The sequence below is a fragment of the Homo sapiens genome, chromosome 8 (genome assembly GCF_000001405.40).
Source record: "Homo sapiens chromosome 8, GRCh38.p14 Primary Assembly".
NCBI lineage: Eukaryota > Metazoa > Chordata > Mammalia > Primates > Hominidae > Homo > Homo sapiens.
The window spans coordinates 11,223,733-11,671,045 of NC_000008.11; the positions used below are offsets into that span (position 1 = coordinate 11,223,733).

A 447,313-nucleotide genomic window follows, 5' to 3' on the forward strand; every position below is an offset into this window, starting at 1 on the left:
TGGTCCCAGCTACTCAGGAGCCTGAGGTGGGAGGATCACTGGAGCCCAGGAGTTTGAGGCTACATTGAGCAGTGATGGTGCCACCACACTCCTGCCTGGGTAACAGTGCGAGACCCTGTCTCAAAAAAAAAATCTGACAGCTGTTGTCAACCCTGGTTCCATTAGAACCACGTGCAAAAAAACAGCTCATTACCCAGGCAACCCCGCCCCGTCCCCCCACCACCACCCCACGCCCGGAGCCCTCCAGCCTGATTTAATTGGTTATTTGAAATAGTCAGCTAGGATTGAGAACAGCTCAACTGTCTCTTTTCCTGACTCTCCCCTTCTCTATGTAGGGTGAACCATCCCTGTCATGTGAGTTCCTAGAGCCTTCTCTACATACCCCACCCTATCACATAGCACTGCCAGTTGCAGTTCATGTTTCCTATCTACTCGTGTTAGACCTAAGCTCTTCTGGCACTGGGGTCTTAATTTTTATCCTTTTATCCCATGCCTTGGTAACCCAAGGGGGAATTACCCGGGGAGCTCTTCCCAATACACACCTGTATTAGTTTATTCTTGCACTGCTATAAAGAACTGCCTGAGTCTGAGTAATTTATAAAGAAAAGAGGTTTGATTGGTTCACAGTTCTGCAAGCTGTACAGGTAGCATGGCTGGGGAGGCCTCAGGAAACTTACAATCATGGTAGAAGTTGAAGGGGAAGCATGCACGTGTTACATGGCTGAAGCAGGAGGAAGAGGGAGAAGGAGGAAATGCTACACACTTTTAAACAACCAGATCTCATGAGAACTGACTCACCATCACAAGAACAGCAAGGGGGAATCTGCCCCCATGATCCAATCACCTCCCACCAGCCCCCTCCTTTAGCCTTGGGGATTACAATTCAACATGAGATTTGGGCAAGGACACAGACCGAAACCATATCAACACCTTACCTCCAGAGAGTCTATGTGGAATTGGAAGGGTAGGTTCGAGCACAGGTGGGTGAAGAGGATGAGTTCTTGTGGTGCAGATGAGCTTCTAGGCGACTCTGATTGGCAGCTTCCAGCATGCCCCATCCCCAGCCTACTGCTCTGGACTCTGTCAGGTGTGACTGCTCCCTGTCTTCCTTTTAGTTGGTTCTGTCACAAAGTCCTGTCTGTCCTTCCTTCCTCCATAATGTTCTCCAATTGCACACACATTTCCCCTTTTCATGTTTTGGGGTGCCATAAGAATCATCTCTCAAGCGGTTTGCTGCTGTCATGCCCTTTCTCAGAAACCTACATGGGCTTCTAATGGCTTTTTTTTTTTTTTTTTTTGAGACAGCTGCACTGCAGTGGTGTGATCTTGGTTCACTGCAGCCTCAACTTCCCAGGCTCACACAATCCTCTCACCTCAGCCTCCTAAGTAGCTGGTATTACAGATGTGTGCCACCACACCTGGCTAATTTTTGTATTTTTTTGTAACGATGGGTTTCACCAGGTTGCCAAGGCTGGCCTCAGACTCCTGGGCTCAATTGATCCTCCTGCCTGGACCTCTCAAAGTGCTGGAATTACAGGTGTGAGCCACCATGCCTGGCCTAATTTCTTCTTGAGTTAAATTAACATTTCCACTAATTTATCTAAGAGGCCTGTCTTCCCACCTCCTGGGTCTATTGTCTCTTCAGCTCAGTGCAATGCCATCTTCCCTCCTGCCTTTCGAGCTCTCTAAATTCCATTTTTCTACGTATATTAAAAAAAAAAAAAGCCTACTTTCCTCTCTCCTCCACCAAACCATAGCATGGTTTCCTTAAGCAAAGAACAAAACAAAATGTGTTTAGAAATCACTGTGGAAGTCTCTCTCTGTAAAGCCTTTCCTTACCATGTTACAAGCTGCTTTTTAAATCACTGATTATGCGTCTTTGTTCTTTTTCTTGGTGTATTTTGTTTTTGAATTTTTGTTTGGTGGAACCAAAATGGATTGGACGCAGGAGGATTTTACTAGCCGTGATGCCCAATCCCTTCACCTGGGTGGGCCTCATGGTTCCTGCCTCTGAAGTGGAGAGCATCCCGAGTGTTCTCCTAAATGCCGTGCTATAGGATTAACGGGAGATGAAGCATGTGGAATGTGCTTTGTAAGTTCTAAACTGCTTTCCAAATGCAAGACAGTGATAATTATTGTGATTATTTTCTGCCACCCAACTGCACTTCAGTAGTTCCACGCACAGCTTTATACCAGTGCAGTCCTTCCTGAGAAGCACTTTAAGCTATTTTGCAAGGATGACGATACAAAATGTTCATGCTCTGCTTTCATTACATTATTACTCTAATGTTATTTACTTCATTCCATTTTTCTAACAAGCTTTAAGTTATTTGCAAGATCCGCATGTGTCCTTCCTTCAATAAGGTTAAAAGTCAGCAGCTGGGATACATGAAGACATGAAGCCACAACAAGGCACTGTTTCTCGACCAGGGGCTCATAGGAATAAGATTCCAGAGTATATATTCCATTCTCCTTGGGGTCTTTCTCAGCAGGAGTTTTGCTTCTGAAGTATCTTGGGAGCCCCAAAAGAAAAACACCCCATGCTGTAGCCAGCCTCCCACCCCCATCGCTCCTTCATCTCTGCCTAAGCAAGTCACAATAATATTTGGGATTGGCAAAGCAACTTCCTTCCCCGGAGTTCACAGCGCCAAGCATCCCCTCACAAATGCACACAGCACTCCTGCAGAGTAGGTGGGCGGCAAGCTATTTCCAGTCCTTTTCTTCTATCCCTACCAAAGAACCTTAGCTTTCAATAGCTGCACAAATGAGTGAGCCATTTTGGTTAAAGATTATGATTCGCCCATCACCCCCCATTAACACTATTAAAACAACCTTTTTCCTTCTTAAAATCTGTGCAGCCAAGTGTATGCTGAGTTAAAAAAGAACATAAAGACTGTCCTGGACAGTGTGCGCGTGGAGACCGGACGTTAGATAGAATTTTCTTTGTCTGGCTTTGGAAAACTCCCATAGGACAAATAGGATTAAGTGGGATGCTTTTCTTTCTCTGCAGGCTCCTAAACCTCACTCCCTTTATAACCTTTTATCCCTACACACCACCCTCTAGATCTCTCTTCTGCTGTCATGGTGGAAGTCCAGAGATTCCTCTCTGTCTCCCTTATCCTCTGCCCCACCGGGGCGAGGACTGAACGCTATCAATACGTAAGAGAGGACAGGCAAGCCAAATGTCAAACTACCAAGTTAGGGGCACCCTCAGGCTCCCCGTTTCTTCATCCACGCAGGTCCTCCCAGAGTTTCCACCGTCACAGCTTACCTGGCCCACTCTTACAGCAACACCTCATGCTGTGGACCTCTGAATCCTCCATCTCAACTTATTTATCCTGGGCTCCTTCTGTTAAATAACTGGGTTTACAAATGGACGGTTTTAAGTCTGCCACATGGAAGAATGAAAGGGAAGATGGGAGCTAGCATTTGTCAAGTACCTACAATAAGCCAAGGGCTGTTTTAGGCACTGTATGTATACAGTGTAATATCACTTGATTGGCACATTAGCCTACATGTGCCTCTGCTCCGTGTGGTCACTCAGGTATCCAGGTGATGGAGGTATTGCCATTTTGTAGCTGGACTATCTGGCTGTCTCAGTCACTGCAGCAAAAGAAAGAAACCCAGAGAGTCACACAAGGACTTTTCACTGCCTTAGCAAATGGTTCGTGCTGATGTTCCATTGGCTAGAATATTCACATGATCCTGCATAACTCACTGCAAGGGGACAGGAAAAATACAAGCAGATGGAATGTTCAGTGAGTAGCTGTGGCCATGCCAGAGCAGTAGAAATTAAAGGCTACCAGCTATATGCCTGTATCTTTAAATATGCACATGACTTTTGGAATGACTGCATAAAACCTCACTGCATGACATACCTGAATCACCTGGGCCTCTATTTTGTTCATTTAAAGAGGTTCCCATCCAGTCACATTCTTTGAACACTTATTCAGTGTTCAGGATTCTGAAGGTAGGGGACAAGAGTGTGTTTACACATTCAGGGGTAAATCAGACACATGCCCAGATAAATTTAATATTTTAATAAAAGGCAGATTTCGATGAATGGAACAGGAAAACTACCAAGTGCTTTAGGACTGCAGAGGAAACAATTGTTTCCTGTCAAGGAGCTAGGAGAGGACTTTGAGGGAATTTATACATTTCAATTGGGCTTTAAAGACTGATTAGTATTTCCCAACAGGTTAAGGAGAAGAGGGGCAAAGGCCTTTGGGCAGCAAAGCTCAGGTCTTCAGGGCCCAGGAGGCAGTCTGATGCTTGGCTTAGGCTTGGTGTGGGAGGGGAAAGTTGGAGAGATGAAGCCAGAACGTGTCCTGGATTCAGACACAACTAGAGGGTCACGAACACCATGCTTGGAAGAGTGAATAGTGTGGGGGAAATGGGGAACACAGGGGGGCTCTGAGCACAGGGATGCCTCGGTGGGATCTATCCTAGACTCTTCTAGAGGCAGCCATCAGAGTATTAACTGATGATTTTTTGTCTTCCTCCCTTTGAGAATTCCTCGGCTTTATGAACATATTTATTTTCCTTTTATCCTGGGGTTTGTAATCAAACATGAGTTTAATCTGCCTAAACACACGTATCACAGAAGCAAAGTTTGTATTCTATCCAAAGAAGCCTGTAATCAGGCGTTCACACTCCCTCAGCTTTTGGGGTGTTTCCTTTTTTCCTCTGTGAAATAAGTGTTCTTGTAAAATATTGCAATTTCAGGATAAAGATCAGGGAATATAGCCCAGCCTCATGCTGTAGTTGGGTTCTGCCCTAGATTGAATTTGAGTTGTGCTGAATCCGGACCCCCGCTATGACTAAAGGCCAGCTTATCATCTACTTCCTGTGTGCTTTAGCCCAGTTACTTAACCTCTCTGTGCTTGAGTTCCTTGACTTAGTAGCAAACAGTATTTACTGATTATTCGTTCCTTCCTTGAGTAAATATTGATCAAGTACCTCCTATGGGCCTGGAAATGTACCAGTCATAGAAGACCTTGATAAAAGCATTTTATCTGCTTGCAAAGAAAGGAGGCAGAGAATGAAATGAATGAATGTGATTCACGTACCTACTGTGCGCCGAGACATCTGCTTAAGGCTTCACACGTGCTTGTTAGTGCTACCATGACTCCCAGGAGGCAGGGATTTCCCCCTTTCTACGATGAAGAAGCCAAGAAACAGCCACGGTAACCAGCACGATGGCATTTAGCTGCCGAGCAGCAGAGCCAAGCTGGGAGTCATGCAAACTGTGGATTCCAAGGCCCACGCTGATTCTACTCCACCATGGTACAAGGGGCTGGTAGCAGAAGCTTGGATTTGCTACACAGCCTTTTTTTTCTGAAACCCTCAAACCTATCACTGGGCCTCTTGGTACCCATCTGAAGTAAGAAAGAACAATATCTTGGTTTGCCTTTTTTTTTGAAATGGAGTTTTGCTCTTTCGCCCAGGCTGGAGTGAAGTGGCGCGATCTCAGCTCGTTGCAACCTCCACTTCCCGGGTTCGAGCAGTTCTCCTGCCCCAGGCTCCTGAGTAGCTGGGATTACAGGTGCCCACCACCATGCCCACCTAATTTTTGTATTTTTAGTAGAGACAGGGGTTTGCCATGTTGGCCAAGCTGGTCTCAAACTCCTGACCTCAAGTGATCCACCCGCCTTGTCCTCCCAAAGTGCTGGGATTACAGACATGTCTTGGCTTTCTTGATGAGCTTTTCTGGATCCCATTCAACTGCAATTCCTGCCGTTGTAGGCTCCGGGCCACCTCCCTAGCCTCCAAGTGCCCTTCCTCCCCCTGCAGACTTGCTGCTTCCACCAACCTATCTAGAGGCTTCCCTTGAATCACCGTTTGGTCACTCCCTCTTAATTGTTCACAATTACCCACATTCCGAGTCCTACAATAAGCAAAGAAAGGGGTAGCGTTTTCTGAGACATATGTGTTTAGTGTTGCTGGCAGTTTTGTAAACTTATTAGTGCCTCTGCACACCATATAATTAAGATCAAATTCTCCAAGGGTTTAAAATAGGGACTGCTGCTATTGTGCTGCTGACAGCGCTAAGGAACAGATATTTGCCTTTTTTACATAGACGGCTCTGCCCCGCTTTTGCTGAAATTCCCACTCTCACAGGGCTGGGAGCCCAGCAGGGTTTACCTGGACCAATGAGGGGGGCTCACTCTGCTGGGAAATTTGCTTTTATAGATGGCACCACCAACGCTGAAAACATGGAAGTGGAGGCAAACGTTCCAGAGCATCTACTGTCGCATCCCCTAGAAGGGGACTGTGGTCAAGGCAGATCAGTAGACAGAAGGCTGGAAGGGAAATGAGCCCCAAGGAAGAGGCTCAGATCCAGAGCCTGTGTCTTGGTGAGACTCCAACAGAAGTGCCTCGAGGCTGGTGCTTCAGAAGGAAGTGGGTGTACAGCTGTGTAAGTGATCTGGGTCATGAATAAACAAATGAACACAGGAATGCATGCACCATGAGAGCCTGGAGGGGACTATAAGACAGACAACGGGTGATCTGGGCACAGGTATCAACTGCTGAACGCCCAGTGTGTGCGTGGAGGAGGAAGGGGGTCAGAAAGGCAAGGAGGATGTACCAGTATGGTAGAGACGAGCAACTGTGGGCAAGGGGTGCTCAGGATGCATGGGGGTGTGGAGAGAAGGGGAGAGCAAGAAAGGCTTCCAGGGGTGAGGAGCCAAGGAGGTCCTGAAGACAGCTAGGAGTTAGCAGGCAGAGGAAGGGGATGGGCATCCCAGGGAGAAGGAACGGCAAGAACAAAGCAGCACAGCCGTGGAGAGCCTGTCAGTGAGCGGAGAGCCCGTCAGTGAGCAGCTCGCCTGGGTTCCAGGGAACAGGGCCAGAATTTTTGGCAGGATAGACTCAAAGGCCTGAGGTGAACCTGCAAACAAAGGTAAAAACACTAACTGGTTTTAAGCAGGAGAGAAATATGATCAGATTTCTATTTAAAAACTAATAATAACTCTGGTTGGATGTGGTGGCTTACGCCTGTAATCCCAGCACTTTGAGAGGTCAAGGCAGGAAGATTGCTTGAGACCAGGAGTTTGATACCATCCTGGGCAGCATAGTGAGACCCCCATCTCTACAAAAAATTAAAAACTTAGCCAGGCGTGGTCCTACCTATTCCGGAGGCTGAGGTGGGAGGATTGTTTGAGCCCAGGAGTTTGAGGCTGCAGTGAGATGAGATCGCACCACTGTACTCCAGCCTGGGCGACAGAACAAGACCCTGTTTCAAAAAAAATAAAGAAGTAAAAAATAATAATAATGCATACCGCTTATAATGTAGTGGCTAGAATGGTGAGAGCTGGGTCTAAGATCAGTTGGAACAGAGATTCTCTAATTGTGGTGCTTGGGCCAGGGGCAGCAGCCACACCTGGAATTATTAGAAGTGTGAATGATCAGGCCCCACCCCAGACCTACTGGATCTGAAATGCTGGTGGTGGCACCAGCAAATCTATGTTTGACAAGCCCTCCAGGGATACTGATGCACACCCAGGGTCTAAAGGAGGTCTCTGCAGGAATCCAGGTGGACAACGGTCCAGATGAACAATGGACCAAGGCAATGACAGTCAGGACGTAGAAAACCTGGCGGGATATGAGGACATTTGGGTGGAATCCTTCGTACCTATCTCATACCATTTTCCCACTTTATACCATGACCCATCCCCACCCTCTGCATTTTGTGTCCATGGGGTCTTGGAGACACAGACCTCGTTTCCCTCTGTACTTCTTAGCTCCCTGCCTGGTCCTTCAAACACAAGTTGGGCTCAGGTGAGGGTTGGCATTGTCTTCTGTCATGATTGGTCCAGGGACTCAGGGGTGACCTCAGAGAGTCCTAAAATGTCCCCAGCAGTGGGGAGGGGAGTTGCAGGAGAGCTGCAGGGGCTGGGAGATACAGCTGTTACCACAGCGATTCAGACCTCCCAGGACAGGTAGCCAGAGAGGGAGAGAAGAGATGATCAAGAGAGAAGGAAGAGTGAGAAGGGGAGGCTGAAGAAGGAACAAGGAAGATGAATAGAAGGAGGCAGAGAGGACTCGGGAAGGAAGAGCCGGAAAGAAAGAGGAATTTGGGGGAAAGTAGATGGCTCTAACATTACCTCCACTCTCTCCTTCAATCTCAGCACCCCCAGCTCGGGTGGGTTCTGTTTCTTCCTCTCCTGATGTCGCGGTGCCTTCCTTGGTCCCAGTGGCCCCACACCTTCCACCTGCAGAGTGTATGCTTGGCCGTGGATGCCCTCTGCAGGTCCACAGGCCCCCCAGTACCTCCCTGGGAGCCAGCACAGGTCAGCCAGATGGGGCCTCCCTATTTCCTACATCCTTTGCCCGGTCACACAAGGCCTCCACATCACAATGCTTCAGGAAGACATTATGCCATGGTGGTAAAGAATGTAGGTTTGGAGTTCTAAGTTCATACCTTTCCTCTGACACCTACTGGCCCCCAGGATAGGGTCTAGCATATGATGGAGCATAAATGAGTGAGTGAATCAATGAACTAGCGGTGAAACCTGGACCAGGTTGATCGTTCTGAGCCACTCTCTCCTCCCTGTGAAATGGGCTAATAATAGCGTCTCTTTCACTGAGTTGCTGGCAGAATGAGCCACTATGTCAAGTGCTTATCCAGGCCCTCACTCAGGGGGTTGGAAAGGGCTTACTGCACGGGAGGTGGAAGCATCCCCACCACCCACTACAGCAATGCCTCTCAGTGTGGTGTGAGAACCACCTTCCTCAAAACCATCTGGAACAGAGGCTGGGGTTTAAAAATCGTCAAAAAGAGAGCTATCTTGATCCTACTCCAGGCATAGTAAAAAGGACTATTTTTAGGAGGGAAGTCCAGGACCCTGCATTTCTACAAGCTCCCTAAGCGATTTTTCAACTCGTTCTAACATTTAAGAGAGCTGGATTAAAGTTTCAGTTTACAAATGAAAACACAGAGTCGACACATGACTATAACACCCCACAGTTGAAGACACCAGAGGGAGGCTTCAGGGTGGAAGGTGGACCCTTTGAAGTTAAATGTAGGAAGTAATGAAAGACCTTCGTGCTATGATGGAGCAGCAAATGTATTATCCTAACACCTGGTGCTATAGTTCCTCTTGGAGGTGAACTTTCTTGGATAAGCCTCTTGGTGTGGACAGTGATGTCCAGAGGGCAAGGATTAGCCTTGCTAAGACCAAAAAATAAATTACTGAACTGTTCTATATGGGACATGAATCGGAGACAAAGAAAAGAAGAAGGAATGGAGCCCTGAGCATTAAAGAAAGTGAGGCTGAAGCTATGGTTTGGAAACGACTTAGGGACTTTTTGGGAACAGAACTATATACACTTGAGCTATTGCACTGTTGTCATAGAAAACCCTGTTTTCCCACACCCACAGCAAGGGCCTCCATACCTACAACGCTAAGTGTAAGTACGCCTGTATCTTGGTCTGTCACCCAGGCTGGAGTGCAGTGATGCAATCTCAGCTCACTGTAACATGCGCCTCCTGCGTTCAAGCAATTCCCCTGCCTCAGCCTCCCGAGTAGCTGGGATTACAGGCGCACATCACCATCCCTGGCTGATTTATGTATTTTTAGTAGAGATGGGGTTTTGCCATGTTGACCATTCTGATCTTGAACTCCTGGCCTCAAGCGATCTGCCTGCCTCAGCCTCCCAAAGTACTGAGATTATAGATGTGGTGACACCCGGCCAACTTCCACCTTTATTCAGGGTTTATTCATTGAGTTCCCTTTTCCCCTTCTCCTGTCCCGTGACCCCCAATTAGCAAATCTGTCATCTCAGCTCAGTGACATTGGTCAGCTCTATCCCTGCTTCTCCATTCCCAATGGCATTGCTCGATTTCAGAAACTTGCCACTGATTGCTTCCTAAGAAGTCTCTCTGCCTATATTTTCTCTCATCACAGCCTCAAACCAACCCTCATACTGTTGCCAAAGTTCACCGTCTGATAAAGTTTTAATAGTCAGAGGCAGCAAAGTGTGGGGACTAAAATATTTCGAGATGCTAGAGCCAGACTGCCTGAGATCAAACTCCAAGTCTCCCCTCTGATGAGCTGTGTCCTTGGGTTGCGCAAGTTCTTAACCTCTCTTTGCCTTAGATTCTCTATCTATGAAATGGGGATGATAATAATAACACCTCCTGTCAGGATAATCGTGGAGATTACGAATTAACACGTGCAAAGCATGTTATTACCTTGCTTAAAAGGATTGTGTGGGCAATCCAAGGAACCAGCGATAAAGCTCATACTCTAATTTGAATTATCCCTGGCATTTAAAATATTTAACATTCTGGCTGTTGGTTGGCATTCCCCACCCCATCTCTCATTATACCACCCTCACTCAGCCTAAGCTCCAACCAAGCTATTTAAGTTCCTAGGATGTGCTCTGCACATGCTAACATCCATGATGTTATGCCAACACTTTCCCTTTTATGGAATGCCCTCCCAGAGCTAGCTCTTCCTTTTCTTTTTTCTTTTCTTTATTTTTAGGCGGAAGGATGTGCTTCCATTCTAACCACTGCTTGGAGAGTTCCTATCTCTGATGGACTCAAATACACACATAGACACACACACACGTATATATATATATATATATACACACACACACACCCCACCTTGCTGGGATTTTGATTATGACAACATTAAATATTACATCTTTCTGTCCAAGAACATAGTATATCCCTCCATACAATTTATCAATAAATTTTTGTAGTACTCAGTGTACGAGAGGCCTTGCACAGCCAGTTGGTAGCTTTTGATGCCATTGTAAATGGTATTACTTAGAAATTTCTGTTTTTCCATGTCTTGCTAATATATAGAAATACATGTGCTTTCTGTATATTAGCCTTGTATCTGATAGCCTCAGTAAATTTACTTATTATCCAATCATGTTGTCTGCAAATATGGACAGTTTTCTTCCTTCCTTTCCAATTCTTGCAGCACTTCTCCTTTTGTCTTGCTGCATGTCCTGGGACTGTCTGGACAATGGTGAGTGGAAGGGATGACAGTGAATAACCTTACCATTCCTGATTTGGAGGGAAAGGTTTCCAAGAAAACTGGAGGACTTATAACACCAGTATAAAAACCTATGTACATCTGTAACAGTTAAGACAGTATGGTACTGGTGCAACGACAGACAAGTAGACCAATGGAACAGAATGGAGAGCCCAGAAGCAGACACACATGTATGTAGTCACCTGAATACAGTACTGGTGATGTGGAGGTGCAGTGGGGAAGGGTCATCTTTTCAATAGATGGGTTCATGTCAATTAGATCTCCATATGAAGCAAAAAAAAAATCACGATCCTTACCTCACACCAAACAAAACAACTATTGCAGATGGATTGCACATCTAAATATTAAAAGTAAAACAACACAGATTTTAGAAAAAAAATAGGGAAAACATTTTCATGACCTAGAAGTAGGCAAAGATTTTTTTTGTTTTTTTTTTTTTTGAGATGGAGTCTTGCTCTGTCGCCCAGGCTGGAGTGCAGTGGTGCAATCTCGGCTCACTGCAAGCTCTGCCTCCCAGGTGCACAAGGTGGTAGCCATACCATTAAGAGAGTCAGAGGTGACCCATAGAATGGGAGGAGATATTTTTAATATGTATATCTAACAAAAACTCTTATACAGAATATATAAAGAACTCCTACACATCTATAAGAAAAAGACATGCTGCTCCATAGAAAAATGGGCAAAATACACGAACAGTCACTTCAAGAGGACGTCCAAATGGCCAATAAACCTAGGCAAATGTGCTAACTTCATTTGTCATCAGGAAAATGCAAATTAAAACCAAAATGAGATATCACCTTATGCCAGCCAGAATGACTAAAATCAAAAAGACAGAAAATACTAAGTATTGGAGATCTGGAACTCTCATCGACTGTTGATAGGAGTGTATATTGGTAGGACCACTTTGAAAACCTGTTCTACAGTCTCCATAAAGCTGAACATATGCCTGCTGTAATGACCCGGCATTTCTATTCCTAGGTGTATACACCACATAAAAAGGTACACATATTCACCAGAAGACACTTAAACGACTATTCGTGGCTGCATTGGGCATAGCAGCCAAACACTTGTACACAGCAGAATAGGTATTTAACTCTAGGGGCTGCTATGTAGGAATGAGAATTAATAAAAACAGCCACACATAACAATACAGAAAACTCTTATGAGCATAATGTCAAGTGAAAAGAAGCCAGATACAAATAAGTACCTATTATATGATTCCATGTTTATAAAGTTTTGAAATAGACAAATGATTCTAGGTTGTTAGAAGTCATGAAGACATACTCTTGAGAGTTTAGTGATTGGAAGAGAGTGTAATGAGGGCCCCTGAAGAGGTGGCAGCTGGCAATGTTCTTTTTCTTTTTCTTTTTTTAAGACAGGGACTCACTCTGTCATCCATACTGGAGTGCATGGTGTGATCACAGCTCACTGCAGCCTCAACCTCGTGGGCACAAGCAATCCTCCCACCTCAGCCTGCTGAGTAGCTGGGACTACAGACATACATCACCACACTTGTCTAATTTAAAAACAAGTTGTGGAGACAGTCTCACTTTGTTGCCCAGGCTGGTCTTGAACTCCTGGGCTCAAGTGATCCTCTTACCTTAGCCTCCCAAAGTGCTGACATTACAGGCATGAGCCACTGCACCTGAACAATGCTCTGTTTCTTGATCTGGGTATAGATTCCATGGGTGTGTGTCTTTTGTAAAAAATTATGCACCTTGTGATAACACTTGTGACTTGTATACTTTTCTGTATGTATATTATATTTCAATAAAAAGTTAAAAAGCCACGATAATGAAAAGAAAAGGCAAAATAAGCAGAACCTTGGGCCCTACCCAGGCACACTGAATTCATTCCCTGGGGTAAGAGTCAGGCTGTAGCCGGCCTCCAATGGCTCCCTCTGATCTTTACTTCCTAGTATCCACAATCTTGTGTAGCCATCTCACTCACCAAATAGAGCTGCCCTGTGTAACCAGTAGGATATTGTGGAAACAATGCAATGTGACTTCTGGATCTAGGCCATATATGGCATTTTGGCTTCTATCTTGCTCTCTCTCTCTCTCTGAGGAAAGCCACCATATCATGAGGACACACAAGAAGCTTTATAGAAAGGTCCGCGTGGTGAGGAACTGAGGTCTCCTGCCAACAGCCAGCACCACCTCGCCAGCTATGTGAGAGGCTCCAGCCCCAGTCAAGACTTCAGATAACAGAAGCCCCTACTGACATCTTGACTGCAATCTCATGAGAAATCCCAGTGTCAATACTAACACCACCTAGGAAAACTGCTGCCACACTCTAGACCCACAGCAACGTCGTGATATAATAAAGGTTTGTGATTCAAGCTGCTAAGTTTTGGAGTAATTTGTGAAGCAGTAATACATAAACAATAAGATCAAGACATACATTTTTTTAAAACTCCTAGATTTGGATGTGCAGCTATGCTCGGGAGCCTTTGGCATGGTATTCTGCTCCTATAAGTATAGCAGCTATCATTTTGTGCTATTGATATTCCTTGCTGGTCTTCACTGCTCAGGTGTGTGCTCACTCAGTGAAGGAATGATGTTTTGTTCATCTGGGTACCTTCAGTACTCAGAGAGAACCTGGCACAGAATGAGTGGTCCATCAGTATTTGTTTAATTGGAGTGACCCTTCCAATAAACACAGAGAGTAGGACCTACGACTGCCATCAGCCACCTAAACCATTTCAATGTATCTTTTTCATTCAAATAGTTTATTTTATTTTTATTTATTTATTTTTTGGGGGACAGAGTCTCACTCTGGCACCCAGGAGTACAGGCTGGAATACAGTGGTATGGTCACAGTTCACTGCAATCATGAACTACTCTGGGCTCATGCGATAATCTCATCTCAGCCTCCTGAGTAGCTGGGACTACAGGCATGTGCCATCATGCTTGGCTGATTTTTTTTATTTTTTGTAGAGACAAGGTTTCACTATGTTGCCCAGGCTGGTCTTGAACTCCTTGACCCAAGCTATCCTCCCACCTCAGCCTTCCAAAGTGCTGACATTACACATATGAGCCACTGCACCTGGCCTCAATATATTTTAAAAGAGTCTACTTTGAGCCCAACACTGGGCTCATGCTGGAGTTGCAAAGAAGAGGAATGTCAGCCCTTGTAGCCAGGTACTTGGTCAAGCAGGTGACATCAAGGCGGCAGACATTGGAGACACGCAGGGGCACATGCCAGGGTTTGTCTAGGAGCCTCTGATGAAGTGATCAGTTCAGCTTAGGAGGGCTGAGATGTTTCCAAGAGTAAGCAACGCTTGAGCCATGACCCAAAGAGTGACTGGGGGTGGGCCAGCTGGACAAGGAAGAAAAGGGTATTTGGGGAAGAGAAAAGAACCATGTGCCTCAGCAGAATGACTTGAAATCACATGCAGTATTGGAGTAAAATGGCAGGAGGGTGAGAGATGAGTATGGTGGTAAGGAGGTTGGATGTATTCTGTAGGTAACAGGATCACCGAAGCATGAAGTAGAATTTAACACAACCCAGTTTACAATTTTAGAGAGATACCTCTGTTTGCAGTGTGGATGATGGATTATAAGGAAACACTGAAGATTGCAGGGCCTCTTGGAGAAGGTAAGGACATTGTAATTGTCCAGGCAGGAGAAGGTATGGGCTGGCTAGGCAAAGTCAGGAAAAGGGGGAGGAGGGCACAGGTGTGAATAGGATGCTCCTACAGGCCGAAAATAAAGTTGAAGGACTGGAATCTGAAGCTTCTCCACCTTCTCCAGTAAGAAGGTTGGAGGAAGGAAGGTGAGTATGAGATATATTATCCAGGCAGTGTGTTCTTTTAAAAATTTCCTCCTAAGAACCAGAAAAAGATGGAAAAGCAAAAAGGCGAGGAGGGGTGGGATTCAAGAAGAAACTCAGTACATATGCTAATGTCACTTGGGAACTGTAAGCAGCTCACAATTTCCATCTATTATCATGGGTGAAGATATATTTCCAGCCGAAAAGAATAATTTTTAAAACATGGGTGTGAAATAAATGAGCACATGAAACCGTGTTGTCCAAAAAAAAAACCCCAGCAGAATGTTTTCCTTAGAAAGCAGCCTTTGGGTGACACTGCCAGCAGCCTGCAGCCCTAGCAAGGATCTGTGCTTTTGTCACTCTGTGATTTGCAATGGGAAAGAAGCTCGCTTATCTAAGAAATGCATCTGAAACTCCATGGCTGGCAGGTGCTTAAGAGCACGGAACAGATGTCTGTCGAATGTACCAAAAGTCGTAGATATATATTGGAAAGTACAGATGCACTACATCTTTGCTACCGTAGTAGAGAAAATATCTCAGATATGCACCAAGGGGCTTCATGCATTGACCTTGCTGACTTCTCTTCTACAGGACTTGGAGCCCGCGATGGGAGCTACTTAGAGACCTGTGTTCACTGGCATTCTGAAGGACCTTGCTGACCCCATCTCCAAGCAAGACTGGAGCCAGCTAACCAAAGATTTCGGTATGGTGTCTGAGGTTCTCTCCAGTCTCATGAGCCTTGCATTTGCTGGTGTTAATGCTGCATCCCGAGTCCCCCTTTTCTCACCTGCCTCCCTCTCACAAGTTTTGGAGCACTAACCTGTTGCCTCTCAGGCTCCACTGCTGTCTAGTCCACCAGTCTTACTGACAAGGCCCCAGTGTACTTTTTTTGGCTGCCTGGCATCCCTTAGACACCTCTCCAGGTTGACTCTCCTCAGTCCTGGAATCCACTCACTCCCCTTTCTCTTTTGGCAGAGAGATGATGTCTTAGTCCATTTGGGCTGCTATAATGAAACAGCACAGTCTGGGTGGCTTATCAACAAGAGAAATTTCTTTCTCACAGTTGTGGAGGCTGGAAGTCCAAGTTCAAGATATCAGCAGAGTTGGGTTCTCCCGAGACCTCTCTCCTTGGCTTGCAGATGGCTGTCTTCTTTTTTGTCCCCACACAGTCATCCCTCTGTGCATGGCTGTATCGTAATCTCTTTTTTTTTTGAGACAGAGTCTCGCTCTGTTGCCCAGGCTGGAGTGCAGTGGCACGATCTCAGCTCACTGCAAGCCCTGCCTCCTGGGTTCATGCCATTCTCCTGCCTCAGCCTCCCCAGTAGCTGGGACTACAGGTGCCTGCCACCATGCCCAGCTAATTTTTTTTTTGTATTTTTAGCAGAGATGGGGTTTCACTGTGTTAGCCAGGATGGTCTCGATCTCCTGACCTTATGATCAGCCCACCTCAGCCTCCCAAAGTGCTGGGATGACAGGTGTGAGCCACGACACCCGGCCCGTAGTCTGTTTTTATAAGGACACCAGTCATATTAGATGAGGGCCCATCCCAATAACCTCATTTAAACTAAATTACCCTTTAAAACCCCTATTTCCAAATACAGGCCCATTCTGAGTTACTGGGGGTCAAGGCTTCAACATAGGAATTTGGGGAGACACCATGCAGCCCATAACATGAGCTATTGTGTTAGACTCCTAACTTCTCTCTGTGCCTTTTTCCTCACCCTCTGGTCCAGCTGCATGGTACTTCTACCACAATCTTCCTCGAACACACGTCTGAGCATGCTGCTTTCCTGCTCAGCATCCCACACAAATGTTCGTGACTCCCTGGCTTGGTAACAAGGACCCCCATATTCCACTCCAAGCAGCTTCTGCTGGAGCTCTGACTCCCACCAGCTCTGCCTCAGAGCTCTTCCCCCATCTTGGCCACTTCCTCTATGTACCTTCTCCACATGATGATGTGAATGGAGCTTGGATGACCTGCTCTTCACACACTTCCTCTAAGGTACAAAGTGGGCAACAGCTTTCCACAGGAAAACACCATGGCATGAGATGTTGACTTGAGCAGCAAAAGACCATGGAGAAAATTGTGAGAAACCTGCCTGGGAAGCCAAAGGGCTACTTGCACTTTGTTAAGTCCTTCTCTCCATTTTGTCTTCTTCAGAACTTGCCTTTTGCTCCTCCTCCCTCAAGCAGATGGTTGAAGATATATGATCACATTTTTAAGTTGAGTGTGAATGGGATTGAATTCACTCACAGCTATTTGGGGCCTTATTGCAGGAAGTCAGGGACCCCGAACGGAGGGACTGGCTGGAGCCGTGGCAGAGGAATATAAATTGTGACAATTTCATGGACATTTATCAGTTCCCAAATAATACTTTTATAATTTCTTATGCCTGTCTTTACTTGTGTCTTAATCCTGTTACCTTCATAAACTGAGGATGTACGTCACCTCAGGACCACTGTGATAATTGTGTTAACTGTACAAATTGATTGTAAAACATGTGTGTTTGAACAATATGAAATCAGTGCACCTTGCAAAAGGACAGAATAACCACGATTTTTAGGGAACAAGGGAAGACAACTATAAGGTCTGACTGCCTGCAGGGCTGGGCAAAAAGAGCCATATTTTTCTTCTTGCAGACAGCCTATAAATGGATGTGCAAGTAGGAGAGATATCGCTAAATTCTTTTCCTAGCAAGGAATATTAATATTAATACCCTGGGGAAGGAATGCATTCCTGGGGAGAGGTCTGTAAAAGGCCACTCTGGGAATGTCTGTCTTATGTGGTTGAGATAAGGACTGAGATATGCCCTGGTCTCCTGCAGTACCCAAAGGCTTACTAGGGTGGGGAAAAATTCCATCCTGGTAAATTTGTGGTCAGACCGGTTCTCTGCTCTTGAACCCTGTTTTCTGTTGTTTAAGATGTTTATCAAGACAATACGTGCACCGCTGAACATAAACCTTTATCAGTAGTCCTGCTTTTGCCGTTTTGTCCTGTTCCCTCAGAAGCATGTGATCTTTGTTCTGCTTTTTGCCCTTTGAAGCATGTGATCTTTGTACCTACTCTCTGTTATGACACCCCCTCCCTCCCCTTTTGAAACCCTTAATAAAAAACTTGCTGGTTTGAGGCTCAGGTGGGCATCACGGTCCTACCGATACGTGATGTCTCCCCTGGCGGCCCAGCTGTAAAATTCCTCTTTGTACTCTTTCTCTTTATTTCTCAGCTGGCCAACACTTATGGAAAATAGAAATAACTTACATTGAAATATTGGGAGTGAGTTCCCCAGATAGGGGCTTCCATGGACTGAATTGGGTCCCCTCCCAAATTCATATGTTGAAACACTAACCTCTAATGTGACTGTGTTTGGAGATAGAACGTTTAGAGTAGTGATTTAAGGTTTAAAAAGAGTGAGGCGCTAATCTGATGGGGCTGGTGTCCTTACCAGAAGAGTAAAAGATATGAGAGGGCTCTCTCTCCACTTACCCACAAAGGAAAGGCCATGTGAGGATGGCGCAAGAAGGTGGCTGTCTGTAAGCCAGAAAGAGAGCCCTCACCAGGAGCCAAATCTGCTGGCACCTTAATGTGGAACTTCCAGGCTCCAGAGCTGTGAGAAAATACATTTCTGTTAAGTTATACAGTCTATAGCATTTTGTTATGGCAGCCTCAGCAGACGAACACAGGGGCTTTCCCAAAAGGAGTTGCATGTTTTGCCTGGTTTTGCTGATAGTGAGACCTGCATGGCTCATTCATCAGCAACTCTTCCTTTGTATGAGCATCCTGGCTTGGACTCCTGATGTCTGTCCCTCCAGAGGTGGATGTAGAGTGATCCCTTAAGGAGGCCATTATCACTGACCAGTGACAGAGAGAGGAACAAGCCCCTTTCCTTCCTGACCCATGAGACTGGTGTTGGTTAGGAAATATCAAGAGCTGGGAAAGGTTTGAGATTTCACCCTACTTGCAGTCTAACAAGTTAGCCTGCCACACTTTCAAGGTTGCTGGCAGAAGACACAACAGAGGCAGAGACAAAGGACTTCATTACTCATAGCAATAGCAGTAACCAAGTGTCAGCATTTGTGTTCATCTCCCCAGTCCCAATTCCTGCAGGCTAATGTGACAAGAGCCAGGTGTTATCTCCAGAGGCAGTGGGTGACTTTCCTAGAGAAGAAGCTCAAGCTTTGGAAGCCCAAGCCTTTTATATTGGGCAGTAAGCTTGTATGAACTTTGCTCTGGAGGGAGACGAAATCTTTATCATTTTAGACAGTAAACAAGCCTGCCCTTTGCTGCTGATGGAAACCCTATTGCTCTCTTACAAGGCTGCTTGCCATACAAGTACCCTGGTGGTGTATCTAGTGAGATGTGTATGCTAGTGCCTCTGCTTCTCTGATTGAACTCTGATCGACACTGGCCCCTAATCCGTTTCAATAAGCTATGCTATTTATTATCCCTAGGAAATATTCCTTCTAGATAATGGAAATGGTCCTGGGACCTACACTTAAACATAAATATCTGGTGTCCTGGAACTTGACAATATGTCTATTGTGAAATGTAGGTTTCAACATGATTCAGAAGGCAACTGCCATTGAAAAGATAGTTTGTTACTCACAGTTCCCAAGAGAAGGGGCAAGGCATGCCACACCACGTGATGGTGGGAGTGGGGGACACATGGAGAAGCACTGGGGTTGACCAGGAGGCAAAGGTAGAGAGGAGAAGTGTGGGTAATAGCCTTTACTGTGACTTCTGCAGGAAAGAATAGGTGAGGCAGGTGAGCAGGCTCAGGATTGGCTAGTGTGAATCCTTTCAGTGGGCTCTGGGGCATAAAGGCTGCTCCTAGTTGCCTGGAACGTAGCCTTGCAGTGATGGTGGCCCAGAGTGCAGGAGCCCCACAAAGGAGGTGGTTGGGAGGTGGGGTCTGGGTGGCTTGGTTCGCATGTCAAAGGCATGCTCACAGAAGAGCTCTTTGCTTCCACTAAGAATTGGCTAACCCTGGGTGGGGCAGTCCCTCCAGCATCAACAAGTCCCCAATATGGCCAAGCCTCAGAATAAAAAGGCTTGCTTAATACGACATCACACAAAAACTACACCTCACTGTGAAGACCTAACTCCAGAAGAATGTGGAAAACTAACCAAACACCTTGCCTGACATCATCACTCAGCCTTCTGCCCTCTCGGTTAATCCAAGGTAGCTGGGCAGCATATCAGCTAAGGCACTTCCAGAGTTTAAAAGCATCTCACTACATAGCTGGTCAGTCAGTCAGCAAGTGTCCCGAGTGGGTGCTGTGAGTGAGGCATGGTAGGGGGTGCTGGGGAGATGGGGGGAACCAAACACACCTGGCCCTGCCTGATGGCACTTAGGATCAAGCTGAGCCCATAACCCCTGCCCCCAACCTGAGCAACATTCACTTGTCTTCTCAAATAAAGGGAGCATTTCTTTGGGGGAACATGTGGGCCTGAAGACACAGCACATCTCTGCCCACGAGGCAGCCTGGGGAGGAGGGAAGACTCTGCCTTCTGGAACTTCTTGTTCCTGTCAGAGGCATCTCCAGAGTTTTCTCAGCAGCCTGTGTGCATCTTCCATCAGGAAGACCCAGATGTCGTTTCTTGGTCACATTGGAGAAACTGTGTCTGCAGGTGGCTCAGCTCATCTCTGTGATGCTCTGCTCTGATCTTTTGGAAAAGTTGTTAAAGTGTTTTTGTAGCTTGGAAGGGCATCTAATTTGGGGATTCGCCTCTGCTCTTAGTCTGTCACTCGCTTTCTATCACATTCTCTGGAGGTAGGGCAGAGACTGTTTTAAGCAATGCTCTCTCTTCCGTTGGGCAAGGAGCCAGAATGACTTGCAGCTGTTGACTGACACGTGCTGCCCAAGAAAGTGTAGGACACTCCTAATTATGCAAATATGAACTTCTCATAAAATAGACGTCAAAGCCCTAGTTTTTAAATCTTGTTGCAGTAAAATGTCTTAATTTGGGTTTCTGGAAACTACTACGATCATCTTAGGAGATGTATAAGTACACGTATATAAGACATTAAAATCACAAGATCGTTGTAGATCATTTGCCCATCTGCCTTGGTTCTGTAATTGAGAAAGCATAGTTCCTGGAGTCTGGCCTAAGCATGAAAACATGTCACAATGACTCTAGGTTAGCAACAGTCTGCAAAGTGCTTACTTCTGGGGGCGAATTTCAAATTAAGTTATTGTAACACCTTGCAGTTCACCTAAGCATTAGGTCAGAGGCTGGTGTTTGGGAGAGTGCCTCCAGAATTGTCTGGAGTGCGTCTAGAAATCCCATTCTAGGGCTCTGCTTTCAGAGATTCCGATAGGATGGGTCTGGCGTGGGCTCGGGAGGGTATTTTTCAAAAGTTGCCCAGGTCCCTGTGATGAAAAACCTGGTTTGGGAACCATCGGTTTAATCTGAGAGTTTTGCTTTTTGAATATGGTCTCCATCCCAGAAGCTTCAGCACCTCCTGGGGACTTGTAGACACACCAAGCCTGCATCTTCACAGAGTCCCCAGTGGATTCTCAAGCCCGTGGAAACTTGAGAAGTACTGGCTGAGGGCATCCACAGGCCCAGGTGAAGTACATGGGAGAGAATGACGATCTCACTGCTAGTTAATCAGGAAAGCCTTTATGGAGAAGTTGGGATCTTCAGCGGATAGAAAAAGCAGAAAACAAACCACCGCCCCTATTTGACTGATGAAGAAGCACAAGAGGTAATGGAGAGGCAGAAGGATTTAGGGAATGAATGAAGAGTGTGCTGACTCAGTTGAACGAAAACATGGAACACAAACTCTATGTCATTGGCATGTTGCAGCTCATGCCTATAATCCCAGCACTTTGGGAGGCCAAGGTGGGCGGATCACTTGAGCCCAGGAGTTTGAGACCAGACTGGGCAAGATGGCGAAATCCCATCTCCTAAAAATATGAAAGCTAGCTGGGTGTGCTGATGCATACCTGTAGTCCCAGCTACTCAGGAGGCTGAGGTGGGAGGATCACTTGAACCCAGGAGGTCGAGGCTGCAATAAGCTGAAATTACAACACTGCACTCCAGCCTGGGTGACAGAACAAGACCCTGTCTCAAAAATTAAAAGAAAAAAATGTAAATCAATCAGAAGTTGAAGTAAAAGTAAGTTATAATACAGTAATATGTATTTCGGTATGTGAATACTTGGGCAGTATATTAACCATGTCTTTTACTTTCTGAATTCTCATGCTTTGACACTTGGGCCTTGTGATATGGTTTGGCTCTGTATCCCCACTAAGTCTCATGTCAAATTGTAATCCCCACATGTTTGGGTAGGAACCTGATGGGAGGTGATTGGATCGTGGGGGTGGGTTTCCCCCTTGCTGTTCTCACCATAGTGAGTTCTCACAAGATCTGATGGTTTAAAAGACTTGTTTGCTTCCCCTTCACCTTCCACCATGATTATAAGTTTCCTGAGGCCTCCTACCCACGCTTCCTGTTAAGTCTGCAGAACTGTGAGTCAATTAAACCTGTTTTCTTCGTAAATTACCAGTCTCAGGTAGTTCTTTATAGCAGTGTGAGAATGGATGAACACACGTTGCTTACCCCAAAGGGGCTGCTGTTACGACATGGGATGTGGCAGTAATAATGACACATCACAGCAAATGTGTCTCTGAACTTGAAATCCCACCACAAGTTGAAGCCTGCCTTCTGTCTCAGCATGTCCGGTAGGATGATGGAAAGTCTTACCAGTCCTGGGTCAATTTCTCCTTGTGTGACCTGTCCTGAGCATTGCAGGATATCCAGTGTCCTCCCGACTAAACATCACTAGTGCCCTCCAATCATCATGGCAACCAAAACTTCCTTCAAAGATTTTCAAGAGATCCATGATGACAAACCACTAAATTGGATAACTCCCAAAGCACTCCCAGAACGAGCTCACTTCGATTCTAAGATCTCTGGGGTGTCACAGGTAAAGGAGATTGCCAATGAGATTTAAAGTCTGGGAGTTACTATCGCAGGCCATTGCCGTGACCTGACCAGAACATAAGACACAAAGGAACATGAATCTAAGAAGGAAATATGGCAAACCAAGCCAAGGCATTTACTTTTGAGGGCAAATCACAAGCTTTAAGGGAAAAATAAAAAAAAAATTACTTTTAGATCTTACAATCAGAATTGTGCAAGTAACTATAATTCTGGAAGTATGGTTCAGGGTGGGCACTCCTCGAGCCCCCAGGCTCTGAGGTGTGGAGCTGGTAGTGTGTCCATGGGGGTCAGGAGCTTGAAATATTGTGCTACATATGCCAAGTATGCTCACTCCATATGTCTCTGGAGAGAGGAAAGACAAGCAGCTCCACCCCTTGCTGTGTGGCTGTGGTCAATTTACTTGACCTCTCTGAGCTTATTCTATAATTAGTAACGCTGACCTCATATTCCTAATGTATAGGTAGTTGTAAGGATTAGATATTGCACACAAAGGACTTAGCTCAGTGCATGGTACTTAATAAAGGATGAATAAGCTATATGATAAACTATTCATTTTTTATACAGTATCGGATCATTCTCTTTTCAAATTTTCCACTAGAGGGTGCCAAACACTAGCCTGAAACTTGGAAAAACTGTTGTCCAGACTCCCCCTGCCCCAAACACCCAATTTGTAAAACATGCTCTCAAGATCCTAAGCACTGGTGTCAGCAAAAAGACTTGGCAGACTCTCCATTTGCTTTCCTCTTCACCCCTGAGAGGTCCTACACCTAAAATAAAGACGCTCAACTTCAAGACTGTTAGTTTTAATTAAACACTTCTTACAGGTGCATAGATAGTGTTAACTGTGATGTTGCCATGGCTTTAAATCAGCTGCATACACAAGACAGAGCTGCAGGGGCCGCCTGCCCCTGAGGCAGGCAATGAGGGATGTTTGTAGAGAATTTAAACACAATAACACAGCTGACTAAAAGTCAGTTCGCTTGTGATATCACCAAGTGCTAGCAACTCTAAATAACATCAGTGATAAAATACTGTTCTGCAAAAAAAAAAAAAAATCTTTTGTTGTTCAAAGTTCCAAATAATCTCTGCAGACATGATGGCATCTTAGCAATATGTATGTAAGCTTCAATTTGATACATTTCTTACTTACCATTAATAATTTTAATATATCTGGAAGTTAATTCAGAGAACTCCATGTGGTACAGAAGCGTCTTCCTAGTGGACTCAGCCACATACATTTTGTTGTTATCTGTTCACACACAGCGCCAGCCCGGAGTTTGCACCTTGAGCGACAACTGTCTCCAACCCCTACATCTAAATAGTAAATTCAAAACAAACCATAATAACTGTGATTGTAATGATGAAAGGAGTAGACCTTGGGTTATCTTACTTTTGTCATTTTATGTGATAAAAAATTTTAAATTTGTATTTAAACTTTAAAACCAAAACAGGCAGAGAATCATGAGGTCAATTTTTTACTGGCAAACTGCAAATTTAGTTCATATGTGATGCGTTCCTAAATTTGAATAATATTCAAATGAAAAAGTACTCTTTCTTTCAATTGTGTTTTGAAACTAGAGATTGTTCAACTGGTCAATTTTTTAAAAATGAAGAAACTACAGACTGACTCAAGAAAATAATGATTGCTAATGATTGCATGATTATCACTATAAAAATAATTTTGATGTATGGGGAGGGTGTTAAAAACTCTCCACTCCAGGTGTCAACTGTTCTAGGTCTACTTTTGTCTTAAATCCCAACTAAGTCGCTTTGCACATCCAAGAAAGGAAGGCCGACTGCCCTGGGAGAGCCCCCAGTGATGCGCTGAGAAGAATCCTAGTTGTGGGCAGATGGGATTGGCTGCTCTCCTGAGCATACACACTGCCCCTGGACTCCTAAGCCCTCCAAGCCCTGTCTCTTCCACTCCTGCACCCCTGGAGACCTTTTATTTAAGGAGGCCCTATTTGGGAAGATCTCAGAGCACTTTACAAATACCAACTTTGGTCTACAAGTGGGAGGAAGTTTCAATCTCTGTATCCTAGATGAAGGGGCAGGCTCAGGCAAGGGAAACCCCATTGAAAGCCTTGCTTTGAGTGTGTTCTGGCTATGACCACACCATGATATATGCATGTTATTACACACAGACCTACGCTTCAAGAATGCATGAGCTACCCTCCCATGGAACTTGGTCAGTTATTATCCAGCAAAATAAATGGACAACTTTTCTATTCCCTTCTCCTTTGCATTGTTGCAGTGTTTCACATTCCCATCCCCAAATTAGAGGGATGAAAGAAAGCAAAAACATTCTTTCCTATCCATAGTACATGTTTCTAGAAACATAGCCAACTCCATTCCCCCAATAGCTACCAAGCTAGTAACAATTCATACCATTTATTAAGAGTAGAAGTACACACCAAATCAAACTGTTCTGTCTGCTTTATTTTTAATTCTTGCAGTAACTTCAAGCAAGTTGCAAAAACATCACCCAGCTAATGATACAAGGAGCCAGCCCTCTTTGTATCTTGGAGCACCAGGCATTCTTCCAGGCATGTATAGAAATGAGCTCAATCGGCCGGGCGTGGTGGCTCAGGCCTGTAATCCCAGCATTTTGGGAGGCTGAGGCAGGCGGAGCACGAGGTTAGGAAATCAAGAACCATCCTGGCCAAGATGGTGAAACCCCATCTCTACTAAAAATACAAAAATTAGCTGGGCGTGGTGGCGCATGCCTGTAGTCCCGGATACTCTGGAGGCTGAGGCAGGAGAATCGCTTGAACCAGAGAGTCAGAGGTTGCAGTGAGCTGAGATCACACCACTGCACTCCAGCCTGGCAACAGAGCGAGACTCTGGCTCAAGAAAAAAAAAGAAAGAAAGAAAGAAAAAAAAGAAAGAAAGAAGTAAGCTTATTCTTCCCCCAACGCCCAAATCCTTTTTTTTTTTTTTTTTTTTTTTTTGGAGAGACAGAGTCTTGCTCTGTCGTCCAGGCTGGAGTCCAGTGGCGCCATCTCGGCTCACTGCAAGCTCTGTCTCCCGGGTCCATGCCATTCTTCTGCCTCAGCCTCCCAAGTAGCTGGGACTATAGGTGCCCGCCACCACGCCTGGCTAATTTTTGTATTTTTAGTAGAGACGGGGTTTCACCGTGTTAGCCAGAATGGTCCCGATCTCCTGACCTTGTGATCCACCCGCCTCAGCCCCCTAAAGCACTGGGATTACAGGTGTGAGTCACCACGCCTGGCCTCCTTTTTTAAGTTCTAAGTTTTCAAATTAAAATTGTGGTAAACTACACATAAAGTGACATTTACCATCTTAACCATTTCTCAGTGTACAATGTCATGGTCTTCAGCACATTCCCACTGTTGTACAACCGTCGCCACCACCCATCTCCAGAACTCTTCATCTTACAAAACTAAATCTCTGTACCCATTAAACAATTACTCCCAATCTTCTCTTCTTCTTCTTTCCCAAATCTTAAGTATAAAGCAGATAGTATTATTATCACCATCCCCATTTTTCAGATGAGGGAATGGAGGCATCGTGAGATTCAATAACTTCCCCTGATCACAGCTGGTTGGTGGCAGAGCTATGATTCAAAGCCAGGTGGTCAGGCTGCAGAAGTCATGGCCTCAACCACTGTGCGGCCTCAGGCACACCTCACAGAACTGTGCTGTGTTGTCTCTTCTGCTGTTGAGCCTATCTAGAAGATGTAGAAACGGTAGCTTAGAAAGTTAAAGCAAATTGCAGTTTCTTCCTTGTAAAGGCCAAGGGGGCTCTGTGTTGAGACCGCTTGGATCCCAGGATGGTTAGCCTGCACCTCCTCTTAGATTAGAGCAGTGACCCTGTCCTTGGTCCCATCCACATCCAAAAGCAGCTCTGGTCCTCTCCCCTCAGTCCCGAGTGCAGCCTGTGGGTTCCAGCTTGCCTGTGACTAGAGAAGTGAACTCTGCCCTTTGGCCAGCAGATAACAGGCTAGGCCCACCTGGGATGTTCTTGCTCAGCTGCACATAGCTGGGGGGATGTAGTCTGTGCTGGAACAGCCTGTGCTCCCTGTCACTGCTAAGAAAGCCCCTCTTCTGCCATTGGGCCAGCGCTGCTAAGGCAGGAAAACTTCCTCCTCCACACCTCCATCAGCTTCTATCAAACACAGAATGGGAGACTGAGCTGGACCCTTACTTAGCACCTGTGTTCAAGGAAGGGGTGCTAGGAAGATGGCATACCCCCTCCCCCATAAACAGATACTTATTTATTTATGTTGGCACGTTGGTCCTATTTTCAGCCATTAAAATGAATAGCCCTGAGGAAGAGCAGCTTCACTATGAGAGGACTTAATAAGAAGAGAATTTTTCCCCAGTTGACCAATGTAAGCTTGAAAGCCAACCTAGAAGAGAAAGAACTTTAAAACTCTACATCTGTTTAATCAGCACACCTTATTTTACCCAAAATAAACTCCACCACTGACCTCTGCTCACTCCACCACCGTAGCCCAAGCCCTATTGTCCCTCACCTGTACAGGCCCCTCAACCCTGCTACCTCCCAGACTATTCTCCACAGGCAGCCAGAAACAGCCTCTAAACTGTCAACCAGATTCTGTAAGATCAGGAATGAGACAAGGATGCCCACTCTTGCCACTTCTGTTCAATACAGTACTGGAAATTGTAGCCATAGCAATTACGCAAAAAAAAAAAAAAAAAAAAAGCCAAATGAAAAAAAAGGGAAGTGGCCGGGCTCACGCCTGTAATACCAACACTTTCGGAGGCCGAGGCAGGCGAATCACGAGGTCAGGAAATCGAACCATTCTGGCTAACGTGGTGAAACCCCGTGTCTACTAAAAATACAAAAAATTAGCCTGGCGTGGTGGCAGGCGCCTGTAGTCCCAGCAACTGGGAAGGCTGAGGCGGGAGAATGGCGTGAACCCGGGAGGCAGAGCTTGCAGTGAGCGGAGATCATGCTACTGCACTCCAGCCTGGGCGACAGAGTGAGACTCTGTCTCAGAAAAAGAAAGGGAAGTAAGTTTATCCCTGTTTACAGGTGATATGATCTTATATGTAGAAAACCCTAAAGATTCAACAACAGCAAAAAAACCTGTTAGAACTAGTAAATGCATTTAGCAAATTGCAAGGTACAAAATCATCACACAAAAATCAGTGCATTTCTATACACCAACAATGAACAATCCAAAAAGGAAATTAAGACAACAATCCTATTTGTAATAGTATCAAAAAGAAAAGAATATTTAGGAATAAAATCTAGGAGGCAAAAGGCTTGTACACTAAAACCTACAAAATATTGCTGAAAGGCATAAAAAGACACACACACAAAAAGTGCAAAGACATCCTGTGTTCATGGATTGGAAGACGTAATATTGATAAGATGTCATACTACCCACAACAATCTATAGACTTAATGCAATCTCTACCAAAATTCCAACATTGTTTTTGTCAGAAATAAAAAAATCTATTCTAAAATGCATATAGAATCTCAATGAACCCTAAACAGCCAAAACAAACTCAAAAAAGAGGAACAAAGTTGGAGGTCTCACATTTCCTCATTTCAAAGCTTACTACAAAGCCACAGCAATCAAAACAATGTGGTACTGGCATAAAGACAGACATATAGACCAATGGAATGCAATAGAGAGCCCAGAAATGAACACTTGTGTAGATGGTCAAATACTATTTGACCAGGGTGCCAAGACCATTCAGTGGGGGAAAGCATGGTCTTTTCAAGAAATGGTGCTGGGAAAACCGGATATCCACATAGAAAAGAATGAAGTTGAACTGTTATCTTATACCGCACACAAAAATTAATTCAAAACAGATCAAAGACCAAAATATAAGACCTAAAATGATGAAATTTTTTTAAGAAAACATACAGCAAAATAATGTCTTTATGATATTGCTGGGCAATGACTTCTGGTTGATCACACTGAAAGTCAAGCAACACAAGACCAAATGAGTAAATTTTACTCCATCAAAATGTAAAACTTTTCTGCATCAAAGTACACAATCAACAGACCAAACTCCACAAGTCAACTCATGGGATGGGAGAACATATTTGCAAATCATATATCTGATAAGGAGTTAATATTTAGTGTGTATAAAGAATATTACAACTCAAAAATGCAAAACCAACAATTCCTTTTAAAAAATGGACAAAGGACTTGAATAGACATTTCTCCAAAGAAGACATTCAAATGACCGACAAGTATATTAACAGATGCTTAATACGACTAATCATTATGGAAATGCACATCAAAATCAGATATCACCTCACACCCTCACATATCATTAGGATGCCTACTACCCCAAAAACAGAAATACTGTGCATTGTTGAGCACGTGGAGAAATTGGAACCCTCATGCACTGTTAGTGGGAATGCAGAATGATTAAGCTGCTCTTAAAAGCAGTACGGTGGTTCCTCAAAAAATTAAACATAGAATTACCACATAATCCAACAATTCCACTACTGGGGAGATGCCCCAAAGAACTGAAAGCAGAGTCTCGAAGAGACATTTGCATACCCGTGTTCACAGCAGCATTATCCATAATAGCCAAAAGGTGGAATCAACCCAGGTGTCCATCAATGGATGAATGGATGTACAAAATCTGGTCCGTCCATGCAAGGAGCATTATTCAGCCTTAAAAGGGAAGGAAATCCTGACCAAAGCTACAACATGTATAAATCTCAAGGACATTATGTTAAGTGGAATAAGCCACACACCAAAGGACAACACTGTATAATTCCACTAATACTCAGCACCAGAGTAGTCAAATCCATAGAGACAGTAAGTAGAACAGGGGTGGCCAAGGACTGGGGAGAGGTGAGTGGGAGTTGGCGTTTAATGAAAACAGAGTTTTAGTTTGGGAAGATGAAAAAGTTCTGGAGATGATGGCAGTGGGGGCTGCACAGCAGTGTGGTTGTACTTAAAGCCACGTACACTGAAAAAATGGATAAAATGGCAAATATTATGTTATGTGTGTGTTTGCCACATACCCCCAAAAAATCAGTCAGACTGTGTGACATACCTGCTCTCAGCCCTCACTCAGAATACAATCCAAGTTCCTTCCTCAGTGGAGCAGGCCTCACACTCCAGCCACACGGCCCCTCCTGTCTCACTGGCCCAGCATGTTTCTGCCCCAGGCCCCTTGCAGTCACTCTGTGTTCCCTTCGCAGGCTCTTCTCCCTGGCCATTGCACGGCTCATTCCCATATTTAACTCAGGACTCTGCTCAATCCTCACTGCTTTTGGCCACCCTATTAAAATGGCACATCCCTTCAACCCCATAGCACACCTTATTTTTCTTCATGAGTTTCATCAGTGCCTGGGATTATCTTAACCACTCATTTATCTGTTCATTATTTGTCTCCTCCAGTGGAGTGTGTGCTCCATGCAGTCAGGGCCTTTGCCTTGCTCACTGCTGTGTTCCCTGGGGCCTAGAATAGTGGTGGCCCATAGCAGAATTCAGGAAAGAGGAGTCCAACAAAGAATGAATGGATAACGCCATGCAACGGATGTGTTGGTGAAATTGACAGAGGTGGTAGAATTGAGGGCGACTGATGATGGAATGAAGCTCCCACAAGATCTCGAGAGTCGATATGCTGGGCTAAATGACTAAGATGAAGCTTAGCACGGGTGCTAAGGCTGCACTTGGGTCAAAAGCACAACTGAGTACAGGATGAGGAAGAAGTTGTTTCACAGCAGCTGCACAACTAGCAAACACCTGGAAGCTACAAAATGGTGGGAAGCTCACAGTGGGATAGATGGGCCTGCAGAAACACCCCGTGATCTCAGGCTGCATGGGGTGGGTGGAGCAGGTGGCTGGTGTGATCTGCAGGAGGCACCTCATGGGGCAGCCCTGTTAGTCCTGGGCTTTGCACTTAAGCACTCAGAGGTTATTCAAGTACATCTTGACCATAGGGACCTGGATGGTAAAGGCATTCAAAATTACATCCTCAACAATACATAGTTTCAAATAGCTCAAAGGAGGGTATTGAACATTCCCAATACAAAGAAATGATAAATGTTTGAGATGATGGATATGCTAATTACCCTGACCTGATCACTATACATTACATGTATAGAAACATCACTATGTACCCCATGAATATGTACAATTATTGTCAATTAAAAATTAAAAATCATACTCTATAAAAAAAGAATAGAAGGAATGTTTAGCCCATAGATGGTAGATTTGACAGCCAGACAGAACTGAATCAAATCCTGGTTCTGCCTTTTATTAGCTGCAGGACACAGGCAGAATTCTTAACCTTAGTAGTCTCTAGTTGTATGACTGCCAAGACCAGTGCCATAAAAGTAAAATATAACTGTTTGATTTTGTAGTTATACACAAAGGCTTGTACTGTGTCCTGTAGAAAATTTGAAGAGTCATCCTTTAAAAACATATATCCATAGTCTTTGCTGAAATTGCCAATGAAATGTACTTTACCAGGGTCCCAATATCGTGTACAAAATGTAGCATTGAAACTTAATGCCCACTTTTTATAAATGTTTATCTATAGATGGGCATCTCAATTTGAGGCAACACATATACGATCAGAACTAACAGTGAATATAAATGATGGAGTATCATGATAGTAGAATCAGATAGAATATTTAGAATAGAAACAGCCCTAAATGAATAACAACTTCTGTGTCTCTTCTGCTAGATTGTTTATAACTTAAAACAGTTCTGTTCTGGATGATCTTGGTAAATCATATGCTTGCATCATGACTGAAATCATCTTGAAAAACGTTTTTTAAGCTGGGAGTGGTGGCTCATGCCTGTAGTCCCAGCTACTTGGGAGGCCAAGGCAGGAGGGTCACTTGAGGCCAGGAGTTTGAGACCAGCCTGAGCACCATAGCAAGACTCCATTCCTATAAAAAAATTAAAAATTAGCTGGGCATATCTGTGGATGCCTGTAATCCAAGCTACTCAGGAGGCTGAGGCTGGAGGATCACGTGAGCCTAGGAATTGGAGGCTGTAGTGAGCTGTGGTCTCACTATTGCACTCCAGCCTGGGTGACAGAGAGAGAACTTGACTCCCAAAAAAAACAAAAAAAAACAAAAAGAAAAAACAAACAAACGAAAAACTCTGTAGGTGGTACCTTTCAGAAGTGTTCCTTTTGGGATACAAAATTAATTTGGATCCCCAAATACAAATTATTTCATATAAATTGGGGCACCCCAGGTTCTACAGTGGAGTCGCTGCAGTGGCTGATGAAGAGGACACAGAACAAGAGTCCTTCCCCTGGGATTTGAATGCTGGTTTTCCTCATCAGGGGTTTGTCCTTCATGGCTCCAGCTTTCAGTGGAGTCAGGTACAAGCAAGTGATGACATGCTGATGCAAACACTGGACAATGCAGTCTGGATTTTTTTTTTTTACAAAAGTGGAAATATCAGAATGTGACAACTTAGAGTGACCATATAATTTATCACCCAATTGGAATACCTTAGAGAGTGAGGGAAGCGGGAGAGGGTGAGTATGAATAGCTGCACTGGGACCACAAGCGTAAACCAACACTGTCCTTTGTCACTGCTGTGGCCGAAGCCATGAGGATATTCAGGCTTCGGAAGAGGCTCGCCACGAGTGCCTCCACGGTAGCAAGAAGGTCTGGCTGGACCCCAGTGAGACCAGTGAAATCGTCAACGCCAACTCCCATCAGCAGATCCGGAAGCTGATCAAAGTTGGGCTGATCATCCACAAGCCTGTGACTGTCCATTCCCAGGCTGGATGCCAGAAAAGCACCTTAGCCCACCAGAAGGGCAGGCACATGGGCACAGGTTAGCGCAAGGGTACAGCCAATTTCCAAATGCCAGAGAAGGTCACTTGGATGAGGAGAATGAGGATTTTGCACTGGTTGTTTGGAAGATACCATGAATCTAAGAAGACTGATCACCACATGTATCACAGCCTGTACCTGAAGGTGCAGGGGAATATGTTCACAAACAAGCAGATTCTCATGGAACACAACCACAAGCTGAAGGCAGACAAGGCCCACAAGAAGTTCCTGGCTGACCAGGCTGAAGCCCGCAGCTCTAAGACCAATAAAGCAAGCAAGCTCCGTGAAGAGCGCCTCCAGGCCAAAAAGAAGGAGATCATCAAGACTTTGTCCAAGGAAGAAGAGACAAGAAAAAAAGCTTCCCCTTTTTCTGCACATCCTGGCCACTGTGATTACATAGATCTGCCATTAAAATAAAACAAGCCTTAAAAAAAAAAGAAAAAAAAACAGGACTGCCCTGAGAAAACTAGGACGTATGGTCACGCCAAGTGGAGTCCCTTCATGGGGATATGGCGTTGAGATGCACAGGCCTGCCAGGAGCTGTTTCATAAGGATTCAGTGCTTTTCTTGCACAGGGGAATGAATTTTGATGAGTATGAAAGATGAGTGAAAGGACCAAGACATTCCAATTCCACCCACTAGATTAGACAGTTTGGTTTTGACAGTTCTGTCCATCTATTTTACATTTTCCAGGTTTGGGAAATGCAGACATAGATACAGATAGTAACATTTTTCAGTGACTCAGTAGCCCCTGATAGCCACAAGAGCTTGGCACGGGTTGAAGGCATTCTCCAGGTGGGAACCAAGGAAAAGCTGTATGAATGTCTTTGCAAAAAGATAAAGAGATGCTTTGCAACAAAAGAGGGCTCCACCACTCTGAAAACACAGTAGGACATATTCGTTAAGTGTCTGAAATCCAAGTCATCTGGACCCGGCACGCTCCCTGATGCCTTTGCCACACCTTTACAGATATTCCAGGGTTATGCTGCTTGCAGGTGACACAATTAGTTATATAAATAAACATGAAATAAAATTTATCTCCAGTGTTTTTGTACCCAGGTGCTGATTCTTGTCTTTTTTTTATTTTTGTTTTTATTTTATTTTTTTGAGACAGAGCCTCACTCTGTCACCCAGGCTGGAGTGCAGTGGTGCCATCTCAGCTCACTGAAACCTCTGCCTCTTCGTTCAAACATTTCTTGTGCCTCAGCCTCCTGAATAGGTGGGATTACAGACATGCACCGCCACTCCTAGCTAATTTTTGTATTTTTGGTAGAGACAGGGTGTTGCCATGTTGACCAGGCTAGTCCTGAACTCTTGACCTCATGCGATTTGCCCTTCTTGGCCTCTCAAAGTGCTGGGATTGCAGACGTGCACCACCATGCCTGGCTAATTTTTGTATTTTTAGTAGAGACAGGATACTGCCATGTTGGCCAGCCTGGTCTAAAACTCTTGGCCTCATGTGATCTGCCCACCTCGGCCTCCCAAAGTGCTGGAATTACAGGTGTGAGCCACTGCGCCAGACCTGATTCTTGTCTTTCTAGCGTGTGTATGTCTCCCCAGCAACGGGCACGTGCATTGGTCTAGGCACCACCAAGGGGCTGTTTTAGAAAAATCAAACATGGTGGAGATTCAAAAAAATCTGTCAGGTTGTGAATTTGGGGCTAGATCTTGGAAACAGCATCAGAAAGTAAACTAAAATCCAGAGGAAGGGAACTTTTAGGGCAGTGAAACTATTTCCTATGTTACAATAATAATGGATACACATAATATATTTGTCAAAACCCAGCAAATGTACAACTCAAAGAGTGAAGCCTAATATAAACTACAGGCTTTAGTTAATAATAATTCTGTATCTTTTTTTGGTATTTTTATTTTATTTATTGGTAACTTTTTAAATTTTAAATTTGTAAATTTTTTTCTTGATAGTGTTGGTGAAAATCTTTTTGAAATATATTTTAATTCTATTTTTTCAATTGATAAATAATAATTACACAAATATGACAAATAATTTATGGAGTATGTAGTGATGTTCTCATAAATACAACGTGTAGACATCAGGTCACGGTAATTAGTGCATCCATCATCTGAAACATTTCATCACTTCTTTGCATTGGGAATGTTCAATATTTTCCCTCAGCTATTTGAAACAATATATTATTGTTAACTATCATCATTCGTATAGAACGCTAGATCGTATCAGAATTGGTTTGTCAGTTATAACAAACGTACCACACTAATACAAGATGTAAATAATAGGGAAATGTGAGGGGGGAGCCTGGGCAGGGAGAGATATGTGGGAATTCTATACTTTCCAATCAATTCTTCTCTAAGCCCAAAATTGCCCTAAAAAATTACAAATCATGCCTCACGGAGGAGAATCATGTAAGATGCTGGCCCAGACACAGTGGGCATGGCTGTGCCCATTCCTTCTCCTTCATTCATACCACACACCTGTGTCAGGGTCCTGGTGGCGCCACCATACATTGCTAGCTAGTGCCAGCGCAGGGTCTGAGCCTCTTCAGTGGCCACGCCTGCCAGCAGGCTCTGATGGGCTACCCCCACGTCCTGCACCCTTAGACTGCTTGATGCCTTGCCCAGGATGGCCACTGCGGTTACCCCTGAGTGACTGGGGTGAAGTGGATCGGAAATGCCTCCCCTGCCATCTGCAATGCATTTCAGGAATCTCTTCCAAAGGTCCTGAAAGTTTGAGCAGCAACTGCACTGGCTGTGACTGCCTTGATGACCCCCCGCCGTGGGCTGGCTTTCTACCTTCCTCTGAGTCACTCCTCCTACCCCTCACTCCTGCTCCCTAGGACGACTTCCCAGAAAAAGTCCTGAATGCAAGTCTTCACCCCAGACTCTGCTTAGGGGAAGAGACACATTTAAGTGCATTTAAACCTGTACGTGTAGGCATGTGTCACACCAAACAATGTTAAAATGACAACACTACTCAGCCCTTTGAAATTTGAATTTTCTAAACAGAACTAATCTTATCAAGTATATTAGGTCTATTTGTACTATCTTCATTTGAGTGTTATAAATATATATATATGTTTCTATGGGCAAAAAGACATAAGCCAAAACCACGAGCATGTACTTTCTTTCTCTTTGTTTATAATTTAAAATATTTTCCTTGGAAAATTTCCAGATACATAAAGACTATTCTCTAATTACTTCAGCTGATAATCAGCTAAAGGTCTCAAGTCAGTTAGGCATCTTAGAACATCTATTTTAATTTGACATTAAAGAAAATATAATCACTGTAATTATTAGAAATAAAACTCTTTAAAACTCCCACAGTAAAGGTGAAGTGATTCTATAGGCTCACCTAACTAGCAGTGTTTTATATGAAGACATCAATTGTTACAGCTTTCATTAAATAAATACATACGTTTACATTTCTAGTCTTAAATATATGGTGTTAGCACTGATAACCTACCTGACAAGTAGAAGGACCTTAGGATATTCTATTTAGTTAAGCTTGAGATAAGATGATAATTCCAAAATTATGCATAAAGAGTTACATTTATACTATGTTCTTACACCGTGATAAAATCAAAGAGAAAATATGTAGCTATCTATTTTGCCAAGATCTATAATTCATTAAGTATGCATGATGGATTTTTATATAATTCTTCTGTATTTATTTTTAGTAAGTAATACTGAATTCCTTTACATTTTACCTAAATTTCTAACACGGAAGGGTGTTTTGTGAAGCCGTCATCTGACTACTAATTGGTGGCTTAATGATTATTTACACCTCTTTCTTCTCTTGTAATTCAACAGTAGGAAGTCCATGTTATTAAACTAACATTTGCATTTTTCCTTTTTCTGATCCAAAAGCTTTTTAGAGAGAGATGTAATTTAATATTAGAAAACAGGAACACTTTTCACAGTTCTATTAATGACTTAATTGTTTATACATAGTTTAAATTTTTTTAATTTTATGCTAATTAGGGTAATATATACCTTTATTTTTATCATCTTAACCATTATGAAGTTTATAGTTATAGATGTTAAGTATATTCACATTGTTTTGAAAGATATATACTTTTGATGAATGTCTTAATAATTAAATTAATTTGAAAAAATCTGTTCTCATTTGAAAATCTCCTTTTCCAAGAAGGAAACTATTGGATGTTTCAGTTTCCAGAAGACAGATTTCTTTAAACCCTTTAAAATATCCATACGTGTCATTACAATATATAGCTTTTCAGCTAGGTGCATTTAGGCAAATTTCACACTTTATTTCTGTCAGGTGGAAAGGTTTTCCTAAAGGGCCACGTGTCTAAAGCATTTTGTGTTTTGGCATAATTTCTTAAACTTTTTTGCGCTTTGGGGGGTCTGAGATTCTTTATCTTATTCATTAATGTTCTTTTTAACTTCTAGAAACCATCAAAATAGGAGCTGTATTGAATTTGCAAGACTTTCCAACTGTATTTGCTAATTCCCTTGGGAGACAGACTATCCCAACTATTCCCATTTTCATTTCTGCACCATTTTGTTAGCTGTGGTAGGGATGTAATCAGTTCACACATCTGGTATCGCATGGATTGGCTAGTGTTAAAGGTTTCACAAATTACTACGAACACTTTTTATTTTTGAAATTGAAGGGCTCTTAATTAGTTTAAAAATAGCTATCAACTTGCTTATAACCAGTATTTGTATGTTGCTACTTGTTCTCTTCCTAAAGGTGGGGAAGTGACATTTGACAACAGAGACCTATCTCCGAAAGAGTTATTTGAGAAAGGGTGTTGTTGGATCAGTCGGACTTCCTGTCCTGATTGCAGTAGTGGGTGGGGTGAATTTCCTTCTAGCAGCGTGGAAAAGGGGCATGGGAATCAATGCAGGTGGAACAGTGGTTCCTGATGTGACGTAGGCAACCATTGGACATTGGGCTTTTTTACATCCTCAGATTCAAGAGCCTCTTGAAAATGTCTCATTTTGATCATATCGAGTTCTGTCTGTGAAAGCGATGGCAAGTCTGGGTTAACTAGTGAACTAGTCTAGTCGAGTTAGCTTAAGACTCTTTCTTATAATGCATGGACATGTAAAAATCAGGAATTTCTTGGTGAAAAAATTTGTTTCCTTAGAACCAGAACAACCCATAATGCAAACGCATAAAAAAGATTTGCAAATTGATGTCCTCAGTCTCTCTAGATACATTTCAGGTGTTCAAGATCCACGTATAGCTAGTGGTGACCATATTGACATCATGGAAATACCTACTGGGCCGTGCTGGTTTACACCATACTCTCTGAAACACCGCTTAGGCATTCACCCCATGATTCTGTGTATGACTGCTTTTAGTAGCTGCTGCTGCTATTTGCTACCACGAAGGCCGCCTCCTCCTCCCGTGGTCGGTAGGTAAGTTTAGGTTCTTGATCTCACCACACAAAAGAATTTGAGAGTGACTCCAAAGGAAGAGTAGCCAAAGAAGCTTATTGTAAAGCGAAAGTACCCTCTGAGAGGCTGAGTGGGCTGCTTAAAGGGAGAGACAGCAACTAGTGCCTTCAGAGGAATTCCTTTTGCGGGAATTGTTCGTATATATTCATAAAATACTGGTGAGGTCAAGTACGTAAAGACAGACCTGCGGTTGACACATGCGCTCAGCATCTGCATGCTGTAACATGCAATGCATGTATCATTAGCATATAAAATCTCCGCCTAGGGGTGTGTTTTTTTACTATTAAAATGAAGAAAAGGTTACTATGAGCTAAACCTTGAGCCTAGCTGCACAGGTGGGACCCTGGAGCAATCCTCAGCCCTCCTGCCCCAAGGCAGTAATTTGCAGCTAATAGCTTCTTGGGTTTTGGATGCTGATTGGCTAGGTACTGGGGAAGCTACATTATGAATAAGTCTCTTTCCCGGGCTGTGCTAGCTATTAGGAACTTGTAACCATCAGGCAGTTGGCTGGTGTCCTGCAGGACTGTTTATCTTGCAAAAGAGTCAGGCGCTGACGTAAGAGGGTGCAAGGGATGCGGAGCCCACTAGGCTTTACGCCAGGGGAAAAGTCAGTAAGTGAGTATGGCCTCCTAACCTTCCTTATCCTGCTTCACTCCTCCTTACTTTTCTTTTTGTGGCCGTTTTATTGAGGTACAGTTTACATACTGTACAATTCATCAGTGTAAAATGTACAATTCAGTGGTTTTTAGTATATTCACAGAGCTGTGCAACCGTCACCATAATCCACTGTAAACATTTTCATTACCTCAAAAAGAGACTCCCATTTGCTTTAGTCTTCACTCCCCAATTCCCCCATACTCCTGGCTCTAAGCAACTACCAATCTATTTTCTGTCCCTTTATTTTGCTTATTCTGGACATTTCATATAAATGGATCATGTCATGGGTGGTCTTTCGTGACTGTTTACCTCCCATGATATTTTCAAGTTTCATTCATGTTGTAGCGTGTATCAGGACTTCATTTCTTTTTGTGGCCAAATAATATTTCATTTTATGGATATATCACCTTTTGTTTGTCCATTCACAGTTCATAAATATTTGGGTTTCCATCTTTTGCTTTATGACTAATGCTGCTATAAATATTCATGTACAAGTTTTCATATGGACATACGTTTTCATTTCTCTTGGGTGTATACCTACTAGTGGAATTGCTGCTCAAATGGTTACTCTATGTTTAGCTTTTTTGAGAAACTGCCACACTGTTTTCCAAAGTGACTGCATCGTTTCTACATTCTCACCAGAAATGTATGAGGGTTCTAATTTCTCCATATCCTCACCAAAGTTTATTATCTTTTTGATTATAGCCATCATGGTAGGTGCTAAGAGGTATCTTCTTGTGGTTTTTAATCAAAAAACGAGTGTTAGGTTTTGTCAAGTGCTTTTTCTGCATCTATTAATATGAGCATGTGGCTTTCGGTTTTTATTCTATTGATAGGGTCTGTTACAATAATTAATTTACAGGTGTTAAGCTAACCTTGCCTTCCTGGAATAAATCCCACTTGGTCATAGTGTATGATTCTTTTTATATGTCACTGGATTTGATTTGCCACGATTTTGTGGAGGATTTTTGTATCCATAGTAATAAGAGATAGTGATCTGTAGTTTTCTTTTTTTGTGATGTCTTTGGTTTTGGAATCAGGGTAATACTGACATCATAGAATGAGCTGAGAAGCATCCCTTCTCTCCCGTTTTTTGGAAAAGTTTGTGAAAAACTGATATCGTTTCTATAATTCTAATAATTTAAGTCTTCTTTCTTATGTCTTGGTTGAATTCTGTTATTTTTGTTTACCTTTCCAAAGAACCAGCTTTTGGATTCACTGATTTTTCTTTACCATTTTGTATTCTCTATTTCATTAATTTCCATTCTAATATTTACTATTTCCTTTCTTTTTTGAATTAGGTTTAGTTTGGTCTTCTCTTTCCAGTGTCTTAAGATGGAAGTAATTGTTCTGAGTTTTTTTTCTTTTTTAATATAGGCATTTACTGCTATAATTTTTCCTAGGCAGTTCTTCAGCTGAATTCCATAAGTTTTGGAATGTTGCGGTTTCCATTTTAATTCAGTTCAAAGTATTTTCTAATTTTCAGTTTGATTTTTCTTTTGACCTACTGGCTATTTAGGAGTATGTTGTTCAATTTCTACATATTTGTGGGTTCCCCAAATTACTTTATGTTTTTGATTTCTAATTTAATTCCAGTGTGGTTGGAGAAGATACTATGTATCATTTCAATCCTTTTAAATTTACTGAGGTTTGTTTTATGACCTAGCATAAAGCCTTCCCTAGAGAACATTCCATATTCACTTGAAAAGAACATACATTTTGCTATTGTTTGATAGAGTGTTCTAGAGCTATAGCAGATTTTTTGAAACTCACTCAGGAAAATCTCAAATGTGTGCAGAAGTAGAGATAATAATATAATAATTGTGAGTTGAATTGTGTTCCTCTTCCAAAATATTGAATTCCTAGCCCCCAGTGTCTGTGAACAAAGGGTTTTTTGTGGGGAGGAGGCACATGATTAAGTTAAGATGAGGTAGTAGGGTGGGCCCTATCCAATATGATGGCTGTCATTTAAAATGGGAGAAATTTGGACACAGAGACAGTCATGAACACAAGAACACCATGTGAAGATGAAGGTGGAGATTTTGGAGATGTAACTACAAAGCAAGGAGCGCCAAAGATTGCTGGCAAACCACCAGAAGCCAGGGAAGAGGCATGCAACAGGTTCTTGTCCCTTAGAAGGAACCAATCCTGCTGACACCTTGATCTTAGATTTTCAGCTCCCAAAACTGTGAGACAGTAAATTTCTGTTGGGCCAGGTGCAGTGACTCTCGCCTGTAATCCCAGCACTTTGGGAGGCTGAGGTGGATGGGTCACCTGAGGTCAGGAGTTTGAGACCAGCCTGACCAACATGGCGAAACCCTGTCTCTATTAAAAATACAAAAATTAGCCGGGTCTGGTGGCAGGTGCCTGTAATCCCAGCTACCTGGGAGGCTGAGGCAGGAGAATCACTTGAACCTGGGAGGTGAAGGTTAGCGTGAGCCGAGATCACACCACTGCACTACAGCCTGAACAACAGAGTGAGACTCAGTTTCAAAAAAAAAAAAAAAAAAAATTATATTGTTTAAGCCACTCTGTTTATGGAAAACACTTACGTACTCAGCACTCAGATTCAACGACCTTTCAGCCAGTTGTATCTTCACCACAAGCCAGAGCTCAGTGGCTCCCAGGCATTATAACAACACGGACCCTCTGGTCAATGTTGGACTTTCAGGTGAGAAAGTTTAAAGGCAAAAAGACATTTTGGCATGCTGCCACAGTGTCCTTTGGTCAGGAGGTGAAAAGCAAGTTCTGAGTATTGGACTTCCAAAACTGTAAAAGACAAAAAGTCAACACAGTTGAGCTGATGGGGTTTGGCTCTGTGTCCCTACCAAATCTCCTGTCGAATTGTAATCCCCAGTGCTGGAGGTGGGGCTGGGTGGGAGGCGATTGGCTCGTGGGGGTGGAGTTCTCATGAATGGGTTAGCGCCGTTCCCTGGGTGCTGTTCTCGTGATAGTGAGTGCGTTTTGGTGAGATCTGGTTGTTTAAAAGTGCGCAGCACCTCACCACTCACTCTCTTCTTCCTGCTCTGGCCATGTGAGATACCTTGCTCCCCTTTTGCCTTCTGCCATGATTAAAAGCTTCCTGAGGTCTCCCCAGAAGCAGAAGCCTCTATGCTTCCTGTACAGCCTGGAACCATGAGCCAAGGAAGCCAATCTTTTCTTTATAAATTATGCAGTCTCAGGCATTTCTTTCTAGCAGTGTGAGAAGGGACTGATCCATGAGGCTTGTCAAAATTTTATGGTATGCATAGTAGACAATCAAATACCAGATTGTCTGAGGATCTTGGCGGAAGGATTTTTAGTGCAGAATTAGGTTGTTGGTCAAAATGATTCTATAATGTTACACTGTGTGAAAGTTGTCAGAATGAAAATGGAGTTGCTTGTGTTAAAAATCTAAACAATAGACCCAGCGCAGGGCATGAAGGGAGGAGGATTCCCAAGCACAAATGCCTGATAAGAGGAATTATCACACAAGTCTGCAAAAATCACAACCTTGCATACAAATATACTTCTGCAAGGACATCTGCCCAGCAGCTGCCTGTCTGACCTCAGGCTGGCACAACCCTTATTATTGCTCCTTGTTGCCAAACATAATTATCTTAAAACAATTATGCAGCCCTCCTCATTTTTCTTCAAAAAAACCTTTGTCTTCTTTTACCTCCTGAATATGCACTTAGTTTATTATGACACACATATTCCCATTGCAGTGTCCATTCCCACATAAATATCATTTTCTATTAGAGAGCCTCTCTGTCTGTCATTTAGGTTGGCAGTTGTCGAAGCATGACTTTGAAGCCAGATCTTAGCGTGTCTTTGTTGTCGGGTTATCAGGTACTCTATAGTTTTCTGTTTGGGTGCTATTAGTTAAGTAGAGATCATGGCAGATGGTAGTTACTGTTTGTAAAGCTTGCAAAATTCATATTTCTTCCAAAGTCTAACAGTCCCTTTTATTTCTTTAGACATATTTAAATTTTTATTTCAATTTCCATTCCAATATGCTCAGTGTTTTGGAATGCATTTCTGTTTCTTCTTCCTCCCAACTCTCGCTCAAATGATGGTTTCCTCTTGTGTCTTACAGCTTGCTGTTGTGAAATTCTGTGCTGTGGAACAAATCTGTAATAATTTTTTAATTTGAGGTGCATTCCTCGAGAGAAGATTGACAGTTGCTTTTGCAGGTACTGGATATATTAGCAATCCAGAATATCTTTTTTTGTTTTTGTTTTCTTGTTGTTGTTGTTTTAAAGACAGGGTCTTGCTCTGTCATCCAGGCTGGAATGCAGTGGCACAATCATAGCTCACTGCAACCATGGATTCCTGAGCTCAAGCAATCCTCCTGCCTCAGCCTCCTGAGTAGCTGGGACTAGAGCTGCACACCACCACACCTAGCTAATTTTTAAAACTTTTTTATAGAGATGGGGTTGCCCCGGCTGATCTTGAACTCCTGGGCTCAAGTGTTTCCCCTGCCTCAGCCTCCCAAAGTGCTGGGATTACAGGCATGAACCACCACATCCAGTACAGGATGTCTTTAAATTATGTTATCAGTTTGGTGTTTCCAGAATTCTTGGAGAGTAGAAATTCTGTCCCTAAACTTGTGTGATGGTAAAATACAAATTCTTAAACATGTTTTTCTCCCGTTTACTCAGAGGCAAAATCAAGGTAGACAAGTTTCCTTACTAACTCGTTAAGAAAGGCAGGATTTTTTTTTTTTTTTAGTATTACCCAGTGTGTGACTTTCAGGGTCTAAGCCTTATGTAAAATAAAAAGGTCTACAGTCAGACTTCCCACCTTCATTAATACCTGAGAAATTAATGAAATAGAGAATACAAATAAAGAAAAATCTATCAAGTGTGGGCACTAGATTTTGTCTCCTTTTCTCCTGAACTAAACCACGTAAATGGAATCTCCAGGTCCCCAGAGACTGGCAGATATTCCTTAAGCAAAACCGTTTCAATGTCCTTGCTTACCTTTCTGAATTCATATGTTCCATTATTTGTGGTCTTTAAGGATTTCTCTTTTACTTTTTGCCAGGCCAGCAATATATTTAATAATCTGTTGTTTAAAAAATATTTACACAATTATAGGTTTTTTTAAATCAAAAGTCTCATTATGATTCCTAAGTCTGCCATATTGCTAAAAATGGAAGGCTATAATGATTTTTCATACTGAGAGCTCTATCTCATCTGGAACTTATTTTTCTGATTAGTTTGAGGTTGAGCTAAATTTCATTTCTGCAGATTCTAACAGTGCAAGGAAAGGTAAAATGGGCCCTGAATGGGCGTTCTGTTAGGCACTTTCATGAGTTCAGCTTTAGGGGCAAAATGACACACGAAAGCAAAGATCAAGTAATAAAGAGTTGGCTTTCACAGTTTTGATGAATGTCTTCTATCCACCCTAGACCTGCTTCCTTTTGATACAAAAGGTGCAAAGTGACTGTTCTTCCCAGTGCTTTGTTCGCTACATTTCCCCTGCCTCATACCCGAGCTTTTTTCCGCTGAGCTTCATGCACAAGGACCTTCTATTTGATCTTCATGGTTCTTCCAGGTAAGGTGGGACCTGAAAAAAAGTGAAAGATCAGAAGGATGGGAAGACTTAAGGATTTTGGACTGAGTCTGGGTCCACATAAAGATAACCCAGGGCTGCTGATAAGAGTAAGTGTAGAGAAGTTGATCAGCAAATCTTATCCCATCTAAAGACAAAAACTTAGAATGCCAGGATAAATCCCAGTGCAATCAGCTTCAAAGAACTATCCTAATTCTTTGATGTATCAAATATGTGTTAAATAAGTAAGCGGTTGGCTAGGATTTCAAAACCTACTTTGTTCTAGAGAGATTTAAAGCATAACACATTTTCTTTCAGAAACGGGGTCTTGCTATGTTGCCCAGGCTGGACTGCAATGGCTATTCACAGGCGAGGTCACAGAACAGTACAGCCTTGAACTCCTGACGTCAAACAATCCTCCTGTCTCAGCCTCCTGAGTAGCTAGGACCGTAGGTGTTCGCACCACCATGCCTGGCTCCAGACAGCCTCTTTAGAAATGACAGAACATTAAATGAAGACTATCCACTGTTTAAAGGTTAAAATAGCTAGCCTTTTTTTTTTAATCCCTTCCTACCTTTTGATCAGAAAAGTTTGCTCTGTCTACTTTTTGAGGACACTGTATTTTATTACCATCCAAATATTAGAAATAACTTATATCTATGTGGTAGAAGTTCCAATATTCTATTTTTACTTTTTCCTGCAGCAAAGCCTAGATATTCTTTTCTGATACTCTGCTTCTCTCCTATGAAATCTCCCTTGTTTATTTCTCGCCATCTTGCTGATAATTATACAGCATTTTCGGGGGGGGGGGGTTCCCTAGTCCTAACTTGTAGACCTTCCAATAACTGTATACTTCTGATTGCTTTTACAGTTGCAATCACAGTATTTCCTCCCCCTCTTCGTGTCCTGATTCTGTACAGAATCAGAGAAGCTTCAGAGGCATTGTCTAACGAGAAGCAGAAGGCTTTTAGAGGCTGTCTTCAAGACCCATGCCTGGATGTTTTCCCCAAATAATCTTTTTTACTTAAAATGTCAGACCATAATAGAACCTCTAATTAAATGGTTGCTTTTATGCAAAGAATGGGCGGGGCTTGGGCTGGGTGTGGTGATGTGCATCTGTAATCCCAGCACATTGGGAGGCTGAGGCAGGAGGATCACTTGAGCCCAGGAGTTGGAGACCAGCCTAAACAACATAGCAAGACTCTGACTCTACAACAAAAAGTTTCAAAATTAGCTGAGCATGGTGATGTATGCCTACAGTTTCAGCTACTCAGGAAGCTGAGGGAGGAGGATTGCTTGAGCCTAGGAGTTCAAGGCTGCAGTGAGCTATGTTTGCACCACTGCATTCCTACACTCCAGCCTGGGTGGGAGGGCTGTTTGCTAATCATTTTATGTTTTCCCAAGCTGTTCCAAGAATTTGGCAGGGAGCTGACATCAACTTATCTGCCTATACTTGCTTTCCGAATAAACCACTGAAATACTGAAGCTGAAGACTTCTCACCTGTATCTAGGAATGGAACTGAGAATGGCATTACAAGGATTGGAAACATTTTAGTGATCATCTCAGATACCTGAAAGACTCACAGACTGAGACTGGTGGGGCTTCTCTAAAAGTCGCCATGGTATAATCTCACGCAGTGGCAAGATGGCAGGTCTTAGAACTGGGCACTATTCATTGAGCTGTTACCGTATAGAGGCATGGTGACAGCTGCAGCTTCAGAAACAACTGGCGAGCTTGTAGAACAAGCTTAGGCTCGCAGAGGTTCCTCTTTTTTTTTTTTTTTTTGTTTTTGAGACAGGGTCTCACTCTGCTGCCCAGGCTGGAGTGCAGTGGCATGATCTAAGCTCACTGCAAGCTCTGCCTCCCAGGCTCAATCAATCCTCCCAACTCAGCCCCCTAAATAGCTGAGACTACAGGCATGCACCATCATGCCCAGCTAATTTTTTTTTCTTTCTTTTTTTTTTTTTTTTTGTAGAAGTGGGGTTTTGCCATGCTGACCTGGCTGGTCTCAAACTCCTGACCTCAAGTGATCTGGCTGCCTTGGCCTCCCAAAGTGCTAGGATTACAGGTGTGAGCCACCACACCTGGCTGGCTCCTAGAGGTTCTGATTCGCTGGTTGGGGTCTGGGTCCAGGAATCTGCATGTTCCCCTGTGCTTACCCAGGACATACTGATGTGAATGCCTTTCACCCCATAGTTTAAGAAACACTGCCTAGGGTCAGTAATGATTGGCTGTCGCTGCCGAGGTAACCCCAAGGGGACGCTGATGATCAGGAGGCTCTGGAGCCAAAGTAGTCTAACAGGCTGTGGGAAGCAACCTAGCACCTGCAAGCCCTGCCTCCTGCATTTCAGACACAGGCAAATTAAAAGACTTGAGCAAATGCTAACACAGCTTCTAACAGCTCAAGGCCACAACCCTAGGATGTCCCTAGTTCCCCTTAAAGTGCCTCCTTGAAAAAAAAAAACACAAAAATTTAAGGCTGCCAAATGAGTTTACTGTTTGTTCTATCCAGTATCTGACATAGGTCTCTTACCTCCCTTTCTTAGAGCATTTACCAAAAGGAGCTTATAATTGTGAATCTTCCTCCATCTTTGAGAGGTACAGGTGTGTGATATGACTCAAAAGAGTCTCAAGGACCTGAAAGTGCTTCCCTTGAAATGTAACAATCAGCCAGGCGTGGTGGCTAATGCCTGTAATCCCAGCACTTTGGGAGGCCGATCACCTGAGGTCAGGATTTCGAGACCAGCCTGGCCAACATGGTGAAACCCCATCTCTACTAAAAATACAAAAATTAGCCGGGCATGGTGGTGCATGCCTGTAATTCCAGCTACGTGGGAGGCTGAGGCAGGAGAATCGCTTGAACCTGGGAGGTGGAGGTTGCAGTGAGCCAAGACCGTACCATTGCACTCCAGCCTGGGCAACAAGAGCGAAACTCTGTCTCAAAAAAAATAAAAAATTAAAAATAAAAGAAATGTAACAATCAGGAAGGACAGGGCCCCGTCTCCTGCTGCAGACACGGAGGATCTAATCGCATTGACACTAAGCCTTTGCAATTGTTCACTTCCCGGAATCTACCGATCCTCCTCCAGTCAGCGTCTGTACTCCCCCATTCCCCCTTTCAAATGCCCTGTGTACAAATCACAGTTGAGTTCAGCTCATGCTGGACTCTTTTTCCTATTGCAATAGACATTACTGATGAAGACCTGTCCAGACCAATTTAACTGGTGTCTGGCTTTGCTTGTTTTTGACACTGATGCTGATAGAATGCCTGCTGAAACCTTAGGCCAGGAGATGCTCTAAATTCAAAGTTATGAGAAACAGACTGTCATTGTTCATTCAAAGTGAAAACCTACAGGTACACACGGATACACACACAAACACAGGGATACACACACATGCACAGTTACGTCTGAACCAAGGAGAAAATGTGAAAGTGATTCCAGTGACTAAAGACTTCTCACCAGGGAAGAATTGACTGAAAATGCAGCAGAAAGCCAGCAGAGCAAGGAACTCCTCTCCTGGTGTCTATTCACATGCTCCTCCATTGCCCGGGAATGGGAAGTTGTAGAAAACAGAGACCAGAGGCCAGCCTGTGGGGTACATGTGTTGGGCAGTTCGCTGATTTTTCATTCTTCCCCTGTTTCTCACTCACTGTTTAAGGAAAAAGCCATGCCATGCCACTTGTTAAAGCACAGTAAGGAAGGCTTTATTCAAGACCGTTGTGATAGATGAAAGGACCTCTGCAGTTGCATGTTGCAGTGGTGGAGAGAGATTGAGCTCCACTCCAGACACAGCCTGGCCAAGTGGGTGGGGTGTGGGAGTGGTTAGTGGGGTGAAAATTACTAAGAGGAACCATCAGGGATATGAGGAATTTCGGCTGAACTAACGTAAGAGGATTCCTGCTGAAGGCAGGCAAGAGTGACCACACATCACCTGCTAAATGGTGGAGGAAGAGAAACCCGATTAGGTATTGAAGATGCGGGCGGCGGCGGGGGGGTGGTCCTCACTAAACAGACTTCGCAGGGCTCTTTACCAAAACTGGATTTTACAAGGAAGTGCACAGATGGTCCTACAAGAAGTTTCAAGACTCTAACTCAAGCTTCGCCAAGCAGTGAATCTTTGTCACCAATCCAACTCAAAAGTAAAAACTGAGCTAGACTAAGCAAATAAAGGGGAAGGACACATTGGCTGTAAAAAAAGAGTAAAAAAAGACTTGAGGGTTAAATTTTTTAAAAAAGGATTTTAGTCTCTGTCCTGCCACTAACTAGCTGTGTGCTCTTAGCTGAGTCATTTCATATCCTTGAATCTCGATCTCCTCACCTGTAAAACAAGCTGGTTAAATCGGAAGATCCAACTCCAACTCCATGCATGTGTATTTATCAAATGCTTATTATGTACCAGCTGCAAAGATAAATGAACCCCAGCTCTTGCCTTCACACGGGTAAAGGAGTTATGAGTGCTTGAAAGAGCATAATGAAAATTACTAGCCCGTAGATGGAGCCTGGGCAGGGAAGGAAATGATGTTAAATAAGGACCATGGAGACCCGAAGGCTCCCTGAGAAGGGCAGATTTATACTGAATGAAATTCAGGAAAAGGAAACCGCAGTCAAAAGGTGGAATTTCAGGATTTGAACATTTCAGATGCATAAAAGTTCTTGATGACAAGATGACAGTGCACACTTTAAATTATGAATGTGTGATTCAACAATTCTCATTTGAACTCCTACAGGTAACCCCTTAACAACGCAACAATCAAGTCCACAGCCGCAGTTGCTGTTGCCTAGTCTTTTGGTGACCTTAGGATCTAATCATCTTCAAGCTGGTAGATGACTATGCTTCCCAGTGTCAGGCCCATTAAAATTGATCCACCAACCCCGCCATTCCAGACCACGTGTGGTGCTAAACCTCCACTCATACTGGGTGTTTAGCTGTCAAATTCCAGAAATCCACATTAATGCCTGTTACACTGTAGCAGGTCAAAATTTGATATGTTTTTTCTTAATTTCACTTTTTAAAATCTTACTTTTGAAAAAAATTTCAGACTACAGGAAAGTTGAAACAACAGTACAATAAGCATGTTTAAACCCTTCACTCAGATTAACCAATTGTCAACAATTTGCCACATTTTTTCTCCGTGTGTGTGTGTGTGTGTGTGATATGGTTTGGAAGTGTGTCCCCACCCAAATCTCAGGTTGAATTGTAATCCCCAATGATGAAGGTGGGGCCTGGTGGAAGGTGATTAGATTACAGAGGTGGATTTCTCATGAATGCTTTACCACCATCCCCTTGATGCTCGTGATAGTGATTTCGTTCTCATATAAAAGTGTGTAGCACCTCCCCTTTCCCTCTTGCTCCTGTTTTTGTTATGTGACGTGCCTGCCCCCACCTTTGCCTTCTACCATGATTGTAACATTCCTGAATTCTCCCCAGGAGCCAAGGAGATGGTAGCACCACGCTTCCAGTAAAGCAAGCAGAACCGTGAGCCAATTAAACCTCTTTTCTTTGTAAATTCCACTGTCTCAGGTATTTATAGCAATGCAAGAACATACCAATACAGTGTGTACATACATACACATACATAACACATGCATACACACAGTACATATAATAAATATAGGTACACCCAGGTTGTCATAAACAATTGAAAGTAACCTGCAGCTATTATAACAGTTAATCTTCCAAGTTTCAATACACGACTGTGGAGAGAAAGGACGTGTTCCTCCATAACCGTCACGATTATCCTATCTAAGAATATCAACTTAACTCAATAATGTCATCTCCTGTACAACCATGTTCATGTCTCTTCCCAAATGTCTTCTGTGGCATGTTATTCCTGATTGGAGATTTAATCAGTTTTCATGTCTCACATTTGGTGGTTACATCGCTTTAGCCTCTTTTAGTCTACGGTGGTCCTCCTGCCTTCTTGCTTTTGTTTTGTTTTACATGGCATTGGATTATTAGGAGAGTCCAGGCCTCTAGCCTGTAGAAAATCTCCCTGCAACACTCCTCCGTTGAGGACCTGACCGATGGCTTCCTCATGCTTAGATTCGAGTTAAGGGTGCTGGGAAAGACCGCCTCCCAGGGGAAGTGCACCTGTCATTGTGTCTGCAGCTCAGCACGTCCGGGTGCCGCACTGCTATCCCTCGGCTATGGTGGTGATCACCAGACATCTCCATTAGAAAGGTATGTTCTTCTCTTTGGAATCACCGAGTTACGGATCGGGTGGTACCTGCAGATCTGTCCTCTTAAGGTGAACATCTCTGAGAAAAGTAGAGCAGGAAAGAAAAGAACACAAAAGGGGGAGAAGGTAAGTAAGGAAGGGCATGTGGAAGGCATGTCATAGTCCATTTAAAAAATAAAAAGATTGAAAATATAACTATATATCACATTTATAATTATATACAGGCCTGGCACAGTGGCTCGCACTTATAATCCCAGCACTTTGGGAGGCTGAGGCAGGAGGCTCACTTGAGTCCCAGAATTCGAGACAAGCCTGGGAAACATAGTGAGACTCCTCTCTACAAAAATAAAAATAAAAATAAAAATAAATTAAAATAAATAAAATAAAATAAAATAAAATTAGCTCAGCATAGTGGCACATGCCTGCCTGTCATCTCAGCTACTCAGGGGGCTGAGGTGGGAGAATCGCTTGAACCCAGGAGGTTGAAGCTGCAATGAGCCATGGTTATGCCATTGCACTCTAACCTGGGCAGCAGAGTGAGACCTTGTCTCAAAATAAAATAAAATAAAAAGCTTCACTTAAATAGTGTGGAGAAATAAGAAATGTGAAGCTAGGGAGGTGTGACTAAGACTTGAGAGCAGACTGAGATTGTTTCGCTATTTCTCTGGACGCTGACCCTGATTTAGGGTCAATGACAACAAAATAATCCCCAACAGTAATCACTGAATTATCATTGTTGACATTCCCACCTAGTTATCCTACTTCTTAATTAGGCCTTTATTTTAGATGTGTCTCTGTATTTTAATTATACCTAATTATATGTAATTGCATATTCTTAGTTCATTTCATTATGGCTATGAGCAGAAAAGCACTTTGCCCGGAAAGTGTGCTGACTTTCCACATATTCTGTTTACTCTTCTTTCCAGTGGCCAGTGTGGATAGGGGAAGTTAATTTGTATAGACATGTTTCCCACCCTCAACAGACGCCCTTAGACACTGCTGCTATTGAGAGGCGGGGCCTATGTCTTCTTGAAATTGGGTGGGTGTTCGTGACTGTTTAGATCAGCAGAGCACAGTGGAAGCGACATTATGTGGCATCTAAGTCATAAAAAATGACCCAGGTTTCACTTTGCCCTCAAATTCTGCTATGTAGGCAGCCTCACTGCCCTGCGGTCACCATACTAGCAGGAATACCAAACCAGCTCCCCAGGAGACCATGAAGAGTGGCCCTGAGACTGCAGAGAGACAGGAAGAGAGAGAGAGAGAGTTGATTGGACAGCCCTAGTGGCTTCAGCCTCTCTCCACCAGCCCCCCATTATTCCAGTTCCCATCCACCAACTGATGGGCGTTGTTTTGAGCAACTCTGTTTGGGGTATTTTTAAATGTAGCAATACCAACAGGGCCTCCTCTTTTCACTACTCCACTTTCTTGTAAGGTGCTAGATTCCTATTCTTCTGATTGGTCTCAAAAATGAAGTGGCCCAGGGATTGAAGACACAGAACCCAGACATAGGAAATATGATTGTTAGACTGCAATATCTGAAGCCAGACCCATTGATTATATTATTGTCCCCAGAACTTTCCTTTTGTTGCTCTGTACAAGGAAAGCTTAGTCCCCCTTTGACTAGTTAAGAGAGACTATCTTTTCCCAATATCCACAGTTCTGAATCTTAACAGGCAAAAGCAGTGCAAAATAAGTCCAATTTAAATTAGTGTGACAGCAAGGGCCCGGGCCTTGGACTTAGAAGTATTGCCTTTGGGTTTCTGCCTCACTGCTTGGTTTTGTTGTTGAAAGGATGGCACCGTCCCTTTGAGCTTTCATTCTTCCTCTCTGAACTGGGAACAATACCTCACCTGTCTACTTCACCAGGTCGTATTGAGAGAGTCGTATGTGATAGCATACTTGAAAACATTTTGTAAGCTGTAATACACTAACCAAATGCAAGAGATTTTCAGTATAATTGTCACTGAGAAGTTATTTATCTGCTTTAATTCCCTCATCTGCAAGGTGGGGACAATATAATATGACCTTTCCCCTATTCTCATCAAGACACTGCTATAAATATGTGCAATAATAACTAAAGTCACTCAGATTGGGGTGTAGGGAGGAGAGGTCAGGGTGGAATATGTTAAGTAAATAATGGGTATCTATTCAACAAACAAACACTGAGTGGCTACTATGTACAGGCACCAAGGTAGGTTGTGGACATACTGAAAGCAATAAATGGCCCTTCCCATTGAGGAACTTACTGTCTAGTGGAACATTATGGCACAGAAAGCTCTCTTAATACAGTTTATTAAGTAGTAATGAAGTAGGAGCCTGAACTCAACTTCAGGGGCTGGGCTTGGACACTGGACCAAATTAAGGACTAGCTAAAACGGAGTGGAAGCAGCTTTCCATAAGACACGCCCACCAGTGCACCATGTCATTTTACCATTGCCATGGCAATGCCCAGAAGTTGCTGCTCCTTTTCACAGCAGCAGCCCAACGACTTGGAAGTTACCACCTTTCCTAGATATTTCTACATGATCTGCCCCGTAATTTGCATGTAATTAAAAGTAGGTATATGCCAGGTCCGGTGGCTCACGCCTGTAATCCCAGCACTTTGGGAGGCCAAGGAGGGCGAATCACCTGAGGTCAGGAGTTCGAGACCAGCCTGGACAACATGGTGAAACCCTGTCTCTATTAAAATACCAAAGTTAGCCTTTAGTCTCTACTAAAAATACCAAAGTTAGCCTTTGGTATCACAGGTTAATGCACCTGTAATTCCAGCTACTCGGGAGGCTGAGGCAGGAGAATCGCTTGAACCCTGGAGGGGGAGGTTGCAGTAAGCTGAGGCAGCACCACTGCCCTCCAGTCTGGGTGACAGAGCAAGACTCTGTCTCAAAAAAAAAAAAGTGTAGGTATAAATATGACTGCAGAATGCCTCTGAGCTGCTACTCTGGGCACACTGCCTATGGGGTAGCCCTGCTCCGCAAAGAGCAGTGCCTCTGCTGTTGCTGTGCACTGCTGTTTCAATAAAAGTTACAGTTTAACACCACAAGCTCACCCTTGAATTCTTTCATGGGCAAAGCCAAGAACCATCCCGGGCTAAGTCCCGATTTAGGGGCTTGCCTGTCCACCATCAGTAAAATTAGAGAGAGTCACTGTATTAGTCTGTTCTCATGCTGCTAATAAGACATACCTGAGACTGAGTAATTTATAAAGGAAGAGGTTTAATTGACTCACAGTTTAGCATGGCTGGGGAGTCCTCAGAGAACTTAAAATCATGGCAGAAGGGGAAGCAAACATGTCCTTCTTCACATGGTGGCAACAAGTAGAAGTGCTGAGCCAAAGGGGGAAAGCCCCTTATAAAATCATCAGGTCTCATGAGAACTCACCCACTATCACAAGAACAGCAGCATGGGGGTAATTGCCCCCATGATTCAATTACCTCCCACTGGGTCCCTCCCACGACACATGGGTATTATGGCAACTACAGTTCAAAATGAGATTTGGGTGGGGAGACAGCCAAACCATATCAGTAACCAAGGTGGACTCAGTGTGCATGGTTGGCAAAGCATGGTGGTAAAGATCGTGGGGTCTACACTTGACTGCTTGAGTCTAGATCTGGACCATTTACTCCCGACCTTGGAAAAGTTCCTAAAAAAAAGTTCCTAAGTTCTCTGTGCCTCAATAAAAGGAGAACAATAACCAACCGTGTTAGTTTGCCAGGGCTGCCATAATAAAGTATCAAAGCCTGGTGGTTTAAACAACAGAAATTTCTCTTACAGTTCTGGAAGCCAGAAATCTGAGATCAAAGCGTTAGCACGGTTGAGTTTCCTGAACCCTCTCTCCTCACCTCTCATATGTGTCTGTGTCCAAATTTCCTCTTAGTATAAGGACACCAGTCATATTGGATTACAGACATCCTAATTATCTCATTTAACTTACCTCTTTAAAGATCCTAGCTCCAAATAGCCTATGGAGGTACTGAGGGTTGGGACATCAACACATGAATTTGGCGGAGGGAGAGACATAATTCCTCCCAAGATCAACCTCAGAACACTGTAGAAGGAGGACATGAGACTACATGTAAGGCATTTAGCCAATGTCTAGAACACAGAGTAAACACTCAATTAGTATGAGTTATTATTATATGGTGCTATGAAGCCTATGTATTGTGAAACTCATATTTGTGAGGGAAAATCAGGGAAGGCTTCCCATAGGCAGTGATCTCTGAGAGGAGATCTGAAGGATGGTAGCATTAGCGGGTTGACAGACAAGTTGCTGGGAGTGAGGTAAATATATACCAGGCAGAAAGAACACAAAAATTATTTAAAGTACTGCTTTCTTAAACTTTAATGTGTGTATAAATCATCTAAGAATCTTATAAAAATGCAGATTCTGATTCAGCAGGTTCAGAGTGAGACATTTCTAACAAAGATCCCAGGGAATGACAGTGATGCTGGTCCCTGTTCCACACCTCCATGTAGTAACAAGTTTATAACTGGGTGCAAAATCTTAGGAGGAAAAGGCAAGTTATTTGAGGATAGCTGGCATGAAAATTGCATATGGGTGGAGATTAGAGACTGCTGGATAGGGAAAGAAGAGCAGAGATGAGACCTGTGATGCTGATCTCTGCTTAAAAGGCTAAATCACCAAGGGCCTTATAAGTTAAGCAAAGAAAGAAAGAGAGAGAGAGAGAAGGAAAGAAAGAAAAGAAAGAAAGAAAAAAGAAAGAAAGAAAGAGAGAGAGAGAGAATTTAGAGCACCAAAGACAACCAAAGAGCTTCCAAATGGAAAAATGGATTGAAGGAGAGCCCCACTGGAAGAAAGAAAACCAACTAAAATATTTTTCCTGTTAAGTAGATGAGAAATGATGGTAGTCTGATCTAACATAGTGGCCTTGGGCATGGGGAGAAGTGGAGGAATTCAAGAGATATGAAAAGACAGAATCATCCATTTGGTGACTGGTTTGCTTGGGGGAGATGAAGGGAAGGGAAGACATAAGAAAGACCTGGAATGAGGTTATTGGGTTGGTTTCAGCTGCTGACTGTCAATACAAAACAACTAAGTACACAGAGAATGGCTGTTCATTAGGAGCATACACAGGCCATGTCTTCTCCGTCTCAGTTATTCCTGCTAATTTTGGACACGGTCGGCCTGCTTTGTTCAAACCACATTCAAAAGGCCTCAATTTCTACTAAGTACTCACGGCCTAGTAGGGCAACACAAAACCAGGAAAGTAAATCTGTACTTCAAAACTCAACAGTAATTTTTGTATTTTCTCCCCAAGTGTGGCACGTGTTAGCGTTCCCAAATTAGCTATTACTCCTTGAGGGCAATGGCCATGTCAAACCTATTGTTTCCATTCCCCACAGTGCTGATGACCAAATAGGCACTAAGAGCTGGTTGACTATTTGGGAGAATAACGTCTAGATGATTACATATCAATGCCATTTGTTATCTCACAGACTGATTATAATAATAACATCTGTAAGTTGTTGAGTAACTCTTTTACGTGCATTATAAATGCCACCATCTTCTTTGGGTTATCAGACTCCTCTCAGATCCTTATGTCCAGGCAGTTTGGATAAGAATGTGTTTGACTACAGCTTCATTGAATTATTTTAATAGAATGGAAGCCTATCCATTACTGTTAAACTCCACTGCCATCTACTGTTCGTATAATAAAGTAACATATTGTGCTCTCAATCTCCGAAACTCACCTCTATGCTCTATTCCTTACAAGTGAATTTTTGTTTTCCTCAGATCTCAAGGGCTTTCTATGCTTTGAGCTTCAACACAAGTAGATGTAATTTTTAAATAGTTTTGTTACAACAATCCAGCATGATATTGACAATTTTCTTTCATGGGCAAAAAAGTTCATGGTGTTATAGAAAAGTAAACATTTTTCACTTAATGAAACCATGAGCTTTTCATGTGCCTCCCCCCACATAAAGAAACTAAAAGAAAAAGGTAATGGAATTACTGAAAAATGCATCCCCACCTCTAGGAGATATCACTAAATTGGACATCTCTGTCGGCCACATTCCATTCAGAGTGTGACCCTCATCCTTCAAGGTCCTGTTTTCAAATGATACCTTCTCCATAAAACGTTCCCTGATTCTTCACTCTGTAATTAAATTCTTCATTCCACAATTGGTAATTGTTATAACTTATCCACATAAATGAAGAAAGTCAAAAACTCCAGTTTAAAAAAATAACTTTGTAAATCATCCCCCCTCATCTTCCCTACTCTGTTGGTTCTTGTTTTTAGACTGGACTCTCAGGTGCAACAATATTATTGTTACTGGTGGAGAGTACTGACTACAAATCACCCAGGTTCTTGGCATTTTGAACAAAGAATTGGACAAAATTCACAAACAAAGCAACAAAAAAGTGAAGCGACAAAAGCATAGATTTACTGAAACAAAAGTACACTCCACAGAGCGGGAGCGGGCTCAAGCAAGTGGCTCAAGAGCGCTGGTTACAGAATTTTCTGGGGCTTAATTTTTTTATTTTTTTGAGGCGGAGTCTTGTTCTGTCACCCAGGCTGGAGTGCGGTGGCACATTCTTGGCTCACTGCAACCTACACCTCCCAGGTTCAAGCAATTCTCCTGCTTCAGCCTCCCCAATAGCTGGGATTACAGGCCCACACCACACCTGGCTAATTTTTGTAATTTTAGTAGAGATAGGGTTTCACCATGTCGGTTGGCCAGGCTAGTCTGGAACTCCTAACCTTGTGATCCACCCTCCTCAGCCTCCCAAAGTGGTGGGATTACAGGTGTGAGCCATCGTGCAGCATGGGGTTTAAATAGCCTCTAGAGGTTTCCCATTGGTTACTTGGTTACACCCTATGTAAATGAAGGAGTGGCCCGTCACAAGTCTGACTGATCATGGGAGGTGACCAATCAGAGTCTGAAGTGACGGTAGTTACAAAGTTACACATGAAGACTTGGCCTGCAACCAGTCTGAATGGTTGTGGGAGGGGACCAATCAGAGGTACTTTCCATTTTTCATTTGCAGTGCAGTGCAAAGGGAGTAGCCTCTGATCCTTTCGTTACATTCGTGTGAAGAGGTGGGGTTTCCCCTCTGATTCAGTTCTAGGAAGTCAGTGAGAATTGGCCTTAGGTTCCCTGCCTCTAGACCCTATTCTCCTGTCTCATTTTCCCGCTGTGAGACATGATCCCCATAAATCTTTATGGGAGGCAGAGGGACCAATGGTCTTTCTTCTGTAACTGCTTCATGCTGACTTGGGGTGCGGTGCCTACCTATTTGGGATCACAGAACTCTCACTCTGCTCTGTCTAGTGGATACAGGGTAGCTTCTTGATGGCCAGTAGTGGTGTCTTCACCTGAACTGGCTGGAAACCTTGTTGCATGATCATCTGAAGCTTGATGGTCTCTAGGCGAGAGGAAATTAATTTGGTTAATGTATTTAATAAATATGGTCCAAAAACCAAGGCAAGTATAATTAACAACGAGCCAGTCAGAGGAAGGACTCATGAACCCCTAATTAGCATTTTTGAACAGGAGGACCACGACTTGGACAGCTGTTGTCGTATCTTAGAAGCCTGGTCAGCTAATTTCTGGGTGGCATCCCTTACTAATTCTAATTGGTTGACATAAAAACAGCATTCTTCCTCTAGAAAAAGACATAAGCCACCTTTTCCAGCAGTTAGGAGATCCAGTCCCCTTCTATTTTGTAAAGCAACTGCTGCCAAGGAGTCTGTTTGAGTTTGTGTTGTGACGATACTTTGGGCAATGTCATCCAAGCTTTCCACAAAATCCTTGGAAAGTGCTGGTAACAGTATAGGGAAGTTGCAAGCCCGGTAACTCCCGTTCCTGCTCTCACTGTTATTCCTAGCCCAACAAAAAGGCGTTTGAGTTGGATTGCTCATTTGTGTCTGGCGGTTGCAGTTAAAGGTATAATGAGGGATTGGTTGTTGAGAGCTCTCCCTCTCTCTCTCTAAATATATATATATATATACACATATATATATAGTTTGTTTGTTTTGAGACAGTCTCCCTCTGTCACCCAGGCTGGAGCACAGTGGCTCAGTCTTGGCTCACTGCAACCTCTGTCTCCAGGGTTCAAGTGATTCTCCTGTCTCAGTCTCCAGAGTAGCTGGGATTACAGGTGTGCGCCACCATACCCGGCTAATTTTTTGTATTTTTAGTAGAAACAGGGTTTCAGCATGTTGGCCAGGCTGGTCTCGAACTCCTGACCTCAGGTGATCCGCCTGCCTCGGCCTCCCAAAGTGCTGGGATTATAGGCGTGAGAAACTGCGCCCGGCCGGGAGCTATATTGATTTCGGAGGCTAAAAACCAAGTGTACAGGTTCCAGTCCAATTGGCTGGTAAACACAGTAGGAACTGGTGCTGCACAGGGAAAAGGTTCCTTGTTTTTCAAGACAAAAATTGTTTTCCATGGTGAACATGTGGGTTAGCTTGTTGTTTTCACTTTCCCAAGTGGTTAAGTTTCCTACTAAAGTGGCCAAGCGAAAATGTCAACCCAGCTAGTGGGCCCACCTTCACAGTACTTAGACTGTGCATCCTTTAAAGTGCCCTTAACTAGGGATGGTTTCCATGAAAAGCATACAGGTTTTCTAAACGATGCAGTTTGGTTAATTGCATAGCTTACATGATTGTGTGAGGGTTAATTTCTGGGGTGTGGTTGCATTGAAGACTTCAAGTTCCCACGACCTGAACAGAATTTTGGCTTCTTTCAATACAAAGTGGCATCTGGAATTTTAGCTCTGTGTATGTTGATGTTGGGCCCCTAATGGGTTTCTGTGGGAATGCACCCTCAAAAAGGTTGCTCTGATTGGACTGGAGAGGGTTTACTGCTCATCCTGTCATTTTAACCTTTGTCATTTCCATACTTTTGAAGTCTTATAAGTCATCCAGATTCATTAATTCAAAGGGAGTTCCTCCCTGGTAGTTGGAATGATAGGTCATTTTTTTCAAGGACCCAAGATCGGGCTGGGATAGGGATGGCAGTGTATCTGGATGAAGATAGGAGATAAACAAAGCCAACAGTCCTTTGCCAGAGCTGAGCTGGTGGTATTTAACAGTCTTTGCATTAAATTTAAAGTTCTTAATAAATACCCAGAATCTATTAATTGCCAGAGGGGTAAAGTGAAGCTCTGTTGTAAAATAAAGCTGATTCCCTGTATGCGGTGTCCCTGTGTATACTGGGTGTATACTGGGTGTCCATTATGGAACAAAAAAAAAATACTTATTTGCTATTTTGTTCTATAGAATGGGAACTTCAGGGGGTGGATACCTGTGCTGTCAGGAATGCTAGTTATAAAAATGAATTAAAACACTTCATATATTACAAAGGAAGTGATTCCATCTATTTGGACGAAAGCAATTAAACTGCAAAAATATAAAAAATGGCAACTATTATTCAGTCTACAGTAACTATGCAACAAAGACACCAAGGAAAGTTGGTAGGCATTTACGTATCTCACTTAAAACAAGTCTATAAAGTGGTTTATTTTAAGAAGGGTACATTTTAAGAAGGACAAAATCAAAAGCATGGACAAGTGTTGGATGAGCTGATGAGGTTGTGGCAATTTACTTTGTGAATACTGTGAGAGTTTGTCCAACTCGCTGTGCTTAGGTACTAGATGGTGAGGATTTAAAAGGTCAATGAAGTCACAGCAGACCAGCACTCAAACATATTTCTCTTCTATTTCCTACTTTTGAATAAAAATGTCAGAAGTGGGCGGTGGGAAAGGAACAAGCAAAGGAGTAATTATTTGAATAAATTTTTGGCGAAACGTGGGTGTCTGACGGGGAGGCTGTGCGGTGGTGACCAACGCACCCATGCGCTGGGTTTCACAGATGCAGACTGAAGTCCAGGCTCTGCTGCAGATTAACGGGGTGGCCGCCAGCAAGTCAAGTGACTTGCTCTTCTGTGCACTGCATGTACTTGGGTTCCTCTCACAGGTATTCCTGTTTTTCCTCTTTCTTGCTCCAGGTTACACCTCGTGGCGCGGCGCTCTCGGAGAGCCTGTGGAGTGGCCCTGTGTCCCTCCCTGACCCCTGGAGGATTCCGTAAGGTCACAGTCACCGCCTCCATCCCCTACTTGCCATGTCTTCAGGGCTAATGCATAACAATTATCACAATTTACAGCAGCCCCACGCTCTGAAGAGCTTCTGGAGGGGATACTACTCAAGCGGAGGAAGGCAAGACAGGGACCTCCTCCCTCTTCCCGGACCTCTTCTGATAAGGAATATTTGTAGGTGGTTAAGAAAGGCAGCGGGAGGGCGTGAAGGCAAAGACAAGCTTTTTTTCTCGTAGGAACACACATCTTCTGGTCTGGCTGTGTTTCCGGAGGCATTTCCAGAGGACCTAGCGAGGACCAACTTCCGGCTGCGACTTCCGCGTCTTCCGAGTTTCGAGACCTGCTGCTTCCGCCCGGAGTTGTTGTGGGCTCCAGCAGCGAGTAGCCACTTCCGCTAGGAGTCCCTAGCGGCCAGGGCGTGGAAGCGGATTCTGAGGCGGCTTTCTCCTACTGCCCTCCGCTTGCCAACGCGGGACCCGGAGCCCAACGGCAGCGGCGGTCCTTGGGCCTGTGGAGAGGGGTTCTCTGTGGCCGAGTCCTAGGCCTGGTGAACCGCGCGGTGCGGGAGAGGCGCTTGGGCCTCGTCCAGCCCCAGCCCCTGTCTCCCCGCGGCCGGTGCCGGCGGCTGTAGGCCTCGCCGCGCCCACCCAGCCTGGGGCGGGCCCAGCCTCACCGCCCGGCCCGCCCCGCCCCACGGGCCAGCCCCGCGCCGGGTGTTTCCGCTACTTCCCTGCGGCGGGGTAACCGCCTCGCACCTACCGGGCTCGGTTCCCTGGCTCCGGCCGCGGGGGAGCATGGAGTTTGCGGAGCTGATTAAGACCCCGCGGGTGGACAATGTGGTGCTGCACCGGCCTTTCTACCCGGCTGTCGAGGGCACCCTGTGCCTGACGGGCCACCACTTGATCCTGTCCTCCCGGCAGGACAATACGGAGGAGCTGTGGCTCCTCCATTCAAACATCGACGCCATCGACAAGCGGTGAGTGCCCGCCCCACCCCAGCTCCGCAGGGAGCCGGGGGTCCCTTGTGGGCGCCCCGGGAAATACTTCCTGGCGTTTTCCGCGCAGCCTGCCGCCCAGCTAGCCGGCAAGATGAGCCCTCTGTGGCCTAGAATCAGGATTTACCAAGCTGAAACCCGTCCAGATGGAGGACCCGGTTTCCATTAAACCTGGATGGAGTTCTCAGGGTTATCGTGTGGCTGGTACCATCCTGATGATCATTTCTGGTTCGTAACACCATTTGGGTGGATTTTCGGCATTGTCTTTATAAATTTCTTCTTCTTCTTGCCCCATCGTATTCCTTGAATTGGTATTGTCAGTCACCGTTCATGAAGTGATTGGATGTGATTTAGGTAAAGTCTTTACCATTTCTGAGGAAAACTAAACAGATTATAAAGTTATGAGTGTCTACATGCTACAGAACCATTTTTTTAATTTCTGAAAAATGTTCAGTGTATCATATTATTTCTTACCTTCTGGGTCATCAAAATTTAATTCTCACTAAGGGAGATTCTGATGTCTTCTCTTCATCTTTACTCAATTCTGCTTGCTGAAAGAACAGGGTTGGCTCTCAAGGAAAGGCATGGACCAGTTAACCTCTTTTTTCTTTTTGTACTCCAGACTTTATCTTTCCAAGGCAGTGCCTCGAAGTCAAAAAGTTAAACTTTCATCTGCATTCAAAATTCCCATCTCCTTAGTGGCTACTCGCTAGCCAGGAGAGGGCAAACTGATTATCCGTTTTACACAGAAGTATAAATGAATGACGACAACATTTTCTATTGCCTCACAGGATAATTTGGATATTAGGAAGATTCGTACAGAGGATATGCCTTAAAATAATAATCTCTTTCTTTCTTTCTTTTTTTTTTTTTTTTTTTTTTGGAGACGAAATCTCACTGTATTGCCCAGGCTGGAGTGCGGTGGCCAATCTCGGCTCACTGTAACCTCCACCTCCCAGGTTCTAGCGATTCTTCTGTCTCAGCCTCCCGAGTAGCTGGGATTACAGGCACGCGCCACCACACCCGGCTAATTTTTGTATTTTTTAGTAGAGATGGGGTTTCACCATATTGACCAGGCTGGTCTTGAACTCCTGACCTCGCAATCCTCCCGCCTAGGCCTCCCACAGTTCTGGGATTACAGGCGTGAGCCACTGCGCCTGGCCTAAAATAAAAATTTCTAATGGTAGAATTGCAGGCAGTTTGGGTGAAGCCATGGTAGATTGATTGATTGATATGAGCAGGGGGCTCTTATTAGTCTCCTCAAGCCACCTTTTGCTGTATAAAGTCTTCAGTGGGCCCGGCACGGTGGCTCACGCCTGTAATCCCAGCACTTTGGGAGGCCAAGGTGAGCGGATCACCTGAGGTTAGGAGTTTGAGACCAGCCTGACCAACATGATGAAAGCCCGTCTCTACTAAAAATACAAAAAATTAACCGGGCATAGTGGCAGGTGCCTGTAATCCCAGTTACTCAGGAGGCTGAGGCGGAAAAATCGCTTGAACCTTGGAAGCAGAGGTTGCAGTGAGCCGAGATCGGGCCACTGCACTCCTTCCTTTGCAACAAGAGCAAAACTCCATCTCAAAAAAAAAAAAAAAAAAAAAAAAAGTCTTCAGTGGTCTCTCATTGAAAATCTAAACCCCTCAGTCATTCATGGCATTCTGTGTCTCGGCCCTATCCTACTTTCTCACTTTATTTCTTGCCATTTCTTTTAACGAGCCTTTCTTGCACTTGCTTTCATGAACGCTTTTTACCAGCCAGTCCTCACTATTTACTGGTGCTGGTATATGTCCTGTATTCTGTCATCTGTGTATTTTATTGACTTCTTCCTTCTGCTGGAATGCCTTGCCTCTCCCAAGTTTGTTTAACATTTGCCAAATGCCTTTATGTTCTGGACGTTTTGTTAGGCATTTAAGACACCAAGGTAAATAAAATATGTTACAGTTCTTGTCTTTCAGGAGTTCACAGGCAATGAGCCTGTTACCTGTCTATGAGTATTCAGTTTAACCATTTCGACCGCTACCTCCTTCACAAATTCTTCTGTTAATTCCACAACTGGAATTCATTTTTATCTCCTTCGAAACGTCTAACTGTGGCTTGGGCATATAGACGCGTAGGAAACAAAAGAAGGATTGACCGCTGAATGGTCAGATGCCGTTGAATACAACTGAGTAGTTTCTCCATGACCATCAACTACCTTTCCTTTCTTATTTACCTTTTATGGTGGTTACTTTGCGCTCATTTGTTTCCTCCTTTTTACCTTGCATTTACAAGGTGCTGGGCTTTGTAGTACATGAAGAAGAAGCAGATGAGCCATGGACCTTTGAATCTGTTAGGAGAGAATGACGAACTGTACACACATTTATCCTTTTCCTGGGAAGCAGCGTGGTGTAGTGAAAGAGCATAGGGGAGGCATCAGATCAGAGTTTGTTAAATTGCTGCTTTCAAGAAATCTTTACATCCACCTGTTTTCCACGTGCATTGTCTGAGCTGTGCGGCTGCAGTGGTGACTAAGACAAGATGCTTAGGTACTGGCCAGGGAGATGGACAATCAAGCAAGTCCAGAAATAAATATATATATTTATTAGATATATTTATATTTATTATGTTTATTATATATTATATATATTATAATATATATTATATATTATATATTATTTTCTTATATATTTATTATTTATTTATTATATATTTATTATATATTATATATAATACATATTATATAATACATATAATATATAATATATAACATTATATATTTTATTATATATGTTATATATTATATTATAATATATAACATATATAATACGTATTATATATAACATAATATGTATTATATATTATATAATATGTGTTATATATCATACGTATTATATACTATGTATTATATATGTATTATATAATATATATTACATATAATACATAGTATATAATACGTATGATATATAATATATATTATATAATACGTATTATATAATATATATTATATTTCACCTATATAATATATATAATTATTCACCTAATTATATTAAATAATTATTCACCTAAATATTCACCTAATTATTCAGCGAATAGGTGAATAATTATTTATTCACCTATTCACCTAATACATGTAATTATTATATATAATATATTAATAATTATAATATATAATAATAATAATTATATTATAATAATTATATATTATAATATAGTATAATATAGCATATAATATATATTATAATATGTATATATAATATATATACATAAATATATAATATATTTATATATATATAATATATATATAATGATGTCAGGTAATAAGGGCCAGGAAGGAAAGTAACGGAAGATGAGAGGATAAAGAGCACTGGGAGGCAGTTTCCTTAGAAAGGATTTCAGAGAAGGCAGGTGACATCTGACTACAGACCGGAATGAAATGAGGAAGCTAGAACTGTGAGTGTCTGGGGGAAGAGCATTGCAGCCAGAGGGAACAGCGAATACAAAGACTTGAGATGGGGAACATGCTTGGCATGTGCAGAGAAGAGCGAAGAGGCCAGTGTGGCTGCAGGGCAGGGAACAGAGAGTACAGGAAGTTGATGGTAGAGACTGGCTGGAGGGATAAGCAGTGGTCAGACCGTGGAGGGCCTGCAGGCCACAGTAATGGTTTTCATGGGAGCCCTTGGAGAGGTGAAAGCTAGGAAGCAGCAGCTGATAGATGTTTCAGAAGACAATTCTGGCTGCTGGCAGAAAATAAACTGTAGGGGGGCAAGACTGGAAGCAGCAGGCCCAGCTTGGAGAGTAGAGTAGTTCACATAAAAGATGATGGTAGGCCGGGCACGGTGGCTCACGCCTGTAATCCCAGCACTCTGGGAGGCCGAGGCGGGCAGATCACCTGAGGTCAGGAGTTCGACACAGCCTGGCCAGTATGGTGAAACCTCATCTCTACTGAAAATACAAAAAATAGCTGGGTTTGGTGGTGCATGTCTCTGATCCCAGCTACTCAGGAGGCTGAGGCAGGAGAATCACTTCACCCTGGGAGGCCGAGGTTGCAGTAAACTGAGATTGCACCACTGAACTCCACCCTGGGGTGACAGAGTGAGTCTCTGTCTCAAAACAAACAAACAAACAAACAAAAAACAGTAGTGTAGTCACAAGGAATCTGATTTGGGATGTGTTTTTGAAAGTGGAGCTGCCTTGCCTTGCTGGTGAATTGTAAATGAGGTGAGAAAGTCATTAAGGGTAACTCCTTCAGTTCTGCCTCTTACTAGACAAGTGCCTTTGGGCAAACTACTTAACCTCGTAGAAACTTAAGTTTAAATAATGCTTCACAAGTCTGTGGAATACTTTCATATATATCGCTTACATCATTTTATTTGATCCTTTCAACATGCAAGGTTGTATACAAGTTTTACAGTTATACCTGGTTTTTTTTTTAATGGACCTCAGAAAATTGAGTTACTACTACTCAGTTGATGACTCATCATTTTCATGATTGATTCCTTAAAAGGTTTCCTCTGTTGTTGATTTTCTTCCTCCCTAATTTTCACTCCCGTTTCCTGCCTCATCCACAATCCCTGTAGGCAACCACGTTAGTTGTTGCTATAAAATAGATAGCACTATTGTGTATGGGTGTGCGCACACATGCATGTGTGAGTTTAATTTGCCTAACTGGGATTATGTTGTAGATCTTGTTCTGCTTCTTAATATGGTGACACAATACTGTTTCAAGATCTCTTCATATTGCTGTGTGTACAACCATTTCACTGCTTCTGACAGCATAGGATTCCAAAGTATCTAAAAGAGCTTCCTTAACAGACCTTTTAGGTAACTTCCAACTCCCTGCTATCACAAACAACTCTGGTAAACATACTCATTCATGTCCCTTTATATAGTCTTGTGCCATAATTGCTCTGAGACTGCCCCTAGGATGGGATGGCGCCATAAAGTAGGTGCGTATCTCATTTCACAAACTAATTGCTTTCCAGGATGACAATTGCACATTGCCTTCCCATGATGGTGCAGGAGAGGGTACCTCGTCTCCACTTTCTTACCAACATTTGGTATTGTCTTTCTAATTTTTCCAGTCTGAAGATTGTGAAATAGTTATTGCTTTGTTTTAATTTGAATTTCATTAATTATTAGTGTTTAATTATCTTTGTATATGCTTGTGAGCAGTATACTTAAAATTTTTTTTTTTCCTTTTTGTGAATTGCCTAATTTCTGTGGTCTACTTTTAAACATTGGGTTTATTGTCCTTCTCATGTTGATTTGCATGGGTACCTTGTATACTCTGTGGGTGTTCATTCTCCATTTAGGCATTACGAATGTTTTCTAGTGTGTCACCCATCTGTTGTTTTTTTCTGTGGTGCCCTTTGTTGAACAGAAATCTTTACTTTTAATGCAGAACTTGCCAATGTTTTGCTTTATGGTGTGTGGCTTGTCTTAAGAACTCCTTCCCTGTCCCCAAATCACCAGGATGTTCTCCTACATTTTCTTCCATAATAGCTTCATAGTTTTACTGTTCATTTTTAGGTCTTTAATTTGGATTCTATCTTTGTTTCAAGTGTGATAAGAACCTATTTTTCTCCATAGAGCAAGCCAGTTTTCTTAATCCCATCACGTGACAACCCAACCTTGGCTGGTTTATGTCAAGTTATCCTATATATACGGGTCTGTTTCTGAGCTCTCTGTCATAATCCATTGGTTCATTAATCTGCTCTTTTGTCATCATCATATTCTCTTTCCTTCTGTGGCTTTGTGATGTGTCCAAAAATCGGATAGTGCTAGTTGCCCCGCTTTCGTTTTTTTTTTTTTTTTTTAAAGTTGACAACTATGTTTCGACCTTTATGTTTCCATGCAATTTTGGAAAACTTGCTATGTTCATGGGATTTTTAAAAGTCTTTAATAATAATTGAAGACTCAAAGGCAGTTGCAAAAATTGCACATAGAGGTTTTAGAATCGTCCACTCAGCTTCCCCTAATGTTGACCTGTTTTATAACTGTAGTGTAATCAAAATGAGGACAAAATTAGGACATTGACATTGGTGCAGTACTATTAACTAGACCACAGACTTTATACAATTTTCATAGGATTTTAAAAAAATGAATTGTTTTGGATTTATAGATTAATTGGAGTCAAATTGACATCTTGACATCCATGAACAATGTTACATTATTTATTCAGATCTTCCTTTAAGTCCCTTAGTGGAACTTTAAGATGGTGTATATGCTAGGTGCTGTACTAGGAGCTGAGGATATAGAAATTAATCAAACATGCCTTCTACCTGAAAAAACTAAGACCATTATAAGAAATAAACATATAAACTAGAAAGTTTAATAAAGTATTTTAAATGCTGTGATAGGGATGTATACAGGGCATGGATGGGACAATAAGGACAAAATGATAAAATAGAACTGAATCTGACAATTGATGTGAATCATAGGAGTTTTGTGGAGCTCTTATGTTTTTAAAACATATTTTTCTTGGCCCACTGTTCTATAAGTAACTGACTAGAAACATTGAATAAATGAATGGAGAATACCTTAATAGTTTATAGCATATTTATTCTGACATAAAGTAACAATTATTTTTAACTCCTCTAGTCATTCATTATACTTTATAGCAACTACATAAAACCTGCCAGACTAACAAAACAAAATTCACCTTACAAAATGAGTTAGTATGACAAGCATAGATGATATGGAAATTTACAAGAGAATAACCGTATGTCTTGTACATTTTTTTTGTTTTTTTACTGACAGTTTGGTTGCTGTGTGTCTTTCACTTCCAGCTGAAGCAGAATGACAGTGATTTTTAAAACAGTTTTATTGAGGTACAGTCGACGTATTACACACTATATATATTTGAAGTGTAAACTTTGATGTGTGTTGATATATGTACACACCCTGAAACTGTCACCATAAGTTCAAGATAATGAATTTATCACCCCCATAAGTTTTGTGGTGCCCTTTCGTAATCCCTTCCTTCTTTTCTTTTCCAAGTAGTCACAGATGAGTTTGCATTATCTAGAAATTTATGTCAGTATATCATAAATCATGCAGTACTCTCTTTTGAGATTTGTCCATGTTGTATATATCAATAGTTCATTCTTTTTATTGCTGAGTACTAAGTGTCCATTTTGCAGTATTCCATAGTTCATTTATTCACCTGGTGATGGAAATGTGGGTTTCCAATTTGAGGCTATTAAATAAAGTTGTTTTTAATATTCTTATGCAAGTCTTTGAATGAACATGTGGTTTCTTTTCTCTTGGGTGGCAAGCCATTTACTTGCCAGTGGAATGGCTGGATCAGATGTAGGTATGTGTTTTACTTTTTAAGAAGCTGCCCCAACTGTTTTCCAAAGTGCTTGTACCTACAGTTCTACATACCTATGAGCAGTGTGTGAGAGTTCTATTTCCTCCACATTCTTGTCAGCATTTGCTATGGTCTGTCTTTTAAATTTTGGCAATTCCAATAGATGTTAAGTGGTATCTTACTGTGGCTTAAATTTGCATTTCCCTTATGACTAGTGGTGTAGGGCATCTTTTCATATGCTTATTTGCCATCCATATGTCTTTTTTTTGCTAAGTGACCATCCATATAGTTTTCCCATTTGTAATGGATTATTTGCTTTCTTACTGCGTTTTGAGAGTGTATGTTTGTATATTCATACACAGTCATGTGATTTATTATATATATGATGGTAGTCCCATAAGATTATAATGGACCTGAAAAGTTTCTCTTGCCCAGTGACGTTGTGTTTGTGGTGATGCCAGTATAAACAACAAACCTGGGCTGCCAGTTACACAACAATGTAGCACATACCATTGCATACATCACATAATATTTATAAACGATCATAAAACGACTTTGTTACTGGTTTATGTATTTACTATAGTATACTTGTTATTGTTATTTTAGAGTATACTGCTTATACTTCTAAAAAGAATGTTAACTGTAAAACAGCCTCAGGCAAGTCCTTCAAGAATTATCCAGAAGAAGGCATTATCATCACAGGAAATGACAGGTTCATGTATGTTATTAATATTTCCCCTGAAGACCTTCCAGTGGGGCAAGATGTGGAGATGGAAGACAGTGACATTGATGATCCCAACCCTGTGTAGGCCTAGGCTAATGTGTGTGTTTGTGTCTTAGGTTTTAACAAGAAAGTTTACCAACAAAAATTTTTTAATTGGAAAAAGCTTATAGAATGAGGATATAAAGAAGGAAAATATTTTTGTACAGCTGTATGGTGTGTTGTATTTTCAGCTTAGTGTTATTACAAAAGAGGTAAAACGTTAGAGATTAAAAAGTTTATAAAGTAAAAAAGTTACAGTAAGGTAAGGTTAATTTATTGTTGAAGAAAGAAACATTTTAACAGTAAATTTAGTGTAGCCTGTTGATGAAGTCCTCAATAGCCTACAGGAATGCCCCGTGGCTTACCTTTTCATGCTCTTTAACCCTGTGTTTCAAAGAGCAGACGTTTTACATTTTGAACATGTCCAATTTGTCAGTTTGTTCTTTTATAGATTGGGATTTTAGTGTCTTATCTAAGAAACCATTGCCTCACCTAAGGTCACAAATATTTTCTCTCATGTTTTCTTCTAGCAGTTTTATAGCTTTGGGTTTTACATTTAGGTAAAAGGTCCCATTTTGAGTTAGTTTTTGTATATGGTTCATGATTATAGATTCAAATTCTTTAAAAAAAAAAAAAGCTATCCAGTTGTGCCAGCACCATTTGTTGAAAAGACTGACCTGTCTTCAATTGAATTGTCTTCGTATCTCTGTTCACGTGTAAGTGGATCTATTTCTGGACTCTTTTTTTCTGTTCAGTTGATCTGTTATCATCATGTCATTTTCACACTGTCTTAATTACTGTAGCTTTATAGTAAGCCTTGAAATTGTGTAGTGTTAGCCATACCACTTTGTTCTTATTCAAAGTTGTTTTGGCTATTTGAAGACATTTGCATTTCCATATGAATTTTAGAATCACCTTTTCAGTTTCTACATTAAAGTCTGCTGTGATTTTGTTTGGAATTATGTTGTATCACTGGATGAATTTGGGGAATAATTGACAATAAAAAGAAAATTCTGGGTACATTTACACAATCGTCATCTGCAAATAAAGGTAGTTTTACTTCTTTTTTAATCCTTTTTTATTCTTTTTACCTTACTGCACTAGTTATAACCTTGAGTGCAATGTTGACTAGAAGTGGTGACAGTGAACATCTTTGTGTTATTCATGATTTTAGAGAGAAATAATTCAATCCTTCACCGTTAAGTGTGCTATTAGATTTAGGGGTTTTTTTGTGGGGTTTTTTGTAAATGCCCTTATCAGGTTGAGGAAGTTCCCTTCTGTTTCAAATTTGCTGAGAAATTTTTGGTTTTTCATGTTTTTAAATCAGAAATGGATGTTAGATTTTGTCAAATACTTTCACTTTTTTTTTTTTTTTTTTGAGACAGAGTCTCAACTCTGTCACCTAGGCTGGAGTGCAGTGGCTCAGACTCGGCTCACTGCAACCTCTGCCTCCCGGGTTCAAGCGATTCTCTTGCCTGAGCCTCCTGAGTAGCTGCATGCCACCACGCCCAGCTAATTTTTTGTATTTTTAGCAGAGACAGAATTTCACTGTGTTAGCCAGGATGGTCTTGATCTCCTGACCTCGTGATCCACCCGCCTTGGCTTCCTGAAGTGCTGGGATTACAGACGTGAGCCACGGCACCCGGCCCTTTTGCTTTTTATAAATTGATACATAATATGTATCACTTGGAAGTAAGGGAAATCTGAAGTGAACTGTTTTCCTATGCTCCAGAAATATCTCTCTACAAACACTTAACACATTAGTTACAGATCTTTTTCCTATTCTTTGAAATAAGGCCCCAAATAATCTCCATCAGAACAGTTAGCTTAATGTGAATTACTTTATATATTTGAAATTTAAAAAAGACATATATTGTAAGTAATGTATGGCTCACATTTTAATGATGCAGCCTTGCTTCTTCCTTAATTAGACTGAGGAGAAGAAAGTTAATATAGATGGTAACTACAACTATATTCTCTTTTCAAAGAAATAATAATATATTTAAAGTTAGTAATATATGTGTTCCTAAACATGATTTGCAATTTCTTACAGATTTGTAGGATCACTGGGTACCATCATCATAAAATGTAAAGATTTTCGAATTATTCAGTTGGATATTCCTGGAATGGAGGAATGCTTGAATATAGCCAGTTCCATTGAGGTAAGTATTTTGGAAGCAAAATCTAATGAAACATAATTTTATATTATGACTCAGTGTAGCTCTTCCATTTCTTCATTAGATAATTTAGTCATGTTCTCTGACTCAAATACTGAAGACTGATAGGAAAAGCCTCACCCTGGTTCATCGTCATATGAGTGTAATGGAACTTTCTTGACTTCCAGCAGTGTCTGGTGTTACTCACGTTATATGAGTAGCTCAATTCCATGAGTTGCTTGGAATTCCATTTCCAATGGCTTTGTGGAATTTCCATGAGTTCATATTGGTTAAATAACAGATACTGTTTCACTTGAGTGTATGAGTTCTTATTTGGGGAAACCATTAGAAGATTTAGTAAAGAGGTTCTTGGGAGAAATTTTAAAGTTTTGCTTGATATTTTATGTTCACTATACAAAGCTCTGTGCCAAAGACTGTAAACTTCTTTTTCTTTCCTTTACTTGAGGTTTGTTCAAGTAAAATCTTATATGGAATTGTAAACCAATAAAATAGATACAGTTAGAATTGCTTTTAGTCACATTACAGTGAGTAGGTAGGGACTGGGGGGACCTAGAAGCCCTCATTGACTTGACTATTCCCATCTGCCCTCTACAGAGTTCCTTAGAGACACTGCAAACCACTAGTGAGTTAACCAGTGCACTGTTCACTTCTCTACCAGGTTAGCAGCTAGAAGTGGAATTGTTTCTTCTTGAATATACTAGTATATCTTTTGTAATAAATACAGTTCTAAAAATTTGAATAGAAATATTAATAAATTAGAATATTATTGTACCATATTATTACATATATATATACACATTATTACATGTATTAGTACATTATTGAACGATAGCACAGTTTGATTCTTGATTTTACCACATGCTAGCTTGTGACCATTGGTAAAGTACTTAACATCTCTCTGATTTGTTTTCTACGTTTTATAAAACAAGGATAATAGTACCTATCTTTTAGGGCTGTTGTAAGAATTTTATTAGTTGATGTGTGTAGAATGGTTAGTATAATACTTGGTAAATAGCAGCTACCATTTGAGGGTCCTCTGTCATTACTTACTATAATTTTATGGTGATGCTTTTTTAAAAAAATTGTGGTTAGAAAACACTTAACCGTTTTTAAGTGTACAGTTTAGTAGGGTATAAAACTTTATTCACATTGTTGTGCAGCAGATCTCCAGGACTTTTTCATCTTGCAAGATCGAAACTCTGTGTTAAACAACACCCCATTTTCCCCTCTCTCCAGCTCCTGAGAACCCCCATTCTACTTTCTGTTTCTCTGAATTTGACTACTTTAGGTATCTCATATAAGTAGAATCATAGTACATAGTATTTGTCTTTTTGTGACTGGTTTTTTTCACTTAGCATAATATCCTCACAGTTCATCTGTGTTGTAAATTCTGACTTTTTAAGGCTGAGTAATATTCCATTGTTATGGATGCATGTGGTGAGACTTTTAAAAAGTTATTTCTTTTCTAAAGCAAGTAACTGTCACCAGTGATTATAGTTTTTTGTTTGTTTTTAGTAATCTGAATTTTCACGTATCAATTAGCTTAAGACAGGGTGTGTTTGCTTTTTATTTATATAAATAATATTGAATATTGGTTCAGATTACAAATAATAGAAATTTTACTTGGTTAGTTTAAATGGAAGAGCTCATACTGTTTTCTTTCCATTCTAACCAACTATTTTGATGTACACTGAAATTTTAAATTGCCTTATTTTAAACTATTGCCACTAAATTATATCAGTTAATCTTAGGTTTATAGTACTTTCTAGACTACTATAGGAACGTTGATTTTTTCTTTCCGTGTATGTGTAACTAATCTGGACTTTGTGTCCAAAAAATGCTATCAGCTTAGCTATTAAAAATGGGTAGAAAGTCTTAAAAATCTAGAAGTAGGATTTTAGTGATTTTTAAAACAGGAATAGAGAAATAGAGGAAAAACTGTTATAGTGCTAAGTAAATGGTACATAACACATTTCTTCCTGCCTTTGTTGAATTTTACTTAAGGAAATGAGAAGATGAACTGAACTGTTTGTCTTACACATCTGTCATTTGGAAGTAATGCATGATGTTGATTTGATGTAATTTGTTAAATTGAATGAGAATGCATGTAGTTTATAGACTGTTAAATTGAAATAATGTCCCACTATTTGGGCATTTGGGCAGAGGAACATTACCCACTTCCATTGAGCATGTATGTGTTTGTGGGTTTTGTGGTTTTTTTTTTTTTCAGTTAGGAGATTGGATTTTCACTGACCAGTCTTCGTTTTTCTTATTCCTTTGTGAGAATTGATCTGTAAGATGACTGGCTGGTTGGTGTCAGAGATGCTGCCTGTGGTGAGGCACAGTGGTGAAGGAAAAGGGGAAGTGTGCTACCCACTTGCTGACGCTGATCAGTTGTTTAAGTAGCTGTATATATTTTAAAACTCTTTAGAAACTGACTCATTATATAAAAGCCCTTAGGACTGAAAAGAAGCCGTAAATTATGAGCTCATTTGACCTCAGAAAATGAATGCTCTGTTAAATGTTCTTACAGCGTAGTGATTAACATAGTGAACCTGTCCTCTATCCTTTTCCTGGCACAGAATCCCTCCTGCTAGCCCTCCACCCTTCCCCGAATACATCTGGACACGATTTGTGAGTAGTAATTGAATTTTTCATATAGCATAGCTGAGCTGTCCTTTGTAATTAGGAGTCCGTATACTCAAATATATTCTGCTGCCTCACGTAGAATCCCATTGGAAGAATAGCTGGCAAGTGCTCAGTTATCTAAATTGTAGCAATAAGTTAGTGAAGCTTTTTTTCAGTGTTTCACCTGCCTTTGGAAGTGAAATGTTTTCAGTTCTCTCAGCATTAATGTGTTTAAAGGAAAAGACCTCTTTCTAGTGACATAAGATCTCAAGATGAAATATGAGTGCTTATTGCCTGTGAGAGTGGTTGCTGACTTGCATTTAAAATAATGGTGGTTCTGATTGACGGCAGCCCTGAGTTAGGTCAGACATGGACGCTGGCTGTTCTGCTTCTGTTTGGTGTGATTGGCAGCCAAAGACAGTATAGATGTAGGAAAAATATATATATATATATTTATATGGATAATGGATTATACAGCCATGCTTCTCTATATTTTGTTTTATGAGGTAGGAGAGAAGGTTTCATGATTTATAGATGGATAGAAAAATAACTTTGGATGGAGATGTTTTTGCTACACTGCTGAGCTGTATGTCCGGTCTACTATTGAATAGTCATGGGCCTATCCTTTTGCATGCCTGATCTTCCTCTGACCTGGAGGGAGATAAGTGCATTCTGAGCATTGCTGTTGGGCCTTCTCCTCCTGTCCAGGTGAATGTCTCCATCATTCCTGCAGTTTGAATTATGCTAATTGATATGGTATCCTTTCCCCGCTGCACCCCCCCCCCGCCATCCAGTATAGAAATACTTTTTTCCATAATCCCCCTGTGAGAAGGATGAATCTGCCTAGTGATAGAGACTTTCCTTCTCTCTGTTCCTCCCATCTACTCAGGTTTTCCTATGTCTGTTTTCCAGGATTCAAGTGCTCCAGGTAAATATAGGCCCATTTGGGGCTGATAGAGTTATTGCCCCCATTTGAGAATGGATCCCTGCAGCATGAAAATATGATGATACATGACCAAATGGCATATACCAGTCTAGGAAGAGAGGAAATGAACATTGATGGAATTTCTACCTATGTAGAGCATGTCATAGCTGAAATTGGCCAGGTGCGGTGGCTCACACATGTAATCCCAATACTTTGAGAGGCTGAGGCAGGCAGATCACCTGAGGTCAGGAGTTCAAGTCTGGCCTGGCCAACATGGTGAAACCCCATCTCTACTAAAAATACAAAAAAATTAGCTGGGTGTGGTGGCAGGCACCTGTAATCCCAGCTACTCAGGAGGCTGAGGAAGGAGAATCACTTGAACCCGGGAGGCGGAGGCTGCAGTGAGCCGAGATCGCGCCATTCTAGCCTGGGTGACAAGAGCAAAACTCTGTCTCAGAATAAAAGTGGGAATTACTTTAGATTTTATTATGTGCCAGACACTGTTCTAAGCCTTTTACACACATTATCTCTCTTAATGCTTCAACAACACTATGAAGTAGGTATGTTATTTCCCCCATTTTACAGTTGAGGAAACTGAGGCATAGAGTGGTTACATGACTTTCCTACTGCACTGCTAGGATTTGGAATTTCAGTCCGGCATTCTCATTCCCATCTGACTGTAGACCTCTAGGCTGTATCATCCTTTTTTACAGTTACTAACCCACCCTGATTTCAAATAATTTACATAAGTTTATTTAGGTAATAACTGGATTTTGAGCCAAGACCTTACTGACTAGCCAAAAACTGATCCCCAGAAATACTTAGACCTTTTTATTAAGCTTTATTAATTGATGTCGAGGTGTTATTTCATTTTTCTTCTAGAATTGGTATGCACATTTTTTTGTTCTTTTTTTCATCCCGTCAACACTTTTGAGTGTGTGTTATGTGGCAGATGCCTTTGTTAGATACTAGAAGCAAAGAAATCAGCTTCAGTAAGACTAAAATTGTATCTGGTGATAAACACAATGTTAGAGAAACATTCTGGGTGCCCATCATTATTAGACCATGTTTGCTTAATACTAATTTGTCAGTTAGAATATGTTTCCAGTTGTGGATGTTTCTTTTTTGTCTTTCTTTTCTTTTTGCCCCCAGGCATTGTCTACTCTGGACTCCATCACTCTGATGTACCCTTTCTTTTACCGTCCTATGTTTGAAGTGATAGAAGATGGCTGGCATTCCTTCCTTCCTGAGCAAGAATTTGAACTCTATTCTTCAGCTGTGAGTTAACTTTTGAGAACTGTGGATTATGAGAAGTAACCCAATACCTTATTTGACTTGTGAAAATGATCACTTCTTTTGAAGAGTAATAAGGTGAAGTTGACTTATCCATTCCTAATCTTAATATATTTAAAAGGATTGAAGCCATGCAGAGTATGATCTCTGATCACAAAGGAATTAGATTAATAATCAGTAATACTAAGATATCTAGGAATACCCCCAAGTATTTCTAAATTAAACAGAACGCTTGTAAATAATCTGCATGTCAAAGAAATTAGAAAACATTTTGAAGTGAGTGATAATGGTTATGTAACATATTGAAATTTGTGGAATACAGACAGCTAAGGCAGTGTTTAGAGATAAACTTACAGCTTTAAAATTTTTACTAGAAAGGAAAGTCTAAAATTATTGACCTAAGCACCAATTTAAGAAGCTAGAAAAAAAAAGCAAAGTAACTAGAAAGAAAAAATAATAAAAATAAGAGCAGAAAGCAATAAAATAACTAGAATAAGTAAGTTTAGCAAAGTTGGTTGATATAAGATCGGTATACAAAAACGAATTGAATTGGCAACAAGCGATCTGACAATGAATAAAATATTTACGAATAAATTTAACAAAAGAAATTCAAGGTCTATACACTGAAAGACATAAAACATTGTTGGAAGAAGTTGCAAGAGATCTAAATAAAAGGAGAGATACTGTGTACATCAATTGGAAGACAATATTGTTCAGGTTAGTGGTTGGCTGACTTTTGTGAAAGACCATTAGATAGTAGATATTTTAAGCTTTGCAGGTCATGTGGTCTCTGTTGTAACTACTGAACTCTGCTGTTGTTGCATGAAAAAAGCAATCAGATGAGACATCAGTGAATGGGTGGTGCTATGTTCTAATAAACTTTATTTGCAGAAACAAGTAGCAGGCTGGATTTGGCTCATTAAAGTGGCAGTTCTCCCTTAATTGATCTGTAGAGTCAGTGCAATCCCTGTTAAAATTCTAATAGGTGTTTTTGTAGAAATGGACAAAATGATACAAATTTTATGGAAATGCAAATTTAAATATATAAGTTTATATGGAAAGTCAAAACAGCTTTGAGAAAACACTTGATTACTGTAAAGCCACAGTAATCAAGAGAGTATGGTATTGCTGTAAGCGAAGACATACAGACCAATGAAACAGAATACAGGGTACAGAAATAAACCTTCCCCTTAATGCTCAGTTGATTTTTGACAAAAGTACCAATACAATTCAATTGGGAAAGGATAGCTTTTTCAACCAATAGTATTGGAACAGTTGGATATCCATATGTAAAAAAGATAAACCTAGACCCTTACCTCACATCATCCACAAAAATTAACTAAAATGTATTATGCAACTAAACATGAGAACTAAAACTATCAAACCTCTTTAAGAAAGCACAGGAGAAAATCTTTATGACCTTCAGTTAGACAGAGATTTTTTAGATATGACACCAAAAGTGACTGAAAGCAGGTTAGTGATTTCCTAGTATTGGGTGTTACACAGGTGTATACAACTGTCAAGACTCATGAAATTGTGTAGTCAAAATGGATTCAGTTTATTTTTTATAAGTTTTGTCTCAAAGTTGACTAAAAAGAAGATAAAAGAATAATCTAATGCAAATGTTAAGTAGCTGATTAGAAACAGCTTAGGAGAAAATAAGTGATTTGAAATATAGATCCGAAATAATTACTCAGAATATGGAACAGAGAAGGAAGATGGAAAAACAGAGAGGTTAGACACATGCATGCTTAATAAAGGAAGAAGATCCAATATTTATTACATGGGAGTTTAGGATAAAAGATGATAGAGGCTGGTTATGGTGGCTCACACCTATAATCCTAGCACTTAAGGAGGCTGAGGCAGGCAGGTCACTTGAGCTCAGGAGAGTTTGAGACCAGCCTAGGCAACATGGTGAAACCCCATCTCTATGAAAAAATTTAGCTAGGTGTGATAATGTGTGTCTTTGGTCCCAGTTACCTGGGGGTCTGAGGTGGGAGAATGGCTTGAGCCCAGAAAGTTGAGTTTGCAGTGAGCAGTGATAATGCCGCTGCACTCCAGCCTGGGTGAGAGAGCAAGACCCTGTCTCCAAAAAAAAAAAAAAAAAAAAAGAGGAAGACAAAAAAAAAAAAAAGGTGATGATAGAAGAAAGACAATATTCAAATGCATAATGGTTGATAATTCTCCAGAATCAGTAGAAGTTATTGAACCCTTAAGCTGAGGTATCCCAGCAAATACCATACAAGATAATAAAAAAATCTTTAGACATGTTGTTGTTCAGCTACTGAACAATAAAGCAAAGAAAATACCACAAAGTTAAAAGACAAATGACCTGCATGGTGTTAGATTAACAGAGGAAAAAAGTTTGATCAATATCTATTTATGATAAAAGCTCTTAGAGTTGGATTTGAAGGAAATTTATTTAATCTGATAAAGGATGGGTACCAAAACCAAAAACATAAAAAAAGCAAATCTTGTATCATTCTCTCTAAGTTCAAGAATGAGGCAAGGATGTCCATTGTGACTACTTCTAGTCAGCTCAATAAGACAAGAAGGAAAAATACAGGGTATAGGGATTGAAATGAAGGTAGCAAAATTGTCAATATTTATTGATTATATGCTTGTCTACATAGGAAAAGGAAAGAATCTTGAGATCATAGGCATTTCTGTACACCAAACACAATTTTGAAGAGATGCAGTTAAAATGCAACAAAGATTATTGGGTTTCTAGGAATATATCTAAGAAAAGATAGTAAGACCTTTATTGAGAGAATTATAAAAATTTATGGAAAAAATTTTGAAAGCTTAAACAAATGGAAAAGACAATATACTCATGGATAGAGAGACTGAATATTCTAAAGATGTAAGTCATTCCCTCCGATTTATAAAGTCAATACAATCTTAATAAAAACCCCAGTTGGTTTTTATATTGAATTTGATAAAAGTTGCATGGAAGACCAAAAGACCAAGAGGAGCCACGTTACTCTTTGAAGAACAAAAAGGTGAGAGGAGGACACTTGGCCTACTAGATACCAAACTTATTTTAAAAGCTATAGGAGTTACTAAAGTGGACAAGTGCGACGGGATGGAGAGCACAGTACATTTGGACCAACAGAAGCGGCATTGCAGATCAATGGAGAGCCCTGTCATTCTCCAGAGTAGGAAATCAATAATAATATATCATAGTGAAAGTTCAAGAAATAACAGTATTATCATGTTGTTTAGAAATGTAAAGGTAAACACTGAAAAAGCTAAAAATGTTGAAAATGATTGCCTTTGGGGAAAGCAAATTGGGATGGGCTAGCAAGGAACAGATAACTACATTTTTTTAAAAATAATAAATCTTTAGAAACTGTGTTTTTTTTAAATTAATTAATTAATTATTTTTTGAAACAATCTCACTCCAGTTGCCCAGGCTGGAGTGCAGTGGCGCTGTCACAGCTCACTGTGGCCTCGACTTCCTGGGCTCCCGTGATTCTTTCACCTCAGCATCCTAAGTAGCTGGAAATACAAGTGTGTGCCACTGTGCCTGGCTAATTTTTGCATTTTTAGTGGATATGGGGTTTGGCCATGTTGCCCTGGCTGGTCTTGAACTCCTGAACTCAAGCAATTTGCCTGCCTTGGCCTCCCAAAGTGCCGGGATGATAGGTGTGAACCACTGTGCCCAGCCTAGAAACTATGTTTTTAAACTGGTAACATAAATAACTTTGAAAAGTGAAAAAATTTAATTAAAAATGTGATACTGTATCTTATAAAAGCATTTTTTAAAAGTAATAATCTTGTCTGTTAGTACGTCTAACATACTTTTTAGCTTTATCTTCCTGCTATTGTAACCCATGGTTAGGCCAACTCAGATATACAGAACATATTGAAATTTACATATAATTTGATTTTTTTTTTTTACTGTAAAACCTTTTGACAGTGTTCAAGCTGTTTTTAATTCTGATGTTTAAAATAAGTTGTCATTTGATAGTTTTATATTGTATACTTCTAGTCCTTACTCAGTTTGAAATTATTTCATTGACTCCTAAGCTTAACCTTCCTTAGTATTGAGTTGGTACTGTTTTAAGAAAGGTGTTACCAATCTTAGTACATTTTTTACCTTTTTTAAAATAAACAAAGGGTTTGATATAGATAGTAGCTGTGTTCTCATTTGTTCTGGGGATGCATTATCTGGAGTCGTACAGTCTTACTTGTGCTTTAAGAGGATCATTAACAAACTAAATGGGACCCAGAAAAGGAAGAAGTAGGATGATGTTGGCCGTGATAATTGTGGATGTGCTTAATATATTTAACTTGGAGAATAGAACACTAAGGAGGATCAGCTGTCTTTCAAACATTTGATGGGATACCGTGTAAAATAGGGAACTTGTACGGTGTTGTCTGAAAGTACAGTAAAAACCAATAGAGGGAGCTACAGAGCAACAAGTTTTGCTCAGTGTGAGAAAGCACTTTCTGGGAACTGGTGATACCTAGCAATGCAGGAAGCTGGCCCTGAACCATAGAGCTCCTTTTCTCTGCAGCTACTTACATATAAGCTAGAGATCCACCTGTGAAATTCCTGAGAAATGGCTTCTTCATCAGTGAAAGTTGACCTCTAAGGTCTTTTAAAATTTCTCAGATTATTTTGCGACATTGAGATAGTTGCTTAGCTTTGAAGTATTTTGTGTTTTTCAGACCAGTGAATGGAGGCTAAGCTATGTCAATAAGGAATTTGCTGTCTGTCCCTCTTACCCACCAATTGTCACAGTGCCCAAATCCATCGATGATGAAGCTCTTCGGAAGGTAGCTACATTTCGACATGGAGGGCGCTTCCCAGTACTAAGCTATTACCACAAAAAAAATGGGATGGTAAGTGCACAGCACTACTGCTTGATGTACTGAAAGGCTTGGGTTGGGGATCTTTTCGTAGAAATGTTCCCTTTTGCTCTCTGTCTGTTCACTGAAATGATTGTCCAGGTCTCCACCACAAGGGCTTCCTTCATGTAAGCTTTAGGGAATCAGGAGTAGGGTGTTTTCTGTGGTGAGGATGTGATGCTGAATTCTTTCCATGATCCTGCTCAGCCGTATAAAAGCCCTGATAGCTTTATCTCCAGGACACTATACAAAGGAAACTAGTGTTTATTTGATGCTTACAGCAACATTCTTCTGGTAGAAAAATGAGAAATTTCTCTGTTCAGAATAATGGTAAAATACTTGAATTTTTCTTAACAACTTTACACGTGAAAGGTGGAGCAGACGTATTTATTTTCAAAGGTGAAAAGAGTGATGCTCATGTCATTTAGTCACAACTCTAGTAAACACTGGAGTCAGGATTAAACAAGGAGTTAAGATAACTACCTTGTAATGGTGGCGTCTTGAAAGAACTCTAAACCATTCGCCAGGGAAGAGATTAGTATAATAGACATTGATTTCTAGAGAAAAGTTTCAAAAGCAAACATTTCCAGATGTATAGTTGGTGGGGTAGTTTTTAGAAACAAGTAGTTAAATCCTTGAATACTGAAAAGGATGGTAGAGGCCACTGGAGAATACATAATAGACAGTCAGCTTCTGAGGTAGTGAAAATGATTTCCCAAACAATGAGAACAGTGTTTGAACTTTTAAATTTTGCCACTGGTGCCTTTACTTCTTATAATTGTTGTTAAAACCTGCCAACTCTATGTATGTTTAGTTGAAGTCAAGGTTTACTGGCTCATAGGCCATTATTGTCTTTATTACAGGTCCAGGTCTACAGGTATTTGATTCACACACTAAATGAATTGCAATATTTGATCTTAAAGAGGAGATATAATTTATTATGTGACAGTATTTTGAGACAGAGAAATTGTGTAAAAGCTTAAGGCTTATCTTTTATAGTTATTAACTATTGTCAATACATGCAAATATTTCTTTGTTTATGGATCAAATCCATCTGCAGAGTGTCACACAATTGTTTTTGAGATACTCTTAATCTAGCTAATTTCTTTCTGTTTTCAGAAACTTTAAAAGCAACTGCTGTTGAATTTTCAGCTTTATTATGCTTCTAGGTAATTATGCGAAGTGGTCAGCCACTCACTGGTACAAACGGGAGGAGGTGCAAGGAGGACGAGAAGCTGATAAATGCTACCCTCAGGGCTGGAAAGCGTGGCTACATCATTGACACCCGATCCCTGAACGTGGCTCAGCAAACTAGAGCCAAAGGAGGTGGCTTTGAACAAGAAGCTCATTATCCTCAGTGGAGGCGAATTCATAAGTCCATTGAGAGGTAAAAGATTCCAAAGATAGTACAGACTCTTATTAGAAGCTAATTATAGTGGGTAAGGCCTTAGCCATTTGAAAATCACAAGTGCTCAAATTAACTTCTGCATTAATTTAGGGTCAATGATGGGCTAGCCATCTTCTCATTTTTTTTTGGTCAGCTCTATTAAGGTTTGATTGACAAATAAAAATTACATGTATTTGTGATGTACACTGTGCTATTTTGATATACATATACATTGTGAACTGATTAAGTGAATTAACCTATCACGTCGCATAGTTATCATTTTTTTGGATGGTGAGAACATTTAATATCTATTCTCTTAGCAGTTTTCAAGCATACAATATATTAGTTTTAACTACAGTTACCATGCTGTACAATAGACCTACAGAACTAATTCCTCCTAAGTGAAACTTTGTTGTTACCTTTGATCAACATGTCCCCATATCTGTGTCCCTCCTACCCCGACCCCTCCTGCTACTTTCTCTTCCTCTGGCAACCACCATTCTACTCTCTGTTTCTATGAGTTTAACTTGTTTAGATTCCACATATAAGTGAGTTCATGCAGTGTTTATCTTTCTGTGCATGGGTGCCTGACTTATTTCATATAGCATGATGTCATCCAGGTTCATCTGTGCTATTGCAAATGACAGGCTTCCCCTCTTTTTTATTTTTATTTTATTTTTTTGGGATGGAGTCTTGCTCTGTCAGCCAGGCTGGAGTGCAGTGGCACGATCCCAGCTCACTGCAATCTCTGCCTCCCAGGTTCAAGTGATTCTCCTGTCTCAGCTTCCCAAGTAGCTGGGACTACAGGTGCCTGCTACCACGCCTGGCTAATTTTTGTATTTTTAGCAGAGACCAGGTTTTGCCATGTTGGTCAGGCTGGTCTCGAACTCCTGACCTCAAGTGATCCTCCTGCCTCGGCCCCTCAAAGTGTTGAAATTACAGGCATGAGCCACTGTGCCTGGCCTACCCTCTTTTTTAAGGCTGAATAGTATTTTATTGTGTATTGTACCACATTTTCTTAATCCATTCATCCATTGACGTGCATTTAGGTTGAATCCATATCTTGACTATTGTGAATAGTGCTGCAGTGAACGTGGGAATGCAGATACCTCTTTGAGATCCTGATTTCGTTTCCGATATTCAAAATATTTACCCAGAAGTGGGATTACTGGATCTTATTGCAGTTTCATCTTTAATGTTTTGAGGAGCCTCCATACTGTTTTCCACAGTGGCCATACTAATTTACATTCCCACCAGCATTGTACAGGGGTTCCCTTTTGTCCATATTCTCAACAACAGTTGTTAAATCTTGTCTTTTTAGTAATAGCCATTCTAACAGGGGTGAGGTGATATCTCATTGTGGTTTTGAATTTCATTTCTCTGTTGATGAGTGATGCAGAGCATTTTTTTTTTCAAATACCTATTGGCCATTTATATGTCTTCTTTTGAGAAATGTCTGTTCAGGTCTTGCCCATTCTTTAATCAGGTTTTGTGTTTTCTTGCTGTTGAGTTGAGTTTCTTACATATTTTGGATATTAACCCCTTATCCAGTGTGGTGTTCACAAATGTTTTCTCCCATTCCATAGGTTGTCTCTTTACTCTGTTGATTGTTTTGCTGTGCAAAACTTGTTAGTTTGTTCAGTCTCATTTGTCTATTTTTGCTTTTGTTGCCTCTGCTTTTGAGGTCATATCCAAAATAACTTTTCCCAGACCAATGTCAAGAAGCTTTTTCCTTATGTTTTCCTCTAATGATTTTTACAGTTTCAGGCCTTATGTTTAAGTCTTTAATCTACTTTGAGTTGATTTTTGAGTATGGTGTGAGGTAAGGGTTGAGTTTCTTCTGCATGTGCATACCCAGTTTTTCCACCACCACTCATGGGAGAAGCTCCTTTCCCCATTGTATGTTCTCGGCAACTTTTTCAAACATCAATTTACCATAAATGCATGGATTTATTTCTGGGTTTTATTCTGTTCCATTAGTCAATGTGTCTGTTTTTATGCCAGTGCCAAGCTGTTTTGATTACTTTAGCTTTGTAGCATATTTTAAAATCAGGTACTGCGTGAGGCCATCAGGACCAGGGCTTTTCTTTGATGGGAGGTCTTTTTAATCTCCTTACTCATTATTGGTCTGTTCATATTTTCTTTCTTCATGACTCAGTCTTGGTAGGTTGTATGCTTCTAGGAATTTATCCATTTCTTCTAGATTATCCAGTCAATTTGTTAATGTGTAATTGTTCACAGTAGTCTCTTATGATCCCTTGTATTTCTGTGATATCAGTTGTAATATCTCATCTTTATTTCTGATTGTATGCATTTGCATTGTTTTTCTCTCTGTTTTTAGTGAAAGAACCTTCAGCTAAAGGTTTGTTAGTTTTATCTTTCTTTTTGAACAGCCAGCCTTTGTGTTTGATAGGCGAAAGCTGTGCTCTTGGAGGCCTGCAGGAGTCCCTTTCACTAGCATTCTTTCTCTAAGCCAACCCTGTGGTCTCATCACCACAAGGCCAGCTCCTCTGCAGGTAGATCAGCAGTTGCTACACTGAACAGATTTGCTACATATACTTATATTTTCCTAAGTCAAAGACTTTAGAGATTTAATTTCTCCCCATATCGACCTATTTTCGCACAGTTTCCTCCACCTATTGTCTCTTGTTTGTACTGTAAAAGAGTGATTTATAAGTGTCTCTAGGTGGGTGAATGGGAGCTGTAGCTAGAAAACAGTGGGATCCAAGCTGGGTTGGGTAAGGCTGCTGATGGCACTGGGTCTCTAGTGTTAGATCGGTGGGAACAGGATTGCAAATGTAAGTGGTGCTGTGTCTCCTGACCTGTCATGAAACGCAGGGCTCTGGCCTCTCCTATAGTCAGATAATCCAGGTATGTGAACTGGGTTTAATCTGTTCAGGTAAGGAATACGTTACCATGGCAGGCATTTTAAGCCTTTGCAACAATGTTTAAATATTAGTTTTTCAACCTTTAATCCTCAAATTATAGCAGGGTAAATATTTTTATAGTATTTTGAACTACTTTTGCTCTTAGATATGTTGGAGGCTGAATCTTTGGTTTGGTTTCTTTATCTTTCTATTTTCTGGGTTTGTTATTTTTTACTTTCTTACTTTTAAAAGGTATCACATTCTTCAGGAGAGCTTAATCAAACTTGTGGAAGCTTGTAATGACCAAACACATAACATGGACCGATGGCTCAGTAAATTGGAGGCCTCTAACTGGCTGACTCACATCAAAGAGATTCTGACAACTGCCTGCCTAGCGGCTCAGTGCATCGACAGGTAAAGTGCATTTCAGCGTTCCTGAGCGAAACATGGCGCTGCTAACTAGACTTTGTGTTTATCCAGACATATGTTTATAGATTATGTGAAAGTTTGCAGTAAATTACTGTGTAGGCTAGTCAACACCATCCCATTATTGATGAGGTGTGTGCCTAGAGTCTGGCATTTAATAGATAATGTTTGTTTCATAAATATGAACCAGGTAAATATACATGTCTTCTATGACACAAATTTTTAAGTACTAATGGACCCGTTTTTTTTTTCTAGTACACCCTTAAATCATGAATTTGCCAATTTTTTTCTTAAACTGTGAAATAGAATGAAAGGAAGTTTTCTTATTTTTTCTTAGAGGAGCGAACTTACCTCCTTACTTTTGAAATATCAGCGAAAGGAAACGTAATTTTGTTACACAGTAAAATGATCCTTTCTAACCTCCGGGATATCTTATTTCATACTACTTGATATGTGCGATTACATCTGGATCTCAAGTTGAGAACACCTAGTGGTAGTGATGTTGAGTATATGAAGTGATTTTAGTTCATATAGTTAATTCACTCAGTTAAAGGTTGCTAATCCTTGAGTCTTGTGGCAGAAGACTTGAACAGAGGCAGAAGGATTGGCACAAATTCTTGCAGAAGCTTAGAATGCCGTTTCTAAGAAGGGGATTCCACTGAAACAGTAGGTAGATATAAGTATTATCACCACATGGATAGATGGCACTTTTCTTTGAGACTTTAACTTGTTTTATTGATGCTTCCAAATTAGGGAAATATATACCTAATTTGTTATGGTTATAGAGAAATTCATAATAGAATGGGTTGCTGAAATCATGTGGTAAGTTAGCAACAGAGCCATCAAGGTAGAGTCCCTTGGGGTCAAGATTGCCAGGCTATCCCTGTTCTTTCTGTTTTAGGCGTTAGGTGAAGCCCATTTACCTAATAAACTGTGGGAATTAAAGACCAAGGTTCTGTGGCAGAGAAATAACAAATACATAATGATTTTGTTAATACTGAGGGTTTTTTTCTTTTTAACCTAAGTTTACCAGATTTCTCCTTACATTATGAGTACAGAGGCTTCTGTTTTTTTTATGAAACAGGAATTGTAATAAACAGTTAATCACCACATTTCTCAATTTTGCAGCTGTGACAGCATGATGATACAGATTAAGACATCCCTCAGTGCAGAATGCAGAACAGTTCTCATGATTTCCACCTTCATTTAGTTTGAGCTGGCCACCTCAAAGGCAGAGACTTCCAGACTCTTGGGAAGGTTCAGGGTTTTGGTTAATTTTGCCATGTTTGAGTCCCTTTTTCTGATATATATTGGCCTATTATTTTCACCTCCATACAAATTTGCCCTTATAATTAATTACTGAAAACATGAAAATAGAGTTTAAATGAATTGAATTCAGAATATCCCACAGATAATTAAGGTACATATGCAATATACACAGAAGCCTTAAAGTACATGCTCATCCCCTTCAGCCTAGTCATTAGGTTTTATCCTGAGAATGGGGTTAGCCTAACCATAAGTGACTTCAGGGAATCTGTTACTTTTAAATTAAGAACCCCCAAAGAATTCAACAGAAGACAAAAAGCTAAGTACATCATCTACAATGTAACAAAAATTGGCATAACCTAAATGTCCAACTATAGGATTAAGTAAATTGCAGTTCATCACTTAATAGGATATTACACACAGGCACACCTTAGAGATGTTGCAGGTTTGGTTCCAGAAAACCACAGTAAAGCAAGTCATGCAATAAAGTGAGTCACATTCATTATTAATATTTGGTTTTCTAGTGCATATAAAGTTATGTTTACACTATAATGCAGTCTGTTAATTGTGCAATAGTATTATGTCTAAAAAAACAATATACATACCTGAATTTAAAAATACTTTATTGGTATTTGAGGTTATTGGCCCTGGTAGAGGGCCTTGCCTCCCCATTGATGGCTGCTGACTGATCAGGGTGGTAGTTACTGAAGCTTTGAATGGCTGTGGCAATTTCTTAGACAAGACAGCAATGAAGATTGCCGCATCAATTGACTCTTCCTTTCATGAAAGATTTCTCTGTAGCATGTGATACCGTTTGATAGCATTTTTACCCACGGTTGAACTTGCAAAATTAGAGTCAGTTCTCTCAAACACTGCCACTGCTTTATCACCTAAGTTGATGTGGTATTCTAAATCTTTTTTTTTTTTTTTGTCATTTCAACAATATTCACAGCATCTTCACCAGGAGTAGATTCTATCTCAGGATACTACTTTTCTTGCTCATCCATAAGAAGCAACTCCTTATTTCTTCAAGTTTCATCATGAAATTGCAGCAATTCAGTCAAATCTTCAGGTTCCTAATTATTTATTTATTTAGGAGACAGGGCCTTGCTCTGTCACCCAGGCTGGAGTGTAGTGGCAGGATCACGGCGCACCGCAGCCTAGAACTCCTGGGCTCAAATGATTCTCCCACCTCAGCCTCCCAAATAGCCAGTACTACAGGTGCACACCACCACGGTCACCTAATTTTTTTTTTCAATTTTTAACAGAGATGTGGTTTCTGTTTATTGCCCGGTCTGGTCTCAAATTCCTGAGCTCAAACAATCCTCCTGCCTCAGCCTCCCAAAGTGCTGAGATTACAGGTCTGACCCACTGCACCCAGCATTTTGTTTTTTATGAGATGGGGTCTTTCCCTCTGTCACCCAAGCTGGAGTGCAGTGGCACAGCCATAGCTCATTTTAACTTCAAACTCCTGGCTTCAAGCAATCCTCCTGCCTTGGGCTCCATAGATGCTGGGGTTACAGGCATGAGTCACCATGCCCCACCTTCAGGTTCCACTTCTAATTCTAGTTCTTTTGCTATTTCTGTAACATCTGCAGTGACTTCTCCAGTAAAGCCTTATGCCCCTCAAAGTATCCATGAGATGTGGAATCAACTTCTTCCAAAATCTTTTTAATGTTGATGTTTTTACCTCCTCTCATGAATCACAGATATTTTTAATGGCATCTAGAAAGGTGAATTCTTTACAGAAAGTTTTCCATTTACTTTGTCCAGAACCATCAGAGGAATCACTAGCTAGGGTAGCTATGGCCTTAAAATAAAACTTGAAAGCTGAAATTACTCTTTGATCCATGGCCTGCAGAATAGATGTTGTTTTAGCAGGCAGAAAAACAACATTCATCTCCATGTACCTCTCCATCAGAGCTCTTAAGTGACCAGGTGCATTGTCAGTGTGCAGTGATGTTTTGAAAGGAGTCTTTTCTTCTGAGCAGTAGGTCTCAACAGTGGACTTAAACTATTCAGTAAACTATGCTGTAAACAGACATGCTGTCATGCAGGCTTCATTGTTCCATTTATAGAGCACAGGCAGAGTAGATTTAGTGTAACCCTTAAGGCCCCTAGGATTTTCAGAATTGCAAATAATCACTGGCTTCAGCTTAAAGTCACCAGCTGCATTTTTTCGCTGACAAGAGAGTTTGCTTCTTTCCTTAAACCTCATGAACCAGCCTCTGCTAGTTTCCAACTTTTCTTCTACAGCTTCCTTACTTCTCTCAGCCTTCATAGAACTTTGTAGAATGGAGGAGAGTAAAGGCCTTCCTCTGGATTAGGCTTTGGCTTAAGGAAATATTGCAGCTGGTTTGATCTTCTATCCAGACCACTCGAACTTTGTCCATGTGAGCAGTAAGGCTGTGTCACTGTATCATTTATGTGTTCGCTGGAGAAGCACTTTTAATTTCCATCAGGAACTTCTCCTTTGCATTCACAACTTGATTAACTAGTGCAGGAGGCCCAGCTTTTGGCCTGACTCAGCTTTCGACGTGCCTTCCTCACTAAGCTTAATCATTTCTAGCTTTTGATCTAAAATGAGACATGCTACTCTTCCTTTCATTTGAACACTTACAGGCCATTGTAGGGTTATTAGTTGGCTGGCCTAATGTCAATATTGTTGTGATCCCTGGAATAGAGAGTCTCCCTGAAGAGAGAGTCAAAGGAACAGCTGGTTAGTGGAGCAGTGAGAACACACACAGCATTTGTTGATTAAGTTCACTGTCTTATATGGACGTGGTTCCTGATGCCCCCAAAACTTGTAGAAGTAACATCAAAGATCACTGATCACAGATCACCATAGCAGTTGTAATAATAATGAAAAATTTTGAAATATTGTGAGCATTACTAAAATGAGACAGAGACACAAAGTAAAACATGCTGTTGGAAAATGGGTGCCAGCATACTTAATTGACGTGGGATAGCTGCAAATCTCCCATTTGTGGAAAATGCAGTATCTGTGAAGAGCAACCAAGGGAAGATCCATGAACGAGCTATGCCTGCAACTGTTATTATCCTAGTTCTGAAGATGACTTACAAACATGGAAGGATACGAGTGTAGAATAAGAGTGAGAATAGAGGAAATTGCCTCGTATTAAAGCTCTATGTAGTGTATATGTACATGGGTAAAAACTGACAGTAGTAACCAAACCCGAAGCTTTTGTGTGAAGTTGGTGGTTTTTATTTTTTCCAAAGTTTCCTTCATTGTTTCAACAGAAAGGGTAGAAGAAGGGGAGGGGAGAAGATGTAGTAAATTTAGTTTTGGTGTTTTCTTTCATTCTCTTTAGAATAATGGGGTCCCAGACACTTCTGAGTCTCATGATGCAGTGGTATCTTTACAACTGACTTTCTAGATTGACACTTTTATGTTTGTTTTTTTTCCTGTTGTCGTGTTTCTCAAAGTGTGGTCTAGGTCTCATTTTCCAGATTGAATTACAGTTTATGAAGGTGTCCTTATAGTCAGCTGATGGTGGAAAGGTAGAGTCAAAGTCAGAAAAATAATTTTAGTGTATGTCTATAGTTTTGATGAGAAGAGGCTTTAACCAACGATTAAAGCAGAAAGGGTAAATGCCTTCTGTGTTAAGAGCTGCTTTTTGGTTTTGAAAAGGGAAAGAAAAATTCAGCTAAAAGGTTCTGTGAAATTTGTTATAACTTAAAGAGGTCTTGCCATGTGAAATTTGAGATTCATTATAGTCGTATTTTTTCCCAAGAGAATCTTATCTATCGTATGCCTTAGATTTAGATTTAGATTCTGAACTCTACAAGTCAGAGCAGAATGTTGTACTCAATACACTAAATAAACTGAACTCAGTAGACTAAAATGTTGTGCTCAATAAACGCTTGTTATTAACAGAGTTCATTGACCATGTTGGACATTTCCCATTTGTACTCTTCCCTGATTTTCCTATCAGGGAAGGAGCATCAATATTGATTCACGGAACAGAAGGAACTGATTCCACACTCCAGGTGACCTCCTTGGCCCAGATCATCTTAGAGCCAAGAAGCAGGACCATTCGTGGTTTTGAGGCCCTGATTGAAAGAGAGTGGCTGCAGGTGAGAAGAGCTGTTTGATTCACAGAGGAACTGCTTATTGATGCTGTGATCCTGCTTTGTGTGGTAGCTGACATAATGTGTGAAATTTCGATTGATTAAAATTTCTAAGTTGTGTGTTTAATTTACTGCAGGACAGTTAATCTGTCTTCTCCTTGTTTCTGGATGTCTCTTTGCCTGTATTCCTCACTTGACACTTCCTTCACTTAGGAAACTCCTGTTGGCTGTGCTTTATCACATACAGGAGAAATACAAAGAATGGGAAGCATAGTGCAATCTCCCAGAAGCTGGGTCTTGACGGATCAAAGACATAAGCAGTCGGGGAAGGGGGAGTGGGGCCTGTAGTTGCAAGGAAAGCGCTTTAACCCTTTCAAAGCCTTTTGCTCGTGCTGCTCCACCCTGTGAAGCTTCCTTCAAAGATAAAACTGAATCATGTAATGTTGGATGGCTGCCAAAATAAAAGTCTCACTCATAACAGGGATTGATATCCTCCACAGAGATTACTTTTCAATATATTTCTACTGTGTAAGCTGGTAAATAATTGTATTTGAACACAAATGCTTACATATCTTGAAAGCAGACATTTTTCTGGCAAAAAGAGTATCTTGCTCCTCTGGTTACAATTCGCATTTATCATGCACTAATGCTGTTACGTACACCATGTCCACCCTGCCTGACAACTGACCTTACCTCTGTTTAAGTCAGACCATACTAAGTTTATGCTCCATATTTGATGAAAGTCTATTGAGCTATATTCCTCATGATGCATAGTAGACAAACAAATGAGTATGACTGACTGATTTTTATGTTATTTTAATGGATATCACAATTCTGTGAACCACTGTAAAATTTCTATGTCATTACCTTTGTCACATACAGTAGTAGAAGGACCCAGAGACAAAGCAGATCTGTGAAATTCCTAGCAGAGTATGATTTGTATTAAGGTCAGCATTTGGGTTCTGAACAAGACAGTCAAATGAGTCTTAAATTTACTTTGGTCAGTAGATGGCAGACTCTTGCTGTTCATTTTGGGAGAAGAGGGTAATTAATGACAGCTTTATCTCCTGTAGAAAAGTACTCATAAAGATCTTTCAACACAATAACTTTTCGTATATAATTAGAGATTTACTATCAGAGCTGACATTATAAAGGTGATCAGAGTTCCATATCTGTCTCCACTTAGGGTGAGGCTTGTTTAGTGTACAGCACAATCTACAGTGTTAGACAGAGGTGATGATTCTTCTTTGTACTGAGAGCTTATGTTCTTTGACTTTGCTCCAGGTTTTGTAGACCTAGAAAGGTTTATTTTGTAAGTTTATTATTGCTTAAGTTCATTATTCTTCCATGGGATATTCCAAGGGCAGTGCAGTTCCTGTGGTCACACCTTAGCCGCGCAGCCTCATTAAGGATTTGGAAGTGTGTCTTTTTCCTTAGTTGCTGCCGCTATTTATTTTATACCAAGAAATCATTAATCTGTACAACAGCTACCCTAATTATATGATGTTCCAGGTACTAGGAGTGTCACTGTAATTGTGTATAGTGGTGTCGGTAGAATGCTCTGTCATGTGATCTCACCAGGATATGACTGTCACGCCTCCATCTTCCCCCTAGGCTGGTCACCCATTCCAGCAGCGCTGTGCACAGTCAGCCTACTGTAACACCAAGCAGAAGTGGGAGGCTCCTGTATTTCTTCTCTTCTTGGACTGCGTGTGGCAGATCCTTCGTCAGTTTCCCTGTTCTTTTGAGTTTAATGAGAATTTCCTCATCATGCTCTTTGAGCATGCTTATGCCTCACAGTTTGGAACATTTCTGGGCAACAATGAAAGTGAAAGGTGAGTACACTGCTCACATGGGGACCTTTCCTTTTCCGTTGTTTTGGCTACTTCCTAAGTAGCCAGAATCTCCTAGGAGACGACGATTTGGATCTATATTAAAATTATTTATAAAAAGGTAGAGGCTACAGTTAATTATAATTTAAATGACCTGAAGTATATTCTTTTATGAGAGCATGTCCTAGACTTTGTTCTGTTAGGTTAAAATTAGTCCATACGTGAATTAAGGGGCAACCATTTTAAATGTTAATTTCTTAACATAGGATCATAGTATCTTACATGTGGAAAAAGCCTTAATTTATAATTCAGGTCTTCCCTCTAATTTTATTAAGAAAGTAAGATCCAGAGAAGTTACGTGACTTTTCCCAGGACATAGAGTCAGTTGGTCATCAAAAGTGTGGCCTAGAGCAGCGATCCCCAACCATTTTGGCACCAGGGACCAGTTTTGTGGATAACAACTTTTCTTTGGATTGGGTGGCAGCGGGATTGGTGATGGTTTTGGGGTGAAACTGTTCCATGTCAGATCATCAGGCATTAGATTCTCATAAGGAGAATTCTCATAAAGGCGCACCCTAGATTCCCCACATGCGCAGCTCACAGTAGGGTTTGCGCTTCTCTGAGAATCTGATGCTGATCTGACAGGAGGTGGAAATACGCGCTCATCTGCCACTCACCTCCTGCTGTGTGGCCAGTTCCTAACAGGCCACGGACCCTTACTGGTCCATGGCCTGGGGTTTGGGGATCCCTGGCCTAAATTACAGGTCTTCCTCCTCCTGCTCCAGACTTTGTTACACCTAGAAACTGTCCTCAGGCCCAGAGTGGCAAGCTCACCTTACAGCCCAGGCACCATCAAGTGTATAGGTTCATTTACAAGATTCACATCAGAATGATCTTTCAGGGAGGTTGCCTGGTAATCTCTTCAGGGTACAATCAGCAGCCTTCCTTGCCTCATTGCTGGCAGCCACCATTTTCTGAAGCATGTGTTGCTTAGCCCTGGACTGTACTCTGGCAGGGAGGGACAGGAGGGATTGGCAATTTCTATAGCCAAGGAAGTTTGGTGAATATGACATAATATCCTCCCCACTTAGAGGGGAGGATTAACTCCCCCACTTAGAAGGGAGGATTTAATGATTAACGCATAATCATTAAAGGCTTTAAGACACTCTTCAGTAAAGCAATGTATATAAGTTTAATTCAGCATTTAAGAAATGTGTTTGATGATGAATTTTTTTTGGTGTTATACCTGTTAATATCCTCAGGACTAGCTTTCAAGAAGGGATCAAAATAGATTCCCATTCTGTTTCCCAGTTGGTAGAGGCTGCCAGCAATGCTGATGGGAAGGATTCTGAAGTGGTGTCAGGCTCAGCCAGAGCAAGTTCAGTGGTTGGCCGGCCATGGGCAGGGGGCACAGGGCTGGAGGCAGTGGATGCAATAATGTCCTGTCCTTGTCATCCCTGGTTCCTGGGAACATAGCGTGGGACATGCTATCCCAGCAGTTAAAGTCCAATGCCACATAGGCTCTATGATTATGTGGATTATTTTTATTGCTAGCTCAAAAAGAATGCAGTAAGTTGCACGTAGCTCATAAATAATCATGTGGTTTCAGAGACAAAACTGATTTTATAATAAAATCTCAGCTTAAACTGAGTCTTATGAGAATTGAATGTATTATCTTTTTGGTTGATGTAAGGTTTACCACAGACTGTCTTTCAATCTGTGTTAAAATGTATTTTTTTCTAAAACATGCCGATCGACTGTTATCCTTCTCTAACAGTTTATTCACATGATAAAGAGTGTTCCAGAGTTTTAGAATTATTATGAAGCCTGTTCATTGTATGTGGATATAGATTAAATATGTATTTATGTCAAGATTCACATTGATTTTTCATCTTTGACAATCTGTATTTTATGTACATGTAAGTTATTTTCCCTAAAAGCTAAGTCTCTAAAAAATTTTAAGTTTTGTTTGAGATTTGACTCAACCTCCACTTTTAATATTAGTATGGGCGTAAGAAGGATACAGTGGACTTTGGGGACTTGGGGGAGGGACAGAAGGGGGACGAGGGATAAAAGACTACAATTAGGGTTCATTGTATACTGCTCGGATGATGGGTGCACCAGAATCTCACAAATCGCCACTACAGAACTTACTCATGTAACCAAATACCACCTGTTCCCCAATAACTTATGGAAAAATTAAAATAAAAAATTAAAAAAAAAAACAATTAGAAAGTGGTTATCAAACAATGTAAATAATGAAGACCCTGGGGGTCTTTCCAGACATTCATATTTGTAAGCTATCCTGGTTGTTTCTGCACAACAAGCCCTTTCTTAAAGAAACTAGAAAAATAAATAGGACATAAATGTCAAAAAGTGTATAATTTTTATGTTTATATTATAGGCTTCTCAGAAACAAAAAGGTTAGAAAGTTTTTTTATGCTTAGCTATTTTTAATTAAAATAGAATCCCAAATATAACAAAGGACTTTTGTGTACAGTAATGTTCTCTGGGTTAAGGTTTAACACCAAACCTGATGTGACCAGATTCTGTTTTTATCCTCCTGCCAGCTTCTTGGAAGCCTGTAAAATACTCTTTGTTTTGTTGTTGTTGAGAGTTCTAATGCCGATTGAGCTTTTTGACAAATCTATTGATTTTTCAACACTTTGTTTCTCTACCAAAAGTCTTGTATTCTATCTTCTTTCATACTGAGAAGAAATTGTCCTCGTAAGAGGAGCACTCAATAATGGTTGTTATAAATTAATTACTTTAATGGCAGTGTTCTTTCTTGATCAGATGTAAGTTGAAGCTACAGCAGAAGACGATGTCTTTGTGGTCCTGGGTTAATCAGCCCAGTGAGCTGAGTAAATTCACCAATCCCCTCTTTGAAGCCAACAACCTTGTCATCTGGCCTTCAGTTGCTCCGCAGAGTCTTCCACTGTGGGAAGGTAAACCACGCATCCTTTGCAAACTTCTTAACGGTCAGGTGTGCATGCGGCTGCCTGTGAGTGTGTGCTGTTGGTGATGTATGAAGATGGTGAGCTGGACGTGGCCCTCAGACCTGTGTGAATTGTCATTCTCAGTGTGGGCATGTTTTTCTCTTTCAAATCAGTTATCTAGCCACACTTTTTTTTTTTTTCAGTTACCATTGAGAAATTAACAGTGTTTCTTTACATTGCTGTTTATGTTGGATATTTTTCTAGATAAGAAAGTACCTTACTCTTTGCCTAAGAGAGTTGGTAAGTAGTTGGGACATGAATAAATTGTAAGCTCATCAGGGAGAGTTTCTGTCCCTTAATGAAGCAGTCATTAGGATAGGTTCTTGTATTAAATGGTATTAAAGAGTTACATGGCTGGGCATTCCAGTAAGTTTCTATAAATGGGCACAAAATACCATCAGTGCAGTAACACAGATATTTCATTGTTCTTATGGGACTATATGCTTAATTTTTAAATCTATTCTAAAGTAGATTTTTTATATGCACTGATTTTTCCAACTATTGAAGCTTATCCCCTTAAGTATGGAAGCTTATTAATTAAAACATAACCAAAATCTGGCCAGGTGTGGTGGCTCACGCCTGTAATCCCAGCACATTGGGAGGCTCAGGTGAGTGGATCACTTGAGGTCAGAAGTTCAAGACCAGGCTGGCCAACATGGTGAAACCCCATCTCTACTGAAAATACAAAAATTAAACAGGCCAATTTGGTGGTGCGGGTCTGTAGCCCCAGCTACTCAGGAGGCTGAGGCAGGAGAATCACTTGAATCTGGGAGGCAAAGGTTGCAGTGAGCAGAGATGATGCTACTGCACTTTAGCCAGGGTGACACAACGAGACTTTCTCAAAAAGATAAAAATAAAGATAAAAATAACCAAAATCTATCTGAACTATATAGTGTTTCATTAAACAAAGCCTCTAAAATACCATTTAATTTTTAAAGTTATTTTGAAGATAATAAGCACACATTTATTCATGTTTATGTTTAATAGCATAAAGTATACATACAAGAATGGTAGCTGTTTGTTAAATTAAACCGAATTACCGTTAATGCCAGTTGTTACGCCGTATTCTAGTATGTTATACTCTCAAAGGCAGTTCACGTGTGGAAAACTATTTGCCCTTTGTGGAAACGGGTCTCAGATTGCTTTGGCTTCTGAGTCTGAGACCAAATCAGTTTCTGTCTCTTCTCTGGATGTCAGCTGTCACATCTAGTTCCTCTTGGCTTATCTGCCATTAGTGGCTTCCTTCCACCTCAGTTCATGCTTCTAATCTTATCTATTGAAGTGTCCCCTAGTTAGCATTGTGGGGAAATGGTCTTAGATGGTCTTGAGGTTCTGGGTGTGAGCTTTAGTGCTTTGATTTGTGAAGGGATGGTGACTGCTCAGAACTTCTCTTTGCTTACTTTCGTGATTGTCGTCACAGTCAGTACAGGGTTCATGATCTCTTAAACGAGAGGTTACAGTATTCTTCCTGTTTAGGACTTCTGGGACAATGTACTTAAAGCCACTGTCACATTTAATAACTGAAATGAGCGTAGCTGTTTGGGAGAAAACCCACATTGGGAGCTGGGTGGCCTGAAGGATGATTTAATTGCTTTGTACCAAACCTCCTTGTGGAGCTTAGAGATAAGTGATGGGATGAAATCCTTGTTCTGTGGATTAAGTCCTGCCATGCCGGAGTTTCAGTGTGTGTTTCATGCTCCTCAACCTAGAGCTGGGAGAAGAAGAAGCTCTCTATTAGGTAAAATCCTATGGTAGGCATCTATATTGAATAAGACTGCTCTTCGGCCTTAAAATATCTCTCTGCTGTTTACATTTACATCACAGCTAACCATTAATATTTAGAAATTCCTGAATTAGAAAAATCAACATGGGTGGGTCAGGCTTTACGCTGTGGTTCTGCTTTCCCTTTCTGATACAGCCTGATGTTGGGAGCTGCATAGAAGGGCTCATTAGGACCCATGGCAGTTTGGTTTGTAGAGAGTGTTTTAATGAATCATAAAACCTTTGTGAACTTGCCATCCACTGACATGGTGCAGCCTGGAAGATTTTCGTGCCTCCTGACTTGAGTAACTGTAAGGCATTATTGTGGTGTGATACAGTTAACATAGGGCTATGGAGAGGAGAAAATATTTCCTTTTGGTTCATAATAAAAGGATAATTATTATTATTTGGGGAAAGAAGAAATTGCCTGCAGAATTGAAAGATTGCCTCTCAAGTAACAGGGAGAGAGGCATGTAAGCACGTGGGCTACAGTTCAGGCTTTCAAATAACAACATATGTGGTTCTGCTTTTACTGTAGTTGTCACTTTTCAGGTGAAAATGGCTTCACACATTTAAGGGATCTTACATGTCTGAGCAATATTCTATAATTATAAAAATAAGTGATTTATATTGTGAAATTGGAAAGTTTATGACATTGCAAATTATCATCTTGTTTTCCTGAATATATCATAAAATGGTATTTGGATCTATTTGATAATTTTGTGGGATATTTCTGAAGAATCAATGAGCATGTACATACAAGTAGTGACTTCTCAAATATTGTATTCAATTGCATCCTTTTCAGTACCTCAAGATTCCTGTATATTTTAGAGTATAATAAAATACAGATGTGAGTTGTGGCAACAAAAGAAAAAAGAATGTATAATACATAAATTACATCTTATCCACAAATGTAATTTTAATCCATTGTATATACCTTTCTTGCTTCTGTTTTCCATTCCTGGATTCAATAGGTATTTTCCTACGTTGGAATAGATCCTCTAAGTATTTGGATGAAGCATATGAAGAAATGGTTAACATCATTGAATATAATAAAGAATTACAAGCAAAAGTCAATATCCTTCGAAGGCAGTTGGCAGAACTGGAAACAGAGGACGGGATGCAGGAGAGTCCCTGAAAGGTCTCCTCGCACCCTTCGCAAGGACCTTCTTGGGCCTGTGTCCGCCGTTCTCTCCTTGTGCCCTTCAGTTCACTTTTACACGGTAGCCTTGAAGTGAAGGCTTTAGATGTGGGACCCCCCTAATGTAATGGATTTCTCAATACTGTATGAATAATGAAACTTACTATCATAAACCATGTTTCATGTGGCCTGTTAGGGCCTGTCACTTTGGGAGCCGGAAGGAGGTGCTAGTCATTTTATTTTTACGTGAAATAGATGACCTATTTAATGCCATTTGTGTTTCATGCCATTTTATCCAAAGCTTTTTCTCTGTGTCCACTCTCCAAACAGCATTCTAGAGCAGTCAAGGAGACAGCTAATCTCTCTAGGGACTATTTGGTGGTTTAAAAAAAGGGTCAGACTTTTAAACACTCTGACCATAGAAATGTTTTTCAAAATGGCAACAATGGATAAACCAAGGATTTTGTGTTTAACAATCCATTTCCAGTGTCTTCGCCACATAAAATAGCCATTTTCTTTAAAATAGTTTTGGACTAACGAAGCTGAAATCTATTCTCATTCTTGTTTGTCAAGAAAGGAAAATCTGTTATTCAAGGTAAATTATTTCTACAAGGGCAACAGGTATGGTCCTCCGATATTTACATTAAGAAGAGTTAAATTTATTTTAACGTAGACACTAAAAGTATGTGCAATATACAATTAAAGTAGGAATTTGTTACTGATTGAGAATTGTTACTGGTGAATTGGTTTTCAGGTTTTGAGCATACATATACAATGTGTTTCAAATGCTGCTTGTAAAATTAAACCATCATCTAGAATAGAGTTAATTTATTATAATCAAGCTACAAATAGGTTTTCTTAAACCAGAGATGCACTGCCCTTGTCTAAAGTTCTTATTGCACTGGTTTATATGTGTATGTGTGTTTTATTGTGTGTTTTTTTAATTTGTAAGTATTCTAAGAGTTTCCTAATACTAAGGTTAAAATTTTCATGTTGACCTGAGCCTTTTGCAAATTTGCTTTGGCTCTATTGATTTGTCCATTATGTGTTAGGCAAATATAACTTAAGTGGAGGGGGAAGTTTATGAATATAATATAGCTCTGTGTTTTAAACCTCAGAAACAGATTTGAGTGTTTCAGTATTATAGAAACAGTGATGACTATTCATGCTCTGCTAGTCTATGCCTGCAACTCCAAATGTTTGTGGTTCAGTATTTCCCACCTACATTTCTGTTTGGTGACATTGCTCATTTTAACAAATATGACCGAGTCTAGTTTTTCTTTAAAAGGATAGTTTATGAGTAATCTTTAAAACCATTTCCATACCATCTGTATATAACCATTTCGGTAGAGAACACACTACACTGAACCCTGCTTTAGAGCTGTGTGTTGAGCTAAAAATATAATTTTTTAAAAATTGACTAGCAAAATCTATGGCCACACTGAGAAGCCTTTGAAAATGGCAAATACTTTTCATCACCAATTGCCCAATTCATCTTTCTTCTGCTTCCTCAGCCTTGTAGCAAAGGCTACACAGCAGCCCACAGTCCACAGTCTTTTTGGGAAAATTGGCCTGCCACCTTCTTTAAGCTCAGTTTATTTTTGACTTACTTTCTTTGCTGTAGTTATGAACCTTGGGGCATTAAAATCCCATGGCAAGGAGCATAAGAGATGTTCTCGTAGCTCTGCGTTGTGTGAAATGTCCATCTTAGTTTTGTTAAAAAAAAAAAAAAAAAAAGGAAACAGCCTCACTTTTTTGTGCTCCCTCAGAATTGCTTGCTATGTCTGTTAATACAGCTGAGCTTTTTGTTTTCTTCTCTTTTTGTCTCAAGATTGTATATGAAGGAGGCTTTTCTTCTCAGCTAACAGGCATATAAGGAAAACCATCTAGAGAGTTTTCTTTAGAAGTGACTCCCATTAGCCTGGTGTGGTGGTGTGTGCCTATAGTCCCAGCCACTAGGAAAGCTGAGGCAGAAGGATCCCTTGAGCCTAGGAGGTTGAGGCTGCAGTGAGCTATGATCGCATCAGTCCACTCCAGCCTGAGCAACAGAGCGAGACCCTGTGTCTAAGTAAAGAAAAAGCCAGAAGTGACTCCCACTGCTTCTGTTGATCGGCCATAGGGCTTCCATGGGTGGAAACTTGTGAGGGAGTTTGTATTAGGTCTGGTCATGGAGGGATGATGTACCATCAAGGTAGACCCATCTTCCTGATGCACATTTGCTGTGCGAGCCAGAGTACAGTCATAACACGGTATTCGCATTTCGTTTTCTCTGTCTCACTGAGACAACAATCTATACTGTTTTGGCAAGTTTGCATTTTAGTATTAATTTATAATTAGGGATTGTTCAAACTTCAGATCTGTTTACAGGTTGTAAAAATAAACTTCGGTATCAGTGCATCTACAGAAGTGTTATTTGGTAATCCAAATATTAGAGTTTTCCCAAATCCAAAAACGGTCAGAAATAAGTCCATTATCAATATAATTTGAAGAAGATTTTTAGTAGTACTGTGAAGTTCGTGCTTACCTGGATGAGAAGAATAAATGACACGGATACACTCCTGAGAAGACACTCGTTAAACATTGCATCGGAGAGCTGCCTTTGATAAATGTGCTGTTAAACACTTGAATGAAGAGAATGGTGGCAGAATGAGTGAGCAAGCAGATTGCCCCAGAGGGGCCGGTAATAATCACGTGAGGGATAATCAGATTCCTGCGTATTCAGCATCTTCTCTATTCATGTGGAGTGAAAGCTGGTTTTTATACAGGAGATACGTAAAGTAGGCCCCACAAATAATATTTTTAAAATACAAAGGATCACCACAATCCTCTATTGAACATATAAGGATCCTCAGATTTAAATAAGTACTTTTTTTTTTTTTAATCAGAAGAACATTGTTGTTTGATTATATGTTTTTAAAAACCTGAAGCTTTTTTGGTGGCAGGACCTTTCAATAAATATTTATTTGGTCAAAATTTTTTATTTTGATTTTATTAAATGGGAAGAAAGCAAGCAGAAATAGTAAAATTCAGTAGGTTTAAAACAATCTATAAATGTATTTTATTTCCAAGAAAACTTAGGGTCTCAAAGCAAGATTTTAAAGTGATTTTTGAGAAGACTTGGGGGGGACAATAATAGACATTCATGTCAGATCCCATATGGGGGATTTTTAAACATTTCTTTGAACTTTGAGGCCTGATTTAGGGGTGGGATTTTATTGCTTTTTGTTTTAAAGGATGAAATTTTGTGGGGTTTTAGTCTTTGATTCAGTCAGTATTTGGTTTATGTTAAATAAAAAATCAGTATCATGGAAAAGATATGACCATAATTTAGTCTCCTCAAGTGAAAAACAGGAGTAATGTTTCGTTGCACTTTGAAAGATCTGCTTCAAGGCATAACTCGTGTAGTTGTCTGGTTTCAGGGATAGCTGTTTGAATTGTCATTCTAAAGTAGGTCATCAGGTTCACTTATTATCCGACCTTAATCTGGGATAAAGGTTTTGGTATTTGCCCACTTCTAGATAGAATGAATGAAAACAACACAAGCGTTTTATGAGCACTCTTTATCAGAAAGGTATTTCCTGGACCAGAAATGGGCAATAGTTACAATAGTTGATCCTCTGTTCTGGAAGCTTTGAAATTTATCAGAGAATGAAGTCATTCAGTACATCTGATAAAGTTTTGTTGTTGTTGTTGTTGTTGTTGTTTTAATTGGGCAACCCTCAGAACTGAAGAGGTTCAGAGAACTTTCCAGGTTTATACTATACCTCAAGACCACATAGATTAGCTACTGCTTATTCTTTCACATGGGCTAGGCCTGTTCTCCTCCTCCAGACCTAGTATTCTAAGTTATTACCACATAGTATTTTTATGTTACCCATCATCTTTAAAAACATTATAGGCTGGGCATGGTGGCTTACGCCTGTAATCCCAGCACTTTGGGAGGCCAAGGCGGGCGGATCATGAGGTCAGGAGATCGAGACCATCCTGGCTAACACGGTGAAAACCCATGTCTACTAAAAATACAAAAAATTAGCCAGGTGTGGTGGCGGGCGCCTGTAGTCCCAGCTACTCAGGAGGCTGAGGCAGGAGAATGGTGTGAACCCGGGAGGCAGAGCTTGCAGTGAGCCGAGATCGCACCACTGCACTCCAGCCTGGGCGAAAGGGCAAGACTCCATCTCAAAAAAAAAAAAAAAAAAAGACTCATTTATCCATTTACATTTATTCTCAGATGATAAAATATATACTGATACTATAACTTTCTTATGGTATCAGTTTTCTTTATTTTCTTGAATAAAATTACTTCTACCTTCATTTGGTCTTTATAATCCACTGTCCACAGCATCTTCCTTTAAACCAATAGTCCCAGAAGAGACCCTCTGAAATTCTAGGACTGGATATTAAAATGCCTGAACCTGTTATCTAAATCCTTTTTAAGAAACTTAATGTTCCAGCTCTTGAACTACACTGTGGAACAGTAATTTGTGCCCAATTTAGTGGAAGATAATGAGGCTCACTGTAAACACTACATTGTCCTGCAAAGTAATTCTGATGAGAGTTTACTGACTTCTAGAGCCATTCTCTTTAACCGTCTGCAGGTCTAAGGATTAACTATATTTGTGATTTGTAATAAAACTGAGTTGTACAACACTGCCTGTGTTTGTCTGGCCAAGACATTTGCTTCACTTTTAAAATGCACGTTATCTTTGGAGAGGTGAATTATTCTACAAAATGCACCCTAAATCTCATTGTTTAAAACCTTACTGATCTAATACCATCTACACAAAAAAATGTTGTAGTTGCAGAACTTAGTTTATAAAAACAAAGAATGTGTATTTCTTCAATAGCCGGGTATTTGGATTGTTCTCTTGATAATATTTGAATGTGACTCTTGGATTTAAGTGCACTATTATTCATGGCTTATACAATAAAATTGCACTGTATGGCAAATATGTCTATAATGTATGCTTTGCTGAAACCTCAAGAGTGCTGTAAGGTACAGGTTTCCATATTGTGAACCTGTGTACGCACACACACATATACATACAGTCTTAGGGAAAAAAAAAAGCAGAACTTTTGTAAGTCTGTGTAACATTTTAATATTGTTTGTAATATTCACTAGGTGATAATTTCCCCTGTACCCTATAACTGTAATCATTCACCTTGGGTTGGCCGGTTTGTCAAGCTTGGTTTACTGAATCAAGAAAGAGTCTTGTCGAATGTGGTACTGTTCTTAGTGTGTAATATTTGCGTATGGTGTTCCTCTGCCTCAGAGGACAGTTGCACAGATGGCTAGTGTTAAATTTCTATAGACGATGGTAATAAAATCTGAATATATTTAAGTGCTAATAAATTAAATCTGTGGGCTTATTTGAATTTTTTTTTCAAATATTGGTGAAGGTTTGGATGGTGTTTCAATTAAATCTATATATTTTTTACCTTACATTTTGAAAAAATTGAGATCTGCAAAAAGGCTGCAAAATAGTACACTGATCTCCCTAGATTGTTCCTATATTGAATGATTGGTAAAATTTTCCATATTTGCTTTAATACCACGTGTGTGTGTGTGTGTGTGTGTGTGTGTTTGTTACACTGTTATTTTGCTGAAACATCCGAGTTAGCTGCAGACATTGTGACCCTGTCTTCTAAATACTTCACAGGAATCTCCCAAGAATTAGGAATATGTATTCTACATATTATTGATTTAGTATGTATTAATATAAACACATGACTCATTGAGGGTAAAAGGAAAGCTCTTTCTTAGAGTAGAATGCCAGCTATTAAATGTAGAAAGAAAATGGAATTAAAAAGCCACTATTTGGCATATTATTACAGTAATCATTGACTTAGGCAATGCCTAACAGTGAATGGCAAAACTAGCAGGTGAAAATTTGTGAAGAACAGAATATAATCTCCAAATAGCCTTCCACAAAATAGTTACTAGTTACAAAGGAGAAAATACTAACTTTATAGTGAAAGGAACTGGTAGATATCACCTTATTTCAGGAAAAGTTAACATCATTAGTAATGGGACATATCAACATCATGTGCCTTCTGATATGATCCATCCAGAAACAGCACCACTGTTGGAGGGAAAAAGCAGTCTTAGGAGTTTTATAGTTTAAAATCTTACATTTAGATCTTAATCCATTCTGTATTAATTTTTGTATACCGTGTAAGGTAAGGGCCCAATTTCATTATTTGCATATGGATATTCAGTTTTTCCCAACACTTTGTTGAAGAGACTGTCCTTTTCCCATTGTGTGGTCTTGGTATCTTTGTTGAAGATTATTTGACCATATGCATATTCATTTCTGTGCACTCTATTGTGTTCCATTGGTGTATATGTCTGTGTTAATCACTGGAAGGCTGAGGCAGGAGGATCACATAGGGCCAGGAGTTCGAGACCAGCATGGGAAACATAACAAGATCCTGTCTTTACAAAAAATAAAAAAATTAGCCAGGCATGATGGTGCTCATCTGCAGTCCTTGCTACTCAGAAGCTGGAGTGGGAAGATCACTTGAGCCCAGGAGTTCCCTCTCCCTCTCTTTCCATGGTCTCCCTCTGATGCCGAGCCAAAGCTGGACTGTACTGCTGCCATCTCGGCTCACTGCAACCTCCCTGCCTGATTCTCCTGCCTCAGCCTGCCGAGTGCCTGCCATTGCAGGCTCGCGCCGCCACGCCTGACTGGTTTTCGTATTTTTTTGGTGGAGACAGGGTTTCGCTGTGTTGGCCGGGCTGGTATCCAGCTCCTAACCGCGAGTGATCCGCCAGCCTCGGCCTCCTGAGGTGCCGGGATTGTAGACGGAGTCTGGTTCACTCAGTGCTCAATGTTGCCCAGGCTGGAGTGCAGTGGCGTGATCTCGGCTCGCTACAACCTCCACCTCCCAGCCGCCTGCCTTGGCCTCCCAAAGTGCTGAGATTGCAGCCTCTGCCCGGCCGCCACCCCGTCTGGGAAGGGAGGAGCGTCTCCGCCTGGCCACCCATCGTCTGGGATGTGAGGAGCCCCTCTGCCCGGCTGCCCAGTCTGGGAAGTGAGGAGCGCCTCTTCCTGGCCGCCATCCCGTCTAGGAAGTGAGGAGCGTCTCTGCCCAGCTGCCCATCATCTGAGATGTGGGGAGCGCCTCTGCCCGGCTGCGACCCCGTCTGGGAGGTGAGAAGCGTCTCTGCCCGGCCGCCCTGTCTGAGAAGTGAGGAGCCCCTCCGCCTGGCAGCTGCCCCGTCTGGGAAGTGAGGAGCACCCCGCCCGGCAGCCGCCCCGTCTGGGAAGTGAGGAGCGTCTCCGCCTGGCAGCCGCCCCATCCGGGAGGGAGGTGGGAGGTCAGCCCCCGCCCGGCCAGCAGCCCCGTCCGGGAGGGAGGTCGGGGATCAGCCCCCGCCCGGCCAGCCGCCCCGTCCGGGAGGGAGGTGGGGGGTCAGCCGCGGCCTGGCCAGCCGCCCCGTCCGGGAGGGAGGTGGAGGGTCAGCCCCCCACCGGCCAGCCGCCCTGTCCGGGAGGGAGGTGGGGGGTCAGCCCCCACCCGGCCAGCTGCCCCGTCTGGGAGGGAGGTGGGGGGCGCCTCTGCCCGGCTGCCCCTTCTGGGAAGTGAGGAGCCCCTCTGCCCGGCCACCACCCCGTCTGGGAGGTGTACCCAACAGCTCATTGAGAACGGGCCATGATGACGATGGCGGTTTTGTGGAATAGAAAAGGGGGAAAGGTGGGGAAAAGATAGAGAAATCAGATTGTTGCTGTGTCTGTGTAGAAAGAAGTAGACATGGGAGACTTCATTTTGTTCTGTACTGGGAGGGGTTCTTCTGCCTTGGGATACTGTTGATCTGTGACCTTGACCCCAGCCCTGTGCTCTCTGGGGCATGTGCTGTGTCCACTCAGGGTTAAATGGATTAAGGGCGGTGCAAGATGTGCTTTGTTAAACAGATACTTGAAGACAGCATGCTCGTTAAGAGTCATCACCACTCCCTAATCTCAAGTACCCAGGGACACAAACACTGCGGAAGGCCGCAGGGTCCTCTGCCTAGGAAAACCAGAGACCTTTGTTCACTTGTTTATCTGCTGACCTTCCCTCCACTATTGTCCTATGACCCTGCCAAATCCCCCTCTGCGAGAAACACCCAAGAATGATCAATTAAAAAAAAAAAAAAGAAAGAAAGAAAGAAAGAAAAGAAGCAGAGTTGGACTCAGCGGGAAAATAGGCGTGCTACCACCTCAGGAGAGTTCCAGGGAAGAACCCCACCCGCACTCCAATGAGGTCACAATGGCTGGAGCTCTGAGGGGCCCAGGCTCCCTGAGCCAGGAGGAGAGGAGAAAGTCCAAGGAAAGATGGCTGGCAGTCACCCCTACTTCAACCTGCCTGACTCCACACACCCATCGCCGCCCTCCGCTCCACCCAGCCTCCGCTGGCACCAGCGCTGCCAGCCCTCTGGTGCCACCAATGGCCTGCTGGTGGCCCTGCTGGGTGGGGGCCTGCCTGCTGGCTTCGTGGGCCCCCTTTCTCGTATGGCTTACCAGGGTTCCAACCTGCCCTCGCTGGAGCTGCTCATCTGTCGATGCCTCTTCCACCTCCCTATTGCCCTGCTACTTAAACTGCGTGGCGACCCCCTTCTGGGACCTCCTGACATCCGAGGCTGGGCCTGCTTCTGTGCCCTGCTCAACGTCCTCAGCATTGGATGTGCCTACAGTGCAGTTCAGGTGGTGCCCGCTGGCAACGCTGCCACTGTTCGCAAAGGTTCTTCCACCGTATGCTCCGCTGTCCTCACCCTCTGCCTTGAGAGCCAGGGTCTCGGTGGCTACGAGTGGTGTGGACTGTTGGGCAGCATCCTAGGACTAATCATCATTCTGGGACCTGGACTCTGGACACTACAGGAGGGGACCACAGGTGTCTACACCACCCTGGGCTATGTGCAGGCTTTCCTGGGAGGCCTGGCGCTGTCCCTGGGGCTTCTGGTCTATCGTTCTCTGCACTTTCCCTCCTGCCTCCCAACAGTGGCCTTCCTATCTGGCTTGGTGGGGCTGCTGGGCTGTGTGCCAGGCCTCTTTGTGCTGCAGACCCCCGTGTTGCCCAGTGACCTCCTGAGTTGGAGTTGTGTGGGGGCAGAGGGGATCCTCGCCTTGGTCTCCTTCACATGTGTGGGCTATGCGGTCACCAAGGCCCACCCTGCCCTGGTGTGCGCTGTCCTGCATTCCGAGGTGGTTGTGGCCCTTATACTGCAGTATTATATGCTCCATGAGACTGTGGCACTTTCTGACATCATGGGGGCAGGGGTTGTGCTGGGCAGCATTGCCATCATTACAGCCCGGAACCTCAGCTGTGAGAGGACAGGGAAGGTGGAGGAGTGAGATAGAACTTGGGAGCCCGGGGGTTGGGAGGGACAGGGATAAATAAAGACAAAGACTGAAGACAAAAAAAAAATAAAAGAAAAAAAATAATTATAATAAATCCTAGGAAAGAGTGAAAGTCTAACTTCCATAGCACATTATAATATTGAGATGTTCAGTTATAATAAAAATATCACAAAGCATGCAAACAAATGAGAAATCTGGCTTATTTACAGGAATAAAATTAATTGAACTATCCTTAAGGAATCCCAGACTTTGGACTTACTAGACAAAGACTAAACAATTGTCTTAAATATGCACAAGAGTTAAAAGACAACTAAATGAAATCAGAGAAATGATGTTTGAACAAAATGAGAATATCAATAAAAATATAAAAATTATAGAAAGGAACCAGGTAGAAATTTTGTAGCTGAAACGTGCGACAACTGAGATGAGAAATTCACTAGAAGGGTTCGATAGAGTTTGTTTGTTTTTTGTTTTTTGCTTTTTTTTTTCTGAGACAGAATCTTGCTCTGTCACACAGGCTGGAGTGCAGTGGCATGATCTCAGCTCACTGTAACATCCGCCTTCTGGGTTCAAGCAATTCTCCTACATCAGCCTCCCAAGTAGCTGAGATTACAGGTGCATGCCACCACACGCAGCTAATTTTTGTATTTTTAGTAGAGATGAGGTTTCACTATGTTGGCCAGGCTGGTCTCAAACTCCTGACCTTGTGATCCACCCGCCTTGGCCTCCCAAAATGCTGGGATTGCAGGCATTAGCCACCACGCCCAGCCTTCCGTAGAGTTTTTGATCAGGCAGAAGAAAGGATCAGCAAATTTGAAGATAGGATTATTGAAATTATCCACTCTGAGGAGCATAAAGAAAAAGAATAAAAATAGTGAATAGACTTCAAGACTTGTAGGATACCATCAAGTGGACCAACATATGGTTTATGAGAGTCCTAGAAAAAAGCAAAAAAGTGTTTTAAAAATGAGGGCTGAAAACATCCCAGATTTGATGAAAGACATAAGTGTACAAATCCAAGAAGCCTCTACAACAACCTCTAATACCATAAACTCAAAGAGATTCATACCAAGACACAGTATATGAAAACTATCAAAAATCACAAAGAATCTTGAAAGTAGCAAGAGAATCAACTCATCACATTACAAGGGATCCTAAATGAGATTATCAACTAATTTTTAATTAGAATTAATGGAGGCCAGAAGACAATGGGATGATATAGTTTAAATGTTGAAAGAAAATAACCTGTCAACTGAGAATTATATATCCAGCAAAACTGTCCTTCAAAAAATAAGGGAGAAATTAAGACATGCCTAGATTTTTAAAAAGCTTAGGGATCTTGTTACTGCGAGATATGCCTGACAAGAAATGCTAAAGGGGGTCCTTCAGTGAGATGAAAGAACACTAGACAGTAACTTGAACCCATATGAAGAAAGAAGTATCTCCACGACAGATAAATTCTAGGGCAAATATAAAAACCAGTATTATTATAACTTTAGTTTATAACATCAGTTTTTATTTTCCATAGGAATTAAAAGACAAAAACATAAAAAAGCAATTATAAATCTATGTTAGGGAGCTTGTTACCAGTAGATTTGCCATACAAGAAATGCTAAAGGGAGTCCTTGAAGGTGAAATGAAAGGATGGTAGACAGTAACTCAAACCTGAGTGAAGAAATAAATATTTCTGGTTGCTATGGTTTGAATGTCCCCTCTAAAATGCATGTTGAAATTTAATTGCCATTGTGATGGTATTAAGAGGTGGAACCTTTAAGAGATGATTAGGTCATAAGGGCTCTGCCCTCATATATGGATTAATGCCATTATCATGGGAGTGAGTTAGTTATCATGGAAGTGGGTTCCTGATAAAAAAGATTCTGAAATTCAGCCCCGGTCCTTTTCTGTCTCACACACTGTCTTGTCCTTCCACCTTTTGCCATGGGATGAGGCAGCACAAAGGCCCTCACCAGATGCTGGCACCATGCTCTTGGACTTCCCAGCTTCCAGAGCCTTGAGCCAGATAAACTTGTATATAAATTATCCAGTTTGTAGTATTCTGTTATAGTAGCAGAAAAATGGACTAAGACACTGGTAAAGTAAATACAATGGCAAACATAAAAAAACAGTATTAATGTAATTTTGGCTTGTAACTCCACTTTTTATTTTCTAAGGAATCAAAAGACAGGCATAAAAATAAATGTTATTGAGCACTCAATGTATAAAGATTTGGGACATCAATAACAAAGGGCGTGGGACAGAGCTGTATAGGCATACGTTTTTCTATACTATTAAAGTTAACTTGGAATAAGTTTAGATTAGACTGTTTAAACTTTAGGTTGTTATGTGTAATGCTTATGGTAACCACAAGGAAAATATCTATGGAAAACACAAGAAGAAATGAGAAGGGAATCAAAAGATATCACTACCAAAAATAAATAAACTAAGCACAAAAGACAGTCATTATGGGGAAAATGGGGGGCAAGAAAGTAACAAAACATACAGAAAAGAAGTAACAAAACAGCAGAAGTCCTTATCAGTGATTACATTAAATGTAATCACTTTTCAATCAGAAGGCAGACAATGACGGAATGGAAAAAAGAATGATGTCCCATGTATGCAAGGCTGATTTAAATGTTAAATGTTAAATCAGCCTTCAGTTCAGCCAGTCAGTTAATGTAATCCATAACATCAACAGACTAAAGAAGAAAAACCACATGGTCATATCAGTAAATGCAGAAAAAGCTTTTCACAAAATCCAAAACTTTATGCTAAAACTCTTAGTAAACTAGGAATAGAGTGGAACTTCCTCAATTTGACAAAGAACATCTTAAAAAAATTCTGCAGCTAACATACTTAATGTTGAGAAGCTTGCCTGCTGATATCAGGAACAAGACAAGCATGTGCACTCTCACGACTCCTTTCAACATTGTATGGGAAATTATAACTAATGCAATGAGACAGAAACAGAAAAAGTATACAGATTGGGAAGGAAGAAACAGAACTCTTTGTTCACAGATGATATGATTTTCTATGTAGAAAGTCTAAAATAAGCAACCATAATCTCCTAGAACTAATAAACAGTTATAGCAAGGTTGCAGGGTGCATGGTTAATTTACAAAATTCAATTGCTTTCCTATCTGTCAGCAATGAACAAATGAAATTTGACATTTAAAAATATCATTTACATTAGCAGCTCCCCAAAATTAAGTACTTAGATATAAATCTAACAAAATATATACAAAATCTACATGAAGAAAGCTACGAAGTTCTGATGAAGGAAATCAGAGATGAACTAAATAAATATAGAGATATTCTATGTTCATGGATGGGAAGAATCAATATTGTCAAGATATCAGTGCTTCCCATCTTGATCTAGATTCCATGCAATCTCAATCAAAATGTTATTTTGTGGATAGTGACAAACTTCTTCTGAAGTTTATGAAAAGCAAAACCCATAATAGCCAACACAATATTGAAGGAGAAGAACAAAGTTGAGGACTGACAATACTCAACTTCAAGATTTATTATAAAGCCACGTTAATCAAGACCGTATTTCTTGCCTAGCTTCTGGTACTTTGCTGGCAGTCTGTGGCATTAATTGGCCTGTAGTAGCATTACCTTGATCTCTGCCTTCATCTATACATGGCATACTCCCTGTGTGCATGTCTCTGTGTTCAAATTTCCCCTTTTATTTTCTAGTCTTACTGGATTATATCGCACCCTAATGACCTCATCTCAACTAATTACATCTGCAATAACCCTATTTCCAAATAAGGTTATGTTCTGGGAGTTAGGACTTCAACACGTGAAGTTGGGGGGAGGACACAATTAAACTCACAAGAAATAACATGGTAGTGAATAACATTCTATCCTCAGGTAGCAGAAGTATTACAGACAAGGAATGCATAGCTGCATACAGAATATATACATTTTGGTGAGGACAAATCACTCCTTCATGATAAAAGAGGTACAATGTAATCAACCTTCTACCAGGTGGCTGGCTGCTTCCAACCCTCAGAAAAGAGTGCCATATCAAGAGCTCAGCATTAGATTCTGGTGTTGATAGGTTGGGTAGTCAGCAGTGGCAGTAGCCAGATTGGTCTTGCCCAGAGGAAGTCCATGTTGCTGAGTCTATGCATAGCCTCCATCCCTACCACATGACTACTTTGTATTTGGTTCCATTTACCAGGACCTGGGGTGGCTGGAGAAAGAGGCTGACTGATCCTTTGGCTCTATGACCCATAGGCTGTGTCAACGTGTCCACCTGATTATTGAAAACCTCCTCTGTATTAGATTCCCTTTGGTGAACATTCACACCGAAATATAAAATCTTCACACTCTATGCCCAGTCTGAAAGGTGTATTTAAAATACTTCTTTAGTCTTCCTTGTCATTAATCTTCCAATCTTGTTCTTTACAATTTCCTGGGCAGCCAGCCAAACCATTATTCACTGTCCATGAATTGATGTAGATAAGTACTTTTTTGGCCATCTCCAATGCCAGGAAAGTAAGCAAATATACCCTTAAAGTTATTTGGAATATTTCTGCTCGACAGGTCCAATATTTTTCTTCCTCTGTGTGCCGGTCATAAGGAAATCTTCAGGACGCCAGTGATGCCAGCTAAACGAGAGCAGGCAATGCAGCAGAAGTAAGTGTGAAAGGGATCGGAATCACCTGCACATACAACATTCTAGTGCATTCTGGACTTGCTCAAGCACCATCCACTATACCATTTCCACTTGGGATGGATTGCTATTGTATGCATCCAACTGTTTAGCTTGGAAAGTCAGATAACTCCCAGTTCATAATGAGTACCTCAGGTTGCCGGAGTTCTTGATGACTCATGGTCTAATAGCAAGCCAGAAGCTGTTTTTCAAAGAAAAAATGGTAATCTGCAGAAGGGGGCGTTGTTTTGCTGCAAAATCTTAGAGTTCTGGACTGTTATCTACTGGGACTTGTCAGAGGCTACATACAGCATTCTTACTTGCCACAGACACCAAATATCACTAGATCGCTGAGTAGCAATGCAGCTTGCACTGCATTCTAGACTTGTTGCCTAGGCTTCTCTTGCTCTCGTAGCCACTCAGAACCAGCAGACTGTTGGGTTACTTTATAGTAACTTAAGTAGCTCTAAGAAGTATACTCAAATGTGACATATGTTGCCTCCAAAATCCAAAAAGGGTCATGATGCATCACTGCACTTGGTTTTTAGTAATAGGTGGTACAAGGTGCAGCAACTTCTCTTTCACCTTGGATATCTTAACGTTCTCCAGACCATCACTCACCAATAATTTCATCAAATTGGCAGGGCCCTGAATTTTTGTGGGGTTTTTCCTCTACCCTCTGCCTTGCATTTGTCTTCCTCAGACATCTCAGGTACTTGTCACTTCCTGTTCATCAGATCCAATCAGCTTCATGTATTCAATGAAGTGGTCCGGTGTGATAGTCTAAGAATGTCAAAACAATTGAGATTTCTGCATTCTATATATGGCAGAGGCCAGTAGTGTTGACATAGCCCTGGGGCAAAACTGTGAAAGTAGACTCGGTCCTGCTAGGGAAAAGCAAACTATTTCTCATGATCCTTGAGAAAATAAATTTTTAACACATTTGCCATATCTCTCATTGCATTCTAGGTACCAGTGACTGAATTCATGTGCTCCGGTAAAGGTAGAGAGACAGATTCCTGTCACTTCCTACTCTGCTGTCTTCTTGATGTCACTCTTGAGGTTGAGTCTTCACAAGATAGTACCTGTCCTCCTAGGATTTACTGCCACCACCTCTCAAGGATTCTATGACAATGAATATAAATAGAATCAAATCTCAACATGGTTCCTGCTGTAGTTCCCCAAGGAATTGTTCACAGCAGCTTCAGGACTTGGCTAATATGTCCAAGGAGAACATGTCTGGGAATGGATCTTGAGGGAGCATTCGGACTTGTGGGGAAAAGATTGGGAAAGGAGGAGCAATGATTTGGAGACACTGTCCCATGACTCAGAATTTAGCGTCCTGGCAAGGACATCTGGAGCTGATGCTTGGAAAAATGATGGTCTTTAGTAAATGAAGTGGGGATGCCAGAACTTCCTCGGCAGAGTATTGAAGAATGAGTCAAAAGGCACGTGGAGGTGGGTATGATTGCATGAATTCATTATATGGACCAGCTTCTGTTGTTCTCCGGAGTGTCCAGAGGTCTTCCCATCATAATAGCAATAAGAAATGTGCTAGTGAGGTGGCACTGGCCTTGTTGGGAAGCTCAGTGGTGGTGACCTTTGTAGGCTGGAGTTCGTTGTAGGGGAAGTGGCTCTATTGAACCGGGCTCCATAGTGTCAATGGTGAGGATAGAATTTCAGAATAGCAGAGGACAGATGGCAACAATTAATCTTCAGTGGAAAGGTAGACATAATTCCTGTAATGGGAAGCAAAGCTGGAATGGTGACCAGGGGAACCTTTTCCACAGCGATCTGTGGTAATGGCCAATAGACCACGGCATTCCTATGGATGAGACTGGCAGCCAAGGAGGTCACTGCTTTGCCTTATACAAAATATGATCAAGAATGGGTGAGTTGAAGGCTGACGTCAGCTGGCACGATGAAAAATTACATTTTTTGCTCAGTTTCTAAATCTGAAATATTCTAAGACCCAGAGTCTGTGGATTGAAGACAGGTAGTTCCTTTTAAGGAGTGACTCTGCAGCACCATGGCAACTTTAGACAGTAGCAATTTCCTTCAATCCTTCTCCAAAGAGACACGTGGTCATTTACCAGAATAATTTTGTGCTGGGAAGAAGGGAGTCCATAGCTCTTTTGAGGGCTGTTAGATATAACATCTGAACTGATAATGCCATGGGACTCCTGATGCCACCATGACTGCTTTTAGAGTAGGGTCATATAGTGTCCAGGTTATAGGACATTGTGTGCCCCCTGTGCAAGGCCATGTCACAGTGGCAGAGATTAGCACCATTCTCCAGGACTAAAGGATGCAGGGGTGTCAATCCCCTTAACATTTCTTTTTAATTCATCAGTCTGACCCCTGCAAATCCAGTTAGGTCATGGTGGTTGATAGTGATCTATTATAATCTTAATTAAGTGGTAGCTCCAATCAAACAGCTGCTAGGCCCAGATGTTGCACCTTTACTAGAACAGACCTACAAAGCCTCTGACAATTGGTATACTATTTATCTGGCAAATTTGTTCTTTTCAGAAACTATTCCCTTGGAAGAGTCAGTATACATTCATGATATGGCCCCCGGCCTTTAATAATTATTCATTCTCTATCACAATACAGTCCAAAGGGTCCTTAATCATTTGGCTATTCTATAGAACAGGGATGAGCAAACCCAGATCTGTAGGCCAAATCTGGCCCGCTGCCTGTTTTTGTAAATAAAGTTTTATTCGAACAGACACACTCCTTTGCTTATGTACAGTAATGTCTATGGCCGCTTTCACTCTATGATGGCAGAGGTGAGTAGCTGTGACAATAAAATAGAGTATTTACAATCTGTTCCCTTACAGAAAATTTGCTGACCTCTGCTCTGGAACGTCAGGCTGCTCCCTATGTTGGTGAATCACGTTTGTCAGAGCTGGGGAGCAGAAGTGGTGAGTACGTTGGGTGCCTCGGTAAGACTCATGAATTCCAGAGGATGGAAGATAGACCTAGAAAAGATTCAGGGGCCTGCCACATTGGTGGAGTTTTTGGAGGGCTGGTGGTCTGGGCATGCTGAGGCATCCTTTTCAAGATAAAGCCATTAACTTATTCAAGCTTGCACCTCCTACCTCTATGAGACAGGCACAGCACTTGGTTAGGCCTCTTCTATTTCATAGACAGCAGATTCACTCATGAGAATACCACTGGATCCATTTATCAGGTGACTTGAAAGGCCGCGGCCGGGCGCGGTGGCTCACGCCTGTAATCCCAGCACTTTGGGAGGCCGAGGCGGGCGGATCACGAGGTCAGGAGATCGAGACTATCCCGGCTAAAACGGTGAAACCCCGTCTCTACTAAAAATACAAAAAATTAGCTGGGCGTAGTGGCGGGCGCCTGTAGTCCCAGCTACTTGGGAGGCTGAGGCAGGAGAATGGCGTGAACCCGGGAGGCGGAGCTTGCAGTGAGCCGAGATCGCGCCACTGCACTCCAGCCTGGGCGACAGAGCGAGACTCCGTCTCAAAAAAAAAAAAAAAAGAAAGAAAGGCCGCCAGTTTTGAGATGGGCCTCAAAGATCAGGAGGAGGCTTTGCAGTGAGTTCTAGCTGCCATACAAGCAGCTCGCTGCCTTGGGCCATGTGACTCATGCATTGGACATCATGGTGCTGGAGGTATCCATGTAGCTGAGTCTTCTACCTGCATTGAGAAGCAATGGTTGCCTGGCTGCGTGGTGTGGGGAAGGCTTCTCCAGGGGCCTGCTGGAGGGGGATTTCCTCTTTTTTAGGGGAAAGGATCTCTGTTGGGTATGGGGTACCAACAAGGGCTAAGATGTGAAGTGTAAGTAAAGGGCACATTGTATTACCATTTTGACCTGGTGGATGTCTTGAGTCTGTTCATAAATACAAATATTCAATAAATATCATGCATATATCAAGTTTTCTCATCAAGAAATTATTATTATCATTGAGACAGGGTCTCCCTCTATTGCCCAGGCTGGTGTGCAGTGGCATGATCATGGCTCACTGCAGCCTCGACCTCCCTGGGCTCAATTGATCCTCCCACCTCAGCCTCCCAAGTAGCTAGGACCACAGGTGTGCACCACCACACCTGGCTTTGCTTTGCTTTGCTTTCCTGTTTTTTTGAGATGGAGTTTCCGTCTTGTCACCCAGGCTGGAGTGTAATGGCATGATCATGACTCACTGCAGCCTCAACCTCCCTGGGTTCAATTTATCCTCACACCTCAGCCTCCCAAGTAGCTAGAACCACAGGTGTGCACCACCACACCTGGCTTATTTTTCTTTCTTCCTTTTTTTTTTTTTTTTTTGCAGGGTGGGGGAGGGGCGGAGTTTCCCTCTCGTTGCCTGGGCTGGAGTGCAATAGTGTGATCTCGGCTCATTGCAACCTCTGCCTCCCAGGTTCAAGTGATTCTCCTGCCTCAGCCTCCCGAGTAGCTGGGATTACAGGTCCCAGCCACCATGCCTGGCTAATTTTTGTATTTTTAGCAGAGACCATGTTGGTAAGGCTGGTCTCGAACTCCTGACCTCAGGTAATTCGCCCACCTTGGCCTCCCAAAGTGCTGAGGTTACAGGCTACAGGCATGAGCCATGGCACCTGGACTTATTTTTCTCTTTCTTTTTATTTATTTATTTGCATTTTTTGTAGAGATGGGGTTTTGCCATGTTGTCCAGGCTGGTCTTGAACTCCTGGGCTCAAGCAATCTTCCTGCCTTGGATACCCAAAGTGCTGGGATTACAGGCATGAGTCACTGCACCTAGCCAAGAAAGTGTTTTCTAATGCTAACTCTGGAGATTTGCTCAAATCAAGGTGACTTCCCTATCTGTCAGAATTTTAAGATTCATTTAATGACTGTGTTACTTTCTCCAGAGAGGGATAAGGAATTGGGCCATGTGGTCATGAAGTTTGAGAAGTCTCAAGATTTACAAGTTGGAGACCGTGGAGAGCTGATGATGTGTTGCGGCATGAGTCCGAAGGACCGAGCATTAGGAGAGCCGATGGTCTAATTTCCAGTTTGAGTCCAAGTCTAAAGGCAGGAAAAGACCAACGTCCCAATGACCATCAGGCAGAGCCAGTGAATTCTCTCTTACCCTGTCTTTTGTTCTAGTCAGGCCTTCAATGGCTTGGATAAGACCCACCCACATTGGGGAGGGCACTCTCCTTCATTCGGTCCACTACTGTAAATGCTAATCTCATCCAGAAATATCTGGAAACCCTGTGGCCCAGTCAAGTTGATATAGAAAATTAACCATTACAATGACAACGAGACAGAAACTGCAGGACACAAAGACTGGCATATGTCTTATCACGTGCCATGCCCAGACAAACTTGGGTTACAGAAGTTTTGTCAGATAATTTGTTTATGGCTATGTGCCAACATTTAATTACAATCTTGTATACTGGGAGAAGATCTCTAATAGGCCAATTCAAAGGTTTACTCTAGATAGGGACATTTCATGGGAAAGGTGAATTATTAGGGCAACAGTCCACAGAGCATGGTCCCTGGGTCAGCAACATGAGCATCATCTGGAAACTCGCTAGAAATACACCCTCAGACCCCACCCTATCCCTACTGAATAAAAAACTCTGGCGTAGGGACCAGAAATCTGTGTTTTAACAAGCTCTGCAGGTGATTCTGTTACATGCCACCGTTTGATAACTACTGAACTTGGTAATAATTGTTAGGCTAAATGTTTAAAGAAAAAGTCTGGTTCAACGTCACCAGCTTCCTAACCATCAGCAGTCAACCAAGAGGTGGAGGTTAGTAGGTAACTAGCTTATCAGAGCAAGTCGTAATCAAAGAGTCCATGAAGGAGTTTTTTGTTTTGTTTTGTTTTGTTTCAGAAATAGTAATTTCTCTCTAGAAGGAGGTTGTGAATTACAGGACATGGCTTGGATTTTTATTTTAGATGTTACCAGCATTGCTTTCATTGCTTCTGCTGGAAGGTGGCAATCTTCAAGGGTCTAAGTAATTCTTAGACCAATGAAGGGTCAAGGCTGGCCTTTTACAAATAACGGAGAAAGAGGGTGTCCATAGCCTACAGAACTTTCTCTCAGAACTTCTAGGTCAGTGCTGTTCTTTGGGAATCTAATATGAGCCACATATATAATTTAAAAATTTCTATTAATCACACAAGAGTAAAAAAAACAGGTGAAATGAATTGTAATATGTTTTATTTAACTTACCTTACTAAAAATATTTTCCATTTAACATACAATATGAAATTCATTAACGGATAGTCACATTTTTAAACGCCATATCTTCAAAATCTGGTGTTTGACAGCACATTTCAGTTCAAACTAGCTACGTTGCAAGGATTTAATAGCCCTATGTGGCTAGTGACTATTGTATGGAACATTATCGTTCTAGACCCTCTACTCCTGCAACTGGAAGGGGAGACCTGGTGCTTTTATTTATTTATTTACTTTTTCATTAAATAACTAAGGACAGAAGTTGTGGCTTGATGATGTAATTTACTTGTATGTTCCCTGGGGCTTAATTTCTTTAGTCATTCTGGGCATAAGTCCCTGTCCAGGCAATGCTATTAGACCTTATACAGAAACAAGCCTCTCCCTTCATATTTTAAAGCACTGTGAGATCTTGAAATGAAGCATGGAATTTGCATATTTTGTCCATTCTTCCTGAACCATACATCTAGGTATCTTATGCAAACAAACTAAAACAGAATGTTTTGATATGTCCTGTTTAGGAACTTATTGTCACAAATGTATTCACATTCTCTAATTGCATATGAAGAAAAAATCTTTTCATTTAGAAATTTAAGCCTGTAATCGATTTTCTCTGAGTGATTTCATTTTCCCTCCTTTCCCTTTTTCTTTTACTGAATTTTATTTGTAATTCACTACTTTCTATTACATTTTGCAACAAAGATTTGATTCAATATCCAGTGATTTTGCTCCTTTCAGGTTTAAACCATTTCTCCCATTGTCAGTTGACTTTCGTTAAACCGTTTCTCCCATTGTCAGTCTACTTTCGTGGTCATTATTTCTACAAAGTATATTTTTCCCAAGTGAAATTTTACATATGAACATTTGTCAGGAAGCTCTTTAGTCATTTTTACCAAGTAACAAATTTTACTTTTTTTTTCTTATCAAGATACTTTTTAAAGTTTTTATTTTAAGATCTTTTTTGTTTGTTTTCTTTCTTGAGATGGAGTATTGCTCTGTCACCTAGGCTGGAGTGCAGTGGTGCGATCTTGGCTCACTGCAACCTCTGCCTCCCAGGTTCAAGCGATTCTCATGCCTCAGCCTCCCAAGTAGCTGGGATTGCAGGCACGTGGCACTAAGCCTGACTAATTTTTTTTTTTTTTTTTTTTAGTAGAGACAGGGTTTCACCATGTTGGCCAGGCTGGTCTCAAACTCCTGACCTCAAGTGATCCACTTGCCTCAGCCTCCCAGTGTTGGGATTACAGGCTTGAGCCACCATGCCTGGCCAACATCATTTTAGACAGACAAGGTTGCAAAAATAGTAGAGTTCCTTTGAACCCTTCACCCAGTGCCCCCTTATATTAACCTCTTACATAACTGTAGTACAACTCTAATGGAGAAGTAATCTGTAAGGAAGTAAAAAGGGCACTGTACTATGAACTAAACTAGAAAGTTTATTCGTGTTTCACTGGTTTTTCCACTGATGCTCTTTTTCTGTCCCAAGATCTAATCCAGGATTTCACGTGACAGGAGTCATTGTCTCCTTAATCTGTGACAGTTCCTCAGTCTTCCTGTCTTTTGTGACCTTGAGACTTCTGAAGGGTACTGGTCAGTTACCTTGTAGGAATGTTCCTCCATTTGGGTTGTCTAATGTTTTCTCATAATGAGATTGTGCATTGTTGGGCAGGAAAACCTCCGGGGTGCTGCGCTCTTCCCAGCGCCTCCTCTGTCAACACGTTTCTGGAGAGGTAAACCTGGGTCACGTGGTTAAGGTGGTGATGCCAGTTTTGTTCACTGCAAAGTTACTATTTTTCCCTTTGTTATTGATAAACATCTATTTTGGGAGAGATGCTTTGAGACTATGCAAATATCCTGCTTCTCCTTAGGCTTTCCCAGCTAATTTTGCCACATCTGGGGACCCTGCCTGCAGCAATGATTGCAGTAGTGTTTCAGTGGTGATTTGCCAAGTCTCTCATTCCTTCCATATGTATTAATTGGAATTCTGCAAGAAAGAGTTGTCGGCCAGGCTGCAGTGAGCTGAGATCATGTCACTGCCCTCCAGCCTGGGCGACAGAGTGACATCTTGCCTCGAAGAAAAAAAAGAGTTGCCCTTTCCCCCCATTTAGTCACTCATTCAGTTATTTATTTATATGAATATAGACTAGAGGCTATTTGTTCTTATTTATTTTTTTATTTGGGTTTGTGATTTTAGCGCCAAAATCTCAACCGTGAAAATGGAGAGAAATTCTGAATATTATCACTCCCTAAGTTAGGACAGAAACTTACTTTGCAGACAGAAGCCAAAGGGTCTGAGGAGGACACAGGCTCACTGGGAGGACTGGAGAAGCAGCCTGAAGGGGCAGAAACCCAAGGCGGTCCTAGAGCCAGGAAGCCCTTGGCAGTGTCCCTGGGCGGGACTGGCCTCAGAGGGCCTCTGCTAGTGGGGACAGGATTTAAATCTCAGATAGTGTCTGCCCCTTGACTGAGGAGGGCGAGGACTGACGCCATTCACTTCAGCCTCTTTGCATGGGGAAGAGAGGAAGTGGATGCTAGGTAGCCAGAAAGCACCCACTTTTCAGTCCCTGGAATCCCCAAGAACAAAGCTTGAAGCTATGGTCTGTGACCCCGCCCGACCGGCCGCCATTCCCCAATGCAGACCAGAGGCAGTGTCAGCGGATCGCTCTACTCCGCAACGCTCCCACCTGTAATCCTGATGCAGGGCAGGTGAGCCCCAAAGTGGAGCTTCCACCAGGAGGGTTCTTGGCTTTGCCCAGGAAAGAATTCAAGGGCAAGCCAGAGGTAGAAGAAAACAGCTTTATTGAAGAGGCAGGGTTACAGCTCCGTGACTGCTCCTGCAGAGCAGGGCTCCCCCATAGGCAGAGAGGAGCAGCTCAGGGCAGTTTTGCAGTTTTATATATATATATATATATATATATATATATATATATATATATATATATATATATACACACACACACACACATACACACACACACACACACACACACACTCACACACACACACTTTTAATTGCATACAGATTAAGGGGCGGTTTATGCAGAAATTTCTAGGGAAGGGGTGGTAATTATTGGGTTACTGCCACGGAAAGGGGCGGTAACTCCCTGGTATTGACATGGCAACGGTAAACTGACGTGGCACCCTGGTGGTCCTATCTGTTGGAAAGCTGCTTTGGCCCTGACCTTGCTTTAGTTTGTCCTCAATCTGGTCTGGTGTCTGAGCCCCGCCTCCTACCTCAATCCCACTCAAGGTGAGCTTGATATCCTCTTCCATCCACCACCAAGTTTGTGGAGAACGGAAAATAGCTCCTCATGATATGATAAGGAGTATTACAAAGGGCAGCGAGGCAGGGACAGGTTGCCTGGGTCAGCATTCTGGTCCCCCGTGGCCTTGATCCCATCTCGTCACGTCTCTGGGGGTATCGTGGTCTCGGTAATCTCAAGTCTCTTGAGATGCCAAAAGTCTGAAACCCCTACCTCCGTGGGCAGTTCGGTAGACCGCAGAACCGTAGTCATTTTAGACTGCATTAATAACACTTCAGGCGGGGAGACTACGCTGAGCAGAATGCACGGTGATCATGACCTAGTCGACATATTTCAAGGGCGCCAGAGGCAGAGCCATCTTCAGGGATCAAGTCAAGGGAGAAGCTGAAGAAAACGGGGCCTGGCTAGCCCGCTAAACAAAACGAGACAGATTTCACAAAATCACAGATTGTTAATGTCAGAAGACACCTTAGAGTTGTTTCTCCCAAACCGAAGGCGCCTGCAAGTCACTTGGGGATCCTGTTAAAATGCAGATTCCCTGGTTCGGTAGGTCTGGAGTGGGGGCTGCTTTGTCCAGAGACCACACCGTGGGTCCAACCTTCACAGCACACTGGAATCGCTTTAAGAGCTTAAAAAAATACTTAGGTCTGGGCTTCTCTATCCCCGTCCCCCCCAGCCCCGGAGATTCTGTCATTTGGTCCGGGGGCAGCCTGGGCGTTTGGAGGTTAAAAAGCTCCCAGGTGATTGCAATATGCAGCGGAGTTTGAGAACCAGCGCCTTGGACCCAGCTTCTTAAGCTACTGCGCGCACCGGCGTCCCGCTGGGGGCGCGCGAGCCCCACCCCCAGAGATGCTGACTCAGCAAGTCGGGAGGGGTTGGGGGTGGGACCTGCCAATCTGCATTTCCAACCGGCGCCCAGGTGACGCTGACTCTGCTGGTCTACCGTCTTGGGGGTCACCTAATTTTTCAGCGATGCCTCCCAGCTGGGGAGGCCAAGAAGTGCCTCGCTCAAGGTCTTCCAACACCCGACCTCCAGACCCTCAATCCTGGGCCAGCTACACCGCAAACCTTTCCAGCTGTCTCTCCTGCGCCCTGCGTTTCTTCCCCACGTCACTTGCCAGGGAGCCGCTAAACAGCAAGACCGCGCGCTCTGCGGCTCCAGAGTGCGGATTTCGGTCGCGTGCGGCTCTGACCGCGTCGCCCCATCCCTGGCGGGGCCACGCACGGACGCCATGGCTGGCGCCGCGGAGCCGGGCGATGCGCGCGGACTCTCCCGGGGCCCTGACTGTCCCTGAGTCCTCCCTGCGGGGGGCGTGCGCGGCCCGCCCCCCGCGGCGCCACGCGGCCCCTCCTCGGCCGGGGATTGGTGCGCCGGGCGGGGCGGGGCGGGGCGGGATAAAGGCGCGGGGTCTGGCTGCGCGGGGTCTGCGGGCAGCTCCAACTCTGGGTTCGTAGTTTGCGCTGGGTGCGCAGGAAGGTCAGTGTGGGGGTCGCCCGACATTTCCCCCCCGCGGAGGTGGGAGCCGAGCCACATCTTGGAGTGGGGACTGGCCGCGGAGCGGGTTGCCCAGGGCCGGCCGAGGTCGGGGCGAGCCCTGCGCGGCGCTGGAGACTCTGCATTCCCGGGCGCGCGCAGGGTCCCCGGCCGTGGTCGCAGAGTCAGGAGGGGCGGCTCCGGAGCCCGGCGCGGGGAGGGCCCAGGCGCAGTCGGGGTTGGCAGGGCGCGACACTCGCTCCCCTCCACTTTTGAAAGGGCTTCCCACGCCGAGAAGAGGGGCGGGCATGGCCGGCCCGGCGAAACCGGTTTGTACAGACTTTGGGAAGCCATCGCCTGCGGAGGGTGGGACCCCACAGCTTGTCCACCTGCCCAGGCTGAGACCTCGTGTCCTAGTCCTGGATGCCCCACGGGTTTCTCGTCCCGGGCAGCGGCGCACGGGAGGAGAAGACTCCCGGTCTGCAGTCAGACCTCCCTCTGAGACCCTCCCTAGCTCAGGCTTAGAGCTTTGGGATTTTTCTCGATCCTTTCTAGCTTTCAGATCATCCCCACGTAAAGTTCAGACTTTACCAGCCCAGAGAGTTTAAAAAAAAAAAAAGAGAGAGAGAGAAAGCGAATGTGGATTGAGCCTTTACACTGACCGCGCAGTTTGCACAGTGCTTTTCATAGATTGACTGCTTTTATTAAACGCTCTCAACAGTCTATTAGGATGGCATGGTGATTGCCCCCTTTCTGAGGACGCGGAAACTTGAGATTTGGCGAGGCAAGAAGCCAGGCGCACACAGCTAGGCGGGCCGCGGGCCGCGACCCCCTGGCTGGTCCGTGCTCTCCCCCTGGGGAGGGGTGCAGGCTGCCAGGAAAGGTGCCCCCTGCGTGGCCCTGGGGGTGTTTCTTCCTCTTTGTCTCTTCTTAGGCATCTGATCTCATCTCTTAAGTGGGAAGAGTCGGGGTGGTGGAAGTAGAGGGTATGGGACACGGTGGACCTACCTCACTTGGTAGTTAGTAACTGCCTCACCTTGGGCGGGTCAGTGGATTCTGAACAATGGGGAAAAGGTCCCAGCTTCAGGGTTGCTGTGAGGGTTTAAGAAGAGTTCAGGAAAGCAGATGCTTCACCAACGCTCCGTAGTTACCAGGCGCCTGATTTTTCCTTGGATCATTACTATTAAGAGGATGCATTGGTGATGATGATGATGTAATGAGTCAGAGGTTTTAAAGCCCAGACTGCCTTGAAAATGCGTCTGGTAAACCTTCTTGCTCCTTAAAGCAGAATAAGATTGGAGTGGGGGAACGCAGTGAAAATGAAGGTGGGCATGGACATATAAGTATTAAGTTAGAAGTGGGGAGGGGGCAGGGGGCATTGGCGCCAGGAAGTTGTAAACTGGGCAATTATCACCCAGTCCAGAGCAGGGAAGGCCCGTTGTGAGGGGCTAGGCATGAAGGTACCAGCAGCGTACATGCTCCTGCAGACCCCTGAGGCTGGAAGGAAGGAGCGGGCAGTGGGAGAGTAATAGGTTTAAGCACGTTTGCAAGTGGAGGCGGAGAGAGGACAAGGGCTGGGGGGGTTGGAGTTTGCTGGGTCTCTGGGGGCAATATTGATCTATGTTAGGCGAGTTTTCTCACTCTTCAGATACATATATACATATATGCATGCAGGTCACTTCTTGGTGCTGAACACTGTAAAACTTTTTCTCTATTGTAGGTTGTAGTTGTGATTCCTATCACGTAACATTAGATTTACCATCCTAAACAGTTCTAAGCATACTGTTCAGTAGCGTTAAGTATATTCACGCTGTTGTGCAGTCAATCTCCAGCGCTTGTTCATCAAACTGAAACTCTGCGCTAATTAAACACTAATTTCTCTGCCTCTACCCCAGCCCTTGGCAGCCAGTCACCTTTCTGCTTTATGTTTCTGTGAATTTTTGAGTGCTTTAAATAATGCACGTCAGTGGAGGCATACAGTGTTTGTCCTTTGGTGACTGGTTTATTTCACTTAGCCTAATGACTTTGAGCTTCACTCATGTTGTAGCCAAGTGTCAGAATCACCTTCTTTTTTAAGGCTGAAAAACTTCCATTGTATTTGTAGACCCTATTTTCTTTACCCGTTCATCTATTGGAGGCTGGATATCTTAGTTTCCCGCTTAATTGTTAAAGACATTACTTAATACATCTTTTACTATCTCCATCCCTAAGAGTAATTACAGCCAGAAATGTTAGGAGATCTCATGACAGCAAGAACATTGAGGAAAACTGATGTTGCGTATCTAGTCGCCTTCGGTATTATGGGTGGAAGTTTCCTTAATATCTAAAAAATTATCTATTTTTAGAGCAATCATAGTTGAATTAAGTCCCCTCCCCACCCCCCACCGCCACACCCCAATAAACTGAAGTAACTTTTTTCCCCTGAGAACAGGATCATTTGATTTTTTGAGATGTAAACCTCTGATGGTTTCCCCTTACTGTCTGCCTCTTAGACACAGCGTTGAGTGAGTACGAACACGCTTCACAACTTCCCGGGAGAGGCACCTAAACCCAGCAGGTCCACAACCAAACTCACTTGTCTTCTCACCTGACCTGCTGCTTCTCTAGAAAGCCCATTCTTGCAGCGCCCAAATTAGAGACCTTCATATTCTTGACACCTTCACCACCCACCCATGTGGAAGCAATCACTCAAGCCAGCTGAGCCATGAGTCAGTATCTGTATCGCCCCCTCATTTCCAGATGGCGCTGCTGTGTGACTGCTGCTGCTGTTAATGCAGATAAGTGGATATGCAGGGGCATGGAAGAAGTCATGACCTTCCATGACCAACCCAGAGAGGCCCAGGTTGGGAAAGTGCTTCATTATTTGTGGAGAAGACTATGTTAACCTTTTCCTGTTTGTCCCTTGCAATGAAAGTAAACAAGGTGCTTGGGAAAGAAAGTATGGGCTATCATTTGGTCTTTAGGTAGGAGGGACTGAAAATCATCTTTGATGGCTTTCTCTATGTAAATTTAGTATGTAGCTTGGCAAAGAAAGTTTTACTTCAGAACAACTGCTCTCCAATTGTAATCTGGGGAACTGTGGAGGATCCCTGAAACCTTTTGTAGGGTCCATGAGGACAAAACTATTTTTGAAAAGAATACTAAGGTGTTATTTACCTTTTTCATTCTTTCTCTCACAAGTGTGCAGTGAGTTGCCCAGAGATTACATGACTTGCAAAGAGCTTTGCCTGTCATGACTAATGGGATTTGTGCTTGTGTATTCTTCTGTTTCTCAGTCTTCTAAGGTGTTAGGGTTAGGATAAAAGTATCTGCATTTTCAGAGATGAACTCAATTTGCACTTAGTATTTCTACTGTGCACTCACTGGCTGTCTTCACTTAGACCTGTTATATCTGTGACCTCATTTTCTTTTAATAAGTTATTAATTTGAAGTCCCAGAGTTTTCTGTGCCTATATGAAAACACAACAAAAAGTACACTCTGTAGTCTTGATTGGAAAGCCTTTCTAAAATTTCAAATGGTATAAAATTATTTTTGAATGTAATATTTTATTCTAAAATAAAAGGATATTTGTGTATTTTTGTATTTAAGGATAGATTATTGGCTTAACAGGGGGATATTAGAAAAGTTGATTTTTTTCAGCTCCCAGGTGCACTACCTATGCCTAAAACGCTGAAAAAATGAAATGAATATGTCAGAGTTTCTGAATCATGAAAGGGAGGAATTTACTCCAGAGAAATGGGCAAAACTAAGGCAAGGTGAAAGCTTTCCTCAGCTTTATAGCTGTTAGTAATTGGTCTTATGAATCTTATGCCAGAGAACCATTTTCAATGGTATTATGGTGCCAGTAGCATGATTTTGAGACCAACCATTCAGAGTCCTCTAAAGAAAAATGAATTGAATCGTTTAAGTGTGGATGTAATGAGCTTTTTAAAAGCCAGAAATTTTTGTCATAGCTTTTCAAACTGAAACCGACAAAGTTGAAGCATAAAGCAGGGTAAATTATCAAGTTGCGTTGGTCGCAGAAACACACGATAAAGGCTTGTTTAGATGAAAAAGCATTGAAAGAGCTCATAGCACTTCAACTTTCCAATGATACAGTAATCTGCCAAATTAAAGATTTAGCTGAAACGTGAAGACCCAGTTAGTATATTGACTGTAGAAGTGTATTTCTGCCTTACAAATGGAAGAAAGACTAGAGGTGCCATTTTGCTTGTATTCTTCTGGTATCAGCACCAAACCAATCAATACCTTTTTAGATAATCTTTTTATTGTAATATGTAATACAATATACAATCCTTTATCTTTACAATAGAGAGTATCTTTTTAGTGAATGCTTGGTAGCAAACATGAGTAGTGCTGAGATATTCAAAGTGTTGAATAACTTTTTTGAATTTAGTGGTTCATTCTGGAACAAGTGCATTGAATTTGCATTGATGGTGCCAGAGCAATGCTGGGTAAAACTCCTGGTGCCTTTGTGCAAATCAAGGCAGATGGTACCAGGCTGTTCTAGTCGTCACTGTATTCTTTACTGCCCTGTGCTTTCAATAAAAAATAAGAGAAAATTGCCAGCCTGACTTAAGAATGTCCCGATGAAACAGTAAAAATGACTGTCTGGATTAAATCTTGACTTCTGAGTATGCATCTCTTTGATATGCTGTATAGTGTAGGAAAGTGCCCATAAAGCATTCTGTGACATATTTCAAAGTGTGATGGTTGTCTTCAGGTAAAGCAGTGTGTGATTGAATTGTGAGCTGAACTGGCCACTTTTCTTAATAGAAAACCATTTTTGCTTGACAGACTGACAAACAATGAGTATTCATACTTGGATCATTGCCAGACATATTCTAAAACATGAACGAAGTGAGCCTGTCACTTCAAGGAAACAACTAACAGTGTTTGTTGCCAATTAATTTCTATTTACCACCATGAGCTTGACAGCTTCCCCATACTTAGGAATTTTCTGATGAGACCAGTGGTGATATTACCTAGTAGGACTTTTTAATATTATATAGTGAAGTGTGTTAATATTTGGACAATGTGCATAAGTTGCTGAACCAATAATTATTTTATATTACAATGCAATAATAATAGAAATAAAGTACACAATAAATGGAATGTGCTTGAATCATCCCGAAACCACCCCCTTTCCTCCCAGTCCACGGAAAATTGTCTTCCGCAAAACTGGTCCCTGGTGCTAAAAAGGTTGGAGACCATTGCTTTAAAGCATTAAAGTAAGTTTTAATGTAGAAAAGTACAAAAAGTTCATTGATAAGGTTTCAGATTCTGCATCACAACTAACCTTTAAGAAGACTGATGCATTCAGTTTTGGAGTGGTAGCAAAGATAAACATCCAGAGTTATTTGAAAAAATGAATAAAATACCATTTCCTGTTTTCACTGCTGTTTGGATTTTTTTTCAATTAGAGCAACAAGTTACAGAAGCAGATATGAAAATCCAGTTTTTTTATTTTATCAAAGAGAAGTATAAAGTTTAAAATAATGGCACTCCTTCCACTGAATATTTTTTGTATTGGAAAACTGTTTGTTTGTTTGTTTGTTTGTTTTTGAGATGTAGTCTTGCTCTGTCTCCCAGGCTGGAGTGGAGTGCAGTTTCACCATCTCGGCTCACTGCAACCTCCACATCTCCGGTTCAAGCAATTCTTCTGCCTCAGCCTCCCGAAAATATAGTTATTTTCATAATGATGTTTATGTTAACATGTTTATCGGTTTTAAATGAATTAATAAAGGTGTTAAACATTTATTTGTTTTCTAACACTAAATATTAATAGATATAACCAACATTAACAGTAGCTTTTTGGAGTTCTCCATTTTTAAGAGTATAAAGGAGTTTTAAGATCAAAAAGTTAGAGAACTTCTGCCTGAAGAGTATTAAGTTTAACTTGGCAGGAGTAAGAGGAAAAGCTACATGCTGTAGATGGTTGGAGGGTTTTTAAATTTATTTTTGTTTTTAATACCTATGTATTGTTAAAGCGATTCTGTAATAGAGGCAGTATTGCTGCGCGGTGGTTAAGAAGTAGGTTTTCTAGGGGAGTGGTGCTTGCGGTAGTGCTGTGAAGCACTCACCAGCTTTTGGCATATAAACAGCAAAAAATATTAGGTACTTATAATAGTGGAATAAGAAGAACCAACTCCATTACGAACTGTCCGTGTTGTTGAACTAAAACTTCACATTCAATTAACAATTTGTTGGGTGCCTCCTTCATGCTTTCCCTTTGTGGAGAAAGAGATGAATACATTTGTACCTGTTTTATATCTTTAGGGTTTCCTTTCCCCCGCAGTTCCAGTCTTTTCAATTTTTAAATTAAAAAAAAAAAACAAAAGCCTTTTTAACTGTGACCATTCATTATTTTGCTTTCGGGAATTGGAATTGTCTTTCAGTCTCGAATGTTCTGGGAAATGTTGTCTCTGGGCTTCCTCAATATCCCTTTGCACTTGCTGAAATAAGTGACTGTAAGAATCCAAGTTGTTGGCTGGGCGCGGTGGCTCACACCTGTAATCCCAGCACTTTGGGAGGCCGAGGTGGGTGGATCACGAGGTCAGGAGATTGAGACCATCCTGGCTAACATGGTAAAACCCTGTCTCTACTAAAAAAAATAAAAAAAAACAAAATTAGCTGGGCGTGGTGGCGGGTGCCTGTAGTTCCAGCTACTTGGGAGGCTGAGGCAGGAGAATGGCGTGAACCCGGGAGGCAGAGTTTGCAGTGAGCCGAGATCGCGCTACTGTACTCCAGCCTGGGCGACAGAGCGAGACTCCGTCTCAAAAAAAAAAGAAAAAGAATCCAAGTGCTTACCTGGTTTCAGGTGCCAGCAGTGGCTACAGTTAGTGTTCCTGTAAGGGTTGCTTGAGGAAAAGCTCAGGCCTTTCCCGTAATGTGGCCCATCCTGGACACCTGCCTCATCACTTTGGGCCTGTGCAGTAAAAGCAGAGATGTGCCATGGTGAGAAGGTTCTCTTCTACTCGCTTATTTGAGAACATTAGCTGGGGTGAAGGGCCTTAGGTGTCTTATAGATGCTGGGCACCTGGTGGGTCCAGTCACTAACCCCACAGAAGCCACCAGGCAGGTTCCACCTGTCTTGTCTTGGAGTAGTAAAGAGCAAAACCCTCATGACCCAGAAAGGTATGAAAAGGCGTATGTTTTGAAAAGACACTATTTTCCTTTTGTTTTCTGTAATTTGGGTTTTGGTATGATTAGGGATTGCAAGAAAGCTTCTGCTACTTCCGGCATTTAACTTGGAATCACTGTCTTAAATCTACTTGAGGCACTGAGTACCTTCCTGTAAGTTCATATCTTACAGGAAATGTCTCTAACTGTGGTTTGTTTACTTTTTTTCCCTTTATAATGCAGAATAGAAGATGGTTGAGGGGACTGGACACCTGAATTGGCTTTGAAGCTCACCTGCCTTTTCTGTTGGAAGAGACTTCCTCTTCCAGGGGGCGAGTGAGTAGAGGCCACAGGTCAGTGTGAGTATGTGGTAGGCCTGCCTGTAGGGAGGGTGGGGGGGTTGCTGTTAGAACCAGCAAAGCAAGCTGGGCAGCTCTGGTTTACTCTCAAGACATGCCTGCCTGGGTGCTGGGGACCCGTTGAAGAACATGGCAGTCTGAAGCCATATGTGACTGGACCATCTTGACCTCTAAGGCCAGGGCTGATTTCATGGTCAGCTGGTACTATTGAAGCTGATGAGGAGGAGGAGGTAGACTAAATTAAATTATGTGATCTTTGAAACAATAAGAAAATGACTTTTCTACGTGACCCTCTCTACAGAGATGATGGAAAAACAAAAATCCTTCACAGCTTACTAAATATTGCTGCGGGACTTTTTATCCTTTTATCTTAACCCTCTGCTTTTCTAGGCTGGTTCATCATAACGTGAGTGTTAACACAAGATTTACAGGGCACTTTGTATTTAATCTGGGACCCATTTGTATCCTCAGACGTTGTGTGGACAAGTTGATAACAGTTGCAGTCAAGACTTAAAGCCTTTGCTAGGATCCACCGACTTTGTCTCTGTGATATGCGCGTTCTCTGTGCAGTTACCGCCTCTTTTGCATTAGATCCCAGCTGGTGTCAGCGTTGTGCGGTGTCAGTTCTGAATCTCAGTTTGGCCTTTGTTTGGCTGGACTCTGTGTGAGCAACACTTTATCCCTTTATCACAGGGCCTGGCTCACAGGAGGCCCTTGACTGGCTTCCTATCGGCGAACTCAGCAGTCTCTTTAGTTCGATTCCTGAATCTAAAAGCATAGCTTTAAAAAAATAAAATAAAATAAAAGCATAGCTTTGCTCATTCGCTGACAATCTTAGCGTTCATTTTAGCTGAAGAGTTTGTTTTGAAGAGCTGGAGGGATAAAAGTTCACATCTTTAACTCTGCTCTTTTCTCACAAGGTATTTGAAAAGAAAATGCTGTTCATTAGGATGCTGAGGCGAGCGGGGCAGAGCCCAGCCTGTGGCTGTTGGACGCCTGTCCTGCCGGTCCGCTTTCTGGGCATCTCCCCTCGGCAAATTCCAGCAGATGCTAACTTCCACTCTGCGTCTTTCTCTGACACAGACCATCCACGAGTCTTAATTACAGGTTAGTTTTTCTTTTCTTTTTTCTATTTGCATGGCTTGATTCTTTCCTGTGCTATGTGTCTGTGCCTTTGCTTTTGGAATGTGTAATATGCTATCTGAACCATACTGCCTGTCTCTGTAGCCGATAATGCAGCAAAAACAGGCTTGGCCAGATGACAGAATCTGGATCTATTCTCTATACTATGAAAAGGATTTCAGAATGAGGTATTTTATAATACAAAAGTTTTAAATTAGAGCAGCTGATCTTATTGATCAGACACTGTCTTTTTCACTATTGGCTTTTTTGTTTGTTTCTTAGAATTTTGCAAATCCAAATCCTTATTTCATCACTGTTGCCAGCACTTGGTTTTGCCTGCCGTAATTTTTGTTGTTGTTCGAAGGAATCTAGGAAACTGGGGGCCAAATAGCTGCTCTGGAACTTGGTTTCCTTCCATATTAGGATCAGTCTGGGGAGTGAAGGCTAGTGGACAGGAGGGTGCTGGGGCTAGAACATTGATTCTGGTGTTAGGCACGCTGTTCCTTGGCCAGAGTCCTGAACCTAAACTCAGAGTCATTAATCCCAAACTGTTATTGCACATTTGCATGTTGGAAATAGAGAAGGTAAGTTAGCGTCTGGTCAAGGGACTTGTTGCTGCAGTGTTCATTGTTGTCCTCGAGCCCATCATGGCCCTTGAGCTCATTGTTGCCATTGAGGTCATCATTGCCAGTGACTCGCTCCCTGAACCTCCTCACCTCAAATATGTTCAGCCCCTGATTTTGTATCCTTCTCACTCCAGACTTTACTCTGTCACTTCCAGCCAGCCCAAACCTACCTCCAGTTTGATGGACATGTTTTACTTCTTTCTCTTTCTTGCCAGGCTTTCTTCCCTTGGTTTTACAGCATTATCCTTCTCATTTTCGTGTGTCTGTGTGTGTGTGTACTCTTTGACTGCCTTGTCCACTTCTGGTGCTGAAATAAGTTTCAAGCTTAGTAGATGTCCCTCTCTGCCTTTCCTCGGATTCACCCATCGTGTTGTCCGAGTGTTTGTTTTATTCCCTCTCACCTCCCCTAATGATGCATCTTTCAGGGTGTCCTGGTTTTATTCCCAAGTTAACAAATGGTTACAGGAAGTCCCACTTTTATATCTTCCTGCCTCATCAGTTTCTCTCAAATGAAATGGACTGTTGTCCTTACCCAAATGTGCTCCTAGCCCACTGGCCTCCCGTTTCTATCAGTGGCATGTTTAATTCTTCAAACTAGAAGCTGCACTATTCACTTTAACTTTCTCAGTGGTGCCTTGTTGATTCAGTTGTCTGCCCCTTTTTCAAATGACTTCTTGGTTTCTCCCTGCCTCTTTTCCCTTTCATATCCCAGTCCACTTCTAATGGAGGATGGGATTCTGCCTCATGTCACCAGAGGTGGATATGAATCTGTTCATACTGGTTTTGAATGATTTTGTCACCCATAGCAGATAAGCTTCAAAGTTCATGAAAATAATGAAGGCCAAGATTGAGTTCCTGCCCCAAGAAATTCCAGACCTGTGTCTGGCTTTCATGAGATTTTTCTCTTCTAATGCCCTTGCTTCTCCTCTTTCTCGGAACCACTCCATGCTGGTAAGTGTTGTCTCTGAAACGAATGTTACCTGTATTGGTCTCTGTCCTAGCATGGGGGAGATCATTGCATTTCTAAGCGCTGCACCACGTTCCTGGGAAGATTGGAAGTAAGCAGCAGTTATATCAGTGCAACCTAGGACTTACGTAGTTAGCTAAGACTGAAAACTAGTCTCACTCAGTTATTACATTCTGGGAATAATTGAACTGTTTAGATTTGCATTAAACCTTCACTTTTTTTTCTTCTTCATCTAGGGGCTCTTGGCCAGCTGGGAGTGGGGCTTGCTAATCTTTTGAGGTAAGAGCCCTAAAAACTTGAAATTTAAAATCTGAGTTGTTAAGTATATGGAGCTCATTGGGATGCCTTTTAAACTTCTTTTCTCTCTCCTCTTGCTCCTTACCATTGTTAAGATATATCTAAATAACTGCTATATATAGCTATAGATATAGATATATAGAGATATAGATATAGATACAGATTTTTTTTTTTTGAGTTGGAGCCTCAGTCTGTCACCCAGGCTGTAGTGCAGTGGTGCAATCCCGGCTCACTATAACCTCCACCTCCTGGGTTCAAGTGATTCTCCTGCCTCAGCCTCCCGAGTAGCTGGGACTACAGGCACATACCACCACGCCTGGCTAATTTTTTTTATTTTTGGTAGAGATGGGCTCTCGCTATGTTGCCCAGGCTGGTCTTCTAACTCCTGGCCTCAAGTGATCTGCCCGCCTCAAGTGATCTGCCCACCTCACCTTTCCAAAGTGCTGGGATTACAGATGTGAGCTACTGTGCCCAGCCTAAAATACATTTTATTTTGCCTCTGAATATCCCAGACTTGTCGTAGGCCCTTGACTTAACATCTCCAGACTGGTCCTTTGCTCTCTTTCTGTTTCCTAACTTAGGCAAAGTGAGACACACATCTCCCAGTGAATCACTTTGACTTTTAGTTGTTTGAGAACCAAGGGAAGTACAGGTGCAAACTGGAAGGGAAGAGTGTGGGATTTGGAGAGAATGGGGTAAGAGAATAAGAAGAGGGGAGAGAAGATAAGAAGAATGATGAGGAAGAGGTAAAAACTCTGGGGGGTAATGGGAAGAAACCGGTGACAAGCATAGGGTTAACAGTCAGGTGAGAGGAGAAACAGAAGAGAGAGTCGTGGGCAGGGAAATAGAGGCCTGAGTGTGAGAGAGATAAGAATTGAAGGTGTGGGAATTGAGGATGAAGAGGAAGTAGAGATTTGGAGGCTGGCAGAAAATTACAGTTCTTATTTTAAAAGACTTCTCACAGGACTCATTGCATTCTAGATGTTGCCAACTTGTGTGGGTTAATTTTCCCTTTAGGAAACGATTTGGAAAGGACAGTGTGATTTTGTCTGACATAAGGAAACCCCCCGATCATGTCTTTCACAGTGGTAAGAGATCAATAGGTCTTGCTTTTATTTTTATCTCTAATTTTCAAGGCACAAAGAGGTGGCTCGTGAAATTGGTGCGTGCAGCAGCTCATAGCTGAATTTATGACTCAAAGAGAAGTTATTGAGGCACTGGTATTTCACTTAAAAATACGTATTTTACCCAAAGGATTATAAATCATGCTGCTATAAAGACACATGCACACGTATGTTTATTGCGGCACTATTCACAATAGCAAAGACTTGGAACCAACCCAAATGTCCAACAATGATAGACTGGATTAAGAAAATTTGGCACATATACACCATGAAATACTATGCAGCCATAAAAAATGGTGAGTTCATGTCCTTTGTAGGGACATGGATGAAGCTGGAAACCATCATTCTGAGCAAAGTATCGCAAGGACGAAAAACCAAACACCGCATGTTCTCACTCATAGGTGGGAATTGAACATTGAGAACACATGGACACAGGAAGGGGAACATCACACACTGGGGCCTGTTGTGGGGTGGGGGAGGGGGGAGGGATAGCATTAGGAGACACACCTAATGTTAAATGACTAGTTAATGGGTGCAGCACACCAGCATGGCACATGTATACATATGTAACAAACCTGCACATTTTACACATGTACCCTAAAACTTAAAGTATAATAAAAAAATATATATTTTTAATGCTGCTGCTTGTTCAAGTGATAAAAGAACAGAAGAATTCTTTTGACCTTGAAGTTTTTGGAATAATATATTTTGATGTTATTGGAAATGAAAACTTTGTTTCCTGTCTTTTTGTGTTTTAAGTTAACTTATTGACTTGGAGAGAATACAAACAAAAATCAAGAATAGAAACGAAAAGACACATACACACACACACACATAGACACTCACACACACATACACGCACATACACACATACACGCACATACACACATACACACATGCACATACACACATACACAGACACACGCACACACATACCCACACACGCACACACACAGACACACATACACACACATACACACATGCACACACATACACGCACACACACATACACATACACGCACACACACGCACATACACATACACACACATCCACACAGACACACACACACACCTCTCAAGCTCTTCTAATCAGGATTTTACTGCTTCAAAAATGTTTTTATGTCTAGGCATGGTGGCTCACACCTGTAATCCCAGCAATTTGGGAGGCTGAGGTGGGAGGATCACTTGAGTCTGGGAGTTCAAGACTAGCCTGGGCAATATAGTGAGACCCTGTCTCCACAAGAAATTAAAAATGAGCTGGGCATGGTGGCACGTGCCTGTAGTCCTAGCTACTTGGGAGGACCACTTGAGCCCACTAGATGGAGGCTGCAGTGAGCCATGATTGCATCACTGCACTCCAGCCTGAGCGACAGAGCAAGACTCTGTCCCCGCTGCCCCAAAAATAAGGTTTTGTAATGCCCCCAGTCCTTCCTGGTTCAGCATCAGCCTTTTGCTGCTCACCATGGGGAAGAGTGACAGTTTGCTGTAAGTGGGGAAAATTGGCACAGAGCAAGATCAACTTTACCTCTGTGTAATTAAGTATGATAAACTCATGGTTTGTGGGTTTTCTATACCAAGGTGGTGGTGGTGGTGAATAAGTCCGTTTCTCTATTCCTTTTCAAATGTGCACCTTGGAAGCAGAGTGAAGCCACTCTGTGTATACAGGGCTGGGAGGAACAGCACCCACTCTGGAGCCCGATGCCTAGCTGCAGCCCCATTTCCTCCACTTGTTCTCTGATCCTGGCAAGTTGCTTAACCTCTCGGTGCCTGTTTCCTTATCAGTAAAATGTGTTTACCTCCAAGGCTGTGTGGGAAAGAAATGGACTTATGTCCTTAGGACAGGGTCTGGCCCAGGCAGGTCCTATAGGAGCATTTGCTGTCATTACCTGGCGCGGGGTGGTTGTGACTTGTGATTCTTCCGTAAGAAAAATGCTGCCTAGTGCCCAGCTGTCTTAGTTATTGCGTGGCTACCAGTGAAATTCACAAGTCAACGGGGGAAAGGGGAAAGGTCCATTTAGTTCACAACCCTTTTCACGTTCGTGGTTTCAATTTATGTTCCTTGCAGGTCCATTCATTTATTCTGATATCTTGGATTACAAGAATCTTCGGGAGATCGTGGTAAACAACCGCATCACCTGGCTGTTTCATTACAGCGCTTTGCTCAGCGCCTTTGGAGAAGCAAATGTTTCCCTGGCGAGAGCAGTGAATATAACTGGTAAGCATCTGGCTCTGGCTGGATGTGATTTATTTGCCAGTTTTTCTAGTTCTTTAAGAAGAGATGTTTTCAGATTCTGATAGTGTCTGTTCATTTCAGGCCTGCATAACATCCTGGATGTCGCTGCGGAACACAATCTGCAATTGTTTGTGCCTAGCACGATTGGGGCTTTTGGACCCACCTCTCCCCGGAACCCAACCCCCGATCTCTGTATTCAGAGACCCAGGACCATCTATGGGGTGTCCAAGGTCCACGCGGAGCTCATGGGAGAAGTAAGCATCACTCAGCTGGATTGCTGAATGTGCCCTGGCTGTCACGATTTGCTGTTTGCTTTCTCATTCGTTTTGCCTCCAAGGCCTGGTGATTCATCCCTGGAGGAACTTTACCTCTTCTTGGATCCCAGCCCCAGAGTCGCTTACTTAACTCACTGGGTTTGCCATGTAGCAGGTGTCTCCAGCTCCTGAAACCTCCTCAGCCATATGGGAACACTCAGCACTTCCTGGGTGCCCCGTGCCCAGCCCCGATCTCTTCATTTGCTGCTTGTCTTGTACTCCACCATTCTTTCTGGCTCCTAGTATTGGTAGCCATTGGTAGTAACTCTAAAACCTCAAACATCTTGGGTTTGTTTTGTTTGTTTGTTTGTTTTATGAGACAGAATCTTGCTCTGTCACCCAGGCTGGAGTGTGGTGGCGTGATCTCAGCTCATAGCAGCCTCCGCCTCCTGGGTTCAAGGGATCCTCATGCCTCAGCCTCCGAAGTAGCTGGGATTATAGGCACGTGCCACCACACCCAGCTAAATTTTATATTTTTAGTAGAGGCAGTGTTTTGCCTTGTTGGCCAGGCTGGTCTCAAGCTTCTGACCTCAAGTGATCCACCCACTTCAGCATCCCAAAGTGCTGGGATTATAGGTGTGAACTACTGCAAAATACTCTTTATCTTTATAACTCTAGTAGATTCGAGTTGCTGCCTGCTCCTCCAGTTCTGTCATAGCCATGGCCCTCTCATCCACTGTTCTCTCCTCTGCTTTTCCCCGTGCTGCTTGTGGGAATGCACTCAGGCTGAATCGTTCAGAATGATGATCAGTGGCGCCTTTCCAAAGAGTGGCTGGAAATGCCTACTGTAGACTAATGTGTCATTTACAGCATTGATGTACCACCTAAAAGTTGATTTCTTTTAAAAGATAAAAACTTAGGAGTCTTTATTTTCTTTAGGAGTATTTAAATATAACTGCATGGAATGAGATTTCAGAAAAAGGCAGGGTGTTTTTTGGTTTTTTTTGTTTTTGTTTTTTTTGCATCTATCTGATTTAAAATATTTGTGTTTGAATACGTTTTCTCTTTTTCATGGTATTATCATTACCGGTATGGGTTAGATTTCTGATGCCTGAGATATCCTGGAATCATTTCAGCTGACTCCCAGCCTGGAGGAGGAACAACTGGTTAAGTGTTTTCTATTTCTTATGTCTCTTATATGTTAGATAGGCTTTCCAGCCAGGTGCGGAGGCTCATGCCTGTAACTCCAGCACTTTGGGAGGCTGAGGCAGGAGGATCACTCCAGCCAGAGACCAGCCTGGACAACACAGTGGGACCTTGTCTCTATGAAAAATAAACAAAAATTACCCAGGCATGATGGCCCACACCTGTAGTCCCAGCTACTGGGGAGTCTGAGGCAGGAGGGCCTCTTGAGCCCGGAAGGCCAGGGTTGCAGTGAGCTGAGATCGTGCCACTGCACTCCAGCCTGGGTGAGTGACAGAGTGAGACCCTGTCTCAAAAATAAAAAACAACAACAAAAAAACACCCACCAAAAAAAAAAAAAATAGACTGACTTATTGCTAGGTGGAGTTGTCTTCGTAGTAAATGAATTTGCTATCTTTTTAGCTGTATGCTGACCAGAGTTTTTCTGTAATATCTCCCGATATGCATTTTAAAAGCACAGTGAACCCAATTGGCTTACACTCACTAAGGGTAGCACATGCCAGCGTTGTCAGTTCAGCTCGGGATTGGCCACCCACAGTGGCAGAATAAAACGTAATATTCAACAACAAATCTGTGACTCACAGTGTAGGAAGACCCCCAGCAAGCAGCAGCCTCTCGTTTCTTAACACGCAGAGAGAGCCCTATTAAAATAGACTCTAGGCATTGTGTATGTGAAAGGAACATAAGTATGATTATTATTTTGGACTCAAACACTCATTCTGTTTCATAAGTCCCACATCAGGTATCCTTCCCACATCTGTGGTCCTGAGAATGAATATGGAAGGTACTTGACCGCATCAGAGGGATTTGGAAGCAGGCCTTAAAAAGCTTCTGCTTTTTAATATGGTGCTTCTCCAGGTGTGATCTGGGGAGCTCCGGTCATCCTCCAGCACTTTCAAGGGGTCTTGGGGGTCAAAAATCTTATCAATATGGAGACGTTACTGGCCTTTTTCACTCTACTTTCACAAATGCATTGTAGAGTTTTCCAGAGGTGGTGTGGCGTGTGAGATAAGAACGGACTGGATACAGAAGCAGATGGGGGCTCCAGCGGACCCCTATCAAGCCAGACCCTAAAGAGATTTTTAGAATGTACAGCAGACCATCCTTCTCAGTAAATTTTGTTTGTTTAGAAAATATACCCTTTTTCCTATAAAATGTTATACATATTAATATGTGATAGGCTTATTGTCGTTTAAAAAGGTAATATTCTAAACAATTCTCAGTTAACTCTGTTTCAGTAAATATTGATATAACCCACATTAGTCAGATCTCTTTGGGAGTTCTCAATTCTTTTTTTTGAGATGGAGTCTTGCTCTGTCACCCAGGCTGGAGTGCGGTGGCGTGATCTCAGCTCACTGCAGTCTCCATCTCTCCTGGGTTTGAGCGATTCTCATGCTTCAGCCTCCCAAGTAGCTGGGATTACAGATGTGTGCCATCACGCCTGGCTAATTTTTGTATTTTTAGTAGAGCTGGGGTTTCACTGTGTTGGACAGGCTGGTCTTGAACTCCTGATCTCAGGTGATCTGCCTGCCTCGGCCTCCCAAAGTGCTAGGACTACAGGCCTGAGTTACTGAGCTTGACTGGACTTCTTAATTTTTAAGAATCTGTTATAAAAAGACTCTGAGACTAGAACATTTGAGAACTGCTGCCTTGATCCAAGAGGCTCATTCATTGTTTTGTTATAACCTACATACGGGATTCCCTTTCAGACTATGCAGTCCAGATTTTCCATGATGCCACAAAGCATGGCAAATTCGAGTGCAACCTGGAAGCCTGCACGAGACTGCCCATGATGTACATTGACGACTGCCTCAGAGCCACCCTGGAGGTCATGGAGGCCCCAGCTGAGTCCCTTTCCATGAGGACCTACAATGTCAGCGCCATGAGCTTCACACCCGAGGAGCTGGCCCAGGAGGTCCTCAAGCACGTGCCGGAATTCCAGATCACATACAACGTGGATGCCGTTCGCCAGGCCATAGGTTCGTACCCGGTGGCAAAGGCCTTTACTGTGAGTCCCTGGAGAATGTAAACCTTGGAAGGTTGAAGAGAGCATAGATCCTTCCCAAGGGTCCAGACACCTTTTGGAGAAGGAGCCTAGCCCAAGAAATTGTTGAGCCCAAGCTAGCAGATGCTTTGATTTTGGGGAATGATATCTAAAGTGGGTGAAATCATTCCATTCCAAATAAACAGCTTGTTAGCCTTTCATCATTTTTACAGTTTAAACATAAAGCAAGGAAAAATAGAAGCAACAGAGGTAGTATGAAAACAGCCCCAGGTTTTCAAATACTGTAACTTTGCCAATTTGTGGATGGAAGCACCTCTTTGAGTATAAAACTTCTTATGAAGTTGTGTGAGATTTTGATAATGTGTGAAAATTCACAGTGCCTGACGAAAGATGGGTTAATAGTCTTCGGCCCTAGGAGGGTGACTGTGCATAATGGCGGTTCTGCTTTACTCGAAGGAATTTCCTGTTTTGTACCTTGTACGGTAGACCTTTATATACAATGGTCAAGACCTTTTTGCAAATCCACAACCTGAATAACTTAAGCTAGTCTTGCGTATCTTTTCCTAGCGGATGGTTGGCCGATGAACTTTGATGACAGCAATGCTCGGAAGGACTGGGGGTGGAAACACGACTTTGATCTTCCAGAGTTGGTGACTGCCATGTTGAACTTCCATGGTTCTGAAAGCAGAGTTGCCCAAGCCAACTGAAAGAATCTGGAAGAGGAGCTCCTGTGTCCTGGTCCACTGTCAAGGGAGAACTGTCACAACTCCAAGGTTATAGACTCCAAGGAGCCTACATTATTTGGAACTGACTCATTGGACTAAATTTTGGCAGCTCATATTGAACTGCTAGACAAAGAATGGAGTTAACATTTAAGCATTTTCAGAATGTTGTAGGTATGGTGGTGGGACTTTTCAGTTTTTGCTGTTTGCCTGAACTTGTCTAAACACATTCCACAGAATAAGGCTTAAGTCATCATTAGTTTCCATTTCCTTAATTAGGATGAAGTGACTATTTCTGGGAAGCTGGGAGTATGTGACATTTGTGTTTAATTAAATTCAATTTAAATATTCCTCTTAAGACTCGATTATTCTCTTGACTAAAGACCAAAGATTACATTTTAAGGACTTTCAAAGAGGTACTCCTCATTTATAAGTATTCTTTACTATCCCAGCGAAAGTAAAACATGTTTGGTGTATTCATCCCATGTCTATCACATTCAAGATATTTTGACACTGCTTCAAAAATTATAATTTCTGGTTTTTCTGTAAGATGCTAGATCTGTGGGAAATTAAGAATTCAAAGATGATGTAACCAGCGAAGGGTAGCCCTGCTCTTATTTTGATTGCCCTCCTATTAGTGAGCTAAATGTAATTCCCAGGAACATAATTCCCTGACCTGGCAACATCAGCATCTAGGGAGATTGTCTAATACACAGGTTTCTGGGCTACATCCCTTTAGATTCACTCATTAAGTGCCAGGTGCCACTGGTTATTTGAATCCAGCTGAGGCCCACTAGTCAGACCAGTTTAGACCAATGCAGTTTTCTAAAGAGCACTTTCTTGTTGCATCTTTTTTTTTTAAGATATTCCTGGGTTGAGCTTTCAGAAGGGCTACTCTAAACCCTCTGATGCAATTACCGTATAGATACATACAGGTTAACTTTTTAAGTTGAAGTTAGGCCAAATCAATTTCTGATTGTATTTTATGGTAAGGGAATGAGTGTGTTCAGAAAATGCTTTCAATCCGGTCATTTAAAAAAATATTTCTGGTGCAATACTGTATAGACACGTACAGGTTAACTTTTTTCCAGCGACCTCGGAATGTACTGCATGTAAAATCACTAGGAAGTGAAACTTCCAGTTCCACAGATTAATCATGGATATATTTGATAACAGCTATCAAGGATTAAAAGGCGTTTATTTATGTTGCATGCTTAATAACAAAATGTTATGCATTTGGAGTTTTGAACTGTTAGGTCAAAGCGTGGATTTTTTTGAAGGCATAACTGGATTTAAAATCTATTTGACTATTAACTGGAGAACTTTTAGGTAATTGAATTGTTTAACAGTTACATTACTGTAGCTTTTTCCTCCACTTAATAAGGTTTATGTTTGTAGATTTTATTTTTTTGTTATTTTTCTTTTGGGCTGCTCTTGAGAGGCAGGAAGATTTTATTTTTTAAAATCAGAAAGTTAGTAATGAATTCTTTTTTTGAAAGTTTGAGATATAGTTTACATACCATAAAATTCACTCATTTATAGTTCTGTGGTTTTCAATGTATTAAAAAGTTTTGCAACCATCACTATAATCTAATTTTAGGCCATTTCATCACCCCACAAAGAAATCATATTATATAAGCCCTTCCCACCCTCGGCAACCACTAATGTACTTCTTCTGTCCCTGGGTTTGTCTGTTCTGAGCATTTTATGTAAGTGGAATGTGGTTGTCTTTTAGTGGCTTCTTTAATTAAGCAGTCCATTTTCAAGGTTCATCCATGTTTTAGCATGTATCACTACTTCATTTTTTATTGCTAAGTAATATTCCATTGTATGAGTAATCCTCTTATTTTCTCTATCCATTCATCCATTGAGGGACATTTAGGTTTTTTGCACTTTTTAAGCTATTATGAATAATGCTGCTGTGAACATTTGGGTAGATAATTGAGTTTTAAAATGATTGCTTACTGTTTATAGTTTAAAAAACAGTTCTTAAGTTTGATTAATTTATTCTCAGTTATCTTAAAGGAACAAGCAATTCTTCCCTTTCATAAGATAAGAAGCAGCAACTCGAGTGACCTTTGTCTCCTAGACCCTAACCTTCCAGCATTTCTACCAGGCTCCTAGAATGACCTTTAATTCGGATCATTTGGAGGGGTTTGTTCCAAACAGGTTCCTTGAATCTTTCCCAATCTGTAAACACACCTCCAGGAGATCTCAAATAAGAGTGAAAAAATAATGAATGCTTCAGCTTCTTTGGATGATTCTTATTCACTGACATCTTTGTACTCCAAGACTAGAATTAGAGTTGTCCCTTCTGTCTGAACACTCAGTATCTGGTGCACATCTTGGGATCCCGGAGCCCATCAATGTTTTCCTGTAAAATGCTTTCCGTTCTGTTGGGAGAAAGGGTTTTTTATGATTAATTTGGAAATAACCCAAAAAGCTATTTGAAGGAAAAGTGGGTTTAACCACAAAAATAGTTTATTTATAAATAAAAAAGAAAGAATACAAAGATTGGCTTTGTTCTGATGTTTTACACAGGCTACCGGTGGTTATTAGTTTTCTGCTCACATGTTTGTGTGTGGCGTTGCTGGGATGTGCCTTGTGTTGCTACACAAACAGCGATCCCGAAGTCTGCCAGCAAGATAGATGGCCTGGAGTCCAGAACAGACTGGATTAGTGAAAGCTACTGCAGTGCTTTGGACACTTACTATGGTAGGTGGGAGATATTTAGTATTTTTTAATTCACATAGGCCAAATCACCAATTTGTGATTGTATTTTATGGTAAGGGTGTTCAGAAAATGCTTTAAATTCTGTCATTTTAAAAAAATGTTTATTAAGAGTTCAGACAATTTAAAAGATATATAATAAAGTTGTCTTCCCCTCCAAACCCAATCAATAACATGTTAGCAGTGTAGTGTGGGACCCAGTGCAGTGGCTCACACCTGTAATCAGTACTTTAGGAGGCTGAGGCAGGAGGATTGCTTAAAGCCAGGAGTTCAAGACCAGCCTGGACAACATAGCAAGACTCTCATCTCTACAAAAATAATTTAAGCCAGATGTGGTGATGCACACCTGTAGCTGCTACTCACGTGGCTGAAGCTGAGGGATCACTTGTAGCCAGGAGTTTGAGGCTGCAATGAGCTATGCTTGCGCCACCATACTCCAGCCTGAGCCACAGAGCGAGACCATCTCAAACAACAACACACAAAAAAACTAGTGTATACCTTTTATTTTCTCCTGTGCTTATACAATCTAGGAGTGGAAGGTGAAACCTTTTTCTTTTCTTTTACTATAAAAGTAGTGCTAAGACAATATTGTCAAAAGTTTTGGAAAAGACTCACTTTCAATTTTTGCCATGTCACATGGTAGCTGTTTTAAAATATTCTCCAGTCCTCTATGCGTTACAAAGAACTTACATGTAGTTTTAACATTTGCCATTTAAAGATAGCTGCATAACTCGTTGAATGGAGTATCATAATGATGTCATTCTATTTAATTGCTGAAACCTAGAAGTACAATTACTGGGTCACAGGGCGTAAACACCTACTTGCCTCTTCATTTTATGTGGTCAAATTTATCTTCGGAACGAGTTGGATTAATTTGTGATGAAATTCTCGACCATCAACACCTTCCTCTTGGCACATATTCATGGACCTCAGTATGGTTTACATTTGTTGAAAAGTTTTATTTTTGTGGCTGGGTGCAATGACTCATACTTGTAATCCCAGCACTTTTGGGAGGCTGAGGCAACAGGATCAGTTGAAAGTTTTATTTTTCTAAAAGGTTTGAAGAATATAAACTTCATTTTTTGCTGGAGAATCTTAACATTCTAATACAAGAGCCGTGAGTGAATAAATCCTAGATCTCACATAACCGGATGATAACTGCCTCTAAATCAGTGAATTGCTTCCAAAAATCACCGGTGAGAAAGGAATCTTGTTTTTTAATGATTTTTTTTTAGGGTAGTCACTTTAAAAAAAATTATTTCATGGCACTGTTTTTATAGCTTTAGTATGTTTGTCTATAAGGTAGCTAAACAGGCCACCCCTTACCTTCCAATGTGAAGATCCCAGAAAACTTTTTTTTAGCCAACTTACATATATAAAGTTTAGGATTGTAGATGAGAGGATAAAATAGACACCTGTACTATTAGTTGCAGGTGTTTCAGATTTGTTAATCTATTAACCAGCATGTGGGCTTTCCCTCTTCACATTCGCATTTCAGGCATGTCACTCCGACTTCGTATTTGATCTTGGTGCCCCCTTTGGCATCCCCTAATAGGTTAAGAGCAGATGATCTTTTTTCTTTCTAAGTTGTTTGGGATGCAGCAGTTTCGGGGTCTATGTATGATGCTGTTGGTGGACATTTATCCCAAGCCACAAGTATGCCTGTGTGTAGGTAGCACTAGGGCAGCTGCTTTTCAGAATCCACAGAGCATTGCTTTCGATTTTTAACAGGCTTCTTTCCAGTGACACCAAATACTTGTAACTGTAGCTTTATAATCCTAGAGACCGTGACTGTTAATGTGCCTCCTTTACAACTTATCCTACCAGCCACAATATTAGCATTGCTTAAGGTTGTTTGAGGCTAATAATGTTTCCACAGAACAATAACTTGTATTCTTTTCAGGTTACCGACAGCATTTAGTATATCCTGAAAGAGTGTAATGTTTCAAATATAAGGTGAGCATCCCTAAGGGGATAGTTTCGGGAGATAACTCTGCCTTATTTTGGGAGTATATGTGATACCTTGTCTGTTGATCCATTTGTCTGAAGTCCTTAAGAAAAGCTTTTCTCTTTTGTTAAAAGGTCAAAAATTTAAAAATTATTTTGCCCAGTTCTTTCTTTACGCTGTAAGTACAATTCTTCTGTACCTACATTGCTGTAAGAAGTTTAAATATAATTTGTAATTTAAGTTGTAGTATGAAAGAATGAACCAGAACAAGTAGCTGCCTCCAAGGTTGTACTTTCCCAATTTTTTAATATTCAAGGCACCTAGAAAATGTATCATTAAAAATATGTTATTAAAATATGCTGTTATTTGTAATACACACTATTATTTTTATGTTCTAAGAAAGGAAGAAAACTTGCATTTAAATAGACACAATGGCCAAGTGCAGTGGCTGATGCCTGTAATCCCAGCACTTTGAGAGGCTGAGGGAGGAGGATCGCTTGAGTCCAGGAGTTCAAGACCAGCCTGGGCAACACAGGGAGACCCTGTCTCTACAAAAATTGGCTGGGTGTCATGGTGTGAGCCTGTAGTCCCAGCTAGTTGGGAGGCTGAGGTGGGAGGATAACTTCAGCCCAGGAGGCAGAGGCTGAAGTGACTATGATCAGAGCATTGCACTCCACCCTGGGCAACAGAGCCAGACCCTATCTCTGAAAAAAACAAAAGAAAAAAGAAACAGAACGCTTTCTTGTTGTTTGGACTTTTTACTTTGTATCCCATTGAGGAGCTCTTTGAGACTTTGCTAGATGCAGATGTTATCACTTGCGCATCTGTAGAAACGGATCTAGAAATGTATGTTTGTTTGTTTTCCTGAAACTTCGGGTTTTGCTTTTCTGAATCACTTTTTGACTCAGTGGTTGGTGTCTCTGGTTTTTCCACCCAGTGTTGTTCTCTGTGCCAGTATGAGTTTTATGTCAGAGCACTCCTTAAAAGAATTCATAAAACCTAAAAGTCACTGGCACTGTAAACCAGCTTTATAGTTACGCCAATCTCGCCTACTTTTGACACCTGCTTTAGGAATGTGCTAACTCTATTTGGTTTGCCCAAAACCTTAAACTCTTTGGTTCCTAGGAGTTACAATGATGGCTGAATGTTTCTCCTGGCCTCTGACACCCACTGCGCAGGGTTCAGTGCTGTGTTTGGAAGGTGCCTATGTCACCAATAGGCAATGCTAGCACTATTACAATCACAACCTGTACAAAAGAAGTTGTAGGATAATCCTGATTTCAAATACGTAAAAATCTGGAAGAAAATGTGAGTCTTAGCAGAGGGTGAGATGTGGTTGCATTTGCAACCACTAGTGTGCCAGGGCAGTCCCCGCCCTGCTCAGACTGCTACCTCGAGGGCTGAAACGATCCCAGGAAAGCTCAGCAGTAGATGGTCACTGCAGGGCTCACACCTTCCTTTCGCATGGCTGGGGAGGGGGGCGTTAGCAGATGTGGTGGGCACTAAAGGAGTTGCTAAGGTTGGCAGCAAAGTGCCAGGCCTCATGGGAGAAAAGAGGAGATGGGATATGAGCTGCCAGGAGACAACGGTTGGGAAGAGCAGATTGTCCCATGGGGGGTTAGGTCCTGTGTGGTTCCTAGGATGCGATCCATCCTTTTTGTTCCATAAAATGTTAGGCGATGCTTTCGTGTCCCATTAGTGGAGCTGCAGCACCGGAGGCTGCTGCAGAGGGCTGGAAGGGACCGTGAGTAGGTAGGCGGGGCAGGGCTCCCCACTCTCTTGATCACACCACCGTCTTCTGAGTTATAAAAGGAAGAAAGACTTGTTGTTTCTAGAATATTTTGTTAAAGATACAGTGCTCATCTACCAAGGCGTCTAGATCTCAGATTATGTGTCAAGATGAAACCAAAAATCTTCAAGAAAAATTTATGCTGCATAGTCCTTTTCCCTCCCCTCCCCCCGCCAGGACAGGGTCTTGCTCTGTCACCCAGGCTGGAATGTAATGGTGCAATCTTGGCTCACTGCAACCTCTGCCTCCCAGGTTCAAGCGATTCTCCTGCCTCAGCCTCCAGAGTAGCTGGGATTACAGGCACACACCACCACACCCAACTAATTTTTGTATTTTTACTAGAGACAGGGTTTCGCCATGTTGGCCAGGCTGGTCTTGAACTCCTGGCCTCAGGTGATCCATCTGCCTCGGCCTCCCAATGTGCTGGAATTACAGACGTGATTCACCGTGCATGGCCAGTACTTTTTCAGTATTATCTGAAATTAACAACCTGAGAGGTTGAGGTCCCATTTTAAGTATCTACCTACTTTCTTTTTAAGTTTTTAATTAATTTTTTTAAATGTAAGAATTTTACATGGTAAAATTCAGGCAGCACAAATGGGTAAATACAGTGAAAAGTGTGTCTGTCCTTCAGCTGCCCTCTCCAGAGGCAACCATGACTGGGTGCAGATTTGCACATTCAGCTACATATATACCTATTTATGTGTGTGTGTGTGTATGTGTGTGTATTTCCCTTATTTTTCTAAAGCATGAATATTATGTACATTCCTTTTTCACTTGACAACCTAGGAGACTTTTCAACATCAGTTTTTTGGGATCTACCTCATTCATTTTAAAAGCTGCATCACTTTTTATTGTACGGATGCACAAAAGCATAGTTAACTGATTCCCTCATTTTGGACAATTAGACTCATCCCTCTTTCACTATTGCAAACAATGCTACAAATAACTTCATCGCAAATGTAAGCTGTAAGCCTTTATTGGCTAAAACATACAAAAATTAGCTGGGTGTGATGGTGCGTGCCTGTAATCCTAGCTATTCAGGAGGCTGAGGTATAAGAATAGCTTGAATCTGGGAGGCTGAGGTTGCAATGAACTGAGATCGTGCCACTGAACTCCAGCCTGGGCGACAGAGCGAGACTTTGTCTCAAAAAAAAAAAAAATTATGAGATAACTTGCCGAGATGTTTTTATGAAAAGAGCTACGTGGGATAAACATTTCTTGTTTTCAATTGGGAGCAGCTGATTTAGAAGTGGACCGACCTATCAATTTCTGGGTACTTACTTCATTATTGCCACGGTTTAAATTACTGATACTCATAGTTTATGTTCCATTCCAAATTAATAAGACAAAGTAATCCTTTTGAATTTTTTTATGTTGAAACGTTCACTATGTGAAAGAATAATCTACCATTATCAAGATAATAGCACAGCAAAGTATTTGTCAATCTTGGCAGAAAATCATAAAGTGTGTTGAACTGATGACGACTAAACATGTAGGATGCTAGTGAAAGATGGAAAAGTGATGGAAGCCTATGTTCCCAGCATAATTTTAAAAGTGCAGGTGCTCATAAACTAGAACATCCGGAAGAAATAGATAAATCCCTGGACACACACACCCTCCCAAGACTAAGCCACAAAGAAATTGAATCCCTGAACAGACTATTAATGAGCTTCAAAATTTAGGCATTAATAAATAGCATACCAACCAAAGAATCTCAAGATCAGAAAGACTCACAGCCAAATTCTGCCAGGTATACAAAGAAGAGCTGGTACCATTCCTACTGAAAGTGTTCCAAACTCCTCCCAACTCATTCTATGAGGCCAGCATCATCCTGATACCAAAACGTGGCAGAGACACACATAAAAAAAGAAAGCTTCAGACTAATATCCCTGATGAACATTGATGCAAAAATCCTCAACAGAATATTGGCAAACTGAATCGAGCAACACATCAAAAAGCTAATCCACCATGATCAAGTAGGCTTTATCCCTGGGATGCAAGGTTGGTTCAACATATGCAAATCAATGAATGTGACTCACCACATAAATGGATCTAAAGACAAAAACCACATGATTATTTCAACAGATTAAGAAAAGGCTTTCAGTAAAATTCAACACTATGTTAAAAACTTTCAATCAACTAGGTATTGAAGGAACATACCTCAAAATAAAAGCCATCTATGACAAACCCACAGCCAACATCATACTGAATGGGCAAAAGCTGGAAGCATTCCCGTTGAAAACTGGCATAAGATAAGGATGCCATCTCTCACCACTCCTACTTTACATAGTATTGGATGTCCTGACCAGGGCAATCAGGCAAGAGAAAAAAAATAAAGCACATCCGAATAGGAAGAGAGGAAGTTAAACTATCCCTGTTTGCAGATGACATAATCCTATACCTTGAAAACTCTACAGTCTCTACCCAAAAGCCCCTTAAACTGATAAACAACTTCAGCAAAGTCTCAGCCTACAAAATCAATGTACAAAAATGACCAGCATTCTTGTACACCAACAATAGTGAAGCCAAGAACCAAATCAGAAATGCAATCCCGTTCACAATTGCCACAAAAAGAATACCTAGGAATACAGCTAACCAGGAAGGTGAAAGATCTCTACAAAGAGAACTACAAAACAGTGCTCAAAGAAATCAGAGATGACACAAACAAATGGAAAAACATTCCGTGTGCATGGATAGGAAGACTCAATATCATGAAAATGGCCATACTGCCCAAAGCAATTGATAGATTCAATGATATTCCCATCAAACTAGCAATGACATACTTCACAGAAATAGAAAAAACTATTTTAAAATTCATGTGGAACCAAAAAGGAGTCCCGATAGCCAACGCAATCCTAAGCAAAAAGAACAAAACTGGAGGCATCACGCTAGCTTCAAACTATACCACAGTAACCAAAACAGCATGGTACTAGTACAAAAACAGACACACAGACCATGGAACACAATAGAGAGCCCCAAAATAAGGCCACACACCTACAACTATCTGATCTTTGATGAAGCTGACAAAAACAAGCAATGGGAAATGACTCCCTATTCAATAAATGGTGCTGGCATAACTGGCCAGTCACATGCACAAGATTGAAACTGGACCCCTTGCTTACACCATATATGAAAATTAACACGAGATGGATGAAAGACTTTAAAACCCAAAACTATAAAAAACCTGGAAGACAACCTAGGCAATACCATTCTGGAGACACAGGAACAGGCAGATTTCATGACGAAGATGCCAAAAGCAATTGCAACAAAAGCAATCATTGACAAATGGGATCTAAATAAACTAAAGAGCTTCTGCACAGCAAAAGAAATGATCCACAAAGTAAACAGACAACCTACATAATGGGAGAAGTTTTTGCAAACTGTGCACATGACAAAGGTCTAATATCCAACGTCTATAAGTAACTTAAATTTACAAGAAAAACACAACTCCGTTAAAAAGTGGGCAAAAGACATGAACAGACACTTTTCAAAAGAAGGTATACATGTGGCAAATCATATGAAAAAAGCTCAACATCATTGATCATTAGAGAAATGCAAATTAAAACGACAATGAGATACCATCTCACAACAATCAGAATGGATATTACTAAAATTAAAAAAACAATAGATGCTGGTGAGGTTGTGGAGAAAAAAGAAGCCTTATACATTGTCGGTGGGAGTGTAAATTAGTTCAACCATCATTGAAAGCAGTGTGGTGATTCCTGAAAAACCTAAAAACAGAACTACCATTTACAATCCCACTACTGCATATATACCCAAAGGAATAGAAAACGTTCTATCATAAAGACACAGGCATGTGTATATTCATTGCAGCACTATTCACAATAGCAAAGACATGGAATCAACCTAAATGCCCATCAATGACAGATTGAATAAAGAAAATGTGGTACATATACACAATGGAATGCTATGGTGCCATAAAAAGAACAAGACCACGTTCTTTGCAGGAACACGGATGGAGCTGGAGGCCAGTATACTTAACAAACTAACACAGAAACAGGAAACCAAATACTGCATGTTCTCGCTTATAAGTGGGAGCTAAAAGATGAGAACACGTGGACACACAGAGGGGAACAACACACACTGGGGCCTTTTGGACGGTGGAGGGTAGAAGGAGGGAGAGGATCAGGAAAAATAACTGGTAGGTACTAGGCTTAATATCTGGGTGCTGAAATAATCCGTACAACAAACTCCCATGACATGAGTAGTTTACCTGTATAATAAACCTGCACATGTACCCTTGAACTTAAGAAAATTCTTTCATGTTAAACATTCACATACACACACAAAAATTAAAAATTAGAAGTGCAGATGCTGTTTATAAGCACTCACTTATGTATCTAGAACTTTGTGCTGTTGGCTTTTTCTTCTAGGCAGCTCTCAGCTGTCAGTACCACTAAAGCCTGCAGCCAGCATTTGTCTTATTCCTGGATCTCTAAGTTCAGTTTTCCATGAATCATGACCCATGGAGCCCACAAGTAGACTCGAAGCCCAGCAAATACCAAGAATGTTATCTTCCTTCTTTCTCTGATGACACTGGCATCTCTGAACGTGAGCCTACTGGGCGCACTGAAAATCTGTATTTCTCCCAAACAAGTATAAAAGTGTGTAAATCTGATTTTAGAGGGATGTTTGATTAGGGGGGAAAGCTTTGCACCTGGGAGAGAAATTACTCTGGCTGTCATTTTGCCCCAAATTGTGTAATCTTAACAGAATCACTTCTTGTCTTGACTTTTCATTTCCTCATCTGCAAGAGACGATGAGAGTCCAGCTTCACAGACTACTTCCTCCCCACCCTGCAAACTGTGATTTTAATCAGGTAATTCTGCCCATACTGAATTATTTTCAATAAAAAGTATAGAACATTGGGAACATTTGAAGAAACAGCTGTAACATGTAAATTATTAAACATGATAACAAAGCAAACTGCTGTGAATTCACAACTGATCATTCCCACAAAACCTCCTCTCCCCGCCACTGTTTTGGCTTGCCCAGTTTTGCTCGTTAGAGGCGGACATCACAGCATTCCCTCTTTACCAGCGCGATGTTAAGGTTCTAATGCAAGATCACCTGATAGTTCCATTTTCTTCTTCCCTTTAAATAAACGGTTGTCAAAATACCTTCATTTAAAAATGACTTTCCTGCTTCTAATCCCAGCCCTTTGGGAGGCCATGGTGGGCAGATCACTTGAGTCCAGGAGTTCAAGACCATCCTGGGGAACATGGGAAAACCCCATCTCTACTAAAAATACAAAAATTAGCTGAGCATGGTGATATGCGCACCTGTAGTCCCAGTTACTCAGGAGGCTGAGGTAGGATGATCGCTTGAGCCCGGGAAGTCGAGGATGCAGTGAGCCAAGATTGTGCCACTACACTCTAGCCTGGGTGACAAAGCGAGACCCCGTCTCAAAAACATAAAAATGAAAATGAAAATGACTTTCCTTAAAATTATTCAGCACATCCATATTAAAACAAAATTATTTGGTGGTTTTGGTGAGGAACATACTTGTCTAATGGCTAAAATCAGGATTTCCATTCTGTCAAATAGGAAGAACATTATACTGGAGCAGTTTGAAAATTTCTAGTTTCCTTGTTGGCATATAATTGTTTTTGGAGGGAAAAAACCCCAAACATTTGCTAAATATCTGCCATATGCATTGAAACTAATTTTGTAATGTTCACCAAATTCTGAAAACGAACTGCTGTGCTGACATATTTATTCGGTCTTGAAACAGATGGGAGTCTGTGTGAGGGGGAGAAGTGATTTTTAGGAATCAAAAGTATTTAGGAAGTGAAAAAATTTCAAGAATCTTTTAATAAAAGACTCAAAAATTATCCCTGTTAATATCAAATTTTGGCCATGAGGTTTTTCATATAGTTATGTGGAAACTCTTTCCAATGCTTCTGTTCAGGTCAGACAGTTTACAATTTCCTGGGAAGACTCCTTTGTGCCAACCGTATTCTTTATTTTATATTTTAACATCTGTTCTTTGACTTATGATGGGATTACCTTCCGATAAACGTATCGTAAGGTGGGAATATTGTGTAAATATTAAATAAAAAATGCATTGAATATACCTAATGTACCAAATATCCTAGCTCAGTCCACCTTAAACATGCTCAGAACACTTACATTGGTGTACAGTTGGACAAAATCATCTAACACAAAGCCTGTGTTATACTAAAATGTTGACAATCTCATGTAATGTATTGAACACTGTATGAAAAGTGAAAAACATAACGGCTTATGGGTACTCGAAGTACAGCTTCCAAAATGGTAAGTTGATCCATAGTAAATCTGAGACTATCTACTTTAGTAAATGCTTCTGTTTTGCTATTACTTTTCACAGCAAATATTAAGGAACTGAGAATGACCTCATGATTTTAAAAAATATAACACCTGTACCTCTCTTATCTGCAATAGAAATTTTAAAACACTGATTTTATTTTTCCCCTTTTTACTTAAAAATATGAATGCACATTTAAAATCTTGTTTCCCTTTCTTCATTGTATTCACCTGTGTGCCAGACGCTGTTATTGACTCCAGTGAGGGCAAATGCATATGGAATTTTACTAGATCCCAATATTCTTCCACAATTTTATTAAAGTAAAACCTCATATAATATGTCCATCTTATGTGTACAGATCAATGCACTTTTATAGATACCTGCATCTGCGTAACTGCTACCCAGGATCAAGAATACAGAATATGTCAGCTCCCAGCACTCTAATGCCCCGCCTCATCATTACCAACCCTGCCTCAGAGATAACTACTATCCTCACTTCTGTCACTATAGGTAAATTTTGTTATTTTGGAATTATAGATAAATTATAGTCCTTTTTTGGTATGTGGCTTCTTTTGCTCAACATTATATTTGTGAGATCCATTCATGTGATCTGTTCAGTCATAGTTTGCTCATTTTTACTGCTGTATAGTATTCCAGTATACGATGAAACCAACATTTTAGAAAATGCATTTTAACTTTGATGGACATTTGAGTTCTTCCCAGTTTGGGGCTGTTATGAATAGGAGTGCTATGAGCCTTCTTTTACTCATCTTTTGGTGAATACATTTGCATTTCTGCTGGGTATAGAGCTAGGGTCTGTAGCATACGCTGGGTAGTAGCATAAGTTCAGCTTTAGTATATCCTACTTAACAGTTCTTCAGCCATGTGTGGAGGTGCCTGCCTGTAGTCTCAGCTACTTGGGAAGCTGAGGCATGAGGATCGCTTGAGTCCAGGAATTCAGGGCTACAGTGTACTATGCCGATAGGGTGTCCACACTAAGTTTGGCACCAATATGGTGACCTTCCGGGAATGAGGGACCAACAGGTTGCCTAAAGTGGGTGGACCAGCCCAAGTTGAAAACAGAGCAGATCAAAACTCCCATGCTGATCAACAGTGAGTGATATTGTTTGGTTCTGTGTCTGCACCCAAATCTCATCTCGAAATGTAATCCCCACTTGTCAAGGGAGGGACATGGTAGGAAGTGATTGGATCATGAGGGTGGCTTCCTCCTGCTATTCTCGTGGTAGTGAGTTCTCATGAGATCTAATGGTTTCATAAGTGTTTGGCAGTCCTTCAATCTCCTGCTGTCTCCTGCTGCCTAGTGAAGAAGGTATTTGCTTCTCTTTTGCCTTCGCCGTGATTGTAAATTTCCTGAGGCCTCCCCAGCCATGAGGAACTATAAGTCAATTAAACCTCTTTTCTTTATAAATTACTCTGTTTGGGGTATGTCTTTATAATAGTCTGAAAACAAACTAATATAGTGGGATTTTACCTATAAATAGTCACTGCAATCCACCTGAGCAACATGGTGAGACCTCCATCTCCAAAAAACAAACAAACAAACAAAAAAACAAAACACCAATTCTTCATAAGTGGGACATCAGGGCTCCATGTCTTTGCCAATATTATGTATTGCTAGAGACTTTGGTTTTAGCCAATCAAGTGAGTGGGTGGTAGGATCTCACTGTGGTTTTTACTTCTTTGTTAAATTTCCATTGTGATACAATGCACACGAGTGCACAAATCTTATGGGCAGAGTTTTGTTAAATGTTTTTTGGAGCTTAATTTTTTTGTCACTTTAATAGACCTTATTTTTTTAAAGCAATTTTAGGTTCACAGCAATATAAAGTGGAAAGTATAGAGAATTCCCATATACCCCTTGCCTTCCCACATGCACAATCTCCCCTAAAACCAGCACCAGGCACCAGAGTGGTATATTTTTTACAACTCATGAACCTACATTGACTCACCATTATCACTCAAAATCCATAGTTTACATTAGCTTCACTCTTGATGAATGGGTTTTGACAAATGTATTATGACCTGTATCCACCACTACAGTATCACATAGAGGAGTTTCACTGCCCTAACATCCTCTGCATGTTTTTGCCTCTTCCAGATGTTATATAGGTGGAATCCTACATTATTTAGCCCTTTTCGATTGGATTCTTTCACTTAGTAATATGCATTGAAGGTCCCTCCATGTCTTTTCATGGCTTGATAACTCACTTTCTTTTAATGTTGAATATTATTCCCTTGTCTGGATGCACCACTGTTTATCCATTCACCTATGGAAGTGACATCTTGGTTGTTTCTGAGTTTGGGTAATTATGAATAAAGCTGCTATAAACATCTGTGTGCAGGTTTTTGTGTGGACATAAGTTTTCGAATCACTTGGGTAAATACCAATGCACATAATTGCTGGGTGATTGCTGGGTGGTATAAGAGTATGTTTAGTTTTCTAAGAAATTGCCAAACTCTTTTCCAAAGTGGTTGTACCATTTTGCATTCCTACCAGCAATGAATGAGAGGTCCTGTTGTTCTACATTCTTGCCAGCATTTGATGTTACCACCGTGCTGGGTTTTGGCCATGCTAATAGGGGTGTAGTGGTACCTCATTGTTGCTTTCATTTTCAGTTCCTGAGCCAGGCATGGTGGCTCATGCCTGTAATCCCAGCACTTTGGGAGGCCAAGACAAGTGGATCACCTGAGGTCAGGAGTTTGAGAGCAGCCTGGCCAACATGGTGAAACCCATACCTATTAAAAATACAAAAATTAGCCAGGTGTGGTAGCGGGCACCTGTAATCCCAGCTACTTGGGCGGATGAGGCTGGAGAATCTCTTGAACCTGGGAGGCAAAGCTTGCAGTGAACCGAGATGGCAACACTGCACTCCAGCCTGGATGGTGAAGTGAACACTGCACTCCACTCTGTCTAAAAAAATAAAAATTAATTGTCAGTTCCCTAAGTATACATTTTGTTGTGTATATTTTTGTTGTAATGTCATTCAGGTTTTTTGCCCATTTTTAAATCGAATTGTGTTTTCAAATTGGTGATTTTTAAGAGTTCATTGTACATTTTGAATAACAGTTCTTTATCAAAGATCCTTTAGCCAGTATTTTCTCTGAGTGTATGGCTTGTCTTCTCATTCTCTTGACATTGTCTTTCACAGAACAGAAATTTTTAATTTTAATAAAGTCCAGCTTATCAATGATTTCTTGGTGCTTAATACATTTTTACATACATATATCACATGCAACCACCATCCAGATCAAGATATAGAGTATTTCCAACATTGCAAAAGTTTGTCTTCTGCCCCTGCCTCCAAAGGTAAACCACCATTTTGGGACTTAACATCATGAATTAGTTTTGCCTGTTTTTGAGAGTCACATAAATGGAATCGTACAGTATGTACCAGTTTGTGTATGGCTTCTCTTGCTCAATATAATATACTTTTATTTTATTGTCAGATAATATTGCATTGTAAGGATATATCAAAATTCATTTGCCTTTAAATGGGCATTTGAGTTTCCTAGTTTGGGGCCATTATGAATAATAATGCTATGACCATCTTTGCACATGTCTTTTAATACACACATGCATTTATATGGGTATATACCAGTGTGTAGAATTGCTGGGACATAGGGAATGTGTGTGTATATAGAGCATTAGTAGACACAGGCACGCTGATTTCCAGCGTTGTTGTGTGAATTTACATTCCCATCAGCAGAGTTTGAGAGATCCAGTGGTTTCACATTCTTGCTAACACTTCATGTTTTCCTTTCTTTTTCATTTTAGTCATTCGGGGGTGGGGAGAGATGTATGGATATTGCATTGTGTTTTTAATTTTTTATATCCCTGATACAGTGGAACACTTTTTCATACATTTGTGAACCATTTTGGGATATGCTTTTTTCTTTCTTTTTTTTTTTAACTTTTTAAGTTCAGAGGTACATGTGCAGGTTTGTTGCATAGGTAAACTTGTGTCATGGGGGTTTGTTGTACAGATTATTTCATCACTCAGGTATTAAGCCTAGTACCTATTAGTTCTTTTTTCTGAACTTCTCCCTCCCCCATGCTTCACTCTCCAATAGACCCCACTGTGTAGTGCTCCCCTCTATGTGTCCATGTGTTCATATCTTTTAGCTCCCACTTATAAGTAAGAACATGCGGTATTTGGTTTTCTGTTCCTGTGTTAGTTTGCTAAGGATAATGGCCTCCAGCTCCATCCATGTTCTTGCAGAGGACATGACTTTGTTCTTTTTTATGGTGACATAGTATTCCACTGTGTGTATGTACCACATCTTCTTTATCCAGTGCACCATTGGTGGGCATTTGGGTTGATTCCATGTCTTTGCTATTGTGAATAGTGCTGCAATGAACACTCAGATGCATGTGTCTTTATGATAGAACAATTTATATTCCTTTGGTTATATACCCAGTAATGGGATTGCTGGGTTGAATGGTCGTTCTGTAGATATTTGAGGAATCGCCACACTGTCTTTCACAATGGTTGAACTAATTTATACTCCCACTAACATTGCATGAGCGTTTCTTTTTCTCTGCAACCTCGTCAGCACCTGTTATTTTTTGACTTTTTAATAATTGCCATTCTGATTGGTGTGGGATGGTATCTCATTGCGGTTTTGATTTGCGGATATGCTTTTTTCAGTAAAATGTCTGTTCAAGGATTTGCCTCCTTTTTTTTTTTTTTTTTTTTTTTTTTTGAGACAGAGTCTTGGTCTGTCACCCAGGCTGGAGTGCAGTGGTGTGATCTCGGCTCACTGCAACCTCTGCCTCCCGGGCTCAAGCGATCCTCCTGCCTCAGCCTCCTGAGTAGCTGGGATTACAGACATATGCCACCATGCCTGACTAACTTTTTTTGTATTTTTAGTAAAGATGGGGTTTCACCACGTTGGCCAGGCTGGTCTGGAACTCCGAACCTCAAGTGATCTGCCTGCCTTGGCCTCCCAAAGTGCTGGGATTACAGGCATTGCCTACTTTTTTATTGAGTTATCTATGTTTTTCTTATCATTTTTAGGAACTATTTAGATATTCTAAATGTAAGATCATCGTTAGATATATGTATTACAAATGTCTTCTCTTACTGCACAGATTGACTTTTTACTCTCAGTGAAACCTTTTGATTAGCAGAAATTCTTAAGTTTAACGAAGTCTAATTTATCACTTTCCCTTTGTGGTTAGGGCTTGTTGTGGCTTGTTTGAGAAATCTTCATTTATCCTCAATCATATAGATGATTTCTGTTGTCTATTAAATACTTTGTTGTTTCACCTTTCAGATTTAGACTTGCAATCTACCTGGAATTGATGTGAGTATGGTGTGAGACAGAACTTCAGGTTGACTTTTGGTTCTCTATGGATACCCATTAGACCCAGTAGATATAGAACCATATTCATGGCACCAGTGACTGAAGAGTCCACGCACTCCCCACTCTGCTGCAGTGTCACCGTGATCATAAATCAAGTGGGTAAGTGTGGATCTGGTCCTTGACTCTGCATTGTTTTATTAGTCTGTCTCTTCTTGCACTAATGCCATCTTAACTACTTTAGCTTTATCAAACGTCTTGAGATCGGGTAGACCAATCGTCCGACCTTGCTTTTGTTTTTTAAAAGTGTCCTGGCTAATCTTGGCCCTTTGAATTGACACAAGATTTTCAAAATCATCTGGTCAGTTACCTCAAAATATCTTCTGGAAGTTTTATTGGGATTGCATTAGAGCTATAGACCAATTTGGGGAGAAGTGACATCCTTACAACTGAACCTTTAAATTCAGAAATAAGGCATGTCTCTTAATTTCTTTAGGTTTTCTGGAATTTTTCTCAATAATATTTTCTTGCTTTCTGTACAGAGAGTACTTCTACATCTCTTGTTAGATTTATTCCTAAGTATTCAGTTTTTTTTCAAAGCAATTTAAAAAGTATCCCTAAACATTTTTACTTTTTTTCCCTCTTTTTTAATGGGACTAGAGTTGACTTTTGTAATTGGTCTTTCTAAATTACTTAGAAAAAACAATTCCTTTTTATCATTTATTTATAGATTCATTTGGATTTTTTACAAAACATATTACTTGTGAATCTTGACAGTTTTATTTCTTCCTTTCCAATCCTTATGCCTTTTGTTTTTCTATCTTGCATTTTGGTACTGGGTAGGACTTTGAACATGTGGTGGAATGGAAGAGATATTCACAAGCATATTTACGTGTTTCTATCTTATGAGGAAGTCTTTCAATCTATCACTATTAAGTATAATATTTGCCATAGGCTTTTCATAGTTATTGTTGATTAGATTCAGGAAGGTGCCTTCTATTTCTGGTTTGCTATAAGTGTCAATTCTCTCCAAATTGATAAGCAGATTTAACACAATTCCTATTAAAATTTCAGCAAGTTATTTTGAAGATAAAGTCAAGATTATTCTAAAATTATACGGAAAGGCACAGGAAGAAATTAGAATAGCTGAAACAGTTTTGAAAAAGAAGAATGAAGTAGGACAAAGTGGTCTATTTGATTTCAAGACTTACTCTGTAGCTACAGTAACCAAGATTGTGTGCTATTGGCAGAGAGATAGACACATAGATCCAAGGAACAGAATAGGCAACATAGAAACACACTCCTACGTATATTCTCAAATCATTTTTTACAAGGATGCAAAGGCTATCTGATGGAGAAAAGTAGCCTTTTCAACAAATGGTGCTGGGAGCAATTGGACATCCACAGGCAATAAATAAATAAATAAAACAAAAACAAACCTTTAAGTCTCATACTTTATGCAAAAGTCAATTCATAATGGATTATGAACTTGAAACATGAAACTAAAACTTTTAGAAAAAAATTGGAGAAAATCTTCAGGAACTATGGCTATGAAAAGTGTTCTTAGATTTGACACTAAAAGTATGACCTCTAAAATGATACATTGTACTTTTTCAAAATTAAAAACTTTTACTTTGCAAGTGACTCTGTTATGAAGATGAAAAGATAAGCTACAGATTGGAAGAAAATATTTGCAAATCACATACCTGCCAAAGGACTAACATCTAGGAAAGATAAAGAACTCTCAAAACTCAATAGTAAAAAATCTCAAAAAATTCAAATTGAAAGCAAGCAAAAGACATGAAGAAGTGACTTCACCAAAGAAGATATACAGATCGCAAATAAGTACAGGGAGAATATTCAACATCATTACCCATTAGGAAAATGCAAATTAAAGCCACATTTAATATCATTATATACCTATCAGAATCACTAAAATAAAAAAAAAAATGACAGTCCCAAATGCTAGTGAGGATGCATAGAACCTGGATAATTTATACACTGCTGGCAAAAAGGTAAAATATTAATACCACAGCCACTTTGGCATACAATTTGGCAGTTGCTTAAAAGACAAAACATGCAACTACCATACAACTCAGCAATTGCTCATATAAACTGAATATTTCTAAAATTCCCAGAAAATAAGAAAATTGAATTTCTAATACCAATTCAGAAACCAAGTTCACATAATTAAGATTAATCTTTGGCAAACTAGACTAGTTTAATAATTTTGATTCAGGCTGTGTGGGGGCTAACGCCTGTAATCCCAGCACTTTGGGAGGCCAAGGCGGGTGGATCATCTGAGGTCAGGAGTTGGAGACCAGCCTGGCCAACATGGTGAAACCCTGTATCTATTACAAATACAAAAATTAGCCAGGCGTGGTGGTGCGCACCTGTAATCCCAGTTACTCGGGAGGCTGAGGCAGGAGAATCACTTGAACCCAGGAGGCGGAGGTTGCAGTGAGCTGAGGTCGTGCCACTGCACTCCAGCCTGTGTAACAGAGCAAGACTCTGTCTCAAAATATTATTAATAATAATTTTGATTAAAAAATTGCCACGTTACTTCTCCTATTTATCGATGTATATAACACAAGCATGCATTTTATTTGGTTTGTCTTTCCTAAACTCGTACAAGCTTACTCATCAAATAAGCGATTACTTAATGTTACATAATGTTGAGGATCATTAAACCAGGAAATTTGTGCTCAACTAAATTCATTCGTTATGGTGACAAACTTTTTCTTTCAACAGCAATTATATTTTGTAGCTGGAAGATACTTTTCTAGGTGTTTAGATGACTTAGAATTTGGGGCTGATATTAAGTTGAGTTAATGGATAATCACTGTATAGTTAGATGACCTCTAAATACTATCAAATGACAAAACATTGATTATGCAACATAATTTTAGGTTTATATGCAATTGCTTTTTATTTGTTGTGCTTTAGAGAGGCTGTATCTTGGGATCAGATGCATGACTGCTCATTTTTGAACTTTCAGAAGGCGTAAAAGGAATGTGTGTGGCTATAGAAGGTTGGTTATGAACTTTGCTATTCTGCTGAAATCTTTGTCTAAGATAAACAGTTCTCACTTCTCTACCCACCATTTTTCTCTGTGAAGTAGAAGACATTTTGGCTAGTAATGAAAATTAATATGGTTAAGATAAATCTGTATGAGTTAAAAAAATTAATATGGTAGTTGGAGCTATGCAAGGAGCAATAGTGAGAGAGAAACCCAACTGTGCCTGAGCTTTTGTTTTTCAAGGAAAAAGCATTTCTTTTGCTAAAGCAGTAATTATCAAACGTTTTGGGAGAGGCTTCCGTTCACAAAGGAGGAGCTCCCCATGTTTCTCATGGGAACTTGTCCAAGCGTATCTCTTACATAGCAAATCCCATCTTGCCACCCCTGCTCAGAGGCCCCAGATCCACATGCACCTTTCTTCCCAAGAAAGAAGACCTGTTGTCATTGTTTGCACACCTGCCGCCCATTGGACTGGATGCTCTCCTGATAGCCCTGTTTGCTCACCTCCATTCAAAACACATTTTCATTACTGAACCAGATGCCAGGAAAACAAGCATTTCATCTTCTATGAAAATTGTGTAGGGTCGTATTGGTTTTAGAGGATTGTTGTGAGACAGAAATGAAACAGTGCCAGTGAAACAGAGCAGATGTACATCAGTGTGGGTCCATTTGAAGTCTGGATGGACGGAGTGGCACCCCAGCCTCCTCAAGGAAGCCAGGACCCAAGAGTTGCCTTTCACTTTTGCCTCTCAAGGAACCTGATATAACCAACATGAAAAAAACACACTCAGAGCTCAAGAGGGCTGGCCCTTCCCAGGACAGATGCTGCAGAGACTGGATGCATTTTTTCCTGCCCAACCAACCTTGGCGACAGGTTGCTGGGCTCTCATTCATGAAGCTACCTGCCTGGGGAAATGAGTCAATCCAGTTATTAGCTCACCAAGGGCTTTTATTCTTGACAAGGTACTGATACCCTATCTACCTCCACTGCTTGGGAATAGCTGACTTGGACTTAAGTCTGTGGGAATCAAGATATCAGAATACCTAGAGAAGCTGGAGAAATGCACTCCCAACAAATGCCACCTCAGTGTCTGTCACAGCAGCCGTCTTTGAAAGTTGTCCGGCATCCTGACGGCCATGCACAGATTCCATCATGGTGCTTTAAAATTATTTACTAAAACCCACAGAGAAAAGAGGTAAGAAGATACTTCCATGTTATTCCCAAAGCTTCTTGTGAATAATCTTACTGAACCCCCACCGTGATCTTCCCCAGCTGGGTGATCAAGCCAGGACCACCTGAAAATGCTCTCCTAATGCCTGAGTCTATTGTTCAGGGACGTGGTGTCCTTTCTTCATTCCCTGGGCACTCTTAGAGAGATCATGCACCCTGCCTTTCTCTCCTCCTCAGTGTCGAACCTCAGGTAACATTTCTCCCAATTCCCACTCCTCTTCCTCCAGGGAATCAAAGGCCTTTTGCCAACTTTTAAAATCCAAACGCCCAACTGCACACTAGATGTTACATTTTTTTTTTTTTAGAGGAGAGGGTGCTGTCTTTTCATCAGATTCTCAAAGGGTCCCCTTCCACCCCAAAGGATAAAGAACCACGATGCTAAAGGATGTCCACCTAAAGGGCGACAGCTCTAGTGTGAGGGTACAAGCTTGCCATCTCACTCCCACCACCTGCCCAGGGCAGCAGGCCTGAGAGCAGGGCAGTCTTTGACAAGCCAGCAGTGCTCGTGCCAGAGGAAAACAGGGTGGGTCGTGCACCTGTGCTGGAGCAGTTACAGGCCCCACTTAGCTTATCGGCCGGCCGCTCTGCTCGGGTCTTGAGGCTCAGACCTTGTGAGCTGATAGCATCCTCCCTCTTTCCAGAGTCAACACAGCCATGGGCCCGGGAAGCTGGCAGCCATTCTCAGGAAGGGGGTCGAATGCCATGTTATCACCGGGCTGGCAGTTGTGTAGCCTTCGCCGGGACGGGCCCCTTTGGCTTGTTCTCCTTATCTTCTCTCCTCTCAAGGCCCTGCAGTGGTTATTGAGGGCAGCGGATCCAAGGGCATAATCTCCCTCCTGCCTCAGGCTCCCTGAGATCTGTAGCGAACATCCACCGTTCCTCAATGTTCCTCACCCTTCTTCAGTCTGATGTCTTAGTCCCCCAGACATTTCTTATTCATCACTGGTAGGGAGCGTTGCAGGGCCCCTGTGCCTCTAGAACCATAGGCATGGGCGAGAATGCAGACTCAGCACCTGCGGAGGGGGCTTTGGACCTGTGTCTGGCAAACATCCTTGGATTGTGACAGGGTGGGCTGAACTGCTGGGTAAGAGATGGAGACCAGCTGAGCATCGCAGGTTCGGGTATTCTATGTGGTGCCAACACCACGGAGGTCTTCAGTCCTGTGTGAGCAGAGCTTAAAGGGAAATGTCACGTTAGGGAGAGCTGCAAGGTTTCCTGCCACACACTACCAGGAGAAAGAAGCCACTTGTGTATGTGGGTACGACTAGAAAGGTGAGCCGCAGGACTAGAAGTGGTGGAATGCATTCTGGAAGGCCCATCAGGCCAGATGGGCAAGTTATCCTGGAAGTGATTGACAGCAAAATCACACCCAGGAAACTCAGAGACCTAAAGACGGCCCCGCTTCTCATTCTATGTAAAACCCGTTTCAGAAGAGAGAGAGGGAGGCCACGCTGATTATTCTTGGAAAAGGTCAGCTTGGGTGGCACCTGTTCAGACTGGATGAGGGCAGGTGCGATGGATGTGACTCAGCTCCCGACCGGCAGTATCCCAGGGAGCAGGGACAAGCAGGTCCTCAGCTCTGGTCAGAAAGCAGAGGACCCTGGACCCCAAGTGGTCTGCTGCTTTGCCTGACAACCCTGCCCATAAACTGCTTGTGAGCAGAACAAGCGAGCAAGTGTTCACCCCCTGGCATTCACAGGCACTGGTTCAAGTGGGGCAGATTTTGAAGTACGGGCTGCCAGGGCCTCAGAGGCAGGAACTTCTGCCCATTGCTGTGCTGCTGCAGCTCACAGCAGGCTGTACCCACACAGAGAACATACTCCTGGGGCTCAGGTGGGGGAACAAGGGAGGGGTCAATGTGATGAACAATTCTGGCTGAGAGAGAAGCAGGGATGGGTGGGAGGAGGATGGAGAGAGAGAGAGATGAAGGTAGGGCACCCTCTCGGAGACACAGGGCGGGCTTGTGCTCCGAGGACTCAGCTCAGAATTCAGCCCCATCTCCAGGTCACCTCAAAGCCCTAATGTTGCTGGGCTCCCCTCAGTGACACTTGCCTTCTCAGTCTCACCAGGCTATTCTGATGGCTTCTACTAATGCCCTCTGTCCTTCTGGCAGAATGTGTGGCCAGTGAGTGTCCTGGAGGGGAGGGTGAGAGTCTCCATCCAGAACTTCTCGACTGCAGAGCTGTGAACACGGAATGAGTGTGTGAGGTACGGAGGTCCTCGGCCCCAGGGGACCCCAGGTGCGCTCACAGCCTCAGGGGCGGCGGCCTTCTGCATCGCGGCATGTGGCACGCAGAGTGTCATGTGCTGTGTGTGCCACACGGTGAAACAGGTGGAGACACTGACAACAGGCTTAACTGGGAAGCTGTGCCCCAAAAGGAGCTTCAAAGAAGAGCCCCCTCCACATCCTCAGGAGAAGGACTCTTGGTTGGAAAAGGCCTGGAAGTGACCAGTATCTATGGTGCTTCGTCTCTTTCTCAGGCCCATAAGGACAGAATTTACATTTGAAAAGAAGAACAACACAGAAACTTTTGCAAAGGGCTGCCAATACTTTTTCTCTGAGGAACGTGCAATGTGATGAACAAAATTTTTTCCCAGAAAGCCAGAGGCTGGGCAAAGGCAGAGGGGCCTGGAGGCTGCTCCCAGGTAGGGAAACTTCTGGAGCAGGGACTTGACTCCACCTCCCAGGGGGACCGCATGTCCAGAGTGTGCACTTCTGGGAAGGCTGCAGAGCTGAGAGAAGCTGGTCAGATGCCCGATGCCCTAACCCTGAGATGGAGCTGCTCCCTGCCATCTCCTCCCACCTTTAGTGATGTTTTCAGAGCCTTAAGCTCTTGTGCAGTCTGGGCAGAAGCTGAGCCTTGTGTCTGATCTATACTGGCAGGAAGGAGGCAGCCCCTCCGGGTGAGGGGCCTCCAGGCTGCGGCTGGCTCTGGCGAGGATGGTGGTGAGAGGCCCATCTATTTCCTCAACCTTAGCTGACCTACCGTAAAGCAGGGAAAGCCTGGTGATGGGGTGGGTCACATTTATTCCAATTCTGTCTCCCCTCTTGCATCAGCTTACCCAGGAGCTTGTTAGAAAAGCAGCCTCCCAGACCCCACCCAGACCTGCTGGGTCAGAAAGAATGAGAACCCCCGGGCAATGCATGTGTGCAGACAAGTTTGAGAAACGCTGCTGCTCTAGATACTAGGTTAGCAAAGCACGGCCAAAGTGTGGGCAGGGGAGCCGCACAGTCCTGGTTTCAAATTCTGACCCACCACTCCCACCCACAGGACCCACTCCATGTTTCTCAGCTTCTCTGAGCCTCAGTTTCCTCCTTTGCAAAATGAGGACAATTATAGCACCCACTCTTTAGAACTGGGGAAGGACTAAAGTGTCCAAAGCATGGGCAGTGCCTGGCCCATGGGAGGCGCTGGGGGTGACCGTCCTCCTTCTGGAACTCCTTCCTGACAAGTCGTCTGGAGTGAGGCTGAGGAATGGGTGTTTTCAGAAACTTCAGCTACCTCTGATGCAAGTCCAGGTGATACTATCCCCTGTCATTTACAGTACCTGACCCTGGAATTGTACCCAGGGCACCCTCGTGCACTGGGATACGACTGATGCAGGTTGGAAGGCAGAGCTCCCTGCAGTGGGAGAAGGATGGCAGGGAGCAATGGTCCGGGTCTCAGAAGCGTAAGGGAGATGGGTTTGCTGCTGGAAGCCATTGGTGCATTCTCAGCTGCGGCACAGCCTGACAGCCACAGCTCACAGAAGGGAAAGGGGAGTGAAAGGGGAGGTGGCGGTTTTAGAATAGCCATCTTAGGAGCTTGGCTGGGAAAGGACAGTTATTTGAAATAACAGAGAATCAGGGAGATTCTTCAGAAAGGAGAGAACTGAGATGGTGTTAAAGTAGGGAACGCTATCCTTATCAGGGGAAGAATAATTTCCCCTGAATAACTAAATGTGGGTTTTTGTTGTTGTTGTTTGTTTGTTTGAGATGGAGTTTCAATCTGTTGCCCAGGCTGGAGTGCAGTGGTGCAATCTTGTCTCACTGCAACCTCCACCTCCCGGATTCAAGCGATTCTCCTACCTCAGCCTCCCAAGTAGCTGGGATTATAGGCATGTGCCACCGCACCTGGCTAATTTTTGTATTTTTAGTAGAGAGGCGGTTTCACCATGTTGGCCAGGCTGGTCTCGAACTCCTGACCTCAGGTGATCCACCTGCATTGGCCTCTTAGAGTACTGGGATTACAGGCATGAGCCACCGTCCCCAGCCTGAATAACTAAATGTTTTTCAGCATCTAACATTTTCTTCTACAGGTTTGCTTTAAAAAAAAAATAAGAAAGAAAGAAACACTTCATGAATTTACATGTCATCCTTGTGCAGGTGCCATGCTAATCTTCTCTGTATCGTGCCAATTTTAGTATATGTGCTGCCAAAGCGAGCACCAGATTTGCTTTTTTATAAGTGTTTTTTAAAGAAATGGTATAATGAAACATACATATAGAAAGTGCATAAAACAAAAATGGACAGTTTCACAAATAGTTGTAAGGCAAAGTCCTGTGTAGCCCCTAACTAGCTTAAGAAGCAGAACCTTGCCAGCACGCAGAAGCATCTACAAATCTTGCAGGAGGCAGCACAGGCGCACCATTGACTTTAAGCTTTGCACCTGTCCTGTGAGGTGGGCATGCTTTTTCCTATTTTATATATGAGGACACCAGGATGCAGGTGGGCCACATGGCTCCCCCAGGGCCACACAGCTAGTGGGCAGTAGAGCGAGAATGAAACCCAGGCGTGTTGGAGCCTGACAGCACTAGCGCTGTTTCTGCAGGTGCTAAGGGGGAGGCTTGGCCACAGGGGTGGGCGGCAGGGCTGGAGGGCCAGCCTGGACGGTGGACAGGGAGAGAATGGACTCGGGGATTGAGGTCACCCTGCTGGGCAGGGAACGTGGGAGGAGAGACACAGAGCAGGTACTCTGAGGTGAAGAGGAAGCCTGCTCTGCTCCCCAAGAGTCCCTCCTCACCATGCCTTCCCCTCACTTCTCCCTGACAGTGTCAGGAGAGTCCGTCGTTCAGCTAAAGCTTGGGAGAGGGCGCCCTTGATTCCTCCGATTAGACAAAGAGGACCTTGGCAGGCAGGTCTGGGGACTTGCTAGTGCTGGGTCACTGAGGAGTGTCCTTTAAGGCGATGGGAGCCGAGGGGAAGACGGAATTACTCCCAGAGAGAAGGCTCCCAGCTACGCTAGCTCACAGCCCTCAAGTCCACTGCTATACTGGGTGGCCTGAGGACTTGTGCCAAGTTCCAAGTGAGATAAGACAGAAAACAAGTCACTGGTCAAGGACAGGTCAAGGTAAAGCCAGCCAGAAGAGTTATCATTCCAAGAAGTTCACAAGGCCATTATACAGCCTTTGGAACGAGACATTTCTGCTTTTCCATAAGCAGCTGGGAATTTCTGAGACCTGTTTACAGAGAATTAGAACTTCTAATAAAGGATATGTGACCAATATCACTTTCACCCTTGGCCTCCATCTGCCCTGTTCCCACACCTCCCTAGGTAAACTTTATTCTAGTTTCTCATGCATCTTTTCAGAGCTTTAAAAGTGCATATCTGAGCAAATCAAACACTAGATTTGTATTTCCGCTCCATGACAAGTTTAACAATCTAGAAGTTGGGTCGGTGGATTGTCTCCTACACCACCGAACCTGTCTCTGAGTCCCAAGCATCAGTCAGTCTAGCTAAACTGTCAACAGTTGCATCTTATTTCGGGCAGCAGTGTTACAGGTGGGCTGCCACCAAAGTTAGACATCCATATGGCGCGAGTATTTCACGAGAGGCATTTCTATGAGAACAAAAGAAAAACCAATGTTAGTAATTAGAATAAACTAGAAACTCGGTTTTTAAGCTCAGAAAGCAGCCAGGTGAGAAGATTTCTGGGTTTTGGCTGAAAGCATCTTCAGCTGGGGTGGGAGCAGGCCGTGGCAGTTTGACAGGTTTCCCCACTTTACAGTTTGCATCAGGTGTTCCAGGGGCGTTTCTGAGTAGTCCATATAGCAGCAGGCGTGAGGACCACGCATACATAAGTTGCTGTGCTTTCTCTACGGCTTGTGTCAAGTCATCCAGTTTTCGTTCGCAGGGCTTCAGGAATAGAGCAGTTCTCATTTCAGTGATTCCAAACCAGAAGGGTGGGAGAAAAATATTAGTTTGGAGACCTGTAGCCAGACATTTCTGGAAACGAGAAGAATTCAGGATCCAGTCCAGATTGTAGGTGAGTAACAAAAACCTCAAAAACAATGAGCTGGAATCTAATAACGAGTGCATATAGTTTTCTTCTGAAATATTTTTCTTTCTATAGTCATTTCCATTTCTACCAAAGATTATCAAAGTAAGACTAATTTGTTCGCAAAGTAATGTTTGCAAAAGTAATGATTATTTGTGCAAGTGCCGCAACAATAGTGATTGACTATATAGGCTTTTTCAAAATTTGCTTTACTGGAACTTTTGATAAGGAACCTCAAGTTAGACTTTTAATAGCCTCTTGAGGCCAGAAGCCAGGCCACTAACTTGCCATCAGACTTTGCCTGCAATACCTACAGATCTGGGTGAATTCCTTTCTTCTCAGGATCCCCCAAATATTCTACAGTTCCTGGGCCTGTCAGAAAGTGACATTACTTACTCACTTGTAAGGTTAGAAACTCTTTTAAGCCAGGCCAGTTTTTCCAATGGGGGCTTTACTGGTTCCAGTAAAGTAAATAAACTTTACTGGTTTTAGTTCCTTAAAACTGTCTGGTCATGTCTGAAAATATAATATTCCAGTCAAAGCCTTGGTCATATAATCAGTGTTTCCACTTTTGTCCTGTTTCAAGGAGAATATACTTACTAAACTTGTGCAAGTAACTACAATTGTCATAAAAATAAGAGTACTCATAAATAGTTTCTAAATTCTGGAGGGATCAGGGAGGAAGAAAAAAAACGAAATGTTCTAATTTTGTTAACGATATACTAAATTGCTGTAAGTTATAGGTAGCTTAAAAGAAAAAAAGCTTTCCTTAAATCTGGAAAACAAAATATTTAAAGAAGAAACGTTTCAAATAAAAGTCATAAAAATTATCCCCTTCATTTCATGTAGTCTCATGTAGTTGATATTCTTGATCTTGGTTAGCAGTTTCATGAAACCACCAGTTTCTTCATAAGAGTTCTAGAAATTTGTACCCCATCCAATGGTGTGATCTTAAAGTTATCAGAAACCTTTATTGCAGAGTAGAGCCTTTTTTATGAATCTCCTTGAAGAAGCAATTTTGGGCTGTAGCTGATTACAAATGCTTTCAGAGAAGAATCAAAGTAAAACAATAACTGCCTGTGGATGAAAAAAGACATTCAATGGCCATGGTTAAAGATTTGATGAGAGTTCACCATCATAATGATGAAATTGTCAAAGAAATGTGGTTATTTCTGTGGCATATTGCATTTTAATACAATAACTAAAATTATGACTGATAGCATTATACTAGGACATATCAGATTTCTAGGAATTATGTATAATTTCTGGAACACTTGTATCAATATCATATCCACAAACATAACATAAAGGTTTAGCATCACCTATTATTTGATGATGTTTCTCATATAATTTAACATATCCTGTAAGCCTAATTAGTTTAATCGCTCTTTTTTACAAGGTGAGAGACAAATCCTATGGAACTTTCCAGAGGCCTTCTGAAATGTTCCAAAATTAGTTTGAGGTCAAAAACATTTAATTTATAATTTGATTTGGTTCGGAAGTTGTTAAAGACGTTGAAAGGTTTAGGACATTTGTTTGAAGAGAATCACAGATCACTATAAAACAATACCAAAATGACAAAAAATTGTAAAGACAAATACAGAAGGTTACAGAATTGTAAAAAATAAATCAGCTCCTTTATTATTGAGAAGACTCATTTTTCTTTTCTTCTTTTTTTTTTTTTTTTTTTTTTTTTTTTTTTTTTTTTTTTTTTTGAGACAGGATCTCATTTCATCACCTAGTCTGGAGTGCACTAGCATGATCGTGGCTCACTACAGCTTTGACCTCCTTGGGCTCAGCTGATCCTCCCCTCTCAGCCTCCTGAGTAACAGGGACTACAGGCACATACCACCACACCTGGCTATTTTTTTCTATTTTTTGTAGAGATGACGTTTTGCCATGTTGCCCAGGCTGGTCTTGAACTCCTGACCTCAAGCAATCCGCCCACCTTGGCCTCCCGAAGTGCTGAGATTACAGGCGTGAGCCACTGCACCTGGCCTTGCTTTTCTTAAGTAATCAAAGACCTGATAGAAAACAACGTGAAGCACAAGAAATCATTTTTGTAAAAAAATCTTTGTGTCCTAGTACAGTAACTTAAACGATAAAGAAAAATCTTCACATTCTCAGACTGATACAGTAAGAAAACTTGGCCATTTTGACAAAGAGGACGAAATTCTAGTTTTGCATCATCGTATTAGTAATATGGAAGCTAATTGTAAGAAAACCTTATAAATAAAATTAAGCTCATTTTAGCCAGCTTTGACCACATAACATTTTCCCCCAAAGATTCTTTTTCCACAACCCTTTTAAAATATTTTTAAAAATTGATCTTTATTTATCTTCCTGCATTTTTCTTTTTCTTATTCTGGAACAACTGCTCATCATAGTTTCGTACAGAATTAACTACTCCTTTTTCCATTAACAGAAAATACAGTTTCATGCCTTACAATTTTCCTTACCAAAAATACATCTTGCTTTCCTCGTGTATTTTGCATACAGGATTGTTTCCCTTATTATTTCTAGTAGTTTTAATTACATATATTAATTAGAATTTTAATCTTCAGCAATTGTAGTTTATCACATTCCATAGATTAAAGCCATAATTTCTAAAAATCATGTGCTTCTCCATAGTACAATTTTTCATGTCTATTAACAGATCCAAATTTTGTCTTCTCTATACCATATAAAAAACAAAATGCCAATGTATATAAACTTAAATTTATGCTTAGTAATTAATGTTTCAATGTTTTAAGTGACTTAGAAATGACTCAGATATGGCCAGGCACGGTGGCTCACACCTGTTATCCCAGCACTTTGGGAGGCCCAGGCGGGTGGATCATGAGGTCAGGAGTTTGAGACCACCCTGACCAACATGGTGAAACCCCGTGTCTACTAAAAGTACAAAAATTAGCTGGGTGTGGTAGCGCACACCTATAATCTCAGCTACTCAGGAGGCTGAGGCAGGAGAATCACTTGAACCCAGAAGGCAGAGGTTGTAGTGAGCCGAGATCGCATTATTGCACTCCAGCTTGGGCAACAGTGAGACTCAGTCTCGGGGGGAAAAAAAAAGAAAAAGAAATGACTCAGATATGTAATGAGTATTTATTACTTAATTTAATTTAGCATAGCTTTAAGGTTGCAAGTTACCAAAAAAGTTTTCTGAAACTATTTTTAAGTAGACCTGTTTTATAAAACATAATTATTATTGAAAAGTTCATGTATATACTTTTAGGTCACTTGTACATTATTTAATTCACGTGTTTTTAACAATTATTCTTGGATGTCTCATGGGCATTTTTTATAAGAACTTAAAGCCATCATCTTATTTCATTTTTGTTTACAAATCAGGTATCAAAAATATCACAGAGGCAAAGAACTAAAAAGCTAAACAATTCATTCTCTATCTATCTATCTATCTATCTATCTATCTATCTATCTATCTATCTATCTATGTTTTTACTTTCATGAATGATATGTGTCAAGCAATTTATTTTTACTGTGTGTTCTGCTCTTAGGTTGGGTTTTTAGTTTTATGTTTTTAAACGTCAAGCAGGGAAAACACAAACCTGTGTGGCCAGCAAACTCAGGGAAAAATGTGTATCTGAATTATATTTCACACTTACAATTCTGAAGATACCCCTACTTTTATTTTACCAATAATTTAAAAGCTAGCTTTATTTACCAAAGACTTAGCCAAGTCATGTGATTTTTTAAAAAAAAAATTTGGATGAGAGTCTATGTCTGAGAGTTTTAGGAATGCCTAATTTATCTGAGCACTCGTTTATCTCTAAGCCAATTTGAATAGAGCTCCTTTAAGGGTTTTATAAATTAATTTAGTAACACTATCCGGAGGTGGAAAAATATTAAATATACATAATATACAAATATACATACATAAACTTACAGACAAATACAGCTTTCATTCTAACATTTAGTCACAAGTCAGTAAAACATAGTAGTACAAACTCATTGATTTATTTCCAATTTATATTTTTGTCCGAATTGTGTTTCTGACAAAGATGGGAGAAGTTAAGTTTACCTGCTTACATGGCAAGAGCTTTTTTACCAACGTTTGTGGAAAAGACTTGAGATTTTTATTTGCCCAATTCCCAAATAGTTCCTTTAAAAAACATGACAGTCATTTCCCTGAAGTTTGTATTTCCAAATGATAGTTCTCAGGTTTTAGAGAAGACAGGATAGGGAATCATCTCAAAGGCACAGAAAAATAATGCAAGGGTTTTTTTTTTTTCTTCCAAAAAAGGAATTTGGGAGCGTATTTGCCTATTTTCAGAGGTTTTTCTTATAGAGGCTGTGGACTAAATTTTAGGCTAGTGACTGAGGAGATATTTAGCAGTTGTCTAAATGTTTCCAAAGTCCAAATGAGTGGACGAAACATCCATTTCTTGTTTCCCAGTAACCATTTCTCCTCTTTTCAGCCTCAGGTTTTTTTTTTTTTTTTTTTTTTTTTGGAGACGGAGTCTCGCTCTGTCGCCCAGGATGGAGTGCAGTGGTGCCATCTCAGCTCACTGCAAGCTCCGCCTCCCGAGTTCATGCCATTCTCCTGTCTCAGCCTCCCGAGTAGCTGGGACTACAGGAGGGTGTCACCGCGCCTGGCTAATTTTTTGTATTTTTAGTAGAGACGAGGTTTCACTGTGGTCTCGATCTCCTGACCTTGTGATCCGCCCGCCTTGGCCTCCCAAAGTGCTGGGATTACAGGCGTGAGCCACCTCGCCCGGCCAGCCTCAGGTTTTTTAGTCGACCTGGAGTCCAGCAAGAGTCCTCTATGGAGGGTAGTGGCCTAAAGTTCCAGTGATCACGGGGCTGGAGTTGGAGGGAAAAGGTCTGGCAGGGGTGGACAGAAGGATGGAGGGTGAGGAACGTGATCAGGTATCAAGGGTGGCAGTTCTTGTTAAACTGACTTGCCAGGGTTCTTGTTAAAACTGGATTTGTTGCGTTTTCCTCTAATTTTATCTTGAGGTTTCTCTAGATATAAATTCTAGCCCTGCCCTGATGGGTCTCCAGGGGAGGGGGTGGTGGGTTTTTACAGTCTGCCTTTCATGGGATACTTATTTATTCTGGCAGATGGCTTAATGCCTAAGTATTCCACCTGTGGCCAAGGGTCCCTCTCACAGCAAATTTGTTTATACTAGCAGACATTCTTGTGGCTCTCAGCTGACCTATATCCAGTTTATCCCCACCAAAATAAACAGTTTGCAGAAGAGCCCTGGCCAGTAAGAGAGTCTGGGTCAGTCAGATGAGACACAGAAGAAGATTCAAAATAGATGGTAAAGCCAGGTACAGTGAAGCACGCTTGTAGTCCCAGCTACTTGGGAGGCTGAAGTGGGAGAGCATTGTTTGAGCTCAGGAATTTTGGGGCCAGCCTAGCAGGAGACCACATCACTTAAAAAAACAAAACAAAACAAAAACACAAAAAACGCCAAAAAAGGATAATGAAGCAACATACAACTTACTACAGGATTTTATAACATAAAATAGTAATTCACTACAGGATATTTTTTTTTAATAAGAAAGTACACAGATGAGCCTTGGAGAAGGTTCAGAAGCTCAACTAAAGTTTGGCCATAGAAACCAGAGTCCAGCATACCCCTGACATTTTCTCGCAGTAATTTTCTATTCATTGACCACCAAATGTAGGAAGTCAAGGCTTGAAGGAGATATATCAAGGATTCAAGGTAACTGGATGAAAGATCAAAGGTGGCACAAGGAGGAAGGAGGAGTAGAAGTAAATGGAAAGAATAGGTCTTAGAGGAGCAAGTTTGGGGAGATCTAAAGCTTCATAAAGAAGCCAACGAAGTTCCATAATATTGTTTGCAAAAATCATGCCAAAAAGAAAGGAAATGGTGGCTCAGGCCTGTCATCCCAGCACTTTTGGAGGCTGAGGTGGGTGGGTGGATCACTTTAGCCCAGGAGTTTGAGACCAGTCTGGGCAACATAATAAAACCCCATCTCTAAAATCTTTTTAAAAAAATATTAACTGGGTGTGGTGGCACACACCTGTGGTCCCAGCTACTCAGAAGGCTGAGGTGGGAGGATTGCTTGAACCCAGGAGGTCAAGGCTTCAGTGAGCCAAGATTGTGCCACTGCACTCTATCCTGGGTGACAGAGTGAGACCCTGTGTCAAAAGGAAAGAAAGAAAGAGAGGAAGGAAGGAAGGTAGGTAGGTAGGTAGGTAGAGTATCTAGTCAGCAGGGGTTTGAGAAGAGGAGTTTCAGTTGACTGAGAAGTTCCCATAGTAGAAGCAGGATCTAATAAGGAGCACAGAGAGATCTTAAAAAAAAAATTACTGGGATTTTGACTGGAATTGTATTCTATCTATAGATTAATTAGGGATATTAAGTCTTCCAATTCATGGAAATGGTATGTCTCTCCATTTATGTTGCCTCTTTAGTTTCTCTCAACAATTTAGGTCTTACACATATTTTGTTAGATTTACCTCTAATTATTTCATATTTTTGGGTGCTATTTTTAAAAAAATTCGATTTCTTACACTGACATTGTGAATACATAGAAATATAAGATTTTTCTGTATTGACTTTGCAACCTGAGACAGCATCACCCTCACTAGTTCTAAGAGCTTTTTTGGGGGATTCCCTAGGGTTTTCCTACATACATGGTCATGTAGTTGGCAACAAAGAGTTTTGCTTTTTACTTTTTAATCTTTCTGCCTGTTTTTTCTTTTTCTTGCCTCATTACACAGGTTGGGATTTCCAGTTCCTTGATGAAGAGAAGTTACGAGACTGGGCATCCTTGCTTTGTTCCTAAACAGGAGGTGAAAACATTCAGTCTTCTGCCATTAGGTATGATGTTAGCTCTGGATTTTTTACACATTTATTCATTTATTTATTAGGTTAAAGATGTCTTCTACTCTTAGTTTGCTAAGAGTTTTTTTAAACATCAATGGGAATGTTTTCAGAATCTTTTTAATTTTTTTTCTACATCTATGGAGATAATTTTTTATAGTGTTATGGGGAACTATGTTGATTTTCAAATGGTAGCCAACCTTCAATACCTGAGATAAACTCCATTTTCTATATATTGCTAGAGTCAACTTACTATTATTTTTATTCATGAGAGATATTGACCTGTACTTTTCTTTGTCTAGTTTTGTTATTGGGGTAATGAAGACCTCATAAAATAAGTTGAAAATGGTTCCTTCTTCCTCTAAGAGTTTGAATAGAATTTGTATTCTTTTCATTCACCAATGAGACCAGTTGGACCTAGAGTTTTCTTTGTGGGGAGGCTTTTAATTAGAAACTTAATTCCTATAGCATCTATAGGAATACTTGGATTTTCTATTTTTACTTTAGTTAAATTTGATGATTTGCATTTGCTATGGTTTGAATGTGTTCCCTCCAGAATTAAGGTGTTGCTAATGTGATAGTATTTTTTTAAATTATACTTTAAGTTTTAGGGTCCATGTGCACAACGTGCAGATTTGTTACATATGTATACATGTGCCATGTTGGTGTGCTGAACCCAGTAACTCGTCATTTAACATTAGGTATATCTCCTAATGCTATCCCTCCCCCCTCCCCCCACCCCACAACAGTCCCCGGTGTGTGATGTTCCCCTTCCTGTGTCCATGTGTTCTCATTGTTCAATTCCCACCTATGAGTGAGAACATGCAGTGTTTGGTTTTTGGTCCTTGCCATAGTTGGCTGAGAATGATGGTTTCCAGCTTCATCCATGTCCCTACAAAGGACATGAACTCACCATTTTTTATGGCTGCATAGTATTCCATGGTGTATATGTGCCACATTTTCTTAATCCAGTCTATCATTGTTGGACATTTGGGTTGGTTCCAAGTCTTTGCTATTGTGAATAGTGCCACAATAAACATATGTGTGCATGTGTCTTTATAGCAGCATGATTTCTAATCCTTTGGGTATATACCCAGTAATGGGATGGCTGGGTCAAGTGGTATTTCTAGTTCTAGATCCCTGGGGAGTCGCCACACTGACTTCCACAATGGTTGAACTAGTTTACAGTGCCACCAACAGTGTAAACAAAAAGTGTTCCTATTTCTCTGCATCCTCTCCAGCACCTGTTGTTTCCTGACTTGTTAATGATCGCCATTCTAACTGGTGTGAGATGGTATCTCATTGTGGTTTTGATTTGCATTTCTCTGATGGCCAGTGATGATGAGCATTTTTTCATGTGTTTTTTGGCTGCATAAATGTCTTCTTTTGAGAAGTGTCTGTTAATATCCTTCACCCACTTTTTTTTTTTTGAGACGGAGTCTCGCTCTGTCGCCCAGGCCGGACTGCGGACTGCAGTGGCGCGATCTCGGCTCACTGCAAGCTCCGCTTCCCGGGTTCACGCCATTCTCCTGCCTCAGCCTCCCGAGTAGCTGGGACTACAGGTGCCCGCCACCGTGCCCGGCTAATTTTTTTGTATTTTTAGTAAAGACGGGGTTTCACCTTGTTAGCCAGGATGGTCTCGATCTCCTGACCTCATGATCCACCCGCCTCGGCCTCCCAAAGTGCTGGGATTACAGGCGTGAGCCACCGCGCCCGGCCTCACCCACTTTTTGATGGGGTCGTTTGTTTTCTTCTTGTAAATTTGTTTGAGTTCATTGTAGATTCTGGATATTAGCCCTTTGTCAGATGAGTAGGTTGTGAAAATTTTCTCCCATTCTGTGGGTTGCCTGTTCACTCTGATGGTGGTTTCTTTTGCTGTGCAGAAGCTCTTGAGTTTAATTAGATCCCATTTGTCAATTTTGGCTTTTGTTGCCATTGCTTTTGGTGTTTTAGACATGAAGTCCTTGCCCATGCCTATGTCCTGAATGGTATTGCCTAGGTTTTTTCTAGGATTTTTATGGTTTTAAGTCTAACATGTAAGTCTTTAATCCATCTTGAATTAATTTTTGTATAAGGTGTAAGGAAGGGATCCAGTTTCAGCTTTCTACATATGGCTAGCCAGTTTTCCCAGCACCATTTATTAAATAGGGAATCCCCATTGCTTGTTTTTGTCATGTTTGTCAAAGATCAGATGGTTGTAGATAAGCGGCATTATTTCTGAGGGCTCTGTTCTGTTCCATTGGTCTATATCTCTGTTTTGGTACCAGTACCATGCTGTTTTGGTGACTGTAGCCTTGTAGTATAGTTTGAAGTCAGGTAGTGTGATGCCTCCAGCTTTGTTCTTTTGGCTTAGGATTGACTTGGCAATCCAGGCTCTTTTTTGGTTCCATATGAACTTTAAAGTAGTTTTTTCCAATTCTGTGAAGAAAGTCATTGGTAACTTGATGGGGATGGCATTGAATCTATAAATTACCTTGGGCAGTATGGCCATTTTCACGATATTGATTCTTCCCACCCATGAGCATTGAATGTTCTTCCATTTGTTTGTATCCTCTTTTATTTCATTGAGCAGAGGTTTGTAGTTCTCCTTGAAGAGGTCATTCACATCCCTTGTAAGTTGGATTCCTAGGTATTTTATTCTCTTTGAAGCAATTGTGAATGGGAGTTCACTCATGATTTGGCTCTCTGTTTGTCTGTTATTGGTGTATAAGAATGCTTGTGATTTTTGCACACTGATTTTGGATCCTGAGACTTTGCTGAAGTTGCCTGTCAGCTTGAGATTTTGGGCTGAGACGATGGGGTTGTCTAGATATACAATCATGTCATCTGCAAACAGGGACAATTTGACTTCCTCTTTTCCTAATTGAATGCCCTTTATTTCCTTCTCCTGCCTGATTGCCCTGGCCAGAACTTCCAACACTATGTTGAATAGGAGTGGTGAGAGAGGGCATCCCTGTCTTGTGCCAGTTTTCAAAGGGAATGCTTCCAGTTTTTGTCCATTCAGTATGATATTGGCTGTGGGTTTGTCATAGATAGCTCTTATTATTTTGAGATACGTCCCAACAATACCTAATTTATTGAGAGTTTTTAGCATGAAGCGTTGTTGAATTTTGTCAAAGCCCTTTTCTGCACCTATTGAGATAATCATGTGGTTTTTGTCTTTGGTTTTGTTTATATGCTGGATTACATTTATTGATTTTCGTATGTTGAACCAGCCTTGCATCCCAGGGATGAAGCCCACTTGATCATGGTGGATAAGCTTTTTGATGTGCTGCTGGATTCGGTTTGCCAGTATTTCATTGAGGATTTTTGCATCAATGTTCATCAAGGATATGGGTCTAAAATTCTCTTTTTTTGTTGTGTCTCTGCCAGGCTTTGGTATCAGGATGATGCTGGCCTCATAAAATGAGTTAGGGAGGATTCCCTCTTTTTCTACTGATTGGAATAGTTTCAGAAGGAATGGTACCAGCTCCTCCTTGTACTTCTGGTAGAATTCGGCTGTGAATTCATCTGGTCCTGGACTCTTTTTGGTTGGTAAGCTATTAATTATTGCTTCAATTTCAGAGCTTGTTATTGGCCTATTCAGAGATTCAACTTCTTCCTGGTTTAGTCTTGGGAGAGTGTATGTGTCAAGGAGTTTATCCATTTCTTCTAGATTTTCTAGTTTATTTGCGTAGAGCTGTTTATAGTATTGTCTGATGGTAGTTTGTACTTCTGTGAGATCGGTGGTGATATCCCCTTTGTCATTTTGTATTGCGTCTATTTGATTCTTCTCTCTTTTCTTCTTTATTAGTCTTGCTAGTGGTCTATCAATTTTGTTGATCTTTTCAAAAAACCAGCTCCTGGATTCATTAATTTTTTGAAGGGTTTTTTGTGTCTCCATTTCCTTCAGTTCTGCTCTGATATTAGTTATTTCTTGCCTTCTGCTAGCTTTTGAATGTGTTTGCTCTTGCTTCTCTAGTTCTTTTAATTGTGATGTTAGGGTGTCAATTTTAGATCTTTCCTGCTTTCTCTTGTGGGCATTTAGTGCTATAAATTTCCCTCTACACACTGCTTTGAATGTGTCCCAGACATTCTGGTATGTTGTGTCTTTGTTCTCGTTGGTTTCAAAGAACATCTTTATTTCTGCCTTCATTTCGTTATGTCTCCAGTAGTCATTCAGGAGCAGGTTGTTCAGTTTCCATGTAGTTGAGCGCTTTTGAGTGCGTTTCTTAATCCTGAGTTCTAGCTTGATTGCACTGTGGTCTGATAGACAGTTTGTTATAATTTCTGTTCTTTTACACTTCCTGAGGAGAGCTTTACTTCCAACTATGTGGTCAATTTTGGAATAGGTGTGGTGTGGTGCTGAAAAAAATGTATATTCTGTTGATTTGGGGTAGAGAGTTCTGTAGATGTCTATTAGGTCTGCTTGGTGCAGAGCTGAGTTCAGTTCCTGGATTTCGTAGTTAACTTTCTGTCTTGTTGATCTGTCTAATGTTGACAGTGGGGTGTTAAAGTCTCCCATTATTAATGTGTGGGAGTCTAAGTCTCTTTGTAGGTCACTAAGGACTTGCTTTATGAATCTGGGTGCTCCTGTATTGGGTGCATATATATTTAGGACAGTTAGTTCTTCTTGTTGAATTGATCCCTTTCCCATTATGTAATGGTCTTCTTTGTCTCCTTTGATCTTCGTTGGTTTAAAGTCTGTTTTATCCGAGACTAGGATTGCAACCCCTGCCTTTTTTTGTTTTCCATTTGCTTGGTAGATCTTCCTCCATCCCTTTATTTTGAGCCTATGTGTGTCTCTGCACATGAGATGGGTTTCTTGAATACAGCACACTGATGGGTCTTGACTCTTTATCCAATTTGCCAGTCTGTGCCTTTTAATTGGAGTATTTAACCCATTTACATTTAAGGTTAGTATTGTTATGTGTGAATTTGATCCTGTCATCATGATGTTAGCTGGATATTTTGCTCGTTAGTTGATGCAGTTTCTTCCTAGCCTTGATGGTCTTTACAATTTGGCATGTTTTTGCAGTGGCTGGTACTGGTTGTTCCTTTCCATGTTTAGTGTTTCCTTCAGGAGCTCTTTTAGGGCAGGCCTGGTGGTAACAAAATCTCTCAGCATTTGCTTGTCTGTAAAGTATTTTATTTCTCCTTCACTTATGAAGCTTAGTTTGGCTGGATATGAAATTCTGGGTTGAAAATTCTTTTCTTTAAGAATGTTGAATATTGGCCCCCACTCTCTTCTGGCTTGTAGAGTTTCTGCCGAGAGATCTGCTGTTAGTCTGATGGGCTTCCCCTTGTGGGTAACCTGACCTTTCTCTCTGGCTGCCCTTAACATTTTTTCCATCATTTCAACCTTGGTGAATCTGACAATTATGTGTCTTGGAGTTGCTCTTCTCGAGGAGTATCTTTGTGGCATTCTCTGTATTTCTTGAATTTTAAGGTTGGCCTGCCTTGCTAGACTGGGGAAGTTCTCCTGGATAGTATCCTGCAGAGTGTTTTCCAACTTGGTTCTATTCTCCCTGTCACTTTCAGGTACACCAGTCAGACGTAGATTTGGTCTTTTCACATAGTCCCATATTTCTTGGAGGCTTTGTTCATTTCTTTTTATTCTTTTTTCTCTAAACTTCTTTTCTCGCTTCATTTCATTCATTTCATCTTCCATCACTGATAGCCTTTCTTCCAGTTGATCGCATTGGCTACTGAGGCTTGTGCATTCGTCACGTAGTTCTCGTGCCGTGGTTTTCAGCTCCATCAGGTCCTTTAAGGACTTTTCTGCATTGGTTATTCTAGTTATCCATTTGTCTAATTTTTTTTCAAAGTTTTTAACTTTTTTGCCATTAGTTTGAACTTCCTCCTTTAGCTCAGAGTAGTTTGATCTTGTGAAGCCTTCCTCTCTCAACTCGTCAAAGTCATTCTCCGTCCAGCTTTGTTCCGTTGCTGGTGAGGAGCTGCATTCCTTTGGAGGAGGAGAGGGACTCTGATTTTTAGAATTTGCGTTTCTTCTGCTCTGTTTTTTCCCCATCATTGTGGTTTTATCTACCTTTGGTCTTTGATGATGGTGACGTACAGATGGGTTTTTGATACCCAGACCCTGTTTGCCTGGGTATCAGCTGTGGTGGCTGCAGAACAGTGGATATTGGTGAACCGCAAATGCTGCTGCCTGATCGTTCCTCTGGAATTTTTGTCTCAGAGGAGTACCCAGCCATGTGAGATGTTAGTCCACCCCTACTGGGGGGTGCCTCCCATTTAGGCTACTCGGGGTTCAGGGACCCACTTGAGGAGGCAGTCTGCCCATTCTCATATCTCAAGCTGCGTGCTGGGAGAACCACTACTCTCTTCAAAGCTGTCAGACAGGGACATTTAAGTCTGCAGAGGTTATTGCTGCCTTTTGTTTGTCTATGCCCTGCCCCCAGAGGTGGAGCCTACAGAGGCAGGCAGGCCTCCTTGAGTTGTAGTGGGTTCCACCCAGTTTCAGCTTTCTGGCCGCTTTGTTTACCTACTCAAGCCTGGGCAATGGCGGGTGCCCCTCCCCCAGCCTGGCTGCTGCCTTGTAGTTTGATCTCAGACTGCTGTGCTAGCCATGAGCGAGGCTCCATGGGCGTAGGACCCTCCGAGCCAGGTGCGGGATGTAATCTCCTGGTGTGCCGCTTGACAAGCCTGCTGGAAAAGCACAGTATTAGGGTGGGAGTGACCTGATTTTCTAGGTGCTGTCTGTCACCCCTTTCTTTGACTAGGAAAGGGAATTCCCTGACCCCTGGCGCTTCCCTGGTGAGGCGATGCCTTGTCCTGCTTCAGCTCACGCACGGTGCGCTGCACCCACTGTCCGGCATTCCCCAGTGAGATGAACCCGGTACCTCAGTTGGAAATGCAGAAATCACCCGTCTTCTGTGTCACTCACGCTGGGAGCTGTAGACTGGAGCTGTTCCTATTCGGCCATCTTGGCTCCACCCCCAGCTAATGTGATAGTATTAAGAGGTGAGGCCTTTAAGAGGTGATTAGGCCTTGAGGGCCTCTCTCTTATAAATGGGATAAAGGCTCTTAAAAAGTAGCTTCATGCAGCATTTGGCTCTTTTTGCCCTTCTACCTTCTACTGTGTGAGGCACAGCATTCCTGCCCTCAAGAGGACACAGTGGCTAAGGCTCCATCTTGGAAGTGGAGAGGAACCCTTGCCAGTTAGCTGGTGCCTTGATCTTGGACTTCCCAGCCTTCAGAACCATGATAAATTAATTTCTGTTCTTTTAACAGTTACCTAGTCTCAGATATTTTGTTATAGCAGCACAAATGGACCAAGACATGTGTCTCTCAAGGAGTTTTTCCATTTCATCCAAGTTGTTAAATATAGGTGTCAAGTTTTTCCTCATGCTTCCTTAGTATGCCTTTTACAGGACTCTGTGTGATATCACTTTGCACTCCTGCTATTGGTAATGTGTGTGTATTCTCCCTGTGTCTCTTTTCTTGATCACTGCAGCTAGAGCCTTAGCATTTTTACTGATCTTTTCAATTAACTATATCCTTTTCAATTAACTGTTTTATTTCCTTGATTTTTATATTAATATTTATTGTTTTTGGCTAGGCACAGTGGCTCATGCCTGTGATCCCAGCACTTTAAGAGGCTGAGATGGGAGGTTGGCTTGAAGCTAGGAGTTCAAGACCAGCCTGGGCAATAATGTAAGACACCCATCACTACAAAAAATTATAAAAAATGAGCCTGGTGGGATGGCATGTGCCTATAATACCAGCTACTTCAAAGGCTAAGGCAGGAGGATTGCTTGAGCCCAAGAATTCAAGGCTACGGTGAGCTATGATGACATTACTGCACTCCAGCCTGAGCAACAGAGTGAGACTCTGTCTCAAAAAAAAAATTTTTGTTTTCTTAGTTCTGCTTACTTCAGTTTTAATTTGCTCTTTTTTTCTAAGTTCTTAACATAAATTCTTAAGGTAGAATATTTATTTTAGAGTGTTTTCCTTTTTAATGTAAATATGTAAGCCAAATTTCCCTCTACTCATTGTATTACCTGCAATATAAATTTTAACATATCATGTAGCCATTTTTCAATTAGTTTAAAATGTTTTCTAACTTCCTTTTTTTAATTGGATCTCTGTTGAACCATTTGCTATTTGGTGGTATACTCTTTTGTTTCCAGTTATTTGTAGATTTTTCAAATAGAGAAGCGTAGAGAAAGGAAGACCTTCACAGGGCTCCCTCTGTTTACTTCTTATGCCTCTGGCCCCTCTCAAGGACTCAGTAAGACCAGAACTTTTCTTTTCATCTGGCAGCTCATGTTTCAAAGCCTGATTTATTTTCCCCTAAGACCCAGGTGTGATGTCTTCCTACCGAGGACACTTGGAGGCTGGCCACACCTTGAAGGGCCAAGTCTTGCTTTGCTTGTGACTTGCTTTTTCTATGGACAATCGGAAAAAGTGCCAGCAGAGGGGGCCAGTGGTGCAGATAATGGGACATCACCATCCAGCTTTAGAACGTCCACTTCCGGCTGAGCTCAATTGTAACCATGCAACAGTGCTATTCAACCCCAAGGACCAAAAGAGCCACTTTTTGTATATATCTGAGGTGGATAAGACTTCTGAAATAATTCTGAGACTACTCATCATTCTCACATTTATTGAGGGGTCTGCCTATTCTGGATGCTGGGATTGGTATCGAGACTCTAAAGAGGAAATTTACAGTCCAATTGTGGAGTCAGGATATACATGGGAAAAGACAACCATCTGTTCAAAGGGGCGGAGACAAAATTAAAATAGAGATAGGTAGAGGGAGAGAGATAGAGAGAAGACTGGTCAATGGATGGCTGAAACCCCCTGCCCAGGGACTCTCACTGAATTGCCCGGGGGTGGGACTCTGGCATAGATAAATGTTTAAAGCTCCCCAGACGATACGTTTACACTTAGCAATTTAAAGTTTGGTAACTAATTTCAAATTGGCATTTGGACTGGTCCAGAAAGAGCATCACACATCCAGCTCCTGAGGATGTGGACGTTACTTAGATGGCTTTTGTTGTATATTCTTTGGTTCCAATCATTTGTCTATTCAGGTTTTGAAAAAAATACTGACATAAGTTGCATTATTTCTTGAACCTGAGTTAATATTAAGCTAAGAAATCCTTTTTAAAAAGTATTTCGTGTCAAAGGGATACAAACTCTGTTAGGAATCTGTCACAGGGACCTTGCTTACAGGAGTAATTTATGTCTTGGCATGTTGCCAGGGATAATTAAGGTGCAGAAATACTGGTTGTTTGCATGGAAGGTAGCTATCTGGAGACAGGGGAGCAAACCAGAAAGGCATCTTCTCCTAAAGGTCAAAATAAAAAGCAAGCAAGACCATAACAAGATGAACTCAGACACATCTAATTGGGGAAAATTTGTTACCGGGAAATTTATATTATAAGGAACAGATGGCCTTTTGTGATTGTAATCTGTTTGCTTCTGATTCATGGGAAGAAAGGCAGCAACAGAGATGGGCACCAGGAAGACTGAAGAGGCAAACCGGAACATTTGGTAATGGTCCCAGACAGTTGTCCCTCTTGGAGAGACAGCCAAGCTTTTAGCTGCAAGCTGATAAAGACCAAAGCCAGAGCTTTGAAAGGGGGTGAAGCCAAGAGGGTGAAATCTGAAGTCTGGGGGGTTTTAATATATGAAAACAAATGATAGAAAGATGTAAGGGTTTCTTGCTTTTCAGTTGTAATGGGGGAAATGGCTACATTATTTAGGAACCGTAGCTTTTCAAAATTAGAAGGAAAGCCCCAAAGTAACAGATTAAGAAATTTAATAGGCTAATAATGGCTATTTATTTTCTTTATAAAGAAGTGGGTTCCAGGCTGGGCACAGTGCTCACGCCTGTAATCCCAGCACTTTGGGAGGCCGAGGCGGGTGAATCACCTGAGGTCAGGAGTTCAAGACCAGCCTGGCCAACATGGTGAAACCCCATCTCTACTGAAAATACAAAAAAAAATTAGCCAGGTGTTGTGGTGGGTGCCTGTAATCCCAGCTACTCGGGAGGCTGAGGCAGGAGAATGGCTTGAACCCGGGAGGCGGAGGTTGCAGTGAGTTGAGATCGCACCACTGCACTCCAGCCTGGGCAGCAGAGTGAGACTCTGTCAAAAAAAAAAAAAAAAAAAAAAAAAAAAAAAAAAAAAGAGAGAGAATTGGGTTGCAGAGGAAGATAAAACATGAACTTCAGCTTAAATGTCATGAGCAAAACCAAAGCGCTCTATGCATTTTCAGCATCTAGTCATTGTGTTTCCCAGAGCAGATACCGGGCTTGGCACGTACTAGATGCTAAAAAGTACTTGTAGAATTTAATCGAATTGTGACAGAGCACTCCAACCATAGGTTTTGGGTTTGAGCAGAAAACAGCATCTGAACTTTTAATTTTCCAGCAAACATGGCAAGTGACAGCAATTGCAAATGCCAAGAACACAAGCAACTATCACGGGCGTTTTTCAAACTGTTTCTCAGAATGCACCTCTAAAGAGATCTCCGTGTCTCCGGCAGGGGGCGCGTTAGGATTTCCTTAACACCATGGGTCCGCAGGATAAAAGTGAAAAAACCGTTTGTTTAAGAGGCAGAAGGGCAAGACCAGGACAGATATGTGTTCTCAGACCTCCTCTACTGTGGCTCTGACAGGGAGTAGGTGGAGGAGGCACTGCAGGGCAGAGCGAATGAACAGTTCCGACCACTCCAGCGCCTGGACCTGCTTCTTGTCATAGGAGGAGACCCCCCTGATTGCTGAAGCCCTCTGGCTCTGACAGCAGAGCCAGATGCTCTAAGAGACACGTGCTCTAAGTCATGTGTCCCAGCAGCTCGGGGGCGACATAAGGTCATGCCTCTCCTAATACTTTATGCGATATAATTCTGAGCCGCATTTCATCACGACAAACCTTTCTCCTCTCCCTTTTTCACCAAGACTCGCTTGTCCCTGGGGCTGCCCCTCACAGGTCTGCTCTGCCCCTTGAAGTGGAGGATGTCACCCCTCCATGGCCTGGGTTCCCAGTGTCATGGCCCCTGTGATGGGGCTCACCCACGTCCCACAGTCTGGCCTGTCTGGGATCACAGCGTTCCGGCAGTTAGAGATGCTTCAGTAGCGTTCATCTGGGAAGGAGCCAGGAGCCCTTTCTTCTGGAAGGCTTCTTGGCCCCAATACAATCACTTGTCCATCCCTCCCTAGCAATCTCAGTGGGGAGTGGAGGGTCTGGCTCCGGCAGAAGAAGAGGAGTCCTGACTTGCCTTTCCTCTCACTCACTGAAAGGGGCCATGCTGGCGTCTGTCTCAGGAAGACTCACTGTCTCGTCTGCTAGAAATAGAAGGGGCTGGAGTCTTTTAAACACAAATTCTCTTGCTTAAAAGAAATCAAGTTCTGCATCTCAGGGTGCCCTGCAACATTTTCATGATGGTTCCATCAGCTGTGTCTTTTCTGAGACAGAAAGAGAGAGAGAGCACGTAGGCAGCTTTGCAGAGCAAGGTGGCTGGATGGGAGCCAGGATCCAGGAGGTGACCCCGCTGTCCTTCTGTCCCCTGCAGAAAGTGGGCAGTAGGGCCTCCTGCCTTCCTGCTTTGGGCCCCCTGAAGGGCTGTGCTGTGTGGAGGTGACCTGCCAGGGGCCCGCCCAGAGATGAGAGGGGACTGCAGTCGCCCGCCTGGCTGGAGCTAGCTCTGGGCTCACATGGACAATGGGTGATGGCAGGCCACTCTGGGTGGTGGAATGGGGCGTCAGGGACTGGGGCCTTCTGCAGGGCTGCTGGGTCTTGCATCTGCTCCTGCCCCTGAGCCTCAAACTCAGAAGCTGTGATTTCTAGGCCCTGTTCTTAGACTTGACCAGAACATTCTGAAAAGGGGAGATGGGGGCAGTGCAGGAAAGGAAGGCTGGTTCATGTGCTTGCATTTGGTGACCATATCCCATCTTAAAAATAACCTCCTGCGTTTCACTGTTTCTTGCACCTTCTCTCTTTCTTGGCCTTCTCCCCATTTCTCTCTCTCCCTTCCTCTCTCTCTTGCTTCCTCTCTTCCTCCCCCTCTCTCTCCCCACCTTCTGTTTTCTACCCCTGGTGCTTCTGACATGGGCTTCATTGTGGGTTTGAGATAGGAGTTGGGGAGGGCTTGTTTTGCAGGGTACAGATCACAAAGACCCTGCTGATAAAATGAGATGTGGTCAAGAAGCCGATCAAAATCTAGCAAAACCAAGATGGGAACAAAGGCAACCTCTGGTCGTCCTCACTGCTCATTATACGCTAATTATAATGCATTAGCTGCTAAAAGGACACTCCCACCAGCGCCATGACAGTTCACAAGTGCTGTGGCAATGCCTGGAAGCTACCCTATATGGCCTGAAAGGGGGAGGAACCCTCAGTTACGAGAATTCCCTGCCCCTCTCCTCGAAAACTCATGAATGATCCACTCCTTCTTCAGCATATGATCAATAAAGAAATAGCCAACCAGCAGTCCCGGGCTGCTCTGCCTATGGAGTAGCCACTCTTTTATTCCTTTCCTTTCCTAATACATTTGCTTTCACTTGACTCTGTCGGCTCACTCTTGAATTTCTTCCTGTGCAAAGCCAAGAACCCATGTGGCCTCCCAGGCTGAACCCGGTTTAGGGGTTTGTCCTGTGACAGGTCTGTCAAGGGGAACAGAGCCCAGAGCAGATTGGCAGAAATATGGTGCCTTTTACCCAGCGACTCAGGTGTGTGCAGACGCCATATGTGGCCACACAGGGGCAGTAGGACACTGGGCAGAGGCTGTGCCCGTGCCACCTCGCATGAGGAAGCATCGTCCCTCATCCAGTTTGGCACAGCCTGAGGCTTGGATATGGGGTGAATCCAATGTGGCGCAGGCAAAGGCCGGGCCTCACTCTTGTCTGACTTGCCCTCCATCTGTGAAAATGTTTGTGCATTCCCCAACAGATTTATATAATATACATGTCTGTACCCATATATTATACATATTTAGAGCACATTGAAAGCAGAAAAGAAGAGGTTTAAAACATTAATAGAAGTTCTCGTCTTTTTGCGTGCATGTGACAAGGTTTCATTCTGTGGCCCAGGCTGAAGTGCAGTGGCGTGATCGTGGCTCACTGCAGCCTCGACCTCCCCAGGTTCAGGTGATCCTCTCATCTCAGCCTCCTGAGTAGCTGGGCATGTGGGTAGCTATTTTTTCTACTTTTTGTAGAGATAGGGTCTCACCATGTTGCCCAGGCTGGTCTAGAACTCCTGGGCTCAAGTGATCCTCCCACCTCGGCCTCCCAAATTGCTGGGATTACAGGCGGGAGCCACTGCACCTGGCCTCTTCTCTTCCTTTCACTCCATGCTGCATCATCTTGGTACTGCCCCGTGTCTACACTGCAAGTCAGAGTCTGCTGGTCAGGGTGTCCTTAGGGCTGCAGGCTGATGGGGTTTTGCAGGTCCACTCTGGATGGGGTGAGGAAGAATGAGAGGTAATCACTAAGATCCCATCTGCAAATAGTGCAGTTCTCCTCTACTTGGGGGCCCAGGCTAAGCTGGTACTTCTCCACACTTTGGATGTCAGGTTTGGCCATCTGACTTGTTTAGACCAAGGAAATGTGAGCAGAAATGATATGAGTCACTTCCAGGTGGGGGCTTTAAAAGCTGGGGGTGGGGTAGAGAGGAGAGGAAGAGGGGTCAAAGAGGAAAAACAAATATCCCCGTTGGGTGTGACTGCCATAACAAGATACCATAGACTGCGTGGCTTAAATAACAGACATTTGTTTTCTCACAGTCCTAGAGGCTGGAGGTCCAAGATCAAAGTACTGGCAGGGTTGGTTCCTTCTCAGGCCTCTCTCCTCAGCTTGTAGGTGGTGTCTTCTCCCTGTGTCTCCATGTGGCCGTCCCTCTGTGAGTGTCTGTGTCTTAATCTCCTCTTCTTATGCAGACGTCAGTCAGATTGGATTATGACCCACCCATATGACCTCATTTTACTCTAGTTACCTCTTACATAGTCCCATTCTTAGATGCTGGAGATCAGGATTTCAACATGTGAATTTTTGGGGGTCATAATTCAGTGCACAATAGCAAGTGAAGCTTTATTCCCGGTGGTGGCAGCAGGCAGAGGTGTGGACAGACCTCTTGAGAATCACCAGCTTTCCATAGCCGTTCCAGCTACAGCGGTGCAAAAAAGGCCCCCTGCTGAGCTGGGTGAAATCCGGGCGACTTTGGGGATGAGCTCTGTGAGTCACCTCTTCTCACAGCCTCTTCCCGGACACTGCCTGTCCCCGCCCTTCTAAGGGTTCTGTGAACCCTTAGTTCCTGAATCAGGTCCTTTCCTTCATGGAAGACTGAGGGGGCTTCCACTTTATTGACCAAACCCAGACTGGTGCAGAGGCGACAGGTTGGAGACGCATTTGTCCTGCTCCAGGCCCAGGTACCCCTCCCAGATGAGGCCGAGAGTGCAGTGGGTGGGGGAGCAGAGGTGAGCTCCCTGAAAGCCCTCCCTCCAGGCCTAGGCCAGGACCACCTGGGTGGGTGAGTCTCCGGGAGCGAGCCAAGGAGTGTGGCTTGTCATCTCTAACTCAGGTTTCCCTTGGGACTCTGGCTGTTCTTTAGCAAATGCCCCTTAGCTTCAGTAGTCTTTGCATGGAGAAGGGAGTAAGAGAATGAGCAGTGCAGGGCTTTCTGTTTAACAAATGGCTCAGGAAATACCCTACTGTCCTGCAAAGCTGCACCAAGCCTCACTTTCCTCGTAACCATCTTGCAGGCGGGAATGTTCCTGGCAGCGAGTGGTGGATGACGGATTCTTACAGCCTGCAAACACCTTCATTTTTTTATGATTAAAAAATAAAAAATAGACAAGGGTGGGGCATGGTGGCTCATTCCTGTAATCCCAGCACTTTGGGAGGCCGAGGCAGGCAGATCACTTGAGGTCAAGAGTTTCAGACCAAGCTGGCCAACATGGTGAAACTCCATCCCTACAAAAATACAAAAATTAGCCAGCTGTGGCAGTGCACACCTGTAGTCCCAGCTACTCAGGAGGCTGACGCAGGAGGATTGCTTGAACCCATGAGGCAGAGGTTGCAGTGAGCTGAGATCCTACCACTGCACTCCAGCCTGGGCAACAGAGCCAGACTCTGTCTCAAAAAAACAAACAAAAAGAGATGAGGTCTCTCTGTGTTACCCAGGCTGGTCTTGAACTGCTGGGCTCAAGCAATCCTTCCATGTCAGCCTCCCAAAGTTCTGGGATTACAGGCATGAGCCACCATGCCTAGCTAAAACACCTTTTTTCCCTTTTAATTTTTAAAAAATTGATGTATAATAATTGTACATATTTATGGGGTATATAGTGATGTTTCTGTGCATTCCGTGTCTAGTGATCAAATCAGGGTAATTAATATCCATCACGTCAAGCATGTATCCTCAAAGAAATGATAAATGTTCCAACGCATCTGAGGTTTCTCTTCCTTAATCAATTTCCTTTGGAGACCGCCTAGCTGTCTCCCTTGCTGTTTGCTTTGAGCCTGTGAACGGGGTACTTAAAAACAGCCCTGTCTGAAACCTTCAATCTGCTGAGCAGCTCCCATCAGATAGGGTCTGGTTACCACAGGCCTGTCTGCTCTGGTCACTGCCAACTTCCTCCTCTTCTGCCTGCCTCCTTCCCCAAGTCGTCTAGGCCACAGACTTCAGGCTTAGACATGGAGAAGGAGCCAGTGGGAAGTGCTTCTGGTCTTGTTGAGAAGTCAAAAGGGTGTGTGTAAACGGAGTTTACACCCTTTCCAAACATAAGAGAGACGAGATCTCTGGGAGGCCAAGGAAGCCACAGTTTGACGTCACCAGCCATGGGTCAGGGCACCTGGCCACGCTCAGCAGGGCACCAGCAGCTAATGTGGCAGCAGGCCGAGTCTCTGAATGAAGAAGCCACACCACATCTGAACTGTCGCTCCCCCTCTCCCCATACTCTGGTCTCCACCTGTTCAGTCTTGATCTCTCCTGGACTCACCCTAGCAACCCCCAGGTCACGTGGAGACCACTGGCCATGCACCTACCTCCAGCTCCGTTGGCTCTCCCGGCCCGTTTCCTCTCGTCGTCCTTCCCTCCTGACTCAGTCTAACACTAACATTGCTCCTTTGCAAAAAACATTCACTTTTGCTGTTTCCGTTCTCTGTCACCTGCTTGGCAAATCCTATCTCCCACTGTCTGCCTGGTCTTTGTCTGTATTGGAACTTCTAAATATTGCTGAAAAAATCAATCACTCCACCAGGCTTGCTGGACACACCCCACATTTATGACCACAGCCTCAAATGGGCAATCCCGCCACCAGACCAGACGGTCCATCTTCGCTTTCCTAATTAACTCACCCGTTCTCAGGTAATTATTTGAAAAATGTCTTTGCAAACCTCCAATATCCCACCTCCTCCGACTCACTTCCCTATTTCACAGACAAATAGGAGCGACCTCACGGGCTCCCTTCCTCTGTGCCACTGATTTGTTATTGAAAAGGGGTCCTGATCCAGACCCCAAGGGAGGGTTCTTGGATCTCGCACAAGAGAGAATTTGGGGTGAATCCACAGAGTAAAGTGAAAGCACATTTATGAAGAAAGAAAGAAAAGAATGGCTGCTCCACAGGCGGGGGCTGCTTGAATGGGCATATTTCTAGTTATTTCTTGATCATATGCTAAACAAGGGATAGATTATTCATGGATTTTCTGGGAAAGGGGTGGGGAAATCCTGGAATGGAACAGAGGGTTCCTGCCCTTTTTAGACCATGTAGGGTAACTTCTGGCCTTTGCCTGTGGCATTTGTAAACTGTCACGGGGCTGGTAGGCGTGTCTTTTAGCAGCTAATGCATTATAATTAGCAAATAATAAGCAGTGAGGTCGACCAGAGGTCACTTTCATTGCCTTCTTGGTTTTGGTGGGTCTTGGCTGGCTTCTTCACCACATCCTGTTTTATCTACGGGGGCTTTGTGACCTGTGTCTTGTGCCGACCTCCGATCTCATCCTGTGGCTAAGAATGCCTAACTTCCTGGGGATGCAGCCCAGCAGGTCTCAGCCTCATTTCCCCCAGCCTGTTTGAGCCGCAGTCGCCCTGGTTCCAATGTCCCTGACAGTAACGGGCACCCCTTTAGCTGCACCCTGCCTTCTTGCCTCAAGGAGGAAGTGCCTGGTCCTGTTCTCTGAGCCGGGTCTCCACTCGCACTCTGCCGGGGGTTCTCTCCCCTCCTCCAGAGCTGCAAGTGCTGTGGCTGCCCTCTTTCCTGTGCACATCGTCTCTCTTTCAGCAGGCACTGACCTATCTCACATGACAACACCTTCATTATATTATACGACGTTATGAGAAAACCACAAGCCACTTTCTGGACCTTATCTATGTCCTTGTCCAGCTCCTTGTCTCTGCTCCCTTTATGGCACATGGATGCAGCAAGGTGGCCTTTATCTCCTGCCTCCTCCTCAACCCTGGCCTTACCACTGAGCTGAGATGGCCATCTCCCCCATCACTGCCATCACGGTGGAGGAGGGGCTCCCTCTTGCTGAAGCCAGCATCCACCTCTCTGTCCTCTTCTTCCTTGATGTCTTAGCAGCGCTGGTGTAGACGACTCTCTCCTTCAAACAGTTTCTTCCTGAAGGCTGCCGGATGCCCTGTCCAGCTGCTTTTCCTTCTACCTTACTAGCTGGATTTTTTGTTTTGCTTTGTTTTTAGTTTTCTTTTTGTTTGTTTTTTGAGACAAGGTCTCCTTCTGTTGTCCAGGCTGGAAGTGCGGTGGAGCAATCTCAGCTCACTGCAGCCTTAACCTCCTGGGCTCAGGTGATCCTGCCACCTTAGCCTCCCGAGTAGCTTGGTCTACAGCTACCTTTTTTTCCTAAGTACCCTTTGACCATGCCTCTTTCTCTGTCAGATATTTAAATGTCAGGGTACCCAGACTGCATGTTCACTCTTCCACATAGACTCGAAAGCAAGCTAACTCACAGAGGCAGAGAGCAGAATAGGGGACTTGAGGCTGGGAGCAGGGCGTGGGGATGTGCTGGTCCAAGGGTTCAGGGTTTCAGTTAGGCAGGAGGAATAAATAATGAGCATTTGAGGTGATGGATATGTTAGTTAGCTTGTTTCAATCATTCCACATTGTACATATAGCAACATTTTGTACATCATAAATATATACAATTAGAATTTGTCAATATCCAGTGAAAGTAAATAAATGAATAAACATACACTGGAGTCCCGAGGCTGCCGTGCGCAGCCCTCTTCTCTCCTACACTCCTTTCCTGAGTTTACCCAGGTAGAGGTTTTTTTTTTTCTTTTTCTTTTTTTTTTTTTTTTTGACTGTCTCGCTCTGTTGCCCAGGCTGGAGTGCAGTGGTGCGATCTCAGCTCACTGCAACCTCCGCCTCCCAGGTTCAAGTGATTTTCTTGCCTCAGCCACCCAAGTAGCTGGGACTACTAAGCACCTGCCACCACGCCTGGCTAATTTTTGTATTTTTAGTAGAGATGGGTTTCACCACGTTAGCCAGGATGGTCTTGATTTCCTGACCTCATGATCCACCCACCTAGGCCTCCCAAAGTGCTGGGATTACAGGCGTGAGCCACTGTGCCCGGCCGGTATGATACTTTTAATATTATCTAAACATCTGAATCCAGACTCCCAAATTTGTGTCTCCAACATGGGCCTTTTCCCTGAATTCCAGGCCCTGTGTCCAACGCACTCCCCACTTGTATTAAATTGACATTTAAATATACCGTGAACCAGCACCACTGCTGCCACCCCTCTGCCTCTTCATCCAACTGCCAGCAGGAGGGCCATCTCTAGGTCCTCCATTTCCTTCACACTCCACATCCAAATTGTCCCCAAAGTATGTCCCCAAAGATGTCCCTAAGCAAATACCCATCAGATCACTCCTCATCCCCTCCGCAGCTGCTGCCCCATCTAGATCACACTCACGTCCTCTGTCCCTGCCCCTAATTGCCCTCTGGGCTCCCCTTTGCCCCTCCTCCCCACTTACTCTCTACACAGTACTTTCTACTTCGATCTTATGAAAGTTTAAATCAGATCACGTATCATTCAAAAACCCTATAAAACCTCCTGCGCCACTCGAATACAATCCCAGCTCCTGACTCTGCCCTACCAGGCTGGAGAGCCCCCGCCAGCCTCTGCAGCTGCCTGCTGCGCTGGCCTCCCTCTGCAGACCTCGGGGTCTGGGATTATCTTTTCCTTCCTAGAGCACTCTTTTCCCTGACCTCTGCACAATTGCCACTGCCACTGGAAGAGCTCTTCTCCAGGAAGCTTTGACCACTTGGGAAAAGCAGCCCCCTCCACACCTGGCGCCGTCTCACATTTTATCTTCTCTGTGGCACTTAGAATGGTTGGATTTGTTTGGAGGTCACATTCATTTCCCTGTGGGCTGCAAAAGTGCATGTGTGGTCCCACCGGCAGGGTGGAAAGGCCCTGGCTTCTTGAATGCCCTTTGAACCACATGGTCAGGGCAATGGCAGATTCCCCAGTAACCTGCTCCCTACCCACCTCACGCCCACTCTCCCCCAAGCAGCTTATACTGTGTGCTCTTTGTGGAAAGAGACATCACAGGCACTCCTCTTGGTGTAGACAGGGGATATCATCTCAAGGGATGGACAGAGATCTGCAATTGTTGTTCAGCGGTTCCTTCCACAAAATGGGATTAGTGACACCCACTTTGACCCTCTGACTTAGGTCTTTGCTGAGAACACAGAGATGGGATCAGTGAAAAACAGGGCCTTCCCTCACCTGCTTTGTCTTCCAAAGGTTTCTCAAAGTGTCTTTAGACCACCTGTGTCCATCACCTGGGGCGTCTGTGAAGCCCGGAGCGACACAGCCAGAATCCCTGGGGCTGGAACCCAGTACTTCTCCTGGGAATATGCATTTGTAACAGCAGCCCAGGTGACTTTCATGCATGCTCGATTTTGAGGTTTAAGAGGTGCTTTAAGTGGCTGAAAAAATTTCAGGCATAAGATCTCAGAGCATAATATGATCACCTTTGGAAAAGGCCACTGGAGGAGAGTGGGTTTACTTTGGCTCTGGCTTCTGTCAAACTCAGGAATCAAGCCTGCATTTTTTAATTCTACCTCAGCTTACCTGTGGAACTCCGGATAGTAACAACCACCAAGCAGCTTCCTCAAGGGGAAGATACAAGGAAGAACAGTGATTTGGGTGAATCTTTTTCTCCCTCCCCTGCCTCCATCTGGTTGCAAAAATCTTCCTTCCCTCCTTCCTTCCATCTGTTGTTCATCCATCCATCTGTCCATCCGTCCATCCATCCATCCATCCATCCATCCATCCATCCATCCTGTGTGTGCTATAACAGGGACAAGCTAAAAGGACAAGCATTTTTCTCTCCTTTTATTTTTATATGGATATCTTCTTTTGAAGTATTTTTATTTCACTTTTTCTAACAGCAATATAGAAACAAATAATCATAAAAAATAAAAGTATAAATCGTCCATTGATTATGTAATAGCACTTGGTATTGCTACAGGGTGTGGGTCTTGAACTCGGTCAGGCATCGTCAAGCCTGCCCAGGCCCTCCAGGCCTCTTTGATAGCTACTGAGCCCCTGAAGGCATCAAGACATGACCACGCATGGCAGTGTCGGTGGAGAGTTTGCGTTTTACACCCAGCGATGCTTGGGGATGGCAGAGAGATGGATGGATAATGAGTACAACTGCAAACAGCACTGTACACATGTGGTGAGCCAGGAGGCTGGGACGGAGGTTAGGCCAATGTTGCTGCTGACTCATAGACCCACAGAGAGCAGGGACTTCACAAAGCTGAATTAATGTGGTTAGTTGTGTTCACTGTGCAAAGTAAGGAAGCCAGTCAACACTGGACGATGTTTAGAAAACATCGCTGTCCCCCTCCACTTCTCATCTTGGGTCACCTCCTCATCCCATAATAAAGTTCTCTTAGGATAAACCGAGCAAAATAGCTCAGACATTTAACTTATCCCCAAACATGTGTCTTGATCTTAGTTTCCACCCAGAGAATGAAGAAAGCAAGCAAGCACTGGGTTACCCAAGCAACTAAATCACTCAGTTGCATCCAACTTAATTGGACTGACTACATTCAGCTAAATCTTTCCATTTTCGCTGAACCCAATGGTTTCGGTTACTGTAATGACTGATTTCCAAAAAGAAAGAAAAACCTAATTTGGCATTTTTTCAGAATATGGGATGGGCTTTCCTGCATGGGTTCAAGGATGTTTATGGCATGTTCTCTGTCGTGTGTGTGTGTGTGGGGGTGTGTGTGTGTGTGTGTGTGTGTGTGTGTGTAGGTCAGCCCGAGACCTCAAGGGCTTATCTGGAAAGAGGTTGGCAGGAAAGGAATGCGTCTTCAGGACTTGGCAGTGTTTGTGCAGAGCTCTGAGGAAGGACAGCAGTACATGGTCCTCAGGCCTGCAGACTTCATTGCACAGAGCATGGCAGACAGTAGATCTTGGCTGCGTTGTTCTGCCTACTTTGAAGGAGGCATAGAACTTCTGGCTCTTTGAAATTTTAAAAAAGAGACCAAGTTCTTTTCTGTCTACTAGAGATCATTCATTTGCATTGTCCTACTCTCAGCCCACAAAAGAAAAGCAACCTCTCCCCTATGTGGGTCACGATGTGTGGGTGGACACGGGCCCCACTGAGATTACACAGGAAGAAGTCACAGTAGACAGAGCAGCCAGATGCCGTGCGTAGACCATGGGACAGTGATTAGTGACACATGCCCTGTGGGGCCACTGTCAGTGCCTTGCTCCACCTTGACCCAAATGTTCTGAATTGCAATACTCTGGGAGATGTGGGTGGGGGCTGAGGTGGAGAGTAGAGGGGTTGGCAGTGTGCGGGTTTGGCAAAGCATCACGACCATCTTTGGGGTTCAAGTTCATTGACATGTGATCTACTAGGCATTATCAATAATGGTTTCACACATCAATATTCTATAGCCTAAACAGCTGTGCAACCTGAGGGAAGTCCTTCTCCTCCCCCAGGTTTCACTTTGCTCCTTTACTAATGAGAGGACTCGACTAGATGACACCAAAGGTCAGAAACACTCCTTATCTCAGGATTCTACGGGTCTGGCCGAGGGACCCCTGCCATGCCGTATGACCCCAGACTGACCTCCCTAACCTGCTGGGGTCTTAACTTGCTGATCCTCAAGCCTGTTGGGAGGGAGAAACTCTTAAAATCAAATCCTACGCACTGTAGTTGACCTACACAAGTGGCTTCCGCATTTGGACAAAAATCAGTTACTAACAAGTGAACAACACATCAGTAACAGTCTTATTAAAACTAGTTGTTTAGGTCAGGCACAAAATCTCAGAGGAGGCTCAGGATGGGCCTCTGGGCTCCCTAGATTGTCTTTCCAGAGAGGGCAGTAAGGTGACACCACCAGAATCCACCAGGAGGCCCCGGTCACGCCCCTGCAGGAGAATTCAGTTATGGAAAATGCTTTCAGGACCTGCCTGGTTCAGTCACCAGTGGTCTCCCAGGCTGTCACCCTGGGGTGTGGGTGGCAGTGAAGAGGCTCTTTGGAGATGCATGTGGCCAGGGGAGACAATGGGGACATCTGTGCTTGTTGCACCCAAGCTACGCTAGTGCCCCCATCACATGTCCCAGCACACGCCAGAATTTACAATTTACACAGCCTTATAGTGTCAGGCTCACCAGAGACACTGGCTGCCAGCCACTGGGGCTGCGTCCCCAAGTGCCCATTTGTCATGCCTTTCGATTTTCCCTTCCTAGTAGCTCCCTGTCAATGTTGCTGAGTCATGTACTTAGGGTGAATTTGAGACAATACTTAGAGGACAGCAACAGCACGTGAGACAGGCACATCTGACATGCCTAATTTCCCCCAAGGCCCTTGCGGGACAGCCTTCTGCAAAAATGACAGCTTTGTTGGGGGGCCTCCCTTTGGGAATCCCAGTTCATAGCACCAGTGATTCCAGGAAACAGGAACGTGACCGTGGAGGGATGGATTATGGTGGGAACCCAGGTCTCCTTTAACATCTTGGTTGGAGCGGCCCTTCTGCAGAGCTCTTTGGGTAGTAAGCAAGAGCCAGTCACAGAGACACTGGCATCCACACCCAGGGCCCCTGGGTGGGAGAGCACCACTGAATAGGTCCTGGGGCCCTTGAGTCGCCAGTCCCAGGGACCCCTGCCTCCGGGAGACCCACTGGAGTAACTTGGCCTCAGCTTCCTCTGACACCCCTCCAGCCCAAGCCCTCCGCTCCAGCCCCTCCGCCCAGTCTGAGGGCTCCTCAGCAGAGAGAGAACCTCCGAGAGTTGATGTTCATCTTGGTCACGCCAATAAGCTTGAGTGGTGTGGAGAGGCTGAAGGAGGAGGCAAGAGGGGAGTCACAGAAGAGGTCGGCCAGCTCATCCCGCTCCTCCAGCTCGTAGGTGGCATCGTTGAGCATCCTCCTGTGGAGGCGGCAGGTGTGTTCGATTTTCAGCTTGTTGATGTCGCCACGCAGGCGCATGAGCTGTCTGGCCAGTTGCTGGTCCTGCAGCCGCATCTCCGTCTGGAAGGGAGGGGGAGCAGGCAGGGTCAGCAGAGAGTGGCTCGAGTCCCTGACAGGCACAGACTGGTTAGCAGGGCCCTGACTAATGTCTTAGTTCATTAAGTGGTCCATCTAGAAATATTAGCACTTTCCCTGCTCAGGGAGGTGAAAAGACACAGAAAGCAAGGTGACAAATGAGGGTGCGGTCGCAAAACAATACTTTGTGCTAGGCTAGTTGCTGTATCTAAGTCCTTCTGAAAGACATGCATATTGGTCCTGGCTAGAAGATACTTCCAGTGCTTTCTCATTGTTTAGAGTTTCATTTAGATGGAGTAAGAGTATAAAGGAAAACATAGGGTAACAGCTATCAAATTCAGGAGGATGGTTGCCTCTAGGTGAGAAGGAGGGACTGTGATTGGGAAAGGTATATGGGGGCTTTGACTGTGATGGCCATGTTTTCTTTCTTACGCTGGGGAGTGTCATGTTGTTACATTACTCTTTAAACGTTTTAGAATGCCTGAAATATTTCTTAGTAAAGTTTCAAAACAGCCAAACAAAAATTGGTTCCTAGGTACTGGGTGTTTTATTATGAAACAGTTCTAAGGCCTTTGGGTCTATTAACATGCAACAGTTAACCGTCACTACAACCTGTGAAGTGATGTCACCATCATCACCCACAGCTTATAGAGGAGGACACAGAGGCACAGCCAGGGAATTAGCTGTGTCGGCTCACAAAGCTCATCCACAGCCGAGCTGGGATGAGGAAGCCGGACAGCTGGACTCCAGAACCAAAATGACTGACAATGAAGTTCTGCTGCTCAAGGACGAGCTGCAGTGTGGTGTATGGAGCTAGCAGAGTGCTTAGTGACCTTGTAGAAGGTTCCTAATATTTTTAGTGGCTTGATGTTTCCTATTGATGTGTAAACACAAGGTAAAATCCTAAGCCCCCCAACTGACTGAACAAGCCCGCTCTTCATCAAGAGGACCCCAGAGAAGCCTGAAAACTGAATTCCCAGCCGTGATGGGAATGGAGTTCAGACATGCTTTGTTATACCCCCCCTTGCTGTTGGAGTTTAGGCACAGCAGATCGGCATTAACATTGAAATAGAGATATAAGACTGACAAAACAGACTCTTTGTGGCAGTAAGGTAGCAAATTCCTGCCTCTGGTATAGCGTCACATAACAGGTAGCAAACCCTGAAGAAAATAAAAATATTTTACCCTGAAGTATATTTCTTTGACATATTTTGAAATGGCCCTGCAAAACCATCTCTTGTGGGAGATACTTACATCTGTAGAGCATTTCCATTAATGCAATCAAGCCTTCCCTTTCTAGGCCTTTCCAAGATCTAGGAGAGATTAAATGAGAGTCTGGCAAATTTAAGGTCTGAAAAGAGATATTTACCATCTATTTTCTCTAAAGGCTTCTACCTGGAGGCTTCATCTACATAACAAGAACCTTGGCCTCCACAACTGTCCTTTGTCTTAAGCATTTCTTTCTACTGACTTCAAGTCTTTAGGCAAAACTTAACTCTTTCAATCAACTGGCAATAAAAATATCTTTGAATCTACCTAAGACCTGTAAGCACCCCCACCCTCCAAGCCCCTTCAAGATATCCCACCTGTTTAGGCTGAACCAAGGTATACCTTCTGTGTATTGAGTTATGTCTTTGCTTGTAACTCCTGTCTCTCTGAAATGTGTAAAACCAAACAGTAACTGGACCACCTAGGGCGAGCTTTCTCAGGACCTCATGAGACTGTTCCCTGGCCCATGGTCACTTACACTGGCTCAGAATAAACCTCTTTAAGTATTTTACAGAGTTTGTTTTCTTCTGTTAACAAAGAGATGTGATAATTATTTCTCACCTGGCTTCACACTCCCAGTTTCCCAAACCCACTGTAAACCAAAAGTGTCTGAGACAGGTGTCAACAATTTAGAAAGTTTATTTTGCCGACGTTAAGGATGCACACCTGGGAGGCAGGTCTATGCCTTTCCTCAAAGATGATTTTGAGGGCCTTAATATTTAAAGGGGAAGGAGTGGATACTGGGGGAAGAGGAAGAAATTTTTTAAAGGTGTAGGTAGATAAGAGACAAACGATTGCATTCTTTTGGGTCTTTGATCAGCCTTTGGTTGATCAGTCTTTGATCAACCGAATACACAATTTACATGTTTGTTTAGGGTAGAGGAAAAGTCACTTGTGTCTTAGTCTGGCTCACTGAATCTGCATTTTTATAGAAGATAACATAAACACAAGGCACGTGAAGCAATCAGGTATGCATTCGTCTCAGGCGAGCAGAGGGATGACTTTGAGTTTTGTCCTTTGTCCCGCACCTGAGAAGATCAGATGTCAATTTACATTGCCAGGGTGAAATTCAACAGAACTGTTTTAGGGTACAGGTCTGGGGGCCCAACACGGAAGTTCTTTGTGGGCCAATTGTGAGGGAGGTATGTAGGTTTTGTCTTTGCAGCTATCTTATCTAGAAATAAAATGGGAGGCAGCTTTGCCTGATGCAGTTCCCAGCTTGACTTTTCCCTTTGGCTTAGTGATTGTGGAGTCCTGAGATGTATTTTCTGCTCATGTTTAACCTTGATGGGCCTCACAGCCACTCCTGAGGTACCAGCAGGACAGTCTGGCTCCATATTTTACCAGCCAGCATGCTAGCTGGAGCTCAGAGGGCTGGTTTCTCAGTTGTGACATGGTACATAGGGACTGGCTTAGTGCAGAGCGCCTTCTGTAAGCAGCACTTTGTCACTGGGACAGGTTGCCAGCTGCTCCTACTTGACTCGAGATCTGAATCCTTCTCACTATTTCCTCTGTCTCCACTTGTAAGTGGTTATTTAGTATTTCTGCGACATGCTCGGCTGTGCCATTTACCTGGTGCCTGGAGCCAAACTGATTAGAAAAATGAGCCCTGAGATGCCCTGTAGTTATGCAAATGAAGGCAGTGTTCTCACTTTCTCCCTGTTAGGTTTATAATAGAGCACATTGCAGGGTAGAAAAATTAAGTGACCTTGCCAGCGAGCATCTCAATGTTCTTTTTTTCCTCTCTCGTTTTTTATGCACTTGTACAGATCTCTTTTCTCCTGATTTCATATATAAGAAAAATCAAGATAGAAAGTCTTGCTTGGGAGTCAGCAAGGTATCTAATGGCAAAATTGGGATTAAAGTTCATAGCCACATTCATTAGTTTACTTTTCAATCCTTGGGCCTCAAGCATTGAAGAAACTCAAATTTATTGCTAATTAAATTCTATTGACCTAGAATAGCACCAAATTAATGATGATAGGGTGGCTGGTCATTTGTTTTGTAATGGTGTCCCTCACTGAGCCTGGAACGGAGCTAGGTGCTACCTAAACCCTTCTGAGGAGATGGGGGTCAAACCTGCCTGAAAGATATTGTCTGCGAACACCCATTGCCTTAGTACAGTCATCTGTCACTTCTCTTTGGAGTGTTCTGTAATTTGACAATAGATCTTTTTGAAAAACTAGGAACCCTATGGTTTAAGATTTGAGCTTTGGCCCCAGGAATTGCATCTTTGGTGTGAAAAGATCCTTTGAAGTCGGGGAATTTGGGGTGTGGCCAGGTGTCTAAGACTATCTGTGAGACGCAGGCTGTGGCGGACACATCTCTGTGGGGTAGCAGGAAGGAAGGGGCTGTTTTTCTGTGGCTGACAGATCTGGTCAAAGGTCAGAGAACAATTTACTCTTTAAGACCCATCAGAGGCAGCTAGAAAGAGGGCTGACAGTAAGGCCTGTGTCAGTTTCCATGGACTGGACAAAGGCCGCCTGGATGGCGTTGCCTCGCACGCCCATGCTGTGCACATGCATTCAATTCTGCGTAAGGGTGAAAAGAGAAAGAAAGCTGCAGCTTCAACAGGGATGGTGATTCCGGCCGGTCTCCCTGCTTGCGCTCTGAGAGAACATGAGGAGGGGGCTGGGAATTGCAACTTCCTCAGTGGGCTTTGGTTCTGAGGGCATCTCACAGCGTGAGCATCTCGCTAGGATGCACTATGGGTTCTCACATTTAGATGCTCACAATACATAGTGTGTTGGGATCCCTGCACACAAATCAACAAATTCATCTCCTGCCCCAAAGAACAGGGTTTGTCCCCGTGATGCGGGAGCCCTGGCTGTGCTGGGCCCATGCTCGGCTGCTCCCTGGGCCACACAGACATTTTGCAAAGGTGACTTTGCACCTTAAACACTAACTTGAGCCCCGATTAGGAGGTCACTCTGCTGTAATTGAACCAAATCCACACGAGTTCCCACAGACTCTGAAGAAATCTGAGCAAAATGTGCAAGAATAAGAGGCTTAATTTGTTTCTAGAATTTTTTTCTAGTTGTGATAAAATCCATACAACATAGAAGTTATCATCTTAACCATTTTTAAGTGTACAGCTCGGTGGCAATTAAGTACATTCACGTTGTCGCGCAACCACCATCCATCTCCAGAGCTCTTTTTATCGTTCTAAACAGAAACTGCATCCATCAAACACTAACTCCCCATCCCCCTCCTCCAGCCCCTGGCACCCACCCTTCTACTTTCTGTCTGTATGACTACTCTAAGAACCTCACAGAAGTAGAATCACACAGTATTTGTCCTTTGTGAGTGGCTAATTTCACTTAGCATAATGTCCTCTGGTTTCTGATGGCTAAGAAGCTTTTTATAAATTAATCTTTTTAGAGATTTGCAATGAAGATATGTCTTTGCTGGTCCTGTGTGGAGTTAGTCGGGAGGACGGCGGTTGCCCGGGAAGGCACAGAGGGCTGCGCCAGTTCAGGAGAGCAGGTCTGAGCTGGGACTGGAGTGCCTCCTCCTGTTTTCCCTTCAAGCTCTGCCAAGGGGCCCCCTGGAGGCGGGGATGACAACACAGCCCCGGCTGCAGCCGCACACGTTTGACATAGATTGTTTCATCATGTTTTCCCACAACTCTAGATGGCAGGTGTGATTTTAGTCTGTCTTACAAGGAAACTGTCTCAGAGAAGTAAAGGAACGGCTCATGGCCAGCCAGCCTATGGCATCTGGACCACACTCGGGCCTGTCAGCACCCAGAGCTGGAAGACTCTCCCAGGCTCCTGTCTGCTCAGAGGCGAGCTGGGCCCAGGGGTGGCAGAAAGGGAAAATCCACAGCCCTGGGTTAGAACCCAGGTTCAAGCTGAGCTCCACTCCTCACTCGTTGGGTGGCAAGTCACTGCCACCTGGAACTTCTGTGTCCTCATCTACAGAAAAGAGATAAGGCCTCTTCTCATCTCTTCTAAGGACAGTGAGAATGAAATTCGACAACAAATAGCATGGCAGAAAATATGAACTACGCTGGCCAAATCAAAGTAAGAGGTGCACCATCACTTAAGTCCTTTCTCTCCAGGCCAAGGCACAGAACATGGAACCCAGCAAGGACCTCCCAGTTTTAAGCCCTCATTAAAAGCCTGAAAAGCTGGCCAGGGTGACTCAACTCTCAGTGTGGGTTTCATGCTGTCTCTGGCAAAGGCTCTACCATAGGATGTGCCAATTTCCAGTCCCCGCTCCCAGCGTGGCCTGGTGTCTCTCTGAGAACAAAAGCACTTGCTGAATTCTCAGAGGTGCAGCCTGTAATCCCAGCAACCCCATAATTAGGGCACAGAACTTGTTGAAAGGGAAGAGATGTCATTGGTCGGGGGCTGTCCAAGCACTGTGGTGACAGGGTGTCCCCACCAGGCTTGGAAGAAGGGAAGGGCGGCAGCCACACGTGGCCCCTTTGAAACAGCTGTGCTTGTGATCTGTACTACAGATGTTTGTTTTTTTGGGGGCAGACAAGAATGCTCGTTAAGATGTGAGCCACTGCACCTGGGTGAAGTGTTGAAATGTTCTAAAATTATACGTGATGATGGTTGCACAACTCTGAAAACACTAAAAACCACTGAATTGCTATTTCAAATAGGTGAACTGTATGGTATGTAAAGTTTATCTCAATGAAGTCATTTTGAAAAATTTTAAACACCAATTAAAGAAAGAGAGCAAGAGAGAGAGCCAGGTTGTTTCTCAAGGTAGAAGGCAAACCCCCAAGAGCAGGATTAAGTCACTAAAGATGGTAATTAAATGGGTCTGGAAGAGGACAGAGATTTCCTTACTTCCAAGCTTTACGTGGTGAGGGGAGGGTGTGGCAAGGGGGCTGGAGGAGACGGCCAAGGCGGCCCTGGAAGAAGGACCCAGAGAGGAAAAACGCAAGGGGAAGGTCAGCCGAGGACATTCAGATCATAGAAAAGTCTAATGCATCAAGCCAGTGGTTTGCTGGGGGGTCTCTCTGGACCTGGGGATTTTCCTGGGGAGTCAGAAGAGCTGACTCCTACCCTCGGAGCTGGGTGGAATAAAACAAAAGCCTTAAGAAAGGTGTGGGAAACAGCATGGCGGGTCCCGGAAAGTTAAACAGAATTACCATATGACATGGCAATGCCACTCCAGGTACACACCCCAAACAAATGAAGGCAAAAGCTAGAACCTGGATTTGTACATCCACGTTCACAATCACCAATAGGCGGAACCAACCCAGTGCCCTCCACAGATGAATGGATCCACACAATGTGGCCTATCCATAAAGTGGAATATTATTCAGCCTTGAAAAGGAAGACAATCCTGGCACATGCCATAACATGGATGAATCTTGAGGACATTATGCTAAGTGAATTAGCCAGACACTAAAGGCCAAATACCGTAGGATTCCACTTAGAAGAGGTTCCTAGCGTAGTCCAATTCATAGTGATGGAAAGCAGGACAGTGGTGCCAAGGGCTGGGGAGAGGGGATGGGGAGTTAGCGTTTAGTGAGCACAGAGTTTCCATTTGGGAGGATGAAGTTCTCGAGATGGATGGTGGTGACGGCTGCACAGCAATGTGAATATATTTAGTGAACTGTACATATAAAATGGTACATTTTATATTATACATATTTTACTGACATTTAAACAACAACAGCAGAGTCTGCAAATTTAGAGCAATCAGTTCAATCCAGTTTGCCCAGGACCTACCTGGTTCTAGCACTGAGAATACTGCATCCAGGGGACCTCCTTAGTCCTGGGCAAATAGAGATGGCCGGTCAGCCTGCCTGCAGCAAGCGTGGCCGCAGGTGCTGGGGAATGGGGGCCCAGCCTGGACAGTTGGAGGGTGGTCTCAGTGATGTTGTCTCTAGCCTGAGTGACACTGGAAGCTGATGAGACCCTGAAGAGTAGTCTGGGAGGTAGAAGGGCCTCTCTGGGGGGTTACTGGAGATGGGGGCCACAGAAGGAGGGTACTGGACCAATTGGCAAAAAAAAAAAAAAAAAAAAAAAAAAGGATTTTGTTCTTTGCCAAAGGCCCGAGAGGCTGGCCGGGGTGACTCAACTCTCAGTGTGGGTTTCATGCTGTCCCTGGCAAAGGCTAGTCTAACATAGGATGTGCATTTGGGAAAGGCAGCATTTTTGTGGAATTTGCATCCTTACTCAACATCCCCTGGCTGATCTGTGTTCACTTGCTTGGTCTAAAACACTGAGTGATTTCTTCACATTCAAGGGAAGCAAATACTCTTAGTTGCCAATGAGATCTGCTCCAATACTTTCTCTGATCCCACGGACTGATGTCTATGGGTCTAAAACGGCCCAAAGATTTTAGGAATTAAAAATTTAAAAAAGGACATGTACTATCATCAGAGTGAACAGGCAACCTACAGAATGGGAGAAAATTTTTGCAATCTATCCATCTGACAAAGGGCTAATATCCAGAATCTACAAAGAACTTAAACAAATTTACAAGAAAAGAACAACCCCATCAAGAAATGGGCAAAGGATATGAACAGACACTTCTCAAAAGAAGACATTTATGTAGCCAACAGACAAATAAAAAACACTCATCATCACTGGTCATTAGAGAAATGCAAATCAAAATCACAAGGAGATACCATCTCACACCAGTTAGGATGGTGATCATTAAAAAGTCAGGAAATAACATGCTGGAGAGGATGTGCAGAAATAGGAATGCTTTTACACTGTTGGGAGTGAAAATTAGTTCAACCATTGTGGAAGACAGTATGGCGATTCCTCAAGGATGTAGAACAGGAAATACCATTTGACCCAGCAATCCCATTACTGGGCATATACTGAAAGGATTATAAATCATTCTATGATAAAGACACATGCACACGTATGTTCATTGTGGCACTATTCACAATAGCAAAGACTTAGAACCAACCCAAATGTCAATCAATGATAGACTGGATTAAGAAAATGTGGCACAGATACACCATGGAATACTATGCAGCCATAAAAAAGGATGAGTTCATGTCCTTTGCAGGGACATGGATGGAAGCTGGAAACCATCATTCTCAGCAAACCAACACAGAAACAGAAAACCAAACACGGCATGTTCTTACTCATAAGTAGGAGTTGAACAATGATAACACGTGGACACAGGGAGGGGAACATCACATACCCGGGCCTGTTGGGGGGTAGGGAGGGATAACATTAGGAGAAATACCTAATGTAGGTGACGGGTTGTTGGGTGCAGCAAACCACCATGGCATGTGTATACCTATGTAACAAATCTGCACATTCTGCACATGTAATCCAGAACTTAAAGTATGATAAAAAAAAATAAAAAATAAAAAAGAACATGTAATTGTCCGACCATTGGAAGCACAAGGAGCAACTCTATGAAGGTGTTACCTTTAACCTACCATGGTTTCTGCTTCCTAAAATAAAGGCAATGCACGGACCACCAGACAAATCCTCCCCTTTCCAACAAAAGTCTTACCCGAAACCCTATTAATAGTTTGTCTTTTTTCTATCGTCTAATGCTTCCATTCCTGAAGAATGTGGCTGTGTGCACTTTGGCTTACGAAACCCTCTGTTCTTTTAGTTTGGTGAAATAAGGGCTGTGATGGCAGCAAATCTGAAAACATGTTTGGGGCAGAGATTTCTGGATGCATCTTTAAAGCTGGCTTGAGAGAAATCCCAGTGCACAGGGGCCAACCAGAGGCGAAAGAGTGCGTGTCCTGGAGAGCGTGGTAATCAGCTCAGAACTGGGCAGGCAGACAGAATGCCAAGGTGGTGAAGGGCATTTTGTCTGGTCCCTTAAAGTCAGGCTCTTATCTCTCCTATCCCAGCCTAATAGCTACAATTAGTCTCTGATGCATGCTGAAAAGAGGGTGCGTGTAAAATCCAGGCTGTTTTGCCAGCTGTGTGTGCAGGCCCAGAACATGTTCCACTGTCCGACGATTTGGGAATGAGACTCACAGTTCTTGAACCCAGGAAACAATTTGTGTAATCTCTTTCCTTATCTTATTTAACTTCACCTGCAGGTCTGCCTTATTATTTTCGTCAGTGTTGTGCAGGAGAATCCACTTAGAAGCCTGGGTAAAATTGTATTACATGATCTTGGGTTTGGTCCCTGAGAAAGAGCCAGATTAACGCTGGCAGGAAAGAAAGCAGGAGTGCCCTTCAAACACGCTGCTGAAGGGCAACTGGAGGTTCCGGGGAAATGTGAAGAAAGAAACGCAAACACCCCTAGGAACCAGGTTGGTCTTGTGAATTGATTTCCAGAGGAAGGCTGGAGTTTCTTTCCCAGAGGTCTCTATTCGGGGAGGCTGCAGCCCAGCGGGAGGGAGCTGAAGCTGACTCTCCTGGCGAGCCGAGGCCGCACTCACGCTCTGCAGCCCAGAGACTGCAGGGCGGGGACTCTGAGCCTGGCTGGTCCTGGGTTCTCTTTCAGGCCCCTGGCCTGGGACTGTGGATGGGAGGGGGGCAGGTGCAATGGCTCCTGTCACTGGGCTGACTTGCATGCAGGAAGGAGACAGCAAGATGAGTCCATCTGAGCCAGGCCTCCAGGGATCCTCCCTGCCAGGGGCTCCTGTGCCCCCTGGGGAATGGTGAGTTTGCTGGGAGGGAGAGACGACAGCCCCAGAGCCAGGCATAGAGCAGGAGGCTCTTCGGGCCCTGCCGAGGACTCCACAGGAAGAGTTAAGCTCTACCCCTGTGATCAGGCCTTTAATTTTTCAAACTTGGAAGGTGTGGGCCAAACTACACACCTTCAGGGGTGAGGCTGGCCTTTGGGAAGGACAGAGTGATGCATTCCGAAGAGCCCCTAGATCTGCCACTAGGGGCTCTGGGTTCCAGTCCTAGTGCAGCCTCTGATGACATGATGACTCTGGACAGGTGGCATGTGCCCTACACAGAGAGAGGATGCTGATCACCTTCCTCCCCTCCCATCAGATTGCATCTTGGAACTGAGGAGGTTCTGGAAGCTGTACACCCAAGGAAGACATTCTGTGCCGGAGAGAGAGTGGGAGAGATGTGACTGCTGCTGGCTGGGTGAGGACAGGCCCAGAGGACAGCATCACTGGCACCCACCCCTGCATTTGGGTCCTCTGCACCTCAGCTCCCAGCATCTGGGCCTCCTCCCTGCCTGCCTCCCCCCCTCACTCAATCTGTCTCCACTCAAGAGGCTGATGGGCAGGTCTCCCTGCTTCTTCAAATCTTTCAAAGGTATCACGGGACCCTCCTGTTCCCTTGACCTCTCCAGCCTCCTCTCCCACTCTGATGCCCTTGCCCCCACAGGGCAGCCACACTGAGGTTCTGTCCCCTCCCCTGTGGTCCCTTCTCCACCTGTCACCCTTCAGGACCAGCTCAGCCTTTGTCCCTCTCCCTGCAGAGGGGATGACAGCCCCATGGGCGCCTGCTACCACTGCCCCTCCATGCGGCCTCCACCATGGCACCCACGTGTTGGGCATTGGTTTCATTTTTTATCATGTGTCTAGATGACAAAACACCAGAGGAGAGACAGAGACTGGGGCCACCACAGTGCCTAGGGCATGCTCTGGTGCTCAAAAGCCATTTGTTAGATGAATGAATCAATGAATCAATCCGTTAGTTAAATTTCCCCAGAGCCAAGTCTTGATTTTCCACACTACATTACCCAGTACCTGTCTCCACGGCTGGGACAGTCCTGGAGACCTCACTCCTCCCTCTGCTACCCGGGCTGACCGCCACCCTCTGGGATCTCCCACTGCCCCCAGGCCTGTGGAGAGGCAGCCAGTAGAAAGGACAGAGGAGCAGCCCCTGGTTCAAAGTCCTTCTCTTCAACTTGCTGGTGACGCCACCCTGGGCAAGTCACCCCACACCTAAGCTTCAATTTCCTCATCTGCTACATGAGCATAATAGTACCCACTTACTGATAATAATTGACCGTAATTAAATGGGCACACACTACTGATCATTTATGAGAATTAAATAAGCCCATATCCACACACTTTGTACAGGACATCGAGTTCCGGAATTACTAGTTCCACCATATCCCGTCTTCATACACAGAACCACAGAGCAAACCATTCAGTTACGTTTTTACTTCCCATGTGGCGCTTGCCCCAGCTCCTGGGTGCCGGGTCCCTGCCAGAGCCTTTTTTGCTCCTCACAGCCTGGCTCAGGGCGGGTCCCCAGCCCAAGCTTCACCCACCTTTACTGAGCGCTCCCTTATCGCTGACAACTGTACTGCCTGTCACACGTCACCAAGCATGGTCCGGGGTTGGGTAGGGCTGTGTTATTGTCTCTATCACCAAGTGTTGCCAACGTCAAAGGGCTGGTAATGCCAATACACTTCAGACTGGAGATGCGGTGGGGACCCTCCCACTCAGGGGTGTCCTTAGCTTGCACATGAGGAGGGCCAGGCCCGCCACTAGGGGCCAAGGCCTTCCTCAACTTCCCTGCCACTCCCCTGGAGAGCAAGTGGGGGCCCTCGTGAGGCCAAGCAGCCAGTCCCAGGACTGCTGCCCCTGCCAGGCTGCGAGCATGGCCCAGGTACGGCTGTTCTTGCTGGGCCCCCGGCAAGACCTGCAGGAAGGGCTGGCTCCCTCACCTCTGTGAGCTCGGCCATGCTGCTGGGGGTCTCTGGGCCAGTCGGCGGAGGGAGAGAAGACACCCCCTAGCAGGGGCTGTCTCCCTGCTCCGACAGGAGCTCCCCTGCACGGCCTTCTCAATTCCACCTGCAGGAAGGCCTCCCCCATCTGCAGGCAGGAATTGGGGCTTGCATTACATGAAACTGGAAGCTTTAGCCAAGGTGATAACTGTCCTATGGAAATGGAGTGCCGAAGTGCCCTGGGGTCACCTGAGAGCCCTCAGAAGACCCCTGGGGCACAACTGTTGGGATTTCTGGGCTTTTCTTGGGTTCTCTATCCCCTGCTTTGGAAACAGATGTAGCGGGAGCTTCACATCTGATGCTGAGCGAGAACCAGCTAGGAAGGTGTCAGTAGGCTGCTAACCTCAAGGGAGGGAGAGCTGAGGACAGGACATGAGCTGCTGGAGTGGGGACCTGTGGGATTAAATAGGGCTCCCAGGCACCTGCAGTTGCTATAGATTCCTGCCTGCGCCTCCAAAGGGAAGTGAGGCAAATCTATTTTCTGCCCCAGCCTCCAGGCAAGTTTGAGGCTGTTTTGTTCTCCAAAGTCACTTCATACTCCATTACTCGGGTACCTGTCTTCTTGGGAAGAACATGCTTTGGGCTTCAGCTGCCAGGGGCCTCACAGTTTCCTATAGCATGGTGGGTGAATCCAGACCCACTGCAGGGCTTTGAGGTCGGGCAGATCTGAGTTCAAATTCCTGCTCTGCTGATTGATCTTGGGCAAGTTTTTTAACCTCAGTTTTCTCATCTGTGAAATGGGGATAGTAATCGTGCCTACCCGGAAAGATTGCTGTGGCTACTGAATGATGTGAGGCGTGTGTATAAACATGCGTAATACAGTACCCAACCATCCCAGGGGCCCAGCAACTGTTCAGTGTCCTAATGCCACTCATTCCCCTCCTCCCTGCTCAACGCGCTGCCAAGTAGGGATTTATCATTTTACAATCACAAAACCAAGAAGTCTTGGTTAATTGGTTTACCTAAAGGCACACAACTAGGATATGGTAGAATCTGACTTGAAGTTGAATCTAATTACACATATTATGCTTTTTCCAGTGCACTCTTGACCAGTTAATGAGCCAGTTGTATTAGAATCACTTGCAGATACCTGTTAAAACCCCAACACCTCCCCAGGTTTATGGAATCTGAATTTCCATGGAGGGCTGGGAGGGATCTGCATTTTTAGCAAACGCTCTAGGTGCCTCACCCAGTAGTCACTACCCCATACCGTCGTGTGCTGTTATAATGGGGAGGGTGCCCATCAGAGGAATTGAGTTTATTATTATAGAAGAAACGTGAATGGGAAATAAGGAGAAACTTAATGCAATTACGTGGACAGGCATGGATCTGGCTGCCAAGGAAGTGAGGAATTTGCGTATTTCCCTTTGGTTAATTTCATCATCCACCATCATCCACTCAGCACGGCCCTCAGCTCACCAGATCATCTCAGAACTCAACTTACTGCATCTCTATTATAACTTTTGTCACACCATGCCACTGTGTTTATGTGCCTGTCTTCTCCTTCGAAGGGAAACTTCACAAAGACAGGAGCCCTGACCCATCCACCTTGGCCTCACCCCACCCCAGCACGGAAGCCAGGCGGCCAGTGGAGGCCGGTAGTGCTGAATGGACATGGGGCTGGATGAAAAGACTTCCGCCTGCCTCTCTCAGCCCCGGAATCGCCATGAGCTGCTATTCCGGTGAGGTGCTGCTGTGGGGATCCTCCAACTCCCTTCTCCTTGACCCTGCAAGACAGCCAGGAAAGGGAGAGCAGGCAGGACCTCCCGGTTGGGGTCAGCTGCAGCTCCCTGGCCAGCAGCCCCAACTCATCAGCTCTCACATCAAACAGGAATGTTGGGAGATTGAAGGCCTTACTTTTATTTGAATGTTGGGAGATTGAAGGCCTTACTTTTATTTTATTCTAGGAGATTCTATGCTACAGAAGTACAAGGTGAAGAATGCATACCGATTACATTGGCAAGGGAGAGAAGAGCCTGGTGCTAGCACTTTTGCTTCTTTGGTCTTTCAATAATGTCTTTCCCCTTGATTATACATGATATATTCCTATTTTGGAAACTTCGAAAACTATAAAAAAGTCAAAAGAATAATATTACCACTCAGAAATAAAGATCATCAAGTTTTGGTGTATTTCCTTTCCTGGTTCTTTTGTTTATACATTCTTTGGTAACCCCCACGAGGCCGTATCTGCCCAGATGAATAGAACAGGAATCTTCCTCCTGCAGGGCTGGTGCCAGACAGGCTGAAAGCACCGGGCTATGCAGAGAAGACTTAGCCTTGGGAGAACAGAGGCTGGGACGAGGAATTCTCTTGTGAACCAAATCCCCGCTCAGCCAGTGCCTCGCTGATGGCTCCGAGCAACTTGCTACCTTCATCCTGAAACAGTACAGCTGCCCTGTCCCTGGAAATGGTTGTTATGAGGCAGTGCTAGCAACCTCCTGTGTGACCTTTTACAAGTACCCTGTTCTGAAGGGTTTAAGCACGGGCTTTCTGGCAGCTCAGGGCCCCTTGACTTGGACATCTGATGTGCCCAGAACAAAGAGATCTGGATCCAGAACCAAGTGATGTGTGTCTGTGTCGTGGCTTAGCCACATCCTTGCATATGACCTTGGCCAAGTCGCTTTAAACTTTCTGTCCCTCAGTTCTACAACCTTTCTGAGCCTCAGTCTTCTCCTCTGTAAGATGGGAATAGCAAATACTTCCAAGCCTTCTTGCAGGATAGTGTATATGGAAGGTTCCCTAGATGGGGGGTATCAACCTGGCTGTATCGCCCACTTCCCGTCGGAAGACACTGGTGAGTATGACCTGCCATTTGGCCACACTGCTTAGCACACATGGATGACACCTGCCTCAGAGGGCTGTCCCCTGACATACCAGAGTCTTGTGCATACCAAGCAGGCAGCACAGGCAACAGAGGGTTAACAGGGAGAGGGCAGCCCCCTCGAAGCCACGCTGTGGCCACAGTGGGGCCAGCTGAGTTTAGGTCACAGGCCTCCTGCCATGACAGGCCCTAAGTGATGAAAACTTGTCAAGGTTCTCTTCTCTCTCTCTAACAGCCATAAACACCTCCTTGGTGCGGGGGGAGGGAGGAGACTGCGGGAGGAGGGTGTCTGCAGGGATCACACACCTGCGTGAAACTAGAAGAAAAATATCAGTGGGTGCCCAGGGCTTCTCACTACAAACTGCCCATTAGGAAGCCGGAAGGTTTTGGTTTTCATCCTGGCACTGCATAAACCACGTGGAAGACTTTATTGCCCCTTTTCTCTGTCTTCCAGGTTGGCAAGGGGAACTTGTGGGTGTGAATGAAGAGAGAAAACAGAAAGGAGGGTCCCTGCTCCCCTGTGCTGAGTGCCCAGGGCCCCATCCCAGGGAGTTGGCTGATGGACCAAAGCCCGGGCAGAGGCGTGTGTGAATGCTCTGAATTCCGGACTCAGCTAGAGAGGAGAGAATCCCACAGCTCCAGATCATGCTCTTCCTAGCTCCCCTACTTCCTCAAGCAATGCCCTCCCCCCACTCCCACCCAGGCTACTCGGCTGCCTGGAAGGTGAAACCTGGGGGCTGTGACCTTCTGGGGACCTGAGCAGCCTAGAACTGCAGCTGCACAACGGCCACTCCCCTGAGCCAGTGTCCCAGGAGCAGCGAGACTGGGCCTCGCCTGGAGGAGTCAGGTGGCCGCAGCCCTGCCTGCCACAGCCAGAGAGCCACACATCTCCAGCTCCGCCCCGGGGAGCCCAAGGTCAGGCCGTCTTAGCTGGGAGTCGCACTAAGAGGCTTGGAGGATCTCCATCAGCCTTGAATCCCCAACACATTAGCCTGAAGGAAAATCTGATCTACTTGCTGATCCCTGGGGGGCGTCAGGAGTGACAGTCATTTCCTTGAAAGCTGAGAGGGAGAGCTGACCCCTGAGAGCTGTTAGGATCCTCCCAGCCTCAGAGATCAGCCACAGTCAGGCAATCATTCTGCCTTTTAGCTGGTCTTGCAGGAGGCGGGAGCAGATTAAGACGATGCTTCCAGACCCAGCACTGCCTGCCTCTGGTTGAGGTGACATTGACCACTGCCTCCTGGGAGAGCTGCTAGGTGGTCAGAGGACAGGTTAGAGTCTGCCTTCTCCTGCAGTCAAAACTCCCTTTAAGTTACAGAAAATATCCACACGACTAAGGGAATTACAGATTTCTAATCGATTTCCTTGGCCACGTGAGAACAAACAACACATTTGCACTTGAGCCTAACAAATCTGTAGGAAGGGCTTGCCCAGGTGTAGAGAAAACCACCTTCTGGGCTTAAAATATGACAGAAAAGGTTATGCAAATCACTTTCACTGAGTTAAATAGGTTAATTTTTAAAGGTACCTTCAATGAGTTAAGAGGATGAATGAGGGAAACCATGGCATTAAGTTTAACGTTTTGACTGAGACTTAAATAGAGCAGAATGTGTTTGTTCTCCAACGCTGAACTCTCAGTTTTCAATCCAATCAAAGGGTTTTTGCAAGTTGCTTTCTAATCCCAGCAGCAGGCGGAACTGCACGTCCAGCCTGCCTGCCTACCTGCCAGCCAGTCTGTGTCTGGTGTACTTTGGGCCTCAGAGTCGCAATCTTCTGAATGAGTGTGGTTCTTGGACCACTCAGGGTGGGATGCTGTGGGTTTGTTCACTGAGGCCCATTCACCGAAGGAGCCCCAAGCCACATGGGCAGTTATGACAGACACAGGGCTCAGAGCTCCCGCTTGGGGATCCCTGGGTCTGTCCTCTCAGGTCCCCTGTTGGTCCCCTGGCCCTGGTCTCGCCCTCCTTTCATTCCCTGATACCCTAAGTGTGGCCCAGGGACTAACAGAATAGTGTCACCTTAGAGCTTGTTGGAAATTCGAAAGCACAAGCTCCATTCCCAACCAAAGGGACCAGAATCTTCATCTGCACATGAGCCCCAGTGACCTGCATGCACATTAGAGTTTGGCAGTCAATGCTCTGAGAGATTCTCTATCCTGTGATGAGGATGATTTCTGGAGCATGCATCTCCTTGGTCGCTGCTCTTTGAGCATGCCCAGTGGAACCCTCTGCGTTGGGCCACCTCACGAGCCTCACCTGCTACCTCTCTCCCCATAGCTCTCTACCCTGTATGAGTTCCAGCCCCGGCTCTGTGGCTCACTCATCATGTCATCCTAAGCAGGTCACCTGACTTCTGTGGACCTCAATTTATCCATCCATGAAATGGACACAGTGAGGGCAATCATGTAGTCTTGTTGTAAGAATCAGAGATCACGGAATGAGGCTGCAACTCATTCAGTCCTGTTTCTCTCTCTGCCCCCACCCCCATGCATTCTGTTGCCTGCTGACATTTTTGTGATTTACATTTTTGGGAATCAAACAGGAAAAGCAGGGGTACCAGGAAGGTCATCCGACAATTAGAAGAGGTGAGTAATGCCTGCGAAGTGCCTGGCATACAGGACACACCCCTGGTGGCACAGGGAAGTGGCTAGAGGAGCGGAAACAGTGCAAATATAAAGCACTTTTAATAATGCTAATATTCCCTTTACCCTATGTACGACAGCCTTTGGTAGTCAGATTAGTCCTGACAATTTCTGCTCTGCTGTTGGCCTATGGAGCCTGGCTCTACACATCACCCACGGTTGTGCCTCACCCTGGGCCACCTTCCTCGCTTGGCCAGCACACTGGGCAGGGCACTTCATGCTGCTTGGCTCACAGGCCTGGCAGGAGATGTGAGCATGACTTGTAGACTCGAGGCCCAGGCTGCACATGAGAAGCACGCAGGAGCTTTAAAAACCACACGTGTGGTTATCACCCCCAGACATTCATTGGATTGGTCTTCGGTGTGGCGTAGGCTTTGGGAATCCTAAAAGCTCCCCAGGTGGTTACGGTACACGCCAGAGTGAGGAGACTAAAGGACGATAAGCAGGACAAATTCTAGGAAACTCCATCCTAGTGGGCGCTATGCGGAATGCTAACTTCCTTAAAAAGAAAAAGCCTCAGCTCCCACAGGCAATAAAATCTCGAACTCGAAACCAACAAATAGTATCTTTGATGAACAAGAATGTTTTTTGTTCCTTCCTAAGAAAGCAAATCAAAGCAGTTTAGCCTCAGCCATTCAAAGAGCAGCTGGGGGCTGTGCGCGGTCTGTCCTGGGGCACTGTGCATCTCCCCTCACCTCTTATACCCCCCACCAAGAGCACCAGGGGTGATAGAGCACCCCAGAGATATGGCTCAAACCCGCAGGTGCCTCATCTTCTCCGAAGCCGACAGCACATGCACCCTCTCGTTACTAAAGACGGATATAATAGAATGGTGTGTTCTGAGAAGCACTCTCGGTATCAAGTGTTAAAACGCAAACAGGCTTCCAATTAATCAGTCAGATCCCTGCGTCCCTGAGCCCTGCCCCACTCCAAACCCCAGTGGATTCTCTCAGCCCCTGAGGCATTCCAGGCCTCATGGGGATTTAGTTTTCGGGATTCTGCAAAACAAACCAAGCAGGCCTCAGCCTACCCAGCTGACCCAAGAGCCACTGCCGGCTCTGGAAGGCAGCTGCCCTTGATGGCTGGCTCACCTGTGGCCAGAGTGGCCTGACTCGCAGGTGTCACCTGGGCCTCAGGGACGGGGTGGGGCAGGGGTTGAGAGCTGGGGTAGGGTTAGCTTCATGCCTGGTGCTGCTGAGAGGCTGTCGTGCCAGACACGGGTGATTCTCCCCTGGGGGGGTGGAAGGGGACAGGGCACCCAGCTCTGCCCCCCCACCCTGTTCTCAGGCTGAGTCACCATGCACAAAAGATGCTCCTATTGGGAATCTGCTTTGCCTATGAGCAGGAAAGTGACCGCGCTGCGGTCCCAGCTCAAACACAATGTGCCTTTACCTCACACCTGGCCCCGCCCTGACTTCTGAGCCAACTCCTCCTCTGAGCCTCCTCACCGAGCTTCTCCCCAGGCAGGACCCATCCCGCCGACTCTGGGCAGCTCCACAACTCCTCACCACTCGAGCACATTCCACACCGAGCCAGCTCCTCACAGCAGCGCCCTGCACAGCCACACCCCAGCCACTGTGCCCCATGGAGCCACCCGGCCAGCGCCCAGCACAAGAAGAGGCCGCTCACGTGCAGAAGAGTGGTCCCCGGAGTGGCAGGCAGCTGGGGTGGACAGCAGGGTGGGGAGGTTCCAGCACAGAGGGAGGGGCAGTCACACCCCAGGAGCCAGACTCCAGTACTGGGAGCGGTGTTGGGGGGAGGGGGGTACACCTTAACATGGGTTCAGGTTCTGCCAGAAAACACCTGCTTCCTTCATTAGTGTCTGCAATTAGGGGCTGATGACACCTGGGTCCCCCCAGCCACATACAAATGACGCCTGCCTTCAACTCACGGGAAGATTACAGATGTGCACTTGGGGGTTAGAGAGAGGGGAAGAAATACATGGTGGGGGTGGGGAGACAGACAGAGAGAGACAGAAAAAGACACAGAGAGACGGTGGCATCTCCTCTTTTCTGGGGATTCTTGGGGGCAGCCACTCACCAGTTCCTTCCTGAGCCAGGCTATAGCTTCATCGATGCTCTGAAAGCCTTCCAGCTTGCCAGTGGACAGGGGTCTGGCACCTTGGCTGGCACTCCTGGCAGAAGGGGGGTGCTGCCCAGCCTCTCTCAGGGGGAGCAAGGGCTCCTGCCCCCCACGCTCCCCCTCCTCCAAGCTCGCCTGTGGCTCCGCAGCCGGCCTCGGGAAGGGCCAGGTATGCTCCTCCAGCCTGGCCTGCCATTCCAGGTAGGAGGGCCTGCGGGTCTCCAGCCTCAGTTTCTCGGTGAGGGCCTTCAGGCTCCGGAGGTGGTCATCGGGTGGTGCGGCTGCTCCCGCCCCCTCTTCTGCACCCACTTCTTCCACGTGGATCTGGGGCACAGACATTCTACAGTCTGCCCTGGCAGCCGGACATGCGAGGGCACGGGGGGCGCAGGGGGAGGCTTGGTGGGTGGCACAGTTGGGTCCCGCTCTGGGATGGCCTCATCCAGGTGCCCGAGGGCATTTCCGGGACAGGAGCCGGCCTCAGAGGCTGGGTGGCAGGGGAGCTGAGAGGGACCGCGCAGTGAGCCGCACAGGGCGCCCTCCTGGAGGCTCGGGTCTATGATCCGTCCTGGAAGCCTGTGGGTGCCATGCTCCACAGAAGGCAGGAACAGACAGCGTCGCAGGAATCTCGGGGCAGCCTGTGCCAAGGTCTATCTGTCCTGAACGCACTCGAAGACCAGACTGGCAGGAAGAAGGCCCAGAGCTCTCTCTTCTCGGGAAGGGCAGGTGGCTGGAGACCCTGTGGGAGGGATGAGAACCGCATCAGTCCCGATCCCTGCCCTGCCACTCAGAGGCGGGCACGTCCACTCCACAGGAGGGGAAACTGAGGCTCAGAGTGGACTGGTGGCTGCGCTTCTCATGGCTAGTCCGGGACGGAAGTGAGATCATTTTAATGCCTTAATTCAATGCAGAGAAGTTAATGAGCAATTGAAAAATTGTGCAGTGTTTTACCATTTATATAAAAACGACTCCGCCTCTACTATCTTATTTAATGCCCCCAGCAAGTCTGCAGGGATTTGTTTTTATTCTCATTTCACACACGAGGAACCCACATATCCTAGAAGTTAAATGACTCACCGAGATCTCCCAGCAATAAGTTGTGGGGACAAGCTCAGGCTGTCTGAATCTGAGGCCACAGGTCTTTCCTCTCTGTGGCAACAGCCGGGGGGTCCCCAGAGCCAGCCAGCAGGGAAACCGCACCCCACACAGGCTAAGGTGGGTCTGCTCCGTCCAGGTGCCACTGCCCCCTCACCACCTCCACCCACCACAGGTCCTGTCCTCCAGCAGCCGTTTCTACATCCAGGTCTTACTCTACGCTCCTAGCTTCTTCCTCCAAGAACAACACCTTACCTCACCTCTTCAGAGACAGAAGCAAATAAACCTGCAGCTGTGGAGGGAAGAAGGCGGTGGCACCTGGGCTGGATGGCTAAACAAGCAGGCTGTGACTCATTGTTCTAGAACGAGGCTTCTCGTGTTCACCTAAGTGCCCGCATGGCAGCACCTGTTTGGTAAAGACTTCAGCTATGGGATCTGATGTGGCCTCCCCATCTCCAGAGAGGAGGCATAAGCCCCAGCTCCTACCCCATAACATCAGACACAGGGTAGAAATCTAACTCCCAGTAAGAAGAGACCGCAGCCTCCAGACTCTGTGGTCCGAGGTCCATGGGGTGGGCAGTGGACATGGGTGAATCAGAGTAGGAGACATCTGATTTGGACCCAGGTGGTAAGCCCTGGATTTTAAGGGTGTGTTTTAAAAAAAAAAATCTGTGCTGGGGGACATGCAGCTATAAAAAAGAATGAATTGATATGGAATGATGTTTGAGATAAAGCTTAAATGAAGAAAAGCAAGATTCTCAGCAGCCTGGAGAGTAGGCCACCCTTGGGGTGAAAAAGGAGAAAGAAAGAGGGATTGTTACTGACTTGTAAATGCCTAAAAACATCCCGGCCAAAAAAAAAAAAAAAAAAAAAGGAAGGGAATAGCCATAGTCATGATTACTTGTTTGGAGTGAGGGGAACTGGGCAGAAGGGAGGTGAGGATAGGAGGGAAAAGAATTAAGATGAGGGTGGCAAAAGCTGAACAGGCAGCAGGACCACCTCGCGGTGTCCTGGGATTCCTCTCCGACATGGCACGCAGACGCTTAAGAAAGGAGAGCAGAACTTTCCAGTCCAGACGTTTTCCTCAGCCCCAGCCTGTGGTGGGGATGTGAATGGAGGACGTCCTGCTGCCCGACCTCTGCCGCCCTAGGCTACGAGCCTGCCCTAGCAAGGGGCATCCATGGAGAATGAGAAGGAATAGTCCACCCCAACTGGTAAGCAGAGAAACCCGCTGTCACCTCCAGCTCTGCTTGGAGCAAGCGAGAATCCCCCTGAGGAACTGGATTCTGATTCAATTGGTCGAGAGATGGGACTTAGACAGCAGTGTTCAGCTCCCCCGATGATCCGAGTGTGCAGCCGGGGTGGAGAACCACTGTCTCCAGATGCAGACACTAGAGTTGGGATCAGATGGCCTAGCTCTACGTCTTGTCAGGCTTGCTAAGTCTCATTTTCTTCATCTGTAAAATGGGAGTGATAAATACCAACCTCCTATGTTCTAGCAGATTGGCAGAACTAAAATTCACCGGCACTCTCTGAAGACTTAGCACGCTAAGTCCGCAAATGCGAAATGTACTCATGGGAGTCTCCTGTGCAGTTTCACGGTCAGAATCTGTCCAAATCTAAAGACTTATCAGCTGCTTTCTGGGGCCCCTCCCAGGCGCCGTCTGCCTCTTTGCTGAGGTGCCAGGATCTGTTTTGAGCATGTCTGGGGCAGCTGCACCTACAGGGCTTCCTTCTCCCTGGCAGGGGAGCTCTGATTAGATCCATCAAAGCTTCCTGGAGAGGATTCAACTGCAGGCGGATGAGCAGCACCCTCCCGCCCTGAGTTCTGTGAGGAGATAACATGGATGAGGAGCCCTGGTGGCCCACCCCCTCCCCCACCAGCAGGCTCCCACTGCAGAGGTGAGGGCATCCCACTGGGCTACCACTGCTGGGTGAGGGGCTCCTCTCAGGGTAGGAAACTGCTACAAGTCTGTAACTGTATTGCAGACAATTTATTTCAATTATTGGTTTCTTTTCTTTTTCTTTTTTTTGAGACGGAGTTTTCACTCTTGTCACCCAGGCTGGAGTGCAATGGCGTGATCTTGGCTCACTGCCACCTCCACCTCTTGGGTTCAAGCGATTCTCCTGCCTCAGCCTCCCGAGTAGCTGGGGTTACAGGCAGCTGCCACCATACCCAGCTAATTTTTTGTATTTTTAGTAGAGACAAGGTTTCACCACCTTGGCCAGGCTGGTCTGGAACTGCTGACCTCAGGTGAAGGCCTGCATAGACCATGTCAGGACCATCTGGTGGCACGGGCATTAGCCCCTGTGAACTGTGACCAGCTAGTGATGGTCCTCAGATCTGCTGAGCTTGGTGAAGTGCAGAAAACACAGTGTGCACATCTGCCCATGTGAGCCCCAAAGTAGCCCCCAGAGGCAGGCGGGATCACCCCATTTCACCAAGGAGAAATCGAGGCTAGGGCAGGTGAAGTGCCTCACCTCCTGGTCACAGGCAGGTGCCAGCAGCTGGACCTGGGCACAGTCATTTGACTCTGTCTCAGCCTCTTTCTACTCTGGAGAGTGTGGGCTCTGGGTTAGAGCTCCAGGGCAGCCATTGGCTTTGTGACGCTGGCACATTGCTTCATGACCACTCTGGGCCTCTGTGTCCTCTTCTGAGAAATGAGAACAACCGGAACGACTACATAATTCACAAGGCTCAGTATGAAACGAAGATGCGGGGCTCCTTGTTTAAAAAGTTCTAAGAATTGGCCGGGCGCCGTGGCTCATATCTGTAATCCCAGCACTTTGGGAGGCCGAGGCGGGTGGATCACGAGGTCAAGAGTTCAAGACCAGCCTGACCAACATAGTGAAACCCCGTCTCTACTAAAAATACAAAAATTAGCTGGGCGTAGTGGCGCACGCCTGTAATCCCAGCTACTTGGGAGACTGGGGCAGGAGAATCGCTTGAAACCAGGAGGCAGAGGTTGCAGTGAGCCAAGATCGCACTACTGCATTCCAGCCTGGGCGACAGGGCGAGACTCTGTCTTAAAAAAAAAAAAAAAAAAAGTTCTAAGAATTTCAAGACAGGGACAGCAGAGCATGAACCCACACGAGGGGCCCTGTGCCACTGCCCACAGCCATGAGGCTAGTTCTGGGGATAATAACATCTACCTCGTAAGTCCTAATCAGGGATTCAATAAGGTTACAAATGTGAGCTCTCAGCACACTGCCTGGTCTACAGGAAGCCCTAGACATAGTCATGTAGCCTTAGTCATGGTTTTTAAAATGTCATTATTAAGATGACATAACCTATCAGAGTTATATCACCGTCACATGACAGATCATGACCCTCCAACTGCACTGAGCAGACACTCTGTTGGTCTCTGACCTGCTGGGTGGCCCAAGACAATCCCTGCCCCCTCACATCCTTCCCTGGACACCAAACGACACGAAGTCAGTTGATCCCACCTCCCCCAGATTTTCAGGTCTCAAAACTTAGTGGAGTCTGTTCTGCCATAGAAGGGAGAGAACAGCTCCACTTACTAAAACCATTCCATGCCTGCTCCCTTCCCTCTCTGCTCACATTGTGAATGCCCCGCCCACGGCTCGGGGTGTTGGAGAGACTCCACCCTGTGCTCTCTGCATGGCAGACCAAGGCCAGGCCCCAGAAGCCTGGTTTCTGGTCCCAGCACTGCTGACAAGCCGAGCACCCAGGCTCAGTCCTTTCCTCGTGGCCTCAGTTCCCTAATCTGTGCAATGGCTGAGGATCTATGGAACCTGGTATGTGAGAGCTCTCTTTAAACTGTAAAGAGCTGTACCCACCTGAATAGGCGTGTGTGCAATGTGGAGAGGCCTGAGTTGGGGAGTCACTATTTTAGAGCAGGTGGTCACCCGTAGCTGGCAGGAACGGGATTGCCCCCAGCACAGCCAGATGGTGAGGAGCTGCTGCAGGAATGGGATTGCCCCCAGCACAGTCAGACCGCGAGGAGTTGCTCAAGCAGCATGTGTTTTCCTGGTCGTCAGTGTTTGGGGAGCACTGTCCCCCTGGGTGCCCTGGTGCCTGAACAAGCCCAAAGGGGTTTCTTCCCTCCCACTAGGCACAGGAGCTCAGCTGGAATGTCACCCACACAGGCGCAGGGACGTGACAGCAGAAAAGCTTGTCACTGCTCACTGGGCACTGAGCTGGACCCGGCCTGAGCCGGCAGAGAGGTGCTGGCCGGGTGCCGGGGAACAGATGCCAGCACTGGGCAGCTTCCTGGGCTGGAAAAGCAGTGGAGGCCTCCCCTCGCTTGACAAACCAGGGACTCCTGGGGCCCAGGCCCCGGGAGGAAGAGCCCCCCAACACTCTAAACAAACGGGCTTTCTTTACATGTAACCTGGGTCGTTCCTAGGGGTGGAGGGGCCGGAGAAGGAAGCCAAAGGACGCTGCCAGACCTGGGACCTAGGGTGTCTAGAAAAACGACATCAGACCCTGTAATCCCACCAGGCCCAGGCACGCCCCGCCAGGCAGGCCACCCAGCAGCAGTGGGGACAAGCCCTTGGGGGGGCGCGTCAGCCTTTCTGCAGCTCTGTGTGCCAGTGCCGAGGACCCATGCCACACACAGAGACTGCTGTTCCAACAAGCTCCCTGGCTCCCAGGCCCACAGCGGCTCCTTGGAGGAGCCTTCGCCAACCATGAGCTAACTCCTCTGGCTGCTGGAGGAGCCAGGTGGGGGCAGCTCAGCCAACACCTTGTCTCATTATGACCTAATCTGTTCACCTGGAAAACGGTCACATCCACTTCCTCGATGGGCTCCCAAGGGCAGGGGAAGACGCAGGCACTGCTGACCCATCCCCTCCACACCTCCTCTCACCACGCGCTCCTGCTGTTCCTTCCAGCCTCGCATTCTCCACTAGAACCCTTTCGTTTCTTCTCCATAAGACACAATCTTTCCAACCCCGACCCAGCACTCCTGTCCCGCCGGACACCATGCTCTTTCACACCCCTGACTCGGCACAAGCTTTCCTCCAGCCTGGAAAGCCCTTCACTCCCTTCTGTGCCTTAGTTCAGTTCTCAGGGATTTTCTCCTGGGGGAAGTTTTGCTTGATTTGCCCAGGCTGGGCTGTGTGTACCCAGGACAACCCGAGCACATCAGAGAAACAATTATGTCATCGCAACATTAGCTAATGCTTACAGCACACCACACGAGCTGTGGTGCTAAAAGCTTTACATGTATTAACACATTTAATCCTCACAACAGCCCTATGAATCTGGGGTATCATCATCCCCATTTTACAGATGAAGAGACTGAGGCATAGACAGGTTCGGGACCTTGCCTGAAGCCACAGAGCTTATAAGTGGTGAAGCTGGGATTTGAACCTCTGCAGTCTAGCTCTGAGCTGGCCCCTAACCACTGGGCTTACTGCCCCTCTTAAGCCACAGCACTTACACCCAGGGCCTTTGTCAATGGTCGCCTCTAGCAGACTCTCAACTTCAGGACGAGAACCAAGCCTTTTATGCTGGACCCTCCAGTACTTAGCACAATGCTGCTCTCTTTAAATGCTGTGGAATGAATGAGCCAATAAAACAGATTTCCTCCCACTCACAGCGACCTGTCCTTGCTCAAATCTGAGCCAGCCTGGATGGGCTCAGAGAGGCAGAAAAAGACACCCAGGCTTCCTGGGATGGTGCCTCCCCTCCTGTCCCCACGGATGCCACCCACCCTGCCTGCCCTGACCACAAGTGTCCAGACATAGGTGTGCAGGCTCTGGGCCTGCAGTGGGACAAAGACAGGAACAGCTGCAGCTCATCCCAAATCCCAGGACTATGTGCTGGAGTTGGAGGGGACAGTCTGATGTGACAGACCTAGCTTGAGGGCCTCCTTGGAGTCCAGTGCAGGATGAGGTCATTTCCATCCAGCAGCTTCCTCCCTCTTCTGGAAAGTGCATCCCCCTTTCCCACAGGAGCCCATCCCTGGGGTTTCCTTTCTCCTGGGGCGTGGGGAGACACAGGATGAAGTTTTGGTGTCAGAACCACTCAGAGGCCAGCCTTGCTCTGAGCTGGCCGGGGCCGCTGGGGCCACCATGCTCAGCACATGTGGGGAAAGGGTCTAACTGGAGAGCAAAGCCAAGCCGACAGTGTGGCAGCTTGGCCATCACAGCCCAGTGGCAAGGAGCTGGGGGCCCGCAGCTGGGCCCCGTGGGAAGCCACCCGCCCTGCCCAGGTTACACAGCGTATACCTTCCGCCTTTTTTGCTTCAGCTACTTGGAGATGGGGTTTCTGACATTCGTAAGTGACTGACACAGCACGCACTGGAGAAGGAATATTAAAGAGCACAGTGGATGCTTGCTGCTATTTGTCTTTCGTTGGACTGTGTGTCTGTTTGCCATATCCAACACCCTCTCCTTTCCTGTGTGGAGGGAGCTCCCCATTTTGTGCAGAACAGCAGGCAGGCCGTGCAGCCTTCTCTGCAACCAGAGGACCACGTGCTCCTCTTCCCAGCTCATGCCCTGGTGACCAGGTGTGAGCATGTGACCTGAGCTTGGCCAGTCAGCTGTTCAGGCCCCGACTCTGAATTGGGTGCGTGTGAGTCTCAGAGGAAGGGATGGTTAGGGCGCATCTGTGAACCAACCCTGGAGGCAAATGTGAAGTGCAGGGGCGGTGGCATCCTCTTAGCCAAATTGTCTCTGCTGAAGGACTGGCCCGGGATCTCCTGCCTCTGCCTTCTGGATCTGCCCTGGTTCTGCCTGTTTTCTGGTCTTTACCTCCTGCCAATTCTGTGGGCACCTGACAGCCTTACAATAATGTCATTTTCTCTTGCTCACAACCAAGAGCTGTAACTGAAATGAGACAGGAAGCACAACTCATTTGGTGAGGAAAATATACAACTGAGAGCAAACCAGTGTCATAAAATGTCATGACAATCCAAAAGGCTCCCTCTGCCACCATTCCACGTGTCCCTTGGTGGTGGGGGGCAGGGAGGGGGTGCTGTGCGACCTCCCATTGAGAACCACAGGGTGGATGGTCACTGTCCTCCTAATGAAATCTTACTGAGTCTGTCCACATGCAGAGTTGACTTGTCTCCTAACTCACAATCCATGACAGGCTATGCTTGATGAGGACAGAATGACAATTTCGCATATGAGTGAATTTATCCTTGCTCTGCTCCTCTGGCAGAAACGCCGCCCATGGTTCCCTGTGCAAAATGGATACATGCTGGGTCATGAGACCAGCCCAGCTGGGCTACAGCCGGACATCAGGGCAAACAACTGAAGGGCCGAGAAGTCTGGTGAGCTGTGCTCTTTTGGGAGTGGTGCCTCTGGGCTGTTTCAGGACTGTGACAGTCCCCAGAGGGAGAGGGGGTGAGCAGAGGCAGAAAGAGCATGAAGGAGTGAGCCTGTGGCTGCATCTGTCTCCCACAGGCTGCTGCTTCCTCCACCTGCAGCTCCCTCCCTTCTCATCATCAGCCTCCACCCCACGAGGTTGCCTCGGGTCTGTTTCTGCAGCCTGAAAGAGGTGCACTAACCCTATTCAAATCCCCATTTTACAGGTGAGGAAACAGATAACTTTTCTCATGAAACCGAAGCCCAAGCTCCCATAAACAGACGTGACGGCCTGAGATCCTGGCCCAGAAAAAAGGGTGCTTTATTTAGCATCTATGAATGCTGGGGGAATGTGCAGGCACGTTCCCCAGTGCCAGCACGGGCTGAGCAATGGTAGGTCTCCTCAGAGTTCACCGAGCATCAGCACACACATTCGGGCCTCACGTCCTTCTGACTTCACGCAGGAGAAAGTGGAGGCCACAGAGGCTGGCTGGTTCCCAGAACACAGATCTGCTGCAGGAAAGCTGGGGTGATCTCCCCCCTCTGTCCCCTTCATCACGGCTGCCCCCATTCCCCTGCACTCCTGACCCCTCAGCCTGAGCCTGGGGACTTGGACGCTGTCCCCTTCTCCACAAAGCTCCCTCCTCCAGGCTTCCTCTCCTCTGTCCTGCTGCCGGTTATCCTTCTAAAATGCAACTCGAATCCTGCCCCTTAATAACTTTCCTACTAAGTAACTTTGTTATTGAGATGAGGTCTCACTGTTGCCCAGGCTGGAGCGCAAGTGGTACAATCACAGCTCACTGCAGCCTCAGACTCCTGGGGTCAACTGATCTCCTGCCTCAGCCTCCCAAGTAGCTGGAACTGCAGGCATGTGCCACCATGCCTGACTCTAAATAACATTTTAGTAACACTGTCAAGCTGCTAATATGTATGAAGCACTCAATATGTGCCAGGCACTATAAGGAGATAGCACCTCACTTATTTGCATGAGAATCTTGTGAAGTATGCACTATGATTGTCCCATTACACAGATGAAGAGACCGAGGCACAGAGATGATAAGGCACGGGCCCAGTGGCACTCAGACTGTACCTGGCAGGGCAAGGACTGAAACCAGCAGATGCACAGCTCCCTGTGGAGGTGGAGGGGAGGGCTGCAGCAGGAGCCAGGAAGGCTGAGCTGGGGACCAGGACCGGGTCAGAGGCTCTGTGACCCTCCCCATGGTCTACTCAAACAGAACAAAGCAAGAGTGTCCTCTGGGAATCAAGTTGCCCCCCGAGATAGCCAGCTCTGTCTTGGTTCTGTGCTGTCCTATGACGCTGGCCACTCCACAGCAGAACCACCTTCACTGAGTTTATGGAGCACGTCTACACCGCAGCACATAAACACTGCAGGGAAGGCTGGGTCTTCTTACCCCATCATGCAGCAAACCGAGGTGGCAGCCTATGTGACCAGCCTAAGGCCCGGGGCTCCTCAGTGACAGCCCAGAGCCTACTGCCCACACTCCTTGGGGTTGCTGTGCCATCTTCTAGAACCTACTATCTGGCAGGACTAGCTATCACGCGTGTGGAAAGCTTTCCATCTGCAGGTATAACTGGGTTCTCCCAGAAATTTCTGGAAGGAAGAATTAGCTACACTGTGACTTAGGGCCCTGCAGGATCCTCAGCAGGGCAGGTCTTGGGGGATGGGATGTCTTTAGTGCCGGCCTCACCTTCTTGACCCCGACACCGTCTGGGTTGCCCATGGCTCTGCTGCCAAAGCCAGGGTGGGCTTGGCTGGAGAGCGGAGGCCCACGTGTGTGTGCAAAGCGCTCTGTTTCCTCTGCTGAGCCTGCTGTGTGTGTCACCAAGCCTAAAACTCCACATCAGAGAGACTCGTGGCTTCACTCAAGGACAGCATCTCCTGATTCCTCCGTCAACACCTGTCTGGTGCAGGGGTGGCAGGAAGAGGCATCTCCACTCTACCTTGCCCTGATGTTGCGGTTTCAGCCAGGCCAGGCCCATCAGTAGAGGGCACAGCCCTGATTTCAACCGGAGACAAAGGCAGGGGCCATGAGCTGGGACCTGCGGTGGCTTCAGAGGCCAGAGAACAGTGAGGCCAGCCCCACAGCCAAGGGAGTGCAGAGGCTCTAAGGGGTTTCATACACAGAAAATTCAGGGTGGTGCAGGGCAAAGCTCATGCCTGCATCTTTTCCTTTTGTTTTCTGAAAAGGCAAATCCCTTTGTTCTGGGTGAGTAAGAGGTTAGGAGGTCTGGGACATGGCTCCACAGTCGGCCTAGGGAGGCGAGCCTGGGGTGTGCAGGCTTTTCTGCCCGGGTTTAATCAGAAACCCAACACTTATCTCACCCAGAGGACCAGACAGGACTGGGCTGGCCTCTGGCTGGGCTCAGCACTGACCAGGTGGCAGCCGAGAGGACAGGGACACAGCCCTGGGCCCCACAGAGCTGCTGCCGGGAGCCAGGCTGCCCTAGTGGTCCCCTCCTCCTCCGGGGTTGCCATGGCAACTGAGCAGGAGGGACCCTGCTGTCTAGCCCTGGCGCTCATCTCTTGCCTTTCCAGCCTCATCTGCATTCCAAGCCTTGGTCAGAGCCGGTGTCAGGAGCCCTGACATGGAGATGACATCCTGCCGAGACCTGACCCCGGCCCCAGTGCTGCACGTGGCAGGGATGGGTTGCTGGGATATGTGTGTGTGCGTGTGTGTGTGTGTGACTGTGGTGGGGTTGTTGCCTTGCTGAGTGTGGGTGGTGGTTGCCTTGCTCTGTGTGTGTGTGTGACTGTGGTGGGGTTGTTGCCTTGCTGTGTGAGTGTGGGTGGTGGTTGCCTTGCTCTGTGTGTGTCTGGGGGGGGTGGTTACCCTCCTGGGTGTGTGTGAGTGTGGGGGGTGGTTGCCTTGCTGTGTATGAGTGTGAGGAGTGTGAGTGTGGGATGGTTGCCTTGCGTGAGTGTGATTGTGAGTGTGGGGGGTGGCTGCTCTGCTGGGTGTGTGTGAGTGTGGGGGGTGGCTGCTCTGCTGGGTATGTGTGAGTGTGGGGAGTGGTTGCCCTGATGGGTGTGTGAGTGTGAGTGTGTGGGGTGGTTGCCCTGCTGGGTGTGTGAGTCTGAGTGTGGGGGGTGGTTGCCTTGCTTTGAGTTTGAGTGTGGGATGGTTGCCTCACCTGAGTGTGAGTGTGCAGGGTGGTTGCTCTGCTGGGTGTGAGTGTTGGGGGTGGTTGCCTTGCTGTGTGTGAATGTGAGTGTGGGTGTGGGGGATGGTTGCTCTGCGGGGTGTATGAGTGTGTGAGTGTCGGGGGTGGTTGCCTTGCTGTGCATGAGTGTGAGTGTATTGGGGGTGGTTGCCCTGCTGGGGTTGTGTGAGTGTTGGGTGGTTGCCTTGCTGTGTATGAGTGTGAGTGTGAGGGTTGGTTGCCTTATGGGTATGAGTGTGAGTGTGGGGTGGTTGCCTTGCAGAGTGTGAGTGTGAGTGTGAGGGGTGGTTGCCCTGCTGGGTGTGCGTGAATGTGGGGTGGTTGCCTTGCTGTGAGTGAGTGTGGGGGGTGGTTGCCTTCTGGGTATGAGTGGGAGTGTAGGGTGGTTGCCCTGCTGGGTATGAGTGTGAGTGTGGGGTGGTTGCCTTGCTGTGTGTGAGTGTGAGTGTGGGAGGTGGTTGCCTTGCTGTGTGTGTGTGTGAATGTGGGAGGTGGTTGCCTTGCTGTGTGTGTGTGTGAATGTGGGGGGTGGTTGCCTTGCTGTGTGTGTGTGTGAATGTGGGGGGTGGTTGCCTTGCTGTGTGAGTGTGAGTGAGTGTGGGGGGTGGTTGCCTTGCTGTGTGTGTGAGTGTAAGGGTTGGTTGCCTTGTGGGTATCAGTGTGAGTGTGAGGTGGTTGCCCTGCTGGGTGTGTATGGGTGTGAGTGTGGGGTGGTTGCCCTGCTGGGTGTGTGTGTGGGGTGGTTGCCCTGCCTGGTGTGTGTGTGAGTGTGGGGGGTGGTTGCCTTGCTGGGTGTATGAGTGTGTGAGTGTGGGTACTTGCCCTGCTGTATGTGTGAGTGCTTGGGGGGTGGTTGCCCTGATGGGTGTGTGAGTGTGAGTGTGGGGGCTGGCTGCCCTGCTGGGTGTGTGAGTGTGAGTGTGGGGGGTGGTTGCATTGCTGGGTGGATGAGTGTGAGAGTGTGGGTAGCTGCCCTGCTAGGTGTGTGAATATACGAGTGTGAGGTGGTTGCTCTATTGGGTGTGTGCTCTGGGTATGGCTAGGGCTGAGTTAGTGACATGTGCAGAGCTGTTAGGGATGTAGGTGTGGCTGGGTAAGAGACATGGGCGGGGCTGGGTGAAGGACGTGGGTGGTGCTGGATTAGGGGAGTGCGGCTGGCTAAGGGAAGTGAGTGGGGCTGGGTTAGGGACGTGGGTGGGGCTGGGTTAGGGAAGTGGGCAGGGCTGAGTTAGGGAAGTGAGTTGGGCCCTGGGTTAGGGAAATGGGGGGATTGGGTTCGGGAAGTGGGTGGGGCTGGATTAGGGGTATGAGCGGGGCTGGGTTAGGGAAGTGGGCGGGGCTGGGTTAGGGATGTAGGTGGGGCTGGGTTAGGGAAGTGGGCGGGGCTGGGTTAGGGGTATGGGCGGGGCTGGGTTAAGGAAGTGGGTGGGGCTGGGTTGGGGAAGTGGGCGGGGCTGGGTTGGGGAAATGGGCGGGGCTGGGTTGGGGAAGTGGGCGGGGCTGGGTTAGGGGTGTGGGTGGGATCAGGGCTCCACAGGACAGCGCTCCTGGGGTTTTCTCCAAGCACCCCTGTGGTCTACCCTGCCGGGTAAGCATTCCCTCTGGCACATGTCCAGCCAGGACAGCACTAGCCTTCCCCCTTCCTGGAAGCCTCCTGTTTGCTGCCGGGGTTTCCCCTCCCTGCTGCACACCCTTGTGAGAACTCGGCAGTCTCTTCTGAAGGACATTGATGCTGTGCCACAATGTCATATGCTGGCTGCTTCATGCCTGGTTCTGCTTGAACCTCATCTCCACGCAAACCCCAGCCTGGGCCACAGGATGGAGCCCAGCGCTCGCCTTCCTGGTGCTTCCGGAGCTCATCACTTACTCCGTGATGTTTGTTGGTGTCTGTGTGTCCCACCCTTGAGGATGCCAGCTCCTAGCAGGCAGGGGCTTCCGAATTCTGTTCCTGACTGTGACCCCGGCACTCAGAGCAGTGCCCGGCACACAGCGGGTGCTCAGGAAACTTGCTGAGTAAGAGAGTGGGTACATGAATGAATGAAGAGGACTTTCTGGGCAGTCCATCTGGCCCTTTGTCCTTGTCTTTGGCCCTCACTGGCGAGCTAGGCCCTGCACTGCCTGAAAGCTCATCCGAGGGCTCGCCTCCTCCCTGAAGCCCTCTCACACTCCCCACCTTCCAGGCCACCTTTCTCTGAATTCTCCAGTCACTTGCTTTCCTCATGCTGACTGCACACTGGCCCGCATGACCTTGAACTGTGGGAGTCTGTGGTCCTGTCTTCCTGACCAGACATCAGCTCCTTGAGGGGCAGGACACTGCTGCACCTTTTGTGTCCCGAGCACAGGGCCCTGTAAACAGCAGATGTTCAGTGTGTGCTGATGACGCTGATGCGGTGAAGTCAGCGAACAAAGTCCAGCCAGAGTCGTTCACAGCTCCAGATGACATCTCCCCAGCAGACCTCCCACAGCTTCATGGGTAAGACTTTCAAAGTCAGAATGCTTCTGGTGGCTGAGTCATCTTTCTTGAGTTGAGATGGGGTGGTTTGGGATGCTGGTCTCAACTTTATGTCTCATCCTTCCGCGATAGCCTTATGTTTGAATTTGACTCAGTCTTCAAGCCTGGATCAAACAGCACCTCACTCGACAGTCTTTTGTGCTCTTCCGAATGGAGCTGATGGCTTCCTCCCTTCACACTTGGATCTGAGCACTTTCCTGCCCACTCTCAGTGCAGCAGTGCACCTGCTGGATGGTTTTACTGAGTCACATTTCTGATGTGCCTCTCGGGTGAACAGATCTATCTTTTTCCAGCATCCCTTCTGTGGGCATCACTCCTGTCTAATTTCAGGTGGTTCTGAAGGGACCATGAGTCACAGCACCTGCCCATCACCCCTGCCCCAGGAACACTCACGACACCTAGAAAGAGACGTTCATTTTAGCCCTTACTCTGGCAATAGTGACTGGGCCTGGGGATGTGCAATGGGCCACAAAAGACCAATCAGAATATTTTCATGGGATTTAAACACAGACACTTGGAGAAATAGGGTATTTTCATCAGGAGCAGCTCAGCTGGGAGGATATAAGCTTGGAGTTTCCAGAGTCTGGAGAAAGCCCGTCTGTAGTAAAAAGGGAATAAGCCTGAGGTAAGGCGAACTAAGGGAAAAAAAAAACAGAAAGAGAGAGAAAGAGAGAGCATCCTGACATCTTCTGAGCCCTTAGGCCCAGCAGAACCTAAAGAGCTGAACTTCCCAGTGAAATGCACCAGAAGATTCTCTTGCCATCAAGAGAGGCTGGAACGGCACTGCCCACACTAGCCTGGGCTTCAGGAGGGCGAATTCGCCCCCAGTTCTTCCCCCTGCTGCTCATGGCCACCTGCTGGGTATAACCAGTACAACTTCAACACATACTTTCTGATAATAAAATAAACGCATGAATGACTACTTTTCTCTCTATCACCCATTTCTCTATTTCTCATTTATACAGAAATAAATGAAAATTGTTAGAAGGAGGAGGAAAAGAGGAGACCTTTTTTATTGTGCCAGGCACTGTGCAATATCTAGTTTAGCCCTTGAAATGACCCTGAGGCATGACTGGTATTATCTAGTGTCTCGTATTATCTCTACTGCAGGCAAGGAAACCACAGTTCACAAGCAGGTCAGGGAAGGAACCACCATTCCAGCTCAAGTCTCCCCAACTCCACCATTGTGACCATCTTTCAGGTGGCTCCATTTGCACAGAAGTAACAGGCATGTGAGCTTTATAGTACTTACAAGTCCAGTGTTCCTAGAAACCTCAGGGGCAAATAACACTGAAATATTCCCAAGGCAATGCTTTGTTTTTCTGTAAAATTGTTCTGGGCAGAAGAGGAAGAAGAGACCGAGCGCCTCGGTCTGCAGTGCCAAGCACGTGGGTGCTGTGAGTACAGCTGCTGTGGCAGGAGGGCCTCTTTCCGGGGCTGGGGTCTTAGTCCTTGGGCAGGGCTGGGCAGTGAGGGGACCTCAGCCTAAGGGAAGTTCTGCCATTAACAACCTGTGACGCTGGACAAGTCACACGACTCTTTGGAATTCAACTGGAACAGGGATTCATTTCATTTCTTTTCTTTTTTTGAGACAGAGTTTTGCTCTTCTCACCCAGGCTGGAATGCAGCGGCACGACCTCGGCTTACTGCAAACTCTGCTTCCCAAGGTTCAAGTGATTCTCCTGCCTCAGCCTCCTGAGTAGCTGGGATTACAGGCACCCACCACCACACCCACCACCACACCTGGCTAATTTTTGTATTTTTAGTAGAGACGGGGTTTCACCATATTGGCCAGGCTGGTCTTGAACTCCTGACATCAGGTGATCTGCCTGCCTCGGCCTCCCAAAGTGCTGCGATTACAGGCGTGAGCCACCGCACCAGGCCAGGGACTCATTTCATTTGTCTGCTTGTTTTGGTTGATGGAGGTGGCTCCTGGGCCAGTCCCAGGGACAGCTGTGATGCTGGGGCCACCAGTGTGAGAGGATGGGTACATGGCATGAAACCCACTACAGGGCTCTGGGAGGGGCAGGCGCCCTAGTGGGCTGCACCCGTAGATTGCCCTAACACTCCGGCTTTAGGCAGCCCTCGGTGCCTCCTGCCTGGGGTCCCAGCATTGCCGATGGGAGCGGGAGAAACATTTTGGACAGAGCCAGCCTGGTGTGGAAGAGAAAAGAGTTCCCGACCTGGGAGTCAGCTACTGGGGTCCCATCCCACCCTAAGCCATTGGTTTGGGTGTGATGACCTCCGTGCCCTCTTCCACCCTGACACATGCAGAGTCAGCCCACAGCAGCAGGTAGTGGGACCACCATGTCATGGAGCCACCCCCACGGGGCCAGGGAGTAGAGGCGCCGACTCGCCCACGTTTCCCTGGGGACTGTCTCCCAGCAGAGCCCGGTTTGCAGTGTCCTATGCTAATGGTTGCACTTCAGCTCAGGATAGAAGCTTCCGTTTCCACACCTGGTGCAACAAGAGCAACCACATGCATTTTTTAATCACACTGCATTTGCAAATTTTTTTCCCCACACACACAATGACCTGGGCTAGGGAGGCCTTCCTAAGAATTATACCACAGAGAACTGCACACCAGAGCCATCGAAAGAACTGCCCCAGGTCCCACAGCTCCATGAGTGGCGCTGGCTGCGCTTGCACCCAAGTCTTCTGACTCCGAGTTGAACCCTGCATCTATTGTCTAGGAAACAGGGAAACCTTGCTTGTCTCGCTGGGACATTATGAGAAAAGAATCTATAAAAATACTTAAGACCTTTGCAAATTCAAAGTGCTGGGTCCATGCTGAATAATTGATGGGCTCAGGCTGCTTCAAGCTGACGCACAGTCCTCCTGCAGGAAGGCTGGGAGCGCGGAAACCTTCCTTTTCATTTAGCCCGGTGAAAGAGGCTGCTGAGAAAATTGCCAAGAAATACTGCTTCCCTGTTGGTCAGAAAGAGGCCCTGGCTCCTGGGAGCCACAGATCTAATTTATGGGCTCCCTGCAAGGCGGGGAGAAAGCCCAGGGCCACTGCAGGGAGAGGGGCTCTTGGGACGCCCAGTCGCTGGTGTGTCCCTTCCAAGGCTGCGGGGCTCTGGGAAAGGGCGGCCCTGGCAGGCAGGAAGAGGTGCCTGAGAATCTGACAGTTTGGAGGAGATGGGGAGGGGGAAAGTAGCCATGGGAAAAAAAGAGAAGGATGTGGTTTTCCTCCCGGGAAACGCTCGACAAGGCAGGGATGCCCAGACGGGCTAAGGCAGCCTGCTGCCGCCCCGCCAACCGCCACATGAGACCCAGGGCTTTTCTGGCCAAAGGCCATGGTGGCAGTGGGGATTAGAGGGCAGAAAGTAGACACAGAGTGGCCTTTAAAGCAATCTGCAGAGATGAAAGCAGAATGCAGCGCAGGCCGGTACCCTGGCTATACAAACAGGAAACACTTCCCAGCTGGCTGAAACTCAGACACCAGGGCACAGCTAAGGACACGGGGGATGTGTGCCCTCCCCTGTGGCTTCAGCCCACCAGAGTGGCTCCTAACCAGCTGGCATTGGCCTCAGCCTCCAAACAAGGCAGATCTAGGACTATTTGAATCCACAGGATAATTGGCTCCAAGTTGAAAATAGGCAGAATCAACAAACGCCAGCTCAAGGGGGGATTTGTCCAGATGATCTGATTTCTATTTTACTCTGCAGCACAAGTTCCAAAGCCCAGAGTTTCTAAAAGGCTTCGTAAGGCCTTTCACGGTGTTCCCTGTGCTTATGCCAACTGGGCACCTCCACGTTCGGGCTGGGGGTCCTGACCTCTCAGGGGCTAGAAGGGTCCTTAGGGTTTCCTGGTGTTTGGACGCAGTGGGGTCCCAGTGTGGCCTCAGCCTGGCTTGGACTGCCCAGTGCAGCCTGTAAGTGGCTGCAGGTGCAGCGCTGTGCCTGCACTGGGGTTTGGCAGGGACATATGGCCTGAGTGCCCGCAGGCAGGGCAGAAAATGGGATGTGTGACTTTGCTTCCCTGCCGTGTCAGCTTGCGCTGGAGGTACTTGGCTGCTGAAGCCTCCCGGGTTCACACCTCGCAGAGGAAAGGAATCAGGAGCAGGAGAAAGGGATGGAGCAAGTTAGAACAGGGCAGAGCCGGGTGTCGGGGGACGTGGGTTGGTTGACAGCCAGCCTGCCACTTACTAGTTCTATGACCTTGATCAACAGATTCAACCCTCCTAGGCCTAGGTTCCACATCCATGAAACAGGATTGTAATGGATCGTACCTCACAGTCTTGGAAGGACCAAATGAGATCAAGTTTACGTGAATTTTTAGTTACACCTCTAATACGACTGTCACCTCCTGCTCTTGACTGTGCTTGGCTGTCACTCTCCTTGGTCCATCGAATTGGGAAATGGCTCCTGCACTGCGAAAGTTAACTGAAGCGTGCAGAACAGCATTTTACTGTGAGCTCAGGACTCTACTGCATCAGCAACCTCGCCAGACTGCACGCTCCCTGAGGGCACGGCCTTCACCTTCTGCTTCCTTGGTAGGGTGGTGCATTTGGATCCTAAACTCCTTTGCAGAGATGGTGGGCTGTTCTGTGTGGTTTCATTATGCCAGCTACAACCTAGATGTATTCAAATCAGCAACGCCCACCCCTACCCCACTCGCAGCCACTGCCTCGAAGCAGAAAGCATCTGCTCCAGAGGCAGCAGGGACAGGCACTTCAGCGTCTTTATCTCTGGTCAGCATTGGGCATTTGATGATTAGCAAAGTAAATATTAGAAATGCGTTCTCATTGGTAAAGACAGAGGTATTCAAGATGTGTGGGTTGGCTAAATGAATTCAGAGACACTCTTGACTCAGGAAAGAGCAGGTAAAAGAATCCATGAGAGCTCCAGGGAGGTGTGGTCAGGGCAGCAGAGAGCAGATTGCTGGGCTTCACCGAGCCCACAGGACAGGCTGTATGGACTCCGCTGGACTTGTTTCAGGTAAATATTTGTCCAAAAATGTGTACGTCTGGCAGAATTTGCTCTGAGGCTGCTTTCATTCAAACTTGATAATGAGGCTGGCTTCACCTTCCTCCAAGTTTTCAGTGGCTGCTATCAAACAAATAAACAAAATAGCAGCAGCCACACAACCAAATTTGGGAAGTGCCTTTGTGACTGGAGGGACTTAGGTCAGTTCACGCCTGGCATGGGACTTCCAGGGCGAAGTGCGTGGAGCTGATCACAAGACTAGGGAGGTAGTGTCACTTTCAACTTGATGGTGGACAGTGGGGGCCAGGTCCCTAAGGCAAAGACCCTCATCCAGAACCTTCCTGGGTGGCCACCACCCTAAGCATGAGCCTGCTGACCTAGGGGCTGCTGTGCCCAGCCAGCTCGCAGAGGCTCCGCTGGCTTCCTGGAATGAGGAAACACTGCCCAGCCTTCGAGAAGGCCTGGAACTGTAGCCAGTGCACAAGTCACTGCCTAGGCTCTTTCCATACCTGCCACTGGACCTGGAAAATGGGGTCTGACCTGGGCCTGTCCCTCTAGGGATGCCCAAGGGACAAGCCCTGCGAGGGAGCCCTTGGGCATCTACTGCCAGCTTCCACCTTTGGATCAGGATGCCCTGGAGGGAACTTCCGGCCACACTGAAGAAATGGGGGCTTGGTCCATGCCCCCAGTGGGAGAAGGTGAACCCTCATCCTCTTCAGGTTTCTGCAAAGGCCGCTGGGGAGGAGGATCACACTTATGGGCACCCGAGGGACCTTCTGGAAATTCCTCAGTGAAGAGAGCTTTGTGGTGGGGGAGCAAAGCCACCCCCCACTATAGATGACAACTTGGGGGGAGCTACTATGTGCTTGCTAAGGCCACGTGGCAGGGCCCTGGCATGGAGAGGAGCCTGACGCTAGACAGCTGCTGCTAGAGAAGAGAGGCCCCCTTGACGGCTGTGCCCACAGGGAGACTGGGCTACTGCTCAGCAAAGTCCTCTCGAGAGTGGCTGATGGATGAGATTTGATGCTGCCTGGCAGAGATGAGCAGGCAGGCAGTGTGCAGAAGGAAAGGGGGTGAGGTGGGAGCAGCCCCCCTTGAACTGCTCTGCTCACCTTCTTTCTCCATGCTTGTCCTTCCTCTCCAACACTTCTCCAGAGAGAAGTGGTAGGGGTCAGGGTGGGGAAGAGTTGGCCTTTAATGGACAGGGCAACGGTCCTAACCAGGGAAAAGCTGAGACCTGCGGCCTACCTGACTCATCCTGGCAACACGGCCCTCGGTGGCAGCTCAGACTCTACAGGTGATTGCAGAGCCAGTGAGGCTCACCTGCCGCCCCTCCTAAACTCTTTTCCCACCCTGTCCCATCCTTCCTGCTCCCCACCTCCCCCTGCCCACCATGTAGCCCATCCTCAGCCCCTCAAGGTCTGTTTCAGTCTGTGCTTTTCCTTCCTGTCTCCACATGGCAATCCAAGTCTCGGGGTGCATTTGCACAGTAACAGCCAGCCAGGCTAATCCTAAGGGATTTCCAGTTAGTGGCACGTGCGTGCTCTCCCACCCCTGGTCTGGAAACCAGGAGCAAAGTGCTCAGTTACTCATTTTCCGCCTTTGCAAGCAGCTCAAGTCCCTTGGGAAAGCACAGCTCCCAAAGGGTTCTGGGAATACCGGGGCTCCTGTAGGGCCAACGGGGCTTTCTGTGAGCAAGATTTGCCTAGAGAACACAGCAGCCAGGGTGTGAGAAGCCTAGCAAGTAGTTTCTTCCTCATTGGCCTGGGGCTCTGTGGCTCTCTCTCAGCAAATAGTTAGGCATGGCCTTAATTTATTTCCCTGCCAGAGTTCCTCCTGGAGGGGGGCCAAGCTAGTAGACAGGAAGGCGGGGACTGGCAATTTAGTAGAAATCCATGCATGTAATTGCGAGGACCAGAAGAACAGGAGCAAGTGCGCAGGGAGTCTGGGGGCTCTGGGCAGGCAAGGAGGAGAACAGGGTGTGGGGGAGCAACCCTTTCTTCTGCTTCAGGTGGGAAGAATTGAGGCCGGCCAGGCCCAACAACACAGCCTTGCAAGCTCCTAATAGAAGAAATGGCTTTCCTGGCTCCACAGGGTTCCTCAAGCAGGCAGGGGACCTTCTCAGGTCATAAGATGAGCCCCACGACACAGTTCTCATTTCATCTGGGCGTGAGTGGTTTCTGCCCCTCTCTGGGCCTTAGATGCCTCAGATTTCCCAAAGCAGCCTTCGTCTGAGAGCACTGTCCCGGGAGTCAGGCACGTGAGGCTGACTCTCTGCTCTCTCACCAGGTGTGGGAGCCACACCAGGTCACTCAATTTCTTAGAGTCCCATTGGCAAAACGGATAATAGAGTCTCCTTGAAGACTGATGGGGAGGATGGAGTGACCAAGGGATGCGAAGGGTTTCTAAGTAGTGCATGGTCCATAAATGCACTCAAGAAAGAAGAGCTGTCATCTTTATCCATTCCAAGCACAGCCCATGGCTGCTTTCCAAGCTCCTTAAAAACACGCTGCAGAAGTTCCTATCCTGCCAACGCCCTCAGGCAACAGGCGCCACAGCACCTCTGCTTTCCCAAGACTTTGTCCACGCTCTCCACGCTCCATCCCGAGCTTAGTGAGGGGCAGGACTGTGTCTACTGTGTCAGTGGGAAGCTGCTTTGGAGCATGTGCCCCTTGGTGAAAACCCTGTGGATAGGACGTGATCTCATCTTCTGGGATTCTCCAGCAATGACGGGGAGTTTGTGGAAACTTGACTTGGGAGAACCTGCTTGCAGGCATACGGCAGTGGCCAGCCCCCAACCTAGAGTCAACCCTCCTTCCAGATCTTCCCAGGAGGTCCCAGTCCTCAGAATTCCCTCCAAGCCCCGCCGGGAATAAAAACCAGGCAGTAACGGGTGTGCAGAAAACCTATACATCCAACCTAACTTGGCTGAAGAAGACACCCTCCCCCCCGCCGTCTGTGCTCCGGTGTCTCGGTGACTCAGGGTGCCCACCTTCACGGCTGACCTGCTCATTCCCGGGGGCCCCTGCGGCTGTGCCGTTCCCTCAGGTCACACTGGCTTGGGTCCTTAGAGCACCCTTGGGTCCAGGTGCCCTGGGCCACCTCCCATTAGTTAGGGACCGCATCCGTGGGGACAGAAACTTCCATCTCACTGAACCTATACACAGGAGCCAGGCTGGGCTTGGAGGTCACCAGCCGCCTGGGAGTGGACCCGGAGAGGCTGAGTGCGGCCCTCCCTCTCAGACGGCAGACCCCGAACCTCCACCCAGAATCCGAGCCCGGACACGGCCAGCAGGGAGCTAGGAGATGAAGTCCAGCCCTGGCTGCCCGGCTCCTCTGGGAGGGCAGCGAACCCGCGGGAGCGCATGAGCGGCCTCTCCCGGGGGGGCGGTAGGAGCGCGTCCCCTCCAGGGCGCTTTGGGATCGGGCTGCTCCGGGCCAGTGCTCGCGCTGGGGACCTGCGACGCCTCAGCCCCTGCCCAGACTGCGCCGCCCGCCGCGGCCACACCTCCCAGTCCCTGGGAAAGTCCCCGCCGCCGGCGCGAACCCACCTTCCGGGAGCCCAGGGGCCCTGCTGGGGACTCGCCGGTGTCCCCGCCGCCTCCTCCTGCGCGGGTCCGCGCTGCCCGGCCTCAGCTCAGGGCTCCCGCCTCGCCTCCCCGAGCTCCGGTGAATTCTCGGCGCTGCTCCTTTCGGAAAGGACTTTTTTTTTCCCCCTGCGTTGCGTCAGGGCGGTTGCCTGGCGACGGCCGAGCTCTCCGCCGCGAGCCTTTCACCGCGATCCCGGCCTCGCGTTCTCGCCCCGGGTCCGAGCGCGCCCCGGGTCCTAGCGCCCTGTCGGTTCACCGGCCCGGGCAGCCCCCGCGAGTGGAGAGGAACTACATGCCTTCGCCAAACCCCAGATGAAACCAAACCCAAACATCCATTTTCTCATTAAACCCGAAACCAAGGCAGTTTCCCCCAATTGTGGCAACGTGACTGCGCCACTGTCAGAAGTTTGTCCGCATGGAGGGCGCAGGGGGACCCCACGCCCAGGGCCTCACCCACCCCCAAACGGCAGGAGTTCATAGGACCCGCGGCCACGACTGCCCGCGAGCGCCTACCGTGGGCCACGCCCCCCAACGACCCAGCAGGGCAAGTGTAGGCATCTCTGGCTGCCAGATGAGGAAACTGAGGTGCAAAGACGCGAGCGTTTGCCCCACTAACCACAGGGTGTCTGTCCCGCCAGGGGCGCGGCATCGGCCACCTCTGGCTGTCGTTAGATTCTAAGACCCAGTCCCTGCTGCATCAGAGCCCAGAGCTGCAAACCCTAAGGCACAGGCAGGACAGCAGCCCGAGCTGCCCGGACCGCAGGTCTTCAGGACCAGTCCCAGCTTCTGACGAGGGGCCCAGGCCAGACACTGGAGGCCCCAAGGCTGGTTACTGGATGGGGGTCTCTTACCCCAGACCTCATCAAGCACCTTTCCTAGATGCCCGGGGCTGGAAGCGTCTTTCAAAGGGCTCCAGTCTGCCATTCTCACGATAGCCCTGGGCGTGCGCGCAGGCGCCGCCTACATGGCCAGACGCGAAGCTGAGTGGTGGGGCTGCAAAGTGACTGGCGCAGGCTCCAGGCAGGTGCGCGGCTGGTCGGGCCTTCTGTGGGGTCTTAGCCCCTGCAGGGGCCCGAGACACTCGTGCTGCCCTCTGGTGCCCGCGTCCTTCACTGCAACTCCGCATCCAGCCCTGACCTACTCCCTTCCTTTCTGACCTTCACTGGAAGGTCCTCTGAGGGACGTCGTCTAAGGAGACATCTTGCCAGTACAGACCTAGTCATGCTAATGAGGGAACGGTCCTAAGCTAGCGGGTGTATTAACAAGCATCTTTTGGAGAGTCACAGCCTTGATCCAGATCTTCTGATTCCAGCTCCTAAACATCACTCCTTCCTTCTTCCTGCCCGCTGCCACTGTCCCTACCCAAGCCACCAGCAGCTTGCCCTACCCAGTTCTGGGACCTGCCACCCGGGTCCAAGCGTGCACGCAGTCTCCATACTGATCTCCCTTTACCCTCTCTCAGCGCCTCCCAAGCCAGTTACTCCTCCACAAACAGGGGAAACTCTTAAGAATGGAAATCCAGTCTCAGCTGCTTCTGCTTAAAGGCCTTCAACGCCCCCAGTCCTCTGAGGATTAACAGCTAGCTTGGCTGCAGGGGCCTGGCTGGCCTCTGTCCGTCTCTAGGGCCTTGTCTTGCACAGACCCTGCTCCCCAGACAACAGACCCTCTTCCAGTCCCATTGTGCACCTGCTCCTCCCGACAGGCTGCTGCAGCTCTGCCTCCTAAGGGAACCCCAGGTTACAGGTGCTGGCAGCCCCCTGCCTTATGTCCTTCATGGACCAGTTATAATTCCAAGTTTACCTGTGAGGTTATTTGATTAGTATGTGTCTCCCTCTGAGGCAGTAGGCTCCGGAAGGGCATGAACCATGTTTGCAAGCAGGAGCCTCAATCTGGACTTGGGGATAAAGCATCCTTCTGGGTGCTGGCTGTTTCTGACCACAGCCCCGGTGCTGAGCCCTAGTTGGCTGCATTGCTCACTGGTGTGCCCATGGCCCTGGCACGTGGTGAATGCTCCAAGATCTTTTTGGATGGGCCATTCAGCCCCATCTGGAAATGCTTTGTCCCACCTCTACCTCCTGGCTCCCTGTTTGACCTATGGCTTCTATTTCTGGGAGTGCAGATGCTTTCTCATGGGGGAATTGTGGCATGCCTCAAATGGACAGGCAGCCTGTCCAAGGCAAGGGTGGTGTCTTGCCCTGTGGCTCCCATTCTGCCTGGCATTTGTCTGCGGGCAGGAGGGTAATCAGTGATGGGGACCAGGAGGAGAGTGGGCCAGAGGAAAGAGGAAGGGGAGGAGGAAGAGCAGTCTTGGTTGGAGTAGCCTCAACTCCAAAGTGAAATCATATGGAGTGGTCAAATAAATGAGTTAGCACAGAATGGTATGTAGCCATAGAAATAATATTCTCAAAAGCTATTTGATCATATAGAAAAATACTAACGATTTAACGCTAAGTAAATAAGACTGGGACACCAAATCCTGTGTACATTATGAAACTTCTCATTCCAATATCTAATTCATATGTATGCATGGAAAAAAGATTGGAAGAGTGTATGCAAATATTAGCTGTCGTTATCTCTGGGCTGCAGGATAATGGAGGATTTAAAATGTCTTCTGTAAGCCTGCATTCGTTTTCTACAATGAATCGTTTTGTAATGAGAAACATCAAGAAACACTACTCAAAAGGGAAGATGGCACTGTGTTGGTGTTTCTGATGGCACTTCCTTTTGTGTCAGGCACACTGAAACCCAGTGATGGTGGGAGGATCTGGGTGGGCCAGAGAAGGCAAGGCCACCTAGAGGTTCTCTCTTCCCTTTGATTCCTTACAGAGAAGTTTTCTTTCCGTTGGTGCATGATGCATGAGACATTGCCTCTTATAATCCTACAGGAAGCTGTGAAATAGATGAGTCAAGAAAAATGCCCAACCAGGCATGGTAGCTCACACCTGTAATCCCAGCAATTTGGGAGGCCGAGGCAGGGGGATTGCTTGAGCCCAGGAATTGGAGACCAGCCTGGGCAACATGGTGAGACCCCACTTCTACAAAAAAAAAATGAAGAAGAAGAAAGAAAACTCAGCTGGGCATGGTGGTACACACCTGAAGTCCCAGCTACTTGGGAGGCTGAGGTGGGACTGCTGGAACCCAGGAGTTGAAGGTTGCAGTCAGCCATGATTGCACCACCGCACTCCAGCCTGGGCAACAGAGCAAGACCCTGTCTCAAAAATAAATAAATAAATAAATAAATAAATAAATAAATAAATAAAAGATTTAAACTTAAAATATTCTTTCAGAATTTCTCCCAATTCGTTTATTCATCTGTTCAATAAATACGTATTAGTACCACTAAATACCAGACATTGTTCTAGGCTCTTGGGAAATGTTAGTGAACAAGTTAGATGAAGGACCTCGCCCTTGAGAACTGATAATCTAGCAGAGGAAAGCAGGCAGACGATGACCGACAAATACGCTAAGTAAATAAGCAATATTGTGAGTGATAGAAAAACAGAATTGTAGACTTGGATTGGAAGTAATGGCAGAGGAGGGGAAGAGTGTGCACGTTTTCAGGCAAGGTAGGCAGGGCTGGCCTCGCTAATAAGGTGGTTTTCTAGCAAAGATTTGAGGGAGACGATGGAGGGGGTCTTGTGGTGTCTTGGGGAAGGGTGTTCTAGGGAAAGGGTCAGTGCAGAGGCCCTGGGCCAACAAACGTGCCTGCCACAATCAGGGGCCAGCATGGATGCCTCGAGGCCAGAATGCAGCAGGCAGGGAGTAGAGCATGGGTGGGAGATGACATCAGAGACAGGGCAGGGCAGGTGCTGCGGCAGAGCCCTTGGGCCTGGCAGACCTCGTGAGGACTGGCCTTCCCCCGAGGGGAGCTCCAAATGCACAGCTGGAACCAGACTCTGCTCTCTTGTCACTCTCAGGGCACAAAGCCCTCTCTAAATCAGTCTCTCCTGATCCCTTTTGAGTCTATAAGCTACTTGAAGGCGATTCCTGGATTCTAGGGATACAAGAGAAGGAAGGATGAAATTTCTGTTGGGCTCTGTGGGACAGAGGACACTAAGGGTGGCGACATCCCTGCCCTGCTCCAGGCAGCAATGAAGACTCTCAGCCCAGGGCCAGAGTCCACCGGTCTCTGCTGTTTTCCTGTGAAGGGACTTGTCCATCCGTGGGCCCAGAGTTTCAAGAAGAAGCGGGAAGTGACTGTCTTAGGCATGTTCAGCTGCAATGGCTCCTCCCTGCTCTCATCTCTCAGAAGAGGCTGATTCAGGCTGAAGTTCAGAAGGACAATGAGGGCCAGCTTTCTGTCTTCTAGGGAACCTGTTAGTTCCATTTAGGGGCGGCTGGCTCTGTGCCACCCGGGGGCTAGACATGGGAGTGTGGCGCACGTGGCTTTTTGGTAGGAAGATAATTAACAGAGCAGTCACCACACAGAGCGTCCACCTTAGTGCTGGAGTAGGGAGGTGACAGATTCCACCTGAGCCTAGGTGAGGCGGAGGAGTGGGCTTCAGCTAGGAGAGGTGCCCACTCTGAGGCAGCAGAGGGAACTGCATCTGGAAGGGCATGTGCGGAGGCTTTGTGCAGAGCAGGAGGTTGCTCAGCGGCCGAGGTGAGGAGTGGCGGGCACAAGGGCACAGCTGCAGGGCTCGGCGCAACTGCAAAGGCAGAGGATGAGGAAGGAGCGCATCACGGCTCTCCTAGCTCAGAAGAGCTGGGCAGGTGAGGGGTTGAGACAGGAGGCCCACACAGAGGTTGTTTCTGTGTTTCTGCTGGCTCAAGGTGATGAGGCCCCCCGCATGTCCCAGGTGATGATGACATTGGGACGGCAATAGAGGTGGTGACAGCAGGGGACCACGAGTCAGGCAGACCCGGGTTGCATCCCAGCTCCTCTGGTGATTAGTATGTACCATGGGCGGTCACTTAAGTTTTCTGAGCTACAGTTACATCATCAATAAGATGGAAATGATTTTACTGTTCATAGTACTGCCTTGATCCGTGAGCGAGAGGGCTGCCTGGGCTGGGTTTTAGAGAACCCTGCCCTGCGCTTTCTCCAGGCAAGATGGCCGGGGGTCAGGGGTTGCCCTCTCAGAATCCACTCCCTCCTTTCCACCTGGGACCTAGGGCCCAGGGATCTCCTGCTCAGATGGGCCACGTTCAGGCCTGTGTGGCCTCTTCCTGGTCTATGGGGTTTGGATGAAGGCTGCGCTCTCAGGCTGAGCTGCTCCCCTGTCCAAGCTCTGGGTGGGAAAAGTAAGAGGGGGGCCACAGGTGGGGCCTGAGGCCTCACTCCCACCTCCCTTCTTTGTTCAAGGGTCCAAGGATGCAAATCAGAGCCTTGCTTTTGAAGTTGTTATAAAGGCATATTTGTCAAGGCAGGAGGAAAGAACGAAACCTATTTTCCAGTTTATTAACTTGATTTATAACTTTCAAATATTTAGAGACACGGCATGTGGGCCTCCCTTTGTGCATTCACTTTGGGCCTCTCAAATGTCAGGCTGGGACTGATTTGAGCCTTTCTTGCTGGTTTGTTTAAGGAGCAGATTACGCAGCACACCGCACACAGACATGAGCGATCACCTCCCGTATCCTGCCCCTCTCCATTGTGATGTCTTTGAGTTTGTGGAGTTTGCTGTTTTATCTTGTGAACACTTGTAAGAACATCTTCTAGAATATGCTGTGGAATGCCCAGCACCAGCACATCCTTGGTGACAGCTGGAAGGAGGCCTCCTGAACATGCACAGCATTTGTTTTTGTTTTGTTTTGTTTTTTGTTTTTTGGGTTTTTTTTTTTTTTTTTTTTGAGACAAGGTCTCTCTCTGTTGCCCAGGCTGGAGTGCAGTGGCGTGATCTCGGCTCACTGCAACCTCCGTCTCCTGGGTTCTAGCGATTCTTGCATGCACAGCATTTGAAGGGCACCAGAAATGTCACCACTAACAACAGAAGACCGGAAACCCTGATGGGCAGGGGAGAGCCTTCTAGACGTGATTCTAAGCAGTCCTCTCACCCAGTGAGCCTGGCTACTTTGAGTAATGGAAAGAGCCCTGAGTAGGAGCCAGGAGATCCAGGTTCCAGGGTGGGCTCTTTTACTAACTGGAACTTTGTCAAATCACTTCCTTTGGTTGGATGGCTTTCTTTTCACTAGAACGAGTGGTTCCAGCTCTGCCATCCTCTGACCCCTGATTCCATGACACTCTGCAATTGCTGAATAGACTCTATCCTGCTGGGCAGAGGCAGGAGGCCGGACCAGGAACTGTCAATTAGTGGTGTCTGGCAGTTACTATAAATCAAGGCCAGCAAGATAAAAGAAACAGGCTGGTTTTGAGGCTGGGATGAGAGCCAGCCCAGGATGTTCAGGAACAAGGCGGCACCCCCATCCTGGGGAAGAGCCTGCTTGAACTCAGGGTGAGGTGGCCCTTGACCTGCAGGCAAGACCAGGACCTGCAGTAGAGCTCTGCCCCTTATGGAAGCCAGGACAGGGAAGCCCAATGTCTTCTCCAACTCAATAGCCCACGGCAACGTCAGTGATGCAGGAGCGAGGACACAGGGGCTCATTTCATCTCCATCGGCCAATCCCTGATGATACCTTGAGAAACCAAGGTGCAGAGGACAGACTGATGAACACTGGTGTGGGGGGAAGCTTGTTGCATACAGGGATGATCATTCTGTCATCAGGAAGGCCGAGACATGAGGCAGGCTTTGGAGGCAGGAGTGAAACAAGGTGCTAAAAGAGAAGGACTGCCTGTCATTCACCAGTGCTGGGGGGGATTTTTGGGGAAACGGGACTTGGGCTCTTAATATTCAACCTCTTTTCAACAACTGTACCCCGAAGAGATACTGAGGACAAAGCCTCCCTTATACGTAACTTCTCTCCTAAAATCAACTCTAACCCACTGCCACGTAGATGTTCAAACAAAAAGAACGCACACCTTCTTTCCCATCCCCATCCTGGCCAGGGAGGTGGGGAGGAAGTGTACGCAGTGCAGGGTGCGGTTCTATCTCTGGGTCTGCCCCTTGCTGTCAGGCTGCTTTGGGCAAATCCCTTAGTCTCTTGAGCTTCAGTTTCCTCCTCTACACATTGGCAGTACCAAGAGCTACCATGAAGTTCACTGTGAGGATTAGAATTAACGCCTAGAAAATGCCTGACAGTCTTAGACAGGGAGTAGCACACAGGGAATGGTGGTTTTTTTGTTTGTTTCTTTTTCTTTTTCTTTTCTTTCTTTCTTCTTTTTTTTTGAGACAGAGTCTCACTCTGTCACCCAGGCTGGAGTGCAGTGGCGCAATACCAGCTCACTGCCAATCTTTGCCTCCTGGGTTCAAGCGATTTTCCTGCCTCAGCATCCTGAGTAGCTGGGATTACAGGCATGCGCCACCATGCCCGGCTAATTTTTTGTATTTTTAGTAGAGATGGGGTTTCACCATGTTGGCCAGGCTGATCTTGAACCCCTGACCTCAGGTGATCCGCCTGCCTTGGCCTCCCAAAGTGCTGGGATTACAGGCACGAGCCACCGTGCCCGGCCAACACTGTTTTATCACGTCTGCGCGCCAACTGCTCTTGGTTTGCGCACCACCTGGAAAGGGGTGTGGCTTTCACTCATTCTGGTACCAGGCACAGCATGAACAAATATTCAACAAGCAAACTGGCAGCATTCCTGGATATCTTAGCTGCCTTGTTTGTCTTCCCAGAGCATGAGGTAGCCCTGTTTGGAACCTGACACCAGCAAAACAGGACGGCGCATGGAACAGACAAACATGCCCCGTGGTTCAGCCACAGTTTTTGGGCACAGACTCCAGAGCACTTCCTGGCCCAGGAAAGCAGCAAGCCACTCCAACCTGGTCAGCTGCCAGGCTATGGTTCACATCTTAGGATTGAGACTTGGTTTCTGCTTCACAGACAGAACTAGAGGCAGAAAAGAAGAGAAAAATCAATACAGGCACCCAGAGATGGGCTTACCTAGGGTCCTGGAAGATGCGAGAAGCCACAGTGCAGAGGACAGACTGATGAACACACAGAGAAATCACTTCTGCAAGAACCCACTGATGTTTCATGGTCTGATCAAAATGTTTCACAATCAGCCCTCCTAGACAAATGGCTCTGTGGGATGACGCCATAGGCTTACGGGGAGGAGACAGGGAGTAGGAAGGAGAAAGGGAGAGGAAAAGGAGGGGGTAAGGAGGAAGATGAGGAGGCAGAGGGGGAGGGGGAGGAAGAAGAAGAATCACAATAACATCAACAGCGAAGGCGACATGAAGGAGAGGGGAGGGGAGAGGGAGAAGGGAGGCAAAAGGAAGGGAAGAGAGAAAGGTTCAGAGTGGGTTGCACTCTGCCCAGCAGCCAAGTGTCCTGGAGTGAGGAGCCCATGGGAGTCCCCTGGACACTGTCAGAATAAACAAATGAGCAGGACTCTTCCCCTCTTACTGTCTCATAAAGGCCTTGATCCAGCAGACTGGGCAGTCCAGTGGTTGCAGGAAGGGCCAGACCAGCCTGGGGCTAACAGTTCTGCAGCCAAGGCCCACCGTGGTGCCCCCACCTTAGGACAGGTTCCTCGGCTTTTCCTCTGGGACCCCCTCCCTGTGCCCCTCCAGCCTGGCCTCAGTTTTCCTACTCGGTTTCCCTATGGGCCTCTCTGCACCCTTGTGCATGCTCACAGAGTTGAAGGACTTGGATTTTCTTAGAAGTTTTCCAAGAGGAAAAACGATCTGTTGGCAATTGCAAATACTTTAGAGTGTCTGCATAAAAGCCTCTCAACCTCACCCCACCCCCAGCTGGGCCTTCTCACCCTGATGTTCAGCTGCGCAAGTCACTCAGGCTTCTAGGATCTCAGAGTCTAAAAGAAATCAGATGAGGCCCAAAAGAAATCAAGCAGAAGCCAAGATTAAAATACAGTTGAGATCCAACCTTTTACACATCATACTCCTTCTGAACCTCCTGCAAAAGTCTTCTTGCCATCAGAAGAGCCATTACGTTTTAAAAACCCACCCCACACAAGCACACCCATACAAACATATCCAGTACCAATTATATGATCTGACTCAATCAGGTCAGATGTGCCTATTTGCAGGTCCTAGAACACACAGATTCTCTAATCTTTCCCTAAATGTATTGATTCTAGCTCCTTTCCCCTGCTCTATGTCCCCTCCCCCAACTCAAATTGCTGCCCTTCACCTGTGTTTCCCTATCACCTGGGACACCTGCCACTCCCACACTCACCCCTGTGGACGCAGACCTCTTGGTTATCCTCCCAGTAGACTACGAGTCCTATGAGCTCAGGGGTGGTTTCTTATTCATCTTTGAGTAAGGAATGTTCCCAGTGCCTAGTGCAGGGCTGGAATGCAGTGGGTACGTAATCAATGATGTTTCTACAAGTGAACAAATGGATGAATGAATGAGCGTGCATTCTCAATAACCCTTCTGCTTAGTTTCCTCTGTTGAAGAAGGAATGGGTGGGAGATGAGCCAACCCAGGGAAGCCAGGAATGTTCCAGATGGGTAGTTGGTGCCGGGCTGGGTGGTGTGTGAGCCAAGCCGTTTGTCCTCTCCAACCTTAGGAATGAAGCAGGAGGAGAGGAAGGAGAGGCCAGAGGAAGCAGCACCCTTAGTTCACTGCTGATGTGATGTGGCCACCAGTGCCCACCCCCGCCCCCCGGCTTTCCCCCATCCCCAGTCAATGACAGAAGGACAGGCATGGATCTCCCCACTGTTTTTAATGGGATTGTGTGATCTTGCCTCTTTTCTAAGGAGCTAAAATGGAGTTGTAGAAGATTCCATCTTCTTTCTCGGGAAATCGGCAAAAGGCAAACTTTGACAAACTTTGACGCATCCTTTCTATAGACAGAGAGGCTCAGATCCCTTCACGAGGTGCCCCCAGGCCACAGGGGAAGCTGGGCGTGGACTCACCAACCTCCCTAGCACCCAGTGCTGGTAGCAAATATGAGTCCCTGCCCAGGCTTGATGGCGGCGTTTATCCTCCCACAGCCTTCCGCCCTGAGCCAGGAGCCAGGCCTGTGCAAGTGTTTTCTGCTCAGACATAGGACAACTTGGGAAAATTCTATGACTTGCCCCACCTCCCTCCAAAGCCTCTGGGAGCCCAGGTGTTTGCACCTGGGTTTCTGGAGATTCATGTGAGCCGGGGTGGGGGAGGATAGAGCCAAGGAAGGGAACACGGGGCCCCAGGGCCTTAAAACCATTCCTGGGGGGATCACTGCCTTGGCCTGAGCGACAGGGTGGGAACTTAGGCAGCCTCTGGCTTAGAGCCCTATGTAGACCTAAAACGCTCTCCTGTGTGCCTTGTTTGGGAGATGGTGTTTTGGGCTGGAGTGGGGGTGCCAGGGAGGAGGCAGGGCCTGAGTCTGTGACAAAGAAATTGGGGTGGTGGGAAGGGAGAGTGTGTCTGAGCAAAGCTGGGGCCACCCACCCCTGGGGAGGCCCTGAGGAGAGGAACCGAGGCCAAGGGCGACATCGGCCTGGATCCGCAAAGACAAAGAGGCCTCCGTTCCCTGGACTTATCCTGGGCCTGGGCCTGCCCAGCCCGGCCTGTTTGCCCACCACAGAGCCGGTCCCCAAGGCAGTCAGGTGAGGAAAGGCAGCTCCTCTGGGAGCTGAGGAAAGCTGAGGGGAGTTAAGGGTCTGGGAGCTGAGGGTCTGCTTTTCCTGCCAGGGAGGAGCAAGTGGCTGAAGGCCACGGCTGAGGAGAAGGGCAGGCCTTAGGCAGGAAGGGCTCGGAACAAGGCCCACCCACCCCCTCCTTCCTCTCAGCCCCTTCTCTGAAGGAGGCGTCCATCCTCTCCCATCCCCTTCTTTCTGGCGGAAGCACTCAAAGCCCCCTCCCGTTCCCTTTTCAGCTCCCACCCGAATTCCCATAGCCTTGTTCAATTAGCCCTTGTTGGGGGGTCTCTGGGAGCCTGTGCTCCGCACCCCATGCCCCCACCCCATGGAGCCTGCACTCCATCCCACAGGGCTGTCTCCAGCTTGGGAATTCTTTATCCTTCTCTCTTCCACCTAATCCTACTACTCCTTGCACTTGGACATCTTATGAGGCTTCCTTACCTCAGGGAGACCCACTCTGGCTACCACAAAGGGAAGAAGCCCAGTTAGGGGAGGCCAAGCACTGGCTTCCTAGATAGATCCTTCTAGAATGTTTGCTTTTTAAAAGAGAGTGATCCTTTACCCCGAGCCATCTAACTGGGGAATTTCAGGTCCCAGGACACAGTTAAGTCCTCTGTTTTCTCCAGAGTCCGCCATATGAAGCAGCAGCCGTGGCTGGCATGCACCAGTCACACCCGGCACTCAGCACACGTATTTCTTTATCGTTTTTCAATCATATGTTTAGATTTTTTTTAAAAAATAGATCCTTTAGTTTTTGTTTCTGTCCCATTTCTTTTTGGATGTCGGAAATTTGAAAAAAAGGAAAAATAAAAATTTCTCCCCAGAAGAAAATAGCAGTCATCTATATTCCCATGAACCATAACGAACTGCTATTGACATTTCAGCATAATTTCCTCTATGTTTTTCATAGCCCATATTATTTTTAAAAGTATGCTAGATGTAAGTAAATTGATTCTTCTTCTAGAAAATTCTAACATTATAGGTAAGGCTAAGCCCTTTTTAACCAACCCCCACCCCTCAAAGCTGCTTCTGGCTCCTCCTCCCCATAATAATCTCTACTATGAGTTAAGGGTATATTTCCCTAACCCGTTGTTATGACTTCTACGTGCAGGTGTATATAAAGCACATACAGTTTTATTTTGTTTATTTGTATTTTTTAATGGTTTTAACATTATAGTTATATGCATTGCTCTGCAATTTGCTTTTTTTTGTTTCTTGCAATTGGTATTTTGATTTTTTTTTTGTTTGATTTTTATGAGACAGAGTCTTGCTCTGTCACCCAGGCTAGAGTGTAGTGGGGCGATCTTGGCTCACTGCAACCTCCACCTCCTGGGTTGAAGTGATTCTCCTGCCTCAACCTCCTGAGTAGCTGGGATTACAGGCACACACCACCACACACAGCTAATTTTTTTATTTTTAGTAGAGACGGGGTTTCACTATGTTGGCCGGGCTGATCTTGAACTCCTGACCTCATGTGATCTGCCTGCCTCAGCCTCCCAAAGTGCTGGGATTACAGGCCTGAGCCCCTGCACCCAGCTTGGCATTTGCTATTGATACACACAGATTTAAGCCACTTCAACAACCCACTCCCTTCCTGTTGGGCATTTCAGCTGTTCTCAGTCACTGCACTGAGACAGCATCCTGTTCACCCATTCTTCTCGAGCACAGGCTCCCAGAGGTGACATCCTAGGTGAATGGTCCAGCACATGTTCTGTTTTACTAGAGACTGACAGAATTCACTCTATATATCGATGTAACCATGTATATGCCAACCACTAGGGACCTGTTTACCTATGAACCAAGCCAACTCCTGATAGTGACTGACATTTTTGTGTGTGATATGGGAGAACAATATCTTACTGTTACTTTTCATTTCTCTTGTTACCACTTAGGTGAGCATGTAATTTTTTTTTTTTTGTATGGATACCCAAGTACTCCATCGTCATGTAGTGAGCTGTTTATTGCATCATTTATCCTTTCTCTGATGGTTGAAAATGCCAACATTTTAATACGCTTTATTTCAATATATGCATGGGTCATTCTATTCAATTCTATTGATCTAGCTGTATATTCCTGAGTTAATTGATACCACACTATTTTAATTATTATGGCTTTATAATGCATTGATATTTGTAATTTTGCTCTTCCTTGTAGTCATTCTTTTTTTTTTTTTTTAAGATGGAGTCTTGCTCTGTTGCCCAGGCTGGAGTGCAGTGGTGCGATCTCGGCTCGCTGCAAGCCTCGCCTCCCGGGTTCACGCCATTCTCCTGCCTCAGCCTCCTGAGTAGCTGGGACCCTTGTAGTCATTCTGTAAATGTATCATTTTCTTTTGATTGATGAGGAAATTGAGCCTCCAGAGTTAAAATGATTTGTCCAAGGCCTGTTTTAAAAAGGACCCAAGGCCCAAAGGGTCTTCAAATGGGGTCCATGGATTCTCCTGCCCACTCTGCTTTCCCTGGGCCTTCCCGCCCCTTGGCATGTAGTGTGGGACAGGAAACAGCCCATGAGCCTCGTTCTGGGCTTCTGTAAGGAGTGTTGGAGTGTTGAAGGCCGGAAGTGTGAGGTTCGTGATCAACTCAGTATACCACTGGACGCTATATGAGTAAACAGCAAACTATTCTCATGAGAGCAGGATGTTGGGCAAACTGACAAACTGCGTCTGCAGCTCAGAAGGAATGCTGAGGGCAGTCACAACCCAGGCACAAGTGTTTCTTGTGATTAGGCAAATCTGAAGCCTGTTAGCAATAACGTGAACCTGTGATCAATCAAGCAGCTGACCAATCGTTACCTCCTCCTCCCTGCTCTCACTCCCCAATAATACGAAGGGCTGTAGAAGCTCAGGGCTACTGCTTTGCTCACTAGAAGTAGGGAGCTCTTTTCTTCTTCCCCTGGCCCTTTTCTTTAAAAGAGTTTTTTTTTGTTTTAAGTTTTCATTTCTGTGTTTGTCCTCCTTCGTTCAGTCTCGTAATGACGGTCTCAATTACTAACAGCAGTAACTGTTATAATGATGGTCTCAAGTAGTAATTGTGACAGTCTGCCACACGGGGGGGGTCATGTCCTACATTACACAGCATCCCCCCCAAGGGGACTCACCAGACATTCCGGAATTTTGGGTGAATTTTGTGTGATCTCAACCTCAGGAGAACTGGGCTTCTTTGAACAGCTGGCTGTTTTTTCCCTTTTGGACATGGATCCATGAACGGTGGGGCTGTGCTCTTCACCCTGGCTCCTAGATAAGGAGTGTTGGGGTGTTGAAGGCTGAAAGTATGAGGGTCGTGATCAACTCAGCATACCACTGGAGGCTATAAGAGTAAACAGTACACTGCTTACCCACCGCCCCATCACGTGGAGAGGCACTCATGGCAGGCTTCGTGCCTACAGTCCCCACTCCCAGCTCCATCATACTCCTCTGCTCTTATCTTCCCCTTTGACTCATTCCACCCCTCCCCTCACCAGCTTCTTTAAAAATGTTTTATTTGGTGTATTATAGTTGTGCAGTGTTTTTTTTAGAACAAGGTAGTAAGGCACTCTGTGAATGAAAAGTTAAAGTGAAGCATTTCAGGTAGTGTGGGGGCTATTTGGGGCCTCACCCCAGTGAGTTAGGAGATTCCAAGATCTTCTGGGGGCCTCCAGGCTTCCCTGTCCCATCCAGAACCTCTCTCACCTCCCCAGAGAGAACCCCCCCCACCCATGCCAACGTCCGCAGCCACCACACCTCCCCAGCCCACCCCAGCTCCAGCCACACCCTCCTGCTCCTGGAGTTTGGTTTGTGTCCATCGAGTGATGCTGGCTCAGTCTCGGCTTCTGGTGCTGCCCTGGGCGAGGCCAGGACTCTCCTAGGCATTCAGGCCTGAAAGAGCTTCCCTTGACTCAGCCATGACTCACCAGGGGTGGGCCCTACCAGGGCGGGGTGGCCCCCTGAGGGGTCTTGGGATGGCCTGGAGTTTCTGAGCTATAAACATTGCCATTTAAATTATTGAAATTACTGAGAAAGTTTGATATGTGGCAGCTCAGCCTTCAGGGGTTGAAGTTCCTAGAACATCTGCTTTCAACTCAAACCAGTTAGTGGGATTGTGGCATGGAAGTCTGGGAAATGTTTCCTAAAAGGCCAAGTGTTGGAGAGAAAAGAGGACTGGACTGCGGGTTGGGAGACCTAGGATCCAGTCTGGGTGTCACTCCTCACTGGACTGCAACCCTGAGCAAATCTCTTTCCTTCTCTTGACCCTGTAAAATGGGGAGAATAAGGCCTGTGTGTGAGGGTCCCTTTAATCACTGAGTAATTACGACCAAGCACCTTTAATGAGCTAAGGAGTGTTCGAGGTTGCTGGGGGTAGAGTGGCGGAAAAGAACGGCAAGGCAGTAGCAATCAAATCCACCAATGCAACAGGCACCTTTAGGTATTGATAAATACCATTAAGAAAACAAAATAGGGTGGCTCACGGGAGAGTACTGGGGGCAGGGGAGTTAAAGGTGATCAGAGAAGGCAATTGTCCAGGTAACTGATGCCTCGTCCCAGCTGATAGCAATGGAGATGGGGAAAAGTGGGTTGACTGCAGATAACCGTGGAGGTAGAGCCCTTAGGATTTGCAGACTGGGAGAATATAGTCACCAGGATGATGACCACCAGGGTTTCAGGGTTGAGCAACATAGTCAATGATGCTGCTGAGTCATTGAGCTGGGGAAGAAGTAGGTCTAAGAGGAAAAATCGAGAGCTTGGTCTTGGACATATTAGGTCTGAAGCCCTAAGTTGACACCCAAGTGGCACCAAGTGACACCAAGTGAAGATGTGATGCAGACAGGCAGGCACATGACTGGAGAGCGTGGTGCAGAGCTATAGCCAACACAGGTACTCACAGGTGGTGAGGGGCTACCGGAGGCATGGCTGCAGGGCTCTAGAACTCTTTACTGTCTCCTCCCTGCTCTATTCCCTTTCAAATACACTCACACTCCTCTCTGCCCCTAGCGCCTCGAGCCTGAGCCTGTGCTGGCCCTTAACTTCCCCTGCAGGTGGCTCTGGGGCCATTGCCAGCTCTCTGCACAAAATCCACACATAAGTCCTGGGCCCAGAGGCCGGCTTCAGTTAGCTGACAAATAGGAAAGCAGCCAGTGGACTTTCTCCAAGGGCTCAGCCACACTGGGCATCTTATTTTCTGATAGGGCATTTCTGTCTTTCTTTTTTTTCTTTGAGGGGGTGCTGTTATGTAGGAGCAAGAGAACAATGTACCAATCCACAGGCACTATTGACAAAGTTCCCGGGATATTTTTAGAGTGGGGCCTAGCTTTGAGTAGTTCAGAAACCTCTGGAGGCCTCCAAATAGCTCAGTGTGGCAGCACCTCCAGCAGGGAGGGCTCCTTTCCCTGAGGGAGCTTTGGAAGACAACAGAGGGTGCCAGCTCCTGGGATGGGTGCCCCTGAGATTCCACATGGCAGCTCTTACACTTATATCAGGGCTCGAAAATGAGAAGTTTGGGTTCTGGTGATACAGCCATGGTTGGTGAGCTCTGGTATAAAGAAGCATCTTAGCAAGCCGCAGATACACAGAGACGAACTCCATTGTCCCCAAGTGACAATGGGGTCCAAATAATCAGGAACCCTAGTGAGCACCTGCGCCTTGCTCAATATTAGATCAGTTCATTGTTCACACACACAGTCACTCTGTCTGGTGATGATTGCTGTCTCTAACTGCAAATTGACAGGGCAGGAGGTCAGTAGGGAAGCACTCCAGATTGTTGGCTGAGTTGGCATCTGTATTAGTCCTTTCTTGCGCTGCTATAAAGAAATACCTGAGACCAGGTAACTTATAAAGAAAAGAGGTTTAACTGGCACAAGATTCCACAGTTTGTACAGGAAGCCTGGCTGGGGAAGCCTCAGAAAACTTACAATCATGGCGGAGGGCAAAAGGGGAAGTAGGCACGTCTTACATGGCGGGGGGAGCAGGAGGAAGAGACAGCGGGGAAGGTGCTACGTGCTTTTAAGCTAGATCTCAGGATAACCCACTTACTATCATGAGGGGATATCCACCCCCAGGATCCAATCACCTCCCACCAGGCCCCACCTCCAACACTGGGGATGACAATTAGACGTGAGATTTGGGTGGTGACACAGAACTGAATCCTATCAGGATCTTTATCTCAGGACAGGGCCTGGGATCTCTGCAGTTGAGTAGGTGAGCTACGACCTGTCCAAGGCCCTGGGAGGACACAGGCTCATCTTCAGGGACTTTGATGGGTCCTCATAGCCCAGCCCCATCTCAGTGCTGCCAAATGAGGCCCGTGGCTTCCACTAGAAAGCAGAGTAAAGGACATCAGCATCACTCTGTGGAGGGTGCGATCAAATAGGATGGATCTGCTGCCTTGTTCTGCCAGTGCTGTCACCCTGAACCACTGAGCGTCTGTCCATGACTACACACAGGACGTCTCCGTGTCGTCGGGAAAACACCCACCAGCAGCCAGAGCTTACTGACCTCCACGGAGGGCTTGGGCCGTGAGGTGGGGCTCTCTGGCTTGCCGCCCTGGCTCAGCCTTTTACTAACCTTGTGATTTTGGACAAGTCACTTAACGTCTCAGAGAACAGTAAAAGAAACTGCAGTATCTCACTGAGTTGTCTGAGAACTAGAGGAGATAATACCTGAAAAGAAATTAAAACAGCAGGTGGTCATAGTAAGAGTGCAATCAGTGTTGGCTGTTATGAGTATTCTCTGCATGGGAATCCCCCACACAGCTGTAGGGGGCCATGCTGGGGCCACAAAACCACTCCATGGAGCAATGCCTGTCATCAGAGAAGTGGGGCATTATAATTAGCAGGCGCCAGGTCATTACTGTCCCCTGTGACCAGGGAGCACTGTTCTTACCGGAGGAAGGGGGACGGGGAATTTTGAAAGGTGGACAAAAACACCAACCAAACAAAACACTGAGGCAAAACTAAAAACAACAGCATCCACAGTCTTCTACAGATTGCCCCCAAACTATTTTGTCTACTGTCTCAGAGAGTAGGCAGTCGGCTTAAAGTACTCAGCCTATGGCTGTCCATGGAACTCTATACCAGTCTGCTCAGGCTGCCATAACAAAATGCCACAAGACTGGGTGGCTTAAACAATAGAAGGTTATTGTCTTACAGTTCTGGAGGCTGGAAGTCCAAGATCAAAGTGCCTGCTGGTTTGGTTTCTTCTGAGTCCTCTCTCCTTGACTTGCAGACAGCTGTCTTTCCCCCCGTGTTCTCACACTGTCTCTCCTCTGTTCATACACATCCCTGGTGTCTCTATATGCTTCCTCATCTTATAAGGACACCAGTCAGGTTGGACACAGGCCCTCCTGAAATAACTCATTTTAATGTAATCACCCCTTTAGGGCTCTATCCCGAAGTATAGTCATTCTGAGGTGCTAGGGTCAGAGCTCCAACATATGAATTTTAGGGAAACACAATGCCCTTCATAACAAACTCTATCCACAGAATTTCGAGATGTGCAGAATACAGACTTTAGGAGGACTTTAGAAATAACTGAGTTTCCAGCCTGGGCAACATGACGAGACCCTGTCTCTATGAAAAGTTTTTAAAAAGAAGCCAGGCAAAGTGACATGCAACTGTAGCCCCAGCTACTTGTGAGGGTAAGGTGACAGGGTCACTTGAGCCTGGGAGGTCGAGGCCGTGATGAGCTATGATCATACCACTGCACTCCAGGCTGGGCAACAGAGTGAGAACGAAAGAAAGAAAGAAGGAAGGAAGGAAGGAAGGAAAGAAGGAAGGAAGGAAGGGAGGGAGGGAGGGAGGGAGGGAAGGAGGGAGGGAGAGGGAGGGAGGGAAGGAAGGGAGAAAGAAAGACAGAGGGAGAGGGAGGAAGACAAGGGAAGGGAAGGGAAGGGAAATCACTGAGTCCCTCTGAGTCCCTCCTTTACCTCAGTTCAGAATAAAGGAGCCTTGTTTCCCTCCTGACTGTCATTCATTTCATGTGTTCAGTCACCATGGCTACAGTGACGACGGTAAATGTCTTGTATGTCAGAAACAATTCTAAATGCTTTGTATACTTCAGCTTGTAGAATCCTCACAAAGAGATAGGTATTACTACTATCCCCATTTTAAGGCTAGGAAACTAACCACGGCTAGGTTGGGCAACTTTTCCAATTCTTGGAGCTGTTGAATGTCTGTGGCAGCGTTCGAGTCCAGGGAGTCTTGCTCTAGAATCCAAGGTGTTAACCATTAAGCTTTTTCAGAGACACATGACGACACACATGTAAAGACCCACACTATTCATGCATCTTGCCTTTAATTTAAAAGAAAAGGCAATGAACATTTTCTGACTGCCTTTTGAGGGCCAGCCACTTTACAGCCTGCTCTCAGAAGAACTCTAGGAACTCTTGTAATCTCAGTTTTTGAGAAAACTGAGGCTCAGTGGTGAATTGACACAGCTGGAATCTCACAGCTGGTAAGTTTATGAAACTAAAATTTCAACTTTGAGATGCGTGATGGTAAAGTGCTCATCCTGTTGGACTCAGTTGCTTCCAAGGCTGAAAAAAGTTCCTTCTGAACACTCCACACCAGTGGTTTTGGGGGGTTTATTTTTGTTTTTTTGCCCTGTGAGGCTTGATGGCTGAGTGGTAGTGAAAATCAACTTAGTTGGTCAAAACCAACTTTGGAAAATGAAATAGAGATGAAGTGGTATCAGCAAAAAGGCAGACTAGGCAGTCCCACCCCTGTTCACCCATAACAACTATGATTTAACAACTACCCATGTATGAAAATGGCTCTGAGAGAACTCCAAAGTATAATTAGAAAGCTGCAACACCCCAGTGGATTGCAATAACAGAGGACAGCCACGGAGAAAACTGCTGGAAGCATTTCATTTGCATCACCCCAATCCCAAGCTGGCACAGCTCGGATGCCAAGAGGTACACCCTTGGTCACAACTTCCTCCAATAGGAAAAAAGGATAGCAGGACCCTGGAAACCTTTACAACTGAGGACACTAACAGCCCTTACTGCTGTTGCTTGCTGCAACAGGCACCTGCAGCCTTTGCCACTGAATACCACAGAGTCTTCGCCAATGCTCATCCTAGCTGACAGAGCTGCCCAAAGTCCATAGCACTGTGCCCTCCAGAGCCAGAGCCATCACTGCTCCTTTCCTGGGACCTGAGTCACCACTATGCCTCCCCCAGGGCTGGAGTCACCACCATGTGCATTCTTGCACCCCATCGCATTGTATATGTACCCACCAATCAGACCCATCACTAATGGTGGCCATGTGCCCACTGGCCAGACCTAGCATCACCATGTGCACCCAGAAATGGCACCTCTGCATGCCTTAGAATCAGCATCCCTGGACCTTGTGCCAAACCCAGCACTGCTCACGCCCTTTCCAGCCAGTGCCCTTGTGCCCACCCATAGGTAAAGGCCTTTTCCTACCAAAGCTGGTTTGTAAAGTCTGGAAGAGGTGGCTACTCCTTTATGTGAAGGCACAAGGCAAGGGTAAAAGGTGCACCAAAAAATCAAGGAAACATGACAGCAACAAATTAACACAATAAATATCTAGTGAATAACCCCCTCAAAATTGAGATCTATGAATTTCCTGACAAAGAATTCAAAATATCATTTTAAAGAAGCTCAGTGAGTTACAAGAAAACAGAGTTCCTGAACTCAGGAAAAGAGTACATGAACAAAAGGAGATGTTCAGGAGATAGAAATAATTAAAAAAAAAAAAAAAAAAAGAACCAAGCAGAAATTCTGGAGTTGCAGGATACCATCAATGAAATGAAAAATGCAGTAGAGAGCTTCAACAGCAGACTTGCACAGAAGAATCAGTTAACTCGAAGACAAGTAATTTGAAATTACAGTCAGAGGCATGAAAAAGAATTTAAAAAAATAAAGAAATCCTATGAGATTTATGGTATAGCATCAAGTGAAACAAATACACATTCTGTAAGTTCCAGAAGACGAGAGAGAGAAGTGAAAACTTACCCTCACTTCTAATTCCTGAAATTTCTGGAGATTCTGTGATGAAAATAGAATCTTCTCTTTTCTTTGTTGATAGCTAGTTTTATCAAGCCCATATTTGGTTTCACTGATTATCTCTTTTTTTATTTGTCTTCTATTTCATTGATTTCTGCTCTAATTCATTAATTTCCTTTTACTTACATTGTGTTTCACTTGTTCTTCTTTTTCAGTGATTGTAGACCAACCTTGTATTTTTTCTAGTATTAATATTTATAGCTATAAATTTCCCTCTAATTTTTTAGCTGCTGCCATAAAATTTTATGTGCTATACTTTCATTTTGACTCAGGTCAATGTGTTTCTTAATTTTTCATTTAATTTCTTCTTTGGGGTTATTTAGAAGTGTGTCATTTAATTTACACCAAACAAATTTACACCAAATAAATTTAACAAAATTATTTCTGTTATTGATTTCTAATTTAATTCCATTATGGTTGGAGAAGATACTTTGTTTAATTTTACTCCTTTTATAGTCATTGAGACTTTCTTTAAGACCCTATGGCTTACATAGGGTCTATCCTGGTGATGTTTTATGTAAGCTTGAAAATAATGGATATTCTGGGTGGATTGCTAATATATGTCAGTTTAATCAAGTTGTTTGATAATGTTGTTCAGATCTTTTTTATCCTTTCTGACTTTCTCTCCACTTGTTCTATCAATTACTGGAAGAAAATTATCAAAATCTTCAACTATCATTGGTATATTGTGTATTGAACTTTTTAGTTCAGTCAGATTTTGCCTCACGTGTTTTAGGACTTTTTAAAAAGGTACATGAACATAATTTTGACAGCTCTGGCTATTGCTTGCTCTTTTCTTATTATGAAGTCACCCTTTTTTCCCAGTAATATGTGTTATCTTAAATTCTATTTTGCCTGATATTAATATAGGCACCCCAGTTGTAATGTATTTATTGTTCACATGGTATGTAGTTTTTTTGGATCCTTTTACTTTTAATCTGTTTGTCTTTGAATTTAAAGTTTATTTTTTGTAGCCAGCATAGAATTGGGTCTTGCTTTCTTTTCAGTCTAACAGTCTTTGCATTTTGATTGGAGTGTTTAATTCTTTTAAATTTAATAAAATTTTTTATGTTTGGATTTAGATTTAGAATTTTGTTATTTTTTCTACTTGTCATGTCTTTTTTGTTCCTCTATTATTCTTTGACTAGTTTTATTATTTTATTTTTAATTTATCTTTGAGACAGGGTCTCACTCTGTCACTCAGGCTGGAGTGCAGTGGCACAATCATGGCTCACTGCAACCTCTACCTCCCAGGCTCGAATGATCTTTCCATCTCAGACACCTGAGTAGCTAGGACCGCAGCTACTCCCGATTAATTTTTGTATTTTTTGTAGAGACAGGGTTTTGCCGTGTTGCCCAGGCTGGTCTTGCACTCCTGGCTCAAGCAATCCTCCTACATTAGCCTCCCAAAGTGCTGGGATTACATGCGTAAGCCACCATGCTTGGCCAACTACTTTTATATTAAAATATTTTTAGTACACCATTTAAATTCTTCTGTTTATTTTTTTAACTCTGTTTCTTTAAATCTTTTTTCCTTAGTAGTTGCTGCAGGGATTACAATATGCATCTTCAATTTATCATAATCTACTTTAAATTCATACCGATTTACTTTTTTTGGTGAAAAATAAAAACTGCACAATTATAGCTTCATTTCTTACCCTCCCTCCTCTGTGCTGTTATTGTCATGTATATTCTATTTGTACATATGCCATACTGTGTTATAAACCCACAGTTATAAAACCACAGTATGGCATTATAATTTCTGATTTAAATAATTGTGTGTGTGTTTTAAAATAAGACAAGAAAAAGTAATGTATACATATACATTTTATATTTTTATTATATTATATATTTTCACTTTACCTACATGCTTACCATTCCCAGTGCTCTTCTTTTCTTTCTGTGAACTGGTTTACTATCTGATATTAATTTCTTTCATTTTAAAGGACTGCCTTTAACTTTTCTTGTAGTGTAAGTCCAACAGAACTAAATTCCCTGTTTTGTTTATCTGGAAAAATATTTATTTCACCTCAATTTTTGAAGGGTAGTTTTATCAGATAGTAAATTTGTAGGTGAAAGTTCTTGTTCTTGTTTTTGTTGTTCTTTCAGCACTTTAAACATGTCATTCCACCACCTTCCAGTCACCGTTATTTCTGATGAGAAGTCAACCACCAATCATGTTGTCTTTAATGTGATGTATCTCTGTTTCTCTCTCTTTCTCTTAGTGCTTGCAATGTTATCTCCTTTATTTGGCTTTTGGCATTTTGACTATGACATCTAGGTGTGATTCTCTTTAAGTTTTTTTTTGTTTTGTTTTTGTTTTTGTTTTTTACCTTGGGTTTATTCAGTTTCTTGACTCTGTAAGTTAATGGTATTTACTCACATGGAGACTTTTCAACTTTTTAAAAAAATAATTGTTCTGTGCCTCTTTCTCTTTCCTCTCCTTTTGGGACTCCTATTACATTTGTGTTTGAACACTTTATATTGTCTGGCAGGTCTCTAAGGCTCTGTTTACTTAACTTTTCGTTCTCTGTTCTTTGGATTGCATAACTTCTGCTCTATCTTCAAATGTACAGCTTCTTTCTTCTGCCGTCTCAGATCCGCTCTTGAACCCATGTAGTGAATTTTTGTAATTTTCAGCTGTAGAAATCCCATGTGATTCCTTTTTTATAATTTTCATCTATCTATCCAAAGTATCTATTGGTTCACTGTTAACAAAATTTTCTTTAATTCTTTGAACATTTTTCCTTAATTCCTTGAGCATAGCTATAACAACTTCTTTGAAGTTGTGTCTTAATCTACTGTCTGTGTTGGTTTTTCTGGTCACACTTTCCTGTTTCATTGTATGTCTAGTAATTTCTGGTTGAAAACTAGACATTGCAGTGATTCTAGACTCCATTCACTTTCCTAAAAGTTGTTGGTTTTCTGTTTTAGTAACTTTTCTGGACTTAAATTGCAGAATTAATCTCCTCCATGGTGTGCAGCCACTGATACTACAGTGCAGTTTTTATTATAATATTTTTCTTTGTTTTTCAGTCTGGCTCCCTAAAGGTGTCCTCTATTCTTGTATTATATGATGATGAGACAATTATTTAGACAGAAGTTATGCTCAGGTACCTTGAACAACTAAGCCTCCCATCTTCTGCTGCCAGAGCTGTGTGTGGCCGAAGAAACACATTCACATGTACAAGTCCTCACGGAAGGTGGGAGGGTGAGACAGGGGTGAGGGTTGAAAAAGTACCTATTTGTTCCGATAGGTACTTTTTGTGGCAAAACCCTGTCTCTACAAAAAATACAAAACACTAGCTGGGTGTGGTGGCATGTGCCTGTGGTCCCAGCTACTTGGAGGCTGAGATGAGAGGATCACTTGAGCCCAGGAAGTCAAGGCTGTAATGAGCTGTGACTACATTATGGCACTCCAGCTTGGGGGACAGAGTGAGACCCTGTCTCAAAGAAGGAAAAAAAAAACTACCTATTGGGTACAATGTTTACCATTTAGGTGATGGGCACACTAAAAACCCAGACTTCGCCACTATGCAATATATGCATTGTAAGAAACATGCACTTGTACCCCTTAAATACATAAAAACAAATAAATTTTAAACTAAACAAAAAAATTTTTGCACATCGTCAGGTCTCCCTTGGCTCTCACTTTTTGCTGCCTTTTTGGGTTTCTTCCCTAGTCAGAGATGTGCAGGGAGTTTATTGTCCCAGCCCTCTCATGGCTTGCTTACTTCCAAGTTCTCATCACAATTCTGGCTGATCTCCTGTCTACCATGAAAAGAAGCTATAATCTCAAGCCAGTAAAGCTGCAGATTTTTATTTTCTCCCTAGAACTGATTCCATGAACTTTAACCCATAAAATGCAGATTCTCATCTCCCCCATCCCAGACCAAATCTACCAACTTCTGCTGGTATAGCTACTAGTTTTCTTTTTATCTATTTATTTATTTAATTTATGTTTGAGGTGGAGTCTCGCTCTGTCACCCAGGCTGGATTGCAGTGGTGCGATCTCAGCTCACTGCAACCTCTGCCTCCCGGGTTCAAGCGATTCCTGTGCCTCAGCCTCCCTAGTAGCTAGGACTACAGGTACCCACCACCACACCGAAATAATTTTTGTATTTTTAGTAGAGATGGGGTTTCACCATGTTGTCCAGGCTGGTCTCGAACTCCTGACCTCAAGTGATCTGCCCCGCCCTCAGCCTCCCAAAGTGTTGTGATTGCAGGCTTAAGCCACCGCTCCCTGCCTAGCTACTGGTTTTCAGTGACAGCCCTCAAACCAAGTCCACCATTCCCATTAGGTAACCTGTGCTTTTCCTCACTCAGGCCAGGGGCTGGGGAGCTTCAGGCAAGATGTCCGTAGACTCATGGCCATTCTGATGCAGGCCATTTTTAAGATTAAACACTTATCAGATCATTGTCTGCTTTTGGTTTTTCTAGTACCCAGAAACAAACATTTTCTAGTACCCAGAAATTGTTGTTTCTGACAATTTTGTCTAGTTTTATACTTGTTTTCTTCAAAAAGAAATTGGCCAACTTCTTAGACCCTTCTGAGGTGAATCTTGGACTGGATTGGTTTTATGTTTCTTCCACTTACTTTATTGCCTACAGCTTTTGATTTTGATCAGAGATGTACTGATATTAGGAGGCTGGTGAAGGCACATGGAAGGAGAGCTGAATTTTGCATAAGTCACCTCAAATGTACAAAAATAAATGGCAGAACCAGTGATGCTGAACGCTGAACTGGGCGTTTCAGAGCTAGGGTCTAGTCTCAGTCCCGCCTTGAGAAAACCGCTTTGAGGTTTTCTACCAAAAGGCTCCCCAGCCTCCCCTAACAAGTGTCACTGTTCCCATCTTCTCCCCGGGGTCCTTTCCCCACCTCTCTTCCGCCTTTCTCATGGGCCCGTGACTGTGAGGGTGAAAATGGCTGAAATTAACTTTCACTTCTGCTCAGACATCTGGAACCCATGAGCAAAGTCATTTCCTTGTTTTCTTTCTGAGTGGCTGCTGGAATCGTGTGTGTGTGTGTGTGTGTGTGTGTGTGTGTGTGTGTGTGTGTGTGTCTGGTATTGTTATTTTCCAACCTCTGTCTGTTGGGGTGGGCATAAAGGTGATGTCTTATCACAGATCACATAAGGGCCAGCACACCTCCCTGCAAACTCTCACATCCCCTCCCACTCTAACCTTGGGTAGACAGACCATGTATTTTCTTTGTAGGATGCTGGGTTTCCTGCTCTCCACTACATTCTCTATACCCTCAAGTCCAAGTATATAAAAGTTGTCCAAACGTCAGCTATTTAGGCCCTATTGAAAAAATGTTAGAGGCGGTTCAGGCAGCGTCACAACATCCTGGTTCAGTAAAAGACTCAGCCTAGGGATCTGTCTCTGAGAGTCTGTAGGAGTCTTAGTCACGAATCATGTTCAAAGCCTTCTCCTTGGCAGCTTCCCCCAGTGACCCCTGATAGAATTATTGCCTCCGCCTCTGGTCTAGCACTGTGCCCCGTTGAGGCCTCTGTGGCTACATCTACTACGCTCCACTGCAGTGATCTGCTTATCAGGCCCCTTCTCCAAGCTCCTTAGGCTGAGACTCTCAGAGGAGGATGGAGTGTAGCTGCGTTGGTATCCCCAGCCTCCAGCAGGTGCTTAGCACAGAGCAGGTGTTCAGAAAAACAGTGCTGCATTAATTGAATTGAAATAGGAAGACTAAGTTACCTCATCTCAAATCAGTCACTTTTTAAATCAGAAGCTCGCAGAGTTTGGAACTCATGTTTCATGTTTGGATCCATGTAGTAGGTATCAGGAAGTGAATGTAAGAGTAAATTAACAGGAGCTGCCATGGACTGAGCAGGCCCAGGGTTCTGGACATTGTTGTGAGCCCTCTGCTACCACGTGGAGAAGATCAGCTTTGGGATTTAAAGCAATTAGCCACATTCACATCAGCTTCCAGGTATTTGCAGTTTATTATGTGCTAAATACTGTAATAGATACTTTTTATGCATGAATCCATTTATTCTCACAAAACCCCTTGGGGAAGTGAAACAGATTATTTCCATAGTGTCTTAAAACCCCAGAACTCTGCGTTGCTGCGTCTATTGACATGAACACCTGTCAAACCTGCAACTCATAGCTCAGTATTGTCTCAGTCCAATCCAAGGAAATGAACTCCTTGAGAAAGCTGACATTCTGGACCATGGGGTAGAAGCTACCCTGTCTGCCTCCCACACCCACTCTCAAGGATCCAAGACTATGAAGGGAGAAGAGAGAGCCCACCGAGTGACTTCCTCTTATAAGCCAATATCAAGACACTAGTGGAAAGGAACCAGCTGACCAGTGGCTCACTGTGTCTGGCTGGACCAGCAAGACTCTGACGTCATCACAGAAGCCTTCTTGGTCCCATTGGTCCTTTGACTGCTGTGTACAGGATGCCACCCACCACTCCAGACACCACTCACCACTCTAGATGTTGGGATCCTTCTCCCGTTACCTCCATTATTCTTGTTCTCTACTCCTCTGAGTTTTCATAGCCAAGCAAATTTCCACCATTGAAGAGGCTCTGAGATCCAAGTCAACTAACTACTGGCTAGGGTACTGTAAAACACATGGGAAATTAGCTTTTACCAAACACCAATTCTATGCCCACCATTCATACCCATTCTACCATTTAATGCTGATAGTATCCTGTGAGCTAGCTATTATTAGCATCATTTAAAGACAAAGCAAAACCAGTGAGGCTGAAAGAACGGCTGCCCTGGTGCACACAGATGGCACATGGCAGAGCCCAAGCCCTCTCCATGAGATCTGCAGCGTTTGTCCACACGGCAGGGCAAATTACCTTGTAGAGTCAGCATGGAGGTTTGCTAACTCTGCCGGACTTGGTGCAGAAAAAATACCAGCCGTGCTGTTAAACCAAAACCCCAGGAGAAAACTTTCTGGTGACAGAAGGGCATTGTGACCCACGTTGCCCAGGGCCAGGGACAGGGCAGCTGCTCATGGTCCTTCCTCACGAGTTTTCCTGGAGCAGAGGGATACCCCCAAACCCAGGGAGCCCACAGGAGCTTCAGAAGGGCTCGGCTGGAGGGCGGGGCCCCTGTTGCACTTGCTCACTGGGGACTGGGGAGGCTCTGATCGCAGACCGGGGGTGCTGCCACCTCTGTCTGCTGCCGGCAGAAAGCCACAAGCCATGAAAACTGATTGAGATGAGAAGAATTCATCTGGGACTGGCTTTTGCTTTAGGATGGTGTTGGAAGTTGCTCGTTGTCGCTAGGAGCCTGCTCCACTGTAAGGGTGTCAGGATCTGAAGAGCTATGGTGAAACACCACTGAAGCATTGCCAAGGTGAGGCCCTGCGTCTTCCGGGTTCTTTATCGTCTTCCTTTAAATTGTGCAAATGGTGCTGTAAGGCCTGTAGTGGGGCAAGCAAGCAAGGACATTGCTGTGGGTGCCACAGACGGAGGAAGAGGCATGAATGGATCGCTGCCTCAGCTATGAATAGATTGCTCCATGGTTTGTGCATTTCCAGTTTTGAGAATTTTTAATTTATAAAAGGTCATCCATCCAGGGTAGATTCTGCTTTTTGGAAAAGGCAGTGAATGTGCCACAGAGGAGAGAAGGGACGTGGGATGTAGAGAGGGGGTTGAGCGGGCACACACAGGCCACTGCTGCGCTCCCGGCGAGTCACTCGGCCTCTTGATAGGAGGTGATATTGACTGTGCAGAGCTGACAGAGGTTAGTGGTCACAGGCGGGGAGCATCTGGCTCAAGGCAAATGACTGTTGCTTTCGTTTTATTTGTTTGTTTCTGAATGAAGTTGTTCCATTTTTCAGGCATTCAGGAATGGGGTAACTGAATAGATGTAATGATGATCTTCTTGTTTAAGAGATCTATTTCACCAGGAAACACCAACTGTGAAAAGGAAAGCATAGTTGATCACATATTTTGAAAGGATTTGTGTAAATTGTAAGGTTTTGACAACGTTTCCATTTATCTGGTAATGCGGGTGGATGAAGTTCACCCTCATCCACCCACATTACCAAGGAACTAAGGAATTGTGCGTTTGCAGTAACAGAAGAAATTGCTGTGATATGTGCATATCCTCCTCCCTCGGGAGAGTGGGACTTAATTCCCCTCACCTTGAGTGAGGTTTGGACTAAGAGTATGGAAAGGGAGAAATAGTAGCTCTGTAGAGGAGAAACCTGCAGATGCCAGCTTCACCAAGGGACCAAGCTTAGCATCACCGGGAATAAGCTGGGCTGCTATTGTGAACTGCCACGACAGTGCGGTTCTTCCCACCAACTCATAACCCCAGTCAAATCATGAGAAAACATCAGACAAATCCAAACTGGGGAAGATTCCACAACATATTTCACCTTCAAAAATGTCAAGGTCATGAAAAACAAAGAAAGACAGGCAAAGCGTCACAGATCAGAGGAGACATGATGGTCAGGACACCCAAACCCAGAATTCGCATCCTGTATTGGATCCTAAAGCAACACCGCAAAGGTCATTAGTGGAAAAATAGGTGAAATTTTAACAAGACCTGGGGTCTCGCTAATATTGTGGTAACAATTACTGCTTAGTTCTGGCAAATGTACCATGGTTACGTAAGGTGTTCACATTAGAAGAACCTGGTGAAGGAAATATGGAAATTCTCTGTGCTATCCCTTGTAATTTTTCTCCAAATCTAAAATTACTGCAAAATAAAGAGTTAAAAAAAATTAGACTCATTCTTCCTCAGAGCAGGAGTAGCCAAATCCTGAGCATTCTTGGGAAAACTGGCGTTCATGGCCTGGTGATCACACCTTCTCTTTGAACATTCTGGAATATAGCAGGCCTTTTGAATTTTTGACCATCCATCATTCTCTCTCCCAACCCCTACCTGATTCCAGAATAGCTCTGTATTTGCCTCTCTTCATAGTATTTCTCATGGATGATTATATTGTTGTTGTTGGTGTCCAATGGGTTTTGTGGGGGTTGTTTTTCGTTTATGTTTTTTGTTTTTCAGAGATGGGGTCTTGCTCTGTTGCCCAGGCTGGAGTGCAGTGGCAAGAGATCATCGCTCACTGCAGCACTGACCTCCTGGGCTCAAGCGATCCTCCCAACTCAGCCTCCTGAGTAGCTGGGACCACAGGTACGCCACTGTATCTGGCTAATTTTTTAATCTTATTTTTTGAAGAGATGGGGTCTCGCTTTGTTGCCTGGGCTGATCTCCAACCCCTGGCTTCAAGCCATCCTCCCACTTTGGCCTCCCACAGTGCTGGGATTGCAGGCATGAGTCACTGTGACTGGCCCAGCATGCATTTTTGAGCCTTTGCTCTGTGGCAGGGGCTGCAGGACGGAATACACTCTCATCTGCCCAGCGAAGCTCACTGCACTGGTGCAGGCTCCTGGCACCCCAAGCACAGGCCCAGCTACCCAGACCTGACTCCTCTCCAGGAAGGAAGCAGAAAGCCAGGAATGGAGAGAATGAGGACCCAGGCCCCTGGGGGAGTACAGAATTCCAGCCAGGAATCTGCCGTCCTCTGGGCTCAACCACCCCACAGAATCTGGTCAGCCAAGTGGCTGTGAGCTGGGCTCGACAGCCCTTCCTCGAGAGTAAACTGTGGCCTCTAGGATGTAGAGAGGGGACTCAAAGGGCCAGATCCCATTTGAGTGAGGATTCTGACCTTGTGAGCCCACCTGCAGCCTGGGGTCTGCAGCCTTGGGGACTGGCCACCGGTGGCCAGCATCCTGGCTTGCAGGGTTCACGTGTATAGAGAGGTAACAGCAAGACAGAGAAACCTGGCCCCTCTTGCAGGCCCAGCAGAGCGGGTGAGCCCTACTCAAAGGTGATGCTGCGCCTGATTAGAGAAAAGCTTCCAAAGCAGGTGAGGAGGAAGAAAAAATGATGAAGCCGCAGGAAGACAGCACGTAGATGGAAATCTCAACATACTGAGATGGAAATCAATCACAAAACTCTTACAGGAAAATCACAGCTAAAAGTTGGTGATTACATGTGGGCCTGCAGTGCCTTTCCTGTCACATCTGCTACCCCACTGCCAGCCTGCTGCTACCCCACAGCAGCCCTCCCATTTGTGGAATGTTCCCTGGCGTGCTCCTGCTTGCCTGAATCCCTTCCCCACCTTCCCACCTAGGCAACTTGCATTTGCTCTGACGTCCAGGGCAGGTGCGAATGTCTCCTCCCAGTCACAGTGCCCAAGCCCATTTGTGTGTCCCCAGCAACCACCAGCACACACCCAGGGCTCTGGTTTGCAGGCCTGCCAGGTTCTCTGGACCAAAGCTCCTGAGGACAAGGACATGCCCTACATGTGCCTCCAGGTCCCAGCACCCAGCGCAGTGCCTGGCCCACCAGGGGTATCTGGTAAAGTGGTTCTTGAGTTAAAGACACAAGGGCAAAACCTTAAATGAAAATCAAGGTTAAGACATGAGGATGAAAGCTTGAAAGAGGAAAAGCAAAGATAATTGAATGATCATCCCTAATCGTGGTGCACCCCAGTGCCATCAGCATGCTGGGGTTTTGACAGGACCCTTGGAAGAAAGAGAAGAGGCATCTGAGGCCTCTGGCACATTCCACTTCCTGTAAGACAGTGTGGTATAGATGAAAGCATTGGGGCTTCCTGCCAGCCAGGTCAGTCTGGCTCTGCACCTGCCAGCTGGGAGTGTGAAGTGGGAGCAGTTGCACCCACTCTCAAGCACAGACATGAGAACTGAACAGAACCACGGAATGGGGGTCCAGAGCCCAAGACATAGACGAGGCTCCTCCTTGTCCACTGTGGGGCTTGTGCAACCCCTTCATCAAAGCGCTGGTGCTTTCCACATTGTAATCAAGGAAGTTTTCTCACGTTCCTTCTCATCACAACTAGCTGCTGGCCTTTTTGCACACTTTGGCACCTAGGATGCTGAACCTGGACCAGTGGGAGGCAAACAAGACACACCTGGGATGCAAAATGTAAGGAGGCTCCCATGCTCAGGTCGTTCAAGTGCAGGAAAAGTTTGTGTATGTGTGAAACGCACAATGCCATGTGGTGTCTATAAGGGCATTTGAGGTTCTGTGCTTAATAGATGAAGTGGGTTCTGAGCATTGAGTCTGTGGATTCCTGATGAGTTTCCTGGTGCTCTGAGCTCCGTGAACTTGTAAACAAGCTTTTGTGTAGGTGGGTACTTACAGTTTTTGTCAGATTCCCAAAGGGGTCTGTGAACCCCAAAATATTTGGAATCACACAGTCAAATATCTAGGAAGACTACTTTAATTTTCTCTCTCAGCGTGTTGTGGATATGAGGAAGTGGAAAGGACTTGGACATAGAAGTCAGACAAAGCAGCCACATCTGAGTGGTCTCGTCCTGCAGTGTAGTGGTTAGACGGCTGGCCTTGTCAACCAGAGGGCTCCAGTGCAAGGTTCAGCCCTGGCAATGTGAGCAAGTCACTGTGTGCCTTCCTGAGATGATAATAGTTTGACCCCACTGTATACGAGCAGCCTTACCTGTCTCGGGTAGGTTAATTATATCCTCTCAGTCTTATTTCTTCATTCATTGATAATAGCACATCACAGGATTAACAGAATTAAATTACAAAGCCCTAATTTTTAGGTGAGTTGAAGCTGAGGAGCACACAACTTTTCTTACAGGGTGCACTCAATTCTCAATGTCAGAACCACCAGGGGGTCCTTGTACTTCAAAAAGACACATCTTACATGACAACTTCTTTGATTTACTTTTATGCCCAATATTCATTTTGAAACCTCACAAAGGAGAGCATGGTGTTGTTGTTTCTCAAAAGAGAAAGTAAATTTAGTAAGATTGAGAGCCATGAACCTAGACACAGTCACAGGGCACATAAGATTTCGGTCAATCACAGACTACATATATGATGGTGGTCTCATAAGATGAAGACACTGTATTTTGCCTGTACCTGTTCTATGTTTAGAGACACAAATATTCACCACTGTGTTACTACTGCCTGCAGTATTTAGTACAGTCGCAGGCTGTGTAGGTGTGTAGCCTAGAAGCAACCGGCTATGCCACAGAGCCTAGGGGTGGAGTAGGCTCTACCATCTAAGTTTTGTATACGATGTTCGCAGAACAACAAAATCACCTAATGACACATTTTTCAGAACAGATCCCTGTAGTGAAGCAATACGTAACTATATTTTGGGAACTTCCCCTGTATCCAGATAGTCAGTCCAAGAGCTGTGTGTTTGGATCTCACAGTGCTTGAGATCCTGAGAGAATCTCATTTCCTGAGTCAGATGTGGGCATTCTTTCTTGGCATGGGTACACTGCCGTGGCTTGTGCTGAAGGCTGCATAAGAAACAGAGGTTGGAAACTCACAGTGGAATTTATTGCTGAGATGACGTTAAGCTGTTCGCATTCCACCCAGGACCTCCACAGGAGAAGCCCAGAGAGGATGACTCTCAGACTCCAGATCCAGGAAATCCATGCCTCTCTGGAGCAATGGATGTCTTACAGACACTGTGACTCTTCAAACTGATTATTTTCTTCTTTGTGCTTGGACTCCAGGACACTTAGAACCCAATTTGCATCTAACCACTAGCAGTTTGGTGACAGCATGTCACAGTTTGTATTTCTGTGCACCAGCTTTATACACATTTTTTTTTCTGCCCTAACTTACCCTTTGGTCTAATTTCTTTATCTGTTTTTCTATCCTGTTGTATTGTATGTATTTTTATAAGCGGTCTCAAATCTTTTCTGGAAACACTAGGAAATGAATATATAAACAAATACAAGCAGGACAGCATTTCTGAAAGAGCCTGATATACAGTGAGGGTGCTCACTAAGGATTAGTTCCCTATCTGTGTACAAAACAGAAAAATTCACTGAGGGAGCCAACCTGCAGTCAAATGTCCAGCTGTGAGTCTATTACAGTTATAGAAATAGCTTATTTTTACACATATTCCACCTTAGATTGATTTGGGGGGTGTTTGTTTTTGTTGTTGTTGTTTGAGACAAGGTCTCACTCTGTTGCCCAGGCTGGAGTGCAATGGTTTGATCTCAGCTCACTACATCCTCCGCCTCCCGGGTTCAAGCAACTCTCCCACCTCAGCCTCCCGAGTAGCTAGGACTACAGGTGTGCACCACCACGCCCTGCTAATTTTTGTATTTTTTTGATAGAGACAGGGTTTCATCATGTTGGCCAGGCTGGTCTCAAACTCTGGACCTCAAGTGATCTGCCTGCCTTGGCCTCCCAAAGTGTTGGGATTACAAGCATAAACCACTGCACCTGGCCTGTTTTTTTGTTTTGTTTTATTTTGTTTTTGTTTGTTTGAGATAGGGTCTCGCTCTGCCTCCCAGGCTGGAGTGCAGTGGTGTAATCATGGCTCACTGCAGCCTCCACTTCCCCAGCTCAGGCAATCCTCCCACCTCAGCCTCCCAAGTAGTTGGGACCACAGGTGTGCACCACCACGCCTGGCTAATTTTGGTTTTTGTAGAGATGGGTTTTTACCATGTTGTCTAGGCTGGTCTCAACCTCCTGAGCTCAAGCAATCTGCCTGCCTCAGCCTCCCAAAGTGCTGGGATTACAGGCATGAGTGACCATGCCTGGCTCTACCTTTTATGTTAAAGTTTATATAAATTATTTCATTTTAAGATTCTTTTATTCCTGCCATTTCTGTGGTGCAATTGGATTTTTACATAAAGTTAAATAATACTTTTTATTTTGGCCAGGCGTGGTGGCTCACACCTGTAATCCCAGCACTTTGGGAGGCCAAGGTGGGAGGATTGCTTGAGGTCAGGGGTTCGAGACCAGCCTGGCCAACATGGTGAAACCCCATCTCTACCAAAAATACAAAAATTAGCTGGGCATGGTGGCAGGCACCTGTAATCCCAGCTACTCAGAAGGCTGAGGCAGGAGAATTGCTTGAACCCAGGAGATCTCAGCAGTGAGCTGAGACTGCCGCTGCACTCCAGCTTGGACGACAGAGTGAAAAAAATTAAAAATTAAATGATACTTTTAATTTTATTTACTATTTTATTTGAATAAATAAAAGGATCCTTTAAAAAGTATTACACACGAAAATAGGGTCAAAAGTCATAGCCCATTTTCTTGATTTTATTTGGTGCTTTATGGGAAAGGCTAAACTCTCTCTCTTTTTTTTTTTTTTAACACATTAGCATGGAAAGGAATCATTTCTACTTTGTGGTGTCTGTCTGTCTGTCTATCTGATGGGCTCTCTGGCACCTGCCAGCACACTGGGGGAAGTGTGAGGTCAAGATAGGCATCTTGTAGATGAAGAGCATGGCGTCCTGGTAAACGTTTAACAACCAGCTTTCCAGGAAACAAATGTATTGTATACATACATAAGTTTATAGTAACATGTACTGATATAAAGGATGCGTAGCACTTAATTTACAAATAATAACAAAATATGCAATAGTCTCTGTCCTAAATACCGCAGAGGTGATTGAGTCTCATAGAAAGCTCTCGTGACTTTGCACTGTCATATCCGTAGCCAAGCATTGGTTGCAGCAGATGAGCAAGTGTGGTGTTGGCACAAACACTGAAATGTTCATTCATGTTAAGGAGCAGATCAAAGTGAAACAACAAAGAGTTGGGGCAGGCTGCAGCCTTAGTGCCATGAGCGGCTTCTTTGTTGAACTGGGTAGTAGTTTTTCAATATTCAGAAAAGTTTCCTCAATGTTTTGTGCTACTCACAGTGTTCTAGCTACAGACAAGATGCTCTTTTAAGCATAGAAAATCCATGAAACAAATCACTGCCGACCTGTAGCATTTGCCTGTTCCTGTTGTATAAATACTCCCACCAGGGCCAATTTCAAGTTGCTAACATGACTTGCGTGAACATGGGTTCGAGATGCGCAGCAGCACAGCACGATAGAGTACTTCCGCCTTATAGACACAGTCAGTTAAAGAACCTCAAAGCATAGCTATTATTAAGATGCAGTAAAAATAATCAGGAAGTGATGAGGTTTAAGTATTTATAACCTTTGTTTTAATAGAATCCATTTAGTTGTATCTTGTATAATTCAACTTTAATTTTTTATCATTTTAATTTTATATAGTTTTTTTTTCTTTTTCTTTCTTTTTTATTTTTCTTTGAGAAGGAGTCTTACTCTGTTGCCCAGGCTGCAGTGCAGTGGCACGATCTCTGGTCACTGCAACTTCCACCTCCTGGGTTTAAGGGATTCTCCTGCCTCATCCTCCCAATTAGCTGGGATTACAGGCACCCGCCACCATGCCTGGCTAATTTTTGTATTTTAAGTAGAGTTAGCCAGGCTGGTCTTGAACTCCTGACCTCAAGTGATCTGCCCAGTTCGGCCTCCCAAACTGCTGGGATTACAGACATGAGCCACCACGCCCGGCCCGTATAGTTTTTATACCTTAATCTTGCATAATGATTTGAATAATTCAGCTCACAAAATTCCTGAGAATTTAACAACCGGCTCTAGCATACCGGCACAAGCTGGCCCCCAGTGCATCACTGACGGGGAGGCCGAGTGTCTTGAGGCCACACTGCAGATCAGGGTCCTGCCTGCAGCCAAGTGGGGACAAGTGGAGAATAACTTGCCTCCTGGGCTCTCCTGAGTCCCGAGCCTGACAGCGGAGGCCCAGGTGGGTGACCCTGCTTTGTGCTCGGTGGCAGGGGAAGGGGGGTGGGCCTGTGGGCCTGGATGGAGAACCTGTCCCCATGGCTGTCATGTCCCTACACCAGCTGCTGCCAGCCACTGTGGGGTTCGCAAGTCCCCACTCGCAAAACGGCTACTGTTTTCCACAACCATGGGATACAAGGATGTCCCCTTGGGCTCCTTCTCATCTCTACTCTCTGCTGGCCTCTTTGCACAGATTGATACCTGGGATGCTGAGCCAGGACCAGAGGGAGGTAAAGACACACCTGGGGTGCAAAACTGAAGGAGGCCCTGATGCTTGAGGTTGTTCAAGTGCAGAGAATGTTTGTGTATGTGTGAAGCACACAACCACACGTAGCATCTAAAAGGACATTTGATGTTCTGCACTTAATAGATTAAGCTGGTTCTGACCTTCTAGCCCCTGGGCTTCTGATGAGTCTCCTGGTAGCCTGTCAGCTCCTGATCTTGGATGGGAGCTTGTGTGTAGGTGGGCACTCTTCTGCAAAGTGCGTTTATGGCTTTTATCTGGTTTCCTCTGATCAGAAAGATCTGGGGGTGCTGGCACACCCAGACGACTAGTAACTCCCAAAGGGAGAGGTGCAGCTTTGTCACCTGCCCCTGTGTCAGGTGGGACGTGAGATGCTCTATTTTTTTCTGCTCCATCCTGTGCCCAAGCCTTATACAGGGTGACCCTTTTCAGAGAGGCCTTTGCCACCAGGTCAGTGTGAGCATGTGGCTGGGTGATTTCCTGCCGTGGACCAGGGATCTGTGTGCTGTCTGAAGTAAGCAAGGGTGCTCTTTCTTGGCAAGGTCTGAGGGCTGAGACTTGCAAGGAGACACCTGCTCTCTTGGTCACCAGACTGGAGGTTCCTATGTGCAGGTGTGGAGGATGGAAGAGGTCACTCTGTCCTCTTTCTTGCCTGGGCCTCACCTCTGCTGAGGCTGCTGGCTGCCCTGGGCTCGCAGTGAAAGGGGCCATCTTCCACCCTCCCCTGCTGGTCAAGTGCATCTTTCCAGGTTCCGGCACTCCACGTTGCCACCCAGACAAGTGTCCTGTGGGAACTAGCAAGTGGGAATCAAAACTACCCCCAGAGAGGCTCCTGGCCGGGAGATGAAGGGATCTACCCTGGGGCTAAAGTCTCCCCAGCCTTTCTTGGAGCTTAGGTCCTGGCTTTAGAAAGATCCCATTCACATCCAGGCACAGTGGCACACACCTGTAATCTCAGTACTTTGGGAGGCCGAGGCAGGCGGATCACTTGAGGTCAGGAGTTTGAGACTGGTCTGGCCAACATGGCGAAACTGTCTCTACTCAAAATGCAAAAATTAGCTGGGTGTGGTGGTGTGCGACTGTAATCCCAGCTACTCAGGAGGCTGAGGTAGGAGAATTGCTTGAACCCAAGGAGGCAAAGGTTGCAGTGAGCTGAGATCGCACCATTGCACTCCAGCTTGAGCAACAGAGCGAGATTCCATCTCAAAATAAAGAAAGGAAGGGAGGAAGGAAGGAAGGAAGGAAGGAAGAAAGAAAAGAAAAGAAAAGAAAAGAAAAGAAAAGAAAAGAAAAGAAAAAAAAAAGAAAAGATCCCATTCACCTGCACAAAAGCCACACCCCTTTGTGGCCAAGGAAAGGGCCACAGAAGAAGAAGTAGGCCCTTCAGAAGGGGGAGAAGTAGGCGCCTTCAGAAGCTGGTTATCCGTGTGTAATGCCATCACAGGGACGTGCGTTTAAGATCTTTTATCAGTCTTCGTAGCTAAATACTTTTAGTTAATTGCAGGCGGGAGGGGCTACTAGCTCAGGCTACATGGAGCATGTGCTCAAAAACTGTCTCCAATATGGTGACTTGCTGTTTGAGGACGGTCTAAGCGACTGAGGAGTGTGCCCCCTGTTCCCACCCTTGAGATGAGGCCTGATAAGGGTGCTGGCATATTTAGTGTTGGGCACCCTGGTGCTCTCCAGCATGTGGTGTTTGGCCTAAGTGGCCCATGTGGACTTTGTTTCAAGGATTTTACGACAAGAAACACCAAAATGAGGACATCTCTGTGGCCATGTTTCAGGCAAGGGGGTAATGGATACAGAGCATATGTACACACAAACACACATGCACAGAGACACGTACAGACACATACATGCACACAGACACATAGATACAGACACATACACATAAGAATACACACAGAAACACACAGACACCCACACATATACACACATGCACAGACATGTAGAAATACCTAGACACAGAGGAACACACAAAGATACACAGGCACACATACAGGTACATCTACATGCTTATCAAAAACAACAGCAAAACCACCTACCATGACAAATACTATTGCAGCAAAACTGAACAAATAAATTCTGTGCCATAAAGTTTCCTAAACCTCATCTATTTTGTAGAAATCTAGTCACTTGAGTATCATCCTTCACAAAGTTCTTTCTATTCTTTCTACTGTACAAAGTTTTCTGTTGTCAAATAGCAAGAGATCTCTGTTTTCTACTTGGAATGGGCCTGGAGAAGGGAGACAGCACCCGCTCCCTCCACCCCTTGTCCCTGAGCACAGCATGGTGACCTGCCAAGCCAGAGGGTGACCTGGACACTCATAACTCAATGCAGGGCCAACTGTAGCCTCTGGCCGGTGTCCCTGAGTGAGGGCAAAGTTGTAATAACACTTGTTCTCTCCTTTCTCCAATTTGCTCCCAAGCTCCATTGCTTTCGTTCAGGCCCTCCCCCTTCTAGACTGGGCAGTTCCGCATCCTTGGAGCTCATTTCTCTGTCTTCAGAATCTGATGCTCCAATTCATCCCATGTGTGGCTGCCAAGGTCTTTCTAAAACTCAAATGTGGCCCTATCACCGCACAGGGTAAAGCCACCATAAACTCCTCTGTGTTTGAGAACAAGGGCCAAGTCTCCCATTGAGGCCTCCAGGGAGTGGACAGTCTGGGTCTCCTTTCTTCTCCAAGCACGCTGGGCCCATCTGTCCTGTCCCTGAGGACTCCCTGGCACACATGACACTTCAGAGCTTTTGCCAACTCCACTCCCTGCCTGAAATGCCCATCTCCTTCAGAGAGCTTCTATGTATCCTTGGAGGTCCAGTCCTAATGTCCCTGCCTCCGATAAGACCTCTCCCCATCTTCCTCTCGCCCTGCTCCTGTCCCCGCCAGGCATGACAAATCTCTTCCCACAGTGGGCCCAACAGGGAGGCAGATGGTAGAACAGGTTTTGGGCCAGGTGCCAGGTGCACGTGGCTCTTCATCCTGGTTCCCCACCGCACACCTGGAGAGCTGAGTGCTTTTCCTGAGGTCACGCAGAAGGTTACCAGCCTGGCTCTGGAGCTGTCTCTTTGCCACATCGTGGGGTGTCTTTAAGGTGACCTTGAATGTGCTTGAAGCTGTTTTATGTCCTATTTGCAGACCTAGGGGAGGACAATGCCAGGGCTTTTTGCCTTCCCAAGGTCACAGCCTGAAGACACTCAGAAAGATGTAGTTGGCTCATTTATCATTTTTTAGAAAAAAAGAAAACAACAGAATGTGCTGAATCCTTGTAACTGTTGGCCATGGCACTAGTTTCATGGAAGGTGGAAGGGCAGGTTAGGCTTCTTATGAGGGCGTTCCTGGCCTCTGGAGGGGTGTGGGTGGGCTCAGGTGAATGACTGACAGACTGGATTTACGTATGTTGAGTGTGAATCTCAGTCCACAGCTTGGTGTGCAAAAACAGAAAAGCTATCTGGTAATAGCTACATCTCTGTTGGGGAGAGGAAACTGACCTCTCAATTCAGGGTCTTCATACCTTTCTCCAGGGTGGGGTCTAAGTTCTGGGAGCCTCATGAGTCTCAGGAATTCTGGGGTGGCCTATTTGGTCTTTGTCATCAGTCCATGCAGGGGGCTGCTAGAATGTCATGTCAGCCTCTGACCCTGGCCAAGCCCCCTCTCAGAGATTCCAGGCCACATCCCAGGTTGAGGGATGCATCCTCCCACTCTGGGGCCCCCCAGGTGGGACTCTCAGGGAGGCCACTTGAGACGCGGTTGCCCAAACTGACTCAACAAGATCTCTCAGTCACGGGCTGAAAGATCTGCATCACGGGCTGAAAGCAGGAAAGTTCTTTTGTCTCTCTTTCTGCTTTCCTGTGACAATGGGTGCAGAACCATCGTGAATGGTTCAGGTGCGGGTAGGGAAAATAACAAATAGGAGGAAGAACAATCTCAGAAAGGCAGGTAGCCTGTCCCATCTGCTGACAGAGCAGTGTGTAAGCATCACTGAGCTTGTGACATTGATGTTTTTTCCAACATGCAGTATAAATGTACACTGTGATTTTACAAGGCCAGGAGCCAAGTAACAACACCCTTGGCAGAGGAAGAGTGAAGTGGGGAAGGAAACTGAAGCGGGCTAGGGAGGAAGGACAGCTTGACAACTAGTTAGAATTGGAAGGACGATGGACTAGGATTGTAAAAGAATAAGGCAGAATGTCCTACCTTCCCACCTTGGCAAACCCTGCCCCTGGGAGTGGTCCTGGATTTGCAGTGGCCCTGGCCTGGACCACCATGTAGATGTCACTAATGGATCCTCCCAGGGGACGGGCCTGTCATGGCCCTCAAGAAAGGCAGGGATGACCACCCCAACTGCAGGGGAAGACACCACCCACCCTGAGGGCTTTTGGGAGCTTTTAAAAGAAGGCAAGTCACGCTTTAAAAGAACTTTGAAGAGACAGGAGCTTAGTGGACCCAGTGGAGATAAAAGGTCCAGGTAAGGAGTGGCCAAGCACTTGGAATTTAGAAGAGGCGAATCAGAAAGTCCCAATGGACCAGCTTGGGGGTTTGGGGGTTACTGGGTCCATGTCAACATACAGCTCAGTGGGTGCCAAAGATCAGCCAGGCCTAGGGTGCAGATGACAGTGAGGCAGGATGGTGACCTGGATTAGGACTGGAGGGGGAACCTGAGGCCAGGAGAGCAGGGAAGAGATTGCTAAAGACAGTCACCCCATGGCAAGCTAGTTTTCTCCCCGAGCCAGCATTTCTACACGTGAGCACTGGCCTTGCTGTCTGGCTGGGTGACTTCCTCTCTCTGGGGTTCAGGGCCCAGCACTGCTAATCGGGGGTAGAGTCAACGGCCTTCCAGTGCACCCTTTGGTGGCTCTGTGTGGCACATCAGGCACACTGGTCAAGTAGGGGGTCATCACCAGGCCTTGGGTGCTTCTCAAACCTAAAGTCATGTGGTCCTCACAACAGCCCCGTGATGTCATCAGGAACCTGCCCACTGGCCCAGGGCTGGGAAGGACTAGAGCCAAAGTGCAGGCTCAGGACTGTTTGACCCCAAAGCCAGTGCTCTGAACCCTCCATCTGTCTTCATTAACCACCGCCTCTGCCACTACTGTAAGGCAAGAGAAGCGTGTCACGGCGCGAAGGCTAAGCACATGCTGGGAAATCACCCGTGGCTTGCAGACACATGCACAGCTACTGGGGGTAGATCAAGAGCCAAGAACGGGTGAGCTCAAGCTGTGCTCACATGGGGCGCGTGCTAGGTGACTGTAGGCCTCAGAAAACCTGGGATCCAGAACAGCTTTCCTCCGCTAGGGGGCTCTGGCACAAGTTTGCCTGAAGACATGGCCCCATGGCGAAGCCATCATGTGTGGGACCTTCCTTGGCCCCCTCTTGGTGAGCCACATTCCTGTCCACGCAGTAGCTCCAGCCCCCACCCGTGGCTTTTCACTTCTTCCTTGCTTTCCACTTCTGACCACCCTATACCAGAAGGTACTTCATGTCAGTCCTCTCCCGCATTCCCTCTGCCTTCGGGTCTCCTGGAATTGGAACTGTCACTAGTCAATCATTACTTACGGGGATGTGCAGAAAGCCAGACACTGTGCTGGGCCTCGGGCGGCAGAAATAAGACAGCCACTGTAGTGTCAGCTGTGTGCACCCATCTCTCCTTCTGACCCAAACGCAACTGTGATGGGGGCCGGTCCTGCCCTTTGGGGCCATCAGACAAGGGAGCAACTGACATTTGCAGAGGCCAGAGGAGCCGTGGTGGAGGGGTTTTCTCAGGGCTCGAGGGAGGTGCCTGCCCATCCACTGAGAGCTTTGGGAAGGAAATGCTGGGCGCCTTTTGTGCCTCCTACTCATCAATTCCCCCCAGCTGCAGGCAAGGGAGGTCGTTAGCAGCCCAGCCTGTGGGGAGCAAGCAGGCCATGAGCTGCATGCAGCTGGCACTGCTATTACTTAGGAGGCATCACAACAATGACTCAGGTGCTGACCATAACCCTTAACCAGGTCACAGTGGCTGCCTAACTGTTGAAGCTGCTACCCCTCCTTTAGGTTACACCGCACGAAAAGTTGGCAATCCTCTCTCTCGGTGGCTGCTGTGGGAGCAGCTAACCTCACAGCACCCGAAGGGATGTCATCGGGACCCCAGCTCGGTTTCCAGCATCAGCTGATGCCAGCAAGAAGCCAGCCAGGCCTGGGGCTTGGCAGCCCAGGGACTTTACCATCCACCATCCACAGGGCTGTTGCCCTGGACAGGTCATTGATATCTGACTCACAGCCAATTCATGGATGACGTGAATCCAAAAATCAGAGGCCCACGTGGATTTAGACATGGAAATGCCTCACCAGCTTCCATGAGCCAGTCTCTGTGCGGCAGACTTGAACTGCACGGGGGCTGATAGGAAGCAGGGTGGGCGCTGGGATGTGACTGCGCCCTTGCCAGTGTTTCCAGTCTCCCAGCTCGGGTTCTGTGGTTGTCTAAGCCTGGGGGTGCTCTGCCGGGTCTGTGGCGACCCGGCTGCCTTTTCAGCCTAATCACCAGAGAAGCCACAGAAAGAGCTGGACCACTTAGAGGGGCAGTCTGGCCACAGCCACTTGGAAGAACAGGCTGATTTTGTACAGATGTGTCATTTTCTCCTGACTTTTAAACTGTAAACATTATATAATACCCTAGAAAATTTTGAAAATAGATATAAACCATCAATAACACTGGCAACCTAACACTTTTACCTAAGAGCTACCCATTTTGATTTATCTGATGCGCAGTTTTCATTGCTGGAATCATAAAGACATAGCACCTTAGATTCTTCTCTTTTCTTTTTCTTTCTTTTTATTATAACATAAGCATCTTTCCCACTGCTACTTTTGATCACTTTTGAGGACTCAAAATGATCATTTTTGGGCCTGCATAATATTTCACTGTGTGAACTCTATCACCATTTCAATCAGGTGTTTCGTTTGCTTCCATATTTTTGTATCACCATAGCAGGTGATGATTGAAAAAATAAATGCAGCTTGCAAAGTCATTCTGAATTACATCGTGGAGCTGGAGAGTGTTCTTTCCTAATCCCTTCAAGGAATTACGATGATATGGGGAGATGAAACATTCATTTGGGGGCTGGCGTGGGGTAAGCTTTAAATTGCGTTTAAAGTCAGTGTGATAGTGACTTGAGTTTTTCATCTCTTTTCTCCAGCTCCTTGACGGCCATATTTGCTGGCCAGGGTTACTGGTGTGGTCTTTGGCCAGAGAGCAGACTTTCCTCTCTGTGAAATGAAATGACTCATAAGGAAACAAACCCCAAGGCTTTGGGTACATTTGTCCCATCATCTAAACCAGGGTTTCTAATCAGAAGTCCATGAATGATTGTGGGGCTTTGTCGGGGGAGAGGTCCTGAAGCTGAGCACAAAATTTGGCATGTTTGTGATAAGTGTATTTTATAGGGATAGTGTCTGTAGTTCCATCAGGTTCTCAACGGGGGCTGTGGCCCCAAAAATGTTTTTTAAAAAACCCAGCTTTCTCTCTCTGTCTCTTTCCCCCTTTCTGGGAATCCGAGATTGAAATGAAAGAAATCGAAAGATCTTTGCCTACATACAGAGGTCCAGTAATGGGATAGGGAATATATTATCCCCGGGATAGCGCCACTGTACTCCAGCCAGGATGACAGAGACTCCATCTCAAATAAATAAATAAATAAATAAATAAATAAATAAATAAATAAATACATAAATAAAGTGCCTCTTTGTTAAGGCAGTTGCTTCTATTTCTACTTTTTTAACCAAAGCTAATTGCTAATGTGTTAAAGTACGAGATTCTGCCTTGATTATGGCCGTCCGTGGTTCTTAACTAAAGGAAATGCTTTGGCATTTTAAAACACATGGATCCCCGTAAGCTTTGCATTTCTCACCAGGGAGTCAGACTGACACACAAATATTTGTGGTTAGTTAATTGTTCTTTCCTGCTACAAACACTCACCATAGGAGGTGAGCTGTGTTTACCAAACTGAAATGTTACTATTTGAGGCTGAAGGAGCCAAAGAAACCTTGAAATTCAAGAGACCAAACCCAAAAGTTCCACCCAACGGAGTGGGAGACTTCAGCTCATTGAATTCCTGAATACAGCTCGGTCTTTTGTCTTCACACAGCAATGAGAACACATGGACACAGGAAGGGGAACATCACACACCGGGGCCTGTTGTGGGGTGGGGAGAGCGGGGAGGGATAGCATTAGGAGATATACCTAATGCTAAATGACCAGTTAATGGGTGCAGCACACCAACATGGCACATGTATACATATGTAACAAACCTGTATGTTGTGCACATGTACCCTAAAACTTAAAGTATTAAAAAAAAAATCAGTTTCTGTTAACAACAAACTCTGGCACCAGTCAGCGGGTTTGACTTCCTAAAAAAGTTTGATTTGCTTTCTCTCTTAGAAATTCTGTCTTAAATTTCCTTAAACACAAGTGTGTATACCTGGAGCAAAGAACATGGGGTGTAATTCAATTTCTCTTCTCCTTTCTTCCTCTGGGAATCTCTGCTAGGTTTCCCACTTATTATTGTTGAAAACTAGCAGTCTTTAAAGGGGATGGACTTCCTGAAATACGGCAAACAGTCATGCAACAAAAAGGAGAAAATTATATTTTCATTTTGGGCGTCTTAGATGTAGTGCAACATTCAACATGAGATCAATGTGCCCTCTTGACCCCAAAGTATTGGCTAATGATCCATAATCAATATTTAGGATAACACTGGTTGGGAGTATGAATGACATCTTTCCACCATTGTCTTGGTAAATGAAACTATTTACTCTTTCTGGCAGTGGATGCTGTCGGGAGGTGGAAAAGTAAGCATTTTCTTACGTTTGGGTTTTCTGTGATTGTTTGATTATTTAATTTATTCGTTCAAAGAAGAGAAAGATTTACTGCATGTCTACAATGTATCAAGTGGTAAGATGGGGCCTGAAAATACAAAGATAAACAACCAAACAAACAAAATGGCTTTTCCTTGAAGAGCTCAGGAGGAGTCTGGTTTAGAAGGCAGACACGCAAGTTCTATGCTACTGGTCTGTAAGAAGCGCTGTGGGATCAGAAGAAGGGATGACTTAATGGGTACAGAGTTGGTGATGTGTGGATGACCTCGTGAACGAAGACTAGTTCTTCAAGCAGACCTGTGGAGGACACCACAGAAAACTGTGTTGTTTGTTTAGCTCTTTTCCAGAACTTGTTATGATCTCTTAACAAGGTCTAGCCAATATCATTATAAGCACGTAAAATTCCTCATCCTAAACCCCACCCTGAAATCACTCTGACGACATGTCAGCCATCTGACACAGATGTGGATAGTCTGAAAGCCCAACAGTTCTAATCATTTAGGTTCAATTGGGTCTCAACAGAGATTTTTACATGGGACTTCATGTTTTACAAATTATTTTAGTATTATCAATTTGATCCTTTAAGGCAGGCAGAAAACATATTTCCACCCTCTACTTTATAGATAAAGCCATTGAGGCTCAGAGAGATTTTAAAATTTTACTGCAAATTACACAGGCTTCTGGTTTTGTTTGTTTGTTTGTTTGTTTGTTTGAGACAGAGTCTTGCTCTGTCACCCAGGCTGGAGTGCAGTGGCACAATCTCGGCTCACCGCAACCTCCCCCTCCTGGGTTCAAGTGATTCTGCTGTCTCAGCCTCTTGAGTAGCTGGGACTACAGGCGCCACCCACCACCATGCCCAGCTAATTATTGTATTTTTAGTAGAGATGGGGTTTCACTGTGTTGGCCAGGCTGGACTCAAACTCCTGACCTCAAGTGATCTGCCCGCTTCGGCCTCCCAGACTGCTGGGATTACAGGCGTGAGCCACCGCGGCTGGTCAGATTATTCAATTTTAAGGTCTTACGGGCCACATAACATGATTGCCTTTCTAAAAGAATTATTTATTCATGGAAGTCTGAAGCAAGAGTCTCTTGAAGTTCTTTTTTGTCCTTGATAAAATATTTACTTTTCTTGTTTTATCCTCCTACGAGATCCCTACTGTCCATGCCCACGGCCTAGATTGGTCTCTGGCCTTGAGCCTTACAGAGCATGCTGGGTCCCAGGGCTTGTCCTCAATGCACCACACGCAGTTGGCTGATGAACTAGGACCTCTGTGTCTTGAAGTGGGAGTGGATGGTAGGAAGGGGGAGATGGAAAAGCAGGGGTACAAGGCTGATGCTGGCAGCAATGAAGACCTTGGTGATTCGTGGACCATAGTGGAGACTGAGAGGGAGTGGAGAGACGAAGAGAAACCAGAGCATCATTCCTGATGGAGCCCTGTGTTACCCCCAGGCTCCTTTAGGGCATGAGAGTGCCAGGGCTGGACCATCTCCAGGCTGCACACTTTTTCTCTGCAGCTGTGAGCAGAGCCCAGGCTGTCTGTCCCTCAGCATCCCCTAAATCTGCGATGCAATCATAGCCCCTGAATGTTAGGGCTGGAGGCAACTCAGAGATCATCCACCCACAGCCCTCGCTGCACAGAGACAGAAGCAATGAGATGAAGTGACTCGTACAAGATTGCACCTTGGGCTGCAAAATTCATACCAAGTGATCCAGGGAGGCCTTTGAGGCATTGCATTCCCAAAGTGCCTTCTAAATAGTTAGCCAGAGTTATAGAGTGGTGCTCAGAACAGGTTGTGGACGTTTATTGAATTCCATGTGATTTAAGTGTGGTTGGCGGGCAGTCCACACCACCGCCGCGCACTGCATGAGAACCCTGTGTGAAGGGGGCTTGGGGTAATGGAGCAGCTGGGCCCGACCCAGGTGGATTCAGAGTCTCCCATCACTCGGAGAAGCCTGCACCTTGGAAATAATTCAACTCCTTGGTCTGACTTTTGCAAGGGAAATGTTTGGGGCATTTTATAGGTCTCCATGGCTGTGGTGTTTTATGACATTGAACCCAATAAAACTCGTAATGACACAGGATCTGCCAAGGGGATCGGACCTTCCCTTCTGGCACAAGGAACCATTCTGTTTTGGTATCCCAGGAAATGAGTGGAGGAAAATCCTTGTTATTTCAAGTGAACAGGGTCTGGGCAAGGTCTCTGTCCCTGGTCACCTTGACCATGTGCTACCTGTCACTGAGTCTAACGGTTGCTCCAATTCAGCTGAAAGACAGGACTCAGCAAATAGAGCCTTGATCTGTCCACAGGGTACTCCTGTCCACTGTTCCAGCAAATGTGAGAAAACCCACTTGTCCTTTGCGAGAGAGAGGCAATGCTGTCTTAGTCCCATCCTAAAGGCAGAAGGACGCTAAACAAGGGTGTTTGCGGGCTACAGGCAAGAGCCCCGCAATGGCCTCCCCGAGGGATCTGAGGCCCAGCAGGCCATCCCAGGTCTCAGAAGCCTTGTAAGAGCACAGTGGAGGACCCTTCTTGCACGCTGAGCTCTGAGCAGTGAGGGGAACAGCTGGGAGAGAGGCTGGGGTACAAGTGACACAGTGCAGAGATGCTGCTCCCAGCCGAAGCTGCCACTGTGGGCCTTCTCCATCCACCCAGCCCCTGTGATTGCACTGCCCCCACCTCTGGGCTCGAGTAGCCCGTGAGCCTGCTTTCTGGACCCATCCTGGCAAGTTGCTGGTGGATATACCTATGCAGCAGGGCAACTACAGGCTTAGGAGGGCTCCATTCCAGCCCTGGCTGAGCATCAGAATGGGGGTGAGAGGTAAAAAATACAGATTCCTGGCCCTGTTTCATACTTTCTGTATCATATGCAGGAGCCCAAGAAGCTATTACAGTCCCAGATCATTTCTGATCCAACCCACCAGTCAGCAATACCTGCTCAAATCTAGGAGTCACTGACCTCAGCCCCCTCCCCTTCCTGGGGAGCTCCCACTCCAGGGTTGAGGCACGCACATGACTTTCACCTCTTCTGGAGTCCTCCCCTCCACATTCCCCGACAAGCTGCTGCTCTGAGATTCTTCCCCTAGTCTCTCCACACAGGCCAGCAGTCACTGCAAACGCCCAGTTGCAATGCACCAAGAACTTTCAGGGTTTTGCCCTGTTTTGCTGGTTGGTGCCAGGAGATGGAAGCTCTCGAGTGGGGTGTGCTGTCCCCTGGGCTGGGTGGAGGTGGCCACAGCAGAGAAGGAAGATGGGTCCTGGAAGTACAGGCGGTCTGGGCTTACATCCTCCCTGTGCCACTCCCGGCTGAGGGACCTCGAGCAAGCTTGACCTCCGTCAGTCTTCATTTCTTTACCTGTAGAGTGGAGGTCTGGAAGCCGGCCTCCTGGGATGCTTTGAGGATGACCAGGAGCTGAGAGGTAGTGCCAGGGGTCAGCCATGTCAGTGGCTCCACCTGAGTCCTCAGGGCCTGGGGGAGTGTCTGGGACGAAGTAAGCAGCCGGCGCACAGGGGTCCTCCCTGCTCCCCTTTAATTGCTTGCGTCTCTCTGGGGCATTCTTTTACTGTCTTTGGCTTCTTCCTTTGCTGCAGCCCTCATCTGGATGCCTGCCTCTATTTCCCCCTTCCTTCCATTTTCTTTAACTGCATTATTTTTCTGTCTTTAGAGGCCAGTCACTTACCTCCTTAATTTTCAAAGTTTTGTCTTTTCTAATATTGTATCAGTGCTTAAAATGCAATTTTCCCCGCCACTGTAGTGCCTCATGTCATATGTGCTGCGCTGCATGCGGGGATGGCCCAGAACAGCTTCCTGCAGTCTGTGTTCTTCAGAACAGTGGCTTCAAACAGGAAATCAAACAGGGAATTGCTTTAGTTGTTCATGAAATCAAGTGGGCTCCTGCTGGCATTTTAAAAACAAAATCATATAGAATAGAGAATACCCAGGGGCATTGCCTGTAGGAAAGGCTTTGGGAGGCTTTTGTATCCTGGTGTGGGGATGGGTGTGCACTCGCGTGCCTGGGATGTCAGGCACTGTAGATGGAACAAAAGTTCATGCCCAGATGAACTGATAAGCAGATCGTGGCCTGTACATTCCATGGAATACCACTCAGCCTTTGAAAGGAAGGAAATTCCTTCACATACTGCTACATGGATGAACCACGAAGACATGACGCTAAGAGGAGAGAGTCAGACACAAAGGAGAAACACTGCAATTCCATTTAAATGAGTCCCTGGAGTAGTCCCATTCAGAGAACAGAAAGTAGAACGGGGGTGCGAGAGCCTGACGTCTTTCTCACTGACAGCCACAGTAACAAAGAACAGAAAGCCCGACAGACACTGTCGTGGATGCTCTTAGACCACACCGCACAGTGGAGACTTCACAGACCCCGAGTCCTGCACTTGGTGGGTGGGTCTCACGACCGCCCTTCCCCCTTGCGGTGCAAAGAAAGTTCACCGCCCTATTGCTGTCTCTCCCAGAGGATCTTTCTGACCTACTCAAGGAACATTTATTAATAATCTATTGAGAGAAAGACAATCTAGTAGGTCTTATGCATTTTCTATCTTCTCCCATTTTTCCATGAACGATATCTGTTATAGCAGCCCTGTTAAACTAACTCCCCGACCCAGCCCCCAGCCCCTGACACCTGTTACTCTACCATCTGTGTCGATGAATTGGGCTACTTTAGGGACTTCATTTAGGTGGAATCATACAGTGTTTGTCCTTTTGTGTCTGGCCAATTTCACTTAGCACAATGCCTTCAAGGCTCACCCATGTTGTAGCATGTGCCAGAATTTCCTTCCTTTGTAAGACTGGATTCCATTGTACATATAGCCCACACTGGGCTTATCCATCCATCTGTCCATGGACACTGGCTGCTGCCACATTTTAGCCACTGAGCAACACTGCTGTGGACACAAGTGTACAAATACCTGCTCAAGTCCCTGCTTTCTGTCATTCTGGATACACACCCAGAACTGGCATTGCTGGATCATATGGTAATTCTATGTTTAATTTGTCGAGGAGACTCCATACAGGACTTTGAATTTTACTCTGAATGAGAGGGTGACACTGGGGAGTTCTGAGTAGGGAAGCGATGTGATGGGACCTAACATTTTTATAGGGTCACAGTGGGCTGCCTTTGGGAATAGGCAGGTGGGAGGACAGGGAAGAGGAGAGCAGGGAGGAGTTGCTGTGTGTATCCTGGAAAGAATGAAGGTGGCTTAGACCCGGCTCTCGGCCAAGGCAGAGAGATGTCCATTCCTGGCTGCCTGTGGACGGGAGAGCCAACAGAAATCGGGGTTGCATGTGGATTTGTATGTGCAGAATACGAGAGAAAGAGCATGAGGAAGAGAAGATGGAGCTGCCATTCACAGCGATGGAAATTGACCAGGAACTCACCTCTGGCCATTTTAAGTCTGAGACATTTACTAGAAGTCCAAGTGGCCACAGCACTTGGTGACATTGTCAGCTGGTCCTCTGACTTCTACCAGCCACTTTCCCTGGCCCCTTTTTGGCTTGAGCCTCCCAGCTGCCAAGCACGCCTGGATGTTCCAGATGTTTTCAGGTTCCCAGAGCCCTTGCTGTAGCAGCTCAAGCCTTCCTCCCCGGCCTCATCTGCTTTCCCCGTGATGTTTGAGAGCTTTTCTCAGGTGTGTGGGAGGAAACAGCATGTTGGGGGCCAGGAGACAGCCACCCAGACCTTGACAAGGCAGGGGACGGCTTCAGCTCCCGAAGACCCTCTTGCGTTCCCAGCCAAGCCAGAGGCTTACAGGCTGCTGAACGCACCTGAGGCAGCACCCATGGTGCAGCCCTGGTGCTGCAGGCCAAGCTCTTGGTCCTGTCACAGGGAGAAAGTCTATGCCCCGACAGCTTGAACCTGAGTCAAGGGTCACCTTTCAGAGCTGAAATTGACTTCTTGGAAAGCCAGAGAAATGCATTTTCCCATAGCATTGAGGGCACCCCAGCCCTGTGCCCACTGAGGGAGGGAAGGGGGCTTCTAGAGGCATCATCAGAGCAAGATGTGAGCTGGCTTTGCTTTGACCTCACTGTCAGGGCCTGCCCCAGATGCCAGCACTCAGAGCTCACTCTGCAGAAGAGGGAACCGAGGCTGGGAGGGGCGAGAGAGTGTGCAGGGTACGCAGTGGGTGAATAAGTGAGTCAGGTAGAGAGCCCAGTTCTCCTGGGCCCCAGGTGTGCCAGCAGCCTGCACAGAGTGGCCTTGGCTTGGCGGTCTTTCCCCACAAAGCATGGACTCTCAGAATCAGACCCCAGCTGAGACGAAGCACCAGATGGATTGCTTTTTAGACGGTGCATCCTGTTAGAGCTTAGGCTTCCCAGAGTGAATACGCACTTTCGTGTGAGTTTTTGCAATGCATTCACTTTTTTAGAAAACTTCCCTGTAGATGCCCGCTAGATACTGGGTTCTGATTCTGAACACAGACACCCCACTGTAGGTGGATTGGTGGGGGGCAGAAGATTTTAATCTTTGGGAGGATTGAGGGGTGTCTCTCTCCCTTGCACCTCTGAAGGTCACTGTCACGCTGTTGCTGGCATCTCAGCATTTCCATCCACTTCTCTATTTCCACTAACAATGCCCTAGCTCTGCCATGGCCACCTCTCACCGATCTCCTGCGGTGGCCTCCCATCTAGTGTCCTGCTTCACCCGCACCCCACAATCTCCTCCACACAACAGCTGCAGTGATCCCTTTAAAGGTAAGTCAGCTCCTCCTTAAAACCATACAATGGTCCAACACGGCATTTGGAAAGAAATCCCAACCCTTCCCCAGCTGGTCTCTGGGCCCTGCCCTCCTCTCACCATCCCTGGCTGCTCTGCTCCAAGTGCAGGGAGCCTCTTTCTGCTCTGGGAATCTGCCAAGCCTGTGCACTTTTAGAGCCGTCTCTCTGCTCTGCCCTCTGTGCTTTGCAAAGCCTCTCCTTGCCACTGAAGACTCCAGCATACGTCGCACTTTCTGGGAGAGGTCTTTCTCTTATCTAAATACCCCTGGGCCTGTGCGATGATTCTGTCCCGTCATCCTGTTTGAATTTCTTTGTGGCACTTACCTCTCCTAGAAATCAGTGGCCGTTTACTTTGCTAGTCTGCCATCTGCCTTCCCCTCTGCTCTCCTCCCTGCATCAACTAGAATATGGGCTCCACGGAGCAGGAGCTGCCAGCTGTGGCCTCCAGCATGTTGCAAGATCTGTCTCAAAAGTTCTTGTTCAGGGGATAATGGATTCCTCAAAGGAAGGAATCAGACCCTCTCTGGGACTCCCCTGGGTGCTAGAGGACCTCGCTACCTTCATGTGGGGCTGCTAGGAGCCAACACTGTCACAGCGTTTCTGGACAGCAATTTGGCTGTCTAGACCAGAAGCTCCGAAACAGTTCCACGGTATTGAACCAAAGCAATTTTTCTTCTGAGAGCCTAAACTGAGGGAAAAATTCTAAAATGTAGGCAATAATTCATACACAAATATTAGATGAAGCTATATACATACATCCACATGTAGTAGGGAAATGTCAAAAGTGGTATTTACTATTAGCTTGAATGACATTAAAAAGGTTTATGGTACAGTATTAAGTAATATGAAACATACAAAAGTTTATGTACAGCATCGTAACAGTTCATGCTTATTTAGAGGACTTGTGCCAGTCACCACATCGAGAACTTTATTTACATTTTCTAATTCTCTGAACAACCGTGTGAGGTAGTTATTATCTCAATTGTATTGACTGAGAAAATGAGACATGAACAGATCAAGGAAGCTGACAAATATGGCGTAGTTTGTAAACTGTAATGTGAGGATTTGAATCCAGAGCCTCTCACTCCAAGCACTCCATTTAAACTCTACTGTATGCTGATTTGAGTTTCATAAACAACTTGAAAATGTGCATATCCCTTGCCGCCCCCACTATCAGAAAGACTAAGAAGAAATACACCAAAATATTCACAGAGATTGCCTCTGGGTATTGGGGTTCTGGGAAACGTTTTCTTTATAATTTCCTGTATTTAAATATTTTTCTGTAAAGAGCACACATCATTTTCATGTAAAGTTTTGAATTTTATCAAAAGATTAGTAGTCACACACAAACCACAGATAACTTTGGCTAATTAATATAGAGTCAAAAATACTTCTATAAAACAAGCTATTTCAATCAAACATGATGTTTAATATGATTAAGGAGGGCTCATTCCACTGTGAAAAGACAACTTAGCATTAAGAACCACATAGCCAGGCACGGTGGCTCACAAGTGTAATCCCAGCACTTTGGGAGGCTAAGGTAGGAGGATCGCTTGAGCCCAGGACTTCGAGACCAGTGTGGTCAACATGGTGAAAACCTCCCTCTATAAAATTTACAAGAACTAGCCAGGTGTGGTGGTGCATGCCTGTAGTCCCAGCTACTTGGGAGGTTGAGGTGGGAGGATCACTTGTGCCCAGAAGATTGAGGCTGCAGTGAGCCGTGATCATGCCACACACTTCCAGCCTGGGCAATGGAGCAAGACCTTGTCTCAAAAAAAAAAAAAAAAAAAAAAAAAAGGAAGAAAGAAAAAGAAAGAAAAGAAAAGGAAAAGAAAAAAGAAAAAAGGAAACATAATCAAAGGCATCCCTGTAAAAGCTTGTTGTAACCTAAAGAAAAAGGAAACTTCCTAGATATCTTCTGCAAGCCTATAGCCAGATTCAGAAGTGAGAGACGCCTGCTAACATTGAGATAATTTAACTTTGTTTTGGGAATTCTTGCCAGTGTAATACAACAAGAAAAGGTAATACAACATCTACACATTTCGAAAAAAGGCATAACAGATGATCTGTTTGTCTTTCAGGGAAATCTAAGACAAGTAATTGAAAAGCTATTAGAGCTAATAAGAGAACTGAAATAGACAAAAATCAATAGCTTTCTTTTTTTCAACAATAACATTAGCAATGCCAATTCTCCAAAAATTGTATATAAATTTAAATTTAATGCCAATAAAAATGAATGCAGGAATTCATAGCTTGTCAAAATTATAGCCTTAAGTTAAATCAGAAAAATGAATGAGAAAGAATAATGAAGAAAATCTTTTAAAAAAGAACTGAAACTGTATCATTAAACTGGAGTAATTAATTTATGTGGTTCTATGCAGGAAAAGACAGAGTCCAGAAATAGGCCCATGATTATGTGGGAATTGAGTAAGTGATAAGGAAGGCAATTCAAATCAGTAAGAAAAATGGCTTTTAAAAAATTTATTATCTAATATTTGATTTGTCAAGTCATTAAATAATTATCTATACCCTAAAGATATCCTGTATTTTTTCTAAAAGATTTAATTTTCACCTTTGATTTACAATTAATAAAATTTTTTCTTGAGACAGAGCCTCACTCTGTCACCAAGGCTGGAGTGCAATGGCACCATTATGGCTCACTGCAGCCTTGACTTCCCAGGCTCAAGCAATCCTCCCATCTAAGCCTCCCGAGTAGCTGGGACTACAGGCGTACATCACCATATCCAGCTAATTCTTCTAATTTTTGTAGAGGTGAGGTCCCACTCTGTTGCTCAGGCTGGTCTCGAATTCCTGGGCTTAAGTGGTACGCCCACCTTAGCCTCCCAAAGTGCTGGGATTGCAGGTGTGAGCCACTGTACCTGGACCATATTTATGTCTTTAATCAATTTGGATTCAATAGTCAAGAATGGTTGAGCAGTAAGGCCACAGTTTTATGTGAAGAAAAAAGTTTTCTCAGCCTCATTTATCGAGTAGCTCATACCGCCCTGGAGACGCACAGTGCCTCCCCGGCATGTGCATGAGGGTCCGTCTGAGACTCTCCGTTCACTTCCTGTTCTATTTTTACACTCCCTGGTCCGTTCCATCTTCATTACTGCAGCTTTTAGTAAGTGTGGACATCTAGGAGGGGACTCCTCTCTATCTTGGTTTTTTTTCTCTTCATAGATATCTTTTCTATTTTTGAGCCTTTTCTTATGCATAAAATTTTGAAAACCAGCTTGTAAAGTTCCTCAAAAACACCCTTTGGAATATAGATTGGAAACACATTTGATTTTTAAGTAATTTGGAGAGAATATGCCTCTTAATGATGAGTCCTCCTAATCATGGTAAATCCATCTTTCCTTCTGTTTAAGCCCTTCTTTAACATCGTTCAGTAAAGTTTACGTCTCCATACAAGTTTGCACATATTTTATTAGGTCCATTTCTAGGTAAATTATGTGTTTAGTTGGCATTGGAAATGAGCTATAAAAAAAAACTACATTTTTCTAAATGGTCAAAATATATGAATAGGCCGTATACAGAGGCAAAGAATCCATATAACCCATGAGCATCTCAAATATAATCAAGGGAAACAAATTAAAACAAAAAGATTTAATTTATTACCTATTCCACTAGTAAAACTAATGTTTGACAATACGAGTTTTGGTGAGAATATGGGGAAAATGAAAACTCTCAGGTATTGCTGGTGGGATGATAAATGGGTTCGATCGCTTTGGGGAGTGTTTTGGGAACCCATAGTGCCACTGAGGGAACATAGCCCACTGCCCTGTAAGTCCATAGGTAAATTAAATATCTAAATTCCCTGTGTTGTTCAGAGAAACTCTCACATATGTGCAAAACAGGGAATGTATGAGGTTGCCCATCCCAATGCATTTCATCATTTTGAAACAGTGTCCCTTAGAAAATGAATGAATAAAAGGAAGTTTATTCACTTAATAGAAAAGGATACAGTAAAAAAAAAAAAAGCACTGGGAATCTGTGTATTACAACAAACAAATCTCAAAAACACATATTTCTGAAAAAAAAAGCAAGTTGCAAAAAGGTTACATACATTATGAAGCCATTTTTAAAAGTCTAAAACATACAGAGTAGCAATATATATTGTTTATAATTGCTTATACATGTCGTAAATGTCCAAAATCATACATGGTTAACACCTACTAACTCCATGATCATTATTAATTTTGGAGAGAAAGAGAGGAGAAAATAATGACCAATCTTTAGTTGTATCTTCATATCTGGAACATAAAAAGAGAGAGGAAAAAAAGAGAAGGAAGAAAGTGTACCAAAATATGAATATCTGTTTGATCTTAGCAGTGTCACATTATTTTCTGTTTTTTTATACATTTAAAATATTCATAGCTAGTGGTGAAAAAATTTCTTAAATAGTTGTATATTTCTATCATCTAGGAGTGAGGAAGACATTTGCAAGTGTGAACGACACAGGAAAGATTAATAGGAAAGATTAATAAATTGACTAGGTAGAAATGATAGCTTTTACTGCATAATACATACCATGCTGTAATACATAATACAAACACAAAGTTCAGTTGGGCATGGTGGCTCACACCTGTAATCCCAGCACTTTGAGAGACCAAGGCAGGAGGATCACTTGAAGTCAGGTGTTTGAGTACAGCATGGCGAACATGGAGATACCCCGTCTCTACTAAAAAGACAAAAATTAGCGAGCATGGTGGTGGGCGCCTGTAGTCCCAGTTACTAGGGAGGCTGAGGCAGGAGAATCACTTGAACCCCGGAGAAGGAGATTGCAGTGAGCTGCGATGGCGCCACTATACACCAGCCTGGATGGCAGAGCAAGACTCCATCTCAAAACAAACAAAAAAAATTAGTAAGTTAAAAAGCATAACCTAAATTAAGAAAAATATTTACATTTATGACATTAATGTAAAAATTACACATATTTATCACATAAAGAGGTCTTCCATATCATTGACAAAATGATAAATACCTTAATGTAAAAAGTGGTAGAAGACGTGGATGATCAAATCATAATAAGAGAAACACAAGTGGCTAATAAGTACATGATAAAATCAATAGAAAAGTAAATTAATACTATGTTGTTCATCACTTTTCACTGAGCAGATTGACAGAGTTGTTTTTTTTTTTTTTAATTTGTTATAAACCATTGTCCAGGGACTGGAGAAATGGCTTCCTTCATCACGGTGAGAATGTAAACCAGTCTTACCTTTATAAACATTAATTTAGCTTCATAGATCAAGATCTTTAAAAATGTGCATATTCTTAAACACCATAATTCCGGTTATGGAAACATAGCTTAAAAATATTGGACAATTGAATATTTACCTTACAACAATGTTTACTGTGGGTTTATTTATAACAGCCAAAAGTTGAAAATAACTTATTTGACCATTAGTGATTAAATAAATTAATGGTAAATTTGTACAATAGCATGCAGTTATTCATATGGTTCAAAATTACATTTATTTATATATAATTTATACTGTACTGTTCACAGAAATAACCAAGTTATGACACAATATAAACAGTTTGGCCCATTTTTCAAGACTATATGTATATGTAACACCTTTGAAAATGCATACACTGAACATTCACAACGATTTTCCATTGGTGGTAGGGTTGTAACTGATTTTTTTTCCTTTGCGTAGATGAGAATTTTCTAATTTTCTACATGTGCAGTACTTGCTTAATAAAAAATGAGATTGAAAAGTAAAAGACCACTTTTTTGTAAGCCAGCTCAGAAAGGATGAAAAGAATAATAACCCTTGTTTAAGAAAGTACAGGGAACTACATACTTCCATACTGCTGTACGAAATGTCTGAAGGACAATTTGCCAAAATATATCGGAAGACTTAGAAAGGTTATGTATGCTCTTGAGCGTGGGAATCCCACTTGTGGGATTTTTAACCTCAACAAAAATTAAGGGAAGATATGAGGAAAGAGAAAGGGCATGAGCAAAGGACATTTTTGCAGCATGTTTATGATCTTGAGAAAATGGAAACAGCTGGGGTGTGCGGCAGAAGAAGTGGGGAAAATGACAACGGTTCATTAAACCTCACGATCAGATGCTGACAGCCCCTCACAGGTTGCTGCAGACAAAACAGGGAACGACAGGAAAAAGATGACCGTGATACGCTCTGCTAAAAGCAGGTCGCAAAACAGGATGTAGATAATGATCCCATTTTGCTTTTTTACAAAAAAAAAAAAAGGCCATGGAAAATTACATATCACGAATGTTCAGAGTGGCTGTCTCTGGATGATGGCATTGGAGTTAATTTTATCTTTCACTCTATTTTCTGAATTTCCTATATCAAAAGCAAATTGATGGTGTGAAGGGGAAAGCATATTTAATGTGATTCCTAAAAGGCTCAGCCCTCCCTGCATGGATTGAGCACTGAAAGAAGAGGGTTCTGTCACCTCTTTCGTGCTGACCCTTGCCTTTTCTAATGTTGCTCAGAGGCACACAGACGTATTTGCTTTAAGTAATTGCTTGTCTGTTTTTAATATCACATTTTGAAAAGGTATTTAGACAACATGAGTTTATTACTTTCTGTTTAACCCAAATCCTTCAGAGGTACTTAAAGCAAAATGTAAAGTCCTCTTATCCCTTTGTGAATTTCAGTCCCCAGAAGTCTCACTGTTAGTAGTTTGATTTTTACCAAAAATGTCCAGGTATTTTCTTTTCATCTGCAAATGTGTTAATAGACTCCTTTTTTTAAATTTCACACAAGCAGGATTATATCATACAAAACATTCTGCAATTTACTCTTTTCATGTAACAATAATGTATCCTGGGTATTTTTCTTTGCCAGTTCAGATCTCTTTTATCCTTTTACTAATTTATTTACCTATCTATTCATTTGCTTAACTTGATTTTATTATTATACAAGTTATCCATGAATATTGTTTTCAAAAATTTAAACAGTCAGAAAAGGTATAAACTGAAAACTCAAAAGTTCGCCTTCCCTGCCACCACTCATGTGCCCTCCTCAGAAGCAAGGAATGGAGCAGCTTTTGTGGGGTTTTTTGTTTTTTCTCTGAGACAGAGTCTCATTCTGCCGCCCAGGCTGGAGTGCAGTGGCATGATCTCGGCTCACTGTAATCTCTGCCTCCCTGGTTCAAGCGATTCTCCTGCCTTAGCCTCCTGAGTAGCTGGAATTACAGGCACCCACCACCATGTCCGGCTGATTTTTGTATTTTTAGCAGAGACAGGGTTTCACCGTGTTTTCATTAGAGACAGGGTTTCACCATGTTGCCCAGGCTGGTCTCGAACTCCTATCCTCAGGTGATCTGCCCGCCTCGGCCTCCCAAAGTGCTGGGATTACAGGTGTGAGCCACCGCACCCAGCTGCAGCTTTTGTTTTTAAACATTCTTTTCATTACAGTTACAACTTCAAGAAATACTAATGCCAATATCTCTGAGCTAAATACACTGACAGATGCAGAATGCACTTCATCATGCTGTCTCTTTTCTTACCTGGCTTTCACCTGCACACTCCCCTCTCCATTTCCTAGATTTTTATCAGCTGTTTTGTATCCTAGTGATTGGCTTTATGACTTTAAATAATATATTTAAATGTTTACGTCTCAATTCATTAGCTTTAGGCAGTATCTGAAGTTAACACCTGCTCACAAACACTGCTTTCAAATTCACATCCTACTTTTTTGTTATACTGTTATTTTTACATATTAAGGCTTATCATATATATATTCTGGCTGGACTTGGTGGCTCATACTTGTAATCCCAGCACTTTGGGAGGCCAAGGCGGGTGGGTCACCTGAGGTCAGGAGTTTGAGACCAGCCTGGGCAAAATGATGAAACCCCATCTCTAATACAAATACAAAAATTAGCTGGGCGTTGTGGCACATGCCTGTCGTCCCAGCTACTTGGGAGGCTAAGGCAGGAGGATCACGTGAACCTGGGAGGTGGAGGTTGCAGTGAGCTGAGACTGTGCCAGTGCACTCCAGCCTGGGGGACAGAGCAAGACTCTGTCTCAAAAAAACAAAAAATTATATTCTGTTGTGTTCAGTGCTTATATAATTTTACTGTGTTTCATCAGTAGGTTAGTACTCAAAACTTTTTCAGTTGAAAATCAGGCACTACAATAATATAACTATGTAAATTTTGTTCTGTAGAATTAAGTGGGATAATTGAATACATAGAGAAGGCCATCTGATACTATGTCATTAAAATTTGCCATTTGAGGGAGAATTTCCCAAATATCAAGGTTTTATGAAGCCTCTTTCGTTTTCTTTTATGTGCTTGGGGGTCACACTCGGCTATCCTTATTTCTTATAACTCATGTCATTCTTATTTGCAGTTTCGTTAGAGGACGTCCTAGTGTCGCTTATTCTTTCCTGTACGTGCATGCTCGCAAGGGGTCTTTCACTGTCCTTAAGGCTTAATGTGGACGTCTAGACAGCAATAAGCTTTTTCTACCAGCTTACAAAACTCAACACACCAAAGACTATACAAAACTCCATACCCTTCAATGGCTTGCAATGCTCTTTTTAAAAGTCACCTCTAAGGGGGTGTAAATAACATTCCACAAAATTCACCCATTTGGGGCACAATTATGCATTTTTGCAAATATATACTCTTGTATAAAGTCCACCACAATCAAAATGGACAACATTTTCACCACCCCAATAAGTTTCCTTTAGCCCTTTCTGTTCATACCCCTTATGCTACCTCCAACCACTGATCTACTTTCTAGAACCATAGCTTTGCCTTATCTAGAATTTTTCTTTCTTTTTTTTTTTTTAGTGGGGAAGGAGTTTAATTGACATAAGCCTAGCCCACACAGGAGAACTGAGTTGTCACTGAAATTAGTCTCCCCAAAGGTGTGAAGGTCAGGACTTTTATGGACAATTTGGTGGGCAGGGTAATAGATAATGGGTGTTGCTGATTGCTTGTAAAAGAAATCGTAGGGGTGTGGAAAATTGCCCTTGTGAGTGAGTACTCCTTTGGGTGGGGCCACAGGACAAGTTGAGTCATGAGTTTTGAGTTTGGGTGGGGTCCATTGGTTGCCAGAATGCACAAGTCTGGGTGTAAAAAAAAAAAAAAATCTCAAAAGACCAATCTTAGGTTCTGCAATAGTGATGTTATCTACAGGACCAAATGGGGGAGTCAGAAATCTTGTGACCTCTGGCCACATGACTCCTGAGCAGTAAGGGATTACAGAAATTATGCCTACATTTTAGCAGAATTCAGGTCCCCCCATAATCCTGTTCTTGTGGGCTTTCTTAGTCTTACAAGGGTGATTTTTGCTCCCTGAGCAAGGAGGGGGTTAGTTTTGGGGAGGGACTATTATCATCCTTGCTTTTTCTTTGAGACAGAGTCTCACTCTGTCACCGAGGCTGGAGTTCAATGGCGTGATCTCAGCTCACTGCAATCTCTGCCTCCCAGGCTCAGGTGATCCTCCCACCTCAGCCTCCCAAGTCATTGGCACTACAAGCACATGCCTCCATGCCTGGCTAATTTTTGTATTTTTTGTAGAGATGGAGTCTTGCTGTGTTGTCCAGGCTGGTCTAGAACTCCTGAGCTCAAGTGATCTCCCACCTTGGCCTCCCAAAGTGCTGGAATTACAGGCATGAGCCACTGCACTTGATGATCATTCTTGCTTTTAAGTTAAACTATAAACTAAATTTCTTCCAAAGTTACTTTGGTTTATGGCCAGCAATGACCAAGGAGAGCTTGGAGGTCAGAAGCAAGATGGAGTCAGCCATGTCAGATTTCTCTTACTGTCATAATTTTGCAAAGGTAGTTTCAATCCCCCTCACACACACTTGGGCTTCAGCACCCCTCAATCCTGAGGTGTTAGCTACGGAGATGAGAAAAGGCTAATGATTGCTCTAACTTCTTCCTGCTGACAGGGGGCATATTTGGGGGAGGGGTTGACCCCAGGGTAAAAGGAGTGGAAGTGTCTTGCAGTTGCCTGTATGTATTCAAGTGCAACTTGTTGGGGTCCAACATGTGTATAACGAAAACATTGGTGCTCTTATCCACAGATTTAGTACAGCATTTAAGAAGAAAAATAATGAGCCGTAAAAAGGAACGAGATTATGTCCTTTGCATGGAAGTGGATGGAGGTGGAAGGCATTATCCTCAGCAAACTAACGCAGGAACATAAAACCAAACACTGTATGTTCTCAATTATAAGTGGGAGCTGAACGGTGAGAACATATGGACACACAGAGGGGAATAACACACACTGGGGCCTATTGGGGAGCGGGAAGGAGAGCATCAGGAAAAATAGCTAATGGATGCTGGACCGAATACTTAGGTGATGGGTTGATAGGTGCAGCAAACCACCATAGCACACGTTTACATATGTAACAAACCTGCACATTCTGCACACGTACCCCATAACTTAAAATTTAAAATAATAGTAATAATAATAATTAGCCCTAATATAAGGAGTGAAAGTGTAAATCGCCCAGTGGGTTCACCTTGCCCGCTGCCTAGACAAAGCCAATTTATCAAGACAGAGGAATTGCAAAAGAGAAAGAGTAATTCACACAGAGCCAGCTGTGTGGAAGACCGGAGTCTTATTATTACTCAAATCAGCCTCCTTGAGCATTCGGCGATCAGAGTTTTTAAGAATAATTTGGTGGGTGGAGGAAGCCAGTGAGTCGAGAGTGCTGATTGGTTGGGTCAGAGATGAAATCACAGGGAGTCAAAGCTGTCTTCCTGCGCTGAGTCAATTCCTGGGTGGGAGCCACAGATCAGATGAGCTGGTTTCTTGATCTGGGTGGTGCCAGCTGATCCATCAAGTGCCAGGTCTGCAAAATATCTCAAGCGCTGATCTTAGGAGCAGTTTGGGGGGTGGGAGATCAGAATCTTGTAGCCTCCAGCTGCATGACTCCTAAATCATAATTTCTAATCCTGTGGCTAATTTGTTAGTCCTACAAAGGCATCTAGTTCCCAGGAAAGAAGGAGGGTTCTTCTGGAATGCGCTGTTATTGTCTTCATTTTTAACTACAAACTATAAATTAACTTCTTCCCAAAATTAGTTCAGCCTATGCCCAGGAATGACCAAGGACAGCTTGGAGGTTAGAAGCAAGATGCAGTTGGTTAGGTTAGATCTCTTTCACTGTCTCAGTTGTAATTTTGCAGCGGCAGTTTCAAAAGTCCTAGCTTCAGGAGTCCCTGTAGAACTGACCTGAAGCCTCAAGGAATCCAGGTGAATAACCCCAAAAATCAACCAAATATGGGGTCATCAGCAGAAGCTCAAGAACAATGGATGAGGCTGGAATCTAATAACAGGTGTGCTGTAGCTGTTTTGAAACATAATTTTTCTCTCTCCAGTTTATTTTTACTAAAGACAAGACCAATTTATTTGCAAAATAAGCTTGCCTTATTATACTTTGCCTAATTATTTACATAAAGTGCAGCAAGAATAATTATTGGCCATATAGGCTCTTTTTTTCTAACTGGCTTTGCTGGAATTTTTTTCATAAGGAATCTCAGATTAGACCTTTTAAAAGTCTCTTGAGCCCAGCCAAGGATTTATTTGTGCCTGCAGATACTTGTATGAATTGGGTGAATTCCTTTCTTCTTGAGGTCCCAACAAAGCTTGGAGTTCCTGGGCCTGTCAGAAAGTGACATTCTTTATTTGCCACAGGTCGGGAATCCTGTACAGGACAAGGTAGGAGGTCAGTTCCTCCAAGGGGCTTTCATCATCTCTGTAGGTCAGCCTCGATTTCTTAAAGCAGTCTGAAAATATGTCATTTCAGTCAAAGCCTTGGTAAAATAAGCAGTGTCTCCAACTGTGTCTTGCTACAAAAGAAAACACATTCTTATTGAACTTACTCAAGTAACTATATTGCCTTATGTTAAAAATACTCACAAATAATTTCCAAATTCTGGAGAAGGCAGGTAAAGAGAAAGAAATATGCTCTAAATTTTGTTTACAGGAGTATATTTTGCTCAATTGTTAAAAGTTGTAAATAGCTCAGTAGAAGTTTTCTTTACTCTGAAAAACAAAACAAAAAGAATCAGCAACAATTTTAAGTGAAAAGTCGAAAAGATTTTTCCAGTTACTGAATGTTTTGGTTGTTTCCAGCTGGGAGCTAATTAATATGAGTAACAATGCTAAGAACATATATGTCAAGTCTTTCTGTGGTCATATGTTTTTATTTCTCTTTGATAAGCAACAAGAAGTGAAATATCTGGGTCACAGGTTAAGAAGCTCCCAAATTGTTTCCTAAAGTTGTTTCGTTTCACCTTACCATCAGCCTCAGGTGAGCATTCTAGTTTCTCCATATGCTTGCCAACACTTGGTATGATCGGTCATCTAATTTTAGCATCTGGGTGGTTGTGTGGTGGCATTTCACTGTGGTTTTAGTTGCCATTCCCCTAATGACTGACGACACCGAACACCTGTTCATGGGTTTGTGTGCTGCTCAGCTGTCTTCTCTGTTCAACTGTTTGTTAAATTGAATTTTTGGCTTCTTTTATAGAGTTTAAAAGTTAATTATATATTCTCATATAGATACATGTTTTTCAAAAATGTCCTGCCTGTCTCTGATTTAGCTATTTCTTTTCTTAATGGTGTTTTTAAAGTGCAGAAGTTCTTAATTTTGAAAAGTCTAATTTATCAATTTTTCTTGTATACTTTATGATCTTCTATTCTAAGGGAATAATCTATTCTAAGGGAATAGAAGGTCACGTTTGTATGCTTCTGACTCATATTCTTTATATCCTTTGTGACACCAAGGTCACAAAGATTTCCTTCTAGGTTTTCTTCTAAGAATATAATGTACCTCTTTAAAGCAGCTTTTAAGATTGTTTTTATTTATCATTGGTTTTCAACAATACGATTATAATGTACCTTGGTGTGGTTTTCTTCATACTTGGGGTTGATATTCTTGAGTCTTCGGGTCTATAGCTTCTATCAAATTTGGAATTTCCATTTTTGGTTTCTTTAAGTTTCATAGTCTTTCTGGTAGCCCAGTTACGTGTCTTCTGACTGCGTGCTAATTTCTCCCCAGTCACTGATGCTCTGTTGTTTATGTTCACCTTTTTCTCCCTGTGCTTCACTGTGGGTACTTTCAATTGCAGTGTCTCCAAGCCCTCTGACCTTCCTTCTGCAGCACCCAATGTACTATTCATCCCATCTAGAGTTTTGGTTGTTTGTTTGTTTGTTTTTGAGACAGAGTCTCGCCCTGTTGCCCAGGCTGGAGTGCAGTGGCACCATCTCGGCTCACTGCAACCACAGCCTCTCGAGTTCAAGTGATTCTTCTGCATCAGCCTCCCAAGTAGCTGTGATTACAGGCACCTGCCACCAAACCCAGCTAGTTTTTGCATTTTTAGTAGAGATGGGGTTTCACCATGTTGGCCAGGCTGGTCTCAAACCCCTGACCTCAAGTAATTCACCTGCTTCGGCCTCCCAAAGTGCTGGGATTACAGGCATGAGCCAATGTACCTGGTCATGTTTTTTTTTCCTTTTATAAAAAAATTTTAATATTTATTTATTTATTTATTTATTTGAGACAAAATCTCGCTCTGTTGCCCAGGCTAGAGTGCAGTGGTGTGATCTTGGCTCAAAGCAACCTCTGCCTCCCAGGCTCAAGCAATTCTCCTGCCTCAGGCTCCCAAGTAGCTAGGATTACAGGCACGCAGCACCATGCCCAGCTCATTTTTTTTTTTTTTTTTGTATTTTTAGCAGAGACAGGGTTTCACCATGTTGGCCAGGCTGGTCTCGAACTCCTGAGCTCAAATGATCCTCCTGCCTTGGCCTCCTAAAGTGCTGGGATTACAGGCATGAGCCGCCACTTCTGGCCTCTCTTTTTTCTTAATTTCAGATATTGTATTTTTTTTAATCTCTAGGAGACCCATTTAATTTTTTTATGTCTTCATTTTCTCTCTTCATTGTCTTATTGCTTTCAGTTATATATTTGAACCAGTTTATATATTTTTGTCATTTCTGTTTTAAGGCACTAGTCTACTAATATCAAAATGTGTGCAATTTCTGCTCATGTTCCTCTCAATTAACTTTTCTCCTAGTTGAGAGTCATGTTTTTCTGTTTCTTTGCATGCCTGGCAATTGTTACTGGATGACAGGCACTATGAGTGCTGAATATGATTAGTGAGCGCTGAATATTATCGTGTTTCTTTAGAGAGTGTCACACTTGCATGTGGCACACTGTTAAGTTACCTGTGGATAAAATTGGTTTTTGAATAACAGTTCTGTGACTTACTGTACCTTCAGCAAGACCTTAAGCCTCAAGGAGCCTGAGTTTCTTCATCTGTAAAATGGGAAGGTATATGTCTGCTGTCAGGGCTACATATAATACATGAAAAGCATGCAGTAAAATGCCCAGCCTTGAGTCAGAAGGTGTACTAGGCACTGTGCCAGCATCATTAGTATTCATGTTTTATGTGATAGGCAAATCCTGCAACCGTTTTATGAGTTAATTTTAAATCTCTGCCTCTCTAGCAGGACATCTGTGTCTCTAGATCCACTCAGTAATTACAATCAACCCAAGCATGTTAAAGGCCTGAGACCTTTTCTTTTCTTTTTCTTTCTTTAACATTTTCCAATCTCATGTTTGAAAGCATAAAAGAGAACCTTTCAGTCTAAATGTTCTCCTGCACCCTCAAACCCGATGGAGGTGCTTCTCACTGCACGCTCCCTTCTTACACATTCCACCTCTGGGTTCTGCCAAGGAAACATTGGAGAAACAGCTCCAAAGGATTGAATGATGTCCAGGGCCTTTTAAGAGAGGTTCAAGTCGTGACCAGATGTGTATCTGGGTAAGATACGTGTGAACCTCCGTGGGAAAGACCAAGGGTTTGAAGTCAGAGATGTGGCTCAAATCTCTCTTCTGTGCTTCAGTTTCTTCCCTGTCTGCCGGAGGAGGAGGAGGAGGAGGAGAAGGAGGAGGAGAGGAGTAGGAGGAGGGGGAAGGGGAGGTGGAGGAGACGGAGGGGGAGAGGGAGGGAGATGGGGAGGGGGAGGATCTATCTAGTTTACAGGGTCCTCATGAGGCTCATGTGGGAAAATGCTTTGCAGGCTGGAAAGTACCACAGAGGTGTGAGTTATTATAAAAAGGGAAGTTATTTCCCTCTGTCAAAAAGCTATGCAGAAATATACTAATATGTAAGAAATGTTTGTATGGAGGACAGAAATAATTCATTTCATGGAGAGACAAGAGGATCACTGGCAGTAAAACTGCAGGCATTATTTATGGGAGACTCAAAGGAGGGAATGCCCCGTGTTGGCGGGCCTGCCTTTCAATCCTTGTCACAAGTCATGATCCAGAAGCTCGGCCAATTGAAGAAAGGGTCTCCATGAAGTGGAGCTCATGACCTGCCTGCATCAGCATCACTGGGGGCATTTTTTAAAAATGCAGATACCAGCACTGCTGGGGCTGGGGTTGGGAGTCTGCAAACTCCCCTGCTGGTTAAAATACAAACTGAGGTTTCAGAACTATTGTGCCAAAGAATCATAACTGACTCCATTGGGAAGTAATGACCCATGATTTGATTTCTCATTTAATTTTTCAAAATGCAAACAATGCAAAAAGTTAAAAATTGAAAAATAGGTTAAGGCCCATAGTCTCATCAATACAAGACACAACTGTAGTTGGATTAACATTTTGGCATATTGCTAACATATTTTAATAATCACTACTGTGAGAGTTTTTTAAAACATAAATTTACATGGTGTTCCCCCCCCAAAAAAATTCACTCACATAAAGGAATTTTATCCGTCCCCAGAATTACCTAATGAATTTCAAGCTTCTCTGTTAGCAGAATCAAATGTAGGTGACTCGATAAACAAGTGTCTGTCTTTGACTTAACACAGCTTTATAAAAATGCCTTCTTCCTTCCTTCCTGAAGGTCTGCTCAGCACCCTCAAACTTTTTACCACCTGAAAATCTTTTCTATCAATTTTACCACAATGGGGGGAGGTGAATTTCCACAAAAGATCTTTTCACTTTAAAAAATTGAAATGGCCACATAATTTCTCCTCCTAACTGTGCCGAAGTACCTAAAAGTCACAGGTTGGCATTGCTAGGTCAGCCTTTTGCAGGGGCCACACGTGCCCAAGGCCCTTACACACCCAGCCAGGTGTTACAGAGCAGCCTCTCACCATCAGGCTCTGTGCTAGTGCTGGGAAAAGATTCTGCTGGCATTTAAAAGTATTGCACAAGGAGGCCAGATGCAGCGGCTCATGCCTGTATCCAACCCAGAACTTTGGGAGGCTGAAGTGGGAGGATTGCTTGAGTCCAGGCATTCAAGACCAGCCTGGGCAACATGATGAAATCCCACCTCTACATAAAATTGTTTAAAAAATTAGCCAGGCATGGCAGCACGTGCCTGTGGTCCTAGCTACTCGGGAGGTTGAGGTGGGAGGATCACTTGAGCCCAGGAGTTCAAGGCTGCAGTGAGCCATGATCACGCCTCTGCACTCCAGTCTGGGTGACAAGAGACAGACAGATGAATGAAAGAAAGAAAGAAAGAAGGAAAGAAAGAAAGAAAGAGAGAGAAAGAAAGAAAAAGAAAAGAAGGAAAGGAAAGAAAGAAAGAAGAAAGAAAGAAAGAAAGAAAGAAAGAAAGAAAGAAAGAAAGAAAGAAAGAAAGAAAGAAAGAGAAGGAAAAGGGAAGGGAAGGAAGGAAAGGAAAGGAAGGGATATATTGCACAAAGCATTAGCTGTGAATGACTGTAGCACACACTCTACAATCCAGCAATGGAAAAGCTTTGTTTTCTGAACGTGTTTTCTATCTTCATGTGTTTGGAAAAACACCTATTTCTGAAATACTACCCAACCCTGTTGGGAGTGTGCCTGGTATTTTTTTCTAGTGTTCCCAGTTTCTCATCCTTTGCTCTTTCAACTCCCAACTAACAAGTGTGGAAGGACTGATGGAATCAGAGCACGCCCATTTTGTAACCACTAATGGGACTTTTAAATGTCGGTGAGGAACTTGTCAATGGAGGAATAGGGATGCCTGAGCCTCGACCTATCTTAGCATCACTAAAATGGTGCAGGTAAACACTGTGAGCCTCCTGGTAGGATGCAACATGGAGCACAGATCACCTCCTCGACAGCATCTCTACCAAGAGGGGCTGAGCTTGAATCTAATGGAGCCTACAGAGGTAACTCTATGTGTAAGAAGGACGAGAGGGAAGAGCAAGTGATGAACCATCACAAGGACGCAAAATCCAAAATGGAGAACATTCTATAGGACTGGCCTTTACAAATCAAAGGCTTGAAACTAACCAAAGTCAGAGCAGAAGGGACTCCTGTTTAAAGGAAACCTAAGACGTTGAGTTATATACGAACCTTGTTTGAATCCTGAGTAGGACAAACTAAGCAAGAAGCTATTTTTAAGTCAATTGTTAAAATGTGATTATGAATTGGGTTCAATGGCTGGATGGTTAGATGATACCATGGAAATATTGCTAGTTTTGTTAGATGTGATGAAGTAACATTGGGGTTATGTGAGCAAATGTCTCCATGCTTTAGAAACAAATGCAAAATATGGGGTGGTGAAATGACTTGCTTCACTACATTGATTTCATGTTGTTTCCAAGTTTCATTCATTTAGAGGAAATAAAACGATATGATGTAAAATACTGCAACCCAGAAAACAATTTTAAAGATAATTATTGAATGTGGGTGATGAGTGTAGAAGAGTTCTATTATTATTAATATTATTATTTTATTTATTTTTTTGAGACAGTCTCACTCTGTCAACTAGGCTGGAGTGCAGTGGCAGGATCTTGGCTCACTGCAACCTCCACCTCCTGGTTTCAAGCGATTCTCCCACCTCAACCTCCCAAGTAGCTGGGATTACAGGCATGCGCCTGGCTAATTTTTATAGGCACGTGCCTGGCTAATTTTTGTATTTGTGGTAGAGACGGGGTTTCACCATGTTGGCCAGGTTGGTCTCAAACCCCTGACCTCAAATGATCTCCCACCTCAACCTCGCAAGTGCTGGGATTACAGGCATGAACCACTGTGCCTGGCCAATATTCTTGACTTTAGTATATTTTGGAAGGTTTCATAAAAAATAGTTTTCATCTAAAAAAATCTGTTGTAGCCATCCTTCTCAGGTCTGGCTAGCGTTTTCTCCCAGGTGGAAGTAATTTCTTTTTGCTGAGCTCACAAAACACTTTACCCAGGCCTCTCTTTGGTACAGAATCATGCCCACTCTGAACTGATGGAATCGGGTGCATGCCTTTCCTCCTTATTTTCCTGTGAGAGTGGGCTCCATCCTTGTTTCATGCCTGTACCTTCCGCTATGCCTGACATAGTTCATGGTTGACAGCAACTGAATGTCTGTGGCTGAATGAATAGAAGAACCTCGTTGCTAGGAACTGTTATCGGGGCTGTTTCAGGTTCACATGTGGAGAGGTCAGTATTAGGGCAAAGGTGAGGAAGCCTCATTTCAGTGGTGTTGTCCTGAGTTGAGACATGAAACATGAATTTTAACTCAAATTCTTTGGCCCCTTCTTTAATTCAGAGCCATAGGCCAATCACCGTACTTTCTTCATTTACAAGATGAGTATAGCATTGGTGGTTTGTACTGGGAGAATTTGGAATTCTGGATGTTGGTGAGATGCTCCATATGGGATCTCATGCCGGCAGCTAGCATGGCATTGTGATCGCGACACCCAGGGTGAGTCCCAGCTTTGCCAGTAGGTACCCCTGTTCTACCTGGATGCTACCCACCTATGTCTGGCAGGTCAAATCAGAAAGGCAAAGCCTCCAGCACATAACATGGCAAGGCTTCCAGATACAAAATAGCAAAACTATTTTGCCACAGGGGAGATGATAGGGAATCTGAACTGTCCCCTCCAAGGGACACAGAGCCTCAGGCAGGGCCACAGGTGCACCTGTTTTGTGCAGAGGGCTCAAGCAGCCCTGGAGACAGTAACACCCTCCAGCTGCCAGCTCTGCCACCTTCAGCATGACCTTACCAAGCCACCTCGCCTCGCCTTCTTCAGTGGTAAAATGAGGATAACTGTAACCAATTTATCAAGGCTAACATGTATTAGAAAAAAAGAAAAACTCGTTATCCGTCAAGTGCTTTTCAACCATGTCATGCTAGCCAAGTGCAAATAAGGGGTTTCTAGTTTCTCTATTTTTAGTTGATGCCTCCACCACACCCCTTGTTTGACTGAAGCTGTGTTTCAGGCTTTGAGCATCTCCCAAAGCAAACATTGACTGCCCTGCTCTGGTGAAAGTCTGCATTAGAGGGCCTAGCTGGTTTCAAATAAACAAACAACTCCCCTTTCCCACTTCCCCTCCTCTTGCTGACTCCCCCGACTAGACACACATGCACACGGTGCACATGCATGCTCTCTCACACATGCATATACACGTGCACACATAGACACACACACACATATATACACACACATATTCAAGCACATACACACATGTGTATTCACACGCATGCTCTCGCTCTCACACACACACAAGTGCACATAAGTGTGTATGCTTCCTCTCCCACTCTCTCACAAACATACACAGACTCACACCCTTCCCACAATGCAGCAAAGCCATCTGGAGCCCCAGCCAGTGTGTGATGCGTTTTGCCTCTGTCTGGACTTCTGCACTTCCTGGCTTCACCCAACCTGAAACTGCTGGGTGCAGCCCGAGCACCAGTGACAGCCCTGGTTGTCCCATGGCCTCTTGAGGAACCCAGGTCTCCAGTCAAAGCCACTGGAGTAGGGGGACCCATAGAGACCTGAGGTACTCATGAGACCCATGGAAAATCATCTGCACACACACTGCTAAGGAGTCAAAGGACAGAAGTGTAAGTAGTGGGTCATTTAATCTTAGGAATTTTACTTTCTGTCCGGTTCTTTGTTCAATAAATTGAACAACCAATGTTCAATTATGTTGTCTCAGTGGACACAGGTGTTTGCCAGGAAGCTTAAAGTCAATGGCAATATGGCTGGCCAGACTAAGAAAGACAAGAGGGCTGGTCACCTGGGCAGATGCGGAAGTATGAGTCCAAGTCTGGGGAATATACTAGGAGCTGCTGACCACTGGCCCTTCGTTGAGTCAGGGAGGCTGAGAGAGGCCACGAAAGGCCTGAGGTTCAGGCAGCCCTGGCTGGCCACTTAACGGTCATTGTCAAGAACTGCAGGCTGGCCCTGGCTCCAGGCCTTATGCTCCTCTGTTGCTGGGCAAATCACTCAAATCCTCCTTTTATTTTTCTGCTTGTATCAATAATATATGCTTAGTATTAAAGAATTTAAGAAATATATACAATTAAAAGAAAGAAAGTCAAAGTCACATGAAGTCTTATAATCCAAAATCCATTTAGAAAATACTTTGGTGGGACCTGCTTTGCATTAGCACACACACCGTTTTTTAAGTCCGCTGGTTTTTTTTTTGTTTTGTTTTGCCTTACACCACACCTCTGTTTTGTACTCTCCCTTCCTCTAACAATAACCACAGTAAACAACTTGGTGTTCATCCTCCCCAGCCTCTTTCTGTGTAATATGCAAACATATCTACACGCCTGAATAGAGGTTTCTTTTCATTTGGTGTTTGCAAATATGGGATTCCCTCATGCACCTCTTTGGGTCTTACTTTTCTCGTGTAACAACATGGTACCGAAATTCCTCTTGACCTCACTGGTGAAGATCCAGCACATTTTTTTTAGTAGTTGTATGAGAGATTTATAGAGTGTAGATTTATTCAACAAGTCTTCAATTGCTGGGCAGTTACATTGTTGTTTTCTGTTTGGGATTTTTTTTCGGGGGAGGGGATTGTTTTTCCAACTATTACTACAACAAACATTTTCATCTCTCACATGTGTCTATATAATGATGTTTTATTAACCTGAGATAGTCCAGAGTGGGACTGAAAATCAAAAGGTATGTGTGCTTTTTTATTTTAACAGAATTTAAAAGATTGCCCTTTAAAAGAATTTAAAAGATTGCTTCTTCCAATAATATTTCATGTTTTGTCTAATAAATATTTATTAAGCCCACACTCTGTGCCAGACATTGGTTTAGCAATTTGGATTCAGCAATGAATAAAACAAAGATTCCAGCTCTCACAGAAGATTAATCCTAGAAATGGAGCGTGAAGGAACAAATGAAACAATAATTATAACAAACATTTTACTATTTGGGTTTGTGTTGCACTAACTTCCTATTTCTTATCTTTACACATTTTTCTATTGAATGAATTATATGCTGCAATATACTTCCTGTCAAAAGTTTATGAGCTTTGTATATATTATGAATACACATTTATCTGATGCTTTGCAATCTCTTACCCAATCTATTGCTTATCTACGAACTTCATGAGTAGTTTCTTATACCATCTAATATTTTTAATGTTTATGAATTTGTACTTTTTTTGTTCTCTCTTCGCTTCTGGGTATTTTATCTTTGTTAGTAGTTGTCTCCAAACTCTGGGTTATATACACAGTTTCTTACATTTCTTTTAATTACATTTTTGTTTTTTATTTTTTTCAGTCATACACCTAGAATTTATTTTTTAATATCATGTGAGGTAGGGGTTCAATTGTATTTTCCTTAAGGTAAATAGTCATTTTCCTAATACCATTTATTAAAATAAACTATCCACTTTCTACTGAATTAAAATGCTATCTTTTTCACATACGCGATTCCTGTATTTACCAAAATCTGTTTGTATGTTTTTTATTCTGCTCTGATGATTGTTGTCTACTTTTATTATTCCAATTTCATGCGGTTTTGATTACAATCTTCTATTTCATAATTATAAAGCTAGGTTAAGACTTAATTTAGTCATGTAAAGCTTCAGATGATTTTATGCAATTACAAATTATAATTTTAATTAAAAGAACATTCCATTTATATTAGGAACAAGAAAAACATCACAATCAAAAAAGAGAACAGAGTATAATAATTACAAGACAATGCTACATAAAACTATGGCAACAGATTGGAAAATGTAGATGAAATTAAAGATCTATAAACCATATAAATCATCAAAATGGCACAAAGAGGAGAAAAAATGGGAATAGATCATTCCTATAGAAGAAATTGGAAATGTCTTTAAAGATTTACTATTTGAAAGGGCCCCAGACACAGATGGCTTCACAACTGAGTTCTATTTAGCCTGTGAGGAACAGATAACCCCACTGTTATGAAACCACTCAAGAAGATAGAAAAAAAAAAAAAAGAGAGCTCCTCAATATCTGTTACAAAGCCAGCGCACCTTAATGCTAATGCCTCATAGACAAATCTCCCTTGGGAATACAGATTCTCATTCTAAATAAAATATTAGCAAATAGGGCCGAGTGTGATGGCTGACACCTGCAATCCCAGTACTTTGGGAGGCTGAGATGGGCAGGTCACTTGAGCTCTGGAGTTTGAGACCAGCCTGCATGACATGGCAAAACCCTGTCTCTACCAAAAAATAAAAAATTTAGTAGGGCATGGTAGCACATGCCTGTCATCCCAGCTACTCGAGAGGCTGAGGTGGGAGGATCACCTTAGCCTTGGGAGGCAGAGGTTGCAGTGAGCCAAGATTAGGTCGTGGGACTCCAGCGTAGGCAACAGAGTGAGACACTGTCTCAAAACAAAATAATTAGCAAATAAGAATCCATCCATGTGCCAAATAGACTAATATGCTGTAATCAAATAGTATTTTTCCAGGAATGTACAGATGTTTCAATAACAGAAAATTTACCAACATAATTTATTACATTGACAAATTAAAGGTGAACATACATCATATTGATCGATATTGTATAGGCACCTGCTAAAATTCAGTAGCCAGCCGCAATACAAACCCATCGTCTCTCTCTCTTTTTTTTTTTTTTCGAGATGGAGTCTCACTCTGTTGCCCAGGCTGGAGTGCAATGGCATGATCTTGGCTCACTACAACCTCCGCCTCCTGGGTTCAAGTGATTCTTTTGCCTCAGCCTCCTGAGTAGCTGGGATTACAGGCCTGCACCACCACACCTGGCTAATTTTTGTATTTTTACTAGAGATGGAGATTCACTGTGTTAGCCAGGCTGGTCTCGAACTCCTGACCTCAAGGGATCTGCCCGCCTCGGCCTTCCAAAGTGCTGGGATTACAGGTGTGAGCCACCGTGCCCAGCCAAACCCATAATCTCTTATCCAAACTTCTGAAACCCTAAATCTCTGAAAACTGAAGTGATACTTGTAACCCTGGCACTATAATTCACTTAGTGGTAAAGCTGATCTGAGCTCACATAAAGAAATACTTAGATATAAAAAGTGTTGGTCTTTAAAACTGTGAATTATTATGTGTTCTGTATGTAAGGCATACTTGAAAAAACATACTTGTGAATTTTTCGCTTCTGTGGCTTGCTGTCCTATATCGAAATTTGTTATAGTGTTTTCTTTTTCAAGGTGGGTTTGAGGAGCAATGACATGAGGAATGTGCTTTCAGCTCTCTGGAAGAAATGCATGACTGTGTTTCACTTAATCGAAGACGCCACTGATAGGAAGGCTAGCATTTAATTATGTATCACTAAAAGAGAAAAAAAATGCTGCTACTAGTTATACTGCAAAGCATCCTCCATTGTGAGACACCTCCCAGTTCAGAGATATTGAAAAGTGAAAAAAGGTCCATCTTAGAATTGATGAAATATGGTGTGTACATCCAAAGGAAATCACCACTAACAACACGCCCTTCTGACACGCGTGGGGACTTGGGTGCTTCCTCTCTATGATGTCTGCATCTCAAGGAAGAGCCCGATGTAAGTGCAGGAGTGCAGTGGTCTCAGGTCAGACTGGACTCCAGAGCTGGCTCTCACGGGCCAGTTGTTTGACCCTGAGCAAACTCCTTAACATATAAATAGCAGCCCCTGGAATGAGGATGGTGACAACATGGTGGTGTTGATGGTGTCAAAAGGGCCTGTCCCACATCTGCCATCCTAAAATTCTTTACCAAAGAAAAAAACCTGACCACATCTTCCCCCCTTTAAGGAGACCCCTGATATTACTGTGAGGCCACAGCTAGGCCTCGATGCCTGTGCTATCAATCTGTCCTAAATGTATATAGTGTCTCACCCAAAAATCTGAGAGGGAGAGAACGTTAGTCATCTTCTAACAAAGCCCCTGCTGTTTACCAAAGAGCTAATGGGTCGGAGAGAAAATGTCACTTTCCCAAGTGACACAGCCAGAGACAAAATGAAAACTAAACCCAGAGCCCCAGACACATTGGTGGGCTCTTTCTAGAACACCACGTGGCCTCCCGCTCAGGCTCCTGTCACCTGAGGACCTGGATCCACCCCAGTGGTTTCCAGCGGTTATCTCCAGCCAGAGGATTTCTGTGTCCTAAATGCAGTGCTTTCTGCTGTATGGGCCCCCGAAAAAAGATGGACACCCATTTAGCTCACCCACCCGCTTCTACCCACGTTCTGACTTTGAGGTCTTTGCTGCACCCACTTCCACCCCACCTTTCTAACCAGCCTCCCGGAAGGGGCCAGGGATCCCCTCTGTGCAGAGGATCTGAGGCCCCGCTCTCTCATGTCCTCTGTCTGCTGTGTGTCTCCGACAGGATGGGGCTGGTAAGTAGCAAAAAGCCGGACAAGGAAAAGCCGATCAAAGAGAAGGACAAGGGCCAATGGAGCCCCCTGAAGGTCAGCGCCCAAGACAAGGACGCCCCGCCACTGCCGCCCCTGGTGAGTGATTGCCCACCCCCACCAAGAGCAGATTACTTACTTCTCCTATGCCTTAATGTCCAAGTTTGTAAAATGGGTATAGCAAAAGTGCCTTCCTGATAGGGATGTAACGATCTGCAATGTATAAGCAGGTGTGCCATGCAATATAACACGCACAGGACCCGGCCTGGTTAGCTCCCAATAATTCTTAGCCAGAGCTCATTTCTCGAGGGCAGCCTTGAAAAGAAAAAGAAATGTAAAAAGGTCAGCTTGGGGAGAGGGTGTCGTAAGGAAGGATCCGGGTATCTAGCTGCAGCTACTACCTCTCTTCTCCCCAGCAGCTCCTGGAGACCCTTGTCCCCTATGTGGCATTGCTGCTGGCATTCCAAAGAGCCTGCTTTCCTGGGATAAGCATCATGAAACAGGAGGGTGCCTGTCCTCACCTCCCGAGCAGGCTCTTAAGTTTTCCTGGAATCCCATGGGCATTTTAAATGAGGAAAACTTTCCAAAGGAAAAAAAAAGTGAAATTTCAAGTGAAAAGGTCTTATTGCTGGGGAATGCATTTTCCTAGTCATGCAGTTTGATTTGTTTATAAAACACTTAGCTCCTTTTGATGGCTACAGCATGTCTGAAGATGCATTTTTTTTTTTTTTTGAGACAGAGTCTCGCTCTGCTGCCCAGGCTGGAGTGCAGTGGTGGGACCTTGGCTCACTGCAACCTCTGCCTCCTGGATTCAAGTGATTCTCGTACCTCAGCCTTCTGAGTAGCTGGAATCACAGGCACACATGCCACCACACCTGGCTAATTTTTACATTTTTAGTAGAGACAGAGTTTCACCATGTTGGCTAGATTGGTCTTGAACTCCTGACCTCAGGTGATCCACCTGCCTTGGCCTCCCAAAGTGGTGGGATTACAGGTTTGAGCATCCGTGCCGGGCCTGAAGATACATTTTTAGATGATTCTTTGTGCTCTCTCCACTCCCTGACCAGTGACCCCCTTTTGGTTTGGGGCAGTTGGGAGCCTTGCCGCGACCCCCTCTCCTGTGCTGTCCACATGTCCACGTGGTCATCTCTTTATCCTAACAGGGACCTGATGGGGAGACGGGGATTACTAATCCCACTTCCTAGATGAACCCAGGCATCTTACCTATCTGTGTCCCAGTTTAGCGCCAGTCTCAGCGCACAACCACAAGATGTTTATTGAATAAATAATTGATCAAATGGGGAAACTTGGACTTAGACTGATTGAGTAATTTCCCCAAAATTATATGATAATAAGTAGTAGCACCTGGAATTTTTTTCACTTAAAAGAGTCACATAATATGTATATGGAAAAAATTATAATTACTCATTATTCCACTATGTAGAGTCACCAGAGTTGCCTCGAGACCCTTCTTCCGTGTGTTCATTTCATGTGTTCCTATTTTTAAGAGAAACATACATGCACATCATTTTGCAAAATGCTACTTCAAAATTGTGTTCAATAAATATGGAATTAAGAAAAGAATATTTGTAACATATGTCAGGTTGAAAGAATACACCAAAACGCACACTTGTATAGCCACCTCCCAACTTCAGACAAGAAAGAGACTCGTTCCTTTGAATCTCCCTCCTCCCTCCCCTGTTTGTACCCTTCACCCCAGGCCCCAATACCCAGAATCTGTTTATCATTCCTTAGCTTTGCTTTTTAATATTATCACATATGTATTACCCCTAAACGATATTTAGTTTCATTATTCATGTTGTAAACTTTAAATCAACTACATCAAACAGCGCATATGCTTCTGAGACTGGGGTTGTGGCTCCGTGTTACGCATGTGAAACATATCGACGTTGATGCACGTGGCTGTTGCTCATTAATTTTATTGCCTGAGTATACTGTAATTTGTTTATTCTTCTGTCATGAGGGTTAGTTCCACGTTTTAAAATTGTTTATGTATCGGTCGGGCATGATGGCTCACGCCTGTAATCCCAGCACTTTGGGAGGCCGAGGTGGGAGGATCACTTGAGGCCAGGAGTTCAAGATCAGCCTGGCCAACATGGCGAAAACCTGTATCTACTAAAAATACAAAAATTAGCTGGGCGTGATGGCGGGCACCTGTAATCTCAGCTACTTGGGAGGCTGAGGCACGAGAATTGCTTGAACTGAGGAGGCGGAGGTTGCAGTGATCCGAGATTACGCCACTGCACTCCAGCCTGGGCAACAGAGCGAGACTCCATCTCAAAAAAAAATTGTTTATGTATTATGATTTTTGCTAGGAGCCCTCTTGTACACATTCCCTTGTACACTCTTGTACACATACACAGAAGTTTCTCTACAGGATATATACCTACAAATATGTTTGTCGAGTTTTGGGGAAATATGCTTTTTAAATATTTTTTCTTGTCAACAAATACCCGTTTGCAGTTTGATCTTGTAATGGTAGAGCCAGGATGTTAAGCCCAAGTGGTTGGGCTTTCCCTCATTGTCCACAGCTGTCTCATATCCACATTGGGGCATCCCCCAGCGCGGTCAGGGCAAAGGCAGCAGAGGGCGGGGGTCTGTCTGAGGGTAGTGCTGGTCCCTGGGTACAGAATGTCCCTGAGCAGCCCCCACAGGCAGCTGCCTCTCCTCCTTCAGTAGGTCCCTGGAGATACCCTGGCTGCCCGGCTCAGCAGTCTCAACCCCCAGGCCCCACCCACGCAGCAGGGACTGAAATAACTCAAGTGTGTGTTTTCTACCCAAGGTTGTCTTCAACCACCTTACTCCTCCACCGCCCGATGAACACCTGGATGAAGGTAAGAAGGGTGGTTTGGGAAGCTGAGGCTCCACAGCCCTCTCCCCTAGGTGGCAGCTTTGTGGAGTTGGAAAAAGGTTGAGTCAGGAGCAGCTTGAGGGCTGGAGAAGAGAAAACGGGGAAGCTGAGAGAGGCCCCGGCTCTGTGCCTCTTGGGGCGTCTCTTCAGGAACCAAGAACAAGTTTCTTCAGTATGCCTGAGCCTGGGTGGGACTTTTAAAACATGAAAGACTTTACAAACTGTAAACAAGAACAAAAACAAGAGTCCCAGGGAAGACACACAGCATCATCAAACCCAAGTTTTAAAATATGCTAACTCTCAAACGCAAAGGGCTGGGCCAGTGGCTCCAGGCCCTTGCCTCCAGCCCCTGTCCGCTCTATGTGGAGGGCACCTTCTTGTTTCCCGCTCCCAGTCACTTCGAGAGTCCCGCTGCTGACCACCTAACCACCCACGCCCCTACCTGGTCCCCAGACTCCACTTGGTTTTTTTTGAGACAGAGTCTCGCTCTTGTCACCCAGGCTGCAGTGCAGTGACCCAACCTCAGCTCACTGCAACCTCCACCTCCCGGGTTCAAGAGATTCTCCTGCCTCAGCCTCCCAAGTAGCTGGGATTACAGGTGCACACAACCACACCGGGCTAATTTTTATGTTTTTACTAGTGAGGGGGTTTCACCATGTTGGCCAGATTGGTCTTAAACTCCTGACCTCAGGTGATCTGCCCGCCTCAGCCTCTCAAAGTGCTGGGATTACAGGCGTGAGCCACTGTGCGTGGCCCCTAGACTCCACTTCTGCTCTGGTGGGCTGGCCTGCTGGGTACTGTAGGGAATGAGCTCAGCCTTTCTGGGCCAGAGGCTCCACCCCTGGGGACTCCCAAGAGGGTGGCCTCCTTCAAAGTGACTTCCCGCAGCCTCCTCATCATCCATGTCCACACAGCATGGGGAAGGGATGCCTCGGCCAGCCGGGCCCCACCCATTAACCTGCTCATATGATGTGTACTGGGCATTCAGCACACAGAGCCCAGCTCTGTCCCAGGAATGGCGAAGGGGTGACAACAGGTAGATGCGACCCCTTCCCTGGAAAAGCTCAGAATCTGTCACACTTGTGAGCAGAACCTGAATCTTAAAACTTCAGGGAACCACTGTCACCCATTCTGACCCTCGCTTTCCTGCTGAGAAGAGGTGACCAGCCCGAGGTCACAACACTCAGCTCAGTGACAGAGCGGAGCCACCCCACCCGGGGAAGCTAAGTGCTCTCCAGGTGACCTTCATCAGGTGGGTCCTGTGGCTCCCAGAGCTGTGCAGAGAGCCTGCGTCACAGCAGGGCTCACTTGAAGATGGTGCTCCAAGCTCCTGAGCCCTCTTCCTGCCTTCCATCCAGGGCCCGCCAGCAAGGTGGGGGGCCCGGCAGGGTCACTGGCAGCCATAGACAGTGTGGCTGGGGCTCTGGGCACAGACAGTGGAGAGGCCAGGGCTCCAGCTGCCACGTGGCAAGACCACCCCTACTGGGGATAGAGGCAGGCGGGGCAGAGGAGGAAAAGGATAAGAGGAGGCTTATGGGCCTCCGAGGGCAGGTGTAGAATAAGAAGATGAGGGCTCCCAGCACTATGTCCGAATGTGGGCCTGAGGCCACCAGCAGCCCGGCAGTGGCTGCCTCCCTGTGGCTGACCTCTGGCCATCAGCTTCCTCACACACGCCTTGTCCAGGTCATAGGGCTTCTTAGTGGGTCCACAACGGAGGACAGGATGGGCTCTGGGGGGCAGCCCATCCCTGGTGGGGTCACAGGGCTGGGGGTGGGGGCCTGTGCTGGGTGAGAACATCATTTCCATCGTGGGCAAGCAGAAGCCTGTCCTCCTTGGTAGCCAGGCTCACCCCAGCCCCACCTTCCCGCTTGTGGGCCTGAGTGGTGGTCATCTCTCCCTTGTTCATTTTAGACAAGCATTTCGTGGTGGCTCTGTATGACTACACCGCTATGAATGATCGGGACCTGCAGATGCTGAAGGGGGAGAAGCTACAGGTCCTGAAGGGGTGAGGTTCCAGGACACCATCCCCTGTCCCTGCAGGACCCCCCTCCCCCACATCTCTCCTTTCTCCACCCACCACATCCTCCATGGCTGACCCTGGAAGTCTTCTCCATCGCCCTGCCCCCAGCCCTGGCCCCAGCATTTTCTTGAACTTGGCCCTTTTGTCTTCCTCTCCAAAATCTTTCCGGTGAAGTAATTTCCATTCACAACCTCCTGCTCATCCTTCAAAGTCCACGTTCCATGCCACCGCCTCCATGCAGCCCTCCTGACTCTTTTGGGCATGTGGACCTTGTCCTTTATGCAGGCTGGTCTGGCTGTTCCGTGAAAGCCTTGCATTTAAGCCAGTTGTGTCCATATTTGTCTCCTTTTCAAGACAGGAGCCCACACTGATGACACACACCAATCCCGCTTTAGCTCATTTCCCATGTCCTTCTCAGAAACTCCTTCTAGGTCAGCTCTCTCTCAGTGGCCAGGCTTGTCCTGTGGAGCTCTGAGGGTCTGATTTGGTTCTTGAAGTTCTCCAAAGGCCCTGAGCCAAGCTCACGAAGGTCCTGACTGCTGATTCTATACAGTCCACGCCAACCGTGTTTTTCTCAAGCCTGTCCCCAGTCCCTCACCAAGCTCTGAACACGTCCCATTCATCAAGAGGAAGGCTGCTGGCTGGATCCTTGTGCCCTCTTGGCTGGTCAGGCTGTGTAGATAAGCTCTTCCCCCTAGAACTTGCCCGGATAGCCACTGTACCACTGAGCAGTGGGCACAAGCCCCTTCCTGCCTGCCGTACTCTCTACCCCTGCGGATTCTCTGCCCTCCAGGGAGAGATGACTTTGAGGAGGCCTGAGAGCTGCCCAGTGACGGGCCTACAGGGGCCATGATCTCATCTCTGTTTCCCCTGCTCCCATTAGAACTGGAGACTGGTGGCTGGCCAGGTCACTCGTCACAGGAAGAGAAGGCTATGTGCCCAGTAACTTTGTGGCCCGAGTGGAGAGCCTGGAAATGGAAAGGTAGGTGGGCACGGGAACCCCCCTCGAGCCAAGATGCAGTCACTGTTTCTGCTCCCTGGGCTGTTAGGCAGGGCAGGGCCAGAGTGGGACTGACCAGGGAGCCTGCAGGCACTAGCAAAGAGGGGACAGGAAATGAGCTCTGCTGGGAAAGGCCTCTCTGCTGGCTCCAGACGACATTCAGACTGCTGTGTGACACTGAGCAAGCCGCTCTTCCCAGCTAAACAAGAGCGGTCCTTCTCCTGGCTCCCCTGGATGGAACCGGCCCCAGTGTCTGATGGCCTCGAAGGCTACCAGGGAGGCACTATGACCAGCATCCCCTCCCCTACAGCCTCCATGGGCAGGACTCAGGGCTCAGCCCTCGGGGGCTCCCAGGAGGGTGGCGTTGTTCAGAACTGATTAATACTCCCAATCTTCTAATCCCCCAGCCCCCATCTTCTCCCATGTCCCCATGGCACTGGGAATTTCGGACTCGGCCAGCCAGAGCCCCCACGAATCTGCTCACAGGGACTAGCTCTGCCTGAGGACTGAGGCCCAGCAACGAGTCTTCTCTGGACACTGTGGGCCCCGCTTCTTTCCCTGGAACAGTGTGGGGAACCGTGGGGCTGTCCTGCACAGAACAACCCCATACCGAAGGGGACATACTGGGGTCCCTGCTCAGAGAGTCTCGGCAGTTTGCCTAATTCAGATCTCAGACTGCAAGGAGGAGGCACGTGCCTGTGATACGCAGCTGTGCTTTGGAGAGAGTGATCAGGGGCATTTTTCCAAAGCAAAATTAACAAAGGTCAACCAACTAGTGTTCTTGTTTCGTTCTAGGAAAACAGTGAGTCCAGGGCTGACAGGAAGCGGAACTGGAAGGGCAGCGGGGCAGAGGGCACTGACTCCATCACGGTGTGAGGAGCAGCAGCTCAGGGCCGACTGGGACCAGAAATGCTAGATTTTTATTTCTTGGGGACAGGCAGTGCAGGAGGGAGGCTGTGTGGGAATACTCCGAGGAGCAGGGTCGCTCTGAGTTTCACCTGTTCCTGCCGTTTTCCAGGTGGTTCTTTAGATCACAGGGTCGGAAGGAGGCTGAGAGGCAGCTTCTTGCTCCAATCAACAAGGCCGGCTCCTTTCTTATCAGAGAGAGTGAAACCAACAAAGGTAGGCTTGGTGGCTTTGCCTGCCTTCCTTGCCCTGCTCCTCCCGGGAAGGCGCCTCCAGAGGCCTGGCCCTGGAGTGAGAGGGGAAGGGGTGACTGCCAGGAGAACCAGCAGCTTCCGGGCTTGTGTCCCTCCCAATTCAGGCCCTGCCCGGGAGTTGACATGGGGGCTGTCCACACAGTCCTCCCTGTCCCGGCTGGAAACCACCTGGGCACAGGAAGCCGGGTGGACAGGGGTGGTCCCACGCCAGACTGGCCCTGCTGCCCAGTCAGCAGGAACACCGAGGCCAGTGGGGGCCAGGGAAGGGGGAACCCTGAGCCCTTAACCACCAGCCTCTTTGGAATCAAGGATTAGGGGGAGCTCAAAGAATCCTTCAAGATCATCTCAGCCAGAGGCTGCAGGTAGCATATGTTAGGAAGTGGCCTGTGCCGTGATGTAAGAGAAGAGGGTGGTAATTGAGGGGAGCCCATGCCAGTCTAGACACTCATGAGTTCAAATCCACTGACTGAGCAAAACAGCTGCCATCACCCTCAGGGGTTTTCTCTCTTTCTCTGTCATTTGGCTTTCTTTCCTTCTTAATTTTTTTGGTGTAAAATATAAAACACATATAAAGCTTGCATGAAGTATGAATGTGTAATTCTAAATCATATAGGGTAATAATAAACAAATCCCTGTGTAATGACAGCCAAGAGAAAGAGCATCCCAGACCACCAGGAGCCCCCTCACTCCCCCACTTGGGCTCCTTCCTGATTCAACCCCCACCCTCAAGAGCTACCTGCTGTCCTGACTTGGATGGAAATCCTTCCTTGCTCTTCTCTGTGGTTTCGCCACCATGTCTTGTCTGTTTTTTCAGCTTGATGTAGATAGAATCACTGTTTTTGTTTCTGTGTGTCTTGCTTCTGTCACTCAGCAGTGTTTGTGGGATTCTATGTTAGTTTCCTGGGCTGCCGTAACAAAGTGGCACAGACTGGGTGGCTTCCACCACAGAAGCTTATTATCTCACAGCTCTGGAGGCTGGAAGTCCACGACCAAAGTGTCAGCAGCGTTGGCTCCTCCCGGGAGCTCTCTCCTTGGCTTGCCGATGGCCGTCTTCTCTGTGTCCTCACGTGGCCGTCCCTCCATGCATGTCTGTGTCCTAATCTCTTCTTGTAAGGACACCTGTCAATTTGGATTAGGGCCCACCCATATGACCTCATTTTAACTTAATCACCCCTTTAAAGGCTCTGTCTCCACATATAGCCACATTCTCAGGACCGAGGGTTAGGACTTTAACATATGAATTGGGAGCGCACATGATTCAACCAGTAACAGATTCATTCATGTGGTTGAGGATGGTGAGCCTGTTCATGTTCATTGCTATACAGAATCCCGGGTGTGACCATTCCAGAGTCAAGTTAGCCATTCTCATGTTGTGGGCATTGAGTTGTTTCCAGTTTGGGGCTGTTAATGCATGTGTTGCACCGAACCCTATTATGGTCCCTGGTGCTCACTGGCCACTAGCTTTTCGTCTGTAAGATACTAATCCACTTGACAGATGAGGAAAGGGAGTCCCTGAAACAGGAAGTGACTTGCTGGGGGCCAACAGTAAGCATCAGAGCCCAAAGCACCAGTGACCACATCATCTAAGAGGCTGAGAGGCTTCCCAAGCTCTACAACGTGGCAAGCTAGGGTGACCCAGGGGCTTCCCAGGCAGTATGAAGAATGCTTTGCTCATCAGGAAGCTGTCCACAGGGACCAGGTACAGCCTTGTAGCCAATTTTAACTGGAGAGGAGATGGTGACAGTGACATCAGAGGAGGAAAGGGAGAGAGAGTGTCTGGAATATGAGTCTGGTTCCCTGTGGTTGGGGCGATGAGAATGGACAGAGTTGTCACCTGGTGGGAGCACCCTTGGGCTGTCCATTGGTTCCATCTGTGGCTCAAGAACAGCAGCCAGAGTGGAAACCCAGAGTATGAAAAGCTGTCATAGCACCCTGTGATTCTCTGGGGACATCATGAGGCCTTGGTGCCCCACAAAGGGGCAGGACCAGGTTGGGGAGCAGGAAGGGTGCATTGGAAAGCTGGGGTGCTCTGTGCAGGATTTCTTGGAATATGCCAATGAATGCATATACATACATATACATACACATAGATATATGCATTTTATATTTATATTCATATTGGATATTGTCACTATTTCATTTTTGTGGCAGAGCACCTCTGTACAAGAAATAATTTGGGAATCACTGGAGATGACATAAGTGTTTTATTGTTGTTCCAGGACATTTCAAACATACACAGAAGTAGAGAAAATAGTTTAGTGGAACCCCTGGTACCCAACAGCCAGCTTCAACAATTATCAACTGAGCCAGTCTTGTTTCATCTGTATCTCCCGCTCCACCCCTGTTCTTTCGAAGTAAATCCCAAACATCATGTCATGTCACCCTGGAAATGATATTTCAACCATTGCCTATTGCTAAGGTGAAAGCCTCCCCACCCCCTGCCCAATCTGGTGTGGAGGAAGAAGGGGTTCTCTATGAGTCTGGCATCTTTTCCTGTCCATGTCCACCCCAGGAAGCCAGTCCAAGCTGGGAATAGGCCATATGGGACCAGGGCTGCAGGACTGTTCAACCATCATCACCACCACACGCACATACACATGCACACATGAACACACATGCACATATGCACAAATGCACACATATACACACATGTGCATACACAGGCATGTGTGCACACATACACATGCAAACACATACACATGTCCACGCATGCACATATACACACACACGCACACATATACATGTGCACATATGCACAGATGCAATGAACACGTGTGCAACACATGTACACACCTTACACGTACATATGCACACACACACACAACTCCAAAGCAAGACCCCTCTGCTTCTCCGAGCCACAGCAGTGAATGCAAGACAGGGATGGAAGCAGGGGAGTGAGTTCTACCCTTCGTGGCCTCCGGGGTGTCCTTGAGCCTCTCAAGCCTCAGTTTACTGGTGTCTATGTGAGGATAGACTAGTTTCACAGCTCAAAGGCAGGCGGTCCTTCAGTGCTGAGAAATCTTCATCTCAGAGCCAGGCCCTGCCTGCCCAGGGCAGTCCAGACATACCACAGAGGCAGGGGATCCAGGTTTTGTGAAACTGAAGCTGATAGGATCTGAGGTCGTCTTTACAAAGGACACCAAATTGTCAGAAGCCATCAGGGACGGGGCCTCAGAGCAGCCAGGCAAGTGAGGGGTCTAAAGCACCAGCTTGGGAAGCGTCACTGCGTGGAGAGCGGGCTCCTGGGCTCATCGCCCGAGGCACCCGACACAAGTGCAGCCTACAAAATGGAGAGAAAAGCCCTTGATGAATGAACTCCCTAAGGCCAGGCTCGGGTTCCTTAGAGACTGGGGGCACAGCTGCACCCGGGCAGGGTCGGGGAGACAGTTTGCAGCCTCTGGGCTGAGGCTGGGGTGGGGGTGTGGAGGGGCTGTGGCAACAGCATGGCGTACGCCTCTGGGTGTCCTTTTGCAAGTAGGTGATGAGAGAGGCACATTGGCTGAGGGAAACTGGAGGATGGAAGGGGGTTGAGGCAGGGGAACTGACAGGAGAGGAAAGAGCCTTAAGTCAAACAGGACCGCGGAAAACCAAGCGTCCACAACGAGAACGAGGGGTCCGTGCCTGACCCCTGGCGGGGAGGCGTGGTACTGCTCGAGGTAGGCGCGGACTCGGGGAACCGGGAGCCCCCCAGCCTGCCGCGAACTCTGCTGGGCCCCAGCGTCCTCATCTCCCAAATAATGGGTAAGGGGCGGGGTAAGGTCATGGTACCCAAGTAGCTGGACAGACGCATTTTATAAAAACATCAAGTTCATGGAAAAGCGTTTCTTACCTGGAAATTCTTACCTCCTAAATTGTCCTTAACCCTTGACATCTGCTACCACTTGCCTGCGGGAAAACATTAACCTAGAAGACAAAATAACAGGTGTATGTAACAGGCAGCAAATGACTTTGAACAGAGCCCCTGGGCATAGCTTATTACGGTGTCCGCCATGGACATGGGTACTTGCAGCTGTGAATGGCTATCTGCTTGTAGGAGTAAGAGATACCCTCTTTAGCCAGAAAATAAAGCCCCTAGTCACTCCAACGAGACTAGATTTCTCAATAGTCCATGACAAAGGGTCCCCGAGTGACCAGATGCCCAAGTGGGGACCTACATGATTGCTGAGAAACTGTGCTGCCTGCCGCAGGGCTCTGTGATTCCCTGGCTGAGTTTTGCAGGATAGTGGGGGGATGCCAAGGTCAGAGTCAGATGGAACTTACAGGGGAGGCTTCCAAAAGCATGGAGGTTGAGATGCAGGGAAAGGAAACTTGTGGAGGGAGTGCTGATAATGAAGAACAGAATTGGGGAACTTTTTTCAAAGCTTTAAAATGAGGCCCAAATCCCAGTCCCGTTTTTTGTCTTTGTGCCTTACTTCTCGTGTGTGTCTTCATGAACCCTCCAGGTGCCTTCTCCCTGTCTGTGAAGGATGTCACCACCCAGGGGGAGCTGATCAAGCACTATAAGATCCGCTGCCTGGATGAAGGGGGCTACTACATCTCCCCCCGGATCACCTTCCCCTCGCTCCAGGCCCTGGTGCAGCACTATTCTAGTAAGAGGGGGCGTGCAATGGGGGCAGGGACTTGTGCCAAGAGCCCCTGGATCTCTCGCTAAGATTCCCAATTGTGTGAGTCATTGGTGCCACCTTGGGGGATGGAAAGATTATCCCAAAGTTAGGCCTAAGGAGGTAGCAACTCTGAGCACCGGGAATTGGTGGCCCTAATTCCCTCTCCTGGCTCAGCAGGGAACCCCTTAGAGAGTAGCAAGCATTTTCAGTCTTAGAGTGAGCAGGTCGATTTTAGAGATAGCATGCCCTGCTTTGCGCAAACGAAGAGAAAGAGTTGAGTGTGTGTGCATGTGCAGGCGTGTGCACACACCCATGCAGGGGGTGGGGTGGCTGGGGAGTGGAGGGCCAGCTAGGAATGATACAGCTCCCAAGGTAGAGCCTGGCTGCTCTGGTAACCCCCAGCCCTGTCTTTTCTTCCCTAATGCAGAGAAGGGGGATGGTCTATGCCAGAGGCTGACCCTGCCCTGTGTGCGCCCGGCCCCGCAGAATCCCTGGGCCCAGGATGAATGGGAGATCCCCCGGCAGTCTCTCAGGCTGGTCAGGAAACTCGGGTCTGGACAATTCGGCGAAGTCTGGATGGGTGAGTGTGTGCACACGTGGGAGCATTTCTCCCCCCATTCCACCTGCGCCGCATCCTGAGTCCAGGTTCAGCATTTTCATAGCGTGTCATCCCTCCCCCAGAAGTCTTGAGAGGGAGCGAGGACAGAGGCGAGGACACTCATTTTACAGAGGAGGAAGTGGAGGTGCAGAGCCGCGTTGTAACAGCTGGGACCGCTTATGGTGGTGGCAGAGCAGGAACAGAATCCAGCTCACCCAGCCCCGAAGTCGCTCCCTCCTTCGTTCTCTGCCTGAAGCTGGCTTTGACAATGAGCTGCAGCGGCGCGTTAACTCCCCTTAGCTTTTCATCACCCAGATGGAAACAGGAGGTTAAACGTGATGAGCCATGATGTTCCAGAGCCTGAGTGCACACCGAGGGCAGCCGTGGGACTTTGGCCAAGTCACTGAAGCTCCAGGCCTGGTGTCCTCACATTTCCATCGCTGCTGACACCTGCCCCCTTCCCCCCCCCGCCCACCAGGATATAAAACTCGTGTTCCGTTTTATCCCTGGATTGGTCCATGAGTCCTCCCTTACCTGGGGCTGGTCCATGAGTGCTCCCTTACCTGGGGCTGATGCCCACGGTGCTTTTGGCAGGAGCTGTACCCAGGTCCCTGCCAAGGCCCATGTCCTCTAGAAAAGCAAGTAGAGTTGTCTTTTGCCCTTCAGGGGACTTCATGGAGTACAGGGAGAGTGTGGAGATACAGATAGTTTAAGGAGTGGGACAGGATCGCCATGGGGCTTCAGAAGGAGGGAAGGAGACCCCCATGCGTCATCCTCCTGCCCAGTGTACCCCAGGCTGTGTGCTTATTTCCACCAAGGAGTTATTGTGTGATAGAAGAGACTCATTATGTAGGGGAGGGGTGGGGGAAGGACACAGGTTCCGTGCAGGACAGAAGGACACAGGCCCAGGGTGTGGGGCAAATAGGTGAAATGCCCCCCAGGCAGGGTACATTCCTCCACTGCCTGAGGCCCCATATAGAAGGGACCTGGAACGCAAGGTAGGCACCACACAACCATGGCCTCCGGAACTGCATGTTCCAGCTCTGGCACCTGGAATGGGGTGGCACCTGGGCACTTACCCCGATTTTGGTTAAGGGATCACCTCCGAGCAAGCTCTCTGTCTTCTGATTGGCTTCTTCACTCCCCCGGGCTCAGGTTACTACAAAAACAACATGAAGGTGGCCATTAAGACGCTGAAGGAGGGAACCATGTCTCCAGAAGCCTTTCTGGGTGAGGCCAACGTGATGAAGGCTCTGCAGCACGAGCGGCTGGTCCGACTCTACGCAGTGGTCACCAAGGAGCCCATCTACATTGTCACCGAGTACATGGCCAGAGGTGGTGCCCCCCGCAGAGCCGCATCCTCAGAGCGAGGCGGGAGGGCCGGGCTTAGCAGGAGGAGGAGGGTCCGCTGCGGTGGGTTCACCAGGCCAGGGGGTCCTGCAGATCTAGGGCATGGCACGGTGTGGGGACAGGGAGGGATGGAGGGAGGGGGAGGGACAGAGGGAGGGTGAGAAACAGGAGGGTGAAGTGGTTCTGACAGAGCCATGTTCTCAGCCCAGGAGCAGTTCAGACAGCATTTCTGGAGTGCATCTTCTGTGCCTAGCACTCTTTGATGCCTGCTGGGAGGGACAGAGCATTGCAAAGTCAGACGAACACCAGGCCAGGCATGCAGGGACAGTACTAGATCCAGGTCTCCTGCCTCCTGGTCATGCAACCATTTACAACTGTGTGAATATTTTACAAGGATGGCCAGAGAGGTTGGGCTTGATGGCCTCTGAGGTCCACGGCGTGGCCAAGTTCTCATGCCACTTTCTCACCCTCCTATGACCCTGACCGCACACTGCTCCTATAGGATCCTAACATGCCCATGTTGATATAGCTCCCTAACAACTGTCACCAAGGGGCCCCCGGTCGGAGGCTGTGCTGGGGGTGCCTCTAGCCTGCCCCTAGGGCAAGCATCCATCCCTCCCAGCTTTCTGATTCCAGGGGGAGCTGCATTTGTCCCCTGCACCAAACCTGGGGGACAGTTCTCTCCATTCTGGTGCTTTCTTGCTGATGCCTGGTCCTCAGAGGCAGAGGGTGTCTGCCAGCAGGGATCAAGGGAGCGAGGCCAACACGGGGGGAAAGACAAGAAGGGGCATGAAACTTCGAGTCAGAACTGGGGTCCCACTCCCAGCTCCCGGCTGGGTGACTTCAGACAGGTCCCTGCACCTGGCTGAAACCTAACTTCTGGGCAACTGCTGGTATATTGGCTGCCTCCCGGGGTGCTGAGACTGGCATTTTGTAAAGTGGAAGGCACTCGGCAGCAGTAGGTAGATCCTTCCTGATGCACCGAGAGATCTGAGGGTGCAAACTCCCACTTCCCGCGCCCATGGGGAGCCACTCACACCAGAGAGAGGCTGGCACCACCAGGGGCGGGTCACTTTGCAGAAGGGCACTTGCAACTTCTCTTTTCTTAGGATGCCTGCTGGATTTCCTGAAGACAGATGAAGGGAGCAGATTGTCACTCCCAAGGCTGATTGACATGTCGGCGCAGGTTGGTGAAGTACCAGGTGCAGAGAAAGGGCGGCATGTGCCACCTGCTGCCCACAATGGCTGCTCGTGCCTTACCACCCCATCCTCTCAGCCAGCAGGAGAAGTCAGGGGGTACTGAAGGCCACCTTCCTCTAGGCAGATATCCCCAAGGTCACCCACTGCACTTGGACTTGCAAACCCTGGCCACTGTGCCTCCTGCCCCACGCAGCTGTGAGGGAGCCCAGGGAATGGAGCCTTAGACCCGGGCTGCTGTGTTGGAATGAGGCTATTCTGTTCCGAAGGAAGAGAGGGCGAATGAATGTCATGGGAAACACACAGAGTTAGCAAGAGTTCCATTGAACCCGGCAGGCAAGTGTGTTCTGTTGTGACCTCATCTCTTCCTTAGATGGTGCCCACAAACATCTCCTGTAGGACTTCCCATCCCAGGGGCCCTCAGCCTTTGCACAGCCCTGGCGTCGACCCCAGGCTGATGGGCAGGCCTGAGCTACACACAGATGCCAGGGACATGACTTCTCTGAGCCCTGGAGGACAGCCCCACCTTCTGCCACCAGGGAATTGCGAGTGCTGGACCTCCTTGGCTACCCAGGACTGGTCCTCAGTGTCCCTCACGTTCACATGCAGAACTTTCTGGACTCCATGGGGTGAAGAGCAGAGTGGAGAGGAGGGTTTTAGCCGAGAGCTCTAGCTGGCAGGAAGCACATCTGGTGGCCCTGTTAAAACTGGAACTCTCAGCAGAAAAGTTTTGGTCTGTGGTCAGCCTGTGAGGCACACACGTGCGTACACATACACACACACATACAGCTGCCACCGAGAGGAAACGCTCCCACCCACCGCCCACATCAGCCCTCCCACCTCGCCCCTCGCCCAGCCTTACCCAGTAGCGCCGCTGCAGGAACTGATGCCACAACGCCTTTTTCCGCTGAGGTGGGCAGACAGCCATCTGGGCAGGCTGGTTTTGGAAAATGAGTGCTGGTAACCGGCTTCAAACCCCAGGGCAGTGATAAGCCTGCCCACTGCTGCTGCTTCCTTTCCCCTTCCTTCTCTCACCCTCCGCTGTCTCCTATTCAATCCCCACTACACCCCCTTGGGAAATCTCGTGTGACCCAGGGGCAAAGGATGTGAAAAGCCATCGGAGTTTAATACCTGGATGTAGCCACAGAATCGGGGGTGAGGAGCCAGAAAATCAGAACTTCCCAGAAGGGCAGCCTCTAACCACATGCTGACCATGCCAATGGCTCTCTAAGCACACATGTACACACACACACTCTCACACACATAAAAACACAGACTCACACACACACGGACAAACACAAACACATACACAGACTCACACAGACACGCAAACTCACACACAGACAGACACACACACAGACACACAGACTCACACACACAAACTCACACAGACACACAAATACACAGACTCAGACTCAAACACAAACTCACACAAACACATTTACACAAACTCACAAACTCACACACACAAACACACACACAAACACGCAAACTTACACACACATGAGCAGACACACACCCGGCCCTTCTGGGCTCTTCTTTTCTTACTCCATAGGAAGCCATGCAAAGTCTCGCCAGACCTTTCTTCCAAGGCCAGATCTGGCCAACCCCACAGGAACCCTGCAATCACAATCCCTCGGGCCCCACTTTGCAGCCAGATGCCACCGGTTCCCATGCCCCATGCCTCGCCACCCCTCTACCTCCTCTGCCCAGGAAGCCTTGAACACTTCCCACCTGGCAGAATCCTTATCATCATCCATGGCTCAAGCGTAATGTCATTTCTATGAAGGTTTCCCTGGACAAGAAACTGCCAGAGAGCCCTTAGCTCAGGTGTTCCCGGAAGCACTGTTCTTGCTCAGCAGATCTGGGCAGCTTCTTCTTGAAAGCAGATCTGGGCCCTACTCAACATTTTTTAAAATATATTTCTGGTACTGTTCAATAAATATTAGTTATCAGAACGAGTACTGTTAGATGCTGCCCAGATATATTTAGTACTCAGTTTTATATTCCCCACAGTCCCATATTAGTAAATGAGTATTGATTGCATGGTGTAGCAAGGGGATGGATGGATGCATGGATGGGTGGATGCGTGGGTGGGTGGGTGGGTGGGTGGGTGGGTGGATGGATGGATGCATGGATGGATGGATGGATGGATGGATGGATGGATGCATGCATGGATGGATGAATGGGTGGATGGATGGATGGGTGGGTGGGTGGGTGGATGGATGGATGGATCCATGGATGGATGGATACATGGAAGGATGCATAGATGGATGGATGGATGGATACATGGATGGATGCATGGATGTGTTGATGGATGGATGGGTGGGTGGATGGATGGATGCATGGATGGATGGATGCATGGATAGATGGATGGATTCATAGATAAACCAACAAAATGCAAGCATAAGGAGAAGTGGAATCAATTCTAGTGCTGGCTTCTTGAAGTCGCATGTCTGAAGAGGTAAATGGGGTCTCTGCTTTCTGCCTCAGTTTCTTCGTCCATTGATTGGGTGAATAAAGCCTTAGTTTCCTCAGCTAAAAGGTGCCAAGTAGCACCAGCTGCTATCCCTGGCCCAGGCTGGTGATCAGGGGAGGAGAGACAAGTCTCTTCTTCTTCACAGCCTCTGTCCACCTGGATCTGCCAGTGCTCCCTGGGTGCCCCCACGGGGCAGGCGCTGGGTGAGGTTCTTGGTCACAAATCAACCTCGTCTAATGCTTGCCTCAACCCCCTGCCCTGGAGACCACATCCCTCATGTTCCATGTCAGGACTGTGGCCCCTCGGGGAGGTTAAGCAGCTTGCTAGAGGTCAGCGACTTCCCGAGGGCCTCCAGCTCCAGGAGCTGTGCTTCCAGCCAGCCAGTGAGAGCTGCCTGTCCTTGCCTCCTGCTCCCCCTCCCCCTCCTTCCTTACCATTTCTTCTCTTCTCCCTCCCTCTCCTTTTCTCCTGCCTGTGTTCTTCTATCTTCCATCTCTGCAGACCCTTGGACACAGCTGTGTGGAGCGAGAACGAGGAGGGGGAGGGGCACAGGTAGCCCCTGTGTCTCTGATGCCCACGTTGCTGCGTTGCTGTTCTGGGCTTCTAGGAGAGGAGTTTATTCGGCTGAGGAGCAACACAGTCACCTTTCTACTCCATCCAAGAAACAGCTCCTTCCCCAGCAGCCCACAGGGGCTGTGCGGGGGACACAGTGTGGGCTCGGTCTTGGCGTGGAGGCCCCCAGGCTGTCCTTCACCATGTGCCTGTTCCCTCAGATTGCTGAAGGGATGGCATACATTGAGCGCATGAATTCCATCCACCGCGACCTGCGGGCGGCCAACATCCTGGTGTCTGAGGCCTTGTGCTGCAAAATTGCTGATTTTGGCTTGGCTCGAATCATCGACAGTGAATACACGGCCCAAGAGGGTAAGCACAGCCCCTAACCACAAGGGAAACCTAGGGCCTTATCTTTCCCAGCTCCTCAAAGCCGCCTTTAACTTCTCCCAGCACAGCCCTGAGGGAAGACACCTGAGGGCTATACGGTTTCTACAGCTCTAGATCAGCATTTCCTTCATTTACCCAAATGTGTTCAGCAGAATGGTAGTGCCCTGAGACCTCCCATGGAGGAACAGCTTTAGGATAAGGTAGGTTTGGAGAAACAGCAGTCCACCCTACTCCCTGTCTTGGAGATTCCCAGTGCACATCAACATATTAAAGGCACTGAGAAGTCCTGCAGCAAAGAAACAGTTTATGTTTGCCTCACCTAGTGCCTCCCAAACTAATTTGAGCTCCAAATACTATTTTTTTTTTTTTTGAGATGGAGTCTCTGTCACCCAGGCTGGAGTGCAGTGGCACAATCTTGGCTCACTGCAACCTCCGCCTCCTGGGTTCAAGCAATTCTTCTGCCTCAGCCTCCCAAGTAGTTGGGATTACAGGCGTGTGCCACTACACCTGGCTAATTTTTGTATGTTTAGTAGAGATGGGGTTTCACCATGTTGGCCAGGCTGGTCTCGAACTCCTGAATTTAGGTGATCTGCCTGCCTTGACCTCCCAAAGCGCTGGGATGACAGGTGTAAGCCATGCCCAAATACTATTTTTATATAGTCCCTATTAACCTTCCATGGAATTAGGCTTTCACAGAGCACACTGTGGGAAACACAGCTCTCATGTGCGATCAGCAAACCAACCTGTATTAGGGTGTCCACGGAGCACTGTTTTACTCTGTGCATATAACTGAGGTGGAAATCTACGTCACAAGAGAATCTGAAGGGGTCACATATATTTATCAAGCTAGCAAGCAGTGTCTGCTGAGCCTATGAGTCAGATGACAAGCAGACAGGATATGGCTTGTTCTCTCGGGAACTTCAGGCTGGCTGGGGAGACCGAGAAATGGAGGCCAGGGGAGGCTGTGAAGTGCCAAGCCCTGAGGTCTGCTCCAAATGCTGGCCGGGGCTGCAGCCATTGAGGTGCTTCACAGGGCAGCCGGATGTGAGTTCTTCCTCATAGCGGCCCTCGGAGGTACAAGTGTCACCATTTCCATTTTGCAGGAAGGGACTAACGGAGGCGCCCGCAGGTTTAAATGGCTTGCCCAGGCCATGTCTTTTAAATTAAACAAGGCCCCTGTAAGGTGAAACAGGCCCCTTCCATCCCAGGTGGAAACGTGGTGGCTGCCCATTGAGGCCATCGCTCTCTTTTTAAAGAACCAAAGTGGGTGACTGTGTGGTATTGGTGTCCATATCGTCTTTCTGTGCTGCTGATGTCGTGTCTGCACTCACCTGGTCATGTGTCCTGGTGTGCGGTAGTGGCTCCCCCGCCATGCCTGGCCGCCCCGCCCTGTGAGGCCCCGCAGTGGGGGCTTGATGGAAGGACAGCAGGAGCAGGGGTAGGGGTGAGGATGGAGGGTAGGGGCCACCGGCCGTGGCCTCCCAAAGCTTGCATGGCTTTTCCCACAGGGGCCAAGTTCCCCATCAAGTGGACAGCCCCGGAAGCCATCCACTTCGGGGTCTTCACCATCAAAGCAGACGTGTGGTCGTTTGGAGTCCTCCTGATGGAAGTTGTCACTTATGGGCGGGTGCCATACCCAGGTAGGTGGCTCACCCCGCAGCTCGCGGCTCCCTGCTTTCCCGGCCGGCCCTGATGGCAGGTCGCCTGTGCTTGGTGCCTGTGGCTGCCCTGTTCTTTTCAGAGTGAGTCCCAGAGCGAAGACGGAGACCCAGGCATGGCATCTGGGGTGGAGCTCTGCCCCCTGCATCACTATTGCTCTGGGCCACAGGGCTGTGTCTCCTTCCTCCAGCAGAGGTCAAATGAGTCCCTCAAACTGAAATCAAGACAAAGGGCACATCCGAACTCAAGTTTACTCCCAGTGGCTTGTTCTCAGTTGAGGACAGGTTGTGCCTACCTTGGCTTTGCACCCATAGTGGATTCCCCAAAGCCCCTTCCTGTGTGGCCAGAATCGTGGACGACAGCCCCCAGCCCCAGTCGAAGGGCTCCAGCCACTTGGCCCCCACAGGTGGGCAGGCTCCGGGTCACCTGCTGCTGTGTGCACCTGGCAGCTGCCCATGAGTGATGGGCTTGGCTGTGCCCCTGGTGGTCACAGGTAATCAAGAGAGGGAGGGTCCCATCTTCAGAGGACCTGCCCCGTACTCAGGAGAAAATCTACAGCCTCATTTCTAGGCATTCCCCAGGCAATAAAAAGTAAATAAAGGGCTGTTTAGAGACCGGGCAGCCAGGCAACGCACGAGGCTGGAGAAGTGGTCTGGGACTGTGGGCACTGCTGTCCCTTGCCTGGGCCCACTGTGCCCCGCGGGACGCTCAGGGCCCCCCACCCACCGAGGACCCCAGCCCCTCACCCCCGCTTGCGGTCTCCTCTGCCGCAGGGATGAGCAACCCCGAGGTCATCCGCAACCTGGAGCGCGGCTACCGCATGCCGCGCCCCGACACCTGCCCGCCCGAGCTGTACCGCGGCGTCATCGCCGAGTGCTGGCGCAGCCGGCCCGAGGAGCGGCCCACCTTCGAGTTCCTGCAGTCGGTGCTGGAGGACTTCTACACGGCCACCGAGCGGCAGTACGAGCTGCAGCCCTAGCCGGCCGCGCCCGCCTGCGCCCCGTGCCCACCTCTGCGCGGACGACCCCGACTTCCGTGCCATCCCAGACGGGCCGCGAAGGCGGGGTGTCGCCTGTGCCCTTTTCTCAGACCCGGAATCCAGTGGGCAGAGGCAGCTTCGCAGGGGGTCCCCGGACGGACTCCTTCACCGACTGCACCCCCGGGCGAGTTACGCGGCCTCTCTGTGCCGCTTCATTTGTAGAGGGCTGTAACAGTGACCTCGCACGGTCATCCGGAGTACTAAGCCCCAGTAAGGTGTTCAGGACTGGTAAGCGACTGTCATCAAGTAAGGCCCCCGTGCTGGGCACCCCCCGTGCTGGCCGCGTCCCCGCCTCTGCGCCCTGCGTGGACCCCGCCCTGCCCCGCTACAGAAGCCAGACTGGGTCCCGCGGACGCCAGCAGGGGCAGCCCCAGCCTAGGCTGCGCTCCAGCACTGCGGGGCTTTTCTGCAATAAAGTCACGAGCGTTCGAGCTGTTCCGTGTCGTTACCTGTGACAAGCTGGACATCGCGTGCAGGACGAGCACGGGGCGCAGGCGTGGCGCAGCCAGGGAGTCCCGCGTGGTCTGGGCTCCCGGCGGTTGAGCGGGGCCCGCAGGGGGCGCTGTGGCCTCATAAATCCGTGGCTCGGGCCCGCGCCGGGAGCTCTGGGCGGGGAAAAGCCAGGGGCTGACGCTGTGGGCCGGCGCTTTGGGGACGGCTAGGACGCGAGCCCAGCTCCAGAGGCTCCGAGTCCCCAGGCCAGGTGCATAAACAAGGATCGGGTGACGATGGGGCGTAAAAGCGAGGAACGTCGGCGGCTCCCACTACATGGAGGCTCTTCACTTGGCATGTTTTTGTTTTGTTTTTAATAGACCGATTTTTTTTTTAGCAGTTAGGTTTACAGAAAAAAAAAGTGGGAATTAAGTAGACAGTCTCCATATCTCGCCCATTTCCCCTATTACTAACATCGTGCAATGGTGGTGCATTTGTTATCACTGATGAGCCAATACTGATAAAATATCATTAACCGAAGCCCACCTTTTGCATCCAGGTTCTCGCTGCCTGTTGTACATGCCGTAGGTGTAGAGGAAAGTGCAGAGACTTGTACCTACCGTTCTGGGTCCCCCACTTGAAAGCCCCCTGGCTCCACCTGTGCACCCGCTTCCTTCCCCTTGAACCCTTGCCACCCAGCTTGTCAGTGTTGACTCCTCTGACTGTGAGAACACCCCGAGGTAGGACTATACCCACCCGCAGTACAGAGGTGGAAACTGAGGCAGAAAGTGCTCACACACACCCCTCTTAAGCGGTAGGATGGGGGCGTAGGTGGGGGAAACTGCAGGTCTGGGCAGCAGAGGATTAGAGTGGGGACTTGGTGGGAGAACCCCCAGAAAGGGGGCAGTCGCTGCAGGGGTGCTGGGTGAGGACAGCCACCAGCCAGGAAGGATGCGGTTCACATAGCGTGATCACCTACAGTGTGTGGATTCTCCAGCAGCCTGGGGTGGGTGCATCACCATTACTACCACGAAGCTGTTTCTGCAGATGATGAAACGGACAGACTCCATGCCACCAGGCTCCTCTCAGCCAGTTCTTGGCCCTCACAGCCCCCACTGACCGTGGGCAAGCACTGGATGGGAGCACAGCACTTTAAGGAGGTCTGGGGGGGGGCAGACCTGGGGCCTCGCTGAGGAGCCCAGAGGGACAGGTGTCCCCAGCTGCTCCAGGATGCTGGAGGTGGAGGAACCTAGAGGTGGAACTCTGTCCCATACAGTGGGGCTCCAGAAATTGTGGGGCCTCTGATCTCCCCCAGGACCTGGTCACACCGGGGTGCTGGAAGGAGGAAACTGCCTGGCCAAGAACCTGGTGCCAGGGGACGTGGCTGGTGGGGGGTAAACAGGAGCGTGGGACAACAAGGTCAGTGGGGGCTCCTGCTAGTGGGGGCCACTGGGACTCATGAATGGGAGGGCCAAGCTGACCTGCTGGGGCTCCTGTGGGGTGGGGCTGAGGAGGGAGCTAAGATCACGGGATGAGGAATGAGCCCTTCCTTCACCTCATGAGCAGGGACCATATGCCAGGACACCACCTCCCCGGCCCCTGCAGCCCCTCTGAAGTGGCTGCCATGACTCGGGAGCTATCCTCGAGTTGCAAGGCTTGAGACTGTCTCCTCACCTCCCTGGACCCCACTGTCATTCCCTAAACATGAGTCACCCAGTGCTTTGCCAACGTCACCTCAAGTTTTTGTTTTAAAATGCAGGCTGGGCGCGGTGGTTCATGCCTGTAATCCCAGCACTTTGGGAGGCCAAGGCGGGTGGATCACCTGAGGTCAGGAGTTTGAGACCATCCTGGCCAACATGGTGAAACCCGTCTCTACTAAAAATACAAAAATTAGCTGGGCGTGGTGGCAGGTGCCTGTAATCCCAGCTACTCGGGAGGCTGAGGCAGGAGAATCGCTTGAACCTGGGAGGCAGAGGTTGCAGTGAGCTAAGATCGTGCCATTTTACTCCAGCCTGGGCGACAAGCATGAAACTCAGTCTCAAAAAACAAAAGTAATAATAAATAATAAAATAAAATGCAGGCCGAAAGCCTCTCCGTCTCCCACGGAGATTCTGATTCAGTGGGTTGAAGTCTGGATCCGGAAACGTCCTCTTTTAGAAGCACCCTGAGTGATTCCTGTGCAAGCATTTCCAGCTTGGACCAGCAGTTCTCAGCCCTGGCTACTCACTAGGGTCACCTTGGGTAGAATGGGGTTGGAGTGGGGGGAGGCACATTAAAAAGTGCCAGTGCCAGGGTTCCGGGTGAGCATACTTTATCCAGGGCCTCAGCATACTTTAAACATCCCCAGCTGGTGCTAATGTCGATCCCGGATTGGGAACCCCTGGGCAGGGCTGTGTGAGGTCGGAAGTGCTCCATCCCAGCGGGCCTGGCTCCAAGTACCTGGGGGCCAGGCTGATGTTCAGGTCCTGAAACTCCACGACCAGCAGATGCCTGTGGCTTTTTCCAGCTCTGGTATGCAAGTGGCAACCTGCGGAAATTAGAAAAGAAACCCAGAAGACCAGCACATTCTCAGAGGCACGTTCTCAGGCAAGGACACCCACCTCTCCTCCGGCTTGGTTTTCCTGGGAAAGGTGAGGCTGGAGATCTTGAAGGATGAGGGAGAGTTTCTCCACGAGGGGTCGCACTTGCCCGAATGGTGCCCGGAGCTGAACCTGTATCCTGGTGTGTTCTTGTTCGGGACATAAACATGTCTATTAAGGATGAGGAGCTCAGTCAATTCTCAGCCAGAAAGTGAAATGTGAGAGTGTGGGGGGGAAGAGAGATGGAGAGAGGAGGCAGAGAGTGCATGAATGGACGAAAGCCTCATTTCCTGCTCTAGGGCTTTGCCTTCCTTGTGGGAGGGAGGGTATTTCATGGCCTGGAGTCGGCCTTCTCCCAACCATAAAACTGCACATATGAGGACATTGCCGGGGGGCCCATGCCTGAGCCATCCGGGGCATATGATTGTTGTCCCGACACCCAGAGCTCTGGTGAAGGGGGCAGCCCAGGTCTGGGAACCCCAGACCTCTCCTTGCCTGTGAAGGAGCTGGTGCCTTTCCCTTTGCCTCCATTCCTCCATTCCAGAGCCAGGACACACCCTCAGCGTTGCTGTGAAGTGAGCAACAGCAGGGTCTCTGAGTCAGACAGACCTTTCAAAATCAGGCACTTCCTCTCCCCGGATGTTTGACCTCGGAGACTTTGCTTCATTTCTCTGAGCCTCGGTTTCCTCATCTGTGCAATGGGCACAATGCTGACACCTGCATTGTAGGCTTGCTGCGAGGTTTGCACAAAGCAGCTCACAGGAAGCATTTACCAGAGTGCCTGTCTTATGCTAAATGCTCAGAAATGTTAGCTCTCGTTAGGGCTATAATAACCCCCAAAGAAGGGCCTCCAGAGACCCCGATCCCAGCTAAGCCCCCTTAGCCGGGCTTCCCTGGCCTCTGCCATACCTCCCCTGCCTCGGGCTTCTAGCTCTGCGGTTCAGAGCTTTGTTCTCTCTTTGCTGCTGTGATCTGTTTTGTCTACAGTAGTGGCCCCTTATCTAAGGTTTCAGTTACCAGCGGTCAACTGCGGTCCCAAAATATTACATGCAATAAGATATTTTGAGAAAGAGAGAGAGAGGGAGGCCACATTCACAGAACTTTTATTCTAGTATATTGTTATAATTTTCTATTTTATTCTTAGTTATTGTTGTTAATCTCTTACTGTGCCTAATTCATAAATTAAACTGCATCATAGAGATGTGTGTATAGGAAAAACAGTGTATACAAGGTTCGGTACTATCTGCAGTTCAGAGCATCTAGATAGTTTGGGGGTCTTGGAATGTATTCCCTGTGGATAAGGGGGACTCCTGTACTTTCACGCTCTTCCCACCCTCGGGGCAGAACTTCCAAAAGAGCACACGGGGTCAGAAGCCAAGGACCTAGGCAGCCTGGCACTCTCCGGCTGTGTGACTTTGAGTGAGTGACTCCATTCTTCTGAACCCTGATTTCCTTGTCTATAAACAGAGGGCAGTGAGGCCTCCTTGCAGGGTTGCTTTAAGGATTTAAGGAGTATTTTGGAAATGGAATAGTGTATTCGTTTCCTAGGACTACTGGAACAAATACCACAGGCGAGTGGCTGAAAACTTAAAAGTTGATTGCCTCACAGTTCTGGAGGCTGGAAGCCTCAGATTAAGCTGCGTGCAGGGTCGGTTTCTCCTGAGGTCTCTCTCCTGGGCTCATAGATGGCCACCTTCTCCCTGTGTCCTCATGTGGTCGTCCCTCTGTGTGTGTCTATGTCCTCGTTGCCTCTTCAAGAATACCAGTTATATTGGACTAGGGCCCACCCATACGACCTCACTTTACTCATCGATTTTTAAAAAGCCTATCTCCAAATACCATCACATTCTGAGGCAGTTGGGTTAGGGTTTCAATATAGGAATGTGGAGAAGAGGAGATACAGTTCAGCCCTTGAACCATAACACATAAACATATGTGTTATTTCTGCTTTTGTTTCTTTCACTCTACCTGCCATGTGGTAGGTATCCATGTATTCTTGTGACTCATTGATTAGTTTCAAAATCAAGAATATTTGGTGTGAATAAATGTGCCATCTACAAATAAGAAAGACCCAAAGGTAAGCTGGAACACCAGTAGAGCAGTCTTAAGCAAATTCACGTATGAAAATCCGGATTTCCTCCAAAGATAAAACCGCCTTTAATGAAATATTTTATAAAAGTTTCCACCACTTATTCCATTAGATACTAAAAAACCAGGACTCGAGTTTCCCCAGGACTCATGATGTCGTTTGTTTTTTTTTTTTTTTAAGGTAGTAAAATACATACACATAACATAAAATTTGCAAGCATAGGCATTTGCTGAGTGTTCCATGCAGTGGTACATTCACACTGCTGTGTAGGTGCCACACCATCATCTCCAGGACTTTCTCATCTTCCCAAACTGAAACTCTGTCTCCATTAAATGCTAACGCCCCATTCCTTCCCGCCCCCAGCCTGGCAACCCACACTCTACTTTCTGTCTGTAAGAATTTGATTCTCTAGGGACCTCAAGAATCGTGCAGTATTTGTCCTTTTGTGACTGGGTCATTGCTCTTAGCATAGTGTCTTCAAGGTTCATCTATGTTGTAACATGTCAGAGTTTCCTGCCTTTTTAAGGCTGAATAAGACTCCCCTTTATGGATACATCACGTTTTGCGTATCCATTCGTCAGTCGATGGACACTTGGGTCGTTTTCACCTTTTGGCTGTTGGGAATAATGCTGCTGTGAGCCTGGTGTGCAAATGTCTCCATGAACCTGCTGGACCAGATGGCAACTTTAGGTTGAATGTTTTGAGGAGCCGCACGCTGCTTTTCCCATCGGCTGCGCCATTCCGCATTCCCATCAGCTGTTCACAGCTTCCAGTTTCTCTGCCTCCTCTGTTATTCTCTGTTGCTTGAAATAGTTGCCATCCTAGTGGGTGTGAGGCTTGTGGTATTGTTTTAAGAGCAATAACTGCATGTTTTTAACTTTGGTCCCCATGGCACCTCAGCCCTCTTTGAAATGCCCCCACGCGTTTTAGGGGTTCAGGGATGTTCGCTTCAGGGCCTGGCTGGGAGGAGCCCGCTCACGCTGGGGGCAGGAGTCCTTCCCTCTGGAAGAGCCCCTGGCTCTGTTCTTGGGAAAGAACCTTTTTCTTTCTTCCCCTGGGCAGGTCTGCCCTGTGCTGCCTCAGGGTCAAGGGGCAGTTGGTCGATATCCTCACCAGACATCTCCAGGCGGGTCTGCATCCTGGTGGGCACGTGCTCAGACCCCCACCCCAAAATGTTCACAAAGACTGCCTGGACACACAGCATCTCAGGCAAAGCAGGCAAGAACCATGCCTAGCTCCAGGCACTCAGTCTCAGGTGGCAAGGACAGAGAGCAGAAGGCAGCGCCACTACGACCCACGGGCAGATCAGGGAAAGCAGAAGCACCGGGCCCCTGACCTGGGCTGTGGGCACTCTCCACAACATCGCTGGGATTGCAGAGTCACCCGACTTAAAGGTTGAAACTTCATACCATTCTTAGAATCTTTAGACAGCTAAAGAGACCTTCATACTCAGTCACCGTGTATCGAGTGTAAAGTGCTGATGACTCGAGCAATCCCAAGAGGTAGGTGTCTGATCCTTATTTTACAGAGGAGGAAGCTAGGGCCCAGAGAGGGTAAGTAACTGGCCCAAGGCCACACAGCTGATAAATGGCAGAGCAGGGACCCACTGCTCGCAGCCTTTCTTCCAGAATGGCATAGCCACCGCACTCCACATTTTACAAAGGGGTTTCCCGTGCCTTGCCTCGGGGGCTCCTCACAGCAGCCTCTTGAAGGTGTGGCATCTTCATTCTGTTCAGTCTGGACAGAAGAAAGGCAGAGATGCTGAGCCTGTCACCCACATCACATCCCTAGAAATGATGGGGGGCAGTCCTTGAATCCTGAGCTCAGCTCCATGGCCAGCACTTGAGGGGCCCCAAAGGATAGTGAGATTAAACGTGCTCTTGAGCACTTGAGGAACAAGGCAGACATAACCCATGGGGCCTGTCCAGTGGCCCTCAGGGGGCAAACCTTTTAATAAGGTTAAGCAAACTGCTGAGAGGATGACAGGAAGGTTCGTGAAAGCCTGGTGGAAAAGATTCCAGGAAGAGAAACATCTGGTGCGGATGGGGCCACCAGGCTTAATGGATCCGCATTCTCATTGCAGTATGGCAGCCCCTGGAGGGGTGAATTGGCCAGTCCCCGTGCAGGAGGCCAGGTGCTCTACTGATGATTCAGAGAGAGGCAGCTCCACCTGACATCAGTCGGAGACCAAAAAAATAGCCCTGGGCGAGTATTCAGGAGAGCACAGGGAGATGTTAAAATTTGTGGGTGCACACAGAAAATTTCCAACTGGCACCGTGGGGACTTCGTGGCCTCTCAGGCTTTCACTTGACCCTGCGGAGATAGCAGAGCCCCACTCCCAGGGAGCTCTGCCATGCACCCTGTTTGACAGAAGCAAAGGCCTCCCCACGCTCACAGACACAGATGCTGATGTCAGCTCCCCTGCCGGTCACACCACCGAGCTGTGTGATGTGCTGGGGACTATGCTCACACGGCAGGTGCATGGTCCCATTAAGCCAGCACGACCGCCCTTAGGAGTAGATCGTTACTGGTCCCATTTTGTAGATGAAAAAATGGAGGATCCAAAAATTGAGGCCATCTGCCAAGCCCACGCAGCTGGGACACAAGCCCAGGTCAGCCTGGCCTCCTGCCAGGCCTCAGCAGAGCCGCCTCCAGCCAGAGCTTCTCGGGAGGGGCGGGGAACAAGGCTCTGAGGCTGCAGGTCACACAGTGAGCAAGAGCCAGAGCTGGAGCTGGCCCCAGGCGCCGCCAGGCTTGTGCCCCGCCCACACCCCTCTGGCCTGGCCTCCTTGCCAGTTGCAGGTCATGTCGTAGAAGAGCAGGCTTTGGAGGAGTCAGGCAGGGCTTACTTCACCTCTTGGTTCTGCCTGCTATCAGTTATGGGATTCTTGGCAAATTTTGTAACCTCTCTAAGCCTCAGTTTCATTACCTTTAAAATGGACATAAGCATACCTGTCTCAAAGGGAAGCTGGGGATGAACTAAGATAATGTACGCAAAGCTTTGGCCACAATGGGGTGCACACAGCAGGATGTCAATATATGCACACTCCCTTTCCCCATACACCCTTGACAGCAGAGGCCCAGGCCAGACAGCACCTTCCCTGGGGGCACCTAGGAGCCTGGTCTGCCAGTCCCCTGGTCTCCCTTCCCAGTCTGGTCCCATCCTCCTCCATTTCCAATCAGCAGCTTGGCCCCTGGGCCACCAGGCCCCTGTGGGCTGCAGAGGCTGACAGGGGCTGATGGGAGCCAGCCCCAGGGGGGTTGAAGGCTGATTACTGAGGACTGATGAGGTGAAGAGGGACTGCTGCCTAGAGCTGACAGCCTTGCCTGGGAGGAAGGACAGGCAGGAGGGCAAGGAGAACACTCCAGTCTCAGCCTGACATCTCTGGAAGGGCTAGGGGTCCATCTAGGGGCATCTCTGTTGGTGCCTTCTTTTCTGTGCCAAGGTCACTCCACTGCTCTTGGTTAAAATTAGCCTCCTGCTCACTGCTCTGGACTGAGTGGCCTTTCCTCATGACCAGTAGGACCTGGTCTTGCACAGGCAGGGCTGGGCTACATGCCCTCGGCTCTCCAAAGAGCAGATACAGTACATGCCCGGCGCCTTGGAGGCTGGAGCAGGGTGGGGTGTGTGCATGCACATGTGTACCTGTGCCCGTGGTGGGTGTGCCTACAAGTCTAACTAACCAAACCAGGGTGTCTAGGAAGGTGACAGTTGTGGAATTGTGCAAGCATTTCATCAGCAGCATCATTCCTAGGTTGTGTTATTTCTTGCTTATCTCCAAGGCTCCCATGTAATGGCTGATGGCCTCAGCTTACTCATTTCTAGCCCCAAGCATTAAACACTTGGCCCAACTCCACCCACACATCACCCCTGAGATTAAGAAAGTGCTCTCAAAGGATATTTGTCAAATACGCAAAGGAATGGGGACAAGTCACTATCTTATTCTTTGTCCATATCCCATACCTGGTAACATCTTAATCCAAAACTACACACTCAGTCAGGGCTCAGGCAAGGATGATTTGAGCTGGGAGAAAAGCCAGCTGAGGTTGAAAGGAAGAGAAGCACAGTGGTCAAGGCTCTGGGGCCAGTTGGATGTGGGCTCAAGTCCTGCCCAGCCACATGGCCTTCTGCAAGCAGTCACCTCCCTAAGCCTGTTTCCTCACTTGTCAAGCACATTTGCTAAGCAGCAGCCTTGCCCAGAGTGGACGAGACGGTGCCTCTCCAGTGCTCAGCAGAATGCCTGGCACAGTTAGGTATACAACAGAAGGAAGTTGTTAGTATTTTTACTGGATGTCAGCGAAAAAAAAAAATGTGGATTAAACCCTTAGAAACAGAGGATAGCATTGTTGCTAATCCTGCAGAGGGAAACCTGACGAAGGACGTTGTGAACAAAGTTAAAGCAAGTGTCAGGCAGGAAGATAATATTTGCAGTGCCTGTATAACGAAGGATTACTGCAAAGAAAACTGAAGAAGTTCTTCCTGTTCCTAAACAACCCAAAGACAAATGAGCCAACGATAAGAATGGGCACTGCACAGAAAGAGGATTAGAACAGCTAATAAATAAAGCAAACAGTGCCCAGCCACACCAGTCCATGGAAAAATGCAGTTGAAATAGTAGTGCCAGATACTTTTACCATCAGGTGGCAAAATGGCAATACTGCTTATATCCAATAATACTGGTAAAGATATGGAAAACTGTTGCTCTCATAAAGTTTAATGGCCGTGTAATTTGATAAAGCCTTTTGGGGAAGCATTTTTGGCATCCAAAATGTTGACGCATACACACACTGATGAAGCTACTGCATTTGTAGAAAACTATCCTACGGTAAGATATGCCCTTATTCCCAAAGATAAACATACGATATTCTTTACTGCAACTTGTTTGTAATTACAATGGGAACAACTTAATGGTACAAGAGGGTAGCTGAAAGAAGTGGGGCACAATTTTTTTTCCTTGTTTAATTGTCCGAAGGGCCAGCTAGAAGGGCATAATTATTTTATTAACTACTATTCTGCCATTAAAATGAATGGGCATGCCAGGGATGGTGGCTCATGCCTATAATCCCAGCACTTTGAGAGGCCAAGGCAGGAGGGTCTCTTGAAGCCAGGAGTTTGAGGCCATCCCCTGGAAAACATAGCAAGACCCTGTCTCTGCAGAAAATATTAAAAAAAAAAAAAAAAAACTTAAAAAAATGAATGGGCACATCCATAGGTTCTGATTTTGACACATGGCCAAGACTATCAAGTGAGGGGAAAGGGTGCAGAAAAACACATACATGCAGCATGATGTACACACACACACACACACACACAATTTTATGTTCATCACACACATGCATATTTGTGTAAACATGCAGCAAAGGGATCCCAGTGATACCAACCAAAGAGAGCCCCGTGACCTCCGAGGAGGGAGCGGCTGGGGCTGTCAGCGCAGAGGGATAAGGAAGGGCGCTGGCATTTTACCCGCATTGCTGGAGTCTTCTGTAGTGAGAGTGCATTAATGCATTCGGAGAAGAAAAAAGCCAGGCCGGCAGGCAGTGATGGATGGTTCGGTGCAATTGTGCCTGGTGGCAGAGAATGGATGACGTGACCCCTGGGGTTGGGTCCCGCCCTGGGGCTCTAGCGGCCCCCTCCAGCCCCTTCCCTGCCCACTTCCTCTCCCGATAGCGCCCTCCCCCAGGTTATCAGTGGGGAGGCCACCCCACACCACACTGCCTTCCCTGTGCCCGCCGCGGAGCCCTCAGAACAGTCCATCACCGCTTATCGTCCCTGTCCCTGTGCCAGAGAGGCTGCTGGGGGGTCCAGGCCGTGCACCCACCAGCCGAGAGGACTGGCCCCTCCCCTCCACCCAGGCCAGCATCCTAATTTGGGGGAGGGGACTTCTGGCCACTAGGGACAACTCCATGGCTATGACATCCCAAGGAGGGCATTCTTCAGAACCCCCACTTCCTACAATAACAGTCACGGCGCCTGGCATTGATGGCTGCCTACTAGGGCCAACCACTGTGCCTGGCAAGGGATGTTCTTTTTGTTCCTTTTCATCTTTTTTTTTTTTTTTTTTTTTTTTTAAGACAGGGTTTCGGTCTTGTTGCCCAAGCTGGAGTGCAGTGGCGCAATCTCAGCTCACTGTAACCTCCACCTCCCGGGTTCAAGTGATTCTCCTGCCTCAGCCTCCTGAGTAGGTGGGATTACAGGCACTCACCACCATGCCCGGCTAATTTTTGTATTCTTAGTAGAGACAGGGTTTCACCATGTTGGCCAGGATGGTCTCGAACTCCTGACCTCAGGTAATCCACTGACTTCGGCCTCCCAAAGTGCTAGGATTACAGGCGTGAGTCACCGTGCCTGGCTCCTTTTCATCTTTACACAATCCTAACTAACTTCAGAGATGGGGAAACACTCAGAGATAGTAAGTAACCCAGGTCACCAGAAGATACACAGCAGAACCAGGACCAGGTCACCAGAACCCAGGTTTGTGCTGTGACTGCAAACACAGTAACAGGTCACTGCAGAGTCTTCTGCCCGGAAAGCAGGGGTCCCGGTGAACCTAGTTAGTGCCACCCTGGCTCTCCCACAGTGTCCCTCATGATAAGTGGTGACACACTCTGCCCCCTTATCCTTGGCAGTGAGCGAGGGACCCTCTCCATTGCGGGTGGTGAGACGTGGTGCTCACAAAGGCATCACTAACTTGAGCCCAGTAACAGAGAATGGGAGTCTTCCCGGCTTTCCCGGCAGTGGGTCAGGTGGAAAGAGCCCTTCATGGAGTCAGAGCCCTGGCAGGGCCCACGGCCTCTGGAGCTCAGCTGTGCGGTTTCCCAGCCTCACTTTTCTCATCTGTAAAGCAGGTACAGGAGAAGTCCCAATGGGAGTAAGGGAGATGTCAAATGTATGCCAAGCCCTGTGATACCAAGTACATGAAAACCAAGCACCTCGAACCCAGCTGGCCCGAGTGCCAGGAACTGGGCACTGTTGTCATGGAAACCAAGCACCTAGAACCCAACTGGCCCCAGTGCCAGCAACTGGGCACTGTCCTCATGGAAACCAAGCACCTCAAACCCAGTTGGCCCCAGTGCCAGGAACCGAGCACTATTGTCATGTAGACCAAGCACCTCGAACCCAGCCGGCCCCAGTGTTAGGAACCGGGTACTGTCGTCATCAGCATCAGGGTCAACCTCTGGACCCTGGCTTCCTCAGCATTAACAGGAAAGGTTAGAAGCCCTGTTAGGTCTCTTCCAACTTTGTCTATAACTCTGAAAAAGCAACGTGGAGTTTCTCTGGCACACTCTTTGAGGAAATAGAATTCGCCAAACCAATGCAAATGGAGAAATATATTTCACCTGAGTAGGGAAGAAAAACCTTGTAAAGGCTTCCAAGAACCTCCAGAAACCTACTGGATGAGCTTACCACTAATCTCTTTTAAAGCAATTCCCTGACAACACTCTGTTAATCTCTCCTGAGCTCCTTAGTACCCCCTGAAAGTAGCAGGACAGCCTTACTTTCCAAATCTTCACCTTTGCAAGAGTCTAGTCTGTGAGTCCAGGCTCACCTGAAGTCTGAGATTTTGGGAGCTTTGGAGAATTCTGGATAAAATCCCTTACTGGACTTAGCAGGAATCTCCGATCTGTGGAGAAGTCTCCTCAGAGACTGAGCATCTGTTCCTAGCTCCCTCCGGGCTCTGATGCCATTAATGACTGCAGGAAGCTGTTCCAGGCCTCAATACAGAAAGAACCCTTAGACCCTCAGAGCTGGAGGTGTGCAGACTGGTCTCTGCCTGGGCTCAACCTCTGTGATTTCTGGCAAGTTACTGAAATTCTCTGTGCCTCAGGTTTCTTTTATGAAAATTATAACAGTTTTATCTCCTAGGGTTATGGTGAATACCTAGGGCAGGACCGGGCACTTAGAAAGCTCTCATCCAATGTCCCCTAACTCTTGGAGACAATAATCAAGACTTAGAGGAACTGACTGGGGGAAACGTCAACACTTTCTTGGTTCTCTCAGAGGCCGGTGGAGACGCTGCTCCATTCTGCCTGGATCATTTCCCAGGGCAGGTAAAAGTGGTGGGACCCCTCGCCGGGAGGCCAGGAAAGATGCAAAGATGGATGGATGGGTGTGTTCCCCAGGAGTGAGTGTGTCCTGGGGTGGGTGGGTCACGGGGAGTGGGGTGTCATGAAGGCGGGTGGCTATGGTACCATGACGGGGGTGGTTATGGGAAGTGCTGTAGAAGTGTGGGTGTGTTATAAGAAGTGGGGTTTCAGAGGGCTGGGTGGGCTGTAGGGGTCTGTCCAAGAGGAATAGGACTAGAGTTGAGGGGAGCAATCTTCCAAGTCCAGAGCACCCTCAACCCAGCAAGCCTGAACAAGTGTGTAGGGCCTCTGGCAAAATAATAGCCAGGCAGACGGGCAGAAGAGATGGAGCAGGCCAAGCGTCGGATGGAGAGAGGTGAACATGGCCACCACAGTGTCTGGCAGTGGCCTAGGCATCTCTAGGGCCCAGCAGTGGAGCTGGGGTAGGGGTGGCTGATCCCGAAGTGTTCTGTTCTGGCCGTGCATCTTCATGGAGACTTTCTGAGCTGAACTGGGTTCTCGGTGATTCCAACTCACTCCCCACAGACTTACCCGGCACTGAGTGCAGGCCTGGAGGGAGACACTTCACTTAGATCCTTTCACCGGATGGCATGATAATGCTGTGGGAAGGTACAGATGAGGAAACCAAGGCTCATGGAAGTTGCGTGAATTGCTCCAGGTCACAAGGCTTTTGACCTCCAGTCCAGCGTCCTTCCTGCGTTCCCCCATTGGCAAGGTTTGCCAACAGGGTGGGCCCAGCTGCTCCCAGCACAGCTGGCCCTGGAGAGCACTTTGCAGGGACAGAGTCAGCCACGTGAGAAAGGACTTGGCATACTGTAGGATTTAAGGGTTCTAATCAGGGCTTCCCAGCAAATTCTGTTGGGCCAATGTGGACCTCTCAAGTATGAGGTTGGACCATATAAAACTGCAATTCTGTAGATCAAAAATCATTGAATATTAGCAATTTCATACAGTTCACCCTAACAGTGTTTGGGGGGAAAAGCCCACAGAATGCATGACTTGCCCTTTTCTTGCAGTATGAGACAGGCCTTCATCAGAAAGGCCGGGCCTGTGGATGGAGGCAGGGGGCTGATGGAAATGACCTCTGTGCAGCTAAGGATGCTATGCTTTGTTTCTTGAGCTGAACTGCAATTGTGCCCAGCCTTCCTGGGACAAGGGTGGGAACTCAGGAGTTACTACAACCACCGCCACCCCACCCTGGGAAGGCCATTTGTGGTCTTGGACAAGTTCCCTCCCACGTGGCTGGACGAGCCCTCAGGCGACAGCTGCGTTCTGTCGAGGAAGCCACGTAAGTGGGGCGGGGCTGGGGTGGGATGGGTGGTGGGCCCTGTACCCACTGACCATGAAACACTCCACCCTCTTCCCCCTCGGTGTTCTGAGTGCCTGTGTCACACCAGCATTCCCACCGCAGATGCAGCTGGAAAGGCGCCAGTGGGAATTTCAGTGGGCTCCCATCCCGGGCAGTGGAGTGAGGCAGGGCTCCAGGGGTCCCTGGATGCAGCCACGCCTGGATGCAGGTCCTGGCTCTGCCCCTCCCCAGGGCATAGTAACCTCAGGCATGTGGCTGACCCTCTCTGCTGTGCCTCAGTTTCCACAGCTGCACAATCTGGTTAGTAACAGGCCCACCCCGCTGGGCTGTGGTGAGGACACTCGAGATGGTGTTTGTGAAGTGTTCAGTCGAGGTTGGCCAGTGTTTTGGTTGCCGTCCACTCAAGCAGTGGGCATTCAGTACACACCTGTGTGGAGCCAAGAATGGACCAAGCCTGAGGGGTCCTTCCCCCTGGCTCCCCCTTTGCTTCAACTCCACCTTGTCTGGCTGCATCGTTGGTGGTCTGGGCCCACCGCATAACTGTCTCCCTGGGACAGCTTTGGGGTCAGGGGGGTCAGCCTGGGGCCAGCAGCTGGTCCGGTATGTCCACTCTCCCCACTGCTGGGAGGGGCTGTGTTGGAAGCTCGGGGCTGTCACCTCAGTGAAGATGGTGTAAACACCAGGCATCCGCAGCCAATCTGGATGAGCTGGGCATGTCTCCCTGGGCTGGGAGCCTCAGGCTTGGCTGAGAATGGCAACATCCCAGCCTAGGAGGGCCTGATCCAAGGACCCAGGGCCTCACAGGTGTGTTAACACACCTTGTGCATGTGGCATGTTCAGGGATGTTCTCTGAACGCTACCCATCTGGCTTTCTACTTACTCCTGGCATGCTCCCATATTGTCCTTTGAATTTCATGGAACCTCTATAAACCTTAGTCTTCTCTTCTACAAACAGAGAATAATCCTCCTACCTCCCTACCATGGCCTGGAACGGTCATGAGCATTCAGTTAGTTGCACAGTGCACAATGCAGTGCCCAGGCACAGAGAAGCACTCAATACTAGTGAGCACCCAGAAGTTTTGCCCTCTCTGATAGTGTTTTTCCAGATGCTAAGGTCCCTAGGATGAGCCACAGGGGCAGTCCAGCCTGTGGCATCTGCCAGTGAGGAGAGTGTCACAATGGTGTCCCAGAACTTTGAAGCTGAAAGACTGCTGTTGAACTGGGCTGGTCCAGTCCTCAGTCCAGTCCTCTACATTATGAAGGACTCCGGGTGGGTCAATCAGTATGGACTGCTATAATGAAGTGCCAGAGGCTACACAGCTTATGAGCCATGGAAATTTATTTCCTGCAGCTCTGAAGCTAGAAGTCTGAGGTCAGCTGCTGGCATGTTTTGGTGGCTGCACACTGCTGACTTCTGGCTGTGCCCTCAACTGCCAGAAAGAAGGCAAGAGAGCACATTGGGTTCCCTTTTATAAGGGCAGTAATCCCATTTGTGAGGGCTCCACCCTCATATCCTCATCACCTCCCAAAGGCCCCATATGAATTCAGAATTCAATGTGTAAATTATAGGGGGACACAAACATTCAATTTCAATGAAACAGGCCTTAGTTAAAGAGCCCAGGTTGCATTTCACCAGCCGTGTGACTGTGGAGCAGGCACTCAACTGCCCTGAGCCTGTGTCCCGGTCTTCATGTGGGCATTGGAAAAATAACACCTGCTCCACCAACCTCACACAAATGAGATGAAATACAAGAAAATGCTTCATGAATTTAAAAAGTTCTCACTAGTTATTTGCATTGTTTTAAAGGCGTAGGTAGGTGATTCCCCTACTTAATCTGGATCAGACTCACCCTGGACTAATGCCCATGCTCCTGCCTCCAGGCCCATAGAAGGAGGAGGCAACCCATCTGGATGTGTGGAGGAGGTTTTGATCTCCTCTTCTTGGTCAGAACTGCTCATAAGAATCTCCACTGCAGGATCGATATTTGCTGCCATTTCTTTTCCTCTGCACACACATTCTAGAGTAAGCAGCAAACAGAGGTGACCAGAGATGCTAGGATGGCAACATGAGGGGTCTGGAAAGTCTCCCACTGAGCGATCAGAAGCTGGGTTTCACATACTCACCACGGCTAGTCTAGCGAGTTTGCAGAATTCAGAAACGGGATGAGACCCTGAGGTTTGCCTTTCATTAGCCTGGCTGTCCACTTATGGGACAGTCTCTGCAGGAAGGAAGGAAACAGGGGAGGCTCCTACCTGCCCCATCAGCTCACTTTTTAAAACATGCTCACCTGGCCTCACCAAGTGAGGTGGGAGGAGAGCCCGAGATCGGTTCACTTTGTGCTTCACATGTCCTTCACATGTCACCTCTCTACTCCGTGAACTTGCAAGTCTCACCTGGGTCTCTCACTTTCCATTCCCTGTCTCTCAGATCTACTAGCACAAGGCTACAGCCACAAAGCACTTATATAGTTGGGCCCCTTTGCTGACACGTGACATGCAATTCAGGGATGCCTCCTCCTCCCCCTAGAAGTGATGAGTGCCTGCAGCTATTGTAAATGTTAAAGTAAAATTAATGTTGGTTGTACACCCATGTTCATAGCAGCATGACTCACAATAGCCAAATGTAGAAGCAATCTGTATTAGTCCGTTCTCAAGCTGCTAATAAAGACATATCTGAGACTAGGTCATTTATTTAAAAAAAATAGGTTTAATGGACTCACAGTTCCACGTGGCTGGGGAGGCCTCACAATCACAGCAGAAGGTGAAGGTGTAGCAAAGGCACATCTTACATGGCAGCAGGCAAGAGAGTGTGCAGGGGAACTCCCCTTTATAAAATGATCAGATCTTGAGAGACTTATTCACTATCATGAGAAAAGTATGGAAAAAACCTGCCCCCCCACGATTCAATTACCTCCCACTGGGTCACCCATGACATGTGGGGATTATGGGAGCTACAAATCAAGATGAGATTTGGGTGGGGACACAGCCAAACCATATCACAACCCAAGTGTGCATTGGCAGATGAATGAATAAGCAAAACATGGTCTATCCATGTGGTGGAATATTATTTAACCTCAAAAAGGAAGGAAATTGGGGCTGGGTGCAGTGTCTCATGCCTGTAATCCCAGCACTTTGGGAGGCTGAGGTGGGCAGATCACTTGAGGTCAGGAGTTTGAGACTAGCTTGGCCAATGTGGTGAAACCCTGTATCTACTAAAAATACAAAATCAGCCGGGCGTGGTGGCAGGCACATGTAATCCCAGCTACTCAGGGGGCTGAGGCAGGAGAACCCTTGAACACTGGAGGCGGAGGTTGCAGTGAGCCGAGATCATGCCATTGCACTCCAGTCTGGACAAAAAGAGTGAAACTCTGTCTCAAAAAACAAACAAAACAAAAGAAGGAAGGAAATTCTGACCTGTGCTACAACATGGATGAACCTTGAGGACGTTATGCTAAGTAAAATAAGCCAGCCACAAAAGGACAAATACTGCATGATTCCACTTATAGAAGGTCCCTAGAGGAGTCAAATCCAAAGACAAAGTCGAGGTTGCCAGGGTCTGGGGGAAGGGGAATGGGAAGTTAGTGTTTAACGGGTGCAGAGCTTCAGTATGGAAAGATGGAAAAGTTCTGGAGATGGATGGCAGTGATGATACAACAATGTGAATGTTCTTAATGCCACAGAAGTGTACACATAAAAATGGTTGAGGTGGTAAATTTTAGGTGTATTTTATCACAATAAAACAGAACTTTAAAAAAATGAAAGTTGGTGCCTAACTTGGCAAATTAGTAGCCCTCAAAAGTGTTCACTGAACAAGTTATTTTTGTTTTGGACTCTGGGACAGCCATGTGGATGCCTGGAGAGAGCTGGCATGTCACTTGCAGCTGAGTCCCCTGGGTCCGAGGCGGTGCCTGGCACACGGTAGGTGCTCAGCAGATGTTTGAGGAGGGAATGAATTGAGAAGGTCAAGTGGAAACCCCTGCTTGACCTTATTTCTACCTCCTACCCCACCCACTGTCTTCCCTTCCCCATCGCCATCACAGAGCAGACTCAGCTCTGATGCCCCAAGTTGCAGAGACCTTGAGGAGTCATGTTGTTCATCGTCCTCCCTCAGGAATAAATGTAGCAGACAATCAGTGTCTGTGCTTTTTAAATCCCTCTGGGTCGTGTTTTTAATGCTCTGTGATTGATGGGACATTCCTCCATGAGTAATCCCGGTTTCTTTCACTGTGGTTGAAACCTCCCACATCCACGGTCCAATTCTTTCCCCATGAGAAATGGGAGAGGGAGCTCTGAGAGCAGATGGGGTCTGCCACCAGGGCTAGGGTGAGGGAAGTGATGAGAGTGGGACTCAGCCACCTCTCAAAGACTGTCAGCCCAGGCACTATGTTAACGGTAGTAAGGGGACCACTCCTGGAGGCAGGAGATGGGTTATGTGACCTTGGGAGGTCCCCTTCCCAAGTTGCAGGGATTCCTGGAGTCTGTGAGGCTACCTGCAGATGCTCCAGGGTCAGGCTGCATGAGCGGCCACTCGGGAGCTTTCCCTGCTGAGTGTGTTCCTAAAAAGCAAAGGAGGCCAGTTAGTGACTGCCGAGTCTCATGGAAAACCCAGAGAAATAATTGTACAGCAAAAGAGCACAGAGGGAAAATATTAACAAATAATGCAAAACTCACAAATTAGGAAAATGAATCCAATCTGCTAACCAGAAAGAAGAGAATCCCTGCCTAAGAGAAGGCCTCGCTTGAGGTTCAGTGAGTTTCCCACACATCTTAGAGATTATGAATAACTAGTATGATTAGTATAAGAAGGCAATGTAAGCGCAGCAGATGCATGGCTAATTAAATATGCAAGCAGAACATACATCGCCATGGCCATGATGACATTCTCCCAAGTGCCATCCCGCTGCTGTCTTCCAGCAAGCGTGCTTCATAGGAGAACTGATAAAGAAATTTCCCAAAAGCGTGCACCGTAGAACTCTATGTAAAGATGGACTTCTTTACAAAGAGAAAAGATGGCAGTGATCAAATGAGTTTGGGAAATGCTTAAATTTATATCTGCCCCTTAGATATTAATACATGTTAGCATAGTAAAAGATTTTTAAAACACTGCAATAAAGACATCTGTTTTATTTGCTTCATCTAGCATTTCCCCAAATTAATTTTGTACAAAAAACACTTGTCCGCCAATATCTATCATTCTGTGGAAATGGAATTTCTTGGGGGCATATCTGGGAAGCACTTAAGTACATCATTCGAATGCACATGAATTATTCAATGATTCATTAAACTGTGCTCATTCACTGAGACTGGCTGTGCTGTCCGGCACTAGGAATACAGAGATGGGTGAGACATGGTCTATGCCCACCAGAAACTCAGTGTCTAGGGGATGCCATGGGCAACTGGTTTAGCAGGGGCTGTGTAATGCAACCTAACAATTGGATAAGAGTTGGAATGGAGGGAAGGACACAGGAAGTCACCTGCCTCCCAGGCCAGACACTCAGGGAAGGCTTCCGATAGGACATGGTGCTTGAGCTGAGCTTTGAGAGCAAGTAGAGGGTCTTGCCAAGCTGATGCTGGGAGAGGGACATTCTAAGAAGAAGCTCATGCAAGGGCTCAGAAACGTGAGCTAAAAGAGGCTACAAGGAAGGGCGCACATTAAAAGAATGTGAAGAGGAGAGGCCAGAGAAGACTGGGGAGAGATCAAGGAACCCACCACCTTTGGGAGTTTAGACTCCATCCTAAAGACAATGCAGTATCAATGGAGGTTCTAAGTGTGTAATTGTCACTTACTGTCACTCTACATGACACTGCCAGATGGGCAGATCACTTGACATCAGCAGTTCAAGACAAGCCTGGCCAACACAGTGAAACCCTGTCTCTACTAAAAACACAAAAAACTAGCTGGGTATAGTGGCACTTGCCTGTAATCCCAGCTACACGGGAGGCTGAGGCAGGAGAATCACCTGAACCTGGGAGGCAGAGGTTGCAGTGAACCAAGATTGCACCACTGCACTCCAGTCTGAGTGACAAAGCGAGACTCCATCTCAAAAACAAACAAACAAAAAAACACAGTGAACTTCAGATCAGACCTTTGCTCCCATATGGGCATTCTCTCTTACTCCTGTGTCTCCCCTGAGCTCTCACCCAGTTGTCTCAGAGAAGGGCTCCCCCGACCCTACCTTGCTTTCTCTTGCTTTTTTCATCATTTTGTTTTGGAGTAGAGGGAGATTTTTTAATGACCTCAATCATAAATGTGAAGGGTCTGTATTAATGAAAGGAAAATGTATTCTGTTTGAAGTGGAGCAGTGTAAAAAAAACAAGCAACAGACTGGATTAAGAAAATGTGGCATTTTCTTAATGCCACATGAAGCATTAATGGTGGTATATACACTGTGGAATACTATGCAGCCATAAAAAATGATGAGTTCATGTCCTTTGTAGGGACATGGATGAAATTGGAAACCATCATTCTCAGTAAACTATCGCAAGAACAAAAAACCAAACACCGCATATTCTCACTCATAGGTGGGAATTGAACAATGAGATCACATGGACACAGGAAGGGGAACATCACACTCTGGGGACTGTTGTGGGGTGGGGGGAGGGGGAGGGATAGCATTGGGAGATATACCTAATGCTAGATGACGAGTTAGTGGGTGCAGGACACCTGCATGGCACATGTGTACGTATGTTACTAACCTGCACAATGTGCACATGTACCCTGAAACTTCAAGTATAATAATAATAAATAAATAAATAAATAAATAAAAAACCAAAAAAAAAGCAAGCAACACCAGGCACAGTGGCTCCGGCCTGTAATCCCAGCACTTTGGGAGGCCGAGGTGAGTGGATCACTTGAGGTCAGGAGTTTGAGACCAGCCTGGAGAACATGATGAAACCCCATCTCTACTAAATATACAAAAATTAGCCAGGTGTGGTGGTGCACACCTGTAGTCCCAGGTATTTGGAGGCTGAGGCAGGAGAATTACTTGAACCCAGGAGGCAGAGGTTGCAGTGAGCCAAGATGGCAACACTGCGCTTCAGCCTGGGTGACAGAGCAAGACTCCATCTCAAAAGCAAACAAACAAACAAAAAGCAATCCATCTTCACAGTACAGCACCTGCAGGTTCTTGGAAGCGCCCTTGGATGAATGCAAACGTCTCTGTAGGTATCTCTGCATTCTTTTGATTAAATTAAATTTTCCTCAGGAACTAGTATTTGGGGAAAGGAAATGATAGCTTCATCAAATTGTTTTACTTTATTTAAATTAAAGGTTCCCAACCCCTGGGCCACGGACTGGTACCATTCTGTGGCCAGTTGGGTCACGCAGCAGGAGGTGAGCGGCAGGTGAGTGAGTGAGGCTTCATCTGTATTTGTAGCTCTCCCTATCACATGCTTTACTGCCTGAGCTCCGCCTCCTGTCAGATCAGCGATGGGATTAGATTCTCATAGGAGCAAGAAGCAGCTGTGTTGCTGAAAGCCCCTATTGTGAACTGTGCGTGCAAGGGATCTGGGTTGCATGCTCCTTATGATAATCTAATGCCTGATGATCTGTCACTGTCTCCCATCACCCCCAGATGGGACTGTCTAGTTACAGGAAAACAAGCTCAGGGCTCCCACTGTTTCTACATCATGGTGGGTTGTATAATTATTTCATTACATATCACAATGTAATAATAACAGAAGTAAAGTGCGCAATAAGTGTAAAGTGCTGGAATCATCCCGAAACCATCCCTTCTCCCCAGTCTGTGGAAAAATTGGCTTCCACAAAACTGGTCCCTGGTGCCAAAAAGGTTGGGGAACTGCTGATTTAAATTACATACAAGTTTGCAACAGAATGTATTTTTTGCTGGAAATAGATGGCGTTTTAGGAAATGGGTTTGGGACATTTTTGGATTTGGAAGCATTCCATTGTTTCCACAGGGAAGCGTGTGACTAGCTCCAAATGAACCCATCCATATGAAGGCACTCCCCACATCATCAATTCCTTAGCTTTAAGGTTGAAACGGGCCCACCAGGAGAGACGGATGGATCCGGCCTGCAAGGCTCTTTCACGTGACGAAGACGGAGGACTCGCTGACTGAGCTTCTGGTTCTAGAAACAGTACCATGGACCCTGTACTGGGACACTGAGGGACACAGCAACAGAGGAGCCGAGAGCCCAAGCCACTGTGAGGCCCAATGACCTCTACAGCAACCATGCTGTGCTCACGGCGCCGGGCGGGACAGCTTACAGAACTGAAGGCAAGGTTTCCCTGGCCATTCAACAGACTTCCACGCACTTGCCATTTGCAAGTGAGACTTGCAACATGAAGCCAGATATGACTATCCAATGAGGCCCTGCAGTCGCCGTGAGGATCCACGGGAATGCACTCAAGTTATGAAACTACAGGAATATCACTGACTCACATTGCAGGCTCTTGGACCTATGAGAGGTGCTGTCTGTGCTCCTGCTCCCAGGATAAGCAGCAGGCATGGCTCCTGGGTGGCGCACCCCCACCCCCCATGCGTGTGTGCGCACACACACACATACACCCCAACATTCTCACTTAAACACTCCCCTTATTTGGGGATGAACAATGGTCTCTGCCTTCCCGGGATCAGGAGAGCTCCTGGCCGCCTCAGGGACACTTTGCTCCTCTGTGTATGGATCTCCCCCCAGCGGGATCCGGGGAGCACACTCCTGCCTGGTCCCGGAAGAATTGGGCCACCCTATAGCAACCATGATGGCGACAGGCCAGGCTGCGGGTGAATTCTACAATCCTGTGACTTTCAAAGGAGAATATTGATGATATTCAGTTTCTTTTCTTGCCTGCTTTTTTCTCATTCCTTTTCTCTACCCTCCTTTCTCTCAGGCATTCTCATTCCTTTTCTCTACCTTCCTTTCTCTCAGGCTTTCTCATTCCTGTTCCATGCCTCCTTTCTGTCTGTCAGAGGTGATTCCAGGATGTCTACAAAGAAGGGCCTTGAGGCTTTTGCCAGCTACTTGGGAGGCTGAGGCAGGAGAATCGCTTGAACCTGGGAGGCGTAGCTTGCAGTGAGCCGAGATCGTACCAGTGCACTCCAGCCTGGGCGACAGAGCGAGACTCTGTCTAAAAAAAAAAAAAAAATTTGAGAAAACAACAATTGTCCATATCAAAGACGTAAGGGTGCTGATGGAGGCCGGGGGCCCAGCTCTCACTCTCCTCTCAGCCCCCGCCACTCCCTGGCCTTCTCTGTGCCTGCATCCATACAGCCAGTGTCTCCCAGCCAGGCCACCTCCTCGCAGCCCTCCAGTCCTCAGGGTGGCTATCTGGCCACCCCATCAGCTGGACAAAGCATTTGTCAGCTCTAATGGATGTAAAACTCCCTGGCTTGACATGTTTTATGCATCCCCAGGGGCTTTGATCTCCTTGTCTGCGTACATAAATGAGAGGATTACTGAGACATCCCGAACGCGGCACCAAAAATGTCTTTCACGGAGGCGCTTTTGCCTCCAGGAGATAAGGTAACTAGCTGCCACCCCCCGGGGCCATTACGGCCTGTGCTTTGGGAGGGACTTCACTCAGGGAGAAATGTTGTCAGGAGGCTGGCCTACAAGGATCTCCCTGTCATTATTTCCCCATATTGTTTATATCTGGGCGATGTGGATAAAGAAACCGGCCACTTCTGGCACCGTCTCACCTCCCTGAAGATTACAAGCGACTGCGGCTGACATTTGCCAAGGTTTCTCTGAGTGACGTGGAGGCAGCACATGGTTACTGTCAGGGATTTCTGGGGGTGGGGGCTGGGGTAGAGCACTGGGGCGGGGACTGGTATTTTTAGGACACTCAGAGTCCTCTACTGGATTTAGGCCAGCTGTCCAGACCATTGCAGAGTGGCAATGTCATTCCTTTCATACTCCGTCTCCTGAGGGAGACCGGAAGGACAAAAGAGAGACTGGGGGCTGCTGCCCTGACCAATCCTCTGCCCCTGGAGGTAGAAGGCCGGTGTTGGAGATGGGGGCTCTTTGATGCACATCCAGAGTTTCAAGATGGCAGCCCAGATTGGGGAACCATCTGCAAGGCGAGATGGGGCCCCAGAAGTCATTTGGCTAAGCAGATTACAGCTCTGATCCCAGTTCTCTGTCCCCCACTTGTTCAATAAAGCCCATTATATGTATTAACATCATTACCATATGTGCCGCTAGGGACAGGAGATGCCAAAGAAGGCACATTCCGGCTGGGAGCAGTGGCTCACACCTGTAATCCCAGCTGTTTGGGAGGCCAAGGTGGGTGCATCACCTGAGGTTAGGAGTTCAAGACCAGCCTGGCCAACACAGTGAAACCCCCTCTCTACTAAGAATACAAAAAATTAGCCAGGCATGGTGGCGCACACCTGTAATCCCAGCTACTCCGGAGGCTGAGGCAAGAGAATCGCTTGAACCCAGGGGGCGGAGGTGGCAGTGAGCCGAGATCACACCATTGCTCTCCACCTCAGGCAACAAGAGCGAAATTCCATAATGGAAAAAAAAAAAAAAAAGGCACATTCCTTTCCTCAGTGAGCTCAAGAGCTTGACGTCATTTTCCTCTTAGTAAAATAGCTGTGTAGGCTCTATGGGTTGGAAGGGAACCTGAAAGTCTGTCCAACCCAACCCCACCTAATGTTTTAGGACTTTCTACAGTATCACTAACAAATAATCATCTGCCTCAGCTTCAATACTTCTCGTGATGGGCACCTCATTGTCATAAATCTCTGGCACTGTGGTTCCTATAGAGCTCTTTCTGTGTTGGACTCACACTTATCTGCCCGCACTGGCTCAGAGCAGCGCAAGTATGACCCGCCTCTACAGATCTCGTGTGGAGTAGCCGCTAACCCAGGGGCAGGTCATACTCCACAGCGTCAAATGCTGAAGTAAAGTTAGGTAACGTCTAAGCCACACCCCTCACTTTACCCCAAGCCACCACGAACCCCGGCTGGGCGTGTTGCTGAACTAGAAAAAGGTGCTTTTCCCCAAGACCCATTACCGCCACCTGCTGGAGGATTACCGTAATGACCTTGCATACCCCACAGCCCGCACAGCAGCCGTGGGGGGCCCTGGCTCCTCCCAGCGCCCAGCACTGCGATTCTGTTCCCTTCACTTCACCATGAGGAGGGAGAAGAAGGGATGCTCAAGACCCTCAACACTGGACGTGGATCGGTGATGTACAGGCAAAAGCCAAAGTGTATTTTTTAAAAAGCAAATAAAAAATCACTAAGCCTCTAGAGCAATCCTGCAAAATTTCAGAAAGTCTCGCACTCCTGGCTGCTTGTGGCCTCCTTCCCTGCCTCCTTTCATTTTCTTTCCTGTGTTGATTCCTCATTCCCAGGAACTGACCCCCACTGCCTCATCCTGTAGTAGATGGAGAGGCTCTGAGGCCGTGGACAGGCGTGGGCCACGCAGACATCCACTGCAGGAGAAACCAGGTTACAATTCTCCCACCCTGAGCCACCCAGGTGAGCTCCCAGGAGCATCAAGCTCAGTCATCCTCTGTGTCCGAAGAAATAGAGGCTGAGGTGGGGCTGCACTGGGGGCAAGAGGCCCAATCATTGCCTTCCAGTGGCCTCCAGCCCAGTCGAGAATCTGACTTGAACTTAACACAGACATTTCCTTCTTGAAAGAAAAGGTCACTCTATCGGTCTGATTCTTTCTGTTATTTCCAACAGGGGAATTTCAGTGCCAGGAATGTGACAGCAGGCTCCAAATCGGCAAAGACTTTGAGCACCATGTGACCTTTGCTTTCTCTCCTGTTCAAGCCACCTACGAATGCTGGGGTGGGAGAAGGGCTGTGACCTCAATGCAAGCCCCCTGGTGACACCATCCCTCCATTCCTGGATGTGCTCAGCAACCCTGTGCAGTGCAGCTGCGTGGAGGAGGTGACATTTGCACTGGGCCTTAAAAGATGGGTAGATTTAGAAAAGTGGAAACAGCCCAAGTGGTCATAGACCCATAAATGGATAAGCAAAATGTGGTCTATCCATGCAGTGAAATAGTCCTCAGCTTTAGAGAGGAATAAAATTCCGACGCGTGCTACAACGCTGGGTGAACCTCGAGGACATCATGCTAAGTGAAATAAGCCAGCCACGAAATGACAAATGCTGCATGATTCTACTTATAGGAGGTCCCTAGAGGGGTCAAATTCATAGAGACGGAAGTAGAACGGGGGATGCCAGGGCTGGGAGAAAAGGGAATGGGAAGTTAGTGTTTCATGGGTACAGAATTTCAGTTAGGGAAGATGGAAAAGTTCTGGAAATGGACGGTGGTGATGGTTGCACAACAGTGTGAAGTAATGCCCCTGAACTCTATTACTTAATGCCCCTGAACTGTATATCACTTAATGCCATGAAACTGTAGTTGAACAAGGTGAAAATGATAAATTCCATGTTATTTTTATTTCACCATAATAGTAATTTTTTTAAAAACATAGGTAGAGATTGGAGATTGGCAGGAACAGCATTCCAGGAGGTGGGAACAGCCAGTGTGAAGGCATGGAGTATCCCATTCAGTACCGAAGCAGAATTTGGTCTCCTTAGTGTGATCGCTTACCTGGGGAAAGTCAGCCAGTAGCTCTAGGTCTCATGGGTAAAACGTGGAATGCGAATCCCAGCCCAGTCCCTCTCTCAAGGGTCAACAAGGAGCAAACAGACAGCGGATGTCAGAGCACTTTGTGAACCACACAAGTGTGAAGTGGCTGCGGTGGCCTTGCCGGCAGCTGTGGGGAAGAAAGCATTTGGGCCGCAGACTCCAGCAGACCCAGGTTCAAATCCCTGCATCTCCACATACTGGCTGGGTGGCCTTGGACAGGTCACTTCACTCCTGGGAGTTTCCGTTCCTCTCGGCTGTGACATGGGTGTCGGCATGACTGTCCTTGGGAAATGCAGCAGTCAGCGTCCAACCAGGAAGAGGCAGCGTCCAACCAGGAAGAGGTATCTATTCCGAGGTTAAGACAGTGGGGCTGTAAATGGAGGAACAGCTTACCCAGGCGACACAAGGGCTGAGATGCCAAGCAAAGGGCAGGGGGGCCCTTGGAGATGAGCAGGGGCAGAAGGACACCAGCCTGGGGCCAGAGGAGATGAGAGGAGCCCCAGTCACTGGAGTCCAGGGACCAGAAAGTTGTAGAGTAAGTGGGGACCTGTGTGGGCCTGTTCAGAGGGAGTAAGGGCATTGATCTGAAAGCAAACAGGGCTAAAACCAGGACTGAAATCCAGGCCACTCGTTCTCTCCTCAACACCCATCCATACCCTTCTACTGCCACTTAACCCTCACACAGCTTTGCCTGACATGGACAAGTTTCCAGCATAGGCCAAACCCAGCCACAGCGTCGGGGAGCAGGAGCCGTCCAATGTCCCACAGGGCAGCTCCCAGGCTGGGCTGGTGACAGGAGAGGAGCTTGGAGGGGCGCATTGTGTCTGGGAGAAGGCACAGTGGGGCTGGAACCCTCCAGGTTCCCTGGCTCTGTACTGGTTTGCACCTGGGAGGCCCAGCCCTGGCTCAAGGACCACGAAGGTGAAATCAGATGAGTTGGATCCAGCTCCTGGGCCGGGTGGGGGCTAGTGAAATCAGGTGAGTCGGGTCCAATTCCTGGGCTGGGCTGGGGCTGGTGAACTGGTAGTGAGCCCTCGGTTCCATCACAGCCTGATGCTCCACCCTGGTGATGCGGGCCCACCTCAGCTTTGCTAGGAGTCTGACTCCAGTTCAGTCCCGGCTAGGGCAACCCCCTGTGGGTCACTTCACCCTTAGCTTCAGCCTGGGCCACCTCCTTAGCACACTCTCAAAGCTGACCTCGGCTCACTCCCTGCCCTGGGTCCTTTCCATGCCCCAGATCCACGCAGGCCTCTCTGCAGTCACCCTGCCCTGCCTCCAACTTTTCTCTGACGTGGCTTCTGCGTGCTGGCTCAAGGGTCATCCTGAGAGGGGATCTCTCCAATAGCTCCACGAGGGAGGCAGGACTGAGGCCCTGTGGCCCCGATTCCCCTCCACCTGCCCACCACACCACCCTCCAGGATGCTGCCTCGCCCGCCGCTCCCGGGGGCCACATCCCCTCCATCCTGCCTGCCACCTGCCTCCATCCCCAGGAGGGTGAGGTTAGGTGGGGGAATGCAGGAAGCATTTCAAAGCATCAGCTCCCACAGGCAGGACGGGGCATTTGAGCTGAACCTTGTGGAGAAACCTTGGGGAAATTCCAGGTGGCTGGGGTGAGGGAGGCGGGCAGGGAGTAGAAGGTACGTCCAGCGTCCAGTGACGGGAGGCTGAACTACGGGGCCAGGGGGACCAGGCCAGCGCCGCCCGGCCGGTGAGAAGTTACAGCTCTCCCATGTGAGGATTCCGAGCTGAGAGTCTCCTCACAGGGCCTGGGAGCTTTCAGGAAGCAAAGTCAAGGGGTCTTTCTTGGCTTCAGCTTCAGAGATTTAAATTGTGCGCTTTGGGCCTGAAAGTCTTGAGCAAGGGATTTCTGTTTTCATGATGGAGCGGAATCTCCGTCGAGGAACTTGCCGGACCAGGGATTAAAGGCAGCCTTCTGCTTACCAAGGTCCTTTCCCCATAAACACCTATTAGGCCCAGCTGAACATACTTTCTTGTTGCCTGAATCCCAACACTGACAGGGCCCACCCATCTTCCCCTCCTCCCTGCCCTCATCGCTCTCTCCCTGGGCCAGTCCTGCTCCTGGAAGTCTCTCCCTGCATCCGAAGCGAACTTCCTCCCCTCTAATGGCTTGCAGGCTGAGATGTACTCTGAGTAGGACCTTGAACTAGGCTGTCTGTCCCTTAGAAGCTGTGCCAACAACCCTCGCTGGGGACCGCCACAGCGAGCATCCACCTGAGTCTCCTCTGCGGAGCGGACCTCCTTGTTGGTCAGCCCACGCAGATTAGGAGACCGGGGCCTGTGTCGCAGCTGCAATGTGGTGTCCCTGAGCACATCACAGCCTCGCAGGGCTGCTGTGTCCTCGGTCGGTAACACAGGGAAGGAGCTGTCCTTCCTCCCTGATGGTTTCAGAGATCCAAATGGGACAATAGACACTACAGGGCATCGTTGATTACAAACAGCTGTGAAGTTGGAGGGGTTACTGTCGCCCTGGGTACTTTCACAGAACCAGTATGGTCGCTTCTAAAGGAAAGTTCTAAAACGTGTCTCCCCAGGACCCCTCTCGGCCTAGCTGCTGGACCAGCTCTTCCTCAAGTGCAGGAATACATTAGAAGCGGCCTCCAGATGCCACAGATGCTTTCAAACACATCTATTTCAGTCCTGGGATTACTGTTTTAAATTTCTGAGATGCCGGAGAAGCAAGAGCCGCCCTGACCACGTGCTGCTGCCTCCCGCCTGTCTCCCGGAACCTTCCTCCCATGGCTGCCCCTCCAGGACGAGGGCAGTGGGGGCAGCCCCACACTGCGCAGCTCGCAGCCTGGTGCTTGGACCCCGGCCAGCCCGGAGCCAGGATAACGAGGCAGCTCTCCTCCCAGCATTTGAGCCAATTAAAAAGACAAATGACCGCAGGCTTATCTTCCCTCCTCCTCAGCCCCTCTCTTCCTTTCCATTCCCACCCCGACAGGGAAATGGCCTGGGGACCTCAGGGCTTTGGGCCTCGGCTGCTCTTCTCTGGAACAGCCAGGCTGCTCCACCCTGCCTGGGCCTTTCAAGGCTGCTGATGGATGGGGCTTCTCCAGCCTCCTCTCAGAGCTTCTGAGTGTTCCGAGACCTCGGACTAGAAGGGAGGACAACGGGAGGGATGGGGCGGATTGGGAGAAAGTGAAGCAGAAAGGCCACAGGCTCAAAGACTTTTGTAAAAAATGTCAAAAGCCTTGGAGCTTGTTTTTCAGCTCTGGCCTTGGGGCCCAGAGCTTTAGCAGAAGGCTCTGATTCTGAGGGCCATTTGCTTCATGTAACCCGGTGGTTAGCGCAGCTGGATCCCATGTCTTGGAGGAGGGCCAGCTGCAGCTGGAGGAGCTCTGAGACCCAAAGCAAGTTCCTGGGGTCCTCCAAGCCTGCACCCGAGTTTGTCCATGCCTGTCATGGGATGGTTGACAAGTGTGAATGCCTGTGAGTACCTGGCACAGCACCAGGCACAGACAGGCAAGCTGCTAATGTTTGTCAGTTCCCTTCCTCGTGGCAACCTCGAGACACTGATTCCAATTTCTCCACGGCTCACAGCTTCGCCTCCCACCATAACTTATTTACAGGTCTTACAGGTTTCATCAACAGAATGTTTATCCTTAAATCTAACTGAAGAAAACAAACAAACACTTCTGTTCTCATCGCTCCCTGATAAAATCCTATGCATCTTTCAAAACCCAGTTTGATCGTGGCCTGTCTGGTTTTAGCTTCTCCGAGGTCCTCTCAGCACCGTATCGCTTCCATCCTCACCCTGTGGCATCATGATTGTTCCATTAAGTTAATGAATATTAACTATTAGGTCTGAGTAACACCCTGGTAAACAGGATGAAGGAAATCCCCCCTCCTGCAGTATATATTCAAGATGGAGAAAAGAGGCATTTTAAAAATTCTAGAAATGAAATTAAAAGCAGCTTGTGCCTCCTAGACAGCAAACTCCGTGCCTTCCTTCTCATTATGTTACGAGAATCTGCGCAGCCAGCAGAGCGGGGCACGGCCGATGTTCACCCTCCACACCACGCTTCGTTCTCAATGCTTCTCTTCTCTGGGAAGATGACCAAGGGTCTTTCACAGGCCCTTTTAGTGGTCAAGGTCCATTGCTCCTTAGGTCTGGACAGCTCTGAAGCCCATCTTATGGACACGCTGGTGGGCTCAGCAGCCGGCCCTGGAATAGATAAAGCTCCCTAGACCCTTGCTGCTTCCGAGTGAGAAGCACAGCAAAGAGGCTTGGCTGAGTCTCACTCCAGGCTGGGACCCCGGATGTGCGCCAAGGGCTCTCCCCCAGGAAGGGTTGTGTGTGCAGGCTCAGGGGAGCCCTGCCTACAATCAGGAGCTGCCTGCTGAGCTGGGAGCTGCTTCCCAGAGGACCCCAAGAGGCAGGAGCTGGCTTCCTTTCTGTTCCTGGCTGGAGCCAGCTCACTGGAGAGAGGCATTTCGGGTAATGTTCAGCTCAGCCAAGGCATGGAGTCTCAGAGTCCTCGAATTAAGGAGCTACAAAGAAATTCAAGGATCAGTCAGCCCAAAGTCGTCATGCATGGAGAAGGCAACCAAGACCCCAAGTAGAGAAGAGACCAATTTTAGACTAATGGGATCTCAGAGGTCATCTACTTTAGGGAGGGAAAATTCATGGGTTCTATGCTCCTGATCCACTAGTGAATCAATAATGGTGCACACACCACTAATCAAGGATGCCACTCCCTGTGCTGAACCCAGACAAAGCCCTCAATCCATTCGACGTGGCTCTCCAGACACTGACCACTGAAGACCACTTGAGATGGTGGTGATGATGATGATGATGATGGTGGTGGTGGTGGTGGTGGTGTTAGCAACCACTCATACATGCTGGAAGCCTTCTCCATGTTGAGTCTTTACCTGCATGGCCTCATGTGATTCTCACTGTGCTGTGAGGAAAGTATTTCTATTATCCCCACTTTGTAGATGAGGAAAGAAAGACTTTGAGAGGGAAAATAACTTGCCCAAGACTCCACAGCTAGTGATTCAAAAGCTTGCCCAGCCTCTGGCATGTGGGGAGGACAGGTGTGCAGGGAGGCACATGGGTCAGCCTGAGGCTTGTCCAGAGACAGCAGGACATGTTATCAACTCTTCCCAGCCTCTACCTGCGCCAGGGACTCAGCCGCGCCAGGATAATCATAACAGGAGTAGCTGATATTTATTTAGCATCTGCTGTGCTACAGGTACAGTGATGGAAAATTGACATACATTATCTCATTTAATCTTCAATGCGGTCCCACCAAGCAGGCATTATTGCTTTCACTTTACAGGTGGAGAAACTGAGGCTCAGAGAAATTAATTGACTTGCATAAGGTCATGCAGTCCATCCGAGGCAGCATCAGCATTTGCCCTCAGACCTTTCTGACTCCCAAACCCATGCTCTTTTTCTGTGGCATTGCGCTTCCCCTCTGGACTGGTCACCACCCATGGAAGTTGTTGGTGACAGCCCAGGTCTTCCCATGTTTGTGGGCCCAAGTGCTGCTGCCGGCACGTTTCCTAGATCGTTGAGGAGCCATGGCACCCAGGGCAGGGGGCAGGTGACCCCATCCTCAAGCCCGTGTATAGGTCCCCATCTGTACTCCCCACCCTGCCTGCCCACCAGTCTTTCAAACAGCTAGATTGGAAGCACATTGAGGGCAAGTCTTGGTCCCAAACCTACCCGCACCCCCATCTCAGGTATGGTGGCATGATGGAGGAAGAAGTACTCCAGATCTGATTTCGGGAGAGTTAGTTGAAGTCAACTCTGCCTCCAAACAGTTGTGTGATGTTGGGCGCTGATGTAACGTCTGACCACCAGCTTCACTTGAGAAATGAAAAGCTCCAGACCTTCCTCTCAAGGCTGCCAGGGGACCAGCTGAGTTCTCAGATGCCAGAGGGCTTGTCCTGCCACCTTGGGCTGAGCAAGTCATCCCACCTTGCTAAGTTCAGTTCCTTCATCAGCAAGATGGGCACGTGAACAACAGCATCTTCCCCACTCTTTCCCACCGTGCAGATCAGATGCAGTGGTATGAGGGGCGACCCTGTAGACTTTACAGCACTATGCAGATGGTATTTGCCACACGCTTGATAAATGGCCACCGCCTGACAAAACAAACCCTATTCCCAAAGTAGCAAAGTTGATGGCACAAAACCAGCAGTTATGAAATGTTGCCGGCTGCCTCGGTCCTGCAAGTGTCCTTGTGCCTTTCCTAGACAGTTGGGCTCTCGGGAAAAGGGCCCCTTCCCAGAGTGGGCTGTTTCTCAGGACCATCTCCTCCAATGCACAACAAACTAGAACTTTCTGACACTCCCTGGCAGCTGCAGCTGCTGCCTGAGACATCTCCGTGCCCTTGAGAAGGTAGCTTGTGGTGCAAGTTTAGTCTGAAATTCCATCCCGGGGCCTCCCCCTGCCCTGGATCCCAAGGCCTTGAAGATGTTGCTCGCTGTGTGGGCTGGACCCGGTGGAAGCACCAGGGCGGGAGCAATGGGAGCAGGGCTCGGAGACCCTGAGCTCGCAATAGTCAGAGGTCAAGGTCAGAAAACACAAGCACAGACCAGAGGCCCCAGAATCCTCTTCTGGCTGCAGCCATTATTAGTGGTGATAAATAAAAGCCTCTTCCATGGCTTTTATCATCTCACGACCTCAGATCAGTTTCCAAACACAAGTCACTCTCACATCCTTTGTCTTGGAAGACAGCAACACCTTCAAGTCTCCAGCCTGGACGTGCCCAGGAAGCTGCCTGCATTTCACCTGCATCTTTTAAATGGTGGAGGCTTGGGGACATTCTCTACCCCCAACCCCTCCTTATAGCCTGACCTGAGCTTTACAGTCAGCATGATCTGCCTGGGCTCTGTTAAGGAATGAATTGTGTCCCTCAAAATTCACATGCTGAAGCCCTAAGCCCCTGACCTCAGAATGTGACTGTACTTGGTCTTTGGGGGTAAAGTAAAATGAGGTCATGTGGGTGGGCCCAAATTCAATATGGCTGGTGTCCTCATAAGGAAAGGAGATTGGCTGGGTGTGGTGGCTCATGCCTGTAATCCTAGCACTTTGGGAGGCCGAGGTGGGTGGGTCACATGAGGTCAGGAGTTCAAGACAAGCCTGGCCAACATGGTGAAACCCTGTCTCTACTAAAAACACAAAAATTAGCTGGATGTGGTGGTGCATGCCTGTAATCCCAGCTACTCGAAGGCTGAGGCAGGAGAATCGCCTGAACCTGGTAGGTGGAGGTTGCAGTGAGCCAACATCTCTCCACTGCATGCGTGGGTGACAGAGCAAGACTCTGTCTTAAAAAAAAAAAAAAAAAAAAAAAAAAAGGAGATTAGGGTCTGGGTTTCATGGCTCAAGCCTGCAATTCCAGCATTTTGGAAGGCCAAGGCAGGCAGGTCACCTGAGGTCAGGTGTTCGAGACCAGCCTGGCCAACATGGTAAAACCCCATCTCTACTAAAAATACAAAAATTAGCTGTGCATGGTGGTACCTACTCGGGAGGCTGAGGTAGGATAATCGCTTGAACCTGGGAGTTGGAGGTCGCAGTGAGCTGAGATCAAGCCACTACACTCCAGCCTGGGTGACACGGCAAGACTCTGTCTCAAAAATAATAATAATAAAAGAAAAGGAGATTAGGCCACAGAAACACAGAGGGATGACCATGTGAGGACACAGCAAGAATGTGGCCATCCACAAACCCAGGGGAGAGGCCTCAGGAGAAACCAACCCTGCCGGCACCTTGAGCTTGGACTTCTAGCCTCCAGAACAGTGAGAAGATGAACGGCTGGTGTTGAAGCCACCTGGTCTGTGGGACTTTGTCATGGCAGCCTGAGCTGATTAATGCAGGTTTCATGCCAGCTTCAATTCAATTCAAGAAATGCAAATCTCCCAGCCACTGTCCTCTAGGCATTAGGCTGGATAGTGTGGATTCAAAGAGGAAACCCTGGAGGAGGGCGTGCTTGAATACAGGATCTGAAAAGCTGGAGGAGAGAATTCATTTGCACAGGCCTCAGAAGACATACAGAGTGTGGCCTGGTGAATTAGGAGGGACTGTCAAGGAATTCTCCTCAGAGGAGGTGAAATAGGAGCAAATTTCGAAGGCATATTAAGGTTTGGCCCACCAGTCAGGCAGAGAGGGGGGAAGGATCACAGAGCAAAGTGAGCCGTGGGTGCAGAGACTGCCTGTGAAAAGGCACAGCTGCGTGGGTGGAATGGGTGGTGGGAGGCTCAGAACTGCTCCCTCTGCTTGTGCTGCTGTAACAAAATACCATAGATTGGGTAATTTATAAAGAAGAGAAATGGATTCCTCACAGTTCTGGAGGCCGGAAGTCTGAGATGAAGGGGCCGACACTGGTGTCTAGAGAGGGCTGCTCTCTGCTTCCATGGTGGCGCCTTCCTGCTGCGAGCTTACCTGGCGCATGCTCACCTGGCACCTTCTCACCTGGCGGGAGGGGGAAAGGCCTCAGCTGGCCCCGGACTGCCCCTTGATGAGGCATGAATCATTCATAAGGGAGGAGCCCTCACAGCCTCATCACCTCCTGAGGCCCTCACCCCTTTATACTGCCACCGTGGGGATTAACTTTCAGCATGAATTTTGGAGGGGACACATTCAAACGACAGCACTCTCCAAACTTGGTTTCTCCATCTGTAAATGGGATAATAATATCTCAGGCAGTTGGCATAAGGGTCAGCTGAGACAACAGGGAAAGAAGAATGTTTATGGCAAAGCACTCCCAGAGATGACTTCAGATGAAGCCATCACAAGCCTTCTGATTTTTCATTCAACTCACCCACCTCCCACCTGTAACCCTTATTTGGCACAGGAGTCCATCAAACCAGGCCAGGCACAATTGTTTTTTGTTTGTTTGTTTGTTTGTTTTGAGATAGGGTCTCACTCTGTCATCCAGGCCGGAACACAGTGGTGTGGTCAGGGCTCACCACAGCCTTGGACTCGTGGGCTCATGCGATCCTCCCTCCTCGGCCTCCTGAGTAGCTGGGACTACAGGTGCACACCACCACACTCAGCTAATTTTTGTATTTTTTTGTAGAGACAAGGTTCCATGTTACCCAGTTGGTCTCAAATTCCTGGGCTCAAGCAATCTACCGGCCTTGGCCTCCCAAAATGCTGGGATTACATGCGGGAGCCCCCAATGGCCAGCCGGATTGTTTTTAATAAACTTTCTATTTTAGCATAGATTTAGATTTATGGAAAAGCTGCAAAGATAGTACAGAGAGTTCCCACATTCCTCCACGCAGTTTCCATCATTGTTAACATCTTACATTAGTATGTTAAACTTGTCAAATTAATGCACCAATACTATTATTGATACGTTACTACAAACTAAAGTCCATATTTTTTCAGATACTTAGTTGTCACCTAATGCCCTTTTTTTTCTTCCATGACCCTGGAGTATATGTCATCATCATGCCTCCTGAGGCTCCTCTTGGCTGTAACCGTTCTAGCCTGATTTTTGAATTCCAGGACACGGCATTTGCTAAGAAATGTACCTATGTATAGAAGTAGGAATGAGGGAACAGTTGGAGGATTTTTGGAGAAAAGCACATTATTTTTCAGCATTGTATCATTTGGCGAATCAACAACACGTGTTTGTTACAAATGAGACTATCTGTTCGCTGAAGGAGCCCTAAAGAGCCTGTGTTTATGATATTCTCAGTTCACTTTATCCTTTGCACTAAAAAATACTGATTTACATGTGTACATACACATAGACACACGCACACACACGCAATTTTAGAATTCACTCGTGTGATAGCCCCAGTCCTTCCCAATAGCCTGTCTCTGGCCCCAGGTGTTCTGTGTTCTCAGACTGTCTGAGCCCCTGTTCCTTGGAGGGTGAAAGGCTGCCTCCCTTGAGCCCAGAGGCCCAGGGTCAGTACACACTCAGCTGCATTCTCTCTGGGGCCCTCTGCCGTGGGCAGCACCGTACCCGATCCAGGCAGAACTGGACTCTTCCACTCTGAACCTCACGGCCTTGGAAGGGAGAGTGGGTGGGGGCTGTTCCTCAAAGGCTAGAGGGCATCACAGCAGCTCCTGCCTCCAGGCTGCAAAGGGGTCAGCTCCCAGGTTGCCTGCAAGAGTGGTGATAAAGGGACACACTCTCCTTGCTTTGCTTGGCCAGGACAGCACTTTTGTTTGGAACACTAGGTTCCGAGACTCTGTCCATCTGCAGGTTTTGCGTGTAAATGACGAGGAAAGAAAGCAGCAGAAGCCACATCTATGAGCCTGGAGCATCAGCAAAAAGCAGCTCCTGCCTCCTCCCCACCACCCCGGCTGGCACGAGGCCACGGCAATCACGGCGTCACACTCTTGCCTGCGTGTATTTCTTCCTTTTTTTTTTTTTCTTTGAGACAGGGTCTTGCCCTGTTAACCAAGCTACAGGGCAATGGCATGATCACAGCTCACTGCAATCTCAACCTCCCAAGTAAGCCTCAGACTCCTGAGCAGCTGAGACCACAGGCATGTGCCACCACACCCAGTTAATTTTTTAAAACATTTTTTGTAGAGATGGGTCTTGCTATATTGCCCAGGCTGGTCTCGAACTCCTGGCCCCAAGTAATCCCTCTGCCTCAGCCTCCCTAAGTGCTGGGATTATAGGTGTGAGCTGCCACACCCCACCTCTTCTTCTTCTTTTTTTTTTTTTTAATAAAAAATAATGGCTCAAGTCATTGTAAAAATAATAATAATAAAATAAAAAAAGTAGCAGAAGTAAAAACTCATTTTGACCACTACAAAGTCCCCATCTCCTCCCTAGAAATAACTTATGCCCTCAGCTGAGCATGTCCTTGGAGACCTTTTTCTTTTTCTTTTCTTTTCCTTTCTTTCTTTTTTCTTTTTGTTTTCTTTTCCTTTCTTTCTTTTTTTTTTTTTTGTAGCTTAAGTTCATTTTAGATGGTTTGTTGAAAACCTCAATTTTTTAAAAAACATAATTTCAACTTTTATTTTAGATTCAAGGGGTGTGTGTGCAGATTTGATACAAGGCAGTACTGCATGATGCTGGCGTTTGGGGTATGATTGATCCTGTCACCCAGGTGGTGAGCACAGTACCCAATAGCTAATTTTTTAACCCTTGCTCCCCTCTTTCTCTCCCCCTTCTTATAGTCCCCCATGTCTATTGCTCTCATCTTTGCGTTCATGAGTACCCAAGGTTTAGACCCCACTTGTAAGTGAGAACATGTGGTATTTGTTTTTCTGTTCCTCTGTTAATACACTTAACATAATGGCCTCTGGCTGCATCCATTTTGCTGCAAAGGAGATGATTTTGTTTTTTCACGGCTGCATAATATTCCATGTTGTATATGTGCCACATTTTTTTATCCAGTCCACATTTTCCTAACCATGAGCACCGAGGTTGATTCCATGTCTTTGCTATTATGAATAGTGCTGTGCTGAACACATGAGTACATGTGAATTTTTGGTAGAACGATTTCCATTTCTCTTGGTATATACCCAGTAATGGGATTGCTGGGTTGGATGGTGGGTCTGCTTTAAGTTCTTTGAGAAATCTCCAAACTGCCTTCCACAGTGGCTGAACTGCTTTGTATTCCCACCAACAGTGTAGAAGCGTTCCCTTTTCTCCAAAGCCTCACCAGCGTTTGTTGCTTTTTGACTTTTAGTAATAGCCATTCTGATTGCTGTGAATGGCATCTCAGTGTGGTTTTGATTTGCATTTCTCTGATGATTCGTTATGTTGAACATTGTTTCATATGTTTTTTGGCTGCTCATATATCTTCTTTGGAGAAGTGTTCATGTCTCTTGCCCACTTCTTAATATAATTATTTGTTTTTTGCTTGTTGAGTTGTTTAAGTTCCTTGTAGATGCTGGATATTGATCTTTGTTGGACACATAATTTGCAAACATTTTCTTCTATTCTGTATGGTGTGTTTACTCTGTTGATAGTTTCTTTTGCTCTGAAGAAGCTTCCTTAGAGGTTTTTTTCAATGTATGAATATGCATGTATGGGTGCATTTAGGAAAAGAGAATATAATTTTACATAGAGTTTCGGAAGTAAGAATACTGGCCGGGCACAGTGGCTCACACCTGTAATCCCAGCACTTTGGAAGGCTGAGGCAGAAGGGTTGCTTGAGCCCAGAAGTTTGAGACCAGCCTGAGGAACATGGTGAAACCCTGTCTCTATTAAAAAAAAAATTAGCCAGGCATGGTGGCATGGGCCAGCTACTCAGGAGGCTGAGGTGGGAGGATCACCTAAGCCTGGGTGATCGAGGCTGCAGTGAGCTATGATTGCACCACTGCATTCCAGCCTGGGTGAAAGAGTGAAACCCTATCTCAAATAGAAATAAAATAAAGTAAGGATACGGTATGATTATGTAACTATTTGCATACAGATATTTGGGGTTTTTTCCCAATTTTCCCTATTACAAACCATGCTGGAAGTCTAATTTTTTTCTCTTTTTTATTTTGTAGGCAAAGCTGTTGGGTATCAGTTCTCCACAGGGACCTGATGATCTTAGGTCTTTCTCTTCATCTTGGGAAGAGTAAGGAAGCTGTTCTCGTCCTGCCCTAGTGTGGCTGATGTGACATGACCGGCTGCGCCCAGCATCCTGCTTTCCTTCCCAAGTTGCGTCTTTGTCCACAAATCCAGCTAGTGCATCATTGAAAAGGTTGGTGTTGCTCAAGATTATTCCCAGTCCTAACTCATTATTGAGGTTTCGGCCTGTTTGGCTGGAAGACAACTGCAGAGATGACCGAGAGATTTTATTTGTTTCCTGTGGCCGTCATAACAAATGATCACAAACCGGGTGGCTCAAAACAACAGACATTTACTCTCTCACATTCCAGAGGCCTGAGTGTCAAAACAAGGGCCTTGAGGCCTTCTGACACCTTGAGAAAAGACTGGCCAAAGATTCCTTCCCTGATTTTTCCAGCTTCTGGTGGTTCCAGGTGTTTCTTGGCTTGTGGCTTCCTCACTCCAACCTGTGCCTCCGTCTTCACATGGCTTCTCTAGAACTCTGTGTCCACATCTGCTTCTCTTCTGTCTGTTATAAAGATACCTGGCATTAGATTTAAAGTCCACCTTGGAAGAACAGGATGATCTTGTCTCAAGATCCCTCACTTAATTACATCTGCAAAGGCCCTTTTTCCAAATAAGGTCACATTCATGGGTTCTGGGGCTTAGGACATGAACATATCTTCTTGGAGGCTGTCATCCAACCCAGTGCAGGAATCATTAGCACAGTCCTCTGCTTCACAGATGAGAGTACCCCTCCTTGCCAGGTGGTGGTAAATGCTTTGAAGGAAAATAAAGCAGGAAGAGAACAACTTGGGGTTCCAGGATGGAGGTGAGCTTGCGATTTCAAATAGGGTGCTCAGGGAAAGCCTCTCTGGTGACAAGACATTTGACGAAAGAACTGCAGACGTGGGAGAGCAAGTCACACAAGGGCTGAGGGAGAAAGCCTTCCAGGCAGAGGGAACTGATTGTTCTATTTTTTGTGTATTCTTGACAGTTTGTTCTTGTTGTAATAATTTGCCATGTTACTTTTATTTTTACCATATACATATTGCACTCCTGGATTAAACTGTGAGTTATTTGGAGATAGAGACTATGTCTTCTTGTAGCATCCTCAGCACTAGCAGAGAGCTTGATGCATGAAACATGGTCAGTAAATATTTATGAGAGAGTAAATAAATGACTGCGGTATAAAAGGATCCATGGCTTAGATGACTTGCTTGAGGTCACATGGCTGGTCAGGGGCAATGCTGAGACTGGAACACCATAATCCTTGCTCTCATCAGAAAGCAAGGTGGTGCATTTCAGGCTGGGTGTGGTGGCTTATGCCAGCACTTTAGGAGGCCAAAGCAGGAGAATTGCTTGAGCCCAGGAGTTCAAAACCAGCCTGAGCAACGTGGTGAGATCCTATCTCTGCAAGAAATTTTTTTAAAAATAGCCACGCATAGTGGCAAGCACCTGTGGTTCCAGCTACTCAGGAGGCTGAGGTGGGAGGATTGCTTGAGCTTGGGAGCTCAAGTCTTCACTGAGCTATAACTGTGCCACTGCACTCCAGCCTGGGCAGCAGAGTGAGACCCTGTCTTAAAAGAAAAAGAAAAGAAAAGAAAAGAACAAGCAGGTGGCACATTTCAAAGGAAGCTCATTTTCTAGCTGGCTGTTTTTAAGGAGACTGCTTGCTGTATCAAGACACATGTGGTAGATGTGACATGATGGGTTGGAGGCCAGGCCTGCACGGGTCATGAGCCTAATTGAAAAGGAATATCTCCCTGCTCGAAGCTCATTTTGAAACGTTTCATAAATGGCTAGTCATGGAACCAAGAAAGAAGAATGGACAAGATCAATAAATTGGTTGGCTCTTGAAAGTCAACCATATTCCAGGGAACAACCACTCACCAAGCCAGGTGGCTGAGAGAGGAGGTAAGGGTGGAGCATGCAGTGCTGGAGGATCGGGTCAGCTTGTTATCAGCAGGGACAGTGGTAGCTAAGAGTAAGCCTTGACCAGCTTGAAGAGTGAGACTCAAGGTCATCGTGGACTGCATCAAGTGATCTCAGGTCCTAGAAAGTAAGTGAAAGAGGACAGTGTGATGTGACAGGCCAGGTGTGATGAGGACTAAAGTCAGGAAAGGCTGCAGGCCAAGGACAAAGGTAGAATAATGGAGTCGATTGATGATTCAGAGCACAGGTCAAAGCAGTTGCAGGACCTTGGATAGCTCCACAGGAAGCTCTGCCAAGAGGCGTTGGATGACTGAGCTTTTAGCCCACAGATCCCAAGGGGTGACATTTGGAGCCACCTTTCGTAGGACACTCTAAGATTTCAAGGACCTTGTGCAGTCATGGTGGTTCTAACCCTTCGGCCATGAGGGACAGAAATGCTACGACTCTCCGGACATATTTCCCAAAGTACTGCCTTTCTTGGCATTTTTAAGGTGTTATGCTTACATGACTGACCATTGTCAACGTCATGAGGCATGAAAGAGCAGTGGCCAAAGGTGGGGCTATAGCTGTCTTCCAGGTCTCCTAGCTCCAGCGGTGCAAACGCCACCCCAGGCCAGGCTTTCGGGGCTCACCTCCAGAGGTTGGACATGGCTATGGCTTGGGTGGGGGAATCTTGGGCTGATCAAGAATCCCAGGCATCTTCAGGCCCTGCCAGCACACCAAGGGGTGTCAGAGTGTGCATGGACTTTGAAACCATTTCATAGCGGAGCACGTTATTTTGGTTCTTTAAGCCTCTGCTCTTGCCACTTGTGAAGTGCGGATAACATCTTGCACAATGATTGTAAGGATTAGTCAAACAGCATAAGCTACTTAGAAGAATCAGCCCAGAGCACTCCTCAGCAGACCCACCTCTTACCAACATAACAATGCTGAGTGGATCGTTTGTGGCTAAAAACCTGATCCCCTATAAGGAAGAGGAGACAGTGTGCTGGAATCAGACAGATCTGGATTCAAAAACTCTCCGGTGCTCACTAACTCTAGGGCCTTAGGCAAGTTGCAAAACCTCACGGAGCCTCAGTTTTCTCATCTGCCAAATGGAGAGCTGACACCTACCTCAAAGAGCCATGGTGAATAGTAAATGAGAAAACATGTCTACAGCTCCTCACACATAGCAAGCACTCAACGACTGTGAACTCCCAACCCTTCCTCCCATCGAACTCAATATCAAGATTTTAAAGGGAATAAAAAGCCTGGCTTTTGGGTTTCATTGGAAGTGTTTTAAGTGAGCTAAACAATGACTTCTCACTTCTCATAGGTAACATCGAATCCCAGAGCTGGAAGAGCTCAGCACTCACCTATATCACTGCCTATATTTTTACGAGGCCTTAGTAGCAAAGTGGGCTTTTGCATCACATCTCCTTTAGTTTCAAGGGACACACCCCAACTCAGACCAGGATAAGTAACAGTGAAATATTTGGGACCTTGGGTGATACTGGGACTCAAAGGAGGTTTCCAGAGCTTGTTCTGTCTCATCATCTCCTGGCTCTCACTCCCTTTGGCTGTTGACCTTATTGCCTTCTATGGCTGGCAAGCTTTCTCCATACAGAGGAGAAAGAAATTAATGACAGCTCTAGACTCCTATTGTCAGTTTTGCTACCCCAGTAGGAACTTCCCACTGCCAACAGTGAGGTTGAATGAATGAGGTTCAATGAATGAACCTATATCATTCATCCCAGGGAAGGGCACTAATGGTCCTGTTGGCTAATCATTGACTCCACCCCCTGAGACAGTGGCTGTTACACCAATGGCTGGCCAAGCTTGGGATGTGATGAGTGATCCAGGACCTCATGGCAGGTGCTGGGCAGAGAAGGACAGCATGTCTATCATTGTGTTTGCCAGTCACCTAGCTGGTGAGGGATACTGATAGAATGAGCATGCAAGCGTTCTGGCTCCTAATTTTGTAGTTTTCCCTTCTATCATCTCACATTCCCAGGCCCATTGGTAGACGCTATTGATCAAGTGTTTGAAGTGGATTTGTGCTATTATCGTCCCTTAGGAAATTAGGGGGCCTACAGCTCCCACTTAGGGACCAGCAAACCAGAATTTGTGGTAAGGTCAATCTGCAGCTGTAAGACCGTAATCTGGGGGTCTTAAATATTCATCCATAACCAAACCAGCTAAGCCACCCTGCACATGGATAAGACACGCTGGGGGCAGCATTGTTTTCAACCTCCCTGCAATGGTGTCAGCATGATGGCTAGCTCCATCTCCCGTCAGAAATTCAGCATCCTCCTACCCAGACACTAAGCATGTGCCCTCGCACTGTCAGAGAAAGGCTCTTATCTGTCCGTGAATCTGGCTGTGCCTCTATAATAAAACATATCAGGTTGATTGCTTAAATTGTTTATAAATCTGGTGCTATCTTTACTGTTTATAAAAATTCCGGTGTGGTCAATATTGGTCCCTACTGCTCCAATTAAAATGGCCAAATGAACCTCAGCACCAGCTGGAATTTCAACTGTGGCCAATCCACGTGGAGTTTTGCACTTCTGCAAGAGTGGAAGTCATGGAATAGTAGAGCTGGAAGCAGCTCTAGTGACTGTCCAGTCTAATTCTTTCCTTTTACAGATGAAGAAGGTGAGGAACAGGGAGAGAACCACATGACTTCAGGGCAGAGGTTTGCAACAACATTGCTTAATGAAATATTGAGCTCAAGCTGTGGCCAAGTGCTGATCCAGAGGCAAGGCAGCCACCATAAAGAGAGCATGGCAGCCACAGCCACATTTGCACTCTCCTAGTTCCCCTTCCATGGTCATTTGAGTCCTGGGGACACTGGACCTTCAGTCCTTCTGCCTCAAGTGGACCAACATTGGGAGAGTTGTCCTGGCATCTGAGGATTAAAAGCCAGCTCCCCTGATCCCCTGAGGCATCCGCTCCTGCTCCCCAGAAGCACTCCAGAGACCCAGCTTTGGCCAGCTGTTTCACGTCTATTTGAAGAGCTGAAATTCTAATAAGGATGATTTATGAGTTTCTGAGCGAGAATAATGGGAGCCATGCTTTCCCCTGACACAGAGCCTGGTCCCGGGGGTGCCGGGATGAGTAATGCTCTACCATGGAGCAAAGGGCTCTTGTCTGAGTCAAGGGATGATTTAACTCCTCAGAGAGCCAGAGTTTCCCTCCAATAACTCACCCTCTCTGAGAAAAGGAGTGGTACCCCCCTGTCTTGTTGGTGTCTGTGCCCACTCAGTGGCAGGAGCTGCCTTGCAGGCAGTCAGCATGGATGTGCCAGACCCCATGGCCAGTGTCTTGCAGGGTGGGGGTGGGGCCAGCAGGCACTCAGGGGGACCAGCAAGCAGGGTCTGTACACTGACTGCGTGGGCAGTGGATGCTCCAGTCTGCTGAAGGGACATCCCGAGGAAGAGGAAACAGACTTAGATGGGCTGATTCCCAGGGCCAGGCCAGGATTGTAAATAAAGGATACACGGGGATTTCAACTCAGTATAAGAACTTTCTAACAATCAGATTTGTGCCCCATAAAGAATAAATGGTTTTCGGAGGCTGTGAGACTTTCATCAGTAGCAATATTAAAGTGCAGCTGGATCCCATTTCACACACATTTGGATAGTTGTTATCAAGGAAAACAGAAAATAACAAGTGTCGACAAGGATGTGGAGAAACTGGAACCTTGTGCACTGTTGGTAGGACTGTGAAATGATACAACTACTGTGAAACAAAAAACTGCTATGAAATAGTTCATCAAAAAATTAAACACAGATCTTATAACTAGAAAAACTTAAAGACTCTACGAAAAACCTGTTAGAGGTGATAAATAAATTCAGTAAAATTGCAGGATATAAAATCAACACACAAAAATCAGTAGCATTTTTATATGCCAACAGCAAACAATCTGAAAAAGAAATCAAGAAGGCAATTCCGTTTACAATAGCTACCAAAAAGAAAAGGCTAGGAATAAACTTAACCACAGAAGTGAAAGGCCTCTACAAGGAAAACTACAAAACACTGGTGAAAGAAATCAAAGAGGACACAAGCAAATGGAAAGACATCCCATGCTCATGGATCAGAAGAATTAAGATTGTTACAATTACCAAACTACCCAAAGCAATCTACAGATTCAGTGCAATTCCTATCAAAATACCAACATCATTTTTCACAGTAATGGAAAAGATATCCTAAAATTCATATGGCACCAAAAAAGAGTGGAAATAACCAAGGCAGTCCTAAGGAAAAAGAACAAAGCTAGAGGCATCACACCATCTGACCTCAAAATACATTACAAGGATATAGTAATCAAAACAGCATGGTATTGATGTAAAAACAAACACATAGACCAATGGAATATAATACAGAACCCAGAAATAAATCCACTTATTTATAGCCGACTGATTTTTGACTAAAGCACCAAGAACATATGTTGGGGAAAGGACCCTCTCTCCAATAAATGATACTGGGAAAACGGGACATCCACACATGGAAGAATGAAACTGGAGCCCTATATCTTAAAGCAACTGAAGATGAATTAAAGATTTAAAAGTAAGACCCAAAACTATAAAAGTAGAAAAAAAGCATAGGGGAAACACTTCAGGATATTGGTCTAAGCAAAGATTTTCTGACTAAGACCTCAAAAGCATAGGCAACAAAGACCAAAGTAGACAAATGAGACTATATTAAACTAAAAAGCTTCCGCACAGCAAAGGAAACAATCAACAGAGTAAAGAGAAAACTTGTTGAATAGGAGAAAATATTTGCAAACTCTTCATTCAGTAAGGGACTAATATCCAAAATATATAAGGAACTTAAACAACTCAACGGTAAAAAAATCAAATCATCCCACTAAAAATGACCGAAGGATTTGAATAGGCATTTCTCGAAAGAAGACAAACAAATGGTAAACAGGTATGTGAAAAAATACTCAACATCACTAATCATCAGGGAAATGCCAATCAAAACCACAATGAAATATCATCTCAGTTAGAATGGCTATTACTAAAAAGACAAAAAAAGCAGATGCTGGAGAAGACGTGGAGAAAAGGAACTCTTATACACTGTTGGTGGGAATGTAAATTAGTACAGCCCCTGTGGAAAATGGTATGGAGAGTTTTCAAAAAACTAAAAATAGAACTACCATATGATACAGCAGTGCCTCTACTGGGTTTTTATTCAAATGAAAGGAAATTAGCACTAGTATAAAAGACCTGCACTCCTCTGTTTATTGTAGCACTCGTCAGAATAGCAAACATATGGAGTCAACCTAAGTGTCCACCAACAGATGAATGGATGAAGAAAATGTTATATATATACATAAATATATATGAATATTACATGATCATTAAAAGAATGAAATCCTGTCATTTGCAGCAACATGAATGGAGCTGGGGGTCACTATATTAAGTGAGATAAGCCAGGCAGAGAAAGACAAATATTGCAGGATCTCACTCATACATGGGAGATAAAAATGTTGACCTCATGGATGTAGAGAGGCTGGGAAGGGTGTGTTGGAAGGGAGTGATAAAGAGAGGCTGGTTAATGGGTACAAACATTCAGTTAGATACAAGAAAGAAGATCTAATGTTGATAGCAGAGTAGCATAACTATAGTTAAAGCAATGTATTGTATATTCCAAAACAGCTAAAAGAGAGGACTTGAAATGTTCCTAACACATAGAAATGATAAATACTGAAGGTGATGGATATCCTAAATACCCTGACTTGATCGTTTCACCTTCTATGCATGTAACAAAATATCACATGTACCCCATAAATATGTACAAATATTATGTACCAATGGAAAAAGAAAAATTAAAAAAATTAAACATATTATTGCCATTTGATCCACCAATTATAGTTGTGGACGTTGAAGTAGATATATTGGGTACATTTGGGTATGTATATATATATATGCATTATTCTCAATAGCCAAAATGTGTAAGCAACCCAGGTGGCCATCGACAGATGAATGGATAAATAAAATGTGGTCCATCCATCAAATGGATTATTATTCAGCCTCAAAAACAAGGAAATTCTGACACATGGGTGAACCTTGAGGACATCATGCTAAGTGAAATAAGCCAGTCACAGAGAGACAAACATTGTATGATTCTGTTTATATGGGGGCACCCAGAGGAGTCAAATACATAGAGATGCGAAGTAGAATGGGGGTTGCCAGGGGCTGCGGGGGAGGAGAAATGGGACTCCGTGTTTTATGGAAGTAGAGTTTTAGTCGAGGATATTGCAAAAAATTCTGGAGATGGATGGTGGTGATGGTTGCATAACAGTGTAGATATTCTTAATGCCACTCAACTGAATCCTTAAAAAATAGTTACAATGGTAACTTGTAGCTAGGTTCTGTATATTTTATTACAATTTTAATTTTAAAAAATAAAGCTGGATTCACAAAAGAAGGGACTCAGACTTCTCAAGGGCCCAGATGATCTTGAAATGAACAGATTGTGAGCACTGGGGAGAACTCGGGCTGACCCTGAGACAGAAATGGCAGAGGACACTCTGGGATGTGCACGGCTTCAGCCCGAGAGGGTGCATGCACGAGGAAAGCGAAAATTGACGCAAGAGGTGCATCAGCCTCCTACGCCACTCTTCTGCAAAGCACCTCCCCGATAACCTTCCTGTAGTAGTGACAATCACTACAAAAATAAACATGGCTAACGTTTATGGAGCATGTATTCTGTGCCAGTCACTGTGCTGAGCACACTAGAGGCTTTGTTCCTTTAAAACCCACAACAAGCTTAGGAGACAGGAAAACTGAGATGCAATATGACGAAGTAGCTTGAGCCAGAGACCCGCCCACCACCCCCCTCCCCAGCTCTGTCCAGCGTGCTCTGCAGCCCCAAGGGGCTGGGGGAGTGGGTAGAGATGGTAGGAGGGCAACATGATGAACTGGGGCTTCAAAGCACATGGGCCTCTGGCTATGAATCCAGGCATTGTACTCACTGTGGATCACTTAACTCTAAGCTTCAGTCTCTTCATCTGGAAATAGGGGCTAATGATCATCGTACCTACCCCATGGATTACCTCCAGGATTCAATGAGACAGCAATGTGAAGTGCTCAGCCCAGCGCCTGGCACGGAGAAGGGCTGAGAGCCGTAAGCTCTCCTTGTTGGCATGGCCTCTGCCTCCTCTGCACCTCAGAGCACTTGGTTGCCCGCATCTCTTTGCACGTAGCAACTTCCACCGTGCGTGAGAGCACTTTGATTCAGCCCAGCAACCTCCTCACTCTCCACAGAGGATCTGCCGTTTGGGGCCAGAGGTCATAGTTGGCTGATCCCTGGGCTCCAGCAGCAGCATAGGAAGTGCTCAGGGAACGTCTGAGTGAATGGTAAAATAATAAATGGATGCATGGTGCTCTTTGACTAAAAAACCCTCCAGTAGCTATAATAGGAGCCACAGCCTAGCCTGCGAGAGGAAGGGCAGTGGAGACCCCGCTAATGAGGAAGGCCAGAGCACCCGCCAACCGGTCCCGGCTCAGACAGCCAGACGGCTGGCCGGCCCCTTCCAACTGGCTGGGCTGATCTCGCAGAGGATAAGAGGGAGCCGGCGGCTTCGGCTTGGCCAGGGAGACAGCCTTGGGCCTGTGGGTGCCGGTGCCGGCTCCCGGGCAGACAGACAGGCCAGGAGGAAGTCACAGGCCTGGGCCCTCAGGCCCGGGCGGCAGCGGCTCCAGAGGACCTGACCATGGAACACTGGAGCCTGTGAAAAAAAATGAGAGTGGGAAATGGGAGTCAAGGAGCCAAGGGAAATGGCGGATCTGTTAACAGGCTGTTTTTGCTTTTGTCTCTGGAGAAGGAAAAGAATGGAGAATAAAGAGGAGCGTCGCAGGCCGGCTTCCTGTGCCCCGGCCAGGGTGGATCGCACCAGATAATGACTGATAGCCGTGGAAACGGGGAGACAAGATAGAGGGGAGGCCGGCTGCAGCGGCAGACCCCCGGAGCCAGGGAGGGGAGCCGGAGGGACGAGGAAGACGCTGAGGAAGCGCAGAGGAAGTGCTAGGCGAGGGGAGAACCGCGGGCCCGGAGCAGCCGCCCAGGGTCCGGGCCAGGGCCTCGTGTCTGGAACCAGGCTGGGAGGCTGGGCCTGAAAGCAGCCTGGCACGTCCCACTTTCTCCAGCAAGTTCCCAACCAGCTCCAGTGTCCCTTCCTCCGCGGAAAAACGGGGCTATGGCGGGTGGGTTGAAAGAACTCGGCTTCCTCCGTGGGTGTTTGTGGTGTGAACAGAGGTGCTGCAGGGTGAATGGCTGGGGCACCAGGAGCTCCACCAAGTGACTGTTTCCTTCCCTTCCCTGAAAGCGGCTTCAGGCGGAGGCTGGGCTCCTCACTGACACCCCAGGACAGCCTGGGGGTCTCAGCTCCAGCCCCTTTGACTGAGGCGGCAGCCTCAGGCTTGGGCAGCCGCCTCCTGGGGACCAGGGCCTCCTTCGGCTCTGCTATGGGAGGAGAATTGGGAAGCCCACGGCTCCAGCGTGAAGAGTGGTTCATTGTGAGGTTCTCCGGCTGGCTGCATGCCGTTCCGCTCACCACCTTCCCTCCTGAGACGTTGCCTGGTGTTGCCTACCTGCCCAGGGCCCAGACACGGCATGCCTGGGTTCTAACCTGGTCACCGAGGAGGATGGCACGCTCATGCACCGCTCCCTCACAGAGCCTGGCAGGCGCTAACTGGGGCTGCAGAGACAGAAGCAGCGAATGAAGCCAGGGAAGAACCCGGGAGCGACTCCCCTCCCCTTCCCCGTGTCCGGCCCCCCCAGGTGGTTTTTCTTCCTGAGCCCTCCGCTCCTGCTCTTCTCTTAAAAGTCTCCAACATCTCTCTGGCTCCCGATCTCCGAAGCTGAGATGTGAGTCCAGGGTGGCCTCCTCACTTGGATTCAAACGCTGTCACTTCTCATCGTCAAAGTCTGCCTGGAAAACTCAGGGCAGTCCATCTTCCCTGCAATCACTAGTCTGTGCAGAGCACACTGGTCTTTATCCTCGTATTTATTCATTCACCCTGTGTTTGCTAAACACATCTGTGTGCTGGCCACCACGCCAAGACACGAAATACGGTGGGAACAAGAGTGACAGTCCCTGCCCATGGGGCTTAGATCTGGGGGTAGATACAAGAAATGAACAAATCATCACACAGCATAGCAAATGCTAGTAAGGGTTTGGTGAAAGATACAAACTGAGAAGGAGGTGCTGATTTAGGTGAATAGTCAAGGAAGAATACATCAGTGACCTCTAGGTCCAGGTCATTGATTACTGGAGTGAGTCATTATTTCACAAACAAAATTGCAAATCCCAACGGAGAAAGGATAGAAATGTGAAAGACAGGATAGAAGGGAGGGAGAAACGAGAAAGGGAACAATTAAAAAGAGGAGCTGGGCATTGTATGCTAACGTGGGTTTTGTAAAGCCAAGGGGCTCTGATAATGCAAAGTTGTTTGTTCTGGGAAGGGAGAGGGCACTTCAGTGTATGTAAGAATTTTCCAGGAAACCCAGCCAGACCCTCCAACACCCTGGACATCAGACACTGAGATCACTGAAGCTTAAGGAGTGTAAGTGCTTAGTTAAGCAAAGAGGCACCCTGGAAATGCCGCCTTAAACCCAGGGATCCAACCGATGGAACGCGTGTTCTAGGCATAAACTTGACAGGAGAGAAAATTCCACCCTTCAAAAAAAAAAAAAGTGACAGATCTGGAAAACTGTCAAGAACTGTTTTCTGTTTCTATACCCACTTCCTCTTGGGCCTTGTGTGTTCTCCCCTCAGCATCTTTGGTCTGCACCCGGCACTCTCAGAAGAGTGCGTGTGAGTTGCTCATTCATGCTGAAGTGTTCATGAATTTGTGTGTTGGCCTGCCAGAAATATTTGCACCTTAAGTTAGGACAGATGGAAGGCTCATTGGTGGGATTTTACCCCATCCACAGACCTTTGGAAACCCTTCAAGTCCCTTAGGGTAAGAGAATTTACATGGCTTAAAGCTGCCCCCTGAAAAGCACTATATCTTCCTATCCAGGCCACACATAGTATTCCTGCCTCCTTCTTGTTTCCCGATTTTAACCTTTGGAATTTCCAGAAGCGTCCTATCAGGAAGGAGAAGACGGGTCTCATGCTATCTGGAACCAGGGCAAGGTAGTATACCCCTATCCTGGACTTCTGGCCACCTTAGTCCTGGGCTCTGGGCCAAGATCCCCAAGGACTGTAGTGCTCACGAGAACCTGGCAAGACCCTGAGGAATGAAGATCACACAGTAAACACGGTGACAAAGCAGACAGACCCTGCTCTCCTTTTTAGGCCTCTTTTCTTCCCAGGAATGTGTGTTTCAGAGACAAAGTCAAGTGCTTTATCTGCTGTCACTTGAAGTCATGGAAAAGTCCTGGATTTGGACTCAGAAGGCCTAGGCTTGCATTCTAGCTCTCTGTGAGCCCCTATAGCTTCCTCTGCTCAGACATAATGATTCCTCCCTGACGTGTTTCGCAGGGTCTGGTGAGAACCAAATGAGATGTATTCCCATGTGGCCCCTGACCCTCAGGGGCTGTGCTGGTCGTTACTCTAGGGTCGGCTTCCACAGCAGTGTAAGCAGCTCCTCTGTAAGACATGGGGCAGGGGGCTGGAGCTGGTTGGCTCGAGAGCACGGCCACATTCTATGTGTCGTAGAACTGGTCTTGAGCCTCTCACCCTCTTGCAGAGAACAGAACCTGCTCGCGGAGTTTGTGTGTGTGTTAAATTAGATTACCGTGGGGTGGCCACTTTGCACAGGCAACATGCACCTTCAAGATGCATTTGCCGTCTGTGCGCTTGCCATCTGTGTCCCAAATTGCATTCCATCAGGAGCACTCCAGAATACACTCATGGTCTATACATGCTGACTCCATAGAAAACCGCAGCCTCCAAATGCTTATGGTATGCACTTATTTGCTTTTTAAACTTGAGGCAAGAACTTGAGGCCCAGCAAGCTTGCTTTTTCCACACAGGCTGGCCCAGCCAGAGGGGAACTCAGCCTCCCTGTCCCAGCTCTCCAAGGAAGAGTGCCAGGAGCATGGCACTCTGCTGTGCTTGCCAGTTCCCAGACTAGGCTTTTGGTCAAAGCCCACAGAAAGCTATACCAGTAATAACTGCCATTTCCTGCATGCCTACTATGTGCCAGGCAGCATGCTAAGCACCTCAATCGTTTCATTTCAGCCTTCACTGCAAGCCCCTGGGAAGCTGCCTTGTGGTACCTGTTTAACAGACAAGGAAGCTGGGTCTTGGAAAAGTGAAGCAATTTGCCTGAGCAAACCACAGCCGAGCCTACCCCACTCCAGAGTGAACTGCATCCTCTCTTAACCAGATTCCCTGGGGGGCTGTACACCACCTGCACCTCTAACACACACACACATTCGCACATGCATGTGCATCAGACATACATGCTGTCTCCCTGTGCGCTAACCTCCACTATGAACAAACAGAATCAGAGAGGGACAGAAGGACAGGGCACATGGGGAAGGCACAGAGTGTATTTCTAAGACTTCCCTTAAGAGCTGATGCAATTCGGTGGGGTTCAGGAGAATGGAGATGAAGACGGGCCTCACATTTTCTATCTGTTCTCAGACTGGACCTTCCAGCTGGCTGCCATTCGCATTAGCCCCTCACATATCTATGGAGCTCCTACTAAGAGCGGTCTCTGGTGGGGCCGTCAGGAGCTGCAGAAGATTCAGAGAAGGAAAAGTCGTGTCCCACCCACCCAGAGCTCTCCATCTACCAAAAGGATAAAGCAGGTCCCCGAAATCCCCAGCCCAAAGCATGGTGGGATGAAAGTGTCCCCCCATCCTTGCACCCACCTCGATATTTCAGCCCTGAGGGTGGCCAGTGGGGCTGAGACCCAGTGCACCTACTTAGGGAAGAGAGAAAGGCCAGGAATCGCAACTAGGAACCCTCCCCACCAAGCCTCCTCCGTGGCCCTGACTGAAAGGAGGAACGGGGTGAATTCTCATGAGAATTCTGATAAATGGGCTTCTCCACCCCTCTTCCTCCCACACCCCCAATTAAAGTGAAGCTGTCCCAGGGCCGAGCAGCAGAAACCACTTCCAAGCCAGGCATGACATCAACATTTTAGTGATAAGGAGTGGACAATGGGGTGTTAGACTAATAGAAAAACACCACTGGATAAGGCCGGCTCCTGATATCCAGGCTGATGGGAAATACCATTGTCCGTCCGCTGTCAGCTGAGTCCCAGGGCGACAGGGATTCCAGCAGCCACAGGCAGGGCGGGGGAGGGGTGGTCCTGCCAGATCCAGCACTGAGGGGGTGCTGAGCCTCCGGGTGCAGCCCGAGAGTGGGTGGGATGGGCATCGTGCAGAGGTGGGAGTGGGGAGTTGGGAAGGAAGGTGTAGGGGGAGGGTGGTGTCGGGATAGGCAGAAATTACATATGACCCCCCACTCTGTCCACGCCACTTGGATGATGCTTGGGTGACCATATTAGTAATGGCTCACAGGTGTACTTGGTTCATTGATTTTCACAGAAATTTCTTTAAAAATTTTTTATCAAAGTAATATGTGCGCATAGTTTTTGTACTTTAAATCAATTCATATTAAAAGAATATGTAACAGCAACAACTAGAAACTGGTTTCCTGCCTACCACCTCCCAATTGTCCTCCCAGCCCCTTCTCTGCCCAGTCCTGCTCACCAGAGGCAACCAAACCAGCATCAATTCCCAGCTGCTGCTTCTGGTATTTGCCTGTATATTTCTGAATAATTTGCTTATGTGGCTATGTCATCACTTACCAATTTTAGGCATCGTCTCATGGCTTCTTCAAATGGCAAAAGAGAACTTAAAAATGTTACACTGCACTCCCCTTTACAGTTTCTCCCTCATCCTTCCATTATCATGATGATATTTAAGTAAAATAGTAATCAGTGATTATTCTGGGACTAAAACTTTCTGTAAGCCTGTTTCCTAGAGCTTGTGGCCTCTACTTTTTACATTTACTCCTTTGTCTTGCTGGAACACCTTCTTCAGTGCCTTCCTGAGAAAGGGTACATTTTTTATTTGGTAAGGTACTGAATTCTGGGTTGGAAATTATTTTTTCTTAGTGTTTTAAAAGGACTGCTCCGTTGTCTTCCAGCTTACCTTGTGTAATTGGGAAATCTGACACCATCCGATTCCTGAAGCTTTGTATGGGACCTGTCTTATTTTTTCATGGGGAGCTCTAAGAAACTTCTCTCTATCCCTCTTGTTGGAAAATTTTGCGTCAATATTACTTACTGTGTGTCTTTCCCATTCACTGTCCTGGACAATCAATAGGTTCTGTCAATCTGGAAACTCATCTCCCTCAATTCTAGAAAAAATCCATTTATTTCTTAGCTAATTTCTGCCCTTCCCCATCTCTTCTTTATTCCACTGCTAGAAATTCTATTAATTGGATATTAGACATCTTAAATCGTTATTCTAAATGTCTCATCCTTTATCCATTTTCCCTGTAAAATCCTTTTTTTCTGCTTTATTTTTATTTCCAAGAGCTCCTTTTTGTTCTCTGGTTATTGTTTTTTCACAATTTCCTGGTCTCATTTCATTAAGGCAATACCTTAGCATTCAAAGTATATTAATTATAGGTTTTTAAAAAGATTTTTTCTGCTTCTCCCTTTATTTTTTACCTTCTCTCTCTCTCTCTGTGTCACTTCTATCCCTTCCTTTGTTTCTCCTTATCTACCCATTGACAGATCCCAATACGACAAAGGAATCTCTCAGGAATTGCACCAGTGAGAGCGTTGGATATTTTATTCATGTTTCTTTAAGGTGAAGAAATAGAAGAGAGTTTTTACATAAATAAATCTGTAAATTGAAGCCAGATGGTCCTCACTGTTATATATTTAGCTGTCATATAGCCTACACCTTCACACGCAGACATTATGAACTCTCTCTTTTTTTTTTTTTTTTTTGAGATGGACTCTCACTCTGTCACCCAGGCTGGAGTGCAGTGGCATGATCTCGGCTCACTGCAACTTCTGCCTCTTAGGTTCAAGCGATTCTTCTGCCTCAGCCTCCTGAGTAGCTGGGATTACAGGCATGCACCACCATGCCTGACTAATTTTTGTATTTTTAGTAGAGACGGGGGGTTTCACCATATTGCCCAGGCTGGTCTTGAACTCCTGACCTCAAGTGATCTACCCATCTAGGCCTCCCGAAGCGTTGGGATTACAGGCATGAGCCACCATGCCCAGCCGTATGGCATTTCTTGAAAGAAATTTGTGAGCTTTTGTATGGTGGTACTGCCTGGCTGCCAGCAGCTTGCCTCTGGCCATGGCTCCCACTGTCTCTGCCTGTTTACCAGGCTTATTAATGCAATTATTTCTATTATATTAGCACATTTTCCTTCACTATGTTATCCAACTAAGTAGAAAACAAAAATAAAAGCACCGATACTAGTGATGGGAAGGATTAGGTCTCAGGAACTTAATTCAATAGAGACAAGAAGACACAAGTGGCAGATCAGCTTCAAGCTGAAGTGTGTGAATCACCTTGGCTGGTCGATTGTGTTCACCTGTGAAGGAAAATCAGAGGAAAGGCACAAAATCAGAGACCAGCACGATGAGAGGACAAGTACAAAAGGATATCATCAAACATTAAGTTTAAAAGTAAGTTGTAATTGGAGCATTTATAGTATTGTTTTTAGTTCTTAGAGAATAGAATCTCTTTATAATATATAAATCTATTGCCTAGCTTAGCACATTTGAAACTGTCTTAGTGTGTGTGTGTGTGTGTGTGTGTGTGTGTGTGTGTATTTAACTTAATGAATTTGGAGGGAGAACGTGGATAAGACGAGGAGATTGTCAGTCTCCTCGATGCCTGAAAGTGAGCCAGGATCAGCGTCCCACCCAGGCAGCCGCTGAGCCCATGAAAACCCACAGAGAAAGCTGCCAGTCCAGAATGTTCTTAGGATCCTCTGACACCTGTGTATGAGGCCCTGTTCCCTCCTCTTGCTTCCTGGACCATCTGCTTCCCCAGAGGACGGCTCCCGGGGCTGCTTCTGGAGGGGGCTTCTCTTGCTTGTCGAGGCCCCACTCCTGTGCCCAGCCCGGTATCCCTGTTCTCCGTGTCTGCCAGGAAATCGGGGAGTGGTGAGGTCTGACCACAATAGGCAGCCTGGCTTTTCCTACCCTGCCTGGTTCCCATGCCCTCCCTCCCCTATTTCATCCTCTCCCAGACTTCTTGAGGCTCAGGAGAAGACAGAGGGCTCACACACCTCTGGTGAAGTCAATGAAACGCTCACAATATTCCAACTGTGTTCCCCAAGTCACTGGAGCGGAAAGCCTGGGAGCCATCCTCACCGCCCTGGAGCCTCACGTCTGACCTCCAGCCACCTCCTGTCAATTTTCCGTCCAAAGCCCCCGAGAAATCCCCACTGCTGCTGCCCTGGCTCAGACCATCACTGCAGCTCCTCTGGGCTATTTCAACAGCCCCTGCTACTCTTTCAGCCCCAATTTGCCTCTCTCTGCTTCATTCTTCCCACTGTTGCCTAAGGGATCTTTCCGGAATGCCACTCCATCACCTCAAATCCTGATGAAAACACTTCAGGGCTTCTTACTGTCAAGCTCCAGCCTCAGCATTCCCAGCCCACCTGCCTCTCCAGCCTTACTTTCTCCTCTCCTCCCCACCAAGCCCAAGCGGAAGCCACAGGAGGCCATCAGCAAGTTTACCCACAGTGTCTAGAATGCCCCTGCTCCTTGGGGGCGTTCACACCCTTACATGTCAGATCCGCCTTGCTGCTATTCCTCCTCCGTTTCCCCAAGAGGAATTAATTCCTCCTTCCTATGCTTCCACAACACTCGAAAACTATCTATTCTCCCTTTAACACACCTGTGCTGTAGTGATGACTCTCGTCTCTCTTCTTTATGGTAATCTTCTCAAGGAAACACCATCTTCCATCTCCAGCTGCAGGGCCTGGTCCAGCCTTGGCACAGAGTTGGCACTTAGTAAATATCTATTGAATTTATTTAATTAGACTGAAAATATGTAGCCCTTAACTATGTATGGTTTACTATGAAAAAAGTGGTTACATAACTGTTTACGGAGAATCAAAGATATGCTTCTAAATACCAAAACAAAGAGTTTGATTTTAAAATAATGTATCAGCAGCGAGGTGGGGTGCCACACAATCAATGCATGTTCAGCAAACATATGCAGAACTGGAGGGACTCTCCCATAAACAGAGGACTCCCTCTTTATGGGACCATCTGCTAATCCTCATTCCAGACACCTCAACCTTCTCAGTCAGAACAGGAGACAAAATTATTGGCATGGGAAGGAGTGGGAATTAGCATCCCTTCTCTGTGTAATCCAGAAATTAAGGGTAGTAGCAATAGCTATGGTTTCCTAAATATCTTCTGCATGCCAGATGCATCTAATAATTCATATCTAATCTAATATCTAATAATGACCACACACTGTGGTTATAGTAGCCTCTCCTCACTTCTTCTTCTTCTTCTTTTTTTTTTGACATGGATTATCATTCTGTCACCCAGGCTAGAGTGCAGTGGCATGATCTTGGCTCGCTACAAACTCCACCTCCCAGGTTCAAGTGATTCTCATACCTCAGCCTCCTGAGTAGCTGGGATTACAGGTGCTCACCAACACACCCAGCTAATTTTTGTCTTTTTAGACTTTCCACGCATGTCAAGGCTGTCTCCCTGCCCCTTTCAGCCCTCCTATGCTCCCCATCTCTACCCTGCCACCCCCTCACTGCCAACAGCTGAGGCTAATTTCATCACTCTTCTCCAGCCATTTTGCTTATCGTTGACTCCAAGCTCCTAAGCATTTCTTGGCTTCCCCCAGGTGCCCTGTTTTTGAATTAACCTGAGATTATGGCAGACCACAAGGGCTGCATCACACCAAGTTCTCCCCAAGATTTGCCATATTTCCTCTACCACCAGGTGGGGTTCAAAGTAGGGTGCTCTCACTGATGACCCAAGACTCTTGGGTATGAGGATCAAAAACCCAATTCAAGCCAACCTGAGTGGGAAAAGAGAAAAATCCCTGGTCCTAAAACTGAGCAGTCTGGGCTATAAGGACTCTGGGCAAGGCTGAAATGTCCCACAACATCATCAACTGTTTGCTTCTTTCTCCAGACCCAGCCCTTGCTTACCTTATGTGGCTATCTTGACTCTCATAAAAGGCTCACAAACATAATAAGAAATAGGACCATGGGAGCCTCTCGGCCATGTCTTCACAGCTCAAGATCCAAAAGGAAGGCAGGCTCTTCCAGACTCCATGAGCCAAATCTTGTGGGAGGATTCTGATTGGCTCTGCTCGGGTCACCTGCCCACATCTGAACCAATCACTATGAATTGGGGTTGGGGGTATAAACAACTGGAATTGGACCAGTCTAGGTTGGATGTCATCCCTGAGGCTTTTGTGCTTAGTGCCTCCATGGGAACTGCATGAGGTTGGACTGTGTTTCCCCCAGTGAAAGCTTGTTGGCAGACAAAACATGTGTCCTATGGTCATGCATGCAATGGACAACTCACGAGCTCCTTCTCAGAATAAGGCACTGTACCAGGCTTAGTGGCAGAAAACAATGATGAGTCAGACTCATCCCGGCCAAAAGGGGCTTAGACTCAGCAGGAAATTTAGACATGAACCCAGATGTCTATAGTAGGATGTAATGGGCCCTAAAAACACAGTTTTAAAGGACACGGGAGGGAGGGATCAGAGGGGTCAACCTTCGGACCCAGTGCAGAAGAATAATCCAGTGAACTTGGTGATTACTTGGCTGGTGGTTTAGGGTGAGGCACCAGCCCTGTCTACCCAAGCTGGCTGGATGCATGGACATGACTTTCCAAGGTTCTTCCAGGCATCCATGATGCTGTTTGTTCTCAAGTCCAACCTCCCATCCTTCCATTCGCACCTGGCCCACGTCAGGGCCCTGATTCTTCCTTTCATAATCCACCTGTCTGGTCCATCCAATGCCACCTACTTCCTGCCTCCATCATCACAGACATCTCTATGAATACTACCAATGCCTGAGCCCCACGAGGGACCTGGGTGGTGAAGCTCCTCATGTCCAGTTTGGGCCCAGGCTTTGTTCTCAGGTCCTCCTAACAAAATGCTGCAGCCTTTCAGCCCTATCCTCCTAACTGTCCTCTGCCAGCCAACAGGCACTTTGTCTGCAATCCCAGAGGATCAGTGTCTTGGGACAGCCTCCTTCTCATCCCACCACACCCCAGCCTGTGACCCCAGCAGTGGCGAAGCTACTAGAAATCTCTATTTTAAGTAGAGATGGTGTTTCACCATGTTGGCCAGGCTGGTCTTGAACTCCTAACTTCAGGTGATCCACCTGCCTCGGCTTCCCAAAGTGCTAGGATTAAAGGCATGAGCCACCACGTCCCTTGGAGGCAGGGATGTATGTGGTTAGGAGGAAAATCTCAGCCAGCTAGACTGGCCTCTGGGGTTCAGCCAGTTCATAATTTCCATTTATGCAGTACATGTGTTTTATGACTCTGCTTTGTTGAAAATCAATTGGCCATGGGTGTATGGGTTTATGTCTGGCTTATTCTGGTTTAGTTCTGTTACACTGGTCTGTATGCTTATCCGTATACCACTGCTGCGGTGTTGTAAAGACCGCAGGGTTGGAGTAAGTTTTAAAACTGGGAAGTGTGAATCCTCCAACTCTATTCTGCTGTGTTAATATTATTTTGGTAAATTAATGCAGCTTTTATTGCAGGAGGATCTCTGTGATTGGGGAGATTCACCCTTGCCATCCCAGGAGACAACTTGTTACAGAGCAAGGATCCTTGGGGAAGGAACCTAGAGACCAGGGTTCCAGTTCTGGCTTTACTGCTAACTCGCTAGGTGTCTGTTGCAAACCACCTCTTCCTTTTTTTTTTTTTTTTGCTGGTCCTCTTTTTTTTTGGTTTCCACTTTCATCACCTGCTATATCACGTGGTAACGTTAGAGTGTGGAGGTGATGGTGGCTCACTAGTGGCCTGAGTAAGAGCTGTGTCTGCAGTGTGATGGGGGAGGCAAGGTTGGGTGGGCCATGGAGCAAATAAGGAGATGGGGAGAGAAAGCTGGGGCAAGTTGTTCAGGAGGTCTGGCTTCCACAGTCTATTCCCTGTCCTTCCCTGTCTTGGCAGACACTGGGGAACTTTAGGGAAATCTATTCACCCCTCTGCATCCTAGTTATTCACCAAAGAATGGTGGGGAGGGGGCTGTACGCTATCCCAAGCACATTGATGATCAATTGCAAACCCAAATCAGCATACACAATCTGAAAACAAAAACTGGGCATGCAGAGGAACAGCGGATCAAAAGAGGGCTGGTGGAGCTGTTTCTCCTGGGCTTCCCTGTCTCTGAGTTGAGAGGAGGCACAAGGCACTTCAGCCTGGGGGACGGAAGGCACTGGAGCATCTCCAGGGTCCAGGGAAGTGAGCCTGCCTAAGGAAGATTCTGGAGGAAGCAGAGAGTCAGAGGTGGCAGAGGGACAGGACAGACCTGTCCCAAGAAGCCTCAGAAGCAACCAGTGCAGGAGGAGGGGAACCTGGTGTCACTAAATTATTCATTTCAGAAACTGCAGAGAGGCAAGGGAAGCCAGGCAGGACTGCATGCCTGCACCCAGCAGGCCTGGGGCAAAGCAAGGCTGGGCTGGGAAGGGCTGAGGAAGGCAGAGAGGAGGGGCACAGGAGTAATGACCAGAGCTGGCAGCCAGCCTTGGCTGGAGAGTGACCCCTGGGACCCAGGGTAGAAAAGAGCCGAGGGCGCCTTTAATGGCCACAGGTGTTGGAGTAGAAAATTTTCCATGAAAAAGTGGCTGTTCCACATGATTAAAGTAACCACTTGGCCCTCTTGGCAAGCTCAGGCCCTGTTTTTTTCACACTTTGCAGCGTGTCCTTCAACTCTTTTCGGAGGCTGTTCAGAGGATAAACTGCAAAAGAAATTCCTTTTCTTTTCATACACGCTAATAAGGAAGGAGTGGGAGAGAGCGGCCCCCCAGGGCAGGCTGGGGAGGTGAGGCAGGGGGTAGGGTTTTGCTGAAGACGGTGAGGGAGGCTGGGGAAGGCCAGATGAGGTGGGGCTGGCCGAAGTGAGGTGGGGGTTGATTCCGAGACGTCGCTGGGTAGGGGCTGCTCTTCAGGAAAATGACCCCAGAATCATCCGAGCGTGGGTGCCTTCACACTGGGCACCCCCTGGCGTCACGTCCAGGCTTAGAGAGTCCTGGGGTGGGTTGAACAGAGCAATATGTTGTGAGGAAGCTGGGGGATTTCCTTGGTAATAAGCAGATAAATCTCTATCCCTTGGGGTGGTTTGGAGGCTGTGCCAAGAGACAGCCTGAGAGCAGGTGACACTCATTCCTAAAACAGCTGTGGGATGCCTTGCTGTTCTAGCTTCCTGCCTGCAGAATGGCGCTGCTGTGGGGAGGCAAGAGAGCATGCCTGGAAAGCACGTGGCATGTGGGCCACAGCAAATGATGATGACATTGATCATTACTGACAATGATGCCATCGATGATAATGATGACATGGATAATCATTGATAATGATGACATTGATAATCATTGACAATGATAATGACATTAATAATCATTGACAATGATGATGACATTGATAATCAATAATGATGATGATGATGATGATGATGAGATGATCTATCAGTCCTCATTCAGCCCAAGATCTCCAGGGTTTCCAACCATTCTCATGCCCACTGAAACCCTAATTGCTTTAAGTTTTTTTTTATTTTGTAGTCCTGGACCAGGCATTAGACACAAGTTCCTTCCTCTTCACCATGGAAGGTCCATTTAGTCCCTAGAAATGTGCGTGGAAATGCACCCAATTCCACGGAGGCTAGGTGGGCAGAACACTTTTTGGCTGTTGCATTTGTGACATCATGGTTACTGAGCAAAAGCTGACCATGGCCTTTTTCTGCTTACCTAGCTTCCTACAGATTGCCCTCTGCCCTGGTGGCTGCCCCTCACCACGGGAAGACCCTGAGGCCCTTGCCCAAGCTGCCCACTGACCTGGGTCTCTCTCCCTTCACCCCGCCACTCTTTCCCAGGTTTTCCAGGCCCTGCTAGGGGACATGAGACTGCCTGGCCTCGACCCTAGGTGGCCTTCCCTGACTGTCTCAGGTCTCACTGACCCTCTATCGCTTTGAACAACACTCTCCAGGCAGCCGTTTTACAAGGTGTGCTCTATGGATCACCTACATCAGGTTCCCTTGAAGAATTTGTTGGAAAAGCGGATTCCTGAGCTCCTCTCCTGTTCTGAATTAGAATCCCTGGGAAGGGTCAAGGAATCTGCAACTGTAGTAATTTCTACATGGGAACTTTAATAGATACACTGGCTTGTCTGTCTGTACCACATAGTTAGACAAGTAGTCATCTGCCTTCCCTCATCATCTGTGCTGGTAGGCAGGATTGAGAACATCACAGCACCTGTTGCAGTGTTTTGTCCACAGCAGGGTTCAATAAGTGATTGCTGCTCATTACCTAGCTATACAGGTAGATATGGATGGATGGATGGATGGATGGAAGGATGGATGATGGATGGATGGAAGGATAGATAGATGGTTGGATAGGTGGATTGATAGATGATGGATGGATGGATGGATGGATGGATAAATGGATAAATGGATGGATGGATGGATGGATATCTGGATGGATGGATAAATGGATGGATGGATGGATGGATGAATAGATTATTAGATGGATAGATGGATGAGTGGGTGAATAAATGAATGGATAGATAGATAGATAGATAGATAGATAGATAGATAGATAGATAAAGTAAAACCTTGTTACAGTAGTGCTGGTCACAGTTCTTCTGGTATCCTGTGGAACTGAAGTGTGAGATGTACAGAAAGTTCTCATGAGAGACCGGGGCCTGGATCTACAAAGCTGCTGGGAGCAAAGGGAGGAGAAATGTGACACTTGGACTCTGTAAGTCAGCAGGACGGGGTTCAAGTCTCCCTCTTATCGGCTGTGTGTGTTTTGGTGAATTACTTAACTTCTCTAAGCCTGATTCTCCCCATGTATAAAAAAGGATCTTAACAGTACCTATATCTTAGGAGGGCAGTGAGGGTTGGTTTAGATGATATATGAAGCAAAATCGTCCACAAGCTGGGCTATGAGTTCCTGGTCTCAGCTCCTCTGTGCACCTCTGCCTCCTCCTTCTGTCTCGCGGTCTGGTTCCCACTGCTCCCCCCTGCAGACAGCCCATAGCTGGTTGCATCTTGTCAGAGGCAAACACCCAGAGATGGAGATGTGTCTCTCTCAGTCCTAAGCCCAAGTTTCCAGGGAAGAGAATCTGGAGGGCCCTACGGGGTCCATCCCAATACAAATCATCTGTAGTCAAGAACAAGGAGCCAGTGGTGCAGACACAGATGCAGTTCCATCGCTTGGGCCCCACCAAGGAGAGAAGCAGTTCTCAGAGGCTAGAGTAGAGGATGGAGACAGGCTGGGCCCACACCCCCATGCCCCACAGGTACCTACTGCGACTCCCCAGAAATAAACATTTCCCCAGTCCTGACTCCACGGCTGCCTTTTATCTCCCAGAGCCTCCCCTCCACATCTTACTGGGATTGAGGTCTCCGGCCTCAGAGCTGCCTGCCTCTACCCCTGGATCTGTCCCCTGTTCCCACAAGCCCACCCCTCGCCAATATTACCCTCCCAAAGTCACCAGTGTGCCCCCCACTGTGGACGATCCGAAGATTGAAGCCCTACCCTCAAGGTGCTTACAGTCTAGTTGGCGATACCAAACCAACACACAGGAACAGACTGAAGAAGTATCTGGTGCTAAACCGTAACCCAGGGCTCCGGGGCAGTAGGGATGCAGGGAAGGGGGTGTCCCATGGAGGCTGGTCAGGGACAGCTTCCTGGGGGAGGGAGATTAGGGAAGGAGCTATGGAAGTAGGGAAGAGCATTCTAGGCGGGCACTGGAGGAATGGAGGAGGCCCGGCTGATAAGCTGCCCTGTGGGAATGATTGCAGGAAGGAGCGGGAGAGACTGCAGGTACTGCCGTCATGAAGGGCCCAGTTGGCTAAGCACAGGCCTTCAGACTGCATGCTGGAGGTTGGGTGAGCCTGGCCTCCCTCCTGTCCTACTGAGGCAAGCTGGCCAGGCCTCCCAGAGGTCCCAGGGATGCTCATTGATTAGCTTGTGAAAGGCCACTTGGCTAGCTGGTTGCCGAGAGACAGCCCCAGAGGCCAGGGCTGGGATTAGTGAGTGGCCCTGTTTGCTCTTCTTGCTGGGCGGAAAGAGGACTTTGGTCCCAGCTTATCAAACTGCCCGGGTTTGAAAGCCCAGGAATGCAGCCTTGGGCAAATGTGCAGGTTCACAGGACACTCATTAATCAAACAGCTCCCTTCCCTCCACCCCTAATAACCTGACCCCCACTTCACACACACACTCCTATCGCACTCACATGGTCTTTCAGAGGTCCCAGAAAAGAGCGTGTCCACCATGCCTCAAGCCAGCTGGCAGCTGCGCAGGCCCAGGTGGAGGTACTTCAGGAAAGCCGGCCAGGCGGACTCTGTCTTTCCCTGAGTTTGCCCAGTGGGCCCCAAGAGGCAGCCCGAGGTTCCTCTGGGGGCTGCCGGAAGGTGGACAGAGCTGGGCCCAGCTGCCTCACTGCTCCATACAACTAGCAGTGTTATCCCTTCAAGATGGAATGAAAAATATCCCAGGCAGCAACTTCTAGGGAAAACTTTTGCAAAATATAAAATTCTTTTTTCACACTTTTCGGCGTGAAAAAGGGCATGACTTATGTTTTTATAAGCAGATGGAACTACGGTTGAAAGTCACAAATCAATCTAGAGGCCAAGCCTCGAGGCTTCTGAGCCAGGGCTCTTGCTTTAAAGGAGAAAGCGGTGCAGGTGGGAGGACTTGAATCGAAGAAAATTGAATCTCATTGGGATAATGCAAAGAATAATCATAAATGTGCGTTCCTGTTATTAAGCACTAGATACCAACTGCCGAGTTCCACAATGAGGGCAGAGGGAGTGTGGGCTTGAAACAGACGGCATGGAGGAGTTTTGGGGTCTTCAGGAGACACTGTGAGTTCTGTAGGAGCCCACTGTGCTCCGTGGCTACCAGGCCACTAGTGTCAACCTTGGTGGCAGAGAAGACAGAGGCGAGAAGGAGGAAAACAAAGTGCCGAAATAGCCCACAGTGTCAGACATCACTTAGAAGTCTGCTTCCATCCTGAGCACCGCATTTGAACTTTCTTGACCTTGCAAATGGGGGCCAAAGAGAGGGAGCTGGCTGATCAGGGAGGGCTTCGAGCTAGATCCGTAGACATCTGTGTGGACTCTGGAGCTCCATGGCCAGAGGAGAGAGGGCTTGGTCTGCCCAACTCCACCTACAGCTCCCAAGCCCCGTGGCCACTGCCACAACTGGCACTTAGGTACCACCACCTCTCGCCAGAGCCACTGCAGCCCCCTGTGCGGGACTCTCTGCCCACACCACTGGACAGCCCCTGAAACCCCTTCTCCAACTAAATTCGCACCTAATTCTGCATCTCCTGCTGAAAACACTTCAGAACGCTGCCACCCTCCCACCCCTGCCATGGTCCTCAGGATAAGGCAATGCCCTGAGGCCCTGCAAGCGCTGCAGCTGTTTGCAACCCATATTTTCTTTTTCACTTAATTATAACTTTAGGTTTGGGGATACATGTGCAGGTTTGTTACAAGGGTATATTGGATGATGCTGACGTTTGGGCTTCTATGGATCCCATCACCCAGACAGCGAACATAGTAGCATATAGAAAGATTTTCAGCCCTTGCCCCTCTCACCCTCCTGTTTCTTTTGAAGTCTCTGATGTCTGTTGTTCCCATCTTTATGTCCACGTGTACCCAAGGTTTATGTCACTTACAAGTGAGAACATGTAGTATTTGGTTTCCGGTTCCTGCATTAATTGGCTTAGGATAATAGCCTCCAGCTGCATTCCCATGTTGCTGCAAGGGACGTGATTTCCTTCTTTTTATGGCTGCATAGTATTCCATGGTGTATATATACCACATTTTCTTTATCTAGTCCACTGCTAATAAGCACCTAAGTTGATTCCATATCTTTGCAATTGTGAATCATGCTGCAATGAACATACAAATGCAGGTGTCTTTTTGGTAGAATGATATATTTTCCTTTGGGTGCATACCCGGTAGGCTTGCTTGAGACCCACACATTCTGAACCACCTGCAGGTCAGGGCACTGTGCTGCACCATTCAGGCTTTGCGCATCCTGTCCCCTCTGTCTGGAGCACCTTAAGGCCCCCAGCTCCCCAGCAGAGTAACTCCTGCATGTCCTCCTGCAGGCTTGCTATCCCCTCCCCCAGACTCAGCACGCTGACCAGGGCCTGCCGTCTGCCTCCTCCACTAGGCCACCAACTACTTGTAGCAAACCATGTGTCTATCCCCAGCTCCCAGCACCAGGCCTTGCACCCAGTCAGACTTGAACTTTCCCTAACTTGCAAATGGGGGCCAAAGAGAGGGAGCTGGCTGACTGGGGAGGGCTTCAAAGCTATATGTAGCTGAATGTATGAATGCAGCTGTTTTCACATATGTGGAAGAAGGGCTAGTCCTAATCTGAGTAGCTCAAGAGGTGCAATTAAGGCCACCAAGTGGAAGTGACAGAGAGGCAGAAACCTGGAGAGGCTCCACCATCCATAGGCTGCCCCTGGTAGCAGTGAGCTCCCTGAATGGGTCAGGATGAGCCCTTGAAGGGAATGCCAGCAGAGAGGGTTCTGTTGGGATGACATGACCTCCACAGCCCTCTAGCACCAGGACTCTCAGGGTCAGCTCAACCTGTGGACACCCACACATACACACACCAGTGAAGTTGCAGCTGGGCCCCCTCCAGCCTGGGATGAGTCTTGGAAAATCTGTCGCCATCCTGGAGAAGCCGCTTTGGGCCTGCAAAAAGGCAAGGGGGTTGGAGTCGGACACTCAGCCTGCAGCCCCTAGGGGAGAGCTGGGCTGTTCTCCACCTGGAACTACAGAGCAGTGCTCTGCCCTCCCCTCCTCCCTGAGAGCTGGGCCTTGTGTTTCCGGCACAAAGAGGGCCGGGAGCCCAACCGGGGATGGAGCGGGGGAGGTCTTTGACATCAGAGCCGACCCAGGTGCAGCGGGGAGGAGAGGTAACCTCAGCTCTGCCAGCACAGCTCCCTGGCCTCGGCAGGGCCGTCCTCCCTCAGCAGCAAGGTCACTGTTATCTGCTTCGTGAGCGGTTTGCAGGGCCTGGAGGCTCTCCAAATATGTGGAGGGAGTTTACCCTAACCCAAGACCAAAAGGCCTCCCACGCCTGACATTTTCCAAGTGCTGTAAACTCCAGACAAGGACAAAAAAGAAAGGCCCTTGGAAGCACTTCTACAGCCACAGGCTGTCAATGTTACCTGTGTGTGTGTGTTTGTGCGTGTGTGTGTGCGCGCGTGTGGGCACACGTGTGTGTCAAGTGTGTGTCAGAGCATGTCAGTGTATGTGCACATATGTGCATGTGTCCATGTGTGTGTCCCTGTTTATGCATGTGTCACTGTGTGTCTGTGTATGTCTGTGTGCTAATGTGTGTGTCTGCGTGTGTCCTTGTGTATGCATGTGTGTTGAGAAACACGTAGAGATCTTGAGACTAAATTCATAGAGGCGTTTTGTTCAGAACTTCTCTCCAAGGCCAGGAAGACAGGCTAAATGGCTCCAAATCTCAACCTCCAACTGCTTGTCGGATGTGGCCACCTGAATCCCAACAGCGCCTTTGGTATCTTTAAAGGTGAGCCATCTCCATCCCCACAGAACCCACCCCCCTTTTTCCTGTTTCTGTCAAAGCCACCGTCACTTTTCTGCTTTGAGAGCCTAATCCTCCAAGCCACGTGGAAAGAATGGAAACTTCCCATCACAGTCCTGGATCCCAGCTGCCCCAAAACCAGCTGTGAGTTTGCCTCTCTGAGCTTTAGTTTCCTTCGCTGGCAAATCTGTAAACGTTCTGGGTCTGCCTGAGGTACGGCACAGATAGGACGGTAGTGCAAGGATGCCCAAACCCCTAGGAACATTCTCTCCGTGTTTTATGGTTTCCTTATTGTAAATCCACTTTCCCAATGTAGAATTTAAAACAAAACAAAACAAAAAAAAGCAAAACACACAAAAAAAGCTGTTTCCCAGCCTCTGAGGCTGCAGGGCACACAGGCACGGGACTTGGATTGTAGCAGAGGCCACGCGGGGCCAGGGTCTTGCAGCCTGGCTCCTGACCAGGCCAGTTCCATCAGGCTCAGAAAGTCGTTCCTGCAAGATCACCCCAGAGCCTGTGCCCCCACTGTTCAGTGAGCCTGGAGCTCACTCACGTCTCTCATAAAGCCTTTCCTCTCTTCACTATCAGCTAAGGCTGCTTCTGCGGTTTGCAACTAAGCTGGTCAAGCCCTGAGAATTCACTCTCACAGCAGGCATTTGAGAATAAGAACAATTCAGATTGTGAAGGTTAAATGAGATTATGTGCACAAAACATCCAGCGTGGTGTCGGCTGCTCCCCGCAAACAGGCTCTGGCGTTGTCCCTCGAAAGAGAACTAGGCTCTCCGGGAAGCACCTGCCCTTTCCTCTGCTGCAGCAAAGCCTGGGCTGTGTGCGTCAGGCTCTCCAGCCACTGGGGGCAAGGCCTGGACCTGCCTATCTCTCCTGCTCTCTGAACTCGGTGTTGGGAAGACAGCGGAGATGTGGTGAGTTCAGGAGACCGAACTTTGTGTGCGAGGCCCTGGAAAGCAGCCCCAGGGCCTTACTGCCTACCTTTGAGATTCCCCTCTGTGGCTAATGAAGTCCCACCCTGGGACAGAGGCTGGGCAGTCTAGGGACTGTAAAAAAAAGAAAATGCAAGATTCAGTATCCAGCACTGAAGAGGCTGGTCTGACTGGGGAGACATCTCAATTGTGTGGGGAAGAAAAAAGTGGGCTGGGCTCACCATTACTGAGGGTGTGAGGGTATGAGATGGTTTCTGCTGGAGTAGACAGAGAAGACCTCCCAAACGAAGTGAGGCAGGGTCTCAGTCTTGAAAGGTACACGGGACTTGGCGGGACAAAGAAGTCTGGGAAGGGGGTTCCAGGATGAGGAATAGCAGAAGTGCAGAGGCAGGGGAGTGGTCCATGCTCGGGCTAATCTGCCGGGATGGAGGCTTATGGGGAAGTAGAGGGCGATCTCTCTCCAGAAAGTTCCAAATGCAGGCTTGGACCAGTTCCTGGGACCACCGAGGCCTGGATTGAGGAACTTGGGTTTCAGTCCAGGATGAACATGTGGCTGGGTTTGAACAGAGGTGATGCGGACCTCACCTGTTTGACTCCAGTACTTCGACTGTCATTTTTATCTCATCCTCCCTCCTCTTTCCTCCTGGGGTCCAAATGCCTGTACCCATTAATGGAAGGTTAAGCCACTGTATTGTTCCTCTCCTCCTCCTACTCCACTGAAACTGCACTGGCAAGGGACACCGTGTCCGCCCTGTTTCCCAGCGCACGGCACTTTTTCCAGGCTTTGTCTCTCTGGACCTGGGGTGTGGAACGCTATACATTTCTCTGCTGTTCTTCGAACCCTCCTGTGGCATCATCCACATGCTCCTCGTTTCTCCTCCCCCTTCTCCGACCATTCGGCCACCTCGGCCCACTGCAATTTTCTGTCTATGACCTGGGTGGTATCATCCATTCTCACCATGCCAGCTGCTGTGCATCTGCTGACAACACCATACCCACCACCCAGGCTTCTCCTCAGAGCTTAGACAAGCACGCCAGAGCACCTGCTTAGCATCGCCGCCTGGGTCGGCCCACCCCCTAATAAGTGGAACACGATCCAGGCACTCCAGGCACCTTAACTCCAACACTTTCCAGAACCAAGTCATCTTTCCTGATCCTCCAGCACCACGGTTCTTCCTTAGGCAGTTTCACCTCCCTGTGTTAATGGGCAGTGGCAACCAGGCCAGAAACCTGGCAATGGCCTTTTCTCCCTCCCTCATCCGCACCCCTACCAATCGCAGGTGCCCTCAGTTCTACCCTGTCCATCTCTGCCCCTCCTCTCCCACTGCCCCCACCTGGGCCAAGGCCTTGGCACCCCTCCCCAGCCCTGCACTAGCTCTCACCTGGGTGCCCACCTCCCTTCACCCCACCTGCCCTCGGGCACTCCACTCACCTGAGCTCCTGACATACAGACCTGACTGTGCCTGCCCCTTCTTGACACCTCTCAGTGAGCCCCCATCACTCACAACGTAAAGTCCCAGTTCCTCGGTGGAACATATCTGCTCCTCCATGGCACAGCCTCATGCCGAGTCACACTCCAGGGGAACCCATAGCTGCTTGTAGAGCCCTGAGACCCATGTTGCTCCCTGCCCCAATGCCTGCAGCTGGGCTGTTCCCCCTGCCTGGAATGCCCTTCCCTCCCTCCACTATGGCTGCATGAGTCTCATCTGCCCCTCAAGACAATCTCAGGGAGCATCTCCTCTGGAAAGGTTTCTGGCCCCAGACTGGACTAAGCGTCCATCATAGGTGTCCTCAGTGCACCCCATATAAAGACCCATACACTGCACTGCGATGCTGTTACCTGATGACAGCCTCACCTTCCCCACTAGCCTGTGGGCTGAAGGACTGGGACTCAGAACTCATTCCTATACAACATTGCAACCCTGTCCCCTAGCTCCATGCCTGGCACATTGGGGAAGCTCAATACAGTCTGTCCAACGGAACTAAACAAACTACAGGATGCTTTGGAAGGGATTGGCCCGGAAGCAGGGAGGACAGCGGGGAGCCTGGTACAAGAGCCAAGGTGTAGGTGATGAAGTTCAATTGTCAGCACTTTCCTTTTTTCTTCTGAAATCAGGAAGTATCCCTGCTGTAGGGGACTTAGCAGGTTGGGGACGGAGAAATTTCCCTCTGCTCCCTGGGGTGCTCCTCACCAGTGTCCTCTTGCCCTTCAAGGAAGTGTTCAGCCATAGGTCAGAATAGCCTGGGCCATGGGGAAGGGTGGAGGCATCTGGAGCCTTGGGCTGCAGGACCTGCCAGCTATGGAAGAAACAGGGGACACAGCGGCAAGCCAGGAGACACTGTCAGGGAAGTGACCAGAAAAATCCAGCAGGGGAGACAGCGCATAGACTTCCACCAATTAAAAGAGACACAAGGGAAGTGACAGCCAGGTGCAACGCACGATCACAGATTGGGTTCCGGTGGGGATGTCAGGAGAAACTGAACACAAAATAGAGGTTAGAGAATACTAATACATTATTATTAGTTTCTTGATATTATACTGTTATTTTGACATATATTAGGTCATTCTTGTATCGCTATAAAGAAATACCTGGCCTGGGGCTGTGGCTCACCCCTGTAATCCCAGCACTTTGGGAGGCGGCTGCAGGTGGATTACCTGAGGTCAGGAGTTCGAGACTAGCCTGATCAATGTAGTGAAACCCTCTATCTACTAAAAATACAAAAAAAATAGCCAGGTGTGGTGGTGGGCACCTGTAATCCCAGCTATGCAGGAGGCTGATGCAAGAGAATCGTTTGAACCTGGGAGGCGGAGGTTGTGGTGAGCTGATATTTTGCCATGGCACTCCAGCCTGAGAGACAGAGCAAGACTCTGTCTCAAAAACAAACAAAAAACAAGAAATACCTAAGACTGGGTAATTTATAAAGAAAAGAGATCAAATTGGCTCACAGTTTTGCAGGCTTTACAGGAAGCATGATGCTGGCATCTGCTCAGCTTCTAGGGAGGGCTCAGGAAGCTTCTGATCATGGCGGAAGGTGATGGGGAAGCAGGCACGTCACATGGCAAAGCAGGAGGAAAGGAGACAGACAGAGAGAGAGAGACAGAGAGAGCATACACTTTTAAATAACCAGATTTCACAAGAATTCACTCTCAGGAAGAGAGCACCAAACCATGAGAGATTTAAACACCTCCCACCAGGCTCCACCTCCATCCTTGGGGATTACAAATCAACAAGAGATTTGGGAGGGGACACATACCCAAACTATATCAGACTGTTTAAGAAAATGGTCTATGTTTTAGAGATACATTTGGAAATATTTAGGGGGGATATACCTGCAATTCACTTTAAAATATTTCAGCTTAAAATATATAGTCAATTTACAGGTTAAGATGCAATTGTGAGAAACTGCAAGTTAGAAATACTATGAGTTTAAGCAATTATCTTATGAAAGTAATTACAACTGCCTGAGTTCATGCTGCTAATAGCTCCATGTCACGTTATCTATGTTATGTGTAACAGGTCAAATTGTTCATAACTTTGTCATTCAAAGAGCTGTAGAGGTGTGAGCAAAATCAGTGTATTCAGTCAAAATGGTGTTCATGACAAGGGGAGCCCCTTGGATGTCTGAGGCCATGCATGTGCAATTATTGGGGAGTCTGAGAGTTATCTGAGGGGGGAGGGGGTTCAAATGCCTGAGGAGTGACTGTGGGATGATATGCAAACAGTACTTGGCAATGACCAAGACCACATACTTGCAAAGCTCACTCCCATGAAGACCAACTCAAAGACCAAAACCATACTCCAGGCTATGCTAGAAATTTAGAAGCCAGAACCAAGGGAAAGCTGGCAAGATGAGCCCAGAGGAAGGACTCTGCAAAGATGAGGAGCCCAGAGGGAGATGTCTAGGACAGGCTCCACACAAAACCATGCTGTAGGCATGCTGTGGTCCTCCTTTCTCATGGCTTGTGTGACATCCGTCCAGTTAGTATCAGAGTTATAAAAACCGACTCTGCAGCTTCAGGGTGGTCACACTGCAGTAAAGCAGTGAGTGTGTGTGTATGTGAGTGTGTGTGTATGTGAGGGTGTGTGTATGTGAGTGTGTGTGTATGTGAGGGTGTGTGTATGTGAGTGTGTGTATGTGAGGGTGTGTGTATGTGAGTGTGTGTGTATGTGAGGGTGTGTGTATGTGAGGGTGTGTGTATGTGAGTGTGTGTGTATGTGAGGGTGTGTGTATGTGAGGGTGTGTGTATGTGAGGGTGTGTATGTGAGGGTGTGTGTATGTGAGGGTGTGTGTATGTGAGGGTGTGTGTATGTGAGTGTGTGTGTATGTGAGGGTGTGTGTATGTGAGGGTGTGTGTATGTGAGGGTGTGTGTATGTGAGGGTGTGTGTATGTGAGGGTGTGTGTATGTGAGGGTGTGTGTATGTGAGGGTGTGTGTATGTGAGTGTGTGTGTATGTGAGGGTGTGTGTTTGCCACAGGGTCTGGCCCACGGCACACTGGAGGGAGACCCTGAAGAGGAAGGAATGCTCATATTAGTGAAAACTGAGAGCTGACAACCTAAAGATGGGATAGTAAACTTAACTTACTTAAAGCAGACCAATGTGGACATATAGTTTCAGGGTAGATAGTGTTCTACATCTCATTGGTCATGGAGGCATCACTGTGTTACTCTTTGTCATCAAGAATAGATTAAAATAGGCTGGGCACCTATAGACGTGGCTCACGCCTGTAATCCAAGCACTTTGGGAGGCTGAGGAGGGTGGATTATTTGAGATCAGGAGCTCAAGACCAACATGGCCAACATGGCCAACATGATGAGACCCCCGTCTATACTAAAAATACAAAAAGTAGCCAGGTATGGCAGCACGCACCTGTGATCCCAGCTACTCGGGAGGCTGAGGTAGGAGAATCACTTGAACCCAGGAGGCAGAGTTTGCAGTGAGCTGAGATTGTGCTACTCCACTCCAGGTTGGGCATCAGAGCGAGACTCCGTCTCAAAAAAAAAAAAAAAAAGAATCCATTATAATAGCCTTTATTTAGGGAAACAGGGAATTATGCGCCAGTTTTTGAGTCATCAAACATTATTAACATTCGTTAAAGTTTTGTTTTCAGTGTCATTTATGAGACAATGCTACAAATGTTTCATGTACAAATGCCACATAACTGAAAGTGACTGCATTAAGTAGCCTGGACAAATTTATTCCCAACACACAAGTGATGGAAACCAATACTCACAGTGGAAGGGCTCCTAGAGACCAATTTATTCAAATATTCTCCTATCATAGGAAGAAAACATGAGGACTGGAGACGGAAAAAGACTTGCCATGCACACAAGTTACATGAAAGATTAAACCAAGGCTGTTCTCCGATCCCCTCTCCTCTAGCTCAAATCACATCCAGGGGCTCAACTTCTCACAAAACTATGTGAATTTATACAATCAAATTGGATTCCCCAAGATACTTGTGCTGGCTAAACCTTCATGGGACAAAGAAGCCTCATATGCTTATTTCCTCATCTGTAATGTGAGGATAGTGACCCTGATTTCACAGGACTGCTGCAAGGGGAAAAGAAAGGATTCTGTGTATTCTCACATGTCCTGTGATCAGTGAATGAAGGGCTGTCATCATCACCATCGTTACTATGACTCTCATTATTAGACCAACTCCATAGAGCGGAAGAGTGCAAGGTCACAAGGCAACAGCACCATTCATTTATTTAACAACAGAGCACCCCCATACACAAGTCCCTGAGGGTGGCAGTGTGCAAATTAGAGACTCTGCCCATCTGTTCTTCTTCAGGGACTCCAACATGCAGTGTCATAGCTCACTAATGTTCCATTTGGGCTTTTATTTTCCAGTCTTTTTCTCTGTTTCATTTTGCCTTCCTTCCTTCCTTCCTTCCTTCCTTCCTTCCTTCCTTCCTTCCTTCCTTCCTTCCTTCCTTCCCTCCTTCCTTTCTCTCTTTCTCTCTCTCTCTCTTTCTCTCTTTCTTTCACAGGGTCTCACTCTATCGCCCAGGCTGGACAATCATGGTTGACTCCAGCCTCAACCTCCCAGGCTCAAGTGATCCTGCTACCTCAAGCCTCCCAGGTAGCTGGGACTACAGGCACATGCCACCACACCCGGTTAATTTTTTAACTTTTTGTAGAGACAAGGTTTCACCATGTTGCCCAGGCTGGTCTCAAACTCCTGGGCTCGAGCAACCCACCTGCCTTGGCTGCCCAAAGTGCTGGAATGACAGGCAACAGCCACCCTCACCTAGACTCTCATTTTCTTGTTTCTTTTTTTTGAGATGGAGCCTTACTCTGTCGCCCAGGCTGGAGTGCAGTGATGCGATCTCAGCTCACTGCAAGCTCTGCCTCGTGTTCAAGTGATTCTCCAGCCTCAGCCTCCCGAGTAGCTGGGATTACAGGCATGTGCCACCACGTCCAGCTAATTTTTGTATTTTTAGTAGAGACGGGGTTTCTCCATGTTGGTCAGGCTGGTCTCAAACTCCTGACCACAGGTGATCCCGCCTCAGCCTTCCAAAGTGCTAGGATTACAGACATGAGCCATCATGCCTGGCCTGTCTGGACTCTCATTTTGAATAGTTTCTATTGCTATCAGGTTGGTGCGAAAGTAATTGCGGTTTTTGCAAATTACTCTTGCACCCTCCTGCTATTTCTTCAAGTTAAGTAATGTTTTCTTTTTTTCTTTTTTTTTTGAGATGGAGTTTCACTCTTGTTGCCCAGGCTGGAGTGCAATGGCTCGATCTCGACTCACTGCAACCTCTGCCTCCTGGTTTCAAGTGATTCTCCTGGCTCAACCTCCCGAGTAGCTGGGATTACAGGCATGCACCACCACGCCCGGCTAATTTTGTATTTTTAATGGAGATGGGGTTTCACCATACTGGCCAGGCTGGTCTTGAACTCCTGACCTCAGATGATCCGCCCACCTTGGCCTCCCAAAGTGCTGGGATTACAGGCGTGAGCCACTGCTCCCAGCCAAGTAATGTTTTCTTCTACAATGTCAAAACTGTCCCATTCTGTCTAGTTGTTACCTCAGACATTGAGATAACAACTAGGTTTGTTTTTCCATCTCTAGAAGTTATATTTGGGTCTTTTTCTATGTTTCATATCTCTATTTTAAGTGTTCATGTTTTTCTCGACCTTTTTGAACATATAAAAAAATACTTATAATAACAGTTTTAGTGTCTTTGTTTACTATCATTGGTATCACTTCTAGCTCTATTTCTATTGATTTCTAGTTCTGTTCATGAAGGGTTGTATTCTTTGTGTTCTTGGTAATTTCTACTCGGCTGACAGACACTGTGAATTCTACCTTCTTGAGTGATGGGTATTTTTACATGTTCTTCAGATGTTCTCGAGTTTTTATTCTGGGATCTCGTTCAGTCACTTGGAAACAGTTTATTCCTTTCAAGACTTGCATGAGATCTGCTAGCACCAGAACAGCCTTAAGTCAAGGGCTAATTGGACTAATTGTCACTACTGAGGCGGCAGCTTTCTAAATGCTCCTCCTGATGCCCTGTGTCTTACAAGCTGTCTCCACTCTGGCTAGCAGGACCAGGTTCCTGATAGCGTGAGCTCTGGGAATTGGTATGCCCGTTCCTTCAAGGGGCTGTTTCCCCAGGCTCCAGTAGTTTCCTTGTGTGAATGCCACGGTCTGGTCCAGTCCATCGTCTGCTGAATGTTCAGCGGGGACCTTCTGCAGGTCTCCAGAGCTCTCTCTCTGTGCAGCTCTCTCCAGGGACCTGCAGCTGCCTGTCCTCCCCAGATTCCCGGGTCCGCCTCTGCTCGTGGAGACCACCAGGCTCCACCTGACTCTCCCGTCCCAGTCCTGCAGCGTAGAAACTCCCCAGGCAGGCCGGGCGGAGTGGCTCATGCCTGTAATCCGAGCACTTTGGGAGGCCGAGGCGGGCGGATCACGAGGTCAGGAGATCAAGACCATCCTGGCTAAAGCGGTGAAACCCCATCTCCATCTCCACTAAAAGTAAAAAAAAAAATTAGCCGGGCGTGGTGGCAGGCACCTGTAGTCACAGCTATTCCGGAGGCTGAGGCAGGAGAATGGCGTGAACCCGGGAGGCGGAGCTTGCAGTGAGCCGAGATCGCCCTACTGCACTCCAGCCTGGGCGACACAGTGAGACTACATCTCAAGAAAAAGAAAAGAAAAGAAAAGAAAAGAAACTCCCCAGGCAGAGAGCAGGGGCAATGGGAGTCTCAACTCATTCCTTTGCTTCCCTTGAGGGTCCCTGTCCCCAGCTGAATGCTATTTCTTGTCCAAAAACCATTGCTTCATATACTGGTTTTGAGTGTTTAAGGTGAGAGTGAACATGGCCTTTCACTCCATGTTGGCTGGAGCTGGAGGTCAGTCCTGCTTAAACTTTTAGAGCAGAGAGCTCTTCTTCTTCCCTGGGCCTGGACCTTAGAGGACGCCAGGGATCCGAGTGGCTCTTGCCATTTTACCTCTTCAAGGAGCCTGAATCTAAAGCCAACACAGCAAAAGGCAGACCCAGGAGGTGGAGAGAGATCAGCTGCAGGTGACATCCTTGCAGCCCTGAATCAAGCTTGTTCACTAGATTCTTAACTACAAGAGACAGAGAGGAAAACAAAATCCCTTTGCTCAGGTCAGTTGGAGTCAGGGTTTTCTAACATTTTTGCAAGCGAACAAGTCTCAAGTGATTCGCTCTACTGTTTAAAAATGCATATGATGACGGCATGTGTGTACCGAGCTGGGGCAGAGGTTAGAGAAATTTAAAAATGCGTATGAATAACAGCATGTCTCTACAGAGCTGGGGCAAAGGTTAGAGAAAGCGATCTATGTAAACGAGCTGCCAGGCCCGTACACAGTAGGTGCTCCGTGAAGGCTGTCTCCCTGCCCCGTCCTCAAATATCTGCTTCTTGATCTGGGCTTCAAAGCTGATCCCATTCTCTCTCCAGTCACCTCTCAAACTCCTCCTTCTTTTCTGTTAAGTAGCAAGTCTGGTCTTTCCTTCTTTCCGAGCAGAACCCAGGCTTTACAGTTAATATCCTGCCGCCTCTGATTGCAGCTTTAAGAGGTGTAACATTTGATAAGCTCCATTTAGCTTGGCTGAGCTGCATTGTTTAAATTATTCGAAGACAGATTGCTCCCTCCCCCTACCCTGAGGATTTCTGCTCTACTGAGCTTGCCCACAGCAAGTTACCAGGAAACACGGCAGGGAAGTCAGCAGGGCAGTTTGTCACCGTGAGGCTGAAAGTCAGTTCCAGCCGCTGTTCTGCAGCCATCACACCCCATTATTCCCTGCTAATTGCAAGCCTGGTATGCAGGCTAACTCTTTGAGAACAATGCCAGCTTTGATTGCTGAAGAGGCTTATTCCTCTCCGCACCGCCCCCCCCCCCCGCCCCCGCCCTCTTCTCCCACCGTCCTCAGCTGACTCTGCCTGTCTGGGATTCCAAGCATCTCACACTGGGGAAGAAGAGTCTGGGTTGGGAAGGAATCTGAAGTGAAGCCCGTTCCCCAGGCATTCCGATTGGGGGAGGGAAGGAGGGCACTGAGGGGAAGGCTGGGTGGGTCCCAGCCCCCTGAGACGTGAGCAGCCTCCATTCTAAATGATGTGGAAGAGCCGGCAACCCAGACACAGCTGCTCTGCAAGCCCATCTGCCCAGCTCAGGGCTCAACCTCAGGACACGCCCACTCCTCCTGGTCCAAACGAGGATGGAGCCCCTCGAGCCTGTGCTCATGGGCACTGTCTCACTCCATCCGAGCACTGCTTAAAACACACTGGATAAATGCGGATGGCTGTCAGACGCTTTTAATGAGGAAATATTAGAGGAATATTAGAGGAATAATGAGGAAATGATAGAAAAATCAGAGACTGTGTTTTTTTAATCTACAGAATCTATTGGCCTAGATTTGCCAGACATTCATTTAGAAACAATAAAAATAACTGTAAGGGTGTCTACATGACCTGCAGAGCCTAAAACATTTCGTATCTGGTCTTTTACAGAAAAATGTTGCCAACCCTCGCCCTCCCAGCCGCCAGAATTTGGATTAAAAGAGACTAAAACGATGTGACAATGAAATGCAATGTGTGAGCCTGTCTCGAATTGGATCCTAGACCAGAAAAAGGACATTTGAAGGGAAACTGGTGCAATTTGAAAGGGACCTGCAGATTAGACAATAGAGTGCCTCAAGGTCAGTTTCTTGATTTCACTCGTTTTGCTGTGGTTCTGTGAGCTGTTAACCTTTGGGAAATCTGGGTATGTGGTGATTCTTTGTACTGTTTTTGCAACTTTTTTGTTAAGTTTGAAATTATTTCAGAAAAGAAATCTTTAAAAAATGATCATAAGGAGAGGACATTCTTACTCCCCAGAATTCTTGGAGCCTGGGAAAGGTGGGTTTGGTGGGGAGGGGTCTGGGAAAGAAGTTCTCAGAGCAGATGCAGTTACTCCCAGAGAGCTAGAGTGTCGGGGGCGTGGAGTCGGGGGGAACCCAGGGCTCCGGGGAACATGGGCTTTTGGAAAGGACATGGAGTGAGGAGGGAGACGAGGCAAGGTGGCAGAAGGACGTACCTGAAGTGATCCTTAAAGCTGCAGTGAATTCACTAACCAGATGACATACAAGAGTGGCAAGATTTCTGCTTGAAGAGGTGAAGGGTCCAACATCGTGCCAGCTGGCAGGAGGCTGACCAGAGGTAACAGATCTGGATGTAGGAGCCAAGGCAAGGGCCATAAGGAAGAGAGGCTGGCCCTTCACAGCAGTCCCAGGAGGCCTCGGGGCTTCCCCAGGCTGTGCCACAGGATCAGAGCGAGGTGCACCTCAACTGCCAAGGGGCAGAGAGGCTCCAAGTGCAGGGTTAACCTCTCATGCACTACGGAACCCACAACGGGCATTACTTTTTGCAAGGGAGCTTACCGCTTCTGCTCCCTTGAGAACACACAGCCGAGGCTGATATGGAGCCTAAGCTGGGCACCAGCAGTCACTCCATCAGAACTCAGTGCACTCCCTGAGTTGTTTGCTTTCTCCAGCTGTAGAACCTGCTAACCAAACTCTGGAGGAGGCACATTTGTGTGCTGTAAGCAGCATGATCCATCTGTGGATTACCTATGAATAGTAACTAATCACAAAACAGAGAAGTCTTGCATACTGCAAAAGTATCTTTAAGCAAGCATGGATGTAAAGAGGCCAGATGATCCCTATCAGGTAGGTAGGAAAATGGCCAGGTTAGGCAGCGTGGCCTTAAGAATGCACCTTACACACACCCTCCCACCCCACCTGCCCACTAGGGCAGCGCTAATGGACCAGGCCGCACCGCTGCTCTGAAATCCAGGGCAGCTTTTCCAGGGAGGTCTCCCTTCCCACCATGCACAGGCTGCTCCCAGCCACAACTGAGTGCAGCAGGGAGAGCGGGCGGGCTCCTCCGGTGGCCAGCGTGAGTGCAGTGACACCGTGACTGCTTTGCCAGACTTGCCTTTGATGGCATCTTGGTCAAGAAATTTCCACCCAACTGTCTCTCCCTCTTTCCTTCATCGAATTTAAACTTGCTTTGCAGACTGACAGTTCCAGATTCTCTTGCTCCTTCCTCATTTTCTCTCACACATGCATTTCCCCTAAGAAAATCTTTGCACGTTTAATACCATGTTAGCATCTGTTTCTGGGAGGATCAAGACTGACCAGGCAGTGTGGGAAAAGGCTGGTCTGCTTCGTGTGTGCTCTTCCCAAGATGCTTCCCTCCTCAAAGATCACCCTCGAGGTGCAGCAAGGCTTTGGGAGGAAGATATTTTCATAGTGCTTTTTAAATAGTTAAATTCCAGGTATACGACCTTTACTATGATTATAAGAGGAGGTGGTAAAGTATACATCCTGGGGGAAAAATAACCGTCAAACTGTTGATTTCTAGTTAGATACCTTCCTATCAGTTGCAGTGATATCACTTTTGTGCTACTTAGTGCCAATGTCTTTAAATGTTTTGTTGAACAATTACTAAAGGCAATTTATAAGGAAAAACATGATCCTCTACCTCTGCCCCCCAAAAAGTGAGGAATATTTCAGATGAATAAGCCTCAGAATTAGGGATCAAGTCAGAAAGCACAGTGGAAGATCATTAGATTGATTGAACCTCTATTTCAACAAGAGTCACATAATGCATATTTGCAATATGCAATTGTCAAAGCCATACAGTTTTTCATTGGCTTTGCTTAATTTCCGCAAATGCTTTCTCCAACATAAAAATATATGTGTAGGTGTGCCTATTTACAAACTAGGAAGCTGCATCAGAAACAGCACGATTTAGAGGGAAAGGGGGAAAGACAAAATTAAGGGAAGAGCCGGGAAGGAAACCCAGAAGGGAAGAATGAGGGAAGAGTGTCCACTCTGTCTGTGAGTTGGCAAATTCAAATGATGTGCATTTGGGAAAGGGAAGGATCATTGGCTCTGTGGCTGGAGATCCCCTTCGCAGGATGAAGCAGGGAGATGTATGGGTTTGCCAACCCTGCTACTGACAAAAGTCCCAGCCTGAAGTGCCCAAGATGTGCCCCACGTCATCCTGATGGGTAAAAACATGGAGGGGGAATCTTATCTCTCAGAGGAGGAGAGGGAAACATTTGGAAAACTTTCCTATCTCCACTCATGCCAAGGATGTTGGGGACATTCATTGTGTGGGAGCCCCAGGAGGAGGGACCCCAGATCAGTCAGAGCAGGGGTCCTGTGGAGGGCAAGGAAGACAGGCTCGGCACTAGCCTCAGCCCCTCCCTATGCTGAGGAAGCCAAAGGCTGTCTTAAAACAGTCAAGGAGGTAAAGAGCCCTGGAAGTTAGCACTGAACAAAGCCTGGCCCTTTTGGTACTCAGTCCACTTGCTGAGGGTTAGGAAGTGGGGCTTGGAGAGACTGAAAGGTACTAAGTGAAGAGCTGGGGTTAGACCTGCCTGACGGCACCATGTTGGTGCCCTGACTCTGTCCTGTGACTCTAATCAAGAAGGCATTCCTGCACTCGCCTGATGACTCTCTCAGCACTCACTTCCTTGGCTGGATTTTGGACTCAAAGCTGCCCAAGTAATGACATCAGATTTGTCTTTGCTTAAGACAGCTCTTTTAAATTGTTTTCAGCACAACTCACAGTAGCAAACATATCTTTACCTGCAGTCCAATACACAAATGTGTGTATCAAGTACCTGAAACAAAAGTGTCACAAGACAATACTCACCCTGAAGATTTGCTATGCATCTAGTATTTTCTTTTCCTGTCTCTTCTTGTCCTTTCTCTACCATTCTTAAAAAGAAAAATGCGCTTGTAATTGGACAAGCACTAGCTGAAAGATCACAACTCTGGTGACCCAGGGGCACTTGGTGGCCTCCACAGATTCCCCTAAAGAGGTAGCAGGTCATTAGTGAGGTTATATGGAATTATGTGGACCCTGTAGACCATGGGTCAGTCCACTCCACTAAAACACTCGTATTCTAAGTCCAAGGGACATGCCTTAACTCAGATACTCTTACAGCTTTTGACTACAGCAACAATCATTTATACTTCACTTGCGTATATTATCCCAATAGAAAATGCTCAGAATGGCCAGGTACAGTGGCTCATGCCAGTAATCTCAGCACTTTGGGACGCCGAGGTGGGGGGAATCACTTGAGGCCAGTTCGAGACCAGCATGGCCAACATGGTGAAACCCCCGTCTCTACTAAAAATACAAAAATTAGGCCAAGCATCATGGCTCACACCTGTAATCCCAACACTTTGGGAGGCAGAGGCGGGTGAATCACCTGAGGTCAGGTGTTTGAGACCAGCCTGGCCAACATGATGAAATCCTGTCTCTACTGAAAATACCAAAAAAAAAAAAAAAAAAAAAAAAAAAAATAGCCAGGTGTGGTGGTGGACACCTAGAATCCCAGGCACTTGGGAGTCTGAGGTGACTCTATCTCAAAAAAAAAAAAGAAAAAAAGAAAAAGAAAAAGAAAAGAGAAAATGCTCAACCTAGCAAAATAACTGATGTGATTTTCTTGTTTAACAGAGGGAAAGTTTCTTATGGTCATCTCACAACAATCGTTGTCCCTCCAATAGGGAATTCCGCCAAAGTCTGCTCCGCAAAGCACGAGCAAATGTTCAGGGTCTGGAGACAGTAGATTGCTCCAGGAGAAATATGAAGGAGCCACCGTGATTCCATATCTGCCTGGGAACTCTTTTAAGCTGCTGAGGTCAGAAGAGATTTGCAAAGCCCTCCAAGAGACTTTACCGAAAGACATCGTGTGCTGGGGGTTAATGTTTTTCTTCATTAGTTGTGTTTGTAGCTTCTTGAAATTATTGTATATGGACTGGCACCCGCCTCAGCCTCCAGTCATCAGCACAACTGCATCGGGGGATGGCCTCCTGGCTTCATCTATCAAACAAGCCACTGTCTGCAGACGTTCTGGGATTTGTTGTATTTGGGGTTAAACGGGGGAGGAGGGAAAATTAACGGGTTTCTATAAAGAATCACTTCTCTGGTTCTCGTTAAAGCTCTGAGGGTCACAGGAAATCTCTGGTTTCAAACAACTGTATGTGGCGTGATCCTGTTTACTTGAAATGTCTAGCTGAGACCTAGCTTTGCCACATTAATACTAAATAAGTAATATCCACAGAAGCTACTTTTTGGTCCTCTTTGCCAAAAATCTTGAGGAAGGGGTCCAGCACAGAAGCCTTACATGCATGTTTCATATAGAAGCCACAGGGTCAGTGGAAACTAGGCTTCCTTATTTTTTTTTTAAGCTGTTTCATGACAGATAAAACTCAGCTGGTAAGCCAATCCATACCAAATGACCCACCAGGGCCACCGTACTTGTTACCACCCAAGAGGTAGTTCCATGAACTTCATATTTATTCTCTTTCTATCTAAACTCCCTCTCTGAAATGGATCCAATGGGCGTACTTACCTGAGGTGTAAATGGTTGGTAAGTAGAGTTGCCAGATTTCGCACATAAAATACAAACTCCACAGTTGAATTTGTATTTGAGACAAATGATGAATAATTTTAAGTATAGTATGTCCTGTGCAATGTTTGAAACATACGTAAGCTAATTTATTACTTGTTGTTTATCTGAAATTGAAATTTCGTTGGGCATCTTGTATTTTATCTGGCAGCCCTACTGCTAAGGCCCAATGTGCTACCTTTTAAAGGAACTTGATGTCTAACAGGAGACAATAATAGCCAACGTTGTGATTAGGAAGGAGGGCTTATGGGCCTGGGAGAGTTCCCCAGATAAGAGGAGCTTCCTCACCTAAGAATTTGCTTCGTGTCAGAAGGGGCAGCTTATCTGGCCATCTGGTCCCTAAACAAACTCTGTGTCGTGGCCTGTGAGGATGGTGGCATTGCTGGGTGCCCACTGCTTTACAGTCATGATGAGGGGGATATTATCATCCGCTTTTACAAAAGGGTAAACTGAGTGCAGGGAGGTTAGAAACGTGTCCAGTTCACCCCATGGGAAGCGGTCACCTGAGTGGTTGGGGACCAACGTGGGAGAGAGGGAACGTTACCTTAAGCTGCTGCCCTGGGCACGGAGAGACACAGATGGACAGCAAGGATGCAGAGGGATGCCTGGTGTTCCCGACACTTCGTGGATGGTCCCAGCGAAAGGAGGCTTGTGCAAAGTGTTTTATGATGCTTATGCATCCGGGAAGCTTCAGGGACAAAGTGATTTTGGAGAAAATCAGTTAAAGATTTTTAAAGAGGGGATTTAATTGGAGGGAGGCAGAAGAGGTGCCAACTTGATTTCTGAAAATTGTAATCCCTACTGCTCTCAGAGCCACTGCCTGGTACGGAAAGTGTATCTTCTCCCACTGGCTTTGCACACCATTTAACAGGAAATTCAAGTCGAAATATCAGGGGGAAAAAAAGCCTCCTAGCCTTATTACTAGAAGAAGACCCCTCCCTCCCACCATTTGTAATAGAACCCTCTTCAGGACGAGGCCTCCGGAATTGCTGTTTATCTCTTATTCGTGCTCTAATAAAATCAATATGTGTGTCCTACTAAACTTGGATCTACCGACAGTGAATTTCAAAAGATTCTGAACTCTCTGCAGGCCTACATCAGTGGTTCTCAACCAGGGGATTTTGTCCCCAGGGAACATTTGACAGTCTCTGGAGATGTTTTGGGTTGTTACAACTTGGAGGTGGGGGCAGGAGTGCAACCTACGTCTAATGGACAGAGGCCAGAGATGCTGCTAAACAGCCTACCCTGCACAGCAGGAAAGAATCTCTTCTTTGTGTCTCCCCAGCAAAGAATCCTCTGGCCAAAAAATCTAGCCTAAACTATTCATTTATTTCCTTCATCTGAGAAGCCTCTATTGAGCACCAACTATGCCCCCAGTTGCGGGGCTAGATGCTTGGGATGTGAGGATAAATAAAGCATGGCCCCTGGTGTCATCAGCTCACACTCTGGCAGGGAGGAAGACACACAGATGACGTGTTGCCACACTGCGTGCTTGTGGCACAGGCCAGTGCACAGCACTGGAAGGAAAGAGGGAAGAGCTTCCGGCAGAGAAACACTGAAAGAGGACTTTGAAGGATGAATAGGAGTTTGATGGGCAGGAAAGGGAGGAAGGTCTCAGGCAGTGGAGCCCAGAGGCCCAGAGGTGTGAGAGTAACATGGCATGTTCTGGAAACTATGCGGGTCCTGTTCAGATGTCCATGCAGCCTGTGGTGTAGGAGAGACATGGCTGATCATGGAGGGCTGGCCGTCCAGCCCAGCGATCTGGGCTCTCCTGGAGTCTAATGCATCAGGATCTGAACACCGCCCCATCGTGTGCTCGTGTGCAAAGCTGACAAACATGCCTGTGGTGGAGGATGGTGCGGAGCAGGCTCTGGCAATGACACAGAAGGAGGCCTGGGAGGCCGAGGGTTACAGTGGAGGAAAAGCTGGGAGACTTTAGGATTTGGTGACTGGTGTTACTTGGGGGAAAGGAGAAGGGAGAGATGAAGGATTTAGACGTTGCAGGAAGAGGGTGAGTGCTGATGTGGCTGATGTGCTCCAGAGCTGGAGCGGGGTTGAGGTGGGGAAGTGTATCTGTCAGTTAGGGGTGCCTAAAGTGCCACAGACGCAAGAGCTTTAACGACAAAAAGTATTCCTCACAGCCTGGTGGCTGGAAGTCCAAAGTTAAGGTTGGCAGGATCAGTTTCTTCTGAGGCCTCTCTCTGTGACTTGTAGATACCGTCGCCTCCTCCCTGTGTTTTCACTGGGTCTTCCCTCTGTGTGTGACTATGTCCCTAATCTCCTCTTCTTATAAGGATGCCGGTCATATTGGATTAGGGCCCAACCTAATGACCTCGTTTAACTTTAATTACCTCTTTAAAGACCCTCCAAGTACACAGGGAGTTAGAACTTTGAATTTTGGGCGGGCACAATTCAGCCCCTACCCAGAAGGAAAGGAGTTCAGTCTCTTCCCCACATTTCCCCGGAGCCGTGGGATTGCCGCGACTCACGGCAGGAAGACCGAGACACCTTCCCACAGACCAGGCAGCCCGCTGGATCTCTCATCCAGAAAAAAGAAACACCTGTTTATTGAGTGACTGCTGTGTGACAGTGCTTTGTGCACCGTGGTGTCATTTCATCCACATGGTAACACTGCAGGCAGCTACTGCTATCTTTGTACAGGTTGAGACTGAGATTCAGACAGATTAGAAATCCTGCCAAAACTCTCAAAGCTCAAATGAGCAAAATTCAGCCCAACCTCACCTCCGGGGCTTCCGCTGCACATGGACATGCCTGTCTGAAGAGCCCAGCTCTCCACTGGAAGGTCCTGCCACTGCGTCCCCCAGGGATACCCTTTCCCTCTGTGTGGCCCGTCCAGAGCCCCAGCCAGACACATCGATCCCGCTACGCCAGGGATGTACCCGTGGTGACCACAGGTAGCTCCTGGGACACCGGAGCCTCTGGCCAATATTTACCCAGTAATTCAAGCAGGTAATAAACAGCTTACAGGTAGCCTCCCTCACACACACAGCAGCTTCCTCAGCCCTCAGACTGGGAACAGCCCCAGCAAGTCTGGGCTGGAGCCTTCTCTGTCTGCCCCAAGGAGCAGTAGCTCCCAACTGGCTGCACATTAAAATCCCAAGGGAGCTTTGAAAGCCTGGGCCCAGGCCACCTCCAGATCAATTAAATCAGCGCCTCTGGGGTGGGCCTCAGGCACCCACATTCTTATAAAGTTTTCCAATGTGCAGAAAAGATTAACAAAACACTGATATCGACAAATATGGAAAGACTCTTCAATATTTGTCATCTGAGGACCAAAATGAGGGCTATGGCCTTCAGCACAGCAGCCCCTCCCTCTGTGCACACACCGCTAGGACTTCCCGCCTCCACACCCCGCCACGTGGATGGATACACCCATGTGTGGACATACACACACTTGGTCGTATATGCACATATGTGCACACCCGCCAGGACCATCAAATGCCAGAGTTAGGCTTCTCCAGTAGGGGGAGCACAGGTCACCCCTGTCTTTTACCCCTCATCATCCGGAGAAGCAGAATAAAATCCACAGGCCCCGCCCCCAGTAATCTTGGTTCCAGATCCTGGGAAGGGTGATGCCCTTCCCAGCATGTAACCAGTGGGGAGCACCACTGCAGGAAAGGAGAGGGGCCTTGGCCATGGTCGCACCATATCTGTTCTGTGTGGGGAAACTGAGGCCCAGAGAGGTGAAGGACTGTGCCCAAGGGCTGACCATCCCTGAGCACGAGCCAGCAGAAGGACAGGAAAGACCATCACACTCTTCATTGGTGTCACTGATCACTGACTTTGGGCTGGATCATTTACTGAGGGTGTTGGACATATCACAAATTCAAGCCTCATCACTCTCAGAGGCAGGGAAGGCTTTTTCACCCAATTTTAGAGATAAGGAAGTTGGAACTTTTTAAAAATTATTGTAAAATACACAGAACATTAACTATTTTAAGTGTGCAGCTCAGTGGCATCACATGGCTTCCGATTGTTATACAACCAATGTTCCCAAACTGAAACTCTTGCACCCATTAAACACTAACTCCCATGTCTCCTCCCCCCAGCCCCTGGCAGTCCCCATTCTACTTTGTCTCTATGAATTTGACTACTCCAGGTGCCTCAAGCAGTATTCATCTTTTGTGTCTTGCTTACTTCACTCAGCATAACGTGCTCAAGTTGCATCCATGTGGTAGCATGTGTCAAATTTTCCTTCCTTTTAAGGCTAAATAATACTCCATTTATGTACATTTTCTTTATCTATTCACACATAATGGACACTTGGGTCATTTGCACCTTTTGGCCATTGTGAATAATGCAGCTGTGAACCTGGTATCCACATATCTCTTCAAGACCCTGCTTTCAATTCTTATTGGTATATACCAGAAGTGGGATTGCTGAATTATATGGTAATGCTATGTTTAATTTTTGGAGGAAACTCCATGCTGTTTCTCACAGTGGCTGCACCATTCTACACTGCCACCAAATGCACAAGGGCTCTGATTTCTCCACATCCCCACCAACACATATTTTCTGTTGATAGTAGCCAAAGATGGACATAAGGTAATATCTCATTGTGGTTGTGATTTATATTTCCCTAATGATTTGTGATTTTGAGCATCTTTTCATGTGCTTGCTGGACATTCGTATATCTTCTTTGGAGAAATGTGTAACTTAGGGCTTTTACGTAACTTGCCCAAGGCTATTGAACTAGCAGTGGCAGGACCAAATTCATACCTAAACATTTACCTGCAGGAACTTGCTCCTAACAACTAGCACTAAGATGACACATGTAGAGCTCTTGACACAGTGCCATGGATGTATTTATTAGTAAATGTCCAATAAATGTGAGCTATTATTACTGTATTAGTTTGTTCTCACACTGCTATAAGGAACTACCTGAGACTGGGTAATTTATAAAGAAAAGAAGTTTGATTCAGCTTACAGTTCTACAAGCTGAATAGGAAGCATGGTTGGGAGGCCTCAGGAAACTTACTATTGTGGCAGAAGGCAAAGGGGAAGCAAGCATATCTTACCATGGTGGAGCAGGAGAGAGAGAGTGAAAAGGGAAGTGCTACACATTGTTAAACAACCAGATCTCATGAGAACTCACTCACTATCATGAGAACAGCAAGGGGGAAATCTGCCCCAACAATCCAATCACCTTCCACCAGGTTCCACACCCAACAATGGGGATTACAATTCAACCTGAGATTTGGGTGGGAACACAGAGCCAAACCATATCAACTACCACTAACATTACTGCTATGGAAGTCCTAGTAGAGCAATCAGACAAGAGAAAGAAATAAAAGGCATCCAAATTAGAAAGGAAGAAGTCAAATTATCTTTGATTACAGATGATATGATCTTATATTTAGAAAAACCTAAAGACTCCAGCAAAAAAACTATTAGAACTGATCAACAAATACAGTAAAGTTGCAGGATACAAAGTCAACATACACAAATCAGTAGCATTTCTATATGGCAACAGCAAATAATCTGAAAAAGACAACAAGAAAGTAATTCCACTTGCAAGAGCTACAAATAAAATTAAATACCTAGGAATTAACCAAAGATATCATAGAGACAGAGTAGTTGAAACAACAGCAACAAAACTTAACCAAAGAAGTGTAAGATCTCTGCAATGAAAATTACAAAACATTAACAAAAGAAATTGAAGAGGACAAAAAATATGGAAAGATATTCCACGTTCATGGATTGGAAGAATCAATATTGGTAAAATGTACATATTACCAGAAACAATCTACAGATTAAATGCAATCCCTATCAAAACACCAATGAAATTCTTCACAGAAATAGAAAAAAAAAATCCTAAAATTTGTGTGGAACCACAAAAGACCCAGAATAGCCAAAGCCATCCTGAGCAAAAAGAACAAAACTGGAGGAATCACATTACCTGACTTCAAATTATACTACAGAGATATAGTAACAAAAACAGCATGGTACTGGCATAAAAACAGACACATAGACCAATGAAACAGAATATAGCACCCAGAAACAAATTCATACATCTACAGTGAACTCATTTTCAACAAAGGTGCCAATAACATACATTGGGGAAAGGAGAGTCTTCGATAAACAGTGCTGGGAAAACAATATTCATATGCACAATAATGAAATTAGACCCCTATCTTTGCATTTACAAAAATCAAATCAAAATTAATAAAAAACTTAAATCTAAGACCTCAAACTATGAAACTACTACAAGAAAACATTAGAGAAACTCTCCAGGACATTGGACTGGGCAAAGATTTCTCGACTAATACCCCACAAGCACAGGCAGCCAAAGCAAAAACAGACAAATGGGATCACATCAAGTTAAAAAGCTTCTGCACAGCAAAATAAGCAATCAACAAAGTGAAGAGACAACCTGCAGAGTGGGAGAAAATATTTGCAAACTATTTATCTGACAAAGGATTAATAACCAGAATATATAGGGAGCTCAAACAACTCTACAGGAAAAAATCTAATAATACAATTAAAAATGGGCAAAAGATCTGAATAGACATTTCTCAAAAGAAGACATACAAATGGCAAACAAGTATATAAAAAGGTGCTCAACATCATTGATCATCAGAGAAATGCAAATCAAAACTGCAATGGGATATCATCTTACTCCAGTTAAAATGGCTTTTATTCAAAAGACAGGCAATAACAAGTGCTGGCAAAAATGTGAAGAAAAGGGAACCCTTGTACACTGTTGATGAGAATGTAAATTAGTACAGTCTCTGTGGAGAACAGTTTTGAGGTTCCTCAAAAAACTAAAAATAGGACTACCATATGATGCAGCAATCCTACTGCTAGATATATACTCAAGAGAATGGAAATCAATATATTGAAGAAATATCTGCACTTTCATGTTTATTGCAGCACTATTCACAATAGCCAAGATTAGGAAACAACCTAACTGTTCATCAACAGACAAATGCATAGACCAAATGGGTACATAGAAACAGTGGAGTACTATTCAGCCCTAAAAAGGAATGAGATACTGTCATTTGCAACAACTGGATGAAACTGGAGGTCATTAGGTTAAGTGAAATAAGCCAGGCACATAAAGACAAACTTCACATGTTCTTATTTAATTGTGGGAGCTAAAAATGAAAGCAATTGAACTCATAGAGATGGAGGTAGAATGATGAGATGAGATAGAGAGTAGAGGCTGGGTGTGGTGGGGGGCAGTGCAGGGACAACAGTATAATTAGAATGAATAAGATCTAGGGTGACTACAGTCAACAACAGGGTAACTACAGTCAACAATAACTTATTGTACATATAAAAATAACTAAAAGAGTATAATTGGATTGTTTGTAACACAATGAAAGGTTAAATGCTCGAGGTGATGGATACCCCATTTACCCTGGTGTGATTATTATGCCTTACGTTCCTGTATCAAAATATCTCATGTACCCCATAAATATATACACCTACTATGTACCCACAAAATTAAAAATTTTTAAAAATTACTGCTACTATTACAACCATTAATATCACTACCTCCATTACTACTATTAATAATTCTACCAGTTCTGCTGCTGTTACTAGAAGACTTCCTAAGACTAGAGTTAGATAGTTCTATCTCAAGACAGAGTGGCAACCCCACATCTGTAAACAGGGGTTTTTTTAGCATGGTTATGGCCAAAGGAAAATAGATCAAGGGATTTGTGATTCATTCCCTACTTCAGCATTTCTCAAAGCGTGGGCTGTGGATTGGCTGGAACAGAATAACATGAGTCACTGGATTTAAATCAGATTCTGAGTCTCCTTCTCAGACCTGCTGCACTGCAGTCACTGAGTGGGAGCAGCTGGACATTTGCAGGACACAGTCCCTCAGAGGACTCTGCTCAGTTCAATGAAGCATCTTGGCCCACTGGAGCTGGGACTAGAGCCTTGTTCATTGGTGAGCACTGGATATCTTTTTTATGGTAAAAAACAATCCCCCAAACATACACAAAAATGAAATGAGTGATTTATCTTCTTTTTCCTGCTTTCACAAATTTTTAAATTTCTGATTATCCTGTATTAGTTTTATGCTTTAGAAACATACATCTTTAAAGCAACTAAAATTTTTGAGGGATCTGTATTCTTTTTAACAGCTTGATGGAAATAAAGCTGATATACAATAAACTGCACCTATTTAAATGTACAATTTGATAAGTTTTGACACATGTAGAAACCCGTGAAACCATCACCACAATCACAAGGGTAAATATATTAAATACCATAAATGTTTCAACCTGCCCCTCTGTAGAGATGTTTGTATCTTGTGCCTTCCTGCCATTCCCTTTATCCATGCACTCTCCACCCTTCCCCCAAGATCTTCAGTATTTGAATTTGTGGATTATAAGGCTGTAACTTTTCCCAGTGAGCACTGCCACCAAAACAACCCTGGTGACACTGCCTAGAACAGACCAGGTCTCAGCCAGTGGGAATAAACTAAGAGGCCCTAGAGAAACTTGGACTGCAGCAAACACAGTGCAGGGGTACCAGAAACAGAAAGGATGGGGCAGATCACCTGCATGAGAAGGTGCTGGTCTCTGTGCCCAGAATGCCTTCCTTTGGCATCATCCAATTTTCAAACTCGTATTCATCCTTTATAACTCACTTCTTCCTCTAGGAAGCCTTCCTTCGTCCACATGCCACCAACAGCCTTGTCCAAGGTGGTGTCCAGTGGTGGGGGGCATTTTCTACCAAGCATTAAACAAAATCAGAGGACTTGGGACATCCTCCCAGCCACTTCTCAGAAACTGTGATTTCTAAACCTGTCCCCAAAAGACAGACGTCTCTCTTCTTTTCTTTAAACCTTCCAAGGAAGAGTCATAAATGCCCATGGCAGTGCCTAACAGCCTCCTCAGTTATGCCCACCTCCTTGCCCACTACAGCCAGTCATTTGCTACAGTCTTTCCAGCTGGTCCCACTTCCCCTGACTCCTGATCATAGTGCTGTTGGAGTCAGGCCAGCAGCCCCTCAGCACCCTACACCTACCTCAGCTACCAGTAGGGAGAGGGTGCAGGGGAGGGAAGGGAGGCAGGATTGAGGAGAATGGAGTCAGACCTGCTTTCTGAGTATTCTCCGGAAGAGGACAGAAGTGGAGCACAGTGAAGACCAATGGGCTTTTCTTGCTTAATGACATTACATATCTAGCTGTGCACTGGCTATGAGTTCTCCAAGCCAGGGACCATCAGTATAATAGTAGCTAAGTTTTGTTGAGCACTCACTACATAGTGAATTCATTTGCATAGAGTATCTCATTTAATGTTCACAACAACCCCATAAGGTGGGCCATTATTACTGTTACTCTTCACAGGAGGCATAGAGGGGCTAACTCCCCCAAGTCACCCAGCTAATAGGAGGCAGAGCCAGGAGCCATGTGCTGACAGCTTGCCTGCTGAGTCTGGGTCCTTCACCCCAGCAGCATTCTGGCACCAGAACCAGCGTGCAACAAATGGAAAATCAATGTCTATCTGCACATTTGGCCGTGGAGCTCTCAGTCCGTGACTTCAGCCTGGGCGCTGGGAGCACCATACCCAAGGTTTTGAGAATGAGTCCAGTTCTTGTCCAGTAGCAGAGCTGAGGACAGACAGGAGAATGCCCTGGGACATTTGGTTACCACTTACAGCTATCCGGCTACAGCTCCAGGCCCACACAGCCCTGGGAGCAGCCCACAGGCAGGTAAACATGAGGATGGCTCATGTGTCCAAGCTGCGCTCTGCGCTCTCCAGTCTTCACTGCATGACCTTCTTTCCTTCTCAGAAGATGCCTGCCTGGGTCTTCTGGGAAGAGAAAGGTGAGTGGCGCTCCCTCCCTCCCCAGCCCTGGTCTGCAGAGGCCAGGCAGCCTGATTCGGAGCTGCCTTGTCATGTGTGATAAAGTGGAAGGAATGCCAGGTTTCCAGGCAGCCCCAACCAGGGAGGAGAAAAGGTGAGAACAGGAGGAGAGTGGGGAGAGGGAGGGCAGCACAGCAGCCAGTGGGGGCCTGAGAGGAAAGGTTCTCAGAGCAAAATCTGCCTGGGGGGTGGCCAACGAACCCCAGGACAATCATGTCCAATATTCGATTTAGATCCACGTGCTGTGTGGTCCTGAGAGGTGAGCTTCCCTCTCTGTTACCTCCGTAGACCTTAGTAAAGCCGGCCTCACACAAAGCTGGGATGTCCCTGATGCTTCGGGGTGTAAAGGAAGAGGAATGGCATCGGCAAAAAAGAGCAGAAGAGGGTGGCAGCCATATGGGCTGCAGAGGCACCTCATGGCATGGGTAGGTGAGGGATAAGAGGGGATTTATGAGAAACGCAGAGAAAATCTGGATCCACTGATGGGAGCATAAGCCCTGGAGACCGGGACACATCCGATTGCATCCCACCAAGTCCCCCTGAGGATTATCGAGCCAGGGGGTGGAGCCACATGCCGAAAGACAGGAAGACAGAGGACTTGTGTTATAGGGATTATGGAGAGAATGATGTCCTACAGCTACCATTCTCCAGATGAGAAAACAGAGGCTTCTGCCCACTTGCTCCAGCCACTCAACCACGGCCACTCCCACATCTCCTAAACAAAGGAGACGGAATCTGGGTCCTCCCTCCCCTGCTTCACTCTGGCTGCTCCAGTGACCTGTGGCCACCTGCGTCACTCTGCTGCCTGTCCCCTGGTGGCTGTCGGAGAAGATCTCTCTCTTGGTCATTCCTTGAGGGTAGAGCCACGGTCCCTCCCACAGCCCCGGACTGTCCTGGCTGCACCTTTAGACTGCAAGTGCCACATGGGCAAGGACTCTGCTATTCGCCTGGACTCCACCTTCTTAATTAATTCCCTGCCATCCTCATTTACAGCCCAATAAAATGACAGGATTCGAAAGAAATAAATAACCAAGTGGCCGTTGGCACTCCCTTTTCAAGAGAGAGGTTGGGCAGGACCCTACCTTCCAAGTTCAGAAGTGGAAATATCACCTTTCACCCACATAAGAAGTGGCATCCAAGATGTCTTGCCAATCTCACAGGGCTCCGAGCCCTGTCCTGCCTGCTTCCAGAGGGCAGCCACCTGAGGGAAGTCATCTTCAGGGCCCTCTACAACCCCCACTCATCCATCTCCACCCTCTGACTCCCAGCCTCTTCGTGACTTGTCCCTGTGCAGAGCTGCCCTAGATCCCCAGAATGCTACCATCCCCTGCACCTCTCTGTTTTCCTTCTCTGTGATCCCAGACTGGTGAAGTCCTTCTCCCTCCACCAAAACCCTTTTCCTCCTTTCCTGAGAATTCCCCTCTAAGGAGAACCTCTCACCTTCTTTGTAAGTGAAAGAGAATGAAACTAAGAGTCCTTTCCCACTTCCCAGAAGCACCTTCCTCATCTCCCCAGAAGCACCAGCTGGCACCATAGGCCGCCTGCCCCTGCTGCTGCCCAGTGGAAAGCACGGTGGACTTTCTCCCCAGGGCACCTTTGGGGAAGTGACAGGGTCAGCCTGCTCCTTGGTTCCCTGAGGAGCCTTCCAGACCTGTGGTCCCCACCCCAGCAAACTTGGTCTTCTCCAAAAGACCCATGTGAATCCACCTCACCATCTCTCTGAGTGAAACATGTACCTTATGAAATGGGAGAAAAGATTTGCAAACCATATAACATATAAGGGGTCAATATTCATAATATATAAAGAAGTCCAACAACTCAACCACAAAAAAAAAAACAACCAATTTTTTAAAATGGGCAAAGGACTTGAACAGACATTTCTCCAAGGAAGATATACAGATGGCCAGCACTCGTGAAAAGATGCTCGACATCACTAATCGTTAGGGAAATGCAAATCAAACTAAGAAAGGGGAGTTTAGACTACATAGTTGGTGGGAAGAGGCGGACAGGCCCATGCAGTTCTGAAGAAGTTACCCAGGGAGAATGAGGCATCCATTTCATTGCGGGGCTTGGGGTGGAAGCATAAGATTAGACACTCCTCTGGGTGGATAGAGGTGACATGCCAGTTCACACAGGATGTTCCACTGGGTGACTGAAAGGCCACTCCCAGGATTTTCACTCTGACCATCTTGTTATTCAACCGAGAGCACCTAGGAGTGAGAGAAAAGGCAAATTCGAGGCCGACTAGCACCTTGTGGTCGCCCAGGGTGGGTCCCAGGGAGGCACTGCTCCAGCAGTAGCAGAGAAGGAGTATGTCGCTGCCTTTATGCACCTCCGGGACCACGCGGGGTGGACCACACTCATGGAAGACCAGCTCTGAAGCCTGGGAGTTGGAGGGGCTTGATCACGGTCTCTCAGCGGGTTAGGGGCAGAGCCTGGCACAGGCCTCTCACTCCACCACACTGCATCCCCTCATGACTTTCAGCCTGACACCAACCATCTCACAGATTTTTCAACAAGTGACCCCCAAATATCAGCAACTTCCTCATGTCTCATGTAAACTACTTTCCCTCCTTTGACCTTCATCACCTTTCTGCTTTCTTCTCCATCCTTATTTCTTTATTATCCAAGTGAAGACTTCCTGCCTTACCCAAAGCTCCGCGTGTCACACAATTGTCACTGGCATTATTTTTTTCTGTAGGCGTTTGCAGCCGACCTGATGCAGGAACAACAGCCTCTTGGAGTCTGTGCTCTCTCTGCACCACGGCCCTCAAACTGCATGGAACAAGTGCATCAGTTTGTGAGACTCCGCGTCTTAAAGGCTTCTTCCATCGAGAGAGACGGTACCTGTTCTTTTCTCCTGGGTAGTCTAAACAAGCATCTTAAGAAAAAGACATTTATTGCCAAGACAATTGGAGATAAGGGAAAATCATCTGTCTGCCAAAATGGCTTGCGCTGGGCCTGAGCTGTGGCATTGTCAGAGTGATTTTAGCACAGACCCTGCTAGACATGAGCCTATTACAAATGCTAGATAAGGCCCTCGTTTTTATAGAGCTCGGAGGAGTAGAGGGGAGACGGGGAGTTGCAGTGATAGTCGCCACTGCAGATAAGGAGAATATATATTTTGTTTAACCAAACCTGTCCGTTGGCTAGAGACTCCAATGCACTGGTATCCATCAAATCCTTCTCTGATTTACACAAATCTACACAAATACCTGATTCCCCCGATAAGGAAAAGTGTAAGTCAATACTGCTCAGTTGTAATTGGGTGTTACCTGCCCCGATACTGGACTTTTTATCTGCAGCTCCTTTTGCAGGCTCGCTCCAGCTTTATCTGCCTCTTAGGTGTGACCAAATTGTCGTGTGTGCGTGTGTGTGTGTGTGTGTGTGTGTGTGTGTGTGTGTGTTGGCTCCAAAGGTTTATTCACGAATAGATCCCAAAGAAATGTCACAGAGAAATAGTGACTTGAAGTCCAAAGAGGAAAAAAAGGGAGGCCGCAGGCACATGATGGATCTGTGCAATAGTCATACGTAAGCCGCCGTGATGTCCACACCACGGAGACCCCGTCTGCTATGCATCACCCATAGCACGGGCAGCCGAACCCCAGGGCTGCCCTGATAAGAGGCCGAAACGGTGGTAAATCATCCCACACCTCCATCCCACACCTCTGGACTCAGTTTCTCCATCTATGAAAGGGAAAATTCTGTCCACTGCCAGGTATTTATCATGAGGATAAATGAACTGCATTGCGCCAAGTGATCTTGGAACAGGAAGGCTGGTGGATTAAATAAAGATTTACAAAGAATTATGTCCAAATGATCCTTATTTATGATGTGCTTGGTGAGGGTAACAGATGAGAACTCGAAGAGACCCTGGGAGAACCTGCTTCCAGTGCCTCTTTTTCCAGATGGAAAAAAAAAAAAAAAAAACAAACACCAAAATTGAGGCCCAGAGAAAAGAAGGAACTTGCCCAAGATAAACTAACCCCTTCCCCACCTCCACCTTCCTTAGCTGGGTAAGGCAGGGCTCAGGAAAGACAAGTTTTGCTACAAGCTGTCCTCAAAGCTACCCTTCTAGCCCTGAAACGGGTGTGCTCAGAAAGAATTTTTAGCAATGCAAAGAAAAATTGTAGTAAAATGTTAAGGAACATAGCAGAATAAAAAAAAAATTGCTCACATCCTATGAACTGCAATAATTGTGTGTGTGGGGGGAAACAGTATTTCAAAACATGAAAATAGTTGTGTTTGGAAGTGGGTTTTATTTTCAAATTTTGTTTCTATTGTTATTGCTTTGTTACTGGTCTGTTACAAATTATTAACATTACATTCTGTTTGTAAAGCTTTTGTTTTCAAGCAATGCAGCAGTGAATAAAATGTTTTAAAAGAAAGAAAGAAAGAAAGAAAAGCACTGCCTTACTCCCACTACCCAACCCCCTAATCTCATTCTCCCAGAGTAACTATTTTTACATTTGCAGGGTCTTTCCAGACCTTTCTTGGATACAAATTTGAACCTAAATGTTTGAATTTCTGTGTTTTGTATGTAAAGGGGATGGTGGTGGTGGTGGTGGTAGTTCCCTGGTACTATTATTCAACAAACAAGAACAAACCGTTCTGTGACCCAAGCCATTCAAGGGAGGCGAATGCACTGTTAGCGCCACCAGGAAAACGTGGCTTGTGAGCTGGGTGAGAACAGAGTTCATTCACCTCCCTCAGGAGAGACTTTACTCCCAGAAAGACTGATTCAGGCCAGCTCCGGGTGGCCTGGCTCCTTCCCCCCCAGCCCACAAGGCCCCCAGGTTTATTGGCCTCATGGACTCAACTAGTACCATTGTAGTCAGAGGTCAGTTTAATGGGAGGTGGCTCTGAGACAGCAGCGAATTGGTGTATTTGAGTGACTTGACAAAAACGAATAATAAGACAAGAATTCTGGAGAGAGTAGGTAGAGCTGACATTATGTCCAATATATTGTAATGTGTGTGGATAATATTCCTGGGAAATTCACCACCCTTCAGACACCATCTTTGTAAAGCATTCACTTATCTTCAACCCTGGGTTGTCCTAGTGTGCTAATCCAAGCTTTGGAACAGGACGCTATCATAATGCCAGTAGCCCTGTGTAGGATCCCACCATTGACACAGCATCCCCATCAACACTTATCCCATCCCTTGATCCCAAAACACTTGGAGCAGGCTCTCCATATTGAGGGTTTCTAGCTTTAGCAGATAAAAATGCAGGATACCCAGTCACAAGTGAATTTCAGATAAACACCCAATTATGTTTCTTAACTAGTTAGTGTTGGTATGAAAGTTAATTTCTTCAGAAACTTCTTTTATAACCAGCTACCGTATAAAACTATCTTATGAGCTGGGGTACCAGCCAGGGACCAGTGAGGAGACAGAAACTATATCAGTATTTTTAACAGATAATATAATAAAAGGAATTGTTAACTAGGCATGGAAAAACCACTAAAGCAGAAAGATAATCCTAACGTATGATGAAGGTAGAGACTGCAGAGGCAGATATTACTTGTAAAGTTGGGCAATCAGAAGAAAAAGGTTGAAATTATTAACATTTAGACACTTGGAGGAGAGGCCCATGGGGCTGGAAACATATGTCTGAGGAGGGGGTGAGTGACAGACAGTACTGGCATCTCTGACAGCATCTTGAAGAGTTTGTTTCTGCAAGAATAAGAAAAACTGGGCTGGGCGTGGTGGCTCATACCTGTAATTCTAGCACTTTGGGAGGTGGAGATGGAGGGAACACTTGAGCTCAGGAGCTCCAGACCAGCCTGGCCAACATGGTGAAACCCCATCTTTACCAAAAATGCAAAAATTAGCTGGGCGTGGTGGCACATGCCTGTAATCTCAGCTACTCAGGAGGCTGAGGCAGGAAAATCAGTTGAAGCTAGGAGGCGGAGGTTACAGTGAGCAAGTATCGTACCACTGCACTCTAGCCTGGGCTACAGAGTGAGATTCCATCTCAAAAAAAAAAAAAAAAGACAAAACTGAAAACTGGATTCAGCTGCTGCTACAAGAATGAACTGTTGCTGCCATGATAGAGAGGCTAGAGAAAAGCATTTATGACTAGGAAGCAAACGAAAGGTGTATTTCCTTCACCTCCACAAGCCTTGTAGTCTCCCTTCATTGTTGTCTGTGGGCAGAACCTGATACAGAGCCAGCCAGAAAGACAGAATGGTGGCTTATAGAATCTCAACCCCACAAGCACAAGACAGAAAACAGAAAGGCAGAAAGGTGGGTTTGAGGCAGGGACTACAGCTTAGACTTCTGCAGTGTGTAGGTAAAAATGATTTTGCTTCTTCCCTTCCAATTCTTCTGTCTCTTATTTTTCTTATATTATTGCATTGGCTAGCATTTCCGGAATACTGATGTTGGGCATCTTGCTTTTGTTCCTAACAAGCATGAGAACATCTCTTCTGGTTTTTCACAATTAAATAATGCTAGTGGTTGGCTTGAGTCAGATTTCAAACTTTTTTTATTTCAATAGCTTTTTGAGTACAAGTGGTTTTTTGGTTACATGGATGAATTGTACAGTGGCAAAGTCAGATCTTTATGCACCTGTCACCCAAGTAGTATACATTGTACCCAATAAGTAATTTTTTATCCCTCACCTCCCTCCCTACCTCCCTCTTTCTTCTGAGTCTCTAAAGTCCATTATACCACTCTGTCTGCCCTTGCATACCCGTAGCTTAGCTCTCACTTATAAGTGAGAACATACCGTGTTTGGTTTTCCATCCTTGAGTTATTTCACTTAGAATAATGGCCTCCAGCTCCAGTCAAGTTGCTGCAAAAGATATCATTTCCTTTTTTATGGGTGAGTAGTATTCCATGACATATATATTTGCTTTCGCTACTCATTAGTCAGTGGGCACTTAGATTGGTTCTACATCTTTGCAATTGAGAATTGCATTGTAATAAACATATGCATGTGGGTGTCTTTTTGATATTACTTCTTTTCCTTTGGGTAGTTACCTGGTAGTGAGATTACTGGATCAAATGATAGATCTACTTTTACTTCTTTGAGAAATCTCCACACTGTTTTCCATAGAGGTTGTACTCATTTACATTTTCACCAGCAGTGTATAATGGTCCCTTTTCACCACATGCAGCCAGCACCTATTGTTTTTTAATTTGTTAAATAGTGGCCATTCTTGCAGGGGTAAGGTTGTATCTCATTGTGGTTTTAATTTGCATTTCCCTGATAATTAGTGATGTTGAGCATTTTTTCATATGTTGGTTGGCCATTTGTATACCTTCTTTTGAGAATGTCTACTCATGTCATTTGCCCACTTTTTGATGGGATTATTTGTTTCTTTCTTGCTGATTTGTTTGAATTCCTTGTAGAGTCTGGAAATTAGTCCTTTGTCAAATGAATAGTTTGCAAATATTTTCTCCCACTCTGTGAGTTGTCTGTTTACTCTGATGATTATTTCTTTTGCTGTACAGAAGCTTTTAGTTTAATAAGGTCCCATTTCTTTATTGTGTTTGAGTCAGATATTTTTATTATATTATGGGAATATCCTTCTGTTCTAATTTTTTAGTGAGAGTTTTATTTGTTTTAATCAAGAAAGGATGCTACATTTGGTTAAATGCCTTTTCACTCCTATTGGTATAGTTGTATAGTTTTTCTTCCTTTGACTGAATACTGTAATAAATTTTATTGTTTCCTAATATTTTGTTTTATTTTTTTAGAGATGAGAGTCTTACTCTATCACCCAGGCTAGAGTGCACTGGTACAATCATAGCTCACTGCAGCCTTGAACTCCTGGGCTCAAGAAGTCCTCCTGCCTCAGCCTCCCAAGTAGCTGGGATTACAGGCATAAGCCACAGTGCCTGTCTGTTTCCTAATATTAATGACCTGGCTCCCTAAGGGAAAACCCTATTGAACATTGATATTTTCTTTTAATATACTGCTGGATTCAGCTTGCTAATATTTTATTCATTTAGAATAGTTACATCAATATTAAGAATAATAATTTCATTAAAATGACTCCAAATTTATACCAGTTTTATCCTTCATTTATCCTAAAAATATCAGGCTGGGTGGAGCAGCTCGTGCCTATAATCCCATCATTTTGGGAGGCCAAGGCAGGAGGATAACCTGAAACCAGAAGTTTGAGACCAACCTGGGCAAAACAGTGTGACTCTGTCTCTACAAAAATTTTAAAGAATTAGCCAGGCATGGTGGCACACATCTGTAGTCCCAGCTACTCAGGAAGGGAGGTTGAGGTGCGAGGATCACTTGAGCCAGGGAAGTTGAGGCTGCAGTAAGCTGTGATCACACACCACTGCACTCCAGCCTGGGTGACAGAGTGAGACCCTGTCTCAATTAAAAAAAAAAAAAAAAAAAAAAAAAAAGAGGAAAAGTTTCAAATCAGCTATCTAAGCTCTCGCCTCAAGAAACTGGAAAAATAAGAGCAAAATAAGTCCAAAGCAAATAAAAGGAAGGAAGTAATAAAGACAGGAGCGGATATCAATGAAATAGAAAATAGAAAAATAACAGAAAAAAAACAATAAAACAAAAAGCTGAAAAGACTGGGCGTGGTAGCTCATGCCTATAATTCCAGCACTTTGGGAGGCCGAGGCAGGTGGATCTGAGGTCAGGAGTTCGAGACCAGCCTGACCAACATGGTGAATGAAATCTCATCTCTACTAAAAATACCAATTCTTCAAAAAGTATAAAGTACAACCACTTACTTAATATGAAATCAGCCATTTGAATAGCCCTATAACTCTTTTTAAAATTGAAACAGTAATTAAAACTCAGAAAACACACCAATTCAACACATTTTTTCCAAGAAAAAAAAAACATTTTCCAATGCATTTTGTAAGGCCAGTATTACAGTAACACTAAAACCAGACTAACATACAAAGAAAACACTACAGCCCAATATCCCTCATTGACATAGATGCAAATCCTTAACAAAATATCAGCAAATAGAATGCAGCAACATGCAAGAATTACACATCATGACTAGTGAGATTTATTTCAGAGATGCATAACTGACTCACTAATTTAAAATCAATGCAATCCACCAGTTTAACATGCTAAGGAAAACAAATCATATGATCATACCAATTGGTACAGAAAAAAGCTTTCGATGAAATTTGATACCCATTCATGATAAAAACTCTGAAAATTAGGAATAAAGGGAACTTCCTCAACTTGATAAAGAGCACTTACAAAAGACCAACAGCTAACATAATTAATGGTAAAAGACTAAAGCCTTTCCACAAAGGCTGAGAATAAGACAAGAATTTCCACTCTCACTACTTCTATTCAGCATAGTAATGGAAGTTTTAGCCAGAAAATAAGGCAAGTAAAGAAAATAATAATAAAAGGGCTGGGTGCAGTAGTATGTACCAGTAGTAGTCCAATCTACTAGGGAGGCTGAGGCAACAGGATCACTTGAGCCCAGGAGCTCAGGCTGTAGTACACCATAACTGCACCTGTGAATAGCCACTGACCTCCAGCCTGGGCAACACAGCAAGACCCTGTCTTTTTAAAAGATAGTAACAAAAATAAAAATACAATGAATACAGGTCAGAAGGGAAGAAATTAAAGTATGTCTGTTCGGAGATAAAGTGATCATCTACATAGAAAACCTCCAAGAAATATACCAGAAAAGAAAAAAAAAACCTCCTGGAACTAACAAATGAGTTCAGCAAGGCTGCAGAAAACAAAATCAACATACAAAAACAAACTATAATTCTATATACTAGCAATGAACATGTGGAAAATGAAATTAACCATATAATATTAGTTGCAATTGCTCAAATAATTAGATTCTTAAGTGTAAATCCAACAAAACATGTATAGGACTTGTATACTGAATGTTACAAAACACTGGTGAAAGAAATTAAGATTTAAATAAATGGAGAGACATACCACGTTCATGGATTGGAAGATTCAACATAGTAAATATGTCAGTTCTTTCAAAGTTCATATATAGTTTTAATGCAATTCCTGTGAAAAATCTCAGCAAGATTTTCATATAGAGACAAGGTTATTCTAAAATTTATGTAAAAAGGTGAAAAAATTATGTAGAAAGCATTAAAAAACCCACCCAACTAGAAGAGCTGAAACAATTTTGGAAAAGAAGGACAAAGTGGGATTTTATAGCTATAGTAATCAAGACTATGTAGCATTGATAGAGAAATAGGCACTACATCAGTAGAACAGAGTAGAGAACCCAGAAATAGACCCACACAAGTATGGCCGACTGATTTTTGACAAAGGTGCAAAAGAAATTCAATGGAGAATAGATAGTCCTTTCAACAAATGATGCTGGAACAACTGGATATCTTGAAACTAAATAAACAAACAAACTTTGAACTCAACTCATACTTTATACAAAAATAACTCAAAGTGGAGCATAGATTTGAATGTAAAATGTATAAGTATAAAACTTTTAGAAGAAAACATAGGAGAAAATCTTCATAACCTAAGGTTTGATGAAAACTGCTTAGACATGACAATAAAAGTACAATTCATTAAAAAATTGAACTTCTTCAAACTGAAAATGTCTGCTTTGTGAAAGACCCTTTTAAGTAACTGAAAAGATAAGTTACAGATGGGGAGAAAATACTTGCAAACCAAGGATTCACATCTAGAATATATAAAGAACCCTCAAAGCTCAATAGTAAAATAATAATTATAATAACAATAGTAAAACCTAATTACCCAGACAATGGGCAAAAGACATGAGGAGGATGTCTTTTTATCAAAGGATTTACATCTTCTGTTGTAAATCCTTTCATCAAAGGAGAGAATTTCCTTCTTTTTATGGCTGAATAGTCTTCCATTGTGTATATGTGCCACATTTTCTTTATTCATCTGTTAATGGACACTTGGGTTGAATCCATGTCTTCACTATTGTGAAGAGTGTGGCTATATACATGGGAGTGCAGATGTCATTTCTACATACTGATTTCCTTTTCTTTCCCACTACTCAGTAGTGAGATTACCGGATTACATAGGTAATTCTAGTTTTAAATTTTTTTTGAAACCTCTGTACTGTTTTCTCAGTGGCTATACTAAATTTACATTTCCATCAACAGTGTATAAGGGTTTCCCTTTCTCCACATCCTTGCCAACACTTGCTATCTTTTGTCTGTCTGACCATAGCCGTTCTAAATGGAGTGAAGTGATATCTCATTGTCATTTTGAGTTGCATTTCCCTGATGATTACTGATGTTGAGCATTTTTTCACATACCTGTTTGCTATTTGTATGCCTTCTTTTGAGAAATATTTATTCCATCTATTCAGTTATTTTGCTCACTTTTAAATCAAATTTTTTTTTGGTATTGAATTATTTGAATTCCTGACGTAGTCTGGATATTAACCCTTTGTTAGATATAGAGTTTGCAAATATCTTCTCCCATTCTGTGGGTTGTCTCTTCACTTTGTTGATTGTTACCTTTGCTGTGCAGACTCTTCTTAGTTTGATGTAATTCCATGTGTCTATTTTTTGCTTTTGTTGCCTGTGATTTTGAGATCTTATCCAAAAAATCCTTGCCCAGACCAACATCATGAAACATTTTCCCTACGACTTATTCTAGTAGTTTCATAGTTTTGAGCCTAATCTTCAAGTCTGTAATCCATTTTGAGTTGATTTTTGTATTTGGTAAGAGATAGAGGTCTAGTGTCATTCTTCTTCATGTAGCTATCCAATTTTTCCAGCACCACTTATTGAAGAAAATATCCTTTTCCCCATGTGTTTGGTCTCTTTGTCAAAAATCAGTTGGCTGCAGATGTGTGAATTCATTTCTGGGCTTTCTATTCTGTTCCATCGGTCTATGTGTCTGTTTTTATACCAGTATCATGCTGTTTTGGTTACTATAGCTTTGTAGTGTATTTGGAAGACAAGTAGTGTGATGCCTTTACCTTTGTTCTTTTTGCTTAAGATTGCATTGGTTATTCACGGTTTTTTGTTGTTATTGTTGTTCTATACAAATTTTAGAATTATTTTTGGACAGATAGCTTTTTCATTATTAGCCCTGGCTAAAAAGTCCCAGGAAAATTCTTAGTGGATCTTCAAATTGGCCAAACTTGGGACATCTGTTGCACCTCAGCCTCAGGGAGTGGATGTCGCATAGGAAAGAGGATCTGTCCCTTGAAGAAGGGATGAGAGAAGCCATATGATCGGACCAGCCCCCCAAAAAACCCTCTTGGCCCTTAAAAATGAAATTACCAGATGGCCCTTGGTCCTGTAGACCTTATGTCCTTATGTCCCAAGAAGAGCAACAAGATGAATCCAAATACATAATTAATACATAAACACCAGAGATGGGAGATTGCAAATATGCACACACTCAACCTATGAAAAGACATTGATCTGACTAGGATGTTAAAGGCTGAATAATCAAATGTTGAGCTGGACTCCCAAGTGACTGGAGGGTCTGGGATCAGATGAACCTGGTGCAGAGAGACTCCAAGGAGCAGGGTCAAAGGAGGCAAAGTATGAAAACATTCTCCCCTCATACACACAAGGTGGATGGGAGAATCAAATGAAGCAACAGAAGAGAATGCTTTGTAAACTGCAAACTGCTACACAAATTATTGTTGGTATTACTTAGCTAGGAGTGTGAGCTTGAGGGCGGGTCTAATGAGTAGGTCAGAGTCAGCCTGGCACAGCAAGAATGAAATAATTTTTTTTTTGAGATAAGGTCTTGCTCTGCCACCCAGGATGGAGTGCAATGGTGTGATCATAGGTCACTGTAACCTCAAACTCTTGGGCTCAAGTGATCCTCCTGCCTCAGCCTTCTGAGTAGCTAGGACTATAGGTGTGTGCCATCATGCCCAGCTAATTTTTTTATTTTTTGTAGACACAGGATCTCACTATGTTGCCCAGGCTGGTCTTGAAGTCCTGGGCTCAAGTGATC

General features: G+C 45.7%; 4 protein-coding genes, 7 long non-coding RNA genes and 4 pseudogenes across 33 annotated transcripts, besides 74 other annotated features; 9 read left to right on the forward strand and 6 right to left on the reverse strand.

The window, feature by feature from the left end:
• Positions 1 to 23,531: 23,531 nt before the first annotated feature.
• Positions 23,532 to 60,299, reverse strand: LINC00529 (long intergenic non-protein coding RNA 529). The gene is made up of 5 exons (NR_170283.1): positions 60,119 to 60,299; positions 57,557 to 57,689; positions 50,213 to 50,379; positions 44,057 to 44,133; positions 23,532 to 24,057 (listed from the first exon to the last, which is right to left on the reverse strand). It is a non-coding gene; the product is annotated as a long intergenic non-protein coding RNA 529 (long non-coding RNA).
• Positions 27,424 to 27,573: an enhancer, noted in NCBI's record as "active region_27002". NCBI's record gives its function as "activates an Ori minimal core promoter by ATAC-STARR-seq in GM12878 lymphoblastoid cells {active_cell/tissue: GM12878}" and the evidence as "EXISTENCE:reporter gene assay evidence [ECO:0000049][PMID:35858748]".
• RPL19P13 (ribosomal protein L19 pseudogene 13) lies at positions 32,258 to 32,946 on the forward strand (annotated as a pseudogene).
• Positions 38,288 to 38,582: an enhancer, noted in NCBI's record as "tiled region #9232; K562 Activating non-DNase unmatched - State 3:PromF, and HepG2 Activating non-DNase unmatched - State 22:ReprW". NCBI's record gives its function as "activates a minimal TATA promoter and a strong SV40 promoter by Sharpr-MPRA in K562 cells, with weaker activation in HepG2 cells {active_cell/tissue: HepG2 | K562}" and the evidence as "EXISTENCE:reporter gene assay evidence [ECO:0000049][PMID:27701403]".
• Positions 57,221 to 57,270: a silencer, noted in NCBI's record as "silent region_18926". NCBI's record gives its function as "represses an Ori minimal core promoter by ATAC-STARR-seq in GM12878 lymphoblastoid cells {active_cell/tissue: GM12878}" and the evidence as "EXISTENCE:reporter gene assay evidence [ECO:0000049][PMID:35858748]".
• Positions 60,053 to 60,142: an enhancer, noted in NCBI's record as "active region_27003". NCBI's record gives its function as "activates an Ori minimal core promoter by ATAC-STARR-seq in GM12878 lymphoblastoid cells {active_cell/tissue: GM12878}" and the evidence as "EXISTENCE:reporter gene assay evidence [ECO:0000049][PMID:35858748]".
• Positions 60,233 to 60,292: an enhancer, noted in NCBI's record as "active region_27004". NCBI's record gives its function as "activates an Ori minimal core promoter by ATAC-STARR-seq in GM12878 lymphoblastoid cells {active_cell/tissue: GM12878}" and the evidence as "EXISTENCE:reporter gene assay evidence [ECO:0000049][PMID:35858748]".
• Positions 60,568 to 61,069: an enhancer, noted in NCBI's record as "H3K27ac hESC enhancer chr8:11141809-11142310 (GRCh37/hg19 assembly coordinates)". NCBI's record gives its function as "activates a minimal SCP1, AML or CMV promoter by ChIP-STARR-seq in primed H9 embryonic stem cells {active_cell/tissue: H9 hESC(primed)}" and the evidence as "EXISTENCE:reporter gene assay evidence [ECO:0000049][PMID:30033119]".
• Positions 60,568 to 61,172: a biological region, named in NCBI's record as "H3K27ac hESC enhancer GRCh37_chr8:11141809-11142310".
• Positions 60,763 to 61,172: a silencer, noted in NCBI's record as "silent region_18927". NCBI's record gives its function as "represses an Ori minimal core promoter by ATAC-STARR-seq in GM12878 lymphoblastoid cells {active_cell/tissue: GM12878}" and the evidence as "EXISTENCE:reporter gene assay evidence [ECO:0000049][PMID:35858748]".
• On the forward strand, positions 61,084 to 115,794 carry MTMR9 (myotubularin related protein 9). 4 transcript variants are annotated; one of them, XM_047422125.1, is made up of 11 exons: positions 61,084 to 61,338; positions 71,462 to 71,570; positions 76,291 to 76,416; positions 81,109 to 81,282; positions 82,458 to 82,675; positions 85,795 to 85,956; positions 91,191 to 91,332; positions 92,941 to 93,161; positions 95,955 to 96,106; positions 112,952 to 113,044; positions 114,030 to 115,794. In XM_047422125.1, exons 1-10 carry the CDS (start codon positions 61,157 to 61,159, stop codon positions 113,008 to 113,010), a joined length of 1,545 nt encoding a protein of 514 aa, XP_047278081.1. In that variant the 5' UTR covers positions 61,084 to 61,156; the 3' UTR covers positions 113,011 to 113,044; positions 114,030 to 115,794. The 4 variants fall into 4 exon arrangements, with proteins under 4 accessions (XP_047278081.1, NP_056273.2, XP_016869242.1 ...); NM_015458.4 differs by lacking the exons at positions 112,952 to 113,044; positions 114,030 to 115,794 and adding an exon at positions 98,893 to 104,414; XM_011543831.3 differs by lacking the exons at positions 61,084 to 61,338; positions 71,462 to 71,570; positions 76,291 to 76,416; positions 112,952 to 113,044; positions 114,030 to 115,794 and adding exons at positions 76,421 to 76,509; positions 98,893 to 104,414.
• MTMR9-AS1 (MTMR9 antisense RNA 1) lies at positions 92,127 to 101,696 on the reverse strand. Its single transcript, NR_189628.1, has 2 exons — positions 101,584 to 101,696; positions 92,127 to 97,868 (listed from the first exon to the last, which is right to left on the reverse strand). It is a non-coding gene; the product is annotated as an MTMR9 antisense RNA 1 (long non-coding RNA).
• Positions 107,280 to 108,628, forward strand: SLC35G5 (solute carrier family 35 member G5). The gene has a single exon (NM_054028.2). The coding sequence runs from the start codon at positions 107,375 to 107,377 to the stop codon at positions 108,389 to 108,391; it is 1,017 nt and encodes a 338-aa protein (NP_473369.1). The 5' UTR covers positions 107,280 to 107,374; the 3' UTR covers positions 108,392 to 108,628.
• Positions 115,795 to 115,904: 110 nt separating the features above from the next.
• TDH (L-threonine dehydrogenase (pseudogene)) lies at positions 115,905 to 144,720 on the forward strand (annotated as a pseudogene). The gene is made up of 9 exons (NR_001578.1): positions 115,905 to 115,987; positions 132,373 to 132,559; positions 134,404 to 134,446; positions 135,482 to 135,552; positions 137,654 to 137,803; positions 137,903 to 138,075; positions 140,988 to 141,257; positions 141,851 to 142,056; positions 144,547 to 144,720. The product of NR_001578.1 is annotated as an L-threonine dehydrogenase (pseudogene) (transcript).
• TDH-AS1 (TDH antisense RNA 1) lies at positions 122,016 to 123,784 on the reverse strand. Its single transcript, NR_147705.1, has 2 exons — positions 123,565 to 123,784; positions 122,016 to 122,908 (listed from the first exon to the last, which is right to left on the reverse strand). It is a non-coding gene; the product is annotated as a TDH antisense RNA 1 (long non-coding RNA).
• Positions 123,474 to 124,097: an enhancer, noted in NCBI's record as "H3K27ac-H3K4me1 hESC enhancer chr8:11204715-11205338 (GRCh37/hg19 assembly coordinates)". NCBI's record gives its function as "activates a minimal SCP1, AML or CMV promoter by ChIP-STARR-seq in naive H9 embryonic stem cells {active_cell/tissue: H9 hESC(naive)}" and the evidence as "EXISTENCE:reporter gene assay evidence [ECO:0000049][PMID:30033119]".
• Positions 123,652 to 123,931: a silencer, noted in NCBI's record as "silent region_18928". NCBI's record gives its function as "represses an Ori minimal core promoter by ATAC-STARR-seq in GM12878 lymphoblastoid cells {active_cell/tissue: GM12878}" and the evidence as "EXISTENCE:reporter gene assay evidence [ECO:0000049][PMID:35858748]".
• On the forward strand, positions 144,670 to 214,925 carry FAM167A-AS1 (FAM167A antisense RNA 1). Its single transcript, NR_026814.1, has 7 exons — positions 144,670 to 144,720; positions 160,081 to 160,269; positions 177,334 to 177,433; positions 210,188 to 210,403; positions 211,098 to 211,370; positions 214,308 to 214,478; positions 214,704 to 214,925. It is a non-coding gene; the product is annotated as an FAM167A antisense RNA 1 (long non-coding RNA).
• On the forward strand, positions 155,663 to 155,943 carry RN7SL293P (RNA, 7SL, cytoplasmic 293, pseudogene; annotated as a pseudogene).
• Positions 168,679 to 168,785, reverse strand: RNU6-1084P (RNA, U6 small nuclear 1084, pseudogene; annotated as a pseudogene).
• Positions 183,487 to 184,007: an enhancer, noted in NCBI's record as "H3K4me1 hESC enhancer chr8:11264728-11265248 (GRCh37/hg19 assembly coordinates)". NCBI's record gives its function as "activates a minimal SCP1, AML or CMV promoter by ChIP-STARR-seq in naive and primed H9 embryonic stem cells {active_cell/tissue: H9 hESC(naive and primed)}" and the evidence as "EXISTENCE:reporter gene assay evidence [ECO:0000049][PMID:30033119]".
• Positions 184,008 to 184,527: an enhancer, noted in NCBI's record as "H3K4me1 hESC enhancer chr8:11265249-11265768 (GRCh37/hg19 assembly coordinates)". NCBI's record gives its function as "activates a minimal SCP1, AML or CMV promoter by ChIP-STARR-seq in naive H9 embryonic stem cells {active_cell/tissue: H9 hESC(naive)}" and the evidence as "EXISTENCE:reporter gene assay evidence [ECO:0000049][PMID:30033119]".
• Positions 187,768 to 188,062: an enhancer, noted in NCBI's record as "tiled region #7548; K562 Activating non-DNase unmatched - State 12:CtcfO". NCBI's record gives its function as "activates a minimal TATA promoter and a strong SV40 promoter by Sharpr-MPRA in K562 cells {active_cell/tissue: K562}" and the evidence as "EXISTENCE:reporter gene assay evidence [ECO:0000049][PMID:27701403]".
• Positions 192,758 to 193,259: an enhancer, noted in NCBI's record as "H3K4me1 hESC enhancer chr8:11273999-11274500 (GRCh37/hg19 assembly coordinates)". NCBI's record gives its function as "activates a minimal SCP1, AML or CMV promoter by ChIP-STARR-seq in primed H9 embryonic stem cells {active_cell/tissue: H9 hESC(primed)}" and the evidence as "EXISTENCE:reporter gene assay evidence [ECO:0000049][PMID:30033119]".
• Positions 192,758 to 193,336: a biological region, named in NCBI's record as "H3K4me1 hESC enhancer GRCh37_chr8:11273999-11274500".
• Positions 193,107 to 193,336: an enhancer, noted in NCBI's record as "active region_27005". NCBI's record gives its function as "activates an Ori minimal core promoter by ATAC-STARR-seq in GM12878 lymphoblastoid cells {active_cell/tissue: GM12878}" and the evidence as "EXISTENCE:reporter gene assay evidence [ECO:0000049][PMID:35858748]".
• Positions 193,260 to 193,759: an enhancer, noted in NCBI's record as "H3K4me1 hESC enhancer chr8:11274501-11275000 (GRCh37/hg19 assembly coordinates)". NCBI's record gives its function as "activates a minimal SCP1, AML or CMV promoter by ChIP-STARR-seq in primed H9 embryonic stem cells {active_cell/tissue: H9 hESC(primed)}" and the evidence as "EXISTENCE:reporter gene assay evidence [ECO:0000049][PMID:30033119]".
• Positions 194,368 to 194,437: an enhancer, noted in NCBI's record as "active region_27006". NCBI's record gives its function as "activates an Ori minimal core promoter by ATAC-STARR-seq in GM12878 lymphoblastoid cells {active_cell/tissue: GM12878}" and the evidence as "EXISTENCE:reporter gene assay evidence [ECO:0000049][PMID:35858748]".
• Positions 197,744 to 252,176, reverse strand: FAM167A (family with sequence similarity 167 member A). Of its 6 annotated transcripts, XM_005272398.6 has the most exons (4): positions 222,671 to 223,041; positions 221,688 to 221,838; positions 220,299 to 221,076; positions 197,744 to 200,904 (listed from the first exon to the last, which is right to left on the reverse strand). In XM_005272398.6, the coding sequence occupies exons 3-4, from the start codon at positions 220,677 to 220,679 to the stop codon at positions 200,641 to 200,643; spliced, it is 645 nt and encodes a 214-aa protein (XP_005272455.1). In that variant the 5' UTR covers positions 220,680 to 221,076; positions 221,688 to 221,838; positions 222,671 to 223,041; the 3' UTR covers positions 197,744 to 200,640. The 6 variants fall into 6 exon arrangements, with proteins under 6 accessions (XP_005272455.1, XP_011542142.1, XP_011542140.1 ...); XM_011543840.4 differs by lacking the exons at positions 221,688 to 221,838; positions 222,671 to 223,041 and adding an exon at positions 252,134 to 252,176; XM_011543838.4 differs by lacking the exons at positions 221,688 to 221,838; positions 222,671 to 223,041 and adding an exon at positions 243,784 to 243,809.
• Positions 200,793 to 201,336: an enhancer, noted in NCBI's record as "H3K27ac-H3K4me1 hESC enhancer chr8:11282034-11282577 (GRCh37/hg19 assembly coordinates)". NCBI's record gives its function as "activates a minimal SCP1, AML or CMV promoter by ChIP-STARR-seq in naive H9 embryonic stem cells {active_cell/tissue: H9 hESC(naive)}" and the evidence as "EXISTENCE:reporter gene assay evidence [ECO:0000049][PMID:30033119]".
• Positions 201,337 to 201,879: an enhancer, noted in NCBI's record as "H3K27ac-H3K4me1 hESC enhancer chr8:11282578-11283120 (GRCh37/hg19 assembly coordinates)". NCBI's record gives its function as "activates a minimal SCP1, AML or CMV promoter by ChIP-STARR-seq in naive and primed H9 embryonic stem cells {active_cell/tissue: H9 hESC(naive and primed)}" and the evidence as "EXISTENCE:reporter gene assay evidence [ECO:0000049][PMID:30033119]".
• Positions 201,337 to 201,960: a biological region, named in NCBI's record as "H3K27ac-H3K4me1 hESC enhancer GRCh37_chr8:11282578-11283120".
• Positions 201,769 to 201,960: a silencer, noted in NCBI's record as "fragment chr8:11283010-11283201 (GRCh37/hg19 assembly coordinates)". NCBI's record gives its function as "represses an EF-1alpha promoter that drives an FKBP-Casp9 reporter gene in an ReSE screen in K562 erythroleukemia cells {active_cell/tissue: K562}" and the evidence as "EXISTENCE:reporter gene assay evidence [ECO:0000049][PMID:32094911]".
• Positions 212,170 to 212,689: an enhancer, noted in NCBI's record as "H3K4me1 hESC enhancer chr8:11293411-11293930 (GRCh37/hg19 assembly coordinates)". NCBI's record gives its function as "activates a minimal SCP1, AML or CMV promoter by ChIP-STARR-seq in naive H9 embryonic stem cells {active_cell/tissue: H9 hESC(naive)}" and the evidence as "EXISTENCE:reporter gene assay evidence [ECO:0000049][PMID:30033119]".
• Positions 212,690 to 213,209: an enhancer, noted in NCBI's record as "H3K4me1 hESC enhancer chr8:11293931-11294450 (GRCh37/hg19 assembly coordinates)". NCBI's record gives its function as "activates a minimal SCP1, AML or CMV promoter by ChIP-STARR-seq in naive H9 embryonic stem cells {active_cell/tissue: H9 hESC(naive)}" and the evidence as "EXISTENCE:reporter gene assay evidence [ECO:0000049][PMID:30033119]".
• Positions 214,485 to 214,688: a silencer, noted in NCBI's record as "fragment chr8:11295726-11295929 (GRCh37/hg19 assembly coordinates)". NCBI's record gives its function as "represses an EF-1alpha promoter that drives an FKBP-Casp9 reporter gene in an ReSE screen in K562 erythroleukemia cells {active_cell/tissue: K562}" and the evidence as "EXISTENCE:reporter gene assay evidence [ECO:0000049][PMID:32094911]".
• Positions 219,113 to 219,704: an enhancer, noted in NCBI's record as "H3K27ac-H3K4me1 hESC enhancer chr8:11300354-11300945 (GRCh37/hg19 assembly coordinates)". NCBI's record gives its function as "activates a minimal SCP1, AML or CMV promoter by ChIP-STARR-seq in primed H9 embryonic stem cells {active_cell/tissue: H9 hESC(primed)}" and the evidence as "EXISTENCE:reporter gene assay evidence [ECO:0000049][PMID:30033119]".
• Positions 227,976 to 228,551: an enhancer, noted in NCBI's record as "H3K4me1 hESC enhancer chr8:11309217-11309792 (GRCh37/hg19 assembly coordinates)". NCBI's record gives its function as "activates a minimal SCP1, AML or CMV promoter by ChIP-STARR-seq in primed H9 embryonic stem cells {active_cell/tissue: H9 hESC(primed)}" and the evidence as "EXISTENCE:reporter gene assay evidence [ECO:0000049][PMID:30033119]".
• Positions 228,484 to 228,533: an enhancer, noted in NCBI's record as "active region_27007". NCBI's record gives its function as "activates an Ori minimal core promoter by ATAC-STARR-seq in GM12878 lymphoblastoid cells {active_cell/tissue: GM12878}" and the evidence as "EXISTENCE:reporter gene assay evidence [ECO:0000049][PMID:35858748]".
• Positions 228,552 to 229,127: an enhancer, noted in NCBI's record as "H3K4me1 hESC enhancer chr8:11309793-11310368 (GRCh37/hg19 assembly coordinates)". NCBI's record gives its function as "activates a minimal SCP1, AML or CMV promoter by ChIP-STARR-seq in primed H9 embryonic stem cells {active_cell/tissue: H9 hESC(primed)}" and the evidence as "EXISTENCE:reporter gene assay evidence [ECO:0000049][PMID:30033119]".
• Positions 229,128 to 229,703: an enhancer, noted in NCBI's record as "H3K4me1 hESC enhancer chr8:11310369-11310944 (GRCh37/hg19 assembly coordinates)". NCBI's record gives its function as "activates a minimal SCP1, AML or CMV promoter by ChIP-STARR-seq in primed H9 embryonic stem cells {active_cell/tissue: H9 hESC(primed)}" and the evidence as "EXISTENCE:reporter gene assay evidence [ECO:0000049][PMID:30033119]".
• Positions 233,076 to 233,175: a silencer, noted in NCBI's record as "silent region_18929". NCBI's record gives its function as "represses an Ori minimal core promoter by ATAC-STARR-seq in GM12878 lymphoblastoid cells {active_cell/tissue: GM12878}" and the evidence as "EXISTENCE:reporter gene assay evidence [ECO:0000049][PMID:35858748]".
• Positions 233,326 to 233,385: a silencer, noted in NCBI's record as "silent region_18930". NCBI's record gives its function as "represses an Ori minimal core promoter by ATAC-STARR-seq in GM12878 lymphoblastoid cells {active_cell/tissue: GM12878}" and the evidence as "EXISTENCE:reporter gene assay evidence [ECO:0000049][PMID:35858748]".
• Positions 234,156 to 234,405: an enhancer, noted in NCBI's record as "active region_27008". NCBI's record gives its function as "activates an Ori minimal core promoter by ATAC-STARR-seq in GM12878 lymphoblastoid cells {active_cell/tissue: GM12878}" and the evidence as "EXISTENCE:reporter gene assay evidence [ECO:0000049][PMID:35858748]".
• Positions 242,729 to 242,938: a silencer, noted in NCBI's record as "silent region_18931". NCBI's record gives its function as "represses an Ori minimal core promoter by ATAC-STARR-seq in GM12878 lymphoblastoid cells {active_cell/tissue: GM12878}" and the evidence as "EXISTENCE:reporter gene assay evidence [ECO:0000049][PMID:35858748]".
• Positions 244,184 to 244,953: an enhancer, noted in NCBI's record as "H3K4me1 hESC enhancer chr8:11325425-11326194 (GRCh37/hg19 assembly coordinates)". NCBI's record gives its function as "activates a minimal SCP1, AML or CMV promoter by ChIP-STARR-seq in naive H9 embryonic stem cells {active_cell/tissue: H9 hESC(naive)}" and the evidence as "EXISTENCE:reporter gene assay evidence [ECO:0000049][PMID:30033119]".
• Positions 256,400 to 256,829: an enhancer, noted in NCBI's record as "active region_27009". NCBI's record gives its function as "activates an Ori minimal core promoter by ATAC-STARR-seq in GM12878 lymphoblastoid cells {active_cell/tissue: GM12878}" and the evidence as "EXISTENCE:reporter gene assay evidence [ECO:0000049][PMID:35858748]".
• Positions 258,498 to 258,577: a silencer, noted in NCBI's record as "silent region_18932". NCBI's record gives its function as "represses an Ori minimal core promoter by ATAC-STARR-seq in GM12878 lymphoblastoid cells {active_cell/tissue: GM12878}" and the evidence as "EXISTENCE:reporter gene assay evidence [ECO:0000049][PMID:35858748]".
• Positions 259,188 to 259,287: an enhancer, noted in NCBI's record as "active region_27010". NCBI's record gives its function as "activates an Ori minimal core promoter by ATAC-STARR-seq in GM12878 lymphoblastoid cells {active_cell/tissue: GM12878}" and the evidence as "EXISTENCE:reporter gene assay evidence [ECO:0000049][PMID:35858748]".
• Positions 259,788 to 260,317: an enhancer, noted in NCBI's record as "active region_27011". NCBI's record gives its function as "activates an Ori minimal core promoter by ATAC-STARR-seq in GM12878 lymphoblastoid cells {active_cell/tissue: GM12878}" and the evidence as "EXISTENCE:reporter gene assay evidence [ECO:0000049][PMID:35858748]".
• Positions 260,388 to 260,527: an enhancer, noted in NCBI's record as "active region_27012". NCBI's record gives its function as "activates an Ori minimal core promoter by ATAC-STARR-seq in GM12878 lymphoblastoid cells {active_cell/tissue: GM12878}" and the evidence as "EXISTENCE:reporter gene assay evidence [ECO:0000049][PMID:35858748]".
• Positions 260,638 to 260,687: an enhancer, noted in NCBI's record as "active region_27013". NCBI's record gives its function as "activates an Ori minimal core promoter by ATAC-STARR-seq in GM12878 lymphoblastoid cells {active_cell/tissue: GM12878}" and the evidence as "EXISTENCE:reporter gene assay evidence [ECO:0000049][PMID:35858748]".
• Positions 260,698 to 260,917: an enhancer, noted in NCBI's record as "active region_27014". NCBI's record gives its function as "activates an Ori minimal core promoter by ATAC-STARR-seq in GM12878 lymphoblastoid cells {active_cell/tissue: GM12878}" and the evidence as "EXISTENCE:reporter gene assay evidence [ECO:0000049][PMID:35858748]".
• Positions 262,160 to 262,259: a silencer, noted in NCBI's record as "silent region_18933". NCBI's record gives its function as "represses an Ori minimal core promoter by ATAC-STARR-seq in GM12878 lymphoblastoid cells {active_cell/tissue: GM12878}" and the evidence as "EXISTENCE:reporter gene assay evidence [ECO:0000049][PMID:35858748]".
• Positions 262,650 to 262,769: an enhancer, noted in NCBI's record as "active region_27015". NCBI's record gives its function as "activates an Ori minimal core promoter by ATAC-STARR-seq in GM12878 lymphoblastoid cells {active_cell/tissue: GM12878}" and the evidence as "EXISTENCE:reporter gene assay evidence [ECO:0000049][PMID:35858748]".
• Positions 268,014 to 269,274: a transcriptional cis regulatory region, noted in NCBI's record as "chr8:11349255-11350515 region (GRCh37/hg19 assembly coordinates) targeted for CRISPR interference". NCBI's record gives its function as "positively regulates BLK gene expression in GM12878 lymphoblastoid cells {active_cell/tissue: GM12878}" and the evidence as "EXISTENCE:mutant phenotype evidence [ECO:0000015][PMID:33828297]".
• Positions 268,437 to 268,586: an enhancer, noted in NCBI's record as "active region_27016". NCBI's record gives its function as "activates an Ori minimal core promoter by ATAC-STARR-seq in GM12878 lymphoblastoid cells {active_cell/tissue: GM12878}" and the evidence as "EXISTENCE:reporter gene assay evidence [ECO:0000049][PMID:35858748]".
• Positions 269,348 to 270,968: a transcriptional cis regulatory region, noted in NCBI's record as "chr8:11350589-11352209 region (GRCh37/hg19 assembly coordinates) targeted for CRISPR interference". NCBI's record gives its function as "positively regulates BLK gene expression in GM12878 lymphoblastoid cells {active_cell/tissue: GM12878}" and the evidence as "EXISTENCE:mutant phenotype evidence [ECO:0000015][PMID:33828297]".
• Positions 269,348 to 271,787: a biological region, named in NCBI's record as "CDK7 strongly-dependent group 2 enhancer GRCh37_chr8:11351829-11353028". NCBI's record gives its function as "regulatory_interactions: BLK".
• Positions 270,588 to 271,787: an enhancer, noted in NCBI's record as "CDK7 strongly-dependent group 2 enhancer chr8:11351829-11353028 (GRCh37/hg19 assembly coordinates)". NCBI's record gives its function as "activates an origin of replication core promoter dependent on BRD2, BRD4, P300/CBP, MED14 and CDK7 cofactors, with strong dependence on CDK7, by STARR-seq in HCT116 cells {active_cell/tissue: HCT116}" and the evidence as "EXISTENCE:reporter gene assay evidence [ECO:0000049][PMID:35650434]".
• On the forward strand, positions 270,655 to 340,867 carry BLK (BLK proto-oncogene, Src family tyrosine kinase). 11 transcript variants are annotated; one of them, XM_011543824.2, is made up of 13 exons: positions 270,655 to 270,859; positions 319,492 to 319,615; positions 322,320 to 322,371; positions 324,300 to 324,393; positions 325,292 to 325,390; positions 326,427 to 326,530; positions 331,011 to 331,157; positions 331,600 to 331,752; positions 332,926 to 333,183; positions 334,230 to 334,306; positions 337,570 to 337,720; positions 339,247 to 339,378; positions 340,171 to 340,867. In XM_011543824.2, the coding sequence occupies exons 2-13, from the start codon at positions 319,493 to 319,495 to the stop codon at positions 340,374 to 340,376; spliced, it is 1,596 nt and encodes a 531-aa protein (XP_011542126.1). In that variant the 5' UTR covers positions 270,655 to 270,859; position 319,492; the 3' UTR covers positions 340,377 to 340,867. The 11 variants fall into 11 exon arrangements, with proteins under 11 accessions (XP_011542126.1, NP_001706.2, XP_011542129.1 ...); NM_001715.3 differs by having other exon boundaries at positions 332,926 to 333,105; XM_047422081.1 differs by lacking the exon at positions 270,655 to 270,859 and adding an exon at positions 314,588 to 314,767.
• Positions 270,677 to 270,866: an enhancer, noted in NCBI's record as "active region_27017". NCBI's record gives its function as "activates an Ori minimal core promoter by ATAC-STARR-seq in GM12878 lymphoblastoid cells {active_cell/tissue: GM12878}" and the evidence as "EXISTENCE:reporter gene assay evidence [ECO:0000049][PMID:35858748]".
• Positions 270,877 to 270,966: an enhancer, noted in NCBI's record as "active region_27018". NCBI's record gives its function as "activates an Ori minimal core promoter by ATAC-STARR-seq in GM12878 lymphoblastoid cells {active_cell/tissue: GM12878}" and the evidence as "EXISTENCE:reporter gene assay evidence [ECO:0000049][PMID:35858748]".
• Positions 275,230 to 275,309: an enhancer, noted in NCBI's record as "active region_27019". NCBI's record gives its function as "activates an Ori minimal core promoter by ATAC-STARR-seq in GM12878 lymphoblastoid cells {active_cell/tissue: GM12878}" and the evidence as "EXISTENCE:reporter gene assay evidence [ECO:0000049][PMID:35858748]".
• Positions 279,644 to 279,783: an enhancer, noted in NCBI's record as "active region_27020". NCBI's record gives its function as "activates an Ori minimal core promoter by ATAC-STARR-seq in GM12878 lymphoblastoid cells {active_cell/tissue: GM12878}" and the evidence as "EXISTENCE:reporter gene assay evidence [ECO:0000049][PMID:35858748]".
• Positions 283,071 to 283,130: an enhancer, noted in NCBI's record as "active region_27021". NCBI's record gives its function as "activates an Ori minimal core promoter by ATAC-STARR-seq in GM12878 lymphoblastoid cells {active_cell/tissue: GM12878}" and the evidence as "EXISTENCE:reporter gene assay evidence [ECO:0000049][PMID:35858748]".
• Positions 284,194 to 284,423: an enhancer, noted in NCBI's record as "active region_27022". NCBI's record gives its function as "activates an Ori minimal core promoter by ATAC-STARR-seq in GM12878 lymphoblastoid cells {active_cell/tissue: GM12878}" and the evidence as "EXISTENCE:reporter gene assay evidence [ECO:0000049][PMID:35858748]".
• Positions 308,113 to 308,192: an enhancer, noted in NCBI's record as "active region_27023". NCBI's record gives its function as "activates an Ori minimal core promoter by ATAC-STARR-seq in GM12878 lymphoblastoid cells {active_cell/tissue: GM12878}" and the evidence as "EXISTENCE:reporter gene assay evidence [ECO:0000049][PMID:35858748]".
• Positions 308,363 to 308,422: an enhancer, noted in NCBI's record as "active region_27024". NCBI's record gives its function as "activates an Ori minimal core promoter by ATAC-STARR-seq in GM12878 lymphoblastoid cells {active_cell/tissue: GM12878}" and the evidence as "EXISTENCE:reporter gene assay evidence [ECO:0000049][PMID:35858748]".
• Positions 313,889 to 314,118: an enhancer, noted in NCBI's record as "active region_27025". NCBI's record gives its function as "activates an Ori minimal core promoter by ATAC-STARR-seq in GM12878 lymphoblastoid cells {active_cell/tissue: GM12878}" and the evidence as "EXISTENCE:reporter gene assay evidence [ECO:0000049][PMID:35858748]".
• Positions 314,432 to 314,596: a silencer, noted in NCBI's record as "fragment chr8:11395673-11395837 (GRCh37/hg19 assembly coordinates)". NCBI's record gives its function as "represses an EF-1alpha promoter that drives an FKBP-Casp9 reporter gene in an ReSE screen in HepG2 liver carcinoma cells {active_cell/tissue: HepG2}" and the evidence as "EXISTENCE:reporter gene assay evidence [ECO:0000049][PMID:32094911]".
• Positions 315,279 to 315,358: an enhancer, noted in NCBI's record as "active region_27026". NCBI's record gives its function as "activates an Ori minimal core promoter by ATAC-STARR-seq in GM12878 lymphoblastoid cells {active_cell/tissue: GM12878}" and the evidence as "EXISTENCE:reporter gene assay evidence [ECO:0000049][PMID:35858748]".
• Positions 322,396 to 322,555: an enhancer, noted in NCBI's record as "active region_27027". NCBI's record gives its function as "activates an Ori minimal core promoter by ATAC-STARR-seq in GM12878 lymphoblastoid cells {active_cell/tissue: GM12878}" and the evidence as "EXISTENCE:reporter gene assay evidence [ECO:0000049][PMID:35858748]".
• Positions 322,756 to 322,805: a silencer, noted in NCBI's record as "silent region_18934". NCBI's record gives its function as "represses an Ori minimal core promoter by ATAC-STARR-seq in GM12878 lymphoblastoid cells {active_cell/tissue: GM12878}" and the evidence as "EXISTENCE:reporter gene assay evidence [ECO:0000049][PMID:35858748]".
• Positions 322,926 to 322,975: an enhancer, noted in NCBI's record as "active region_27028". NCBI's record gives its function as "activates an Ori minimal core promoter by ATAC-STARR-seq in GM12878 lymphoblastoid cells {active_cell/tissue: GM12878}" and the evidence as "EXISTENCE:reporter gene assay evidence [ECO:0000049][PMID:35858748]".
• Positions 325,877 to 327,076: an enhancer, noted in NCBI's record as "CDK7 strongly-dependent group 2 enhancer chr8:11407118-11408317 (GRCh37/hg19 assembly coordinates)". NCBI's record gives its function as "activates an origin of replication core promoter dependent on BRD2, BRD4, P300/CBP, MED14 and CDK7 cofactors, with strong dependence on CDK7, by STARR-seq in HCT116 cells {active_cell/tissue: HCT116}" and the evidence as "EXISTENCE:reporter gene assay evidence [ECO:0000049][PMID:35650434]".
• BLK-AS1 (BLK antisense RNA 1) lies at positions 328,754 to 334,533 on the reverse strand. 2 transcript variants are annotated; one of them, XR_948956.3, is made up of 5 exons: positions 334,158 to 334,533; positions 332,334 to 332,929; positions 331,986 to 332,130; positions 330,412 to 330,471; positions 328,754 to 329,848 (listed from the first exon to the last, which is right to left on the reverse strand). It is a non-coding gene; the product is annotated as a BLK antisense RNA 1 (long non-coding RNA). The 2 variants fall into 2 exon arrangements; XR_948955.3 differs by having other exon boundaries at positions 330,398 to 330,471.
• Positions 334,703 to 334,992: an enhancer, noted in NCBI's record as "active region_27029". NCBI's record gives its function as "activates an Ori minimal core promoter by ATAC-STARR-seq in GM12878 lymphoblastoid cells {active_cell/tissue: GM12878}" and the evidence as "EXISTENCE:reporter gene assay evidence [ECO:0000049][PMID:35858748]".
• Positions 339,639 to 339,688: an enhancer, noted in NCBI's record as "active region_27030". NCBI's record gives its function as "activates an Ori minimal core promoter by ATAC-STARR-seq in GM12878 lymphoblastoid cells {active_cell/tissue: GM12878}" and the evidence as "EXISTENCE:reporter gene assay evidence [ECO:0000049][PMID:35858748]".
• Positions 340,969 to 341,068: a silencer, noted in NCBI's record as "silent region_18935". NCBI's record gives its function as "represses an Ori minimal core promoter by ATAC-STARR-seq in GM12878 lymphoblastoid cells {active_cell/tissue: GM12878}" and the evidence as "EXISTENCE:reporter gene assay evidence [ECO:0000049][PMID:35858748]".
• Positions 343,178 to 344,377: an enhancer, noted in NCBI's record as "P300/CBP strongly-dependent group 1 enhancer chr8:11424419-11425618 (GRCh37/hg19 assembly coordinates)". NCBI's record gives its function as "activates an origin of replication core promoter dependent on BRD2, BRD4, P300/CBP, MED14 and CDK7 cofactors, with strong dependence on P300/CBP, by STARR-seq in HCT116 cells {active_cell/tissue: HCT116}" and the evidence as "EXISTENCE:reporter gene assay evidence [ECO:0000049][PMID:35650434]".
• Positions 352,803 to 357,609, forward strand: LINC00208 (long intergenic non-protein coding RNA 208). The gene is made up of 3 exons (NR_040035.1): positions 352,803 to 353,585; positions 354,638 to 354,909; positions 356,738 to 357,609. It is a non-coding gene; the product is annotated as a long intergenic non-protein coding RNA 208 (long non-coding RNA).
• Positions 375,706 to 376,542: an enhancer, noted in NCBI's record as "H3K27ac-H3K4me1 hESC enhancer chr8:11456947-11457783 (GRCh37/hg19 assembly coordinates)". NCBI's record gives its function as "activates a minimal SCP1, AML or CMV promoter by ChIP-STARR-seq in naive H9 embryonic stem cells {active_cell/tissue: H9 hESC(naive)}" and the evidence as "EXISTENCE:reporter gene assay evidence [ECO:0000049][PMID:30033119]".
• Positions 382,075 to 382,275: a silencer, noted in NCBI's record as "peak6905 fragment used in MPRA reporter construct". NCBI's record gives its function as "represses an SCP1 promoter by STARR-seq MPRAs in K562 erythroleukemia cells {active_cell/tissue: K562}" and the evidence as "EXISTENCE:reporter gene assay evidence [ECO:0000049][PMID:32103011]".
• Positions 397,134 to 397,634: an enhancer, noted in NCBI's record as "H3K4me1 hESC enhancer chr8:11478375-11478875 (GRCh37/hg19 assembly coordinates)". NCBI's record gives its function as "activates a minimal SCP1, AML or CMV promoter by ChIP-STARR-seq in primed H9 embryonic stem cells {active_cell/tissue: H9 hESC(primed)}" and the evidence as "EXISTENCE:reporter gene assay evidence [ECO:0000049][PMID:30033119]".
• Positions 405,088 to 405,382: a silencer, noted in NCBI's record as "tiled region #10445; K562 Repressive non-DNase unmatched - State 20:ReprD". NCBI's record gives its function as "represses a minimal TATA promoter and a strong SV40 promoter by Sharpr-MPRA in K562 cells {active_cell/tissue: K562}" and the evidence as "EXISTENCE:reporter gene assay evidence [ECO:0000049][PMID:27701403]".
• Positions 405,088 to 405,382: an enhancer, noted in NCBI's record as "tiled region #10445; HepG2 Activating DNase matched - State 5:Enh". NCBI's record gives its function as "activates a minimal TATA promoter and a strong SV40 promoter by Sharpr-MPRA in HepG2 cells {active_cell/tissue: HepG2}" and the evidence as "EXISTENCE:reporter gene assay evidence [ECO:0000049][PMID:27701403]".
• Positions 406,697 to 407,587: an enhancer, noted in NCBI's record as "H3K4me1 hESC enhancer chr8:11487938-11488828 (GRCh37/hg19 assembly coordinates)". NCBI's record gives its function as "activates a minimal SCP1, AML or CMV promoter by ChIP-STARR-seq in naive H9 embryonic stem cells {active_cell/tissue: H9 hESC(naive)}" and the evidence as "EXISTENCE:reporter gene assay evidence [ECO:0000049][PMID:30033119]".
• On the forward strand, positions 408,469 to 425,601 carry LOC105379242 (uncharacterized). Of its 3 annotated transcripts, none has more exons than XR_948960.3 (3): positions 408,469 to 408,657; positions 419,600 to 419,787; positions 423,605 to 425,601. It is a non-coding gene; the product is annotated as an uncharacterized LOC105379242 (long non-coding RNA). The 3 variants fall into 3 exon arrangements; XR_948958.3 differs by lacking the exon at positions 408,469 to 408,657 and adding an exon at positions 409,358 to 409,595; XR_948959.1 differs by lacking the exon at positions 408,469 to 408,657 and adding an exon at positions 419,007 to 419,095.
• The last annotated feature ends 21,712 nt before the right edge of the window (positions 425,602 to 447,313 follow it).

Bases quoted from the DNA above. Each gene is read 5' to 3' on its own strand.
- SLC35G5 (NM_054028.2), top strand. From the start codon at position 107,375: ATGGCTGGCAGTCACCCCTACTTCAACCTGCCTGACTCCACACACCCA.
- MTMR9 (NM_015458.4), top strand. From the start codon at position 61,157: ATGGAGTTTGCGGAGCTGATTAAGACCCCGCGGGTGGACAATGTGGTG. The intron at 61,339-71,461 runs GTGAGTGCCCGC...AATTTCTTACAG, and splicing joins ATCGACGCCATCGACAAGCG to ATTTGTAGGATCACTGGGTA. The intron at 93,162-95,954 runs GTGAGTACACTG...TTTCTTGATCAG, and splicing joins GGCAACAATGAAAGTGAAAG to ATGTAAGTTGAAGCTACAGC.
- FAM167A (XM_011543840.4), bottom strand. From the start codon at position 220,679: ATGTCTGTGCCCCAGATCCACGTGGAAGAAGTGGGTGCAGAAGAGGGG. The intron at 200,905-220,298 runs GTGAGTGGCTGC...CCTCCCTTCCAG, and splicing joins CCTGGCTCAGGAAGGAACTG to ACGGAGATGCGGCTGCAGGA.
- BLK (XM_011543824.2), top strand. From the start codon at position 319,493: ATGGGGCTGGTAAGTAGCAAAAAGCCGGACAAGGAAAAGCCGATCAAA. The intron at 331,158-331,599 runs GTAAGAGGGGGC...TCCCTAATGCAG, and splicing joins CCTGGTGCAGCACTATTCTA to AGAAGGGGGATGGTCTATGC. The intron at 337,721-339,246 runs GTAAGCACAGCC...CTTTTCCCACAG, and splicing joins TGAATACACGGCCCAAGAGG to GGGCCAAGTTCCCCATCAAG.